This window comes from Phyllobates terribilis, unplaced genomic scaffold (genome assembly GCF_046119375.1).
Source record: "Phyllobates terribilis strain yellow unplaced genomic scaffold, ASM4611937v1 Scaffold_7__3_contigs__length_470593459, whole genome shotgun sequence".
NCBI lineage: Eukaryota > Metazoa > Chordata > Amphibia > Anura > Dendrobatidae > Phyllobates > Phyllobates terribilis.
In genome coordinates this window covers 392712480-393289195 of record NW_027362767.1, presented here as the reverse complement: position 1 = coordinate 393289195, position 576716 = coordinate 392712480, and the positions used below count along the sequence as shown (strand labels likewise).

Genomic DNA, 576716 nt, shown 5'->3' with positions numbered 1-576716 from the left:
TCTTATTAACCTTTTGGTGTCCACCCCCCCAAAAAAAAGTGTGTCTGTGACAGTTCAGAAACAAATATATTTTTTTAAAAGAGTCTGGTGTAGGCCAGAGAAATAGAAGTGTGGTTTTGCAGTTCCACGGTTCAAACCTCTGTATTATCCACTTTTTGGCCATTTTTACCTAAAAAAAAACAGTTTGAGTGTGTCGCTCACTGTTCAGCCGCAAATATATCTATTTAAAAAAGTCTGGTTTACACCAGTAAATTATAACTGTGGTTTTGCCGTTCCATGGTAAAAAATCTCTATTATCCAGCTTTTGGTATTTTTTCTGTAAAGAAAAACAGTAATAGTGTATCTTGATTGTTCAGACACCAATATATCTGTTTAAAAGAGTCTGGTATACACCAGTAAATTATAACTGTGGTTTTGACGTTCCACGGTGAAAAATCTCTATTATTCTGCTTTTGCCATTTTTTGCCGTAAAGAAAAACAGTAATCGTGTCTCCTGATTGTTCAGACACAAATATATCTGTTGAAAATAGTCTGGTGTAGGCCCGAGAAATAGAACTGTGGTTTTGCAGTTCCATGGGTCAAATCTCTGTATTATCCAGCTTTTGGTATTTTTTCAGTAAAGAAAAACAGTAATAGTGTCTCCTGATTGTTCAGACACAAATATATTTGTTGAAAATAGTCTGGTGTAGGTCAGAGAAATAAAAGTGTGGTTTTGCAGTTCCACTGTTCAAACCTCTGTATTACCCACTTTTGGGCCATTTTTACCTAAAAAAAAACAGTTTGAGTGTGTCGCTCACTGTTCAGCCGCAAATATATCTATTTAAAATTGTCTGGTATACCCCAGCAAATAATAACTGTGGTTTTGCCATTCCACGGTAAAAATCTCTATTATTCAGCTTTTGGTATTTTTTCTGTAAAGAAAAACAGTAATAGTTTCTCCCTGATTGTTCAGATTGTTTAAAAGAGTCGGGTATAGGCCAGAGAAATAGAACTATGGTTTTCCTCTTCCACGGTTCTAATCTACTTTCTATTACCCGTTTTTCATTGATAGTTCGAGTGTAAGCTATATTACTTCCTTTACAATGGGAAAGGTGCGTGACAAGGGACGTGGAACTGGACGCTCTCGTGACGGTGCGTGCAGAGGACGGGGCCGTGGCCAAGGTGAAAATGTGCCAAAACCAACAGCCACATCTTCTCGCTCCCACTTCTTGACCGAATTAATAGGGAAGCACAGAACAACACCAGTATTGCGAACTGATCAGTGTGAACAGGTTATTAATTGGATATCAGATAATACTTCCAGTTACCTGGGCACCACCACCTCCGGTCTGTCTTCCACATGGTCAAATCTTAGTAGCCGTGAGTCTCGACTGCATACTCCTCCTCACCCTGATGCTCCTTCCTCCCACCATGCCGAGTGTCGTTAGACTGCAACTGATCCCACACTTGGACACTCTGAAGAGCTGTTCACTGGTCCATTTCCAGATTTGTGCCGCTCGCCTGCTCCGCTTGAAGTGGTGGAAGAGGAGTTCCCATGTAGCGATGCCCAAATATTTGAACAGCCACGGCCACAGGAAGTCGACGCTGGCAATTTGTCACAAGAGGTGGACGATGACGAGACACAATTGCCAGGAAGTGAGGAGGAGGATCGTGGTGCACAAGTGGAAGAGGAGGAGGTGGTGGATGATCTAGTAACTGACCCAACGTGGCAGGAGAACATGCAGAGCGAGGCCAGCAGCACACAGGGTGAGGGAGGCAGAGTACCGCAACAGGCAAGAAGAAGCAGTGTTGGGGCCACAGACAGAAGGCAGGCAACAGTTTCCCATAACACTAACACAAGGGACATTGACAGTACAACCTGTAGGTCTTCCAGAGTCTGGAATTTTTTTAAAGACTCTGCTGATAACCCCAAAAAGGCCATTTGTACCACCTGCCGTGCCAGCATCAGCAGGGGTGACAAAACTACCAGTATGACCATCACCAGCATGATCAGGCACATGGCAGCAAAGCATCCGACTTTGTGGGGTGAACCCCAGGGTCCACGACCAGTGTCAGTGGGTGTCACCACTGTTTCTTCCGCTGTTGTGCGTGCAATAGAACACCCTGTTGTGAGTGCAAGGCCATCCCCTGTCCATACTGCATGCAAAGATGCCCCCTCCTCTCAGTCTTCACTTGTTATGGCAGTTTCTCAAGAAACAGCATCAATGTCCACGTCCACGTCCCACCGCAGCGTTCAATTGTCCATATCGCAGACCTGTGAACGAAAGCGGAAATTCGCAGCCAACACTCTACAGGCCACAGTCCTAAATTCGCACATTTCACGACTGCTTGCGTTGGAAATGCTGCCTTTCAGGCTGGTGGAGACGGAATCCTTCCGCAACCTTATGGCGGTGGCCGTCCCTCGGTACTCGGTCCCCAGCCGACACTATTTTGCCCGGTGTGCCATCCCCGCACTACACAAGCATGTGTCCCAAAACATCTGCCGTGCCCTCAACAATGCAGTTACTGGGAGAGTACACCTGACAACGGACATGTGGACGAGTGCTTGTGGCCAGGGATGGTACATCTCCCTGACGGCACACTGAGTAAACATAGTGGAAGCAGGGACCCAGTCGGACCTTGGGACGGAACACATTCTCCCCACACCGAGGATTGCGGGCCCTATATCAGTCAGAGTTGCCCTCACAGTGTACAGCTCCTGCGCATCATCCTCCTCCTCCTCCTCATGTTCAGATTCCATCTCAAATATCACCACATCAGTTCCAAGCTGGAAGCACTGCAGCACTGCCTCGGCCAAGCGGCAACAGGCTGTGCTGAAACTCATAAGCTTATGTGAGAAATCTCACACTGCTTGTGAGTTGTGGACAGCTGTGAAAGAGCAGACAGATCTGTGGCTGAGACCGCTGAATCTGCATCCAGGCATGGTCATGCGTGACATTGGCCGTAACCTGGTAGCGGCTCTGAGGCGAGGCGAGATCACACACGTACCATGCCTGGCTCATGTGCTTAACCTCGTGGTTCAGCGGTTTCTTAAATGTTACACTGAGTAGCCAGATCTGCTCGTCAAAGTATGCTGCCTGTCATCTCATTTTTGCAAGTTGGCTACAGCTTCCGCCGCCCTTGCTGTGTTGCAGCAGCATTTGCATCTTCTGTCACACCGACTGGTGTGTGATATCCCCACACGTTGGAACTCTACCCTCCACATGTTGCAAAGGATTCATGAGCAGAAGAGAGCAGTTGTGGAGTACCAGCTGCAACAAGGCCATCAATATTAAGGTCAGACTCCACACATAATACTTCAGGAGTGGACCTGGATGTATGACATATGTACCATCTTGACAAACTTTGAGGAGTCCACCAAGATAGGGAGTGGCAAAGACGCCATCTTTAGCATCAGCATTCCACTTGTCTGTCTTTTGCAATGCTCTCTGCAGAGAATTAAAGAGGAGGCATTGCAGCCAGAGTATGATGAGATGGATCAAGAAGCCGTAGCGGTCAATTACACACAGCCCAGCCTCATCTCATCCCAATGTGCATTGGGGGACAATGAGGGAGAGGAGGAGGAGGAGGAGGAAGAACAGGAGCTTGTATCATGCGCTGTAGACGGTAGTAGCTGTACAACTGTCATACCGTTGGTTCAGCATGGGTGGCCTGAGGACAGGGGGAGGAGGAGGAGGAGGAGAGCATGGTCAGTCGTCATCTTGGTGATGACACGGAATTCTTGCCCGTTACCAGTCTGGCACGCATGGCTGACTTTATGTTACGCTGCCTTAACCGTGACCTTCGCGTTGTCAAAATGTTGGGTGACAGACATTACTGGTTGGTGACACTTTTAGACCCCCGCTACAAGGAGAACTTTCACTCTCTTATTCCTGAGGTGGAGAGGTCTACAAAAATGGGGCAGTACCAGAAGGCCCTTGCTGCAGAACTGTTAATAAAATTCCCATCTGAACACGCTAGCAGTAGAGGTCACAGTTTGTTGCCCAACCAAGGCGTACATGCGAGAGACACGCAACTCCAATCCAGCAGAGGCAGGGGAAAACTGTTAACGTTCTGGGACAGTTTCCTCAGACCTTCCCTTCAGACAGATTCTGAGGCACGGGGTACTCTCACAAGGAGTGTAAAGTTTCAAAAGATGGTGAGGGAGTACCTTGCCAACCGTACAAGCGTCCTCCGTGATTCTTCTGTGCCTTTTAATTATTGAGTATCCAAGCTGGACACTTAGAATGAACTCGCTCTGTATGCCTTGGAGGTCCTGTTTTTAGTGTTTTTAGTGCCGCTAGGGGAATTATAACTGATAAGCGCACTCGCCTGTCAACTGACAATGCTGACAAGCTGACCCTTATCAAAATGAACAAGGGCTGGATTGGGCCAGACTTCTCATCGCCACCAAATGACAGCAGAGTAACATAAAGTCAAATCCACTGTGTTAGTTCGGGAGGTGTATTCACATGCACCGCTTCACACCCACACATGGGTATTTTCTTCCTCATTTCGACTGTTTTATGTTCTTCTCCTTATCCTCAGCCTCCACCGCCACTATACCACCAGGGTGACCGTGGTCCGTGTTGCCATTATTGAAAGTTCCTCCGTCCTTATTTTTGTCAGCTTTTGCTTGGAAGGCATAAGCAAAGACTGTAGGAGACCCATTCCCCTATAATGGGAATAATATTTTTAAGATGCTGTACTGTATGGCTCTTGTAAGGGGCATTAAAACCATCTTGTTAAGCTACTGCGACTTCCACCACTTTTCCAAGGGGCATTAAAACCATCTTTTTAAGCTACTGCGACCTCCATGTCTCTTCCGAGGGGCATTAAAAGCATATTGTTAAGCTACTGGGACATCCACGTCTCTTCCGAGGGGCATTAAAACCGTGTTGTTAAGCTACTGGGACCTCCACGTCTCTTCCGAGGGCCATTAAAAGCGTCTTGTTAAACTACTCTGAACTCCACAGCTCTTCCAAGGGGCATTGAAATGTTGTTTTTAATTAACTCTAACCTCCACGACTCTTCGAACGGGCATTGCATTTCCTCCTAATTTTTGGCAGCTTTTGCTTGGAAGGCATAAGCAAAGACTATAGGAGACCCACTCCCCAATAATGGGAATAATGTTTTGTAATATACTGTACTGCATGTCTCTTGTAAGGGGCATTGCAAATTCCTCCATCCTAATTTTTGGCAGCTTTTGCTTGGAAGGCATAAGCAAAGCCTATGGGAGACCCACTCTCCAATAATGGGAATCATTTTTTAAGATGCTGCACTGTATGGCTCTTGTAAAGGGCATTAAAACCATCTTGTTAACCTACTGTGACCTCCACCACTTTTCCAAGGGGCATTAAAGCCATCTTGTTAAGCTACTGCGACCTCCACGTCTCTTCCGAGGGGCATTAAAACCGTGTTGTTAAGCTACTGTGACCTCCACCACTTTTCCAATGGGCATTCACACCGTCTTGCTAAGCTACTGTGACCTCCACCACTTTTCCAAGGGGCATTAAAACCGTCTTGTTAAGCTACTGCGACCTCCATGACTCTTCCAACGGGCATTGCATTTCCTCCTAATTTTAGTCAGCTTTTGCTTTTCAATGCATAGTCGAACACTAAGGGAGACCCACTCTCCAATAATGGGTAGAAGGTTTTTAGTACGCTGTAATCCATGTCTGTTTCAAGGGGCATTTCAGTTCCTCATAATTTTTGGAAAGCCTTCCATTCACTGCTTAGGCCAACAGTGCACAGGAGACCCAGTTGCTATAAATGGAAAAATTGGTTTAGTAAAGGCCCTCTGACCTCCATGTCACTTCCAAGGGGCATTGGAGTGCCTCTAAATTTTTGGTAGGCATTGCACTCACTGTATGCCCTATTACTGTGTAGCCGAGCCGCTCCTTTTGGTACAGAAACATATCCTACCAGACATGTGTGGTTGACTGGCCTGATATTGATGTGAATGGTCCCTGTTCCTCTTGCTCTTCCTCCTTTGCCACCACCTCATCCATCATTTATCACCTGAAGCTTTGTTTTAACGGGAGTCATAGAACTGGGATAGTAGCAGGAAAACATCCAGCAATCCTCGTAGGAGGTAGGATATGCGCCAAAACGCTGACCACCTGAGGCCTAGCCGCTACTACATACATGCGCTTGCATTCCAACAAAACAAAGCAGATGCTAACTTCTATCATCATCATCATGCTCCTCACCTTGGCACTCTCAACTCCCCTGATGGAGAAGCCAGGGCCCACCGGAGGAGTCTGGTTCTCTGGTGGGCTCGTCCAATGCTGCCCTAAAGCAGGCCAGGCTAAGAAAAGTGTAGGGGAAGGTGACAGGAGAAATAGGGGTGGCTGGGGACCGTTTATGGACACCCAGCCGCGGGGTGGCAGGGGACCGAGTATGGACACCCGGCCGCCCCCTGGCGGCTGGAGATCAAGCGTAGAAACCCGGCCGCCGGGCGGCTGGGGACTGAGTATGGATACCTCACTGCCGAAGCAGCCATGAGGTAGTGGCCAGCTTCGGACTCCTCCAAACTAAAAGGCCCCATTTCAAGTGAAAGCTAGCAATATGGTTTTGCAGCCTGCGGGTGGGTGGTTGGTTGCATATTTGCGCTTACATTGCAAGGAATGGGGAGGTACAATTGAACACTGCCCTGGGACAAGGACTTGCCTGGGGATAGTTGCAAGTCTGCATTTCTGATGCGGCAAGGATCACTTCTGTTGGGCACACTTTTAGGCAGTGATCTGGGAGTCAGAGATGCTTCCAGGGGTCTTCCCCATGTTTTTCCCATGTCCTTTCAGCACTGAATGAATGTGTCATGTAATGACCGGGGGTCCGAGAGAGATCCAGTGAGTCACAAATTGAGACAGAGACAGAAATAAACAACACTTTCTTTACTAAAACAGAGTTTAGACTAAAATTCAGTATTGAATGAATCAGTCTCAGGTTCTGCCTGGGACACTGTCTCTACTAAATACACACAATCAGCAAAAGCTGAAATCAATGTGCCAATCTCAAGGTTTCCAGTTTATGTGAATTATTCTAGTGATCTGGAACAATTTTACCTAAACACAGTGTCAGACTAGTGAGGGTGTTATATGGGGACCCCCTGATATGGCACACTGAATACAATCCTACCACTATGAACAATAATAATGCATGAAACTATATCAATTGCTCTTATACCCTTATTATCAGGATACCCAGGTATCTTAAAGTTAAGGTACCGTTAACCTCAGATGCAGTCTATCACAGGCCTGTGAATCGCGGTGGCTGCAGCTAGTCCCGGAAAACTTTGGCGCCAAAACAAAAACAAAGTTCACAAAAACAGCAAAAATTCCTTGTCTTGTCGGCCGATGCCGAGCCCACACGCCGGGGACTTTAGTCCTGTAGCCTCAGATTAAGGTCTGGGAAGATCTCTTCACAAAGTCTTGTCAATATCCTCTCAGTGGAAATGGCACCAGAAACCTTCTTTCCTCCCGAAGTCTCTCACTCTTATCCAGTACACCAACCATGTGCTCCATCACAGAAATGGATTCCTAAGTCCCTTCCTTTATCACTCGACACGTGACTCCTTCAGCACAAAGTCTCTAATCCACTTATCATGGACTTCCACAAAACTCCACAGAGCCACACAGCTTTCCCCAGCTCAGCACTTGTTCTTAAACAGAGAAAGGGGTAAACAAACTCCACAGAGAAGAGTGTAAAGACAGTGTCTTGTTGCAGCTCCTTCTCACAGACTTCCTATCTAGACTGTCATACATCAGATGCTCTTAGAACACACACAGTTTCTTGCACTGCCCCTCCTCTGAGCTCAGCCAGGCAAAAGTCACAGTGTCCTAGTGCTCTCCTGCTGTTATCACATATCACACTCTCACATGTCACACAACACATGGCCAGATAAGGTTGTAAAATGTTAAAATGACATTTCCCAGTGAATGCATTTGTCACGGTTGAAAGCAATACAAAAGCGCAAAAACGCATGAAAAATGCTACTTGTGAACATAGCCCAAGGTGTGGAGGAGTATTTTTGTTTTTCGTTATTTATTTTACCTTATACACAAGTGTTTACCCTGGAAAGGAAATTCCTTAACATGTTTCACAGGAAAGCACTCTCAGTTTCGTTTTTGAACATTTTATTGTGAGCCTGTAAAAGTGGCTTAATACCTCTGACTACGTTGTTGACAGCAGTGACCTGGGGGTCAGAAATGCTTCCTGGGGCGATCCCCATGCTGCCCCCATGTCTTTTGAGCACTGTCACTATCGTTTTGGGCACTTTTTAGGCTTTGTACAGACTGATGAGTGTGCCGCCGCAAAAATGCTCGGGTCTCCCATAGACTAACATTGGTCTCGTTGCTCGGGTCGAGCACCCGAGTATCACGGTGAGCTCAGCCCGAGCTTCGAGCACCCGAGCATTTTAGTGCTCGCTCAGCACTAGTTGTGAGTAATTGTCTCATCAGTATTTTGCACCTGTGTTGCCACCATTTTTAATATATGGGTTTTCTGCATCTTGGTAGCACATTAGTCCTGAGACCTGGGCAGGTAAACACAGTTACCCTTTTTGCAGAGATTTAATGTTCTATTCATGAGAAGTCCAGTTTTGAATTTATATGCAGATAAGGCTCAAAGCACATCGGATACGTGCCAGTACATTTAGGCCTCCTGCAGACGTCCGATCTTTGACTGAAATGCACAGACTGATCGTGGATCTATGGACCTGAGTGAAACAGCTTCATAAAAATGCAAGAATCTGTCATGTTTGGGCCAGGACACCTTGAGTCAGTTTGTGCACTATGGTCTGACAGCGGACCTATTTGCATGGACATCTGAATGAACCCTTAGACTGCTTCTTCCCAGTAAACTGCTATCCAGTCCAGTCTTCAGTCACCATAGGTCGTCTTCTTCACAGATCTTGTCCAGTCTTCTACACCTCCAGCGCTGTCTAGACTTTGTCATGTCATTATGTAGTGTGTGACCTAGTCAGTGACTAATCAACACTTGAAGTGCTAAATATTGGACAGGACAGAACTTAGGAAGAAGATCAAAAAACTGCTGTGATGGAACTGGACCTGTGAGAACTAGACAGTGAGCTGCATAGAGCGAATGTCACCAAGAAGTTAACTTTATTTGTCTTTTTGAAGCTATTTATTAATCTGATGAAGGGAGAGTAGTGACCAGTCCGGTTCAGCACCCAGCTGTCTTCTCTCCACCCTGCTCCAGTTGACTAACATGTCTCTCCCTATGCCTAAACTTATGAGAGACCTATCAATCAACTGTAGTGGGGCAGAGAGAAGCCAAGCTGTGACGGGCAGCATGAATTTAGTGACATGCTCCCTTTAAGGAGTAAGAACTACTCCCATTCCTTATTTTTACATAATGGAGCTGGACAAAAACATGTGCTTCAGTGCCTACTGGTGACTGCTTGGATGGGTTGTTTAAAGTTTAACACAATGTCCAAAGGAAAAAAACAGAATCAAGATAGAATCTGGGATCATAGCCATGGGTAAAGGTGAAACCGTGTCCAAAAAAATCACATGAACGCAGAGCGGGATAGGATACAGCTGCTTTAGGATTGTATAACAAATGTCAACAATGTTTTGTCAGGTGTCCAAGGCAAATGCCTGTGTTCATGTGAGCATCGGATATGTGGTGGAGATACATCTGGATAATACATAGTTGAATTCAGTTCCTCTGATCAATGTGGTACCTGTAAAATGATACCTGTCTGAAGTAATGCGATGAGCCAGTGCTGAGAAATCAAGCTTGGAAGCCGCATTAGCCTGGAAATGCAATCAGGACGTTTTAATATACACCAACACACCATCGGGCTAATTTGCATTCAAAGCTCTATTTTTCAGCGCTGGCACATCAGATTACGGCAAGACTGGTAACAGTTTTATTGTTGCACTAGGACTAGTGATGAGCGAACGTGCTCGACACCGCTCGGTACTCGCCCAAGAATCACTGTGCACGACAAGCTCGGTGAGTATTTCCGGGTTGCTTGGGCGGGAACTTGGTCCCCTCCCTTCATGTTTGATGCTCTTTAGAGAGCCAATGAACAAACAGGGATTGCCTGCCACACACTGTAATGCAGCAGCCATGTTGGTTGTGGGGCGTTACAGTGATTGGCTGACCGCACAGCGTCATAAAGTCTATGTAAGACCTGGCGCAGCTATACTCGTATACCCAGGAATCAGGCAGAGTAGAGAGAGGTGCTGCTGAGTCAGGGAGAGATTAGCTTGTTTATAGTTAGTATAGGTATTCCACAACATATATAGCTCTGGCAAAAATTAAGAGAACCACTGGACAGTTTTCTATTGGAAAGCATGGAAAGACTGGTGGAAAGCATGCCAAGACGCATGAAAGCTGTGATTAAAAATCATGGTTAGTCCTCTAAATATTGATTTCTAAACTATTCCTGAGTTAAAATATGAGTAATTTGAGGTCTGAAAGCACTGTTTCTTTTTTAGTATTTTGACGCTTTATCATTTGCTGCAAATAAATACATTTTTAATTTGAATTTCGGAGACATGTTGTGAGTAGTTTATAGACTAAAACAACAATGTACATTTTACTCAAAAATATACCTATAAAGAAAAAAATCAGAGAAACTAAAAATTTTGCAGTGGTCTCTTAATTTTTGCCAGAGCTAATCCAGCTGCATATAATCGTGATAGGCAGGCAGTGTGTGTGGCAGACTGCAATGTATAATACAGCACAAGAGGGTCCATTGAACGTCCTGTCTGCTGCTGTAATAATTACAGATAATTGTAGACATATCCCCAGTTATCAGGGGCCAGGGCAAATTTTTTTTTATCTTAGTCCTGGTTATTTGCTTAAAAAGCAATCCAGAGCACGTCATTTTTCTACTCCCTTTGCTTGTTCTCACTGCAGAATAAAGACAGATCTGTTCCATATTTCAGCGATAAAAATCCAGAAATTTGAACTGAACGTGGAAAATATTTTCCTCCTTTTCCATTCTGTTGCAGTGTGTCGGTCAAGCTATTCACACTAGGTGTCTGTGCAGAATAGTATTAGTAACTTACAAGCCTGCTGTTTAAAACCGTGGTTTTCTGTCAGACATATCACCTATAAGACTGTTCAAAAATCAGACATTTTTTCCATTTCCATTCTGTTGCAGTGTGTTGGTCAAGCTATTCTTGATCTCTGTGTAGAATAATATTAGTAAATTACATGCCTGATATTTAAAATAATGGTTCTCTGTCAGATGTACCACATATAACTGCGTTCCAAAATCAGCCATTTTTCGTGAATGTGGAAAATATTGTCCTCCATTAAAAATGGGCAAGGTGCGTGGCAAGGGACGGGGAAGTGGATGTGATGGTGATGCTGCATGCAGAGGCCGAGGATGTGGCCGTGGGCAAGCTGAAATGGTGCCACAACAAACACCCACATCTTGTCGCTCGACCTTCGTATTCCAATTACTAGGGGACAGAAGTACACCACTGTTGAACCCAGAGCAGTGTCAAAAGGTTATTGGTTGGATAGTAGATAATGCTTCCAGTCACTTTGCCACCGCCACCACCACCCTGTCTTCCACATGGTCAAGTCTCAGTAGCTGTGAGTCTGGACTGCATATTCCTCACCCTGATCCTCCTTCCTCCCACCATGCCGAGTGCCCGGAGACAACTGATCCCACACTTGGACACTCCGAAGAGCTGTTCACTTTTCCATTTGCAGATTCGGGCCTCTCGCCCGGCCAGCTTCAAGCGAGTCAAGAGGAGAACGCGTGTACCGATGCCCAAATATTGGAGCAGCCATGGTCACATGAAAGCGATGTTGGAAAACGTTAATTACTGTCGCAAGAGATGGATGATGATGATGAGGAGACACAATTGTCAGAAAGTCAGGAGGAGAGGACCAGGGTGCTGAAGTGGAAGACGAGGTGGTGGATGATATACTAACTGACCCAACCTGGCAGGGGGATATACAGAGCAAGGACAGCAGCACACAGGAGGAGGCGTAGCACCACAACAGACAGGAAGAAGCAGTGTGGTGGCCGCAGACACAAGACTGAAAAGTGTTCCTTGTAACGCCAACACAATGGAAGTTGCCAGTACAACTGTTAGGTGTTCCTGAGTCTTAAAAAGGCCATTTGCACCACGTGCCAGGCCAGCATCAGCAGGGGTAGCAAAACTTGCAGCCAAACCACCACCAGCATGATCAGGCACATGGCAGCAAAGCACCCAACTAAGTGGGCCAAACCCCTGGGTCCAGCAACAGTGTCGGCAGGTGAGACCACTGCTTGTTCCGCTGTTGTGTGTGCACGCCAATCCTCTGTTCAGGAGCATGCCAACATGCCTCCCAGCCTGCACCTGTCATTGCACACTCAACTTTACCATCAGCAAGCACGTCCACGTCCTTGTCCCAGTGCAGCGTTCAGTTGTCCCTACCCCAATCCTTGGAACACAAGCGCAAATACGCAGCTAACACCCCACAGGCCACACTACTAAATTCACACATTTCGTAAATGCTTGCCCTCAAAATGTTAAATTTTAGGCTCGTGGAGAAGCTTTCCGCAACTTGATTGCGGTGGCCGCCCCTCGGTACTCGATGTCGGGAGGACGTATTCCGTCCCCATGTCCGACTGGGTCCCGGCTTCCACTATATTAACCCAGTGTGTCGTCAGCGAGATGTAATGTCCCTGCCAGCAAGAACTTGTCCAAGTGTCCGTGGCTCGGTGGATTTTCCCAGTAACTGCGTTGTTGAGGGCACGGTTAATGTTGTTGGACACATGCTCGTGTAATGCGGGGACGGTACACCGGGCGAAATAATGGCAGCTGGGGACCGAGTACCGAGGGACGGCCGCCGCCATCAGGTTGCGGAAAGCTTCCGTCTCCAAGAGCCTAAAAGGCAACATTTTGAGTGCAAGAATTTGTGAAATGTGTGAATTTAGTAGTTTGGCCTGTGGGGCGTTGGCTGCGTATTTGCGCTTGCGTTCCAAGGATTAGGGTAACAACAACTGAACGCTGCGCTGTGACAAGGATGTGGACGTGCTTGCCCACGCCCCCAATTTTAGATTGCCCACGCCCATGTCCTCGGTCTCGGCCTCTGCATGCAACTTCACTATCATGTCCACTTCCCCGTCCCTTGCCACCCTCCTTGTCTATTTTAAATGGAGGTCAATATTTTCCACGTTCATGAGAAATGGCTGATTTTGGAATGCAGTTATATGTGATACGTCTGACAGAGAACCGCGGTTTAAAATAGCAGGCCTGTAATTTACTATCATTATTCTACACAGAGACCTAGGGTGAATAGCTTGACCGACGCACTGCAACAAAATGGAAGGCAGAAATGGCTGATTTTGGAACACTGTTATAGGTGATATGTCTGACAGAGAACCACAGTTTTAAATAGCAGGCCTGTAATTTACTAATATTATTCTACACAGAGACCTAGGATAAATAGCTTGACAGACAAATTGCAATGAAATGGAGGGCAGAAATGGATGACTTTGGAACACTGTTATCTGTGTTATGTCTGATAGAGAACAACGTTTTTAAATAGCAGGCCTGTAATTTACTAATACTATTCTTCACAGAGACCTAGTGTGAATAGCTTGACCGACACACTGCCACAGAATAGAAAAGGAGGCCAATATTTTTCACGTTCAGTTCAAATTTCTGGATTTTTATCGCTGAAATATGGAACAGATCTGGCTGTATTCTGCAGTGCTAACAAGCAAATGGACCAGAAAAATCGTGTACTCAGGATTGCTTTTTAATAGTGTTGAGCGAGTATGTTCTATTAACCCTTTCGCCGAGTATTTACAGCTGCTTGGTGATAGAGTTAAATCGCTCCCGTGTGCATGATTTGCAACTGTTGGACTGCTTTATTACATGTGAGGAATGTCTATGTCTTACACATTCCTCACATGTAATAAAACTGTCAAACAGTTGCAAATCTTGCACACGGGAGCGATTTAACCTTGTCACAGAGCAGCTGTAAATACTCGGAGCTCGGCCCGAGCATACTCGGACAGAACATACTCCCTCAACCCTACTTTTTAAGCAAATAACCAGAATTAAGATAAAAAAAAAAATTTGCCCTTGCCCCTGATATCTGGGTCTTTGTCTAAAAATATCTGTAATTATTACAGCAACAGCAGACAGGACGTTCAATGGATCCGCTTATGCTATATGCACTGCAGTATGCCACATACACTGCCTGCCTGCCTACCACTGATTATATGCAGCTGGATTAGTCATCAGAAGGACTATTAGTTTAGATGGATATATATACAGTATATATGTCGTGGAATACCTATACTAATAGGACGTTCAATGGACCCTCTTGCACTATATGCATGGCAGTCTGTTACATACCCTGCCTGCCTAACTCCTGCTATCACCACTGAATATATGCAGCTGGATTAGTCCTCGAAGGACTTTTAGTTCAGATGGATATTATAGATATATGCTTTGGAATACCTATACTAACTATAAACAAGCAAATCTCTCCCTGACTTAGCAGCAGCTCTCCCTACTCTGCTTGTTTCCAAGGTAGACTGTGACGAGCATAGTGGCGCCAGGTCTTAGATAGACCTAATGACACTGTGCGGCCAACCAATCACTGTAATGCCACAACCAACATGGCTACGGCATTGCAGTGCATGGCAGCCAATCCCTGCATGTTCATTGGCTCTCTAAAGAGCGCCAAACATGCAGGGCGGGGACCCGAGTTCCTGCCCAAGCAACCCGGAAATACTCGCCGAGCTTGTCGAGTACAATGATGCTCGGGCGAGTACCGAGCAGTGTCGAGCACGTTCGTTCATCACTAGTTACAGCCAATGAAAACACAAAAGTCATTATCTCAGTAAATTAGAATAAATTATAACAACAGCTTGAAAAATGTTTTTAAAATCCGAAATGTTGGCCTACTGAAATGTTTGTTCAGTAAATGCCCTCAATACTTGGTCGGGGCTCCTTTTGCATCAATTACTGCATCAATGCGGCAATGTGGCATGGAGGCGATCAGCCTGTGGCACTGCTGAGGTGTTATGGAAGCCCAGGTTACTTTGATAGCAGCCTTCAGCTCTTCTGCATTGTTGGGTCTGGTGTCTCTCATCTTCCTCTTAACAATAACCAATAGATTTTCTATGGGGTTAAGGTCAGGCGAGTTTGCTGGCCAATCAAGCACAGTGACGCTGTTTTTTTTAAACCAGGTATTGGTACTTTTGGCAGTGTGGACAGATGCCAAGTCCTGCTGGAAAATGAAATTTTCATCTCCAAAAAGGTTGTCAGCAGAGGGAAGCATGAAGTGCTCTAAAATTTCCTGGTAGATGGCTGCGCTGACTTTAGTCTTGATAAAACACAGTGGACCTACATCAGCAGATGACATGGCTCCCCAAACCATCACTGATTGTGGGAACTTCACACTACACCTCAAGTAGCTTGGATTGTGGCATCTCCACTCTTCCTCCAGACTCTGGGACCTTGATTTCCAAATGAAAATTGGATCTCTGGGACCTTGTGGAGTGTGTCAATGACTGCCTTCTGGACATCTGTCAAGTCAGCAGTCTTCCCCATGATTGTGGACCCTACTGAAACAGACTAGGGGACCTTTTTAAACGGTTAGGAAGCTTTTGCAGGTGTTTTTTGTTATTTATTTTAATTTACTGAGATAATGACTTTTGTGTTTTCATTGGCTGTAAGCCATAATCATCAACATTAACAGAAATAAACACTTGACTCTATATAATATAGGAGTTTCACTTTTTGTATTGAAGAACTGAAATAAATTAACTTTTTGATGATATTCTAATTTAGTGAGATGCACCTGTAGAACAAGTTTTATGACTGTCATGAAATACAATATGTCCCGAGAAAATAATCTCAGAATCACTGGGATATGTTAAAGAGCTCCAGAAATATTACCTCATTAAGAGACACTGGTCAGAATTGAAAAAATTTGCCTGGTCAGGAAGGTGAAAACAGACTCTGGCGCAAAAGGGTTCATTCAAGTTCTGTTAAAAAAAAAATCTTTGTTGTGTCACTTGTTAGCAAGTATCAATGCATCATCATTGTCTTATACATGCTGCCTATGGATTGAGTGACATACTCAGCATCCGCTGTGTCATTATGACAAAATGTTGTCTGCATCTGTGTTTCCTCTCATTGCAATTTAGAAATTGTCACAGAGTGCAAAAAAATGATATTCTACAGTGTTTCCTTATAGGCATCAGTATGAGCAATGGCGAAAGGTGGAGAGTCCTCCGGACATTTACAGTGAAGACACTGAAGAGCTTTGGATTTGGGAAGAAAAGTATTGAGTCTAAAATTCAAATAGAAGCACAATGCATTCTGGAGGAATTTAGGAATTCTTATGGTAAGATGAGCACGCTTCCCAAAATTTCGTACACACAATTTAGGACATTTAAGTCTTGCTCCCCAAGAATGCCTTCCAAAAAAACTTTTGGGCTTCGTTTTGTTAAATCTTACCCATTTTGTAGTCCTGGGATTGTCACATGAAAATTGAGACTGTTGGCAACTTCTGTTTGTAAGATGTAATGCAGTAAACTTATATCTAGACCCGAGCTCTTGTAGAAATATGATGGACTACAGCACCTCCTAGAGGAAAGAATATTAATATTACAGATTCCGTGACTGCATATAAGCACAAGGCATAGGATGAATGAATTTACAAAGGAGCAGATTTTGTCATATAATGTTTTAGGGCTGATTGGATTATACTTTTTGATACCACTCTTAGCCATGGGGTAAATGTTGGGGGGAACCTTAGGCACATGCTGCACCAATTCCTGACCTACAGCTACATTGCAACAAAATTGAGCCATTCCTTCTGGTTTTGCAAAGAAAGAATTTTTATTATAGGATGAAAACAGTGATTCTGGGGGCTTTTTTTATTTCTTTGTATCTCTAGAATTCCTTAGTAAATGTGAGACATGACATATATTAGCTCAGTCTTTACATTCAACCTGTTAAATCCAAAACAAAAGCGGGAGCAAGTTTGAAGGTGGCTCCCCCTCTAGGCCCTAGAAAGATCAATAAACTGATAAGTATAAAAGGGGAAAAGCAGCACTACAATTAAAAAAAAAATGATGGTGGTTATTTGCCCAATATAGCAATGTTTCAGTTCATGTGTGAACCTTTCTCAAGCAAAGGATAAGTGCATATCACCAGCTATATATATATATAAGTACATCAATTAAGTGAATAATCATTAACAATATGCCAAAATACAAAGATATAAAGTGATTTGCGTGCTACATATAATTTGATATTTAAATAATTAATATTCAGAGTACCCCCACAGAGCCTGTTTTCAAAGTGCTCCCACAAAGCCTTTTTTCAGAGTACCCCACACAGAGGCTGTTTTCAGAGTATCCCAAAAGAGGCTAGTGCAGAGTACCCCCACAGAGGCTGATTTCAGAATATCCCCACAGAGCCTTTTTTTCAGAGTAGCCCCACAGAACTTAACACTGTCCCTCACACAGGCCGTGTCCTGTCCCTACGCTAGGCAGAGCCAAATGGCGGTGCAACCTAAGATCCGGAGGTTTTACAGCCCGGGTCATGTGGTACACCAGCCAATCACAGCCAAGCCAATACTTGGTGTGGTTGTGATGGCTGAGGAAGTGTCCACAGGTGAAAAGCTTGTTGATTGGCTGCGCTGCAGCCTTTCAACAAAATTTATTCAGCTCCCGAACTCGAAAACGGACATTCGTGAGAAGTCTGTGTTTGGATTTGAGCACCCGACACTTAGAGTCCCTGAACTATACAGTTTTCGTATTTTGCAAAACAGCACAAATCCGACAAGATAAAAAGGAAAAGTGACTTAAAAAAAATCACAAATGATGAAATTCATGAATATTAAATGGCATTAATGATATATAGACGATACTTATAAATTGCAGATACTTAGAGTACAAATTGGCCAATTTGTGTGTGCCCATCAGCCATGACAAGGTGTAACTTTCTTAGAAAACAACTTAAACTCTCAGACTTATCTCTCCTGTGCCAAAGCCTACCAATTTAAAGGGAAAGTTGGATCCAGCTCTAATTAATAACAGCCTTAAATGCGAAGAGTAGTCAGTAAACTATAGGGGCAATTACTACCTCCAATCGTATGCTACCTAAAACAAAACTGACCTGCACCTCCTAAAAGATGAAGCAAATGTAAACAGGTGCAAGCTGCAATAACTACAATAAAATACATACCATGGAGTGCAGAAGTACATATGATTAAAGGGAATATCAGCTGTTACCTCTAGAAGGGGTTAAGACTACTTTATCTGCTTTATCAGCCTCCTAATACCCTTTTTAATTATTCCTGTATCAACCCTAAGTGTTGCTGGTGTTTGTTTAATGTAACCGTGGATGTGCCCGGACCAACCTGAGACTGCTATCAATCATTCAAACAGCATGCTGGTATCATGCCCAACCAAGGAGAACAGGGAGGAGAAGAGGTAAGTCTGACAGCAATAAAAGATATGGCTTGTCCTGGCTGGTGGGCACACACAAATTTGCTTATTTGTGCAGCTAAGTGCCTCAATCTTTTGAGTATGTTATATGTGGCATTAATGCAGTTTAAAATTCATTTATTTAATGGTTGCATAATATTCTGTGAAAACGTTTTAGGCAGATGTGGGAAAAATGTCGCAACATTAAAAATTTTAAAGAAGTGTTAACAGTTTAGCAGTAATGATGAGCGAGGACTAAAATGCTCGGGTGCTCGATGCTCGGGTCGAGCACATTGGAATACTCGGGTGCTCGACCCGAGCAGCGAGCCCAATGTAGGTCTATGGGAAACTCGAGCATTTTCCAGGCGGCTCCCCCCCGGCGGTCGGCAGAGGGCCTAAAAATTGCCCAAATCGATGGGAACAGTGCTCAAATGACATGGAGACAGCAGGGCAAAGACCCCTGGAAGCATATCTGACTCCCAGGTCACCTCTGTCAACAACATTGTCAGAGGCATTATGCCACTTTTACGGACTCACAATGAAACATACAAAAACTAAACCAAAATGGATTTTCCTGGGAAATATGTTAAGGAACATCCTTTCCAGGGTAATGCCTTTTATATAAAGCAAAATAAATAACCAAAACCAAAAATACTCCTCCACACCTTGGGCTATGTTCACAAGTAGCGTTTTTGATGCGTTTATTCACTGTTGCATTGCTTTCAACCGTGACAAATGCATTCACCAGGAAATTTCATTTTAACATTTTACAATCTTATCTGGCCATGTGCTGTGTGAGATATCATCAGACACATTGTGCTTCATTTATGAAGGAGGAACTCTGAAAGTCACAAAGCCTATTTTTATAGGGCCATCAGGCGGCCTTCACTATTCTTAAAGGACCAGAAGTCGGCCCTCATTATTCTTACAGAGCCATCAGCCGACTATGTTTTATTGTTCCCATTACTAAAGAGTGGGCCTACTATACTGTTATTGCGTATGCAGTGAGTGGCAGGTCTTCCCAAAATTTGGACGCACCCAAATACCACTTTGAAAATTTGGATGCACCCCAATACCCCTTTGAAGAGACTTAGAGGAGGGCCTCCTGAAAACAATGTTCCCATTATTAGGAAGTAGGTCTTCCATTGTGTTTGCCTATGCAGCGAATGCAAGGGTTGCCAAAAATTTGGAGGCACTTCAATGCCCCTTGGAAGAGACGTGAAGGTCAGAGGGCCTCCTCAAAACAATGTTCCCATTATTAGGAAGTAGGTCTCCCATAGTGTTGACCTATGCAGTGAATGCAAGGGTTGACAAAAATTTCTAGGCACTTCAATGCCCCTTGGAAAAGACATGGATGTCAGAGGGCCTCCTTTTCTTTTAAAAATCTTTTTATTAACTTTTTCCAAAGGTTAAAGGTACAACAAAAGATTATCATTGCAATAATGAAACATCATCTATAGGTATTCAGAATATAGTGCAGATATACCTAACAGAAATTTTGAATAATTGATTGTTATTCATTTATAATGATATATAATTAGATGTATCAAAGGAAGCAACAAGAATGAGAGACATTTTGAGGGGTGGGGATGAGGGGAATGAGGGGGATGTAGGGGGAGTAGAGAAAGAAGAAAAAAAAAAGGGGGGGACTACAACTTAGAACAGAATTATTAGGCATTCGGGTTTATGTTGGGTGGGTTAGATTTTTAGTTATTTAGGAATCCATACACGAATCCATACACGAACTTAGATCAGGCGTTATTATTTCCTAGAGGATTAACTTTCTTGTAATTGGAAATTAGTATTCAGACATTGTTTCTGGTTAAAGGAGGGAAGTAACAAATACATCTTTGGTGAAAAATACTATTGAAAGAAATGGCGCCATGGGGACCATATCTCCGTAAAGACAAAGTGTTTCTTATTTTCCCAGGCTGTCAATTCTTCTAGTCTATATATCTGCTCCACCTTCTGTTTCCACTGGTCCAACGTAGGGGGATGGCTTGATTTCCACATTGTGGGTATTAACAGTCTAGAAGAGGCCAAAAGGTGCCTTAGTAGAGAGATTTCTTTTCTGGAGAGGTCATCTGGGAACAGATGGAGCAGACATATCTCCGGCAGAACAGGTAAGTTAGTCTTAAGGACCTGCGAGATAACCTTGAGGACATTTGTCCAGTATTTTTGGATAATCTTACAGGACCACCAAAGATAAAAATACGTGCCTGGTTCCAAGAGGCATCTCCAACATCTGTGATCACCAGTGCTGCAACAGTCCTCTGAGGCAGATGTTAGGGCAGCTTGTGATGGGACAGCTCCCCACAGGTGAAGCAGGCCTCAGGGCAGTGAAGTGAGTGAGCGTGGGTTGCGCTGGGCGTTCTAGTGCGGGGGGAACAATGGCGCCGATGAAAGAATGGACGGAGGTAGTACAGTGCAGTCATCCGAGATTTTACTCACAATTCTTCAGATAGTCCACAGGTGCACTGTACAGGTGCAGGCCTCCCGCGTCGCGCTGCGTTCACCGGGCAGGAGTTCAATCCTTCCTCAGGCAACTTGGGAATACCTGGCAGAACCCCACTTTCTCGTGTTCCTATTTTGACATGTCTTCACACTGGTCTTTCTCCCTCCTGCTCTGCGCTGCCCACTATCAGTCCTGTTCGGGTACTCTGAAGTCCCTCCTGTCCATCGGAGTTACACAGACTTGCTTGACCCTCAGGGGACTAGAATGCGGCTACGATCCCTCTGTCTTCTGACAGATGCGGGGCATACAGGTGCCGTCCTGCACGCGTCGTACCCCCTGGGATCCTTTCTTAGAACGGAGCCTACTCTCTGCTCCCCTCCTGGGCCTCCTAACTTGGCCCTAACTGTGGAGCAGATCTCCTAATGAGACTCTGCTCCCGGACTGTTCTTCTGTACTGTCCCGAGCTGTTCTTCTGAACAGCTCCTCACTGACTGATCAACCACTTAACTAATCTGCCACCCTAAGATGGCTTCCCTATTTTATACTCCTACCAAAGTTCTCCCTCTAACTACTTCCTCCACCCACAACCACTACTGGTTCCCCCTACCTTTGGGTTCCCCCCACTCCAGCCAGGGTCAGGGCTCAGCAGTTGTGCTCTGCATGTTGCCCCTCCAGCCGGCCTGGAGCAGTGTGGTGTTGGATGCAGGTGTTTGGGATTCAGTGCAGCACTCCCTCCTTACCTGAGAGAAGGGAGACACCACACCTCTGGGTGAGGTGCAGTACCTCTGTGGCGACTGAACCCTCAGGGGCGCCACAATATTTTTTTGCTGATTGCATGTTCAGAAGGTTGCATAATTTTGTTCGTAATGCAGTTAACTGAGAAAGGCGATCAGGGTCTTAATTCTTTTTATGTAATGTTTCTAATTTATTTATTTCTTCTAATAAAGATGACGTTTCTTTTTCTTTTTCTTTTCTTTGGTAAGCAGAAATTGCTATGATCTCTCCACGTATGTATGGTTTGTGAGCTTCCCAGAGGGTCTGGAGAGAGACTTCTCCGTTGTCATTATGTTGAAAATATTTAGACAGATTGTTTTTTAACGTGGTTAGATTTTTGTCAGATTTTATTATATCATTCAATCTCCAATTATTTCCTGTTTTTGGGATAGATGGGACAGTGAACGTGATCTCAATCGCAGAATGATCTGAATATACAGTACAGACCAAAAGTTTGGACACACCTTCTCATTTAAAGATTTTTCTGTATTTTCATGACTATGAAAATTGTACATTCACACTGAAGGCATCAAAACTATGAATTACCACATGTGGAATTATATACTTAACAAAAAAGTGTGAAACAACTGAAAAAATGTCTTACATTCTAGGTTCTTCAAAGTAGCCTCCTTTTGCTTTGATGACTGCTTTGAATACTCTTGGCATTCTCTTGATGAGCTTCAAGAGGTAGTCACCGGAAATGGTCTTCCAACAATCTTGAAGGAGTTCCCAGAGATGCTTAGCACCTGTTGGCCCTTTTGCCTTCACTCTGCGGTCCAGCTCACCCCAAACTATCTCGATTGGGTTCAGGTCTGGTGACTGTGGAGGCCAGGTCATCTGGCGTAGCACCCCATCACTCTCCTTCTTGGTCAAATAACCCTTACACAGCCTGGAGGTGTGTTTGGGGTCATTGCCCTGTTGAAAAATAAATGATGGTCCAACTAAACGCAAACCGGATGGAATAGCATGCCGCTGCAAGATGCTGTGGTAGCCATGCTGGTTCAGTATGCCTTCAATTTTGAATAAATCCACAACAGTGTCACCAGAAAAGCACCCCACACCATCACACCTCCTCCTCCATGCTTCACGGTGGGAACCAGGCATGTAGAGTCCATCCGTTCACCTTTTCTGCGTCGCACAAAGACACGATGGTTGGAACCAAAGATCTCAAATTTGGACTCATCAGACCAAAGCACAGATTTCCTCTGGTCTAATGTCCATTCCTTGTGTTCTTTAGCCCAAACAAGTCTCTTCTGCTTGTTGCCGCCTGTCCTTAGCAGTGGTTTCCTAGCAGCTATTTTACCATGAAGGCCTGCTGCACAAAGTCTCCTCTTAACAGTTGTTGTAGAGAAGTGTCTGCTGCTATAACTCTGTGTGGCATTGACCTGGTCTCTAATCTGAGCTGCTGTTAACCTGCGATTTCTGAGGCTGGTGACTCGGATATATTTATCCTCAGAAGCAGAGGTGACTCTTGGTCTTCCTTTCCTGGGGCGGTCCTCATGTGAGCCAGTTCCTTTGTAGCGCTTGATGGTTTTTGCAACTGCACTTGGGGACACTTTCAAAGTTTGCCCAATTTTTCGGGCTGACTGACCATCATTTCTTAAAGTAATGATGGCCACTCGTTTTTCTTTACTTAGCTGCTTTTTTCTTGCCATAATACAAATTCTAACAGTCTATTCAGTAGGACTATCAGCTGTGTATCCACCAGACTTCTGCACAACACAACTGATGGTCCCAACCCCATTTATAAGGCAAGAAATCCCACTTATTAAACCTGACAGGGCACACCTGTGAAGTGAAAACCATTTCCGGTGACTACCTCTTGAAGCTCATCAAGAGAATGCCAAGAGTGTGCAAAGCAGTCGTCAAAGCAAAAGGTGGCTACTTTGAAGAACCTAGAATATAAGATATATTTTCAGTTGTTTCACACTTTTTGTTAAGTATATAATTCCACATGTGTTAATTCATAGTTTTGATGCCTTCAGTGTAAATGTACAATTTTCATAGTCATGAAAATGCAGAAAAATCTTTAAATGAGAAGATGTGTCTAAACTTTTGGTCTGTACTGTATATGGGTTTTAATTTTTGGGTTTATACAGTACTTTGTATATGGTGTTTGGAGCATTAGATAATCTATTCTTTGGTATGTTTTACGTGGGGCCGAGAAATGTGTGTAATCCCTCTCTGTGGGGTGTGCTATTCTCCAGACGTCAAGCAGTTGGACAGCTTGTAAGTCTCTTGTTAAGTTTGATAAGTGCTTTGCGTGGTATAGCAGATTTACTTGTAGAGGTGACTATTTCAGGCTCTAGTGCAACGTTGCAATCTCCTCCTGGAATTACCATTCCTTCTGCGAACTCTATGAGGAGATCTAAAGCGGCGATCAGCTAGGTGATTTGATTTGTATTTGGTGCATACAGTGCCTACAAGTAGTATTCAACCCCCTGCAGATTTAGCTGGTTTGATAAGATGCAAATAAGTTAGAGCCTTCAAACTGCAAACGAGAGTAGGTTTTATGAACAGAAGCATAAATCTTACAAACCAAAAAGTTATGTTGCTCAGTTGAATTATATTAAATTTTAAACATAAAAGTGTGGGTCAATTATTATACAACCCCTATGTTTAATATTTTGTGGAATAACCCTTGTTTGCAATTACAGCTAATAATCGTCTTTTATAAGACCTGATCAGGCCGGCACAGGTCTGTGGAGTTATCTTGGCCCACTCCTCCATGCAGATCTTCTCCAAGTTATCTAGGTTATTTGGGTGTCTCATGTGGACTTTATTCTTGAGCTCCTTCCACAAGTTTTCAATTGGGTTAAGGTCAGGAGACTGACTAGGTCACTCCAACACCTTGACTTTTTCCCTATTGAACCAGGCCTTGGTTTTCTTGGCTGTGTGCTTTGGGTCATTGTCTTGTTGGAAGATGAAATTACAACCCATCTTAAGATCCTTGATGGAGGAGCGGAGGTTCTTGGCCAAAATCTCCAGGTAGGCCGTGCTATCCATCTTCCCATGGATGCGGACCAGATGGCCAGGCCCCTTGGCAGAGAAACAGCCCCACAGCATGATGCTGCCACCACCATGCTTGACTGTAGGGATGGTATTCTTGGGGTCGTATGCAGTGCCATCCAGTCTCCAAACATCACGTGTGTGGTTGGCACCAAAGATCTCGATATTGGTCTCATCAGACCATAGAACCTTGAACCAGTCTGTCTCAGAGTCCTCCAAGTGATCATGAGCAAACTGTAGACGAGCCTTGACATGACGCTTTGAAAGTAAAGGTACCTTACGGGCTCGTCTGGAACGGAGACCATTGCGGTGGAGTACGTTACTTATGGTATTGACTGAAACCAATGTCCCCACTGCCATGAGATCTTCCCGGAGCTCCTTCCTTGTTGTCCTTGGGTTAGCCTTGACTCTTCGGACAAGCCTGGCCTCGGCACGGGAGGACACTTTCAAAGGCTGTCCTGGCCGTGGAAGGCTAACAGTAGTTCCATAAGCCTTCCACTTACGGAAGATGCTCCCAACAGTGGAGACAGGTAGGCCCAACTCCTTGGAAAGGGTTTTGTACCCCTTGCCAGCCTTGTGACCCTCCACGATCTTGTCTCTGATGGCCTTGGAATGCTCCTTTGTCTTTCCCATGTTGACCATGTCTGAGTGCTGTTCACAAGTTTGGGGAGGGTCTTAAATAATCAGAAAAGGCTGGCAAAAGAGATCTTTAATCCACACATGTGAAGTTCATTATTCTTGGTGCCAGAACTACTTCTTAATACTTTAGGGGGACCAAACAGAATTCTTGTGGTTTGAGGGGTTGAATAATAAATGACACTCTGAATTAACTTTTTACGTTTAAAAAAAAAAAAAAAAAAAAAAGCCAAAACAAAATTTGCTGCAGTGCATTTCCCACTTCCAGGCTGATCTACAGTACAAATGTCACAATGCCAAGTTAATTCCGCATGTGTCAACCAGCTAAATCTGCAGGGGGTTGAATACTACTTGTAGGCACTGTATATATTACCTAATGTGACACGTGTGTTCCCTAAGTGTCCTTTGACAAAAATGATCCTACCTTCCTCATCTGCATACCAATCTGTCAATGTGAAGGGTATTTGTGAATTTATGCCAATACTTACTCCCTTTGAATTCCCAGATGGAGATGGACTATGAAACCAGGGGGAGAAGGAAGTTCTGGATAGATTAGGGATATGCAATTTCTTAAAATGTGTTTCCTGGAGGAGACAGATGTCAATTCTCTCCTTTTTGAAATATTTAAGAATCTGTCCTCTTTTTGAGGGGGAGTTTGTTCCTCTAACATTGTATGATATGAGTTTGACATGAGCCATGTTGAGGGGGGTGGGGGGTTGTAAGAACAGCAATTATTAGTACGCTCACTGATACTGAGGAGTTGATAGAGTTTAATCTGAGGACTCTGATAAACCATATTGGTAGACAGTAGTGTTAATGGTGGAGATTGGGACAAGAAAACCTTAGAACGGGGGGGGGAGAAAACAAAGGACCAGCTAAGAAATTAGCAAGGCATTCGAGAACAAGGTATATATATGGACGCAACAAGCATCCCATCATGTATTCAAGTATCGCTTAAGGGTTTGTGAACAAAAGGTAACATTATTTGGTATAACTCTGCTTTATACAAAGATAAAGACTACAGGGGAAGAAGGGGGTTTTCTAATAAAACCTTCTTATCTGTTTTTCGATCTTGCATTTTGTCAAGGCCATTGTGAAAGAAGAAAAAAAAAAGAGAAAAGAGCATGTAAAAATAGAAGAAAGGTAAGAACAGACCCAACTACTTCTTCAGTGTAGAGACTGCACATCGTATGATTAAAGCAAGAAACTAATTAATGTTATTATACGAGTATTATACAGTAAACAGTGTTGGAATTCAAAGTGCAAAATCTTATGGTATGAGTCCAAATGTCTCTACTAATGAGAAGCCAGGAATATAGACCAAGCACATACAGTGTAAGGATTCATGAGTTCAGGTTTGGTCCATAATTATCCGTTTAGGTGTGAGTTTGCCGACTTTTTTCTTTTGTTTTCCTGTTTTGTTTGAAGGGACCATTTCCCATGGTGTTGGTGGAGTAATCGGCAATGTGGTAGTTAGGTCCTGAACAGTAGACCAATCCTCTATTTGCAAATCTGGGAGGTCAAGTATGGTCAAGACAGATTGGAGATCATGTTTGGTACGAATTTGGTGTCTTAGGTCTTCAGCTGTGAAGGCGATCCCAAAAGGAAAGAGCCATGAGTATATGATCTTTTTTTCCCTTAGTATCTCAGTAAACGGTTTCAGGATACTCCTTTTTTGTAACATATGAGGAGAAATGTCCTGGAACATACTAATTCTAGAATCTTCAAAGAATAATCTTTCATTGTTTCAGGCTATTTTGAGGATGTCCTCCTTGGTTCTAAAGTTCAGTAAACGGCAGATAATGTCTCTGGGTTGTTCTGAGGATTTCGGTATTCTTCTAAGCACCCTGTGTGCTCTTTCAATAGTAATTTTGCCTTGATAGTTGGCTCCCAAAATTTAGATGAACAGATTTTTAACTGTGGTGAGCAGGGTTTCTGTCGGGACCGTTTCTGGCATGCCTCTGATTCTGAGGTTGCTACGGTGGCTCCTATTTCCTGGTCCTCCAAGGTATCAAAGGCTAGATTAAGGTGTTGTTGGCACCTTTGGAAGTTCTCAATTATTGCAGATGAGAAATTACAAAGAGATTCCTGAGTATTTTCAAGAGATTCGACTCTTGCACCTATCTGACACAGTTCTTGTTTAATTTCTCGAACATCCTTCACAAATGGTTCTAAGGCATTTTTAAGCGATCTTTGAATAAAGGAACGAGAAACTGGAGCCTGGTCCCCAGATAAGTCCTCTTGGTCGCTCTGGTCTGTATCTTTCATAATCGCATTTGGGCTTTCTGCAGCTCCTCTATTTGGGGCATTTTTGTTCGAAGTAAGTTATTGTGTAGATTTTCTTATATATTTATCAATTTCTCCGTTATTTGAGGATTTCTGAGTGTTAGAAGTATCTTTTGATGGACCTCCACATATCTTGACCATTTTAGTGTATAGAAGAGGTATTTATATTTAGATCTAATGTGAGCAGTCTTTCCTCTTCTTCCCTATTATATTTTATTTTTTCAGAGTGTCTACCATTTTGGTAATTTTACATTTTATTTATCATCTTGTCTTTCAGTTAATGTTATTGAAGATATGTAGCAGGTGCAGGGCTAAAAATGGTGTGGTAATTAAGCACTGTATTTCAAAACACATACATATATCTATTTTAGTAGTGCATGAAGACAGCCACTAGATGTCGCCCTGCACCTGTGCAGCGTATCGTGGTAAACAAATTGTGGGCAAAGTCTATTCTTTCTCTTATTATTTCTATAGTAATCAGAAAATTAGGGGTTAATCTCCTGGACAGTCAATACAGTTGTTCGCAGTGGTTACTTTTGTAAGAGGTAAATTGTTATCTGGGCATTTACCTCTCTTTTGAGGCTGAACTAGAAAAAAGGAAAGGAGGGGGAGGAAAAAAGGATTTTAACCTCCTAACTTCAATTGAGCAGTCAATCTTTTCTTCCTCTTCCCTGTTCTCCCATCAAGGTCTTAGAAATATAATAGAAATATAATAGTAGGGGAAAAAAAGGTTCTTCCAAGAGGCAGAGGTATAGGATCTCTCTTAGGACCTTCTTCTTGTAAGAGGAAGTAAAAATGGCCACCGGGGCGCATAACAGTTTAGATCCCTCCGCCACCCAGGACCTACCTCTCCTCCACTCACCGGGGACTATCTGGTGCAGGCCTCCGGTATTGGTGTCTCCCGCAGCCGGTCAGCAGGGGGCCTCCGATCAGCTCCCGCTGAAGGTACGCTGGGTGCCAGTCACAGAGGAGAGGAAGAAGGATGCCACAGGCGGGAGAAGATGGCTGCCATCGTCTCCAGTCCCAGGAGTCTTGAGGGTGAGTGATCCTCCTCCTTCCGTTTCCTCAGGGCTCTCGGCAGTATCCGGCAGTTGTGTGGGCTATTATTTACGCCTCAGCCCCTGTATACCTGGTTTCACAGACGCAGGGTTAGATGAGATGGGAAGGGGAGGGGGGGAGCCGAGCGGCGGGAAAAAATGGCCACCGTCGTCTCCAGGCACGGCAGTCTTGGGGGTGAGCGATCCTCTTCTCTCTGTCCCAGCGGGCGGTATCCGGTAGTCATACGGGCTATTGTCCACGTCTCAGCCCCGGTATCCCCGGCCTCTCAGAGGCAGGGTTAGGTGAGATAGGAAGGGGTGGGGAGCGGAGCGGCGGGGGAAAATGGCCGCCGAGGCACCTTTCTTCTATCCCCGTACTTCTCACTCACCTGGTCCTCACACTTCTTTAATGTAGCTGTCGTCTCCAGGAAGCAGGGTGAAGCAGTCCCGCACCGCCGATGATCCGGGGAGGCAGTAGAGGAAGGGGCCTCCATGGAGCACAGAAAGGGCCGCAGCTCCATGTATACTGCAGCTCCGGTGGTACAGCTTGGTACATAGGTCCGGGGAGGGGAGAAAATAAAATAAATGCCTCACAGCAGGGTCTGGCAGGGACCAATAGTGCCAGAGAGGAAAAAGAAAGCCTTTTTGGAGTAATTAGGGCTTTAAAAATAAGTAAAAAAGACTGCTTTATGAGGAGCTGAGGTGACACACGTCCTCACAATCTCAAGCTCAGGCCACGCCCCTAGAGGACCTCCTGAAAACAATGTTCCCATTATTAGGAAGTGGGTCTCCCATAGTGTTAACCTCTGCAGTGAATGCAAGGGTTGCCAAAAATTTGGAGGCACTTAAATGCCCCTTGGAAAAGACATGGAGGTCAGAGGGCCTCCTCAAAACAATGTTCCCATTATTAGGAAGTGGGGCTCTCATAGTGCTGGCTTATGCAGTGAATGCAAGGGTTGCCAAGAATTTGGAGGCACTTCAATGCCCCTCGGAAGAGACAAGGAAGTCAGAGGGTCTCCCTAAAACAATGTTCCCATTATTAGGAAGTGGGTCTCCTATAGTTTTGACCTATGCAGTGAATGCATGGCTTGCCAAAAATTTGGAGGCACTTCAATGCCCCTTGGAAAAGACATGGAGGTCAGAGGGCATCCTCAAAACAATGTTCCCATTATTAGGAAGTGGGTCTCCCATAGTGTTTACCTATGCAGTGAATGCAAGGGTTGCCAAAAAAGTGGAGGCACTTCAATGCCCCTTGAAAGAGACATGGAGGTCAGAGGGCCTCCTCAAAACAATGTTCCCATTATTAGGAAGTGGGTCTCCCTAAGCGCTGGCCTATGCAGTGAATGCAAGGGTTGCCAAGAATTTGGAGGCACTTCAATGCCCCTCGGAAGAGACAAGGAAGTCAGAGGGTCTCCCTAAAACAATGTTCCCATTATTAGGAAGTGGGTCTCCTATAGTTTTGACCTATGCAGTGAATGCATGGCTTGCCAAAAATTTGGAGGCACTTCAATGCCCCTTGGAAAAGACATGGAGGTCAGAGGGCATCCTCAAAACAATGTTCCCATTATTAGGAAGTGGGTCTCCCATAGTGTTTACCTATGCAGTGAATGCAAGGGTTGCCAAAAAAGTGGAGGCACTTCAATGCCCCTTGAAAGAGACATGGAGGTCAGAGGGCCTCCTCAAAACAATGTTCCCATTATTAGGAAGTGGGTCTCCCTAAGCGCTGGCCTATGCAGTGAATGCAAGGGTTGCCAAGAATTTGGAGGCACTTCAATGCCCCTCGGAAGAGACAAGGAAGTCAGAGGGTCTCCCTAAAACAATGTTCCCATTATTAGGAAGTGGGTCTCCTATAGTTTTGACCTATGCAGTGAATGCATGGCTTGCCAAAAATTTGGAGGCACTTCAATGCCCCTTGGAAAAGACATGGAGGTCAGAGGGCATCCTCAAAACAATGTTCCCATTATTAGGAAGTGGGTCTCCCATAGTGTTTACCTATGCAGTGAATGCAAGAGTTGCCAAAAAAGTGGAGGCACTTCAATGCCCCTTGAAAGAGACATGGAGGTCAGAGGGCCTCCTCAAAACAATGTTCCCATTATTAGGAAGTGGGTCTCCCTAAGCGCTGGCCTATGCAGTGAATGCAAGGGTTGCCAAAAATTTGGAGGCACTCCAATGCTCCTTGGAAGAGACATGGAGGAGGGCCTCATAAGAAAATGTTCCCATTATAAAGGAGCTGGCCTCCTATACTTGTAATGCCCATGCACTAAGTTTATGGGCTGAAAAACATTTACCCCTGGGGGGTATACATGAACATACTGTATAAAAATTTGTTTTTCGGACGGACATCATAAACACCCTTTAAAAAAATTATGTGGGTGCTGCATCATGGACCACGGTCACCCTGGTGATATGATGGTGGAGGATGAGGAGAAGGAGGAGGACAAGAGCAAATATCCAAAATCAGGAAGCGTATACCCTTGTCTGGGTGTGAAAAGGTGCATGGAAATACACCTCCCAAAAAAATACACTGGATTTGAGTTTATGATATGCTTCTATCATTCGGTTTTGTTGAGAAGCCTGGCCCAATCCAGCCCTTGTTCATTTTTATAAGAGTCAGCCTGTCAGCATTTTCAGTTGACAGGCGGATGCGTTTATCAGTTATAATTCCACCAGCGGCACTAAAGACCCGCTCTGATAAAACGCAGGCGGTAGGGCAGGCCAGGACCTCCAAGGCATAGAGAGCCAGTTCATTCCACGTATGCAGCTTGGATACCCAATAGTTATAAGGCACAGAGGAATCACGGAGGACGTTGGTACGGTCGGCAAGGTGCTCCCTCAGTATGTGTAACATGTTGACATGTCTTTTTAGTAATGAGTTCATTTACTGACAGTATAATTTCTCCTGCAATGACTTAGTCCGGCCATTAGGGGTCAGCAAGAAACAAGCAAAGAAAAAGCCCGGGGATCTGTAAAAAAGCCTGGGAAACACAGAACCAGGAAGTCCTCCGAGGAGATGAGATGTGACTGATTCCTAGGGGACGTGCGGGAGCTTGTACAGACTGCAGCCAGACTGTGTGTCCAAGAAGAAGCTGTGCCTTGTGAGTAACTGAGATATTTTACAGGCCACCAACTGTGTAGTCAGTTAGAAAAAGCTAGCTAGTGATTCCAGTAGTGCTGAGTACTGCCTTGTGTATATCACTGCTGATGGACTTATCAGACTTAATCCAGAGATTGTGAAGAATCTGGTATACTAAGACTGTGTACGTGGATACTACAAAGAAGCCCTGTTGTAAACTGCACTTTGAGACTGAGATTGATTCTAATTCCTGCTTACACCTGAATGTGCTGAAGAGCTTGTTGAGAAGGAGAAGCTGAACATACCCGGTGGCCAGAGATCAGGGTCTAATAAAAGGTTTAGTTTGTTAACTGTTTGTATACGTATTAAGTCTGAGAGATTTCATTTTGCTCTTGTAAGAAAAGAAACTGTTTATTGTATAGGTAACGTGTTGGCTAAATATATATATATATGAGTGTTCTCTAAGGGGAAAACAAGGGTACCCAGATCCCATTGTATTATTGTGGGAGGGGGAAGCAAGGTTATATTCCTAGGAGGACCACGTGCCAAGTCCGCGGTAACATCCTGGGTAGGCCCTGTACTGAATAAGGGTGGGAGAGGCATAGCCCAGGGGTAGTTTGGCTCATTCCCACGAGATTGCCACTTGGGCTCTCTCGGGCTGCATAACTTGTAATTTGTGTTAGTGGCTATTGTGGCCCATATTTTGTAGAATCATTTAACCCTGTAATTTGCGTGACCAGAATAAAGAAAGTTATTTGCCATTATACGAAGTCATTCATAGCAGCACCGTATCCCTCAGACACATTCGACCGGCGTTCCGGTCGTTACACATCTTCCCAAACTTTGCACTCCTTGTGAGAGTACCCCGAGCCTCAGGGCCTGTGCGATGGGAGGGGCTGAGAAAACTCTCCCAGAACTTTGACAGTGTTCCCCTGCCTATGCTGGATTAAAGTTGTGTCTCTCTTGCATGTACTCCTTGATTGTCCAACCAAGTGTGCCCTCTGCCGCTAGCGTTTTCAGATGGGAATTTTTTTTAATAGTTCCGCAACAAGGGCCTTCTGGTACAGCCCCATTTTTGTAGACCTGTCCGCCTCAGGAATAAGAGATATAAAGTTCTCCTTGTAGCGTGGGTCTAGAAGTGTCACCAACCAGTAATGACTGTTACCCAAAATTTTGAGAACACGAGGGTCATGGGAAAGGCAGCGTAACATAAACTCAGCCATGCGTGCCAGACTACTAACAGGAAAGACTACCGTGTCCTCACCAAGAGGATGACTGACCATGCTCTCCTCCTCCTCCTCCTCTCTGTCCTCTGGCCATCCACGCTGTACAGACGGTATGACAGCTGTGCAGGTAGTACCGTCTATAGCACATGAAACTAGTTACCGTCCTTCCTCCTCCTCTTCCTCATTGTCACCCAATCCATGTTGGGATAAGATGAGGCTGGGCTGTGTGTAATCACCCTGTATGGTTCCTTGCTCCATCTGATCGTGCTCCGCCTGCAATGCATCCTCTTTGATTGTGAGCAGAGAGCATTTCAGAAGAGAGAGAAGCGGGATAGTGATGCTAATTACGGCATCTTCGCCGCTCACCATCTTGGTGAAGTCCTCAAAGTTTTTGAGGATGGTACATATGTCTGACATCCATGTCAACTCCTGAGGTCTTATGTGTGGAGTCTGAACTGAATACAGACAGCCTTCTGCTCACACATCCTTCCCAACATTTGCATTGTAGAGTTCCAACGCGTGGGGACATCACACACCAATCAGTGAGACTGAAGCTGCCAACGCTGCTGAAACACGGCAAGGGCGGCGGAAGCTGTAGGAGACTTTCTAAAATGGGCATACTGGCGACGTACTTTAACAAGCAGATCCAGCAGCTCTGGGTAGTATTTGAGAAACTGCTGAACCACGAGGTTAAGTACATGGGCCAGGTATGGTACGTGTGTGAGCTCACCTCGCCTCAGAGCCACCACCAGGTTCCGTCCATTGTCACACATGTCCATGCCTGGCTGTATGTTCAGCAGTGTGAGCCACAGATCTGCTTGCTCTTTCAGAGCTGTCCACAACTCTTCAGCATTGTGCAGTTTGTCACTTAAGCATATTAGCTTCAGCACAGACTGTTGCCGCTTGGCCGAGGCAGTGCTTCAGTGCTTCCAGCTTGTGACTGATGTGGTCAATTTGGAGATGGAGGCTGAAGAGGAGGAGGAGGCTGAGGAGGATGAGGTGCAGGAGCTGTAGACTGTAGGGGCAATCCTGATTGACCTAGGGCCCGCAATCCTTGGCGTCGGGAGGACGTGTTCCGTCCCATGGTCTGACTGGGTCCCAGCTTCCACTATGTTAACCCAGTGTGCCATCAGCGAGATATACCGTCCCTGCCCACAAGCACTTTTCCATGTGTCCGTGGTGTGATGGACTTTCCCAGTAACTGCGTTGTTGAGGGCACTTCTATATTGTGGGACACATGCTTGTGTAATGCGGGAATGGGACACCGGGAGAAATAGTGGCGGCTGGGGACCGAGTACCGAGGGACAGCCGCCGCCATCAGGTTGCGGAATGCTTCCGTCTCCACGAGCCTAAAAGGCAACATTTCGAGCTCAAGCAGTCGTGAAATGTGAGAATTTAGTAGTGTGGCTTGTGAGGCGTTGGTGCATATTTGTGCTTGAGTTCCAAGGACTGGGGTATGGACAACTGAACGCTGCACTGGGACAAGGACATGGACGTGCTTCCAGATGCTGCTACTTGAGAGTGTGCAATGACAGGTGCAGGGCAGGGGATTGGCTTGCATGCAAAACAGTGGAAGAAGCAATGGTGCCACCCACAGACACTGTTCCTGGACCCTGGGGTTCGGCCCACAAAGTCGGGTACTTTGCTGCCATGTGCCTGATCATGCTTGTGGTGGTCAGGCTGGTCGTTTTGCCACTCCTGCTGATGCTGGCCTGGCAGTTGGTGCAAATGACCTTTTTTAGGTTATCAACAGAGTCTTTAAAAAACAACCAGACTTGGGAAGACCTAACAGTTTTACTGGCAACTTCCTTCGTGTTGGTGTTACGGGGAATGGTTGCCTGCCTTCTGTCTGCGGCCACCGCACTGCTTCTTCCTGCCTGTTGGGGTGCTCTGCCTCCCTCCCCCTGTGTGCTGCTGTCTTTGCTCTGCATATCCTCCTGCCAGGTTGGGCCAGTTACTATATCATCCACCACCCCGTCTTCCACTTCTGCACCCTGGTCCTCCTCCTGACTTTGTGGCAATTGTGTCTCATCATCGTCCGCCTCTTGTGACACTTTCCCACCATCGCCTTTGTGTGACCGTGGCTACTCAAATATTTGGGCATCGCTTCATACAATTTCCTCTTGCCTCGCTTCAAGTGGTACGAATATATAAATGGAAAAGTGAACAGCTCTTCAGAGTGTCCAAGTGTGGGATCAGTTGTCTCCGGGCACTCGGCATGGTGGGAGGAAGGAGGATCAGGGTGAGGAATATGCAGTCCAGACTCACGGCTACTGAGACTTGATGGTGTGGAAGACAGGGTGGTGGTGGTGGCTAAGTGACTAGAAGCATTATCTGCTATCCAACCAATAACCTTTTCACACTGCTCTGTGTTCAATAGTTGTGTTCTACGGTCCCCTATTAATTGGGACAGGAAGGTAGAGCGAGAAGTGTGTGTTTGTTGTGGCACAATTTCATCTTGTTCACGGTCTCGGCCTCGTCCTCTGCATTCACCATCACCATCACATACACTTCCCTGTCCCTTGACACGCGCCTTGCCCTTTTTAAATGGAGGACAATATTTTCCACGTTCACTACAAATGGCTGGATTTGAACGGCAGTGATATGTTATACGTGTGATGGAAAAACACGGTTTTAAATAGCTGGCCTGTAGGTTACTATTTTTCACAGCGACATGGTGTCAATAACTTCACTAACACACTGCAACAAAATTGAAATTGAGGCCAGAAATGGCTGAATTTGGAGCAAACTTATATGTGATACGTGTGACGGAAAACCACAATTTTAAATAGCTGGCCTGTAGGTTACTATTTTTCACAGCGACCATGTGTCAATAACTTCACTGACACACTGCAACAAAATTTAAATGGAGGTCAGAAATGGCTGAATTTGGAGCAAACGTATATGTGATACGTGTGACAGAAAACCACAGTTTTAAATAGCTGGCAATGGAAAATCACAGTTTTAAATAGCTGGCCTGTAGGTTACTATTTTTCACAGCGACCGGGTGTCAATAACTTCACTGACACACTGCAACAAAATTTAAACGGAGGTCAGAAGTGGCTGAATTTGGAGTGAACTTATGTGTGATACGTGTGACGGAAAACCACAGTTTTAAATATCTGGCATGTAGGTTACTATTTTTCACAGCAACCTCTTGTCAATAACTTCACTAACACACTGCAACAAAATTTAAATGGAGGCCAAAGTTTTCCACATTCACTGCAAATTTCTGCATTTTTATCACTGTAATATGTAAAGGATCTGGCTGTATTCTGCTGCAGCAACAAGCAAATGGAGAAGAATAACAGTGTTCTCTGGATTGCTTTTTAAGCATACAATCAGGATTCAAATAAAAAAAATAATTATCCCTGGCCCTTGATACCTGGGGCTATTTGTAGAAATATCTGTAACAGCAGCAGCAGACAGAACTGGAAAGGAGCCTCTTGTGTTTTATTATACACTGCAGTCTGCCACATACACTGCCTGCCTGCCTAGCTCTGATATATATACAGTATATATATATATATATATATATATATATATATATATATGTATATATACATGTACAGTACAGACCAAAAGTTTGGACACACCTTCTCATTTAAAGATTTCTCTGTATTTTCATGACTATGAAAATTGTACATTCACACTGAAGGCATCAAAACTATGAATTAACACATGTGGAATTATATACTGAACAAAAAAGTGTGAAACAACTGAAAATATGTCTTATATTCTAGGTTCTTCAAAGTAGCCACCTTTTGCTTTGATGACTGCTTTGCACACTCTTGGCATTCTCTTGATGAGCTTCAAGAAGTAGTCACCGGAAATGGTTTTCACTTCACAGGTGTGCCCTGTCAGGTTTAATAAGTGGGATTTCTTGCCTTATCAATGGGGTTGGGACCATTAGTTGTGTTGTGCAGAAGTCAGGTGGATACACAGCTGATAGTCCTACTGAATAGACTGTTAGAATTTGTATTATGGTAAGAAAAAAGCAGCTAAGTAAAGAAAAACGAGTGGCCATCATTACTTTAAGAAATGAAGGTCAGTCAGTCCGAAAAATTGGGCAAACTTTGAAAGTGTCCCCAAGTGCAGTTGCAAAAACCATCAAGCGCTACAAAGAAACTGGCTCACATGAGGACCGCCCCAGGAAAGGAAGACCAAGAGTCACCTCTGCTTCTGAGGATAAGTTTATCCGAGTCACCAGCCTCAGAAATCGCAGGTTAACAGCAGCTCAGATTAGAGACCAGGTCAATACCACACAGACTTCTAGCAGCAGACACATCTCTACAACAACTGTTAAGAGGAGACTTTGTGCAGCAGGCCTTCATGGTGAAATAGCTGCTAGGAAACCACAGCTAAGGACAGGCAACAAGCAGAAGAGACTTGTTTGGGCTAAAGAACACAAGGAATGGACATTAGACCAGTGGAAATCTGTGCTTTGGTCTGATGAGTCCAAATTTGAGATCTTTGGTTCCAACCACCGTGTCTTAGTGCAACGCAGAAAAGGTGAACGGATGGACTCTACATGCCTGGTTCCCACCGTGAAGCATGGAGGAGAAGGTGTGATGGTGTGGGGGTGCTTTTCTGGTGACACTGTTGGGGATTTATTCAAAATTGAAGGAATACTGAACCAGCATGGCTACCACAGCATCTTGCGGCGGCATGCTATTCCATCCGGTTTGCGTTTAGTTGGACCATCATTTATTTTTCAAAAGGACAATGACCCCAAACACACCTCCAGACTGTGTAAGGGCTATTTGACCAAGAAGGAGAGTGATGGGATGCTACTCCAGATGACCTGGCCTCCACAGTCACCAAACCTGAACCCAATCGACATGGTTTGGGGTGAGCTGGACCGCAGAGTGAAGGCAAGTGCTAAGCATCTCTGGGAACTCCTTCAAGATTGTTGGAAGACCATTTCTGGTGACTACCTCTTGAAGATCATGAAGAAAATGTCAAGAGTGTGCAAAGCAGTCATCAAAGCTAAAGGTGGCTACTTTGAAGAACCTAGAATATAAGACATATTTTCAGTTGTTTCACACTTTTTTGTTAAGTATATAATTCCACATGTGTTAATTCATAGTTTTGATGCCTTCAGTGTGAATGTACAATTTTCATAGTTATGAAAATGCAGAAAAATCTTTAAATGAGAAGGTGTGTCCAAACTTTTGGTCTGTACTGTATATATGTTGTGGAATACCTAGACTAACAGGACATTCAATGGACCCTCTTGCTATATGCACTGCAGTCTGCCACATACACTCCCTGCCTGCCTAACTCCTGCTGTCACCACTGAATAGATGCAGCTGGTTTAATCCTCAGAAGTACTGTTAGTTCAGATGTATATATATAGATGTTGTGGTATACCTACACTAACTAATAAACAACCAAATGCCCCGTCTCATGCTGCACATAACACATCTGCATCTCTGGCTGCTATGGGCATAAAAGGTGACAAACTTATGGTGTGGCACCCATGCTTCCCTGACTTCAACCCCATTGAGAACCTCTGGAGCATCATCAAAAGGAGTGTCTATGATGGTGTGAGGCAGTTCACATCTAAGCAACAGCTCTGGGAGGGTATTCTGTCCTCATGCAAAACAATTGAAGCAGAAACCATCCAAAACCTGACAAATTCAATGGACGAGAGAGTTCAGAAGCTCCTTTCGAACAAGCGGTCCTATGTGCAAATGTAACATCACCTAGAATAAAGTTTTGAGTTGAAAACTGTTTGATTTCAGTTTGTAATAACCTGCTAATGCTTATAATTTCAAAAATGCCAGTTCTTTTGTTCTTTATTAAAATGAAAAGGTTGAAAACTCTGCTGTGCATTATAATTTGGAACATGCATTTTGAGTGCAGTTTGAGTTTTTTATTTTTTTTAAAAATATACTGTTGTCATAGGCAGCTTGTACAAAAACCTTTCAATTGTACTCTAATAGTTATTTGACTGGAAAATTACAATGACTGCAATTCTTATAGGTAATTTGGGAAAATCTGAGAAAATATTATTTGCATAATAATTTGGAACACAGGGTAGATATGAAGACGCTGTGCGGCCAGCCAATCACTGTAGTGCCACAGCCAACATGGCTACGGAATTATAGTGTGTGGCAGGCAATCCCTGCATGTTCATTGGCTCTCTAAAGTGCGCCAAACATGCAGGGAAGAGACCTGAGCTCCCGACTGAGCAACCAGGAAATACTCACAGAGCACTGAGCATCTCGAGCAGTGAGATGCTCGAGTGAGTACCAAGCTGTGGCGAGCACGTTCGCTCATCACTAGTTGTGACGCGGGTGAAATCAAGGTTAATTGGGGTGGCACCTCTGAGAACTGTACTGTATGTGATGTTAAGGTGGAGGAAGAGGAGCAGAGGCCACTTGATGCAGCGCTTGTCATCTACTGGAGCACATGTTCTTCCTGCCCCTCATCTACAAGGTGTACCACTGTGCGACTGCCAAAGAAAGGGAGTGGAGTCCAGTAACAGAAGTTTTCAAAATGCTGCATAATTGCTTACTGCAGGAAAACAAACCTACTTCTTATCTGTTATATCATACATATCTCACAACCCTAAACAGGTATTCAGTACTTTCAAGTTCCTCATCTGTCCACCAGCTCCCCCTCCCTCTCCTTTCCTCTCATCTCAGCTGAAGACTTATCTTCATTCTTCAAGCAGAAGATTGACAATGCAGGGCAAAGCTTTTGCTTAAAGTCCCAACTAGTGTTGAGCCACCCCCGTAGTGTTCGAGTTCGGTTTGGTTCGTCGAACACCCGTGTGTTCGCCGAACTGTTTGTCGAACTGTTCGTCGAACACCTTCGAACACCGTTAAAACCAATGGCAGGCAAACAAAAACACATAGAAAACACCTTCAAAGGTGTCCAAAAGCTGACAAACTGCTCAGAAGACACAACTAACACATGGAAAAGTGACAAGTACATATAGTCATGCGAAAAGAAAAGAGGTGGAGGAGTAAAATGAGGGGGAGACACAGATATAGGCATGTCATGCCCTTCTAAAATCCAAAAAGTGAGAAGCCGACACGTCCAGTCCGTTCCTGCCTGTGCCACCTCTGTGTCGCCGGGTTTGTGCCAGAGCCGCGGTGGACCCTGACGGCCAGCCCCCCTATCCCAATACCGGTGGCTGTCCGCCGGTGGGTCGAGGCCCCCCACGGTGGGGGGGGGGAGTAACATCTGCAGAAGAAAGACCATCTTCCAGCCAAACTAAGATGTCGACTTCTTTTCGTGGACAATGTGATACGATCCCATTCTTACGGACACGCCCATCGCTACAAATTCTAGATGAGGCACAAAAACAGCAGGTGCTTCAACAGATATCAAGTGCTCCTTCAAGTGGGCTCTCCATCACCTCAATTTCAACATCACAAATACTCCAGTCCTCAGAGGTGTCACCCCAATCGCACTTGCTTCCTCACAGCTCCCAAGTCTCCAGCTGCCCGTCTGAGTATGGGGTAACACAGATGGCTGAGTCTGCCCAGCTGTTTACTCATACCATAGCCTGGGAAACGGAGGTCTGCTCCAGAGCTTCTGTTAATCCAGATGAGGAAATGATCTGATCCGATGCCCAGAATCTTTATAAGTTGGATCCAGGACCAGATGAAGAAGGTTCTGAGCATAATGTAGACCCTTGTTCCCAAACTGTAACTCCTGTTGGTGGAGACAATGATGAAGACGATGATGAGACTCAAATACCTGATTGGAGCGACAAGTTGACTTTTCGGTCAGGGCAGGAAGAGGTTGGCTCTGAGGGCGACGGGTGTGATAACACACAGGGTGATGATGACGAGGTTGGAGATCCCACTTACTGTCAACCCACAGTCAGACAGTCGATGAGGTCAGCAGAGGAGGTGGAGGAGTATGTGACTAGCCCTGGGGATGGGGATGACTCGGTACCCGGGCATTTGCCTGGCCTTGGGGATGTCGCGGTGATCGGCTCCCTGGCCCGTACCCTGGGGTCTCTCTTTAAAAGGGTGGATAATTGTTAATTTTATAAGAGTTCATAACGCCACCTGTGGTATCTGGTGACAAGCACCAGCGCTGCAGCAGTCCACTGAGGCCAGTGATAAGGCAGCTAGATGGTATAGCTCCCCACAGGTGGAGCTAGGTCTCAGGGCAGCGTATGCAGGGGGAATGCAGGACAGGCGAGACCCAGCTGGGTCAGAGCAAGAACGGAAACGGACACGGTAGTCACTTCAGTACCTTTTACTGGTGGAAATTCAGGCACATCCCGGAGCACTGTAGGGTGAAGGGTGCATATCAGGATCCTCCCCAATGAGCGGGTGTAGGGCCTCCTGTTTCTTGCCTCTGCGTAGTAAGTTTCTGACCTGCCTGGAGCTAGGCCTAACTTTGTCTCTGTCCTGCGCTGGCTGACCTTGTGGTAGGGCCTTCTCTTGGAGTTCACACTCCCAGTATGCGGGGCCTAAGCGTCTCCTGGCTCTGTTACATATCAGCACCTTAGTGATCCTGGGACTTGTAGTTCTCCAGGGATTCCGGTTATGCCTTACTGGGTCATAGAGATACCGGTAAGCTCGGATCCTGTGTCCGGTAAATGCTTCGGGGTGAGATGGTTAAGCTCCTCTGCCCCTTATGTACTAACTCGCCACTCGCCTTCGGCCTACTCGGGCCCTCACTAGGCTATACACACTAACGGCAGCTTGCCGCGCTTCACTGATCTTACGGCACCGGCACACCTTAAGCTCTATCTGGGCTCCCTGAATCTAGCAAGCAGGAGCCTCGTGCTCCACTGCTGAACTATTAACTGCGTTCTCTAGACTAGACTGAGCTCCACTGCAGACTGACCTCTCTTAGGCTTCTCTACTGCAGGAACTCTTCAGAGGAACTGAACTGCCTAGCTCCACCTTCCCTATTTATATCCCTAACGGGCTCCCTCTGCTGGTCTGAGGTGGAAGGTGGAGATGTGTGAATGTTTATGGGGGCCACTTGTGGAGGATTCCATCAATGCACTCTTGTAGGATCTGTGATACCAAGCGCAGCGGGGCATCACAGATGCTATTGACGACGAGGTTAGGTTGCGCCTTCCTGAACAGAGACGGAGTACTGGAAGCACGTCAACAACTGCATCCTCAACCACAACTCTGCCTCTGACCACAAGTCGTAGTGGCTCTTCAGGTCACATGGGCTCTAAGCCTTGCATAGACTGGGCATTTATTCAGATCGATAAGGATGACCCAACTCGTGTTATCTGTAATATTTGTCAGCAAAAGCTAAGTAGAGGCCAAAAAATACATAGTTTGAGTACTTCATGCATGTACCGTCACATGGATATGAAGCATAAGTTGCAGTGGGAAGCTCACTGTGCTACAATGCGGCCTAGCCGGCTGGGCCAACCACCGTCTGCCCCATCTTGTGCATCCGCAGCCTCTTCATCCTCTGTGACTGGGGGGACAGCAGTCACACATGTTTTTGGACGCAGACCTGCCACCTCTTTACCCGCAACAGCCAGTGTGATTGGCAGGTCGTCAGTTCATTGGGAAGTGGAAACACCTGCTAGTGTTGAGCGCTCTCCGACATCGAGAGCACCACCTTTGGATCAGGGCAACCTAACATGTCCGCCTGCATCTTCCTCACAGACCGGCAGTTGCCGGGGACACCCTACTCAACACCGTCTAAGCACAACAGCTAGCCCTCGGTCCCTCAGATGTGGAAAAGTAAAAGACCATTTCCTCCTAGCCATGAGAAAGCTAAGAGGTTGAATTTCACCATCTGCAAGCTGTTGGCTACAGAAATGCTGCCTTTCCACCTGGAGGACACAGAGGATTTTCAAGACCTTATGTCCGTCACAGTGCCCCAGTACCAGATGCCCAGTCGGCACTACTTCTCAAAGAAAGGTGTGCCTGCGCTCCACTAGCATGTCGCACACAACATCACCGCTTCTTTGAGAAACTCTGTGTGTGACAGGGTGCACTTCACCACAGACACTTGGACGAGAAGGCATGGACAGGGGCGTTACATGTCGCTGACTGGGCACTGGGTAACTATGGTGACAGCAGGACAAGGGGCTGCTGTCCAAGTCTTACCGTCCCCACGAGTTGTGTGTTAATCCTCTTTATCTCGAACTTCCTCCACTGCTTCTGCCTCCTCAACCTCCTCTCGGTCCTCCACCTGCACCCAAAGCCTGTCTGGTAATGCCACCTGCTTTCTAACTGCGCAGAAGGAATCCTGCACACCTCCTTACTATGCTGGCAGCAGGGCTCAACGCATCAGTGTTTACTTTGAAATGTCTGGGAAATGTGAGTCACACAGCTGAGGAGTTTTGGTCAGCTCTGGAGACCCAGTTTCATGAAAGGTTGTCTCCACTGGACCTGCAACCAGGGAAGGCCATGTGCGACAATGCTGCAAACCTGGGTGCGGCACTTCGCCGGGGCAATGTCACACACGTGCCTTGTATGGCTCACGTGTTGAACCTGGTTGTCCAGCAATTTTTAGCCCACTATCCCGGACTAGATGGCCTTCTGCAGAGTGCACGGTCGCTGTGTGCTCACTTCCGCCGTTCGCATCCCGCAGTTCAACGACTTACATCTCTACAGAAGTCGTTGGGCCTGCCAGTTCACCGGCTGAAATGCGATGTGCCGACATGGTGGAATTCAACTCTGCACATGTTGCAGCAACTGTGGCAGCACCGACAAGCCCTGGTGCAATACGTTCTGACGTATAGCCTGGGCCAACGAGATCCAGAGGTGGGGCAAATCACGCTGGAGGAGTGGTCTCAGATCAGGGACCTATGCACCCTTCTGCACAGTCTTGAAATGGCGACGAAGATGTTTAGTGCTGACGATGCCATTATCAGCATGACTATTACGGTGATTTACATGCTGGAGCACATGTTAAACAGAATTCGGAGTCAGGTGGTGGGACAAGAGGAGGTGGAGGAAGTAGAGGAGGAGTCGTATGCGGAAGGGATAACATCTGCAAGGTCCAGATGGTTGGCAGCACCAAGGCGGCAGGCATGGGAGGGTGGGGGAGAGAGATTAACCAGGGCGCATGGTAGCAGCCAAACTGTTGAGGAAGGTGCAGGAGCCGAGGAAGAAGTGGAGGACGAACTGGCAATGGGCATGGAAGACTCATCAGATGAGGGAGACCTTGATCACATTTCTGTTGTGCGAGGTTGAAGGGAGAGGGCAGAGGAAGGAAGCATGATTCTTACCTCGCTACCAACACAACAAGGACTTGGTCCTTCTGGATGCGCAAGACACATGAGTGCCTTCTTGCTGCACTACCTGCAACATGACCCCCGGATTGTCAGAATTCGAAGTAATCCCGACTACTGGGTTGCCACACTCTTAGATCCCCGGTACAAAAGTATATTTGCCGAAATAATTCCTGCCATAAAAAGGTATTGACGAATGCAGGAGTATCTGTTGCAGAATCTTACATGTGCTTTTCCACAAAACACCAGTGGTGCACGTAGTGAATCTCACAGTTCTAACTTGCCAACGGTGGGACTGTCGAGTCTTCATCACTCAAACAGTAACAGTAACACAGTATCTGCTGGTAACAGCAATTTTGTGGAATCGTTTCACCACTTTTTTAGACCATCCTTTGCAAGGCCACAGGAGACAAGAAGTCTGACACATAGTCAATGCCTAGAGAGGATGGTACAGGAGAATCTCCAAGTGAACATCGAAGCCATGACTGTGTCACTGGACCCTTGCTCATTTTGGTATTCAAATCTTGAAAAATCGCCGGAGCTCGCCACTCACGCCTTGGAGATCTTGTCATGCCATGCAGCCAGCGTTCTCTCTGAACGTGTGTTCAGCGCTGCTGGTGGTGTGCTGACAGATAAGCGCACGCGGCTGTCCACTGAGAATGTAGACAGACTCACGTTCATAAAGATGATCAAATCATGGATTCGCAAGGACATTTCTACCCCTGTGTCATCCTTGGGAGACTAAAAGCTTGGGGATTTGGTAAAATCACCTCACCAACCGTTTTAAGCAACAGTGGGGCAATTGATGCCACTTAACCCTAGAACGCATGACCATAAAAATCTACACTTTCACATACCTGGGGCCCTTTAGGCCTGTGTGCAAATAACATGGAATAACTCAAACTCAAATGACAAACAACTATATACATGAAGAATACCTAGAGTTTCAAAATTCTAACTAAAGCAATCTTGCAGAAAATAGAAAACAATTAACTGGGCGGGCCTGCAAGGCCACAGGTATGCGTTCTAGGGTTAAGTGGTGTCTGTGCCACAATTTTGGGAGTCCCCTTGCTGTGTCTTACGTGACGTTGGCATCGTCAATTCCAGGTGGGTTGGGTCGCACCCCCCCCTTTTAACTGTAAGAAACTACATAAACTATGGCTTGGGGTAACACAGATGGTTGAGTCTGAAGAGCTGTTTACTCAGAGGTCTGCTCCAAATCTTCAGTGTCTGCTAGTCAGCGTAGAATTTTTAACTGCATCTAGCCTAGGCAATACTTTGGGCGTAGTAGCCCAGCTGCGAAGCAAGCTGCACCGCCTGTGTATCTAATAAGAATTTTTAAATTAATCTAGCCTAGGCAGACTGTGGGGACCCCCAACCAAACCCAGATGCTCAGCCCCCATACCGCCCCCCTTTCATGAACAACCCAATAATGTAACTCTTACAACTGGATGGGTGAGGATCGGTCACAGCTTTATTAACTCTTTATACTCATTCCATTAGAAAGGCATTTTATTTCTAAAATAATTCAGCTTGTTGCAGCATGCCCTGGGTCCCCACTCCGGCAAGTTGGCCAACAAGTGTAACTCTCCAGCATGTCCTTTCTATTTCCAGGCCACGGAGGATCCAGCGTACTCGTATGCAGGACTCTGACCCCCACCCATCACTCTTAATGCTTGTTCCACTCCGTCCTTGAGTCCTGACAGGAATATGTCCAGTCCAACATCCATTAAGTGAACACCGTCGGGCCGTATGAGGCCTGCTTTATCTCCTTCCAGTTGTCGGTGTCGTATCACTACACCGCCTCTGTCTCTTCTAAATTTTGCCATCCGAATATTTATTACCCGCCTTGTCCATTCGATGGCCGTGATGTCTCGCGCACCTTGCCATACCGCTATCGGCACAATCTCTGACCATACTATAGCTAATTTTGTGAAAAATTCTCTGAAGCGCTCAGTGTCTAGTTTCATTATTGCCATTAGTTATGCGCACTTGTGATGACCTAGGTTGTTTCCCCCGGCCTGTATAACTAAGATGACCGGACCTCTTGCCTCTCTCCCTACCTTGATTACCTCCATTAGTACCTGTGGCCATAGCAGGCCTCTAATACCTCTCCAGTTGAAATATGTGTTATGAAACTCTAATTTCCTCCCGCCTGGGCGGACTTTCGCCCTTTTTTGTGCCCAATATATATACGAGTGGCCTATCACTCACACTGTTGGCTTAGCGTCACCTGTAAAAGAAACAAACCACGTTAGGATAACAAGTCCGGTCTTATGTATCTCGCCAAACACGTGGATCGCCATCTCCCTATCCTCTGAACTTCCGTTTCTGACAGTCCTGCTCTTGCTGCTTCCGTGGCCGCACCTATGCGGAATGAGTGTGTCCCGTAATCTTTGGGGTGGTTCCCTGCCAATGTTATGCATTTATTAAATATAGCTTGGAACAGGTATCTTGATAATGGCGTTCCATCAATGTGTGATACGAAGAAATTACTTTGTGATCTGATGGTTAGATATGTTTTTACTATTGTTACCCGACTCAGTGTACCGTTTGTGGGTTGTAGAAGTACCCAAGTACCCCTGCCCGCTGGAACCGTTTTCGATTGGTGTATGCGTACACGTATTGCATTATTGGCTATGACTACTTCCTGGTGTAATAAGCGTCCACTGGTGGTAATTTTGGATTGAGGGACTAATTCGCTTATACATATTGCCCTGAAGAAGGCGATCACAAATGCAGTAGACATTAGTGTTGCTTCAAATTGTAAGTGTCATGTTAATGGTGTTAGGGATAAGATGTGAGAAATCAGTTTTAGTGACACGGGACGGGACGTCTACATTCCTGACTTGGCTGACCCCTTTTCCACCCTTTTATGGATTGTCTGATGATGAATCTTTGTCACATCTCCCCAATTCAGTAGTTGGAAGTGAAATGCTACTCCGGTCAGACACCACTGCGCTGATGCCCCTGATATGCCCCTCATCATTAGCTGGTGGAGAAATTCTATGGTGACTTGTGATCTGGCTTGTTCACATTGGTCAACCTGTCTGCCTGCTACTAGTCGTGTCCACTCTTCCCATGCCTTACCGTATGCTTGCCACGTTGATGGGGCAACTGACGCTCTGATTAATGGCATCAACTATTCGCCACTAGATCCCATAGGGAGGGTGGGCAACTGTTGCCCGATGGGTGGGCGTTGTGGAAGAGCTCTGTGAAAATCTGCCAATTGAATTGTTATAAAGCGTTAGCAGCAGCTTTATACCCCTCAGCATAGTGGCTAGCGCGGACCCATACATTGTGTTTTAGGCACAGGAATACTAGCCTGCGTAGTAGGCCTAGCACTGGGAGAGACGATGATGCCATCTTATTAATGCAGTGCGCTAGGCTGGTGTTTTGTGTTATGAAGCGTATATTTTTGTTAGCCAGGCGCGCGCCCCATATTTCTATTGCTACCACTATTGGGAAAAATTATTTTCAGGGCTAGATGCAGCTAAAAATTATTATTAATTTCAAAGCTGGTGGAGCTTGGTATAGATGGCCTAATACAATGAGTCCCACACACTGCTAGAAGCCCAAATATTTTTTCAGAGGTAGATGCAGATAAAAATTATTTTTAATTTGCAACCTGATGGAGGTCAGTATAGATGGACTAATAGAGAAAGTCCCACACACTGCTAGAAGGCCAAATATTTTTTCAGAGCTAGATGCAGATAAAAATTATATTCAATTTGCAACCTGATGGAGGTCAGTATAGATGGACTAATAGAGAAAGTCCCACACACTGCTAGAAGGCCAAATATTTTTTCAGAGCTAGATGCAGATAAAAATTATATTCAATTTGCAACCTGATGGAGGTCAGTATAGATGGACTAATAGAACAAGTCCCACACACAGCTAGAAGCCCAAATATTTTTTCAGAGGTAGATGCAGATAAAAATTATATTCAATTTGCAACCTGATGGAGGTCAGTATAGATGGACTAATAGAACAAGTCCCACACACAGCTAGAAGCCCAAATATTTTTTCAGAGGTAGATGCAGATAAAAATTATTTTTAATTTGCAACCTGATGGAGGTCAGTATAGATGGACTAATAGAGAAAGTCCCACACACTGCTAGAAGGCCAAATATTTTTTCAGAGCTAGATGCAGATAAAAATTATATTCAATTTGCAACCTGATGGAGGTCAGTATAGATGGACTAATAGAACAAGTCCCACACACAGCTAGAAGCCCAAATATTTTTTCAGAGGTAGATGCAGATAAAAATTATTTTTAATTTGCAACCTGATGGAGGTCAGTATAGATGGACTAATAGAGAAAGTCCCACACACTGCTAGAAGGCCAAATATTTTTTCAGAGCTAGATGCAGATAAAAATTATATTCAAATTGCAACCTGATGGAGGTCAGTATAGATGAACTAATAGAACAAGTCCCACACACAGCTAGAAGCCCAAATATTTTTTCAGAGGTAGATGCAGATAAAAATTATTTTTAATTTGCAACCTGATGGAGGTCAGTATAGATGGACTAATAGAGAAAGTCCCACACACTGCTAGAAGGCCAAATATTTTTTCAGAGCTAGATGCAGATAAAAATTATATTCAATTTGCAACCTGATGGAGGTCAGTATAGATGGACTAATAGAACAAGTCCCACACACAGCTAGAAGCCCAAATATTTTTTCAGAGGTAGATGCAGATAAAAATTATTTTTAATTTGCAACCTGATGGAGGTCAGTATAGATGGACTAATAGAGAAAGTCCCACACACTGCTAGAAGGCCCCATATTTTTTCAGAGGTAGATGCAGAAAAAAATATATTCAGTTTGCAACCTGATGGAGGTCTGTATAGATGGATTAATAGAACAAGTCCCACACACAGCTAGAAGCCCAATATTTTTTCAGAGGTAGATGCAGAAAAAAATATATTCAGTTTGCAACCTGATGGAGGTCAGTATAGATGGACTAATACAACAAGTCCCACACACAGCTAGAAGCCCAATATTTTTTCAGAGGTAGATGCAGAAAAAAATATATTCAGTTTGCAACCTGATGAAGGTCTGTATAGATGGATTAATAGAACAAGTCCCACACACAGCTAGAAGCCCAAATATTTTTTCAGAGGTAGATGCAGATAAAAATTATTTTTAATTTGCAACCTGATGGAGGTCAGTATAGATGGACTAATAGAGAAAGTCCCACACACTGCTAGAAGGCCAAATATTTTTTCAGAGCTAGATTCAGATAAAAATTATATTCAATTTGCAACCTGATGGAGGTCAGTATAGATGGACTAATAGAACAAGTCCCACACACAGCTAGAAGCCCAAATATTTTTTCAGAGGTACTGTAGATGCAGATAAAAATTATTTTTAATTTGCAACCTGATGGAGGTCAGTATAGATGGACTAATACAACAAGTCCCACACACAGCTAGAAGCCCAATATTTTTTCAGAGGTAGATGCAGAAAAAAATATATTCAGTTTGCAACCTGATGGAGGTCTGTATAGATGGATTAATAGAACAAGTCCCACACACAGCTAGAAGCCCAATATTTTTTCAGAGGTAGATGCAGAAAAAAATATATTCAGTTTGCAACCTGATGGAGGTCAGTATAGATGGACTAATACAACAAGTCCCACACACAGCTAGAAGCCCAATATTTTTTCAGAGCTAGATGCAGAAAAAAATTATATTCAATTTGCAACCTGATGGAGGTCAGTATAGATGGACTAATAGAATGATGCTATGCCCAAAAGATTTTACTTCACTAGGTGCAGTAAAAAAATTGGTATTCTATACACAGGTGGTATATCTTGCAACACAGATAGGCTACTCCACTGACTAACACACTCTGCAATAGGCCAAAAAGGATTAGCTTTGCTAGATTCAGCCAAATGCTGTGAAAAAAACGTGCACAGCACTGGCACAGACCTGCCTGGCAAAAACTGATAGGAACTGATGTAACCTAGTCCTGAAAAGGACTCCAATTACAATTAGTCTTTACTCCCACAACCTATCTATTTAAGAGCACAGACCTGCCTGATAAAAGTCATAGGAAATGCTGTAACCTAGTCCTTAAAAGGACTGCAATCACAACTATTCCTTACTTCCAAGCTATCTGTAGATTTGTGCGAAAATTGGCTTGAAATTAACAAGGTATAGCGCACACAGCAACAGCGGTGCAGTCTAACACGCAGCTGCAGCAGTGAGAAAATGGTGGCGACGGGGAAAATGGCTTGGTCTTATAGGGCAAGGACATGTGACATACACTGCCAATGACACATGCCCTTGCTTGTGTGAAAAAAAGCACTTCGCTCCGTGTGTGCGCTGCTGATAGGCTGACAGATTGCACCTCCCCACTGTAAATGCGGGAAAGAGAAAAAAAAAATGGAGATCTTCATTGTTCCTGCAGAGATCCATCCCCTGCCCCTCCCCCCACCCCGCTGTACACTCAAACTGCGTATTAACATTAATTTTCATCATTACTGAGAAAAAATCCAGTTATGATTTTGGTGCACGAACAGTTATCGAACATAACCTCGAACAGCCGAATTTTTCTCAAATTGTTCGTGTTCGCCGAACGGCTCGAACACCGCCCAAAACAGCTCGAATTTGAGATTGGCGAACAGTTCGAGTAGAACAACACTCATCTCTAGTCCCAACAGCCCATCCTCATAACTACTCAAGTCTCCTCCTCCAAAACCAGCTTGTCCGCCATCACGGAAGATAATCTTTACTCTCCAAATCACATCTCACCACCTGTGAACTTGACCCAATACCATCCCACCCCATTCCAGATCATACCACAGTCTTCATCCCAAGCCTTACCCTCCTCTTTAACCTGTCACTAACAACTGGTGTCTTCCCCTCATGATTCAAACATACTGTTATGGATCCGAATGGTGGAACCTCTGTGCTGCAGTGCAAGGAGGGACCCAGAGGGGCATAACTAGATATCAACTCGGAGCGACCTGGGTCGTACGGCGGCTAACGACTCCGTGACCAGGGAGGATCCGAGCAGAGGGACCAGGTGCTACTATGGGGACGACCTTGTAAGGGAGCAGGTGACTCCCACGGTACAGATGGCAGGGACTGACCGGTATTGCAGATGGCACAGCAGGCAGGCTGACGAGTGATCCGGGTGGATGGACTGGCAGACACAGCAGGCGACAGGCGGGAGCCTCTAGGTAGGCTGTCAGGTGGTCACGGCAGGTGACAGGCAGGAGCCTCTAGGTAGGCTGTCAGGTGGTCATGGCAAGTGACAGGCAGGAGCCTCTTGGTAGGTTGTCAGGTGGTCACGGCAAGTGACGGGCAGGAGCCTCCAGGTAGGCTGACAGGTGGTCATGGCAAGAGACAGGCAGGAACCTCTAGGTAGGCTGTCAGGTGGTCACGGCAAGTGACAGCAGGAGCGTCCAGGTAGGCTGACAGGTGGTCATGGCAAGTGACAGCAGGAGCCTCCAGGTAGGCACGACAGGTGGCAAGCAGGAGCTTCCAGGTAGGCACGGAAGGTAGCGGGCAGGTGCTTCCAGGTAAGCAGATGGGCAAAGCCCATAGACAGACTGGCGGACTGGACGGAAGACAGACTGTCGGGCTGGAGAGTAGTCAGGCTGGCGGGCAGGACTAGTAGTCAGGCTAGCAGTGGGACCTGAGGGCTGAAGCAGAGGTAAGTACACTGTGCATCAACTATTGCTCGGGCACCTCCATTTTGGAGGAGGTGCCTTATATATGGGAGGACCTATGGCAATTGGCCGGGGACTCCTTAGGGCGGTGCGCGTGGCCCCTTTAAGAGGGAGGGAGCGTGCGCCCTAAGCACAGTGCCCGGGAAGCTGCGCATGCCGGCAGCAGCAGGAAGAGGAGCGCTGGAGAAAGCCGGGCTGGGAGCGCGGCAGTGAGAGGGACGGCGTCTCTGCCTGGCAGGGGGCAGAGACGCCGATGCTTCACATACCTTGAGCACAACCATCCACCAAAAGCCCTCCCTTGACCCATCCTATGTCTAGCTATCGCCCCATCTCACTTCTCCCCTATACCTCCAAACTACAGGATCAACACGTCCATTTTGTACTGTCGTCCCACCTCTTCTCCTGCTCCCTCTTTGACCGCTTACAATCTGGCTTCTGACCTCATCATTCCACTGAAATTGCCCTTACTAAAGTCACCAATGACCTACTAACTTCCAAATCCAAACAAGACTACTCTGTCCTCCTCTTTGACCTGTCATCTGCCTTCGAGACAGTAGACCATTTGCTCTTACTACAGACTCTCATCTCTTGGCATCACAGACTTGGCCCTATCTTGGATCTTTTCATACCTATCTGATGTGACATCCAGTGTCTCCCACTCACTAACCACCTCCTCATCTCATCCCCTATGTGTCGGTGTCCCCCAAGGTTCAGTTCTAGGATCCATGCTCTGCTCCATCTACACCTTTGGCCTGGGACAGCTCATAGTCTCACAGCTTTCAGTATCAGCTCTTTGCTGATGACACACAGATCTGCCTCTCTGGACCTGATATCACCTCCTTACTGTAACGGGTCTGGGAGGCGGAACCTCTGAGCTACTATACAAGGGGACGGCCCTTGTAAGGGAGCGGGTGGCAGTCTCTGGATGAACGGACAGGGAGATACGGCAAGTGATCAGGGCAGTCTCTGGGTAAAGGGTAGGTACGACCTGTGATGGCAGAGCCTCCGGGTAGGCTAGCAGGCAGATGGTAGATGTGTGCTCCCAGGTGAGCAAGCGAGAGTCTCTGGAATAGCAGGTGGTCACGGCACGTGACGGCGGAACCTCCGGGCTGGCAAGCAGGCAGGTAACGGAGAAGCGCTCCCAGGTGAGCGGACAAGAGTCTGAAGTAGCTGATGGTCACAGCACGTGACAACGGAGCCTCCGGGCAGGCAAGCAGGCAGGTAACGGAGAAGCGCTCCCAGGTGAGCGGGCAAGAGTCTGGAATAGCTGGTGGTCACAGCACGTGACGGCGGAGCCTACAGGTAGGCAAGCGGGCAGGTAACGGAGAAGCGCTCCCAGGTGAGCGGGCAAGCTGGTCCATAGACAGACTGACCGGAGTTGTAAGGCAGACTGTCGGACCTCAGGAAAGCAGGCAGGTAGCTGATGTGCGCTCCCAGGTGAGCGGGCAGGCTGGTCCTTTAGACAGACTGACAGGAGTAGTAAGGCAGACCGTCGGACCTCAGACTGGCAGACAGGTAACAAGTATTCAGGCAGGAATCAGGCAGGTAACTGGCAGGAAACTGGCAGGAAACTGGCAGCGGGACCTGAGGGCTGAAGCACAGGTGAGACACAGGTGCAAACAACATTGCTCGGGCACCTCCATTTTGGAGGAGGTGCCTTATATATGATGAAGTCCTCCGGCCATTGGCCGGGGACTCCTTAGGACGGCGCGCGCGGCCCCTTTAAGAGGAGGGGAGCGCGCGCGCGACCTAAGCACAGGGGCCGGGAAGGAGCGCGCGCTGAGAGCAGAGCGGGAGGAGGACGCCGGGAAGGAGCGCGCGCTGACAGCAGAGCGGGGAGAGGACGCCGGGCACGGAGCAGAGCGGTGAGGGGAGCAGCGTCCCTGCCTAGCAGAGGGCAGGGACGCCAGCGCTACAGTACCCCCCCCTTTAGGCCCCCCCTTTTTTAGGCCAGACAGAAATTTAGCTAGGATGAGAGGGGCATGGATGTTCTCCCGGGGCTCCCACGTTCTCTCCTCAGGACCAAACCCCTTCCAATCTACCAGAAAAAAGGTCTTTCCTCTTACCCTTTTGGTGGCAAGAATGTTCTCTACCTCAAACTCGTCCTCAGCAGAAACCGGAGCAGGAGGCGTACCTGTAGACTTGGAAAAAGAGTTAAGTACCACAGGTTTGAGGAGAGATACATGGAAGGAGTTAGGGATCCGTAAGTTGGCCGGGAGTTTCAATTTATAGGCCACCGGGTTGATCTGACTGATGACCTCCAGTGGGCCGATGAACCGAGGCCCTAACTTATAGGAAGGGATCTTGAGTCGGACATATTTGGACGAGAGCCAGACTTTATCCCCAGGACGGAATTGAGGAGGGTCCAGACGTTTTTTGTCAGCGTGTCTTTTCATACGCTCGGAAGACTGAAGGAGTGCGGATCGGGTACTCTCCCAAATGGAGGAAAATTTGCTAACGAGAGATTCCGCAGCCGGGTTGTCCACCGAGGTGGAGACAGGAAAAGGAATCCGAGGATGCTGACCAAAGACTACAAAAAACGGGGATTTGGAGGAGGATTCGCTCTCGTGATTATTGTAAGAGAACTCGGCCCATGGTAGGAGATCCACCCAGTCAGAATGGTGGGCATTAACGAAGTGCCGGAGGTAACTGGTCAGGTTCTGATTGATCCGCTCCACTTGACCATTGGACTGTGGGTGGTAAGCGGAAGAGAAGTCCAGGGTGAAGTCTAGTAGTTTACAAGTGGCTCTCCAGAAGCGTGAGGTGAACTGTACCCCACGATCCGACACGATGTGGAGGGGCAGGCCATGAAGACGGAAGATGTGACGAATAAAGTCTCTAGCTAGCTCGGGTGCAGACGGGAGGCCTGGCAGGGGAACGAAATGAGCCATCTTGGAGAAGCGGTCAGCGACCACCCAAATGACCGTACAACCGGCAGAGAGTGGGAGGTCAGTTATGAAGTCCATTGCAATATGCTGCCAGGGGGCAGCAGGTACTGGGAGCGGAAGGAGGCGACCGGCTGGCAGATGTCTCGGAACCTTGTTGCGGGCGCAGGACACACAGGCAGAAACAAAGTCTATTACATCCTTGTGCAGGGTAGGCCACCAGTAGTGCCGGGAAATAAGCTGGAGGGTCTTCTTCTGACCAGCGTGGCCAGCCAGTTTAGACGAGTGACCCCAGTGAAGGATCTTCTCCCGATCAGGTACTGATACGAACGTCTTTCCGGGAGGGAGACGATTTAGACTCACGGGAGCCACCTGTATTACTCTGGTGGGATCGATGATGTGTTTCGGATCTTCCTCGAGATCAGATACCAGAAAGGATCGAGACAAGGCGTCCGCCTTGACGTTTTTGTCAGCCGGGCGAAAATGAAGGACAAAATCAAAACGAGCAAAAAACAAGGACCACCGGGCTTGGCGCGGGTTAAGTCTCTGGGCATGCTGGAGGTAAGCCAAGTTCTTGTGGTCAGTGTAAATTATTACCGGGTGAAGAGCCCCCTCAAGCAGGTAACGCCACTCCTCCAATGCCAGTTTGATGGCCAATAACTCTCGATCTCCTATGGAATAATTGCGCTCAGAGGAGGAGAAGAGTTTAGAGAAGAAGCCGCAAGTTACCATCCTCCCGGAAGAAGATTTTTGAGTAAGTACCGCTCCAGCTCCAGAGGAGGAGGCGTCCACTTCCAGGAAGAACTGCTTGTTGCCGTCCGGGCGATGCAGCACCGGGGCGGAAGAGAAGGCCTGTTTTAAGGAAAGAAAGGCTTCTTCTGCTTCGGGCGGCCACTCTTTGGGATTAGTGCCCTTACGGGTGAGCGCGGAAATTGGGGCAGTCCGGGAAGAGAAGTGTGGTATGAAGAGGCGGTAGTAGTTGGCGAAGCCCAGGAACCGCTGAATGGCCTTCAGCCCCTCCGGTCGAGGCCATTTCTCGATGGCAGACAGTTTCTCTGGATCCATTCGTAGGCCGGTCTGAGAAATAATGTAGCCCAAAAACGGAAGCGAGGTCTGCTCAAAGAGGCACTTCTCGTATTTAGCGAAGAGGTGATTCTGCCTGAGCCTGAGCAGAACCTGATGAACGTCCCTCCGGTGAGTCTGGAGATCCGGAGAGAAAACCAAGATGTCGTCCAGGTACACCACTACGCAGGAGTAGAGAAGGTCCCGGAAGATGTCATTGACCAACTCTTGAAAAACGGCAGGAGCGTTACAGAGACCAAAGGGCATTACCAGGTATTCATAGTGGCCGTCCCGGGTGTTGAATGCCGTCTTCCATTCATCCCCTTGACGGATACGAACCAGGTTGTACGCCCCACGGAGGTCTAGTTTGGTGAAGATTCTAGCCCCCCTCAGACGATCAAATAATTCTGGAATGAGCGGAAGGGGGTACTTATTCTTCACCGTGATCAGGTTTAGGCCTCTATAGTCTATACAGGGACGGAGAGAGCCGTCCTTCTTTTTGACGAAAAAGAAGCCCGCTCCCGCCGGGGAGGTAGATTTCCGGATGAAACCCCTGGCCAGATTCTCCTCAATATATTCGGACATCGACCGGGTCTCAGCAGCGGATAAAGGATAAATACGCCCACGGGGAGGAGTAGTACCGGGTAACAGGTCGATGGGACAGTCGTATGGTCTATGAGGGGGTAATGTCTCTGCCTCCTTTTTATTAAAGACATCAGCATAAGACCAATAAGGAATTGGAAGTCCAGGTAGATTAGCTGGGGTAGGAGAGGGACGGACGGGATGGACGGGAACCAGGCAGGTCTTATGACAGTCTTGTCCCCAGCGAAGGACTTCTCCGGTTTGCCAGTCAAGCACGGGTGCATGTTTCTGGAGCCAAGGCAGACCTAGCAAGAGGGCGTGAGAGAGTCCAGGCAGAACATGAAAGGAGATACTCTCAGAATGTAGCATTCCCACCTGCAGAGTAATGGATTCGGTGATGAGTTGGATGGGGCGTGGTAAGAGCCCCCCATCCACGGCAGCCACAGACAAGGGTACAACCAGAGGTTTGGTGGGGATGCAGTATTTCTCTACCAGGGACTGTGAAATAAGATTCCCGGCTGCTCCAGAATCCAGTTGGGCTAGTTCGAAATAACGGTTCTCCCCATAGACGATTGAAACTGACAACAGCAGGGATGGAGAGGATTTATTCTTGTCTAGGTGGACCTCTCTGAGCGAACCTAGACACAGGCGTTTCCCGATCTCTCCGGGCAGGCACGGATCCGGTGCTCCTTACTGCCACAGTAGAAGCAGGTCCCCTCAGCACGGCGTAAATCCTGACGGATCTTGACCATCTTGGTCTGGTCGACCTGCATAGGCTCAGGAGGGTGTACCTGGTTAGAGACAGAAGGAGTGACGGGTTTCTGAAAAGTAGGAGCTAGACGTGGTAACCTCCTCTCACGGGTGACCTCTCTGGCACGCTCCTGGAACCGTAGGTCAATCCGGGTGGCAAGAGTTATTAAGTCATCGAGAGTGGTAGGAATGTCCCGACCGGCAAGTTCATCTTTAATACGGCCGGACAGACCCTCCCAGAAGACGGAAACCAGAGCGTCGTTATCCCAGGCCAGCTCCGAGGCAAGGGTACGGAACCGTATGGCATATTGGCCCACGGTGAGACTCCCCTGACGGAGGCGTAGCAACTATGATGCAGATGAGGTCTTCCGTCCGGGTTCGTCGAAGACTTTCCGGAAAGCCGTGAGAAAAGCAGGCAAGTTGGACACCAGGGGGTCTCCTCTCTCCCATAGAGGATTCAGCCAGGCCAGGGCCTCCCCGGTGAGATGGGACATGATGAAGGCAATTTTGGCCCGGTCGGAGTTAAACTGGTAGGACAAAAGTTCAAAATGCAGGGTGCACTGATTTAAGAAGCCCCGAGCCTGGACGGGGTCGCCTCCGAAGCGAGGAGGTGCAGAAAGCCGGGGTCCGGGGTAGGATACCATAGTATTAGTGGGCAGCGGAGCTGCCGGATTGCAAGATATGGCACTGGCGGAGGTTGTTGGTGGATCAGACAGAGTGTTCAGGCGAGTATTAACATTCCGCAGGTGACCCAGGATGGCCTCCTGTTGGGACCTCTGACGGGACAGTTCAAGACAGAGGTCCGAGAACGAGGGAGCTTGGGTGCCACCGGGTTCCATGGCCCGAGCAAACTGTAACGGGTCTGGGAGGCGGAACCTCTGAGCTACTATACAAGGGGACGGCCCTTGTAAGGGAGCGGGTGGCAGTCTCTGGATGAACGGACAGGGAGATACGGCAAGTGATCAGGGCAGTCTCTGGGTAAAGGGTAGGTACGACCTGTGATGGCAGAGCCTCCGGGTAGGCTAGCAGGCAGATGGTAGATGTGTGCTCCCAGGTGAGCAAGCGAGAGTCTCTGGAATAGCAGGTGGTCACGGCACGTGACAGCGGAACCTCCGGGCTGGCAAGCAGGCAGGTAACGGAGAAGCGCTCCCAGGTGAGCGGACAAGAGTCTGAAGTAGCTGATGGTCACAGCACGTGACAACGGAGCCTCCGGGCAGGCAAGCAGGCAGGTAACGGAGAAGCGCTCCCAGGTGAGCGGGCAAGAGTCTGGAATAGCTGGTGGTCACAGCACGTGACGGCGGAGCCTCCAGGTAGGCAAGCGGGCAGGTAACGGAGAAGCGCTCCCAGGTGAGCGGGCAAGCTGGTCCATAGACAGACTGACCGGAGTTGTAAGGCAGACCGTCGGACCTCAGGAAAGCAGGCAGGTAGCTGATGTGCGCTCCCAGGTGAGCGGGCAGGCTGGTCCTTTAGACAGACTGACAGGAGTAGTAAGGCAGACCGTCGGACCTCAGACTGGCAGACAGGTAACAAGTATTCAGGCAGGAATCAGGCAGGTAACTGGCAGGAAACTGGCAGCGGGACCTGAGGGCTGAAGCACAGGTGAGACACAGGTGCAAACAACATTGCTCGGGCACCTCCATTTTGGAGGAGGTGCCTTATATATGATGAAGTCCACCGGCCATTGGCCGGGGACTCCTTAGGACGGCGCGCGCGGCCCCTTTAAGAGGAGGGGAGCGCGCGCGCGCGCGCCCTAAGCACAGGGGCCGGGAAGGAGCGCGCGCTGAGAGCAGAGCGGGAGGAGGACGCCGGGAAGGAGCGCGCGCTGACAGCAGAGCGGGGAGAGGACGCCGGGCACGGAGCAGAGCGGTGAGGGGAGCAGCGTCCCTGCCTAGCAGAGGGCAGGGACGCCAGCGCTACACTTACTAACTAGAATCCCACAATGTTTGTCCTCTATTTCATATTTCTTCTCTGCTAGATTTGTAAATCTTAACATGGATAAAACAGAATGCATCATCTTTCCACCATCTCATTTATCCCCCACAACTAACCTATCCATCCAAGTGAATGGCTGCCCACTCTCCCCAGTCCCGCAAGCTTGACTCTGATCTGTCCATCAAACGTCAGATCCATGCCCTTTTCACTTGCTGCTGACACCAACTCCAAAGTATCTCGGGGATCCACACATTCCTCAACCATGAATCTAGAAAAACACCAGTGCATGTCCTTATCATCTCCCGGCTCGACTACTACAAGCTCCTGCTCTGTGGCCTCCCTTCTACCACTCTTGCACCCCTCAAATCTATACTAAACTGTGCTGGCTGATTAATCTACCTGTTACCCGGCTATTCCCAGGTTTCTCCCTTCTGTCAATCCCTGCGCTGGCTTCCTGTTGCCCAGAGACTCCAGTTGAAATGCCTAACTTTGGCATACCATGCCATTGAAAACCTGTCTCCTCCATACATGTGTGACCTAATCTCCCTGTACTAGTCGGTGAGTCACCGTCGGTGACCCCTTTTCACATGTAAAGCGCCAAGGAATAAATGTCGCTGTAATAATAATAATTTTAGTACTTGTATTCAGGGTCAATTGATGGCACTTTCCTGGTGTCTACCCCTAATTTGATGTGTTTTGGAAGTTTTTGGGCCCGTTTGAAGGTGTTTTATATGCATTTTTTGCCCCCCCCCCATTGAATCCTATGGCATTCGGTAACATTCGGCGAATATTTGGCGAATATTGAGGATTCGTCGATCGTAATCTGAACCAAATATTGAAACATTTGCTCATCCCTACCTGTGACGGGGCGCATGGCAGAGATGTCACACGCTCCCATCACAATCAGTGGCTATACTACTATGAATGACTATGGGTGTGCATTATTCAATATGGATGACTATGGAGTGAATTATACTGTATGGATGACTATGGGGTGCATTATACATTATGGATGACTGTGGGATGCATTATACTTTATAGGATAATTATGGAGAGCATCATACTATATGGATGACTATGGGATGCGTTATACTACTATGGAAGACTATGAAGTGCATTATACTTTATGGATGACTATGGGATAGATTATACTTTATGGATGACTATGGGGGTGCATTATACTACCATAGATGACTATGGGGATGCATTGTACTTTATAGGATGACTATGGTATTCATTATTCTACTATGGACGACTATGGGGTGCATTATACTTTAAATGATGACTATGGGTGTGCATTATACTTTATGGATGACTATTTAGGTGCATTACACTACTACAGATGACTATGGGGTACATTATACTTTATAGGATGAATATGGGGGTACATTATACTTTATAGGATGACTATGGGATGCATTACATTTTATGGATGACTATGGGGTGTATTATACTATATGGTGACTATGGGCTGTGCATTATTCTTTATGGATAACTATGGGCTGTACATTATACTACATGGATGACTATGAGCTATGCAGTATATTATATGGAGGACTATGGGATGCATTATACTATATGCAGGTCTATGTTGGGGATGTATTATACTTGTTCTATGAAGTCCCATGGTTTCAATGCATGCCCCTGGTAAGTATAATGTTTTTTTTTGTTCTATACATCAATTAACAGCAGCAGAATGAGCGAGATATACCAATATGGCGGATATACAGTATATACCAGGATGTGGCCAATGATAAGGGACATATAGCAGAATGGGCGATTTATATACCAGAATGGGGCCAGAATGAGAGACATATATACGAGGATGAGGGACATATATACCAGGATGGAGGATGCATATATACACTGTGTTCCAAATTATTATGCAAATAATATTTTCTCAGATTTTCCAAAATTACCTATATGAATTGCAGTCATTGTAATTTTCCAGTCAAATAACTATTAGAGTACAATTGAAAGGTTGCTAATGCTTATAATTTCAAAAATGACAATTTTTTTGTTCTTTATAAAAATGAAAAGGTTGAAAACTCTGCTGTGCATAATAATTTGGAACATGCATTTTGAGTGCAGTTTGAGTTTTTTATTTTTTTAAAAATATACTGTTATCATAGGCAGTTTGTACAAAAACCTTTCAATTGTACTCTAATAGTTATTTGACTGCAAAATTACAATGACTGCAATTCATATAGGTAATTTGGGAAAATCTGAGAAAATATTATTTGCATAATAATTTGGAACACAGTGTGTGTATGTATATATATATATATATATATATATATAAAATTTATTCAAGGTGGGGTGGGGGCCTAGTCCAAATCTTGCATCGGGGCCCTTCAGACTCTATTTACGCCACTGGGATTATATTTTAATGATCAGAATCTACTGTATCAGACTTACCTCTTCTGGGCCCAGCCAGAAAAGTTAAAGGGCAGGTAGGATCCATCTCTACTTAAAAACAAACTTAGACTGATGGGAGGATGAGTGCTCAGCTAACAATGGAGACAATCACTATCTCCAAATCCACCTCCTCACAGAATGAAGCAATGTGAAAAGGTGCAACTTGCAGTGAATGCAAAACATACCGAAGAGTGAAACAGCATAACCTTGGTGCCAAGATACACAGTACAGTGCAGTGCAAAAGTTTTAGGCAGCTATGAAAAAATACTGCAATATAAGAATGCTATCAAAAATAGAAGTGTTAAATGAGTTTTCCACTTTCGGGAAAGTGGATCCCAAGCAAAACACTCTATAATACCTAAAGTAACACACAATTCTGGTACTTACCTTTCCTGGGTCCAGAGTTGGCTTACCGTTGTTGATGGGGCTTTGGCGTTCTGGTTGCAGTAGTGATGTCACATCGACTGCATACATTACTGCTAAACAGTGATGAGCGAGCATACTCGCAAGTACTCTGTACACGTCCGAGCATCTCAGTACTCAAGATGCTCGGAGCTCGCTGAGTACTTACGATATGCTCAGGCAGATGCTCGGGTCCCCTCCCTGCATGTTTTGCACTCTTTAGAGCGCCAATCAACATGGAGGGATTGCTTGCCACACACTGTAATGCCGCAGCCATGGTGGTTGTGGCATTACAGTGATTGGATGGCCGCACAGCGTCATCAGGTCTATATCAGACCTGGCGCCGCCATGCTCATCACAGTCTACTCTGCAATCAGGCAGTGTAGGGAGAGGTACTGCTCAGTCAGGGAGAGATTTACTTGTATATTAGATAGTGTAGGGAGAAAAACAGTGCATTACACATACCCATCTTAACAAACAGTCCTTCTGAGGACTAATCCATCTGCAGAGATATCAGGCAGGCAGGGTATATAGGCAGGCAGGCAGTGTATATAGCAGACTGCAGTGCATATAGCACAAGAGGCTTCATTCCAATTCTGCCTTCTGCTGCTGTTAGATATTTCTATACAAAGGCCCAAGTCTCAGGGGCCAGGAATACTTTTTTTTGGATCTTGATACTCATTATTTGCTTAAAAAGCAATCCAGATACTGCCATTTTTGGCCTCCATTCCAATTTTTTTCACTGTGTCAGCGAAGGTTTTGACACCGGTTTTCCGTTTAAACTAGTTACCTACAGGCCAGCTATTTAAAACTGTGTTTTCTCCGTCACACAGCTCACATATACGTTGTCAGAAAATACTGCCATTTCTGGCCTCCATTAAAAATTTCTTTCCGTGTGTCAGTGAAGCAATTCACACCAGTTTGCGTTAGGATATGGATAATTCCAAGAAAATTGGGGAGTGGTCCGATAGTGTTATAGAACCTATTGAGGCAGATTTTAAAAGAGATAAAGAAGAGTTTTGAATAAATAGTCTATTACGTGATAGGTGGAGTGTGGATGGGAAAAGAATATGTAATCTTTGAAGAGGGATTTAGAAGTCTCCAAGTATCTATTAGGTGTAATGCATTCAGAGACATATATATTTTCCTCAAAGTCTTTTGAGAAAGAGCAGATGATCCTGAGGAAACATCAAATTGGGGATTTAATGAGGAATTTAGGTCACCAAACACTATTAAGAGGCCTTCTTTAAAGGAGTTTAGAGTATCCAGAGTATTAACCAACCAGCCAGCTTGACCCTGATTTGGGGCATAAATGTTGCATAGTGTAACAATGGTGTTTGTGATACTTCCTTTAACGAAAACATATCTACCTTCCGCATCTGAAAGTTGGTCCTTGAAAGAGAAGGGTAAATTCAAAAAATCAATACTGGTTACTCTGTAAGCTGAAGAGCCGCAGCTATGGAACCAAGTTGGGAACTTAGATCAGGACAAGTCAGGAGTGCGTTCTACTTTAAAATGTGTTTCTTGTATGGAAGCTATGGAAGTGTTATTTTTATATAACAGGTGAAGGATTTGACTGTGTTTCTGCGGGGAGTTAAATCCTTTAACATTAAATTACGCGATTGCTATAGTGTCATTTGGGGTCATAATTTCTATCAAAGACATGAGAATGTAAAGAGGTCCAATCAGCAAGGCACGAGCATAAACATATATAATGTGACACCCCAGGGGTCTGGTTGCCACAGTAATAGAGATATTACGTCTGAGAGCAGGTGGGAGGTCTCTTGGTCAGGAATCCTATGCATGCCACACCTCCTGCCCAGTCCTGGGAGGGGAAGAACTTCCCCTATATAAAACTGGGGCTAAGGCAGGGTTAGTTAAGAAGAGGAGAAGCAGCTATAGGAAAGAGAGATCAGGAGCTCTGGGGAAGTCGTGCTAAAAGGAATCAGGGGCTGGTAGCTGTAGAGCTCGCCCTGATTGAAGAGTTACCACAGGACCCGGAGTCCGAGGCTGTGGGGATTAACCCTGACCCAGCAGCAGAAACCGACCGGCAGGGGATTTCAGGTCCTCTGGCCAAGAAACCCGAAGGCACGGTCACACGCGTGGGACCAGCACCGCCGTCGTGGAGCGGAAGCCACTAGAAGGTCCCGAGTCACCGGCCATACGGGTGAGCACCACACGGTACACTCAGGGACGTGGGCTACCTTTACCCGCCTCTAGCAAGGAAGCCAGAAGAGTACAATTAGTTGGGGAGGCCTACAACTCCGCCTGGCCAAGGGGAATCCCATCTGCTCAAGGACTGACCAGGCCCCGACCGCTAGCCAGTACTCCGGGAGGGTCTATCTTTGTCACCAGTAAAGACCCTGAACTACACCGCATCGTCTCGGAGTGGTTCCTACTACCCCCATCATCCACGTCGGCTGCCCTGAGGCCATACCCCTCCTGTTGGGGGTTATACCATCCACGCTGCACCATCCTTCCACCGGCCTCAGCGGTCTGCCCTGCAGCGGCAGCTCCATAGCTGCATTCAACGGGTGGCGTAATCGTCCTACAACTACTGCTAATGTACTCAGCCACACAGTTTGACTCCCTGGGCACGGACCGGGTCACCGCCACGAGACTACTACCCCCAACAGGCCCGGCTCCGGGTAGTCCCCGCGTGCGCAACGCTACACCAAGTAGGCCCAGGGGCGCGTCAACTTTGGCGTAGTCGGCAGGATTTCGTGCCCGCAACCACCGGGTACTGCGTGCCTGAAAAAGACTGTTCAAACTTACCAGTGGTGAAGATTCCCGCCATCCGTGGAGGTTTCCCGCCATCCGGCGCCATCTTCTACCTTCTTCCCGCCATCCGCGAAGTTTTCCCGCCATCCGGCGCCATCTTCTGCCTTCTTCCCGCCTTCCGTGGAGTTTTCCCGCCGTTGGACGCCATCTTGAAGACGCCGCGCGGGAAGAAGAGGGGCGTGGACTCCGAAAGCGCGCGAGAACTGAAGCCCCGCCTCACGTCCGGACGTTGCGTAAGGTCCTGGAAGGAGCCCAGCAGACGCCGACGTCACAGGAGCGCGACGGAAGGTCCTCGACCCTGACGATCCACTGCGGAGCCGCGGCCTACGGAAGAGGATCATCGCAAGGTAGGCCACGGTCCACTAGGGGGGAGGAAGATGTCGGATACTGAGGAGAGCTTCACTGCCGCAGCCACCGCCGGCGCCACCGCTGCTGCGGTCATGCCTTTCACCATGCCCTATATCCCGGGGGCAGCCTGGCTACCCCAGTACTCAGGGGAGTCACATACCCTGAATGACTTTAGAGAAAAGCTGGATAGCCTCTTCCAGGTGTACCCCCTCACAGAAGAGCAAAAAGTGAGCATCCTGGTGGCCCAACTAACCGGGGCAGCCCAAAGGGAGGTAAAGTCCTGGCCACCTGGGAGGAGGACTGTCGCAGGGATACTAACCCGGCTGAGGGACACCTTTGATACCCGCACCTCAGCCGAGATTAAGCTTAGATTCTATGGGTGCAAGCAGCGAGCACATGAGAGTATAAGGGACTATGCACTAAACCTACAAGAGGCCCTGAGAGCCATTAAGCAGACCGACCCTGACAGCGTGGGAAACGAGGACAGGCTGTTGACCGAGCAATTTATAGAGGGACTATATTGCAATGTCCACCGAACCCAGTTGCGGGCCATAGCCTTACAGGATCCTCATCTGGACTTTGCACAGTTCAAGGACAGAGCCATCCGGGTGCTCCGAGAACCGACACCGGGTGGCGTTGTGACCCACAGGCGTCCAGCTATCACTTACCACCAGGAGGCGGCGCCCTTGTCGGCAGGGCCTGTGGGGGCTGATGCGCAGGCTTTGAACAATGACCCGGCTCCGGACCTGCACCATCAGGTCCAAGAGCTAGCTAAAAGCGTTGCTGCGCTAACCCGAACTGTGCAGTCTTTACAGGTTTCCACTCCAGGGAAGATCCAGCTGGCATCCGGACCGGAGGACATCCCGTGGCGTCGACCAAGGAGGACCCCACCGGCCAGAGGAAGACCCAGCGACCGGTACAACGAGGACGGACAACCTATCTGCCGCCGCTGCAATCAACCCGGACATATGGCAAGGTACTGTCCTTTAAACTGGCACAACCTGGGGTAGAGGGCCAACCCCCAGGAAAAAGATCACCAGGCCCATCGAACTGGCGCGACAAATATGTGGGAGGACGTCCAGTCTTGCCTGTGGTACTGGATGGCATCCCTATGAGTGCCCTACTAGACACCGGGTCACAGGTCACCACCATCCCGTACGTGCTCTTCAAGCAGTACTGGAATGACTCGGATATAACCCGCTATCCAGACGACGACTTGAGTATCATCGCCAGTAATGGTCAACCTGTGCCACAGATCGGATTTAAAGAAATGACCATTAAAATCGGTAGAGTCGAACTGGCAGCACAGGGACTGATCATTGTAGACATTGACAAGCGCGAGAGTCACCCAAAGATAACTCTAGGAACTAATGTGATTGAAAATTGTCTTGCAGAAGTGATTTTCATTTTACAGCAGGTTGCCAAGAACGCCAGCTCCGGCCAGCAGCGAGTGCTCCAAAAAGAGATCCGGGCACTGATGCGGCGGCAACAGGTGGAACTCTCCGGTGGTGAGATTGGAAGCGTGAGAATGTGTGACCCTTTCCCTATTGCCATGCCCCCAAAAAGTGAAATGATGATTTGGTGCCGGGCAGCTATTGGTCTAAGAGGTAGAGATTACCAAGCAATGGTAGAACCCGTCTACTCAGACAGTAGGCCCACCATTTTGACAGCACGGGGGGTGGTTGATGTACGCCATGGGAGGGTGCCCGTTCGCATAATAAACATCGGGAAAAGGGAAGTGTACCTGCCCCGGTATGCTACGCTAGCCAAATTGTATACCATCAATCAGAATTCTGTACAGGCCGTGGAACCCTTACCTCCATCCCAACCAGAGGAAGGTAACGGCTCTAAGAAACCAATGGAGGACTGGAGTCAGCAACTACATCTGGGTACTGACTCCACTCCCTCACACCAGAAACAAGGAGTCTATCGGGTGGTTCAAGAGTACGAGAGAGTGTTTAGTAAACACCCGTTAGACTTCGGGCGAGTAAAGGGGGTAGAACACTATATCCCCACGGGAGACCATCCTCCCATAAAGGAGAGATACCGACCCGTACCCCCTGCACACTACCAACACGCCAAGGGGATGCTTAGAGACATGAAGGAGGCTGGGGTAATCAGGGATAGCTGTAGCCCCTGGGCAGCTCCACTAGTCTTGGTCAAAAAGAAAGACAATACCATGAGAATGTGTGTAGATTACCGGAAAATTAACCGTATCACACACAAAGATGCGTACCCCTTACCAAGAATAGAGGAGTCTTTGGCTGCTTTAAAATCTGCTAACTTCTTCTCCACTTTGGATCTCACTAGCGGGTACTGGCAGGTTCCTGTAGCAGAGGCGGACCGGGAGAAGACCGCATTCACCACCCCGATGGGACTTAGCGAGTTTACCTGCATGCCGTTCGGACTCTGCAACGCACCAGGAACCTTCCAGCGATTGATGGAATGCTGTCTGGGACACCGAAACTTTGAGACGGTCCTGTTATACCTGGACGATGTCATCGTCTATTCCAAGACCTACGAGGACCACCTGAAACACCTGGCGGAAGTGTTCGAAGCTCTGGCAAGTTACGGCCTAAAGGTGAAACCCTCCAAGTGTCACCTCCTGAAGCCAAAGGTGCAGTACCTGGGACACGTGGTGAGTGCTGACGGAGTGGCTCCCGACCCTGATAAGATCACCGCAGTTAAGGAATGGCCAAGCCCCTCCAGCGTAAAGGAAGTGAGGCAGTTTCTCGGGTTGGTAGGCTACTACCGAAGGTTCATTCCCGGTTTCACCAAAAAGGCAGCTCCTATGCAGGACCTCCTGATAGGCCAGTCCAGGAAGGCCAAGAACCAGAAGCCACCCTTCAGATGGGAGAAGCTGGAAGAAGAGTCCTTCCGCCAGCTGAAGATGGCCCTCACGGGGGATGAAATCTTGGCGTACCCTGATTATAGCCAGCCCTTTATCCTCTACACCGACGCCAGTAACATCGGGCTAGGAGCCGTACTGTCCCAGATCCAGCAGGGGAAGGAACGGGTAATTGCTTACGCCAGCCGAAAACTGCGACCCACCGAAAGAAACCCTGAGAATTACAGCTCATTTAAGCTAGAGTTCCTGGCAGTGGTGTGGGCAGTCACCGAACGCTTTAAGCACTACCTCGCTGCTTCCCGGTTCACCGTGTACACGGATAACAACCCGTTGACACACCTGGACACTGCAAGACTCGGTGCCCTAGAGCAGAGATGGATGGCCCGCTTGTCCAACTATGAGTTTACAATCAAATACCGGGCAGGACGCTCCAATACCAACGCGGACGCCCTGTCCAGGATGCCGAACCTACCGGACGTAGGGGAAGATTCAGAGGAACTGGAAGAAGTTGAACTCCCCGCGTTCCACCGTCATGGGACTATCCAGTATTCCCACCGTGTAAGGAGTAAGCAATCCGCTACATTCAACCCATTACCTCATTACAACTGGGCGGAGACGCAAGACAGTGACCCTGCCGTCCGACTGGTAAAGGAGATGCTGACTCAACCAGATGCACGCCTTGACCCAGACGCTCCGGAGGAAGCCAAGCAACTGTGGGCTGAGAAGAGTCGACTGTTCCTTTACAAGGGGAAGTTGTGCCGCAGAATGGTTAACTCCCGGACGCATGAACTAATCTGGCAAGTAGTGGTGCCAAGAAGAGACGCAGCTATGGTGATGGAGGCATACCACGACGGAGCTGGGCACTTCGGATGGAAGAAGCTGGAGTTCCTGCTGCGCGGGCGGTTCCATTGGGTAGGCATGAGAGGAACCATCGAGAGGTGGTGCAGAGACTGTGGCCCATGCAACCTAAGAAGGAGGGACCGTGCCAGCCAGAAGACTCCCCTGCAGTCCATCATCACCAGACAGCCGTTGGAACTGGTAGCCTTGGATCATGTAAAACTGACCCCAAGCAGAAGTGGCTACGTCTACGCGTTAACCATCGTGGATCACTACTCCCGGTTCTTGGTTGTCGTCCCCGTTAAGGACTTAACGGCTCAAACAGCAGCTAGAGCCTTCCAGCAGCACTTCTGCCGTCCGCACGGATACCCGGAGCAGGTGCTGACGGACCAGGGGCCTGCCTTTGAAGCGGAAATCTTCCAGGAGTTCTGCACCCTGTATGGCTGCCGGAAGATAAGAACAACACCCTATCACCCGCAAACTAATGGACTTTGTGAGAAAATGAACCAGGTGGTGATAGATCTTCTGAAAACATTGCCCCTGGAAGAACGTAGTCCGTGGCCTGAAAAGCTGCCCGACCTGGTGGACCTATACAACCACATCCCTGTAGGTTCCACCAACTGTACCCCGGCTTACCTAATGAGGGCAAGACCTGGTAAGCTTCCTGTTGATCTGGAAATGGGAGTCCTGACACCCGAGGACACTTCACCAGAAGCAGACTGGGACACAGAGAGGCAGCAGCAGTACCGGAAAGTACAGGAGAGCGTGGAGCGAAGTCTCTGTCAAGCTAGGGAAAGACAAGAGAAAACTTACAACCAGTATGCTCCCGCTGTTCCCCTGGTGCCCGGAGAGCAGGTCTTGAAGAGGAAAAGACGGCTCCACAAGTTGGACGACCAATGGGAGAAGGACCCGTACACCGTACTGCCCTCAAGCCACGACAACCCAAAGATCTGTACAATCAGTAAAGACGGAGGGGAAACCACAGCCATTGTATCCCGGGATGACCTGAAGAAGTGTCCCGAACAGCTACGGAACCCTGAAGAGGAACAAGAAGACCCTCGACCGGTAGAGGAAAGGGAAGATATGGTTAGTACTGTGCTCGGAGACTTCCCTCGGTCTTGGACTCAAGTCAATGGTGCTGTTGTGGTACCCGTCCTCACGTTCCTCCAACCAGCATCCCAAGTGCCTACGGAGACACAGGTAGAGCTGGAAGAACAGCCGGTCCAGGAGGCAGAAGACCCCACACAAGCAGACCAGGAGAATCAACCCTCTGCTTATAGTGAGCCTGCCATACCCCTAGTGAGCCAAAGAGTCCGTAGACGGCTGCCCAGTTTACCCTTGACAGCTCCTATACCCTGTAGCTCAGGACCAGTCAGCCAGCTCCGTAGGTCCACTAGGGTCACTAGAGGCCAGTTGCCCATACGGTGGAGGATCTAAATGTTCAAGCTATTTTATTAATGTTTACCTGTTTATTGTTGCTTGTGTATAATTATGTGTTTCTAGTTATTTGTAGGAGTCTTTGGTGGATTTACCGGGAATCCTTTGTACATATGTTGGAGCGTAACCCAGGAAAGGACTAAGACTGTTAAGGACTCGGGGTAGGACAGACCCCTACCTGGTTACGGCTCCCGGACTCATGGTGAAATGGACACCTTTGTTTTCTTCAAAGACTGCACCCGGTTGCGGACATGCCATGACCATCTTAATGTGTTTTTCTTTATTGCGTTGTTTCTGTTTGTAATTTGTTATGTTACAAAAATATGTTTAGTCCCGGAGTACTAAATTTCACTAGGGGGGAATGTGACATCCCAGGGGTCTGGTTGCCACAGTAATAGAGATATTACGTCTGAGAGCAGGTGGGAGGTCTCTTGGTCAGGAATCCTATGCATGCCACACCTCCTGCCCAGTCCTGGGAGGGGAAGAACTTCCCCTATATAAAACTGGGGCTGAGGCAGGGTTAGTTAAGAAGAGGAGAAGCAGCTATAGGAAAGAGAGATCAGGAGCTCTGGGGAAGTCGTGCTAAAAGGAATCAGGGGCTGGTAGCTGTAGAGCTCGCCCTGATTGAAGAGTTACCACCGGACCCGGAGTCCGAGGCTGTGGGGATTAACCCTGACCCAGCAGCAGAAACCGACCGGCAGGGGATTTCAGGTCCTCTGGCCAAGAAACCCGAAGGCACGGTCACACGCGTGGGACCAGCACCGCCGTCGTGGAGCGGAAGCCACTAGAAGGTCCCGAGTCACCGGCCATACGGGTGAGCACCACACGGTACACTCAGGGACGTGGGCTACCTTTACCCGCCTCTAGCAAGGAAGCCAGAAGAGTACAATTAGTTGGGGAGGCCTACAACTCCGCCTGGCCAAGGGGAATCCCATCTGCTCAAGGACTGACCAGGCCCCGACCGCTAGCCAGTACTCCGGGAGGGTCTATCTTTGTCACCAGTAAAGACCCTGAACTACACCGCATTGTCTCGGAGTGGTTCCTACTACCCCCATCATCCACGTCGGCTGCCCTGAGGCCATACCCCTCCCGTTGGGGGTTATACCATCCACGCTGCACCATCCTTCCACCGGCCTCAGCGGTCTGCCCTGCAGCGGCAGCTCCATAGCTGCATTCAACGGGTGGCGTAGTCGTCCTACATCTACTGCTAATATACTCAGCCACAGAGTTTGACTCCCTGGGCACGGACCGGGTCACCGCCACGAGACTACTACCCCCAACAGGCCCGGCTCCGGGTAGTCCCCGCGTGCGCAACGCTACACCAAGTAGGCCCAGGGGCGCGTCAATAATATATTAGAACTATAATATAATTAATATACAACTTATCTGCTGCAGGGGGGGATCATCCTAAGAATAGCAGACAAGGTAAATCAGGAGGTGATACCTTGAAAAGATAAGAGGTAATACACAAACCAATAACTGGTATGACAGTAATGAACAAATCTAGTCATAATCATAACATTTTTTGTTAAGTGAAAACAAAACTAGTAAAGAGAAAACAATCAGGGGGAGTCCCAAGAAAAGCTTTCTCAGCCAACTAACTCAAGTGAAGAAGGATATAACTGAACTTCTTCATCGCATACTGGAAACCGGTAGGAGAAGTTTAGTTCATCATGGAGGGAGATGTCTAGGTGGTCTTCCACTGAGCCTGTTAGTGGTGCTTTTCCCGTGCATCGACCATTTTTAAGGTCTCTGTAGCTGAGGAAAGGTGATATTCTCTTCATCTAATGGCATCCACAAAGGTATGTCAATTTTTTGAATTCCAAGTATATCCCATGAAGCCTGTAGATCTTCCTTAGTACGTATGTAGATTTGTTTGCCATCTTTTAGAATGGCTAAACCAAAAGGAAAGAGCCATCTATACACCAACTTATTGATCCAAAGAGCATCTAGGAGGGGTTGAATTTTCCTCCTCTTGGCCAAGGTGGAGGGTGCTATGTCTTGAAATATTTGCATCGTGTTATTGTCGTAATTTTTTGGACCAGCTTCCCTCATCTTGGATAGGATTGCTGCAGTGTCAACGTAGCTTAACAGTCTGCAGATTAAGCCCCTTGGTGGGTCAGAGGACTTTGGTTTAGGTCTCAGAGCATGATATATTCGTTCACTAGTAATACTTTCAGCTCTTTCTGGACCAAGAAGAGAGGTGAAAATCTCATTGGCGACACTTCTAAGGGTATCAGGAGCAGGGCCGGCGTCAGCACCCGGCGCACCCGGGCAAATGCTGGGGCCCTGAGCAGGCAGAGGGGCCCACTGGCGGTCGCGCACCGCGCTGGGCTTTGAGCGGAGGAGAGCGGTGTCAGCGCCCGCCCTTCTCTGCCGCTTGCTCAGGGCCCCGGCAGCTGGATACTTACCTCTCCCCGTGCCTCCGCAGATCCGCTGTCTTCCTGCTCTGAGCTCCCTGTGACGTCTCAGGTCAGAGGGCGCGGTGACCTCTTTTCACCGCGCCCTCCCCTGGCCGTCACAGGAGCGCTGAGCGGGAAGACACCGACAACGCTGGCATTCGGACCCGAGCAGCGGGCAGCAGGTAGCAGGTGAGGAGAAGGGAGGTGAGTATTTGATTTTTTTTTTTTAATGTATGGAGGCATGGGGCAGTATAAATAGAAGGGGGGGACATCCTGCATGGGGCATTATAAGGTGGGGAACAGCCTGCATGGAGCATTATAAGGGGAGGCAGCCTGTATGGGGCATTATGTGGGGGGGTAACAGCCTGCATGGAGCATTAAAAGGGGGGGGGCTGTATGGGGCATTATGTGGGGGGGAACAGCCTGCATGGAGCATTATAAGGGGGGGCATCCTGAATGGGGCATTATAAAGATGGGGGGGCATCCTGCATGGGGCATTATAAAGAGGGGGGGGACATCCTGCATGGGGCATTATATAGAGTGGGGGGTGACATCCTGCATGGGGCATTATAAGGTGGGGAACAGCCTGCATGGGGCATTATAAAGGGGGGGGCAGCCTGCATAGTGCATTATGTGGGGGGGAACAGCCTGCATGGAGCATTATAAGGGGGGGCAGCCTGTATGGGGCATTATGTGGGGGGTAACAGCCTGCATGGAGCATTAAAAGGGGGGAGCCTGTATGGGGCATTATGTGGGGGGTAACAGCCTGCATGGAGCATTATAAGGGGGCCAGTATCCTGTATGGAGCGTTATAAGGGGACCGGTATCCTGTATGGAGCGTTATAAGGGGACCGGTATCCTGTATGGAGCGTTATAAGGGGACCGGTATCCTGTATGGAGCGTTATATGGGGGCCAGTATCCTGTATGGAGTTTTATAAGGGGACCAGTATCCTGTATGGAACGTTATATGGGGGCCAGTATCCTGTATGAAGCTTTATAAGGGGACCAGTATCCTGTATGGAGCGTTATATGGGGGCCAGTATTCCGTATGGAGCCTTATATGGGGGCCAGTATTCCGTATGGAGCCTTATATGGAGGCCAGTATTCCGCATGGAGCCTTATATGGGGGCCAGTATTCCGTATGGGGCATAATATGGGGGCCAGTATTCCGTATGGAGCCTTATATGGGGGCCAGTATTCCGTATGGAGCCTTATATGGGGGCCAGTATTCCGTATGGAGCCTTATATGGGGGCCAGTATTCCGTATGGAGCCTTATATGGGGGGCCAGTATTCCGTATGGAGCCTTATATGGAGGCCAGTATTCCGTATGGGGCCTTATATGGGGGCCAGTATTCCGTATGGGGCCTTATATGGGGGCCAGTATTCCGTATGGAGCCTTACATGGGGGCCAGTATTCCGTATGGGGCCTTACATGGGGGCCAGTATTCCGTATGGAGCCTTATATGGGGGCCAGTATTCCGTATGGAGCCTTATATGGGGGCCAGTATTCCGTATGGAGCCTTATATGGGGGCCAGTATTCCGTATGAAGCGTTATATGGGGGCCAGTATTCCGTATGGAGCCTTACATGGGGGCCAGTATTCTGTGTGGAGCGATTCACCGGTTTCTGAGCTATTGTGGAATTTACAATAGATATCACTCATGTAATGTAAGAAGTGAAATCTTTGCATTGTACTATATATATATATATATATATATATATATATATATTTCTCCGCCGTATCTCTGCATCATGAATCGTGGTATGTGTTAAAGGGGCCCACTGAGACTCTTTCACCCGGGGCCCAGAAAAACCTGGAGCCGGCCCTGCTCAGGAGCAAAGGATTCTGATACTCCCTTTATCCTAAGGTTCTTGCGCCTACTACTATTTTATTGATCTTCTATAGCGAGCAGTGCAGAATTCAGTTGTTGTTTATGGTAGGACATTTGGTCTTTCAGGGTGTCCTACCTAAGTCTAGTAAATCCGCCTGTATAATTTCCAGGGATTCAACTCTCTGACCTACTTGTTTAATGTCTGCCCTCAGGCCGAACAATTCTTGCATTAATGGCTGCATCGCCTGTGAAAGTGTTTTCTTTAGGAAAGATCTAGAGATTGGAGTAGAGTTAGAGGATTGAGAGCTCGAGTCCGAATCTTCACTGCCTGAATCTGTGTCTGCAGCTGTAGCAAGCAATGGTGAGTTAGATGCAATTTTTCTAGAGGCTTTTTGGGGTGTGGGAATTTTTTTCTTAAGAAACTTGTCTAGTTTTCCTTGCTTATGAGGAATGGCATTACTTTCAGAGTATTTTTCTTTTACACGCTCTTTGGCTGTTTTAACCATTTTGAAGTAGTGATTTCAGCGTGTATAAAAAGCTATCACCTCCTGTTTTCGTTGCATGTTACACTGTCATGAAAAAAATAGAGCGAGATCATTAATGATAGGTTATTGTTTAGGTAAATCTAAAATTAGACAGGTGAAGCAAAAGAAAAGTTTTAGGATTTCTTCTCCTACAGACCAGTAGGTGTCACACTGTACCCACGATAACAAACAAGAGCTTAACTGGGTGGGTAATTTTCAATAGTACTTAAAGTTCAATTTAGTGATTTAATGGTTAAAGCTCAATTAAATATAGAGGCTGCAGTTCCACTTATAGACGATAGGTGTCAGCAAAACTCTTTATATATTGAATATATATATATATATATATATATGTGTGTGTATATATATATATATATATATATATATATATATATATATATATATATATATATACACTGCTCAAAAAAATAAAGGGAACACTTCAACAACAGAATATAACTCCAAGCAAATCAAACTTCTGTGAAATCAAACTGTCTACTTAAGAAGCAACACTGATTGACAATCAATTTCACATGCTGTTGTGCAAATGGAATAGACAATAGATGGAAATTATTGGCAATTATCAATACACACTCATTAAAGGAGTGGTTCTGCAGGTGGGGACCACAGACCACATCTCAGTACCAATGCTTTCTGGCTTGTGTTTTGGTCACTTTTGAATGTTGGTTGTGCTTTCACACTCGTGGTAGCATGAGACGGACTCTACCACCCACAGAAGTTGCTCAGGTAGTGCAGCTCATCCAGGATGGCACCTCAATGCGAGCTGTGGCAAGAAGGTTTGCTGTGTCTGTCAACGTAGTGTCCAGAGGCTGCAGGCGCTACCAGGAGACAGGCCAGTACACCAAGAGACGTGGAGGGGGCCATAGGAGGGCAACAACCCAGCAGCAGGACTGCTACCTCTGCCTTTGTGCAAGGAGGAACAGGAGGAGCACTGCCAGAGCCCTGCAAAATGACTTTCAGCAGGCCACAAATGTGCATGTGTCTGCACAAACGGTTAGAAACCGACTCCATGAGGGTGGTATGAGGGCCCGACGTCCACAGATGGGGGTTGTGCTCATAGCCCAACACCGTGCAGGATGCTTGGCATCTGCCACAGAACACCAGGATTGGCAAAGTCGCCACTGGCGCCCTTGTGCTCTTCACAGATGAAAGCAGGTTCACTGAGCACATGTGACAGACGTGACAGAGTCTGGAGATGCCGTGGAGAGTGGTCTGCTGCCTGCAGCATCCTTCAGCATGACCGGTTTGGCAGTGGGTCAGTAATGGTGTGGGGTGGCATTTCTTTGGAGGGCCACACAGCCCTCCATGTGGTCACCAGAGGTAGCCTGACTGGCATTAGGTACAGAGGTGAGATCCTCAGACCCCTTGTGAGACCATATGCTGGTGCGGTTGGCCCTGGGTTCCTCCTAATGCAGGACAATGCCTGACCTCATGTGGCTGGAATGTGTCAGCAGTTCCTGCAAGATGAAGGCATTGAAGCTATGGACTGGCCCGCCCGTTCCCCAGACCTGAATCCGATTGAGCACATCTGGAACATCATGTCTCGCTCCATCCACCAACATCACGTTGCACCACACACTGTCCAGGAGTTGGCGGATGCTTTAGTCCAGGTCTGGGAGAAGATCCCACAGGAGACCATCCGCAACCTCATCAGGAGCATGCTCAAGCATTGTAGGGAGGTCATACAGGCACGTGGAGGCCACACACAATACTGAGACTCATTTTGACTTGTTTTAAGAACATTACATCAAAGTTGGATCAGCCTGTAATGTGTTTTTCCACTTTAATTTTGGGGTGACTCCAAATCCAGGCCTCCATTGGTTAATAAATTTGATTTCCATTGATGATTTTTGCGTGATTTTGTTGTCAGCACAATCAACTTTGTATAGAACAAAGTATTCAATGAGAATATTTCATTCATTCAGATCTAGGATGTGTTATTTGAGTGTTCCCTTTATTTTTTTGAGCAGTGTATATGAGAGATTATATCAATAGAGAGTCTTCAATAAATGTAGAAAGTTTATGAAAAAAGAATTATAGAGACGTTGAGTGAAATTTTCTGTGCAGGTCACAGAAGATGAGCTGAGAAAAGGTAACTTACCTGCTTCCCTGCAGCAGGAGAGAGAGGCAAGAGGGAGCAACAAGCTTCACAAGATGGCGTGTCTGGCGCCCAATTCCACCAGTGGCGTCAGCAACTGCCCACAGCCGGTCCCCAGGGAGGAGGTCACGACCACGCCGTCCCTCTCAGCAGAGTCTCCGAGGAGGAACGCCGCGCCGGCGGTCACACCGCAACCTGGCAGAGGCCCTTTGTGCTTCACTAAGTTAGGCAGCCCGGTCGCCGCAAGTGGGGAGGTGGAGGGAGGGAGAAGCGTGGCTGCAGGCTCATTGCACTCCGGATTGCCACCGGTATCGGGGATGCCCAGGGCCGTAAGGTGTCATCTACTATGGGGGGATCCCCTTACTCCCATGCTCCTCACCTCCTCTTTAACAGGCACTGTCTCCTCTACAAAGGTGCAACACGTCGGGTGTCGCGCTGTGCGCTGCAAGGCCTCTGTCAGGGGGGCGCTGGAAGAGGCGGTAAAGTTGCTCCTGAAGAGAGATTTTGGCTTCAGGTGGCTTCTCAGGGTTCCTTCCGTAGGAGATATTAAGGGAGAGGTAAAAAATACCCTGGAAAGTGGGAGAGAGGGTATATTTAGAAGGTCTAGGAGCAGGAGCTGCACAAATACACGTCCTGTCTGCTTTCAGCCTAGGTCACGCCCGAGTCTGGTTGTTTTTTAAAGACTCTGCCGATAACCCCAAAAAGGCTATTTGCCCCACCTGCCAGGCCAGCATGAGAAGGGGTTGCAAAACTAGCAGTCTGACCACCATCAGCATGATTAGGCACATGGCAGCAAAGCACCCGACTAAGTGGGCCGAACCCCAGGGTGCAGCAACAGTGTCTGTAGGTGACAACACTGCTTGCTCTGCTGTTGTGCATGCATGCCAATCCCCTGTCCATTGCGCATTCCAAGATGTCTCCCGCCCTGAACCTGTCATTAAACACTCTGAAGTAGCACCATCAGCAAGCAGGTCAACGTCCTTGTCCCAGCGTTCAGTTGTCCCTACCCAAGTCCTTGGAACGCAAGTGCAAATACGCAGCTAACGCCCCACAGGCCACACTACTAAATTCACACATTTCACGAATGCTTGCGCTCGAAATGTTGCCTTTTAGGCTCATGGAGACGGAAGCTTTCCGCAACCTGATAATGGCGGCCGTCTCTCAGTACTCGGTCCCCAGCCGCCACTATTTCTCCCGGTGTGGCGTCCCCGCATTACACAAGCACGTGTCCTACAACATTAGCCGTGCCCCAAACAATGCAGTTACTGGGAAAGTCCACCTAACCACGGACACGTGGACAAGTGCATGGGGGCAGGGATAGTACATCTCGCTGACGGCACACTGGATAAATATAGTGGAAGCCGAGAAACAGTCGGACGTTGGGGCGGAACACGTCCTCCCGATGCCAAGGATTGCGGGCCTTGGGTATTTCAGGGTTGCCCCCACATTCTACAGCTCCTACACCTCCTCCTCCTCCTCTTCAGCATCCATCTCTGACATGACCACATCAGTCGCAAGCTGGAAGCACTGCAGCACTGCCTCGGCCAAGCTGCAACAGTCTGTGCTCAAGCTAATATGCTTAAGTGACAAACCACACAACACTGAGGAGTTGTGGACAGCTCTGAAAGAGCAGGCATATCTGTGTCTGACACTGCTGAACCTACAACCAGGCATGGTCGAGTGTGACAATGGCCGGAACCAGGTGGTGGCTCTGAGGCGAGGCGAGCTCACACACGTACCATGCCTGGCCCATATGCTTAACCTCGTGGTTCAGAGGTTTCTCAAAACCTACTCGGATCTGTTGGATCTGCTTGTCAAAGTACACCACCTGTGTGCCCATTTTAGAAAGTCAGCTACAGCTTCCGCCGCCCTAGCCATGCTTCAGCAGCGTTTACAGCTTCCAGCTCACCGACTGATCTGCGATGTCCCCACGCATTGGAATTCTACATTGCAAATGTTGGGAAGGAAGTGTGAGCAGAAAAGTACAGTTGTTAACTACCAGCATCAACAAGGCTGTCGGTATTCAGGTCAGACTCCGCACATAAAACCTCAGGAGTGGACATGGACGTCAGACATATGTACCATCCTCCAAAACTTTGAGGACTCCACAAGAAGGTGACCAGCGATGACGCCATAATTAGCGTCACCATCCCGCTTCTCTGTCTTCTGAAACGCTCTCTGTTCTCAATTAAAGAGGATGCATTGCAGGCGGAACACGATGAGATGGAGCAAGGAAACATACAGTGTGATTGCACACAGCCCAGCATCATCTCATCCCAATGTGGATTGGGTGACAATGAGGAAGAAGAGGAGGAAGAACAGGAGCTAGTTTCCTGTGCTATAGACGGTATTACCTGCACAACTGCCATATCGTCTGTTAAGCGTGGATGGCCTGAGGACAGGGAGGAGGAGGGAGAGGAGGAGGATGAGGAGGAGAGCATGGTCAGTCGTCCTCTTGGTGAGGACACAAAAGTCTTGACTCTTTGCAGTCTGGCACACATGGCTGGGGTTATGTTACACTGCCTTTCCTGTGACCCTCGTGTTGTCCAAATTATGGGTGACAGTAATTACTGGTTGGTGACGCTTCTAGACCCACGCTAGAGGGAGAACTTTCTGTCTCTTATTCCCTTGCAGGATAGGCCTAATAAAATGGGGCAGTACAAGAAGGCCCTTGTTGCAGAATTAGTGAAAAAATTCCCATCTGAAAACGCTGGCGGCAGAGGTCACAGTTCGTTGGACAATTAAGGAGTACATGCGAGAGAGACACAAATGCAATCCAGCAGAGGCAGGGGAACACTGTCAAAGTTCTGGGACAGTTTTCTCAGACCCTTCCATCGCACAGGTCCTGAGGCGGGAGGTACTCTCAAAAGAAGTGCAAAGTTTCGGAAGATGGAGAGGGAGAACATTCCTGACTATACCAACGTCCTCCGTGATTCCTCTGTGCCTTATAATTATTGGGTATCTAAGCTGGACACGTGGCATGAACTGGCTCTCTACACCTTTGAGGTCTTGGCCTGCCCTGATGCTTGTCAGAGCGGATTTTAGTGCCGCCGGTGAAATTATAACCGATAGGTGCATCCGCCTGTCAAATGAAAATGCTGACAGGCTGACTCTTATAAAAATGAACAAAGGATGGATTGGGCCAGATTTCTCAACACCACCGAATGATAGCAGCATAACATAAACTCAAATACAGTGTCTTTTTTTGGGAGGTCTAACTCTATTCCCATGCACCTCTGTCTTCACACCCAGACATGGGTATACGCTGCCTGATTTTGTCTATTTGCTCTTATCCTCCTCCTTCTCCGCATCCTCATCCTCCACCACCATATCATGGCCATATGTACCATATGCCGCCGCCATAAGGTTGTGGACAGATTCCGCATCCACGAGACTAAAAGGCCACATTTCAAGTGCAAGCAGCTGCCCAGAAATCTGACAGTTTTGTATTGCGGCCTGTCTATGGGTGGGTGGCTGGCTGCATACTTGCGCTTGCATTCCAAGTAACAGAAAATTAAGCAGATGGTGGCCTCTATCATCATCATGGCCTCACCTCAGCACTATGAACTCTCCTGAAGGAGAAGCCAGGGCCCACCGGAGGAGTCCCTGGTTCTCTGGTGGGCCCGTCCAACCCTGCCGAGAAGCAGTCCTGGCTAAGAAAAACTTGTGGGAATGTTCCTGGACACTCTATGGCTGCATTTTTAATGTGGAATGGCTCCGTACCATCCCTGGCCACATTTACCTGTCCACATGTTTGTGGTTAGGCGGTCCTTATCATTAAGTGCTTTGGGGAGGGCACGGGTAAAGTTGTGGGACCCGTGCTTGTGGAAGGCGGAAACGATACCGGGAGAAATAGTGGAGGCTGGGGACCAAGCCTTAATGGCCATATTTCAAGTTCAAGCAGCTGTCAAAAATTTGGCAGTATAGTATTGCAGCCTGTGGGTGGCTGGCTGCATACTTGCACTTGCATTCCAAGGAATGGGGTAGGGACAACTGAACGCTGCACTGGGACAAGGGCGTGTAGGGTGATTATTGCAAATCTGCAATGACAGGTGCATGGCTGGAGGCATCTTCGCATGCGCCAAGTTTAACTTATGATGGGCACACTTTTAGACAGTGACCTAGGAGTCAGAAATGCTTGCAGGGGTCTTCCCCATGCTGTTCCCATGTCTTTTCAGCACTGTATGTATGTGCCTGATGATGTGTCACACACCACATGGTCAGATAAGGTTGTAAAATGTTAAAATGACATTTCCTAGTGAATGTATTTGTCTTGGTTGAAAGCAATGCAAAATTGCAAAAACACATCAAAAACGCTGCGTGTGAACATAGCCCAAGGTGTTGAGGAGTATTTTTGGTTTTGGTTATTTTTTTTGCCTTATATACAAGTCATTACCCTGGAAAAGATGTTCCTTAACATATTTCTTAGGAAAATCCATTTTGGTTTTGTATGTTTTATTGTGAGTCCGTAAAATTGGCGTAATACCTCTGACAATGTTGTTGACAGCAGTGACCTGGGAGTCAGAGATGCTTCCAGGGGTCTTCTACGTGCTGTTTCCATGTTATTTGAACACTGTTCACATCGATTTAGGCAATTTTTAGGCCCTCTACAGACTGCCGCTGGGAGCCGCCTGAAAAATGCTCGAGTTTCCCATAGACTTACATTGGGCTCGTTGCTCGGGTTGAGCACCCGAGTATTCCAATGTGCTTGACCCGAGCATCGAGCACCCGAGCATTTTAGTGCTCGCCCATCACTACTCATCACTTGTCACGGGCATGCCAACTTCAGCTGATGGCTTCTGAATAGCCAGCAACGTGTATTGTAACGAGGGGACCTGATGCGTCTGTGTGCCACTATACACTTCAACTGGATGTGCATTGTAGGATGCACATCCAGTTGAAGTTTCTGCTGGTGTCGGCGGGCCCCTGACCCACCAGGCCAGGTCGCAGCGGCGCCCGCGGTCATTATGCCGCTAGATAATGCTTGCTGTGGCTGGTGTGCACACACACTTGCCAAAATTATTATACAATTAATCAAAATTTAATGTTTTCTATGTGAATGAAATAATTTTAATGTATAGTTCTGTCACTGTTGCACATCACACTTGCAGGATTATCCCATATGAATGAAACGTATGACTAAATAACTGTATCTAATTAACTGCATTTATTAATTGTCAATTATATAGTTATGTGACTACTGCATATATTTAAAGAAGCACTCCTCCTCCCATCAAAGTTTTTGTCCTTTTAATATATTGCAATCATCATGTTGTTTACCACTGTTTAATTACAATTAACAATTTTGCCTTTCTACCCAGTAAATTATTCTCTTTTCTCTGCTCTATGTAGAAACAGGAAGTCTCTTTTCCCTGCATTTATCATTCCCCTCTTCAACTCCTGACCCAGCTGACCCTCCTCCACCTGCCGGGGACTCATGACTCAAGCAGGGAAAAGAGACTTCCTGTTTCTACATAGAGCTTTGAAGGATTCAGCTAGTCAGATTTTAATCACATAATGACATAGACCTAATGGAAAATAGAAAAAATAACTGGGTAGAAAGGCAAAATGAGCAATTGTAAGTGCACAGTGCTGTATAATATGATGATTGCAATATATTAAGAGAATAAAAAACTGATGAGAGGAGGTGTGCTTCTTTAATTTTTAACAGCAGAGCACTGCTTGAAAAAGGTTCTATATGGAACTGAAATGTTGCACTTTTTAATGGAGGAGAATAAATCATATTACTTTTTTCAATAATGCTGCCATATTTTTACCACATAGCTAGACGGATATATAGACATGTAGATAAATAATTTGTGAAATGCAATTGCAGGTCAACCTTTGGATCCAGATAGGAATATTGTGGATGCTTTTTCTAATGTTCTCTGTTCTGTCATATTTGGAGATCGTTTTGAGTACAAGGATGAGAGATTTATTAAGTTCCTCAAAATTGCTGAAGATACTTTACATCTGGCAAGTTCCACCTGGGGACAGGTAAAGAATGATTACAATCTGCTGATGATTAGACCCATAATCAGTATCATGTCTAGAGTGTAGTAACCACAAAAATTAGTTTCTCTGGGTAGGGGAGTCCTGCTCATGTTTTCAACCAGGACTGAGCCCTTCTTCCACAACGGCCCCATAGCACTTACATGGTTTGCCAACTTTTGACAAATTGACTGGTAATGTGCTCCCTATCTGACCAATCACCATTTCCCTGCTCTCCTTGGCATTACAGCTGCAGAGCATTCTTCCCACAATTATGAATTATGTTCCTGGACCTCACCATAGAATTATCCCCATGTCAGAAGAATTGGAAGATTTTATACTTGAGAGGATTAAAGCCAGCAAGGAGACCCTGGATCGCTCCTCACCCAGGCATTACATTGACAGCTTCCTCATCAAAATGGAAGAGGTATTTATACATATAATAAAAAGGGAAACCCTAAGGTCTAAATGTTCATATGAATAAGCTCAGATAGGTAATTAAGAGGATTTTTTTATGAAGAGAAAACAGCGTCATGATTGTCCTTTGGCTGCATCTGATATTGCAGCTCATTCATATTTAAGTCAACAGGGCTAAGCTGCAATACTGCGTACAGCCTGGAAATACTGGGGGCACTTGTAAGCTCCTTTTAAGATAGGACTCTCCAGCACTTGAATTCCGAAACGTCTCATAGTACTATTAACACATTTTAGTTATTACACCTTGATAGAGGACTAAGGCTATGTGCTCACGATGCAGAAATGCTCAGGATTTTTTCCTGAGCGTTTCTGCATCTACCTGGGAGAAAAAATGCATGCGGATTGTACATGCGGATTGTACATGCGGATTGTACATGCGTTTTTTCTGCCAGGGACATGCGGATGTGAAGCGTTCTTCACATGCATTTCCGCATGCGGGTTGACAAGCGCTTTCCAAGTGGTTTTAGCATCACTTGGAAAGTGCTTGTCAACTTGGTCACACTATATAAATCCATGCAAAATGCATGGATTTATATACTGTGACCTTTAAAGAATGGTAAAAAGTAAAAAAATAAATCTATACTTACCTTCCGATGGCCCCCGGAGTCTTGCTTCGCTCCGTCCTGGCTGCCGGCAGCGCGCGATGCGCTGAAGGACCTGCCGTCACATGACTATGACATCAGTGCAGGTCCTTCAGTCCACTGCGAGTTGCCAGCAAGTAAAGACAAGGAGACCGGGGGCCGTCAGAAGGTAAATATAATATTTATTTTTTATTTTATTCTTTTTTTCACAGGTTCTATGGTACCCGGTCCGGAGGAGAGTCTCCTGTCCTCCACACCCGGGTACCATCCGCACATTGGAATGCATGGATTCCGCATGTACAGATGCAGTGATGCAGAATCCATGCGTTCCAATGAAAGTCAATGGCGGCGAAAACGCAGCGCTTCCGCAAAATAATTGGTAGTGCTGCATTTTTTTCCGCAATGATAACCCGCAGCGGAAATTTCTGCAGCATGTGCACAGCACATGCGAATTATCATTGGGGAACATAGCAGACCTTCTACCATGCGTTTTTTAAGCGTTTCTGCAGCAGTTTTGCCGTTGCGGAAATGTTTAAAAAACGCATCGTGGGAAGTATAGATTTATTTTTTTTATTTTTTACCATTCTTTAAAGGTCACAGTATATAAATCCATGCATTTTACATGGATTTATATAGTGTGACCAAGTTGACAAGCACTTTCCAAGTGATGCTAAAATCGCTTGAAAAGCGCTTATCAACCCGCATGTGGAAATGCATGTGAAGAACGCTTCACATCCGCATGTCCCTGGCAGGAAAATGCATGTACAATCCGCATGTACAATCCGCATGCATTTTTTCTGCCAGGGAGATGCACAAACACTCAGGAAAAAATCCTGAGCATTTCTGCTCGTGGGCACATATCCTCAGAGAAATCTGAAAGGACATTAATTCTACTCGAACCACGGACAGCATGAATCAAACATTGACTACTTTATAGCAGCTGTGCATGTTTTACTCTGAAACGCTACAGCATTTAAAAAAAAATGTATTTTGAAATGCTCCTTACGGATGATTCTTCTGACTAATCTAAGGCAGGTCCCAGTGACTTCTTCCTCATCACCATCCCATTAAATGAGAGTTCTCTCCCGTGTAGAAACCTGTTAGTCTAGGCTAATTCATGGCGAACCTACGGCATGCATACCAGAGGTGGCACTCAGAGCCCTCTCTTTCAGTACGCGCTCCATCGCTACAGCACTGACGTCTTCTGGACTGACTGCCGACACAGAGAAGGTGCATAGCGCCGAACCCCAGCAATTAATTGTACTTGCGTCTGAAAGACGCAATTACATTTGAAGCCCTGAATGCTGTCACTTTTTGGTCAGGGAGACCTCAGCGGCATGATCAGGTCATATGATTATGCTGATGACGTCACTCGCCGGTGCCGCAGAGACGGAAACAGCATTGGTGGTAAGTGCTCCAGTGGAGATGAAGACCCCGAAGATTTGTTGTAATTGGAAGATAGATGGTAAGCGAAGGGGTGGAGAAATTTGAGGATACAGTTTTTTATGGAGCAAAGAAAGATTGGGTGCAGACACAGTATGTGGAGCTGGGGTGACAGGCTTGCATGAGGAAACGGTGAGAGATGGGGGATGGATGTGGACACAGTATGGGGAGCAAGGAGGGAGAAAAAAAATTGAGGGCACAATATGGAGAGTGGGGAAGGGATGGTTGCAGACACAGTATGGGGAGTGAAAGGGAGGGGGTGGGTGCTGACAGTATGTGGGGAGCGCAAAGTGGGCGGGTTCCTGACACAGTACGAGGAGAGACTGAGGGGGTGGGTGCTGACACAGTATGAGGAGCAAAAGGGGGTGGGTTCTGACACAGTATGAGGAGCAAGGGAGGGGATGGGTCTTGACACAGGATAAGGAGCAAGGGGGGAATGTATGTAGACAGAGTACAAGGGGGGGATTATATGTGGACACAGTATGAGGAGGGAGGGGGATTGGTGCAGACACAGTATGGGGAGCGGGTTATGTGTGAGGAAACAGTATGAGGGAGTGGGAAATGTGTGAGGAGACTATTACATAAGAGGGACAGTGTGTGGGTCAAATTTTGTGCAGAGAATATAGTGAGGGGCAATTATTCAGAGGCTCAGCATAGGGCAGATTTTTTTTTTTTATTAAGGAGCATTATAATCACTCTGCTATTTTTAAGGGCATCATGCCAAGATGAGCTGCAGAAGACCAGAGAAGAGGGAAGTCTGCAGAGATGAGCTGTTTATGAGAAAAGTCATTATTAAGTGTGGACAAGATGAAGAAAAGGAAGAGAACAACTCCAATAAGAGGCAACGTCATCTATAAGGTACCTGGATGTAATTGTTTATTTGTGATACTAATTCTCATCAGTACTGTGGTTCCTGTATGGTCCACAGTCTAATAATGACTGATAACAACTCCTAGCATCTTCTTACCATTGTTAAGGAAATACTTGGAGTTGTAGATTCATGTGATACAAATGTATGTGGGGGGCTGACCGGACATTACAATTTATGTACCATGTACTGTTGGAGATTGTGGTGATGTATTTCTGTACTGATGAGGGTTGTGATGTTGTGTTTCTGTACTGATAGGGGGTCTACTGATGTATTTCAGTACGGGTGATGGTCCTGGTGATGTATTTCTGTACTGCTGGCAGTTCTTATGATGTATTTTTGTATTGTTGGTGGTTTTGGTGATGCATTTCTGTACAGCTGACAATTCTGGTGATGTATTTCTGTTCTGCTGGCGGTTGTGGTGATGTATTTCTGTTCTGCTGGCAGCTCTGGTGATGTATTTTTGTTCTGCTGGTGGTTATGGTAATGTTTTTCTGTTCTGCTGGCGGTTATGGTGATGCATTTCTTTTCTGCTGGCAGTTCTTGTGATGTATTTCTGTTCTGTTAGAGGTTATGGTGATGCATTTGTGTTCTGCTGGTGGTTCTGGTGATGCATTTCTGTAGTGATGGGGGTTCTACTGATGTATTTCTGTTTTTCACGTGGCTCTGGTTGATAATTTAGTATGGCCCCTGAACTAAGTTATAAATTTCCAAATGGCCATTAGCAGAAAAAAGGTTCCCCACTTCTGGACTAACACAAACTGCTTTAGTGTGCTCTAGCAGGACAGGAAGTATTGATATCCATTCTTTGGTCACCTGACCACTAAGACCTCAGGTGATGTAACAAAACATCAACAGATGTACTTCTGCTGATGCCCTGTAACAGGCCTCAGTAGCCAAGTGGCGAAATAATGATATATTATTGCTCCCTGTCTAGCTACCACAAGAGTTATGTGTGCTGGTGTAGTGGTGTCCGAAGAACACCGCAAGGCAGGATTCAAATACCGCACAACCGACAAGGAGGCAGAAACAAAACGCCGGCTTTATTGGGTAAAAGGGCTTATATGGCGGATGATAGGAATTTTAGTCTTCAGGAGTCTTTAGAATGATAATAGTAATAGTACTTTAATAATATAGTGATAATAGTAATAATAATGATAATAGTAATAACATGAATATAAGCAATAACAGCTGAAGCGTGTCACACAAACTGTGCTCCAGCTATGGAAATGAAAGTTCAATACAAACAGTATAAATCAGGTTACACAAACTACTCTCATCTATTTCACTATCTGGCTTCCACTAATCAGGCCACGCTGTTACAGCATCCTAACTAAAGAAGAACTGAGTTACACTCTCACACAGTACAGTACCGGTGTTTCACTCACAATTCTGCAGATCAGGAAAAGGTAGGCAGCTGCTGCTTGCAGCTGAGCTGGATTAGTTGTGTTTGAGTTCTTTCTCCTGGATATTTGATCTCTTTCCCTGTTAAGGTCAGGCAAGTCTTGTTCCACTGTCAATGCTGAGAGATGGCTGACACACTGTGTTATCTATAGTGATATAAAGAAGGATAAAAGGGGAGACAAGGGGTGCAGAGTCTAACTGTAGATGAATATATGCATTTTCCACAACAATTTTTGGTTTTGGTTGGATAGCAGATAATGCTTCCAGTCACTTAGCCACCACCACCACCACCAAGTCTTCCACACTGTCAAGTCTCAGTAGCCGTGAGTCTGGACTGCATATTCCTCACCCTATTCCTCCTTCCTCCCACCATGCCGAGTGCCCAGAGACAACTGATCCCACGTTTGGACACTCCGAAGAGCTGTTCACTTTTCCATTTATAGATTAGGGCCTCTCACCCAGCCCACTTCAAGAGTGGCAAGAGGAGACCGCATGTAGCAATGCCCAAATAATTGAGCAGCCACAGTCACATGAAGGTGACAGTGAGAAACTGTCACAAGAGGTGGATGATGATGAGACATAATTGCCAGAAAATCAGGAGAACTAGGGTGCGTAAGTGGAAGATGAGGTGGTGGACGATGAAGTCACTGACCAAACATGGCAAGGTGACATGCAGAGTGAGGACAGCAGCACACAGGGGGAGGGAGGCGTAGCACCACAACAGACAAGAACAAGCAGAGTAGTGGCCGCAGACAGAAGGCGGGCAACCGTTCCCCGTAACATCAACGCAACGGAAGTTGCCAGTACAACTGTTAGGTCTTCCTGAGTCTGGTTGTTTTTTAAAGACTCTGCCGATAACCCCAAAAAGGTCATTTGCACCACCTGCCAGGCCAGCATCAGCAGGTGTAGCAAAACTATCAGCCTGACCAACAACAGCATGATTAGGCACATGGCAGCAAAGCACCCGACTAAGTGGACCTAACCCCTGGGTCCAGCAACAGTGTCTGCGGGTGACACAACTGCTTATTCCGCTGTTGTGCATGCACGCCAATACCATGTCCATGGTGCATGCCAAGATGCCTCCCACCCTACACCTGTCATTGAACACTCTCAACTAGCACCATCAGCAAGCACGTCCACATCCTTGTTCCAGCACAGCGTTCAGTTGTCCCTACACCATTCCTTGGAACGCAAGCGCAAATATGCAGCCAACGCCCAAAAGGCCACACTACTAAATTCACACATTTAACGAATGCTTGCGCTCGAAATGTTGCCTTTTAGGCTCATGGAGACGGACGCTTTCCGCAACCTTATGGCAGCAGCCGTCCCTCTGGACTCGGTCCCTAGCCGTCACTATTTCTCCTGGTGTGTCATTCTCACATTACACAAGCACGTGTCCCACAACATAAGCCGTACCCTAAACAATGCAGTTAATGGGAAAGTCGACCCAAACACGGACATGTGGACAAGTGCTTGTGGGCAGGAACGGTACATCTCGCTGATGGCACACTGGGTTAACATAGTGGAAGCCGGGACCCAGTCGGACATTGGGATGGCACACGTCCTCCCGACGCCGAGGATTGCTGGCCCTAGGTCAATCAGGGTTGCTCCCACATTCTACAGCTCCTGCACCTCCTCCTCTTCAGCATCCATCTCTGAAATGACCACATCGGTCGCAAGCTGGAAGCACTGCAGCACTGCCTCGGCCAAGAGGCAACAGGCTGTGCTGAAGCTAATATGCTTAGGTGACAAACCACACAATGCTGAAGAGTTGTGGACAGCTCTGAAAGAGCAGGCAGATCTGTGACTGACACCGCTGAACCTACAGCCAGGCATGGTCATGTGTGACAATGGCCGGAACCTGGTGACGGCTCTGAGGCGAGGCGAGCTCACACACGTACCATGCCTGGCCCATGTGCCTAACCTCGTGGTTCAGCGGTTTCTCAAAATCTACCCGGATCTGTCGGATCTGCTTGTCAAAGTACGCCACCTATGTGCCCATTTTAGAAAGTCAGCTACAGCTTCTTCCGCGTTTGCCGTGCTTCAGAAGCATTGGAAGCTCCCGGCTAACTGACTGGCGTGTGATGTCCCCACGCCTTGGAACTCTACATTGCAGATGTTGGGAAAGATTTGTGAGCAGAAGAGGGCAGTTGATGACTACATGCATCAACAAGGCCGTCAGTATTCAGGTCAGGCTCCACACATAAAACCTCAGTAGGGGACATGGATGTCAGACATCTGTACCATCCTCCAAAACTTTGAGGACTCCACCAAGATGATAAGTGGCGATGACGCCATAATTAGCGTCACCATCCCACTTCTCTGTCTTCTGAAATGCTCTCTGCTTTCAATTAAAGAGGATGCATTGCAGGCGGAGCACGATGAGATGGAGCAAGGAACCATACAGGGTGACTACACACAGCCCAGCCTCATCTCATCTCAACGTAAATTGGGTGACAATGAGGAAGAGGAGGAAGAACAGGAGGTAGTTTCCTGCACTATAAATGGTACTACCTGCACAACTGTCATACCGTCTATTCAGCGTGGACGGTCTGAGGACAGAAAGGAGGAGGAAGAGGAGGAGAATGAGAAGGAGAGCATGGTCAGTAGTCCTCTTGGTGAGGCCATGGAAGTCTTGACTCTTTGCAGTCTGGCACACATGACTGAGTTTATGTTACGCTGCCTTCCCCTTGACCCTCAGGTTGTCCAAATTTTAGGTGACAGTCATTACTGGTTGGTGACGCTTCTAGACACATGCTACAGGGAGAACTTCATGACTCTTATTCCTTTGCAGGACAGGCCTAATAAAATAGTGTGGAATTAGTGAAAAAATTCCCATTTGAAAACGCTGGTGGCAGAGGTCACAGTTCACTGGACAGCCACGGCATACAGGCGAGAGAGCAGAAATGCAATCCAGCAGAGTCAGGGGAACACTGTCAAAGCTCTGGGACAGTTTTCTCAGACCCTCCCATCGCACAGGCTGTGAGGCGGGGGGTGCTCTCACAAGGAGTGAAAAGTTTCAAAACATGGTGAGGGAGTACCTTGCTGATCATATCAATGTCCTCCGTGATTTCTCTGTGCCTTATAATTATTAAGTATCCAAGCTGGACACGTGGCATGAACTGGCTCTCTACGCCTTGGAGGTCCTGGCCTGCCCGTTCGCTTTGTTTTGTCAGAGCGGGTTTTTAGTGCCGCTGGTGGAATTCTAACCGATAGGCGCATTAGCCTGTCAACTGGAAATGCTGACAGGATGCCTCTTATAAAAATGAACAAGGGCTGGATTGGACCAGACTTCCCAACACCACCAAATGATATCAGCATAACATAAACTCAAATACAGTGTCTTTTTTGGGGAGGACTAACTCTATTCCCATGCACTTCTGTCTTCACACCCAGACATGGGTATACGCTTCCTGATTTTGTCTATTTGCTCTTGTCCTCCTCCTTCTCCGCATCCTCATCCACCATATCATCACCATATGTACCATAACAACATATCTACGTCTCTTGCAAGGGACATTGGAGTTTCTCCAAATTTTTGGCAGCCGTTGCTTCACTGCATAGGCAAACACTATGGGTGACCCACTTCCTTTTAATGGGAACATTGTTTTTAGGAGGCTCTCTGACCTCTATGTCTCTTGCAAGGGGCATTGGAGTGCATCCAAATTTTTGGCAGACCTTGCAGTCACTGCATTCGCAATAACAGTATAGGAGATCCATTCGTTAATAGTGGGAACAAGAAAGCATAGCCGGCTGATGGCTGTATAACAATAGCGAGGGCCGACTGCTGGCCTTTTAAGAATAGTAAGGGCCGCCTGATGGTCCTATAAAAATAGGTTTGTGAGTTTCAGAGTCCCTCCATTCTAAATGAAACAGGATATGTCTGATGATGTGTCACACACCACATGGCCAGATAAGGTTGTAAAATGTTAAAATGACATTTCCCGGTGAATGCATTTTCTCTTAAAAAAAACACACAGTATAATTAGTGATGGGCGAGCACTAAAATGCTCAGGTGCTCATTTCTCGGGTCGAGCACATTGGAATCATCGGGTGCATGACCCGAGCAACTAGCCCAATGTAAGTTTATGGGAAACTCAAGCATTCTTCAGGCGGTTCCCTCCTGCGGTCTGCAGAGGGCCTAAAAGTTGCCAAAATCGAAACAATTCACATGGGAACAGCATGGGGAAGACCCTGGAAGCATTTCTGACAATGTTGTCAGAGGTATTACGCCACTTTTACGGACTCACAATAAAACATACAAAAACTAAACCAAAATTGATTTTCCTGGGAAATATGTTAAGGAACAACCTTTGAAGGGTAATGACTTGTATGTAAGGTAAAATAAATAACCAAAAACAAAAATATTCCTACACATCTTGGACTATGTTCAGACGTAGCATTTTTAATGCATTTTTGCATTTTTGCATTGCTTTCAACCGTGACAAATGCATTCACCAGGAAATGTCATTTTAACATTTTACAACCTTATCTGGCCATGTGGTGTGTGAGACATGATCAGACACATCCTGTTTCATTTATGAAGGAGGGCCTCTGAAATTCACAAAGCCTACTATTATAGGGCCATCAGGCGGCCTTTACTGTTCTTAAAGGGCCAGCATTCGGACCGCACTATTCATAGAGTACCATCAGCCGGCTATGCTTTGTTGTTCCCATTACTAAAGAGTGGGTCTCCTATACTGTTATTGTGTATGCAGTGAGTGGCAGGGCTGCCCAAAATTGGGATGTACCCCAATACCCTTTGAAAATTTGGACGCACCTCAATACATCTTTGAAGAGACTTATAGGAGGGCTTCCTAAAAACAATGTTCCCATTATTAGGAAGTGGGTCTCCCATATTGTTTGCCTATGCAATGAATTCAAGGGCAGACAAAAATTAGGAGGCACTACAATGTCACTTGGAAGAGATGTAGAGGGCCTCATGAAAAAATGTCCCCATTATTAGGAAGTGGATCTCCCATAGTGTTGGCCTTTGCAGTGAATGCAAGGGTTGCCAAAAATTTTGAGGCACTCCAATGCTCCTTGGAAGAGATGTGGAGGTCAGAGGGCCTCCTGAAAACAATGTTCCCATTATTGGGAAGTGGGTCTCCCATAGTGTTGGCCTATGCAGTGAATGCAAGGGCTGCCAAAAATTTGAAGGCACTCCAATCCCCCTTGGAAGAGACGTAGTGGGCCTCATGAAAAAATCTTCCCATTATTAGGAAGTGGGTCTCCCACAGTGTTGGCCTTTGCAGTGAATTCAAGTGCTGCCTAAATTTGGGAAGCACTCCAATACCCCGTGGAAGAGACGTGGAGGACAGAGGGTCTCCTGAAAACAATGTTCCCATTATTAGGAAGTGGGTCTCCCATAGTGTTGGCCTATGCTGTGAATGCAAGGGCTGCCAAAAATTGGGAGTCACTCCAATGCTCCTTGGAAAAGACGTGGAGGAGGGTCCAATAAAAAAAAAGTTTCCATTAGAAAGGAGCGGGACTCCTATACTTGTAATGCCCATGCACGAAGTGTATGGACTGACAAACATTTACCCCTAAGGGGTATAGATTAGTGTTGAGCCACCCATGTAGTGTTCGAGTTCGGTTTGGTTCGTCGAACACCCGTGTGTTCGCCGAACTGTTCGTCGAACTGTTCGTCGAACACCTTCGAACACCGTTAAAACCAATGGCAGGCAAACAAAAACACATAGAAACACATAGAAAACACCTTCAAAGGTGTCCAAAAGCTGACAAACTGCTCAGAAGACACAACTAACACATGGAAAAGTGACAAGTACATATTGTCATGCGAAAAGAAAAGAGGTGGAGGAGTAAAAGGAGGGGGAGACACAGATATAGGCATGTCATGCCCTTCTAAAATCCAAAAAGTGAGAAGCCGACACGTTCAGTCCGCTCCTGCCCGTGCCACCTCCGTGTCGCCGGGTTTGTGCCAGAGCCGCGGTGAACCCTGACGGCCAGCCCCCCTCTCCCAATACTGGTGCCTGTCCGCTGGTGGGTCAAGCGAGCCCCCCTGTGGTGGAGGCAGCTCTAAGCTTTTTAATTTAAATTGTCTCTCTAATTTGAATAAATACACTTTAAATCCATTTACAAGGATCTATTGGAGGGCAAGTCTCATGTCAGCAGCCGCGTAATTCCAGCTCCAGTAGCGTCCACTAAAGCTGCTGCAGTTAAAAAGCTTTTATAAGGATCGAGCTCGGCTGTCCACCGCAAGGCATCCTACTGCCAGTCCGAGCCCCTATGCCTTGGGGTGCCTCCTGATGCTCTTCACTGAGTATCCCGTGGCCCCGAAGCATTTCCTTTGAAAAAATGAAGTGTCCAAACTACAGGTGGTGTAGCTTGCTTAACAGCCGGGATAATCCGCTGACTAGCAGACCTTGCTACTAGGCACAAAGTATTTCATGGGCTAGATGCAGTTAAAAATTTGTAATTAGATACTCTCGTTGGATGCTGAGAAAGCATTCCATAGAGTCTCCTGGCACGCCATATATGATTCTCTTAAAAAGCTTGGGGTAGGGGTCTAGGGGACCCTTTTATAGCCAAAATCACAGCCCTGTATCGCAATACGTCACCTAGGCTGAAGATAAATGGAACTGTAGCACCCTGAGGGCTCGGTTGCTACAGAGGTATTGCACCTCACCCAGAGGTGTGATATCTCACTCTCAGGTAAGGATGTAGTGTGGATCAGGACCCGACACCTGCATGCATTACACCACATTGCCGTGGGGCAGGGCGACCAATATGCCCCTGAGATGGGCACGACAGTCCCTGTCCCTTCCTGGAGTGGGGGGAGGGAACGCTGAGGAAGGGGAACCCTGTAGTGCAGGAGCAGGGAGGAAGCAGTTCCTGGGTGCATTGAGAAGGGAGTATAAAAGGTGGGCACCATCTTAGTTCAGTGCAGAGAAGTCTGAGCAGAAGTGGCAGGGAGCAGGGGCTCTGCATGAGCTCTGCTCCGGAGGCGGGCCTAGTAACAGAGGCCCAGGCCTGGAAGAGGGAGAAGAAAGGAAGAGGAGCGGAGAAGGCTCCAGGAATGAGGAACGAAGGGATCTCAGGGGTGCGGACGGGCGAGTCGCCACCGCACGCCCGAATCCACCTGCGTGGAGGGGTCAGGCCAAAGGGGGAGACCGGTCCCCGAAACTAGTGGAGGCAGGAAACGACCCTCAGCTAGAAACAGGAGGCTGTGACATTTTATGTGGCGCAGCCCCTCGCTACACCCGCTCGGAAGGCACCACATAGGGTCAGGGAAACTGGCGCCAAGTTTACCAAGAGGAGGCCCGAGGCAGCCGGACAGAAGGGTTGGTAAGAAAGGCCAGACAAAGGACACACAAAGGGGGTCCTGTGAAGCACTCCAAAGTTATCTGGGAGTTGTCTGAGCCCCTCACCTGGTGAGCACAGTACGACGTGGGCAGCCGTTACCTGCAGACGTGGTCTGGATAATAAGAACTGTGAGTAAAGGCCCTGGACTGCATCACAGACTCCGTGTCATTACTGCTGCTGCCCTGCACCATCACCCCCATCCTCCGCATACACTGCCCTGAGGCTATACTCCTCCCGTGGGGAGTTATGCTACGCTCTGCTGCACCCACAACACCAGCCTCAGCGATCTGCCCTGGAGCGGCGGTTCACTCTGACCGCAATCCACGGGTGGCGTAGTCGGACATTTAAACATCAAAACCACATAAATAGTTCCGCCACTGGTTTGACCGCCCTGAGCCACGGAACCGGGTTGCCGCCACGGAGACTACAACCACCAGCATCCACCAAAAAGGGTCCGGCTCCGGGTGTCCCAAGGCCCAGGGGGCGCGTCAGAACATTTTCATCACCTTTCACAATCACCAATGGGACAAGGCAGGGATGTTCTCTGTCCCCTCTCTTATACATCCTAGTGACGGAGCACCTGCTCTCATCAATTCGCCATAACCCCAATATTAGGTGGATTGAGGTAGGAGGCACCGAGTACAAGTGCTCTCTATTTGCTGATGATGTCCTAGTATATATCACTCAATCACATATATCCATCCATGCTGTTATGGCTGAAATAGATCACTTTGTTACATGGTCAAATTTTAAAATCAATGCAGCGAAGTCTGAGGCCCTCGATGTCTCCCTCCCCAAATCCATATAGGATTCCATCCAGTCCAACTTTCCCTTTGCCTGGCCCTCACAGGGTATCAAATACTTAGGAATTCCTATTCATAGAGACCTCTCCCATCTATGTTATCTTAATTTTGGGCCCTTTATTGAACAACTCCATACAGACCACGGTTGGCAAGTTAGAACTGTAAGATTCACTACGTGAACGACTGGTGTTTTGTGGAAAAGCACATGTACACTGTGTTCCAAATTATTATGCAAAAAGTGTTTAGTAGTGATATGGGAAGAATTTGTTTGTTTGTCAGTTAAACTCATTGATGGTGATGTGTGTCAGGGCTCTTTATATCACTGTAAGCAATTGCAGACACCTGTGCTAATTAGTTTGGCAGGTGTGTCCAATGAAAGGCAAGACTACTTAAGAAGGCTGTCTCACATTATTAAGCAGCCTACATTTTCTGCCAAAATGGGAAAGAAAAAGGATGTGTCGGCTGCTGAGAAGCAACAAATTGTGGAGTGTTTAGGTCAAGGCATGACTACAATCAACATTGTGCGATGATCAGGATGAAGTGTCTTGGCAATCAAGAAGTATGTAGCTGATTCACAGTACACACGTGTGCGTGCTGATAAGGGCAAATTGAGGACTCTTTCCTACAGGCAATTACGTCAGGTTGAAAGAGCAGCGGCAAAAAAGCCTTGTCATAGCAGCAGACAAGTTTTTAAAGCTGCTTATGCCTCCAACGTCCCCCGAACAACAAGATGGAGGGTCCTTCAGAGGTTTGCAGCTGTGCATACGCCATCCTGTCGACCTCCTCTATCCACTTCACACAAGCAGAAACGGCTCCAGTGGGCCAAACATTACATGAAGACTGATTTCAAAACTGTTTTGTTCACGGATGAGTGCCGTGCAGCGCTCGATGGTCCAGATGGATGGAGTGGAGGATGGCTGGTTGATGGACACCCCACGCAAACACGGCTACAGCGCCAACAAGGAGGAGGTGGAGTAATGTTTTGGGCTGGAATCATGGGGAGAGAGATTGTCGGCCCCTTTAGGATCCCTGAAGGCGCTAAAGATGAACTCCATAATGTATGTGGATTTTCTCAAACAGCACTTCCTGCCATGGTTCAAGAAGAAGAACCGTGTATTTCACAGCAAGATCATTTTTCTGCATGATAATGCACCATCTCATGCTGCATATAAAACATCTGCATCTCTGGCTGATATGGGCATAAAATGGGACAAACTTATGGTGTGACCCCCATGCTCCCCTGACCTCTACCCCATTCAGAACCTTTGGAGCATCATTAAAAGGAGTGTCTATGATGGCGGGAGGCAGTTCACATCTAAGCAACAGCTCTGGGAGGGTATTTTGTCCTCATGCAAAACAATTGAAGCAGAAACCATCCAAAACCTGACAAATTCAATGGACGAGAGAGTTCAGAAGCTCCTTTCGAACAAGGGGTCCTATGTGAAAATGTAACATCACCTAGAATAAAGTTTTGAGTTGAAAACTGTTTGATTTCAGTTTCTAACAACCTGCTAATGCTTATAATTTCAAAAATGACCATTTTTTTGGTCTTTATTAAAATGAAAAGGTTGATCGAAAAGTTTGGGGGAACTAAGAGTGTGGCAACCCAGTAGTCATGATTACTTCGAATTCTGACAATATGAGGGTCATGCTGCAGGTAGTGCAGCAAGAAGGCACTTATGTGTCTTGCGCATCTCGGAGCCCCAAAATTATTTTCCGGGCTAGATGCAGCTAAAAATTATTATTAATTTTAAATCTGGTGGAGCTTATTATAGATGGCCTAATAGAATCAGTGCTGCACACTGCTACAAAGCCCAAATTATTTTCCAGCCAAGATACAGATTAACATGATTAGTAATTTGAAAGCTTAAAACGGTTGGTAGGGTGATTTTAACCAATCATCAAGCTTTTACTCTCCCCAGGATGACACAGGGGTAGAAAAGTCGTTTCGGATCCATGATTTGTTCATCTTTATGAACGTGAGTCTGTCTACATTATCAGTGGAGAGCCGCGTGCGCTTATCTGTCAGCACACCACAAGCAGCGCTGAACACACGTTCAGACAGAACGCTGGCTGCGGGGCATGACAAGATCTCCAAGGCGTAAGTGGCTAGCTCCGGCCATTTATCCAGATTGGAAGCCCAAAAAGAGCAAGGGTCCAGTGACACAGTCGTGGCTTCAATGTTTACTTGGAGATACTCCTGTACCATCGTCTCTAGGCGTTGACTATGTGTCAGACTTCTTGTCTCCTGTGGCCTTGCAAAGGATGGGCTAAAAAAGTGGTGAAATGATTCCGCAAAATTGATGTTACCAGCAGATACTGTGGTTCTGTTACGGTTTGAGTGCTGAACACTTGACGGTCCCACGGTTGGCAAGTTGGAACTGTGAGATTCACTACGTGCACCACTGGTATTTTGTGGAAAAGCACATGTAAGATTCTGCAACAGTCTCTGCTGATACTCCTGCATGCGTGCATCCCTTTCTATGGCAGGAATAATTTCTGCAAATTTACTTTTGTACTTCTAATTCTCACAATTCGAGGGTCATGTTGCAGGTAGTGCAGCAAGAAGGCACTCATGTGTGTTGCGCATCCAGGAGCACCAAGTCCCTGTTGTGTTGGTGGCGAGGTAACAATCATGCTTCCTTCCTCTGTCCTCTCCCCCCAACCTCGCACAACAGAAATGTGATCAAGGTCTCCCTCATCTGATGAGTCTTCCATCAGTTCGTCCTCCACTTCTTCCTGGGCTCCTGCACCTTCCTCACTAGTTTGGCTGCTACCATGTGCCCTGGTAAAACCATCTCCCCCACCCTCACATGCCTGCCGCCTTGGTGCTGCCGACCGTCTGGACCTTGCAGATGTTAGCCCTTCCGCATACAACTCCTCCTCCTCTACTTCCTCCACCTCCTCTTGTGCCACCACCTGACTCCGAATTCTGTTTAACATGTGCTCCAGCATGTAAATCACCGGAATAGTCATGCTGATAATGGCATCGTCAGCACTAAACATCTTCGTCGCCATTTCAAAACTGTGCAGAAGGGTGCATAGGTCCCTGATCTGAGACCACTCCTCCAGCGTGATTTGCCCCACCTCTGGATCTCGTTGGCCCAGGCTATACGTCAGAACGTATTGCACCAGGGCTTGTCGGTGCTGCCACAGTCGCTGCAACATGTGCAGAGTTGAATTCTACCGGGTAGGCACATCGCATTTTAGCCGGTGAAGTGGCAGGCCCAACGACTTCTGTAGAGATGTAAGTCGCTGAGCTGCGGGATGCGAACGGCGGAAGTGAGCACACAGCGACCGTGCCCTCTGCAGAAGGCCATCTAGTCTGGGATAGTGGGCTAAAAATTGCTGGACAACCAGGTTCAACACGTGAGCCATACAAGGCACGTGTGTGACATTGCCCCGGCGAAGGGCCGCACCCAGGTTTGCAGCATTGTCGCACACGGCCTTCCCTGGTTTCAGGTCCAGTGGAGACAACCATTCATGAAATTGGTTCTCCAGAGCTGACCACAACTCCTCAGCTGTGTGACTCACATTTCCCAGACATTTCAATGTAAAAACCGCCTGATGACGTTGAGCCCTACTGCCAGCATAGTAAGGAGGTGTGCAGGATCCCTTCTGCGCAGTTAGAAAGCTTGTGGCATGACCAGACAGGCTTTGGGTGCAGGTGGAAGACCGAGAGGAGGTTGAGGAGGCAGAAGCAGTGGAGGAACTTTGACATAAAGAGGATTGACGCACAACTCGTGGGGACAGCAAGACTTGGACAGCAGCCCATTGTCCTGCTGTCACCATAGTTACCCAGTGCCCAGTCAGCGACATGTAACGCCCCTGTCCATGCCTACTCGTCCAAGTGTCTGTGGTGAAATGCACCCTGTCACACACAGAGTTTCTCAAAGAAGCGGTGATTTTGTGTGCGACATGCTGGTGGAGCGCAGGCACACCTTCCTTTGAGAAGTAGTGCCGACTGGGCATCTGGTACTGGGGCACTGCGACGGACATAAGGTCTCGAAAATCCTCTGTGTCCACCAGGCGGAAAGGCAGCATTTCTGTAGCCAAGAACTTGCAGATGGTGAAATTCAACCTCTTAGCTTTCTCATGGCTAGGAGGAAATGGTCTTTTACTTGTCCACATCTGAGGGACCGAGGGCTGGCTATTGTGCTTAGACGGGGTTGATAAGGGTGTCCCCGGCAAACTGCCGGTCTGTGAGGAAGATGCAGGCGGACATGTTAGGTTGCCTTGATCCAAAGGTGGTGCTATCGATTTCAGACAGCGCTCAACACCAGCTGGTGTTACCACCTCCAAAGAAAATGATGACCTGCCAATCACGCTGGCTGTTGCGGGTAAAGAGGTGGCAGGTCTGCGCCCCAAAACAGGTGTGACTGCTGTCCCCCCAGTCACAGAGGATGAAGAGGCCGCGGATGCACAAGATATGGCAGACGGTGGTTGGCCCGGCCGGATAGGCCGCATTGTAGCACACTGAGCTTCCCACTGCAACTTATGCATCATGTCCATGTGCCGGTTCATGCATGAAGTACTCAAACTATGTATTTTTTGGCCTCTACTTAGCTTTTGCTGACAAATGTTACAGATAACACGAGTTGGGTCATCTTTATCGATCTGAAAAAATGCCCAGGCTATGCAAGGCTTAGCACCCATGCGACCTGAAGAGCCACCACGACTTGTGGTGAGAGGCAGAGTTGTGTTTGAGGATGCAGTTGTTGACGTGCTTCCAGTACTACGTCTCTGTCCAGGAAGGCGCAACCTGACCTCCTCGTCACTAGCATCTTCCTCCACCTCCTCTGCTGACCTCATCTCTTGGCTGACTGTGGGTTGACAGTAAGTGGGATCTCCAACCTCATCATCATCACCCTGTGCGTTATCACACCCGTCGTCCTCAGAGCCAACCTGTTCCTGCCCTGACAAAAAACTAAAGTTGTCGCTCCAATCAGGTATTTGAGTCTTATCATCGTCTTCCTCATTGTCTCCACCAACAGGAGTTACAGTTTGGGAATGAGGGTCTACATTATGGTCAGAACCTTCTGCGTCTGGTCCTGGATCCGACTCATAAAGATTCTGGGCATCAGTGCAGATCATTTCCTCGTCTGGATTCACAGAAGCGCTGGAGTCGACCTCTGATTCCCAGGCTATAGTATGAGTAAACAGCTCTGCAGACTCAACCATCTGTTCTACCTCATACTCAGACGGGCAGCTGGAGATTTGGGAGCTGTGAGGAAGCAAGTGCGATTAGGGTGACACCTTTGAGGACTGGAGTATTTGTGATGTTGAAGTTGATGTGGGGGAGAGCCCACTTAAAGGAGCACTTGATATCCGTTGAAGCACCTGCTGTTTTTGTGCCTCATCTGGAATTTGTAGCGATTGGCGTGGCCGTAAGAAAGGGATCTTATCACATTGTCCGCTAAAAGAAGTAGACATTTTAGTTTGGCTGGAAGATGGTCTTTCTTCTGCAGATGTTACTGTTGCTTTAACATCTACCCCACGGACACAACCGTTTTTCCCCGTCCCAACACGCCTATTCCCCTTTCCACCAGCAGCAGGCCTTTTTCCACTCATTTTGGTGGTTAACTAATTAACAACTCTGGAGTTGTTTGCACAAAAAAACAATGGATGGGAACCGAGCAGAGCTGAGTGGCCAAACTGTGGTATTAGGCCAAAACTATTGGCTGGGTTAGATGCAGAAAAAAATTATATTCAATTTGCAACCTGATGGAGGTCAGTATAGATGGACTAATAGAGAAAGTCCCACACACTGCTTGAAGGCCAAATAATTTTTCAGAGCTAGATGCAGAAAAAAATATATTCAGTTTGCAACCTGATGGAGGTCTGTATAGATGGATTAATAGAACAAGTCCCACACACAGTTAGAAGCCCAATATTTTTTCAGAGGTAGATGCAGAAAAAAATATATTCAGTTTGCAACCTGATGGAGGTCAGTATAGATGGACTAATACAACAAGTCCCACACACAGCTAGAAGCCCAATATTTTTTCAGAGGTAGATGCAGGAAAAAATATATTCAGTTTGCAACCTGATGGAGGTCTGTATAGATGGATTAATAGAACAAGTCCCACACACAGCTAGAAGCCCAATATTTTTTCAGAGGTAGATGCAGAAAAAAATATATTCAGTTTGCAACCTGATGGAGGTCAGTATAGATGGACTAATACAACAAATCCCACACACAGCTAGAAGCCCAATATTTTTTCAGAGGTAGATGCAGAAAAAAATATATTCAGTTTGCAACCTGATGGAGGTCTGTATAGATGGATTAATAGAACAAGTCCCACACACAGCTAGAAGCCCAATATTTTTTCAGAGGTAGATGCAGAAAAAAATATATTCAGTTTGCAACCTGATGGAGGTCGGTATAGATGGACTAATACAACAAGTCCCACACACAGCTAGAAGCCCAATATTTTTTCAGAGGTAGATGCAGAAAAAAATATATTCAGTTTGCAACCTGATGGAGGTCAGTATAGATGGACTAATACAACAAGTCCCACACACAGCTAGAAGCCCAATATTTTTTCAGAGGTAGATGCAGAAAAAAATATATTCAGTTTGCAACCTGATGGAGGTCTCTATAGATGGATTAATAGAACAAGTCCCACACACAGCTAGAAGCCCAATATTTTTTCAGAGGTAGATGCAGAAAAAAATATATTCAGTTTGCAACCTGATGGAGGTCTGTATAGATGGATTAATAGAACAAGTCCCACACACAGCTAGAAGCCCAATATTGTTTCAGAGGTAGATGCAGAAAAAAATATATTCAGTTTGCAACCTGATGGAGGTCAGTATAGATGGACTAATACAACAAGTCCCACACACAGCTAGAAGCCCAATATTTTTTCAGAGGTAGATGCAGAAAAAAATATATTCAGTTTGCAACCTGATGGAGGTCTGTATAGATGGATTAATAGAACAAGTCCCACACACAGCTAGAAGCCCAATAATTTTTCAGAGGTAGATGAAGAAAAAAATATATGCAGTTTGCAACCTGATGGAGGTCAGTATAGATGGACTAATAGAATGATGCTATGCCCAAAAGATTTTACTTCACTAGGTGCAGTAAAAAAATTGGTATTCTATACACAGGTGGTATATCTTGCAACACAGATAGGCTACTCCACTGACTAACACACTCTGCAATAGGCCAAAAAGGATTAGCTTTGCTAGATTCAGCCAAATGCTGTGAAAAAAACTTGCACAGCACTGGCACAGACCTGCCTGGCAAAAACTGATAGGAACTGATGTAACCTAGTCCTGAAAAGGACTCCAATTACAATTAGTCTTTACTCCCACAATCTATCTATTTAAGAGAACAGACCTTCCTGATAAAAGTCGTAGGAAATGCTGTAACCTAGTCCTTAAAAGGACTGCAATCACAACTATTCCCTACTCCGAAGCTATCTGTAGATTTGTGCGAAAATTGGCTTGAAATTAACAAGGTATAGCACACACAGCAACAGCGGTGCCGTCTAACACGCAGCTGCAGCAGTGAGAAAATGGTGGCGACGGGGAAAATGGCTTGGTCTTATAGGGCAAGGACATGTGACATACACTGCCAATGACACATGCCCTTGCTTGTGTGAAAAAAAGCACTTCGCTCCGTGTGTGCGCTGCTGATAGGCTGACAGATTGCACCTCCCCACTGTAAATGCGGGAAAGAGAAAAAAAAAATGGAGATCTTCATTGTTCCTGCAGAGATCCATCCCCTGCCCCTCCCCCCACCCCGCTGTACATTCAAACTGCGTATTAACATTAATTTTCATCATTACTGAGAAAAAATCCAGTTATGATTTTGGTGCACGAACAGTTATCGAACATAACCTCGAACAGCCGAATTTTTCTCAAATTGTTCGTGTTCGCCGAACGGCTCGAACACCGCCCAAAACAGCTTGAATTTGAGATTGGCGAACAGTTCGAGTAGAACAACGCTCATCTCTAGTATAGATGAACATACTGTATACATTTTTTTTTTTTACGGACATCGTAAACACCCTTTAAAAAATGTATGTGGGTGTTGCATCACGGACCACGGTCACCCTGGTGATATGGTGGTGGAGGATGAGGATGAGGAGAAGGAGGAGGACAAGAGCAAATAGCCAAAATCAGGAAGCCTATACCCATGTGTGGGTGTGAAAAGGTGCATTGGAATACACCTCCCAATAAAAGACAATGGATTTGAGTTTATGTTATGCTACTATCATTTGGTGGTGTAGAGAAGTCTGGCCCAATCCAGCCCTTGTTCAATTTTATAAGAGGCAGTCTGTCAGCATTTTCAGTTTACAGGTGAATAAGCTTATCAGTTATAATTCCACCAGCGACACTAAAATCCCGCTTTGATAAAACGCTAGCGGCAGGGCAGGCCAGGACCTCCAAGGCGTAGAGAGCCAGTTCATTCCACGTGTCCAGCTTGGATACCCAATAATTATAAGGCACAGAGGAATCACGGAGGACGTTGGTATGGCCGGCAAGGTAATCTTTGCACTCCTTGTGAGAGTGCCCCGCGCCTCAGGGCCTGTGTGATGTGTAGGGGCTGAGAAAACTGTCTCAGAACTTATACACTGTTCCCCTGCCTCTGCTGGATTGGAGTTCTGTCTCTCTCGCCTGTAATCCTTGCTTGTCCAACAAACTGTGACCTCTGCCACCAGCGTTTTCAGTTAGGAATTTTTTTTATAGTTCAGCAAAAAGGGCCTTCTGGTACTGCCCAATTTTTATAGACTTGTCCGCCTTAGGAATAAGAAATAGAAAACTGCAGTTCTAGACCCCCTTGCAGCGTGGGTCTAGAAGCGTCACCAACCAGTAATGACTGTCAACCAACATTTAAAAAAAGGTCTATGGGAAAGGCAGTGTAACATAAACTCAGCCATGCTTGCCACACTGCTAACAGGCAAGACTTCCGCGTCCTCACCAAGAGGATGACTGACCATGCTCTCCTCCTCCACCTCCCTGTCCTCAGGCCATCTACGCTGAACAGATGGTATGAAAGTTGTGCAGGTTGTACCATCTATAGCGCAGGAAACTAGCTCCTGTTCTTCCTCCTCCTCCTCTTCCTCATTGTCACCCAATCCACATTGGGATGTGATGAGGCTGGGCTGTGTGTTATCACCCTGTATGGTTCATTGCTCCATCTCATCGTGCTCCTCCTGCAATGCATCCTCTTTGATTGTGAGCAGAGAGTGTTTCAGAAAAGAGAGAAGTGGGATGGTGATGCTAATTATGGCGTCATCGCCGCTCACCATCTTGGTGGAGTCCTCAAAGTTTTGGAGAATAGTACAAATGTTTGACATCCATGTCTACTCCTGAGGTCTTATGTGTGGAGTCTGAACTGAATACCAATGGCCTTGTTGATTCTGGTAGTCAAAAACAGTGTTGAGCAAATTTGTTCGGCATTTCAAATTCGGGTTCGTGTTTGGGGTTCCGGCTTGCCCTCTTTTGCTCACAAATCGTTCCGAATATCTGCAGTGTAGAGTTCAAATGCGTGGGGACGTCACACACCAGTCGGTGAGCCAGAAGCTGCAAACGCTGCTGAAACACGGCAAGGGCGGCTGAAGCTGTAACTGACTTTCTAAAATGGGCACACAGGCGGCGTACTTTGACAAGCTGATCCGACAGATCCGGGTAGGTTTTAAGAAACTGCTGAACCACGAGGTTAGGCACCTGGGCCAGGCATGGTACGTGTGTGAGCTCGTCTCGTTTCAGAGCCGCCACCAGGTTCCGTCCATTGTCACACACAACCATGCCTGGCTGTAGGTTCAGCGGTGTCAGCCACAGATCTGCCTACTGGAGATGAGCGTTGTTCTACTCGAACTGTTCGCCAATCTCAAATTCGAGCTCTTTTGGGCGGTGTTCGAGCCGTTCGGCGAACACGAACGATTTGAGAAAAATTCGGCTATTCGAGGTTATGTTCGATAACTGTTCGTGCACCAAAATCATAACTGGATTTTTTCTCAGTAATGATGAAAATTAATGTTAATATGCAGTTTGAGTGTACAGCGGGGTGGGGGGAGGGGCAGGGGATGGATCTCTGCAGGAATAATGAAGATCTCCATTTTTTTCTCTCTTTCCCGCATTTACAGTGGGGAGATGCAAACTGTCAGCCTATCAGCAGCGCACATGACGCGCCCCTGGGCCTGTGTCGCGCTGCGTTGCGCACGCGGGAGCTTACCCGGAGCCGGATCTCTTGAGGGTTGTAGTCTCGTGGCGGTGATCCGGTCCGTTCCCAGGGAGTCAGACTAAGTGGCGCTGGATTAGCGGTAGATGTTGTACGACTACGCCACCCGTTGAATGCAGCTAAGGAGCTGCTGCTGCAGGGCAGACCGCTGAGGCCGGCGGTAGGATTGTGCAGCGTGATAGTATAACCCCCAAGGGGTATGGCCTCAGGGCAGCCGACGTAGATGATGGGGGTAGCAGGAACCACTCAGAGACGGTACGGTGTAGTTCAGGGTCTTTACTGGTGACAACGATAGACCCTCCCGGAGTACTGGCTAGCGATTGGGGCCTGGTCAGTCCTTGAGCAGATGGGATCTCCCCTGGCCAGGCGGAGTTGTAGGCCTCCCAAACTGACTGTACTCTTCTGCCTACCTTGCTAGAGGCGGGTATAAGTAGCCCACGTCCCTGAGTGTACCGTGTGGTGCTCACCCGTATGGCCGGTGACTCGGGGCCTTCTAGTAGCTTCCGCTCCACGACGGCGGTGCTGGTCCCATGCGTGTGACCGTGCCTTCGGGTTTCTTGGCCAGAGGACCTGGAATCCCCTGCCTGACGGATTCTGCTGCTGGGTAGGAGTTAGTCCCCACAGCCTCGGACTCCGGGTCCGGTAAGAAATCTTCTCAGTCAGGGCGAGCTCTGCAGCTGCCAGCCCCTGACTCCTTGTAACACTGCTCCCACAGAGCTCCTGATGTTCTGTTCCTATATTTGCTTCTTTTCTCTGTCTCTACTTCTTCTCTACTCCTGGCATGGCCCAGGAGCTGGGCCCAGCCGGAGCCACAGCTCCCTGTCAGCCCCTCCTGGCTGAACTCTCCCTCTCAACTCTCTAACCCTGCCTCAGCCCTAGGTTTATATAGGGGAAGTTCTTCCCCTCCCAGGACTGGGCAGGAGGTGTGGCATGCATAGGATTCCTGACCAAGAGACCTCCCACCTGCTCTCAGACATAACATTGTTGTTACTGTGGAAACCAGACCCCTGGGGTGCCACATTCCCCCCTAGTGAAATTTAGTACTCCGGGACTAAACATATTTTTTTAGAAAGACATAACAGGGTATAACAATAATAATACAATAAGAAAAACACATAAAGGTGGTCACGGCATGTCCGCAACCGGGTGCAGTCTTTGAAGGAAACAAAGGTGTCCATTTCACCAAAACAGGGAGACGTAACCAGGTAGGGGTCTGTCCTGCCCCGAGTCCTTAACAGTCTTTTAGTCCATCCTGGGTTACGCTCCACTAACTGTACAAAGGATTCCCGGTAAATCCACCAAGGACTCCTATAAATAACTAGAAACACATAATTATTTACAGGATATGGCTGCTCTCAGTCCTCGGCCAGGTAGAGGGAAAGAACGACCGCTCTCAGTCCTCGGTCAGTGGGGATAAGGAATGGCTGCTCACAGTCCTCAGCCTGGTTTAAGATAGGGGCACATGGGGAACAATTCACTAATCCCAACGGGGACCATATTTTAATTAGCAGCAGTCCTTGTACCCTTACGGGTAACTATTTACAGCTCTTTATTCACGCTACTTCCCTTCAGTAGCTATGTCCTCTTTGTGCTCCCTCCTGAGGGTAGTCCTCAGACCCGTCCGGGTCCTCTTGGCTTTCCTCGTATTGGTAGTACTGCAGCTCCTCCTCGGTTAGCTGGGTTAGTATCTCTGCGACAGTCCTCCTCCCAGGTGGCCAGGACTTTACCTCCCTTTGGGCTGCCCCGGTTAATTGGGCCACCAGGATGCTCACTTTTTGCTCTTCTCTGAGGGGGTACACCTGGAAGAGGCTATCCAGCTTTTCTCTAAAGTCATGCAGGGTATGTGACTCCCCTGAGTACTGGGGTAGCCAGGCTGCCCCCGGGATATAGGGCATGGTGAAAAGCATGACCGCAACAGCGGTGGCGCTGGCGGGGGTTGAAGCGGTGAAGCTCTCCTCCGTATCCGGCATCCTTCTCCCCCCTAGTGGACCGTGGCCTACCTTGCGATGATCCTCTTCCGTAGGCCGCGGCTTCGCAGTGGATCGTCAGGGTTGAGGACCTTCCGTCGCGCTCCTGTGACGTCGGCGTCTGCTGGGCTCCTTCCAGGACCTTACGCAACGTCCGGACGTGAGGCGGGGCTTCAGTTCTCGCGCGCTTTCGGAGTCCACGCCCCTCTTCTTCCCGCGCGGCGTCCTCAAGATGGCGTCCAATGGCGGGAAAACTCCACGTATGGCGGGAAGAAGGCTGAAGATGGCGCCGGATGGCGGGAAAACTCCACCGATGGCGGGAAGGAAGCGGAAGATGGCGCCGGATGGCGGGAATCTTCACCACTGGTAAGTTTGAACAGTCTTTTTCAGGCACGCAGTACCCGGTAGTTGCGGGCACGAAATCCTGCCGACTACGCCAAAAGTTGACGCGCCCCTGGGCCTGTGTCGCGCTGCGTTGCGCATGCGGGAGCTTACCCGGAGCCGGATCTCTTGAGGGTTGTAGTCTCGTGGCGGTGATCCGGTCCGTGCCCAGGGAGTCAGACTAAGTGGCGCTGGATTAGCGGTAGATGTTGTACGACTACGCCACCCGTTGAATGCAGCTAAGGAGCTGCTGCTGCAGGGCAGACCGCTGAGGCCGGTGGTAGGATTGTGCAGCGTGATAGTATAACCCCCAACGGGAGGGGTATGGCCTCAGGGCAGCCGACGTGGATGATGGGGGTAGCAGGAACCACTCAGAGACGGTACGGTGTAGTTCAGGGTCTTTACTGGTGACAACGATAGACCCTCCCGGAGTACTGGCTAGCGATTGGGGCCTGGTCAGTCCTTGAGCAGATGGGATCTCCCCTGGCCAGGCGGAGTTGTAGGCCTCCCAAACTGACTGTACTCTTCTGGCTACCTTGCTAGAGGCGGGTATAAGTAGCCCACGTCCCTGAGTGTACCGTGTGGTGCTCACCCGTATGGCCGGTGACTCGGGGCCTTCTAGTAGCTTCCGCTCCACGACGGCGGTGCTGGTCCCATGCGTGTGACCGTGCCTTCGGGTTTCTTGGCCAGAGGACCTGGAATCCCCTGCCTGACGGATTCTGCTGCTGGGTAGGGGTTAGTCCCCACAGCCTCGGACTCCGGGTCCGGTAAGAAATCTTCTCAGTCAGGGCGAGCTCTGCAGCTGCCAGCCCCTGACTCCTTGTAACACTGCTCCCACAGAGCTCCTGATGTTCTGTTCCTATATTTGCTTCTTTTCTCTGTCTCTACTTCTTCTCTACTCCTGGCATGGCCCAGGAGCTGGGCCCAGCCGGAGCCACAGCTCCCTGTCAGCCCCTCCTGGCTGAACTCTCCCTCTCAACTCTCTAACCCTGCCTCAGCCCTAGGTTTATATAGGGGAAGTTCTTCCCCTCCCAGGACTGGGCAGGAGGTGTGGCATGCATAGGATTCCTGACCAAGAGACCTCCCACCTGCTCTCAGACATAACATTGTTGTTACTGTGGAAACCAGACCCCTGGGGTGCCACACACACACGGAGCGAAGTGCTTTTTTTCACACAAGCAAGGGCATGTGTCATTGGCAGTGTATGTCACATGTCCTTGCCCTATAAGACCAAGCCATTTTCCCCGTCGCCACCATTTTCTCACTGCTGCAGCTGCGTGTTAGACGGCACCGCTGTTGCTGTGTGCGCTATACCTTGTTAATTTCAAGCCAATTTTCGCACAAATCTACAGATAGCTTGGGAGTAGGGAATAGTTGTGATTGCAGTCCTTTTAAGGAATAGGTTACAGCATTTCCTACGACTTTTATCAGGCAGGTCTGTGCTCTTAAATAGATAGGTTGTGGGAGTAAAGACTAATTGTAATTGGAGTTCTTTTCAGGACTAGGTTACATCAGTTCCTATCAGTTTTTGCCAGGCAGGTCTGTGCCAGTACTGTGCAAGTTTTTTTCACAGCATTTGGCTGAATCTAGCAAAGCTAATCCTTTTTGGCCTATTGCAGAGTGTGTTAGTCAGGGGAGTAGCCTATCTGTGTTGCAAGATATACCACCTGTGTATAGAATACCAATTTTTTTACTGCACCTAGTGAAGTAAAATCTTTTGGGCATAGCATCATTCTATTAGTCCATCCATACTGACCTCCATCAGGTTGCAAATTGAATATAATTTTTTTCTGCATCTAGCTCTGAAAAAATATTTGGCCTTCTAGCAGTGTGTGGGACTTTCTCTATTAGTCCATCTATACTGACCTCCATCAGGTTGCAAACTGAATATAATTTTTTTCTGCATCTAGCTCTGAAAAAATATTTGGCCTTCTAGCAGTGTGTGGGACTTTCTCTATTAGTCCATCTATACTGACCTCCATCAGGTTGCAAACGGAATATAATTTTTTTCTGCATCTAGCTCTGAAAAAATATTTGGCCTTCTAGCAGTGTGTGGGACTTTCTCTATTAGTCCATCTATACTGACCTCCATCAGGTTGCAAATTAAAAATAATTTTTATCTGCATCTAGCTCTGAAAAAATATTTGGGCTTCTAGCTGTGTGTGGGACTTGTTCTATTACTCCATCTATACTGACCTCCATCAGGTGGCAAATTGAATATAATTTTTTTCTGCATCTAGCTCTGAAAAAATATTGGGCTTCTAGCTGTGTGTGGGACTTGTTGTATTAGTCCATCTATACTGACCTCCATCAGGTTGCAAACTGAATATATTTTTTTCTGCATCTACCTCTGAAAAAATATTGGGCTTCTAGCTGTGTGTGGGACTTGTTCTATTAATCCATCTATACAGACCTCCATCAGGTTGCAAAGTGAATATAATTTTTTTTTGCATCTAGCTCTGAAAAAATATTTGGCCGTCTAGCAGTGTGTGGGACTTTCTTTATTAGTCCATCTATACTGACCTCCATCAGGTTGCAAATTAAAAATAATTTTTATCTGCATCTACCTCTGAAAAAATATTTGGGCTTCTAGCTGTGTGTGGGACTTGTTCTATTACTTCATCTATACTGACCTCCATCAGGTTGCAAATTGAATATAATTTTTTTCTGCATCTAGATCTGAAAAAATATTGGGCTTCTAGCTGTGTGTGGGACTTGTTGTATTAGTCCATCTATACTGACCTCCATCAGGTTGCAAACTGAATATATTTTTTTCTGCATCTACCTCTGAAAAAATATTGGGCTTCTAGCTGTGTGTGGGACTTGTTCTATTAATCCATCTATACAGACCTCCATCAGGTTGCAAACTGAATATAATTTTTTTCTGCATCTAGCTCTGAAAAAATATTTGGCCTTCTAGCAGTGTGTGGGACTTTCTCTATTAGTCCATCTATACTGACCTCCATCAGGTTGCAAACTGAATATAATTTTTTTCTGCATCTAGCTCCGAAAAAATATTTGGCCTTCTAGCAGTGTGTGGGACTTGTTCTATTAGTCCACCTATACTGACCTCCATCAGGTTGCAAATTGAATATAATTTTTTTCTGCATCTAACCCAGCCAATAGTTTTGGCCTAATACCACAGTTTGGCCACTCAGCTCTGCTCGGTTCCCATCCATTGTTTTTTTGTGCAAACAACTCCAGAGTTGTGAATTAGTTAACCACCAAAATGAGTGGAAAAAGGCCTGCTGCTGGTGGAAAGGGGAATAGGCGTGTTGGGAAGGGGAAAAAAGGTTGTGTCCGTGGGGTAGGTGTTAAAGCAACAGTAACATCTGCAGAAGAAAGACCATCTTCCAGCCAAACTAAAATGTCTACTTCTTTTAGCGGACAATGTGATAAGATCCCTTTCTTACGGCCACGCCAATCGCTACAAATTCCAGATGAGGCACAAAAACAGCAGGTGCTTCAACGGATATCAAGTGCTCCTTTAAGTGGTCTCTCCTCCACATCAACTTCAACATCACAAATACTCCAGTCCTCAAAGGTGTCACCCCAATCGCACTTGCTTCCTCACAGCTCCCAAATCTCCAGCTGCCCGTCTGAGTATGAGGTAGAACAGATGGTTGAGTCTGCAGAGCTGTTTACTCATACTATAGCCTGGGAATCAGAGGTCGACTCCAGCGCTTCTGTGAATCCAGACGAGGAAATGATCTGCACTGATGCCCAGAATCTTTATGAGTCGGATCCAGGACCAGACGCAGAAGGTTCTGACCATAATGTAGACCCTCATTCCCAAACTGTAACTTCTGTTGGTGGAGACAATGAGGAAGACGATGATGAGACTCAAATACCTGATTGGAGCGACAACTTTAGTTTTTTGTCAGGGCAGGAACAGGTTGGCTCTGAGGACGACGGGTGTGATAACGCACAGGGTGATGATGATGAGGTTGGAGATCCCACTTACTGTCAACCCACAGTCAGCCAAGAGAGGAGGTCAGCAGAGGAGGTGGAGGAAGATGCTAGTGACGACGAGGTCAGGTTGCGCCTTCCTGGACAGAGACGTAGTACTGGAAGCACGTCAACAACTGCATCCTCAAACACAACTCTGCCTCTCACCACAAGTCGTGGTGGCTCTTCAGGTCGCATGGGTGCTAAGCCTTGCATAGCCTGGGCATTTTTTCAGATCGATAAAGATGACCCAACTCGTGTTATCTGTAACATTTGTCAGCAAAAGCTAAGTAGAGGCCAAAAAATACATAGTTTGAGTACTTCATGCATGAACCGGCACATGGACATGAAGCATAAGTTGCAGTGGGAAGCTCAGTGTGCTACAATGCGGCCTAGCCGGCCGGGCCAACCACCGTCTGCCATATCTTGTGCATCCGCGGCCTCTTCATCCTCTGTGACTGGGGGGACAGCAGTCACACCTGTTTTGGGGCGCAGACCTGCCACCTCTTTACCCGCAACAGCCAGCGTGATTGGCAGGTCATCATTTTCTTTGGAGGTGGTAACACCAGCTGGTGTTGAGTGCTGTCCGACATCGATAGCACCACCTTTGGATCAAGGCAACCTAACATGTCCGCCTGCATCTTCCTCACAGACCGGCAGTTTGCCGGGGACACCCTTATCAACCCCGTCTAAGCACAATAGCCAGCCCTCGGTCCCTCAGATGTGGACAAGTAAAAGACCACTTCCTCCTAGCCATGAGAAAGCTAAGAGGTTGAATTTCACCATCTGCAAGCTCTTGGCTACAGAAATGCTGCCTTTCCGCCTGGTGGACACAGAGGATTTTCGAGACCTTATGTCCGTCGCAGTGCCCCAGTACCAGATGCCCAGTCGGCACTACTTCTCGAAGAAAGGTGTGCCTGCGCTCCACCAGCATGTCGTACACAACATCACCGCTTCTTTGAGAAACTCTGTGTGTGACAGGGTGCATTTCACCACAGACACTTGGACGAGTAGGCATGGACAGGGGCGTTACATGTCGCTGACTGGGCACTGGGTAACTATGGTGACAGCAGGACAAGGGGCTGCTGTCCAAGTCTTACCGTCCCCACGAGTTGTGCGTCAATCCTCTTTATGTCAAAGTTCCTCCACTGCTTCTGCCTCCTCAACCTCCTCTCGGTCTTCCACCTGCACCCAAAGCCTGTCTGGTTATGCCACAAGCTTTCTAACTGCGCAGAAGGGATCCTGCACACCTCCTTACTATGCTGGCAGTAGGGCTCAACATCATCAGGCGGTTTTTACTTTGAAATGTCTGGGAAATGTGAGTCACACAGCTGAGGAGTTGTGGTCAGCTCTGGAGAACCAATTTCATGAATGGTTGTCTCCACTGGACCTGAAACCAGGGAAGGCCGTGTGCGACAATGCTGCAAACCTGGGTGCGGCCCTTCGCCGGGGCAATGTCACACACGTGCCTTGTATGGCTCACGTGTTGAACCTGGTTGTCCAGCAATTTTTAGCCCACTATCCCAGACTAGATGGCCTTCTGCAGAGGGCACGGTCGCTGTGTGCTCACTTCCGCCGTTCGCATCCCGCAGCTCAGAGACTTACATCTCTATAGAAGTCGTTGGGCCTGCCACTTCACCGGCTAAAATGCGATGTGCCTACCCGGTGGAATTCAACTCTGCACTTGTTGCAGCGACTGTGGCAGCACCGACAAGCCCTGGTGCAATACGTTCTGACTTATAGCCTGGGCCAACGAGATCCAGACGTGGGGCAAATCACGCTGGAGGAGTGGTCTCAGATCAGGGACCTATGCACCCTTCTGCACAGTTTTGAAATGGCGACAAAGATGTTTAGTGCTGACGATGCCATTATCAGCATGACTATTCCGGTGATTTACATGCTGGAGCACATGTTAAACAGAATTCGGAGTCAGGTGGTGGCACAAGAGGAGGTGGAGGAAGTAGAGGAGGAGGAGTTGTATGCGGAAGGGCTAACATCTGCAAGGTCCAGACGGTCGGCAGCACCAAGGCGGCAGGCATGTGCGGGTGGGGGAGATGGTTTTACCAGGGCGCATGATAGCAGCCAAACTAGTGAGGAAGGTGCAGGAGCCCAGGAAGAAGTGGAGGACGAACTGATGGAAGACTCATCAGATGAGGGAGACCTTGATCACATTTCTTTTGTGCGAGGTTGGGGGGAGAGGACAGAGGAAGGAAGCATGATTGTTACCTCGCCACCAACACAACAGGGACTTGGTACTCCTGGATGCGCAACACACATGAGTGCCTTCTTGCTGCACTACCTGCAACATGACCCTCGAATTGGGAGAATTAGAAATAATCCTGACTACTGGGTTGCCACACTGTTAGATCCCCGGTACAAAAGTAAATTTGCAGAAATTATTCCTGCCATAGAAAGGGATGCACGCATGCAGGAGTATCAGCAGAGACTGTTGCAGAATCTTACATGTGCTTTTCCACAAAACACCAGTGGTGCACGTAGTGAATCTCACAGTTCCAACTTGCCAACCGTGGGACCGTCAAGTGTTCAGCACTCAAACCATAACAGAACCACAGTATCTGCTGGTAACATCAATTTTGCGCAATCATTTCACCACTTTTTTAGCCCATCCTTTGCAAGGCCACAGGAGACAAGAAGTCTGACACATAGTCAACGCCTAGAGACGATGGTACAGTAGTATCTCCAAGTAAACATTGAAGCCATGACTGTGTCACTGGACCCTTGCTCTTTTTGGGCTTCCAATCTGGATAAATGGCCGGAGCTAGCCACTTACGCCTTGGAGATCTTGTCATGCCCCGCAGCCAGCGTTCTTTCTGAACGTGTGTTCAGCGCTGCTGGTGGTGTGCTGACAGATAAGCGTACGCGGCTCTCCACTGATAATGTAGACAGACTCACGTTCATAAAGATGAACAAATCATGGATCCGAAACGACTTTTCTACCCCTGTGTCATCCTGGGGAGAGTAAAAGCTTGATGATTGGTTAAAATCACCCTACCAACCGTTTTAAGCTTTCAAATTACTAATCATGTTTATCTGTATCTTGGCTGGAAAATAATTTGGGCTTTGTAGCAGTGTGCAGCACTGATTCTATTAGGCCATCTATAATAAGCTCCACCAGATTTAAAATTACTAATCATGTTTATCTGTATCTTGGCTGGAAAATAATTTGGGCTTTGTAGCAGTGTGCAGCACTGATCCTATTAGGCCATCTATACTAAGCTTCACCAGATTTAAAATTAATAATAATTTTTAGCTGCATCTAGCCTGGAAAATAATTTTGGGCTCCGAGATGCGCAAGACACATAAGTGCCTTCTTGCTGCACTACCTGCAACATGACCCTCATATTGTCAGAATTCGAAGTAATCATGACTACTGGGTTGCCACACTCTTAGATCCGCCAAACTTTTCGATCAACCTTTTCATTTTAATAAAGACCAAAAAAATGGTCATTTTTGAAATTATAAGCATTAGCAGGTTATTAGAAACTGAAATCAAACAGTTTTCAACTCAAAACTTTATTCTAGGTGATGTTACATTTTCACATAGGACCCCTTGTTTGAAAGGAGCTTCTGAACTCTCTCGTCCATTGAATTTGTCAGGTTTTGGATGGTTTCTGCTTCAATTGTTTTGCATGAGGACAGAATACCCTCCCAGAGCTGTTGCTTAGATGTGAACTGCCTCCCGCCATCATAGACACTCCTTTTGATGATGCTCCAGAGGTTCTGAATGGGGTAGAGGTCAGGGGAGCATGGGGGTCACACCATAAGTTTGTCCCCTTTTATGCCCATATCAGCCAGAGATGCAGATGTGTTATGTACAGCATGAGACGGTGCATTATCATGCATGAAAATGATCTTGCTGTGAAATACACGGTTCTTCTTCTTGAACCATGGCAGGAAGTGCTGTTTGAGAAAATCCACATACATTATGGAGTTCATCTTTAGCGCCTTCAGGGATCCTAAAGGGGCCGACAATCTCTCTCCCCATGATTCCAGCCCAAAACATTACTCCACCTCCTCCTTGTTGGCGCTGTAGCCGTGTTTGCGTGGGGTGTCCATCAACCAGCCATCCTCCACTCCATCCATCTGGACCATCGAGCGCTGCACGGCACTCATCCGTGAACAAAACAGTTTTGAAATCAGTCTTCATGTAATGTTTGGCCCACTGGAGCCGTTTCTGCTTGTGTGAAGTGGATAGAGGAGGTCGACAGGATGGCGTATGCACAGCTGCAAACCTCTGAAGGACCCTGCATCTTGTTGTTCGGGGGACGTTGGAGGCACCAGCAGCTTCAAAAACTTGTCTGCTGCTATGACAAGGCTTTTTTGCCGCTGCTCTTTTAACCTGACATAATTGCTTGTAGGAAAGAGTCCTCAATTTACCCTTATCAGCACGCACACGTGTGTACTGTGAATCAGCTACATACTTCTTGATTGCCAAGACACTTCATCCTGATCATCGCACAATGTTGATTGTAGTCATGCCTTGACCTAAACACTCCACAATTTGTTGCTTCTCAGCAGCCGACACATCCTTTTTCTTTCCCATTTTGGCAGAAAATGTAGGCTGCTTAATAATGTGAGACAGCCTTCTTAAGTAGTCTTGCCTTTCATTGGACACACCTGCCAAACTAATTAGCACAGGTGTCTGCAATTGCTTACAGTGATATAAAGAGCCCTGACACACATCACCATCAATGAGTTTAACTGACAAGCAAACAAATTCTTCCCTTATCACTCCTAAACACTTTTTGCATAATAATTTGGAACACAGTGTACTTGTGCTTTTCCACAAAACACCAGTGGTTCACGTAGTGAATCTTACAGTTCTAACTTGCCAACCGTGGTCTGTATGGAGTTGTTCAATAAAGGGCCCAAAATTAAGATAACATAGATGGGAGAGGTCTCTATGAATAGGAATTCCTAAGTATTTGATACCCTGTGAGGCCCAGGCAAAGGGAAAGTTGGACTGGATGGAATCCTATATGGATTTGGGGAGGGAGACATCGAGGGCCTCAGACTTCGCTGCATTGATTTTAAAATTTGACCATGTAACAAAGTGATCTATTTCAGCCATAACAGCATGGATGGATATATGTGATTGAGTGATATATACTAGGACATCATCAGCAAATAGAGAGCACTTGTACTCGGTGCCTCCCACCTCAATCCACCTAATATTGGGTTTATGGCGAATTGATGAGTGCAGGTGCTCCGTCACTAGGATGTATAAGAGAGGGGACAGAGAACATCCCTGCCTTGTCCCATTGGTGATTGTGAAAGGTGATGAAAATGTTCTGACGCGCCCCCTGGGCCTTGGGACACCCGGAGCCGGACCCTTTTTGGTGGATGCTGGTGGTTGTAGTCTCCGTGGCGGCGACCCGGTTCCGTGGCTCAGGGCGGTCAAACCAGTGGCGGAACTATTTATGTGGTTTTGATGTTTAAATGTCCGACTACGCCACCCGTGGATTGCGGTCAGAGTGAACCGCCGCTCCAGGGCAGACCGCTGAGGCTGGTGTTGTGGGTGCAGCAGAGCATAGCATAACTCCCCACGGGAGGAGTATAGCCTCAGGGCAGTGTATGCAGAGGATGGGGGTGATGGTGCAGGGCAGCAGCAGTAACGACACGGAGTCAGTGATGCAGTCCAGGGCCTTTACTCACAGTTCTTATTATCCAGACCACGTCTGCAGGTAACGGCTGCCCACGTCGTACTGTGCTCACCAGGTGAGGGGCTCAGACAACTCCCAGATAACTTTGGAGCACTTCACAGGACCCCCTTTGTGTGTCCTTTGTCTGGCCTTTCTTACCAACCCTTCTGTCCGGCTGCCTCGGGCCTCCTCTTGGTAAACTTGGCGCCAGTTTCCCTGACCCTATGTGGTGCCTTCCTAGCGGGTGTAGCGAGGGGCTGCGCCACATAAAATGTCACAGCCTCCGGTTTCTAGCTGAGGGTCGTTTCCTGCCTCCACTAGTTTCGGGGACCGGTCTCCCCCTTTGGCCTGACCCCTCCACGCAGGTGGATTCGGGCGTGCGGTGGCGACTCGCCCGTCCGCACCCCTGGGATCCCTTCATTCCTCGTTCCTGGAGCCTTCTCCACTCCTCTTCCTTCCTTCTCCCTCTTCCAGGCCTGGGCCTCTGTTACTAGGCCCGCCTCCGGAGCAGAGCTCATGCAGAGCCCCTGCTCCCTGCCACTTATGCTCAGACTTCTCTGCACTGAACTAAGATGGTGCCCACCTTTTATACTCCCTTCTCAATGCACCCAGGAACTGCTTCCTCCCTGCTCCTGCACTACAGGTTCCCCTTCCTCAGTGTTCCCTCCCCCCACTCCAGCCAGGGACAGGGACTGTCGTGCCCATCTCAGGGGCATATTGGTCGCCCTGCCCCACGGCAATGTGGTGTAATGCATGCAGGTGTCGGGTCCTGATCCACACTCCATCCTTACCTGAGAGTGAGATATCACACCTCTGGGTGAGGTGCAATACCTCTGTAGCAACCGAGCCCTCAGGGTAATACAGTTCCATCCATCTTCAGCCTAGGTGACGTATTGCGATACAGGGCCGTGATTTTGGCTATAAAAGGGTCCCCTAGACCCCTACCCCAAGCTTTTTAAGAGAATCATATATGGCGTGCCAGGAGACTCTATGGAATGCTTTCTCAGCATCCAACGAGAGTATCTAATTACAAATTTTTAACTGCATCTAGCCCAGGAAATACTTTGTGCCTAGTAGCAGTGTCTGCTAGTCAGCGGATTATCCCAGCTGTTAAGCAAGCTACACCACCTGTAGTTTTGACACTTAATTTTTTCAAAGGAAATGCTTTGGGACCACGGGATACTCAGTGAAGAGCATCAGGAGGCACCCCAAGGCATAGGGGCTGGGACTGGCAGTAGGATGCCTTGCGGTGGACAGCCGAGCTCGATCCTTATAAAAGCTTTTTAACTGAAGCAGCTTTAGTGGACGCTACTGGAGCTGGAATTACGTGGCTGCTGGCATGAGACTTGCCCTCCAATAGATCCTTGTAAATGGATTTAAAGTGTATTCATTCAAATTAGAGAGACAATTTAAATTAAAAAGCTTAGAGCTGCCTCCACCACAGGGGGGCTCGCTCGACCCACCAGCGGACAGGCACCAGTATTGGGAGAGGGGGGCTGGCCGTCAGGGTTCACCGCGGCTCTGGCACAAACCCGGCGACACGGAGGTGGCACGTGCAGGAGCGGACTGAACGTGTCGGCTTCTCACTTTTTGGATTTTAGAAGGGCATGACATGCCTATATCTGTGTCTCCCCCTCCTTTTACTCCTCCACCTCTTTTCTTTTCGCATGACTATATGTACTTGTCACTTTTCCATGTGTTAGTTGTGTCTTCAGAGCAGTTTGTCAGCTTTTGGACACCTTTGAAGGTGTTTTCTATGTGTTTCTATGTGTTTTTGTTTGCCTGCCATTGGTTTTAACGGTGTTCGAAGGTGTTCGACGAACAGTTCGACGAACAGTTCGGCAAACACACGGGTGTTCAACGAACCGAACCGAACTCGAACACTACGGGGGTGGCTCAACACTACTGCCTACTCTTTAAGAGCTGTCCACAACTTTTCAGCATTGTGCGGTTTGTCACCTAAGCATATTAGCTTCAGCACAGCCTGTTGCCGCTTGGCTGAAGCAGTGCTGCAGTGATTCCAGCTTGTGACTGATGTGGTGATTTTTAGATGAAGGCAGAAGAGGAGGAGGAGGCTGAGGAGGATGAGGTGACTGAAGCTGTAGACTGCAGGGGCAACCCTGATTGACCTAGGGCCCGCAATCCTCGGCTTTTGGAGTACATGAACCATCCCAAGTTCCGGCTGGGTCCTGGATTCCACTATGTTAGTCCAGTGTGCCATCAGCGAGATGTACCGTCCCTCCCACAAGCACTTGTCCACATGTCTGTGGTTAGGTGGACTTTCTCAGTAACTGCATTGTTGAGGGCACTGCTAATGTTGTGGGACACGTGCTTGTGTAATGCGGGGACGGCACACCGGGAGAAACAGTGGAGGCTGGGGACTGAGTACCAAGGCATGGCCGCCGCCATTAGGTTGCAAAAACCTTTCATCTGGATGAGCCTAAAAGGCAACATTTCGAGCTCAGTCAGTCGCGAAATGTGGGAATTTAGTAGACAAGGATGTGCTTGCTGATGGTGCTAGTTGAGAATGTACAATGACAGGTGCAGGGCAGGAGGCATTTTCGCATGCACTATGGACAGGGGATTTCTTGCACGCACATCAGCGCAAGAAGCAGTGGTGTCAATTTCAGACACTGTTCCTGGACAATGGGGTTCGGCCCACAAAGTCAGCTGCTTTGCTGCCATGTGCCTGATCATGCTGGTTGTGGTCAGGATGGTAGTTTTGCTACCCCTGCTGATGCTGGCTTGGCAGGTGGTGCAAATGGCCTTTCTGGGGTTATCGGCAGAGTCTTTAAAAACCAACCCGACTCGGGAAAACCTAACAGTTGCACTGGCAACTTCGTCGTGTGGGTGTTACGGGAAACGGTTGCCCGCCATCGGTCTGCGACCACCACACTGCTTCTTCCTGCCTGTTGGGGTGCTCTGCCACCCTCCCCCTGTGTGCTGCTCTCCTCGCTCTGCATGTCCTCCTGCCAGGTTGGGTCAGTTACTATATCATCCAACACCTCGTCTTCCACTTCCACACCCTGGTCCTCTTCCTGACTTTCTGGCAATTGTGTCTCATCATCGTCCTCCTCTTGTGACACTCTCCCACCATGACCTTTGTATGACCCTGGCTGCTCAAATATTTGGGCATCGCTACATGCGATCTCCTTTTGCCCTGCTTCAAGTGCACCAGGCGAGAGGCTCGAATCTATAAATGAAAAGTGTACAGCTCTTCGGAGTGTCCAGGTGCGGGATCAGCTGTCTCTGGACACTCGACTTGACTGTGTGGAAGACAGAATGGTGGTGGTGGCAAAGTGACTGGAAGCATTATCTGCTATCCAACCAACAACCTTTTGACACTCCTCTGGGTTCAATAGTGGTGTGCTGCGGTCCCCTAGTAATTTGGACAGGAAGGTCGGACGAAAAGATGTGGGTGTTTGTTATGGCACAATTTCAGCTTGACTACGGCCTCGGTCTCTGCATGCATTATCACCATCATGTCCAATTCCCCGTCCCTTCCCATGTGCCATTATAAAGGGTGGACAATATCTTCCACGCTCACATCAAATGGTTTAATTTGGAGCGAACTTATATGTAATCAATGGGACGGATAAACCACAGTTTTAAATAGCTGGCCTGTAGGTAGCTATTTTCAACAGCTACCTTGTGTCAATAACTTCGCTGAAACACTGCAACAAAATTTCATTGGAGGCCAGAAATTGCAGAATTTTCAGCGCAATTATATGTGGTCTGTGTGACGGACAAACCACAGTTTTAAATAGCTGGCCTGTAGGTAACTATTTTTAACAGCGATCTCGTGTCAATCACTTCGCTGACACACTGCAACAAAATTTCAATGGAGGCCAGAAATGGCAGAATTTTCAGCGCAAGTATTTATGATCCGTGTGACGGACAAACCACAGTTTTAAATAGCTGGATTTTTAGCGCTGTAATATGGAAAGGACCTGGCTGTATTCTACAGTGCCAACAAGCAAAAGGCGCAGAAAAACGGTGTTCTCTGGATTTCTTTTTAAGCAAATAATCAGGATTAAGCTAAAAAAAAATATTCCTCGCCCCTGATACCTGGGGCTATTTCTACAAATATCTGTAAAAGCACCACCAGACAGAACTGGAATGGAACCTCTTGCTATATGCACTGCAGTCTGCTATATACCCTGCCTGCCTAGCACTGATATCTCTGCAGCTGGATTAATCGTCAGAAGGACTGTTAGTTGAGATGGATATGTAGAGAATCTTGTGAAATACCTACACTAACTAATAAACAACCAAATCTCTCCCTAGCTCAGCAGCACCTCTTCCTACACTGTCTGATTGCAGAGTAGACTGTGACGAGCACGGCGGCACCAGGTCTGATATAAACCTGATGACTCTGTTCGGCCAGCCAATCAGTGTAATGCCACAACCAACATGGCTGCGGCATTACAGTGTGTGGCAGACAATCACTGCATGTTAGTTGGATCTCTAAAGACAACCAAACATGCAGGGTGGGGACCCGAGCGTCCGCCCAGGCATGTTGGGAGTACTCGGCGAGCTCCGAACATCTCGAGTGCTGATATGCTCAGGCGAGTACTGAGTACTTTCGAGTATGCTCGCTCATCACTAAGTAGGATTCTTCTTTATAATAAAAACCAATGTCGCCAATGTAACCTAGATTTAATCACATTGTTCAGTTCCTGCACCACCTCCTCCTCCAGTTCGGCCTCTATCTCCGAAAGACCACATCAGTCACAAGCTGAAAGCACTGCAGCACAGCCTTGGCCATGCAGCAACAGGCTGTGCCGAAGATAACATGCTTAATGCTTAGGTGACAAACCGCCCGCCGCTGCAGAGTTGTTGAAAGCTGTAACACAGCAGCCTGATCTGTGGCTCTCACCTCTAAACATACAGCCAGGCATGGTCATGTGTGACAATGAGCGGAACCTGGTGACGAAGAAATGACAGCCAGAGTAGATACGTTTTCCCAAAAGTCAATCCTTTCACCGAGCTTAAAAATATGACTGTGGTGAAATACAACTCACCGACAAGCTGTGGACTGGCTCCATACCATCACTGGCCACATTCACTTGACCACGTGTTTGTGGATAGGCGCTCCTTCCCAGTAAGTGCACTGTGTGGCTGGCTAAATACTTGTGCTTGCATGCCAGGTAACAGAGAACTAAGCAAATGGTGGCCTCTATCATCATCATGGCATCACCTCAGCACTATAAACTCTCCTGATGGAGAAGCCAGGGCCTACCGGAGGAGTCTCCGGTTCTCTGGTGGGCCTGTCCAACCCAGCCAAGAAGCAGCCCTGGTTAAGAATAGTGTTGAGCCACCCCCGCAGTGTTCAAGTTCGGTTCGGTTCGTCGAACACCAGTATGTTCGCCGAACTGTTCGATGAACACCTTTGAACACCGTTAAAACCAACGGCAGGCAAACAAAAACACATAGAAACACATAGAAACCACCTTCAAAGATGTCCAAAAGCAGACAAACTGCTCAGAAGACACAACTAACACATGGAAAAGTGACAAGTACATATAGTCATGCGAAAAGAAAAGAGGTGGAGGAGTAAAAGGAGGGGGAGACACAGATATAGGCATGTCATGCCCTTCTAAAACCAAAAAAGTGCGAAGCCGACACGGCCAATCCGTTCCTGCCCGTGCAACCTCCGTGTCGCCGGGTTTGTGCCAGAGCCGCGGTGGACCCTGACGGCCAGCCCCCCTCTCCCAATACTGGTGCCTGTCCGCTGGTGGGTCAAGCCCCACCGCGGTGGGGGGGGAGTAGCATCTGCAGAAGAAAGACCATCTTCCAGCCAAACTAAGATGTCTACTTCTTTTCGTGGACAATGTGATACGATCCCTTTCTTACGGACACGCCCATCGCTGCAAATTCCAGATGAGGCACAAAAACAGCAGGTGCTTCAAGGGATATCAAGTGCTTCTTCAAGTGGGCTCTCCTCCACCTCAACTTGAACATCACAAATACTCCAGTCCTCAGAAGTGTCACCTCAATCGCACTTGCTTCCTCACAGCTCCCAAGTCTCCAGCTGCCCGTCTGAGTATGGAGTAACACAGATGGTTGAGTCTGCACAGCTGTTTACTCATACTATAGCCTGGGAAACGGAGGTCTGCTCCAGATCTTATGTTAATCCAAACGAGGAAATGATCTGCACTGATGCCCAGAATCTTTATAAGTCGGATCCAGGACCAGATGAAGAAGGTTCTGAGCATAATGTAGACCCTCGTTCCCAAACTGTAACTCCTGTTGGTGGAGACAATGATGAAGACGATGATGAGACTCAAATACCTGATTGGAGCGACAACTTGACTTTTCGGTCAGGGCAGGAAGAGGTTGGCTCTGAGGACAACGGGTGTGAGAACACACAGGGTGATGATGACGAGGTTGGAGATCCCACTTACTGTCAACCCACAGTCAGCCAGTCGATGAGGTCAGCAGAGGAGGTGGAGGAGGATGTGACTAGCCCAGGGGATGGGGATGACTCGGTACCCGGGCCTTTGCCTGGCCTTGGGGATGTCGCGGTGGTCGGCTCCCGGGCCCGTACCCTGGGGTCACTCTTTAAAAGGGTGGATAATTGTTAATTTTATAAGAGTTTGTGACGCCACCTGTGGTGTCTGGTGAGAAGCACCAGCGCTGCAGCAGTCCACTGAGGCCAGTGATAAGGCAGCTCGATGGTATAGCTCCCCACAGGTGGAGCTAGGCCTCAGAAAAGCGTATGCAGGGGGAATGCAGGACAGGCAAGACCCAGCTGGGTCAGAGCAAGAACGGGAACGGACACGGTAGTCACTTCAGTACCTTTTACTGGTGGAAATTCAGGCACATCCCGGAGCACTGTAGGGTGAAGGGTGCATATCAGGATCCTCCCCAATGAGCGGGTGTAGGGCCTCCTGTTTCTTGCCTCTGCGTAGTAAGTTTCTGACCTGCTTGGAGCTAGGCCTAACTTTGTCTCTGTCCTGCGCTGGCTGACCTTATGGTAGGGCCTTGTCTTGGAGTTCACGCTCCCAGTATGCGGGGCCTAAGCGTCTCTTGGCTCTGTTACGTATCAGCACCTTAGCAATCCTGGGACTTGTAGTTCTCCAGGGATTCCGGTTATGCCTTACTGGGTCATAGAGATCCCGGTAAGCTCGGATCCGGTGTCCGGTAAATGCTTCGGGGTGAGCTGGTTAAGCTCCTCTGCCCCTTATGTACTAACTCGCCACTCGCCTTCGGCCTACTCGGGCCCTCACCAGGCTATACACACTAACGGCAGCTTGCCATGCTTCACTGATCTTATGGCGCCGGCACACCTTAACCTGTAACTGGGCTCCCTGAATCTAGCTAGCAGGAGCCTCGTGCTCCACTGCTGAACTATTAACTGAGTTCTCTAGACTAGACTGAGCTCCACTGCAGACTGACCTCTCTTAGGCTTCTCTACTGCAGGAACTCTTCAGAGGAACTGAAATGCCTAGCTCTACCTTCCCTATTTATATCCCTAATGGGCTCCCTCTGCTGGTCTGAGGTGGAAGGTGGAGATGTGTGAATGTTTATGGGGGCCTCTTGTGGAGGATTCCATCAATGCACTCTTCTAGGATCTGTGATACCAAGCGCAGCGGGGCGTCACAGATGCTATTGACAACGAGGTTAGGTTGCGCCTTCCTGGACAGAGACGGAGTACTGTAAGCATGTCAACAACTGCATCCTCAACCACAACTCTGCCTCTGACCACAAGTCGTAGTGGCTCTTCAGGTCGCATGGGCTCTAAGCCTTGCATAGCCTGGGCATTTTTTCAGATCGATAAGGATGACCCAACTCGTGTTATCTGTAATATTTGTCACCAAAAGCTAAGTAGAGGCCAAAAAATCCATAGTTTGAGTACTTCATGCATGAACCGTCACATGGATATGAAGCATAAGTTGCAGTGAGAAGCTCACCCTTGCTACAATGCGGCCTAGCGGGCCGGGCCAACCACCGTCTGCCGCATCTTGTGCATCCGCGGCCTCTTCATCCTCTGTGACTGGGGGGACAGCAGTCACATATGTTTTTGGACGCAGACCTGCCACCTCTTTACCCGCAACAGCCAGTTTGATTGGCAGGTAGTCAGTTCATTTGGAAGTGGAAACACCTGCTGGTGTTGAGCGCTCTCTGACATCGAGAGCACCACCTTTGGATCAAGGCAACCTAACATGTCAGCCAGCATCTTCCTCACAGACCGGCAGTTTGCTGGGGACACCCTACTCAACCCCGTCTAAGCACAACAGCCAGCCCTCGGTCCCTCAGATGTGGACAAGTAAAAGACCATTTCCTCCTAGCCATGACAAAGCTAAGAGGTTAAATTTCACCATCTGCAAGCTGTTGGCTACAGAAATGCTGCCTTTCCGCCTGGTGGACACAGAGGATTTTCGATACCTTATGTCCGTCGCAGTGCCCCAGTACCAGATGCCCATTCGGCACTACTTCTCAAAGAAAGGTGTGCCTGCGCTCCCCCAGCATGTCGCACACAACATCACCGCTTCTTTGAGAAAATCTGTGTGTGACAGGGTGCATTTCACCACAGACACTTGGACGAGTAGGCATGGACAGGGGCGTTACATGTCGCTGACTGGGCACTGGGTAACTATGTTGACAGCAGGACAATGGGCTGCTGTCCAAGTCTTACCGTCCCCACGAGTTGTGCATGAATCCTCTTTATCTCGAAGTTCCTCCACTGCTTCTGCCTCCTCAACCTCCTCTCGGTCCTCCACCTGCACCCAAAGCCTGTCTGGTAATGCCACCTGCTTTCTAACTGCACAGAAGGAATCCTGCACACCTCCTTACTATGCTGGCAGCAGGGCTCAACTGCATCAGTGTTTACATTGAAATGTCTGGGAAATGTGAGTCACACAGCTGAGGAGTTGTGGTCAGCTCTGGAGACCCAGTTTCATGAATGGTTGTCTCCACTGGACCTGAAACCAGGGAAGGCCGTGTGCGACAATGCTGCATAGTTTGTAAAGCCGAATAAAGACTTGCGTCCATCAAGTTCGACCTGTTAGTTCTGCAATTGCTAAAGTTGATCCAGAGGAGGGCAAAAACCCCAAATGATTTAGCCAATCTTCACCTGAGGAAAAATTCCCTCCTGACTCTGAAACCAGCAGTCAGAATAAATCCCTGTATCAACCTACTATTTTATTTTATTTTTAAGTATATGCTGAAATCTGCCTGGTATCTAGAAATGCATCCAGTCCCCGCTTGAACTGGTGTAGTGAATCTGACATTACCGTCTCTTCACTCAGTGAATTCCATATTCTCACTGCTCTTACCGTAAAGAACCCCTTCCTATGCTGGTGCTGAAACCTTTTCTCTTCCAGTCATAGTGAATGCCCTCTTGTTACCGTAATATCCCTCCTTTTGAACAAATCCCGGGCAAGGTCTCTATACTGTCCCCTAACATATTTGTACACATTTATTATGTCCCCCCTCAACCTTCTCTTTTCCAGGCTGAATAGTCCTAGTTTTGCCAACCTCTCTGGGTATTGCAGTCCCTCCATTCCCTTTATTAATTTTGTTGCCCTCCTTTGTACCTTTTCAAGCTCATTTATATCCTTTCTATATATTGGGGCCCATAACTGAGCACAGTATTCCAAGTGTGGTCTGACCAGTGCTTTGTACAGTGGAAGAACAATGTTCTCATCCTTTGCAGCTATACCTCTTCTGATACATCCCATTACCCTGTTAGCCCTTACAGCAGCGGCCTGACTTTGGGCACTCCAATTTAGTTTGCTATCAATCAAGATGCCCAAGTCCTTCTCCATCTCTGAATTGCCCAATGATTTCCCATTCAGTGAGTACTGGTGACTTCCATTTTTCCTTCCCATATGTATGACCTTACATTTCTCCTCGTTAAACCTCATTTGCCATTTAATGCTCCACCTACCCAGCTTATCCAAATCCCTCTGTAGGTCTGCACTGTCCTCTTTTGTATTAATTGTTTTACATAACTTTGTGTCATCTGCAAATATTGACTGTGGCGGTGACCCGGTCCGTGTCCCAGGGCGGTCAATCCAAGGGTAATTTGTATATATGGGTTTTATAATGTCCGACTACGCCACCTGTGGAGTGCGGCCAAAGGGGCCGCCACTGCGGAACAGTCCTCTAAAGCTGGTGGTTTTGCAGCAATGGTATTATTACTCCCCACAGGAAGAGTGTAGCTTCAGGGCAATGTGGGTGGATGATGGTGGTTGTAGTGCAGGGAGTCAGTAATGAACACAGAGTCCGTGTGATGCAGTCCCAAGATCTTTACTCACAGTTGTTGCAGTCCAGATTACAGGTACCAGAGCAATCTCCCCCATCGTGCTGTGCATATGTAGCACCCTGAGGACTCGGTTGCTACAGGGGTATTGCACCTCAAACCAGAGGTGTAGTATTCCACTCCCGGGTAAGGATGGAGTGTGGGACTGAGCTCAGTAGGCTGCATGCACTACATACATCCCATTTCCGGGGGACAGAACTACGGTACTCCCACCAAGTAGATGTGCAGGTACGACAGCGTCTGTCCCTGGCTGGAGTGGGAGGGGGGGTGGAACATCCCAGTAGTGTAGGGGCAGATAGGGGAGGGGCTCTGGGCATAGAGATAGGAGCCCATTGGGTGCTGGTCACCTGGGCTCACACATAGAGGGAGTATATATGGTGGGCACCATCTAGAGATAGGGTCAGTCAGTCTGAGGAGAAGCAGAGCAGAGGAGCTCAGCCAGGAGGGCTGACAGGGAGCTGTGGCTCCGGCTGGGCCCAGCTCCAGGGCCAGGCCTGAAGCAGAGAGGAAGAAGAAAGGCCCAGAGACGCAGAGCCAGAGGGAACCCTGAGATCCCAGAATTAAGCCAGAAGGGTGAAGGGTTGGCAGAAGAGGGCACCGGATCCCAAGCTGGCGGAGGCAAAAGTAACCCTTAACCAGGAACCGGAGGTCGTGGTCAAGTTTTGCCACGACCCTCACCACATCCACCAGGAAGGTACACCAAGAGTAGGGTCAGGAAAGCCAGAGAAGGTTTTACCGTAGAAGGCCCAAGGGAACCGGACAAAGGTGGATCCCTGGTGGGGACGGCCAGCAGAGAGAGAAAGAGAAGGGAGCTCAGGACCACGCTCCAGAACTGCCTGGGGGTTAGCCGAGTCCCACACCTGGTGAATGCAGCACGGCTCGGGTGGTCACTCAAGGCCAGAGTGACTGAAGGAACACCAGTGAGTAAAAACCCTGAAACTGCATCTCACGTCTCTGACTTTCCTTTCTGCACTATCACTACCTCCATCATCCGCACCAGCTGCCCTGAGGCCATACCCCTCCCGTTGGGGGTTATACCACCATCGCTGCACACATACTACCGGCCTCAGCGGACTGTTCTGCAGCGGCGGCCTTGTGACCGCAAATCAACGGGTGGCGTAGTCGACACAGAAACAACATCTACCAAGACTGCCACACACTTAGTTTGACACCCTGGGCACGGACCGGGTCACCGCCACAAGGACTACTACCCCTATCCAGATCCGGCTCCGGGTATCCCCTGAACATGGCCCAGGGGGCGCGTCAACTTTGGCGTAGTCGGCAGGATAACGTGCCCGCAACCACTGGGTACTGCGTGCCTGAAGAAAAGTTCATATTTACCGTAAAAAGGAGTCTCCCGCCAGTTCCGGAGGGTCCCCGCCATCGGACGCCATCTCGGATCATTTCCCGCCGGTTGCCCGCCATCTGCAGCCTTTTCCCGCCATCCGCGGAGTTTCCCGCCACTGGGAGACGATTCCCGCCATCAGAGAAGATTTCACGCCCTGGCAGAGCGGATGCCATTATGGGCGTGCCAGAGGGTGGCAAGAGACCACCTCCCATCGTGGGCCAGGTCCAAGAATGGCGCCAAAGGCGAAGACCGCCCCCACCATCAGAGACTGTAATGATTGAGATGTCCGTCAGCGTGGGGGGTCAGCCCCTGGAACTGACAATCACCAAGTTGCCCCAGGACCGCCCTCAGTATGGGCGGATCAAGAACAAAAGAGAGAGGATGGGTGCAGCCTGGAGGAGTCTGGAGAGGTCGTACCCGGAGATGGAGGGAGAGTCAGGCAGCACCGACCCTGTGGTCAGGAGCCTGTTGCAAGCCACCACCCCACAAGACCTGGTGGAGATCTTGGCACAGCTCCCCCGAGATCGGGAGCGTGCACAGACTGCGCTGGAGGGCCTCGCACGGAGGATGGCCCAGGTGCAGCGAGAAACGCTGACTGAATGGAGTCGGGAGATGGCCCAGCAGGCTGGAACCCGCCAGCGGAGCACGCCACCCGAGACGAGGAGTCTGACCGCCTCTGAGGATGGTGCAGGAGGAATGAAGGCCGGAGACGACGCCGTGGAAGGAGCTGAAGAGACGGAGGCAGGTAAAGGGGACGTCACTACCCCAAGCCTAGAAACCGTGAGCCTGCCCCAGCTCCCCGTCGCAGAGCCCGAAATTCCCCCTACCGTGCCCGTCGCTGCACCGCCCCCGCTCCAGACTAGGCCTCAAGCAGGAGCCGCGGCCACGCCCCCTGTGACGTCACGCGCCTCAACCCCGAGCGCGGCCAAGCAGGAGACGCCACCGGCCTGGTCGCAGGGCCGAGTACCCCCGGGCGCCGCAGTTCCAACAGAGCCCTCTATCTCCACCAAGTCACTGGCCTGGTCGCAAGGTCGAGTGCCCCCGGGCGCCGCCGTCTCCACAGTGCCCTTTACCTTTAGAGCGCCACCGGCCTGGTCGCAAGGCCTGGTGAATCCGGGCGCCGCTACTACCATCGCGCCCTCAACCTCCACCGTGCTAACCTTGGGTGAAGACCTGTTCGCCCAGCACACTTGCCCGGATGGGCAGCCCTTTGAGTGGCCACCGGAGTACCTCCATCTCCGACTCCGGAAGGAAAGGCCTCTGTGTGAGCCCCTGATTCCGGCTCCGGCGCCCGCCAAGATCACCCCACTCCCGTTGGAAGAGGCGCAGTTTGAATGGGACCCCACCGGAGAAAACCTCATTGGGTTCACCCATGAGACCCGGGCGGCCGCAGCCCAGCGAGCAGAGTGCTGCCGGCAACAGCTGGAGGTCTTCGACCGGTACGGCGAGAAAGGCGGGTCCGTGAGGTGCGGCTGCAAATACAGAGTGCAGAACAGAAAAGCCGGACCAGACGAAACCCCCGTGCAGCCCATGGTCCCCGCGCCACCGGGACCGTAATCAAGTTTCAACTGCAGCACGGTTGGGGTTTTATCCAGGACCACAGAACACCCGGCGACGTCTTTGTCACCCGCAGGGACGTCGAGAGCCATCTGCCGGAGGGACACAGAGGACGTGACCTTTACCCGGGTGACGAGGTCACCTTCACCCGGCATCAGTGTGCTAAAGGTCCATATGCTCTCCATGTGCACAGATTGACTGAGGAAGAGCTGCGGTTCGAGGAAGGTCAAGAGGACCCGGACGGGTCTGAAGATTACCCTCAAGAAGGAGCAGGAGGATGCCGTTATTAAAGTACGGTACAGTGAAGCTGTAAATAGTTACCCGTAAGGGTACAAGAAATGTTACCAGTAAAGTATAGTCCCCGTAGGGACCAGCAAACTGTTTCCCGTGTGTCCCTATCCCTTAACAGGCTGAGGACTGTGAGCAGCCATCCCTTATTCCCTCTACCTGGCCGAGGACTGAGAGCGGCCATACCCTTGTAAATAGTTGCGCTTCCTAAGGCACCCCCTACCGGTTTTATAGGAGGATTACTGTTTTCCTCCCAGTGACTGTGGCACTTTACCTGGTCACAAGTGCACAGCGGCTAGAAGCTCAAGAACATTTTATACAAAAGAGTTTTATATGAAAAAGTTTATATTGCTAGAATCTGATAATGTTTATAATGTTTTATATGTTGGTGTATGTTTTAAAAAGTTTGTATGTTTTGGTATGTTTTATTCTTTTACAGCCCGAGGACGTGCTGTGATTTACCAGGGGGAATGTAGCACCCTGAGGACTCGGTTGCTACAGGGGTATTGCACCTCAAACCAGAGGTGTAGTATTCCACTCCCGGGTAAGGATGGAGTGTGGGACTGAGCTCAGTAGGCTGCATGCACTACATACATCCCATTTCCGGGGGACAGAACTACGGTACTCCCACCAAGTAGATGTGCAGGTACGACAGCGTCTGTCCCTGGCTGGAGTGGGAGGGGGGGTGGAACATCCCAGTAGTGTAGGGGCAGATAGGGGAGGGGCTCTGGGCATAGAGATAGGAGCCCATTGGGTGCTGGTCACCTGGGCTCACACATAGAGGGAGTATATATGGTGGGCACCATCTAGAGATAGGGTCAGTCAGTCTGAGGAGAAGCAGAGCAGAGGAGCTCAGCCAGGAGGGCTGACAGGGAGCTGTGGCTCCGGCTGGGCCCAGCTCCAGGGCCAGGCCTGAAGCAGAGAGGAAGAAGAAAGGCCCAGAGACGCAGAGCCAGAGGGAACCCTGAGATCCCAGAATTAAGCCAGAAGGGTGAAGGGTTGGCAGAAGAGGGCACCGGATCCCAAGCTGGCGGAGGCAAAAGTAACCCTTAACCAGGAACCGGAGGTCGTGGTCAAGTTTTGCCACGACCCTCACCACATCCACCAGGAAGGTACACCAAGAGTAGGGTCAGGAAAGCCAGAGAAGGTTTTTCCGTAGAAGGCCCAAGGGAACCGGACAAAGGTGGATCCCTGGTGGGGACGGCCAGCAGAGAGAGAAAGAGAAGGGAGCTCAGGACCACGCTCCAGAACTGCCTGGGGGTTAGCCGAGTCCCACACCTGGTGAATGCAGCACGGCTCGGGTGGTCACTCAAGGCCAGAGTGACTGAAGGAACACCAGTGAGTAAAAACCCTGAAACTGCATCTCACGTCTCTGACTTTCCTTTCTGCACTATCACTACCTCCATCATCCGCACCAGCTGCCCTGAGGCCATACCCCTCCCGTTGGGGGTTATACCACCATCGCTGCACACATACTACCGGCCTCAGCGGACTGTTCTGCAGCGGCGGCCTTGTGACCGCAAATCAACGGGTGGCGTAGTCGACACAGAAACAACATCTACCAAGACTGCCACACACTTAGTTTGACACCCTGGGCACGGACCGGGTCACCGCCACAAGGACTACTACCCCTATCCAGATCCGGCTCCGGGTATCCCCTGAACATGGCCCAGGGGGCGCGTCACATACTCAGTGAGGGGCTCAGTCCACCCCCAGATAGCTCCGGAGTACTTAGCAGGACCCCCTTCTTTGTGTCCTTTCTCTTGCCTTCTCCCTGCACCTCACACCCAGTGACACTTCTATCCGGTATCCTCGGGCCTTGGCGGGCGACGTGTGTTCCGTCCCCTGGTTCCTATGTGGCTACCTTCTTAGTGAGACTGGTGTGGACTTTGGCCTGCAGTACATGAAATGCTGCAGCTTCCGGTTTCTAGTTGAGCCTTGCTGTTTCTCCGCTAGTTGAGGGACCGGTTCCCCTTATCTGGCCTGACTCCTCTACCTCCTGGTAGCAGCGGGCGTACGGGTGGCCTTCTGCACGGCCCATACCCCTAGGGTCCCTTCGGTTCCTGGAGCCTTCCTGCTCCCACTCCTCTGTTTTTATACTCTCCCTGTCATGTGCTCCCCTAAGTTGCTCCCCTAAGCACCCACTACATAGGACCCTCCCGCCAGCTAGGGACCTGGGACTGTGCTCTCCCTTAGGAGCAATCTCGCCCTACCCCCACTGCGGGTATGTCTTGGATGCAGGTGTTAGGGTCCCGAGCCATACTCCTTCCTTACCTGAGGGTGAGATACCACACCTCTGGGTGAGATGCAGTAACTCTGTGGCGACTGAACCCTCAGGGGCTCCACACACCCTTCTGCACAGTTTTGAAATGGCGACGAAGATGTTTAGTGCTGACGACGATGCCATTATCAGCATCACTATTCTGGTGATTTACATGCTGGAGCACACATTCAGAGTCAGGTGGTGGGACAAGAGGAGGTGGAGGAAATAGAGGAGGAGTCGTATGTGGAAGGGATAACATCTCCAAGGTCCAGACGGTCGGCAGCACCAAGGCGGCACGCATGGGAGGGTGGGGGAGAGGGATTAACCAGGGCACATGGTAGCAGCCAAACTGTTGAGGAAGGTGCAGGAGCCGAGGAAGAAGTGAAGGACGAACTAGCGATGGGCATGTAAGACTCATCAGATGAGGGAGACCTTGATCACATTTCTGTTGTGCGAGGTTGGGGGGAGAGGGCAGAGGAAGGAAGCATGATTCTTACCTCGCTACCAACACAACAAGGACTTGGTCCTCCTGGATGCGCAAGACACATGAGTGCCTTCTTGCTGCACTACCTGCAACATGACCTTAGGATTGTCAGAATTCGAAGTAATCCCGACTACTGGGTTGCCACACTCTTAGATCCCCGGTACAAAAGTAAATTTGCCGAAATAATTCCTGCCATAGAAAGGGATTCACGCATGCAGGAGTATCTGCAGACGCTGTTGCAGAATCTTACATGTGCTTTTCCACAAAACACCAGTGGTGCACGTAGTGAATCTCACAGTTCTAACTTGCAAACCGTGTGACTGTCGAGTCTTCATCACTCAAACCGTAACAGTAACACAGTATCTGCTGGTAACAGCAATTTTGTGGAATCGTTTCACCACTTTTTTAGACCATCCTTTGCAAGGCCACAGGAGACAAGAAGTCTGACACATAGTCAACGCCTAGAGAGGATGGTACAGGAGTATCTCCAAGTGAACATCGAAGCCATGACTGTGTCACTGGACCCTTGCTCATTTTGGGATTCCAATCTGGAAAAATGGCCGGAGCTCGCCACTCACGCCTTGGAGATCTTGTCATGCCCTGCAGCCAGCGTTCTCTCTGAACGTGTGTTCAGCGCTGCTGGTGGTGTGCTGACAGATAAGCGCATGCGGCTGTCCACTGAGAATAAAGACAGACTCACATTCGGAAAGATGAACAAATCATGGATTCGCAAGGACTTTTCTACCCCTGTGTCATCCTGGGGAGACTAAAAGCTTGAGGATTTGGTAAAACCAACCGTTTTAAGCAACTGTGGGGCAATTATGCCACTTAACCCTAGAACGCATGACCATAAAAATCTACACTTTCACATACCTGGGGCCTTTTAGGCCCGTGTGCAAATAACATGGAATAACTCAAAAAGTCAAATGACAAACAACTATATACATGAAGAATACCTAGAGTTTCAAAATTCTAACGAAAGTAATCTTGCAGAAAACAGAAAACAATTAACAGGGCGGGCCTGCGAGGCTCCAGGTATGCGTTCTAGAGTTAAGTGGTGTCTGTGCCACAATTTTGGGAAAAAATGGAGACTCTTTTTGGAGTCCCCTTGCTGTGTCTTACGTGACGTTGGCATCGTCAATTTCAGGTGGGTTGGGTCCCCCCCCCCCCTTTTAACTGTAAGAAACTACATACACTATGGCTTTGGGTTACACAGATGGTTGAGTCTGAAGAGCTGTTTACACAGAGGTCTGCTCCAAAGCTTCAGTATCTGCTAGTCAGCGTAGAATTTTTAACTGCATCTAGCCTAGGCAATACTTTGGGCGTAGTAGCCCAGCTGCGAAGCAAGCTGCACCGCCTGTGTATCTAATAAGAATTTTTAAATGCATCTAGCCTAGGCAGACTGTGGGGATCCCCAACCAAACCCAGACGCTCAGTCCCCCTACCGCCCCCCTTTCCTTGACAATACAATAATGCAACTCTTACAACTGGATGGGTGAGGATCGGTCACAGCTTTATTAACTCTTTACACTGATTCCATTAGAAAGGCATTTTATTTCTAAAATAATTCAGCTTGTTGCAGCATGCCCTGGGTCTCCACTCCGGCATGTTGGCCAACAAGTGTAACTCTCCAACATGTCCTTTCTATTTCCAGGCCACGGAGGATCCTGCGTACTCGTATGCAGGACTCTGACCCCCACCCATCACTCTTAACGCTTGTTCCACTCCGTCCTGGAGTCCTGACAGGAATATGTCCAGTCCAACATCCATTAAGTGAACACCGTCGGGCCGTATGACGCCTGCTTTATCTCCTTCCAGTTGTTGGTGTCGTATCACTACACCACCTCTGTCTCTTCTAAATTTTGCCATCCGAATATTTATTACCCGCCTTGTCCGTTCGATGGCCGCGATGTCTCGCGCACCTTGCCATACTGCTATCGGCACAGTCTCTGACCATACTATAGTTAGTTTTGTGAAAAATACTCTGAAGCGCTCAGTGTCTAGTTTCATTATTGCCATTAGTTATGAGCTCTTGTGATGACCTAGGTTGTTTCTCCCGGCCTGTATAACTAAGATGACCAGACCTCTTGCCTCTCTCCCTACCTTGATTACCTCCATTAGTACCTGTTGCCACAGCAGGCCTCTAATACCTCTCCAGTTGAAATATGTGTTATGAAACTCTAATTTCCTCCCGCCTGGGCGGACTTTCGCCCTTTTTTCTGCCCAATATATATACGAGTGGCCTATCACTCACACTGTTGGCTTAGCGTTACCTGTAAAAGAAACAAACCACGTTAGGATAACAAGTCCGGTCTTATGTATCTCGCCAAACACGTGGATCGCCATCTCCCTATCCTCTGAACTTCCGTTTCTGACAGTCCTGCACTTGCTGCTTCCGTGGCCGCACCTATGCGGAATGAGTGTGTCCCGTAATCTTTGGGGTGGTTCCCTGCTGATGTTATGTATTTATTAAATATAGCTTGGAACTGGTATCTTGATAATGGCGTTCCTTCAATGTGTGATAGGAAGAAATTAATTTGTGATCTGATGGTTATATATGTTTTTACTATTGTTACCCGATTCAGTGTACCGTTTGTGGGTTGTTGAAGTACCCAAGTGCCTCTGCCCACTGGAACCGTTTTCGATTGGCGTATGCGTAGACGTATTGCATTATTGGCTATGACTACATCCTGGTGTAATAAGCCTCCACTGGTGGTAATTTTGGATTGAGGGACTAATTCGCTTATGCATAGCGCCCCGAAGAAGGCGATCGCAAATGCAGTAGACAGTAGTGATGCTTCAAATTGTGAGTGTCATGTTAATGGTGTTAGGGATATGATGTGAGAAATCAGTTTTAGTGACACGGGACGGGACATCTACACTCCTGACTTGGCTGACCCCTTTTCCACCCTTTTATGGATTGTCTGATGATGAATCTCTTTGTCACATCTCCCCAATTCAGTAGTTGGAAGTGAAATGCTACTCCAGTCAGACACCGCTGCGCAGACGCCCCTGATATGCCCCTCATCATTAGCTGGTGGAGAAATTCTATGGTGACTTGTGATCTGGCTTGTTCACATTGGTCAACCCGTCTGCCTTACCGTATGCTTGCCACATCGACGGGGCAACTGACGCTCTGATTAATGGCATCAACTATTCGCCACTAGATTCCATAGGGAGGGTGGCAAACTGTTGCCCGATGGGTGGGTATTGGGGAAGAGCTCTGTGAAAATCTGCCAATTGAATTGTGATGAAGCGTTAGCAGCAGCTTTAGACCCCTCAGCATCGTGGCTAGAGCGGACCCATACATTGTGTTTTAGGCACAGGAATGCTAGACGACATAGTAGGACTAGCACTGGGAGAGACGATGATGCCATCTTATTAATGCAGTGCGCTAGGCTGTTGTTTTTTGTTATGAAGCGTATATTTTGTTAGCCAGGCGCGCGCCCCATATTTCTATTGCTACCACTATTGGGAAGAAAAATTATTTTCAGGGCTAGATGCAGCTAAAAATTATTATTAATTTCAAAGCTGGTGGAGCTTGGTATAGATGGCCTAATACAATGAGTACCACACACTGCTACAAGCCGAAATATTTTTTCAGAGCTAGATGCAGCAAAAAATTATATTGAATTTGCAACCTGATGGAGGTCAGTATAGATGGACTAATAGAACAAGTCCCACACACTGCTAGAAGCCTAAATATTTTTTCAGAGCTAGATGCAGAAAAAAATTATATTGAATTTGCAACCTGATGGAGGTCAGTATAGATGGACTAATAGAAAAAGTCCCACACACTGCTAGAAGCCTAAATATTTTTTCAGAGCTAGATGCAGAAAGAAATTATAATGAATTTGCAACCTGATGGAGGTTAGTATAGATGGACTAATAGAACAAGTCACACACACTGATAGAAGCCTAAATATTTTTTCAGCGCTAGATGCAGAAAAAAATTATATTGAATTTGCAACCTGATGGAGGTTAGTATAGATGGACTAATAGAACAAGTCCCACACACTGATACAAGCTGAAATATTTTTTCAGAGCTAGATGCAGAAAAAAATTATATTGAATTTGCAACCTGATGGAGGTCAGTATAGATGAACTATTAGAACAAGTCCCACACACTGCTAGAAGCTGAAATATGTTTTCAGAGCTAGATGCAGAAAAAAATTATATTGAATTTACAACCTGATGGAGGTCAGTATAGATGGACTAATAGAACAAGTCCCACACACTGCTACAAGCTGTAATATTTTTTCAGAGCTAGATACAGAAAAAAATTATATTGAATTTGCAACCTGATGGAGGTTAGTATAGATGGACTAATAGAACAAGTCCCACACACTGCTAGAAGCCTAAATATTTTTTCAGAGCTCGATGCAGAAAAAAATATTGAATTTGCAACCTGATGGAGGTTAGTATAGATGGACTAATAGAACAAGTCCCACACACTGCTACAAGCTGAAATATTTTTCAGAGCTAGATGCAGAAAAAAATTATATTGAATTTGAAACCTGATGGAGGTCAGTATAGATGGACTAATAGAACAAGTCCCACACACTGCTAGAAGCCTAAATCTTTTTTCAGAGCTAGATGCAGAAAAAAATTATATTGAATTTGCAACCTGATGGAGGTTAGTATAGATGGACTAATAGATCAAGTCCCACACACTGCTAGAAGCCTAAATCTTTTTTCAGAGCTAGATGCAGAAAAAAATTATATTGAATTTGCAACCTCATGGAGGTCAGTATAGATGGACTAATAGAACAAGTCCTACCCAACTGCTAGAAGCCTAATTACTTTTTCAGAGCTAGATGCAGAATAAAATTATATTGAATTTGCAACCTGATGGAGTTCAGTATAGATGGACTAATAGAACAAGTCCCACACACTGTTAGAAGCCTAAATATTTTTTCAGAGCTAGATGCAGAAAAAAATTATATTGAATTTGTAACCTGATGGAGGTTACTATAGATGGACTAATAGAACAAGTCCCACACACTGCTACAAGCTGAAATATTTTTTCAGAGCTAGATGCAGAAAAAATTATATTGAATTTGCAACCTGATGTAGGTCAGTATAGATGAACTAATAGAACAAGTCCCACACACTGCTAGAAGCCTAAATATTTTTTCAGAGTTAGATGCAGAAAAAAATTATATTGAATTTGCAACCTGAAGGAGGTTGGTATAGATGGACTAATAGAACAAGTCCCACACACTGCTAGAAGCCTAAATATTTATTCAGAGCTAGATGCAGAAAAAAATTATATTGAATTTGCAACCTGAAGGAGGTTGGTATAGATGGACTAATAGAACAAGTCCCACACACTGCTAGAAGCCTAAATATTTTTTCAGAGCTAGATGCAGAAAAAAATTATATTGAATTTGCAACCTGGTGGAGGTTAGTATACATGGACTAATAGAATCATGCTATGCCCAAAAGGTTTTTCTTCACTAGGTGCAGTAAAAAAAATTGTATTCTATACACAGGTGGTGTAGCTTGCAACACAGATAGGCTATTCCACTGATTAACATACTCTGCAATAGGCCAAAAAGGATTTGCTTTTTTAGATTTAGCCAAATGTTGTGAAAAAAAACTTGCACAGCTCTGGCACAGACCTGCCTGGCAAAAAGTGATTGGAACTGATGTAACCTAGCCCTGAAAAGGACTTCAATTACAATTAGTCTTTACTCCCAACCTATCTATTTAAGAGCACAGACCTGCCTGATAAAAGTCGTAGGAAATGATGTAACCTAGTCCTTAAAAGTACTGCAATTACAATTAGTCTTTACTCCCAACCTATCTATTTAAGAGCACAGACCTGCCTGATAAAAGTCGTAGGAAATGATGTAACCTAGTCCTTAAAAGGACTGCAATCACAACTCTTCCCTACTCCCAAGCTATCTGTAGATTTGTGCGAAAATTGGCTTGAAATTAACAAAGTATAGCGCACACAGCAACAGCGGTGCCATCTAACATGCAGCTGCAGCAGTGAGAAAATGGTGGCGATGGGGAAAATGGCTGGGTCTTATAGGAGAAGGACATGTGACATACACTGCCTATGACACATGCCCTTGCTTGTGTGAAAAAAAGCACTTCGCTCCGTGTGTGTGCTGCTGATAAGCTGACAGACTGCACCTCCCCACTGTAAATGTGGGAAAGAGAAAAAAAAATGGAGATCTTCATTATTCCTGCAGAGATCCATCCCTTGCCCCTCCCCCCACCCCGCTGTACACTCAAACTGCGTATTAACATTAATTTTCAGCATTACTGAGAAAAAATCCAGTTATGATTTTGGTGCACGAACAGTTATCGAACATAACCTCGAACAGCCGAATTTTTCTCAAATTGTTCGTGTTCGCCGAACGGCTCGAACACCGCCCAAAACAGCTCGAATTTGAGATTGGCGAACAGTTCGAGTAGAACAACGCTCATCTCTACTTCACATGTCCCCTCTATTTAATTAATCATTTATTATTTTTTCTATATTTATATCGCACATTGCCACTTTTTACATCTGATTTTCTCATCAATATATATCTTCAAAATATTGTCCAAATAATTGGGGGTACGCGATACGACGGCGATACCCTTTGGGATGAGTACATCACTGCTAATTATCAGGCACATCTTTTATTCATTACATTTTCTAACATGCACGTGAATACAACACTAAGAGGATTTTATGCAGGAAGGGTGCGTCCAATTTATAAGCATAATGTAGAATCCATATGCTTCACATTCTATAATCATTTAATCCCTCTAGTATCATGACAATAGAGGCTTTCTATACCTGCCACGTCATGGACCTGTACGCATGCGTATGATTGCAGCTTCCTGGATACTTCCTGACCCGGCCACAGTGCCCGCGAGCATACAAGTGTTGCGTAGCAACCTGTGGCTTGCGGTCCACCGGCCGAGAACGGAAGTTCCGTTTTAGGGGGCAGACAGTCTGCGCATGCGTCATTTAAGGTCACGATAGACCGGAAACGGCAACACGCACATCTATGAGGGATACCCGCCCATATATATACCACCACGCAACATACAAACCCTAGCTCCCTGAAGAAGAATATTTGAAACGTACGTCGGGGCGATGGACGGGCTTTAGCGCTAATACACTGATTCAGGTAACTTCATTTAGTATTCCCCTGTTTACGTGATCTAGTTGCTGTGCTGTTCAGCTCTTTACAATTGTTTTCTATGCTCTGACCTCTATGGGCACTTTTGCAAAGTACTTAATAATATTTTTTGTAATTTCAAAGTCTCTCCATATGGTGGCAGTATAGTGATTATCCAATACCATTCATATAAACAGTGACAATTGCTCTACAAATATAGATATTTTTAGTGTCATTATTATATTTAATCTCACTTGTATTTTCTTTTGAAATAAGCAATATAGTCGCATTTGTGAGCAGTACATTGCAAATCAGCAACTTTATATCTTTAGTAACAGTGGTTGCATACTTATAAGCCCGTTCCTATTGGTGAAGCACTGTGATTTGTTTTATCATGTTTTTTAATATTGTCTTAATAAAATATTGATTTTTTATGGTTCAAATACTCGTTTGAAGTCTTTTCTTGAGGGACCCGTGTCCCATTTGAGAAGAGAAGATGTGTTTATGTGAATTGAGTTGAATAACCGATAATAATCCTCAGGATTCCAAGTGTGGAACTTTGTTGTTAACATCTTACTAAAGGATAAAGGAAAACGTATTACTTTGTGATCACTATTACCCAAGTGACCCCCAACTCGTATATTTGATATGCGGTCTGGCCTGTTGGTTAATATTAGGTCTAGCAGTGCCTCCCTTCTTGATGGGTCCTGAACCAGTTGTGAAAGGTAATTGTCTCTCAAAGTTGTCAAAAACCTATTACCTTTGCTTGAACTACAGGTTTCTGTTCCCCAATGTATTTCAGGGTAGTTGAAGCCCCCCATAATAATGACTTCTCCTTGAGTCGCTGCTTCATCTATTTGCTTTATGAGGATATTCTCCTCAGCTTCCATTATTTTTGGAGACTTATGACAAACCCCTATGAGTAATTTATTATTTTTTTCCCCCTCCCCTTATCTCCATCCACAGGGACTCTACATTTTCATTAGATTCACATATATTCTCAGGCAAGATGGGTTTTAAGGATGATTTACAAATAAACACAAACCCCCCACTCGCTTGTTTGTACGGTCATTTCTGAATAGACTATATCCCTGTAAATTAACTGTCCAGTCATGGCTCTTGTCCAGCCATGTCTCAGATACCCCCACCATGTCATAATTATTTTCCAACAAAATTTATTCTAATTCCTCCATTTTGTTGGTGAGGCTTCTGGCATTAGTGTACATGCATTTTATGTGTCTCTCTGTACCTCTTTTCCGTCTTACTATATTGACTCTTCTAACCCCACCCCCAATTTCTTTATTTGTGCTCAGGTCACTATCTGCACTATCTTCCCCACCTATAAAATGAATACCCTCCCCCCTAATCCCTAGTTTAAACACTCCTCCAACCATCTAGCCATTTTCTCCCCCAGCACAGCTGCACCCTCCCCATTGAGGTGCAGCCTGTCCCTAGCGTAGAATCTGTAGCCAACTGAGAAGTCGGCCCAGTTCTCCAGGAACCCAAACCCATCCTTCCTACACCAGTTACTGAGCCACTTATTTTACTCCCTAATCTCCTGTTGCCTCTCTGACGTGGCACGTGGTACAGGTAGTATTTCAGAGAATACCACCTTGGAGGTCCTTGCTTTAAGCTTGCAGCCAAATTCCCTGAAATCATCTTTAAGGATCTTCCACCTACCTCTAACTTTGTCATTTGTGCAAATGTGCACCATGACCGCTGGATCCTCACCAGCCCCTCCCAGTAATCTGTCAACCTGATCAGCGATGTGCTGGACTCGAGCGACAGGTAGGCTGCACACTGTTCGACGATCCCTGTCTTTGTGACAGATTGCTCTATCTGTTCCCCTAATAGTTGAGTCCCCCACTACCAACACCTGCCCTGCTCTCCTATTTCCCCCCTTACTGGAGTTGACACTCCTCCGGCTTTCAGAGGACATGCCTTGCTGCAGCAGTGCTACCCCTGTACCGACACCCCCCTCATCTGCCAACTTTGCAAGTTGCATCTGCCAACTTTGAGGTTGTGAAGCTTCATGGGGTTCCCTCCGATGTGGTGTCTGATCGGGGGAACCAGTTTGTTTCCAAGTTCTGGAAGGCATTTTGTTCTCGACTGGGGGTGCAGCTGTCCTTTTCCTCTGCCTTCCACCCTCAGTCGAATGGTCTGACCGAGCGTGTCAATTAGAACTTGGAGACATACCTCAGGTATTTTGTCTCCGAAAATCAGGAGAATTGGGCATCCTACTTACAGCTGGCAGAATTTGCCATCAATAATCATCGTCAAGAATCCACTGGCAGGTCACCGTTCTTCGGTGCACATGGTTATCATCCACAGTTTGGTACCTTCAGTTGGGGTGGTGCTTCAGAAGTTCCTGAGGAGGAATGGTTTGCTTCGTCACTCTCCTCAGTATGGCAGGGTTTTCTATGTAATTTAAAGACCATGGGTGACAGGTATAAACGTATGGCTGACAGAAAACGCTTGCCAGGTCCAGACCTGAATGGGAATGACTTTGTATCGTTGTCTATCAAGAATATAAGATTATAAGTTCCTTCTTGGAAGCTGGGACCTAGGTTTATTGGTCCCTACAAAATAACCGCCGTCATTAACCCAGCAGTGTTTCGTCTTGAACTTCCTCAGGCCTTACGTAGAAAGGTACGTAGAACCTCTTGAGCCCTCACCTCTACCACCGCCCCCAGTAATGGTTGATGGTAACCTGGAGTTTAAGATTTTGAGGATTGTAGATTCTCGTCTCCAACGTCGTTTTCTACAATACTTGGTGCACTGGAAAAGCTATGGTCCGGAGGAGAGGATGTGGGTTTCAGCGTCAGAGGTGAACGTTACCAGACTGGTTCGCTCTTTTCACACCTCTTTTTGTGAGAAACTCGGTTCTGAGTGTTCAGAGTCCAGTCGTAGAGGGGGGTACTGTCACGGGTGTGTCAGAGGTGACAGACAGTCGCCCTGTAGTGGTTTGCAGGAGATCTCCACGTTTTGCAATGCAGACAGCTGCCTAGATAGGAGGCTGTGTTTAGGACCCAGCGACTACATCCCTTTAGTCTGGGTGTATATATACCTGGTGTGCTAGGTATACTCATTTCTACTTGGAACTTCGCTGAAGCAGTACCACATCCTCACTGGAGTCTTGAGGCCATGTGCCCTGTTGGAGTTCTTCCTAAGCTCAGTTTTAATTCCCCTGTGCTGTCTTCTCCTTTTGTCTTTAAAATGCTAGCGGTGGTTGACTGGTGCTCATCTCCTTCCACCCCCTGCTATAGCCTTACTCCACGGATAGTTGGGTGAGGCACGTGATCGGCGACAGCTGCAGAGGCTAGGGGGAGACAGGGTGACGCTAGTCCAGATTAGGAGGTCACCTCTTCTCCCTTTCCCTAGTGTCTAGGCTCCTTTTCTCTTTCCCCTCTGTGTTGCACTCACACCTGGCGTGACTCTCTGTGTTGAACTCACACCTGGCGTGACAGTTATATCTGAAACTGCATTGCAGATCAGACCATTGCTCAACTCTGTAATCATGAAATTAAAGGGCAAAGAAAGATGTTTGTGTGTCGAAACACCACCGAGAAGTGCGAGCTGATGTTGGTCAGGCTGCCATTGCTTATACGACAAGCTGCATTAGAAGACTTCCTGGGAGAAATGCCAGCTGAAGTAGATACGGTTTCCCAAGTCAGTCCTTTCACTGAGCTAAAGAATATGGCTGTGGTGAAATACAACTCACCGACAAGCTGTGGACTGCTTCCGTACCATCCCTGGCCACATTCACTTGTCCACGTGTTTGTGGTTAGGCGATCCTTCCCAGTAAGTGCACTGGGGAGGGCAATGGTAATGTTATGGGACCCATGCTTGTCGAAGGCAAAGACAACACCGGGACAAATAGTGGAGGCTGGGGACCGAGTATGGACACCCGGCTGCCGCCATGAGATTGTGGACAGCTTCCGCCTCCACGAGCCTAAATGGCCACATTTCAAGAGAAAGCAGCTGTCAAAAATTTGGCAGTATAGTATTGCAGCATGTGGGTGGGTGGCTGGCTGCATACTTGTGCTTGCATTCCAAGGAATGGGGTAGGGACAACTGAATGCTGCGCTGAGACAAGAATGTGGACGGTGATTGTTGCAAGTCTACAATGACAGGTGCATGGCGGGAGGCATCTTCGCATGCACCAAGGATCACTTATGATGGGCACACTTAGGCAGTGACCTGGGAGTAAGAGATGCTTTCAGGGGTTTTTCCCATGCTGTTCCCATGTCTTTTCAGCAGTGTATGCATGTGTCTGATAATGTGTCACACACCACATGGCCAGATAAGGTTGTAAAATGTTAAAATGACTTTTCCCGGTGAATGGATTTGTCTTGGTTGAAAGCAATGCAAAAGTGCAAAACGCATCAAAAACGCTACGTGTGAACATAGCCCAAGGTGTGGAGGAGCATTTTTGCTTTTGTTTATTTATTTTGCCTTATATACAATTCATTACCCTGGAAAGGATGTTCTTTAACATATTTCCCAGGAAATCCATTTTGGTTTCGTTTTTGCATGTTTTGTGGTGAGTCTGTAAAAGTGGCGTAATACCTCTGGCAACATAGTTCAGAGCAGTAACCTGGAAGTCAGAAATGCTTCCAGTGGTCTTCCCCATGCTGTTCCCATGTCATTTGAGCACTGTTCCCATCGATTTGGGCAATTTTTAGGCCCACTAGAGACCGCCGAGGGGAGCCGCAGGAAAAATGCTTGAGTTTCCCATAGACTTACACTGGGCTCGTTACTCGGACCGAGTACTCGAGCAATCCAATTTGCTCGACCCGAGCAACGAGTACCGAGCATTTTAGTGCTCTCTCATCACTAGTGGAGACCCAATCAGGATTCTCCACATTTCAAAAAATTAGGGCCTAAAACCACCAAAGTGGCATCAATTTCAGTACAGTATAAATTATAGAATTAAGAACGACACCTCATCCACTACAGACAACCCAATAGATGGAGACCCAATCAGGATGCTCCACATTTTAAAATAATAGGGCCTAAAACCACCAAAGTGGAATCAATTTCTCTAGAGTATAACTAGTATAATGGGGACCGACAACTCTTCCACTACAGCCAACCCAGCAGATGGAGACACAATCAGGATTGTTCACATTTAAAAAAATAGGGCCTAAAACATACAGCAGCAGCAAGAGCAGGCACAAAAGCCATATCACAGACTGCAATTCCACAAAATCAATGCAGCACACTAAAAACTACAACATTGCCTAGTCTGTACAGTCTGCGATTGGGGTGAAAAAGTCCTTGAAGATCCATGGCTTGTTCATCTTGATGAAAGTTAGGAGGTCTACATTTTCATGGCATAGCCGGCTGCGCTTATTAGTCAGGACACCACCAGCAGCGCTGAAGACACGTTCTGAGAGAACACTGGCTACTGGGCATGATAAAACCTCCAAGGCGTTACAGGCGAGCTCAGGCCAACCATCCATTTTAGAAGACCAAAATGTAAAAGGGTCCACATCCTCCCTGATGGTATTCATATTGAGCTCTAGATACTCCTGCACCATCCTCTCCAGTCATTTACCACATGTCAGACTTGTATTCTGTTGTGCTGGTGCATGATATTGTCTAAAAAATGTGTGAAAGGACTCACAAAAATTGCTTCTGCCACTTACTCTGCTGCTGCTAATGTTTTGGCATTGACAAACTGACATACCGGAGGTTGAAAGGCTATAGCTGCAATGCACACTGCGTGCCTCACTGCTATCTTGGGGAAAACCTTTCTTAAGGTTGCTTAAAAGCTGGTTTCGATACTCCAGAATTAGCGGGTCCCTTTCCAGGGCGGGCAGCATCTGGCAAAATTTACTCTTACAGCATGGATCTAACAGAGTGGCAACACAGTAGTTATTATTTCAAATCTTAACTATACTGGGATCATATTGCAGATAGTGCATCAAGAAGGCACTCATATGTCGGGCTCTTCCATGAGGTCCAAAGCCAGGCTGTATTGATGGCTGAGTAACACTGATGCTTGTTTCCTCCATTCCCATCTGCCAACCACCACGTTCAACAGAGAGGGGATGATTATCCTCTTCATCTTCTGACTGTTGCTCGCCCATCACCTCTTCCTCCTCTATTTGTTCCTCAGCTCTTGCACCTTCACTAACAGTTTGTCTGGTATCACCAACCCCCCTCGATCGCTATAATCCATTGTCACTTGGCATCCGCCTGTGTGACGACAGTCTGGAACTTTGAGACATTATTATCCCTTCTGCATCCTCCTTTTCTTAAGAGACAACCACCTCCTGGCGTAGGCTATTCAAAGTCTGCTCCAGCATGTAGATGACCAGAATAGTGATGCTGATGAAGGCATCGTCAGCGCTAACCATTTTAATAGCCATTTCAAAACTGCGCAGAAGGGTGCAGAGGTCCTTATTCTGTCTCCACTCCGTAAATATGATATGCCCCACGTCTGTACTGCGTTGGCCCAGGATATACATCCTGAAATACTGCATCAGGGCTCATTGCTGCTGCCACAGTCGCTGCAACATGTGCAGAGTGGAATTCCACATTGCATATCAACCTGTTAACTGGCATGGAAAAAGACCTCTGTATCGTTACAAGTCAATGACATGAGGGGTGCGAATGGCGGAAGTGAGCACACAGCTTCCATACTTTCTGAAGCAGCTCATCCAGGCCGGAATAGTGGCGGAGAAATCGCTATGCCACCAGGTTGAGGACGTAAGCCATGCAAGGCACGTGTGTGAGCTTGCCTTGGCGTAGGGCCGCCACAAGGTTCACATCATTATCGCACACGGCCTTCCCTGGATCTAGGTTCAGCAGAGACAGCCATTGCTCAAACTGAGCCTGGAGAGCTGTCCACAACTCTTCAGCTGTATGACTGTAATCTCCAAGGCATATTAATTTGAAGACTGCCTGATTGTGATGAGCCCTGACTGCGCAGTACGGAGGTGGTGTGGATTCGCTCTCCACTGTTGTCTCATTAAGACAGAGGTTGAGTGCGCAGGTGGTGGCCCTAGAGGAGGTGGAGGAGGCTGAAGCAGTGGAGGAAGTGTGAAATACAGAGGTTTGTTCTGCAAGCCTTGGGGATTCCAAGGTTTGTGGAGCAGCCCTTTCCCCCCTGCTCCCAGAGCCACCAGAGTCACCCAGTGCCCAGTCAGCGAGATGTAACACCCTTGGCCATGCTTACTCGTCCAGGTGTCTGTGGTGAAATGCACCCTGGTAGACATAGATTTAGTCAAGGAATGGGTGATGTTGTCTGCGACATGCTGGGGTAGTGCAGGCACAGCTTTCTTAGAGAAGTAATGGCAACTGGGCAACTGGTACTGGGGGACTGCGATGGCCATCAGATTTCGGAAACCATCAGTATCTACCAGGCGGAAAAGCAGCATTTCCATAGCCAACAGATTGGAGAAAGTGGAGTTTAACCTCTTAGCTTTCTCATGTGTAGGATGAAACAGTCTTTTACGTGACCACAACTGCAGGACCGAGAGCTGGCTGCTATGCTGCGAGAGAGCAGAGTATGGTGAGACGGACAAACTGGTGGACCATGAGTGAGGTGCAGATGGTACGGTGGATTGAGAAATATGTGGGTTCTCTGTGAAACAAACACAGCAGGCATGTCCGCTTCCATTACAACTGATGGGCTCTCACTCAGCCTGACTGGAGTGGGTAGAGAACCGGAGGTTTTGTGGTGGGAGACCCGCGTGCCAATTTTTGGCACGGTAAAAGAGGAGGAGGAAAAAGCAGCGGATGCGGTTGATGGAGCAGCTGATGGTTGTTGAGTTCCGCTGGTCTGCATTTCAGCGCAGTGAGATTGCCAGCGTAGTAGTCACATTATTGCACATTTTCCCTCTACTGAGTTTTTTCTCTCAAAGTGTGCAGATAACGTGAGTTGGCTCATCCTTTGCGGTGACAAAAAAGGCCCAGGCTAGGCAACCCTTGCCACCTCTGAAAGCTGCAGACCCATGACCAATGCTGGCCACAGCCACAGTTGTGGCTAAGGATGCAGTGCTCCTCTTGCTTGCATCACTCATTGTCTGCGCCGTAAGGCAAAAGGTAACCTCCTTGTCTTCCTCCTCCACCTCCTCAGATGAGCTACTCGGCTGAGTGACTTTGGCTTCACACCAAGTAGGATCTTCAACCTCATCATCATCCAATGTGTTATCCCATTCCTCGCCCTCAGAGTGACCCTTCTCCTCTTGTTGCCCTGACAGCACAGTGTAGTCTGCATGAACCTCCGGTATCTGAGTCTCATCATGATCTCCTCCCTCCCCAATGGTTAACGTCTGGTGACGTGGGTCAGGAACCTGCTCAGACCATACTACGTCGTGCCCCGAACCCAACCAAAATTTTTTTTTGCCATCGGTGGAGATGTTTTCCTCCTCTTCCTAACTCTGTGAAAGTTTGGATTACACTTCTGTTGCCCATGGTATAGAATGGGTGAACAGAACAGCTCTACAGACTCGCCCATCTGTGGTTCGCTACAGTCAATTGGGCAGTTGGAAAGTTGTGACGCTGGTGGAAACAAGGGTAGTTGAGATGCCACCTCTGTGGACTGCACTGTGTGTGATGTTGAGGTGGAGGAAGAAGAGAAGAGGCCACTTGAAGCAGCGCTTGGAGCACTGGAGCACCTGCTATTTCTGTCCCTTATCAGCAAGGCATATCGCTGTGTGGCTGCCAAAGAAAGGAAGTGGAGTAGCCTGTCCACTAACAGAAGTTGTAAGTTGTCTTCGGATAGGGCATGACGGTGTTGGTTCACTAGTGCTTTCACTAACATTACCACCTACCCCACATATACCTTGAACATCAAGCCTATATCCCCTTCCACCGCGACCTCTCTTTTTCGCACTCATGTTGCTCAGAAAGTGTGGTAGGAGCACGCTATTAGCAAAACAAAATTAGATTTTTTTTCCTCGGCAACAGCTCTGCACTCACCTGAATTTCACTGGCACTAAATGACAAGGTAAGATATGGCTTGCTGTATAATGCTACTAACAGAAGAAAAGTATTTTTTTAGCGTGGATTAGGCCTATATAACATACAAGATATTCTCCAAGCTATTTCAAACTGAGATGTCCCCTGCTGTATAACGTTAGGAATCGAAGAAAGTATTTTTTACTGTGGATGAGATATGCTGCAAACTATTTTAAACTGAGATGTCCCCTGCTGTATCACGTTAGGAACAGAAGAAAGTATTTTTTTTTACTGTGAATGAGCCCTGTATAACATAGAATATATGCTTCCAGATAGTTAAAACTCAGAACTAGTCTGCTGTATCATGTTAGGAACAGGAAAAAATAGATTTTTTTACTCTGCATAAGCTCTGCTTATAGCTGAATTTCACCGCCACTAAAGGACTAGGTGGCTTATAACAGAGTGTAACACGTTTGCAAGAGAAAAAAATATTTTTTGGACTCGGGCTAGCAACAGAAAAAATCTATTTTTTTACTCTGAAAGCAACTCAAGTTCCATGCCACTAAAATAGTAGGTTGCTTATAGTAGAGTGTATATTGTTTGTCACAGAGAAAATTATTTTTTGAACTCTGCCTAGCAAGACAAAAAATCTATTTTTTTACTCTGATAACAGCTGAAGTTCAACACTACTAAAATAGTAGGTGGCTTATAGCAAAGTGTATCACGTTTGCGACACAAAAAAAATCTTTTGTGGACTCTGCCTAGCAACAGAAAACAATATATATTTTTTACTGTGCATACAGCTGAATTTCACCCACCAAAAATGACAAAGTGGGCTACTATAGTTTGCATTATCACATTAGCAAATGAAAAAAAAAGGTTTTTGTGCTCTGCACTGAGAAGCTCTGCAGAGTATGCAGACAGATGAATTTTAACCCCACAAAATCAAAAGGTGGGCTACAAAGGCTTGCTTGCTTTATCACATTAGCAAGTGAAAAAATAGATTGAAGGTATATGTGTACCTACAGCACAATGCATGCAATGCACAACACAGTTCTATGCCATGGGCCCTGCTGTTTCTGTCTGAATCTCAGTAATTACACAAGAAAACAAAAATGTGCTGCAAGGTCGATTTCACAGTTACACAGCAGAGGACTTATCTACACTATCTAACTTCCAAACAAGCACCCATCTATCTAGCTAATATCTCTCATTAAACAAGAGCAGGGTGCAGGAGCAGCGTCTATCACAAGTGCATAAAATGACGCTGAGACAACATGGCCGCTCTTTATCATGTGATTTTAGCAGCCAATGGCAGAAGCCCTTGTGTCTGGACATTGTGGATGTTTCCTGCACTTTCCTCACTTAAAGTTACAGGGGAAAAAAAAAAGATTACAAGCTAGCCACTGACGTGATCTGTTCTGAGGTATCACCAGGCCCTCCACTCATCTAACACGTCCCCCTGCTCATTATACACAAGCACTATGCTAGCCAAACTGTTAAAAATGCTGTAGTTGCCCCGGAATCACGTTCTCGCACTTATTCACCGAACGGTGCTGATTTTGCCGAATTTAAGAATAAGTGCTCGTGTTTTCGATCATGAATCTGAATGTGCCACATTCGTGTCGAACTTAAGTTTGCAGATCGGATTTCGAACATATTCACTCATCACTAGTACCTATGACTTTTCAGAGAATCATTCCAAATGCTAATTTTTACCTTTCAGGAAAAAGCTGTTTGTATCATTGAAAGTGCTGTAGTTATGTTTTTCTGTTAAGACAAAAAAAAAATGTTAATGTATGAGTAGTTTTTTCAAAACTAAAACCTAAGTATTCTGGTTAAATTGCCGTGTTAGCACTTCGCGATAAATAAGTGGGTTTTGTGTTGCAGTTTGGGCCCTCGGTCTCTAAAAGGTTCGCCACAACTGGTCTAGGGGAATGGAACTAAAAAGACTAGTCATCACAGACTAATCATCCCAGTCAGCTTTTCAAAATATATTTTCTCTGAAGCCTGGCAGCATTAGATTATTATGCACTTTTGATCCTAGGTTCCCGGACTGGAGAGATGTGATACACCTCCACCATAGAGATCAGTGAGAATATTTAAGTTTTCTCTCACAGTTTACAGAGTGAAAGTGGTTTGGCACGATGGGGTGCAGTGTATGGAGTATCCACACTTGGTGTTATGTTACCCTGTAGTTAGAATAGGCAGGCCTTGGCCTAAGTCTGGAAGGCACAACAGTGAGAGGGAAGGAAGAATACATTTGTTTATTGAGTGGCTGGGGGTCAGAGTGGACATCTTCAGGAAGCATTGGTGGCTGTTGGCCAGAGTAGACATCTACGGAGAGCATCGGTGGCTGGTGATTAGAGTGGACATCTATGGGAAGCATCAGTGGCTGGTGGCCAGAGTGGACATCTACAGAGATCATTTGTGACTGGAAGCCAAAGTAGACATCTTCAGGAAGCATCGAGAACCTAGAGGCTAGGGAGCAATGTGTTTATTGCAGAAGAGTTAGAAGGCTGGAGGCAGGGGATTGTTATGTAGGGCCTGAGGAGATGCTGTGCAGTGGGTTGATGCTCATCAAGTGAGCATCAGTGGCTAGAGTCCAGAGTAGACATCTTGGGGGAGCATCAGTGACAGGAAGCCAAGATGAACATCTTGGGGAGCATCAGTGCCTGGAAGCCAGAGTGGACATTTAGGGGACCTGCAGCCTATGAAGCAGTTTGTTTATAGCAGGATAGGCACCAGGTTAGTGCCACCGAGGACGGTTGCTTTGTGCCTGTGACTATATTGATGGAGACCTATTGGCTGATACTTATCGCTCAGCAAGGCCTGGAATTTGTTACCAGGAGAACACTAGAATTACAAGCTCACAGACACAGCCATAGTGAGAAATGGATAAGCCATCAAAGTAACATTCTAAAAACCGTAGTTACAGTAAATAGTCATTATTGAACATTGGGACTGAACTATGATTTCTTTCCAGGAAAAGAATAATCCCAACACAGAGTTTAATTTAAAAAATCTCCTAAGGTCGACTCATAACCTGTTTGTAGCTGGTATAGAGACGGTCAGCACCACCCTGCGGTATGGACTGCTTATCTTACTGAAGTATCCAGAAATACAAGGTGTGTAAGGAGTCACTGTTGCCTATATTACTCCATGTAGGAATCTAGTGAAGTACACAACACATCCCTCTTACTTTCTAGGGCAGATTTCTCACGGTATACCAGGATGGTGGCCATTTTATGTTTCAGCAGTAATTCCTTCTCCAAGAGAAGAAAGAATTGAAATACAATTTAAATAAAAAATGTTATGGATGGTTTTATCACAGATTTTATTTTTTTTTCTTTTCAATGAACATCCCTTAAGGCCACGTTCACACGTTCAGTATTTGGTCAGTATTTTTCATCAGTATTTGTATGCTAAAATCAAGAGTGGGTGAAAGATGCAGAAGTGGTGACGTGTTTCTATTATACTTCTCCTCTGATTGCTCCACTCCTGATTTTGGCTTACAAATAATGATGTATAATGCTGACCAAATACTGAACGTGTGAATGTGGCCTTAGAATGGTTGCACATTATTATAAAAACATGACTGCTTTCTTTCAGACATAGTGCCACATCTTTCCATAGGTCGTGTCTACATCTATATAATGAATGTGGTTGTTCTGCAATACCACACATAACTTATGGACAGGTGTGCCACTGTTTTTGAAAGAAAGCAGCCATTATTTCTTCTAATCCTGTAAATCCTCTTTAGAGGTTGTACAATCATATAATATTGATAGGTCATCAATATCAGACTAATAGGGTCCAACACCTTGTACCCCCAATGGCCAGCTGTAATCACCAACAGCGGTGGTACAGCACCGCTACCACTGCCGAGGACTTCCGATTAGCTCCTATTCAGAGGTCACTGTGAAGTTTCATCTATAATATAACCGGGGATGCGTACCTCTGTCTGAAGCCTCGATAGACTGCGAATGCGTGACGCGCAGTCTGGCTCCAGACAGAAGCAGGCATTCATCTGTTACAGATAAGAGGAGGTGTATGACACCGGAGAACGCGGTATGTGCAGACACTGAATGCATACCGCGATCTCCGGCGCCATACTTGCATACTTACCTGACTGGGAGGAGCGTTGCCGCAGCGCCTCTCTTCTGGCCGGAGACGGGGGCAGGAGTGAGGCGTCGGATCGGCGCGTGTTCATAGCGCTATCCTTCCCCATTTTACTGAAGACACATTTACAGTGTGTCTTCAGCAAAATGGCGCCGGACAGCGCGGTGCTCCGGCGCCGCTCTCCTCCTCCGGCAGAACAGGACGCTGCAGTGCTGGAGTACAGAGAAGAAAGGTGAGTATAACTGTTTATTTTTTTTTCTATGTGTGTACAGTGTGAAAGGGAAGAGGGGGCCACACATATCAGGATTGTTGGTTGAGGGGACCATGCATATACCAGGATTGTGGGGTGAGGGGTACCACGCATACCAGGATTGGGGGGTGAGGGGTACCACGCATACCAGGATTGGGGGGTGAGGGGTACCACGCATACCAGGATTGGGGGGTGAGAGGTACCACGCATTTCGGGATTGGGGATGAGGGGAGCCACGCATGCCGAGAATGAGAATGAGGGGAGCCACGCATACCGGGAATGGGGATGAGGGGAGCCACGCATACAGGGATTGTGGATGAGGGCTGCCACGCATACAGTGATTGGGATGAGGGGTGCCACGCATACAGGGATTAGGGATGAGGGGTGCCACGAATATAGGGATTTGGAATGAGGGGTGCCATGCATACAGGGATTGGGGATGAGGGGTGCCACGCATACAGGGATTGGGGATGAGGGGTGCCACGCATACAGGGATTTGGGATGAGGAGTGCCACTCATATAGGGATTGGGGGGTGAGGAGTACCCCACATACCAGGGTTGGGGAGTGAGGGGTAACACGCATACCAGGTTTGGGGGGTGAGGGGTACCACGCATACCAGGATTGGTGGGTGAGGGAGCCATGCATACCGGGATTGGGGATGAGGGGTGCCATGCATACCGGGATTGGGGATGAGGGGTGCCACGCATACCGGGATTGGGGATGAGGGGTGTCATGCATACCGGGATTGGGGATGAGGGGTGCCATGCATACCGGGATTGGGGATGAGGGGAGCCATGCATATCGGGATTGGGGATGAGGGGTGCCATGCATACCGGGATTGGGGATGAGGGGTGCCATGCATACCGGGATTCGGATGAGGGGCCATGCATACCGGGATTGGGGATGAGGAGTGCCATGCTACCAGGATTCGGATGAGGGGCCATGCATACCAGTATGGGGATGAGGGATGGGGTACCATACATACCAGGATAGGGATGAGGGATGGGGTACCATGCATACAAGGATAGGGATGAGTGGTGCCATGCATACCAGGATTGGGGGTGAGGGGTGCCACGCATACCTGGATAGGGGATGAGGGGTGCCATGCATACCGGGATTGGGGATTAAGTGTGCTATGCATACCGGGATTGGGGATGAGGGGTGCCATGCATACCAGAATAAGGATGAGGGGTGCCATGCATACCAGGATAGGATGGTGGGGACAGGATGGGGGCAGCACAAATACCAGGAGGGGGGCAGCACATACCACACATACCAGCATGGGAGACCATATACCAATAAAAATGCTCGCCGCCTGGGCGTAGAACGGGTTCAATGTCCAGTTCAATATGTTCTTTGGTGGCATTTGTACAAAGCTAGTAACAGCTGATCAATAGAGGTGTTGGCCCCCACCAATGCTATATTGAGGACCTTCCAAAGAATAGGCCTTCAATACTAGATGCCTGGTCAACCCCTTTCATTTAACGGGGGGGGGTTCAAAGATAGCAGTTACACCTGGACCTTGGCACATTAGCAGCCCGAAGGCTCGTTTTCAACATAAGATAGAAGATACTAGTATTACCAAGGTAAGTGATGGGCCTATTACAAAATGTTTTTTGGGAACCAGAAGCTTCTAGTTACAAGGAGCTAAAGTCAAGAAGATACCCATGTAACAAGTATTTACTCAACTTTCCACTGTGCTCTATAGGGGTGTTGGCCCCTCAACAATCTTATATTGGCAACCTTCTATAGAATAGACCTTCAATACTAGATGCCTGGATGACCCCTTTCATTCAAGCAGGAATGAAGCTACAGTGGGGATGCAGAGATAGCAGTTACATTTGGGCCTTGGTGCATTAGTAGCCCAGAGGCTCATTTTTAACATAAGAAAATACCAGTATAACAGTGATGGGCCTATTACAAATTTTGTTTTGGGACATGGAAGCTTCAAGTTACAAGGAGCTAAAGTCAAGAAGATATCCATATAGCAAGAATTTACTCAACTTTCCATGGTGCTCTATGCTACTTTCCTACTGAATTCTAATACTAAGTTTACAAATGGTGCATTTTGTAAAAGCATAGGTTCAGTATAGCAACTGTGTAGTTATTTTGGCACTTGCTTCATCTGTAACTGAATTATAAATCAAAAAACCGTACCACTTAGTATTATGCCACCCAAAGTGAACTAAGTATTAAGTTATAGACACGAAGAGTTATTAATACAAAAGTATATAATCTTTATATGAACGTGGAATAAACACATAAATAACAGAATAAAAACGAATGCCACTTGTGTGAGGGACGTGAGGGGGTACAGACCCAGTCCTAGAAGTTGTAATAACCAAATTTCAATGGTCGCAATTAGTTGCCCACTAACTGACTGCTAAAATGAGACCATTGATACTTGGTTATTACAACTTCTAGTACTGGGTCTGTACCCTCTCACATCCCTAAAACAAGTTGCATTCATTTTTATTCTGTTATTTATGTGTTTATTCTATGTTTAAATAAAGATTATATACTGTTGTATTAATATCTCTCCATGTCTATAACTAACTACGGTACTTAGTTCACTTTGGGTGGCATTATACTAAGTGGTACATTTTTTTTTTATTTGTAATTGTGTCTGGGACATTATATGGTTATGTGGATCACCAAACTTTGATTTAAATCTGTAACTGAATACTTAAAAAAAATCTATAATTTCAGCTAAAATCCACAGGGAGATTGATCAAGTGATTGGACATGACCGGCCTCCAAATTACGAAGATAGACTTGAGATGCATTATACTCAGGCTGTTATGCAGGAGATCCATCGGTTCAGTGATATTATCCCTCTGAATCTACCCCATTTGGTGACCAGAGATATCCAGTTTCGAGGATATCAGATCCCTAAGGTATGGACTTCTTATGTATCAATCAATTATTTATGCATTATCTGTGATATTGGTCAAACCAGGGGGACCGCCATGGGGACTAAGAGTTCAGAAGGAATAATAAAGTACATAGTACATGTATTGTAAACAAGGTGTCGACACAAATTTTATGATTTTTTTATGTGGATATAGCAGACATTAATTAACCTTTGATATATGCTATCAAAAACCATATTGAATGCGTTTGAGAAATCAGCGAATATTCACATCCTGTCATGACACCATGGCTATATCTAGCAAGCGTAAAATGAAGAAAGTGGTGGCACTCACCGGTTCTGTATAAAAGTCCAAAGTCTATTCACATCATTAAAATGATTGGCATGGGAGAGAGAATATATTGGGTCTATAATAGAATCTATAGGGTCTATTCTAGGACCTGATGAAGCCCAGACTATCCCATACCAATCCTTTTAATGATGTGAATAAACTTTGGACTTTTTTACAGAACGAGTGAGTGCCACCACTCTCTTCATTTTACAGATGCATATGCCTTCAATCAGGTTGAGCACATAGTTACTGTTGCTGCATGATCGTTTCCATGATTAGCATTTATAACCACTTGCTCCATGGTGCTGTTTTTATCTCCTTCATCTTGCTTTGATATACAGTACAGACCAAAAGTTTGGACACACCTCATTTAAAGATTTTTCTGTATTTTCATGACTATGAAAATTGTACATTCACACTGAAGGCATCAAAACTATGAATTAACACATGTGGAATTATATACTTAACAAAAAAGTGTGAAACAACTGAAAATATATCTTTTATTCTAGGTTCTTCAAAGTAGCCACCTTTTGCTTTGATGACTGCTTTGCACACTCTTGGCATTCTCTTGATAAGCTACAAGAGGTAGTCAGCGGAAATGGTCTTCCAACAATTTTGAAGGAGTTGCCAGAGATGCTTAGCACTTGTTGGCCCTTTTGCCTTCACTCTGCGGTCCAACTCACCCCAAACCATCTCGATTGGGTTCAAGTCTGGTGACTGAGGAGGCCAGATCATCTGGCGTAGCACCCCATCACTCTCCTTCTTGGTCAAATAGCTCTTACACAGCCTGGAGGTGTGTTTGGGGTCATTGTCCTGTTGAAAAATAAATGATGGTTTAACTAAACGCAAACCGGATTGAATAGCATGCCGCTGCAAGATGCTGTGGTAGCCATGCTGGTTCAGTATGCCTTCAATTTTGAAAAAATCCCCAACAGTGTCACCAGCAAAGCACCCCCACACCATCACACCTCCTCCTCCATGCTTCAGGGTGGGAATCAGGCATGTAGAGTCCATCCGTTCACCTTTTCTGCGTCGCACAAAGACACGGTGGTTGGAACCAAAGATCTCAAATTTGGACTCATCAGACCAAAGCACAGATTTCCATTGGTCTAATGTCCATTCCTTGTGTTCTTTAGCCCAAACAAGTCTCTTCTGCTTGTTGCCTTCCTTAGCAGTGGTTTCCTAGCAGCTATTTTACCATGAAGGCCTGCTGCACAAAGTCTCCTCTTAAGAGTTGTTGAAGAGATGTGTCTGCTGCTAGAACTCTGTGTGGCATTGACCTGGTCTCTAATCTGAGCTGCTGTTAACCTGCGATTTCTGAGGCTGGTGACTCGGATAAACTTATCCTCAGAAGCAGAGGTGACTCTTGGTCTTCCTTTCCTGGGGCGGTCCTCATGTGACCAGTTTCTTTGTAGCGCTTGATGGTTTTTGCAACTGCACTTGGGGACACTTTCAATGTTTTCCCAATTTTTCGCACTGACTGACCTTCATTTATTAAAGTAATGATGGCCACTCGTTTTTCTTTACTTAGCTGCTTTTTTCTTGCCATAATACAAATTCTAACAGTCTATTCAGTAGGACTATCAGCTGTGTATCCACCAGACTTCTGCACAACACAACTGATGGTCCCAACCCCATTTATAAGGCAAGAAATCCCACTTATTAAACCTGACAGGGCACACCTGTGAAGAGAAAACTTTTTCCGGTGACTACCTCTTGAAGCTCATCAAGAGAATGCCAAGAGTGTGCAAAGCAGTCACCAAAGCAAAAGGTGGCTACTTTGAAGAACCTAGAATATAAGACATATTTTCAGTTGTTTCACACTTTTTTGCTAAGTATATAATTCCACATGTGATAATTCATAGTTTTGATGCCTTCAGTGTGAATGTACAATTTTCATAGTCAAGAAAATACAGAAAAATCTTTAAATGAGGTGTGTCCAAACTTTTGGTCTGAACTGTATATAACAAGCGATAATTATATTTATTTCTAATTATATCTACAGTACAAGCAATAAAAAACAGCAATAGGCATTAAATCAGTCCTGATTATCATCTATATTACTATAATACAACAGGGTATTTCAGGTAGAATTTAACTAAAATCCTGTTTAAAGGGTTTCAGGCCTCTATGCCCAACCAATAAGGACACAGGTTTTGCTGTTTTCAATTGTATCGGCGTTTTCAGAAACATTCTAACCTGCCCCCTCCGGCAATACGTTCTATCCCTAGCAGGGTGTTTTTGAAGTCTAGATTGGTGTTTGACAGTGATTGAAATTAAAAGGGAAGATTGGGAGTCAGGCTTATTTTTGCTTCAAAATAATGGATAACATAAGTTCTGGAACCCCAAGGGAATCGCTTTAAAGAGATGTACCAACTACTGTAGCATGCATCACTTATAGTACTGGTCTTTTTATATACAGTACAGACCAAAAGTTTGGACACACCTCATTTAAAGATTTTTCTGTATTTTCATAACTATGAAAATTGTACATTCACACTGATGGCATCAAAACTATGAATTAACACATGTGGAATTATATACTTAACAAAAAAGTGTGAAACAACTGAAAATATGTCTTATATTCTAGATTCTTCAAAGTAGCCACCTTTTGTTTTGATGACTGCTTTGCACACTCTTGGCATTCTCTTGATGAGCTTCAAGAGGTAGTCACAGGAAATGGTCTTCCAACAATCTTGAAGGAGTTGCCAGAGATGCTTAGCACTTGTTGGCCCTTTTGCCTTCACTCTGCGGTCCAGCTCACCCCAAACCATCTCGATTGGGTTCAGGTCTGGTGACTGTGGAGGCCAGGTCATCCGGCGTAGCAACCCATCACTCTCCTCCTTGGTCAAATAGTCCTTACACAGCCTGGAGGTGTGTTTGGGGTCATTGTCCTGTTGAAAAACAAATGATGGTCCAACTTAACGCAAGCGGGATGGAATAGCATGCCGCTGCAAGATGCTGTGGTAGCCATGCTGGTTCATTATGCCTTCAATTTTGAATAAATCCCCAACAGTGTCACCAGCTAAGCACCCCCACACCATCACGGTGGAAACCAGGCATGTAGAGTCCATCCGTTCACCTTTTCTGCGTCGCACAAAGACGCGGTGGTTGGAACCAAAGATCTCAAATTTGGACTCATCAGACCAAAGCACAGATTTCCACTGGTCTAATGTCCATTCCTTGTGTTTTTTAGCCCAAACAAGTCTCTTCTGCTTGTTGCCTGTCCTTAGCAGTGGTTTCCTAGCAGCTATTTTACCATGAAGGCCTGCTGCACAAAGTCTCCTCTTAACAGTTGTTGTAGAGATGTGTCTGCTGCTAGGACTCTGTGTGGCATTGACCTGGTCTCTAATCTGAGCTGCTGTTAACCTGCGATTTCTGAGGCTGGTGATTCGGATAAACTTATCCTCAGAAGCAGAGGTGACTCTTGGTCTTCCTTTCCTGGGGCGGTCCTCATGTGAGCCCGTTTCTTTGTAGCGCTTGATGGTTTTTTCAACTGCATTTGGGGACACTTTCAAAGTTTTCTCAATTTTTCGGACTGACTGACCTTCATTTATTAAAGTAATGATGGCCACTCGTTTTTCTTTACTTAGCTGCTTTTTTCTTGCCATAATACAAATTCTAACAGTCTATTCAGTAGGACTATCAGCTGTGTATCCACCAGACTTCTGCACAACACAACTGATGGTCCCAACCCCATTTATAAGCCAAGAAATCCCACTTATTAAACCTGACAGGGCACACCTGTGAAGTGAAAACCATTTCCGGTGACTACCTCTTGAAGCTCATCAAGAGAATGCCAAGAGTGTGCAAAGCAGTCATCAAAGCAAAAAGTGGCTACTTTGAAGAACCGAGAATATAAGACACATTTTCAGTTGTTTCACAGTTTTTGTTAAGTATATAATTCCACATGTGTTAATTCATAGTTTTGATGCCTTCAGTGTGAATGTACAATTTTCAAAGTCATGAAAATACAGAAAAATCTTTAAATGAGAAGGTGTGTCCAAACTTTTGGTCTGTATTGTAGGGTGAAGACATTATGGGATTCTTTGGGTTCTGAGGCCTGAATGCAACTTCAACTGCTCCTCCCCTGTATTTGAGTCCCTAGAGATGTCTGTGGTTGACGTTAACCTTTTTTATACAGTCACTGTACCTTACAATGTTCTACATGTGGTGTTTGTAGGGAGGATCACAACATCAGTGTTGTAATGGTGTTGGCTCTCTGTGTGCCTAGTGGGATATTCATCAAGCATATCATGACAGCAGAGCCCTGTGACTGGACGGAAGAGGGGGAACTTGTAATGCGTTGGTCAACTTTTTACATAACTTTTTTGAAATCTGCCTCAAGTTTGCCTTTACTATCCCAAAATGTTAGATACAATCCAGGCAAAAGGGGGTTGGAGTTTATGGCAAAAAAAGTTCTATGAGGTGGGCCCTTAAAGTTTTTCTACCCGAAACACAAAAGCAAGTTGTTTTTTTAATATGTGAACACTCATTTTTTTTTTTATCCTATATGATTAAAAGCTAAATTTTAACTGGGAGAACATCCCATTTTAGACGATTGAGAGCTATTTGACCAGGAAACTGTGCTAGTGCATACTCCATACAGCACACTCAGACTAAAGAATGTCTACCCTGGAAGTTCCTGGGATATTTATCTCTTAACACAGGAGCGCTGAGCTGAATTGACACTTTTTGTATTATTTTTAAGGGCACAGAAATTTACCCTTTACTCTGCACCGTTCATCATGACCCCGAACAGTTTAGGTCTCCGTGGAAGTTTGATCCAAACCGCTTCTTAGATGAGAGTGGCAAGTTCAAGAAGAATGAAGCAGTGATGCCTTTTTCAGTAGGTAGGAACCTGAAATTCATGCAGCGGCACACCAATCATAGGGGTTGAGAACGTAACTGGAATGGGATCAAAAATTAAGTTATATTCTCTGAATGTAGACAATTGTTAATAATTATTGACTGCAAGCAGTGATCATGAGAGACTATTTTAATTATGCAATTATTCAAGTTTATCTCCATTTATCCACTTCAAAAACCAAACATTTGGATATGAATCTTAGGCAAATTCCAGATGAGCGTATTACAGGAGCATTTATGTGTCTGTATTACAGGTGCAAGTACTAATCAAACTGTTGGCCTAAGGTAGGACCCAAACTGAAGGTTTCTGTTCAAATCATTAGACCCACATTGAGACCAGGACGTGTATTTGTGAAAAGAAAAGTGCAAAAATGCACTTGTAATACACTCATCTATCACTAGCCTGTGTGTGGCAACTAAAAATTTCTGATACAGAGCTGATTAAAAAAAATGAGTCCTCTACTCTGTTTATTAGTTTCATGTATTTGCAGGCTGCACACTCCATTCATTAGAATAGATTGCAGAGTAGGAAGAGAATTACTGCTGTCCTTTACTTACTCCCTGCTTTGTTAGGCCAATGTCACACCTCCAAGTTTTCCAATGTGAGAATGTTTTCGCAATGGAAAACTCAGCCTAACTGTAGGGTCTCCCGACCTAATCTTACTATTTCATTAGCATATATGAAGCAGTTAGTTCAGATCGGGAGACCTGGTCTAATGATATGAGAACCATCCATGTGCCATGGATGTGTAAAAGCAGCTCTGTAATAACTGGCTTATCTTACAAGTTGCTTGTCACACACAAAGGTGGCACACACGGTGTGTGGACCCACTGTGTCATGGGGCCAGGCTTGCCTAGGAGGGGCATAGCTAAGCGGCTACCTGGTATTCAATGAAGCGCCTGATGGTGGAATCATGCTTGAGCTGCAGGTAGCCGCCTGGTACCACTCCTAGACAGTCCCCGGTACTGCAGTTGCTAATAGCAGGGGTCACGCACGCAAACACGGACTCGAACCTGGGCTCCGTTCAGACTATGCAGGTTTTGGATTCTCAGACAGAGCGATACTGATATGAAGTCACAGACAGGACTAGATTCGGAGACTGATTCAGGCACTTGCTGCATAAGCACCAGGGAATCCAGTTCGGGCACTGGCCTCACACGGACCAGTGAAGCAGGTTCAGGTACTGTCTGAACAAGGACCAGGAGTTCAGGTTCAGGCACTATCCACATAAGGACCAGGGGAGTTGGTTCAGGCACTGGGAAGCAGGTTAAGGCACTGACTGCACAAGGACCTGGGTACTAGTTTAATGCACTGGCCACACACAGACCAGTTGAACAAACGTCTTCCTCAGGAGAACCAGAATCTAGGAAGAAGATTGTTCTGCTTTGAAACATGTTGAGATAACACCACACTGACTATCCTGTCCACCATCTCGTGGATATTATTGGAATTACAGCACCAGCAGGGCAGATCACCAGCTTCCTTCTAATACTTGATAACCACATTTGGCTCTTCTAATCTGTTGATGTTACAGTAGCTGGAACTAATTGGTTTTAAAACCCTTTCCTTTGTTGTGGGTTACACAACCTTTCAAGGTCACCAGTTACCTTAACTCTTTCAACTTTTTAATCATTGAATAAGACCCTATTGTGCTTGTATTGTCCCCTATCTTTCTAACTTTTATAATTTACTCTTTTTAGGAAAGAGGACCTGCCCAGGTGAGGTTTTGGCCCGTATGGAGCTTTTTATCTTCCTCACTACCATTCTACAAAACTTTAAACTGACTTCAGCGACAGAATTTACAGAGTCTGATATCGCTCCAAAACTGGCGGGATTTTTAAATGCCCCCATTCACTATGAGCTGTCATTTCTACCTCGTGAGATCTGATGTACTTTTCTCTACCCAGGAAGTTTCTGGAAACATTTACGGACTTTCTATGGATAATACTCAATTATTCATCTTTGTCTAGTTTCCATGTTAAACCTTATCATTACTATGTTGCCTTCGTTTTTTTTTGCATGATTTTATTTCCTCTATCTGATTTGTATAAAATGCCTACATGGCCTCACCTATATACATTGCTTCAAATGCCAGACAATGAAACATTAAGTAATCACCATGGAAAAATGAAACGATTATTGTGCTTAAGCGTTTTCTTCACAGTCAGGATTAGCTTTAGATAAAGTTTGGTACTGGGCAAAATTTAATGTGCGGCCCCTAAATGATAAGATATTGCATCTTCACACAGAAACATTTTCGGGGGATTTACACTGCTGATATCAGGCTATAAAATAATTAACTATATAAAAGTTGATTTTTAATTATTTATCGGCCTCTTTACACAGGCTGGTAAACAATGATGGGCACACAAATATCGCTAATAAGGGTTCAATCCTCATATACAGTACAACTGGACATTCTCTGTTTATATGGGACAATGTGCAGCCAACACCGGTGATTTTTATATTTGTGTCCAATCACCAAGCGAACAAGCCCCTTGCTTCTTCTTTGGGTGATTGTTGGCATGTCTACACCAGTCAATCATTGGTCAACGAAAAGTCCCAAAAGGTGCAGGCAAGGGATGTCCGCAATGGAAAGCTGCTCGCCCTCAAGTATAAAGATAAGAAAGATATTTCATCCTCAGCTCGATCCACACAGATGCTACAAGGGCTATTGTAGAATTGGGATCCACTACTCCAAAGCAAAAACCTGTGTCAGTCATTGACTACAACAAATACATGTGGGACCAGGTTTTACAGCCATACCAGGTATCAAGAAAATCATATACCTGATATAAAAGATTTGTCATTTACTTGTCTCAGGTGGCCACATATAATTATTTTGTGTTATTCAAAAAAACAGGAAATTCAGATACTGTCCTTGTGTGAGTGGGTGGTTGAAGATTCCCACTTCAATCCCATCTAAAGCTGTTTTAATAGATATGATTACCTGGGTAAACATAAAATATGTTATTGGTGTTTAGCAGATATGATTACCTGTGCAAATATAAAATATGTCTTTGGTGTTTTAGCCACTAGATGGCAGCGGCTTGCACATTCATATTACTGTCACCTGTATGTCAGTTGGCACACAGGAAAATAACCAATTTGAGCCGCCCCCAGAGACAGTTGAAAACTGAAGGATTTCTGAGGGTTGAAGACGGCCATCTTAGAGTGCAGTTGTAAGAGACAGTGAGCAGAGATAGACGTGAGAGGGTTCCTGTCAGAGATAAACTGTTCCTGTATTTCCTGTCAGAGAAGAAGAAACACGTTGGGGGGATGACTACGATTGGATGCAGAGTTGGTTTCCCCCCAAAAGCATTGGCTGTGACGTGAATGGCCTTCTGCTAGCCTGTCAGGCTAAAACTGCGCTTCAGGTGACAAACCCAGGATCCACTCCATGGTCTACCAGCTAAACGACCGTTCAGACAATCAGACAGCCTTTTCAGTGATCAGTTAACGGCCAGTAAGTCCTGAGCTCAGGCCCCACCACAGGGATCCCAGTGGGCATATGCATAAAGTCTATAGAGAGAGTTTGGCGCCAAACATAAATTCTCAGCTAGAGACATTGTTTGCTAATAGGACTGTGTGAACATTAGCAAGATACTCCCCTCAGTGGGTAATTTTAGAAAATTGTTAAGTTTGTGAATCTCTGCGCTGCACCACTGCAGGGACTGCCTCTTGCACTCATCTAATTACACCCTTGCTCTGGGTACCTCCCAGTTACTGCATTAAGCATAACCACAGGTCAGGCAAATTATAATGTGTCTGATAGAACATAGTGGGCCTATCTGTTGTGCAGTGCACGGGTCCTAGCTGATTTGGGCTAGGTGTTTGTGATAGTTATCTGTTTTTCTTTCTTATGTTTCCGGGGTAACACTGTTTTTGTTGTTAGTAACAATTAGTTTCTTAACAAATTGCCTGGCCATGTTCTTTGTCCTCGGTCCGCTGTATTCTGGGAGAGACCGCCCCGTTACATGGTCTACATTTGATTATCAGAAAAAGGTCATTGAAAATCTTGTTTTTGCAAATGTTGGCCCCGCTCATCCATTAGAATCTGAAGATGTCAAAAGACTCACTGAGAGACATTTTATTGCACTCATTCCAGCAACAGAAACAAGAAAAAATCCCCAGAGAAGATGTTGTGTATGCACCAAGCGAGGAATGAGGCGTGACAGCCGCTACTCGTGCCCACAATGTCGATCATTACCACCCTTTTGCCTCACTGACTGCTTTAAAGTCCTCTACATGGAACCATGTTTTTAAACTATTTGTTTATCCCACTTTGTAATTCAAACATATGGTCTATTTAGTGAATGACTCATTTGTGTAGAGCTCGTTTACCAATTTCTGGGGTGGATGTCTCAAGCTGGGCACAATATATTGGGCACTACAATGGCATATTTGCAATTTTTGCTATAAAACATCCACTGCGTGCTTGTTTCTGGAAATCATCCATTGAGTAAAAATCGTCACTACACCCATGGCTGAATTCCCTTTATGATGTAATTTCCAAAATGGGGTCACTTAAGGAGGATTCTACTGTTCTGGCACTTGGCTCTGCAAATGGAGTCCACAAACTGTTCTAGGAAAATCTGTGCTCCAATAGTCAAATAGCGCTCTTTCCTTCCTTCCTCAGTCCTGGCCGTGTTGCCAAGCAGTACTGTACAGCAACATATTAGGTATTGCAAAAAATGAGAGACAAATTAAGGGGCCAATTTTATCTTTTTTCCAATGTAAAAATGTAAAATCTGGGGCTAAAAAAACATTATAGTGCTAAAAATGTAATTTTTTATCTTCAACAATGAACAATAATATTCTATGAAACCGCTGTGGTGTCAGTAAGTCCATTGCACTGTAATATGTTAAGCCATGAGTAGTGTTGAGCGATACCTTCCGATATCGGGAAATATCGGATCGGATTGGATCGGACCGATACCGAAAAAGTATCGGATATCGCCGATTCCGATACCGGAAACCAATGCAAGTCAATGGGACATAAATATCGGAATTAAAATAAACCCTTTCTTTCCTTGTAGGTTATTTCTACATGAAGGAAAACAACTAAGAATAATGTAGAATGTATTGGGGGAGGTGGGGGAGACAATAAAGGCATAGAGGTTTAGCCCAGTCAAATGGAATAGCAGGAATTAATATTTTTTTATTATGTTCTGAGTTACGGAAATATTAACTATGTTAAGTATTTTTATATTTTGTCAGATATTTATGTTTCACTACTTCCATGCTCTTCACCTTCTTTTTTACTTCTCCCACACTTTCTCCTTCATCATCCTCAGCATCTTTTTCATCCACTTCTTCTTCACCTTCTTCTTCTTCACCTTCTTCGTATTATTCTTTTTTTTACATTCTTCATATTCTACTTCTTCATCTTCTTCATATTCTTCTTCTTCATCATATTCTTATTTGTGACAGGCATTCCTGTAGTTGTTATCTATAAAAGGTTGGACATTACACCTTTCGTTCTGCCCGTCACAAAAGATTTACAACAGGATTTGTCCGCGTTCAGTTTGGCCTGCAGCAGCAGGTCTTTTCCAGGGGCACCACGAGGAGGAACGGACTCACCCCCATACACTGCTTAGTCATCTTCTGCTTATAATTTAGATATTATCTTTTGCTCTGATTTTTAGTCTTATGCTTAATGTTCTTCCGCTTTTTGTTCTGCAGCTTCTTGTATTTCTGCTTCTTGGTTTTCTGTCTCTTGTTTTTCTGTATCTTGGTGCTTGTCTTCTCTTCTTTGTCTTCTTGGTCAACTTCTTCAGGGTCATCTTCTTGGTCTTCTTCGGGGTGGTCTTCAGGGTCGTCGTCTTCGGGGGTCCTCGTCTTCGGGGTCCTCGTCTTCTTCGGGTTGGTCTTCTGGGTCCTCGTCTTCGGGGTCCTCGTCTTCTTCGGGGTGGTCTTCAGGGTCCTCGTCTTCTTCGGGGTGGTCTTCAGGGTCCTCGTCTTCTTCGGGGTGGTCTTCAGGGTCCTCGTCTTCTTCGGGGTGGTCTTCAGGGTCCTCGTCTTCTTCGGGGTGGTCTTCAGGGTCCTCGTCTTCAGGGTCATTGTCTTCGGGGTCCTCGTCTTCTTAGGGTTGGTCTTCAGGGTCCTCGTCTTCAGGGTCCTCGTCAGGGAGATCCAGAGTGATTACCAAGAACCATTTCAAAAAGCTTGAACTTGGAAATGTAGCAGAAGGTACAAGAAAGCTGAGGAACTACCGAGGACCAGCTGACGGTACTGGAACCCGGATGGATAGCAGAAGGTACAAGAGCCAATGGAACTACCGAGGACCAGCTGATGTTACTGGAACTCGGTTACTAAGCAGGAGGTACCTGTGCCAGAAAGCACTACCAAGGACCAGCAGACGTTGGTGGAACTTGGATACCGAGAAGGAGGCACCTAATCCAAAGGCACTGCCGAGAACCAGCTGACGGTACTGGAACCCGGATGGGTAGCAGAAGGTACAAGAGCCAATGGAACTACCGAGGACCAGCTGATGTTACTGGAACCCGGATGGGTAGCAGAAGGTACAAGAGCCAATGGAACTACCGAGGACCAGCTGATGTTACTGGAACTCGGTTACTAAGCAGGAGGTACCTGTGCCAGAAAGCACTACCAAGGACCAGCAGACGTTGGTGGAACTTGGATACCGAGAAGGAGGCACCTAATCCAAAGGCACTGCCGAGAACCAGCTGACGGTACTGGAACCCGGATGGGTAGCAGAAGGTACCCATGTAAAAAAAAAGTTCAAGGCCGCGAGCCGGCCGCAGTTACCAAAACCCACAGTCCTACAGAGGGTGCTTGTCCTATTGGCACTATGGAACCAGCCTTCATTGCCAGATCCCGCAGCCCACATAGGAGTCACCTAAACTGCAGGCACCATAGAGTCGGCTAACCCGACCGCAACACGACAGGACAACGCATTGGAGGCAAAGTGACGTTGACACTACCCGGAAACAGCTGGCGTGCTGGAACCAGGCTGGGCAGGAGGGAGTACCCGTGCCAAAGACACTGCCGAGAACCAGCTGACGGTACTGGAACCCGGATGGGTAGCAGAAGATACAAGAGCAAATGGAACTACCGAGGACCAGCTGACGGTACTGGAACCCGGATGGGTAGCAGAAGGTACAAGAGCCAATGGAACTACCGAGGACCAGCTGATGTTACTGGAACTCGGTTACTAAGCAGGAGGTACCTGTGCCAGAAAGCACTACCAAGGACCAGCAGACGTTGGTGGAACTTGGATACCGAGAAGGAGGCACCTAATCCAAAGGCACTGCCGAGAACCAGCTGACGGTACTGGAACCCGGATGGGTAGCAGAAGGTACCCATGTAAAAAAAAAGTTCAAGGCCGCGAGCCGGCCGCAGTTACCAAAACCCACAGTCCTACAGAGGGTGCTTGTCCTATTGGCACTATGGAACCAGCCTTCATTGCCAGATCCCGCAGCCCACATAGGAGTCACCTAAACTGCAGGCACCATAGAGTCGGCTAACCCGACCGCAACACGACAGGACAACGCATTGGAGGCAAAGTGACGTTGACACTACCCGGAAACAGCTGGCGTGCTGGAACCAGGCTGGGCAGGAGGGAGTACCCGTGCCAAAGACACTGCCGAGAACCAGCTGACGGTACTGGAACCCGGATGGGTAGCAGAAGATACAAGAGCAAATGGAACTACCGAGGACCAGCTGACGGTACTGGAACCCGGATGGGTAGCAGAAGGTACAAGAGCCAATGGAACTACCGAGGACCAGCTGATGTTACTGGAACTCGGTTACTAAGCAGGAGGTACCTGTGCCAGAAAGCACTACCAAGGACCAGCAGACGTTGGTGGAACTTGGATACCGAGAAGGAGGCACCTAATCCAAAGGCACTGCCGAGAACCAGCTGACGGTACTGGAACCCGGATGGGTAGCAGAAGATACAAGAGCAAATGGAACTACCGAGGACCAGCTGACGGTACTGGAACCCGGATGGGTAGCAGAAGGTACAAGAGCCAATGGAACTACCGAGGACCAGCTGATGTTACTGGAACTCGGTTACTAAGCAGGAGGTACCTGTGCCAGAAAGCACTACCAAGGACCAGCAGACGTTGGTGGAACTTGGATACCGAGAAGGAGGCACCTAATCCAAAGACACTGCCGAGAACCAGCTGACGGTACTGGAACCCGGATGGGTAGCAGAAGATACAAGAGCAAATGGAACTACCGAGGACCAGCTGACGGTACTGGAACCCGGATGGGTAGCAGAAGATACAAGAGCAAATGGAACTACCGAGGACCAGCTGACGGTACTGGAACCCGGATGGGTAGCAGAAGGTACAAGAGCCAATGGAACTACCGAGGACCAGCTGATGTTACTGGAACTCGGTTACTAAGCAGGAGGTACCTGTGCCAGAAAGCACTACCAAGGACCAGCAGACGTTGGTGGAACTTGGATACCGAGAAGGAGGCACCTAATCCAAAGGCACTGCCGAGAACCAGCTGACGGTACTGGAACCCGGATGGGTAGCAGAAGGTACCCATGTAAAAAAAAAGTTCAAGGCCGCGAGCCGGCCGCAGTTACCAAAACCCACAGTCCTACAGAGGGTGCTTGTCCTATTGGCACTATGGAACCAGCCTTCATTGCCAGATCCCACAGCCCACATAGGAGTCACCTAAACTGCAGGCACCATAGAGTCGGCTAACCCGACCGCAACACGACAGGACAACGCATTGGAGGCAAAGTGACGTTGACACTACCCGGAAACAGCTGGCGTGCTGGAACCAGGCTGGGCAGGAGGGAGTACCCGTGCCAAAGACACTGCCGAGAACCAGCTGACGGTACTGGAACCCGGATGGGTAGCAGAAGATACAAGAGCAAATGGAACTACCGAGGACCAGCTGACGGTACTGGAACCCGGATGGGTAGCAGAAGGTACAAGAGCCAATGGAACTACCGAGGACCAGCTGATGTTACTGGAACTCGGTTACTAAGCAGGAGGTACCTGTGCCAGAAAGCACTACCAAGGACCAGCAGACGTTGGTGGAACTTGGATACCGAGAAGGAGGCACCTAATCCAAAGGCACTGCCGAGAACCAGCTGACGGTACTGGAACCCGGATGGGTAGCAGAAGATACAAGAGCAAATGGAACTACCGAGGACCAGCTGACGGTACTGGAACCCGGATGGGTAGCAGAAGATACAAGAGCAAATGGAACTACCGAGGACCAGCTGATGGTACTGGAACCCGGATGGGTAGCAGAAGGTACAAGAGCCAATGGAACTACCGAGGACCAGCTGATGTTACTGGAACTCGGTTACTAAGCAGGAGGTACCTGTGCCAGAAAGCACTACCAAGGACCAGCAGACGTTGGTGGAACTTGGATACCGAGAAGAAGGCACCTAATCCAAAGGCACTGCCGAGAACCAGCTGACGGTACTGGAACCCGGATGGGTAGCAGAAGGTACCCATGTAAAAAAAAAGTTCAAGGCCGCGAGCCGGCCGCAGTTACCAAAACCCACAGTCCTACAGAGGGTGCTTGTCCTATTGGCACTATGGAACCAGCCTTCATTGCCAGATCCCGCAGCCCACATAGGAGTCACCTAAACTGCAGGCACCATAGAGTCGGCTAACCCGACCGCAACACGACAGGACAACGCATTGGAGGCAAAGTGACGTTGACACTACCCGGAAACAGCTGGCGTGCTGGAACCAGGCTGGGCAGGAGGGAGTACCCGTGCCAAAGACACTGCCGAGAACCAGCTGACGGTACTGGAACCCGGATGGGTAGCAGAAGATACAAGAGCAAATGGAACTACCGAGGACCAGCTGACGGTACTGGAACCCGGATGGGTAGCAGAAGGTACAAGAGCCAATGGAACTACCGAGGACCAGCTGATGTTACTGGAACTCGGTTACTAAGCAGGAGGTACCTGTGCCAGAAAGCACTACCAAGGACCAGCAGACGTTGGTGGAACTTGGATACCGAGAAGGAGGCACCTAATCCAAAGGCACTGCCGAGAACCAGCTGACGGTACTGGAACCCGGATGGGTAGCAGAAGGTACCCATGTAAAAAAAAAAGTTCAAGGCCGCGAGCCGGCCGCAGTTACCAAAACCCACAGTCCTACAGAGGGTGCTTGTCCTATTGGCACTATGGAACCAGCCTTCATTGCCAGATCCCGCAGCCTACATAGGAGTCACCTAAACTGCAGGCACCATAGAGTCGGCTAACCCGACCGCAACACGACAGGACAACGCATTGGAGGCAAAGTGACGTTGACACTACCCGGAAACAGCTGGCGTGCTGGAACCAGGCTGGGCAGGAGGGAGTACCCGTGCCAAAGACACTGCCGAGAACCAGCTGACGGTACTGGAACCCGGATGGGTAGCAGAAGGTACAAGAGCCAATGGAACTGCCGAGAACCAGCTGGCGGTGCTGGAGCCCAGGGTAAATACTAAAAACAGAAGAGCCAGAGGTGTATTTGGAGGAGGTTTTAAATCCGTACTACAGTGGATGTGGACAAAGCAGGAGAATTTGCCGGACACACAGCTGGGGATCAGCTGACGTTACTGAATCCCAATAACACTGGAGCAAGCGTTGACTGTGCAGACGGCACTTCTGAGCAGCAACTAGCGGTATTGGAGCCCAGGGTAAATACTAAAAACGGAGGAGCCAGAGGTGTAATTGGAGCAAGTTTTAAATAAGTAGCACAGTGAATATGGACAGAGCAGGAGAAATTGCCGTGAACACAGCAGGGGAACAGCTGACGTTACCGAACCCCAATAACACCGCAGCAAGTGTTGACTGTGCAGACGGCACTTCCGAGCGCCAACTGGCGGTGCTGGAGCCCAGGGATAAGAATGAAAACAGAGGAGCCAGAGGTGTAATTCGAGCAACTTTAAAATGTGTAGTACAGTGGATGTGGACAAAGCAGGAGAAATTGCCGTCCGCACAGCAGGAGAACAGCTGACGTTACTGAACCCCAATAACACGGCAGCAAGTGTTGACTGTGCAGACAGCACTTCCGAGCGCCAACTGGCGGTGTTGGAGCCCAGGGTAAATACTAAAAACGGAGGAGCCAGAGGTGTAATTGGAGCAAGTTTTAAATAAGTAGCACAGTGAATATGGACAGAGCAGGAGAAATTGCTGTGAACACAGCAGGAGAACAGCTGACGTTACCGAACCCCAATAACACCGCAGCAAGTGTTGACTGTGCAGACGGCACTTCCGAGCGCCAACTGGCGGTGCTGGAGCCCAGGGATAAGAATGAAAACAGAGGAGCCAGAGGTGTAATTGGAGCAACTTTAAAATCTGTAGTAGTGAGAATGTGGACAGAGCAGGAGAAATTGCCGTCCGCACAGCAGGGGAACAGCTGACGTTACTGAACCCCAATAACATGGTAGCAAGTGTTGACTGTGCAGACAGCACTTCCGAGCGCCAACTGGCGGTGCTGGAGCCCAGGGATAAGAATGAAAACAGAGGAGCCAGAGGTGTAATTCGAGCAACTTTAAAATCTGTAGTAGTGAGAATGTGGACAGAGCAGGAGAAATTGCCGTCCGCACAGCAGGGGAACAGCTGACGTTACTGAACCCCAATAACACGGCAGCAAGTGTTGACTGTGCAGACAGCACTTCCGAGCGCCAACTGGCGGTGTTGGAGCCCAGGGTAAATACTAAAAACGGAGGAGCCAGAGGTGTAATTGGAGCAAGTTTTAAATAAGTAGCACAGTGAATATGGACAGAGCAGGAGAAATTGCCGTGAACACAGCAGGGGAACAGCTGACGTTACCGAACCCCAATAACACCGCAGCAAGTGTTGACTGTGCAGACGGCACTTCCGAGCGCCAACTGGCGGTGCTGGAGCCCAGGGATAAGAATGAAAACAGAGGAGCCAGAGGTGTAATTGGAGCAACTTTAAAATCTGTAGTAGTGAGAATGTGGACAGAGCAGGAGAAATTGCCGTCCGCACAGCAGGGGAACAGCTGACGTTACTGAACCCCAATAACATGGTAGCAAGTGTTGACTGTGCAGACAGCACTTCCGAGCGCCAACTGGCGGTGCTGGAGCCCAGGGATAAGAATGAAAACAGAGGAGCCAGAGGTGTAATTCGAGCAACTTTAAAATCTGTAGTAGTGAGAATGTGGACAGAGCAGGAGAAATTGCCGTCCGCACAGCAGGGGAACAGCTGACGTTACTGAACCCCAATAACACGGCAGCAAGTGTTGACTGTGCAGACAGCACTTCCGAGCGCCAACTGGCGGTGTTGGAGCCCAGGGTAAATACTAAAAACGGAGGAGCCAGAGGTGTAATTGGAGCAAGTTTTAAATAAGTAGCACAGTGAATATGGACAGAGCAGGAGAAATTGCCGTGAACACAGCAGGGGAACAGCTGACGTTACCGAACCCCAATAACACCGCAGCAAGTGTTGACTGTGCAGACGGCACTTCCGAGCGCCAACTGGCGGTGCTGGAGCCCAGGGATAAGAATGAAAACAGAGGAGCCAGAGGTGTAATTGGAGCAACTTTAAAATCTGTAGTAGTGAGAATGTGGACAGAGCAGGAGAAATTGCCGTCCGCACAGCAGGGGAACAGCTGACGTTACTGAACCCCAATAACATGGTAGCAAGTGTTGACTGTGCAGACAGCACTTCCGAGCGCCAACTGGCGGTGCTGGAGCCCAGGGATAAGAATGAAAACAGAGGAGCCAGAGGAGTAATTGGAGCAACTTTAAAATGTGTAGTACAGTGGATGTGGACAAATCAGGAGAAATTGCCGTCCGCACAGCAGGAGAACAGCTGACGTTACTGAACCCCAATAACACGGCAGCAAGTGTTGACTGTGCAGACGGCACTTCCGAGCGCCAACTGGCGGTGCTGGAGCCCAGGGATAAGAATGAAAACAGAGGAGCCAGAGGAGTAATTGGAGCAACTTTAAAATGTGTAGTACAGTGGATGTGGACAAATCAGGAGAAATTGCCGTCCGCACAGCAGGAGAACAGCTGACGTTACTGAACCCCAATAACACGGCAGCAAGTGTTGACTGTGCAGACGGCACTTCCGAGCGCCAACTGGCGGTGCTGGAGCCCAGGGATAAGAATGAAAACAGAGGAGCCAGAGGTGTAATTGGAGCAACTTTAAAATCTGTAGTAGTGAGAATGTGGACAGAGCAGGAGAAATTGCCGTCCGCACAGCAGGGGAACAGCTGACGTTACTGAACCCCAATAACATGGTAGCAAGTGTTGACTGTGCAGACAGCACTTCCGAGCGCCAACTGGCGGTGCTGGAGCCCAGGGATAAGAATGAAAACAGAGGAGCCAGAGGAGTAATTGGAGCAACTTTAAAATGTGTAGTACAGTGGATGTGGACAAATCAGGAGAAATTGCCGTCCGCACAGCAGGAGAACAGCTGACGTTACTGAACCCCAATAACACGGCAGCAAGTGTTGACTGTGCAGACGGCACTTCCGAGCGCCAACTGGCGGTGTTGGAGCTCAGGGATTACAGTTCAGGTGGTAGAAACATGAACAGAACAGGAGACCTGGATACTGTTGCCAACCAATTATTTATTCTGGAAGAGGACTGGCAAATTCATGAGAGATCCAGGCCTTGTTCATTTTGAGAAAAGTAAGCCGGTCAACGTTATCGGAGGATAGTCGCATGCGACGGTCTGTTAGTACACCACCTGCGGCACTAAAGACGCGTTCCGATAATACACTAGCAGCAGGGCAAGCTAGCACCTCCAGTGCATACTGACTAAGCTCTGGCCATGTATCCAGCTTACAGACCCAAAACTTGAAGGGAGAAGAGCCGTCTGGGAGTACACTAAGAGGGCAAGACATGTAGTCTGTCACCATCTGACGGAAACGTTGCCTCCTGCTGACTGGAGCTGTCTGTGATGGTGTAGACATTTGTGGCGGCGGGGACACAAAACTTTGCCACATTTCGGCCATACTGGTCTTGCCTTGTGCTGAGGCGCTGCTTCTGCTCCCTCTTTGTGCAGAGCTTCCTCCACTGCCTCGACGCACTGAGCTGCTTTGTAAAGCACTAGCAGCACTGCTCTCGGTTGGAATGGAGAACATGATGGAATGCACCAGTGCGTCTTGGTACTCCCGCATTTTACGCTCCCGGTTCAATGGTGTTATGAGGCTTTGTAAGTTGTCCCGGTAGCGAGGATCTAGGAGGGTGGACACCCAATAATCAGCCGTGTTGAGAATGTGGGCGATGCGGCGGTCGTTTCTGAGGCACTGCAGCATGAAATCAACCATGTGCTGCAGACTGCCAACTGGCCAAGAAACGCTGTCCCCTGCTTGAGGCGTGATCTCTGCCTGCTCTGCATCACCCCACCCTCGCTCTAGATACTGACTACTAGAGCATTGTGTACCTCCCTCCTCTGGACAGATGTCTTCCTCATCCATTGACTCCTCCTCATCCTCCTCACAAAGTGTCCCCTGCCTAGGCCTTTGTGAGGAACCACGTTGCGCAGACTGTAGAGAAGCAGATGGCATTTGTGACTCCTCATCCTCCACCTCTTCCAAAACCTCGTCCCTTAGTGCTTGCAGTGTTTTTTCAAGCAGGCAGATAAGGGGGATAGTCATGCTGACTAGTGCATCATCTGCACTCGCCATCCGCGTGGAATAATCGAAGGCACGCAAAACGTGGCAAATGTCCTTCATAGAGGCCCACTCAGTGGTGGTGAAGTGTGAACGGCGCGCACTGCGACTTGTTTGCGCCTGCTGCAGCTGGTACTCCATTACTGCTGCCTGCTGCTCACACAACCTCTCCAACATATGTAACGTTGAATTCCACCTGGTGGGTAGGTCACATATGATGCGATGTTCCGGAAGACATAATCGGCGCTGCAGAGCTGCAATGCGTGATCTTGCATTGCTGGAACGCCGCAAGTGAGCGCACTCTATGCGGACCTTGTGAAGCAGTGCATCAAGATCCGGATAGTCCCTCAAAAAACTCTGCACGACCAAGTTGAGCACATGTGCCAGACATGGGATGTGAGTGAGGTTGCCTAGGCCCAGAGCTGCCACCAGATTTCGGCCATTGTCACACACTACCATGCCTGGCTGGAGATTCGCTGGCACAAACCACACGTCACTCTGCTGCTTGATGGCATTCCAGAGCTCCTGCGCTGTGTGGCTTCGATTCCCCAAAGAAATTAATTTTAATACGGCCTGTTGACGTTTGGCCACGGCTGTGCTCATATCGGTCATCATAACAGGTAACCGTTCACGGGTCGATGTGGAGGTAGACCGTGACGGCTCCTGCAGCGCTGATTCAGAGGAACTGGAGTATGAGGAGGAGTCAATGTGTACAGACTGGATTCCTGCAATCCTTGGAGTTGGCAGAACACGTACAGCGCCACTCTCAAGATCTGTACCCGGCTCCACAACATTTACCCAATGGGCAGTGAGGGAAAGGTATCGTCCCTGTCCATGCTTACTGGTCCACGCATCAGTGGTCAGGTGGACCTTGCTACTGACGGCGTTTTGTAGCGCATGTTTAATTTTTCCCTCCACATGATGTTGCAGGGCAGGGACGGCTTGCCTGCTGAAATAAAAGCGGCTGGGCACGTTGTATTGTGGGACTGCCAATGCCATAAAGTTACGGAATGTGTCAGTCTCCACCAGCCTGAATGATAGCATTTCAAGGGCCAGTAGTTTAGCAATGCCAGCATTCAGAGCCTGTGCTCGGGGGTGGTTTGCCGAGTATGGGCGCCTTTTCTCCCATGCCTGTGCTAACGATGGCTGTAGACTGGCCTGGGAGTGTGAGGATGACTGGGAAAGTGGTGCTGTGGGTGGAATTACACTGTGTCTCTGTACAACAGTGCCAGAGATTCTTCCATGGCGATCCTGTGAGGAAGCCGAACCAGCTGTGTGTGAGCTGGAGGAAGAGGCTACAACACGAGCTGAAGAGGTGGTAGGTGGCGCTGTAGGTTGGCCTAGGTCTTCAGTGTGTTTGTGTAACTCCACCACGTGCTTGGTCCGCACATGTTTCCACATATTTGTGGTATTGAGGTTGCTGACACTTTTCCCTCTTTTCACCTTCTGATTACACAGCTTGCATTTGACAAAGCAAATGTCATCTGCAACTGTGTCAAAAAAGGACCAGGCACTGCAAGTCTTGGGAGCGCCCGCTTTGGATTTTGGAAGAGCCATGCTCCTAATGGGTGCCGAAGTGGAGGCTACAGGCAACCAAGTCTGCCCCCTCCCTCTCCCTCCTTTTTGGGCCGTTCGGGGAATCTCTTCCTCAGAGCTGCTCCCACCACCTTCCTGTCCCTCACGCCATGATGGGTCAAGGACCTCATCATCTACACCACCCTCTTCAAACAACTGCTTCTCCTGGGTAGTCTCGACAGCACAGTACGCACCAGAAAGTGGCACCTGAGTCTCATCATCAGATGCGTACTGAGGTGTGCTGCTGACCATAGGCACTGGCCCACCCGCCTCTTCAGATTCAGAGAGACAAAACGGTTGCGCATCACTGCATACTACCTCTTCTTCAAATTCTCGAATTCTGCTTGGCTGGCCCCCTCTTTCCAAGCCAAGAGATTCAGAGAACAGAAGTAGAGATGGCTCCTGTCCAGGGCTCTCTGACTGCCTGGGCAATTTGGCAGGTGGTGAAGAGACAGATGGGTGCTCTTCAGTGCTCAGGACCTGAGAGGATCTGGAACTAATTGAAGTCGATGCGTTAGCTGCCATCCATCCGACAACGGCTTCAATTTGGTCCTCGCGCAGCAGTGGGGTACGGCTAGCTCCTACAAAGCTGCGCATAAAGGACTGTTCCCTGGTAAAACTGGGGGATGCTGAGTCACTGGTGCCCGCAGCAGGCACAGAATCCCCACGTCCTCTCCCTGCAGGCACAGAATCCTCACGTCCTCTCCCTGCAGAAACTCCACGCCCACGCCCACGACCACGACCACATGCCTTACTCCCTGCCTTCTTCATCTTGGTAGACTGATAAAGATAGGCAGAAAAGTACTAAGGGCTTAGTGTGCTTATTCCTGAACAGCTGCTAACAGGTATAAGAAACACTAATTTTATAAAGTGTGGACTAGACTTTAATATGAGCTAATGTGGCCTACACAACTGTAAAGTGGAGTGTTTGGTGAACTTTATTTAGGTTTTTTTTGTCACAAAAAGACACTGGATGTGCCTAAAGATGTAATAACGATAGTATCACAAACTTTTTGTAGCTATTACAATGTAGGAAGGTAACCTACAATGCAATAGATGAGGCTGCAAAAAATAGGCTAATACTAATCTGGCTGGGGCTGCAGGGCCCAATGCTGCAGAAAGGCTCCTCTATCTACTCCTATATAGTGTGTTTGGAATCAATTTAGCTGAATATGGATGGAACCACCACACTAATAGGAGATATCAGGAAAAATTATGAATTGGCAATAAAGGACAATGTATGAGGCAGTGACACACACTGAGTGCACTACAACCAGACGGGGTTGAAGCACACACTACAGGGTGAGCTGCACTCACACACCAGACCTTGCAGACAGCGGTGAACAGTACAGATGCAGAGCACTGTGCACTAGTGCTGCAAGACGGAAAAAAAATTCTCTATCTACTCCTATATAGTGTGTTTGGAACCAATTTAGCTGAATACAGATGGAACCACCACACTAATAGGAGATATCAGGAAAAATTATGAATTGGCAATAAAGGACAATGTATGAGGCAGTGACACACACTGAGTGCACTACAACCAGACGGGGTTGAAGCACACACTACAGGGTGAGCTGCACTCACACACCAGACCTTGCAGACAGCGGTGAACAGTACAGATGCAGAGCACTGTGCACTAGTGCTGCAAGACGGAAAAAAATTTCTCTATCTACTCCTATATAGTGTGTTTGGAACCAATTTAGCTGAATACAGATGGAACCACCACACTAATAGGAGATATCAGGAAAAATTATGAATTGGCAATAAAGGACAATGTATGAGGCAGTGACACACACTGAGTGCACTACAACCAGACGGGGTTGAAGCACACACTACAGGGTGAGCTGCACTCACACACCAGACCTTGCAGACAGCGGTGAACAGTACAGATGCAGAGCACTGTGCACTAGTGCTGCAAGACGGAAAAAAATTTCTCTATCTACTCCTATATAGTGTGTTTGGAACCAATTTAGCTGAATACAGATGGAACCACCACACTAATAGGAGATATCAGGAAAAATTATGAATTGGCAAAAAAGGACAATGTATGAGGCAGTGACACACACTGAGTGCACTACAACCAGACTTGGCTGAAGCACACACTACAGGGTGAGCTGCACTCACACACACAGACCTTGCAGATAGCGGTGAACAGCACAGGGAACTGTGCACTAGCACTGCAAGGCACAGTGATTTAGAAAGTAGCTTGGGTAAAGCAGTATAGAGCAAATAGGTAGCTAAAACTGTCCCTCAGAACAACAGCGTCCTATCCCTAACTGAATTCACAGCAGAGTGAGCTCAAAATGGCGGCGGTGGCTTTTATAGTGCATCATGACATCATTTCAGCAGCCAATCACAGCCATGCCATTAGTTAAGATGCCTACATGCCTAACAGGATGTGCCCACACTTCTTAGGATCCTCATTGGCTGAATAAAATGAAAATGTCTCATTGCATTATGGGAACTTCCGATTCCGGTATACGATATTGCAATAGTATCGGAATTAAGTATCGGAATTCCGATACCGCGAATATCGGCCGATACCCGATATTTCAGTATCGGAATGCTCAACACTAGCCATGAGGCTTTGTGTGATTTAAATGTGGGGAAGCAGAGGAATGGGTGAGCCTGTATGCAAATGACATGTTGCTCTTTATAGTTGATGTGATGACTTCAATAGGTCCAATAATGAACATACTAGTAGACATAGGAATGAGTAAGGGTGCGTTTTTTAGCACCAGAAACACGTCAGGTTTCCAAGTTTTATCTTTTTAACACATTTCCCGAATAAACATACTTTCTTAGATCAGTTATACACCAATTCTACCCTTAACAGTTTTCGGCAGCTTTGAGGAGAATTTAATTTGGCACATATGGTTTTTTTTACCAATATTTGCAAATCAGACATGCCCTTTCTGCTCATTGAAGCATACATCTTTGCAGACAACATCATCCTTTAATAGAAGCTATAGCTTATGCAATTCACACAAAGGGTTTGATCTCTAATATCTATAACAGAATGTTAGCAACACAGCTAGAGAAACAACCAATAATGGATTATTCTAGAAGGGAAGCCGAACTGGGCCTCTATTTCAATGGAACAGTGGGAGGAGATCTTAGAATCTGTTCCTAGATTGTCACCTTGTGTGGACCAGAGACTCTCTCAGATAAGTTTAATTCACAGGGTATATAGGACCTCTAATTTTTTGCATAAAATTTGATTTTGCACAAATGTAAGATGTCCTAGATGTGGGTTTGAGGAAGCACACTTGCTAGACATGATAAAGGAGTGTACAAAGATAGGTCCCTATTGGAGGAGTGTTCTCTTTCTGGTGGAAAAAGTATATGGGGTGAAGCTGGTAGCAGATCCCTGTATCTGCATTCTGAGGTTAGTGGAAGATGGAACAGAGAGAGGACCCTCCCCGCGAAGGTGCCCAAACAATCTACAAGGGATGATTGAGGATGCAGTAGGTCAGGGTACAGCTGGTCATGCAATGGTATCCTGGAGCGAGGGTTGCCGCAGATTGTACGCTTGTCAGACGAAGTGGGTCTTCAGCTTTCTTTTCAAGGTTTCCACGGTGGCGAGAGTCTGATGTGTTGGGATACAGAGTTCCACAGTAGGAGAGATGCACAGGACAAATCTTGTATGTGATTGTGGCAAGAGATAAGAAGGAAGTAGAGAAGGAGATCTTGGAAGGATGGGAGGTTGCATGCAGGAAAGTATAGGGAGACTAGGTCACACATTATGGAGGAGACAGGTTTTCGATGGCTTGGTATGCCAAAGTTAGGCTTTTCAATTGGAGTCTGTGGGCAGCGGGGAGCCAGCGCAGGGATTGACAGAGGGGAAAAGCCGGGGAATAGCAGCGTGACAGGTGGATTAGTTGGCCAGCATAGTTTAGGATTGATTGGAAAGGTGCGAGAGTGGTAGAAGGGAGGCCGCAGAGCAGGAGCTTGCAGTAGTCGAGGCGGGAGATGATGAGGGCGTGCACTGGTGTTTTTGTAGATTTATGGTTGAGGAATGTGCGGATACTGGAGATATTTTGGAGCTGGAGTTGGCAGCAAGTGGACAGGGCTTGGATATGACCTTTCAAGGACAGATCAGAGTCAAGCTTGCGGGACTGGGGAGAGTGTGCAGCCATTGACTTTGATGGATAGGTCAGTTGGGGGGGGTGAGTGCGATGGTAGAAAGATGATGAGTTCAGTTTTATCAATGTTAAGTTTTACAAATCTAGCAGAGAAGAGTGCTGAAATAGCGGACACACATTGTGGGATTCTGGTTAGTAAGGAGGTGATATCAGGTCCAGAGAGGTAGATTTGTGTGTCATCAGCATAAAGGTGATACTAAAAGCGTGAGACTCTGCGAGCTATCCCAGTCCGAAAGTGTAGATGGAGAAGAGCAGGGGTCCTAGAACAGCACCTTGAGGGACACCGACACATAGGGGGCGAGATGAGGAGGTAGTGTGTGAGTGGGAGACACTGAATGTCTGATCGGTTAGGTATGAAGAGATCCAAGATAGGGCCAAGTGATGCCAAGACAGCGGTAAGCTTTGTAGATGAGGGCATGTGCTCCAGTAGATGACAAGCGCTGCATCAAGTGGCCTCTGCTCCTCTTCCTCCACCTTAGCATCACACACAGTACAGTCCTCAGAGGTGGCACCCCAATTACCCTTGTTTTCCCCCATGTCACAACTTTACAACCACCCAACTGACTGTGGGGAACCACAGATGGGCAAGTCTGCAGAGCTGTTAACACATTCTATTCTGGGGCATCAGAGGTCTGATCCAAAGCTTCACAGACTCAAGAGGGGGAAAGCATGTGCAGCAATAACCATTTTTTTTTCACGAACGAAGTAGGGTCCGAGCAAAATCCAAACCCTCGTCATCAGACGTTAACCCCAGGGGGTGGGCATGGATGGGTTGGAGAACGACACCAATATGCACCAGATCATGGAGAACTAAACTAATAGACAACAGGGGTTGTTAAACTAAACTGCTAAACAGCTAGAGTTGGAGAACTAAACTACTACACACCAGGAGATGGAGAACTTAACCAATATACACCAAAGTGTCACTAGGCCGCAAGTCTTGGAATCCCCAAGGCTTGCGGGACAAACCTCTATATCTAACAATTTCTCCATTGCTTCTGCCTCCTCCACCTCCTCTAGTGCCTCCACCTGCACCCTCAACCTCTGCCTTAATGATAAACACGTTCCAACAGTGTATATAGATTCCCCCCCACCTCCGTTCTGCGCAGCCCAGTGGTCCAAACAGTCCGTGTCAACCGCTGTTTTGCTCAGAGACCCAAAAAAATTGTTCTTAAGAACCAGCGTAGGGTATTGATTCTTTATTTACAAATTGCCATAAGGCAAATAAGCCCTAACTAAAGGTTATGTGATTATTAAAAAGGTAATCTTTATTATCTATTCATCACCATATCAGTTTGTGCAGTTTAAAAGCACAAGTTTGTGTTGGTCCTACCTTGAAACAGTTTTTAAACACTTTTAGGTAATAATTTTAGTTAAAACTTTTAGTTAATACGTCTATTAGCCTATCAATTGGGTAACTCACGGCCAGAGAACTAGATAGATATTATAGATATTATTGGTATGAAATAACTCTTGGACAAATGTCTCACAGGAATTTAGCACTAAGTTCTTTCTAGTAATGAATCTCTTCTTCAGCATCAATCTCATTCATACTGACTTTTGACCAGTAACCAGTACATAAGGTTAGTAATATTAGTAAGCTGATCAGATAACAACTGGCTTCTCCTATTTTGTGGCTCACTATGATTATAGTTTCACAAAGCACTCAGTAATTGGTGTGGCCGCAGACCAACACCTCATTAATTAGTATGGACCAACTCTCAAACATTGCTAATAAAAATGATGAGCTGCCTCCTCAACTAGTTTCACCATTACTGGCTTCATCAGGGCTTTGAGGCTACAATGAGCTGCAATGTTTGAGATTTGGTCCATACTAATTAATGAGGTGTTGGTCCGCGACTTCAGTCTGACACTGCTTCTCGGTGAGAGTTGTATTTCACCACAGCCATATTCTTTAGCTCGGCATAGAGGGAAACTGTAGCTACTACGGTTGTCATTTCTCCCAGGAAGTTCACTAATGCAGCTTGTTCTATAAGCAATGGCAGCCCGTTCAATATAAGCTCACACTTCTCGGTGGTACTTTGACACACAAAGATCTTTAAGACTTGAATTTCATGACTATAGAGTTGGGCAATCGCCTAATCTGCAATGCATTTTGAGAAACACTGTGAATAGGCAAAACCATGGTCTAGACCACTGAAAGTCATCATTAAGCGAAACTCATACAGCTTTCCCACAGACTGAAAGAAAGGTATCAAGACTTCCAAGACAGCCAAGACTTCCCTGTCCTCACCAAGAGGACGACAGTACATGTTCTCCTCCTCCTTATTATCACCCAATCCGCATTGAGATAAGATGAGGCTGGGCTGTGTAGCACCACCTTGTATAGTTTCTTGCTTCGACTGCAATGTCTTCTCTTTAATTATGGGCAGCGAGCAATTCAGTAGACAGAGAAGTGGGATGGTGATGCTAATCATGGCATCATCGCCGCACACCATCTTGGTGGAGTCCTCAAAGTTTTGGTGGATGGCACAGATGTCAGACATCCATGCTCACTCATCAGCTCTTATGTGCAGAGGCTGACCTGAATTCCAATGGGCATATTGAACCTGGTACTCAAAAACTGCCCTCTGCTGCTCACAAATCCTTCCCAACATCTGCAACGTTGAGTTCCAATGCGTGGTGACATCGCACACCATTCAGTGAGCTGGAGGCTGCAAATGCTTCTGAAGCACGGCAAGGGTGGCGGAAGCTGTAGGTGACTTTCAAAAATGGGCACACACGCGGCGTACTTTGACAAGCAGCTCAGGCAGATCCGGGTAGGTTTTGAACCACTAAGTTGAGCACATGGGCCAGGCATGGTATATGTGAGAGCTTTCCTAGCTTCAGAGGCGCCAGCACATTCTGACCATTGTCACATAAGACCATGCCTGGCTGTACATTCAGCGGTGACAGGCACAGATCTGCCTGTTCTGTTATAGATGTCAACAACTCTTCAGAGGTGTTTGTACCCTAAGCATACTAGCTTCAGTAGTGTCTGTTGCCGTTTGGCTGAAGCAGTGCTGCAGTGCTTCCAGCTTGCGACTGATGTGGTCATTTTGGAGATGGATGAGGAGGAGGAGGTGCAGGAGCTGTGGAATGTGGGGGCAACCCTGATTGACCCAGGGCCTGCAATCCTCAGCATCGGGAGGACATATTCCATCCCAGGGTCCAACTGGGTCCCAGCTTCCACTATATTAACCCAGTGTGCCCCCAGTGAAATGAACCATCCCTAGCTACAAGCACTTGTCCACGTGTCCATGGTTAGGTGGACGTTCCCAGTAACTGCATTGTTGAGGGCACGGCTAATGTTCTGGGACACGTGCCTGTGTAATGCGGGGACGGCACACTGGGAGACATAGTGGCACCTGGGACCAAGTACCGAGGGACGGCCGCCATCAGGTTGCGGAAAGATTCCGTCTCCACGAGACTAAAATGCAACATTTCAAGTGCAAGCATTTGAGAAATGTGTGAGTTTAGTAGTGTGGCCTGTGGGGCGTCGGTTGTGTATTTGCACTTGTGTTCAAAGGACTTGGGTAAGGACAACTGAACACTGCACAGGGACAAGGACGTGGATGCTGACAGCGATGGTTGCAAGTGTGCAATGACACGTGCAGGGCAGGAGGCATCTTTGCTTGCGCCATCGACAGAGGAATGGCGTGCACGCACAACAGTGGAACAGGCAGTTGTGTCACCCACAGACACTGTTTCTGGACCCTGGCGTTTGGCCCAACTAGTCGGGTGCTTTCCTGTCATGTGCCTGAGCATATTGGTGGTGGTCAGGCTGGTACTTTTGCTGCCCATGCAGATGCTGGCATAGTAGAGGGTGCAAATGGCTATTTTGGGGTTATCTGAACAGTCTTTAAAAAAGAGCTAGACTCTGGAAGACCTAACAGTTGGACTGGCAACTTCCCTCATGGTGATGTTCCGGGGAACAGTTGCCCGCCTTGTGTCTGTGGACACCACACTGCTTGTTCCTGCTTGTTGTGGTGCTACGCCTCCTTTCCCCTGTGTGTTGCTGTCCTTGCTTAGCATGTCACCTTGCCAGGTTGTTTCAGTGACTTCCACTTACGCACCCTGTGCCTCCTCCTGACTTGGTGGCAATTGTGTCTTATCATTATCATCCACCTTTTGCAACAGTTTCCCACTGTTGCCTTCATGTGACAGTGGCTGCTCAAATTTTTTGGCATCGCTACATGCGATATCCTCTTGCTCCTCTTGAAGCGGGCCGGGTGAGAGGCCCGAATATATAGATGGAAAAGTGAACAGCTCTTCGGAGTGTCCAAGTGTGGGATCAGTTGTCTCCGGGCACTCGGCATGGTGGGAGGAAGGAGGATCAGGGTGAGTAATATGTGGTCCAGACTCACGGTTACTGAGACTTGACCATGTGGAAGACAGAGTGGTGGTGGCAAACTGACTGGAAGCATTATCTGCTATCCAACCAACAACCTTTTCACACTGCTCTGGCATCAAGAGTGGTTTTCCACGGCTCCCTAGTAATTGGGACAGGAAGGTAGTTCAATATGATGTGGGTGTTTGTTGTGCTCCCTCAGCAGGCACAGTTTAATCTTGCCCACGGTCTCGGCCTCTGCGTGCACCATCACCATCACGTCCACTTCTCCGTCCCTTGTCATGCACCTTTACCATTTTAAATGGAGGGTAATATTTGTCACGGTCCAAAAATGTCACAATTATTACCGCAGTAATATGAGATCACGTCTGATGATGGAAAAGTTTCTCTGCTTACACAATAAAGCAATGCAAATAAAATTTAAAAAAAATCTAGCTGTATTCTGCTAAGAAGCAAATGGAGCAGTAAAATGGTGTACTGTATTGCTTTTTAAGCAAATAATCAGGTTTGTCAGCAAAAAAAAAAAAAAATTAGCCCTGATATGCAGGGCTATGGATATCTGTAACAGCAGCAGCAGCCACAGACAAAACGTGAAATAGACCCTATTGTGCAGTATACAGTGTCCACAAACCCTGCCTGCCTAACTTCTACCATCACCAGTAATATATGCAGCTGGATTAGTCCTCAGAAAGTTTGTTAGTTCAGATAGATATATATCTTGCTGGGGAATGCCTATACCTAACTATTAAACCACCAATTCTGTCCCTCACTCAACAGCAACTTTTCCTACTCTGCCTGTTTCTGGGGTACACTGTGACGAGCATAGGGTCACCAGGTCTGATATAGACCTGATGACGCTATACGGCCAGCCAACCACTGTAATGCCACAACCAACATGGCTACGGCATTACAGTGCATGGGGATCAGGTTCGCACCCAGTTATGCCAACCTGTATGTGGGTAAAAGGGAGGAGAGAGACATCTGCCCAAGCAGTTTGCTGTGCCAAAACCTGGTCCTCTGGCAACATTTAATTGGCAACATTTTATATATATATGGTACGGTGGTCAGGATTCACTTTTGGAATTTTTAACTGAAATCAATAAAAATGAATAATATTTAAATTTTACTTCTACATTTAGTACCAATGAAATTATTTTTTTAGATCATAATATTTATGTGAACGATGGGCAAATCTGTACTTGCACATATACTAATTCCACTAATAAAAACAGTTCCATTTCTATAAACAGCTGTCAATTACCTATCTGGCTTCTCAATGTCCCTAAAAGCAAATATATGAGGCTATATATTAATTGCAGCAAGACAGGATTTTGAGAATGCAGCACAAGCGCTAACTCAAAAATTTACCACCAAAGGGTGCAATATCCATTTTTTTAAAAGAAGTGCAAGTCAAGATTAAGAAAACCCAAAACCACAACAGAAAGATATCATGAATACGGATACTATTGATGTACCCATTATTGCTCAAGTTAATGCATACACGCATGTTTTGAGAAAAATTGTGAATAAACATTGGTACATCTTAAAGGATGACAAAATTATTGGTGAAAAATTATGTCACCATCCTCGGTTCATATTCAGGAAGGTTTGCAACCTGAGTTTAAAACCCCCTTTTTTCCCCCAATCTGGAAGGTTTTTTCCATGTAAAAAAATGTAAGATGTGTCAAACATTGCACACCAAAAAACATTTAGGATTTAAGAAGGGGAATATAGAATATAAGATTTCATACCATATAACTTGCACCATGAAAGGCATCATTTATTGGATGAAATGTCCTTGCAATAAATTATACATAGGACGTACAAAACATTCTATGAATAAAAGGATTAGTGAACGTCTGCATAATATAAGGAATACATTTTGTGGCCATTCCATATCCAAACACTATTTAGAAATACATGGGGGGGTCGACAAAGGGCACAGAATTATGGGGTATACAGAAAATCCCCAGATACTGGCTCAATGGTGACTTTATCAAACAAATGCCTCCTGCACAAAGCTGTTGGATATTCAAATTAGATACAAGAAATTAAGGGGCTTGAATAGTAAAGTGGAGCTATTTGCCATTCAATTATTGACAGACATACACCTGATTGTCGTTACTTTGCATATATAAAGCAACATCTGCCATCCAAGGACCATCCCTTAGTAAGGAAACCACTGTTTTCCAAAACGCTTTGGATGAAGTTTGATCCTATTAGCGATTCTTACCGGCATTGACACTGTGACGTCAGTAAGGCTTTTCCTGCATATAAATAACATTATTTATCCCACACAGTAACCACTGTTAAAAAAGGAAAAAAAAATACAAGAATTCATGCGTTTTTTTATAATCTTGATTTCTACACAAAATACATAAAAAGTGATCAAAATGTATAAACAAAAGCTTTCTATAAGAAAAATCGGAGCTCTGACCATTGTATAGCCCATAATCAAACATACGTTCCAAGATTTTTAAATCTTTAGGTTTCCAGTTAAAATCCACAACAGCTATATGTTAATTGATTCACAACTTATGTCCAAGTCCACCAAGTCTTGATTTCAAAAGAAGCCCTGAAAAATTCTGGAGTGGTTGTCAGAGTTGCCTGACTTGAACCCCATAGAAAATCTATGGTGAGATTTGAAGAAAGTGGCTGATGCATGCAAACCCAAGAATATTTATAACGTGGAGGCCATTGCACATGAGGCATCCTCAGGAATGCTATGAGAAGCTGGTGTCTGACTATGTATCAAATTTGCAGCAGGTTATAAAAGCCAGAGGTGTTCTCCTAAGAACCAAAGATGCTTGTTAAGAAGGGGTGAATAATTCTGAGACTGCAGTGTCAAAGTGACATTTTGTGATGAATGCTATACTAGTTGTGTTGAGTTCTTTACAACAATCTTGCTTGGTTTATTAACCCTAGAACGCATACCTGGGGCCTCGCAGGCCCGCCCTGTTAATTGTTTTCTATTTTCTGCAAGATTACTTTAGTTAGAATTTTGAAACTCTAGGTATTCCTCAGGTATATAGTTGTTTGTCATTTCAAGTTGTTCATTTATTTTTATGTTACAGGCATTTCGGTATAACAACTCTTTTTTGTGAAAACCCCATATTCACATACCTGGGGCTTTTTAGGCCCGTACTAGGTTTACATGTGATCCTAAGTCTTTTTGTCACTGTTGCTGGGAAAGACTTTGACTCAGTCTTTATGACTCTGCTGTTGCTATGAAGAGTGTGAATTCTGCCTTATATTGGCCTTACTCTTCTGGCAGGGAGTACAAAATCATATGATGTTCCTATCAGAGAACTCTTTATGAACCCTTTTTCAGATCCACATTACAAAGCTACAATGTCAGTCAATAGATTTAAGGATATTCGGAGTAGCCTTCATTTTGATGACAAGAGAACTCGTCCTGTCAGGTTGGAAACAGATAAATTAGCCCCCATTAGCTACATCTGGAATCTTTTTATCAAGAACTGTACTAAGCATTACCATTCTAGTGACAATGTGACAGTGGATGAGCAACTTCTTGCATTTAGGGGACGTTGCAATTTCATTCAGTATATGCCCAGCAAACCTGCTAAATATGGTATTAAAATTTTCTGGATGTCTGATTCTACAAGCTATTATGGAATGAATGGTCTGATTTACTGTGGCAAAGATGTTGACGCTCCAGTCCAGAAAGACCTATGTTCTGACGTAGTAAAAACACGTGCGAAACCAATTTTCCATTCTGGAAAAAATATAACAATGGAAAACTACTTCACCAATCTTGAACTGGGCAATTTTTTGCTTCAGAAACAACTTACACTTGTTGGTACAATGAAGCAAAACCGCAGAGAAATTCCTCCAATCATGAAGCACAATCAACATCGACAACTTTATGATAGTGTATTTGGTTTCTGCAATCAAGCGACAATGGTGTCTTATAAAGCTAAGAAAGAAAAATCTGTGATATTACTGAGTACAATGCACCGTGATGGAAGTATAGACACCAATAACAGGAAACAGAAACCTGAAATCATCTTGCATTATAATAAAACCAAAGGAGGAGTGGACAAGATGGACGAAATGATTGGAGAGTATACATGCAAGAGGCAGACAAAACGTTGGCCTGTAGTTCTTTTTTATAATATGCTAGATGTGTCAGCCCTCAATAGCTATATTGTTTATAGTGAGACACATCCAGAATTCCATGCCAACAGAAAGGACAAGAGACGTCTATACTTGACAGAACTTTGCTATGAACTTTTAATGCCTAACATGATGGAGAGAAGCAGAACAAAATGCTTACAAAGGCAAACAACAGAAGCTATGATCCGATGTGGTATACGTTTTCAGGAACATCCAGAGCCAAGAGATAAAAAAAGAAAGCGATGTTATATTTGTCCAGCAATGAAGGACAGGAAATCCGAGCGTGTCTGTACTACTTGTGGACAAAATGTCTGCAAGGAGCATTCTTCCGAACAGATAACGTGTGAAAGTTGTTGCGGTCATTAGTAAAGTAGAAAAGGAACCTTTGAAACGAGATATTCCTGCAGCATGTTTACTGCAACTTTTATATAAAAAACTTTTAGACAAAAAAACATTATTATAAAGAGTTATATCGAATGCGTATATTGGGCGTTTCAGTTACTTTTTTGTTTTTTTTTGCACATAATAACGTTTTGAATTATTCACATCTTAGGCTGCATTCCCACTGGCTCTGGGGTCTGCCAGGAGGTGATCCGTAATGGATCTGATCTCTTGGTAACTCCAGTTAAGGCTGCTGGAATGCCGGGATTCCGCCAGCCTTAGCTGGGGTCACCAGGAGGTCAGATCCATTACAGATCTCCTCCTGGCAGACACCAGCGCTAGTGGGAATGCATCCTTACTTTGCAATTTTCAAATAAACTTTGAAAATTATTTTTGTTTGAGTTATTCCATGTTATTTGCAAACGGGCCTAAAAGGCCCCAGGTATGTGAAAGAGTAGATTTTTATGGTCATGCGTTCTAGGGTTAAAATCAGCAGAAAATTTGTACGTTTTGCAAATCAACTTAATTTGCAATGAGGGTGAAATCATTTTGATTGCAATTGTAACAGGGAAAGCAAAAGCAAATAGTATTACATAAAAGGATTATCCAAATCAAGCCAATTATATAACTTGTTAGTAAGGAGTTAATATCAGATCAAGTGGAACCTTACCATGTTGTCTCCGCCTAGTCATATCTACAGTATTTCTCCTCACTTTTTTTTGTAGGAGAGCTATTTGAGTGCAGTCATTGTGGGACCTAAGTCTGTGAACATGGACATTACATGGACGGGGATCCTGATCCTCATCTCCATTATCATCTACTCAACATGGGACACCTTTTACAGAAAACGTAACCTTCCTCCTGGTCCTACACCCCTGCCTCTCGTAGGAACATTGCTGCACATTAAGAGTGGGGAGCTGGTTAATTCCCTCATGAAGGTCACTCACTTTTTTTTCTCCGTAAGCTTGGGAAAGGGACATGTTAGGTTATTTTGTTTACATTTTGGAATAATGTGTATGTGTAACCTATTTTTCAGCTTTGGTCTCAATATGGATCAGTGTATACCCTTTACTTTGGTTCTCGGCCAGTGGTCGTTCTCTGTGGATACGAGGCAATGAAGGAGGCACTTATTGACCAAGGAGAAGTATTTGGTGCCCGGGGATCTCTACCTGCATTAGAAAAGTTTACCCAGGGTTATGGTAAGTAAAACATTTTACCAATATTCCATAATAATGGAAAGCATGCAATACAAGAATAACTGTATATACAAAACTATAGTAGACATTTATTGATTTCCAACTGCGTAATATAGACAGAAGTGCCTCAATGCCAGTAGTAGTTTCAATGCTTTGTACAGATGTACATTTTATAGGCAGAATTGTGTATGATGTTGGAACGATACAACATATTCATTTCCTAAGGGGTAACTAATTTTTTAAATAAAAACTTTGATAATTTATAGCCACATGACAGAAGAATAAATCTGTCAGTATCCTGAGAACTCATTGATTGTCTAAATGAAGAGGCAGATCCTCAGAGCTTGAACAGACTGGTAAATAGATCCATAGATTTTCAATGGGTTTTCTTACCATTTAAAGACAAATCCAAATTTGCTCTTAAGGGAAACCTGTCAGTTGGTTTACTCTTAAATATGGAAGTAGTGGTACTGCTATTTAGGTGTTTGTCCACCTCATCCCCCCAAAACACGATACCTATTTTGTGGACATTTAATGTACCAGTCATGAGAAATCCAACTTAGAATTTATATGCAGATAAGGCGTGAAGCCCATCGGATGCGTGCCAGTACATTTAGGGCTCCTGCAGACATCCGTGCAAATCAGTCCAATCTTGGACCGCAATGCACAGACTGGCCGTTGGTCTCTCAACCCAAGTGTGACAGCCTCATAGAAATACATGAATCTGGGTCAGGAGACCTGCGGCCAGTTTGTGCACTGTGGTCTCATAGCAGACCGATTTGCATGGACGTCTCAATGAGCCCTTCAACTGCTTGAAGAAGTGGGATGGTGATGCTAATCATGGCATCATCGCCACACACCATCTTGGTGGAGTCCTCAAAGTTTTGGTGGATGGCACAGATGTCAGACATCCATGCTCACTCATCAGCTCTTATGTGCAGAGGCTGACCTGAATTCCAATGGGCATATTGAACCTGGTACTCAAAAACTGCCCTCTGCTGCTCACAAATCCTTCCCAACATCTGCAACGTTGAGTTCCAATGCGTGGTGACATCGCACACCATTCAGTGAGCTGGAGGCTGCAAATGCTTCTGAAGCACGGCAAGGGTGGCGGAAGCTGTAGGTGACTTTCAAAAATGGGCACACACGCGGCGTACTTTGACAAGCAGCTCAGGCAGATCCGGGTAGGTTTTGAACCACTAAGTTGAGCACATGGGCCAGGCATGGTATATGTGAGAGCTTTCCTAGCTTCAGAGGCGCCAGCACATTCTGACCATTGTCACATAAGACCATGCCTGGCTGTACATTCAGCGGTGACAGGCACAGATCTGCCTGTTCTGTTATAGATGTCAACAACTCTTCAGAGGTGTTTGTACCCTAAGCATACTAGCTTCAGTAGTGTCTGTTGCCGTTTGGCTGAAGCAGTGCTGCAGTGCTTCCAGCTTGCGACTGATGTGGTCATTTTGGAGATGGATGAGGAGGAGGAGGTGCAGGAGCTGTGGAATGTGGGGGCAACCCTGATTGACCCAGGGCCTGCAATCCTCAGCATCGGGAGGACATATTCCATCCCAGGGTCCAACTGGGTCCCAGCTTCCACTATATTAACCCAGTGTGCCCCCAGTGAAATGAACCATCCCTAGCTACAAGCACTTGTCCACGTGTCCATGGTTAGGTGGACGTTCCCAGTAACTGCATTGTTGAGGGCACGGCTAATGTTCTGGGACACGTGCCTGTGTAATGCGGGGACGGCACACTGGGAGACATAGTGGCACCTGGGACCAAGTACCGAGGGACGGCCGCCATCAGGTTGCGGAAAGATTCCGTCTCCACGAGACTAAAATGCAACATTTCAAGTGCAAGCATTTGAGAAATGTGTGAGTTTAGTAGTGTGGCCTGTGGGGCGTCGGTTGTGTATTTGCACTTGTGTTCAAAGGACTTGGGTAAGGACAACTGAACACTGCACAGGGACAAGGACGTGGATGCTGACAGCGATGGTTGCAAGTGTGCAATGACACGTGCAGGGCAGGAGGCATCTTTGCTTGCGCCATCGACAGAGGAATGGCGTGCACGCACAACAGTGGAACAGGCAGTTGTGTCACCCACAGACACTGTTTCTGGACCCTGGCGTTTGGCCCAACTAGTCGGGTGCTTTCCTGTCATGTGCCTGAGCATATTGGTGGTGGTCAGGCTGGTACTTTTGCTGCCCATGCAGATGCTGGCATAGCAGAGGGTGCAAATGGCTATTTTGGGGTTATCTGAACAGTCTTTAAAAAAGAGCTAGACTCTGGAAGACCTAACAGTTGGACTGGCAACTTCCCTCATGGTGATGTTCCGGGGAACAGTTGCCCGCCTTGTGTCTGTGGACACCACACTGCTTGTTCCTGCTTGTTGTGGTGCTACGCCTCCTTTCCCCTGTGTGTTGCTGTCCTTGCTTAGCATGTCACCTTGCCAGGTTGTTTCAGTGACTTCCACTTACGCACCCTGTGCCTCCTCCTGACTTGGTGGCAATTGTGTCTTATCATTATCATCCACCTTTTGCAACAGTTTCCCACTGTTGCCTTCATGTGACAGTGGCTGCTCAAATTTTTTGGCATCGCTACATGCGATATCCTCTTGCTCCTCTTGAAGCGGGCCGGGTGAGAGGCCCGAATATATAGATGGAAAAGTGAACAGCTCTTCGGAGTGTCCAAGTGTGGGATCAGTTGTCTCCGGGCACTCGGCATGGTGGGAGGAAGGAGGATCAGGGTGAGTAATATGTGGTCCAGACTCACGGTTACTGAGACTTGACCATGTGGAAGACAGAGTGGTGGTGGCAAACTGACTGGAAGCATTATCTGCTATCCAACCAACAACCTTTTCACACTGCTCTGGCATCAAGAGTGGTTTTCCACGGCTCCCTAGTAATTGGGACAGGAAGGTAGTTCAATATGATGTGGGTGTTTGTTGTGCTCCCTCAGCAGGCACAGTTTAATCTTGCCCACGGTCTCGGCCTCTGCGTGCACCATCACCATCACGTCCACTTCTCCGTCCCTTGTCATGCACCTTTACCATTTTAAATGGAGGGTAATATTTGTCACGGTCCAAAAATGTCACAATTATTACCGCAGTAATATGAGATCACGTCTGATGATGGAAAAGTTTCTCTGCTTACACAATAAAGCAATGCAAATAAAATTTAAAAAAAATCTAGCTGTATTCTGCTAAGAAGCAAATGGAGCAGTAAAATGGTGTACTGTATTGCTTTTTAAGCAAATAATCAGGTTTGTCAGCAAAAAAAAAAAAAAATTAGCCCTGATATGCAGGGCTATGGATATCTGTAACAGCAGCAGCAGCCACAGACAAAACGTGAAATAGACCCTATTGTGCAGTATACAGTGTCCACAAACCCTGCCTGCCTAACTTCTACCATCACCAGTAATATATGCAGCTGGATTAGTCCTCAGAAAGTTTGTTAGTTCAGATAGATATATATCTTGCTGGGGAATGCCTATACCTAACTATTAAACCACCAATTCTGTCCCTCACTCAACAGCAACTTTTCCTACTCTGCCTGTTTCTGGGGTACACTGTGACGAGCATAGGGTCACCAGGTCTGATATAGACCTGATGACGCTATACGGCCAGCCAACCACTGTAATGCCACAACCAACATGGCTACGGCATTACAGTGCATGGGGATCAGGTTCGCACCCAGTTATGCCAACCTGTATGTGGGTAAAAGGGAGGAGAGAGACATCTGCCCAAGCAGTTTGCTGTGCCAAAACCTGGTCCTCTGGCAACATTTAATTGGCAACATTTTATATATATATGGTACGGTGGTCAGGATTCACTTTTGGAATTTTTAACTGAAATCAATAAAAATGAATAATATTTAAATTTTACTTCTACATTTAGTACCAATGAAATTATTTTTTTAGATCATAATATTTATGTGAACGATGGGCAAATCTGTACTTGCACATATACTAATTCCACTAATAAAAACAGTTCCATTTCTATAAACAGCTGTCAATTACCTATCTGGCTTCTCAATGTCCCTAAAAGCAAATATATGAGGCTATATATTAATTGCAGCAAGACAGGATTTTGAGAATGCAGCACAAGCGCTAACTCAAAAATTTACCACCAAAGGGTGCAATATCCATTTTTTTAAAAGAAGTGCAAGTCAAGATTAAGAAAACCCAAAACCACAACAGAAAGATATCATGAATACGGATACTATTGATGTACCCATTATTGCTCAAGTTAATGCATACACGCATGTTTTGAGAAAAATTGTGAATAAACATTGGTACATCTTAAAGGATGACAAAATTATTGGTGAAAAATTATGTCACCATCCTCGGTTCATATTCAGGAAGGTTTGCAACCTGAGTTTAAAACCCCCTTTTTTCCCCCAATCTGGAAGGTTTTTTCCATGTAAAAAAATGTAAGATGTGTCAAACATTGCACACCAAAAAACATTTAGGATTTAAGAAGGGGAATATAGAATATAAGATTTCATACCATATAACTTGCACCATGAAAGGCATCATTTATTGGATGAAATGTCCTTGCAATAAATTATACATAGGACGTACAAAACATTCTATGAATAAAAGGATTAGTGAACGTCTGCATAATATAAGGAATACATTTTGTGGCCATTCCATATCCAAACACTATTTAGAAATACATGGGGGGGTCGACAAAGGGCACAGAATTATGGGGTATACAGAAAATCCCCAGATACTGGCTCAATGGTGACTTTATCAAACAAATGCCTCCTGCACAAAGCTGTTGGATATTCAAATTAGATACAAGAAATTAAGGGGCTTGAATAGTAAAGTGGAGCTATTTGCCATTCAATTATTGACAGACATACACCTGATTGTCGTTACTTTGCATATATAAAGCAACATCTGCCATCCAAGGACCATCCCTTAGTAAGGAAACCACTGTTTTCCAAAACGCTTTGGATGAAGTTTGATCCTATTAGCGATTCTTACCGGCATTGACACTGTGACGTCAGTAAGGCTTTTCCTGCATATAAATAACATTATTTATCCCACACAGTAACCACTGTTAAAAAAGGAAAAAAAAATACAAGAATTCATGCGTTTTTTTATAATCTTGATTTCTACACAAAATACATAAAAAGTGATCAAAATGTATAAACAAAAGCTTTCTATAAGAAAAATCGGAGCTCTGACCATTGTATAGCCCATAATCAAACATACGTTCCAAGATTTTTAAATCTTTAGGTTTCCAGTTAAAATCCACAACAGCTATATGTTAATTGATTCACAACTTATGTCCAAGTCCACCAAGTCTTGATTTCAAAAGAAGCCCTGAAAAATTCTGGAGTGGTTGTCAGAGTTGCCTGACTTGAACCCCATAGAAAATCTATGGTGAGATTTGAAGAAAGTGGCTGATGCATGCAAACCCAAGAATATTTATAACGTGGAGGCCATTGCACATGAGGCATCCTCAGGAATGCTATGAGAAGCTGGTGTCTGACTATGTATCAAATTTGCAGCAGGTTATAAAAGCCAGAGGTGTTCTCCTAAGAACCAAAGATGCTTGTTAAGAAGGGGTGAATAATTCTGAGACTGCAGTGTCAAAGTGACATTTTGTGATGAATGCTATACTAGTTGTGTTGAGTTCTTTACAACAATCTTGCTTGGTTTATTAACCCTAGAACGCATACCTGGGGCCTCGCAGGCCCGCCCTGTTAATTGTTTTCTATTTTCTGCAAGATTACTTTAGTTAGAATTTTGAAACTCTAGGTATTCCTCAGGTATATAGTTGTTTGTCATTTCAAGTTGTTCATTTATTTTTATGTTACAGGCATTTCGGTATAACAACTCTTTTTTGTGAAAACCCCATATTCACATACCTGGGGCTTTTTAGGCCCGTACTAGGTTTACATGTGATCCTAAGTCTTTTTGTCACTGTTGCTGGGAAAGACTTTGACTCAGTCTTTATGACTCTGCTGTTGCTATGAAGAGTGTGAATTCTGCCTTATATTGGCCTTACTCTTCTGGCAGGGAGTACAAAATCATATGATGTTCCTATCAGAGAACTCTTTATGAACCCTTTTTCAGATCCACATTACAAAGCTACAATGTCAGTCAATAGATTTAAGGATATTCGGAGTAGCCTTCATTTTGATGACAAGAGAACTCGTCCTGTCAGGTTGGAAACAGATAAATTAGCCCCCATTAGCTACATCTGGAATCTTTTTATCAAGAACTGTACTAAGCATTACCATTCTAGTGACAATGTGACAGTGGATGAGCAACTTCTTGCATTTAGGGGACGTTGCAATTTCATTCAGTATATGCCCAGCAAACCTGCTAAATATGGTATTAAAATTTTCTGGATGTCTGATTCTACAAGCTATTATGGAATGAATGGTCTGATTTACTGTGGCAAAGATGTTGACGCTCCAGTCCAGAAAGACCTATGTTCTGACGTAGTAAAAACACGTGCGAAACCAATTTTCCATTCTGGAAAAAATATAACAATGGAAAACTACTTCACCAATCTTGAACTGGGCAATTTTTTGCTTCAGAAACAACTTACACTTGTTGGTACAATGAAGCAAAACCGCAGAGAAATTCCTCCAATCATGAAGCACAATCAACATCGACAACTTTATGATAGTGTATTTGGTTTCTGCAATCAAGCGACAATGGTGTCTTATAAAGCTAAGAAAGAAAAATCTGTGATATTACTGAGTACAATGCACCGTGATGGAAGTATAGACACCAATAACAGGAAACAGAAACCTGAAATCATCTTGCATTATAATAAAACCAAAGGAGGAGTGGACAAGATGGACGAAATGATTGGAGAGTATACATGCAAGAGGCAGACAAAACGTTGGCCTGTAGTTCTTTTTTATAATATGCTAGATGTGTCAGCCCTCAATAGCTATATTGTTTATAGTGAGACACATCCAGAATTCCATGCCAACAGAAAGGACAAGAGACGTCTATACTTGACAGAACTTTGCTATGAACTTTTAATGCCTAACATGATGGAGAGAAGCAGAACAAAATGCTTACAAAGGCAAACAACAGAAGCTATGATCCGATGTGGTATACGTTTTCAGGAACATCCAGAGCCAAGAGATAAAAAAAGAAAGCGATGTTATATTTGTCCAGCAATGAAGGACAGGAAATCCGAGCGTGTCTGTACTACTTGTGGACAAAATGTCTGCAAGGAGCATTCTTCCGAACAGATAACGTGTGAAAGTTGTTGCGGTCATTAGTAAAGTAGAAAAGGAACCTTTGAAACGAGATATTCCTGCAGCATGTTTACTGCAACTTTTATATAAAAAACTTTTAGACAAAAAAACATTATTATAAAGAGTTATATCGAATGCGTATATTGGGCGTTTCAGTTACTTTTTTGTTTTTTTTTGCACATAATAACGTTTTGAATTATTCACATCTTAGGCTGCATTCCCACTGGCTCTGGGGTCTGCCAGGAGGTGATCCGTAATGGATCTGATCTCTTGGTAACTCCAGTTAAGGCTGCTGGAATGCCGGGATTCCGCCAGCCTTAGCTGGGGTCACCAGGAGGTCAGATCCATTACAGATCTCCTCCTGGCAGACACCAGCGCTAGTGGGAATGCATCCTTACTTTGCAATTTTCAAATAAACTTTGAAAATTATTTTTGTTTGAGTTATTCCATGTTATTTGCAAACGGGCCTAAAAGGCCCCAGGTATGTGAAAGAGTAGATTTTTATGGTCATGCGTTCTAGGGTTAAAATCAGCAGAAAATTTGTACGTTTTGCAAATCAACTTAATTTGCAATGAGGGTGAAATCATTTTGATTGCAATTGTAACAGGGAAAGCAAAAGCAAATAGTATTACATAAAAGGATTATCCAAATCAAGCCAATTATATAACTTGTTAGTAAGGAGTTAATATCAGATCAAGTGGAACCTTACCATGTTGTCTCCGCCTAGTCATATCTACAGTATTTCTCCTCACTTTTTTTTGTAGGAGAGCTATTTGAGTGCAGTCATTGTGGGACCTAAGTCTGTGAACATGGACATTACATGGACGGGGATCCTGATCCTCATCTCCATTATCATCTACTCAACATGGGACACCTTTTACAGAAAACGTAACCTTCCTCCTGGTCCTACACCCCTGCCTCTCGTAGGAACATTGCTGCACATTAAGAGTGGGGAGCTGGTTAATTCCCTCATGAAGGTCACTCACTTTTTTTTCTCCGTAAGCTTGGGAAAGGGACATGTTAGGTTATTTTGTTTACATTTTGGAATAATGTGTATGTGTAACCTATTTTTCAGCTTTGGTCTCAATATGGATCAGTGTATACCCTTTACTTTGGTTCTCGGCCAGTGGTCGTTCTCTGTGGATACGAGGCAATGAAGGAGGCACTTATTGACCAAGGAGAAGTATTTGGTGCCCGGGGATCTCTACCTGCATTAGAAAAGTTTACCCAGGGTTATGGTAAGTAAAACATTTTACCAATATTCCATAATAATGGAAAGCATGCAATACAAGAATAACTGTATATACAAAACTATAGTAGACATTTATTGATTTCCAACTGCGTAATATAGACAGAAGTGCCTCAATGCCAGTAGTAGTTTCAATGCTTTGTACAGATGTACATTTTATAGGCAGAATTGTGTATGATGTTGGAACGATACAACATATTCATTTCCTAAGGGGTAACTAATTTTTTAAATAAAAACTTTGATAATTTATAGCCACATGACAGAAGAATAAATCTGTCAGTATCCTGAGAACTCATTGATTGTCTAAATGAAGAGGCAGATCCTCAGAGCTTGAACAGACTGGTAAATAGATCCATAGATTTTCAATGGGTTTTCTTACCATTTAAAGACAAATCCAAATTTGCTCTTAAGGGAAACCTGTCAGTTGGTTTACTCTTAAATATGGAAGTAGTGGTACTGCTATTTAGGTGTTTGTCCACCTCATCCCCCCAAAACACGATACCTATTTTGTGGACATTTAATGTACCAGTCATGAGAAATCCAACTTAGAATTTATATGCAGATAAGGCGTGAAGCCCATCGGATGCGTGCCAGTACATTTAGGGCTCCTGCAGACATCCGTGCAAATCAGTCCAATCTTGGACCGCAATGCACAGACTGGCCGTTGGTCTCTCAACCCAAGTGTGACAGCCTCATAGAAATACATGAATCTGGGTCAGGAGACCTGCGGCCAGTTTGTGCACTGTGGTCTCATAGCAGACCGATTTGCATGGACGTCTCAATGAGCCCTTCAACTGCTTCTTCTCAGTACACTACCACCCAGTCCAGTCCAGTCTTCAGTCACCACAGGTCTTCTGTCTTCTTCTCAGATCTTGTCCAGTCGGAGTTACTGACATTCATTACTTTTATATCAGGTACTACTGGCAAATGCTCAAAGGGGTTAAGGTTTAATTGAAAACTAAAGTACACACAAGGGAAACAAACAAGGGAATACACTTAGCTTAAAGATGACACTCGAGGAAACCAAGGCAACAACCTACGAAGGAACTGCAGGAAAATTCTAACTGACTACTAGAATTCTAAACCTGAATAGATAAGAACAGTCTATCACCAGGCACTCTCTGGAGAAACTGAGTGTATATAAGGATAAAGCAAGAATGTGGTAATTAGTAAAGATGAGCGAATGTTTCAATGTTCGGTTCGGATTACGATCTTCGAATTTGCAATATTCGCCGATTTATTTGTCGAATATTCGCTGATCATTGCCGAACGCCATTGGATTCAATGGGGGCCAAAAACAAATGCATACAAAACACCTTCAAATGGGCCTAAAAGCTGCCAAAACACATCGAATTAGGGGCAGACACCAGGAAAGGGCCGTCAATTGACCCAGACCACAAGTACTATAATTATTATTATTATTACAGCAACATTTATTCCGTGGTGCTTTACATGTGAAAAGGGGTCACCGAATGGTACAAGAGGAGAAAGGACCCTGCTCGTGAGGGCACTCAAGCAATCTACAAATGATGGGTGAGGATACAGTAAGTCAGGGTACAGCTGGCTGTACAGCAGTATGCTGGATCGAAGGTTAGCGCAGATTGTACGCTTGTCAGCAGAAGTGGGTCTTCAGCTTCCTTTTCAAGGTTTCAATGTAGGCGAGAGTCTAATGTGTTGGGGTACAGAGTTACACAGTAGGGGAGATGCATGGGACAAATCTGCTGAGAGCTTAAATGAAGGTAAGCTTCCAGGAGCTCACAACTGAGCAGATTAACCCTTGCACTCCTAAAAGAAACCTGCACCGATTAATATGAAGGCGAAAGGCTTCTAATGAGGGCAGGAGTGCGAGGAATCAGACGCTGCGGTCTTCTGGCTCCTCTCTGTCACAGTAAACCCGTGACACCTTGCACGCTTCAACACAATGTTCACAAGGTAGACAGTAGCAGTGGTTGGTCTGAGGAACGAGCATATCATCCTTTATGATGATAGAGGCCACCACATCTCCTTAGCTTGCTAATGGTACTTTTCTGTGAGAATGAGCTTGTCTCCAACCAGCCTGGAAAATTTCCAGTGAATTTTGGCATGCCATGGTATTAGCAGTGCACCCAGTACCAGAAGTGAAGTCATCCACAATTTTTTTCTCAGGAATTTTATTTGGTAAACTGAGTGGCTGCCCAAACATTAGTTCCTCACAAAGGAGCTGAAGTCACTGAGTGGCAGTAGGTGCAAGTTTCTCCTGCATCTTAAATATCAGAGGGAGAACAGAAAGAGCAGCACGGTGCCTCAGTGGTTAGCACTGCAGCTTGGCAGCACTGGGGACTTGGGTTCAAATCCTACGAAGGACAACACCTGCAAGTAGTTTGTATGTTTTCCCTGTGTTTGCGGGGGTTTCTCCTGGGTTCAACAGTTTCCTCCTCAGTAAAAAAGGTCAGTGAAAGGACTGGCATATAGGAAAATCGAATCTACTTCGGCTGTCATTTCTCCCAGGAAGTCCTCTAATGAAGCTTGTTCCATAAGCAATTTCAGCCCATCAAACTTCATCTCACACTTCTCAGTGGTGTATAGTCAAACACAAAGATCTTTCTACAGAGTTGGGAAATATCCTGATCTGCAATGCGTTTTGAGAAATAACATGCATAAGCAAAGCCACGGTTTAGGCTACTGAAGGTCATCATTATGCAAAACTCATACAGCTTTCCCACAGACTGAAAGGGTGAACAAGAAAAAAAAATCAAAAGAATATATCCAGCTCACACACTATTTCTGATGAAGTTATTCGGAAGAAAAAGACTCAGGATATATAACCATGCACACCCAATGTTGGAAAAGTGAAAAAAATCTTTATTACATGATTACATTTAGACAACAAAAGAAAAATTTTTTAAAAGCATTTAAAACAGACAAAAACATGTGCAATCTTCATATGGGGGAATTCATGATAATATGCATAAAAATAGCAATAAACCCCACTATGTTATGTGCCACAGGTATATTTTACATCACTTATATAACATTTGATTAATGTAGACCAACTAAGCAACCCTAGCTATAAATAGCACAGCATAACCAGTCAAAATATGTGTTTATGACAAAGCAAACCCCCCTAAATAATATAAGTGAATCAAGGAATGAGTAGGAGAGATGGTCTATTGGCAATGGGGGCCCATATTTTAGAGGTATTGGCCAGATTGTGTCACCAAAGTCATATATGACGTGGCACAGTTGATCCACATATAAATAACAAGCCAGGCATTCCTGAGTGGTCAAGTCAAGAAAATAAGTAAATAAAAAATATATGGAAGAATAATGACCTGCTGGCACCAGAGACCCTACGCGTTACGCTGCTCAGACGCAGCTTCGTCAGGGGTATGTTGTCTAAGAGCACATGTGTGTGTTATATAGTTGATCCCAAATGGTGTGACTAGTTTCAGGTGAGTGTTTGTCTCACTATGGTGTGTAGACAGGCCTGTTCTCATCAGAATGTGTTCAACCCAGTCCACGTGGAACGCAAACGGAAATGGGTTAAACGTCATATCCGGTCCAAAGCAGAGGGCGCCAAATATAGCCCTGAAGCTATTATTGTCAAAGGTGCGTCCCACCCATACCATACGGTGGAACGGGGGTGGAAGTAAAGTAAACGTCATATCCAGTCAGAAGGGTAAACACGCAGAGCAATGAACTATGCACGTAGTCATAATAAAGAAGAGGCTTGCGTTCCACGATGGAACGCAAAAACCCCAGGAGCAGCGCGTCCGCTGCAGAGAATAATAGTGATCACACAAGAAAGTGCTAGCATTAATCAAAAAAAAAAAAAAAAGGAAAGAAAGAATTGCAGTCCAAACCAGGAATACTAAGAAGTCAGTATATGATCTGAGGACAATCACCAAACATGCATAGATACAAAGATAGATACAAAGATGCATCACATAACAGAATACAGACCTGGACATATAAGACTCACTAACCAGACAGACATAAAAAAAAAAAAAAAATCCCATTTAAAATAAAACTCTCTCCTTTCCCTCTTTTTCCTTTTTTCTCTTCCTTTCTTTCTCCCTTCCCTTCCTTCTCCTTTCCCTTCCCCTTCTTTTCCTTCCCCTTTCCATCCTCCCCTCTCTTTCCCTCCCCTTCCTTTACTAAGATAAAAGACAAGACATATAAATGCATATGAGACCGTGTGCAAGTATGTGAAAAGATGCACACAGCTAAACAATCACAAATACAAGAAATAAGCAATAAACTAATGGAACTGCACAAGTTGGCCCCATGGGAGGGAAAAAAAAAAGGGAATCAAAACCCCAATAGTGGGCAAGATTCCACATATAAGAACACCATGGGAGTCTGGAAAAGTCAGAAGTGGAAAATACTCATTCGTGCCCCTCATAGCCACTACATCAAACATTAGGGTCCAATATGAAACTAACCCCGGGGAACTGGGTAGAATCTGAAAAATATTGATATTAAAGCTGCTGGAATGGAATTTAAAGGAGGTGCACATGCACCCCCAAAATAAACAGAGTACTGCTTATAAGGACACCATGGAAATTTAAGCCAAGTAACCAGTAAATGAGAGATCCTCATTTATGCCCTTTGGGGCCACTGTGTCAAGTGTAAAGATCCACCTGGATTCTGTCCTCAAAAGGTCCCTAGTATGATCTGAATTGCGTAGGGTCTCTGGTGCCAGCAGGTCATTATTCTTCCATATATTTTTTATTTACTTATTTTCTTGACTTGACCACTCAGGAATGCCTGGCTTGTTATTTATATGTGGATCAACTGTGCCACGTCATATATGACTTTGGTGACACAATCTGGCCAATACATCTAAAATATGGGCCCCCATTGCCAATAGACCATCTCTCCTACTCATTCCTTGATTCACTTATATTATTTAGGGGGGTTTGCTTTGTCATGAACACATATTTTGACTGGTTATGCTGTGCTATTTATAGCCAGGGTTGCTTAGTTGGTCTACATTAATCGAATGTTATATAAGTGATGTAAAATATACCTGTGGCACATAACATAGTGGGGTTTATTGCTATTTTTATGCATATTATCATGAATTCCCCCATATGAAGATTGCACATGTTTTTGTCTGTTTTAAATGCTTTTAAAAAAAATTTTCTTTTGTTGTCTAAATGTAATCATGTAATAAAGATTTTTTTTCACTTTTCCAACATTGGGTGTGCATGGTTATATATCCTGAGTCTTTTTCTTCCGAATAATTTTGTGTCTTTACATCAGGTTACTGTAGCACCCCTTTCTATTTGTGATTATTATTCCCCAGCAGTGCCCACTTTTTCTTTTTGTGTACTTGTATTTCTGATGAAGTCCAACGTTAGTGCCCGGGCTTAAAGCTCGTATCGTCCACAAGTAATTAGAGCAAAAAGAGTTAGGTGAATAGTCCAGCACTCATCACATGGAAAAATCAGAACAAATAAATAAAAACAAACTTTATTCCAAATGGATTAAAAATTCAGCAATTCTGCTGATTCAGATGCATGCAACTGACGCGTTTCGAACCAAAAAAAATTCTTACTCCTAGTATTGCATAGAGTTGTGCGCCCTGTCGTTGCTTAAATAGAAAATGAATAAGGGGAGATGACGTATGTGCAAAGATGACGATTGCTATAATTACTCCTCTTTTTGGAAATCAGTAATAATGCCATATTTAATGTATGCACAGCAAATCAGATTTAATATTCATCCCATTTGAGATTCTACTTTTTAATTTCAGAATCCACGAGTACAGCTTTTTTTAGCTCTGACAAATTCTTCTACAGGCAAATTATTTATCACACGTCTGGGATGACTGCTCGTAGCATAAAGTAATGTATTCCCAGCAGTTGGCTTACTGAACAAACTACAAACAACTCTTGATCATTTCATCTCCCAATAATTGAATATCATGAAAAGAGATCATTTTACGGTCAAAGTGATAGGCAAATGGGAGACTCCAACTGATTGCTGTTATTGCACCAAGTAACATCAGGAATAGAAAGCATATTTTGAGCATTATGAATAAAATGAATTGGAGTAAGGATTATACCTGGATTACATGTAATGTTATGCACTATATACTACTATTCCGCATAACTTAGCCGCTGTTGCAGTATTGGATCAATGAAAGAAATATTCAGATTTTTTTGATGACCTTATAGAATGTGTGTTACAAGTCATGAATTTTTTACTAACTCAGAATTATTTTTCTTTTTTCGGAAATTTTTATGTTTAAAGTCAAGGCTGTGCCATGGGTGCCTGGTTTTCACCAGCCCTCGCAAATATTTTCATGAATTGGTGGGAGAAGAAATGCATATATAGTGTGTTGAATCCTTTTATTGCAAATATATATTGGTACAGACAGTTCCTTGATGATACACTGATCGTATGGTACTTGATGAACAATCCATATGTGGCACCCCAGGGGTCTGGTTTTCCACAGTAACAGCAATGTTATGTCTGAGAGCAGGTGGGAGGTCTCTTGGTCAGGGATCCTATGCATGCCACACCTCCTGCCCAGTCCTGGGAGGGGAAGAACTTCCCCTATAAAAACCTAGGGCTGAGGCAGGGTGAGTGAGTAGAGAAGAAGTAGAGACAGAGAAGAGAAGCAGATATAGGAAAAGAACATCAGGAGCTCTGTGGGAGCAGTGCTATAAGGAGTCAGGGGCTGGCAGCTGCAGAGCTCGCCCTGACTGAGAAGCTATCACCGGACCCGGAGTCCGAGGCTGTGGGGACTAATCTTTACCCAGCAGTAGAAACCACCCGGCAGGGGATTTCAGGTCCTCTGGCCAAGAAACCCGAAGGCACGGTCACACGCGTGGGACCAGCACCGCCGTCGTGGAGCGGACGCCACTAGAAGGCCCCGAGTCACCGGCCATACGGGTGAGCACCACACGGTACACTCAGGGACGTGGGCTACTTATACCCGCCTCTAGCAAGGTAGCCAGAAGAGTACAGTCAGTTTGGGAGGCCTACAACTCCGCCTGGCCAGGGGAGATCCCATCTGCTCAAGGACTGACCAGGCCCCGATCGCTAGCCAGTACTCCGGGAGGGTCTATCTTTATCACCAGTAAAGACCCTGAATTACACCGCATCGTCTCTGAGTGATTCCTGCTACCCCATCATCCACGTCGGCTGCCCTGAGGCCATACCCCTCCCGTTGGGGGTTATACTATCACGCTGCACAATCCTACCACCGGCCTCAGCGGTCTGCCCTGCAGCAGCAGCTCCCTGGCTGCACTCAACGGGTGGCGTAGTCGTCCAACATCTACCGCTAAAACAGCGCCACTTAGTCTGACTCCCTGGGCACGGACCGGGTCACCGCCACGAGACTACAACCCTCAACAGATCCGGCTCCGGGTAAGCTCCCGCGTGCGCAACGCTGCGCGACACAGGCCCAGGGGTGCGTCAACCTTTGGCGTAGTCGGCAGGATTTCGTGCCCGCAACCACCGGGTACTGCGTGCCTGAAAAAGACTGTTCAAACTTACCAGTGGTGAAGATTCCCGCCATCCGGCGCCATCTTCTGTCTTCTTCCCGCCATCCGCGAAGTTTTCCCGCCATCCGGCGCCATCTTCTGCCTTTTTCCCGCCATCCGTGGAGTTTTCCCGCCATTGGACGCCATCTTGAGGACGCCGCGCGGGAAGAAGAGGGGCGTGGACTCCGAAAATGCGCGAGAACTGAAGCCCCGCCTCACGTCCGGACGTTGCGTAAGGTCCTGGAAGGAGCCCAGCAGACGCCGACGTCACAGGAGCGCGACGGAAGGTCCTCAACCCTGACGATCCACTGCGGAGCCGCGGCCTACGGAAGAGGATCATCGCAAGGTAGGCCACGGTCCACTAGGGGGGAGAAGGATGTCGGATACGGAGGAGAGCTTCACCGCTCCAACCCCCGCCAGCGCCACCGCTGTTGCGGTCATGCCTTTCACCATGCCCTATATCCCGGGGGCAGCCTGGCTACCCCAGTACTCAGGGGAGTCACATACCCTGCAGGACTTTAGAGAAAAACTGGATAGCCTCTTCCAGGTGTACCCCCTCACAGAAGAGCAAAAAGTAAGCATCCTGGTGGCCCAATTAACCAGGGCAGCCCAAAGGGAGGTAAAGTCCTGGCCACCTGGGGGGAGGACTGTCGCAGGGATACTAACCCGGCTGAGGGACACCTTTGATACCCGCACCTCAGCCGAGATCAAGCTTAGATTCTACGGGTGCAAACAGCGGGCACATGAGAGTATAAGGGACTATGCCCTGAACCTACAAGAGGCCCTGAGAGCCATTAAGCAGACCGACCCTGACGGCGTGGGAGACGAGGACAGGCTGTTAACTGAACAATTTATAGAGGGTTTATATTGCAATGCCCACCGAACCCAGTTGCGGGCAATGGCCTTACAGGACCCTCATCTGGGATTTCCACAGTTCAAGGACAGAGCCATCCGGGTGCTCCGAGAACCGGCACCAGGTGGCGTTGTGACCCACAGACGCCCCACTACCACCTACCACCAGGAGGCGGCGCCCTTGTCGGCAGGGCCTGTGGGAGCTGATGCGCAGGCTTTGAACAATGACTCGGCTCCAGACCTGCACCATCAGGTCCAAGATCTAGCTAAAAGAGTTGCTGCGCTAACCCGAACTGTGCAGTCTTTACAGGTTTCCACTCCAGGGAAGATCCAGCTGGCATCCGGACCGGAGGACATCCCGTGGCGTCGACCAAGGAGGACCCCACCGGCCAGAGGAAGACCCAGCGACCGATACAACGAGGACGGACGACCCATCTGCCGCCGCTGTAATCAACCCGGACATATGGCAAGGTACTGTCCTTTAAACTGGCACAACCTAGGGTAGAGGGCCAACCCCTAGGAAAAAGATCATCAGGCCCATCAAACTGGCGCGACAAATATGTGGGAGGACGTCCAGTCTTGCCTGTGGTACTGGATGGCATTCCTATGAGTGCCCTACTGGACACCGGGTCACAGGTCACCACCATCCCGTACGTGCTCTTCAAGCAGTACTGGAATGACTCGGATATTACCAGCTACCCTGACGACGACTTGAGTATCATCGCCAGCAATGGTCAGCCCGTGCCACAGATCGGATTTAAAGAGGTGACCATTAAAATTGGTAGAGTTGAACTGGCAGCACAGGGACTGATCATTGTAGACATTGACAAACACGAGAGTCACCCAAAGATAACTCTAGGAACTAATGTAATTGAAAATTGTCTTGCAGAGGTGATTTTCCTTTTACAGCAGGTTGCCAAGAACGCCAGCTCCGGCGAGCAGCGAGTGCTCCAAAAAGAGATCCGGGCACTGATGCGACGGCAACAGGTGGAACTCTCCGGCGGTGAGATTGGTAGCGTGAGAATGTGTGACCCTTTCCCTATTGCCATGCCCCCAAAAAGTGAAATGATGATTTGGTGCCGGGCAGCTATTGGTCTGAGAGGTAGAGATTACCAGGCAATGGTAGAACCAGTTTACTCAGACAGTAGGCCCACCATCTTGACAGCACGGGGGGTGGTTAATGTACGCCATGGGAGGGTGCCCGTTCGCATAATCAATATCGGGAAGAGGGAAGTGTATCTGCCCCGGTATGCCACGCTAGCCAAATTATATACCATTAACCAAAATGCTATACAATCTGTGGAACCCTTGCCTCCATCTCACCCGGAGGAAGGTAACGGCTCTAAGAAAACAATGGAGGACTGGTGTCAGCAACTACATTTGGGTACTGACTCCACTCCCTCACATCAGAAACAGGGAGTCTATCGGGTGGTTCAAGAGTACGAGAGAGTGTTTAGTAAACACCCGTTAGACTTCGGGCGAGTCAAGGGGGTAGAACACCACATCCCCACGGGAGACCATCCTCCCATAAAAGAGAGGTATCGACCCGTACCCCCTGCACACTACCAACACGCCAAGGGGATGCTTAGAGACATGAAGGAGGCTGGGGTGATCAGGGATAGCTGTAGCCCCTGGGCAGCTCCACTAGTCTTAGTCAAAAAGAAAGACAACACCATGAGGATGTGTGTAGATTACCGGAAAATCAACCGTATCACACACAAGGATGCGTACCCCTTACCAAGGATAGAGGAGTCTTTGGCTGCTTTAAGATCTGCTAACTTCTTCTCTACCTTGAATCTCACTAGTGGGTACTGGCAGGTTCCTGTAGCAGAGGCGGACCGGGAGAAGACCGCATTCACCACCCCGATGGGACTTAGCGAGTTTACCTGCATGCCGTTCGGACTCTGCAACGCACCAGGAACCTTCCAACGATTAATGGAGTGCTGTCTGGGCCATAGAAACTTCGAGACGGTCCTGTTGTACCTGGACGATGTCATCGTATATTCTAAGACTTATGAGGACCACCTGAAACACCTGGCGGAAGTGTTCGAAGCTCTGGCAAGCTACGGCCTAAAGGTGAAACCCTCCAAGTGTCACCTCCTGAAACCAAAGGTGCAGTACCTGGGACACGTGGTGAGCGCTGACGGAGTGGCTCCCGACCCTGATAAGATCACCGCAATTAAGGAATGGCCAAGTCCCTCCAGTGTAAAGGAAGTACGGCAGTTCCTCGGGTTGGTAGGCTACTACCGCAGGTTCATCCCCGGTTTCACCAAAAAGGCAGCTCCTATGCAGGACCTCCTGATAGGCCAGTCCCGGAAGGCCAAGAACCAGAAGCCGCCCTTCAGATGGGAGAAGTTGGAAGAGGAGTCCTTCCGCCAGCTGAAGATGGCCCTCACGGGGGATGAAATCCTGGCGTACCCGGATTACAGCCAGCCCTTTATCCTCTACACCGACGCAAGTAACATCGGGCTAGGAGCCGTGCTGTCCCAGATCCAGCAGGGGAAAGAACGAGTAATCGCTTACGCCAGCCGAAAACTGCGACCCACCGAGAGAAACCCTGAGAATTACAGCTCATTTAAGCTAGAGTTCCTGGCAGTGGTGTGGGCAGTCACCGAACGCTTTAAGCACTACCTCGCTTCTTCCCGGTTCGTCGTGTACACGGATAACAACCCGTTGACACACCTGGACACAGCAAGACTCGGTGCCCTAGAGCAGAGATGGATGGCCCGTCTGTCCAACTACGAGTTCACAATCAAATACCGGGCAGGACGCTCCAATACCAACGCGGACGCCCTGTCCAGGATGCCAAACCTACCGGACGTAGGAGAAGATCCAGAGGGACTGGAAGAAGTCGAACTCCCTGCGTTCCACCGGCATGGGACTATCCAGTATTCCCACCGGGTAAGGAGTAAGCAAGCCGCTACGTTTAACCCCTTGCCTCACTACAACTGGGAGGAAACGCAAGACAGTGACCCTGCCGTCCGACTGGTGAAGGAGATGCTGACTCGGCCAGAGGCTCGCCTTGACCCAGACGCTCCGGAGGAAGCCAAGCAACTGTGGGCTGAGAAGAGTCGACTGTTCCTTTATAAGGGGAAGTTGTGCCGCAGAATGGTTAACTCCCGGACGCATGAACTAATCTGGCAAGTAGTTTTGCCACGAAGAGACGCAGCCATGGTGATGGAGGCATACCACGACGGGGCTGGACACTTCGGATGGAAGAAGCTGGAGTTCCTGCTGCGCGAGCGGTTCCACTGGGTAGGCATGAGGGGAACCATCGAGAGGTGGTGCAGAGACTGTGGCCCGTGCAACCTAAGAAGGAAGGACCGTGCCAGCCAGAAAACTCCCCTGCAGTCCATCGTCACCCGGCAACCGTTGGAACTGGTAGCCTTGGATCATGTAAAACTGACCCCAAGCAGAAGTGGCTACGTCTACGCACTAACCATCGTGGATCACTACTCCCGGTTCTTGGTTGTCGTCCCCGTCAAGGACTTAACAGCTCGAACAGCAGCGAGAGCCTTCCAGCAGCATTTCTGCCGTCCACACGGGTACCCGGACCAAGTGTTGACAGACCAGGGACCTGCCTTTGAAGCGGAGGTCTTCCAAGAATTCTGCACTATGTATGGCTGCCGGAAGATAAGGACGACACCCTATCATCCGCAAACTAATGGACTTTGTGAGAAAATGAACCAGGTGGTAATGGATCTTCTGAAAACGTTGCCCCTGGAAGAACGCAGTCTGTGGCCTGAGAAGCTGCCCGATCTGGTGGACCTATACAACCACATCCCGGTAGGTTCCACCAACTGTACCCCGGCTTACCTAATGAGGGCGAGACCTGGTAAGTTACCTGTTGACCTGGAAATGGGAGTCCTGACACCTGAGGACACTTCACCAGAAGCAGACTGGGACACAGAGAGGCAGCAGCAGTACCGGAAAGTACAGGAGAGCGTGGAGCAAAGTCTCTGTCAGGCTAGGGAAAGACAAGAGAAAACTTACAACCAGTATGCTCCCGCTGTTCCCCTGGTACCCGGAGAGCAGGTCTTGAAGAGAAAAAGACGGCTCCACAAGTTGGACGACCAGTGGGAGAAGGACCCGTACACCGTACTGCCCTCAAGCCACGACAACCCAAAGGTCTGTACCATCAGTAAAGACGGAGGGGAAACCACAACCATTGTATCCCGGGATCACCTGAAGAAGTGTCCCGAACAGCTACGGAACCCTGAAGAGGAACAAGAAGACCCTCGACCCGTAGAGGAAAGGGAAGACATGGTTAATACTGTGCTCGGAGACTTCCCTCGGTCTTGGACTCAAGTCAATGGTGCAGTTGTGGTACCCGTACTCACCTTCCTCCAACCAGCATCCCAAGCACCTACGGAGCAACAGGTAGAGCTGGAAGAACAGCCGGTCCAGGAGGCAGAAGACCCCACACCAGCAGACCAGGAGGATCAACCCTCTGCTTGCAGTGAGCCTGCCATATCCCTAGTGAGCCAAAGGGCCCGTAGACCGCTGCCCAGTTTACCCTTAACAGCTCCTACACCCTGTAGTTCAGGGCCAGACAGTCAGCTCCGTAGGTCCACTAGGGCCACTAGGGGCCAGTTACCCGCACGTTGGAGGATTTGAAGTGTATAAATTGTTTTATTTGTGGTTACCTGTTTATTGTTGCTTGTGTATAATTATGTGTTTCTAGTTATTTTTAGGAGTCCTTGGTGGATTTACCGGGAATCCTTTGTACATAGTTGGAGCGTAACCCAGGACAGACTAAAGACTGTTAAGGACTCGGGGCAGGACAGACCCCTACCTGGTTACGTCTCCCTGTTTTGGTGAAATGGACACCTTGCTTTCTTCAAAGACTGCACCCGGTTACGGACATGCCGTGACCACCTTTATGTGTTTCTTTATTGTTATTGTTATATCTTGTTATGTTTTTCTAAAATATGTTTAGTCCCGGAGTACTAAATTTCACTAGGGGGGAATGTGGCACCCCAGGGGTCTGGTTTTCCACAGTAACAGCAATGTTATGTCTGAGAGCAGGTGGGAGGTCTCTTGGTCAGGGATCCTATGCATGCCACACCTCCTGCCCAGTCGTGGGAGGGGAAGAACTTCCCCTATAAAAACCTAGGGCTGAGGCAGGGTGAGTGAGTAGAGAAGAAGTAGAGACAGAGAAGAGAAGCAGATATAGGAAAAGAACATCAGGAGCTCTGTGGGAGCAGTGCTATAAGGAGTCAGGGGCTGGCAGCTGCAGAGCTCGCCCTGACTGAGAAGCTATCACCGGACCCGGAGTCCGAGGCTGTGGGGACTAATCTTTACCCAGCAGTAGAAACCACCCGGCAGGGGATTTCAGGTCCTCTGGCCAAGAAACCCGAAGGCACGGTCACACGCGTGGGACCAGCACCGCCGTCGTGGAGCGGACGCCACTAGAAGGCCCCGAGTCACCGGCCATACGGGTGAGCACCACACGGTACACTCAGGGACGTGGGCTACTTATACCCGCCTCTAGCAAGGTAGCCAGAAGAGTACAGTCAGTTTGGGAGGCCTACAACTCCGCCTGGCCAGGGGAGATCCCATCTGCTCAAGGACTGACCAGGCCCCGATCGCTAGCCAGTACTCCGGGAGGGTCTATCTTTATCACCAGTAAAGACCCTGAATTACACCGCATCGTCTCTGTGTGATTCCTGCTACCCCATCAACCACGTCGGCTGCCCTGAGGCCATACCCCTCCCGTTGGGGGTTATACTATCACGCTGCACAATCCTACCACCGGCCTCAGCGGTCTGCCCTGCAGCAGCAGCTCCCTGGCTGCACTCAACGGGTGGCGTAGTCGTCCAACATCTACCGCTAAAACAGCGCCACTTAGTCTGACTCCCTGGGCACGGACCGGATCACCGCCACGAGACTACAACCCTCAACAGATCCGGCTCCGGGTAAGCTCCCGCGTGCGCAACGCAGCGCGACACAGGCCCAGGGGCGCGTCACATACATGATTTCATAGTTTATATTAATAATAACAATTGCAATAAAGGGTTTACCTAACCCATAACTTTGACCGTAAAATAATCTCTTCTTGATATTCAATTATTGGGAGATGAAATGAACAAAAGAGTTGTTTGTAGTTTGTTCAGAAAGCCACCTGCTGGGAATACATTACTTTATGCTACGAGCAGTCATCCCAGACATGTGGTAATAATTTGCCTGTAGGAGAATTTGTCAGAGCTAAAAGAAGCTGTACTCTTGATTTTAATTATATTGATGAATGCACCAAGATTGATTCTCGTTTTAAAAGCAGAGGGTATTCACCTCAAATATTAAATGAAGCTAGGTGGAAAGCTGATTCCAAAACTAGAACAGAATATTTAACACAGGATAAGAATCAAATGGATAATAATGATCCTATAAATAATTCTGTGATTTTCTCCACCAACTACAGTGTAAATTCTTATCAAATTATCAATATTATTAAAAAGAAATGTACCCATCTTATACACTGACAAAAATGTTTAACAAATCTTGGAGAAAGGTTGTCAATTTGAAGCCAAACGATGAACTACTATAGGCAACATGGTGTCTCCCAGTGATCACACTAATATTGGTACAGGTGCAACCACTACTTGGCTTTCTGTTAAGGGTTCATATTAGATGTGGACAAAAAACATGCGCTTTATGTCCCTATATGCTCAATACAAAAAAATGCACGTCCTCCAGTGATATCAGTGAGTATTTCATTAAAAAAGTTGTCCACTACATTAACATTGATGCCCTATCCAGAGGGCATACATTGATGCGTATAGGACATTAATTTTAAAGTAGCGGACAACCCCTTTAATGATTTTATAAACTGCAACAGCACTTATGTGGTTTTTGTTATCACTTGTGATCAATGTGCAATGCAGTATGTGGCATGTACCTTGAAAGGACGCATCTCCGAGCATATTTATGATGCCTAGAATAACACCACACGTAGCTTATCTGGTGCATCAAAGCACTTTCTACATCAGCACTGTAGAGATGTTAGTAGTTTAAAGGTCAATGTGATTGAATGAGTTCTACCTCCAAAAGGATGTGGTGATAGAACACGCACACTAAAGTTTAAAGAAGCCTTGTGGATTCTGAAATTAAACAGCAGAATCCAAAATGGGATGAATATTAACCCCTTCCCGACATGTGCCGTACATGTACTGCTCTGCGGGAGCGGAGTTCCCGCCAAGAGCAGTACATGTACGGGGCGGTGATCGGGCGGGCTCACGCTGAGCGCCACCGCGATCACATGCGGGTGTCAGCTCTGTGTGAGAGCTGACACCCGGCAGCACCGCCCCTGATCGGTGCTAGCACCAATCCAATCGCGGGCGTTTAACCCCTGTGATGCCACTGTCAGTAGTGACAGTGATATTGCAGGATATCGCAGAGGGAGTGGGCTCCCTCTCTGATCCCATCAACACAACGCGATGTGATTGGGTTGTGTTGATGGTCTCCATGGTGACCCCTGGTCCCAATATGGTCACGGGGTTCCTCAGGGTCCTTCAGGAAGGTGGCCTGTCAGCGCCTGCTCAGAGAACAGGAGCTGAGATGCCTCCTTCCTGCCTGTCAGACGCTGCTCTGGTGTTCTGCAGTGCAGATGCATTAAAGAGCATCAGATCAGCGATCTGACAGTTTGAAGATGATGTTCCACCCTGGGACAATGTAAAAAAGTAATAAAACATTTAATAAAAATTATAAAAATATATATTTTTTAAAAATCACAAAATAAACAAAATAAAAAGAAAAAATATTAATCCAAAAAAACAAAAAACCCCATAAAATTACACATATTTGATATCGATGAGGTCGTAACAACCTAACCAATAAAACTGTCCTACTAGTTAACCCCTTCAGTGAACACCGTAAAAAAAAGTTAAAAACAAGGGAAAAAAACGATGCTTGATCATCATACCGCCAAACAAAAAGTGGAATAAAACGTGATCAAAAAGATGCCTGTAAATAAATATGGTACTATTGAAAACTTAATCTTGTCCCACAAAAAACAGCCGCCATACAGCTCCTTCAGCAGAAAAATAAAAAAGTTACAGCTCTCAGATTAAAGTGATGCCAAAATAATTATTTTTTCTATAAAATAGTTTTTATTGTGTAAAAGCGCCAAAACATAAAAAAAATATAAATTTGGTATCGCTGTAATCGCACCGACCTGAAGAATGAAGCTGCCTTATCAATTTTACCACACGCAGAACCGCATAAAAAAATCCCCCAAAAACAATTCCTGAATTGCTGGATTTTGTTCATTCTGCCTCCCAAAAAATGGAATAGAAGGCGATCAAAAAATGTCACATGATCGAAAATGATACCAATAAATGCGTCAACTCGTCCCGCAAAAAATAAGCCCTTACATGACTCTGTCGGCCAAAATATAGAAAAATTATAGCTCTCAAAATATGGCGATGCAAAAACTTGTTTTTACAATAAAAAGCGTCTTTTAGTGTGTGACAGCTGTCAATTATGAAAACCCTATATAAATCTGGTATCACTGTAATCGCACCGACCTGAAGAATACAGTTGTCTAATCAACTATACCACACGAGGAAAGGAGTAAAAAATATATAAAACCAATTCTTCACATGCTGTTGATTTATTCATTCTGCCTCCCAAAGATTGCAGTAAAGCTCGGCTCACATTTATCCTGCGCTCTGCACTGAGCGCTTACACCGGGTTTCTGTGTAAATCTCTGAAATATGTGATTCAGATGGAACCCCCGGTGGAAGATTCTCTGTAATGAGGCATATGGGGACACTGTGGATGCTGTAGGATCTGTGATCCCACAGTGTCCGTCTTTTTATTAGGCGTGCATAAAAGTGCTGTCGGCCACAGTTCTGTGCATTTCTGAAAAGAAGGATGACGCTGAACAGAGGCCAGACTAACTCTGCTACCTCTTTATTGTGAATGGATCCCTTGGGGATTTCATCTAAATCACATCACTTGGAGATTTAGATAGAAACCCCGATGTAAGTGCTCTGCATAGAGGGCAGGAAAAACGTGATCCAAAATGTTATGTAAAATGTTACCAACAAAAGCTTTGACCTGATTCACAAAAAAGCCCCCACTCAGGTCTGTTATCTATTTGCAATCTTAATTTAGCAAATTCCACTGTGCTTGTTTCTGGTAAACAGTCATGAAGTCAAAATCGTCACTACACCTGTAGATAAATTTACAAAGGGGTATAATTTCCAAAATAGGGTCACTTGAGGGGGATTCTGCTCTTCTTGCACGAAGGGTCTCTGTATATGGAATCCGCAAACTATTCTAGGAAAATCTGCGCTCCAGGAGGCAAAAAGCGATCCGTCCCTCCCGAATCTCGCCGTGTGGCTAAGCTGTACTGTACAGCCACATATGGGGTATTTCTACAACAGAAATTGTGGGACAAATTTTCGTGCCATTTTTACCCATTTCCCAGTGTGAAAATGTAAAATTTGGGGCTAAAACAAAATTTTCATGGTAAAAATGTAATTATTTTTTCTTCACTGCCCAATGGTATAAAATTATGTGTCATGCCTGTGGTGTCAATATGATCACTGCACCCCTAGATAAATTCATTGAGAGGTGTAGTTTGTAAAATGAGGTCAATTTTGGGGGGGGTTCAGCTAATCTGGCACCTCAGGTGCTCTACCAATGTGACATGGCACTCTCAAACCAGTCCAACAAATTCTGAACTCCAATATGGTGCTTCTTCCCTTCTGAGCTTTGCCTCAAAAGTAGTTTTTGACTTCATACAGGGTATCTGCATACTTAAGAGAAATTGCACAACAAATTTTGGGGTCCATTTTCTCCTGTTACCCCAAAATTTTGTGCTAAAAAACAATCTTGCTGGAAAAATTATTTTTTTTGTTTAGGCACATCAGGGGCTCTCCAAACGCAACATATTGTCCACTAATTATTCCAGCAAATTTTACATTCAAAAAGTTAAATGGCACTCCTTCCCTTCTGAGCCCTGCCATGCGCCCAAACAGTGTTTTTTCCCCACATATGGGGTATCGGCTTACTTAGGAGAAATTGCACAACAAATGGCATGGGGCAATTTCTCCTGTTACTCTTATGAAAATGCAAAATTGGGAGCTGTAAAACATTTTTGTGGGAAAAAATGTGAAAATTTTATTTTTACAGCTCAATGTTATAAACTTCTGTGAAGCACTTGGGGGTTCAAGGTTCTCACCACACATCTATATAAGTTCCCTGAGGGGTCTAGTTTCCAAAATGGTGTCACTTGTGAGGGGTTTCCACTGTTTAGGAACATTCGGGGCTCTCCCAATACGACATAGCATCTGCTAATTATTCCAGAAATTTTACATTCAAAAAGTCAAATGGTGCTCCTTTAGTTCCAATCCCTTCTGTGCGCCCAAAGAGTAGTCTTCCTCCACATATTTGGCATCTGCGTACTCAGGAGAAATTGCACAACAAATTGTATGGTGCAATTTTTCCTATTAACCTAGTGAAAATGCAAAATTTGGGGCTGAAAAAAACAATTTTGTGTAAAAATTTGATTTCTTTATTTTCACGGTTCAACATTATAAACTTATGTGAAGCACTTGGGGGGTTCAAAGTGCTCACCACTCATATAGATAAGTTCCCTGAGGGGTCTAGTTTCCAAAATGGTGTCACTTGTGGGGGGATTCCATTGTTTAGGCAAATCAGCGGCCCTCCAAACATGACATGGCGTCCGTTAATTATGCCAGCAAATTTTATATTCAAAGTCAAATGGCGCTCATTCCCTTCCGAACCCTGCCGTACGCCCAAACAGAGATTTTCCCCCACATATTTGGTATTGGTCTGCTCAAGAGAAACTGCACAACAAATTTTGGGGTCAATTTTCTCCTGTTACTCTTGTTAAAGTAAAAAAAATGGGTTTAAAGTAACATTTTTGTAAAAAAAAGTTAAATGTTTATTTTTTCTTTCCACATTCCAAAAATTCCTGTGAAGCGCCTGAAGGCTTAATAAACTTCTTGAATGTAGTTTTGAGCACCTTGAGGGGTGAATTTTTTAGAATGGTGTCACTTTTAGGTATTTTCTCTCATATAGACCCCTTAAAGTCACTTCAAATGTGATGAGGTCCCTAAAAAAAATGGTTTTATAAATTTTGTTGGAAAAATGAGAAATCACTGGTCAACTTTTTACCCTTTGAACTTCCTAATGAAAAAAATTTGGGTCCAAAATTGTGCTGATGTAAAGTAGAAATGTGGAAAATGTTGTTTATTAACTATTTTGTGTGACATATCTCTCTGATTTAAGGGCATAAAGATTAAAATTTAGAAATTTGCAAAATTTGCAAAATTTTTGTCAAATTTGCGATTTTTTCACAAATAAATGTAAGTCATATCAAACAAATTTTACCACTATCAAGAAGTACAATATGTCATGAAAAAAAGTCTCAGAATCACCAGGATCTGTCAAAGCATTCCAGAGTAATTGCCTCACAAAGTGACAGTGGTCAGAATTCAAAAAATTGGCCTGGTCAGGAAGGTGAAAACAGGCTTCGGGGTGAAGGGGTTAAATCAGATTTACTGTACATACATTAAGTATGGCATTATTACTGATTTACTAATAGAGGAGTAATTATAGCAATCGTCATCTTTGCACATACGTCATTTGGCAAGACGACTCGCTCGGCCGCTTCCCGAAATAGACTCAGGAACTCGGGTTTTCTCTACAGGTTTTATTAAACAGCATAAAGCTCTGCACTCCAGCAAAATAAACATGACCTTACTGGCAAAATTACAAAACTAAACAATAAATGATAGCAGAGTCCATATGAGTATGGGATTCACCCACACAGGTTGTAATCCCAGCCTTCAGCTCTGTCCTGAGCAGATGCTCTCCCAGTCTGGAGACGTTGCCTCTCCAAACCACAACACAGAAAAAAAACCAGGACTGAACATTTAAACCTCGCAGAGCCACATCCTGAGGTGGAGGCTCGACCATCCTTCTCGACGACCTTTCTGAGCATTGCTTTCAGGGTCTTATTAAAGCGCTCCACGAGGCCATCGGTCTTCGGATGGTAAACGGAGGTTTGCAGCTAGGTAATGTGAAGCACTTTACACAGCTCCTTCATCACCTTGCTCATGAATGGGGTTCCTTGGTCCATCAGGATTTCCCTCAGCAAGCCGTTCCTGGCAAAGATGTGGACAAGTTCCCAGGCTATGCATTTACATGATGAATTTCTTAGCGGTACCACTTCTAGATACCAGGTCGCATAGTCCATGATTACCAGAATATATTGGTGGCCTTGGGCTGACTTGACTAAGGGCCCTACTAGGTCCATAGCAATCCTCTCAAAGGGGATCTCTATCACCAGCAGTGGCACTAATGGACTACCAAAGTTGGGAGAGGGAGCAGTTGTTTGGCAGGTGGGGCAGGACCTACAATAGTTGAGAATTTCTCGATAACACCCTGGCCAATAAAATCTTCTCAAAATCCTCTCCTGAATTTTCTTGACCCCTAGGTTTCCACCCAGAGCATGTGAATGGGCCATATCCAGTACCCTCCTTCTGTATGGTCCTGGCACTAACAGCTGTTCCACTGTTTCACCGCCCCTTAGTTTAGCCACCCGATATAGCAACTCCCCCTGAACTGCAAAGTGGGGGAACCTGGTATCGGCCCCTGGCTCTTGGGCAACCCCATTACATACAGTAAACTGGTCAAACACCCCCTTTAAGGTCAGGTCCCAAACTTGATATGTCCCAAAGTTCTCTCCGGACATATCTAACTCATGGAGGTCGGCCTCCTCGGTCACCGTCTCGCCCTTATCACCGGCAAGGATGCACTGTGGGAACTTATCCACTTGAGGCTTCGTCGGGGGTTCTTCTCCAGCGACCTGGCTTTTGCCCACACTACTTAGTCCAGTTCCCTTCCCCCACAAGTCCCAAAATGAAGAAAAATCATAGCCCAGCATGACGGGATGTATCAGGTCCTTAACCACCCCGACCTCGTGGGACTGGGCACCACAGTCTGTTCCCACTGTCTCTGAGGCCACGGGATAGTCCTTGGCATCGCCATGGTTTCACCTAGTGCCCACAGTTTTGGAAGGGATCAACGTGTCCAGGATTGTGAAACCGCCAACAAACTATATCTTTAACAAAAGTCCTTGTGGCACCTTCAGTGGGAGTGGGATGCCCCTTAGTGGTGGCTCTAGACCCCTTCTGTGGTGAACCCCGTACCCCTTTTGGGTAACCCAGTATGAAAGAGTGACTATATCCGGTTTCCCGAGAGATCGCTCAACCTCTCTCTACCAGGCCGTTGAAGTCATCTGCGTTCTGGGGATCGCCCTGGGCAACCCAGGGGTGTACCGACTTGGGAAAGGAATGCACGAATCTATCAATGACCATCCGCTCAACAATCTAGGTCAGAGTGGAGGACTTTGGCTGCAACTACTTCTAAATGAGATGCAGTAGGTCAAACATCTGCCAGCGAGGGGGTTTGTCGCTGGCATACGCCCAGTGGTGGACTCGTTGGGCTCTCACCGCCATATTCACTCCCAGGCATGCTAAGAAATCTGTCTTTAGCTTAACTTATTCCTTGGCATCCTGCATTGCCAAGTCGTAATATGCCTTTTGGGGTTTCCCCAACAAATATGGTGCCAGGACCTCTGCCATCTGTTCTGGTGGAAGTCTCTTCCGATCAGCCACTTTGAGAAAGACTGTCAGAAATGCTTCTACATCATCCCCGGGAGTCATCTTCTGCAAGGCCCATCTTACCGCCTTCCTGACGTGGGAGTCATCAGTCAGCCCTGGGGTTTGGCGGTTGCCCTCCCCTGGATGGCGTCCGCCAGAAGCTGTATCTGCTATTGCTGCTCATGCTGGTGGTGCTGGACTATTCACCTAACTCTTTTTAGACTGAAAGGGGGTATCAAGACTTCCAAGACAACCAAGACTTCCATGTCTTCACCAAGAGGACGACTGTCCATGTTCTCCTCCTCATCCTCCGCCTCCTCATTATCACCCAATCCGCAATGAGATGAGATGAGGCGAGGCTGTGTAGCATCACCCTATATAGTTACTTGCTTCGCCTACAATGCCTCCTCTTTAATTGTGAGCAGCAAGTATTTCAGTAGACAGAGAAGCAGGATGGAGATGCTAATTATGGCATCATCGTCGCTCACCATTTTGGTGGAGTCCTCAAAGTTTTGAAGGACGGCACCGATGTCAGACATCCATGCCCACTCATCAGCTGTTATGTGCGGAGCTTGACCTGAATTCCAACGGGCGTGTTGAAGCTGGTACTCAACAACTGCCTCTGCTGCCCACAAATCCTTCCCAACATCTGGAACTTTGATTTTCAATGTGTGACCACATCGCACACCAGTCAATGAGATGGAAGCTGCAAATGCTGCTGAAGCACTTCCAGGGTGGTGGAAGCTGTAGCTGACTTTCTGAAATGGGCACACATGTGGCATACTTTGACAAGCAGCTCTGGCAGATCTAAGTAGGTTTTGAGAAACAACTAAGTTGAGCACATTTATTGCTCACTCATTACTAATTTGTACCCCCTGTATGGAGAACAATATCAGCATCAAAGAATTAAAAGATGAAATGTAGCCTGCTTTATATACCACAGTACCAAGAAAACCAATTTCGATTATATCATGTGTACCCTTGTGACAACAATATCTGCACCAAAGACTTCATTTTACTAGAGTAGAGCTAGTATAAAAGGTACCGACAACTCTTCCACTACAGCCAACCCAGCAGATGGAGACCCAACCAGGAATGTTCACGTTCCTTGGCCAACAGATTTGAGTTCAATCTCTTATCTTTGTCATGTGTAGGAGGAAACAATCTTTTACGTGACCACAACTACTGGACTGAGGGCTGGCTGCAGTGCTGAGAGATGGCGGAGTATGGTGAACCGGACAAACTGATCGACTGTGAGTGAGATGCAGGCCGAGATGTTATGATGGATTGATAAAGTTGTGATGTGATCGTTCTCTGAGATCGGCCAAGAACAGCAGGCATGTCCGCTTCCGTTACAGCTGATGGGCTCTCACTTAGCCTGACTAGAGCGGGTAAAGGACCAAAGATTCTGCAGTGGGAGACTTGCGTGACAATACTTGGCACGGTAACAGAGGAGGAGGAAGAAGCTGCAGATGCGGTTGATGAGGCGCCTGAAGGTTGTTGAGGTCAGCATTTTATCGTTGTGAAATTGCCAGTGTAATGCACGTTGATTGTACATGTGAAAGTTCATGCATGAAGTAGACAAATTATTGCACTTTTTCCCTCTACTGAGTTTTTTCCTGCAAAGTTGCCAGATAATGTGAATTGGCTCATTCTTTGCGGTGTCAAAAAAGGCCCAGGTTAGACAACCCTTGCTTCTCCTGCGAGCAGCAGACCCGCGTCCAGTTCTGGTCACTGCCATGGCTATGGCTGAGGATGCAGTGCTTGTTGCGGTTGCATCACTCCGTGTCTGCGCATTATAACGCAACGTAACCTCCTCATCTTTTTCCTCCTCCACCACCTCAGCTGAGTTAACCAGTTGAATGCCTCTGGGTTAACACCAAGTGGGATCTACAACCTCATCATCATCCAATGTGTTATCCCAGTCCTCGACATGAGAGACACCCTCCTCCTCTTCTTACCCTGACAGCACAGTACAGTCTGCGTGACCCTCAGGTATCTGAGTCTCATAGGCATCATAGATTGCACTATACCCATATGGCAAAACAAAAATGAAAATTCGGTTTATAATCCATGATACCATCCTGAATGGTGGGAATTGCACGGAATCTTATAACACTAGTGACGGACAGCAAGTGGGGCTTTAACAATTGAATACACAAATGATAATATACACTGCTCAAAAAAATAAAGGGAACACTTAAACAACAGAATATAACTCCAAGTAAATCAAACTTCTGTGAAATCAAACTGTTCACTTAAGAAGCAACACTGATTGACAATCAATTTCACATGCTGTTGTGCAAATGAAATAGACAATAGATGGAAATTATTGGCAATTATCAAGACAAACTCAATAAAGGAGTGGTTCTGCAGGTGGGGACAACAGACCACATCTCAGTACCAATGCTTTCTGGCTGATGTTTTGGTCACTTTTGGATGTTGTTTGTGCTTTCACACTCGTGGCAGCATGAGACGGACTCTAAAACCCACAGAATTTGCTCAGGTAGTGCAGCTCATCCAGGATGACACATCAATGCGAGCTGTGGCAAGAAGGTTTGCTGTGTCTGTCAGCATAGTGTCCAGAGGCTGGAGGCGCTACCGGGTGACAGGCCAGTACACCAGGAGACGTGGAGGGGGCCATAGGAGGGCAAAAACCCAGCAGCAGGACCGCTACCTCCGCCTTTGTGCAAGGAGGAACAGGAGGAGCACTGCCAGAGCCCTGCAAAATGACCTCCAGCAGGCCACAAATGTGCATGTGTCTGCACAATCGGTTAGAAACCGACTCCATGATGGTGGTATGAGGGCCCCAAGGCCAAAGATGGGGGTTGGGCTCACAGCCCAACACCGTGCAGGACGCTTGGCATTTGCCACAGAACACCAGGATTGGCAAAGTCGCCACTGGCGCCCTGTACTCTTCACAGATGAAAGATGGTTCACACTGAGCATATGTGACAGACGTGACAGAGCCTGGAGACGCCGTGGAGAGTGATCTGCTGCCTGCAACATCCTTCAGCATGACCGGTTTGGCAGTGGGTCAGTAATGGTGTGGGGTGGCATTTCTTTGGAAGGCCGCACAGCCCTCCATGTGCTCGCCAGAGGTAGCCTGACTGCCATTAGGTACTGAAATGAGATCTTCAGACCCCTTGTGAGACCATAGGCTGGTGCGGTTGGCCTTGGGTTCCTCCTAATGCAGGACAATGCCAGACCCCATGTGGCTGGAGTGTGTCAGCAGTTCCTGCAAGATGAAGGCATTGAAGCTATGGACTGGTCCGCCCATTCCCCAGACCTGAATCCAATTGAGCACATCTGGAACATTATGTCTCGCTCCATCCACCAACATCACATTGCAGCACAGACTGTCCAGGAGTTGGCGGATGCTTTAGTCCAGGTCTGGGAGGAGATCCCAAAGGAGACCATCAGCAACCTCATCTGGAGAATGCCCAGGTATTGTAAGGAGGTCATACAGGCACGGAGAGGCCACACACAATACTAAGCCTCATTTTGACTTGTTTTAAGGACATTACATCAAAGTTGGATCAACCTGTAGTGTTTTTTTCCACTTTAATTTTGGGGTGACTCCAAATTCGGGCCTCCATTGATTAATAAATTTGATTTCCAATGACGATTTTTGTGTGATTTTGTTGTCAGCACATTCAACTTTGTACAGAACAAAGTATTCAATGAGAATATTTCATTCATTCAGAACTCGGATGTGTTATTTGAGTTTTCCCTTTATTTTTTTGAGCAGTGTATGTAATGCAATGTATAAATACCAGTGTATCAACTAGTGATGAGCAAGCACTAAAATGCTCGGGTACTCATTGCTCGCGTTTAGAGATGAGCGGTGTTCGACTAGAACTGTTCGCCAATCTCAAATTCGAGCTGTTTTGGGCGGTGTTCGAGTTGTTCGACGAACCCGAACGATTTGCAAAAAATTCGGCTGTTCGAGGTTATGTTCGATAACTGTTCATGCACCAAAAGCGTGTCCTGCATGTCTGGTGCTATTTAGAGCACCAATCATGCAGGGATTGTCTGCCACTCACTGTAATGCCACAGCCATGGTGGTTGTGGCATTACAGTGATTGCCCAAATCGATGGGAACAGTGCCAACAGTGAAACATGAAAAGCCGGCAATTCAGCAGCGGCATACACCGGTACCCGACAATTTAGAACCGAAAGAATAGAGCTTCACACATAGATTAGATAGATATAAACATGTCAGCCACATATATACGAAGTACAGTGAAAGTGCTGCTTACTGTACTTGTCATTTAGCGTAAAGGATTTATCAAAAAAAATAATAGTGTTTTCATGCACCGTCTCTTTAAAAAAGCCAGCCGGCAATTCAGCAGCGGTACCTGACAATTTAGAATAGAAGGAATAGAGAATCACACATAGATTAGATAGAAACATGTCAGTCACATATATATGAAGTACAGTGACAGTGTTGCTTACTGTACTTGTCATTTAGTGTAAAGGATTTATTAAAAAAAATAATAGTGTTTTCATGCACCGTCTCTTTAAGAAAGCCGGCCGGCAATTCAGCATCTGTACCCGACAATTTATAACAGACAGAATAGAGCTTCACACATAGATTAGATAGATAGAAACATGTCAGTCACATACATATGAAGTACAGTGATAGTGTTGGTTACTGTACTTGTCATTTAGTATTAAAATAAAGGATTTATTATTAAAAAAATTGGCGTGGGGTTCCCCTTAATTTTAGTCTCTAGCGGAGGTTAAGCAGACAGCTGGGGCAGATGTTTGAAGCCTGGGAAGGGGGTAATACCCACGGAGCTTCCCAGGCTACTAATATCAGCCCCCAGCTGAATACCTAGCCTTTACTAGCTATTAAAATGGGGGACCCCCCCAAAAAAATGACGTGGGGTCCCCCCTAATTTAATAGCTAGCAAAGGCTAGGCAGACAGCTGGGGGCTGATATTAATAGCCCAGGAAGGGAGCCATGAATATTGGCCCCCTCCCAGGCTTGAAACACCAGCCGTCAGCCGCCCCAGAAATGGCGCATTCATAGGATGCGCCAATTCTGGCACTTAGCCTCGCTCTTCCACGCTGCCCTGGTGCGGTGGCAGGGGGTAATAGGGCTGGGGTTGATGTCAGCTTATAATGCCAGCTGACATCAAGCCCAGGTTAGTAAGGGAGAGGCGTCTATAAGACACCCCCATTACTAACCCCATAGTGAAAGTTAAAAGAAAACACAACACCCAGAGTAAAGTCCTTTAATTGAAATAAAGACACAATTCTTTATTGTTCTAAATTAAACCATACTTACCATCACGCCCATTCCAGCTGAAGCCAACGATCTCCTGTAATAAAAATAAAATAATAAAGCAACCTCATCCTTACCTTTCCATGGTTCCCACGACAGCTTCAGCTCTGCTACATCGAGATGACAGGCTGGACCGCAGCAGAACGCCGCCATCCAGCCTGTCATCCCGCAGACACTGAGAAGAGCAGGCTTGCTTGTGACGCGCCCCCTGGGCCGTGTTCAAGGGGATACCCGGAGCCGGATCTGTATGGGGGTAGTAGTCCTTGTGGCGGTGACCCGGTCCGTGCCCAGGGTGTCAAACTAAGTGGCAGTCTATGGCAGTAGATGTTGTTAAGTGTCGACTACGCCACCCGTTGAGTGCGGCTTTGAAGCCGCCGCTGCAGAGCAGTCCACTGAGGCCGGTGGTATATGTGCAGCAGTGATGGTATAAACCCCAACGGGAGGGGTATGGCCTCAGGGCAGCAGGTGTGGATGATGGGGGTTGTGATGGTGCAGTAAGGAGAGGCAGAGTCAGGAGATGCAGTTTCAGGGTTTTTACTCACTGATGTTGCTTTAGTCACTCTGGCCTTGAGTGACCACCCGAGCCGTGCTGCGTCCACCAGGTCCTGGACTCGGCCAACCCCCAGGCAATTCCGGAGCGTGGTCCTGAGCTCCTTTCTGACTCTCCCTTCCTCTGGCCGTTCCCACCAGGGATCCACTTTTGGCCGGCTCCCTCGGGTCTCTTGGTGGTCAAGCCTCCTCTGGGCTCCCTGACCCTATACTTGGTGTGCCTTTCTAGTGGATTTGGTGAGGGTCGCGGCAGATCCTGACCACGAACTCCGGTTCTTGGCTAAGGTTTACTTCTGCCTCTGCCAGCTTGGGTTCCGGTACCCGTGTCCGCCAACCCCTCACCCTTCTGTCCTTATTCTGGGATCTTGGGGTTCCTTCTGTCTCTTTCTCTGGGTCCTTCTTCTCTGGAGCTGGGCCCAGCCGGAGCCGCAGCTCCCTGTCAGCCCTCCTGGCTGAGCTCCTCTGCTCTGCTTCTCCTCAGGCTGAACTCACAGACTGACCCTGATCTAAGATGGTGCCCACCTTATATACTCCCTCTATGTGTGAGCCCAGGTGACCAGCACCCAATGAGCTCCTAGCTTTACCCAGACTACTCCCCCTATCTGCCCCTACACTACTGGGATGTTCCACCCCCCTCCCACTCCAGCCAGGGACAGACGCTGTCGTACCTGCACATATACTGGTGGGAGTACCGTAGTTCTGTCCCCCGGAAATGGGATGTATGTAGTGAATGCAGCCTACTAAGCTCAGTTCCACACTCCATCCTTACCCGGGAGTGGAATACCACACCTCTGGGTTGAGGTGCAATACCCCTGTAGCAGCCGAATCCTCAGGGTGCTACATTCCCCCCTGGTAAATCACAGAACGTCCTCGGGCTGTAAAAGAATAAAAACATCCACAAACATACAAATTTTTTTCAAAAACATCATAAACATATAGAACATTATATATATCATCAGCAGCAATAAACTCTTCATATAAAAACTTTTCATTATAAACATTCTTGTTCCTCCGGCCACGGTGCAACTTGTGACCGGGTAAGTGCCACAGTCTCTGGTAGAAAAAACAACAATTTCCTATAAAACCGGTAGGGGGCGCCTTAGAAAGCGCAACTATATACAAGGGGAGGTATGGCCGCTCTCAGTCCTCGGCCAGTGGGGAAAAGGAATGGCTGTTCACAGTCCTCAGCCTGTGGGGAGATGGGACACACTGGAACAGTTCACACTTGTCCCAACGGGGAACTCATTTTAATTAAGCAGCATGGCATATACCCTTACGGGTAACTATATACAGTTTCAGTTCACCTCTTAATGGTGACGATGCCCTCCTGCTCCTTCCTGAGGGTAGGCTTCAGACCCGTCCGGGTCCTCTTGACCTTCCTCACACCGCAACTCCTCTTCCGTCAGGCGATGTACATGAAGTGCATAGGGTCCTTTGGCACACTGGTGCCGGGTAAAGGTGACCTCATCACCCAGGTAAAGGTCATGACCTCTGTGTCCCTCCGGTAGGTGGGACTCGACATCTCTTCTGGTCACGAAGACGTCGCCGGGGGTATGATGATCTCTGATGAAGCCCCAACCGTGCTGCAGTTGGAATTTGATTACAGTCCCGGTGGCACGGGGACCGTGGGCTGCACGGGGGTTCCTTCGGGTCCGGCTCTTTTGTTCTGCACTTTTTATTTGCAGCTGCTGCTCCCGGACCCGCCTCTCTCTCCTTTCTCTGTCAAAGACCTCTAGCTGCTGCCGGCAGCACTCCGCACGCTCAGCTGCGGCCGCCCGGGTCTCTTGGGTGAACCCGATGAGGTCTTCTCCTGTGGGGTCCCACGCAAACTGCGCTTCCTCCAACGAGAGTGGGGTGATCTTGGCGGGCGCCGGAGCCGGGATCAGGGGCTCATCCAGGGGTCTTTCTTTCCGGAGTCGGGGATGGTGGTACTCCGGTGGCCACACAGGGGGCTGCCCATCCGGGCAAGTGTGCTGGGCAAATAGGTCTTCACCCAGGTGTGGCGCTGTGGACGTTGAGGGCGCGGTGGTGGTAGCGGCGCCCGGGTTTACCAGGCCTTGCGACCAGGCTTGGGGCACCCTGAATGTAAAGGGCACCGTGAAAACGGCGGCGCCCGGGGTTACTTGGCCCAGCGACCAGGCCGGTGGCTCAGTGGAGGTAGAGGGCGCTGTTGGTACTGCGGCGCCCGGGGGCACTCGGCCTTGCGACCAGGCCGGTGGCGTCTCCTGCTTGGCCGCGCTCAGGATTGAGGCGCGTGACGTCACAAGAGGCGTGGCCGCGGCCCCTGCTTGAGGCCTAGTCTGGAGCGGTAGCGGAGCGGCAACGGGCACGATCGGTGGGATTTCGGGCTCTGCGACGGGGAGCGGGGGTAGGCTTACGGTGGCCGGGCTTGGGGTAGTGACGTCCCCTTTACTTGCCTCCGTATCTTCAGCTCCCTCTGTGGCGTCGTCTCCGGCCTCAGTCCCTTCTGCATCCTCTTCAGGGGCAGGCGTGCTCCTCGTTGCGGGTGGTGTGCTTCGCTGGCGGGCTCCAGCCTGCTGGGCCATCTCTCTGCTCCATGCGGCCAGTACGTCTCGCTGCACTCGGGCCATCCTCTGAGCCAAGCCCTCCAGTGCGGTCCGTGCATGCTCCCGATCTCTGGGGAGCTGCGCCAGGATCTCCACCAGGCCTTCTGGGGTTGTCGCTTGCAACAGGCTCCTGACCACTGGGTCGGTGCTGCCTGACTCTCCCTCCATCTCTGGGTACGGCTTCTCCGGACTCCTCCAAGCTGCTCCCTACTTCTCTCTTTTGTTCTCTCTCCGCCCCCATTGAGGGCGGTCCTGGGGCAACTTGGTGATTGTCAGTCCCAGGGGCAGTCCCCTCACGCTGATGGACATCTCAAGCATCACAGTCTCTGCTGGTGGGGGCGGTCTTCGTTTTTAGTGCCATCCTTGGTCCTGGCCCACGATTCTCAGATGGCGGGAACCGCTTCCCAATGGCGGGAAACTCTGTGGATGGCAGGAAAAGACTGCAGATGGTGGGCAAACGGCGGGAAACGATCCGAGATGGCGTCCGATGGTGGGGACCCTCCGGAACCGGCGGGAGACTTCTTTTTGAGGTAAATGCGAACTTTTCTTCAGGCACGCAGTACCCGGTGGTTGCGGGCACGTTATCCTGTCGACTACGCCAAAGTTGACGCGCCCCCTGGGCCGTGTTCAAGGGGATACCCGGAGCCGGATCTGTATGGGGGTAGTAGTCCTTGTGGCGGTGACCCGGTCCGTGCCCAGGGTGTCAAACTAAGTGGCAGTCTATGGCAGTAGATGTTGTTAAGTGTCGACTACGCCACCCGTTGAGTGCGGCTTTGAAGCCGCCGCTGCAGAGCAGTCCGCTGAGGCCGGTGGTATATGTGCAGCAGTGATGGTATAACCCCCAACGGGAGGGGTATGGCCTCAGGGCAGCAGGTGTGGATGATGGGGGTTGTGATGGTGCAGTAAGGAGAGGCAGAGTCAGGAGATGCAGTTTCAGGGTTTTTACTCACTGATGTTGCTTTAGTCACTCTGGCCTTGAGTGACCACCCGAGCCGTGCTGCGTCCACCAGGTCCTGGACTCGGCCAACCCCCAGGCAATTCCGGAGCGTGGTCCTGAGCTCCTTTCTGACTCTCCCTTCCTCTGGCCGTTCCCACCAGGGATCCACTTTTGGCCGGCTCCCTCGGGTCTCTTGGTGGTCAAGCCTCCTCTGGGCTCCCTGACCCTATACTTGGTGTGCCTTTCTAGTGGATTTGGTGAGGGTCGCGGCAGATCCTGACCACGACCTCCGGTTCCTGGCTAAGGTTTACTTCTGCCTCTGCCAGCTTGGGTTCCGGTACCCGTGTCCGCCAACCCCTCACCCTTCTGTCCTTATTCTGGGATCTTGGGGTTCCTTCTGTCTCTTTCTCTGGGTCCTTCTTCTCTGGAGCTGGGCCCAGCCGGAGCCGCAGCTCCCTGTCAGCCCTCCTGGCTGAGCTCCTCTGCTCTGCTTCTCCTCAGGTTGAACTCACAGACTGACTGACCCTGATCTAAGATGGTGCCCACCTTATATACTCCCTCTATGTGTGAGCCCAGGTGACCAGCACCCAATGAGCTCCTAGCTTTACCCAGACTACTCCCCCTATCTGCCCCTACACTACTGGGATGTTCCACCCCCCTCCCACTCCAGCCAGGGACAGACGCTGTCGTACCTGCACATATACTGGTGGGAGTACCGTAGTTCTGTCCCCCGGAAATGGGATGTATGTAGTGCATGCAGCCTACTAAGCTCAGTTCCACACTCCATCCTTACCCGGGAGTGGAATACCACACCTCTGGGTTGAGGTGCAATACCCCTGTAGCAGCCGAATCCTCAGGGTGCTACACTTGCGCTCCACATTGTCTCTCTGTGACGGCATAAAGATGAGCCGAGGTCATGTCCAATGAACTCGGCTCACCTCATGCACGTCACTTACAGCGTGGGAGAATTCTCACGCTGAAGTGCTGAGTGCAGGAGAATTTTCCCACGCTGTCAGTGAGGTGCATGAGGTGAGCTGAGTTCATTGGACATGAGCTCACCTCATGCACGTCACTGACAGCGTGGGAGAATTCTCCTGCACTCAGCACTTCAGCGTGAGAATTTTCCCACGCTGTCAGTGACGTGCATGAGGTGAGCCGAGTTCATTGGACATGACCTCGGCTCATCTGGATGCCGTCACAGCGAGACACTGAGGAGCGCAAGCATGCCTGCTCTTCTCAGTGTCTGCGGCATGACAGGCTGGATGGCAGCGTTCTGCTGCGGTCCAGCCTGTCATCTCGATGTAGCAGAGCTGAAGCTGTCGTGGGAACCATGGAAAGGTAAGGATGAGGTTGGTTTATTATTTTTCTTTTATTGCAGGAGATCGTTGGCTTCAGCTGGAATGGGCGTGATGGTAAGTATAGTTTAATTTAGAACAATAAAGAATTGTGTGTTTATTTCAATTAAAGGACTTTATTCTGGGTGTTGTGTTTTTTTTAAATACTTTACTAGAAATTCATGGCGGTCATGTCTAATACTGGCGTGACCCCATGAATTTTGGGCTTGGGGCCAGCTGATAATACCAAGCCCAAAATTTTAGACATGACCACCATGAATTTCTAGTAAAGTATTTAAAAAAAACACAACACCCAGAAAAAAGTCCTTTAATTGAAATAAACACACAATTCTTTATTGTTCTAAATTAAACCATACTTACCGTCACGCCCATTCCAGCTGAAGCCAACGATCTCCTGAAATAAAAGAAAAATAATAAAGCAACATCATCCTTACCTTTCCATGGTTCCCATGACAGCTTCAGCTCTGCTACATCGAGATGACAGGCTGGACCGCAGCAGAACGCTGCCATCCAGCCTGTCATCCCGCAGACACTGAGAAGCGCAGGCTTGCTTGCGCTCCACAGTGTCTCTCTGTGAGGGCATCCAGATGAGCCGAGTTAATGTCCAATGAACTCGGCTCACCTCATGCACCTCACTGACAGCGTGGGAAAATTCTCCTGCACTCAGCGCTTCAGCGTGGGAGAATTCTCACACTGAAGCGCTGAGTGCAGGAGAATTCTCCCACGCTGTCAGTGACGTGCAGGAGGTGAGCTGAGTTCATTGGACATGAGCTCACCTTATGCATGTCACTGACAGCGTGGGAAAATTCTCCTGCACTCAGCGCTTCAGCGTGGGAGAATTCTCACGCTGAAGCGCTGAGTGCAGGAGAATTCTCCCACGCTGTCAGTGACGTGCAGGAGGTGAGCTGAGTTCATTGGACATGAGCTCACCTTATGCACGTCACTGACAGCGTGGGAGAATTCTCCTGCACTCCGAGCTTCAGCGTGAGAATTTTCCCACGCTGTCAGTGACGTGCATGAGGTGCGCCGAGTTCATTGGACATGAACTCGTCTCATCTTTATGCCGTCACAGCCAGACACTGCAGAGCGCAAGCATGCCTGCGCTTCTCAGTGTCTGCGGGATGACAGGCTGGATGGCAGCGTTCTGCTGCGGTCCAGCCTGTCATCTCGATGTAGCAGAGCTGAAGCTGTCGTGGGAACCATGGAAAGGTAAGGATGATGTTGCTTTATTATTTTTCTTTTATTGCAGGAGATCGTTGGCTTCAGCTGGAATGGGCGTGATCTTAAGTATGGTTTAATTTAGAACAATAAAGGATTGTGTCTTTATTTCAATTAAAGGACTTTATTCTGGGTGTTTGTGTTTTCTTTTAACTTTGACTATGGGGTTAGTAATGGGGGTGTCTTATAGACGCCTCTCCATTACTAACCTGGGCTTGATGTCAGCTGGCATTATAAGCTGACATCAACCCCAGCCATATTACCCCCTGCCACCGCTACAGGGCAGCGTGGAAGAGCGAGGCTAAGTGCCAGAATTGGCGCATCCTATGAATGCGCCATTTCTGGGGCGGCTGACGGCTGGTGTTTCTAGCCTGGGAGGGGGCCAATATTCATGGCTCCCTTCCTGGGCTATTAATATCAGCCCCCAGCTGTCTGCCTAGCCTTTGCTAGCTATTAAATTAGGGGGGACCCCACGTCATTTTTTTGGGGGGGTCCCCCATTTTAATAGCTAGTAAAGGCTATGTATTCAGCTGGGGGCTCATATTAGTAGCCTGGGAAGCTCCGTGGGTATTACCCCCTTCCCAGGCTTCAAACATCTGCCCCAGTTGTCTGCTTAACCTCCGCTAGAGACTAAAATTAAGGGGAACCCCACGCCAATTTTTTTTAATAATAAATCCTTTATTTTAATACTAAATGACAAGTACAGTAACCAACACTATCACTGTACTTCATATATATGTGACTGACATGTTTCTATCTATCTAATCTATGTGTGAAGCTCTATTCTGTCTGTTATAAATTGTTGGGTACAGATGCTGAATTGCCGGCCGGCTTTTTTAAAGAGACGGTGCATGAAAACACTATTATTTTTTTTAATAAATCCTTTACACTAAATGACAAGTACAGTAAGCAACATTGTCACTGTACTTCATATATATGTGACGGACATGTTTCTATCTATCTAATCTATGTGTGAAGCTCTATTCTGTCTGTTATAAATTGTCGGGTACAGATGCTGAATTGCCGGCCGGCTTTTTTAAAGAGACAGTGCATGAAAACACTATTATATTTTTTAATAAATCCTTTACACTAAATGACAAGTACAGTAAGCAACACTGTCACTGTACTTCATATATATGTGACTGACATGTTTCTATCTATCTAATCTATGTGTGAGGCTCTATTCCTTCTTGTCTAAATTGTCGGGTACCGGTGTATGCCGTTGCTGAATTGCCGGCCGGCTTTTTTAAAGAAAGCGTCTTCTGAGCAGTTTGTCAGCTTTTGGACACCTTTGAAGGTGTTTTCTATGTGTTTCTATGTGTTTTTGTTTGCCTGCCATTGGTTTTAACAGTGTTCGACGGTGTTCTAAGGTGTTCGACGAACAGTTCGACGAACAGTTGCTCGAACATCCCGGTGTTCGACGAACCGAACCGAACCCGAACACTACGGGGGTGGCTCAACACTACTCGCGTTGAGCAAATTGGAATGCTCGAGTGCTCTGTCCGAGTGACAAGCCCAATGTAAGTCTATTGGAAACTCGAGCAGTTTTCTGGTGATTCCCCCCCAGCGGTCTGCAGAGGGCCTAAAAATTTCCCAAATCGATGGCAACAGTGCTCAAATGGCATGGGAACAGCAAAGGGAAGACCTGTGGTAGCATTTCTGACTCCCAGGTCACTGCTGTCAACAACATTGTCAGAGGTATTATGCCACTTTCACGGACTCACAATAAAACATACAAAAAAGAAACCAAAATGGATTTTCCTGGGAAAAATGTTAAGGAACATCCTTTCCATGGTAATGACTTGAATATAAGGCATAATAAATAACCAGAACAAAAATGCTCCTCCACACCTTGAGCTATGTTCACACATAGCATTTTTGATGCGTGTTTGCACTTTTGCATTGCTTTCAACGGTGACAAATGCATTCACCGGGAAATGTAATTTTAACATTTTACAACCTTATCTGGCCATGTGGTGTGAGAAACATCATCAGACACATCCTGTTTCATTTATGAAGGAGGGATTGTGAAAGTCACAAACACTATTTTTACAGCCTTACTATTCTTAAAGAGCCAGCAGTGGGCTATGCTTTTTGTTGCCATTATTAAAGAGTGGGTCTCCTATACTGTTATTACGTATGCAGTGATTGCAAGGGCTGCCAAAAATTTGGATGCAAACCAATACCCCTTTGAAGGGACATAGAGGAGGGTTTCAGTAAAAAAAATGTTCCCATTATAAAGAAGTGGGTCTCCTATAGAGGTAATGTACATGCTGTGACGGCAAGGGCTGCCAAAATTTTGGAAAAACCCACTAACAATTTAAACACACATAGAGCTGGGCTACAGTAAGAAGAACGACATGTTCCCAATAAAAAGGAGTGGATCTCCCATACTGTTTGCCTATGCAGTGAATGCAACGGCTGACACAAATTTTGAGGAACTCCTATGCCCCTTGCAAGAGACGTAGAGGTTGGAGGGCCTCCTGAAAACAATGCTCCCATTATTAAGAAGTGAGTCTCCCATACAGTTTGCCTATGCAGTGAATGCAACGGCTGCCAAAAATTTGGAGGAACTCCAATGCCCCTTGCAAGAGACGTAGATATGGTGATATGGTAGATATGGTGGTGATGTGGAGGTCGGTGAGAAGGAGTAGGAGAACGAGGTGGACAAGAACAAATAGACAAAATCAGGAAGCGTATACCCATGTCTGGATGTGAAGACAGAGGTGCATGAGAATAGAGTTAGACCTCTTAAAAAAGCCCACTGTATTTGAGTTTATGTTACGCTGCTATCATTTGGTGGTGTTGAGAAGTCTGGCCCAATCCAGCCCTTGTTCATTTTTATAAGGGTCAGCCTGTCAGCATTTTCAGTTGACAGGCTGATGCGCCTATCGGTTATAATTCCACCAGCAGCACTAAAAACCCGCTCTGACAAAACGCTAGCGGCATGGCAGGCCAGGACCTCCAAGGCGTAGAGAGGGAGTTCATGCCAAGTATCCAGCTTGGATACCCAATAATTATAAGGCTCAGAGGAATCACAGAGGACGTTGGTATGGTTAGCAAAGCACTCCCTTATTATCTTCAGAAAATTTTCGCTCCTTGGACGAGTACTCCGCGCATCGGGGCCTGTGCGATGGAAGGGTCTGAGAAAACTCTCCCAGAACTTTGACAGTGTTCCCCTGCCTCTGCTGGATTGTATTTGTGTCTCTCTCCCCTGTACTTCTTGGTTGTCAAATGAACTGTGACCTTTGCCGCCAGCGTTTTCAGATGAGATTTTCTAAATAATTCCGCAACAAGGTCCTTCTCATACTGCACCATTTTATTAGGCCTGTCCTGCGTGGGAATAAGAGACAGAAATTTCTCCTTGTAGCATGGGTCTAGAAGTGTCACCAACCAGTAATGACAGTCACCCAAAATTTGGACAATGCGAGGGTCATGGGAAAGGCAGTGTAACATAAACTCAGCCATGTGTGCCAGACTGCTAACAAGTAAGACTTCCATGTCCTCACCAAGAGGACGACTAATCATTCTCTCCTCCTCATGGTCCTCCTCCTCCCTGTCCTCAGGCCATCCACGCTGAACAGACGATATGTCAGTTGTGCAGGTAGTACCATCCTCCTCCTCTTCTTCCTCACCATGTTGGGATGAGATGAGGCTGGGCTGTCTTGAATTACCCTGTATGGTTCTTTACTCCATCTCATCGTGCTCCGCCTGCAATGCATCCTCTTTAATTGTGAGCGGAGAGCATTTCAGAAGACAGAGAAGCAGAATGGTGATGCTAATTATGGCGTCATCGCTGCTCACCTTTTTGGTGGAGTCCTCAAAGTTTTAGAGGATGGCACCGATGTCTGACATCCATGTCCACTCCTGATGTCCTATGTGTGGAGTCTGGACTGAATATCGACGGCATTGTTGATGCTTGTAGTCAACAACTTCCCTCTTATGCTCACAAATCCTTCCCAACATCTGCAATAAAGAGTTAAAAATGTGTGGGGACATCACAGGTCAGTCGGTGAACTGGAAGCTGCAAACACAGCTGAAGCATGGCAAGGGCGGCAGAAGATGTAGTTGACTTTCTAAAATGGGCACACAGGCAGCGTACTTTGACAAGCAGATCCTGAAGATCTGGGTAGGTTTTGAGAAACCGCTGAGTCAGGAGGTTAAGCATATGGGCCAGGCATGGTAGGTGTGTGAGCTCGCCTCAGAGCTGCCACCAGGTTACATCCATTATCACACACAACCATGCCTGGCTGTAAGTGCAGCAGTGTCAGCCACAGATCTGCCTGCTCTTTCAGAGCTGCTCACAACTCTTAAGCGTAGTGCGGTTTGTCACCTAAGCATATTAGCTTAATAACAGCCTGTTGCCACTTGGCCGAGGCAGTGCTGCAGTGCTTCCAGCTTGCGACTGATGTGGTCATTTTGGAGATTGAGGCTGAAGAGGAGGAGGTGAAGGAGTTGTAGAATGTGGGGACAACCCTGGTTGACCCAGAGCCTGCAGTCCTCGGCGTCGGGAGGACATGTTCCATCTCAAAGTCCAACTGGGTCCTGTCTTCCACTATATTAATCCAGTGTGCCATCAGAGAAATGTACCGTCCCTGCCCACAAGCACTTGTCCACGTGTCTGTGGTTAGGTGGACTTTCCCAGTAACTTCGTTGTTAAGGACATGGCTAATGTTGTGGGACACATCCTCGTGTAATGCGGGGATGGCACACAGTGGGAAATAGTGGCGGCTGGGGACAGAGTACCGAGGGACGGCCTCCGCCATCAGGTTGCAGAAAGTTTCTGTCTCCATGAGCCTAAAAGACAACATTTCGAGCGCAATCATTCATGAAATGTGTGAATTTAATAGTGTGGCCTCTGGGGCGTTGGCTGCTTATTTGCGCTTGCATTCCAATGACTGGGGTAAGGACAACTGAACACTGCGCTGGGACAAGGACGTGAACGTGCTTGCTGATGGTGCTAGTTGAGAGTATGCAACGACACGTGCAGCGTGGGAGGCATCATCGCTTGCGCCATGTACAGGGGATTGGCATGCACGCACAACAGTGGAAGAAGCAGTGGTGTCATCCGTAGACACTGTTTCTGAACCCTAGGGTTCAGCCCACTTAGTCAGGTGCTTTGCTGCCATGTGTCTGATAATGCTGGTGGTGGTCAGGCTGCTGGTTTTCCTACCCCTGCTAAAGCTGGCCTGGCAGGTGGTGCAAATGACCTTTTTGGGGTTTTTTGCAGAGTCTTTAAAAAAAAAACAGGCTTGGGAAGACCTAACAGTTGTACTGGCAACATGTTGGCATTACGAGGAACGCTTTCCTGCCTTGCTTCTGTGGCCACCACACTGTTTCTTCCTGCCTGTTGAGGTGCTACACCTACCTCCCCCTGTGTGCTGCTGTCCTCGCTAGAGATGAGCGGTGTTCGACTCGAACTGTTCGCCAATCTCAAATTTGAGCTGTTTTGGGCGGTGTTCGAGCCGTTCGGCGAACACGAACAATTTGAAAAAAATTCGGCTGTTCGAGGTTTTGTTCGATAACTGTTCGTGCACCAAAATGATAACAAGATTTTTTCTCAGTAATGCTGAAAATTAATGTTAATATGCAGTTTGAGTGTACAGCGTGGCGGGGGGAGGGGCAGGGGATGGATCTCTGCAGAAATAATGACGATCTCCATTTTTTTTTCTCTTTTCCGCATTTACAGTGGGGAGGTGCAATCTGTCAGCCTATCAGCAGCGTACACACGGAGCGAACTGCTTTTTTTCACACAAGCAAGGGCATGTGTCATTGGCAGTGAATGTCACATGTCCTTGCCCTATAAGACCAAGCCATTTTCCCCGTCGCCACCATTTTCTCACTGCTGCAGCTGCGTGTTAGATGGCACCGCTGTTGCTGTGTGCGCTATACTTTCAGTGTTAATTTCAAGCCAATTTTCGCACAAATCTACAGATAGCTTGGTAGTAGGGAATAGTTGTGATTGCAGTCATTTTGAGGACTAGGTTACATAATTTCCTACGACTTTTATCAGGAAGGTCTGTGCTCTTAAATAGATAGGTTGGGAGTAAAGACTAATTGTAATTGCAGTCCTTTTGAGAGCTAATTTACATCAGCTCCTATCACTTTTATCAGGCAGGTCTGTGCTCTTAGATAGGTTGGGAGTAAAGACTAATTGTAATTGCAGTCATTTTGAGGGCTAGGTTACATCAGTTCTTATCACTTTTTGCCAGGCAGGTCTGTGCCAGTGCTGTGCAATTTTTTTTCACAGCATTTGGCTAAATCTAGCAAAGCTAATCCTTTTTGGCCTATTGCAGAGTGTGTTAGTCAGTGGAGTAGCCTATCTGTGTTGCAAGATATACCACCTGTGTATAGAATACCAATTTTTTTACTGCACCTAGTGAAGTAAAATCTTTTGGGCATAGCATCATTCTATTAGTCCATCTATACTGACCTCCATCAGGTTGCAAATTGAATATAATTTTTTTCTGCATCTAGCTCTGAAAAAATATTGGGCTTCTAGCTGTGTGTGGGACTTGTTGTATTAGTCCATCTATACTGACCTCCATCAGGTTGCAAACTGAATATATTTTTTTCTGCATCTACCTCTGAAAAAATATTGGGCTTCTAGCTGTGTGTGGGACTTGTTCTATTAATCCATCTATACAGACCTCCATCAGGTTGCAAACTGAATATATTTTTTTCTGCATCTACCTCTGAAAAAATATTGGGCTTCTAGCTGTGTGTGGGACTTGTTGTATTAGTCCATCTATACTGACCTCCATCAGGTTGCAAACTGAATATATTTTTTTCTGCATCTACCTCTGAAAAAATATTGGGCTTCTAGCTGTGTGTGGGACTTGTTCTATTAATCCATCTATACAGACCTCCATCAGGTTGCAAACTGAATATATTTTTTTCTGCATCTACCTCTGAAAAAATATTGGGCTTCTAGCTGTGTGTGGGACTTGTTGTAATAGTCCATCTATACTGACCTCCATCAGGTTGCAAACTGAATATATTTTTTTCTGCATCTACCTCTGAAAAAATATTGGGCTTCTAGCTGTGTGTGGGACTTGTTCTATTAATCCATCTATACAGACCTCCATCAGGTTGCAAACTGAATATATTTTTTTCTGCATCTACCTCTGAAAAAATATTGGGCTTCTAGCTGTGTGTGGGACTTGTTGTATTAGTCCATCAATACTGACCTCCATCAGGTTGCAAACTGAATATATTTTTTTCTGCATCTACCTCTGAAAAAATATTGGGCTTCTAGCTGTGTGTGGGACTTGTTCTATTAATCCATCTATACAGACCTCCATCAGGTTGCAAACTGAATATAATTTTTTTCTGCATCTAGCTCTGAAAAAATATTTGGCCTTCTAGCAGTGTGTGGGACTTGTTCTATTAGTCCACCTATACTGACCTCCATCAGGTTGCAAATTCAAAATAATTTTTTGTCTGCATCTAGCTCTGAAAAAATATTTGGCCTTCTAGCAGTGTGTGGGACTTTCTCTATTAGTCCATCTATGCTGACCTCCATCAGGTTGCAAACTGAATATATTTTTTTCTGCATCTACCTCTGAAAAAATATTGGGCTTGTAGCTGTGTGTGGGACTTGTTCTATTAATCCATCTATACAGACCTCCATCAGGTTGCAAACTGAATAAAAAATTTTTCTGCATCTACCTCTGAAAAAATATTTGGGCTTCTAGCTGTGTGTGGGACTTGTTCTATTAGTCCATCTATACTGACCTCCATCAGGTTGCAAATTGAATATAATTTTTTTCTGCATCTAACCCAGCCAATAGTTTTGGCCTAATACCACAGTTTGGCCACTCATCTCTGCTCGGTTCCCATCCATTGTTTTTTTGTGCAAACAACTCCAGAGTTGTGAATTAGTTAACCACCAAAATGAGTGGAAAAAGGCCTGCTGCTGGTGGAAAGGGGAATAGGCGTGTTGGGAAGGGGAAAAAAGGTTGTGTCCGTGGGGTAGGTGTTAAAGCAACAGTAACATCTGCAGAAGAAAGACCATCTTCCAGCCAAACTAAAATGTCTACTTCTTTTAGCGGACAATGTGATAAGATCCCTTTCTTACGGCCACGCCAATCGCTACAAATTCCAGATGAGGCACAAAAACAGCAGGTGCTTCAACGGATATCAAGTGCTCCTTTAAGTGGGCTCTCCTCCACATCAACTTCAACATCACAAATACTCCAGTCCTCAAAGGTGTCACCCAAATCGCACTTGCTTCCTCACAGCTCCCAAATCTCCAGCTGCCCGTCTGAGTATGAGGTAGAACAGATGGTTGAGTCTGCAGAGCGGTTTACTCATACTATAGCCTGGGAATCAGAGGTCGACTCCAGCGCTTCTGTGAATCCAGACGAGGAAATGATCTGCACTGATGCCCAGAATCTTTATGAGTCGGATCCAGGACCAGACGCAGAAGGTTCTGACCATAATGTAGACTCTCATTCCCAAACTGTAACTCCTGTTGGTGGAGACAATGAGGAAGACGATAATAAGACTCAAATACCTGATTGGAGCGACAACTTTAGTTTTTTGTCAGGGCAGGAACAGGTTGGCTCTGAGGACGACGGGTGTGATAACGCACAGGGTGATGATGATGAGGTTGGAGATCCCACTTACTGTCAACCCACAGTCAGCCAAGAGATGAGGTCAGCAGAGGAGGTGGAGGAAGATGCTAGTGAGGACGAGGTCAGGTTGCGCCTTCCTGGACAGAGACGTAGTACTGGAAGCACGTCAACAACTGCATCCTCAAACACAACTCTGCCTCTCACCACAAGTCGTGGTGGCTCTTCAGGTCGCATGGGTGCTAAGCCTTACATAGCCTGGGCATTTTTTCAGATCGATAAAGATGACCCAACTCGTGTTATCTGTAACATTTGTCAGCAAAAGCTAAGTAGAGGCCAAAAAATACATAGTTTGAGTACTTCATGCATGAACCGGCACATGGACATGAAGCATAAGTTGCAGTGGGAAGCTCAGTGTGCTACAATGCGGCCTAGCCGGCCGGGCCAACCACCGTCTGCCATATCTTGTGCATCCGCGGCCTCTTCATCCTCTGTGACTGGGGGGACAGAAGTCACACCTGTTTTGGGGCGCAGACCTGCCACCTCTTTACCCGCAACAGCCAGCGTGATTGGCAGGTCATCATTTTCTTTGGAGGTGGTAACACCAGCTGGTGTTGAGCGCTGTCCGACATCGATAGCACCATCTTTGGATCAAGGCAACCTAACATGTCCGCCTGCATCTTCCTCACAGACCGGCAGTTTGCCGGGGACACCCTTATCAACCCCGTCTAAGCACAATAGCCAGCCCTCGGTCCCTCAGATGTGGACAAGTAAAAGACCATTTCCTCCTAGCCATGAGAAAGCTAAGAGGTTGAATTTCACCATCTGCAAGCTCTTGGCTACAGAAATGCTGCCTTTCCGCCTGGTGGACACAGAGGATTTTCGAGACCTTATGTCCGTCGCAGTGCCCCAGTACCAGATGCCCAGTCGGCACTACTTCTCAAAGAAAGGTGTGCCTGCGCTCCACCAGCATGTCGCACACAACATCACCGCTTCTTTGAGAAACTCTGTGTGTGACAGGGTGCATTTCACCACAGACACTTGGACGAGTAGGCATGGACAAGGGCGTTACATGTCGCTGACTGGGCACTGGGTAACTATGGTGACAGCAGGACAAGGGGCTGCTGTCCAAGTCTTGCCGTCCCCACGAGTTGTGCGTCAATCCTCTTTATGTCAAAGTTCCTCCACTGCTTCTGCCTCCTCAACCTCCTCTCAGTCTTCCACCTGCACCCAAAGCCTGTCTGGTCATGCCACAAGCTTTCTAACTGCACAGAAGGGATCCTGCACACCTCCTTACTATGCTGGCAGTAGGGCTCAACGTCATCAGGCGGTTTATACATTGAAATGTCTGGGAAATGTGAGTCACACAGCTGAGGAGTTGTGGTCAGCTCTGGAGAACCAATTTCATGAATGGTTGTCTCCACTGGACCTGAAACCAGGGAAGGCCGTGTGCGACAATGCTGCAAACCTGGGTGCGGCCCTTCGCCGGGGCAATGTCACACACGTGCCTTGTATGGCTCACGTGTTGAACCTGGTTGTCCAGCAATTTTTAGCCCACTATCCCAGACTAGATGGCCTTCTGCAGAGGGCACGGTCGCTGTGTGCTCACTTCCGCCGTTCGCATCCCGCAGCTCAGTGACTTACATCTCTACAGAAGTCGTTGGGCCTGCCACTTCACCGGCTAAAATGCGATGTGCCTACCCGGTGGAATTCAACTCTGCACATGTTGCAGCGACTGTGGCAGCACCGACAAGCCCTGGTGCAATACGTTCTGACGTATAGCCTGGGCCAACGAGATCCAGAGGTGGGGCAAATCACGCTGGAGGAGTGGTCTCAGATCAGGGACCTATGCACCCTTCTGCACAGTTTTGAAATGGCGACGAAGATGTTTAGTGCTGACGATGCCATTATCAGCATGACTATTCCGGTGATTTACATGCTGGAGCACATGTTAAACAGAATTCGGAGTCAGGTGGTGGCACAAGAGGAGGTGGAGGAAGTAGAGGAGGAGGAGTTGTATGCGGAAGGGCTAACATATGCAAGGTCCAGACGGTCGGCAGCACCAAGGCGGCAGGCATGTGAGGGTGGGGGAGATGGTTTTACCAGGGCGCATGGTAGCAGCCAAACTAGTGAGGAAGGTGCAGGAGCCCAGGAAGAAGTGGAGGACGAACTGATGGAAGACTCATCAGATGAGGGAGACTTTAATCACATTTCTGTTGTGCGAGGTTGGGGGGAGAGGACAGAGGAAGGAAGCATGATTGTTACCTCGCCACCAACACAACAGGGACTTGGTGCTCCTGGATGCGCAACACACATGAGTGCCTTCTTGCTGCACTACCTGCAACATGACCCTCGAATTGTGAGAATTAGAAATAATCCTGACTACTGGGTTGCCACACTGTTAGATCCCCGGTACAAAAGTAAATTTGCAGAAATTATTCCTGCCATAGAAAGGGATGCACGCATGCAGAAGTATCAGCAGAGACTGTTGCAGAATCTTACATGTGCTTTTCCACAAAATACCAGTGGTGCACATAGTTAATCTCACAGTTCCAACTTGCCAACCGTGGGACCGTCAAGTGTTCAGCACTCAAACCGTAACAGAACCACAGTATCTGCTGGTAACATCAATTTTGCGGAATCATTTCACCACTTTTTTAGCCCATCCTTTGCAAGGCCACAGCAGACAAGAAGTCTGACACATAGTCAACGCCTAGAGACGATGGTACAGGAGTATCTCCAAGTAAACATTGAAGCCATGACTGTGTCACTGGACCCTTGCTCTTTTTGGGCTTCCAATCTGGATAAATGGCCAGAGCTAGCCACTTACGCCTTGGAGATCTTGTCATGCCCCGCAGCCAGCGTTCTGTCTGAACGTGTGTTCAGCGCTGCTGGTGGTGTGCTGACAGATATGCGCACGCGGCTCTCCACTGATAATGTAGACAGACTCACGTTCATAAAGATGAACAAATCATTGATCCGAAATGACTTTTCTACCCCTGTGTCATCCTGGGGAGAGTAAAAGCTTGATGATTGGTTAAAATCACCCTACCAACCGTTTTAAGCTTTCAAATTACTAATCATGTTTATCTGTATCTTGGCTGCAAAATAATTTGGGCTTTGTAGCAGTGTGCAGCACTGAATCTATTAGGCCATCTATAATAAGCTCCACCAGATTTAAAATTACTAATCATGTTTATCTGTATCTTGACTGGAAAATAATTTGGGCTTTGTAGCAGTGTGCAGCACTGATCCTATTAGGCCATCTATACTAAAGCTTCACCAGATTTAAAATTAATAATAATTTTTAGCTGCATCTAGCCCTGAAAATAATTTTGGGGCTCCGAGATGCGCAAGACACATAAGTGCCTTCTTGCTGCACTACCTGCAGCATGACCCTCATATTGTCAGAATTCGAAGTAATCATGACTACTGGGTTGCCACACTCTTAGATCCCCCAAACTTTTCGATCAACCTTTTCATTTTAATAAAGACCAAAAAAATGGTCATTTTTGAAATTATAAGCATTAGCAGGTTGTTAGAAACTGAAATCAAACAGTTTTCAACTCAAAACTTTATTCTAGGTGATGTTACATTTGCACATAGGACCCCTTGTTCGAAAGGAGCTTCTGAACTCTCTCGTCCATTGAATTTGTCAGGTTTTGGATGGTTTCTGCTTCAATTGTTTTGCATGAGGACAGAATACCCTCCCAGAGCTGTTGCTTAGATGTCAACTGCCTCCCGCCATCATAGACACTCCTTTTAATGATGCTCCAAAGGTTCTGAATGGGGTAGAGGTCAGGGGAGCATGGGGGTCACACCATAAGTTTGTCCCCTTTTATGCCCATATCAGCCAGAGATGCATATGTTTTATGTGCAGCATGAGATGGTGCATTATCATGCAAAAAAATGATCTTGCTGTGAAATACACGGTTCTACTTCTTGAACCATGGCAGGAAGTGCTGTTTGAGAAAATCCACATACATTATGCGCCTTCAGGGATCCTAAAGGGGCCGACAATCTCTCTCCCCATGATTCCAGCCCAAAACATTACTCCACCTCCTCCTTGTTGGCGCTGTAGCCGTGTTTGCGTGGGGTGTCCATCAACCAGCCATCCTCCACTCCATCCATCTGGACCATCGAGCGCTGCACGGCACTCATCCGTGAACAAAACAGTTTTGAAATCAGTCTTCATGTAATGTTTGGCCCACTGGAGCCGTTTCTGCTTGTGTGAAGTGGATAGAGGAGGTCGACAGGATGGCGTATGCACAGCTGCAAACCTCTGAAGGACCCTGCATCTTGTTGTTCGGGGGACGTTGGAGGCACCAGCAGCTTCAAAAACTTGTCTGCTGCTATGACAAGGCTTTTTTGCCGCTGCTCTTTCAACCTGACGTAATTGCCTGTAGGAAAGAGTCCTCAATTTGCCCTTATCAGCACGCACACGTGTGTACTGTGAATCAGCTACATACTTCTTGATTGCCAAGACACTTCATCCTGATCATCGCACAATGTTGATTGTAGTCATGCCTTGACCTAAACACTCCACAATTTGTTGCTTCTCAGCAGCCAACACATCCTTTTTCTTTCCCATTTTGGCAGAAAATGTAGGCTGCTTAATAATGTGAGACAGCCTTCTTAAGTAGTCTTGCCTTTCATTGGACACACCTGCCAAACTAATTAGCACAGGTGTCTGCAATTGCTTACAGTGATATAAAGAGCCCTGACACACATCACCATCAATGAGTTTAACTGACAAACAAACAAATTCTTCCCTTATCACTCCTAAACACTTTTTGCATAATAATTTGGAACACAGTGTACATGTGCTTTTCCACAAAACACCAGTGGTTCACGTAGTGAATCTTACAGTTCTAACTTGCCAACCGTGGTCTGTATGGAGTTGTTCAATAAAGGGCCCAAAATTAAGATAACATAGATGGGAGAGGTCTCTATGAATAGGAATTCCTAAGTATTTGATACCCTGTGAGGGCCAGGCAAAGGGAAAGTTGGACTGGATGGAATCCTATATGGATTTGGGGAGGGAGACATCGAGGGCCTCAGACTTCGCTGCATTGATTTTAAAATTTGACCATGTAACAAAGTGATCTATTTCAGCCATAACAGCATGGATGGATATATGTGATTGAGTGATATATACTAGGACATTATCAGCAAATAGAGAGCACTTGTACTCGGTGCCTCCCACCTCAATCCACCTAATATTGGGGTTATGGCGAATTGATGAGAGCAGGTGCTCCGTCACTAGGATGTATAAGAGAGGGGACAGAGAACATCCCTGCCTTGTCCCATTGGTGATTGTGAAAGGTGATGAAAATGTTCTGACGCGCCCCCTGGGCCTTGGGACACCCGGAGCCGGACCCTTTTTGGTGGATGCTGGTGGTTGTAGTCTCCGTGGCGGCGACCCGGTTCCGTGGCTCAGGGCGGTCAAACCAGTGGCGGAACTATTTATGTGGTTTTGATGTTTAAATGTCCGACTACGCCACCCGTGGATTGCGGTCAGAGTGAACCGCCGCTCCAGGGCAGACCGCTGAGGCTGGTGTTGTGGGTGCAGCAGAGCGTAGCATAACTCCACACGGGAGGAGTATAGCCTCAGGGCAGTGTATGCGGAGGATGGGGGTGATGGTGCAGGGCAGCAGCAGTAACGACACGGAGTCAGTGATGCAGTAAAGGGCCTTTACTCACAGTTCTTATTATCCAGACCACGTCTGCAGGTAACGGCTGCCCACGTCGTACTGTGCTCACCAGGTGAGGGGCTCAGACAACTCCCAGATAACTTTGGAGCGCTTCACAGGACCCCCTTTGTGTGTCCTTTGTCTGGCCTTTCTTACCAACCCTTCTGTCCGGCTGCCTCGGGCCTTCTCTTGGTAAACTTGGCGCCAGTTTCCTTGACCCTATGTGGTGCCTTCCTAGCGGGTGTAGCGAGGGGCTGCGCCACAAAAAATGTCACAGCCTCCTGTTTCTAGCTGAGGGTCGTTTCCTGCCTCCACTAGTTTCGGGGACCGGTCTCCCCCTTTGGCCTGACCCCTCCACGCAGGTGGATTCGGGCGTGCGGTGGCGACTCGCCTGTCCGCACCCCTGGGATCCCTTCGTTCCTCATTCCTGGAGCCTTCTCCGCTCCTCTTCCTTCCTTCTCCCTCTTCCAGGCCTGGGCCTCTGTTACTAGGCCCGCCTCCGGAGCAGAGCTCATGCAGAGCCCCTGCTCCCTGCCACTTCTGCTCAGACTTCTCTGCACTGAACTAAGATGGTGCCCACCTTTTATACTCCCTTCTCAATGCACCCAGGAACTGCTTCCTCCCTGCTCCTGCACTACAGGGTTCCCCTTCCTCAGTGTTCCCTCCACCCACTCCAGCCAGGGACAGGGACTGTCGTGCCCATCTCAGGGGCATATTGGTCGTCCTGCCCCACGGCAATGTGGTGTAATGCATGCAGGTGTCGGGTCCTGATCCACACTACATCCTTACCTGAGAGTGAGATATCACACCTCTGGGTGAGGTGCAATACCTCTGTAGCAACCGAGCCCTCAGGGTGCTACAGTTCCATTTATCTTCAGCCTAGGTGACGTATTGCGATACAGGGCCGTTAATTTGGCTATAAAAGGGTCCCCTAGACCCCTACCCCAAGCTTTTTAAGAGAATCATATATGGCGTGCCAGGAGACTCTATGGAATGCTTTCTCAGCATCCAACGAGAGTATCTAATTACAAATTTTTAACTGCATCTAGCCCAGGAAATACTTTGTGCCTAGTAGCAGTGTCTGCTAGACAGCGGATTATCCCGGCTGTTAAGCAAGCTACACCACCTGTAGTTTGGACACTTAATTTTTTCAAAGGAAATGCTTCGGGACCACGGGATACTCAGTGAAGAGCATCAGGAGGCACCCCAAGGCATAGGGGCTGGGACTGGCAGTAGGATGCCTTGCGGTGGACAGCCGAGCTCGATCCTTATAAAAGCTTTTTAACTGCAGCAGCTTTAGTGGACGCTACTGGAGCTGGAATTACGCGGCTGCTGGCATGAGACTTGCCCTCCAATAGATCCTTGTAAATGGATTTAAAGTGTATTCATTCAAATTAGAGAGACAATTTAAATTAAAAAGCTTAGAGCTGCCTCCACCACAGGGGGGCTCGCTCGACCCACCAGCGGACAGGCACCAGTATTAGGAGAGGGGGGCTGGCCGTCAGGGTTCACCGCGGCTCTGGCACAAACCCGGCGACGCGGAGGTGGCACGGGCAGGAGCGGACTGAACGTGTCGGCTTCTCACTTTTTGGATTTTAGAAGGGCATGACATGCCTATATCTGTGTCTCCCCCTCCTTTTACTCCTCCACCTCTTTTCTTTTCGCATGACTATATGTACTTGTCACTTTTCCATGTGTTAGTTGTGTCTTCTGAGCAGTTTGTCAGCTTTTGGACACCTTTGAAGGTGTTTTCTATGTGTTTCTATGTGTTTTTGTTTGCCTGCCATTGGTTTTAACGGTGTTCGAAGGTGTTCGACGAACAGTTCGACGAACAGTTCGGCGAACACACGGGTGTTCGACGAACCGAACCGAACTCGAACACTACGGGGGTGGCTCAACACTAGTGCCTACGCTCCACCAGCATGTCGCACACAATATCACCGCTTCTTTGAGAAACTCTGTGTGTGACAGTGTGCATTTCACCACAGACACTTGGACGAGTAGGCATGGACAGGGGCGTTACATGTCGCTGACTGGGCACTGGGTATCTATGGTGACAGCAGGACAAGGGGCTGCTGTCCAAGTCTTGCCGTCCCCACGAGTTGTGCGTCAATCCTCTTTATCTCGAAGTTCCTCCACTGCTTCTGCCTCCTCAACCCCCTCTCAGTCCTCCACCTGCACCCAAAGCCTGTCTGGTCATGCCACAAGCTTTCTAACTGCGCAGAAGGGATCCTGCTCACCTCCTTACAATGCTGGCAGCAGGGCTCAACGTCATCAGGCGGAATCTACTTTGAAATGTCTGGGAAATGTGAGTCACACAGCTGAGGAGTTGTGGTCAGCTCTGGAGAACCAGTTTCATGAATGGTTGTCTCCACTGGACCTGAAACCAGGGAAGGCCGTGTGCGACAATGCTGCAAATCTGGATGCGGCCCTTCGCCGGGGCAATGTCACACATGTGCCTTGTATGGCTCACGTGTTGAACCGAGTTGTCCAGCAATTTTTAGCCCACTGTCCCGGACTAGATGGCATTCTGCAGAGGGCGCGGTCGCTGTGTGCTCACTTCCACCGTTCGCAGCTCAGCGACTTACATCTCTACAGAAGTAGTTGGGCCTGCCACTTCACCGGCTAAAATGCGATGTGCCTACCCGGTGGAATTCAACTCTGCACATGTTGCAGCGACTGTGGCAGCACCGACAAGCCCTGGTGCAATACGTTCTGATGTATAGCCTGGGCAAACGAGATCCAGATGTGGGGCAAATCATACTGGAGGAGTGGTCTCAGATCAGTGACCTATGCACCCTTCTGCACAGTTTTGAAATGGCGACGAAGATGTTTAGTGCTGACGATGCCATTATCAGCATGACTATTCCGATGATTTACATGCTGGAGCACATGTTAAACAGAATTCGGAGTCAGGTGGTGGCACAAGAGGAGGTGGAGGAAGTAGAGGAGGAGGAGTTGTATGCGGAAGGGCTAACATCGGCAAGGTCCAGACGGTCGGCAGCACCAAGGCGGCAGGCATGTGAGGGTGGGGGAGATGGATTTACCAGGGCACATGCTAGCAGCCAAACTAGTGAGGAAGGTGCAGGAGCCCAGGAAGAAGTGGAGGACAAACTGATGGAAGACTCATCAGATGAGGGAGACCTTGATCACATTTCTGTTGTGCAAGGTTGGGGGGAGAGGGAAGAGGAAGGAAGCATGTTTGTTACCTCGCCACCAACACAACAGGGACTTGGTGCTCCTGGATGCGCAAGACACATGAGTGCCTTCTTGCTGCCCTACCTGCAACATGACCCTCGAATTGTGAGAATTAGAAATAATCCTGACTACTGGGTTGCCACACTGTTAGATCACCGGTACAAAAGTACATTTGCAGAAATTGTTCCTGCCATAGAAAGAGATGCATGCATGCAGGAGTATCGGCAGAGACTGTTGCAGAATCTTACATGTGCTTTTCCCCAAAACACTAGTGGTGCACTTATTGAATCTCAAAGTTCCAACTTGCCAACCGTGGGACCGTCGAGTGTTCAGCACTCAAAACATAACAGAAACACAGTATCAGCTGGTAACATCAATTTTGCGGAATCATTTCACCACTTTTTTAGCCCATCCTTTGCAAGGCCACAGGAGACAAGAAGTCTGACACATAGTCAACGCCTAAAGACGATGGTACAGGAGTATCTCCAAGTAAACATTGAAGCCATGACTGTGTCACTGGACCCTTGCTCTTTTTGGGCTTCCAATCTGGATAAATGGCCGGAGCTCGCCACTTACGCCTTGGAGATCTTGTCATGCGCCGCAGCCAGCGTTCTGTCTGAACGTGTGTTCAGCGCTGCTGGTGGTATGCTGACAGATAAGCGCACGCGGCTCTCCACTGATAATGTAGACAGACTCACGTTCATAAAGATGAACTAATCATGGATCCGAAAGGACTTTTCTACCCTTGTGTCATCCTGGGGAGAGTAAAAGCTTGAAGATTTGTTAAAATCACCTCACCAACCATTTTAAGCTTTCAAATTACTAATCATGTTTATCTGTATCTTGGCTGGAAAATAATTTGGGCCTTGTAGCAGTTTGCAGTACTGATTCTTTAAGGCCATCTATACTAAACTCCACCAGTTTTAAAGTTACTAATCATGTTTATCTGTATCTTGGCTGGAAAATAATTTGGGCCTTGTAGCAGTTTGCAGTACTGATTCTATTAGGCAATCTATACTAAGCTCCATCAGCTTTCAAATTAATAATAATTTTTAGCTGCATCTAGCCCGGAAAATAATTTTGGGGCTCCTAGATGCGCAAGACACATGAGTGCCTTCTTGCTGAACTACCTGCAACATGACCCTCAGATTGTCAGAATTCGAAATTATCCTGACTACTGAGTTGCCACACTCTTAGATCCCCCACACTCTTCGATCAACCTTTTCATTTTAATAAAGAACAAAAAATGGTCATATTTGAAATTATAAGCATTAGCAGGTTATTAGAAACTGAAATCAAACAGTTTTCAACTCAAAACTTTATTCTAGGTGATGTTACATTTGCACATAGGACTCCTAGTTTGAAAGGATCTTCTGAACTCTCTCGTCTGTTGCTTAGATGTGAACTGCTTCCCGCCATCATAGACACTCCTTTTGATGATGCTCCAGAGGTTCTCATTGGGGTTGAGGTCAGGGGAGCATGGGGGTCACACCATAAGTTTGTCCCCTTTTATGCCCATATCAGCCAGAGAAGCAGATGTGTTATGTGCAGCATGAGACGGTGCATTATCATGCATGAAAATGATCTTGCTGCAGAATATACGGTTCTTCTTCTTGGACCATGGCAGGAAGTGCTGTTTGAGAAACTCCACATACATTATGGAGTTCATCTTTACCCCTTCAGGCATCCTAAAGGGGCTGACAATCTCTCTCCCCATGATTCCAGTCCCAAACATTACTCCACCTCCTCCTTGTTGGCGCCGTAGCCGTGTTTACATGAGGTGTCCATCAACCAGCCATCCTCCACTCCATCCATCTGGACCATCGAGCGTTGCACGGCACTCATCGGTGAACAAAACAGTTTTAAAGTCAGTCTTCATGTATTATTTGGCCCACTGGAGCGGTTTCTGCTTGTGTACAGTGGATAGAGGAGGTCGACATGATGGCTTACACATAGCTGCAAACCTCTGAAGGACCCTGCATCTTGTTGTTGGGGGGACGTTGGAGGCACCAGCAGCTTCAAAAACTTGTCAGCTGCTTTGACAAGGCTTTTTTGCCGCTGCTCTTTTAACCTAACTTAATTGCCTGTAGGAAAGAGTCCTCAATTTTCCTTTATCAGCACGCATACGTGTGTACTGTGAATCAGCTACATACTTCTTGATTGTGCGATGATCAGGATGAAGTGTCTTGGCAATGTTGATTGTAATCATGCCTTGACCTAAACACTCCACAATTTGTTGCTTCTCAGCAGCCAACACATCCTTTTTCTTTCCCATTTTGGCAGAAAATGTAGGCTGCTTAATAATGTGGGACAGCCTTCTTAAGTAGTCTTGCCTTTCATTGGACACACCTTCCAAACTAATTAGCACAGGTGTCTGCAATTGCTTACAGTGATATAAAGAGCCCTGACACACATCACCATCAATGAGTTTAACTGACAAACAAACAAATTCTTACCTTATCACTCCTAAACACTTTTTGCATAATAATTTGGAACACAGTGTACATGTGCTTTTCCACAAAACACCAGTGGTTCACGTAGTGAATCTTACAGTTCTAACTTGCCAACCGTGATCTGTATGGAGTTGTTCAATAAAGGGCCCAAAATTAAGATAACATAGACGGGAGAGGTCTCTATGAATATGAATTCCTAAGTATTTAATACCCTGTGAGGGCCAGGCAAAGGGAAAGTTGGACTGGATGGAATCCTGTATGGATTTGGGGAGGGAGACATCGAGGGCCTCAGACTTCGCTGCATTGATTTTAAAATTTGACCATGTAACAAAGTGATCTATTTCAGCCATAACAGCAGGGATGGATATATGTGATTGAGTGATATATACTAGGACATCATCAGCAAATGCAGAGCACTTGTACTCGGTGCCTCCCACCTCAATCCACCTAATATTGGGGTTATGGCGAATTGATGAGAGCAGGTGCTCCGTCACTAGGATGTATAAGAGAGGGGACAGAGGACATCCCTGCCTTGTCCCATTGGTGATTATGAAAGGTGATGAAAATGTTCCATTTATCTTCAGCCTAGGTGACGTATTGCGATACAGGGCCGTGATTTTGCCTATAAAAGGGTCCCCTAGACCCCTACCCCAAGCTTTTTAAGAGAATAATATATGGTGTGCCAGGAGACTCTATGGAATGCTTTCTCAGCATCCAACGAGAGTATCTAATTACAATTTTTTAACTGCATCTAGCCCAGGAAATACTTTGTGCCTAGTAGCAGTGTCTGCTAGTCAGCGGATTATCCCAGCTGTTAAGCTGCTACACCACCTGTAGTTTGGACACTTAATTTTTTCAAAGGAAATGGTTCGGGCCCCCAGGACACTCAGTGAAGAACATTGGGGAGGCACCCCAAGGCACAGGGGCTGGGACTGGCGGTAATACGCCTTGCGGTGGACCGCCAAGATCGATCCTTATAAAAGCTTTTTAACTGCAGCAGCTTTAGTGAAGGCTACTGGAGCTGGAACTCTTTTTTTATTAAAGTAAAAAAAATCCACACCAATACCTAACAATACATAACAATTCCCATAAAGTCCAACCATTCATCCTAATAAATTACCAAAACATATACATCAAACAACACAAAAAGAACCCCCCCCCTCCCTCCCGCGAATCTTGCGGGGAACATAACCAAAATAATAAGGGATCCTACCAGGAGTAGTTCATTTCACTTTCCTATGCAGAATAAGAGATGCGTATTAGGGGTCCAGGTCCAGGAGAAAACATGAGTCTATGCGAGTCCATAAGAGCTTAAAAGAGTCCAAAGAAACCCAGAGAGTCCATAGAGTCCATACGGGATAAGTCCATCCACATACTTGCTCCTGCTCGTGCTCTTTGTTCTTTACTCTTGGCTCTGTGCTCATCTCCTTGGTCCATGAATCCTTCCCCTTACTCCTCGGAGCTACCAGGCTCGGATGTTATTACATAGGAGAGAGGAAAAAAAAAGGGGCCGCATTACAATTCCTTTCATTCCATTATACATACAATCAAGAACAAAACCCGGTCCACCGCCCTAACATAAATACGATGGCACTCTGCCAAAAACTACAACTGAGCCTTATTTGACACTACACACACTATATATATATATATATATATATATATTTTTTTTTTTTTTTTAAGTTTTTTTTTTTAACCACTCAAAAACCAACCTACCCTCCACCACATATCTATTGTTATCATATTTTTTTCCCTTTTTCTCTACTATTTACATATTCCTTATATACTATAAATCCTACAACCTTCTAACACCTTATCAACATAATAACATAGCAGCATAACAACATAATAGCATAAAAACATAATAGCATAACCACATAATAGCATAACAACACCATACCTACCACTCTATTTAAGCCATGGCTCGGTGCTTGCGAGCCCCATACTCCTCAGTATCCTTGAAAACAAAAAGCTACCAGTGAAAGTTAACAGCCCACCACCGGGAGCCAGAAAAGCAGGCTTTTTCCCTGACAAAAAAAAAATAAACCTGTCTTACCCACACTATCTCAAAGCTGTCCCTAATTAAAACCCTATCCCTATCTATCCCTCCCTGTCCCTATCGCCCTATCTACCTCACCACGTGCCTAACTATCTTTCCCTCCTTTGTCCCTAACTGTCCCTATGCGTATCTCTCCCTACTGCCTAAATACCTGCCCCTACTGCTATAAAACTAAAATTAATCTGTCCCTCAAGGCACTTCAAATGAGAGACCCCTCCAGAGGCGGGAGGCCTTCTCAGTGCCCAACCTGTCAAATTCCAGCGAGCACATTTTACCAAGGTCACCCAGAATGTTCCTAACCACCTCATCTATGGGGAGGGTTTTCTGCTCAGTGGACACTAGACTGTGTGCATTCCAAGTGTAGAACCTGACCACTAGACTAACTAGAAATATCGTGCACCGATCTCGGCCACCAGGGGGACCCGAATGCTCCGTACGCCCACTTCGGATAGGAGAAGCGAGTCAGCCTAGGCCAGCCAATGGAAGCACCCACCCTGTTGTAGACCCCTGTATTAAAGGGGCACTGAAGGAGGAAGTGCTCCATGCTTTCCAGCACGTCGCAGCATTCCTCACGGGGGCAACCCCAGTCATCGGAATTCCTGTACTTCAAATTGCCCCTTACATACAGCCTCCCGTGAAAGCAGCGCTAGGCCAAGTCCCAAAACATCAAGGGGATCCGAGTAGAATTTAGCAACCTCAGTCCCCCCTCCAGATCCCGACCTGGGCAATCCTTGAGGACTAGAGGCTTCTGGAAATGGGTCAACAGAACCTTTCTGTCAAGGAATTTCCTCGGCATAGTTCTGATCTGCCACATTCCCATACCCCACTGGCGGATCACCTTCAAAACCAGGGTAGCATAAGCCGGGAGATGCCCGTGTGGTGTACGTAGGTCCCTCACTCGCCCTCCTGACTCCCATTCCTGGAAGAAGGGTCAAAGCCATCCCCTGCAGGAGAAAACCCACGGAGGAGCCCTCTCTGGCCAGAGGTTCCCTATGTTGGTTTTAAGGAAGGCATTCACTAAGAATACCACCGGGTTGACCATAACCAACCCGCCTAGTCTCCTCGTACGGTACGTGACCTCCCTCTTGACTAGGTTGAACCTGTTTCCCCATAACATCTGGAAAAACAGGCCATAGACCCGTGTCCAAGAGGCTCTGGCAAAATGCAAACGCTGCCCAAATAGTTCAGCAAAGGCAGAAAGTAACCCTTGATCAGGTTCACCCGCTCCCTTAGGGTCAAAGTTCAACCGTTCCACTGGACCACCTTTTGAGCGGCGATCTTTAGCCTGCCCTCCCAATTTAGCTGGGGGTAATCACCCGGGCCGAAATTGATGCCTAAGATCTTTGCTGTGGCTTGGGGTTCTGGGAGGGTGTCCGGGAGACTGAAACTAGGGTCTCCCCCTCCCAGCCAGAGACTCTAACTAGGGTCTCCCCCTCCCAGCCAGAGACTCTCACACTTCTCCTGGTTGATCTTAGACCCAGATGCCTCCGAGTAGCAGTCAACCTCAGACATCACCCAGTCCGCCTCCTCTTTCGAGGATACAAACAAGGAGACATCATCGGCGTACGCCACTGCCCTCAAGGTGGCCTCCGGGGCAGCCCGGTCCATCCGGACTCCCGCCAACGGTCCATCCTCGATCCTCCTTAAAAAGGGGTCGAGGGCGAACACCTTGGTGGAGCATAACAGCGGGCTCAACAGACAGCCCTGGCGAACCCCAGATTCCACCTCAAAAGGGCGGCCAGACCAACCATTCACCAGCGGGAAAGTCTCAGCCCCTGCATACAATGCCTTTAACCAATTTACGAACTCCCCGGGCAGACCGTACCTCAAAAGGACAGACCAGAGGTAGTCATGGTTCACCCGATCAAAAGCCTTTGCCTGATCTAGGGACAGCAGAAACCACTTCCAGAGGCCAGCCCTACCCTGCTCCACTGCCTCACGGACACCGAGTACAGCACTAAATGTGCTGCGGCCTGGAACAGAGCAATGCTGGAACCCCGAGAGGAGCTGTGGTGCAAATTTCACCAACCGATTAAAAAGCACCTTTGCCAAAACCTTCCGGTCCGTATTGAGAAGCGCTATGGGACGCCAATTCTCAATATGGGACGAGTCCCTACCCTTTGACAGGATAATCAGGGCAGACCTCCTCATTAAACGGGGAAGAGCACCCTAGGAAAGGCACTCGTTGAACACCTTCGTCAAGAGGGGGACCAAAGAGTCCCTAAAGGTCTTATAAAATTCAGACGTTAAGCCATCTGGACCTGGCGATTTCTTTAGCCGAAGCCCATCAATGGCCAGTCTCACTTCCTCTTCCCTGATTGCCTCAGTCAAAACGCCGAGAGAGGGGTCATCCCCTGGCTCAGGAATGGCTTCGGCCAGGAAAGTCGACGTCACGTCTCGATCTAGTTCCCTCTTTCCCAAGAGGCGTGAGTAGAACGACCTGACGACTTCCAGGATCCCTGATTTGGATCTGTTCAGGGAACCTGTACCATCGATCAGGCAGGTCACTACCTTACTATTCACTGACATCTTACAGTTTCTGTAGGGGTCAGGTGAGCGGTACTTCCCGAAATCCCTCTCAAAAACCAAAGATGTGTGTCTATCATACTGACTCCTCTTGAGCAAAGACTTCACTCTGGAGATCTCCTCACGGTCACCTCCAGTCGAGACGAGCTGCTCAAGTTTCCTCCTCAGGCTCTGGTACAGGCGGTACCTGCTCAGGCTCCTGAGGCTAGAGAGCTGGCGGAAGAAACTCGCAACCCGATTTTTGAACATCTCCCACCACTCAGACTTAGTGCTACACAGATCCAACAGCGGTACCTGGCTCTGAAGAAAATCCTCAAAGGATTGTCTCACCTCCGCTTCTTCCAGCAGTGATGAATTCAGCTTCCATAGTCCTCTCCCCATCCGGGGGGTTTCTGAAACATTCAAGGAAAAGAAAATTAGACAGTGATCGGAGAATTCCACCTCAACAGCGGACACTGCTGAAGAGACGGCCTCCTCCTTTAAAAAAAACCTGTCTATTCTAGACCTACAACTACCCCTATAATAGGTGAAACCACTGTGACCTGGGGTGTGCCGGATGAGGACATCCACCAGGCGAGCATCACTAGCTATACTGTTCAGAGTCACGCTATCGTAAGCCAGCCGGCCATTGGAGCCTCCCCGGTCACGTAATCTTGTGACGGTGTTGAAGTCCCCTCCAAAGACCAACTGCCGACTCGTAAAAAGATAGGGATTGATCTTCAGGAGGAGACATTTGCGGTCCCACTTTGATTGGGGACCACAGATGTTTATGAGCCGAAGCTCCTGTCCCCCCCATGAAGACGTCTAAAACCAAGCACCTCCCCATTTCTACTTCGATAACCCTCCGGCATTCTACCGCTGCGGTCTTAAAAAGGACCGCCACCCCGCTATACGGCTCGGCCGCAAGAGACCAGTAAGAGGGCCCACACCTCCACACTTTCATATTGGGAGGAATATGAGAGCGCAGCCGCCTCCTCCTTCTCCATCCTCCTGGTTTCCTCACTCAGCCCCTCCTCCCCCAGGGCCTCAGTGGCACTGGTCGAGACCCCCAGAGGGGGGGCAGTCATCACCCCAGTTGCCTGCCCTTCCCCAAGCAGGCGCCTCTCCTGCCTCCGATAATAAGAGGGGCCCCGGACCCTCTTGTTCTTCACTGGCCCCTCAACCCCCCCCTCTTCCACCAGCCTCAGGCTCTGCACAGGGCGCACTGCCGGGATCCACCCTGACACGGCCACCCTCCGCCTGACCAAAGACGGCATTGGCGAAGGAACGAGGGCAGCGACTGAACGGATGCCCGACGGCATCACACAGGTGGCACCGAACCGTACCACAGGAGGCGGCGAGATCGCCTATCCCACCACACAAGGTGCATTTCTGCACCCTGCATGCTGCACTAAAGTGCGTGGGATCACCGCACCTGTGGCACACTTTCGGCTGCCCCTGGTAGAAAACCAGGATCCTGTCCCTCCCAAGAAAAGCCGAGGAAGGGATGTGGGTGACAGTACCGCCGGACCTCTTCAACCTCATCATGAAGGTCCAGCCCCCTGACCAAATGCCCTCATCCATTATCTTTTTTGGTACCTCCATCACTTCTCCGTACCTACTGAGCCAGGTCATAATATCAACTCCTGAAAGTGACTCATTGCATGTCAGCACGGTCACCTTCTTGGGCCCATTCTGGCGGGATATCGCCACCGCGACGAGACCCCGCCAGCCGGGCGTCTCCTTTGCCAGCTCGTGGCTCGACCAAAAAGCTCCATGCCCTCTGACCGAACAAAGCTAACATCGAAGATGGGGGCGCCAAAAGTATGTATCAGGGCAAAGATGTCATTCGCCCTGAATCCCATCTCCAGGAGGAGCTTCACCACCCTTGATCTTGGTGGGCACGCATCATCACCCCTCCACCGGAGACGGACCACATTCCTCCTTGACACCCCCCGCCCGGCTGTAGGGAGAGACCATACAGTCTCTCCCCCCCCTTTTCTCTTGGAAGGCAGCCTGTCCAAATTTGTCCATCCAAAAGGACAGGTCCACATCCCTCCCCTCTACTGAGATCGTCCGATCCCCACGCCTCAGGGCCTGCACGAGATGGCGGTGGAAATCTCCATCACCCGAGCATGAGGGTGAGGAAGACCCCGCCACAGCCCCCGAAAAATTAATTCCGGCGCCACCACTAGCGCTGGCACCACTCACGCGATTGGACAGTGGACCGGCCCCCACATCACCATTCACCCCACTCGCCTCACCAGCCTCACCACTCACACTGCCCCCTCCCAAAACCGGCCATTCATCCATTTCCACACATTCCCCATTTTCACCATTGGCACCATTCACACCATAACCCTGCGTTTTTTCCCCTCCCAGCATTTTTCCCCTCCCCCATTCACATCCTGCCTCTTCCCTACCACTTTCACTCCAGACCCCATCTCATTTTCCCTTCCGTTGTTATTCCTATTACACACATTACTCACATTATTCACAATGTGCTGATTTGGAACAGCTGCTGTTGTCCTATGGAGCCTGGGCTTAGGTATGGGCGGTATGGGTGTTATGGGTGTTGTCTCCTCTCTCCTTCCACAGCCACCACTGCTGCTGTCTAAACTGGACTTGCCTCCTTTCTGAGCAGGGCATGCAGCAACAGTAGGAGCTGCTGCAGAGCGTCGCTCCTCCACTTCTGTCTGCTGAACGTTTCTGCTAGCGGGGGCCCCAGACGGCGCCCCCCCCCCCACGGCTGGGGGCGGGGCTTCAGTTGTTATTGTAGTTATTGCTGTTATTATTGCTTTTTTGGTTTTGTCTTTTCTAAAAACTGGCACCGGGACTTCTGCAGACCCTGGCAGCGCCGTGCCCCCTGCCAAAGTGGCAGTCAGGACACGACCGGCTGTGTAGCCGCAGTTTTAACCCTCAAACGCCCGCCCTTACTCATTGCCGGCGCCGAGGCCCCTATGGCCCCAGATGGTGGCAGGCACACAGGGGACCCCGGCGACACCGCCCCCACCGCCGGTGGTGCGGTCCGGGACACGGCCGGCTGTACCTCAGCCACGGCACACCTCCCGCCCTTTGATGTTACTGGGGCCGAGGTCCCCCGCAGTCCCAGGTGGAATCGAGCTCGTAGGGGCCCCGGCAGACCGGCCCCCTCCGCCGAGGGTGCGGGCGGGGGTAGGATGGCGGCGGCTATCACGGCCGACCCCTTGCTCTTACTAGCCGGCCCCGGGGCCCCCGCAGACCCAGTAGATGACACACTTGCCAGGGACCCCGGCAGCACAACCTCCCCCACCAAGGTGGGGTCGCGGATCAGCCGGACCTCTGGCACCATCCTCATGTTAGGTCCCTTTCCCCCATCCATGCTACAATCAGCATGGACGGTAGCCTTCACCATGGTTACATTTCTCTTCCCGCTCCCTTGCACTGGGCCCACACCAGAACCCAGGCCGGTGTGGGAAGCGGGCACATAGTGGGACCGGGGGGTCCCAGGAAGGGGGACATTCACAAGTTTTTCCTCCGCTCTGATCTTATTCTTCCCTTTTCCCTTCCTCCCCTTTCCAGTTGCCTCATCCAGGCAGCCCTCATCCCCAAATGTAAATTGGGAGAAATCCACTCCCGGGGACTCGAGCTGCCGGATCTGGCGCATGAGGCAACCCCCCTCGCTACCACTGTCACTACTCCCATCATCATCCTCCACACTGCTGGCGTCCGATGGGAGCGCGACTTGGTAAGGATCTAATTGCCCACTATGTGTGACCTGGTGATCACTTACCAGGTCCCCAGGCAGGTTGTCCGGCTTCTCCTCCTCCTCCATAGCAGACTCCTTGATGGCAGACTCCTTGATGGCAGGCTCCTTGATGGCAGGCTCCTGGGCCTCATCCTCCTCTGCCTGGGTCGGGCGGCCAGACCCCACTGGCGTCCCCCAGAACCTTTCGTCGTTCACCAACTTCTCTCTGAAAGGTCCTGCATTTGCTAAGATCTCCATCTTCCTCTCCTCCTCTATTGTAATGGAACTTTTCAGCTCTTCCACATGAGACAACAGGGCTGGCCTCCGGTTCTTTGACACACAGTTTACAGCCTACCGGGTGCACCTCAGCTCCTCCTGGAGTCGCTTCAGGGTTTTACATACCTCTTTGTGCTCGCTGAGGTACAAATTCAGGCGGGAGCCATAGGTGGTTATGGGCTCCCCCGCGGCCTGGACACCCCAGTCCTTGGGGACTGCCGCTGCACCCCAGCAAGCACCAGGTTCCCCTCTGGGAGGAGAGATCTCCTCTGCGCCAGGCCCAGCTGCGGCCGGCACCCTGCCGCCTCTCCCCGGCTGCGCCGCCTTGGCCTCCTTGGCCACTTTGGCCTCCTTTTTCTTCTTGGCCTCCTTGGTGCCCCTCATCTTGGGGGAGGCTTATAAAAATAATAATAAAAATAAAAGTTCCCACAGTCCAAACAGTCCAAATGGGACTCCCACCCCCGGTATCAACCGAGGGGTGGGAGACGGGGGACAAGCCCCACTGTAGTCCAAAAACCACCCTCCCTCCTCTTGGTCCAAAGGGGGGGGTTCTTCCAGCTGGGAAAAGCCTTACAGCCCGGGAGCTCCTCAGTCCACCACCTCTCTCCTCAGCTGCAGTCCACACTCTGACACACCCAGGAAGTGCCGCGGCTGCTGGCATGAGACTTGCCCTCTAATAGATCCTTGTAAAAGGATTTAAAAAGTGTACTCATTCAAATTAGAGAGACAATTTAAATTAAAAAGATTAGACCTGCCTCCACTGCAGGTGGGCTCGCTCGACCCACCAGCGGACAGGCACCAGTATTGGGAGAGGGGGGAAGGCCGTCAGGGTCCACCGCGGCTCTGGCACAAACCCGGCGACACGGAGGTCGCACGGGCAGGAACGGACTGGCCATGTCGGCTTCGCACTCCAGCGTAGTCCCTCTGCCCGCTCGCGCCGGTAACCTCAAAGGGATGCGCAAGCGGCTTTTCTTCCTAGGGCTGTTCCCCGCCCAGCAGGAACGTGGGGGAGCTCAGGTCGACCTTCCACTGTACTCCCTTACCTCCCTCGCCCTCTTTCCTTCTTCCGTTCTCCATCTAACCCTTCAGCTCTGTGGTGTCCGCTCTCCCTCCAGCTCTCTCGTTTACTGACCTGCCCCTTGGATATGACAAATGGTGGATTAGTCCGAATGTATTGGGTTCCGTTTTTGGCACAACTCACAACGGGGATACCACTACGTCTTGGAAGGAAAGTGTTCTGAATGGAACCACCATTCTACCTAAAGATATTTTTTTTTTTAATTTTCTTGTCACGACTTCTGGGTAGGCTGATTTTAGATTTTTACTCCAGCCTCTCTTGATTTTAGAAGGGCATAACATGCCTATATCTGTGTCTCCCCCCTCCTTTTACTCCTCCACCTCTTTTCTTTTCGCATGACTATATGTACTTGTCACTTTTCCATGTGTTAGTTGTGTCCTCTGAGCAGTTTGTCAGCTTTTGGACACCTTTGAAGTGTTTTCTATGTGTTTTCTATGTGTTTCTATGTGTTTTTATTTGCCTGCCATTGGTTTTAACGGTGTTCGACGAACAGTTCGACGAACATACGGGTGTTCGACGAACCGAACCGAACTCAAACACTACTGGGGTGGCTCAACACTAGTCCTCGCTTTGTGTGTACCCCTGCCAGGTTTGGTCAGTTACTATATCATCCACCACCTTGTCTGCCACTTCCGCACCCTGGTCCTCCTCCTGACTTTCTGGCTATTGTGTCTCATCATCATCATCATCCACCTCTTGCGACAGTAATTGCACTTTCCCACCATTGCTTCATGTGACAGTGGCGGCTCCAATATTTGGGCATCGCTACACACGTTCTCCTCGTGACTCGCTTGAAGCTGGCCGTTCGAAAGGACCGAATCTATAAATGGAAAAGTGAACAGCTTTTCCGAGTGTCCAAGTGTGGGATGAATTGTCTCCAGGTACTCGGCATGGTGGGAGGAAGGAGGGTCAGGGTGAGGAATATGTGGTCCAGACTCACGGCCTCTGAGACTTGACCGTGTGAAAGACAGGGTGGTGGTGGTGGTGGCTAAGTGACTGGAAACATTATCTGCTATCCAACCAACATCCTTTTGACACTGCTCTGGGTTCAATAGTGGTGTACTGCAGCCCCCTAGTAATTGGGACAGGAAGGTCGAGCGACAAGATGTGGGTGTTTGTTGTGGCACAATTTCAGCTTGCCCACAGCCGCGTACTCGGCCTCGGTCTCTGCATGCACCATCACCATCACGTACAGTTCCCCGTCCCTTGCTACGCACCTTGCCCATTTTAAATGGAGGACAATATTTTCGACGTTCACAAGAAATGGCTGATTTTGGAACACTCTTATAGGTGTTTTTGTCTGACAGAGACCCATGGTTTTAAATAGCGGCCTGTAATTTACTAATACTATTCTTAAAAGAGATCTAATGTGAATAGCTTGACTGACACACAGCAACAAAATGGAAAAGGAGGCCAATATTTTCCACTTTCAGTTCAAATTTCTGGATTTTTATCGCTGAAATATGGAACAGATCTGGCTGTATTCTGTAGCACTAACAAGAAAATGAAGCAGAAAAATGGTGTACTCTGGATTGCTTTTTAAACAAATAACCAGGATTAAGATAAATAAAAAAAATTCCCCTGGCCCCTCATATCTGGTGCTATGTCTATAAATATCTTTAATTATTACAGCAGCAGCAGACAGGATGTTCTATATGCTATTCTATGTGCTATATGCACTGCAGTCTGCCACATACACTGCCTGCCTGCCCAACTCCTGCCTAACACTGATTATATGCAGCTGGATTTCTCCTCATAAGGACTGTTAGTTCAGATGGATATATATGGTATATATATATATACACATATATATATTGCGGAATACCTATACTAACGGGACGTTCAAAGGACTCTCTTGCACTATATGCACTGCAGTCTTCTACATACACTGCCTGCCTTACTCCTGCTATCACCACTGAATATATGAAGCTGGATTAGTCCTCAGAAGAACTGTTATTTCAGATAGATATATATATATATATATATATATATATATATATATGTTGTGGAATACCTATACTAACTATAACCAATAGTTAATAGTTATGATTAAGGGCGCAGCAGAAACGTCAGTTGTTTGTAACATGTGGCTGTATTCCATCATTTAATCATGGATTAATAAACAAGCACTTTGGAATTGTATTGACTGGTGTGAAATGCTGTTTTTTTCCTATTCATATATTTTTTCCGGATGGTTGGCTGGCAATACATGAAGGAAGGACGCCTAACAGGACATTTAAGTTGGAGCTTTTGAAATCATCTGCAGTATGGTGTGCTTTTCTCCCTTTTTTTTTTTTTTATAAACAAGCAAATCTCTCCCTAACACAGCAGTAGAGATGAGCGTTGTTCTACTCGAACTGTTCGCCAATCTCAAATTCGAGCTGTTTTGGGCGGTGTTCGAGCCGTTCGGCGAACACGAACAATTTGAGAAAAATTCGGCAGTTCGAGGTTATGTTTGATAACTGTTCGTGCACCAAAATCATAACTGGATTTTTTCTCAGTAATGATGAAAATTAATGTTAATACGCAGTTTGAGTGTACAGCGGGGTGGGGTGAGGGGCAGGGGATGGATCTCTGCAGGAACAATGAAGATCTCCATCTTTTTTTCACTTTCCCGCATTTACAGTGGGGAGGTGCAATCTGTCAGCCTATCAGCAGCGCACACACGGAGCGAAGTGCTTTTTTTCACACAAGCAAGGGCATGTGTCATTGGCAGTGTATGTCACATGTCCTTGCCCTATAAGACCAAGCCATTTTCCCCGTCGCCACCATTTTCTCACTGCTGCAGCTGCATGTTAGACGGCACCGCTGTTGCTGTGTGCGCTATACCTTGTTAATTTCAAGCCAATTTTCGCACAAATATACAGATAGCTTGGGAGTAGGGAATAGTTGTGATTGCAGTCCTTTTAAGGACTAGGTTACAGCATTTCCTACGACTTTTATCAGGCAGGTCTGTGCTCTTAAATAGATAGGTTGTGGGAGTAAAGACTAATTGTAATTGGAGTCCTTTTCAGGACTAGGTTACAACAGTTCCTATCAGTTTTTGCCAGGCAGGTCTGTGCCAGTGCTGTGCAAGTTTTTTTCACAGCATTTGGCTGAATCTAGCAAAGCTAATCCTTTTTGGCCTATTGCAGAGTGTGTTAGTCAGTGGAGTAGCCTATCTGTGTTGCAAGATATACCATCTGTGTATAGAATACCAATTTTTTTACTGCACCTAGTGAAATAAAATCTTTTGGGCATAGCATCATTCTATTAGTCCATCTATACTGACCTCCATCAGGTTGCAAACTGAATATAATTTTTTTCTGCATCTAGCTCTGAAAAAATATTGGGCTTCTAGCTGTGTGTGGGTCTTGTTCTATTAATCCATCTATACTGACCTCCATCAGGTTGCAAACTGAATATAATTTTTTTCTGCATCTAGCTCTGAAAAAATATTGGGCTTCTAGCTGTGTGTGGGTATTGTTCTATTAATCCATCTATACTGACCTCCATCAGGTTGCAAACTGAATATAATTTTTTTCTGCATCTAGCTCTGAAAAAATATTGGGCCTTCTAGCAGTGTGTGGGACTTGTTCTATTAGTCCACCTATACTGACCTCCATCAGGTTGCAAACTGAATATATTTTTTTCTGCATCTACCTCTGAAAAAATATTGGGCTTCTAGCTGTGTGTGGGACTTGTTGTATTAGTCCATCTATACTGACCTCCATCAGGTTGCAAACTGAATATAATTTTTTTCTGCATCTAGCTCTGAAAAAATATTGGGCTTCTAGCTGTGTGTGGGTCTTGTTCTATTAATCCATCTATACTGACCTCCATCAGGTTGCAAACTGAATATAATTTTTTTCTGCATCTAGCTCTGAAAAAATATTGGGCTTCTAGCTGTGTGTGGGTCTTGTTCTATTAATCCATCTATACTGACCTCCATCAGGTTGCAAACTGAATATAATTTTTTTCTGCATCTAGCTCTGAAAAAATATTGGGCTTCTAGCTGTGTGTGGGTCTTGTTCTATTAAACCATCTATACTGACCTCCATCAGGTTGCAGACTGAATATAATTTTTTTCTGCATCTAGCTCTGAAAAAATATTGGGCCTTCTAGCAGTGTGTGGGACTTGTTCTATTAGTCCATCTATACTGACCTCCATCAGGTTGTAAAACTGAATATATTTTTTTCTGCATCTACCTCTGAAAAAATATTGGGCTTCTAGCTGTGTGTGCGACTTGTTGTATTAGTCCATCTATACTGACCTCCATCAGGTTGCAAACTGAATATAATTTTTTTCTGCATCTAGCTCTGAAAAAATATTGGGCTTCTAGCTGTGTGTGGGTCTTGTTCTATTAATCCATCTATACTGACCTCCATCAGGTTGCAAACTGAATATAATTTTTTTCTGCATCTAGCTCTGAAAAAATATTGGGCCTTCTAGCAGTGTGTGGGACTTGTTCTATTAGTCCATCTATACTGACCTCCATCAGGTTGTAAAACTGAATATATTTTTTTCTGCATCTACCTCTGAAAAAATATTGGGCTTCTAGCTGTGTGTGCGACTTGTTGTATTAGTCCATCTATACTGACCTCCATCAGGTTGCAAACTGAATATAATTTTTTTCTGCATCTAGCTCTGAAAAAATATTGGGCTTCTAGCTGTGTGTGGGTCTTGTTCTATTAATCCATCTATACTGACCTCCATCAGGTTGCAAACTGAATATAATTTTTTTCTGCATCTAGCTCTGAAAAAATATTGGGCTTCTAGCTGTGTGTGGGTCTTGTTCTATTAATCCATCTATACTGACCTCCATCAGGTTGCAAACTGAATATAATTTTTTTCTGCATCTAGCTCTGAAAAAATATTGGGCTTCTAGCTGTGTGTGGGACTTGTTGTATTAGTCCATCTATACTGACCTCCATCAGGTTGCAAACTGAATATAATTTTTTTCTGCATCTAGCTCTGAAAAAATATTGGGCCTTCTAGCAGTGTGTGGGACTTGTTCTATTAGTCCACCTCTACTGACCTCCATCAGGTTGCAAACTGAATATATTTTTTTCTGCATCTACCTCTGAAAAAATATTGGGCTTCTAGCTGTGTGTGGGACTTGTTGTATTAGTCCATCTATACTGACCTCCATCAGGTTGCAAACTGAATATAATTTTTTTCTGCATCTAGCTCTGAAAAAATATTGGGCCTTCTAGCAGTGTGTGGGACTTGTTCTATTAGTCCACCTATACTGACCTCCATCAGGTTGCAAACTGAATATATTTTTTTCTGCATCTACCTCTGAAAAAATATTGGGCTTCTAGCTGTGTGTGGGACTTGTTGTATTAGTCCATCTATACTGACCTCCATCAGATTGCAAACTGAATATAATATTTTTCTGCATCTAGCTCTGAAAAAATATTGGGCTTCTAGCTGTGTGTGGGTCTTGTTCTATTAATCCATCTATACTGACCTCCATCAGGTTGCAAACTGAATATAATTTTTTCTGCATCTACCTCTGAAAAAATATTGGGCTTCTAGCTGTGTGTGGGACTTGTTGTATTAGTCCATCTATACTGACCTCCATCAGGTTGCAAATTGAATAATTTTTTTCTGCATCTAACCCAGCCAATAGTTTTGGCCTAATACCACAGTTTGGCCACTCAGCTCTGCTCGGTTACCATCCATTGTTTTTTTGTGCAAACAACTCCAGAGTTGTGAATTAGTTAACCACCAAAATGAGTGGAAAAAGGCCTGCTGCTGGTGGAAAGGGGAATAGGCGTGTTGGGAAGGGGAAAAAAGGTTGTGTCCGTGGGGTAGGTGTTAAAGCAACAGTAACATCTGCAGAAGAAAGACCATCTTCCAGCCAAACTAAAATGTCTACTTCTTTTAGCGGACAATGTGATAAGATCCCTTTCTTACGGCCACGCCAATCACTACAAATTCCAGATGAGGCACAAAAACAGCAGGTGCTTCAACGGATATCAAGTGCTCCTTTAAGTGGGCTCTCCTCCACATCAACTTCAACATCACAAATACTCCAGTCCTCAAAGGTGTCACCCAAATCGCACTTGCTTCCTCACAGCTCCCAAATCTCCAGCTGCCCGTCTGAGTATGAGGTAGAACAGATGGTTGAGTCTGCAGAGCTGTTTACTCATACTATAGCCTGGGAATCAGAGGTCGACTCCAGCGCTTCTGTGAATCCAGACGAGGAAATGATCTGCACTGATGCCCAGAATCTTTATGAGTCGGATCCAGGACCAGACGCAGAAGGTTCTGACCATAATGTAGACCCTCATTCCCAAACTGTAACTCCTGTTGGTGGAGACAATGAGGAAGACGATGATAAGACTCAAATACCTGATTGGAGCGACAACTTTAGTTTTTTGTCAGGGCAGGAACAGGTTAGCTCTGAGGACGACGGGTGTGATAACACACAGGGTGATGATGATGAGGTTGGAGATCCCACTTACTGTCAACCCACAGTCAGCCAAGAGATGAGGTCAGCAGAGGAGGTGGAGGAAGATGCTAGTGACGACGAGGTCAGGTTGCGCCTTCCTGGACAGAGACGTAGTACTGGAAGCACGTCAACAACTGCATCCTCAAACACAACTCTGCCTCTCACCACAAGTCGTGGTGGCTCTTCAGGTCGCATGGGTGCTAAGCCTTGCATAGCCTGGGCATTTTTTCAGATCGATAAAGATGTCCCAACTCGTGTTATCTGTAACATTTGTCAGCAAAAGCTAAGTAGAGGCCAAAAAATACAGAGTTTGAGTACTTCATGCATGAACCGGCACATGGACATGAAGCATAAGTTGCAGTGGGAAGCTCAGTGTGCTACAATGCGGCCTAGCCGGCCGGGCCAACCACCGTCTGCCATATCTTGTGCATCCGCGGCCTCTTCATCCTCTGTGACTGGGGGGACAGCAGTCACACCTGTTTTGGGGCGCAGACCTGCCACCTCTTTACCCTCAACAGCCAGCGTGATTGGCAGGTCATCATTTTCTTTGGAGGTGGGAACACCAGCTGGTGTTGAGCGCTGTCCGACATCGATAGCACCACCTTTGGATCAAGGCAACCTAACATGTCCGCCTGCATCTTCCTCACAGACCGGCAGTTTGCCGGGGACACCCTTATCAACCCCGTCTAAGCACAATAGCCAGCCCTCGGTCCCTCAGATGTGGACAAGTAAAAGACCATTTCCTCCTAGCCATGAGAAAGCTAAGAGGTTGAATTTCACCATCTGCAAGCTCTTGGCTACAGAAATGCTGCCTTTCCGCCTGGTGGACACAGAGGATTTTCGAGACCTTATGTCCGTCGCAGTGCCCCAGTACCAGATGCCCAGTCGGCACTACTTCTCAAAGAAAGGTGTGCCTGCGCTCCACCAGCATGTCGCACACAACATCACCGCTTCTTTGAGAAACTCTGTGTGTGACAGGGTGCATTTCACCACAGACACTTGGACGAGTAGGCATGGACAGGGGCGTTACATGTCGCTGACTGGGCACTGGGTAACTATGGTGACAGCAGGACAAGGGGCTGCTGTCCAAGTCTTGCCATCCCCACGAGTTGTGCGTCAATCCTCTTTATGTCAAAGTTCCTCCACTGCTTCTGCCTCCTCAACCTCCTCTCGGTCTTCCACCTGCACCCAAAGCCTGTCTGGTCATGCCACAAGCTTTCTAACTGCGCAGAAGGGATCCTGCACACCTCCTTACTATGCTGGCAGTAGGGCTCAACGTCATCAGGCGGTTTTTACATTGAAATGTCTGGGAAATGTGAGTCACACAGCTGAGGAGTTGTGGTCAGCTCTGGAGAACCAATTTCATGAATGGTTGTCTCCACTGGACCTGAAACCAGGGAAGGCCGTGTGCGACAATGCTGCAAACCTGGGTGCGGCCCTTCGCCGGGGCAATGTCACACACGTGCCTTGTATGGCTCACGTGTTGAACCTGGTTGTCCAGCAATTTTTAGCCCACTATCCCAGACTAGATGGCCTTCTGCACAGGGCACGGTCGCTGTGTGCTCACTTCCGCCGTTCGCATCCCGCAGCTCAGCGACTTACATCTCTACAGAAGTCGTTGGGCCTGCCACTTCACCGGCTAAAATGCGATGTGCCTACCCGGTGGAATTCAACTCTGCACATGTTGCAGCGACTGTGGCAGCACCAACAAGCCCTGGTGCAATACGTTCTGACGTATAGCCTGGGCCAACGAGATTCAGAGGTGGGGCAAATCACGCTGGAGGAGTGGTCTCAGATCAGGGACCTATGCACCCTTCTGCACAGTTTTGAAATGGCGACGAAGATGTTTAGTGCTGACGATGCCATTATCAGCATGACTATTCCGGTGATTTACATGCTGGAGCACATGTTAAACAGAATTCGGAGTCAGGTGGTGGCACAAGAGGAGGTGGAGGAAGTAGAGGAGGAGGAGTTGTATGCGGAAGGGCTAACATCTGCAAGGTCCAGACGGTCGGCAGCACCAAGGCGGCAGGCATGTGAGGGTGGGGGAGATGGTTTTACCAGGGCGCATGGTAGCAGCCAAACTAGTGAGGAAGGTGCAGGAGCCCAGGAAGAAGTGGAGGACGAACTGATGGAAGACTCATCAGATGAGGGAGACCTTGATCACATTTCTGTTGTGCGAGGTTGGGGGGAGAGGACAGAGGAAGGAAGCATGATTGTTACCTCGCCACCAACACAACAGGGACTTTGTGCTCCTGGATGCGCAAGACACATGAGTGCATTCTTGCTGCACTACCTGCAACATGACCCTCGAATTGTGAGAATTAGAAATAATCCTGACTACTGGGTTGCCACACTGTTAGATCCCCGGTACAAAAGTAAATTTGCAGAAATTATTCCTGCCATAGAAAGGGATGCACGCATGCAGGAGTATCAGCAGAGACTGTTGCAGAATCTTACATGTGCTTTTCCACAAAATACCAGTGGTGCACGTAGTGAATCTCACAGTTCCAACTTGCCAACCGTGGGACCGTCAAGTGTTCAGCACTCAAACCGTAACAGAACCACAGTATCTGCTGGTAACATCAATTTTGCGGAATCATTTCACCACTTTTTTAGCCCATCCTTTGCAAGGCCACAGGAGACAAGAAGTCTGACACATAGTCAACGCCTAGAGACGATGGTACAGGAGTATCTCCAAGTAAACATTGAAGCCACGACTGTGTCACTGGACCCTTGCTCTTTTTGGGCTTCCAATCTGGATAAATGGCCGGAGCTAGCCACTTACGCCTTGGAGATCTTGTCATGCCCCGCAGCCAGCGTTCTGTCTGAACGTGTGTTCAGCGCTGCTGGTGGTGTGCTGACAGATAAGCGCACGCGGCTCTCCACTGATAATGTAGACAGACTCACGTTCATAAAGATGAACAAATCATGGATCCGAAACGACTTTTCTACCCCTGTGTCATCCTGGGGAGAGTAAAAGCTTGATGATTGGTTAAAATCACCCTACCAACCGTTTTAAGCTTTCAAATTACTAATCATGTTTATCTGTATCTTGACTGGAAAATAATTTGGGCTTTGTAGCAGTGTGCAGCACTGATCCTATTAGGCCATCTATACTAAAGCTTCACCAGATTTAAAATTAAAAATAATTTTTAGCTGCATCTAGCCCGGAAAATAATTTTGGGGCTCCGAGATGCGCAAGACACATAAGTGCCTTCTTGCTGCACTACCTGCAGCATGACCCTCATATTGTCAGAATTCGAAGTAATCATGACTACTGGGTTGCCACACTCTTAGATCCCCCAAACTTTTCGATCAACCTTTTCATTTTAATAAAGACCAAAAAAATGGTCATTTTTGAAATTATAAGCATTAGCAGGTTGTCAGAATCTGAAATCAAACAGTTTTCAACTCAAAACTTTATTCTAGGTGATGTTACATTTTCACATAGGACCCCTTGTTCGAAAGGAGCTTCTGAACTCTCTCGTCCATTGAATTTGTCAGGTTTTGGATGGTTTCTGCTTCAATTGTTTTGCATGAGGACAGAATACCCTCCCAGACCTGTTGCTTAGATGTGAACTGCCTCCCGCCATCATAGACACTCCTTTTAATGATGCTCCAAAGGTTCTGAATGGGGTAGAGGTCAGGGGAGCATGGGGGTCACACCATAAGTTTGTCCCCTTTTATGCCCATATCAGCCAGAGATGCAGATGTTTTATGTGCAGCATGAGATGGTGCATTATCATGCAGAAAAATGATCTTGCTGTGAAATACACGGTTCTTCTTCTTGAACCATGGCAGGAAGTGCTGTTTGAGAAAATCCACATACATTATGGAGTTCATCTTTAGCGCCTTCAGGGATCCTAAAGGGGCCGACAATCTCTCTCCCCATGATTCCGGCCCAAAACATTACTCCACCTCCTCCTTGTTGGCGCTGTAGCCGTGTTTGCGTGGGGTGTCCATCAACCAGCCATCCTCCACTCCATCCATCTGGACCATCGAGCGCTGCACGGCACTCATCCGTGAACAAAACTGTTTTGAAATCAGTCTTCATGTAATGTTTGGCCCACTGGAGCCGTTTCTGCTTGTGTGAAGTGGATAGAGGAGGTCGACAGGATGGCGTATGCACAGCTGCAAACCTCTGAAGGACCCTGCATCTTGTTGTTCGGGGGACGTTGGAGGCACAAGCAGCTTCAAAAACTTGTCTGCTGCTATGACAAGGCTTTTTTGCCGCTGCTCTTTCAACCTGACGTAATTGCCTGTAGGAAAGAGTCCTCAATTTGCCCTTATCAGCACGCACACGTGTGTACTGTGAATCAGCTACATACTTCTTGATTGCCAAGACACTTCATCCTGATCATCGCACAATGTTGATTGTAGTCATGCCTTGACCTAAACACTCCACAATTTGTTGCTTCTCAGCAGCCGACACATCCTTTTTCTTTCCCATTTTGGCAGAAAATGTAGGCTGCTTAATAATGTGAGAGAGCCTCCTTAAGTAGTCTTGCCTTTCATTGGACACACCTGCCAAACTAATTAGCACAGGTGTCTGCAATTGCTTACAGTGATATAAAGAGCCCTGACACACATCACCATCAATGAGTTTAACTGACAAACAAACAAATTCTTCCCTTATCACTCCTAAACACTTTTTGCATAATAATTTGGAACGCAGTGTACATGTGCTTTTTCACAAAACACCAGCGGTTCACGTAGTGAATCTTACAGTTCTAACTTGCCAACCGTGGTCTGTATGGAGTTGTTCAATAAAGGGCCCAAAATTAAGATAACATAGATGGGAGAGGTCTCTATGAATAGGAATTCCTAAGTATTTGATACCCTGTGAGGGACAGGCAAAGGGAAAGTTGGACTGGATGGAATCCTATATGGATTTGGGGAGGGAGACATCGAGGGCCTCAGACTTCGCTGCATTGATTTTAAAATTTAACCATGTAACAAAGTGATCTATTTCAGCCATAACAGCAGGGATGGATATATGTGATTGAGTGATATATACTAGGACATCATCAGCAAATAGAGAGCACTTGTATTCGGTGCCTCCCACCTCAATCCACCTAATATTGGGGTTATGGCGAATTGATGAGAGCAGGTGCTCCGTCACTAGGATGTATAAGAGAGGGGACAGAGGACATCCCTGCCTTGTCCCATTGGTGATTGTGAAAGGTGATGAAAATGTTCTGACGCACCCCCTGGGCCTTGGGACACCCGGAGCCGGACCCTTTTTGGTGGATGCTGGTGGTTGCAGTCTTCGTGGCGGCGACCCGGTTCCGTGGCTCAGGGCGGTCAAACCAGTGGCGGAACTATTTATGTGGTTTTGATGTTTAAATGTCCGACTACGCCACCCGTGGATTGCGGTCAGAGTGAACCGCTGCTACAGGGCAGACCGCTGAGGCTGGTGTTGTGGTTGCAGCAGAGCGTAGCATAACTCCCCACGGGAGGAGTATAGCCTCAGGGCAGTGTATGCGGAGGATGGGGGTGATGGTGCAGGGCAGCAGCAGTAACGACACGGAGTCAGTGATGCAGTCCAGGGCCTTTACTCACAGTTCTTATTATCCAGACCACGTCTGCAGGTAACGGCTGCCCACGTCGTACTGTGCTCACCAGGTGAGGGGCTCAGACAACTCCCAGATAACTTTGGAGCACTTCACAGGACCCCCTTTGTGTGTCCTTTGTCTGGCCTTTCTTACCAACACTTCTGTCCGGCTGCCTCGGGCCTCCTCTTGGTAAACTTGGCGCCAGTTTCCCTGACCCTATGTGGTGCCTTCCTAGCGGGTGTAGCGAGGGGCTGCGCCACATAAAATGTCAGAGCCTCCGGTTTCTAGCTGAGGGTCGTTTCCTGCCTCCACTAGTTCGGGGAGCGGTTTCCCCCTTTGGCCTGACCCCTCCACGCAGGTGGATTCGGGCGTGCGGTGGCGACTCGCCCGTCCGCACCCCTGGGATCCCTTCATTCCTCGTTCCTGGAGCCTTCTCCGCTCCTCTTCCTTCCTTCTCCCTCTTCCAGGCCTCTGTTACTAGGCCCGCCTCCGGAGCAGAGCTCATGCAGAGCCCCTGCTCCCTGCCACTTCTGCTCAGACTTCTCTGCACTGAACTAAGATGGTGCCCACCTTTTATACTCCCTTCTCAATGCACCCAGGAACTGCTTCCTCCCTGCTCCTGCACTACAGGGCTCCCCTTCCTCAGTGTTCCCTCCCCCCACTCCAGCCAGGGACAGGGACTGTCGTGCCCATCTCAGGGGCATATTGGTCGCCCTGCCCCACGGCAATGTGGTGTAATGCATGCAGGTGTCGGGTCCTGATCCACACTCCATCCTTACCTGAGAGTGAGATATCACACCTCTGGGTGAGGTGCAATACATCTGTAGCAACCGAGCCCTCAGGGTGCTACAGTTCCATTTATCTTCAGCCTAGGTGACGTATTGCGATACAGGGCCGTGATTTTGGCTATAAAAGGGTCCCCTAGACCCCTACCCCAAGCTTTTTAAGAGAATCATATATGGCGTGCCAGGAGACTCTATGGAATGCTTTCTCAGCATCCAACGAGAGTATCTAATTACAAATTTTTAACTGCATCTAGCCCAGGAAATACTTTGTGCCTAGTAGCAGTGTCTGCTAGTCAGCGGATTATCCCGGCTGTTAAGCAAGCTACACCACCTGTAGTTTAGACACTTAATTTTTTCAAAGGAAATGATTCGGGACCATGGGATACTTAGTGAAGAGCATCAGGAGGCACCCCAAGGCATAGGGGCTGGGACTGGCATTAGGATGCCTTGCGGTGGACAGCCGAGCTCGATCCTTATAAAAGCTTTTTAACTGCAGCAGCTTTAGTGGACGCTACTGGAGCTGGAATTACGCGGCTGCTGGCATGAGACTTGCCCTCCAATAGATCCTTGTAAATGGATTTAAAGTGTATTCATTCAAATTAGAGAGACAATTTAAATTAAAAAGCTTAGAGCTGCCTCCACCACAGGGGGGCTCGCTCGACCCACCAGCGGACAGGCACCAGTATTGGGAGAGGGGGGCTGGCCGTCAGGGTTCACCGCGGCTCTGGCACAAACCCGGCGACACGGAGGTGGCACGGGCAGGAGCGGACTGGCCGTGTCGGCTTCTCACTTTTTGGATTTTAGAAGGGCATGACATGCCTATATCTGTGTCTCCCCCTCCTTTTACTCCTCCACCTCTTTTATTTTCGCATGACTATATGTACTTGTCACTTTTCCATGTGTTAGTTATGTCTTCTGAGCAGTTTGTCAGCTTTTGGACACCTTTGAAGGTGTTTTCTATGTGTTTCTATGTGTTTTTGTTTGCCTGCCATTGTTTTTAACGGTGTTCGAAGGTGTTCGACGAACAGTTCGACGAACAGTTCGGCGAACACACGGGTGTTCGACGAACCGAACCGAACTCGAACACTACGGGGGTGGCTCAACACTACACAGCAGCACCACTCCCTACTCTGCCTGTTTCTGGGGTAGACTGTGACGAGCAAAGCGGTGCCAGGTCTTTTATAGACCTGATGATGCTGTGCGGCCAGCCAATCACTGTAATGCCCACAACCAACATGACTACAGCATTACAGGCCATCCCTTCATGTTCATTGGCTCTCTAAAGAGCGCCAAACATGCAGAGGGGGGACCCGAATTCCCGCTCAAGCAACCCGGAAATACTCGCCGAGCGCCGAGCTTGTTGAACACAGTGATGCTCGGGCGAGTCCCGAGCAGTGGAGAGCACGATCGCTTATCAGTAGTGTTACACCTACACCGCCTAGGTTCAGATAGGGCAGACGGGTTACATGAATTCATTGGAATTCTGGGGGAACCGTTACTCAGGGCGACCATATGCTGCAGCTTCTCTCAGGCACAGGATAGATTCAATTGCTGACCAGACACATTTGACGAGAGTCCTCAGAAACAGCAGAACAGTAACATTTAATGAGCCATGGCCAGTTCTATTTAAGTGTCTCTTTGAGAAACAGGCTCCAGTAACAACAGTACAATCTCCTTCACAGAACAGCTGTACACAGTCTATCCAGTAGCACAGTACAGCACAGTTTAAATGCATACACAACCACAGGCTTTTCCTTCACAAGGACTCAATAGTACAGAGCATTCTTTATCCTACATGTAGATGGAGGGGGGGGGGGGTTTGATGAGGAAGATGATTTATTCCAGTCCTTATCTTTCTGCCTGAAAAACTCCACATTGTTAGCTCAGGGAGTCTATCTGACCTGTGTTTAGCTTCCCTCCTGACCTGAATTCTGTTCCCTTGCCTTCTGTGAGATGCAGATCATATACCACCTTTCTCTTCAGCTCTAGCCAGACAGTAAACAACTTCCCCACAATCCCCATGGGATTCTGCTACAAAAAAACTCCCTGTCTCCTGGGCCTGTGTTAACCCCTCTAGTTGCTGAATGATTCTGGAGTACAACACTTCCTGTCTCCTATGCTTGTTTACTTCTAATAGTTGCTGGATGCTTTTCAAGCAACAGCACTACTTCTGCATGTCACACTAGTATCATTAGATCTAGTACTCTTCTCTTTCCAATCTATATCTTGATTAGTATCAATATGCTCAGCTAATACCGGACAGTAAAGATTATGTGCCATAAACATTAATATAAATCTACTAATGTCTATTGCAGTCTTAAAAGTGCTAAGTGCCTTTCTGTATAAAGTGTTGTGCGTGACATTGGATCAAAAAAGATACAAAGCAACGCAACATGGGTTCTAAAAGATAGTTTAGCACATTAATAAGTGCTACCAGGTAAAAAAAAAAGTGCTGCGTGCTCTGATGACCTCATTCAGGTTGCCAAGAGTGTGACAATACATTATCCACCGATGGAATGTGATTCCTGTTCACCTATCAAAGATGACATACCTCATTGGTGACACATGTGTGTGGCGCCAGTGCCGGAAATCTACTATCCCGGAAGTCTCTCGTGCGGCGTCCAGTGACGCGATACCACGTTCCCCGCAGATGTATCATAGGGGCACGTGCTACCGTGTCACCACTAGGACGCGTTGCCAAAGTGATCCCGAGGAGAGCAGCCAATCCACACAGGCGCACTGTGTTGTAACCATTCTATTGCGGAGATGTGCGCAGGCTCGCTTAATGAGCACTGTAATGCACGTCCCAGCAAGCAAGCTGCGGAATAAATAATCACATCGAAAAGAGTCAAGTAGAGATGAAAAAAATCATTGTACACTTGAGCAAAAGATCATTAATTCACTTCCAAGACATAATATGCTTAATGTGAAATCTCATTGTTGCAAAGTAATCTTATCCCGAGAAAATCAAGTAAGAACTCCTCATATCCCCTAAAAATACAATTACAATGCTCATGTCACTATAAACCACATATCAAAAATCACCACAGAGACACATGTTTATAACTAGACATACTTACCAAATATCTTCAAAACCTTCCTTGTTCAAATGTTTCCCACTAGTGATGAGCGAGCATACTCACAAGTACTCAGTGCTCGCCCGTGCATCTCAATACTCGAGAAGCTCGGAGCTCTTCGAGTACTTATGAGATGCTCGGGAGGATGCTCGGGTCCCCTCCCTGCATGTTTGGCACTCTTTAGAGCACCAATCAACATGCAGGTTTTGCCTGCCACTCACTGTAATGCAGCAGCCATGTTGGTTGTGGCATATCAGTGATTAGATGGCCGCACAGCGTCATCAGGTCTATATCAGACCTGGCGCTGCCGTGCTCATCAATCTACTCCGCAATCAGGCTGTGTAGGGAGAGGTGCTGCTGAGCTAGGGAGAGATTTGGTTGTTTATTAGTTAGTGTAGGTATTCCACAAGATTCTCTACACATATCCATTTCAACTAACAGTCCTTCTGAGGACTAATCCAGCTGCAGAGATATCAGTGCTAGGCAGGCAGGCAGGGTATATAGCAGACTGCAGTGCATATAGCATGAGGCTCCATTCCAGTTCAGCCTGCTGCAGCTTCATTCAGGAAGTGGTGGAGGTGGAGCCTGCAGTGAGCTGTGTGCAGTGTGCTTCCTGGACTGTGTGGCTGCGTTTGGAGAGAGCTCCTGGGAAGGGAGGTTTTTTTTTCCATCTGGGACTTTTTGTCTGCCCCCTTCCCAGGAAGGAAAGCTTGTGGTGGGACTGGCCTCCGGGGCCGGGCCCCCGGCTCCCACCTCCCGGTCCAAGCTGGCGGGGGGTGGGAGAAACACCAAGCCGGCTAAGGCAACAAGATCTGGCCAAGACAGCAAGGGGTCCGGCATGAGGACCCGGAGGACCCCCGAGGCTATGACCGCGGCGGCTCCTCCCTCCGGAGGTGGGTCGAGTATGAGCGGAGGTGCTGCAGCGGTGCCCCCTGATTGGGGTACCAAGGCGTCGAGGGAGGCAACCGTCACCTATGCCTCCCGTATACATGCACACCTCTGCGAGTATGAGGACGCCACAAAGAAGCTGAGTTCCCTCTGGGGGGAGTTGAGGGTGGCTCAGGAGAGGTCCGTGAGGGCCTCTGGCAGTAAGAAGCCTGAGCTATCCGCCGCGGTCCGGAAGATCAAGCGGGCCATACAGGACCTGGAGGACCGCAGGAACACCATCATGGCGGGCAGCGGACCATTTAAGGAAAAGCTGCAGAATGATAGCCGGTTCAGAGCCATGACCGGTGGGGCTCTGGAGGGGTCGCAGGGCCCCGGCCAGGCGGTGGAGGAGGAGGAAGAAGAGGTATGCGTGGAGGAGGTCGCACCCTACCCACCGCCTGGTGGCCTGGTAAGTGATCTCCAGGCATCGTATAGCGGGATAGCCCCTGAGCAGATGGCTCTCCCGTCGGATTCTAGCCCTTCAGAGGGCAGCGGGAGCGAGGGGGAGGATGAGGAGGATGGGAGCAGTAGCAGTGAGGGGGGCTGCCTTATCATGCAGCAGATCCAGCAGATCGAGTCCCCGATACGTTTTGGTCAGCTTACGTTCGGGGATGAGATCTGCGAGGATGAGGCACCCGTGAGGGGGATGAAGAGAAAAGCAAAAAAAAAGAGAAAAACAACTGTTGCACACAAATTTGTGTATGTCCCCCTCTCTGGGGCCCCCCTGTCCCGTTGTGCGGCACCCGCTACCCACCCCGGCTTGGACTCTGTTGTGGGTCCACAGCGAGGGAGCGGGGAGAACATAGGCCATGGCACGCAGAGCGCTGCCTCTGTTTGTGGTAATGGAGGCAGTGGGTCCAAGGTGTCTGATATGGAGCATGGCGCGGAGGGCGGCCCGATGGTGGGAGTCATCAGTGGAGGTGCTCGGGCTGGATCCCCTGTAAAAGGGGGGTCTGGCCTGGCACCTGGTGCGCCTGCTGGCGTGCGGGGGGCGGCGTGTACATCCGCCGCTGCCTCCTGCGCTGCCGGCGGTGCACCGACAGCCGGGGCCGCATCTCCGGCGGCGTGTGCTGGGGTGTCTGGGTCCCTCACGCACGGATCCACTAAATCTGGATCACTTTCAGGGACCCAGAGACCTGGTAAGGTGAAGGGCGCGGGGCCTGCGGCTCCGGCAGAGCCGGCTCATAAACGAAAGGTGGGGCTTGCTCCCCTGGCAAAATCCGTGGCGAGGTCGGGGCCCCCTGCGCAGGGGCCCAGTAATGGGTCAGCGCGGGGGGCTCCACCGCCGCTGGGTGCCGAGGGGGAGTGGCCTAGCCTGGGGCCGGCCACCGGAGCTGGGGTGGCCAGGCTTTTTGTGGCAACGGGTGTGACGGTAGGGGGTGCTATGCCCCTGAGAGCTGGTGCCGCTGGTCCAGGGGCCCCTGTGAGTAGACCCGGCTCCGGGTCAGCTTCGGGGGTCCCTGCGCGGCCGGCTTCGGGGTGTGTGGCCTCCCAGCCGTCCACAGCGCCAGTGGGAGTGGCCTCTGGGGCCCCCACCGTGCTGCCTGGTGCGGGGGGCGTGGCCTCCCTGTCACCAAAGGCACCGGTGGGAGTGGCCTCTGGGGCCCCCGCCGTGCTGCCTGGTGTGGGGGGCGTGGCCTCCCTGTCATCCACGGCACCGGTGGGAGTGGCCTCTGGGGCCCCCACTGTGCTGCCTGGTGCGGGGGGCGTGGCCTCCCTGTCACCCACTGCACCGGTGGGAGTGGCCTCCGGGGCCCCCACCGTGCTGCCTGGTGTGGGGGGCGTGGCCTCCCTGTCATCCACGGCACCGGTGGGAGTGGCCTCTGGGGCCCCCACTGTGCTGCCTGGTGCGGGGGGCGTGGCCTCGCGGGTAAATCCCGCACAAGTGGGCGTGGCTTCACCCGAAAAGGGGCGGGGCTTAGCGCCGGCAGCTGCTGGGAGCAGTGGTGCCACAGTTGTGGCTAAAAATGGAGGTGGTGCCTGCCTGCCGGTGTCCTCTGTGCCCACGGGCTTATCTGGGGCAGGGGCGCCGGCAAAAATAGCTGCAGCACCAGGCTCCCAAAACCCCCCGGCAGGGAAGGTGCTGCCAGCAGGTGGCAGCAGTAGTAATGCTGGTGGAAAACCTGCTGGCAGAAAGTGTGTGGAGAAAAGAAATAACTGTGACCCCAGTGTGCATGTGAGTGGGAGTGGGGCAAGTGGGGTCACTGTCGGTATGGATGTGTCTGTGGTGGAGGAAGCGAGTGCTGGTGTGTCTGTTGCTAGTGGGGGGAGTGGGGGTGGGGCTGGTCCATCTGCCCCCCCGGCTGCTGGTCCCCGGAGTTTTGCGGGGGTAGTAGCCGGGGCCTCGGGGTCTTCTCGGGGGGCTTCCTCACCTCTGGACCTCAGGGATGGTGACTTGCGACGCCGTTTCCTGGAGGCCCTCAAGAAGGGAGAACGGACGATCCAGGTAGAGGGAAGAGAGGTGGACCTGGCCTTTTGGCTAGATAGGCATGGCCTGGCCGCCTTCCAAGATAAAAAGGAGGGGGAGACAGCGTGGTCCCTCCCGACAGCCGGGCAGGGGGTGGCCAGGAGGAATGTAGTTCGTCTTCGGTGGAGGGGCAGTGAAGCGTGCCCGCCAAGAGCAAGGGTCGTGGAGCTCCTCCTGAAGATGAACTTCAGGGCGACTGACATCTTTGCCCTGATCCATCCTTTTGGTACCCCCATCTTCGACATCAGTTTTGTTCGGCCGGAGGGCCTAGAGCTTTTTTGGTCGAATTTTGAACTGGTGAAGGGGGAGCCCGGCTGGCGAGACTTTGCCGTGCAGGCGGTGTCTCGCCAAAATGGAGTAAAGAGAGTGACCGTTCTAACTAATAACGAGTCACTCTCTGGGGTTGATATTATGACGTGGCTTTCCCGCTATGGGGAGGTCACGGACGTCCCAAAAAAGAACAGGGACGAGTTTGGCATCTGGTCAGGGGGCTGGACCTTCATGATGAGGTTGAAGGTCTCAGGCGGTACTGTCACCCACATCCCCTCCTCAGCATTCCTGGGGAGGGACAGGATCCTGATCTTCTACCAGGGGCAACCAAAGGTCTGCCACAGGTGCGGTGATCCCCGCCACTTCAGCGCGGGCTGCAAGGTGCAGAAATGTGCCTTGTGTGGCGGGGTAGGTCATCTTGCCGCGGCCTGTGGTGACATTAGGTGTCACCTGTGTGGTGACCTAGGTCACCCGTACAGCCGCTGCCCCCGCTCCTTTTCTAACACCATCTCTGGTCAGGCGGGGGAGAGCCATGGGGGGGTCCCCAGCGGTGCATCCTCTGCTGGAGCCGGAGGTGGGGGCGGGAGAGGAGCTGAGGGGTCGGTGAAGGAAGGCGTGGCCAGTACATCTGCCCACCAGTGGCATCAGGTGAGGCGCCGTGGGGGTAGGGGGCAGGATAAGCCCCAGGCGACTGGGGTGATGTCTGTACCCTCCTCGGAAGCGGCAGCCGGTGCCCCTGAGGCCCTGGGGGAGGAGGCGGTGAGCGAGGAGATCAGGAGGATGGAGAGGGAGGAGGTGGCTGCTTCTGATGACTCCTCCCAGTATGAAAGTCTGGACGAGGAGGTGGTGGAGCAGCCTAAAACAAAAGGTGACAATAAGACCAGTAAGAGTCGGAGGAGGAAACGAAAAGGGGCAAAAACATCTAAGGCCCCCCCCCTGGCCACTAAGGTGCCTACGGAAGGGCTCACCGGCTCCCCTCTGATCCCCCTCTCCAACCGGTTCCATGCCCTCGATGACTCTGCTGTGTCGGAGGTCGGGGGTGAGGGACCGGCAGTAACATCTGAGGTGCCTTCAGGGAGCGGCGGGGTCCGTCCTCCGGAGGGCTCACTTTCCTCTGGGGGGGGGACTGCCCTGGGGTCCAGGGGTGAGGAACCCGGTACTGGGAAGGTGGTGACGGGTGCTATGGACACCTCGGTGTCACTAAAGAGGAGGGGAGAGTCTGGCTCCTCCTCTGAGGGTGAAAAAGGTAAATTGAGGGGTGCGGTTAAAAAGAAGGCCGTCTAACTCAATCACCCATGATGGCGGAACCTACCCCGTTGACTCTGGCGTCGATTAATGTCGCCAGTATAAAGTCAGATGCGGCCAGATTTATGGCCTTTGATTTTTTCAACCGAGTTGAGGCTGACATTTTATTTTTGCAGGAGACCAGACTAACAGACATGGGGGCCATTTACAAAGCAAGGAGGGAGTGGAGGTGCGGGCCCTCATACTGGTCTCTTGCGGCCGAGCCGTATAGCGGGGTAGCGGTCCTTTTTAAGGCCGCTTCGGTGGAATGCAGACGGGTGATCGAGGTAGAAATGGGGAGGTGCTTGGTCCTTGACGTCTTCATGGGGGGACAGGAGCTCCGGCTCATTAACATCTATGGTCCACAGTCAGAGTGGGACCGTAAATGTCTCTTCCTGAAGATCAAGCCCTATCTTTTTACCAGCCGGCAGGTGGTCTTCGGTGGGGACTTTAATACTATAACTAGACCCCGTGATAGGGGAGGCCCCGGAGACCGAAGGCTGGCTTTTGATAGTAATACCCTCAACAGCATAGCAAGCGAAGCTCGCCTGGTGGATGTCCACATCCGGCACACCCCAGGTCACGGGGGTTTCACCTTTCATAGGGGTAGTTGTAGGTCTAGGATAGATAGGTTTTTTTTAAAGGAGGAAGCCGTCTCTTCTGCAGTGTCCGCTGTTGAGGTGGAATTCTCCGATCACTGTTTCATTTCCTTTTCTTTGAATGTTGCAGAGACTCCCCGGATAGGGAGAGGCCTATGGAAGCTGAATTCGTCCCTGTTGGAAGAAGCGGATGTGAGACAATCCTTTGAGGAATTTCTTCAGGGCCAGGTACCTCTCTTGGGTCTCTGTAGCAGTAAGTCTGAGTGGTGGGAGATCTTCAAAACAAGGGTTGCGGGGTTCTTCCGTCAGCTTTCGAGCCTCAGAGGCCTGAACAGGTACCGCCTGTATCGGGAGCTGGGGAGGAAACTCGAGCAGCTCGTCTCGACTGGAGGGGACCGTGAGGAAATCTCCAGGGTGAAGGCCTTGCTCAAGGGGTGCCAGTATGATAGGCACACATCCTTAGTTTTTGAGAGGGATTTCGGGAGGTACCGCTCGCCCGACCCCTACAGGAACTGCAGGATGTCAGTGAGTTGCAAGATGGTAACAGGACTGATCGACAGTACGGGTTCCCTGAACAGATCCAAATCAGGGATCCTGGAGGTGGTCAGATCCTTCTACTCGCATCTCTTGGGAAGGAGGGATCCAGATCGGGATGAGATGTCGGCTTTCCTGGCTGAAACCATCCCTGAACCAGGGGATGACCCCTCTCTTCATGGTTTGGCAGAAGCAATCAGGGAAGAGGAAGTGAGACGGGCCATTGATGGGCTCCGGCCCAAAAAATCGCCCGGTCCGGATGGCTTAACATCCGAGTTTTACAGGACTTTTAGGGACTCTTTGGTCCCCCTCATGACTGAGGTTTTTAATGAATGTCTTTCCTCGGACATTCTTCCCGGTTCAATGAGGAAGTCCGCCCTGATTATCCTGTCAAAGGGTAAAGACTCGTCCCGTATTGAGAATTGGCGTCCCATAGCGCTTCTCAATACGGACCGAAAGGTTCTGGCAAAGGTGCTTTTCAATCGGTTGGTGAAGTTTGCACCCCGGCTCCTTTCGGGGGCCCAGCACTGCTCTGTTCCAGGCCGCAGTACTTTTAGTGCTGTGCTCGGTGTCCGGGAGGCAGTGGAGCAGGGCAGGGCAGGTCTCTGGAAGGGGTACTTGCTGTCCTTAGACCAAGCGAAGGCCTTTGACCGGGTTAACCATGAGTACCTCTGGTCCGTCCTTCTGAGGTACGGTCTGCCCGGGAGGTTTGTTGATTGGTTGAGAGTATTATACAATGGGGCAGAGACTTTTCCGCTTGTGAACGGTTGGGTCGGACCCCCTTTTGAGGTGAGGTCTGGTGTCCGCCAGGGCTGTCCTCTGAGCCCACTGTTATACGTGTTCGCGATCGACCCCTTTTTAAGGAGAGTGGAACGCGGACCGTTGGTGGGAGTCGGGATGGACCGGGCGGAGCCAGAGGCCACCTTGAGGGTAGTGGCGTACGCCGACGACGTTTCCCTCTTTGTATCCTCGAGAGAGGAGGCGGACTGGGTCATGTCTGAAGTTGAGCGCTACTCGGTGGCTTCTGGGTCCATGATCAACCGGGATAAGTGTGAGAGTCTCTGGCTGGGAGGGGGAGATCCAAGTTTCGATCTCCCGGACACCCTTCCAGGGCCTCAGGCCACAGCAAAAATTTTAGGCATCAGTTTCGGCCCGGGGGACTATCCCCAGCAAAACTGGGAGGGCAGACTTAAGATTGCCGCCCAGAAGGTGGATCAGTGGAAGGGTTGGTCCTTGACCCTGAGGGAAAGGGTTAACCTGGCCAAGGGGTATTTGCTCCCTTTATTAATATACCTGGGCAGCGTCTGCATCTTGCCAGAACCTCTTTGGACACGGGTCTACAGCCTGTTCTTCCAACTATTATGGGGGAATAGGCTGAACCTGATCAAGAGGGAGGTCACGTACCGCACGAGGAGACTAGGAGGGTTGGGTATGGTCAACCCGGTGGTGTTTCTAGTAAACACCTTTCTTAAGGCAAACATCGCCAACCTCTGGTTAGAGAGGGCTCCTCCGTGGGTATTCTCCTGTAGGGGGTGGTTTCGGCCTTTCTTCCAGGAATGGGAGACAGGAGGGCGGGTGAAGGACCTTCGCACGCCTCATGGGCATCTTCCGGCTTATGCTACCCTGGTTGTGAAGGCGATCCGCCGGTGGGGTCTGGGAGTGTGGGAGATCAGGACCTTGTCAAGGAGGTTACTTGACAATAGGGTTCTGTTGACCCACTTCCAGAAGCCCCTGGCCCTCAAGGATTGCCCAAGCCGGGATCTGGAGGTGGGGCTCGGGTTATTAAACTCTAAGCGGATCCCCTTGAAGTTTTGGGACTTGACTTGGCGCTGCTTCCATGGGAGACTGTATGTGAGGGGCAACCTGAAGTACAGGAACTCTGATGACCGGGATTGTCCCCGCGAGGAGTGTGGCGGCATGCTTGAAAGCATGGAGCACTTCCTGCTTCAATGTCCCTTTAATACAGAGGTCTACAGTAGGGTGGGTGCTTCCATTGGCTGGCCTAGGCTGGCAGGCCTTTCCTATGCGGAGTGGGCCTATGGGGCATTCAGATCCCTTGGTGGCCGAGATCGGGGCACTGTCTTCTTAGTTAGTTTAGTGACTAGGTTTTACACGTGGAACGCACGGTGTTTAGTGTCCACCCAGCATAAAGTCCTCCCCCGGGAAGAGGTGATTAGGAACATCCTGGGTGACCTGGCAAAAGTGCGCTCGCTGGAGTATGAGAGGCTGGGTGCAGGGAGGGCTTCCCTTCTATGGAGGGGGTTCTCATTTAATGTGCCCTAGGGAGAGTTAGGGTATGTGTGTCTGTGATAGGGTTAGTTTAGTCCTTTCTATATTTTATATTTATTTGTAGGGTCAGATGGATGTGTAGGGTCAGGGAGGGACAGGTAGGGACAGTCTTTAGGGATAGGTAGTTAGCATTAGGTTGGTAGTGAGGGTCAGAGAGGGACAGGTAGGGACAGGTAGGGAAAGATTGGTAGGGCGGTAGGGACAGGTTTTTCTTTTTCTTTAATAGGGAGGGACAGGCTGTTTGTGTGTTAGAGCAGGGTGAGAGCCTCTGTAGTCTCCAGTTTCCTGGTGGTGGGCTGCTCCCCTCACATTTGTAGTTTTTTGTTTTACGGTTCAGAATCTGAATATAGGGCTTGCAAGCACTGAACTTGGGTCTGATCCTTTGGTTCATGTTTAGTAGTCTTACGGTTAAGTTGTTATGTCATGATGATTTGGTTAGTTGTTGTTACATCGTTATGTTGTGTTGTATATAAATAATGTATGTGTATTGTGTGTGTGGGGGGGTTAGTTTAGGTTGGGTGGGGGGCTTTAGGGGGGAGGGGGGAGGGGTTTGCGGTGGTTTTGTGAAAAATGTGGACGTCCTGCGGGATGCCGGAAGAGGCAAAGGGACCTTTTTGTGTGTGAAATGGCCACAAACTTTAGTGGGGCTTGTTGTGATAAGGCCACAGACTCTCGTGGGACCTTGGGTGTTAAAAAATGGTGGTGGGGGAAAAAAAAAAAAAAAAAAAAAAAAAAAAAATATAAAAAACTACAAAAAAAAGGTTTGCTGTGCATTAAGTTTTGTTTCGGCCAGGTGGCCTATTTCTTTGTTTTTGGCAGTGGGCCAGTTATTTAGTTTTCCTTTTTTGTTAGGGGGTTAGGTATGAATGTGCAGGTATGGATGTTGTGTATGCTGGGGGTCGGGTGCGTTTTAGGGCGCACCCTGGAGTTATGGTAGGGTCTTCCCTTGCTGGGGGGTCTCCTACAGAGTCTGCTGGAGGACTTGAACTTTGTGTCGTCTTATATTTCTTTGTTGGACTCTATATAATTTCAGATTTTAGGTTATGTCTTGCTGGGGTTTTGTTGGTTGTTAGTTGTTTGTTTGTTGTATAATTGTATCTGTGGTTTGGTTTTTGTGTTTTGTATATGTGTTTTTGTACTTTTATAATAAAAGAGCTCCAGTTCAGCCTGCTGCAGCTTCATTCAGGAAGTGGTGGAGGTGGAGCCTGCAGCGAGCTGAGTGCAGTGTGCTTCCTGGACTGTGTGGCTGCGTTTGGAGAGAGCTCCTGGGAAGGGAGGTTTTTTTTTTTTCCATCTGGGACTTTTTGTCTGCCCCCTTCCCAGGAAGGAAAGCTTGTGGTGGGACTGGCCTCCGGGGCTGGGCCCCCGGCTCCCACCTCCCGGTCCAAGCTGGCGGGGGGTGGGAGAAACACCAAGCCGGCTAAGGCCACAAGATCTGGCCAAGACAGCAAGGGGTCCGGCATGAGGACCCGGAGGACCCCCGAGGCTATGACCGCGGCGGCTCCTCCCTCCGGAGGTGGGTCGAGTATGAGCGGAGGTGCTGCAGCGGTGCCCCCTGATTGGGGTACCAAGGCGTCGAGGGAGGCAACCGTCACCTATGCCTCCCGTATACATGCACACCTCTGCGAGTATGAGGACGCCACAAAGAAGCTGAGTTCCCTCTGGGGGGAGTTGAGGGTGGCTCAGGAGAGGTCCGTGAGGGCCTCTGGCAGTAAGAAGCCTGAGCTATCCGCCGCGGTCCGGAAGATCAAGCGGGCCATACAGGACCTGGAGGACCGCAGGAACACCATCATGGCGGGCAGCGGACCATTTAAGGAAAAGCTGCAGAATGATAGCCGGTTCAGAGCCATGACCGGTGGGGCTCTGGAGGGGTCGCAGGGCCCCGGCCAGGCGGTGGAGGAGGAGGAAGAAGAGGTATGCGTGGAGGAGGTCGCACCCTACCCACCGCCTGGTGGCCTGGTAAGTGATCTCCAGGCATCGTATAGCGGGATAGCCCCTGAGCAGATGGCTCTCCCGTCGGATTCTAGCCCTTCAGAGGGCAGCGGGAGCGAGGGGGAGGATGAGGAGGATGGGAGCAGTAGCAGTGAGGGGGGCTGCCTTATCATGCAGCAGATCCAGCAGATCGAGTCCCCGATACGTTTTGGTCAGCTTACGTTCGGGGATGAGATCTGCGAGGATGAGGCACCCGTGAGGGGGATGAAGAGAAAAGCAAAAAAAAAGAGAAAAACAACTGTTGCACACAAATTTGTGTATGTCCCCCTCTCTGGGGCCCCCCTGTCCCGTTGTGCGGCACCCGCTACCCACCCCGGCTTGGACTCTGTTGTGGGTCCACAGCGAGGGAGCGGGGAGAACATAGGCCATGGCACGCAGAGCGCTGCCTCTGTTTGTGGTAATGGAGGCAGTGGGTCCAAGGTGTCTGATATGGAGCATGGCGCGGAGGGCGGCCCGATGGTGGGAGTCATCAGTGGAGGTGCTCAGGCTGGATCCCCTGTAAAAGGGGGGTCTGGCCTGGCACCTGGTGCGCCTGCTGGCGTGCGGGGGGCGGCGTGTACATCCGCCGCTGCCTCCTGCGCTGCCGGCGGTGCACCGACAGCCGGGGCCGCATCTCCGGCGGCGTGTGCTGGGGTGTCTGGGTCCCTCACGCACGGATCCACTAAATCTGGATCACTTTCAGGGACCCAGAGACCTGGTAAGGTGAAGGGCGCGGGGCCTGCGGCTCCGGCAGAGCCGGCTCATAAACGAAAGGTGGGGCTTGCTCCCCTGGCAAAATCCGTGGCGAGGTCGGGGCCCCCTGCGCAGGGGCCCAGTAATGGGTCAGCGCGGGGGGCTCCACCGCCGCTGGGTGCCGAGGGGGAGTGGCCTAGCCTGGGGCCGGCCACCGGAGCTGGGGTGGCCAGGCTTTTTGTGGCAACGGGTGTGACGGTAGGGGGTGCTATGCCCCTGAGAGCTGGTGCCGCTGGTCCAGGGGCCCCTGTGAGTAGACCCGGCTCCGGGTCAGCTTCGGGGGTCCCTGCGCGGCCGGCTTCGGGGTGTGTGGCCTCCCAGCCGTCCACAGCGCCAGTGGGAGTGGCCTCTGGGGCCCCCACCGTGCTGCCTGGTGCGGGGGGCGTGGCCTCCCTGTCACCAAAGGCACCGGTGGGAGTGGCCTCTGGGGCCCCCGCCGTGCTGCCTGGTGTGGGGGGCGTGGCCTCCCTGTCATCCACGGCACCGGTGGGAGTGGCCTCTGGGGCCCCCACTGTGCTGCCTGGTGCGGGGGGCGTGGCCTCCCTGTCACCCACTGCACCGGTGGGAGTGGCCTCCGGGGCCCCCACCGTGCTGCCTGGTGTGGGGGGCGTGGCCTCCCTGTCATCCACGGCACCGGTGGGAGTGGCCTCTGGGGCCCCCACTGTGCTGCCTGGTGCGGGGGGCGTGGCCTCGCGGGTAAATCCCGCACAAGTGGGCGTGGCTTCACCCGAAAAGGGGCGGGGCTTAGCGCCGGCAGCTGCTGGGAGCAGTGGTGCCACAGTTGTGGCTAAAAATGGAGGTGGTGCCTGCCTGCCGGTGTCCTCTGTGCCCACGGGCTTATCTGGGGCAGGGGCGCCGGCAAAAATAGCTGCAGCACCAGGCTCCCAAAACCCCCTGGCAGGGAAGGTGCTGCCAGCAGGTGGCAGCAGTAGTAATGCTGGTGGAAAACCTGCTGGCAGAAAGTGTGTGGAGAAAAGAAATAACTGTGACCCCAGTGTGCATGTGAGTGGGAGTGGGGCAAGTGGGGTCACTGTCGGTATGGATGTGTCTGTGGTGGAGGAAGCGAGTGCTGGTGTGTCTGTTGCTAGTGGGGGGAGTGGGGGTGGGGCTGGTCCATCTGCCCCCCCGGCTGCTGGTCCCCGGAGTTTTGCGGGGGTAGTAGCCGGGGCCTCGGGGTCTTCTCGGGGGGCTTCCTCACCTCTGGACCTCAGGGATGGTGACTTGCGACGCCGTTTCCTGGAGGCCCTCAAGAAGGGAGAACGGACGATCCAGGTAGAGGGAAGAGAGGTGGACCTGGCCTTTTGGCTAGATAGGCATGGCCTGGCCGCCTTCCAAGATAAAAAGGAGGGGGAGACAGCGTGGTCCCTCCCGACAGCCGGGCAGGGGGTGGCCAGGAGGAATGTAGTTCGTCTTCGGTGGAGGGGCAGTGAAGCGTGCCCGCCAAGAGCAAGGGTCGTGGAGCTCCTCCTGAAGATGAACTTCAGGGCGACTGACATCTTTGCCCTGATCCATCCTTTTGGTACCCCCATCTTCGACATCAGTTTTGTTCGGCCGGAGGGCCTAGAGCTTTTTTGGTCGAATTTTGAACTGGTGAAGGGGGAGCCCGGCTGGCGAGACTTTGCCGTGCAGGCGGTGTCTCGCCAAAATGGAGTAAAGAGAGTGACCGTTCTAACTAATAACGAGTCACTCTCTGGGGTTGATATTATGACGTGGCTTTCCCGCTATGGGGAGGTCACGGACGTCCCAAAAAAGAACAGGGACGAGTTTGGCATCTGGTCAGGGGGCTGGACCTTCATGATGAGGTTGAAGGTCTCAGGCGGTACTGTCACCCACATCCCCTCCTCAGCATTCCTGGGGAGGGACAGGATCCTGATCTTCTACCAGGGGCAACCAAAGGTCTGCCACAGGTGCGGTGATCCCCGCCACTTCAGCGCGGGCTGCAAGGTGCAGAAATGTGCCTTGTGTGGCGGGGTAGGTCATCTTGCCGCGGCCTGTGGTGACATTAGGTGTCACCTGTGTGGTGACCTAGGTCACCCGTACAGCCGCTGCCCCCGCTCCTTTTCTAACACCATCTCTGGTCAGGCGGGGGAGAGCCATGGGGGGGTCCCCAGCGGTGCATCCTCTGCTGGAGCCGGAGGTGGGGGCGGGAGAGGAGCTGAGGGGTCGGTGAAGGAAGGCGTGGCCAGTACATCTGCCCACCAGTGGCATCAGGTGAGGCGCCGTGGGGGTAGGGGGCAGGATAAGCCCCAGGCGACTGGGGTGATGTCTGTACCCTCCTCGGAAGCGGCAGCCGGTGCCCCTGAGGCCCTGGGGGAGGAGGCGGTGAGCGAGGAGATCAGGAGGATGGAGAGGGAGGAAAAAAATGAGGTGGCTGCTTCTGATGACTCCTCCCAGTATGAAAGTCTGGACGAGGAGGTGGTGGAGCAGCCTAAAACAAAAGGTGACAATAAGACCAGTAAGAGTCGGAGGAGGAAACGAAAAGGGGCAAAAACATCTAAGGCCCCCCCCCTGGCCACTAAGGTGCCTACGGAAGGGCTCACCGGCTCCCCTCTGATCCCCCTCTCCAACCGGTTCCATGCCCTCGATGACTCTGCTGTGTCGGAGGTCGGGGGTGAGGGACCGGCAGTAACATCTGAGGTGCCTTCAGGGAGCGGCGGGGTCCGTCCTCCGGAGGGCTCACTTTCCTCTGGGGGGGGGACTGCCCTGGGGTCCAGGGGTGAGGAACCCGGTACTGGGAAGGTGGTGACGGGTGCTATGGACACCTCGGTGTCACTAAAGAGGAGGGGAGAGTCTGGCTCCTCCTCTGAGGGTGAAAAAGGTAAATTGAGGGGTGCGGTTAAAAAGAAGGCCGTCTAACTCAATCACCCATGATGGCGGAACCTACCCCGTTGACTCTGGCGTCGATTAATGTCGCCAGTATAAAGTCAGATGCGGCCAGATTTATGGCCTTTGATTTTTTCAACCGAGTTGAGGCTGACATTTTATTTTTGCAGGAGACCAGACTAACAGACATGGGGGCCATTTACAAAGCAAGGAGGGAGTGGAGGTGCGGGCCCTCATACTGGTCTCTTGCGGCCGAGCCGTATAGCGGGGTAGCGGTCCTTTTTAAGGCCGCTTCGGTGGAATGCAGACGGGTGATCGAGGTAGAAATGGGGAGGTGCTTGGTCCTTGACGTCTTCATGGGGGGACAGGAGCTCCGGCTCATTAACATCTATGGTCCACAGTCAGAGTGGGACCGTAAATGTCTCTTCCTGAAGATCAAGCCCTATCTTTTTACCAGCCGGCAGGTGGTCTTCGGTGGGGACTTTAATACTATAACTAGACCCCGTGATAGGGGAGGCCCCGGAGACCGAAGGCTGGCTTTTGATAGTAATACCCTCAACAGCATAGCAAGCGAAGCTCGCCTGGTGGATGTCCACATCCGGCACACCCCAGGTCACGGGGGTTTCACCTTTCATAGGGGTAGTTGTAGGTCTAGGATAGATAGGTTTTTTTTAAAGGAGGAAGCCGTCTCTTCTGCAGTGTCCGCTGTTGAGGTGGAATTCTCCGATCACTGTTTCATTTCCTTTTCTTTGAATGTTGCAGAGACTCCCCGGATAGGGAGAGGCCTATGGAAGCTGAATTCGTCCCTGTTGGAAGAAGCGGATGTGAGACAATCCTTTGAGGAATTTCTTCAGAGCCAGGTACCTCTCTTGGGTCTCTGTAGCAGTAAGTCTGAGTGGTGGGAGATCTTCAAAACAAGGGTTGCGGGGTTCTTCCGTCAGCTTTCGAGCCTCAGAGGCCTGAACAGGTACCGCCTGTATCGGGAGCTGGGGAGGAAACTCGAGCAGCTCGTCTCGACTGGAGGGGACCGTGAGGAAATCTCCAGGGTGAAGGCCTTGCTCAAGGGGTGCCAGTATGATAGGCACACATCCTTAGTTTTTGAGAGGGATTTCGGGAGGTACCGCTCGCCCGACCCCTACAGGAACTGCAGGATGTCAGTGAGTTGCAAGATGGTAACAGGACTGATCGACAGTACGGGTTCCCTGAACAGATCCAAATCAGGGATCCTGGAGGTGGTCAGATCCTTCTACTCGCATCTCTTGGGAAGGAGGGATCCAGATCGGGATGAGATGTCGGCTTTCCTGGCTGAAACCATCCCTGAACCAGGGGATGACCCCTCTCTTCATGGTTTGGCAGAAGCAATCAGGGAAGAGGAAGTGAGACGGGCCATTGATGGGCTCCGGCCCAAAAAATCGCCCGGTCCGGATGGCTTAACATCCGAGTTTTACAGGACTTTTAGGGACTCTTTGGTCCCCCTCATGACTGAGGTTTTTAATGAATGTCTTTCCTCGGACATTCTTCCCGGTTCAATGAGGAAGTCCGCCCTGATTATCCTGTCAAAGGGTAAAGACTCGTCCCGTATTGAGAATTGGCGTCCCATAGCGCTTCTCAATACGGACCGAAAGGTTCTGGCAAAGGTGCTTTTCAATCGGTTGGTGAAGTTTGCACCCCGGCTCCTTTCGGGGGCCCAGCACTGCTCTGTTCCAGGCCGCAGTACTTTTAGTGCTGTGCTCGGTGTCCGGGAGGCAGTGGAGCAGGGCAGGGCAGGTCTCTGGAAGGGGTACTTGCTGTCCTTAGACCAAGCGAAGGCCTTTGACCGGGTTAACCATGAGTACCTCTGGTCCGTCCTTCTGAGGTACGGTCTGCCCGGGAGGTTTGTTGATTGGTTGAGAGTATTATACAATGGGGCAGAGACTTTTCCGCTTGTGAACGGTTGGGTCGGACCCCCTTTTGAGGTGAGGTCTGGTGTCCGCCAGGGCTGTCCTCTGAGCCCACTGTTATACGTGTTCGCGATCGACCCCTTTTTAAGGAGAGTGGAACGCGGACCGTTGGTGGGAGTCGGGATGGACCGGGCGGAGCCAGAGGCCACCTTGAGGGTAGTGGCGTACGCCGACGACGTTTCCCTCTTTGTATCCTCGAGAGAGGAGGCGGACTGGGTCATGTCTGAAGTTGAGCGCTACTCGGTGGCTTCTGGGTCCATGATCAACCGGGATAAGTGTGAGAGTCTCTGGCTGGGAGGGGGAGATCCAAGTTTCGATCTCCCGGACACCCTTCCAGGGCCTCAGGCCACAGCAAAAATTTTAGGCATCAGTTTCGGCCCGGGGGACTATCCCCAGCAAAACTGGGAGGGCAGACTTAAGATTGCCGCCCAGAAGGTGGATCAGTGGAAGGGTTGGTCCTTGACCCTGAGGGAAAGGGTTAACCTGGCCAAGGGGTATTTGCTCCCTTTATTAATATACCTGGGCAGCGTCTGCATCTTGCCAGAACCTCTTTGGACACGGGTCTACAGCCTGTTCTTCCAACTATTATGGGGGAATAGGCTGAACCTGATCAAGAGGGAGGTCACGTACCGCACGAGGAGACTAGGAGGGTTGGGTATGGTCAACCCGGTGGTGTTTCTAGTAAACACCTTTCTTAAGGCAAACATCGCCAACCTCTGGTTAGAGAGGGCTCCTCCGTGGGTATTCTCCTGTAGGGGGTGGTTTCGGCCTTTCTTCCAGGAATGGGAGACAGGAGGGCGGGTGAAGGACCTTCGCACGCCTCATGGGCATCTTCCGGCTTATGCTACCCTGGTTGTGAAGGCGATCCGCCGGTGGGGTCTGGGAGTGTGGGAGATCAGGACCTTGTCAAGGAGGTTACTTGACAATAGGGTTCTGTTGACCCACTTCCAGAAGCCCCTGGCCCTCAAGGATTGCCCAAGCCGGGATCTGGAGGTGGGGCTCGGGTTATTAAACTCTAAGCGGATCCCCTTGAAGTTTTGGGACTTGACTTGGCGCTGCTTCCATGGGAGACTGTATGTGAGGGGCAACCTGAAGTACAGGAACTCTGATGACCGGGATTGTCCCCGCGAGGAGTGTGGCGGCATGCTTGAAAGCATGGAGCACTTCCTGCTTCAATGTCCCTTTAATACAGAGGTCTACAGTAGGGTGGGTGCTTCCATTGGCTGGCCTAGGCTGGCAGGCCTTTCCTATGCGGAGTGGGCCTATGGGGCATTCAGATCCCTTGGTGGCCGAGATCGGGGCACTGTCTTCTTAGTTAGTTTAGTGACTAGGTTTTACACGTGGAACGCACGGTGTTTAGTGTCCACCCAGCATAAAGTCCTCCCCCGGGAAGAGGTGATTAGGAACATCCTGGGTGACCTGGCAAAAGTGCGCTCGCTGGAGTATGAGAGGCTGGGTGCAGGGAGGGCTTCCCTTCTATGGAGGGGGTTCTCATTTAATGTGCCCTAGGGAGAGTTAGGGTATGTGTGTCTGTGATAGGGTTAGTTTAGTCCTTTCTATATTTTATATTTATTTGTAGGGTCAGATGGATGTGTAGGGTCAGGGAGGGACAGGTAGGGACAGTCTTTAGGGATAGGTAGTTAGCATTAGGTTGGTAGTGAGGGTCAGAGAGGGACAGGTAGGGACAGGTAGGGAAAGATTGGTAGGGCGGTAGGGACAGGTTTTTCTTTTTCTTTAATAGGGAGGGACAGGCTGTTTGTGTGTTAGAGCAGGGTGAGAGCCTCTGTAGTCTCCAGTTTCCTGGTGGTGGGCTGCTCCCCTCACATTTGTAGTTTTTTGTTTTACGGTTCAGAATCTGAATATAGGGCTTGCAAGCACTGAACTTGGGTCTGATCCTTTGGTTCATGTTTAGTAGTCTTACGGTTAAGTTGTTATGTCATGATGATTTGGTTAGTTGTTGTTACATCGTTATGTTGTGTTGTATATAAATAATGTATGTGTATTGTGTGTGTGGGGGGGATTAGTTTAGGTTGGGTGGGGGGCTTTAGGGGGGAGGGGGGAGGGGTTTGCGGTGGTTTTGTGAAAAATGTGGACGTCCTGCGGGATGCCGGAAGAGGCAAAGGGACCTTTTTGTGTGTGAAATGGCCACAAACTTTAGTGGGGCTTGTTGTGATAAGGCCACAGACTCTCGTGGGACCTTGGGTGTTAAAAAATGGTGGTGGGGGAAAAAAAAAAAAATAAAAAACTACAAAAAAAAGGTTTGCTGTGCATTAAGTTTTGTTTCGGCCAGGTGGCCTATTTCTTTGTTTTTGGCAGTGGGCCAGTTATTTAGTTTTCCTTTTTTGTTAGGGGGTTAGGTATGAATGTGCAGGTATGGATGTTGTGCATGCTGGGGGTCGGGTGCGTTTTAGGGCGCACCCTGGAGTTATGGTAGGGTCTTCCCTTGCTGGGGGGTCTCCTACAGAGTCTGCTGGAGGACTTGAACTTTGTGTCGTCTTATATTTCTTTGTTGGACTCTATATAATTTCAGATTTTAGGTTATGTCTTGCTGGGGTTTTGTTGGTTGTTAGTTGTTTGTTTGTTGTATAATTGTATCTGTGGTTTGGTTTTTGTGTTTTGTATATGTGTTTTTGTACTTTTATAATAAAAGAGCTCCAGTTCAGCCTGCTGCAGCTTCATTCAGGAAGTGGTGGAGGTGGAGCCTGCAGTGAGCTGTGCTGAGTGTGCTGTCTGGACTGTGTGCTGCTGTGGAGAGAGCTCCTGGGAAGGGAGGTTTTTTTTTTTCTATCTGGGACTTTTTGTCTGCCCCCTTCCCAGGAAGGAAAGCTTGTGGTGGGACTGGCCTCCGGGGCTGGGCCCCCGGCTCCCACCTCCCGGTCCAAGCTGGCGGGGGGTGGGAGGAACACCAAGCCGGCTAAGGCTGCAACATCTGGCCAAGACAGCAGGGGTTCCAGCATGAGGACCCGGAGGACCCCCGAGGCTACGACCGCGGCGGCTCCTCCCTCCGGAGGTAGGTCGAGTACGAGCGGAGGTGCTGCAGCGGTGCCCCCTGATTGGGGTACCAAGGCGTCGAGGGAGGCAACCGTCACCTATGCCTCCCGTATACATGCGCACCTCTGTGAGTATGAGGACGCCACAAAGAAGCTAAGTTCCCTCTGGGGGGAGTTGAGGGTGGCTCAGGAGAGGTCCGTGAGGGCCTCTGGCAGTAAGAAGCCTGAGCTATCCGCCGCGGTCCGGAAGATCAAGCGGGCCATTCAAGACCTGGAAGACCGCAGGAGCACCATACTGGCAGGAAGTGGACCCTTCATGGAGAAGCTGCTTAATGATGACCGGTTCAGAGCCATGACCGGTGGGGCTCTGGAGGGGTCGCAGGGCCCCAGCCAGGCGGTGGAGGAGGAGGAAGAAGAGGTATGCGTGGAGGAGGCTGCACCCTACCCACCGCCTGGTGGCCTGGTAAGTGATCTCCAGGCATCGCATAGCGGGATAGCCCCTGAGCAGATGGCTCTCCCGTCTGATTCTAGCCCTTCAGAGGGCAGCGGGAGCGAGGGGGAGGATGAGGAGGATGGGAGCAGTAGCAGTGAGGGGGGCTGCCTTATCATGCAGCAGATCCAGCAGATCGAGTCCCCGGTACGTTTTGGTCAGCTTACGTTCGGGGATGAGATCTGCGAGGATGAGGCACCCGTGAGGGGGATGAAGAGAAAAGCAAAAAAAAAGAGAAAAACAACTGTTGCGCACAAGTTTGTGTATGTCCCCCTCTCTGGGGCCCCCCTGTCCCGTTGTGCGGCACCCGCCACCCACCCCGGCTTGGACTCTGTTGTGGGTCCACAGCGAGGGAGCGGGGAGAACATAGGCCATGGCACGCAGAGCACTGCCTCTGTTTGTGGTAATGGAGGCAGTGGGTCCAAGGTGTCTGATATGGAGCATGGCGCGGAGGGCGGCCCGACGGTGGGTGTGATCTGTGGTGGTGCTCAGGCTGGATCCCCTGTAAAAGGGAGGTCTGGCCTGGCACCTGGTGCGCCTGCTGGCGTGCAGGGGGCGGCTTGTACATCTGCCGCTGCCTCCTGCTCTGCTGGCGGCGCACCGACAGCCGGGGCCGCATCTCCGGCGGCGTGTGCTGGGGTGTCTGGGTCCCTCACGCACGGATCCACTAAATCTGGATCACTTTCAGGGACCCAGAGACCTGGTAAGGTGAAGGGCGCGGGGCCTGCGGCTCCGGCAGAGCCGGCTCATAAAGGAAAGGTGGGGCTTGCTCCCCTGGCAAAATCCGTGGCGAGGTCGGGGCCCCCTGCGCAGGGGCCCAGTAATGGGTCAGCGCGGGGGGCTCCACCGCCGCTGGGTGCCGAGGGGGAGCGGCCTAGCCTGGGGCCGGCCGCCGGAGCTGGGGTGGCCAGGCTGTTTGTCGTAAAGGGTGTGACGGTAGGGGGTGCTATGCCCCTGAGAGCTGGTGCCGCTGGTCCAGGGGCCCCTGTGAGTAGACCCAGTTCCGGGTCGGCTTCGGGGGTCCCGGCGCGGCCGGCTTCGGGGGGCGTGGCCTCCCAGCCGTCCACAGCACCAGTGGGAGTGGCCTCCGGGGCCCCCACCGTGCTGCCTGGTGTGGGGGGTGTGGCCTCCCTGTCATCCACGGCACCGGTGGGAGTGGCCTCTGGGGCCCCCACTGTGCTGCCTGGTGCGGGGGGCGTGGCCTCCCTGTCACCCAAGGCACCGGTGGGAGTGGCCTCTGAGGCCCCCACTGTGCTGCCTGGTGCGGGGGGCTTGGTCTTCCTGTCACCCACGGCACCGGTGGGAGTGGCCTCTGGGGCCCCCACCGTGCTGCCTGGTGCGGGGGGCGTGGCCTCGCGGAGAAACCCCACCCAAGTGGGCGTGGCTCCACCCGAAAAGGGGCGGGGCTTTGCGCCGGCAGCTGCTACTGCTGGGAGCAGTGGTGCCACGGCTGCGGCAGACAACGGAGGAGGTGCCTGCCTGTCGGTGTCCTCTGTGCCCACGGGCTTATCTGGGGCAGGGGCGCCGGCAAAAATGGCAGCAGCACCAGGTTCCCAAAACCCCCCGGCAGGGAAGGTGCTGCCAGCAGGTGGCGGCAGTGCTGCTGCAGGGAAAAAATGCTTGCAGAAAAAAAAAAACTGTGACCCCAGTGTGCATGTGAGTGAGAGTGGGGTGAGGGGTGTGACTACTGACGTGGATGGGGATAGCGTGGGTATGGATGTGGCTGTGATTGAAGATACAAGTGTTGAGGTGTCTGTGGAAGGGAGTAAGAATGGTGTGTCTGTTGGTAGTGGGGGTGGGGCTGGTCCATCTGCCCCCCCGGTTGCTGGTCCCCGGAGTTTTGCGGGGGTAGTAGCTGGGGGCTCGGGATCTTCAGGGCGGGCTTCCTCACCTCTGGACCTCAGGGATGGTGACTTGCGGCGCCGTTTCCTCGAGGCCCTCAAAAAGGGAGAACGGACGATCGAGGTAGAGGGAAGAGCGGTAGACTTGGCCTTTTGGCTGGATAGACATGGCCTGGCCGCCTTCCAAGATAAAAGGGAGGGGGAGACAGTGTGGTCCCTCCCGACAGCCGGGCAGGGGGTGGCCAGGAGGAATGTGGTCCGTCTTCGGTGGAGGGGCAGTGAAGCGTGCCCGCCAAGATCGAGGGTCGTGGAGCTCCTCCTGAAGATGAGCTTCAGGGCGACTGACATCTTTGCCCTGATCCATCCTTTTGGTACCCCCGTCTTTGACATCAGTTTTGTTCGACCGGAGGGCCTAGAGCTTTTCTGGTCGAATTTTGAACTGGTGAAGGGGGAGCCCGGCTGGCGAGACTTTGCCGTGCAGGCGGTGTCTCGCCAAAATGGCGTAAAGAGGGTGACCGTTTTGACAAATAACGAGTCACTCTCTGGGGTCGATATTATGACGTGGCTTTCCCGCTATGGGGAGGTCACGGACGTCCCAAAAAAGAACAGGGACGAGTTTGGCATTTGGTCAGGGGGCTGGACCTTCATGATGAGGTTGAAGGTCTCAGGCGGTACTGTCACCCACATCCCCTCCTCAGCATTTCTGGGGAGGGACAGGATCCTGATCTTTTACCAGGGGCAGCCGAAGGTCTGCCACAGGTGCGGTGATCCCCGCCACTTCAGCGCGGGCTGCAAGGTACAGAAATGTGCCTTGTGTGGCGGGGTAGGTCATCTTGCCGCGGCCTGTGGTGACATTAGGTGTCACCTGTGTGGTGACCTAGGTCACCCGTACAGCCGCTGCCCCCGCTCCTTTTCTAACGCCATCTCTGGTCAGGCAGGGGTGAGCCATGGGGGAGTCCCTGGCGGTTCATCTTCTGCTGATGCTGGAGGTGGGGGCGGGAGAGGGGCTGAGGGGCCAGTGAAGGAAGGCGTGGCCAATACATCTGCCCGCCAGTGGCATCAGGTGAGGCGCCGTGGGGGTAGGGGGCAGGATAAGCCCCAGGCGACTGGGGTGATGTCTGTACCCTCCTCGGAAGCGGCAGCCGGTGCCCCTGAGGCCCTGGGGGAGGAGGCGGTGAACGAGGAGATCAGGAGGATGGAGAGGGAGGAGGTGGCTGCTTCTGATGACTCCTCCCAGTATGAAAGTCTGGACGAGGAGGTGGTGGAGCAGCCTAAAACAAAAGGTGACAGTAAGACCAGTAAGAGTCGGAGGAGGAACCGAAAGGGGGCAAAAACATCTAAGGCCCCCCCCTGGCCACTAAGGTGCCTACGGAAGGGCTCACCGGCTCCCCTCTGATCCCCTTCTCCAACCGGTTCCATGCCCTCGATGACTCTGCTGTGTCGGAGGTCGGGGGTGAGGGACCGGCGGTAACATCTGAGGTGCCTTCAGGGAGCGGCGGGGTCCGTCCTCCGGAGGGCTCACTTTCCTCTGGGGGGGGGACTGCTCTGGGGTCCAGGGGTGAGGAACGCGGTACTGGGAAGGTGGTGACGGGTGCTATGGACACCTCGGTGTCACTAAAGAGGAGGGGAGAGTCTGGCTCCTCCTCTGAAGGTGAGCACAAAAAATCTGGGGGTACGGTCAAAAAGAAGGCCGTCTAACTCAATCACCCATGATGGCGGAACCTACCCCGTTGACTCTGGCGTCGATTAATGTCGCCAGTTTAAAGTCAGATGCGGCCAGATTTATGGCCTTTGATTTTTTCAACCGAGTTGAGGCTGACATTTTATTTTTGCAGGAGACCAGACTAACGGACATGGGGGCCATTTACAAAGCAAGGAGGGAGTGGAGGTGCGGGCCCTCATACTGGTCTCTTGCGGCCGAGCCGTATAGCGGGGTAGCGGTCCTTTTTAAGGCCGCTTCGGTGGAATGCAGACGGGTGATCGAGGTAGAAATGGGGAGGTGCTTGGTCCTTGACGTCTTCATGGGGGGACAGGAGCTCCGGCTCATTAACATCTATGGTCCACAGTCAGAGTGGGACCGTAAATGTCTCTTCCTGAAGATCAAGCCCTATCTTTTTACCAGCCGGCAGGTGGTCTTCGGTGGGGACTTTAATACTATAACTAGACCCCGTGATAGGGGAGGCCCCGGAGACCGAAGGCTGGCTTTTGATAGTAATACCCTTAACAGCATAGCAAGCGAAGCTCGCCTGGTGGATGTCCACATCCGGCACACCCCAGGTCACGGGGGTTTCACCTTTCATAGGGGTAGTTGTAGGTCTAGGATAGATAGGTTTTTTTTAAAGGAGGAAGCCGTCTCTTCTGCAGTGTCCGCTGTTGAGGTGGAATTCTCCGATCACTGTTTCATTTCCTTTTCTTTGAATGTTGCAGAGACTCCCCGGATAGGGAGAGGCCTATGGAAGCTGAATTCGTCCCTGTTGGAAGAAGCGGATGTAAGACAATCCTTTGAGGAATTTCTTCAGAGCCAGGTACCTCTCTTGGGTCTCTGTAGCAGTAAGTCTGAGTGGTGGGAGATCTTCAAAACAAGGGTTGCGGGGTTCTTCCGTCAGCTTTCGAGCCTCAGAGGCCTGAACAGGTACCGCCTGTATCGGGAGCTGGGGAGGAAACTCGAGCAGCTCGTCTCGACTGGAGGGGACCGTGAGGAAATCTCCAGGGTGAAGGCCTTGCTCAAGGGGTGCCAGTATGATAGGCACACATCCTTAGTTTTTGAGAGGGATTTCGGGAGGTACCGCTCGCCCGACCCCTACAGGAACTGCAGGATGTCAGTGAGTTGCAAGATGGTAACAGGACTGATCGACAGTACAGGTTCCCTGAACAGATCCAAATCAGGGATCCTGGAGGTGGTCAGATCCTTCTACTCGCATCTCTTGGGAAGGAGGGATCCAGATCGGGATGAGATGTCGGCTTTCCTGGCTGAAACCATCCCTGAACCAGGGGATGACCCCTCTCTTCATGGTTTGGCAGAAGCAATCAGGGAAGAGGAAGTGAGACGGGCCATTGATGGGCTCCGGCCCAAAAAATCGCCCGGTCCGGATGGCTTAACATCCGAGTTTTACAGGACTTTTAGGGACTCTTTGGTCCCCCTCATGACTGAGGTTTTTAATGAATGTCTCTCCTCGGACATTCTTCCCGGTTCAATGAGGAAGTCCGCCCTGATTATCCTGTCAAAGGGTAAAGACTCGTCCCGTATTGAGAATTGGCGTCCCATAGCGCTTCTCAATACGGACCGAAAGGTTCTGGCAAAGGTGCTTTTCAATCGATTGGTGAAGTTTGCACCCCGGCTCCTTTCGGGGGCCCAGCACTGCTCTGTTCCAGGCCGCAGTACTTTTAGTGCTGTGCTCGGTGTCCGAGAGGCAGTGGAGCAGGGCAGGGCAGGTCTCTGGAAGGGGTACTTGCTGTCCTTAGACCAGGCGAAGGCCTTTGACCGGGTTAACCATGAGTACCTCTGGTCCGTCCTTCTGAGGTACGGTCTGCCCGGGAGGTTTGTTGATTGGTTGAGAGTATTATACAATGGGGCAGAGACTTTTCCGCTTGTGAACGGTTGGGTCGGACCCCCTTTTGAGGTGAGGTCTGGTGTCCGCCAGGGCTGTCCTCTGAGCCCACTGTTATACGTGTTCGCGATCGACCCCTTTTTAAGGAGAGTGGAACGCGGACCGTTGGTGGGAGTCGGGATAGACCGGGCGGAGCCAGAGGCCACCTTGAGGGTAGTGGCGTACGCCGACGACGTTTCCCTCTTTGTATCCTCGAGAGAGGAGGCGGACTGGGTCATGTCTGAAGTTGAGCGCTACTCGGTGGCTTCTGGGTCCATGATCAACCGGGATAAGTGTGAGAGTCTCTGGCTGGGAGGGGGAGATCCAAGTTTCGATCTCCCGGACACCCTTCCAGGGCCTCAGGCCACAGCAAAAATTTTAGGCATCAGTTTCGGCCCGGGGGACTATCCCCAGCAAAACTGGGAGGGCAGACTTCAGATTGCCGCCCAGAAGGTGGATCAGTGGAAGGGTTGGTCCTTGACCCTGAGGGAAAGGGTTAACCTGGCCAAGGGGTATTTGCTCCCTTTATTAATATACCTGGGCAGCGTCTGCATCTTGCCAGAACCTCTTTGGACACGGGTCTACAGCCTGTTCTTCCAACTATTATGGGGGAATAGGCTGAACCTGATCAAGAGGGAGGTCACGTACCGCACGAGGAGACTAGGAGGGTTGGGTATGGTCAACCCGGTGGTGTTTCTAGTAAACACCTTTCTTAAGGCAAACATCGCCAACCTCTGGTTAGAGAGGGCTCCTCCGTGGGTATTCTCCTGTAGGGGGTGGTTTCGGCCTTTCTTCCAGGAATGGGAGACAGGAGGGCGGGTGAAGGACCTTCGCACGCCTCATGGGCATCTTCCGGCTTATGCTACCCTGGTTGTGAAGGCGATCCGCCGGTGGGGTCTGGGAGTGTGGGAGATCAGGACCTTGTCAAGGAGGTTACTTGACAATAGGGTTCTGTTGACCCACTTCCAGAAGCCCCTGGCCCTCAAGGATTGCCCAAGCCGGGATCTGGAGGTGGGGCTCGGGTTATTAAACTCTAAGCGGATCCCCTTGAAGTTTTGGGACTTGACTTGGCGCTGCTTCCATGGGAGACTGTATGTGAGGGGCAACCTGAAGTACAGGAACTCTGATGACCGGGATTGTCCCCGCGAGGAGTGTGGCGGCATGCTTGAAAGCATGGAGCACTTCCTGCTTCAATGTCCCTTTAATACAGAGGTCTACAGTAGGGTGGGTGCTTCCATTGGCTGGCCTAGGCTGGCAGGCCTTTCCTATGCGGAGTGGGCCTATGGGGCATTCAGGTCCCTTGGTGGCCGAGATCGGGGCACTGTCTTCTTAGTTAGTTTAGTGACTAGGTTTTACACGTGGAATGCACGGTGTTTAGTGTCCACCCAGCATAAAGTCCTCCCCCGGGAAGAGGTGATTAGGAACATCCTGGGTGACCTGGCAAAAGTGCGCTCGCTGGAGTATGAGAGGCTGGGTGCAGGGAGGGCTTCCCTTCTATGGAGGGGGTTCTCATTTAATGTGCCCTAGGGAGAGTTAGGGTATGTGTGTCTGTGATAGGGTTAGTTTAGTCCTTTCTATATTTTATATTTATTTGTAGGGTCAGGTGGATGTGTAGGGTCAGGGAGGGACAGGTAGGGACAGTCTTTAGGGATAGGTAGTTAGCATTAGGTTGGTAGTGAGGGTCAGAGAGGGACAGGTAGGGACAGGTAGGGATAGATTGGTAGGGCGGTAGGGACAGGTTTTTCTTTTTCTTTAATAGGGAGGGACAGGGTGTTTGTGTGCTAGATTAGGGTGAGAACCTCGGTAGTCTCCAGTTTCCTGGTGGTGGGCTGCTCCCCTCACACTATAGTTTTTTGTTTTACGGTATTGGAAACCCGAATATAGGGCTTGCAAGTACTGAACTTGGGTCTGACTTTTGTTCATGGTTATGGTCATTTGTTTATATTGTGCTATTGTTATGTTGTGTTTGCTTTGGTTATGTTGAGTACTGTATATATATGTATAGTTTTGTGTATTGTATGTATGTGTAATTTGCGCACGGGGGGGTTTAGTGTAGGTTGGGTGGGGGGTTTCAGGGGGGGAGGGGGAGGGGTTTTTGGGAGAATGGACGTCCTACGGGATGCGGGAAAAAGTACCCGTTATTTGTGGGCCACAAACTTTCGTGGGACCTAAAAAGAGATGCTGTGATAAGGCCACAGACTTTCGTGGGACCTTGGGTGTTAAAAAATGGTGGTGGGGGGAAAAAAAAAAAAAAAAAAAAAAAAAATATATAAAAAAAAGGTTTGCTGTGTATTAAGTTTTGTTTCGGCCAGGTGGCCTATTTCTTTGTTTTTGGCAGTGGGCCAGTTTGTTGTTTTGTTTTGGGGGTTTAGGTATGAATGTGGAGTGAATGTTGGAAGGGGATATTTTTAGAAAAAAAGGTTTAAGGTCTTCCCTTGCTGGGGGGATTTTGGGAAATGGACTTTATGTTATGAACATTGTAGGACATTTTTGCTTTGCTTTATAATTTATACTGGACATTATAATTTTGGATTTGTTTGTGTTTCGTTGGGGTTTGTGTCTTGGTTCTTTGTGTAGTGTGTTTTTATGGTTTGTTTTATATTTTTATAATAAAAGAGCTCCAGTTCAGCCTGTTGCAGCTTCATTCAGGAAGTGGTGGAGGTGGAGCCTGCAGTGAGCTGTGTGCCGTGTGCTTCCTGGACTGTTGGCTGTGTTTGGAGAGAGCTCCTGGGAAGGGAGGTTTTTTTTTTTCTATCTGGGACTTTTTGTCTGCCCCCTTCCCAGGAAGGAAAGCTTGTGGTGGGACTGGCCTCCGGGGCTGGGCCCCCGGCTCCCACCTCCCGGTCCAAGCTGGCGGGGGGTGGGAGGAACACCAAGCCGGCTAAGGCTGCAACATCTGGCCAAGACAGCAGGGGTTCCAGCATGAGGACCCGGAGGACCCCCGAGGCTACGACCGCGGCGGCTCCTCCCTCCGGAGGTAGGTCGAGTATGAGCGGAGGTGCTGCAGCGGTGCCCCCTGATTGGGGTACCAAGGTGGCGAGGGAGGCAACCGTCACCTATGCCTCCCGTATACATGCGCACCTCTGCGAGTATGAGGACGCCACAAAGAAGCTAAGTTCCCTCTGGGGGGAGTTGAGGGTGGCTCAGGAGAGGTCCGTGAGGGCCTCTGGCAGTAAGAAGCCTGAGCTATCCGCCGCGGTCCGGAAGATCAAGCGGGCCATTCAAGACCTGGAAGACCGCAGGAGCACCATACTGGCAGGAAGTGGACCCTTCATGGAGAAGCTGCTTAATGATGACCGGTTCAGAGCCATGACCGGTGGGGCTCTGGAGGGGTCGCAGGGCCCCGGCCAGGCGGTGGAGGAGGAGGAAGAAGAGGTATGCGTGGAGGAGGTCGCACCCTACCCACCGCCTGGTGGCCTGGTAAGTGATCTCCAGGCATCGCATAGCGGGATAGCCCCTGAGCAGATGGCTCTCCCGTCTGATTCTAGCCCTTCAGAGGGCAGCGGGAGCGAGGGGGAGGATGAGGAGGATGGGAGCAGTAGCAGTGAGGGGGGCTGCCTTATCATGCAGCAGATCCAGCAGATCGAGTCCCCGGTACGTTTTGGTCAGCTTACGTTCGGGGATGAGATCTGCGAGGATGAGGCACCCGTGAGGGGGATGAAGAGAAAAGCAAAAAAAAAGAGAAAAACAACTGTTGCGCACAAGTTTGTGTATGTCCCCCTCTCTGGGGCCCCCCTGTCCCGTTGTGCGGCACCCGCCACCCACCCCGGCTTGGACTCTGTTGTGGGTCCACAGCGAGGGAGCGGGGAGACTATAGGCCATGGCACGCAGAGCGCTGCCCCTGTTTGTGGTAATGGAGGCAGTGGGTCCAAGATGTCTGATATGGAGCATGGCACGGAGGGCGGCCCGACGGTGGGTGTGATCTATGGTGGTGCTCAAGCTGGATCCCCTGTAAAAGGGAGGTCTGGCCTGGCACCTGGTGCGCCTGCTGGCGTGCGGGGGGCGGCTTGTACATCTGCCGCTGCCTCCTGCTCTGCTGGCGGCGCACCGACAGCCAGGGCCGCATCTCCGGCGGCGTGTGCTGGGGTTTCTGGGGCCCTCACGCGCGGATCCACTAAATCTGGATCACTTTCAGGGACCCAGAGACCTGGTAAGGTGAAGGGCGCGGGGCCTGCCGCTCCGGCAGAGCCGGCTCATAAAGGAAAGGTGGAGCTTGCTCCCCTGGCAAAATCCGTGGCGAGGTCGGGGCCCCCTGCGCAGGGGCCCAGTAATGGGTCAGCGCGGGGGGCTCCACCGCCGCTGGGTGCCGAGGGGGAGTGGCCTAGCCTGGGGCCGACCGCCGGAGCTGGGGTGGCCAGGCTTTTTGTGGCAACGGGTGTGACGGTAGGGGGTGCTATGCCCCTGAGAGCTGGTGCCGCTGGTCCAGGGGCCCCTGTGAGTAGACCCGGCTCCGGGTCGGCTTCGGGGGTCCCTGCGCGGCCGGCTTCGGGGGGTGTGGCCTCCCAGTTGTCCACGGCGACAGTAGGAGTGGCCTCTGGGGCCCCCACTGTGCTGCCTGGTGCGGGGGGCGTGGCCTCCCTGTCATCCACGGCACCGGTGGGAGTGGCCTCTGGGGCCCCCACTGTGCTGCCTGGTGCGGGGGGCGTGGCCTCCCTGTCACCCACGGCACCGGTGGGAGTGGCCTCCGGGGCCCCCACTGTGCTGCCTGGTGTGGGGGGCGTGGCCTCCCTGTCATCCACGGCACCGGTGGGAGTGGCCTCTGGGGCCCCCACTGTGCTGCCTGGTGCGGGGGGCGTGGCCTCCCTGTCACCCACGGCACCAGTGGGAGTGGCCTCTGGGGCCCCCACTGTGCTGCCTGGTGCAGGGGGCGTGTCCTCACGGGTAAATCCCGCACAAGTGGGCGTGGCTTCACCCGAAAATGGGCGGGGCTTAGCGCCGGCAGCTGCTGGGAGCAGTAGTGCCACAGCTGTGGCTAAAAATGGAGGTGGTGCCTGCCTGCCGGTGTCCTCTGTGCCCACGGGCTTATCTGGGCAGGGGCGCCGGCAAAAATAGCTGCAGCACCAGGCTCCCAAAACCCCCCGGCAGGGAAGGTGCTGCCAGCAGGTGGCAGCAGTAGTAATGCTGTTGAAAAACCTGCTGGCAGAAAGTGTGTGGAGAAGAAAAACAACTGTGACCCCAGTGTGCATGTGAGTGGGAGTGGGGCAAGTGGGGTGACTGTCGGTATGGATGTGTCTGTGGTGGAGGAAGCGAGTGCTGGTGTGTCTGTTGCTAGTGGGGGGAGTGGGGGTGGGGCTGGTCCATCTGCCCCCCCGGCTGCTGGTCCCCGGAGTTTTGCGGGGGTAGTAGCCGGGGCCTCGGGGTCTTCTCGGGGGGCTTCCTCACCTCTGGACCTCAGGGACGGTGACTTGCGACGCCGTTTCCTGGAGGCCCTCAAGAAGGGAGAACGGACGATCCAGGTAGAGGGAAGAGAGGTGGACCTGGCCTTTTGGCTAGATAGACATGGCCTGGCCGCCTTCCAAGATAAAAAGGAGGGGGAGACAGCGTGGTCCCTCCCGACAGCCGGGCAGGGGGTGGCCAGGAGGAATGTAGTTCGTCTTCGGTGGAGGGGCAGTGAAGCGTGCCCGCCAAGAGCAAGGGTCGTGGAGCTCCTCCTGAAGATGAACTTCAGGGCGACTGACATATTTGCCCTGATCCATCCTTTTGGTACCCCCATCTTCGACATCAGTTTTGTTCGGCCGGAGGGCCTAGAGCTTTTTTGGTCGAATTTTGAACTGGTGAAGGGGGAGCCCGGATGGCGAGACTTTGCCGTGCAGGCGGTGTCTCGCCAAAATGGAGTAAAGAGAGTGACCGTTCTAACTAATAACGAGTCGCTCTCTGGGGTCGATATTATGACGTGGCTTTCCCGCTATGGGGAGGTCACGGACATCCCAAAAAAGAACAGGGACGAGTTTGGCATCTGGTCAGGGGGCTGGACCTTCATGATGAGGTTGAAGGTCTCAGGCGGTACTGTCACCCACATCCCCTCCTCAGCATTCCTGGGGAGGGACAGGATCCTGATCTTCTACCAGGGGCAACCAAAGGTCTGCCACAGGTGCGGTGATCCCCGCCACTTCAGCGCGGGCTGCAAGGTGCAGAAATGTGCCTTGTGTGGCGGGGTAGGTCATCTTGCCGCGGCCTGTGGTGACATTAGGTGTCACCTGTGTGGTGACCTAGGTCACCCGTACAGCCGCTGCCCCCGCTCCTTTTCTAACACCATCTCTGGTCAGGCGGGGGAGAGCCATGGGGGGGTCCCCAGCGGTGCATCCTCTGCTGGAGCCGGAGGTGGGGGCGGGAGAGGAGCTGAGGGGCTGGTGAAGGAAGGCGTGGCCAGTACATCTGCCCACCAGTGGCATCAGGTGAGGCGCCGTGGGGGTAGGGGGCAGGATAAGCCCCAGGCGACCGGGGTGATGTCTGTACCCTCCTCGGAAGCGGCAGCCGGTGCCCCTGAGGCCCTGGGGGAGGAGGCGGTGAGCGAGGAGATCAGGAGGATGGAGAGGGAGGAGGTGGCTGCTTCTGATGACTCCTCCCAGTATGAAAGTCTGGACGAGGAGGTGGTGGAGCAGCCTAAAACAAAAGGTGACAATAAGACCAGTAAGAGTCGGAGGAGGAACCGAAAAGGGGCAAAAACATCTAAGCCCCCCCCCCGGCCACTAAGGTGCCTACGGAAGGGCTCACCGGCTCCCCTCTGATCCCCCTCTCCAACCGGTTCCATGCCCTCGATGACTCTGCTGTGTCGGAGGTCGGGGGTGAGGGACCGGCGGTAACATCTGAGGTGCCTTCAGGGAGCGGCGGGGTCCGTCCTCCGGAGGGCTCACTTTCCTCTGGGGGGGGGACTGCCCTGGGGTCCAGGGGTGAGGAACCCGGTAAGACTGGGAAGGTGGTGACGGGTGCTATGGACACCTCGGTGTCACTAAAGAGGAGGGGAGAGTCTGGCTCCTCCTCTGAGGGTGAAAAAGATAAATTGAGGGGTGCGGTTAAAAAGAAGGCCGTCTAACTCAATCACCCATGATGGCGGAACCTACCCCGTTGACTCTGGCGTCGATTAATGTCGCCAGTATAAAGTCAGATGCGGCCAGATTTATGGACTTTGATTTTTTCAACCGAGTTGAGGCTGACATTTTATTTTTGCAGGAGACCAGACTAACGGACATGGGGGCCATTTACAAAGCAAGGAGGGAGTGGAGGTGCGGGCCCTCATACTGGTCTCTTGCGGCCGAGCCGTATAGCGGGGTAGCGGTCCTTTTTAAGGCCGCTTCGGTGGAATGCAGACGGGTGATCGAGGTAGAAATGGGGAGGTGCTTGGTCCTTGACGTCTTCATGGGGGCACAGGAGCTCCGGCTCATTAACATCTATGGTCCACAGTCAGAGTGGGACCGTAAATGTCTCTTCCTGAAGATCAAGCCCTATCTTTTTACCAGCCGACAGGTGGTCTTCGGTGGGGACTTTAATACTATAACTAGACCCCGTGATAGGGGAGGCCCCGGAGACCGAAGGCTGGCTTTTGATAGTAATACCCTTAACAGCATAGCAAGCGAAGCTCGCCTGGTGGATGTCCACATCCGGCACACCCCAGGTCACGGGGGTTTCACCTTTCATAGGGGTAGTTGTAGGTCTAGGATAGATAGGTTTTTTTTTAAAGGAGGAAGCCGTCTCTTCTGCAGTGTCCGCTGTTGAGGTGGAATTCTCCGATCACTGTTTCATTTCCTTTTCTTTGAATGTTGCAGAGACTCCCCGGATAGGGAGAGGCCTATGGAAGCTGAATTCGTCCCTGTTGGAAGAAGCGGATGTAAGACAATCCTTTGAGGAATTTCTTCAGAGCCAGGTACCTCTCTTGGGTCTCTGTAGCAGTAAGTCTGAGTGGTGGGAGATCTTCAAAACAAGGGTTGCGGGGTTCTTCCGTCAGCTTTCGAGCCTCAGAGGCCTGAACAGGTACCGCCTGTATCGGGAGCTGGGGAGGAAACTCGAGCAGCTCGTCTCGACTGGAAGGGACCGTGAGGAAATCTCCAGGGTGAAGGCCTTGCTCAAGGGGTGCCAGTATGATAGGCACACATCCTTAGTTTTTGAGAGGGATTTCGGGAGGTACCGCTCGCCCGACCCCTACAGGAACTGCAGGATGTCAGTGAGTTGCAAGATGGTAACAGGACTGATCGACAGTACAGGTTCCCTGAACAGATCCAAATCAGGGATCCTGGAGGTGGTCAGATCCTTCTACTCGCATCTCTTGGGAAGGAGGGATCCAGATCGGGATGAGATGTCGGCTTTCCTGGCTGAAACCATCCCTGAACCAGGGGATGACCCCTCTCTTCATGGTTTGGCAGAAGCAATCAGGGAAGAGGAAGTGAGACGGGCCATTGATGGGCTCCGGCCCAAAAAATCGCCCAGTCCGGATGGCTTAACATCCGAGTTTTACAGGACTTTTAGGGACTCTTTGGTCCCCCTCATGACTGAGGTTTTTAATGAATGTCTCTCCTCGGACATTCTTCCCGGTTCAATGAGGAAGTCCGCCCTGATTATCCTGTCAAAGGGTAAAGACTCGTCCCGTATTGAGAATTGGCGTCCCATAGCGCTTCTCGATACGGACCGAAAGGTTCTGGCAAAGGTGCTTTTCAATCGGTTGGTGAAGTTTGCACCCCGGCTCCTTTCGGGGGCCCAGCACTGCTCTGTTCCAGGCCGCAGTACTTTTAGTGCTGTGCTCGGTGTCCGAGAGGCAGTGGAGCAGGGCAGGGCAGGTCTCTGGAAGGGGTACTTGCTGTCCTTAGACCAGGCGAAGGCCTTTGACCGGGTTAACCATGAGTACCTCTGGTCCGTCCTTCTGAGGTACGGTCTGCCCGGGAGGTTTGTTGATTGGTTGAGAGTATTATACAATGGGGCAGAGACTTTTCCGCTTGTGAACGGTTGGGTCGGACCCCCTTTTGAGGTGAGGTCTGGTGTCCGCCAGGGCTGTCCTCTGAGCCCACTGTTATACGTGTTCGCGATCGACCCCTTTTTAAGGAGAGTGGAACGCGGACCGTTGGTGGGAGTCGGGATGGACCGGGCGGAGCCAGAGGCCACCTTGAGGGTAGTGGCGTACGCCGACGACGTTTCCCTCTTTGTATCCTCGAGAGAGGAGGCGGACTGGGTCATGTCTGAAGTTGAGCGCTACTCGGTGGCTTCTGGGTCCATGATCAACCGGGATAAGTGTGAGAGTCTCTGGCTGGGAGGGGGAGATCCAAGTTTCGATCTCCCGGACACCCTTCCAGGGCCTCAGGCCACAGCAAAAATTTTAGGCATCAGTTTCGGCCCGGGGGACTATCCCCAGCAAAACTGGGAGGGCAGACTTAAGATTGCCGCCCAGAAGGTGGATCAGTGGAAGGGTTGGTCCTTGACCCTGAGGGAAAGGGTTAACCTGGCCAAGGGGTATTTGCTCCCTTTATTAATATACCTGGGCAGCGTCTGCATCTTGCCAGAACCTCTTTGGACACGGGTCTACAGCCTGTTCTTTCAACTATTATGGGGGAATAGCCTGAACATGATCAAGAGGGAGGTCACGTACCGCACGAGGAGACTAGGAGGGTTGGGTATGGTCAACCCGGTGGTGTTTCTAGTAAACACCTTTCTTGAGGCAAACATCGCCAACCTCTGGTTAGAGAGGGCTCCTCCGTGGGTATTCTCCTGTAGGGGGTGGTTTCGGCCTTTCTTCCAGGAATGGGAGACAGGAGGGCGGGTGAAGGACCTTCGCACGCCTCATGGGCATCTTCCGGCTTATGCTACCCTGGTTGTGAAGGCGATCCGCCGGTGGGGTCTGGGGGTGTGGGAGATCAGGACCTTGTCAAGGAGGTTACTTGACAATAGGGTTCTGTTGACCCACTTCCAGAAGCCCCTGGCCCTCAAGGATTGCCCAAGCCGGGATCTGGAGGTGGGGCTCGGGTTATTAAACTCTAAGCGGATCCCCTTGAAGTTTTGGGACTTGACTTGGCGCTGCTTCCATGGGAGACTGTATGTGAGGGGCAACCTGAAGTACAGGAACTCTGATGACCGGGATTGTCCCCGCGAGGAGTGTGGCGGCATGCTTGAAAGCATGGAGCACTTCCTGCTTCAATGTCCCTTTAATACAGAGGTCTACAGTAGGGTGGGTGCTTCCATTGGCTGGCCTAGGCTGGCAGGCCTTTCCTATGCGGAGTGGGCCTATGGGGCATTCAGGTCCCTTGGTGGCCGAGATCGGGGCACTGTCTTCTTAGTTAGTTTAGTGACTAGGTTTTACACGTGGAATGCACGGTGTTTAGTGTCCACCCAGCATAAAGTCCTCCCCTGGGAAGAGGTGATTAGGAACATCCTGGGTGACCTGGCAAAAGTGCGCTCGCTGGAGTATGAGAGGCTGGGTGCAGGGAGGGCTTCCCTTCTATGGAGGGGGTTCTCATTTAATGTGCCCTAGGGAGAGTTAGGGTATGTGTGTCTGTGATAGGGTTAGTTTAGTCCTTTCTATATTTTATATTTATTTGTAGGGTCAGGTGGATGTGTAGGGTCAGGGAGGGACAGGTAGGGACAGTCTTTAGGGATAGGTAGTTAGCATTAGGTTGGTAGTGAGGGTCAGAGAGGGACAGGTAGGGACAGGTAGGGATAGATTGGTAGGGCGGTAGGGACAGGTTTTTCTTTTTCTTTAATAGGGAGGGACAGGGTGTTTGTGTGCTAGATTAGGGTGAGAACCTCGGTAGTCTCCAGTTTCCTGGTGGTGGGCTGCTCCCCTCACATTATAGTTTTTTGTTTTATGGTATTGGAAACCCGAATATAGGGCTTGCAAGTACTGAACTTGGGTCTGACTTTTGTTCATGGTTATGGTCATTTGTTTATATTGTGCTATTGTTATGTTGTGTTTGCTTTGGTTATGTTGAGTACTGTATATATATATATATATATGTATAGTTTTGTGTATTGTATGTATGTGTAATTTGCGCACGGGGGGGTTTAGTGTAGGTTGGGTGGGGGGTTTCAGGGGGGGAGGGGGAGGGGTTTTTGGGAGAATGGACGTCCTACGGGATGCGGGAAAAAGGACCCGTTATTTGTGGGCCACAAACTTTCGTGGGACCTAAAAAGAGATGCTGTGATAAGGCCACAGACTTTCGTGGGACCTTGGGTGTTAAAAAATGGTGGTGGGGGAAAAAAAAAAAAAAAAAAAAAAAAATATATAAAAAAAAGGTTTGCTGTGTATTAAGTTTTGTTTCGGCCAGGTGGCCTATTTCTTTGTTTTTGGCAGTGGGCCAGTTTGTTGTTTTGTTTTGGGGGTTTAGGTATGAATGTGGAGTGAATGTTGGAAGGGGATATTTTTAGAAAAAAAGGTTTAAGGTCTTCCCTTGCTGGGGGGATTTTGGGAAATGGACTTTATGTAATGAACATTGTAGGACATTTTTGCTTTGCTTTATAATTTATACTGGACATTATAATTTTGGATTTGTTTGTGTTTCGTTGGGGTTTGTGTCTTGGTTCTTTGTGTGGTGTGTTTTTATGGTTTGTTTTATATTTTTATAATAAAAGAGCTCCAGTTTCAGCCTGCTGCAGCTTCATTCAGGAAGTGGTGGAGGTGGAGCCTGCAGTGAGCTGTGTGCCGTGTGCTTCCTGGACTGTGTGCTGCTGTGGAGAGAGCTCCTGGGAAGGGAGGTTTTTTTTTTTCATCTGGGACTTTTTGTCTGCCCCCTTCCCAGGAAAGAGGGCTCAGAGTGGGACTGGCCTCCGGGGCTGGGCCCCCGGCTCCCACCTCCCGGTCCAAGCTGGCGGGGGGTGGGAGAAACACCAAGCCGGCTAAGGCGACAAGATCTGGCCAAGGCAGCAGGGGTTCCAGCATGAGGACCCGGAGGACCCCCGAGGCTACGACCGCGGCGGCTCCTCCCTCCGGAGGTAGGTCGAGTACGAGCGGAGGTGCTGCAGCGGTGCCCCCTGATTGGGGTACCAAGGCGTCGAGGGAGGCAACCGTCACCTATGCCTCCCGTATACATGCGCACCTCTGCGAGTATGAGGACGCCACAAAGAAGCTAAGTTCCCTCTGGGGGGAGTTGAGGGTGGCTCAGGAGAGGTCCGTGAGGGCCTCTGGCAGTAAGAAGCCTGAGCTATCCGCCGCGGTCCGGAAGATCAAGCGGGCCATTCAAGACCTGGAAGACCGCAGGAGCACCATACTGGCAGGAAGTGGACCCTTCATGGAGAAGCTGCTTAATGATGACCGGTTCAGAGCCATGACCGGTGGGGCTCTGGAGGGGTCGCAGGGCCCCAGCCAGGCGGTGGAGGAGGAGGAAGAAGAGGTATGCGTGGAGGAGGCTGCACCCTACCCACCGCCTGGTGGCCTGGTAAGTGATCTCCAGGCATCGCATAGCGGGATAGCCCCTGAGCAGATGGCTCTCCCGTCTGATTCTAGCCCTTCAGAGGGCAGCGGGAGCGAGGGGGAGGATGAGGAGGATGGGAGCAGTAGCAGTGAGGGGGGCTGCCTTATCATGCAGCAGATCCAGCAGATCGAGTCCCCGGTACGTTTTGGTCAGCTTACGTTCGGGGATGAGATCTGCGAGGATGAGGCACCCGTGAGGGGGATGAAGAGAAAAGCAAAAAAAAAGAGAAAAACAACTGTTGCGCACAAGTTTGTGTATGTCCCCCTCTCTGGGGCCCCCCTGTCCCGTTGTGCGGCACCCGCCACCCACCCCGGCTTGGACTCTGTTGTGGGTCCACAGCGAGGGAGCGGGGAGAACATAGGCCATGGCACGCAGAGCGCTGCCTCTGTTTGTGGTAATGGAGGCAGTGGGTCCAAGGTGTCTGATATGGAGCATGGCGCGGAGGGCGGCCCGACGGTGGGTGTGATCTGTGGTGGTGCTCAGGCTGGATCCCCTGTAAAAGGGAGGTCTGGCCTGGCACCTGGTGCGCCTGCTGGCGTGCAGGGGGCGGCTTGTACATCTGCCGCTGCCTCCTGCTCTGCTGGCAGCGCACCGACAGCCGGGGCCGCATCTCCGGCGGCGTGTGCTGGGGTGTCTGGGTCCCTCACGCACGGATCCACTAAATCTGGATCACTTTCAGGGACCCAGAGACCTGGTAAGGTGAAGGGCGCGGGGCCTGCGGCTCCGGCAGAGCCGGCTCATAAAGGAATGGTGGGGCTTGCTCCCCTGGCAAAATCCGTGGCGAGGTCGGGGCCCCCTGCGCAGGGGCCCAGTAATGGGTCAGCGCGGGGGGCTCCACCGCCGCTGGGTGCCGAGGGGGAGTGGCCTAGCCTGGGGCCGGCCGCCGGAGCTGGGGTGGCCAGGCTGTTTGTCGTAAAGGGTGTGACGGTAGGCGGTGCTATGCCCCTGAGAGCTGGTGCCGCTGGTCCAGGGGCCCCTGTGAGTAGACCCAGTTCCGGGTCGGCTTCGGGGGTCCCGGCGCGGCCGGCTTCGGGGGGCGTGGCCTCCCAGCCGTCCACGGCACCAGTGGGAGTGGCCTCCGGGGCCCCCACCGTGCTGCCTGGTGTGGGGGGTGTGGCCTCCCTGTCATCCACGGCACCGGTGGGAGTGGCCTCTGGGGCCCCCACTGTGCTGCCTGGTGCGGGGGGCGTGGCCTCCCTGTCACCCAAGGCACCGGTGGGAGTGGCCTCTGAGGCCCCCACTGTGCTGCCTGGTGCGGGGGGCTTGGTCTCCCTGTCACCCACGGCACCGGTGGGTGTGGCCTCTGGGGCCCCCACCGTGCTGCCTGGTGCGGGGGGCGTGGCCTCGCGGGGAAACCCCACCCAAGTGGGCGTGGCTCCACCCGAAAAGGGGCGGGGCTTAGCGCCGGCAGCTGCTACTGCTGGGAGCAGTGGTGCCACGGCTGCGGCAGACAACGGAGGAGGTGCCTGCCTGTCGGTGTCCTCTGTGCCCACGGGCTTATCTGGGGCAGGGGCGCCGGCAAAAATGGCAGCAGCACCAGGTTCCCAAAACCCCCCAGCAGGGAAGGTGCTGCCAGCAGGTGGCGGCAGTGCTGCTGCAGGGAAAAAATGCTTGCAGAAAAAAAAAAACTGTGACCCCAGTGTGCATGTGAGTGAGAGTGGGGCGAGGGGTGTGACTACTGACGTGGATGGGGATAGCGTGGGTATGGATGTGGCTGTGATTGAAGATACAAGTGTTGAGGTGTCTGTGGAAGGGAGTAAGAATGGTGTGTCTGTTGGTAGTGGGGGTGGGGCTGGTCCATCTGCCCCCCCGGTTGCTGGTCCCCGGAGTTTTGCGGGGGTAGTAGCTGGGGGCTCGGGATCTTCAGGGCGGGCTTCCTCACCTCTGGACCTCAGGGATGGTGACTTGCGGCGCCGTTTCCTCGAGGCCCTCAAAAAGGGAGAACGGACGATCGAGGTAGAGGGAAGAGCGGTAGACTTGGCCTTTTGGCTGGATAGACATGGCCTGGCCGCCTTCCAAGATAAAAGGGAGGGGGAGACAGTGTGGTCCCTCCCGACAGCCGGGCAGGGGGTGGCCAGGAGGAATGTGGTCCGTCTTCGGTGGAGGGGCAGTGAAGCGTGCCCGCCAAGATCGAGGGTCGTGGAGCTCCTCCTGAAGATGAGCTTCAGGGCGACTGACATCTTTGCCCTGATCCATCCTTTTGGTACCCCCGTCTTTGACATCAGTTTTGTTCGACCGGAGGGCCTAGAGCTTTTCTGGTCGAATTTTGAACTGGTGAAGGGGGAGCCCGGCTGGCGAGACTTTGCCGTGCAGGCAGTGTCTCGCCAAAATGGCGTAAAGAGGGTGACCGTTTTGACAAATAACGAGTCACTCTCTGGGGTCGATATTATGACGTGGCTTTCCCGCTATGGGGAGGTCACGGACGTCCCAAAAAAGAACAGGGACGAGTTTGGCATTTGGTCAGGGGGCTGGACCTTCATGATGAGGTTGAAGGTCTCAGGCGGTACTGTCACCCACATCCCCTCCTCAGCATTTCTGGGGAGGGACAGGATCCTGATCTTTTACCAGGGGCAGCCGAAGGTCTGCCACAGGTGCGGTGATCCCCGCCACTTCAGCGCGGGCTGCAAGGTACAGAAATGTGCCTTGTGTGGCGGGGTAGGTCATCTTGCCGCGGCCTGTGGTGACATTAGGTGTCACCTGTGTGGTGACCTAGGTCACCCGTACAGCCGCTGCCCCCGCTCCTTTTCTAACGCCATCTCTGGTCAGGCAGGGGTGAGCCATGGGGGAGTCCCTGGCGGTTCATCTTCTGCTGATGCTGGAGGTGGGGGCGGGAGAGGGGCTGAGGGGCCAGTGAAGGAAGGCGTGGCCAACACATCTGCCCGCCAGTGGCATCAGGTGAGGCGCCGTGGGGGTAGGGGGCAGGATAAGCCCCAGGCGACTGGGGTGATGTCTGTACCCTCCTCGGAAGCGGCAGCCGGTGCCCCTGAGGCCCTGGGGGAGGAGGCGGTGAACGAGGAGATCAGGAGGATGGAGAGGGAGGAGGTGGCTGCTTCTGATGACTCCTCCCAGTATGAAAGTCTGGACGAGGAGGTGGTGGAGCAGCCTAAAACAAAAGGTGACAGTAAGACCAGTAAGAGTCGGAGGAGGAACCGAAAGGGGGCAAAAACATCTAAGGCCCCCCCCCTGGCCACTAAGGTGCCTACGGAAGGGCTCACCGGCTCCCCTCTGATCCCCCTCTCCAACCGGTTCCATGCCCTCGATGACTCTGCTGTGTCGGAGGTCGGGGGTGAGGGACTGGCGGTAACATCTGAGGTGCCTTCAGGGAGCGGCGGGGTCCGTCCTCCGGAGGGCTCACTTTCCTCTGGGGGGGGGACTGCTCTGGGGTCCAGGGGTGAGGAACCCGGTACTGGGAAGGTGGTGACGGGTGCTATGGACACCTCGGTGTCACTAAAGAGGAGGGGAGAGTCTGGCTCCTCCTCTGAAGGTGAGCACAAAAAATCTGGGGGTACGGTCAAAAAGAAGGCCGTCTAACTCAATCACCCATGATGGCGGAACCTACCCCGTTGACTCTGGCGTCGATTAATGTCGCCAGTATAAAGTCAGATGCGGCCAGATTTATGGCCTTTGATTTTTTCAACCGAGTTGAGGCTGACATTTTATTTTTGCAGGAGACCAGACTAACGGACATGGGGGCCATTTACAAAGCAAGGAGGGAGTGGAGGTGCGGGCCCTCATACTGGTCTCTTGCGGCCGAGCCGTATAGCGGGGTAGCGGTCCTTTTTAAGGCCGCTTCGGTGGAATGCAGACGGGTGATCGAGGTAGAAATGGGGAGGTGCTTGGTCCTTGACGTCTTCATGGGGGGACAGGAGCTCCGGCTCATTAACATCTATGGTCCACAGTCAGAGTGGGACCGTAAATGTCTCTTCCTGAAGATCAAGCCCTATCTTTTTACCAGCCGGCAGGTGGTCTTCGGTGGGGACTTTAATACTATAACTAGACCCCGTGATAGGGGAGGCCCCGGAGACCGAAGGCTGGCTTTTGATAGTAATACCCTTAACAGCATAGCAAGCGAAGCTCGCCTGGTGGATGTCCACATCCGGCACACCCCAGGTCACGGGGGTTTCACCTTTCATAGGGGTAGTTGTAGGTCTAGGATAGATAGGTTTTTTTTAAAGGAGGAAGCCGTCTCTTCTGCAGTGTCCGCTGTTGAGGTGGAATTCTCCGATCACTGTTTCATTTCCTTTTCTTTGAATGTTGCAGAGACTCCCCGGATAGGGAGAGGCCTATGGAAGCTGAATTCGTCCCTGTTGGAAGAAGCGGATGTAAGACAATCCTTTGAGGAATTTCTTCAGAGCCAGGTACCTCTCTTGGGTCTCTGTAGCAGTAAGTCTGAGTGGTGGGAGATCTTCAAAACAAGGGTTGCGGGGTTCTTCCGTCAGCTTTCGAGCCTCAGAGGCCTGAACAGGTACCGCCTGTATCGGGAGCTGGGGAGGAAACTCGAGCAGCTCGTCTCGACTGGAGGGGACCGTGAGGAAATCTCCAGGGTGAAGGCCTTGCTCAAGGGGTGCCAGTATGATAGGCACACATCCTTAGTTTTTGAGAGGGATTTCGGGAGGTACCGCTCGCCCGACCCCTACAGGAACTGCAGGATGTCAGTGAGTTGCAAGATGGTAACAGGACTGATCGACAGTACAGGTTCCCTGAACAGATCCAAATCAGGGATCCTGGAGGTGGTCAGATCCTTCTACTCGCATCTCTTGGGAAGGAGGGTTCCAGATCGGGATGAGATGTCGGCTTTCCTGGCTGAAACCATCCCTGAACCAGGGGATGACCCCTCTCTTCATGGTTTGGCAGAAGCAATCAGGGAAGAGGAAGTGAGACGGGCCATTGATGGGCTCCGGCCCAAAAAATCGCCCGGTCCGGATGGCTTAACATCCGAGTTTTACAGGACTTTTAGGGACTCTTTGGTCCCCCTCATGACTGAGGTTTTTAATGAATGTCTCTCCTCGGACATTCTTCCCGGTTCAATGAGGAAGTCCGCCCTGATTATCCTGTCAAAGGGTAAAGACTCGTCCCGTATTGAGAATTGGCGTCCCATAGCGCTTCTCAATACGGACCGAAAGGTTCTGGCAAAGGTGCTTTTCAATCGATTGGTGAAGTTTGCACCCCGGCTCCTTTCGGGGGCCCAGCACTGCTCTGTTCCAGGCCGCAGTACTTTTAGTGCTGTGCTCGGTGTCCGAGAGGCAGTGGAGCAGGGCAGGGCAGGTCTCTGGAAGGGGTACTTGCTGTCCTTAGACCAGGCGAAGGCCTTTGACCGGGTTAACCATGAGTACCTCTGGTCCGTCCTTCTGAGGTACGGTCTGCCCGGGAGGTTTGTTGATTGGTTGAGAGTATTATACAATGGGGCAGAGACTTTTCCGCTTGTGAACGGTTGGGTCGGACCCCCTTTTGAGGTGAGGTCTGGTGTCCGCCAGGGCTGTCCTCTGAGCCCACTGTTATACGTGTTCGCGATCGACCCCTTTTTAAGGAGAGTGGAACGCGGACCGTTGGTGGGAGTCGGGATGGACCGGGCGGAGCCAGAGGCCACCTTGAGGGTAGTGGCGTACGCCGACGACGTTTCCCTCTTTGTATCCTCGAGAGAGGAGGCGGACTGGGTCATGTCTGAAGTTGAGCGCTACTCGGTGGCTTCTGGGTCCATGATCAACCGGGATAAGTGTGAGAGTCTCTGGCTGGGAGGGGGAGATCCAAGTTTCGATCTCCCGGACACCCTTCCAGGGCCTCAGGCCACAGCAAAAATTTTAGGCATCACGAGGAGACTAGGAGGGTTGGGTATGGTCAACCCGGTGGTGTTTCTAGTAAACACCTTTCTTAAGGCAAACATCGCCAACCTCTGGTTAGAGAGGGCTCCTCCGTGGGTATTCTCCTGTAGGGGGTGGTTTCGGCCTTTCTTCCAGGAATGGGAGACAGGAGGGCGGGTGAAGGACCTTCGCACGCCTCATGGGCATCTTCCGGCTTATGCTACCCTGGTTGTGAAGGCGATCCGCCGGTGGGGTCTGGGAGTGTGGGAGATCAGGACCTTGTCAAGGAGGTTACTTGACAATAGGGTTCTGTTGACCCACTTCCAGAAGCCCCTGGCCCTCAAGGATTGCCCAAGCCGGGATCTGGAGGTGGGGCTCGGGTTATTAAACTCTAAGCGGATCCCCTTGAAGTTTTGGGACTTGACTTGGCGCTGCTTCCATGGGAGACTGTATGTGAGGGGCAACCTGAAGTACAGGAACTCTGATGACCGGGATTGTCCCCGCGAGGAGTGTGGCGGCATGCTTGAAAGCATGGAGCACTTCCTGCTTCAATGTCCCTTTAATACAGAGGTCTACAGTAGGGTGGGTGCTTCCATTGGCTGGCCTAGGCTGGCAGGCCTTTCCTATGCGGAGTGGGCCTATGGGGCATTCAGGTCCCTTGGTGGCCGAGATCGGGGCACTGTCTTCTTAGTTAGTTTAGTGACTAGGTTTTACACGTGGAATGCACGGTGTTTAGTGTCCACCCAGCATAAAGTCCTCCCCCGGGAAGAGGTGATTAGGAACATCCTGGGTGACCTGGCAAAAGTGCGCTCGCTGGAGTATGAGAGGCTGGGTGCAGGGAGGGCTTCCCTTCTATGGAGGGGGTTCTCATTTAATGTGCCCTAGGGAGAGTTAGGGTATGTGTGTCTGTGATAGGGTTAGTTTAGTCCTTTCTATATTTTATATTTATTTGTAGGGTCAGGTGGATGTGTAGGGTCAGGGAGGGACAGGTAGGGACAGTCTTTAGGGATAGGTAGTTAGCATTAGGTTGGTAGTGAGGGTCAGAGAGGGACAGGTAGGGACAGGTAGGGAAAGATTGGTAGGGCGGTAGGGACAGGTTTTTCTTTTTCTTTAATAGTGAGGGACAGGCTGTTTGTGTGTTAGATTAGGGTGAGAGCCTCTGTAGTCTCCAGTTTCCTGGTGGTGGGCTGCTCCCCTCACATTTGTAGTTTTTTGTTTTACGGTTCAGAATCTGTATATAGGGCTTGCAAGCACTGAACTTGGGTCTGATCCTTTGGTTCATGTTTAGTAGTCTTACGGTTAAGTTGTTATGTCATGATGATTTGGTTAGTTGTTGTTACATCGTTATGTTGTGTATTGTTGTTACTGTTATGTTATGTTGTGTATTGTATATAAATTTAATGTATGTAATGTATGTGTATTGTGTGTGTGGGGGGGTTAGTTTAGGTTGGGTGGGGGGCTTTAGGGGGGAGGGGGGAGGGGTTGCGGTGGTTTTGTGAAAAATGTGGACGTCCTGCGGGATGCCGGAAGAGGCAAAGGGACCTTTTTGTGTGTGAAATGGCCACAAACTTTAGTGGGACCTTGTTGTGATAAGGCCACAGACTCTCGTGGGACCTTGGGTGTTAAAAAATGGTGGTGGGGAAAAAAAAAAAAAAAAAAAATTATATATAAAAAAAAAAAAAAAAAAAAAAGAGAGTTTGCTGTGTATTGTGCTTTCGGCCAGATGGCCTATTTCTTTACATTTTTGGCAGTGGGCCAGTTTTGTTGTTTTATTTCTTTAGGGTTAGTTATAAGTATATGGGTATGGATGTGAGTGAATGTTGTAGGGGTTTTTTCTGGTATAAAATTAAAAAAAAGAGGTTAAGGTCTTCCCTTGCTGGGGGGGATTTTGGGAAAATGAACAGCTTATGTTCGAGGACATTTTAACTGGACATTATAATTTTGGACTTGGGGTTTCCTTTGGGATGTGTTTTGTTGGGGTTTTGTGTTTCGGATTTTATATAGTGTGTAATTATGGTTTGTTTTATATTTTTATAATAAAAGAGCTCCAGTTCAGCCTGCTGCAGCTTCATTCAGGAAGTGGTGGAGGTGGAGCCTGCAGTGAGCTGTGCTGAGTGTGCTTCTTGGACTGAGTGCTGCTGTGGAGAGAGCTCCTGGGAAGGGAGGTTTTTTTCTTCCATCTGGGACTTTTTGTCTGCCCCCTTCCCAGGAAGGAAAGCTTGTGGTGGGACTGGCCTCCGGGGCTGGGCCCCCGGCTCCCACCTCCCGGTCCAAGCTGGCGGGGGGTGGGAGGAACACCAAGCCGGCTAAGGCTGCAAGATCTGGCCAAGACAGCAGGGGTTCCAGCATGAGGACCCGGAGGACCCCCGAGGCTACGACCGCGGCGGCTCCTCCCTCCGGAGGTAGGTCGAGTACGAGCGGAGGTGCTGCAGCGGTGCCCCCTGATTGGGGTACCAAGGCGTCGAGGGAGGCAACCGTCACCTATGCCTCCCGTATACATGCGCACCTCTGCGAGTATGAGGACGCCACAAAGAAGCTAAGTTCCCTCTGGGGGGAGTTGAGGGTGGCTCAGGAGAGGTCCGTGAGGGCCTCTGGCAGTAAGAAGCCTGAGCTATCCGCCGCGGTCCGGAAGATCAAGCGGGCCATTCAAGACCTGGAAGACCGCAGGAGCACCATACTGGCAGGAAGTGGACCCTTCATGGAGAAGCTGCTTAATGATGACCGGTTCAGAGCCATGACCGGTGGGGCTCTGGAGGGGTCGCAGGGCCCCGGCCAGGCGGTGGAGGAGGAGGAAGAAGAGGTATGCGTGGAGGAGGTCGCACCCTACCCACCGCCTGGTGGCCTGGTAAGTGATCTCCAGGCATCGCATAGCGGGATAGCCCCTGAGCAGATGGCTCTCCCGTCTGATTCTAGCCCTTCAGAGGGCAGCGGGAGCGAGGGGGAGGATGAGGAGGATGGGAGCAGTAGCAGTGAGGGGGGCTGCCTTATCATGCAGCAGATCGAGTCCCCGGTACGTTTTGGTCAGCTTACGTTCGGGGATGAGATCTGCGAGGATGAGGCACCCGTGAGGGGGATGAAGAGAAAAGCAAAAAAAAAGAGAAAAACAACTGTTGCGCACAAGTTTGTGTATGTCCCCCTCTCTGGGGCCCCCCTGTCCCGTTGTGCGGCACCCGCCACCCACCCCGGCTTGGACTCTGTTGTGGGTCCACAGCGAGGGAGCGGGGAGACTATAGGCCATGGCACGCAGAGCGCTGCCCCTGTTTGTGGTAATGGAGGCAGTGGGTCCAAGGTGTCTGATATGGAGCATGGCGCGGAGGGCGGCCCGACGGTGGGTGTGATCTATGGTGGTGCTCAGGCTGGATCCCCTGTAAAAGGGAGGTCTGGCCTGGCACCTGGTGCGCCTGCTGGCGTGCGGGGGGCGGCTTGTACATCTGCCGCTGCCTCCTGCTCTGCTGGCGGCGCACCGACAGCCGGGGCCGCATCTCCGGCGGCGTGTGCTGGGGTTTCTGGGTCCCTCACGCGCGGATCCACTAAATCTGGATCACTTTCAGGGACCCAGAGACCTGGTAAGGTGAAGGGCGCGGGGCCTGCCGCTCCAGCAGAGCCGGCTCATAAAGGAAAGGTGGGGCTTGCTCCCCTGGCAAAATCCGTGGCGAGGTCGGGGCCCCCTGCGCAGGGGCCCAGTAATGGGTCAGCGCGGGGGGCTCCGCCGCCGCTGGGTGCCGAGGGGGAGTGGCCTAGCCTGGGGCCGACCGCCGGAGCTGGGGTGGCCAGGCTTTTTGTGGCAACGGGTGTGACGGTAGGGGGTGCTATGCCCCTGAGAGCTGGTGCCGCTGGTCCAGGGGCCCCTGTGAGTAGACCCGGCTCCGGGTCGGCTTCGGGGGTCCCTGCGCGGCCGGCTTCGGGGGGTGTGGCCTCCCAGCTGTCCACGGCGCCAGTAGGAGTGGCCTCTGGGGCCCCCACCGTGCTGCCTGGTGTGGGGGGCGTGGCCTCCCTGTCATCCACGGCACCGGTGGGAGTGGCCTCTGGGGCCCCCACTGTGCTGCCTGGTGCGGGGGGCGTGGCCTCCTTGTCACCCACGGCACCGGTGTGAGTGGCCTCCGGGGCCCCCACTGTGCTGCCTGGTGTGGGGGGCGTGGCCTCCCTGTCATCCACGGCACCGGTGGGAGTGGCCTCTGGGGCCCCCACTGTGCTGCCTGGTGCGGGGGGCGTGGCCTCCCTGTCACCCACGGCACCAGTGGGAGTGGCCTCTGGGGCCCCCACTGTGCTGCCTTGTGCAGGGGGCGTGTCCTCACGGGTAAATCCCGCACAAGTGGGCGTGGCTTCACCCGAAAATGGGCGGGGCTTAGCGACGGCAGCTGCTGGGAGCAGTAGTGCCACAGCTGTGGCTAAAAATGGAGGTGGTGCCTGCCTGCCGGTGTCCTCTGTGCCCACGGGCTTATCTGGGGCAGGGGCGCCGGCAAAAATAGCTGCAGCACCAGGCTCCAAAAACCCCCCGGCAGGGAAGGTGCTGCCAGCAGGTGGCAGCAGTAGTAATGCTGTTGAAAAACCTGCTGGCAGAAAGTGTGTGGAGAAGAAAAACAACTGTGACCCCAGTGTGCATGTGAGTGGGAGTGGGGCAAGTGGGGTGACTGTCGGTATGGATGTGTCTGTGGTGGAGGAAGCGAGTGCTGGTGTGTCTGTTGCTAGTGGGGGGAGTGGGGGTGGGGCTGGTCCATCTGCCCCCCCGGCTGCTGGTCCCCGGAGTTTTGCGGGGGTAGTAGCCGGGGCCTCGGGGTCTTCTCGGGGGGCTTCCTCACCTCTGGACCTCAGGGACGGTGACTTGCGACGCCGTTTCCTGGAGGCCCTCAAGAAGGGAGAACGGACGATCCAGGTAGAGGGAAGAGAGGTGGACCTGGCCTTTTGGCTAGATAGACATGGCCTGGCCGCCTTCCAAGATAAAAAGGAGGGGGAGACAGCGTGGTCCCTCCCGACAGCCGGGCAGGGGGTGGCCAGGAGGAATGTAGTTTGTCTTCGGTGGAGGGGCAGTGAAGCGTGCCCGCCAAGAGCAAGGGTCGTGGAGCTCCTCCTGAAGATGAACTTCAGGGCGACTGACATATTTGCCCTGATCCATCCTTTTGGTACCCCCATCTTCGACATCAGTTTTGTTCGGCCGGAGGGCCTAGAGCTTTTTTGGTCGAATTTTGAACTGGTGAAGGGGGAGCCCGGCTGGCGAGACTTTGCCGTGCAGGCGGTGTCTCGCCAAAATGGAGTAAAGAGAGTGACCGTTCTAACTAATAACGAGTCGCTCTCTGGGGTCGATATTATGACGTGGCTTTCCCGCTATGGGGAGGTCACGGACGTCCCAAAAAAGAACAGGGACGAGTTTGGCATCTGGTCAGGGGGCTGGACCTTCATGATGAGGTTGAAGGTCTCAGGCGGTACTGTCACCCACATCCCCTCCTCAGCATTCCTGGGGAGGGACAGGATCCTGATCTTCTACCAGGGGCAACCAAAGGTCTGCCACAGGTGCGGTGATCCCCACCACTTCAGCGCGGGCTGCAAGGTGCAGAAATGTGCCTTGTGTGGCGGGGTAGGTCATCTTGCCGCGGCCTGTGGTGACATTAGGTGTCACCTGTGTGGTGACCTAGGTCACCCGTACAGCCGCTGCCCCCGCTCCTTTTCTAACACCATCTCTGGTCAGGCGGGGGAGAGCCATGGGGGGGTCCGCAGCGGTGCATCCTCTGCTGGAGCCGGAGGTGGGGGCGGGAGAGGAGCTGAGGGGCCGGTGAAGGAAGGCGTGGCCAGTACATCTGCCCACCAGTGGCATCAGGTGAGGCGCCGTGGGGGTAGGGGGCAGGATAAGCCCCAGGCGACCGGGGTGATGTCTGTACCCTCCTCGGAAGCGGCAGCCGGTGCCCCTGAGGCCCTGGGGGAGGAGGCGGTGAGCGAGGAGATCAGGAGGATGGAGAGGGAGGAGGTGGCTGCTTCTGATGACTCCTCCCAGTATGAAAGTCTGGACGAGGAGGTGGTGGAGCAGCCTAAAACAAAAGGTGACAATAAGACCAGTAAGAGTCGGAGGAGGAACCGAAAAGGGGCAAAAACATCTATGGCCCCCCCCCTGGCCACTAAGGTGCCTACGGAAGGGCTCACCGGCTCCCCTCTGATCCCCCTCTCCAACCGGTTCCATGCCCTCGATGACTCTGCTGTGTCGGAGGTCGGGGGTGAGGGACCGGCGGTAACATCTGAGGTGCCTTCAGGGAGCGGCGGGGTCCGTCCTCCGGAGGGCTCACTTTCCTCTGGGGGGGGGGACTGCCCTGGGGTCCAGGGGTGAGGAACCCGGTAAGACTGGGAAGGTGGTGACGGGTGCTATGGACACCTCGGTGTCACTAAAGAGGAGGGGAGAGTCTGGCTCCTCCTCTGAGGGTGAAAAAGATAAATTGAGGGGTGCGGTTAAAAAGAAGGCCGTCTAACTCAATCACCCATGATGGCGGAACCTACCCCGTTGACTCTGGCGTCGATTAATGTCGCCAGTATAAAGTCAGATGCGGCCAGATTTATGGCCTTTGATTTTTTCAACCGAGTTGAGGCTGACATTTTATTTTTGCAGGAGACCAGACTAACGGACATGGGGGCCATTTACAAAGCAAGGAGGGAGTGGAGGTGTGGGCCCTCATACTGGTCTCTTGCGGCCGAGCCGTATAGCGGGGTAGCGGTCCTTTTTAAGGCCGCTTCGGTGGAATGCAGACGGGTGATCGAGGTAGAAATGGGGAGGTGCTTGGTCCTTGACGTCTTCATGGGGGGACAGGAGCTCCGGCTCATTAACATCTATGGTCCACAGTCAGAGTGGGACCGTAAATGTCTCTTCCTGAAGATCAAGCCCTATCTTTTTACCAGCCGGCAGGTGGTCTTCGGTGGGGACTTTAATACTATAACTAGACCCCGTGATAGGGGAGGCCCCGGAGACCGAAGGCTGGCTTTTGATAGTAATACCCTTAACAGCATAGCAAGCGAAGCTCGCCTGGTGGATGTCCACATCCGGCATACCCCAGGTCACGGGGGTTTCACCTTTCATAGGGGTAGTTGTAGGTCTAGGATAGATAGGTTTTTTTTAAAGGAGGAAGCCGTCTCTTCTGCAGTGTCCGCTGTTGAGGTGGAATTCTCCGATCACTGTTTCATTTCCTTTTCTTTGAATGTTGCAGAGACTCCCCGGATAGGGAGAGGCCTATGGAAGCTGAATTCGTCCCTGTTGGAAGAAGCGGATGTAAGACAATCCTTTGAGGAATTTCTTCAGAGCCAGGTACCTCTCTTGGGTCTCTGTAGCAGTAAGTCTGAGTGGTGGGAGATCTTCAAAACAAGGGTTGCGGGGTTCTTCCGTCAGCTTTCGAGCCTCAGAGGCCTGAACAGGTACCGCCTGTATCGGGAGCTGGGGAGGAAACTCGAGCAGCTCGTCTCGACTGGAGGGGACCGTGAGGAAATCTCCAGGGTGAAGGCCTTGCTCAAGGGGTGCCAGTATGATAGGCACACATCCTTAGTTTTTGAGAGGGATTTCGGGAGGTACCGCTCGCCCGACCCCTACAGGAACTGCAGGATGTCAGTGAGTTGCAAGATGGTAACAGGACTGATCGACAGTACAGGTTCCCTGAACAGATCCAAATCAGGGATCCTGGAGGTGGTCAGATCCTTCTACTCGCATCTCTTGGGAAGGAGGGATCCAGATCGGGATGAGATGTCGGCTTTCCTGGCTGAAACCATCCCTGAACCAGGGGATGACCCCTCTCTTCATGGTTTGGCAGAAGCAATCAGGGAAGAGGAAGTGAGACGGGCCATTGATGGGCTCCGGCCCAAAAAATCGCCCGGTCCGGATGGCTTAACATCCGAGTTTTACAGGACTTTTAGGGACTCTTTGGTCCCCCTCATGACTGAGGTTTTTAATGAATGTCTCTCCTCGGACATTCTTCCCGGTTCAATGAGGAAGTCCGCCCTGATTATCCTGTCAAAGGGTAAAGACTCGTCCCGTATTGAGAATTGGCGTCCCATAGCGCTTCTCAATACGGACCGAAAGGTTCTGGCAAAGGTGCTTTTCAATCGATTGGTGAAGTTTGCACCCCGGCTCCTTTCGGGGGCCCAGCACTGCTCTGTTCCAGGCCGCAGTACTTTTAGTGCTGTGCTCGGTGTCCGAGAGGCAGTGGAGCAGGGCAGGGCAGGTCTCTGGAAGGGGTACTTGCTGTCCTTAGACCAGGCGAAGGCCTTTGACCGGGTTAACCATGAGTACCTCTGGTCCGTCCTTCTGAGGTACGGTCTGCCCGGGAGGTTTGTTGATTGGTTGAGAGTATTATACAATGGGGCAGAGACTTTTCCGCTTGTGAACGGTTGGGTCGGACCCCCTTTTGAGGTGAGGTCTGGTGTCCGCCAGGGCTGTCCTCTGAGCCCACTGTTATACGTGTTCGCGATCGACCCCTTTTTAAGGAGAGTGGAACGCGGACCGTTGGTGGGAGTCGGGATAGACCGGGCGGAGCCAGAGGCCACCTTGAGGGTAGTGGCGTACGCCGACGACGTTTCCCTCTTTGTATCCTCGAGAGAGGAGGCGGACTGGGTCATGTCTGAAGTTGAGCGCTACTCGGTGGCTTCTGGGTCCATGATCAACCGGGATAAGTGTGAGAGTCTCTGGCTGGGAGGGGGAGATCCAAGTTTCGATCTCCCGGACACCCTTCCAGGGCCTCAGGCCACAGCAAAAATTTTAGGCATCAGTTTCGGCCCGGGGGACTATCCCCAGCAAAACTGGGAGGGCAGACTTCAGATTGCCGCCCAGAAGGTGGATCAGTGGAAGGGTTGGTCCTTGACCCTGAGGGAAAGGGTTAACCTGGCCAAGGGGTATTTGCTCCCTTTATTAATATACCTGGGCAGCGTCTGCATCTTGCCAGAACCTCTTTGGACACGGGTCTACAGCCTGTTCTTCCAACTATTATGGGGGAATAGGCTGAACCTGATCAAGAGGGAGGTCACGTACCGCACGAGGAGACTAGGAGGGTTGGGTATGGTCAACCCGGTGGTGTTTCTAGTAAACACCTTTCTTAAGGCAAACATCGCCAACCTCTGGTTAGAGAGGGCTCCTCCGTGGGTATTCTCCTGTAGGGGGTGGTTTCGGCCTTTCTTCCAGGAATGGGAGACAGGAGGGCGGGTGAAGGACCTTCGCACGCCTCATGGGCATCTTCCGGCTTATGCTACCCTGGTTGTGAAGGCGATCCGCCGGTGGGGTCTGGGAGTGTGGGAGATCAGGACCTTGTCAAGGAGGTTACTTGACAATAGGGTTCTGTTGACCCACTTCCAGAAGCCCCTGGCCCTCAAGGATTGCCCAAGCCGGGATCTGGAGGTGGGGCTCGGGTTATTAAACTCTAAGCGGATCCCCTTGAAGTTTTGGGACTTGACTTGGCGCTGCTTCCATGGGAGACTGTATGTGAGGGGCAACCTGAAGTACAGGAACTCTGATGACCGGGATTGTCCCCGCGAGGAGTGTGGCGGCATGCTTGAAAGCATGGAGCACTTCCTGCTTCAATGTCCCTTTAATACAGAGGTCTACAGTAGGGTGGGTGCTTCCATTGGCTGGCCTAGGCTGGCAGGCCTTTCCTATGCGGAGTGGGCCTATGGGGCATTCAGGTCCCTTGGTGGCCGAGATCGGGGCACTGTCTTCTTAGTTAGTTTAGTGACTAGGTTTTACACGTGGAATGCACGGTGTTTAGTGTCCACCCAGCATAAAGTCCTCCCCCGGGAAGAGGTGATTAGGAACATCCTGGGTGACCTGGCAAAAGTGCGTTCGCTGGAGTATGAGAGGCTGGGTGCAGGGAGGGCTTCCCTTCTATGGAGGGGGTTCTCATTTAATGTGCCCTAGGGAGAGTTAGGGTATGTGTGTCTGTGATAGGGTTAGTTTAGTCCTTTCTATATTTTATATTTATTTGTAGGGTCAGATGGATGTGTAGGGTCAGGGAGGGACAGGTAGGGATAGATTGGTAGGGCGGTAGGGACAGGTTTTTCTTTTTCTTTAATAGGGAGGGACAGGGTGTTTGCGTGCTAGATTAGGGTGAGAACCTCGGTAGTCTCCAGTTTCCTGGTGGTGGGCTGCTCCCCTCACATTATAGTTTTTTGTTTTACGGTATTGGAAACCCGAATATAGGGCTTGCAAGTACTGAACTTGGGTCTGACTTTTGTTCATGGTTATGGTCATTTGTTTATATTGTGCTATTGTTATGTTGTGTTTGCTTTGGTTATGTTGAGTACTGTATATACATGTATAGTTTTGTGTATTGTATGTATGTGTAATTTGCGCACGGGGGGGTTAGTGTAGGTTGGGTGGGGGGTTTCAGGGGGGGAGGGGGAGGGGTTTTTGGGAGAATGGACCTCCTACGGGATGCGGGAAAAAGGACCCGTTATTTGTGGGCCACAAACTTTCGTGGGACCTAAAAAGAGATGCTGTGATAAGGCCACAGACTTTCGTGGGACCTTGGGTGTTAAAAAATGGTGGTGGGGGAAAAAAAAAAAAAAAAAAAAAAATAATATAAAAAACTACAAAAAAAAGGTTTGCTGTGTATTAAGTTTTGTTTCGGCCAGGTGGCCTATTTCTTTGTTTTTGGCAGTGGGCCAGTTTGTTGTTTTGTTTTGGGGGTTTAGGTATGAATGTGGAGTGAATGTTGGAAGGGGGTATTTTTGGAAAAAAAAGGTTTAAGGTCTTCCCTTGCTGGGGGGATTTTGGGAAATGGACTTTATGTAATGAACATTGTAGGACATTTTTGCTTTGCTTTATAATTTATACTGGACATTATAATTTTGGATTTGTTTGTGTTTCGTTGGGGTTTGTGTCTTGGTTCTTTGTATAGTATGTTTTTATGGTTTGTTTTATATTTTATAATAAAAGAGCTCCAGTTCAGCCTGTTGCAGTTCCCTGCAGGAAGTGGTGGAGGTGGAGCCTGCAGCGAGCTGTGCTGAGTGTGCTTCCTGGACTGTTTGGCTGCTGTGGAGAGAGCTCCTGGGAAGGGAGGTTTTTTTTTCTATCTGGGACTTTTTGTCTGCCCCCTTCCCAGGAAAGAGGGCTCAGAGTGGGACTGGCCTCCGGGGCTGGGCCCCCGGCTCCCACCTCCCGGTCCAAGCTGGCGGGGGGTGGGAGGAACACCAAGCCGGCTAAGGCTACAAGATCTGGCCAAGGCAGCAGGGGTTCCAGCATGAGGACCCGGAGGACCCCCGAGGCTACCACCGCGGCGGCTCCTCCCTCCGAAGGTAGGTCGAGTACGAGCGGAGGTGCTGCAGCGGTGCCCCCTGATTGGGGTACCAAGGCGTCGAGGGAGGCAACCGTCACCTATGCCTCCCGTATACATGCGCACCTCTGCGAGTATGAGGACGCCACAAAGAAGCTAAGTTCCCTCTGGGGGGAGTTGAGGGTGGCTCAGGAGAGGTCCGTGAGGGCCTCTGGCAGTAAGAAGCCTGAGCTATCCGCCGCGGTCCGGAAGATCAAGCGGGCCATTCAAGACCTGGAAGACCGCAGGAGCACCATACTGGCAGGAAGTGGACCCTTCATGGAGAAGCTGCTTAATGATGACCGGTTCAGAGCCATGACCGGTGGGGCTCTGGAGGGGTCGCAGGGCCCCAGCCAGGCGGTGGAGGAGGAGGAAGAAGAGGTATGCGTGGAGGAGGCTGCACCCTACCCACCGCCTGGTGGCCTGGTAAGTGATCTCCAGGCATCGCATAGCGGGATAGCCCCTGAGCAGATGGCTCTCCCGTCTGATTCTAGCCCTTCAGAGGGCAGCGGGAGCGAGGGGGAGGATGAGGAGGATGGGAGCAGTAGCAGTGAGGGGGGCTGCCTTATCATGCAGCAGATCCAGCAGATCGAGTCCCCGGTACGTTTTGGTCAGCTTACGTTCGGGGATGAGATCTGCGAGGATGAGGCACCCGTGAGGGGGATGAAGAGAAAAGCAAAAAAAAAGAGAAAAACAACTGTTGCGCACAAGTTTGTGTATGTCCCCCTCTCTGGGGCCCCCCTGTCCCGTTGTGCGGCACCCGCCACCCACCCCGGCTTGGACTCTGTTGTGGGTCCACAGCGAGGGAGCGGGGAGAACATAGGCCATGGCACGCAGAGCGCTGCCTCTGTTTGTGGTAATGGAGGCAGTGGGTCCAAGGTGTCTGATATGGAGCATGGCGCGGAGGGCGGCCCGACGGTGGGTGTGATCTGTGGTGGTGCTCAGGCTGGATCCCCTGTAAAAGGGAGGTCTGGCCTGGCACCTGGTGCGCCTGCTGGCGTGCAGGGGGCGGCTTGTACATCTGCCGCTGCCTCCTGCTCTGCTGGCGGCGCACCGACAGCCGGGGCCGCATCTCCGGCGGCGTGTGCTGGGGTGTCTGGGTCCCTCACGCACGGATCCACTAAATCTGGATCACTTTCAGGGACCCAGAGACCTGGTAAGGTGAAGGGCGCGGGGCCTGCGGCTCCGGCAGAGCCGGCTCATAAAGGAAAGGTGGGGCTTGCTCCCCTGGCAAAATCCGTGGCGAGGTCGGGGCCCCCTGCGCAGGGGCCCAGTAATGGGTCAGCGCGGGGGGCTCCACCGCCGCTGGGTGCCGAGGGGGAGTGGCCTAGCCTGGGGCCGGCCGCCGGAGCTGGGGTGGCCAGGCTGTTTGTCGTAAAGGGTGTGACGGTAGGGGGTGCTATGCCCCTGAGAGCTGGTGCCGCTGGTCCAGGGGCCCCTGTGAGTAGACCCAGTTCCGGGTCGGCTTCGGGGGTCCCGGCGCGGCCGGCTTCGGGGGGCGTGGCCTCCCAGCCGTCCACGGCACCAGTGGGAGTGGCCTCCGGGGCCCCCACCGTGCTGCCTGGTGTGGGGGGTGTGGCCTCCCTGTCATCCACGGCACCGGTGGGAGTGGCCTCTGGGGCCCCCACTGTGCTGCCTGGTGCGGGGGGCGTGGCCTCCCTGTCACCCAAGGCACCGGTGGGAGTGGCCTCTGAGGCCCCCACTGTGCTGCCTGGTGCGGGGGGCTTGGTCTCCCTGTCACCCACGGCACCGGTGGGTGTGGCCTCTGGGGCCCCCACCGTGCTGCCTGGTGCGGGGGGCGTGGCCTCGCGGGGAAACCCCACCCAAGTGGGCGTGGCTCCACCCGAAAAGGGGCGGGGCTTAGTGCCGGCAGCTGCTACTGCTGGGAGCAGTGGTGCCACGGCTGCGGCAGACAACGGAGGAGGTGCCTGCCTGTCGGTGTCCTCTGTGCCCACGGGCTTATCTGGGGCAGGGGCGCCGGCAAAAATGGCAGCAGCACCAGGTTCCCAAAACCCCCCGGCAGGGAAGGTGCTGCCAGCAGGTGGCGGCAGTGCTGCTGCAGGGAAAAAATGCTTGCAGAAAAAAAAAAACTGTGACCCCAGTGTGCATGTGAGTGAGAGTGGGGCGAGGGGTGTGACTACTGACGTGGATGGGGATAGCGTGGGTATGGATGTGGCTGTGATTGAAGATACAAGTGTTGAGGTGTCTGTGGAAGGGAGTAAGAATGGTGTGTCTGTTGGTAGTGAGGGTGGGGCTGGTCCATCTGCCCCCCCGGTTGCTGGTCCCCGGAGTTTTGCGGGGGTAGTAGCTGGGGGCTCGGGATCTTCAGGGCGGGCTTCCTCACCTCTGGACCTCAGGGATGGTGACTTGCGGCGCCGTTTCCTCGAGGCCCTCAAAAAGGGAGAACGGACGATCGAGGTAGAGGGAAGAGCGGTAGACTTGGCCTTTTGGCTGGATAGACATGGCCTGGCCGCCTTCCAAGATAAAAGGGAGGGGGAGACAGTGTGGTCCCTCCCGACAGCCGGGCAGGGGGTGGCCAGGAGGAATGTGGTCCGTCTTCGGTGGAGGGGCAGTGAAGCGTGCCCGCCAAGATCGAGGGTCGTGGAGCTCCTCCTGAAGATGAGCTTCAGGGCGACTGACATCTTTGCCCTGATCCATCCTTTTGGTACCCCCGTCTTTGACATCAGTTTTGTTCGACCGGAGGGCCTAGAGCTTTTCTGGTCGAATTTTGAACTGGTGAAGGGGGAGCCCGGCTGGCGAGACTTTGCCGTGCAGGCGGTGTCTCGCCAAAATGGCGTAAAGAGGGTGACCGTTTTGACAAATAACGAGTCACTCTCTGGGGTCGATATTATGACGTGGCTTTCCCGCTATGGGGAGGTCACGGACGTCCCAAAAAAGAACAGGGACGAGTTTGGCATTTGGTCAGGGGGCTGGACCTTCATGATGAGGTTGAAGGTCTCAGGCGGTACTGTCACCCACATCCCCTCCTCAGCATTTCTGGGGAGGGACAGGATCCTGATCTTTTACCAGGGGCAGCCGAAGGTCTGCCACAGGTGCGGTGATCCCCGCCACTTCAGCGCGGGCTGCAAGGTACAGAAATGTGCCTTGTGTGGCGGGGTAGGTCATCTTGCCGCGGCCTGTGGTGACATTAGGTGTCACCTGTGTGGTGACCTAGGTCACCCGTACAGCCGCTGCCCCCGCTCCTTTTCTAACGCCATCTCTGGTCAGGCAGGGGTGAGCCATGGGGGAGTCCCTGGCGGTTCATCTTCTGCTGATGCTGGAGGTGGGGGCGGGAGAGGGGCTGAGGGGCCAGTGAAGGAAGGCGTGGCCAATACATCTGCCCGCCAGTGGCATCAGGTGAGGCGCCGTGGGGGTAGGGGGCAGGATAAGCCCCAGGCGACTGGGGTGATGTCTGTACCCTCCTCGGAAGCGGCAGCCGGTGCCCCTGAGGCCCTGGGGGAGGAGGCGGTGAACGAGGAGATCAGGAAGATGGAGAGGGAGGAGGTGGCTGCTTCTGATGACTCCTCCCAGTATGAAAGTCTGGACGAGGAGGTGGTGGAGCAGCCTAAAACAAAAGGTGACAGTAAGACCAGTAAGAGTCGGAGGAGGAACCGAAAGGGGGCAAAAACATCTAAGGCCCCCCCCCTGGCCACTAAGGTGCCTACGGAAGGGCTCACCGGCTCCCCTCTGATCCCCCTCTCCAACCGGTTCCATGCCCTCGATGACTCTGCTGTGTCGGAGGTCGGGGGTGAGGGACCGGCGGTAACATCTGAGGTGCCTTCAGGGAGCGGCGGGGTCCGTCCTCCGGAGGGCTCACTTTCCTCTGGGGGGGGGGCTGCTCTGGGGTCCAGGGGTGAGGAACCCGGTACTGGGAAGGTGGTGACGGGTGCTATGGACACCTCGGTGTCACTAAAGAGGAGGGGAGCGTCTGGCTCCTCCTCTGAAGGTGAGCACAAAAAATCTGGGGGTACGGTCAAAAAGAAGGCCGTCTAACTCAATCACCCATGATGGCGGAACCTACCCCGTTGACTCTGGCGTCGATTAATGTCGCCAGTATAAAGTCAGATGCGGCCAGATTTATGGCCTTTGATTTTTTCAACCGAGTTGAGGCTGACATTTTATTTTTGCAGGAGACCAGACTAACGGACATGGGGGCCATTTACAAAGCAAGGAGGGAGTGGAGGTGCGGGCCCTCATACTGGTCTCTTGCGGCCGAGCCGTATAGCGGGGTAGCGGTCCTTTTTAAGGCCGCTTCGGTGGAATGCAGACGGGTGATCGAGGTAGAAATGGGGAGGTGCTTGGTCCTTGACGTCTTCATGGGGGGACAGGAGCTCCGGCTCATTAACATCTATGGTCCACAGTCAGAGTGGGACCGTAAATGTCTCTTCCTGAAGATCAAGCCCTATCTTTTTACCAGCCGGCAGGTGGTCTTCGGTGGGGACTTTAATACTATAACTAGACCCCGTGATAGGGGAGGCCCCGGAGACCGAAGGCTGGCTTTTGATAGTAATACCCTTAACAGCATAGCAAGCGAAGCTCGCCTGGTGGATGTCCACATCCGGCACACCCCAGGTCACGGGGGATTCACCTTTCATAGGGGTAGTTGTAGGTCTAGGATAGATAGGTTTTTTTTAAAGGAGGAAGCCGTCTCTTCTGCAGTGTCCGCTGTTGAGGTGGAATTCTCCGATCACTGTTTCATTTCCTTTTTTTTGAATGTTGCAGAGACTCCCCGGATAGGGAGAGGCCTATGGAAGCTGAATTCGTCCCTGTTGGAAGAAGCGGATGTAAGACAATCCTTTGAGGAATTTCTTCAGAGCCAGGTACCTCTCTTGGGTCTCTGTAGCAGTAAGTCTGAGTGGTGGGAGATCTTCAAAACAAGGGTTGCGGGGTTCTTCCGTCAGCTTTCGAGCCTCAGAGGCCTGAACAGGTACCGCCTGTATCGGGAGCTGGGGAGGAAACTCGAGCAGCTCGTCTCGACTGGAGGGGACCGTGAGGAAATCTCCAGGGTGAAGGCCTTGCTCAAGGGGTGCCAGTATGATAGGCACACATCCTTAGTTTTTGAGAGGGATTTCGGGAGGTACCGCTCGCCCGACCCCTACAGGAACTGCAGGATGTCAGTGAGTTGCAAGATGGTAACAGGACTGATCGACAGTACAGGTTCCCTGAACAGATCCAAATCAGGGATCCTGGAGGTGGTCAGATCCTTCTACTCGCATCTCTTGGGAAGGAGGGATCCAGATCGGGATGAGATGTCGGCTTTCCTGGCTGAAACCATCCCTGAACCAGGGGATGACCCCTCTCTTCATGGTTTGGCAGAAGCAATCAGGGAAGAGGAAGTGAGACGGGCCATTGATGGGCTCCGGCCCAAAAAATCGCCCGGTCCGGATGGCTTAACATCCGAGTTTTACAGGACTTTTAGGGACTCTTTGGTCCCCCTCATGACTGAGGTTTTTAATGAATGTCTCTCCTCGGACATTCTTCCCGGTTCAATGAGGAAGTCCGCCCTGATTATCCTGTCAAAGGGTAAAGACTCGTCCCGTATTGAGAATTGGCGTCCCATAGCGCTTCTCAATACGGACCGAAAGGTTCTGGCAAAGGTGCTTTTCAATCGATTGGTGAAGTTTGCACCCCGGCTCCTTTCGGGGGCCCAGCACTGCTCTGTTCCAGGCCGCAGTACTTTTAGTGCTGTGCTCGGTGTCCGAGAGGCAGTGGAGCAGGGCAGGGCAGGTCTCTGGAAGGGGTACTTGCTGTCCTTAGACCAGGCGAAGGCCTTTGACCGGGTTAACCATGAGTACCTCTGGTCCGTCCTTCTGAGGTACGGTCTGCCCGGGAGGTTTGTTGATTGGTTGAGAGTATTATACAATGGGGCAGAGACTTTTCCGCTTGTGAACGGTTGGGTCGGACCCCCTTTTGAGGTGAGGTCTGGTGTCCGCCAGGGCTGTCCTCTGAGCCCACTGTTATATGTGTTCGCGATCGACCCCTTTTTAAGGAGAGTGGAACGCGGACCGTTGGTGGGAGTAGGGATGGACCGGGCGGAGCCAGAGGCCACCTTGAGGGTAGTGGCGTACGCCGACGACGTTTCCCTCTTTGTATCCTCGAGAGAGGAGGCGGACTGGGTCATGTCTGAAGTTGAGCGCTACTCGGTGGCTTCTGGGTCCATGATCAACCGGGATAAGTGTGAGAGTCTCTGGCTGGGAGGGGGAGATCCAAGTTTCGATCTCCCGGACACCCTTCCAGGGCCTCAGGCCACAGCAAAAATTTTAGGCATCAGTTTCGGCCCGGGGGACTATCCCCAGCAAAACTGGGAGGGCAGACTTAAGATTGCCGCCCAGAAGGTGGATCAGTGGAAGGGTTGGTCCTTGACCCTGAGGGAAAGGGTTAACCTGGCCAAGGGGTATTTGCTCCCTTTATTAATATACCTGGGCAGCGTCTGCATCTTGCCAGAACCTCTTTGGACACGGGTCTACAGCCTGTTCTTCCAACTATTATGGGGGAATAGGCTGAACCTGATCAAGAGGGAGGTCACGTACCGCACGAGGAGACTAGGAGGGTTGGGTATGGTCAACCCGGTGGTGTTTCTAGTAAACACCTTTCTTAAGGCAAACATCGCCAACCTCTGGTTAGAGAGGGCTCCTCCGTGGGTATTCTCCTGTAGGGGGTGGTTTCGGCCTTTCTTCCAGGAATGGGAGACAGGAGGGCGGGTGAAGGACCTTCGCACGCCTCATGGGCATCTTCCGGCTTATGCTACCCTGGTTGTGAAGGCGATCCGCCGGTGGGGTCTGGGAGTGTGGGAGATCAGGACCTTGTCAAGGAGGTTACTTGACAATAGGGTTCTGTTGACCCACTTCCAGAAGCCCCTGGCCCTCAAGGATTGCCCAAGCCGGGATCTGGAGGTGGGGCTCGGGTTATTAAACTCTAAGCGGATCCCCTTGAAGTTTTGGGACTTGACTTGGCGCTGCTTCCATGGGAGACTGTATGTGAGGGGCAACCTGAAGTACAGGAACTCTGATGACCGGGATTGTCCCCGCGAGGAGTGTGGCGGCATGCTTGAAAGCATGGAGCACTTCCTGCTTCAATGTCCCTTTAATACAGAGGTCTACAGTAGGGTGGGTGCTTCCATTGGCTGGCCTAGGCTGGCAGGCCTTTCCTATGCGGAGTGGGCCTATGGGGCATTCAGGTCCCTTGGTGGCCGAGATCGGGGCACTGTCTTCTTAGTTAGTTTAGTGACTAGGTTTTACACGTGGAATGCACGGTGTTTAGTGTCCACCCAGCATAAAGTCCTCCCCCGGGAAGAGGTGATTAGGAACATCCTGGGTGACCTGGCAAAAGTGCGCTCGCTGGAGTATGAGAGGCTGGGTGCAGGGAGGGCTTCCCTTCTATGGAGGGGGTTCTCATTTAATGTGCCCTAGGGAGAGTTAGGGTATGTGTGTCTGTGATAGGGTTAGTTTAGTCCTTTCTATATTTTATATTTATTTGTAGGGTCAGATGGATGTGTAGGGTCAGGGAGGGACAGGTAGGGACAGTCTTTAGGGATAGGTAGTTAGCATTAGGTTGGTAGAGGGACAGGTAGGGACAGGTAGGGATAGATTGGTAGGGCGGTAGGGACAGGCTTTTCTTTTTCTTTAATAGGGAGGGACAGGGTGTTTGTGTGCTAGATTAGGGTGAGAACCTCGGTAGTCTCCAGTTTCCTGGTGGTGGGCTGCTCCCCTCACACTATAGTTTTTTGTTTTACGGTATTGGAAACCCGAATATAGGGCTTGCAAGTACTGAACTTGGGTCTGACTTTTGTTCATGGTTATGGTTATTTGTTTATATTGTGCTATTGTTATGTTGTGTTTGCTTTGGTTATGTTGAGTACTGTATATACATGTATAGTTTTGTGTATTGTATGTATGTGTAATTTGCGCACGGGGGGGTTAGTGTAGGTTGGGTGGGGGGTTTCAGGGGGGGGGGGGTTTGGGAGAATGGACGTCCTACGGGATGCGGGAAAAAGGACCCGTTATTTGTGGGCCACAAACTTTCGTGGGACCTAAAAAGAGATGCTGTGATAAGGCCACAGACTTTCGTGGGACCTTGGGTGTTAAAAAATGGTGGTGGGGAAAAAAAAATAAATAAAAAAAAAAAAAAAAAAAAAAAGGGAGAGGGTTTTTTTTTTTTTTTTTGTGTGTATAGGTGTTAAGCTTTTTGGCCAGGTGGCCCGTCTCTTTTTTTTTTTTTTGGGCGATGGGCCTGGTTTCTTAGTTTTCCTTTTGTTAGGGGGTTAGGTGTGAATGTGAGCGAATGTTGGGGTAAAGTAAGGTATATGTAAGGTCTTCCCTTGCCAGGGGGGTCCTTGGGAAAAGTAAGGACCAGTATTTTGCTGGACTCTGGACTCTGGAGAGTCTTGGACTTGCTGGGGTCCTAGGACTATATTTTGCTGGGGTTTTAGTTGTTTTTGTACAGTGTCTGTATTTGTGTTGTGTTTTTGTGTTTTTGTATTTTTATAATAAAAAGAGCTCCAGTTCAGACTGTTGCAGCTTGTTTCAGGAAGTGGTGGAGGTGGAGCCTGCAGCGAGCTGTGCTGAGTGTGCTTCCTGGACTGTTTGGCTGCTGTGGAGAGAGCTCCTGGGAAGGGAGGTTTTTTTTTTCCATCTGGGACTTTTTGTCTGCCCCCTTCCCAGGAAAAAAGGCTCATAGTGGGACTGGCCTCCGGGGCTGGGCCCCCGGCTCCCACCTCCCGGTCCAAGCTGGCGGGGGGTGGGAGGAACACCAAGCCGGCTAAGGCGACAAGATCTGGCCAAGACAGCAGGGGTTCCAGCATGAGGACCCGGAGGACCCCCGAGGCTGCGACCGCGGCGGCTCCTCCCTCCGGAGGTAGGTCGAGTACCAGCGGAGGTGCTGCAGCGGTGCCCCCTGATTGGGGTACCAAGGCGGCGAGGGAGGCAACCGTCACCTATGCCTCCCGTATACATGCGCACCTCTGTGAATATGAGGACGCTACAAAAAAGCTAAGTTCCCTCTGGGGGGAGTTGAGGGTGGCTCAGGAGAGGTCCGAGAGGGCCTCTGGCAGTAAGAAGCCTGAGCTATCCGCCGCGGTCCGGAAGCGGGCCATACAAGACCTGGAGGACCGCAGGAGCACCATCATGGCGGGCAGCGGACCCTTTAAGGAAAAGTTGCAGAATGATAGCCGGTTCAGAGCCATGACCGGTGGGGCTCTGGAGGGGTCGCAGGGCCCCAGCCAGGCGGTGGTGGAGGAGGAAGAGGTATGCGTGGAGGAGGCTGCACCCTACCCACCGCCTGGTGGCCTGGTAAGTGATCTCCAGGCATCGCATAGCGGGATAGCCCCTGAGCAGATGGCTCTCCCGTCGGATTCTAGCCCTTCAGAGGGCAGCGGGAGCGAGGGGGAGGATGAGGAGGATGGGAGCAGTAGCAGTGAGGGGGGCTGCCTTATCATGCAGCAGATCCAGCAGATCGAGTCCCCGGTACGTTTTGGTCAGCTTACGTTCGGGGATGAGATCTGCGAGGATGAGGCACCCGTGAGGGGGATGAAGAGAAAAGCAAAAAAAAATAGAAAAACAACTGTTGCGCACAAGTTTGTGTATGTCCCCCTCTCTGGGGCCCCCCTGTCCCGTTGTGCGGCACCCGCTACCCACCCCGGCTTGGACTCTGTTGTGGGTCCACAGCGAGGGAGCGGGGAGAATATAGGCCATGGCATGCGGAGCGCTGTCTCTGTTTGTGGTAATGGAGGCAGTGGGGCGGAGGTGTCTGATATGGAGCATGGCACGGAGGGCGGCCCGACGGTGGGTGTGATCTATGGTGGTGCTCAGGCTGGATCCCCTGTAAAAGGGAGGTCTGGCCTGGCACCTGGTGCGCCTGCTGGCGTGCAGGGGGCGGCTTGTACATCTGCCGCTGCCTCCTGCTCTGCTGGCGGCGCACCGACAGCCGGGGCCGCATCTCCGGCGGCGTGTGCTGGGGTTTCTGGGTCCCTCACGCGCGGATCCACTAAATCTGGATCACTTTCAGGGACCCAGAGACCTGGTAAGGTGAAGGGCGCGGGGCCTGCCGCTCCGGCAGAGCCGGCTCATAAAGGAAAGGTGGGGCTTGCTCCCCTGGCAAAATCCGTGGCGAGGTCGGGGCCCCCTGCGCAGGGGCCCAGTAATGGGTCAGCGCGGGGGGCTCCACCGCCGCTGGGTGCCGAGGGGGAGTGGCCTAGCCTGGGGCCGGCCGCCGGAGCTGGGGTGGCCAGGCTTTTTGTGGCAACGGGTGTGACGGTAGGGGGTGCTATGCCCCTGAGAGCTGGTGCCGCTGGTCCAGGGGCCCCTGTGAGTAGACCCGGCTCCGGGTCAGCTTCGGGGGTCCCTGCGTGGCCGGTTTCGGGGGGTGTGGCCTCCCAGCCGTCCACGGCGCCAGTGGGAGTGGCCTCTGGGGCCCCCACCGTGCTGCCTGGTGCGGGGGGCGTGGCCTCCCTGTCACCAAAAGCACCGGTGGGAGTGGCCTCTGGGGCCCCCGCCGTGCTGCCTGGTGTGGGGGGCGTGGCCTCCCTGTCATCCACGGCACCGGTGGAAGTGGCCTCCGGGGCCCCCACCGTGCTGCCTGGTGTGGGGGGCGTGGCCTCCCTGTCATCCATGGCACCGGTGGGAGTGGCCTCTGGGGCCCCCACTGTGCTGCCTGGTGCGGGGGGCGTGGCCTCCCTGTCACCCACGGCACCAGTGGGAGTGGCCTCTGGGGCCCCCACTGTGCTGCCTGGTGCAGGGGGCGTGTCCTCGCGGGTAAATCCCGCACAAGTGGGCGTGGCTTCACCCGAAAAGGGGCGGGGCTTAGCGCCGGCAGCTGCTGGGAGCAGTAGTGCCACAGCTGTGGCTAAAAATGGAGGTGGTGCCTGCCTGCCGGTGTCCTCTGTGCCCACGGGATTATCTGGGGCAGGGGCGCCGGCAAAAATAGCTGCAGCACCAGGCTCCCAAAACCCCCCGGCAGGGAAGGTGCTGCCAGCAGGTGGCAGCAGTAGTAATGCTGTTGGAAAACCTGCTGGCAGAAAGTGTGTGGAGAAAAAAAACAACTGTGACCCCAGCGTGCATGTGAGTGGGAGTGGGGCAAGTGGGGTGACTGTCGGTATGGAAGTGTCTGTGGTGGAGGAAGCGAGTGCTGGTGTGTCTGTTGCTAGTGGGGGGAGTGGGGGTGGGGCTGGTCCATCTGCCCCCCCGGCTGCTGGTCCCCGGAGTTTTGCGGGGGTAGTAGCCGGGGCCTCGGGGTCTTCTCGGGGGGCTTCCTCACCTCTGGACCTCAGGGATGGTGACTTGCGACGCCGTTTCCTGGAGGCCCTCAAGAAGGGAGAACGGACGATCCAGGTAGAGGGAAGAGAGGTGGACCTGGCCTTTTGGCTAGATAGACATGGCCTGTCCGCCTTCCAAGATAAAAAGGAGGGGGAGACAGCGTGGTCCCTCCCGACAGCCGTGCAGGGGGTGGCCAGGAGGAATGTAGTTCGTCTTCGGTGGAGGGGCAGTGAAGCGTGCCCGCCAAGAGCAAGGGTCGTGGAGCTCCTCCTGAAGATGAACTTCAGGGCAACTGACATCTTTGCCCTGATCCATCCTTTTGGTACCCCCATCTTCGACATCAGTTTTGTTCGGCCGGAGGGCCTAGAGCTTTTTTGGTCGAATTTTGAACTGGTGAAGGGGGAGCCCGGCTGGCGAGACTTTGCCGTGCAGGCGGTGTCTCGCCAAAATGGCGTAAAGAGGGTGACCGTTCTATCCAATAACGAGTCACTCTCTGGAGTCGATATCTTGACGTGGCTTTCTCGCTATGGGGAGGTCACGGACGTCCCAAAAAAGAACAGGGACGAGTTTGGCATTTGGTCAGGGGGCTGGACCTTCATGATGAGGTTGAAGGTCTCAGGCGGTACTGTCACCCACATCCCTTCCTCAGCGTTTCCGGGGAGAGACAGGATCCTTATCTTCTACCAGGGGCAACCGAAGGTCTGCCACAGGTGCGGTGATCCCCGTCACTTCAGCGCGGGCTGCAAGGTACAGAAATGTGCCTTGTGTGGCGGGGTAGGTCATCTTGCCGCGGCCTGTGGTGACATTAGGTGTCATCTGTGTGGTGACCTAGGTCACCCGTATAGCCGCTGCCCCCGCTCCGTTTCTAACACCATCTCTGGTCAGGCAGGGGAGAGCCGTGGGGGGGTCCCCAGCGGTGCATCCTCTGCTGGAGCTGGAGGTGGGGGTGGGAGAGGAGCTGAGGGGCCAGTGAGGGAAGGCGAGGCCAGTTCATCTGCCCACCAGTGGCAACAGGTGAGGCGCCGTGAGTGTAGGGGGCAGGATAAGCCTCAGGCAACTGGAGTGATGTCTGTCCCCACCCCAGAAGCGGCAGCCGGAGCCCCTGAGTCCCTGGGGGAGGAGGCGGTGAACGAGGAGATCAGGAGGATGGAGAGGGAGGAGGTGGCTGCTTCTGATGATTCCTCCCAGTATGAAAGTCTGGACGAGGAGGTGGTGGAGCAGCCTAAAAAATCAGGTGACGGTAAGACCATTAAGAGTCGGAGGAGGAGGAACAAAAAAGGGGCAAAAACATCTAAAGCCCCCCCCCTGGCCGCTAAGGTGCCTACGGAAGGGCTCACCGGCTCCCCTCTGATCCCCCTCTCCAACCGGTTCCATGCCCTCGATGACTCTGCTGTGTTGAAGGTCGGGGGCGAGGGACCGGTGGTAACATCTGAGGTGCCTTCAGGGAGCGGCAGGGTCCGTCCTCCGGGGGGCTCTCTTTCCTCTGGGGGGGGGACTGCCCCGGGGTCCAGAGGTGAGGAAACCAGTACTGGAAAGGAGGCGTCTAGTACTATGGACACCTCTGTGTCACTAAAGAGGAGGGGAGAGTCTGGCTCCTCCTCTGAAGGTGAGCACAAAAAATCTGGGGGTACGGTCAAAAAGAAGGCCGTCTAACTCAATCACCCATGATGGCGGAACCTACCCCGTTGACTCTGGCGTCGATTAATGTCGCCAGTATAAAGTCTGATACGACCAGATTTATGGCCTTTGATTTTTTCAACCGAGTTGAGGCTGACATTTTATTTTTGCAGGAGACCAGACTAATGGACATGGGGGCCATTTACAAAGCAAGGAGGGAGTGGAGGTGCGGGCCCTCATACTGGTCTCTTGCGGCCGAGCCGCATAGCGGGGTAGCGGTCCTTTTTAAGGCCGCTTCGGTGGAATGCAGACGGGTGATCGAGGTACAAATGGGGAGGTGCTTGGTCCTTGACGTCTTCATGGGGGGAAAGGAGCTCCGGCTCATTAACATCTATGGTCCACAGTCAAAGTGGGACCGTAAATGTCTCTTCCTGAAGATCAAGCCCTATCTTATTACCAGCCGGCAGGTGGTCTTCGGTGGGGACTTTAATACTATAACTAGACCCCGTGATAGGGGAGGCCCCGGAGACCGAAGGCTGGCTTTTGATAGTAATACCCTTAACAGCATAGCAAGCGAAGCTCGCCTGGTGGATGTCCACATCCGGCACACCCCAGGTCATGGGGGTTTCACCTTTCATAGGGGTAGTTGTAGGTCTAGGATAGATAGGTTTTTTTTAAAGGAGGAAGCCGTCTCTTCTGCAGTGTCCGCTGTTGAGGTGGAATTCTCCGATCACTGTTTCATTTCCTTTTCCTTGCAGAGACTCCCCGGATAGGGAGAGGCCTATGGAAGCTGAATTCATCCCTGTTGGAAGAAGCGGATGTGAGACAATCCTTTGAGGAATTTCTTCAGAGCCAGGTACCTCTCTTGGGTCTCTGTAGCAGTAAGTCTGAGTGGTGGGAGATCTTCAAAACAAGGGTTGCGGGGTTCTTCCGTCAGCTTTCGAGCCTCAGAGGCCTGAACAGGTACCGCCTGTACCGGGAGCTGGGGAGGAAACTCGAGCAGCTCGTCTCGACTGGAGGGGACCGTGAGGAAATCTCCAGGGTGAAGGCCTTGCTCAAGGGGTGCCAGTATGATAGGCACACATCCTTAGTTTTTGAGAGGGATTTCGGGAGGTACCGCTCGCCCGACCCCTACAGGAACTGCAGGATGTCAGTGAGTTGCAAGATGGTAACAGGACTGATCGACCGTACGGGTTCCCTGAACAGGGCCTGATGGCCTGGTAAATGATCTCCAGGCATCGCATAGCGGGATAGCCCCTGAGCAGATGGCTCTCCCGTCTGATTCTAGCCCTTCAGAGGGCAGCGGGAGCGAGGGGGAGGATGAGGAGGATGGGAGTAGCAGCAGTGAGGGGGGCTGCCTTATCATGCAGCAGATCCAGCAGATCGAGTCCCCGGTACGTTTTGGTCAACTTATGTTCGGGGATGAGATCTGCGATGATGAGGCACTCGGGAGGGGGACGAAGAGAAAAGCAAAAAGAAAAAAGAAAACATCTATTGCACATAAATTTGTGTATGTCCCCCTCTCTGGGGCCCCCCTGTCCCGTTGTGCGGCACCTGCCACCCACCCCAGCTTGGACTCTGTTGTGGGTCCACAGGGAGGGAGCGGGGAGAATATAGGCCATGGCACGCAGAGCGCTGCCTCTGTTTGTGGTAATAGAGACAGTGGGTCAGAGGTGTTTTATATGGAGCATGGCACAGAGGGCGGCCCGGCGGTGGGTGTTATCAGTGGTGGTGCTCGTGCTGGATCCCCTGTAAGAGGGGGGTCTAGCCTGGCACCTGTTGCGCCTGCTGGCATGCAGGGGGCGGCGTGTACATCTGCCGCTGCCGGCGGCGCACCGACAGCCGGGACCGCATCTCCGGCGGCGTGTGCTGGGGTGTCTGGGTCCCTCACACACGGATCCACTAAAAAATCTGGATCACTTTTAGGGACCCAGAGACCTGTTAAGGTGAAGGGCGCGGGGCCTGCGGCTCCGGCAGAACCGGCTCATAAGCGTAAGGTGGGGCTTGCTCCCCTGGCAAAATCCGCGGCGAGGTCGGGGCCCCCTGCGCAGGGGCCCAGTAATGGGTCAGCGTGGGGGGCTCCACCGCCGCTGGGTGCCGAGGGGGAGTGGCCTAGCCTGGGGCCGGCCGTCGGAGCTGGGGTGGCCAGGCTATTTGTGGTGAAAGGTGTGACGGTAGGGGGTGCTATGCCCCTGAGAGCTGGTGAAGCTGGTCCAGGAACCCCTGTGAGTAGACCCGGTTCTGGGTCGGCTTCGGGGATCCCGGCGCGGCCGGCTTCGGGGGGCGTGGCCTCCCAGCCATCCACGGTGCCAGTGGGAGTGGCCTCTGGGGCCCCCAGCGTGCTGCCTGGTGTGGGGGGCGTAGCCTCCCTGTCACCCACGGCACCGGTGGGAGTGGCCTCTGGGGCCCCTACTGTGCTGCCTGGTGTGGGGGGCGTAGCCTCCTTGTCATCCAAGGCACCGGTGGGAGTGGCCTCTGAGGCCCCCACTGTGCTGCCTGGTGCGGGGGGCTTGGTCTCCCTGTCACCCACGGCACCGGTGAGAGTGGCCTCTGGGGCCCCCACCGTGCTGCCTGGTGCGGGGGGCGTGGCCTCGCAGGCAAACCCCGCCAAAGTGGGCGTGGCTCCGCCCGAAAAGGGGCGGGGCTTCGCGCTGGAAGCTGCTGGGAGCAGTAGTGCCACGGCTGCAACAGACAGCAGAGATGGTGCCTGCCTGTCGGTGTCCCCTGTGCCCGTGGGCTTATCTGGGGCAGGGGCGCCGGCAAAACTGCCAGCAGCAACTGGCTCCCAAAACCCCCCGGCAGGGAAGGTGCTGCCAGCAGGTGGCAGCAGTGAAAAAACTGCAGGAAAAAAACGTTTGCAGAAAATGAAAAATTGTGACCCCAGTGTGCATGTGAGTGGGAGTGGGGTGACTGTTGACATGGATGCGGATGGCGTGGGTATGAATGTGGCTGTGGTTGAGGATACGAGTGCTGGTGTGTCTGTGGAAGGGGGTAAGAATGGTATGTCTGTGGGTAGTGGGGGGAGTGGGGACGGGGCTGGTCCATCTGCCCCCCCGGCTGCTGGTCCCCGGAGATTTGCGGGGGTAGTAGCCGGGGCCTCGGGGTCTTCTAGGGGGGCTTCCTCACCTCTGGACCTCAGGGATGGTGACTTGCGGCGCCGTTTCCTGGAGGCCCTCAAAAAGGGAGAACGGACGATCCAGGTAGAGGGAAGAGAGGTGGACCTGGCCTTTTGGCTGGATAGACACGGCCTGGCCGCCTTCCAAGATAAAAGGGAGGGGGAGACAGCGTGGTCCCTCCCGACAGCCGGGCAGGGGGTGGCCAGGAGGAATGTAGTCCGTCTTCGATGGAGGGGCAGTGAAGCGTGCCCGCCTAGAGCGAGGGTCGTGGAGCTCCTCCTGAAGATGAACTTAAGGGCGACTGACATCTTTGCCCTGATCCATCCTTTTGGTACCCCCATCTTCGACATCAGCTTTTTTCGACCGGAGGGCCTAGAGCTTTTCTGGTCGAATCTTGAACTGGTGAAGGGGGAGCCCGGCTGGCGAGACTTTGCCGTGCAGGCGGTGTCTCGCCAGAACGGAGTAAAGAGAGTGACCGTTCTAACCAATAACGAGTCACTCTCTGGTATTGACATCGTGACGTGGCTTTCTCGCTATGGGGAGGTCACGGACGTCCCAAAGAAAAACAGGGATGAGTTTGGTATTTGGTCAGGGGGCTGGACCTTCATGATGAGGTTGAAGGTCTCAGGTGGTACTGTCACCCACATCCCTTCCTCAGCAATTCTGGGGAGGGACAGGATCCTGATCTTCTACCAGGGGCAACCGAAGGTCTGCCACAGGTGCGGTGATCCCCGTCACTTCAGCGCGGGCTGCTAGGTGCAGAAATGTGCCTTGTGTGGCGGGGTAGGTCATCTTGCCGCGGCCTGTGGTGACATTAGGTGTCATCTGTGTGGTGACCTAGGTCACCCGTATAGCCGCTGCCCCCGCTCCGTTTCTAACACCGTCTCTGCTCAGTCAGGGGAGAGCCGTGGGGGGGTCCCCGGTGGTGCATCCTCTGCTGGAGCTGGAGATGGGGGCAGGAGAGGAGCTGAGGGGCCAGTGAGGGAAGGCGAGGCCAGTTCATCTGCCCACCAGTGGCAACAGGTGAGGCGCCGTGGGGGTAGGGGGCAGGATAAGCCTCAGGCAACTGGAGTGATGTCTGTCCCCACCCAAGAAGCGGCAGCCGGAGCCCCTGAGGTCCTGAGGGAGGAGGCGGTGAACGAGGAGATCAGGAGGATGGAGAGGGAGGAGGTGGCTGCTTCTGATGATTCCTCCCAGTATGAAAGTCTGGACGAGGAGGTGGTGGAGCAGCCTAAAAAATCAGGTGACAGTAAGGCCAGTAAGAGTCGGAGGAGGAGGAACCGAAAAGGAGCAGAAACATCTAAAGCCCCCCCCCTGGCCACTAAGGTGCCTACAGAAGGGCTCACCGGCTCCCCTCTGATCCCCCTCTCCAACCGGTTCCATGCCCTCGATGACTCTGCTGTGTCGGAGGTCGGGGGCGAGGGACCGGCGGTAACATCTGAGGTGCCTTCAGGGAGCGGCGGGGTCCATCCTCCGGGGGGCTCACTTTCCTCTGGGGGGGCGACTGCCCCGGGGTCCAGAGGTGAGGAACCCAGTACTGGGAAGGAGGTGACAACAACCATGGACACCTCGGTGTCACTAAAAAGGAGGGGAGACTCTGGCTCCTCCTCTGAAGGTGAGAGGAGAAAATCGGGGGGTACGGTCAAAAAGAAGGCCGTCTAACTCAATCACCCATGATGGCGGAACCTACCCCGTTGACTCTGGCGTCGATTAATGTCGCCAGTATAAAGTCAGATACGGCCAGATTTATGTCCTTTGATTTTTTCAACCGAGTTGAGGCTGACATTTTATTTTTGCAGGAGACCAGACTAACGGACATGGGGGCCATTTACAAAGCAAGGAGGGAGTGGAGGTGCGGGCCCTCATACTGGTCTCTTGCGGCCGAGCCGTATAGCGGGGTAGCGGTCCTTTTTAAGGCCGCTTCGGTGGAATGCAGACGGGTGATCGAGGTAGAAATGGGGAGGTGCTTGGTCCTTGACGTCTTCATGGGGGGACAGGAGCTCCGGCTCATTAACATCTATGGTCCACAGTCAAAGTGGGACCGTAAATGTCTCTTCCTGAAGATCAAGCCCTATCTTTTTACCAGCCGGCAGGTGGTCTTCGGTGGGGACTTTAATACTATAACTAGATCCCGCGATAGGGGAGGCCCCGGAGACCGAAGGCTGGCTTTTGATAGCAATACTCTTAATAGCATAGCAAGCGAAGCTCGCCTGGTGGATGTCCACATCCGGCACACCCCAGGTCACGGGGGTTTCACCTTTCATAGGGGTAGTTGTAGGTCTAGGATAGATAGGTTTTTTTTAAAGGAGGAAGCCGTCTCTTCTGCAGTGTCCGCTGTTGAGGTGGAATTCTCCGATCACTGTTTCATTTTCTTTTCCTTGAATGTTACAGAGACTCCCCGGATAGGGAGAGGCCTATGGAAGCTGAATTCGTCCCTGTTGGAAGAGGCGGATGTAAGACAATCCTTTGAGGAATTTCTTCAGAGCCAGGTACCTCTCTTGGGTCTCTGTAGCAGTAAGTCTGAGTGGTGGGAGATCTTCAAAACAAGGGTTGCGGGGTTCTTCCGTCAGCTCTCGAGCCTCAGAGGCCTGAACAGGTACCGCCTGTATCGGGAGCTGGGGAGGAAACTCGAGCAGCTCGTCTCGACTGGAGGGGACCGTGAGGAAATCTCCAGGGTGAAGGCCTTGCTCAAGGGGTGCCAGTATGATAGGCACACATCCTTAGTTTTTGAGAGGGATTTCGGGAGGTACCGCTCGCCCGACCCCTACAGGAACTGCAGGATGTCAGTGAGTTGCAAGATGGTAACAGGACTGATCGACAGTACGGGTTCCCTGAACAGATCCAAATCAGGGATCCTGGAGGTGGTCAGATCCTTCTACTCGCACCTCTTGGGAAGGAGGGATCCAGATCGGGATGAGATGTCGGCTTTCCTGGCTGAAACCATCCCTGAGCCAGGGGATGACCCCTCTCTTCATGTTTTGGCAGAAGCAATCAGGGAAGAGGAAGTGAGACGGGCCATTGATGGGCTCCGGCCCAAAAAATCGCCCGGTCCGGATGGCTTAACATCCGAGTTTTACAGGACTTTTAGGGACTCTTTGGTCCCCCTCATGACTGAGGTTTTTAATGAATGTCTCTCCTCGGACATTCTTCCCGGTTCAATGAGGAAGTCCGCCCTGATTATCCTGTCAAAGGGTAAAGACTCGTCCCGTATTGAGAATTGGCGTCCCATAGCGCTTCTCAATACGGACCGAAAGGTTCTGGCAAAGGTGCTTTTTAATCGGTTGGTGAAGTTTGCACCCCGGCTCCTTTCGGGGGCCCAGCACTGCTCTGTTCCAGGCCGCAGTACTTTTAGTGCTGTGCTCGGTGTCCGAGAGGCAGTGGAACAGGGCAGGGCAGGTCACTGGAAGGGGTACTTGCTGTCCTTAGACCAAGCGAAGGCCTTTGACCGGGTAAACCATGAGTACCTCTGGTCCGTCCTTCTGAGGTACGGTCTGCCTGGGAGGTTTGTTGATTGGTTGAGAGTATTATACAATGGGGCAGAGACTTTTCCGCTTGTGAACGGTTGGGTCGGACCCCCTTTTGAGGTGAGGTCTGGTGTCCGCCAAGGCTGTCCTCTGAGCCCACTGTTATACGTGTTCGCGATCGACCCCTTTTTAAGGAGAGTGGAGCGCGGACCGTTGGTGGGAGTCGGGATGGACCGGGCGGAGCCAGAGGCCACCTTGAGGGTAGTGGCGTACGCCGACGACGTTTCCCTCTTTGCATCCTCGAGAGAGGAGGCAGACTGGGTCATGTCTGAGGTTGAGCGCTACTCGGTGGCATCTGGGTCCATGATCAACCGGGATAAGTGTGAGAGTCTCTGGCTGGGAGGGGGAGATCCAAGTTTTGATCTCCCGGACACCCTTCCAGTGCCTCAGGCCACAGCAAAAATTTTAGGCATCAGTTTCGGCCCGGGGGACTATCCCCAGCAAAACTGGGAGGGCAGACTTAAGATCGCCGCCCAGAAGGTGGATCAGTGGAAGGGTTGGTCCTTGACCCTGAGGGAAAGGGTTAACCTGGCCAAGGGGTTTTTGCTCCCCTTATTAATATACCTGGGCAGCGTCTGCATCTTGCTAGAACCTCTTTGGACACGGGTCTACAGCCTGTTCTTCCAACTATTATGGGGGAATAGGCTGAACCTAATAGAGGGAGGTCACGTACCGCACGAGGAGACTAGGAGGGTTGGGTATGGTCAACCCAGTGGTGTTTCTAGTAAACACCTTTCTTAAGGCAAACATCGCCAACCTCTGGTTAGAGAGGGCTCCTCCGTGGGTATTCTCCTGTAGGGGGTGGTTTCGGCCTTTCTTCCAGGAATGGGAGACAGGAGGGCGGGTGAAGGACCTTCGCACGCCTCATGGGCATCTTCCGGCATATGCTACCCTGGTTGTGAAGGTGATCCGCCGGTGGGGTCTGGGAGTGTGGGAGATCAGGACCTTGTCAAGGAGGTTACTTGACAATAGGGTTCTGTTGACCCACTTCCAGAAGCCCCTGGCCCTCAAGGATTGCCCAAGCCGGGATCTAGAGGTGGGGCTCGGGTTATTAAACTCTAAGCGGATCCCCTTGAAGTTTTGGGACTTGGCTTGGCGCTGCTTCCATGGGAGACTGTATGTGAGGGACAACCTGAAGTACAGGAACTCTGATGACCGGGATTGTCCCCGCGAGGAGTGTGGCGGCATGCTTGAAAGCATGGAGCACTTCCTGCTTCAATGTCCCTTTAATACAGAGGTCTACAGTAGGGTGGGTGCTTCCATTGGCTGGCCTAGGCTGGCAGGCCTTTCCTATGCGGAGTGGGCCTATGGGGCATTCAGGTCCCTTGGTGGTCGAGATCGGGGCACTGTTTTCTTAGTTAGCTTAGTGACTAGGTTTTACACGTGGAACGCACGGTGTTTAGTGTCCACCCAGCAGAAAGTCTTCCCCCGGGAAGAGGTGATTAGGAACATCCTGGGTGACCTGGCAAAAGTGCGCTCACTGGAGTATGAGAGGCTGGGTGCAGGGAGGGCTTCCCTTCTATGGAGGGGGTTCTCATTTAATGTGCCCTAGGGAGAGTTAGGGTATGTGTGTCTGTGATAGGGTTAGTTTAGTCCCTTTCTATATTTTATATTTATTTGTAGGGTCAGATGGATGTGTAGGGTCAGGGAGGGACAGACAGGGACAGTCTTTAGGGATAGGTAGTTAGCATTAGGTTGGTAGTGAGGGTCAGAGAGGGACAGGTAGGGACAGGTAGGGAAAGATTGGTAGGGCGGTAGGGACAGGTTTTTCTTTTTCTTTAATAGGGAGGGACAGGCTGTTTGTGTGTTAGATTAGGGTGAGAGCCTCGGTAGTCTCCAGTTTTCTGGTGGTGGGCTGCTCCCCTCACATTGTAGTTTTTTGTTTTACAGTATCAGAATCTGAATATAGGGTTTGCAAGCACTGAACTTGGGTCTGATCTTTTGGTACATGGTTAGTGGTCTTATGGTTAAGTTGTTATGTCATGTAGGTATATGGTTAGTCTTCGTTATATTGTTATTGTTATGCTGTGTATTGTTGTTACTGTTATGTTGTGTACTGTATATAAATTATGTATGCGTATTGTGCGTGTGGGGGGGTTAGTTTAGGTTGTGTAGGGGGCTTTAGGGGGGTGGAGGGAGGTGTTGTGGTGGTTTTGTGTGGAAAATTGGACGTCCTGTGGGATGCCAGAAAAGGCAAAAGGACCTTTTTTTTGTGTAGGCCACAAACTTTCGTGGTACCTTGCTGTGATAAGGTCACAGACTTTCGTGGGACCTTGGGTGTTTTCAAAAATGGTGGTGGGAAAAAAAAAAATACAAAAAAAAAAAAAAATGTTTGCTGTGTATTAAGCTTTCGGCCAGGTGGCCTATTTCTTTAAGTTTTTGGTAGTGGGCCAGTTTTGTTGTTTCTTTTGGGGGTTAGGTATGAATGTGACTGAATGTTGGAAGGGGTTTTTCTGGATAAATAAAAAAAAAAAAGAGGTCAAGGTCTTCCCTTGCTGGGGGAAATAAGGATTTTGGGAAAGTATGGACATTTTATGTTTTATGCTGGACATTTTTGCTTATATTTAGTGGACATTATAATTTTGGACTTGTTTGTGTTTTGTTGGGGTTTTGCATCTTGTTCTTTGTGTAGTGCGTATTCATGGTTTATATTTTTATAATAAAATAGAGTTCCAGTTCAGCCTGTTGCAGTTCCCTGCAGGAAGTGGTGGAGGTAGAGCCTGCAGTGAGCTGTGCTGAGTGCTGTGTGTTTGGAGAGAGCTCCTGGGAAGGGAGGTTTTTTTTTTTCCATCTGGGACTTTTTGTCTGCCCCCTTCCCAGGAAACAAGGCTCATAGTGGGACTGGCCTCCGGGGCTGGGCCCCCGGCTCCCACCTCCCGGTCCAAGCTGGCGGGGGGTGGGAGGAAAACCAAGCCGGCTAAGGCTACAAGATCTGGCCAAGACAGCAGGGGTTCCAGCATGAGGACCCGGAGGACCCCCGAGGCTACGACCGCGGCGGCTCCTCCCTCCGGAGGTAGGTCGAGTACGAGCGGAGGTGCTGCAGCGGTGCCCCCTGATTGGGGTACCAAGGCGTCGAGGGAGGCAACCGTCACCTATGCCTCCCGTATAAATGCGCACCTCTGCGAGTATGAGGACGCCACAAAGAAGCTAAGTTCCCTCTGGGGGGAGTTGAGGGTGACTCAGGAGAGGTCCGTGAGGGCCTCTGGCAGTAAGAAGCCTGAGCTATCCGCCGCGGTCCGGAAGATCAAGCGGGCCATTCAAGACCTGGAGGACCGCAGGAGCACCATTTTGGCAGGCAGTGGACCCTTTCGGGAGAAACTGGAAAACGATAACCGGTTCAGAGCCATGACCGGTGGGGCTCTGGAGGGGTCGCAGGGCCCCAGCCAGGCGGTGGAGGAGGAGGAAGAGGTATGCGTGGAGGAGGCTGCACCCTACCCACCGCCTGGTGGCCTGGTAAGTGATCTCCAGGCATCGCATAGCGGGATAGCCCCTGAGCAGATGGCTCTCCCGTCCGATTCTAGCCCTTCAGAGGGCAGCGGGAGCGAGGGGGAGGATGAGGAGGATGGGAGCAGTAGCAGTGAGGGGGGCTGCCTTATCATGCAGCAGATCCAGCAGATCGAGTCCCCGATACGTTTTGGTCAGCTTACGTTCGGGGATGAGATCTGCGAGGATGAGGCACCCGTGAGGGGGATGAAGAGGAAAGCAAAAAAAAAGAGGAGGAAAACAACTGTTGCACACAAGTTTGTGTATGTCCCCCTCTCTGGGGCCCCCCTGTCCCGTTGTGCGGCACCCGCTACCCACCCCGGCTTGGACTCTGTTGTGGGTCCACAGCGAGGGAGCGGGGAGACTATAGGCCATGGCACGCAGAGCGCTGCCTCTGTTTGTGGTAATGGAGGCAGTGGGTCCAAGGTGTCTGATATGGAGCATGGCGCGGAGGGCGGCCCGACGGTGGGTGTGATCTGTGGTGGTGCTCAGGCTGGATCCCCTGTAAAAGGGAGGTCTGGCCTGGCACCTGGTGCGCCTGCTGGCGTGCAGGGGGCGGCTTGTACATCTGCCGCTGCCTCCTGCTCTGCTGGCGGCGCACCGACAGCCGGGGCCGCATCTCCGGCGGCGTGTGCTGGGGTGTCTGGGTCCCTCACGCACGGATCCACTAAATCTGGATCACTTTCAGGGACCCAGAGACCTGGTAAGGTGAAGGGCGCGGGGCCTGCGGCTCCGGCAGAGCCGGCTCATAAAGGAAAGGTGGGGCTTGCTCCCCTGGCAAAGTCCGCCGCGAGGTTGGGGCCCCCTGCGCAGGGGCCCAGTAATGGGTCGGCGCGAGGGGCTCCACCGCCGGTGGGTGCCGAGGGGGAGTGGCCTAGCCTGGGGCCGGCCGCCGGTGCTGGGGTGGCCAGGCTGTTTGTGGTGAAGGGTGTGACGGTAGGGGGTGCTATGCCCCTGAGAGCTGGTGCCGCTGGTCCAGGGGCCCCTGTGAGTAGACCCAGTTCCGGGTCGGCTTCGGGGGTCCCGGCGCGACCGGCTTCGGGGGGCGTGGCCTACCAGCCGTCCACGGCACCAGTGGGAGTGGCCTCTGGGGCCCCCACCGTGCTGCCTGGTGTGGGGGGTGTGGCCTCCCTGTCATCCTCGGCACCGGTGGGAGTGGCCTCTGGGGCCCCCACTGTGCTGCCTGGTGCGGGGGGCGTGGCCTCCCAGTCACCCAAGGCACCGGTGGGAGTGGCCTCTGAGGCCCCCACTGTGCTGCCTGGTGCGGGGGGCTTGGTCTCCCTGTCACCCACGGCACCGGTGGGAGTGGCCTCTGGGGCCCCCACCGTGCTGCCTGGTGTGGGGGGCGTGGCCTCGCGGGCAAACCCCACCCAAGTGGGCGTGGCTCCACCCGAAAAGGGGCGGGGCTTAGCGCCGGCAGCTGCTACTGCTGGGAGCAGTGTTGCCACGGCTGCGGCAGACAACGGAGGAGGTGCCTGCCTGTCAGTGTCCTCTGTGCCCACGGGCTTATCTGGGGCAGGGGCGCCGGCAAAAATGGCAGCAGCACCAGGTTCCCAAAACCCCCCGGCAGGGAAGGTGCTGCCAGCAGGTGGCGGCAGTGCTGCTGCAGGGAAAAAATGTTTACGGAAAAAAAAAAACTGTGACCCCAGTGTGCATGTGAGTGAGAGTGGGGCGAGGGGTGTGACTATTGACGTGGATGGGGATAGCGTGGGTATTGATGTGGCTGTGATTGAAGATACAAGTGTTGAGGTGTCTGTGGAAGGGAGTAAGAATGGTGTGTCTGTTGGTAGTGGGGGTGGGGCTGGTCCATCTGCCCCCCCGGTTGCTGGTCCCCGGAGTTTTGCGGGGGTAGTAGCTGGGGGCTCGGGATTTTCAGGGCGGGCTTCCTCACCTCTGGACCTCAGGGATGGTGACTTGTGGTGCCGTTTCCTCGAGGCCCTCAAAAAGGGAGAACGGACGATCGAGGTAGAGGGAAGAGCGGTAGACTTGGCCTTTTGGCTGGATAGACATGGCCTGGCCGCCTTCCAAGATAAAAGGGAGGGGGAGACAGTGTGGTCCCTCCCGACAGCCGGGCAGGGGGTGGCCGGGAGGAATGTGGTCCGTCTTCGGTGGAGGGGCAGTGAAGCGTGCCCGCCAAGATCGAGGGTCGTGGAGCTCCTCCTGAAGATGAGCTTCAGGGCGACTGACATCTTTGCCCTGATTCATCCTTTTGGTACCCCTATCTTCGACATCAGTTTTGTTCGGCCGGAGGGCCTAGAGCTTTTCTGGTCGAATTTTGAACTGGTGAAGGGGGAGCCCGGCTGGCGAGACTATGACGTGCAGGCGGTGTCTCGCCAAAATGGCGTAAAGAGGGTGACCGTTTTGACAAATAACAAGTCACTCTCTGGGGTCGATATTATGACGTGGCTTTCTCGCTATGGGGAGGTCACGGACGTCCCAAAAAAGAACAGGGACGAATTTGGCATTTGGTCAGGGGGCTGGACCTTCATGATGAGGTTGAAGGTCTCAGGCGGTACGGTCACCCACATCCCCTCCTCAGCATTTCTGGGGAGGGACAGGATCCTGATCTGTTACCAGGGGCAGCCGAAGGTCTGCCACAGGTGCGGTGATCCCCCCCACTTCAGCGCGGGCTGCAAGGTACAGAAATGTGCCTTGTGTGGCGGGGTAGGTCATCTTGCCGCGGCCTGTGGTGACATTAGGTGTCACCTGTGTGGTGACCTAGGTCACCCGTACAGCCGCTGCCCCCGCTCCTTTTCTAACGCCATCTCTGGTCAGGCAGGGGTGAGCCATGGGGGAGTCCCTGGCGGTTCATCTTCTGCTGATGCTGGAGGTGGGGGCGGGAGAGAGGCTGAGGGGCCAGTGAAGGAAGGCGTGGCCAATACATCTGCCCGCCAGTGGCATCAGGTGAGGCGCCGTGGGGGTAGGGGGCAGGATAAGCCCCAGGCGAATGGGGTGATGTCTGTACCCTCCTCGGAAGCGGCAGCCGGTGCCCCTGAGGCCCTGGGGGAGGAGGCGGTGAACGAGGAGATCAGGAGGATGGAGAGGGAGGAGGTGGCTGCTTCTGATGGCTCCTCCCAGTATGAAAGTCTGGACGAGGAGGTGGTGGAGCAGCCTAAAACAAAAGGTGACAGTAAGACCAGTAAGAGTCGGAGAGGAACCGAAAGGGGGCAAAAACATCTAAGGCCCCCCCCCCCCCTGGCCACTAAGGTGCCTACGGAAGGGCTCACCGGCTCCCCTCTGATCCCCCTCTCCAACCGGTTCCATGCCCTCGATGACTCTGCTGTGTCGGAGGTCGGGGGTGAGGGACCGGCGGTAACATCTGAGGTGCCTTCAGGGAGCGGCGGGTCCATCCTCCGGAGGGCTCACTTTCCTCTGGGGGGGGACTGCTCTGGGGTCCAGGGGTGAGGAACCCGGTACTGGGAAGGTGGTGACGGGTGCTATGGACACCTCGGTGTCACTAAAGAGGAGGGGAGTGTCTCGCTCCTCCTCTGAGGGTGAAAAAAGTAAATCGAGGGGTGCGGTGAAAAAGAAGGCCGTCTAACTCAATCACCCATGATGGCGGAACCTACCCCGTTGACTCTTGCGTCGATTAATGTCGCCAGTATAAAGTCAGATGTGGCCAGATTTATGGCCTTTGATTTTTTCAACCGAGTTAAGGCTGACATTTTATTTTTGCAGGAGACCAGACTAACGGACATAGGGGCCATTTACAAAGCAAGGAGGGAGTGGAGGTGCGGGCCCTCATACTGGTCTCTTGCGGCCGAGCCGTATAGCGGGGTAGCGGTCCTTTGTAAGGCCGCTTCCGTGGAATGCAGACGGGTGATCAAGGTAGAAATGGGGAGGTGCTTGGTCCTTGACGTCTTCATGGGGGGACAGGAGCTCCGGCTCATTAACATCTATGGTCCACAGTCAAAGTGGGACCGAAAATGTCTCTTCCTGAAGATCAAGCCCTATCTTTTTACCAGCCGGCAGGTGGTCTTCGGTGGGGACTTTAATACTATAACTAGATCCCGTGATAGGGGAGGCCCCGGAGACCGAAGGCTGGCTTTTGATAGTAATACCCTTAACAGCATAGCAAGCGAAGCTCGCCTGGTGGATGTCCACATCCGGCACACCCCAGGTCACGGGGGTTTCACCTTTCATAGGGGTAGTTGTAGGTCTAGGATAGATAGGTTTTTTTTAAAGGAGGAAGCCGTCTCTTCTGCAGTGTCCGCTGTTGAGGTGGAATTCTCTGATCACTGTTTCATTTCCTTTTCTTTGAATGTTGCAGAGACTCCCCGGATAGGGAGAGGCCTATGGAAGCTGAATTCGTCCCTGTTGGAAGAAGCGGATGTGATACAATCCTTTGAGGAATTTCTTCAGAGCCAGGTACCTCTCTTGGGTCTCTGTAGCAGTAAGTCTGAGTGGTGGGAGATCTTCAAAACAAGGGTTGCGGGGTTCTTCCGTCAGCTTTCGAGCCTCAGAGGCCTGAACAGGTACCGCAGGTACCGGGAGCTGGGGAGGAAACTCGAGCAGCTCGTCTCGACTGGAGGGGACCGTGAGGAAATCTCCAGGGTGAAGGCCTTGCTCAAGGGGTGCCAGTATGATAGGCACACATCCTTAGTTTTTGAGAGGGATTTCGGGAGGTACCGCTCGCCCGACCCCTACAGGAACTGCAGGATGTCAGTGAGTTGCAAGATGGTAACAGGACTGATCGACAGTACGGGTTCCCTGAACAGATCCAAATCAGGGATCCTGGAGGTGGTCAGATCCTTCTACTCGCATCTCTTGGGAAGGAGGGATCCAGATCGGGATGAGATGTCGGCTTTCCTGGCTGAAACCATCCCTGAGCCAGGGGATGACCCCTCTCTTCATGGTTTGGCAGAAGCAATCAGGGAAGAGGAAGTGAGACGGGCCATTGATGGGCTCCGGCCCAAAAAATCGCCCGGTCCGGATGGCTTAACATCCGAGTTTTACAGGACTTTTAGGGACTCTTTGGTCCCCCTCATGACTGAGGTTTTTAATGAATGTCTCTCCTCGGACATTCTTCCCGGTTCAATGAGGAAGTCCGCCCTGATTATCCTGTCAAAGGGTAAAGACTCGTCCCGTATTGAGAATTGGCGTCCCATAGCGCTTCTCAATACGGACCGAAAGGTTCTGGCAAAGGTGCTTTTCAATCGGTTGGTGAAGTTTGCACCCCGGCTCCTTTCAGGGGCCCAGCACTGCTCTGTTCCAGGCCGCAGTACTTTTAGTGCTGTGCTTGGTGTCCGGGAGGCAGTGGAGCATGGCAGGGCAGGTCACTGGAAGGGGTACTTGCTGTCCTTAGTAGAGATGAGCGTTGTTCTACTCGAACTGTTCGCCAATCTCAAATTCGAGCTGTTTTGGTCGGTGTTCGAGCCGTTCGGCGAACACGAACAATTTGAGAAAAATTCGGCTGTTCGAGGTTATGTTCGATAACTGTTCGTGCACCAAAATCATAACTGGATTTTTTCTCAGTAATGATGAAAATTAATGTTAATATGCAGTTTGAGTGTACAGCGGGGTGGGGGGAGGGGCAGGGGATGGATCTCTGCAGGAACAATGAAGATCTCCATTTTTTTTCTCTTTCCCGCATTTACAGTGGGGAGGTGCAATCTGTCAGCCTATCAGCAGCGCACACACGGAGCGAAGTGCTTTTTTTCACACAAGCAAGGGCATGTGTCATTGGCAGTGTATGTCACATGTCCTTGCCCTATAAGACCAAGCCATTTTCCCCGTCGCCACCATTTTCTCACTGCTGCAGCTGCGTGTTAGACGGCACTGCTGTTGCTGTGTGCACTATACCTTGTTAATTTCAAGCCAATTTTCGCACAAATATACAGATAGCTTGGGAGTAGGGAATAGTTGTGATTGCAGTCCTTTTAAGGACTAGGTTACAGCATTTCCTACGACTTTTATCAGGCAGGTCTGTGCTCTTAAATAGATAGGTTGTGGGAGTAAAGACTAATTGTAATTGGAGTCCTTTTCAGGACTAGGTTACATCAGTTCCTATCAGTTTTTGCCAGGCAGGTCTGTGCCAGTGCTGTGCAAGTTTTTTTCACAGCATTTGGCTGAATCTAGCAAAGCTAATCCTTTTTGGCCTATTGCAGAGTGTGTTAGTCAGTGGAGTAGCCTATCTGTGTTGCAAGATATACCACCTGTGTATAGAATACCAATTTTTTTACTGCACCTAGTGAAGTAAAATCTTTTGGGCATAGCATCATTCTATTAGTCCATCTATACTGACCTCCATCAGGTTGCAAACTGAATCTAATTTTTTTCTGCATCTAGCTCTGAAAAAATATTGGGCTTCTAGCTGTGTGTGGGTCTTGTTCTATTAATCCATCTATACTGACCTCCATCAGGTTGCAAACTGAATATAATTTTTTTCTGCATCTAGCTCTGAAAAAATATTGGGCTTCTAGCTGTGTGTGGGTCTTGTTCTATTAATCCATCTATACTGACCTCCATCAGGTTGCAAACTGAATATAATTTTTTTTCTGCATCTATCTCTTAAAAAATATTTGGCCTTCTAGCAGTGTGTGGGACTTGTTCTATTAGTCCACCTATACTGACCTCCATCAGGTTGCAAACTGAATATATTTTTTTCTGCATCTACCTCTGAAAAAATATTGGGCTTCTAGCTGTGTGTGGGACTTGTTGTATTAGTTCATCTATACTGACCTCCATCAGGTTGCAAACTGAATATATTTTTTTCTGCATCTACCTCTGAAAAAATATTGGGCTTCTAGCTGTGTGTGGGTCTTGTTCTATTAATCCATCTATACTGACCTCCATCAGGTTGCAAACTGAATATAATTTTTTTCTGCATCTAGCTCTGAAAAAATATTGGGCTTCTAGCTGTGTGTGGGTCTTGTTCTATTAATCCATCTATACTGACCTCCATCAGGTTGCAAACTGAATATAATTTTTTTCTGCATCTAGCTCTGAAAAAATATTTGGGCTTCTAGCAGTGTGTGGGACTTGTTCTATTAGTCCACCTATACTGACCTCCATCAGGTTGCAAACTGAATATATTTTTTTCGGCATCTACCTCTGAAAAAATATTGGGCTTCTAGCTGTGTGTGGGACTTGTTGTATTAGTCCATCTTTACTGACCTCCATCAGGTTGCAAACTGAATATATTTTTTTCTGCATCTACCTCTGAAAAAATATTGGGCTTCTAGCTGTGTGTGGGTCTTGTTCTATTAATCCATCTATACTGACCTCCATCAGGATGCAAACTGAATATATTTTTTTCTGCATCTACCTCTGAAAAAATATTGGGCTTCTAGCTGTGTGTGGGTCTTGTTCTATTAATCCATCTATACTGACCTCCATCAGGTTGCAAACTGAATATATTTTTTTCTGCATCTAGCTCTGAAAAAATATTGGGCTTCTAGCTGTGTGTGGGTCTTGTTCTATTAATCCATCTATACTGACCTCCATCAGGTTGCAAACTGAATATGTTTTTTTCTGCATCTAGCTCTGAAAAAATATTGGGCTTCTAGCTGTGTGTGGGTCTTGTTCTATTAGTCCATCTATACTGACCTCCATCAGGTTGCAAACTGAATATATTTTTTTCTGCATCTACCTCTGAAAAAATATTGGGCTTCTAGCTGTGTGTGGGTCTTGTTCTATTAATCCATCTATACTGACCTCCATCAGGTTGCAAACTGAATATAATTTTTTTCTGCATCTAGCTCTGAAAAAATATTTGGCCTTCTAGCAGTGTGTGGGACTTGTTGTATTAGTCCATCTATACTGACCTCCATCAGGTTGCAAATTGAATATAATTTTTTTCTGCATCTAACCCAGCCAATAGTTTTAGCCTAATACCACAGTTTGGCCACTCAGCTCTGCTCGGTTACCATCCATTGTTTTTTTGTGTAAACAACTCCAGAGTTGTGAATTAGTTAACCACCAAAATGAGTGGAAAAAGGCCTGCTGCTGGTGGAAAGGGGAATAGGCGTGTTGGGAAGGGGAAAAAAGGTTGTGTCCGTGGGGTAGGTGTTAAAGCAACAGTAACATCTGCAGAAGAAAGACCATCTTCCAGCCAAACTAAAATGTCTACTTCTTTTAGCGGACAATGTGATAAGATCCCTTTCTTACGGCCACGCCAATCGCTACAAATTCCAGATGAGGCACAAAAACAGCAGGTGCTTCAACGGATATCAAGTGCTCCTTTAAGTGGGCTCTCCTCCACATCAACTTCAACATCACAAATACTCCAGTCCTCAAAGGTGTCACCCCAATCGCACTTACTTCCTCACAGCTCCCAAATCTCCAGCTGCCCGTCTGAGTATGAGGTAGAACAGATGGTTGAGTCTGCAGAGCTGTTTACTCATACTATAGCCTGGGAATCAGAGGTCGACTCCAGCGCTTCTGTGAATCCAGACGAGGAAATGATCTGCACTGATGCCCAGAATCTTTATGAGTCGGATCCAGGACCAGACGCAGAAGGTTCTGACCATAATGTAGACCCTCATTCCCAAACTGTAACTCCTGTTGGTGGAGACAATGAGGAAGACGATGATAAGACTCAAATACCTGATTGGAGCGACAACTTTAGTTTTTTGTCAGGGCAGGAACAGGTTGGCTCTGAGGACGATGGGTGTGATAACACACAGGGTGATGATGATGAGGTTGGAGATCCCACTTACTGTCAACCCACAGTCAGCCAAGAGATGAGGTCAGCAGAGGAGGTGGAGGAAGATGCTAGTGACGACGAGGTCAGGTTGCGCCTTCCTGGACAGAGACGTAGTACTGGAAGCACGTCAACAACTGCATCCTCAAACACAACTCTGCCTCTCACCACAAGTCGTGGTGGCTCTTCAGGTCGCATGGGTGCTAAGTCTTGCATAGCCTGGGCATTTTTTCAGATCGATAAAGATGACCCAACTCGTGTTATCTGTAACATTTGTCAGCAAAAGCTAAGTAGAGGCCAAAAAATACATAGTTTGAGTACTTCATGCATGAACCGGCACATGGACATGAAGCATAAGTTGCAGTGGGAAGCTCAGTGTGCTACAATGCGGCCCAGCCGGCCGGGCCAACCACCGTCTGCCATATCTTGTGCATCCGCGGCCTCTTCATCCTCTGTGACTGGGGGGACAGCAGTCACACCTGTTTTGGGGCGCAGATCTGCCACCTCTTTACCCGCAACAGCCAGCGTGATTGGCAGGTCATCATTTTCTTTGGAGGTGGGAACACCAGCTGGTGTTGAGCGTTGTCCGACATCGATAGCACCACCTTTGGATCAAGGCAACCTAACATGTCCGCCTGCATCTTCCTCACAGACCGGCAGTTTGCCGGGGACACCCTTATCAACCCCGTCTAAGCACAATAGCCAGCCCTCGGTCCCTCAGATGTGGACAAGTAAAAGACCATTTCCTCCTAGCCATGAGAAAGCTAAGAGGTTGAATTTCACCATCTGCAAGCTCTTGGCTACAGAAATGCTGCCTTTCCGCCTGGTGGACACAGAGGATTTTCGAGACCTTATGTCCGTCGCAGTGCCCCAGTACCAGATGCCCAGTCGGCACTACTTCTCAAAGAAAGGTGTGCCTGCGCTCCACCAGCATGTCGCACACAACATCACCGCTTCTTTGAGAAACTCTGTGTGTGACAGGGTGCATTTCACCACAGACACTTGGACGAGTAGGCATGGACAGGGGCGTTACATGTCGCTGACTGGGCACTGGGTAACTATGGTGACAGCAGGACAAGGGGCTGCTGTCCAAGTCTTGCCGTCCCCACGAGTTGTGCGTCAATCCTCTTTATGTCAAAGTTCCTCCACTGCTTCTGCCTCCTCAACCTCCTCTCGGTCTTCCACCTGCACCCAAAGCCTGTCTGGTCATGCCACAAGCTTTCTAACTGCGCAGAAGGGATCCTGCACACCTCCTTACTATGCTGGCAGTAGGGCTCAACGTCATCAGGCGGTTTTTACATTGAAATGTCTGGGAAATGTGAGTCACACAGCTGAGGAGTTGTGGTCAGCTCTGGAGAACCAATTTCATGAATGGTTGTCTCCACTGGACCTGAAACCAGGGAAGACAGTGTGCGACAATGCTGCAAACCTGGGTGCGGCCCTTCGCCGGGGCAATGTCACACACGTGCCTTGTATGGCTCACGTGTTGAACCTGGTTGTCCAGCAATTTTTAGCCCACTATCCCAGACTAGATGGCCTTCTGCAGAGGGCACGGTCGCTGTGTGCTTACTTCCGCCGTTCGCATCCCGCAGCTCAGCGACTTACATCTCTACAGAAGTCGTTGGGCCTGCCACTTCACCGGCTAAAATGCGATGTGCCTACCCGGTGGAATTCAACTCTGCACATGTTGCAGCGACTGTGGCAGCACCGACAAGCCCTGGTGCAATACGTTCTGACGTATAGCCTGGGTCAACGAGATTCAGAGGTGGGGCAAATCACGCTGGAGGAGTGGTCTCAGATCAGGGACCTATGCACCCTTCTGCACAGTTTTGAAATGGCGACGAAGATGTTTAGTGCTGACGATGCCATTATCAGCATGACTATTCCGGTGATTTACATGCTGGAGCACATGTTAAACAGAATTCGGAGTCAGGTGGTGGCACAAGAGGAGGTGGAGGAAGTAGAGGAGGAGGAGTTGTATGCGGAAGGGCTAACATCTGCAAGGTCCAGACGGTCGGCAGCACCAAGGCGGCAGGCATGTGAGGGTGGGGGAGATGGTTTTACCAGGGCGCATGGTAGCAGCCAAACTAGTGAGGAAGGTGCAGGAGCCCAGGAAGAAGTGGAGGACGAACTGATGGAAGACTCATCAGATGAGGGAGACCTTGATCACATTTCTGTTGTGCGAGGTTGGGGGGAGAGGACAGAGGAAGGAAGCATGATTGTTACCTCGCCACCAACACAACAGGGACTTGGTGCTCCTGGATGCGCAACACACATGAGTGCCTTCTTGCTGCACTACCTGCAACATGACCCTCGAATTGTGAGAATTAGAAATAATCCTGACTACTGGGTTGCCACACTGTTAGATCCCCGGTACAAAAGTAAATTTGCAGAAATTATTCCTGCCATAGAAAGGGATGCACGCATGCAGGAGTATCAGCAGAGACTGTTGCAGAATCTTACATGTGCTTTTCCACAAAATACCAGTGGTGCACGTAGTGAATCTCACAGTTCCAACTTGCCAACCGTGGGACCGTCAAGTGTTCAGCACTCAAACCGTAACAGAACCACAGTATCTGCTGGTAACATCAATTTTGCGGAATCATTTCACCACTTTTTTAGCCCATCCTTTGCAAGGCCACAGGAGACAAGAAGTCTGACACATAGTCAACGCCTAGAGACGATGGTACAGGAGTATCTCCAAGTAAACATTGAAGCCACGACTGTGTCACTGGACCCTTGCTCTTTTTGGGCTTCCAATCTGGATAAATGGCCGGAGCTAGCCACTTACGCCTTGGAGATCTTGTCATGCCCCGCAGCCAGCGTTCTGTCTGAACGTGTGTTCAGCGCTGCTGGTGGTGTGCTGAGAGATAAGCGCACGCGGCTCTCCACTGATAATGTAGACAGACTCACGTTCATAAAGATGAACAAATCATGGATCCGAAACGACTTTTCTACCCCTGTGTCATCCTGGGGAGAGTAAAAGCTTGATGATTGGTTAAAATCACCCTACCAACCGTTTTAAGCTTTCAAATTACTAATCATGTTTATCTGTATCTTGACTGGAAAATAATTTGGGCTTTGTAGCAGTGTGCAGCACTGATCCTATTAGGCCATCTATACTAAAGCTTCACCAGATTTAAAATTAAAAATAATTTTTAGCTGCATCTAGCCCGGAAAATAATTTTGGGGCTCCGAGATGCGCAAGGCACATAAGTGCCTTCTTGCTGCACTACCTGCAGCATGACCCTCATATTGTCAGAATTCGAAGTAATCATGACTACTGGGTTGCCACACTCTTAGATCCCCCAAACTTTTCGATCAACCTTTTCATTTTAATAAAGACCAAAAAAATGGTCATTTTTGAAATTATAAGCATTAGCAGGTTGTTAGAAACTGAAATCAAACAGTTTTCAACTCAAAACTTTATTCTAGGTGATGTTACATTATCACATAGGACCCCTTGTTCGAAAGGAGCTTCTGAACTCTCTCGTCCATTGAATTTGTCAGGTTTTGGATGGTTTCTGCTTCAATTGTTTTGCATGAGGACAGAATACCCTCCCAGAGCTGTTGCTTAGATGTGAACTGCCTCCCGCCATCATAGACACTCCTTTTAATGATGCTCCAAAGGTTCTGAATGGGGTAGAGGTCAGGGGAGCATGGGGGTCACACCATAAGTTTGTCCCCTTTTATGCCCATATCAGCCAGAGATGCAGATGTTTTATGTGCAGCATGAGATGGTGCATTATCATGCAGAAAAATGATCTTGCTGTGAAATACACGGTTCTTCTTCTTGAACCATGGCAGGAAGTGCTGTTTGAGAAAATCCACATACATTATGGAGTTCATCTTTAGCGCCTTCAGGGATCCTAAAGGGGCCGACAATCTCTCTCCCCATGATTCCAGCCCAAAACATTACTCCACCTCCTCCTTGTTGGCGCTGTAGCCGTGTTTGCGTGGGGTGTCCATCAACCAGCCATCCTCCACTCCATCCATCTGGACCATCGAGCGCTGCACGGCACTCATCCGTGAACAAAACTGTTTTGAAATCAGTCTTCATGTAATGTTTGGCCCACTGGAGCCGTTTCTGCTTGTGTGAAGTGGATAGAGGAGGTCGACAGGATGGCGTATGCACAGCTGCAAACCTCTGAAGGACCCTGCATCTTGTTGCTCGGGGGACGTTGGAGGCACAAGCAGCTTCAAAAACTTGTCTGCTGCTATGACAAGGCTTTTTGGCCGCTGCTCTTTCAACCTGACGTAATTGCCTGTAGGAAAGAGTCCTCAATTTGCCCTTATCAGCACGCACACGTGTGTACTGTGAATCAGCTACATACTTCTTGATTGCCAAGACACTTCATCCTGATCATCGCACAATGTTGATTGTAGTCATGCCTTGACCTAAACACTCCACAATTTGTTGCTTCTCAGCAGCCGACACATCCTTTTTCTTTCCCATTTTGGCAGAAAATGTAGGCTGCTTAATAATGTGAGAGAGCCTTCTTAAGTAGTCTTGCCTTTCATTGGACTCACCTGCCAAACTTATTAGCACAGGTGTCTGCAATTGCTTACAGTGATATAAAGAGCCCTGACACACATCACCATCAATGAGTTTAACTGACAAACAAACAAATTTTTCCCTTATCACTCCTAAACACTTTTTGCATAATAATTTGGAACGCAGTGTACATGTGCTTTTCCACAAAACACCAGCGGTTCACGTAGTGAATCTTACAGTTCTAACTTGCCAACCGTGGTCTGTATGGAGTTGTTCAATAAAGGGCCCAAAATTAAGATAACATAGATGGGAGAGGTCTCTATGAATAGGAATTCCTAAGTATTTGATACCCTGTGAGGGACAGGCAAAGGGAAAGTTGGACTGGATGGAATCCTATATGGATTTGGGGAGGGAGACATCGAGGGCCTCAGACTTCGCTGCATTGATTTTAAAATTTGACCATGTAACAAAGTTATCTATTTCAGCCATAACAGCAGGGATGGATATATGTGATTGAGTGATATATACTAGGAGATCATCAGCAAATAGAGAGCACTTGTACTCGGTGCCTCCCACCTCAATCCACCTAATATTGGGGTTATGGCGAATTGATGAGAGCAGGTGCTCCGTCACTAGGATGTATAAGAGAGGGGACAGAGAACATCCCTGCCTTGTCCCATTGGTGATTGTGAAAGGTGATGAAAATGTTCTGACGCGCCCCCTGGGCCTTGGGACACCCGGAGCCGGACCCTTTTTGGTAGATGCTGGTGGTTGTAGTCTCCGTGGCGGCAACCCGGTTCCGTGGCTCAGGGCGGTCAAACCAGTGGCGGAACTATTTATGTGGTTTTGATGTTTAAATGTCCGACTACGCCACCCGTGGATTGCGGTCAGAATGAACCGCCGCTCCAGGGCAGACCGCTGAGGCTGGTGTTGTGGGTGCAGCAGAGCGTAGCATAACTCCCCACGGAAGGAGTATAGCCTCAGGGCAGTGTATGCGGAGGATGGGGGTGATGGTGCAGGGCAGCAGCAGTAACGACACGGAGTCAGTGATGCAGTCCAGGGCCTTTACTCACAGTTCTTATTATCCAGACCACGTCTGCAGGTAACGGCTGCCCACGTCGTACTGTGCTCACCAGGTGAGGGGCTCAGACAACTCTCAGATAACTTTGGAGCACTTCACAGGACCCCCTTTGTGTGTCCTTTGTCTGGCCTTTCTTACCAACACTTCTGTCCGGCTGCCTCGGGCCTCCTCTTGGTAAACTTGGCGCCAGTTTCCCTGACCCTATGTGGTGCCTTCCTAGCGGGTGTAGCGAGGGGCTGCGCCACATAAAATGTCAGAGCCTCCGGTTTCTAGCTGAGGGTCGTTTCCTGCCTCCACTAGTTCGGGGACCGGTCTCCCCCTTTGGCCTGACCCCTCCACGCAGGTGGATTCGGGCGTGCGGTGGCGACTCGCCCGTACGCACCCCTGGGATCCCTTCATTCCTCGTTCCTGGAGCCTTCTCCGCTCCTCTTCCTTCCTTCCTTCCTTCTCCCTCTTCCAGGCCTGGGCCTCTGTTACTAGGCCCGCCTCCGGAGCAGAGCTCATGCAGAGCCCCTGCTCCCTGCCACTTCTGCTCAGACTTCTCTGCACTGAACTAAGATGGTGCCCACCTTTTATACTCCCTTCTCAATGCACCCAGGAACTGCTTCCTCCCTGCTCCTGCACTACAGGGTTCCCCTTCCTCAGTGTTCCCTCCCCCCACTCCAGCCAGGGACAGGGACTGTCGTGCCCATCTCAGGGGCATATTGGTCGCCCTGCCCCACGGCAATGTGGTGTAATGCATGCAGGTGTCGGGTCCTGATCCACACTCCATCCTTACCTGAGAGTGAGATATCACACCTCTGGGTGAGGTGCAATACGTCTGTAGCAACCGAGCCCTCAGGGTGCTACAGTTCCATTTATCTTCAGCCTAGGTGACGTATTGCGATACAGGGCCGTGATTTTGGCTATAAAAGGGTCCCCTAGACCCCTACCCCAAGCTTTTTAAGAGAATCATATATGGCGTGCCAGGAGACTCTATGGAATGCTTTCTCAGCATCCAACGAGAGTATCTAATTACAAATTTTTAACTGCATCTAGCCAGGAAATACTTTGTGCCTAATAGCAGTGTCTGCTAGTCAGCGGATTATCCCGGCTGTTAAGCAAGCTACACCACCTGTAGTTTAGACACTTAATTTTTTCAAAGGAAATGCTTCGGGACCATGGGATACTCAGTGAAGAGCATCAGGAGGCACCACAAGGCATAGGGGCTGGGACTGGCAGTAGGATGCCTTGCGGTGGACAGCCGAGCTCGATCCTTATAAAAGCTTTTTAACTGCAGCAGCTTTAGTGGACGCTACAGGAGCTGGAATTACGCGGCTGCTGGCATGAGACTTGCCCTCCAATAGATCCTTGTAAATGGATTTAAAGTGTATTCATTCAAATTAGAGAGACAATTTAAATTAAAAAGCTTAGAGCTGCCTCCACCACAGGGGGGCTCGCTCGACCCACCAGCGGACAGGCACCAGTATTGGGAGAGGGGGGCTGGCCGTCAGGGTTCACCGCGGCTCTGGCACAAACCCGGCGACACGGAGGTGGCACGGGCAGGAGCGGACTGGCCGTGTCGGCTTCTCACTTTTTGGATTTTAGAAGGGCATGACATGCCTATATCTGTGTCTCCCCCTCCTTTTACTCCTCCACCTCTTTTATTTTCGCATGACTATATGTACTTGTCACTTTTCCATGTGTTAGTTATGTCTTCTGAGCAGTTTGTCAGCTTTTGGACACCTTTGAAGGTGTTTTCTATGTGTTTCTATGTGTTTTTGTTTGCCTGCCATTGTTTTTAACGGTGTTCGAAGGTGTTCGACGAACAGTTCGACGAACAGTTCGGCGAACACACGGGTGTTCGACGAACCGAACCGAACTCGAACACTACGGGGGTGGCTCAACACTAGTCCTTAGACCAGGCGAAGGCCTTTGACCGGGTTAACCATGAGTACCTCTGGTCCGTCCTTCTGAGGTACGGTCTGCCCGGGAGGTTTGTTTATTGGTTGAGAGTATTATACAATGGGGCAGAGACTTTTCCGCTTGTGAACGGTTGGGTCGGACCCCCTTTTGAGGTGAAGTCTGGTGTCCGCCAGGGCTGTCCTCTGAGCCCACTGTTATACGTGTTCGCGATCGACCCCTTTTTAAGGAGAGTGGAACGCGGACCGTTGGTGGGAGTCGGGATGGACCGGGCAGAGCCAGAGACCACCTTGAGGGTAGTGGCGTACGCCGACGACGTTTCCCTTTTTGTATCCTCGAGAGAGGAGGCAGATTGGGTCATGTCTGAGGTTGAGCGCTACTCTGTGGCATCTGGGTCCATGATCAACCGGCATAAGTGTGAGAGTCTCTGGCTGGGAGGGGGAGATCCTAGTTTTGATCTCCCGGACACCCTTCCAGGGCCTCAGGCCACAATAAAAATTTTAGGCATCAGTTTCGGCCCGGGGGACTATCCCCAGCAAAACTGGGAGGGCAGACTTAAGATTGCCGCCCAGAACGTGGATCAGTGGAAGGGTTGGTCCTTGACCCTGAGGGAAAGGGTTAACCTGGCCAAGGGGTTTTTGCTCCCTTTATTAATATACCTGGGCAGCGTCTGCATCTTGCCAGAACCTCTTTGGACACGGGTCTACAGCCTGTTCTTCCAACTATTATGGGGGAATAGGCTGAACCTAATAAAGAGGGAGGTCACGTATCGCACGAGGAGACTAGGAGGGTTGGGTATGGTCAACCCAGTGGTGTTTCTGGTAAACACCTTTCTTAAGGCAAACATCGCCAACCTCTGGTTTGAGAGGGCTCCTCCGTGGGTATTCTCCTGTAGGGGGTGGTTTCGGCCTTTCTTCCAGCAATGGGAGACAGGAGGGCGGGTGAAGGACCTTCGCACGCCTCATGGGCATCTTCCGGCTTATGCTACCCTGGTTGTGAAGGTGATCCGCCGGTGGGGTCTGGGAGTGTGGGAGATCAGGACCTTGTCAAGGAGGTTACTTGACAATAGGGTTCTGTTGACCCACTTCCAGAAGCCCCTGGCCCTCAAGGATTGCCCAAGCCGGGATCTGGAGGTGGGGCTCGGGTTATTAAACTCTAAGCGGATCCCCTTGAAGTTTTGGGACTTGGCTTAGCGCTGCTTCCATGGGAGACTGTATGTGAGGGACAACCTGAAGTACAGGAACTCTGATGACCGGGATTGTCCCCGCGAGGAGTGTGGCGACATGCTTGAAAGCATGGAGCACTTCCTGCTTCGGTGTCCTTTTAATACAGAGGTCTACAAGAGGGTGGGTGCTTCCATTGGCTGGCCCAGGCTGGCAGGCCTTTCCTATGCGGAGTGGGCCTATGGGGCATTCGGATCCCTTGGTGGCCGAGATCGGGGCACTGTTTTCTTAGTTAGATTAGTGACTAGGTTTTACACGTGGAACTCACGGTGTTTAGTGTCCACCCAGCAGAAAGTCCTCCCCCGGGAAGAGGTGATTAGGAACATCCTGGGTGACCTGGCAAAAGTGCGCTCACTGGAGTATGAGAGGCTGGGTGCAGGGAGGGCTTCCCTTCTATGGAGGGGGTTCTCATTTAATGTGCCCTAGGGAGAGTTAGGGTATGTGTGTCTGTGAGAGGGTTAGTTTAGTCCCTTTCTATATTTTATATTTATATTTATTTGTAGTGTCAGATGGATGTGTAGGGTCAGGGAGGGACAGACAGGGACAGTCTTTAGGGATAGGTAGTTAGCATTAGGTTGGTAGTGAGGGTCAGAGAGGGACAGGTAGGGACAGGTAGGGAAAGATTGGTAGGGCGGTAGGGACAGGTTTTTATTTTTCTTTAATAGGGAGGGACAGGCTGTTTGTGTGTTAGATTAGAGTGAGAGCCTCGGTAGTCTCCAGTTTCCTGGTGGTGGGCTGCTCCCCTCACATTGTAGTTTTTTGTTTTACAGTATCAGAATCTGATTATAGGGCTTGCAAGCACTGAACTTGGGTCTGATCTTTTGGTACATGGTTAGTGGTCTTATGGTTAAGTTGTTATGTCATGTAGGTATATGGTTAGTCTTTGTTATATTGTTATTATGTTGTGTATTGTTGTTACTGTTGTGTTGTGTACTGTATATAAATTATGTATTATGTATGTGTATTGTGCGTGTGGGGGGGTTAGTTTAGGTTGGGTGGGGGGTTTAGGGGGGTGGGGGGTAGGTGTTGTGGTGTTTTTGTGAGGAATTTTGGACGTCCTGCGGGATGCCAGAAAAGGCAAAAGGACCTTTTTGCGTAGGCCACAAACTTTCGTGGTTACCTTGCTGTGATAAGGCCACAGACTTTAGTGGGACCTTGGGTGTTAAAAAAAAATGGTGGTGGGGAAAAAAAAAAAAAAATGTATATAAAAAAAAAATTATAAAAAAAAAAAAAAAAAAAATGTGTGTTATAGAGTGGGTTAAGTTTTGGCCAGGTGGCCTATATTTTGATTTTTGGCGATGGGCCAGTTTATTTTTAGTTTTCCTTTTTAGGGGGTTAGGTGTAAATGTGCAGGTGTGAGTGGGAAGAGTGTTGGGGGTCAAGTATACTTCAGGGCAGGAAGAGGGTGTGTTAGGGTCTTCCCTTGCTGGGGGGTCTCCTACAGAGACATTTTTGTGTGGACATTTCTGTGTCGTACGTTAATTTATTGAACTCTACATAATTTTGGGATTTGGGGCAGTGTTTTGCTGGGGTTTTTGTTTCTTATTGTATAGTGTTTGTATTTGTGTTGTGTATCTGTGTTTTTGTAATTTTCTAATAAAAAGAGTTCCAGTTCTGTCTGCTGGTGCTTTTACAGATATTTGTAGAAATAGACCCAGGTATCAAGGGCCAGGAATAATTTATTTTTTATCTTAATCCTGATTATTTGCTTAAAAAGCAATCTAGAGAAAACCGTTTTTCTGCGCCATTTGCTTGTTGGCACTGCAGAATACAGCCAGGTCCTTTCCATATTACAGCACTAAAAATCCAGCTATTTAAAACTGGTTTGTCCGTCACACGGATCACATATAATTGCGCTGAAAATTCTGCCACTTCTGGCCTCCATTGAAATTTTGTTGCAGTGTGTCAGGGAACTTATTGACATGAGGTCGCTGTTAAAAATAGTTACCTTCAGGCCAGCTATTTAAAACCGTAGTTTGTCCTTCTCACGGTTCATATATAAGTTCGCTGAAAATTCTGCCATTTCTGGCCTCCATTAAAATTTTGTTTCAGTGTATCAGTGAAGTTATTGACACCAGTTTGCTGTTAAAAATAGTTACCTACAGGCCAGCTATTTAAAACTGTGGTTTGTCCATCACACGGATCACATATAAGTTCGCTCTAAATTCAGCCATTTGTAGTGAGCGTGGAAAATATTGTCCTCCATTTAAAATGAGCAAGGCGCGTGGCAAGGGACGGGGAACTTGACGTGATGGTGCATGCAGAGGCCGAGGCCGTTGGAAAGCTGAAATTGTGCCACAACAAACACCCACATCTTCTCATCCGACCTTCATGTCCCAATTACTAGAGGACTGCAGTATGCCACTATTGAACCCAGAGCAGTGTCAAAAGGTAGTTGGTTGGATAACGGATAATGCTTCCAGTCACTTAGCAACCACCACAACCCTGTCTTCCACACTGTCAAGTCTCAGTAGCTGGGAGTCTGGACCGCATATTCCTCACCCTGATCATCCTTCCTCCCACCATGCAGAGTGCCTGGAGACTACTGATCCCACACTTGGACACTCCGAAGAGCTGTTCACTTTTCCATATATAGATTCGGGCCTCTCGCCTGGTCCGCTTGAAGCGGCGCAAAAGGAGATTGCATATAGCATTGCCCAAATATTTGATCAGCCATGGTCATACGAAGGCAACAGTGTGAAATGTTATAAGAGGTGGACGATGATGAGACGCAATTGCCAGAAAGTCAGGAGGAGGACAAGGATGCAGAATTGGGAGATGAGGTGGTGGATGATATAGTAACTGACCCAACTTGGCAGGAGGACATGCAGAGCGAGGACAGAAGCAAACATAGGGAGGGAGGCAAAGCACCCCAAAAGGCAAGAAGAGGCAGTGTGGTGGTCGCAGACAGAAGGCGAGCAACCGTTCCCTGTACCAACACAAAGGAAGTTGCCAGTACAACTGTTAGGTCTCCCCGAGTCTGTTTTTTTTATAAAGACTCTGCCGATAACCCCAAAAGGGCCATTTGCACCAGCTGCCAGGCCAGCATCAGTAGGAGTAGCAAAATTATGAGCATGACCACCACCAGCATGATCAGACACATGGCAGCAAAGCACCCGACTTTGTGATCCGAACCCCAGGGTCCAGGAACAGTGTCTGCGAGTGACACCACTGCTTCTTCTGCTGTTGTGTGTGCAAGACAAACCCCTGTCCATAGTGCATGCGAAGATGCCTCCTGCCCTGCACCTGTTGTTGCACACTCTCAAGTAGCACCATAAGCATGCACGTCCTTGTCCCAGCGCAGCTTTCAGTTGTCCATACCCCAGTCCTTGGAATGCAAGCACAAATACGCAGCCACCGCCCCACAGGCCACACTGTAATGCACACGCCCAGACTGACTGGCGTGTGCGTGTTTAGTGGATCCACTGTGCCATGAACTGGAGAGTGCCTGGAGGGGCGTAACTAAGTATCTGCTCGATCCGACCAAGGTGGCACGACGGCATACAACGCCAGTGCACCAGGGAGGAACCGAGCAGAGGGACCAGGGTCTATTCCAGGTCAGACTCCGGACACGGCTGTTGACCCACACCGGGGATTACAGGAACAGGCAGGCTAGAGCGCAGGCTGGGTAGGGTCCAGTGCAGACTGGGAGACGAGTTCAGAGCCGCAGATGCGGTAATCAAACAGAGTAAAGCGAAACCGCAGGTGCGGTAGAAAAGGCTGAGCAGAGCGAAACCGCAGACGCGGTAGACAGGGCTGAGCAGAGCGAAACCGCAGACGCGGTGGACAAAGCTGAGCAGAGCGAAACCGCAGACGCGGTAGACAAGGCTGAGCAGAGCGAAACCGCAGACGCGGTAGACAAGGCTGAGCTGAGGGAAACCGCAGACGCGGAAGACAAGGCTGAGCAGAGCAAAACCGCAGATGCGGTGGACAGGGCTTAGCAGAGCAAAACCGCAGATGCGGTGGACAGGGCTTTGCAGAGCAAAACCACAGACGCGGTGGACAAGGCTGAACAGTGCAAAACCGCAGACGCGGTGGACAGGGCTGAGCAAAGCGAAACCACAGACGCGGTGGACAAGGCTGAGCAGAGCGAAACCGCAAACGCGGTGGACAAGGCTGAGCAAAGCGAAACGGCAGACGCGGTGGACAGGGCTGAGCAAAGCGAAACCACAAACGCGGTGGACAAGGCAAAGCAGAGCGAAACCGCAGACACGGTGGACAAGGCTGAATAGAGCGAAACCCCAGACACGGTGGACAAGGCTGAGCAGAGCGAAACCGCAGACGCGGTGGACAAGGCTGAATAGAGCAAAACCGCAGACGCGGTGGACAAGGCTGAATAGAGCGAAACCGCAGACGCGGTGGACAGGGCTTAGCAGAGCAAAACCACAGACGCGGTGGACAAGGCTGAACAGTGCAAAACCGCAGACGCGGTGGACAGGGCTGAGCAAAGCGAAACCACAGACGCGGTGGACAAGGCTGAGCAGAGCGAAACCGCAAATGCGGTGGACAAGGCTGAGCAAAGCGAAACGGCAGACGCGGTGGACAGGGCTGAGCAAAGCGAAACCACAAACGCGGTGGACAAGGCAGAGCAGAGCGAAACCGCAGACACGGTGGACAAGGCTGAATAGAGCGAAACCCCAGACACGGTGGACAAGGCTGAGCAGAGCGAAACCGCAGACGCGGTGGACAAGGCTGAATAGAGCAAAACCGCAGACGCGGTGGACAAGGCTGAATAGAGCGAAACCGCAGACGCGGTGGACAGGGCCGAGCAGAGCGAAACCGCAGATGCGGTGGACAGGGCTGAGCAGAGCGAAACCGCAGACGTGGTGGACAGGGCTGAGCAGAGCGAAACCGCAGACGCGGTGGACAAGGCTGAGCAGAGCTAAACCGCAGATGCGGTGGACAGGGCTGAGATAAATCGCCGAAGAGGTAAACAAAGACAAAGCAAAGGGGACAGAGCTCTGTTCACATGGAACAGACTGGAAAAGAAAGGCAGAACCAGATACACACAAAGTACTTGCAAAGAAGTAGCGAAAGGACTCCAACTCACAAATGGAAGTACAGTGACAACGAGTAGAAGTTAGGTGCAGGTTCAGACTCTACAGAAAAAGGGAGGAAACGGACGTAAAGACAAAACAGGAAAGAAGCTAGGAGACTGTTCAGACAAGAACAGTTACTGCAACAAAATGCAGGAACGAGCCGAGGTAAAGCCAAGTGCTGGTTCAGACTAGTGTTGAGCCACCCCCATAGTGTTCGAGTTCGGTTCGGTTCGTCGAACACCCGTGTGTTCGCTGAACTGTTCGTCGAACTGTTCGTCGAACACCTTCGAACACCGTTAAAACCAATGGCAGGCAAACAAAAACACATAGAAACACATAGAAAACGCCTTCAAAGGTGTCCAAAAGCTGACAAACTGCTCAGAAGACATAACTAACACATGGAAAAGTGACAAGTACATATAGTCATGCGAAAATAAAAGAGGTGGAGGAGTAAAAGGAGGGGGAGACACAGATATAGGCATGTCATGCCCTTCTAAAATCCAAAATGTGAGAAGCCGACACGGCCAGTCCGCTCCTGCCCGTGCCACCTCCGTGTCGCCGGGTTTGTGCCAGAGCCGCGGTGAACCCTGATGGCCAGCCCCCCTCTCCCAATACTGGTGCCTGTCCGCTGGTGGGTCGAGCGAGCCCCCCTGTGGTGGAGGCAGCTCTAAGCTTTTTAATTTAAATTGTCTCTCTAATTTGAATGAATACACTTTAAATCCATTTACAAGGATCTATTGGAGGGCAAGTCTCATGCCAGCAGCCGCGTAATTCCAGCTCCAGTAGCGTCCACTAAAGCTGCTGCAGTTAAAAAGCTTTTATAAGGATCGAGCTCGGCTGTCCACCGCAAGGCATCCTACTGCCAGTCCCAGCCCCTATGCCTTGGGGTGCCTCCTGATGCTCTTCACTGAGTATCCCATGGTCCCGAAGCATTTCCTTTGAAAAAATTAAGTGTCTAAACTACAGGTGGTGTAGCTTGCTTAACAGCCGGGATAATCCGCTGACTAGCAGACACTGCTACTAGGCACAAAGTATTTCCTGGGCTAGATGCAGTTAAAAATTTGTAATTAGATACTCTCGTTGGATGCTGAGAAAGCATTCCATAGAGTCTCCTGGCACGCCATATATGAATCTCTTAAAAAGCTTGGGGTAGGGGTCTAGGGGACCCTTTTATAGCCAAAATCACGGCCCTGTATCACAATACGTCACCTAGGCTGAAGATAAATGGAACTGTAGCACCCTGAGGGCTCGGTTGCTACAGACGTATTGCACCTCACCCAGAGGTGTGATATCTCACTCTCAGGTAAGGATGGAGTGTGGATCAGGACCCGACACCTGCATGCATTACACCATATTGCCGTGGGGCAAGGCGACCAATATGCCTCTGAGATGTGCACGACAGTCCCTGTCCCTGGCTGGAGTGGGGGGAGGGAACACTGAGGAAGGGGAACCCTGTAGTGCAGGAGCAGGGAGGAAGCAGTTCCTGGGTGCATTGAGAAGGGAGTATAAAAGGTGGGCACCATCTTAGTTCAGTGCAGAGAAGTCTGAGCAGAAGTGGCAGGGAGCAGGGGCTCTGCATGAGCTCTGCTCCGGAGGCGGGCCTAGTAACAGAGGCCCAGGCCTGGAAGAGGGAGAAGGAAGGAAGAGGAGCGGAGAAGGCTCCAGGAACGAGGAATGAAGGGATCCCAGGGGTGCGGACGGGCGAGTCGCCACCGCACGCCCGAATCCACCTGCGTGGAGGGGTCAGGCCAAAGGGGGAGACCGGTCCCCGAAACTAGTGGAGGCAGGAAACGACCCTCAGCTAGAAACCGGAGTCTGTGACATTTTATGTGGCGCAGCCCCTCGCTACACCCGCTAGGAAGGCACCACATAGGGTCAGGGAAACTGGCGTCAAGTTTACCAAGAGGAGGCCCGAGGCAGCCGGACAGAAGGGTTGGTAAGAAAGGCCAGACAAAGGACACACAAAGGGGGTCCTGTGAAGTGCTCCAAAGTTATCTGGGAGTTGTCTGAGCCCCTCACCTGGTGAGCACAGTACGACGTGGGCAGCCGTTACCTGCAGACGTGGTCTGGATAATAAGAACTGTGAGTAAAGGCCCTGGACTGCATCACTGACTCCGTGTCGTTACTGCTGCTGCCCTGCACCATCACCCCCATCCTCCGCATACACTGCCCTGAGGCTATACTCCTCCCGTGGGGAGTTATGCTACGCTCTGCTGCACCCACAACACCAGCCTCAGCGGTCTGCCCTGCAGCGGCAGTTCACTCTGACCGCAATCCACGGGTGGCGTAGTCGGACATTTAAACATCAAAACCACATAAATAGTTCCGCCACTGGTTTGACCACCCTGAGCCACGGAACCGGGTCGCCGCCACGAAGACTACAACCACCAGCATCCACCAAAAAGGGTCCGGCTCCGGGTGTCCCAAGGCCCAGGGGGTGCATCAGAACATTTTCATCACCTTTCACAATCACCAATGGGACAAGGCAGGGATGTCCTCTGTCCCCTCTCTTATACATCCTAGTGACGGAGCACCTGCTCTCATCAATTCGCCATAACCCCAATATTAGGTGGATTGAGGTGGGAGGCACCGAGTACAAGTGCTCTCTATTTGCTGATGATGTCCTAGTATATATCACTCAATCACATATATCCATCCATGCTGTTATGGCTGAAATAGATCACTTTGTTACATGGTCAAATTTTAAAATCAATGCAGCGAAGTCTGAGGCCCTCGATGTCTCCCTCCCCAAATCCATATAGGATTCCATCCAGTCCAACTTTCCCTTTGCCTGGCCCTCACAGGGTATCAAATACTTAGGAATTCCTATTCATAGAGACCTCTCCCATCTATGTTATCTTAATTTTGGGCCCTTTATTGAACAACTCCATACAGACCACGTTGGCAAGTTAGAACTGTAAGATTCACTACGTGAACCACTGGTGTTTTGTGGAAAAGCACATGTACACTGCGTTCCAAATTGTTATGCAGAAAGTGTTTAGTAGTGATATGGGAAGAATTTGTTTGTTTGTCAGTTAAACTCATTGATGGTGATGTGTGTCAGGGCTCTTTATATCACTGTAAGCAATTGCAGACACCTGTGCTAATTAGTTTGGCAGGTGTGTCCAATGAAAGGCAAGACTACTTAAGAAGGCTGTCTCACATTATTAAGCAGCCTACATTTTCTGCCAAAATGGGAAAGAAAAAGGATGTGTCGGCTGCTGAGAAGCAACAAATTGTGGAGTGTTTAGGTCAAGGCATGACTACAATCAACATTGTGCGATGATCAGGATGAAGTGTCTTGGCAATCAAGAAGTATGTAGCTGATTCACAGTACACACGTGTGCGTGCTGATAAGGGCAAATTGAGGACTCTTTCCTACAGGCAATTACGTCAGGTTGAAAGAGCAGCGGCCAAAAAGCCTTGTCATAGCAGCAGACAAGTTTTTGAAGCTGCTGGTGCCTCCAACGTCCCCCGAACAACAAGATGCAGGGTCCTTCAGAGGTTTGCAGCTGTGCATACGCCATCCTGTCGACCTCCTCTATCCACTTCACACAAGCAGAAACGGCTCCAGTGGGCCAAACATTACATGAAGACGGATTTCAAAACTGTTTTGTTCACGGATGAGTGCCGTGCAGCGCTCGATGGTCCAGATGGATGGAGTGGAGGATGGCTGGTTGATGGACACCCCACGCAAACACGGCTACAGCGCCAACAAGGAGGAGGTGGAGTAATGTTTTGGGCTGGAATCATGGGGAGAGAGATTGTCGGCCCCTTTAGGATCCCTGAAGGCGCTAAAGATGAACTCCATAATGTATGTGGATTTTCTCAAACAGCACTTCCTGCCATGGTTCAAGAAGAAGAACCGTGTATTTCACAGCAAGATCATTTTTCTGCATGATAATGCACCATCTCATGCTGCACATAAAACATCTGCATCTCTGGCTGATATGGGCATAAAAGGGGACAAACTTATGTTGTGACCCCCATGCTCCCCTGACCTGTACCCCATTCAGAACCTTTGGAGCATCATTAAAAGGAGTGTCTATGATGGCGGGAGGCAGTTCACATCTAAGCAACAGCTCTGGGAGGGTATTCTGTCCTCATGCAAAACAATTGAAGCAGAAACCATCCAAAACCTGACAAATTCAATGGACGAGAGAGTTCAGAAGCTCCTTTCGAACAAGGGGTCCTATGTGAAAATGTAACATCACCTAGAATAAAGTTTTGAGTTGAAAACTGTTTGATTTCAGTTTCTAACAACCTGCTAATGCTTATAATTTCAAAAATGACCATTTTTTTGGTCTTTATTAAAATGAAAAGGTTGATCGAAAAGTTTGGGGGATCTAAGAGTGTGGCAACCCAGTAGTCATGATTACTTCGAATTCTGACAATATGAGGGTCATGCTGCAGGTAGTGCAGCAAGAAGGCACTTATGTGTCTTGCACATCTCGGAGCCCCAAAATTATTTTCCGGGCTAGATGCAGCTAAAAATTTTTATTAATTTTAAATCTGGTGAAGCTTTAGTATAGATGGCCTAATAGGATCAGTGCTGCACACTGCTACAAAGCCCAAATTATTTTCCAGCCAAGATACAGATAAACATGATTAGTAATTTGAAAGCTTAAAACGGTTGGTAGGGTGAATTTAACCAATCATCAAGCTTTTACTCTCCCCAGGATGACACAGGGGTAGAAAAGTCGTTTCGGATCCATGATTTGTTCATCTTTATGAACGTGAGTCTGTCTACATTATCAGTGGAGAGCCGCGTGCGCTTATCTGTCAGCACACCACCAGCAGCGCTGCACACACGTTCAGACAGAACGCTGGCTGCGGGGCATGACAAGATCTCCAAGGCGTAAGTGGCTAGCTCCGGCCATTTATCCAGATTGGAAGCCCAAAAAGAGCAAGGGTCCAGTGACACAGTCGTGGCTTCAATGTTTACTTGGAGATACTCCTGTACCATCGTCTCTAGGCGTTGACTATGTGTCAGACTTCTTGTCTCCTGTGGCCTTGCAAAGGATGGGCTAAAAAAGTGGTGAAATGATTCAGCAAAATTGATGTTACCAGCAGATACTGTGGTTCTGTTACGGTTTGAGTGCTGAACACTTGACGGTCCCACGGTTGGCAAGTTGGAACTGTGAGATTCACTACGTGCACCACTGGTATTTTGTGGAAAAGCACATGTAAGATTCTGCAACAGTCTCTGCTGATACTCCTGCATGCGTGCATCCCTTTCTATGGCAGGAATAATTTCTGCAAATTTACTTTTGTACCGGGGATCCAACAGTGTGGCAACCCAGTAGTCAGGATTATTTCTAATTCTCACAATTCGAGGGTCATGTTGCAGGTAGTGCAGCAAGAAGGCACTCATGTGTGTTGCGCATCCAGGAGCACCAAGTCCCTGTTGTGTTGGTGGCGAGGTAACAATCATGCTTCCTTCCTCTGTCCTCTCCCCCCAACCTCGCACAACAGAAATGTGATCAAGGTCTCCCTCATCTGATGAGTCTTCCATCAATTCGTCCTCCACTTCTTCCTGGGCTCCTGCACCTTCCTCACTAGTTTGGCTGCTACCATGCGCCCTGGTAAAACCATCTCCCCCACCCTCACATGCCTGCCGCCTTGGTGCTGCCGACCGTCTGGACCTTGCAGATGTTAGCCCTTCCGCATACAACTCCTCCTCCTCTACTTCCTCCACCTCCTCTTGTGCCACCAACTGACTCCGAATTCTGTTTAACATGTGCTCCAGCATGTAAATCACCGGAATAGTCATGCTGATAATGGCATCGTCAGCACTAAACATCTTCGTCGCCATTTCAAAACTGTGCAGAAGGGTGCATAGGTCCCTGATCTGAGACCACTCCTCCAGCGTGATTTGCCCCACCTCTGAATCTCGTTGGCCCAGGCTATACGTCAGAACGTATTGCACCAGGGCTTGTCGGTGCTGCCACAGTCGCTGCAACATGTGCAGAGTTGAATTCCACCGGGTAGGCACATCGCATTTTAGCCGGTGAAATGGCAGGCCCAACGACTTCTGTAGAGATGTAAGTCGCTGAGCTGCGGGATGCGAACGGCGGAAGTGAGCACACAGCGACCGTGCCCTCTGCAGAAGGCCATCTAGTCTGGGATAGTGGGCTAAAAATTGCTGGACAACCAGGTTCAACACGTGAGCCATACAAGGCACGTGTGTGACATTGCCCCGGCGAAGGGCCGCACCCAGGTTTGCAGCATTGTCGCACACGGCCTTCCCTGGTTTCAGGTCCAGTGGAGACAACCATTCATGAAATTGGTTCTCCAGAGCTGACCACAACTCCTCAGCTGTGTGACTCACATTTCCCAGACATTTCAATGTAAAAACCGCCTGATGACGTTGAGCCCTACTGCCAGCATAGTAAGGAGGTGTGCAGGATCCCTTCTGCGCAGTTAGAAAGCTTGTGGCATGACCAGACAGGCTTTGGGTGCAGGTGGAAGACCGAGAGGAGGTTGAGGAGGCAGAAGCAGTGGAGGAACTTTGACATAAAGAGGATTGACGCACAACTCGTGGGGACGGCAAGACTTGGACAGCAGCCCCTTGTCCTGCTGTCACCATAGTTACCCAGTGCCCAGTCAGCGACATGTAACGCCCCTGTCCATGCCTACTCGTCCAAGTGTCTGTGATGAAATGCACCCTGTCACACACAGAGTTTCTCAAAGAAGCGGTGATGTTGTGTGCGACATGCTGGTGGAGCGCAGGCACACCTTTCTTTGAGAAGTAGTGCCGACTGGGCATCTGGTACTGGGGCACTGCGACGGACATAAGGTCTCGAAAATCCTCTGTGTCCACCAGGCGGAAAGGCAGCATTTCTGTAGCCAAGAGCTTGCAGATGGTAAAATTCAACCTCTTAGCTTTCTCATGGCTAGGAGGAAATGGTCTTTTACTTGTCCACATCTGAGGGACCGAGGGCTGGCTATTGTGCTTAGACGGGGTTGATAAGGGTGTCCCCGGCAAACTGCCGGTCTGTGAGGAAGATGCAGGCGGACATGTTAGGTTGCCTTGATCCAAAGGTGGTGCTATCGATGTCGGACAGCGCTCAACACCAGCTGGTGTTACCTCCTCCAAAGAAAATGATGACCTGCCAATCACGCTGGCTGTTGCGGGTAAAGAGGTGGCAGGTCTGCGCCCCAAAACAGGTGTGACTGCTGTCCCCCCAGTCACAGAGGATGAAGAGGCCGCGGATGCACAAGATATGGCAGACGGTGGTTGGCCCGGCCGGCTAGGCCGCATTGTAGCACACTGAGCTTCCCACTGCAACTTATGCTTCATGTCCATGTGCCGGTTCATGCATGAAGTACTCAAACTATGTATTTTTTGGTCTCTACTTAGCTTTTGCTGACAAATGTTACAGATAACACGAGTTGGGTCCTCTTTATCGATCTGAAAAAATGCCCAGGCTATGCAAGGCTTAGCACCCATGCGACCTGAAGAGCCACCACGACTTGTGGTGAGAGGCAGAGTTGTGTTTGAGGATGCAGTTGTTGACGTGCTTCCAGTACTACGTCTCTGTCCAGGAAGGCGCAACCTGACCTCGTCGTCACTAGCATCTTCCTCCACCTCCTCTGCTGACCTCATCTCTTGGCTGACTGTGGGTTGACAGTAAGTGGGATCTCCAACCTCATCATCATCACCCTGTGCGTTATCACACCCGTCGTCCTCAGAGCCAACCTGTTCCTGCCCTGACAAAAAACTAAAGTTGTCGCTCCAATCAGGTATTTGAGTCTTATCATCGTCTTCCTCATTGTCTCCACCAACAGGAGTTACAGTTTGGGAATGAGGGTCTACATTATGGTCAGAACCTTCTGCGTCTGGTCCTGGATCCGACTCATAAAGATTCTGGGCATCAGTGCAGATCATTTCCTCGTCTGGATTCACAGAAGCGCTGGAGTCGACCTCTGATTCCCAGGCTATAGTATGAGTAAACAGCTCTGCAGACTCAACCATCTGTTCTACCTCATACTCAGACGGGCAGCTGGAGATTTGGGAGCTGTGAGGAAGTAAGTGCGATTGGGGTGACACCTTTGAGGACTGGAGTATTTGTGATGTTGAAGTTGATGTGGAGGAGAGCCCACTTAAAGGAGCACTTGATATCCGTTGAAGCACCTGCTGTTTTTGTGCCTCATCTGGAATTTGTAGCGATTGGCGTGGCCGTAAGAAAGGGATCTTATCACATTGTCCGCTAAAAGAAGTAGACATTTTAGTTTGGCTGGAAGATGGTCTTTCTTCTGCAGATGTTACTGTTGCTTTAACACCTACCCCACGGACACAACCTTTTTTCCCCTTCCCAACACGCCTATTCCCCTTTCCACCAGCAGCAGGCCTTTTTCCACTCATTTTGGTGGTTAACTAATTCACAACTCTGGAGTTGTTTGCACAAAAAAACAATGGATGGGAACCGAGCAGAGCTGAGTGGCCAAACTGTGGTATTAGGCCAAAACTATTGGCTGGGTTAGATGCAGAAAAAAATTATATTCAATTTGCAACCTGATGGAGGTCTGTATAGATGGATTAATAGAACAAGTCCCACACACAGCTAGAAGCCCAATATTTTTTCAGAGGTAGATGCAGAAAAAAATATATTCAGTTTGCAACCTGATGGAGGTCTGTATAGATGGATTAATAGAACAAGTCCCACACACAGCTAGAAGCCCAATATTTTTTCAGAGGTAGATGCAGAAAAAAATATTTTCAGTTTGCAACCTGATGGAGGTCTGTATAGATGGATTAATAGAATGATGCTATGCCCAAAAGATTTTACTTCACTAGGTGCAGTAAAAAAATTGGTATTCTATACACAGGTGGTATATCTTGCAACACAGATAGGCTACTCCACTGACTAACACACTCTGCAATAGGCCAAAAAGGATTAGCTTTGCTAGATTCAGCCAAATGCTGTGAAAAAAACTTGCACAGCACTGGCACAGACCTGCCTGGCAAAAACTGATAGGAACTGATGTAACCTAGTCCTGAAAAGGACTCCAATTACAATTAGTCTTTACTCCCACAATCTATCTATTTAAGAGCACAGACCTGCCTGATAAAAGTCGTAGGAAATGCTGTAACCTAGTCCTTAAAAGGACTGCAATCACAACTATTCCCTACTCCCAAGCTATCTGTAGATTTGTGCAAAAATTGGCTTGAAATTAACAAGGTATAGCGCACACAGCAACAGCGGTGCCGTCTAACACGCAGCTGCAGCAGTGAGAAAATGGTGGCGACGGGGAAAATGGCTTGGTCTTATAGGGCAAGGACATGTGACAGACACTGCCAATGACACATGCCCTTGCTTGTGTGAAAAAAAGCACTTCGCTCCGTGTGTGCGCTGCTGATAGGCTGACAGATTGCACCTCCCCACTGCAAATGCGGGAAAGAGAAAAAAAAATGGAGATCTTCATTGTTCCTGCAGAGATCCATCCCCTGCCCCTCCCCCCACCCCGCTGTACACTCAAACTGCGTATTAACATTAATTTTCATCATTACTGAGAAAAAATCCAGTTATGATTTTGGTGCACGAACAGTTGTCGAACATAACCTCGAACAGCCGAATTTTTCTCAAATTGTTCGTGTTCGCCGAACGGCTCGAACACCGCCCAAAACAGCTCGAATTTGAGATTGGCGAACAGTTCGAGTAGAACAACGCTCATCTCTTGTTCAGACACTGCAGAAAAAGGGCACAAACGGACAAAAATACAAAACAGGTAAGAAGCTAGGAGACAGTTCAGACAAGAACAGTTACTGCAACAAAATGCAGGAACGAGCCGAGGTAAAGCCAAGTGCTGGTTCAGACACTGCAGAAAAAGGGAACAAGCGGACATAAAGACAAAACTGGTAGGAAGCTAGGAAACAGGAACTGTACTGCAACAAATACAGGAGCGAGTCTGGGTATGCGACCCCCAGAGGGCGAGACGAACAGGCTAGGAGCGTGTTCAGACAGGCCGGGAAATACAGCCGCAGGAAGGCAGACAGACAGATGGCTAGAGTACACAGACAGGACACAGTTCAGACACGGGAACTGATACCGCAAGGCAGGAAACATAGACAGGACCTGGCACATCAGTGACAAGAAGCCAACTGACAGAACAAGATGCTCAGGCAAGGATTCCAGGGAGGAGCTGGGTTAAATACCAGGTGACAGACAGCAATAGGCTGAGGACGCATCAGGAGAGTGTCGGCAGCAGCTACAAGAAACAGGAAGTTCAGCGGGCATCGCCCTAAACAGCAAGAGCAAAGCAAAGCAGACAACATGGAAAGAAACCAGAGTGGCAGTCTGGACTGGAGATCTAGTGCGCGCTCTTGTACAGTGGGAGATTGACCACTATGCAAGGACGCCGCCAGGTATGTTACACACACTAATAAATTCCCACATTTCGCAACTACTTGCACTCAAAATATTGCCTTTTAGGCTCGTGGCGAAGGAAACTTTCAGCAAACTGATGGTGGCGGTCGTCCCTCAGTACTCATTCCTCATCTGCCACTATTTCTCCTGGTTTGCTGTCCCCTCATTACACAAGCACGTGTCCCACAACTTTAGCCGTGTCCTCGACAATGCAGTTACTGGTAAAGTCGACTTAATCACGGACACGTGGACATGTGCTTGTTGGCAGGGACGGTACATCCCGCTGACGGCACACTGTGTTAACATAGTGGAAGCCGGGACCCAGTCGGACCTTGGGACGGAACGCATCCTCCGATGCTGAGGATTGTGGGCCCTAGGTCAATCAGGGTTGCCTCCACAGTCTACAGCTCCTGCACTTCATCCTCCTCAGCCTCCTCCTCCTCTTCAGCCTCCATCTCTGAAATGACCACATCAGTCACAAGCTGGAAACACTACAACACTGCCTCAGCCAAGAAGCAACAGGCTGTGCTGAAGCTAATATGCTTAAGTGACAAACCGCACAATGCTGAAGAGTTGTGGACAGCTCTGAAAGAGCAGGCAGATCTGTGGCTGACACCACTGAACCTACAGTCAGGCATGCTCATGTTTGACAATGGCCGGAACCTGGTGGAGCTTCTGAGGCAAGGCGAGTTCACACATGTACCATGCCTGGTCCATGTGCTTAACCTCGTGGTTCAGCGGTTTCTCAAACCTACCCAGAGCTGCTAGATCTGCTTGTCAAAGTATGCCACCTGTGTGCCCATTTTAGAAAGTCAGCTACAGCTTCCGCAGTCCTTGCCGTGCTTCAGCAGCGTTTGCAGCTTCTGGCTCACCAACTGGTGTGTGATGTCCCTCTGCGTTTGAACCCTACACTGCAGATGTTGGGAAGGATTTGTGAGGAGAAGAGGGCAGTTGTGGACTACCAGGTGTTATGATCTGCAACAAGTACAAAGGAAAGATAGGGTAAAGCTGTCCCTACAGTAAGACTAAGCTGAATCCCTACGATGTAGCGGGCTGCCTGTTCCTAGTGAACAGACCCGCCTTAGTCCTCGGCTAGTCTGAACGAAGACCTATAGAATTAAGGGAGGGGTCCCTAAAAGAACTAAGGACTGGGACAAAAATGGGACACCTCCTAAACAGAGAAGTTGTTGCAGAACACAAAAAGACAAACTGACAAAAATGTACTAGAGGTCCCAGAGGACCAAGCGAACTTGACAGAGAAAGGCACCGAAGCACCAGGCTAGAGAAACAGTCAAACACTGAAGTTCAGCACAGCCACAAGGGCGGAGCTGGAATATAAAGGCAGATGGTCACGTGACGGCAAAACACAAGATGGAAAAAACAAACAGGAGGGCTCTAACACCAGCAACAATAAGGCCATCAGTATTCAGTTCAGACTCCACACATAAGACCTCAGGAGTGGACATGGATGTCAGACATCTGTACAATCCTCCAAAACTTTGAAGACTCCACCAAGATGGTAAGCGGCGATGACGCCGTAATTATCGTCACCATCCCGCTTCTCTGTCTTCTGAAACGCTCTCTGCGCACAATCAAAGAGGATGCATTGCAAGCAGAGCACAATCAAATAGACCAAGGAATCATACAGGGTGATTACACACAGCCCAGCCTCATTATATCCCAACGTGGATTGGGTGACAATGAGTAAGAAGAGGAGGATGAGGAAGAACAGGCGCTAGTTTCATATGCTATAGGCGGTACAACCTGTGCAAATTTCATACCGTGTGTTCAGCGTGGATGGGCTGAAGACAAGGAAGATGAGGAGGAGGAGAGCATGGTCAGTTGTCTTCTTGGTGAGGACACGGAAGTCTTGCCTGTTAGCGGTCTGGCACGCATGGCTGAGTTTATGTCACGCTGTCTTTCCCATGACCCTTGCGTTCTCAAAATTTTTCAGTGACAGTCATTACTGGTTGGTGACACTTCTAAACCCATGCTACAAGGAGAACTTTATGCCTCTTATTCCAGAGGCAGACAGGTCTACAAAATGGGGCAGTACCAGAAGGCCCTTCTTTCGGAACTATTAAAAAAATTCCCATCTGAAAACGCTGACGGCAGAGGTCACAGTTCGTTGGACAACCAAGGAGTACAGGCGAGATAGACACAACTCCAATCCAGCAGAGGCAGGGGAACCCTGTCAAAGTTCTGGGAGACACAAAAGTCTTGACTCTTTGCAGTCTGGCACACATGGCTTGGGTTATGTTACACTGCCTTTCCTGTGACCCTCGTGTTGTCCAAATTATGGGTGACAGTAATTACTGGTTGGTGACGCTTCTAGACCCACGTTAGAGGGAGAACTTTCTGTCTCTTATTCCCTTGCAGGATAGGCCTAATAAAATGGGGCAGTACAAGAAGGCCCTTGTTGCAGAATTAGTGAAAAAATTCCCATCTGAAAACGCTGACGGCAGAGGTCACAGTTCGTTGGACAATTAAGGAGTACATGCGAGAGAGACACAAATGCAATCCAGCAGAGGCAGGGGAACACTGTCAAAGTTCTGGGACAGTTTTCTCAGACCCTTCCATCGCACAGGCCCTGAGGCGTGGGGTACTCTCACAAGGAGTGCAAAGTTTGGGAAGATGCCGAGGGAGTACCTTGCTGATCGTACCAACGTCCTCCGTGATTCCTCTGTGCTTTATAATTATTGGATATCCAAGCTGGACACTGACATGAACTGGCTCTCTACGCCTTGGAGGTCCTGGCCTCCCCTGCCACTAGCGTTTTATCAGAGCTTGTTTTTAGTGGAATTATAACCGATAAGCGGATCCACTTGTCAACTGAAAATGCTGACAGGCTGACTCTTATATAAATGAACAAGGGCTGGATTGGGCCAGACTTCCCAACACCACCAAATGATAGCAGCGTAACATAAGCTCAAATCCAGTGTCTTTTTTTGGGAGGTGTATTCCCATGCACCTTTTCACACCCACACATGGATATACGCTTCCTGATTTTGGTTATTTGCTCTTGTCCTCCTTCTCCTCTTCCTCATCCTCCACCACCATATCACCAGGGTGACCGTGGTCCATGATGCAACACCCACACAATTTTTTTAAAGGGTGTTTATGATGCCCGTGAAAAATTTTTTTTATAAAGTATGTTCATGTATACCCCCCAGGGGTAAATGTTTGTCGGCTTATACACTTAGTGTGACGCGCCCCCTGGGCCTGTGTTGTGCAGGGGAACCCGGAACCGGGCCTGTTGTAGAATGCTGGGGGGTTGTAGTCTCCGTGTGGCGGTGACCCGGTCCGTGCCCAGGGTGGTCAAACCAGTGGCAGTCTAAATGTTGTAATAAGTGTCCGACTACGCCACCAGTGGATTGCGGTCAGTGGGGACCGCCGCTGCGCTGCCGACCGCTGAGGCTGATGTTGGTTGCGCAGCCGAGTATGGGATAACTCCCCACGGGAGGAGTATTGCCTCAGAGCAGCTAATGTGAGAGATGATGGGAGTGATGGTGTGAGCGTCCCAGTACTAATGGTGCTGGTGCGGCAAGGAATCACAGAGACGTGTGGTGCAGTTCAGGGTCTTTACTGATGGTACAAGGTAGACCCTCCCGGGAGTACTGGCTAGTATAAGGGGCCTGGTCAGTCTGCGAGCAAGCAGGAGTTCCCCTGGCCAGGTGGAGTTGTAGGCCTCCCCATTAATCTGCACTCTTCCTGGCTACCTTGCTGTCAGCGGTTACAAGTAGCCCACGTCCCTGAGTATACCGTGTGGTGCTCACCCGTATGGCTGGTGACTTGGGGCCTTCTGTTAGCCTCCGCTCCTGGATGGCGGCGCTGGTCCCTTCTTTGTGACTGAGCCTCCGGGCTTCTATGGCCAGAGGACCTGGAATCCCTTGCCGGCTGGTTTCTGCTGCTGGGTGTATATCAGTCCCCACAGCCTCGGACTCCTGTGTCCGGCTTTAGTATCTTCGTCCAGGGCGAACTCTGCTCAGCTCCAGCCCCTGGACTTCTGCTACTGCTCCTACAGAGCTCCTGTTCTTGCTTTCCCTGTGTCTGGAACTGAACTCTCTAATCCCGCCCCAGACCCAGTTTAAAAGGGCAGATTCCTCCCCTCCCAGGTCTGGGCGGACCGTGCTGCATGTTTAGGGATCCTGACCAGAGAAACCTCCCACTTGCTCTCAGACATAATATCTCTATTACTGTGGCAACCAGACCCCTGGGGTGTCACATTCCCCCCTAGTAAATTTTAGTACTCCGGGACTAAACACATTTTTTTAAAGAAACATGAATACAAGGTATAACAATAACAAGACAACATATTTACAAGAAGCTTTAGTCTGTAGAGGTCACGGCGTTTCCGTGACCGGGTGTCCATATCACCCAAGGTGAAGTTTATGAAACAAAGGGGGTGTCCATGTCACCCAACAAGGCGAAGTCTTGGCACAGAATAGGGGACCTGTCCAAAGCAAACCCCTTGCGTTGTCCTTGGGCGTGGCTGCAAGGCTGGAGCTAGCTACTTTGGGCCGCAAGTAGGCCACGCCAGACAGGTTTTCTCTTCCGCGGCCGTCTTCACAAGAGGCATCAAGGTGCAACTATCTACAAAACTGTTCCGGTTATCCAGTGTCCATAACCTGTTAGTCCATAAAAATCTGCAGGGTAACTGAGAAACATAATTAGTAACAGGCAACAAACATAAACCATAAACATTTTTTTAATAAACAGTCAACTTTACAGTGCATTGGTTTAGATTCTCCAGCGAGCGGGCATCTGACCTCTAGTGACTCTAGTGGACCTGCGGAGCTCACTAACTGGTTCTGCACTACAGGGTGTAGGAGGTGTTATGGGCAAGCTGGGCAGCTTTCTGCGCTCTTTTTGGCTCACTAGGGGCACAGCAGGCTCACTACTAGCAGAGGGTTGATCCTCCTGTACTGCTCGTGTGGACTCTTCTGCCCCTTGGGCCGGCTGCTCTTCCAGCTCTACCGGTTCCTCTGTAGGCACTTGCGGGGCTGGCTGGAGAAAGGTGAGGATGGGTACCACGACAGCGCCGTTTACTTGTGTCCAAGACCGGGGGAAGTCTCCGAGTACGGTGCTGATCATTTCTTCCCTTTCCTCTGCGGGTTGAGGGTTTTCTTGATCTCCTTCAGGGCTTTGCAGCTGCTCGGGACACTTCTTCAGGTGGTCTCTGGAGACAATGGCTGTGGTTTCTCCTCCATCCTTACTGATTACGCAGATTTTTGGGTTCTCATGGCTTGATGGCAGTACGGTGTACGGGTCCTTCTCCCACTGGTCGTCCAACTTGTGGAGCCGCCTCTTCCTCTTCAAGACCTGCTCTCCAGGTACTAGGGGAACAGCGGGAGCATACTGGTTATAAGCCTTCTCTTGCCTTTCTCTAGCTTGAGACAGACTTCGCTCGACGCTTTCCTGTACTTTCCGATACTGCTGCTGCCGTTCTGTATCCCAGTCTGCCTCTGGCGAGGTGTCCTCAGGCGTCAGGACACCCATATCCAGGTCAATAGGCAGCTTACCAGGTCTTGCTCTCATTAGGTAAGCCGGGGTACAGTTGGTGGAACCTACAGGGATGTGGTTATACAGGTCCACCAGATCGGGCAGTTTCTCAGGCCACAGACTGCGTTCTTCCAGGGGCAGTGTTTTTAGCAGATCTATCACCACCTGGTTCATCTTCTCGCAGAGTCCATTGGTTTGAGGGTGATAGGGCGTTATCTTCTTGCAGCCATACAGGTTGCAGAACTCCTGGAAGACCTCCGCTTCGAAGGCTGGTCCTTGGTCTGTCAACACTTGGTCCGGGTACCCGTGTGGACGGCAGAAGTGCTGCTGGAAGGCTCTAGCTGCTGTTTGAGCCGTTAAGTCCTTGACCGGGACCACCACCAGGAACCGGGAGTAATGATCTACGATTGTGAGGGCGTAGACATACCCAGATCTGCTTGGAGCCAGTTTCACATGGTCCAGGGCTACCAGTTCCAGTGGCTGTCTGGTGATGATGGGCTGCAGGGGAGTCTTCTGGCTGGCACGGTCTTTTCTTCTCAGGTGGCACGGACCACAGTCTCTGCACCACCTCTCGATGGCTCCTCTCATGCCTACCCAGTAGAACCGTTCACGCAACAAGAACTCCAGCTTCTTCCATCCGAAATGCCCTGCTCCGTTGTGGTATGCCTCCAGAACCATAGCCGCGTCTCGTCTTGGGACCACTACCTGCCAGGTCAACTCATGTGTTCGAGAGTTAACCATTCTTCCTGTAGAGGAACAGCTTACTTTTCTCCTTCCACAGTTGCTTGGTCTCCTCCGGAGCGTCTGGGTCAAGACTGGCATCGGCTTGGGTCAGCATTTCCTTCACCAGACGGACTGCGGGATCACTGTCTTGCGTTTCTGCCCAGTTGTAGTGGGGCAAGGGATTGAACGTCACAGTGCGCCTGTCCTTCACACGGTGGGAATACAGGGTAATCCCATGACGGTGGAACGCAGGGAGCTCAACTTCTTCCAGATCTTCTGGATCTTCCCCTACGTCCGGTAAGTTCGGCATTCTAGACAGGGCATCCGCGTTGGCATTTGAGCGTCCTGCCCGGTATTTGATGGTGAATTCAAAGTTGGACAGGCGGGCCATCCATCTCTGTTCCAGGGCACCGAGCCTTGCAGTGTCCAGGTGTGTCAACGGGTTGTTATCCGTGTACACGGTGAATTTGGAGGAGGCAAGGTAATGCTTGAAACGTTCGGTCACTGCCCACACTACTGCCAGGAACTCCAGCTTGAATGAGCTATAATTCTCAGGGTTCCTCTCCGTGGGCCGTAGCTTTCGGCTGGCGTAAGCGATTACCCGTTCTTTCCCTTGCTGGATCTGGGACAGTACGGCTCCTAGCCCGATGTTGCTTGCGTCCGTGTGGAGGATAAAGGGCTGGCTGTAGTCTGGATATGCCAGGATTTCGTCCCCCGTGAGGGCCATCTTCAGCTGGCAGAAGGACTCCTCTTCCAGCTTTTCCCACCTGAAGGGCGGCTTCTGGTTTTTGGCTTTCCGAGATTGACCTATCAGGAGGTCCTGCATAGGGGCTGCCATTTTGGTGAAACCGGGAATGAATCTTCGGTAGTAGCCTACCAACCCGAGGAACTGCCGCACTTCCTTTATGCTGGAGGGTCTTGGCCAGTCCTTAATTACGGTGATCTTATCAGGGTCGGGAGCCACTCCGTCAGCACTCACCACGTGTCCCAGGTACTGCACCTTTGGTTTCAGGAGGTGACACTTGGAGGGTTTCACCTTTAGGCCGTAGTTTGCCAGAGCTTCGAACACTTCTGCCAGGTGTTTCAGGTGGTCCTCGTAGGTCTTGGAATAGACGATAACATCGTCCAGGTATAACAGGACCGTCTCGAAGTTCCGGTGTCCCAGACAGCATTCCATCAACCGTTGGAAGGTTCCTGGTGCGTTGCAGAGCCCGAACGGCATACAGTTAAATTCGCTGAGACCCATCGGGGTGGTGAATGCGGTCTTCTCCCGGTCCGCCTCTGCTACAGGAACCTGCCAGTACCCGCTAGTGAGATCCAAAGTAGAGAAGAAGTTAGCAGATTTTAATGCAGCTAAGGACTCTTCTATCCTTGGTAACGGGTACGCATCTTTGTGTGTGATACGGTTGACCTTCCTGTAGTCTACACACATTCTCATGGTGTTGTCTTTCTTTTTCACTAAGACTAGTGGAGCTGCCCAGGGGCTACAGCTGTCCCTGATTACCCCAGCCTCCTTCATGTCTGTAAGCATCCCCTTGGCATGTTGGTAGTGTGCCGGGGGTACGGGTCGGTATCTCTCCTTTATGGGAGGATGGTCTCCCATGGGGATGTGGTGTTCTACCCCCTTTACTCGCCCGAAGTCTAGCGGGTGTTTACTAAACACTCTCTCATACTCTCGAACCACCCGATAGACTCCCTGTTTCTGGTGTGAGGGAGTGGAGTCAGTACCCAAATGCAGTTGCTGACACCAGTCCTCCATTGGTTTCTCTGGTTGAGATGGAGGCAAGGGTTCCACGGCCTGTACAGAATTCTGGTTTATGGTGAACAATTTGGCTAGCGTGGCATACCGGGGCAGGTGTACTTCTCTCTCCCCGATATTTATGATGCGAACGGGCACCCTCCCATGGCGTACATCGACCACCCCCCGTGCTGTCAAAATGGTGGGCCTACTGTCTGAGTAGACGGGTTCTACCATTGCTTGGTAGTCTCTACCTCTTAGACCAATAGCTGCCCGGCACCAAATCATCATCTCACTTTTTGGGGGCATGGCAATAGGGAACGGGTCACACATTCTCACGCTACCTATCTCACCACCAGATAGTTCCACCTGTTGCCGCTTCATCAGTGCCCGGATCTCTTTTTGGAGCACACGCTGCTGGCCGGAACTGGCGTTCTTGGCAACCTGCTGTAAAATGAGAATCACCTCTGCAAGACAATTTTCAATCACATTAGTTCCCAAGGTTATTCTAGGGTGACTCTCCTGACGGTCTATGTCCACTATTATCAGTCCTTGTGCCGCCAGTTCGACTTTACCGATCTTAATGGTCACCTCTTTGAATCCCACCTGCGGCACGGGCTGACCATTGCTGGCGATGATACTCAGGTCGTCATCTGGGTAGCGGGTTATGTCCGAGTCATTCCAGTACTGCTTGAAGACCTGTGACCCGGTGTCTAGTAGGGCACTCATAGGAATGCCATCCAGTACCACAGGCAAGATTGGACATCCCCCTACGTATTTATCACGCCAGTTTGATGGGCCTGATGGTCTTATGCCTGGGGGTTGGCCCTCTACCCCAGGTTGTGCCCGTTTAAATGACAGTACCTTGCCACATGTCCGGGTTGATTGCAGCGGCGGCAGATGGGTCATCCGTCCTCGTATCTGTCGCTGGGTCTTCCTCTGGCCGGTGGGGTCCTCCTCAGTCGGCGCCACGGGACGTCCTCCGGTCCGGATGCCAGCTGGATCTTTCCTGGAGAAGAGACCTGTAAATACTGCACAGTTCTGGTTAGCGCGGCAACGCTCTTAGTCAGCTCTTGGACCTGATGGTGCAGGCCTGTAGCCGGGTCACTGTTTAAAGCCTGCGCATCAGCTCCCACAGGCCCTGCAGACAAGGGCGCCGTCTCCTGGTGGTAAGTGATAGCAGGGCGCCTGTGGGTCACAGCCCCACCTGGTGCCGGTTCTCGGAGCACCCGGATGGCTCTGTCCTTGAACTGTGCAAAGTCCAGGTCAGGGTCCTGTAAGGCCATTGCCCGCAACTGGGTTCGGTGAGCATTGCACAGTAGACCCTCAATAAATTGTTCAGTCAACAGCTTATCTTCATTTCCCACGCTGTCAGGGTCTGCCTGCTTAATGGCTCTCAGGGCCTCTTGTAGGTTTAGAGCATAGTCTCTTATACTCTCATGTGCCCGCTGTTTACACCCGTAAAATCTGAGCTTTATTTCGGCTGAGGTGCGGGTATCAAATGTGTCTTTCAGCCGGGCTAGTATTTCTCTGACAGTCCTCTTCCTACCAGGTGGCCAGGACTTTACCTCCCTTTGGGCTGCCCCGATTAATTGGGCCACCAGGATGCTCACTTTTTGCTCTTCTGTGAGGGGGTACACCTGGAAGAGGCTATCCAGTCTTTCTCTAAAGTCATTTAGAGTATGTGACTCCCCTGAGTACTGGGGTAGCCAGGTTGCCCCCGGGATATAGGGCATGGTGAATGGCATGACTGCTGCAGCGGTTGCGCTGGCGGTGGCTGTGGCAGTGGAGCTCCCCTCGGTATCCGGCATCCTCCTCCCCCCTAGTGGACCGTGGCCTACCTTGCGATGCTCTTCTTCCGTAGGCCGCGGCTCCGCAGTCGATCGTCGGGGTTGAGGACCTGGCGTCGCGCTCCGATGACGTCAGCGTCGCTCTTCCTCCCTTCCAGGACCTTGCGCAGCGTCAGAGCGTGGGGCGGAGCGTGGGGCGGAGCTTCGGATCTCGCGCGCTTTCGGCGTCCACGCCCCTCTTATTCCCGTGCGGCGTCCCAAAGATGGCGTCCGAAGGCGGGAAGCAGCTGCGGATGGCGGGAAGAAGGCAGAAGACGGCGGGAAACGGTCCAAGATGGCGTCTGATGGCGGGAATCGGCTCCGGATGGCGGGAAACAACTTCGGACGGCGGGAAACTTCACCACAGGTAAGTATAAAAGTCTCTTTTTCAGGCGCACAGTACCCGGTGGTTGCGGGCACAAAATCCTGCCGACTACGCCAAAGTTGACGTGCCCCCTGGGCCTGTGTTGTGCAGGGGAACCCGGAACCGGGCCTGTTGTAGAATGCTGGGGGGTTGTAGTCTCCGTGTGGCGGTGACCCGGTCCGTGCCCAGGGTGGTCAAACCAGTGGCAGTCTAAATGTTGTAATAAGTGTCCGACTACGCCACCAGTGGATTGCGGTCAGTGGGGACCGCCGCTGCGCTGCCGACCGCTGAGGCTGATGTTGGTTGCGCAGCCGAGTATGGGATAACTCCCCACGGGAGGAGTATTGCCTCAGGGCAGCTAATGTGAGAGATGATGGGAGTGATGGTGTGAGCGTCCCAGTACTAATGGTGCTGGTGCGGCAAGGAATCACAGAGACGTGTGGTGCAGTTCAGGGTCTTTACTGATGGTACAAGGTAGACCCTCCCGGGAGTACTGGCTAGTATAAGGGGCCTGGTCAGTCTGCGAGCAAGCAGGAGTTCCCCTGGCCAGGTGGAGTTGTAGGCCTCCCCGTTAATCTGCACTCTTCCTGGCTACCTTGCTGTCAGCGGTTACAAGTAGCCCACGTCCCTGAGTATACCGTGTGGTGCTCACCCGTATGGCTGGTGACTTGGGGCCTTCTGTTAGCCTCCACTCCTGGATGGCGGCGCTGGTCCCTTCTCTGTGACTGAGCCTCCGGGCTTCTATGGCCAGAGGACCTGGAATCCCTTGCCGGCTGATTTCTGCTGCTGGGTGTATATCAGTCCCCACAGCCTCGGACTCCTGTGTCCGGCTTTAGTATCTTCGTCCAGGGCGAACTCTGCTCGGCTCCAGCCCCTGGCCTTCTGCCTCTGCTCCTACAGAGCTCCTGTTCTTGCTTTCCCTGTGTCTGGAACTGAACTCTCTAATCCCGCCCCAGACCCAGTTTAAAAGGGCAGATTCCTCCCCTCCCAGGTCTGGGCGGACCGTGTTGCATGTTTAGGGATCCTGACCAGAGAAACCTCCCACTTGCTCTCAGACATAATATCTCTATTACTGTGGCAACCAGACCCCTGGGGTGTCACAAGTGCATGGGCATTACAAGTATAGGAGACCCGCTCCTTTCTAATGGGAACATTTTTTTATGAGGCCCCCCTCCACGTCTTTTCCAAGGTGCATTGGAGTGCCACCCAATTTTTTTTTCAGCTCTTGCAATCACTGCAAAGGCCAACTATATGGGAGACCCACTTCCTAATAATGGGAACATTTTTTTATGAGGCATTCTACGTCTCTTCCAAGGGGCATTGGAGTGCCTCCCAATTTCTGGCAGCCCTTGCATTCACTGCATAGGCCAACACTATTGGAAATCTACTTCCTAATAATGGGAACATTTTTTTTCAGGAGGTCTTCCTCTACATCTCTTCCAAGGGGCATTGGAGTAGGTCCAAATTTTTGTCAGCCCTTGCATTCACTGCATAGGCAAACATTATGGGAGACTCACTTCCTAATAATGGGAACATTTTTTCATGAGGCCCTCGTCTAAGTCTCTTCAAAGGGCTGTTGGGGTGCGTCCAGATTTTCAAAGGGGTATTGGGATGCGTCCAAATTTTGGGCAGCCCTGCCACTCACTGCAAATGCAATAACAGTATAGGAGATCCACTCTTTAGTAATGGGAACAACAAAGCATAGCCGGCTGACGGCACTCTAAGAATAGTGAGAGACGACTGTGTAGCACCCCGAGGACTCGGCTGCTACAGGGGTATTGCACCTCGAACCAGAGGTGTGATATTCCACTCCCGGGTAAGGATGGAGTGTGGACCGGGGCTCAGTAGGCTGCATGCACCACGCACCCCCCATTTCCGAGGAACAGACCAACGGTGCTCCCACTAGACAGAGTGCAGGCACGACAGCTTCTGTTCCTGGCTGGAGTGGGGAGGGGGTGGAAAACCCAGTGGTGTAGGAGCAGATAGGGGTGGGTTTCTGGGCATAGGTAAGAGCCCATTGGTTGCTAGTCACCTGGGCTCACACATAGAGGGAGGTATATAAGGTGGGCACCATCTTAGGTCAGTGTTCAGTTCAGAGAGGAGCTCAGCCAGAGAGAGCTGACAGGGAGCTGTGGCTCAGTCTGGGCCCAGCTCCAGAGGCAAGCCTGGAGTGGAGGCCTGAGACAGCAGAAAGAGAAAGGAGAAGGAACAGGAAGGAAAGTAAGAAAGGAACTGAAACGGAGGAGAAAGGAGGCAAGGAACACAAAGAAAGGCCCAGAGACACAAAGGCAGAAGGAACCCCATATTCCCAGAGGAGATACTGGGTGAAGGGTTGGCAGAGCAGGGTACCAGAACCCGAATTGGTGGAGGCGACTAATCCTCAGCCAAAACCGGAGGTCGTGACCACATCTTGGTGCGACCCCTCACTACATCCACCAGAAAGGCATACCGCATAGGGTCAGGGAGACCGGAGAGAGGTTTCACCAACAGAAGGCCCGAGGAAGCTGGACAAAGGTGGGTCACTGGTGGGGACGGCCAGTAGAAAGGAAGAGAGGGGAGCTTTCAGCCACACTCTGGAATTGCTTGGGAGTTGACAGAGTCCCTCACCTGGTGGTCGCAGCACGGCTCGGGTGGTCACTGCTGGCCGAAGTGACCGGAGCAACAACTGTGAGTAAAGCTTTGGAAACTGCACCACACGTCTCTGTGATTCCTTGCCGCTCCAGCACCACTAGCACTGGGACCCTCACACCATCACTACCACCATCATCCACATTAGCTGCCCTGAGGCAATACTTCTCCCGTGGGGAGTCATCCCATACTCAGCTGCGCAAACAACATCAGCCTCAGCGGTCTGCAGCGCAGCGGCGGTCCCCACTGACCGCAATCCACGGGTGGCGTAGTCGGACACTTATTACCATACAAATAGACTGCCACTGGTTTGACCACCCTGGGCACAGACCGGGTCACCGCCACACGGAGACTACAACCCCCAGCATCCTACAACAGGCCCGGTTCCGGGTTCCCCTGCACAGCACAGGCGCAGGGGGTGCGTCCACTTTGGCGTAGTCGGCAGGATCGTTACCAACCCGCCACAAGCGGGTATTGCGTGCCTGAAGAAAACTGCACATGTACCTTAAAAAGAAGTCTCCTGCCATTTCCAGTCGTTTCCCGCCATCCGGAGCCGATTCCCGCCATCAGACGCCATCTTGGACCGTTTCCCGCCATCTTCATCAGTTTTTCCCGCCCTGGCAGAGCGGACGCCATTATTTGCGCACCAAAGGACAGCAGGAAGCCACCTCCCATCGTGGGCCAGGTCCCAGAGTGGCGCCAAAGAAGGAGCCCGCCCCCACCAGCCATGAATGCAGCAGTGGAGATGTTCATCAGTGTGGGAGGGCTGCCCTTGAAACTGACTGTCACCAAGTTGCCCCAGGACCACCCCCAATGGGGGCGGGAAGTGAAGAAAACTGTGGGGCAGGGCGCGCTCTGGATCAGTCTGGACAGACCGCACCCGGGAATGGAGGAAGCGTCCAGCAGTGCCAACACCTTGGTCCGGAGCCTGCTGCAGGCCGCACCACCAGACAGCCTAGTGGAGATCCTGGCACAGCTCCCCAGAGATCCGGAGCGTGCACAGGCTGCGCTGGAGGACTTGGACCGGAGGATGGCCCGGGCACAGCAGGATGCGCTGGCCGAGTGGAGAAGGGAGATGGCCCGGCAGGCTGAAACCTGCCGGCAGGAGGCGCCACCCGCAACATGGAGCACGTCTGCCTCTGAGGATGGTGCAGGAGGGACGAAGGCCGGAGACGACGCCGCGGAGGGAGCTGCAAGGATTGAGGCAGGTAATGGAGACGTCATCACCCCGAGCCCAGCAGCCGTAAGCCTGCCCCAGCCTCCCGTCGCAGAGCCCGAAGCCCTACTCACCACACCCGTTGCCACGCCGCCACTGCTACCAACTAGGCCTCAAGCGGCAGGAGCCGCGGTCACGCCCCGTTCCGCGCCACGCCCCTCGACCCCGGGCGCGGCAAAAGAGGAAGTACCACCGGCCTGGTCGCAAGGCCTGGTGAACCCGGGCGCTGCTGCCCCTCCAGCGCCCTCTTCCTCAACAGTGCCACCCCCAGACCCAACCGGAAGTTCCCCGGCCTGGTCGCAAGGCCAAGTAACCCGGGGCGCTGCTCCCCGATCGGGGCCCGTGGTGCCACCCTTGGGCGCAGATCTCAATGCGCAACATACCAGCCCGGACGGGCTGCCCTTCGTGTGGCCACCGGAGTACGTCAACCCCCGTTTCCGGAGGGAACGGCCCCTGTGTGAGCCTCTGATCCCGGCTCCGGAGCCCGCCAAAATCGCTCCGCTTCCGCTGGAGCATGCCCAGTTTGCATGGGACCCCACTGGTGAGAATCTCATAGGGTTCACCCAGGAGACCCGGGCGGACGCAGCCCGGCGTGAAGAGTGCTGCCGTCAACAGCTGGAGGTATTTGAAAGGGAACGGCGGGAGAGGCGAATCCGAGAGGAACAGCTGCAGGCCCGGAGCGCGGAGCAGAAGCGCAGGGCCCGACAAGATCCCCGAGCCGCCCGCGGTCCCCGAGTCAACGGGACCGTAATAAAGTTCCAGCTGGAGCATGGCTGGGGCTTTATCCGAGACCATCGAACCCCCGGCGACGTCTTTGTCACCCGCAGGGATGTCGAGAGCCACCTGCCGGAGGGACACCGCGGACGTGATCTCTACCCGGGTGATGTGATCACCTTCACCCGGCACAAGGGTGCCAAGGGACCGTACGCCCTCCACATTCACAGGCTCACGGAGGAGGAACTACAGTACCACCCAGAAACAGAGTACACCGAGGGTCCGGACGGACCTGAAGACTACCCGGAAGAACAAGGAGGACACCATTATTAGAGAATGGTAAAGTGGAACTGTATATAGTTACCCGTCGGGGTACAAGAACTGTTGTGAAATTGTTGATTGTGTGAACTGTTACCTGTGTGCCCTAATCCCTAACCAGGCTGAGGACTGTGAGCAGCCATTCCCCTATTCCCACTGGCCGAGGACTGAGAGTGGCCATACCCTTGTACATAGTTGCGCTTCTTAAAGCGCCCCCTACTGGTTTTATACAAGAACCGCAACGTCTACCTCAAGGCGGATTAAAATGGACTGTTGCACTTTTACCTGGTCGCAAGTTGCACAGCGGCCAGAGCTCAAGAATATGTTTTGAAAATGTTTATTTGAAAATGTCTTATAATGGAAAGTTTAATATGCTGCTAAAATAGTAATGCCAAAAGTTTTATATGGTGTTTTGCAAAAAGAGTTCCAGTGGCATTAGTAGAATGTTTTATAAAAATGTTTTATACCAGTAACATTAAAAAGAGAAGAGTACCTCCCATAAAGGGATGAGTGAAAAGTTAATGTCTTATATATGAGTGCACTTTAAAAATTTGTATGTTTTAAATTGTCTTTGCTCTTTTCCAGCCCGAGGACGTGCTGTGATTTACCAGGGGGGAATGTAGCACCCAGAGGACTCGGCTGCTACAGGGGTATTGCACCTCGAACCAGAGGTGTGATATTCCACTCCCGGGTAAGGATGGAGTGTGGACCGGGGCTCAGTAGGCTGCATGCACCACACACACCCCATTTCCGAGGAACAGACCAACGGTGCTCCCACTAGACAGAGTGCAGGCATGACAGCTTCTGTTCCTGGCTGGAGTGGGGAGGGGGTGGAAAACCCAGTGGTGTAGGAGCAGATAGAGGTGGGTTTCTGGGCATAGGTAGGAGCCCATTGGTTGCTAGTCACCTGGGCTCACACATAGAGGGAGGTATATAAGGTGGGCACCATCTTAGGTCAGTGTTCAGTTCAGAGAGGAGCTCAGCCAGAGAGAGCTGACAGGGAGCTGTGGCTCAGTCTGGGCCCAGCTCCAGAGGCAAGCCTGGAGTGGAGGCCTGAGACAGCAGAAAGAGAAAGGAGAAGGAACAGGAAGGAAAGTAAGAAAGGAACTGAAACGGAGGAGAAAGGAGGCAAGGAACACAAAGAAAGGCCCAGAGACACGAAGGCAGAAGGAACCCCATATTCCCAGAGGAGATACTGGGTGAAGGGTTGGCAGAGCAGGGTACCGGAAATCGAATTGGTGGAGGCGACTAATCCTCAGCCAAAACCGGAGGTCGTGACCACATCTTGGTGCAACCCCTCACTACATCCACCAGAAAGGCATACCGCATAGGGTCAGGGAGACCGGAGAGAGGTTTCACCAACAGAAGGCCCGAGGAAGCTGGACAAAGGTGGGTCACTGGTGGGGACGGCCAGTAGAAAGGAAGAGAGGGGAGCTTTCAGCCACACTCTGGAATTGCTTGGGAGTTGACCGAGTCCCTCACCTGGTGGACGCAGCACGGCTCGGGCGGTCACTGCTGGCCGAAGTGACCGGAGCAACAACTGTGAGTAAAGCTTTGGAAACTGCACCACACGTCTCTGTGATTCCTTGCCGCTCCAGCACCACTAGCACTGGGACCCTCACACCATCACTACCACCATCATCCACATTAGCTGCCCTGAGGCAATACTTCTCCCGTGGGGAGTCATCCCATACTCAGCTGCGCAAACAACATCAGCCTCAGCGGTCTGCAGCGCAGCGGCGGTCCCCACTGACCGCAATCCACGGGTGGCGTAGTCGGACACTTATTACCATACAAATAGACTGCCACTGGTTTGACCACCCTGGGCACGGACCGGGTCACCGCCACACGGAGACTACAACCCCCAGCATCCTACAACAGGCCCGGTTCCCCTGCACAGCACAGGCCCAGGGGGCGCGTCAACTGCTTGCCCTTAAATGAAACAGGATGAGTCTGATCATGTCTCACGCTCCACATGGCCAGAAAAGGTTGTAAAATGTTAAAATGACATTTCCCGGTGAATGCATTTGTCACGGTTGAAAGCAATGCAAAACTGCAAAAATGCATCAAAACGCCCAAGGTGTGGACGAGTATTTTTGTTTTTGTTTTTTTATTTTACCTTATATACAAGTCATTACCCTGGAAAGGATGTTCCTTAACATATTTCCCAAGAAAATCTGTTTTGGTTTCGTTTTTGTATGTTTTAATGTGAGTCCGTAAAAGTGACATAATACTTCTGACAACGTTGTTCACAGCTGTGACCTGGGAGTCAGAAATTATTCCAGGGGTCTTCCCCATGCTGTTCCCAAGTCATTTGTGCACTGTTCCCGTAGATTTTGACAATTTTTAGGCCCTCTGCAGACTGCCGGGGGAAGCCGCTTGAAAAATGCTCGCGTTTCCCATAGACTTAGATTGGGCTCGTCGCTCGAGCCGTGCGACGAGCACACAAGCATTTTAGTTCTCGCCCATCATTATTTCCCACCAGTTATGGCCTGTGGGAAATATATGAACAAGGAACATGCATTACTGTCTTCATTAAGTGAGCCTGCGGACATCTCCGCATTAGAATGGTTACGACACAGTGGGCCTGCGCGGATTGGCCGCTCTCCTTGGGATCACCTTGGCAATGTGTTCTAGCGGTGACTCGGTAGCACGTGCCCCTACGACGCGTCTGCGGGGGGGATGGTATCGCGTCACTGGACGCCGAGCAGGAGACTTACGGAATAGTGGCTTTCCAGGACAGGCGCCACACACATCACCAATGAGGTAGTGCAATATATGATCCCTATGGGGAAGACCCTTTTTTTTTTATTAGCAACTGCCCAATATGTGATGAATTGTGGAATGTCTCTATGTTCCAGCTTTTTGTCCTGTTCTAATCATGTTAATGTATCCCCTTCTATGTGTTTTTATGGTGTTCTTTTTTACTGCTATGTGTATATTTAATAAAATTACTGTTTTTTTTGCTATTTTTGACTCTTTTGGTCTTGTTCTTGCATAGCATTTTCTATTTGATATTTTGACCTACCTTAACCTATTTAGCTTATTGATGGTTGTTGAGGTCCGCTGGTCACCTTTTGATCGCAGTGCAACACATGTTGATTGCGCATGTGAAGGTTCATGCATGTAGTAGTCAAATTATTGCACTTTTTCCCTTTACTGAGTTTTATCTTGCAAAGTTTGCAGATAACTTGAGTTGGCTTATCTTTTGCGGTGTCAAAAAAGGCCCAGGCTTGGCAACCCTTGCTGCTCCTGCAAGCTGCAGACCCACGATCGCTGCTGGCTACAGCCACAGTTGTGACTAAGGATGCAATGCTCCTCGTGCTTGCATCACTCCGTGTCTGCACCGTAGTGCGAATCGTAACCTCCTCGTCTTCCTCCTCGACCTCCTTCCTTGAGCTACTCAGCTCCGTGCCTCTGGGTTCACACCAAGTGGGATCTACAACCTCATCATCATCCAATGTGTTATCCCAGTCCTCACCCTGAAAGTGACCCTTCTCCTCTTCTTGCCCTGACAGCACAGTACAGTCTGCATGAGCCTCAGGTATCGGAGTCTCATCAGGATAAACTCTTTCCCCCAAGCGCTAACGTCTGGTGACGAGGGTTAGGAACCTGCTCGGACCCTGCTTCGTCCTGCCCTGAGTCTAACCGAAAAAACATTTGGGCATCGTTGCAGATGCTTTCCTCTTCTTGACTCTGTGAATGTTTGCCCATGGCATAGAATCTGTGAACAGTTCTGCACACTCACCCATCTGTGTTTCCCTACAGTCAGTTGAGCAGTTGGACAGTTGTGACGCGGGAGAAAGCAAGATTAATTAATTGGGGTGCCACCTCTGTGGACTGTACTGTGTGTGATGTTGAGGTGGAGGAAGAAGAGGAAAGGCCACTTTAAGAAGCGCTTGCCGTCCACTGGAGCACCTGCTCTTTCTGGCCCTTATCAACAAGACGCATCACTGTGTGGCTGCCAAATAAAGGAAGTGGAGTAGCCTGTACAGAAACAGAAGTTGTCAGTTGTCTTTGTATAGGACGTGACAGTGCTTATTCACTAGTGCTTTCACTAACATTACCACCTACCCCATGTATACATAGAACACCAAGCCTAGTTCCCCTTCCACCACAACCTCTTTTTCCCACTCATGTTGCTCAGATAGTGTGGTTAGTTCTGCACACACCTGAATTTCAGCGGCACTAAATGAGAGAGGGAAATATGTCTTGCTCTATCACATTAGCAACTGAAAAATGTATTTTTTTCTTCTCTGCAACAGCCATGTACACAGCTGAATTTCCGCAGCACTAAATGACAAGGGGAGATATGGCTTGTGTATCACGTTAGTAACAGAAGAAAGTATTTTTTTAGCGTGGATAAAAACATATAACATATCAGATATGCTCCAAACTATTTCAAACTGAGATTTCCCCTGCTGTATAACGTTAGTAACAGAAGAAAGTGTTTTTTTTACTGTGGATGACGCCTGTATAACGTGAGATATGCTCCAAACTATTTCAAATTGAGATGTCCCCTGCTGTATAATGTTAGTAACAGAAGAAAGTATTTTTTACTGTGGATAAGGCCTGTATAACATAAAATATAGGCCCCAAAATATTTCAAACTCAGATCCAGCCTACTGTATCATGTTAGTCACAGAAAAAAATTGATTTTTTTTACTGTACATGAGCTCTGCATACAGCTAAATTTCACCGCCACAAAATGAGAAGGTGACATATGACATACAGTATCACATTTGTCACAGAAAAAAAATATTTTGTTACTCTTGTTAATGTAAATACTTTTGTTACGCACACGCCCGGACAGACTGACATGAGAGTGGTTAGTGATCCCACTGGACCATGAACCGAGGAGTGCCCGGAGGGGCGTGACTAAGTATCAACTTGGTCCGACCAAGGTCGCACGGCGGCTCAGTCGACTCCGTGAACCAGGGAGGAACCGAGCAGAGGGACCAGGTGCCACTCCAGGTCAGACCCCGGTCACAGCTGTTGACCCACACCGGGGAATGCAGGAACAGGCAGGTTAGGCTGGAATACCAACAGGTGGGTACTGGCATGCACGGCTGATATGCAGACAGGTGAGTACTGGCAGGCACGGCTAGTATACAGACAGGTGGGTACTGGCACATAGGAACGCAGGCAGGATAGGGACCAGTACAGACTGGGATACAGGAACAGAGGCGCAGGTGCGGCAGACAAGCAGAGCAGAGCAAAACCCGCAGATGCAGTAGACAAGCAGAGCAGAGCAAAACCCGCAGGTGCGGCAGACAAGCAGAGCAGAGCAAAACCCGCAGGTGCGGTAGACAAGCAGAGCAGGTGCGGTAGAAAAGCAGAGCAGAACAAAACCCGCAGGTGCGGTAGACAAGCAGAGCAGAGCAAAACCCGCAGGTGCGGTAGACAAGCAGGGCAAAGCAAAACCCGCAGGTGCGGTAGAGAAGCAAAGCAGAGCTAAACCCGCAGGTGTGGTAAACAAGCAAATCAGAGCAAAACCCGCAAGTGCGGTAGACAAGCAGAGCAGAGCAAAACCCGCAGGTGCGGTAGACAAGCAGAGCAGAGCAAAACCTGCACATGCGGTAGACAAGCAGAGCAGAGCAAAACCACAGGTGCGGTAGACAAGCAGAGCAGATACACACAAGGTACTTACAATGAAGTAGCGAGTGGACACTAAATTCACAAACAGAAGTACAGAGACAACGAGTTGGAGTTAGGTGCAGGTTCAGACACTGCATAAAAAGGGAAGATACGAACATAGAGACAAACAAGTAACGGGCTAGGACACTGTTCAGACAGGAATTGAACCAGGAACAAGATACAGGAACGAGCCTGGGAACTCAGCCCCCAGGGTGGCAGAACAGACTAGAAGTCACAGATACAGGCAACGGACCTGGGTATACAGCCCCCAGGGTGGCGGAACAGACTAGAAGTCACAGATACAGGTAACAGGCCTGGGTACTCAGCCCCCAGGGTGGTGGAAACAGACAAAATACAGGACAGGACCTGGCAACTCAGTTGCACAGAACACACTGAAAGAAAGTGTTGCTCAGCCACCACCTACTGGGTGGAAGGGGTTTAAGTATCCAGTGACTCACAGCAATAGGCTGCGGAGGCATTAGGACTGCACACACTGTAACTATAAGAATCAGGCAGTAGCCACGCTGCCGACCTAAGCAATCAGACAAAAGACATGCACACAGCAGGTACTGGAGCAAAGTGTGCAGCCAGGACTGATAGGTAAGATGGCGGTCTTGCATAATGGGAGGTGGTAAGCCATGCCAGCACGCCGCCAGGGATGTTACAACTTTTATGCCCAAAAATGACAAAAGTATTTTAGGAGTGATACCTTTAATGGCTAGCCAGAAAAAATATATATATGAAAGCTTTCAGAACATAGAGGCTCCTTTGTCAGGCAATATTATAATAGTAGTATATTTTTTTTTCTGGTTAGCCATTAAAGGTATCACTCCTAAAATACTTTTGTCATTTTTGGGCAAAAAAGTATTTACATCAATTTTTCTGGCTAACACGGTACCACAATATAACTTTTTATTGTACATTACTCTTGTTAACAGAAAAAAATAGTTTGTTAACTCAGTCTACACACAGCTTAATTTCACCACCACAAAAGTACTAGGTGGCTTATGGCAGACTGTATCACGTTTGTCTGGTTATGTTACGCTCGCAAACCAGACTGACTGGAGTGAGTGTGATTAGTGATCCCACTGTACCATAAACCGAGGAGTGCCAGGAGGGGCATAACTAAGAATCTACCCGATCCGACCAAGGTCGCACGGCGGCTACAACTGCGTGAACCAAGGAAGAACAGAGCAGAGGAACCAGGTGCGACTCCAGGTCAGACCCCGGTCACAGTTGTTGACCCACACCGGGGAATGCAGGAACAGGCAGGTAGACTGGCATACAGGCAGGTGGGTAGTGGCAAGTATGGCTGGTATGCCGACAGGTGGGTACTGGGAAGTACGGCTGGTATGCAGACAGGTGGGCACTGGCTAGCACAGCTGGTATGCAGACAGGGGGGTACTAGCAGGTTGGAGCGCAGGCAGGATAGGGTCCAGTACAGACTGGGATTCAAGAACAGAACTGCAGATGCGATAGACTATCAGAGCAGAGATGAACCGCTGGAGCGGTGAGCAAGGCAGAGCAGAGAGATACCGCCAGAGCGGTGAGCAAGGCAGAGCAGGAAGGAACTGCCAGAGCGGTGAGCAAGGCAGAGCAGAGAGGAACCGCCGGAGCGTTGAGCAAGGCAGAGCAGGAAGGAACCACCGGAGCGGTGAGCAAGGCAGAGCAGGAAGGAACCACCGGAGCGGTGAGCAAGGCAGAGCAGGAAGGAACCGCCGGAGCGGTGAGCAAGGCAGAGCAGAGCGGAACCGCCAGAGATGTGAACAAGGCAGAGCAGGGAGGAACCACCGGAGCGGTGAGCAAGGCAGAGCAGAGAGGAACCGCCTGAGCGGTGAGCAAGGCAGAGCAGGAAGGAACCGCCAGAGTGGTGAGCAAGACAGAGCAGAGAGGAACCGCCGGAGCGGTGAGCATGGCAGAGCATAGAGGAACCGCCGGAGCGGTGAGCAAGGCAGAGCAGAGAGGACAGGGCTCTGTTCACACAGAACAGACTGGAAGGGACAAGCAGAACCAGATACACAAGGTACTTGCAATGAAGTAGCAAGTGGACTCTAAACTCACAACAGAAGTACAGAGACAATGAGTAGGAGTTAGGTGCAGGTTCAGATAATGCAGGAGAAAGGGAGGGTACGGACATAGAGACAAAACAGGTAAAAGGCTAGGATACAGTTCAGACAGGAACTGACACTGCAACAAGATACAGGAGCGAGTCTGGGATATACGGCCCCCAGAGAGGCGGACAAACAGGCTAGGAGAGTGTTCAGACAGGCCTGGGAATACAGCCCCCAGGTTGGCGGACAGGCAAGAAACAAAACGGGACCTGGCACATCAGAGGCAGGGAGCCCTCTGAAGGAAAGAGTTGCTAAGGCACCTCCTACTGGGTGGAGGGGGTTTAAATATCCAGTGACTCACAGCAATAGGCTGGAGACACATTAGGGGTGCGCCCACACCAGCTATAAGAATCAGGAAGTAACTGGGCCGCTGCCCTAAGCAGTCAGAGCAGAGGCAAGCACACAATATGAACAGGAGCAAGATTTGCAAGCTGGACTGTAAGGTAAGATTGTGATCTTTCATAGTGGGAGATGGTGCACTATGCAAGTACGCCGCCAGGTATGTTACAGGTTGGCAACAGAAAAAATAGATTTTTTTACTCTTATTGCTTCCATGTAATTTAAATCAAGTTCTGTTAAAAAAAACTTTTGTTGTGTCACTTGTTACTAAGTATTGATGCATTGTCCGATACATGCTCCCCAATCCATGAGCAGCATGTATCAGCTGTCATGTTCCCTTTAAGACAAAATGTTGTTTACATCTGTATTTCCTGTTCTTGAAATTTAGAAACTGTAGACAGTCAAAAAAAAAAAAATCAAATGTCATTTGTTGTTTCTATTTATATCAATCTTGTCGCAGAAGTGATGTTCTACAGTGTTCTCTTGTAGGCATCAGTCTGAGCAACGGCGAAAGGTGGAAAGTTATCCGAACATTTGCTGTGAAGACACTGAAGAGGTTCGGATTTGGGAAGAAAAGTATCGAGCCCAAAATTCAAACAGAAGCACAATGCATTGTGGAGGAATTTAGGAATTCTAATGGTAAGATGAGCACGCTTCTCAAAATTTATGACACACAATTTGGGAAATTGCTCCCCAAGAATGCCTTCAAAAAAAAACTTTTGGTTTGGGCTAGATTTTGTTAAATCTTACCCGTTTTGCAGTACTGGAATTGTCACAAGAAAATAGGGACTGTTGGAATCTACATTATATAAAAGGTAGTGCATGAAACTGATATCTAGATCTGAGCTCTTGTAGAAATAAGATGGACTACAGCCCCTCTTAGTGGAAAGAATATGAATATTACAGGTTCAGTGACTAAATATAAGCACAAGGCCACAGGCGAATGTATTTATAAAGGGCATTCAGATGTAACAGAGCTGATTTTGTCATACTTTAGGTATAGTTGAACTGTACTTTTTGATACCACACTTAGCAATGGGGTAAATGTAGGGGGAACCTGAGACTAATGTTGCACCAATTTGTCTCCTCCATTTTTTTCCAGCTACATTGCAACAAAATTAAGCAATTCCTTCTTGTGAAGAATACTGAAGATATAATCCCATGTCAATCATTGTGCCCTGTTTGGCGGGGGATTATACAGATCTACAGTGTAAAGCTGTAATCCAGCACTTCTGCAGCTAAAGAAGAAGGGAGGGGGCTGAGGGACAGGGAGTGACAAAACCCCCACCCTCAGCTGTGGAGTTGCCGCAGGAAGACCCCATGTGGACCCCAGCCATGCGGTTCCCTTTGTGTCAGATACTATAATTCAATAAAAAGATATGGGAATACGATACACCAAATAGATTTTTGGAACCACCCGTACATGAAGAATGTCACCCTAGCTTCCAACACAGTCTAGTGCGCAGGGATAGTGAAATACGTGGAACAGCCTTTCGGAAACCTCTAGGGCCACTGTATTTGGTCTCCACGCATAGCAGGGTCCCGACTGGATCCGATGACACCAGAACCGGCTCCCTAGGACAGTCCATTAAGGAAGTATAGGCCATTTTAGTTTTGGGAGTTTTTAGCTGAGAGAGACCAGGGGTGGAGATTTAGGTCTAGCCAGCGTATGGAAACAGGGAGGGAAAGAAAGGGAGAGTCAGCTCACCGGAATGCAGTCTGCAAATCCTCTGTCCAGAGATCCTCGCAGGGAGTCGCCCTGGCTCGGGTCAGTGCAATGAAGAGAAAAGAGGAAAATCTTCAGCATAGGATAAAGTTAAAACATAGTAATTTATTGAGTCCAAGATAAAAAAAATCTTTGAGTTCATCCAAGAAATACAAGCATCACATCAATCTGCTCCAGTGAGGAACTACATCAGTCAAATCGACTCGTTTCAACTCAGACGAGTTTTATTCATGATCTCAGGCCAGGGGTGGAGATTTAGGTCTAGCCAGGGGGCAAGAGGGGGAGTGACCCAGAGGAGTTAAGAGCTCCAGCAGCCAATGTTTAGTGTCTTTTTCCTGGAAGGTCGTGATGGTACATCATGTGGGAGAAGTCCGGCAACAAAGGGGACCACAAGCCTCCCATATGGCAGCCCCTCCCACGCAAGCCAGGCTTTCCATCTGACTGGTAACTGACTCTCAATAACTGCTTATATCTTTTGTACCACTACTATTGTGTTTGCTTCTCTGACCATTATGTATGTATAACCCTTATGTATATAGTGTAATGTCTAGTGTGCCCTTAAGGCAAATAAATATATAATTTAACCTTGGGCTGCTCTTTTATCTTGATCCACGAACCCATATCTCCATTGTTCAGCTTAATCCTCATGCTACCGGGGTGGGTTCCTGGCCCGATATAAATCCCAGGAATTTATATCTAATAGAAACTGGTGGCAGCTCTACCAGGCCGACAAGGTTCTGCTTCACTGGAGCTAGTGAAGGGGCCTCTCAGCCTGTCAGGGGTGTGAGCGAATGTTGTGCCATGTCAGTGACTGAGTGGGCCACCTCTTCCCTCACTCTTGGTGCCTTCCTGTACCTGTGTCGACAAGGGGTGTCTGTGTAGAACTGTACCAATCTTACCTTACACATCCCTGAGGGGATCTGCAAGGTCATGTTGGTGAAAAAGGCATATCCGTATCACGTGTTCCATCTGACGTAATTGTGACGTCAGGCGGGTGGCGAGGTGTGGATCCATCACAACTGGTGGCAGCAGTGGGATTCTGTGGGATCTATCTGCTACCATTCTTCACAAGTAGTGGCAGCAGTGGGATTCTGCGGGATCTCACTGTTGCCATTCTTCACAAGTGGTGGCAGCAGTGGGATTCTGCGGGGTCCCTCTGCTGCCATTCATCACAATTCTGTTTTTGCAAATTAAAAATAATGATGATTGACTAGGGCATGCCTCTATTACACCACTTTAGACAAAGCTACCAGGAAATTTATAATTATAGAGAGAAAACAGTGATTCTGGAAGCTTTTTTTTTATAGAGAGAGAGAGAGATAGAGAGATAAAGAGATAGATCGATGGGTAGATAAAGATAGATAATGGATAGACAGACAGATAGATAGATAGATAGATGGATAATAGATAGACCAGTAGATAAAGATGGATAATTTATAGATAATAGATAAATAGATATACAGACAGGCTGATAGACAGATAAATGGATAGATAAATAGATAGATAATAGATAGATAGATTATAGATATTAGATAGATAGAGAGAGAAATAATACATAGACAGATAGATAAAGATAGATAATAGATAGATAGAACATATTTATTAGATAAATAGTAAAAATTGGAGACAGAACAAATAGAATTCTGGAAAAATTAGTGGTTTCATAGCTCATAGTGATGGCGAAGTTTTGGTTAAAAAAATTAAAACTAGTGATGAGCGAGCATGCTCGCTGCTGCTCAATACACGCCCGAGCATCTCACTGCTCGACATACTCGGCACTCGGTGAGAATTTACGGGTTGCTCGGGCGGGAACTCGGGTCCCCGCCCTGCATGTTTGGTACTCTTTATAGAGCCAATTAACATTCAGGGATTGCTTGCCACGCATTGTCATGCCGTAGCCATGTTGGTTGTGGCATTACTAACCCCATAGTGAAGGTAAAATGAAAAATAAAAACACCCACACCCTGAATAAAATATTTTATTTGAAATAAAGACAGAATTGCTTTAATATTCTAAATTAAACCATACTTACCGTCACACCCAATCTAGCTGAAGCCAATGTCCCCTGTAATAAAAATAAAATAATAAACCAATAAATAATAAAATAATAAAGTGAGTTCAACTCATTGCATGCGTAGGAAAATACTCACTGAGCATGCGCAGACCTCATTTGCCGGGAATACACTGAGTCTGTGTATTGCCGGCAAATGAACAGAGCGGTCACATACAGTGTGGCTGCTCTGTTCATGGGATCTTCGTGGGACCTTCGTTATTTGGACTGCGTCGGAAAGGTAAGGATGAGGTTGGTTTATTATTTTATTTTTATTACAGGTGATCATGGACTTCTGGGATTAGGTGTAAGGTGAGTAAATGGTGTTTTTTATTTTTTGCAGAGGCTGCGAACATAGAGGACAAGGTGTAGGTGAGTATAAAGTGATATTTTTATTTTAATACTTTTGTTATTAATTTTAACATTTTTTTTACATTCAGCAGAGCTCAGATGCCGGCTGATGTGATTACTGCTCCCATCCAGCTGCGCATGTGCCCTCTGTTTCCTATGGCAGGAGGCTCCGGCTAATGGTGGTAGTAGTAGCTTTTTACCGCCAGGTCACTGTCACAGCTGTGGCATCATGCTGACACCTGACATGCGTGACTGAGCCTGTGTTTCCTGCTCTGTCACGCAAATGACAGTGCTGGAAACCAGTTAAATTCGGGTACCCATTCAAATGAATGAGGTCCGTGTTCGGGTTCGGGTACTGTTCTGGTACCCAAACTTTTAAAAAAACTGTTCAGTGTTCGGCTATATTAGCCGAACCCGAACAGTGAACGGTTCGCCCATCACTAGTATGCAGTCAACGTAGGATCACTAGTGCAACCAGAACTTTAAAACCCAACCATCATCGGAAGGAAAGTACCTACATTTTGTGTTACTTTAGGTATTGCAGAGTGTTTTGTTTGGGATCCACTTTCCCAAAAGTGGAAAACTCATTTAACACTTCAATATTTGACAGCATTCTTACCTTGCAGTATTTTTTCCATACCTGCCTAAAATATTTGCACTGCACTGTGCTGTGTATCTTGGCACCCACAGTGTGCTGCTGCTCTCTTTGGTATGTATTGTAGTCACTGCAAGTTGCACCTTTTCACCTTGCTTCATTCTGTGAGGAGGTGGATTTGAAGATAGTGATCGCCTCCATACTTAGCTGAGCGCTCATCCTCCAATCAGTCTAAGGTTGTTTTCAAATAGAGCTGGATCTTACCTGCCCTTTAAATTTTCAGAAAAGGTAAGTTTGATTTAATAGTTTCTCATTAATAAAAGATAATCCTTGTTGTGGCTGGTGTGCCCACACAAACTGGCCAATTTAATGCACAATTACCATATTTTGTGGACTATAAATGCACCGAACCATAAGACGCACCCCAAATTTTGGGGATGTAAATAGGATTTTTTTTTTTAACAAAATGGAGTCGGTGTTATAGTCTGAATCTCTGATAGCTTACAGGCGGCGGTAGCAAAGCAGGGTCACATGACACAGGGTAGCTGCTGCAGGAAACCGGCAGCATGAGTGGAGCGATGCTGCGGATCCTGGGCTGTGAGAAGGGAATGTCCCAGCGGTGTGAGGCTGCGGGCCCTGGGCTTCAAGAAAATGTCTGAGGCAGGAGCAGAGTCCATTGATTTCCCCTCTGTAAGCTTCATGAAAATGGCTGCTGGAGGCGGCACATGGCCAGATTGATATCTCGGCTTGCCATTGAGCAGAGATCTAAATCTGCATATGCGCCGCTTCCGGCTGCCATTTTCCGGAAGCCCACTGCTGGTTAATCAATGGACTCTGCTCCTCCGTCGGACATTTTCTTGAAGCCCAGAGCCCGCAATCTCACACTGTTGGGACACTCTCTCCTCCCAGACTGGGGCCCGCAGCATCGCACGACTCCTGCCGCCGCCGGCTTCCTGTAGCAGTGACCCTGCTTCCTGTGATCCTGCTCCACTGCTGCCGCCCACCCCGGTACACTATATTTGGATTAATTTATTTTACCTACCAAATTTGGGGGGGAAAAAATACGGTAATCTCAATTTCCTGTGGTCTATATGAACGAAATTATATTAATGTACAGTTCTGTAACTGTTGCACATCACACCTGAAGGATCATCCCATATGAATGAAACTATTAGAACTAAATCACTTTATCTAATTAACTGCATTTATTGTCAATTATATAGTTATGTAACTGCTGTACCCACTTAAAGAAGCACTTCCATCAGCATTTTTATCCTCTTAATATAATGCAATCGTCATATTATATAGCACTGTGTACTTACAATTGCTCATTTTGCCTTTCTACCCAGTTAATTCTTCTCTTTTCTCTCCTCTATTTGAAAACCTGAAGTCTCTCTTCCCTGCACTTATCATTTCCTCTTCAACTCTTGACCCAGTTGCTACTTTGTCCCCTTCTGCAATGGACTTTTGCAGTGACTCATGACTCATGCAGGGACAAGAGACTTTCTGTGTCTACATAGAGCTTAGAAGGATTCAGCTAAACAGTTTTTAATCACGTGATGTCATAAATCTAATGGAAAAGAGAAGAATGAACTGTGTAGAAAGGTAAAATAAGCAATTGTAAGTATACATTGCTATTAGTATTGAGCGAGCATGCTCGACACTGCTCGGTACTCGCCCGAGCATCTCACTACTCGGGATGTTCGGCGAGCACCGAGCATTTCCGGGTTACTCGGGCGGGAGCTCGGGTATCCGTCCTGCAGCCAGTCACTGTAATGCCGCAGCCATGTTGTTTGTGGGCATTACAGTGATTGGCTGGCCGCACAGCGTCACCTAGAGTATTTAAAACCGGGCGCCGCCTTCTTGGACACAGTCGCTCCGGATCAGACAGTGTAGGGTCAGTGCTGCTGAACTAGGGAGAGATTTATCCTACAAAATAGTTAGTGTAGGGAATCTAAAGGCTGCCAAATCAAACAAACAGTCCTGCTCAGGACTAATATCCATCCCAGATATCAGGCAGGCAGGCAGGCAGGCAGGCTGTATAGGAGACGCAGTGGTTATACCTGCAAACACTGCATTACAGTCCTATGTGCTCCTGCTTGTCAATTGACTTATTCCCCGGTCTCAGGAGCCAGGAAAAATCCTTTTTTTTTTCATCTAAATCCTGTATTTTTTTTTTCCTCAGTCAGACTGTCCAAATACACGTCTTGTTAACCTTTTGGTATTTCCCCCCACCAAAAAAAAAATTGAGCGTGTCTGTGACTGTTCAGACACCAATATATCTGTTTAAAAGAGTCTGGTGTAGGCCAGAAAAATATAACTGTGGTTTTGCAGTTCAATGGATCAAATCTCTGTATTATCCTGTTTTTGGCATTTTTTGCCATAAAAAAACAGTAATAGTGTCTCTCTGATTGTTCAGACACAAATATATCTGTTTGAAAGATTCTGGTGTAGGCCAGAAAAATATAACTGTGGTTTTGCAGTTCCACGGGTCATATCTCAGTATTATCCTTTTTTTGGCATTTTTTGCCGTAAAAAAAACAGTAATAGTGTCTCCCTGACTGTTCAGACTCAAATATATCTGTCTGAGTGATTCTGGTGTAGGCCAGAAAAGTATAACTGTAGTTTTGCAGTTTCAAGGGTCAAATCTCTGTATTATCCTTTTTTGCCATTTTTTGCCGTAAAAGAAACAGTAATGGTGTCTCCCTAATTGTTCAGACACAAATATATCTGTTTGAAAGAGTCTGGTGTAGGCTAGTGTTGAGCCACTCCCGTAGTGTTCGGGTTCGGTTCGGTTCGTCGAACACCGGGATGTTCGAGGAACTGTTCGTCGAACACCTTAGAACACCGTCAAACACCGTTAAAACCAATGGCAGGCAAACAAAAACACATAGAAACACATAGAAAACACCTTCAAATGTGTCCAAAAGCTGACAAACTGCTCAGAAGACGCTCTCTTTAAAAAAGCCGGCCGGCAATTCAGCAGCGGCATACACCAGTACCCGACAATTTAGACAAGAAGGAATAGAGCATCACACATAGATTAGATAGATAGAAACATGTCAGTCACATATATAAGAAGTACAGTGACAGTGTTGGTTACTGTACTTGTCATTTAGTGTAAAGGATTTATTAAAAAAATAATAGTGTTTTCATGCACCGTCTCTTTAAAAAAGCCGGCCGGCAATTCAGCAGCGGCATACACCAGTACCCGACAATTTAGACAAGAAGGAATAGAGCATCACACATAGATTAGATAGATAGAAACATGTCAGTCACATATATAAGAAGTACAGTGACAGTGTTGCTTACTGTACTTGTCATTTAGTGTAAAGGATTTATTTAAAAAAATAATAGTGTTTTCGTGCACCGTCTCTTTAAAAAAGCCGGCCGGCAATTCAGCAGCGGTACCCGACAATTTTGAACAGAAATAATAGAGCTTCACACATAGATAGATAGATATAAACATGTCAGTCACATATATAAGAAGTACAGTGATAGTGTTGATTACTGTACTTGTCATTTAGTGTTAAAATAAAGGATTTATAAAAAAACAAATTGGCGTGGGGTTCCCCATAATTTTAGTCTCTAGCGGAGGTTAAGCAGACGGCTGGGGCAGATGTTTGAAGCCTGGGAAGGGGGTAATACCCACGGAGCTTCCCAGGCTATTAATATCAGCCCCCAGCTGAATACCTAGCCTTTACTAGCTATTAAAATGGGGGACACCCCCAAAAAAATGACGTGGGGTCCCCCCTATTTTATTAGCTAGCAAAGGCTAGGCAGACAGCTGGGGGCTGATATTAATAGCCCATGAAGGGTGCCATGAATATTGGCCCCTCCCAGGCTAGAAACACCAGCCGTCAGCCGCCCCAGAAATGGCGCATCCATAGGATGCGCCAATTCTGGCACTTAGCCTCGCTCTTCCTACTGCCCTGTAGCGGTGGCAGTGGGGTAATAGGGCTGGGGTTGATGTCAGCTTGTAATGACAGCTGACATCAAGCCCAGGTTAGTAATGGAGAGGCGTCTATAAAACACCCCAATTACTAACCCCATAGTCAAAGTTAAAAGAAAACAGAAACACCCACAATAAAGTCCTTTAATTGAAATAAAGACACAATTCTTTATTGTTCTAAATTAAACCATACTTACAATCACGCCCATTCCAGCTGAAGCCAATGATCTCCTGCAATAAAAGAAAAATAATAAAGCAACATCATCCTTACCTTTCGATGGTTCCCAGGACAGCTCCAGCTCTGCTACATCGAGATGACAGGCTGGACCGCAGCAGAACGCTGCCATCCAGCCTGTCATCCCGCGGACACTGAGAAGCGCAGGCATGCTTGCGCTCCTCAGTGTCTGGCTGTGACGGCATGAAGATGAGCCGAGGTCATGTCCAATGAACTCGGCTCACCTCATGCACGTCACTGACAGCGTGGGAAAATTCTCCTGCACTCAGCGCTTCAGCGTGAGAATTTTCCCACGCTGTCAGTGACGTGCATGAGTAGCACAGTAGTGTTTAACTTTGGCGGCAAGATCAGTGATTGGTCGCGGGTCAATCACCATGGTGTTACAAAGGTCCGGACATTTGTGTTAAAAATCGCTGATTGGTCGCAGGCGCTGCCCGCGACCAATCACCGATTTGGGCGCCAAATTTAAATATCGGCCGCGACCAATCACCCATCTTGGCTCCACATTTAAACACCGCTGTACTGATTGGTCGCGGACGCTATTTAAATGTGGCGCCAAAATCGGTGATTGGTCGCGCCCAGCGTCGGCGACCAATCAGCACAGCGGTGTTTAAATGTGGAGCCAAGATCGGTGATTGGTCACGGCCGATATTTAAATTTGGCGCACAAATCGGTGATTGGTCGCGGGCAGCGTCCGCGACCAATCAGCACAGTAGTGTTTAACTTTGCCGGCAAGATCAGTGATTGGTCGCGGGTCAAGACCGCGACCAATCACCGATTTGTGCAGCACATTTAAATAGCGGCCGCGACCAATTGGATGTCAGCGCCGCTCCCCGGTCCTCCCTTCACGCCCTAGGCGCATGGATGTCAGCGGCGCTGCCTGTGCGGATACTTCCGCTGCGAGAACCCGTGACAGGAGCGGGCGCTCGCAGCAGAAGCATCCCGACCCGCAGCACCGCTCCCCGGTCCTCCCTTCACACCCTAGCTGCTGATGTCCCCACAGTATCAGCATGGTGTTACAAAGGTCCGGACATTTGTGTTAAAAATCGCTGATTGGTCGCTGGCGCTGCCCGCGACCAATCACCGATTTGGGCGCCAAATTTAAATATCGGCCGCGACCAATCACCCATCTTGGCTCCACATTTAAACACCGCTGTACTGATTGGTCGCGGACGCTATTTAATTGTGGCGCCAAAATCGGTGATTGGTCGCGCCCAGCGTCGGCGACCAATCAGCACAGCGGTGTTTAAATTTGGCGCCCAAATCGGTGATTGGTCGCGGGCAGCGCCATCGACCAATCAGCGATTTTTAACACAAATGTCCGGATCTTTGTAACACCATGCGGATACTGTGGGGACATCAGTGGCTAGGGTGTCAAGGGAGGACCGGGGAGCGGCACTGCGGGTTGGGATACTTCTGCTGCGAGCAGTCGCTCATCTCCCGGCTTCTCGCAGCGGAAGTATCCGACCAGGCAGCGGCGCTCCCCGGTCCTCACCAATACGATTCGCTGATTGGTCGCGCTCTCCGCACGCGACCAATCAGTGATCTTGGCGCTAAAGTTAACCACTGCTCTGCTGATTGGTCGCGGACGCTGCCCGCGACCAATCACCGATTTGGGCGCCACATTTAAATAGCGGCCGCGACCAATCAGTGAGCTTGGCGCCAAATTTAAACAACGCTCTGCTGATTGGTCGCGGACTCCAGCCGCGACCAATCAGAGAGATTGGCGCCAAATTTAAACCCCGCTCTGCTAATTGATAGCGGTCGCTGGCCGAGATCAATCAGCAATATTGCCGCAAAATTTAAACACCGCTCTGCTGATTAGTTGCGGTGGCCGTCCGCGACCAATCAGTAGTATTGGCGCCAAATTTAAACCCCGCTCGGCTTATTGGTCGCGGTTGCCGGCCACGACCAATCAGCAGTATTGGCTCCAAATTTAAACCCCGCTCTGCTGATTGGTCACGGTTGCCGGCCGCGACCAATTAGCGATTTTGGCGCCAAATTTAAACACCGTTCTGCTGATTGGTCGCAATCGCCGGCCGCGACCAATCTGCATTATTGGCGCAAAATTTAAACCCCGCTCTGCGGATTGGTCACGTTCAGTGGCCGCGACCAATCAGCATTATTGGCGCAAAATTTAAACCCCGCTCTGCTGATTAGTCGCGACCGCCGGCCGTGACCAATCAGCGATATAGTCGCCAAATTTCAACACCGCTTTGCTGATTGGTCGCGGTTGCTGGCCGCGACCAGTCAGCGATTTTGACGCCAAATTTAAACACCGCTCTGCTGATTGCGCCGGGTCTGCCGCATACATATTCAAGAATACCCGATGCGTTAGAATTGGGCCACCATCTAGTTTCATGAAATAATTTAAAAAAAAATTGACGTGGGGCTTCGCACTATATTTGTGTCCAGCCAGGTACAGCAGGCAGGAACGGGCTGCCCCCAACCACCAGCTGCCTATTTGTACCTGGCCGGACACAACAATATAGGGAAGCCCTTTTTCTTAATTATTTCATGAATTTCATGAAATAATTAAAAAAAAAATACGTGGGGCTTCGCCCTGTTTTTGTGTCCAGCCAGGTACAACTAGGCAGCTGGGGGCTGGAATCTGCAGTGCAGGGAGGCCCAAGCATTCTGGCCCCCCCCCGCTACAAATTGCAGTCCGCAGCCACCCCGGAAAATGGAGCGTTCATAGAAGCGCCATCTTCTGGTGCTGTACCCAACTCATCCAGGGCCCTGGTGCGGTGGCTCACTGGGTAATAAAGGGGTTAGGGCCAGCTTGGCATTATCAGCTGGCCCTAAGCCCGAAATTCATGGGGTCACGCCAATATTAGACATGACCGCCATGAATTTCTAGTAAAGTATTTAAAAAAAACACAACACCCAGAATAAAGTCCTTTAATTGAAAAAAACACACAATTCTTTATTGTTCTAAATTAAACTATACTTACCATCACGCCCATTCCAGCTGAAGCCAACGATCTCCTGCAATAAAAGAAAAATAATAAAGCAACATCATCCTTACCTTTCCATGGTTCCCACGACAGCTTCAGTTCTGCTACATCGTGATGACAGGCTCGACCGCAGCTGAAAGCTGCCATCCAGCCTGTCATCCCGCAGACACTGAGAAGCGCAGGCATGCTTGTGCTCCTCAGTGTCTCGCTGTGATGGCATCCAGATGAGCCGAGTTCATGTCCAATGAACTCGGCTCACCTCATGCACGTCACTGACAGCGTGGGAAAATTCTCCTGCACTCAGCGCTTCAGCGTGAGAATTCTCCCACGCTGTCAGTGACGTACATGAGGTGAGCTGAGTTCATTGGACATGAAATATGCTCATCTGGATGCCGTCACAGCGAGACACTGAGGAGCGCAAGCATGCCTGCGCTTCTCAGTGTCTGCGGGATGACAGGCTGGATGGCAGCTTTCAGCTGCGGTCCAGCCTGTCATCTCGATGTAGCAGAGCTGAAGCTGTCGTGGGAACCATGGAAAGGTAAGGATGAGGTTGCTTTATTATTTTTATTTTATTGCAGGAGATCGTTGGCTTCAGCAGGAATGGGTGTGATGGTAAGTATGGTTTAATTTAGAACAATAAAGAATTGTGTCTTTATTTCAATTAAAGGACTTTATTCTGGGTGTTTGTGTTTTCTTTTAACTTTGACTATGGGGTTAGTAATGGGGGTGTCTTATAGACGCCTCTCCATTACTAACCTGGGCTTGATGTCAGCTGGCATTATAAGCTGACATCAACCCCAGGCCTATTACCCCACTGCCACCGCTACAGGGCAGTAGGAAGAGTGAGGCTAAGTGCCAGAATTGGCGCATCCTATGGATGCGCCATTTCTGGGGCGGCTGACGGCTGGTGTTTCTAGCCTGGGAGGGGGCCAATATTCATGGTACCCTTCCTGGGCTATTAATATCAGTCCCCAGCTGTCTGCCTAGCCTTTGCTAGCTATTAAAATAGGGGGGACCCCACGTCATTTTTTGGGGGGGGGGTCCCCCATTTTAATAGCTAGTAAAGGCTAGCTATTCAGCTGGGGGCTGATATTAGTAGCCTGGGAAGCTCCGTGGGTATTACCCCTTCCCAGGCTTCAAACATCTGCCCCAGCCGTCTGCTTAACCTCCGCTAGAGACTAAAATTATGGGGAACCCCACGCCAATTTTTTTTTAAATAAATCCTTTATTTTAACACTAAATGACAAGTACAGTAATCAACACTGTCACTGTACTTCATATATATGTGACTGACATGTTTCTATCTATCTAATCTATGTGTGATTCTCTATTCCTTCTATTCTAAATTGTCGGGTACAGATGCTGAATTGCCGGCCGGCTTTTTTAAAGAGACGGTGCATGAAAACACTATTATTTTTTTTTATAAATCCTTTACACTAAATGACAAGTACAGTAAGCAACACTGTCACTGTACTTCATATATATGTGACTGACATGTTTCTATCTATCTAATCTATGTGTGATTCTCTATTCTTTCTGTTCTAAATTGTCGGGTACCGGTGTATGCCGCTGCTGAATTGCCGGCTTTTCATGTTTCACTGTGGGCACTGTTCCCATCGATTTGGGCAATCACTGTAATGCCACAACCACCATGGCTGTGGCATTACAGTGAGTGGCAGGCAATCCCTGCATGATTGGTGCTCAAAATAGCGCCTGACATGCAGGACACGCTTTTGGTGCACGAACAGTTATCGAACATAACCTCGAACAGCCGAATTTTTTTCAAATCGTTCGGGTTCGTCGAACAACTCGAACACCGCCCAAAACAGCTCGAACACCGCTCATCTCTAGTGTAGGCCAGAAAAATATAACTGTGGTTTTGCAGTTCCACGGGTCAAATCTCTGTATTATCCTGTTTTTTGCATTTTTTGCCGTAAAAAAACAGTAATAGTGTCTCCCTGACTGTTCAGACAGAAATATATCTGTTTGAAAGATTCTGGTGTAGGCCAGAAAAGTATAACTGTTGTTTTGCAGTTCCACAGGTCAAATCTCTGTATTATCCTGTTTTTTGCATTTTTTGCCATAAAAAAACAGTAATAGTGTCTCCCTGACTGTTCAGACACAAATATATCTGTTTGAAAGATTCTGGTGTAGGCCAGAAAAGTATAACTGTAGTTTTGCAGTTTCAAGGGTCAAATCTCTGTATTATCCTTTTTTGCCATTTTTTGCCGTAAAAGAAACAGTAATTGTTATGATCTGCTACAAGCACTAAGGAAAGACAGGAGATCTGTCCCTACAGTAGAACTAAGTTAGATCCCTACGATGGAACGGGGAACCTGATCCTGCGATCAGACCCGCTAAAGTCCTCAGCTAGTCTGAACGAAGACCTATAGATGTGAGGGAGGGATCCCTACAAGAACTAGGGACTGGGAGAAAGATGGACACCTCCTAGCAGAAATTGTAGCAGTAAAATGACAAACAAACAACATAGAACATAGAGGTCAAAAGACCTAGCTAAACTGACTGAGAAAGGTAACAAAGCACCTGGCTAGCTTAAGAGTAGAAATTACAATGAAGTCCAGCAAGGCCAGAAGGGCGGAGCAGGATTAAATAGGAAAAAACGGTCATGTGACCAGCATAATAGAAAAAACCTAACAGGAGAGTTCTAACAGTACCCCCTCTTCTATGAGGATCCTCCGGATCCCATAGGCCCAGGCTTATCAGGAAACCTCTTGTGAAACGCTCTGACAAGTCTGGAAGCAGAAACATCATCTGCCCTCACCCATGAGTTATCCTCGGGACCGAAACCCTTCCAAGCGACGAGATACTGCAAACTCCCTCTATACCGTCTAGAATTAAGGATGCGGGAAATTTCATATTCCCCGTCCTCCACCACCGGAGGAACAGTGGCATCGGCGTCTCTATCTGATGCATAAGCTTTTTTCAATAGAGAAACATGAAACACCGGATTAATTTTCCAGGAGGTAGGAACCTCCAACCTAACAGCAGATTGGTTAACTACCTGAAGCACCTTAAAGGGCCCTACAAACTTGGGACCCAATTTTTTAGAAGGAATCCTCAACCGCAGATTCTTAGAGGACAACCAAACCATGTCACCAACCGTAAACAAAACCTCTTGACGTTTCCTGTCAAAGTACCTCTAAGATTTTTTGTTAGCCTCCTGAAGATTACCACGTACATCCGTCCAAACTCTTTCCAAATCACCGGAAAAACTCTCCTCCTCAGGCACAGCCGATACCAATTTGGAGAATGACCCAAAAGACAGATGTCTCCCAGAGCAACAAAAAAAGGCGAACACCCAGCAAAAGAGGATGTATGGTTGTTAAGAGCAAATTCAGCAAGCGGCAGAAACTCAGACCACCCCTCTTGATTGTCTGCCACAAAACAACGCAAGAACTGATCAACATCCTGGTTCTTCCTTTCTGTCTGGCCATTAGACTCAGGATGATATCCAGATGAAAATGACAAATGAACTCCCAACCTGTCACAAAAGGCACGCCAAAAACGAGCCACGAGCTGAGGACCCCTATCAGAAACAATGTCAGTAGGAACACCATGGAGTCTGACAATCTCCTTGATAAAGGCCTTAGCGAGTGTCTTAGCGCAGGGCAGTTTGATGAAAGGAACCAAGTGACACATCTTGCTAAAATGGTCCACGACCACCCAGATGACCGTGAAACCCTCAGAGGGGGGCAAGTCAGTAATAAAGTCCATAGCCAGATGTGTCCAAGGTGCACTAGGAACCTCCAGAGGGCAAAGCAACCCCGCAGCAGGAGTATGTGAAGACTTAGATCTAGCACACACAGTACATTGACGCACCCACTTAATGACCTCCTTCTGCCATCCAGGCCACTAAAAACTGCGACCCACAAGTCTCTTGGTCTCAGAAATTCCAGGATGACCTGCCAACCGAGACTCATGACACTCAACAAACAAATCTCTCCTAAAGGTCCTAGGCACAAACAACCTCCCATGGGGAATGTTAGATGGGGCATTCTCCTGTGCTTTAAGAATCTCATCCTCCAAAATGGAGTCCAATGCAGCAATCACAACACCTTGTTGTAAAATGCTCTCCTCCTCCTCAGCACCGACCATGGGAGAAAAGCTGCGAGAAAAAGCATCAGCTTTAACATTCTTTGTACCCGGGATGTAAGTAACAGAAAAATTAAACCGCGAAAAAAAAGTGCCCACCTAGCCTGACGGGCATTCAAGCGCTTGGCAGCATCAAGATAGATCAGATTTTTATGATCAGTGAAAACCTGAATGGGAAAATCAGCACCTTCTAAGAGATGGTGCTCCTCAGTGTCTCGCTGTGATGGCATCCAGATGAGCCGAGTTCATGTCCAATGAACTCGGCTCACCTCATGCACGTCACTGACAGCGTGGGAAAATTCTCCTGCACTCAGCGCTTCAGCGTGAGAATTCTCCCACGCTGTCAGTGACGTACATGAGGTGAGCTGAGTTCATTGGACATGAAATATGCTCATCTGGATGCCGTCACAGCGAGACACTGAGGAGCGCAAGCATGCCTGCGCTTCTCAGTGTCTGCGGGATGACAGGCTGGATGGCAGCTTTCAGCTGCGGTCCAGCCTGTCATCTCGATGTAGCAGAGCTGAAGCTGTCGTGGGAACCATGGAAAGGTAAGGATGAGGTTGCTTTATTATTTTTATTTTATTGCAGGAGATCGTTGGCTTCAGCAGGAATGGGTGTGATGGTAAGTATGGTTTAATTTAGAACAATAAAGAATTGTGTCTTTATTTCAATTAAAGGACTTTATTCTGTGTGTTTGTGTTTTCTTTTAACTTTGACTATGGGGTTAGTAATGGGGGTGTCTTATAGACGCCTCTCCATTACTAACCTGGGCTTGATGTCAGCTGGCATTATAAGCTGACATCAACCCCAGGCCTATTACCTCACTGCCACCGCTACAGGGCAGTAGGAAGAGTGAGGCTAAGTGCCAGAATTGGCGCATCCTATGGATGCGCCATTTCTGGGGCGGCTGACGGCTGGTGTTTCTAGCCTGGGAGGGGGCCAATATTCATGGTACCCTTCCTGGGCTATTAATATCAGTCCCCAGCTGTCTGCCTAGCCTTTGCTAGCTATTAAAATAGGGGGGACCCCATGTCATTTTTTGGGGGGGGGGGTCCCCCATTTTAATAGCTAGTAAAGGCTAGCTATTCAGCTGGGGGCTGATATTAGTAGCCTGGGAAGCTCCGTGGGTATTAAACATAGTGGAAGCTGGGACCCAGTCGGACCTTGGGACGGAACACATCCTCCCCACACCGAGGATTGCGGGACCTATGTCAGTCAGAGTTGCCCCCACAGTGTATCGGAGCGTGTTTTTAGTGCCGCTGGGGGAATTATAACTGATAAGCGCATTCGCCTGTCAACTGACAATGCTGACAAGCTGACCCTTATCAAAATGAACAAGGGCTGGATTGGGCCAGACTTCTCATCACCACCAAATGACAGCAGAGTAACAAAGTCAAATCCATTGTGTAATTTCGGGAGGTGTATTCCCATGCACCGCTTCACACCCACACATGGGTATACATTTCCTCATTTCGGCTGTATTTTGCTCTTCTCCTTATCCTCAGCCTCCACTACCACTATAACACCAGGGTGACCGTGGTCCGTGTTGCCAGCATTGCAAGTTCCTTCATCCTAATTTTTGCCAGCTTTTGCTTGGAAGGCATAGGAATAGACTATGGGAGACCCACTCCCCAATAATGGGAATAATGTTTTTAATATGCTGTACTGCAAGGCTCTTTTAAGGGGCATTAAAATCATCTTGTTAAGCTACTGAGACCTCCACCATTCTTCCAAGGGGCATTAAAACCGTCTTGTTAAGCTACTGAGACCTCCACCATTCTTGGAAGGGGCATTTAAACCGTCTTGTTAAGCAACTGAGACCTCCACCACTTTTCCAAGGGGCATTAAAACCATCTTGTTAAGCTACTGCAACCTCTACGTCTCTTCCAAGTAGCATTTAAACCGTCTTGTTAAGCTACTGCAACCTACATGCCTCTTCCAAGGGGCATTTAAACCATCTTGTTAAGCAACTGCGACCTCCACCTCTTCTCCAAGGGGCATTAAAACCGTCTTGTTAAGCTACTGCGACTTCCACCACTTTTCCCAGGGGCATTAAAACCGTCTTGTTAAGCTACTGCGACCTCCACCACATTTTCAAGGGGCATTGATATTGTCTTTTTATTCCACTGTGACCTTCACGTGTCTTCCAAGGGGCATTAAAACCGTCTTTTTAAGCTACTGCGACCTCCACCGCTCTTCCAAGGGGCATTAAAACCATCTTTTTAAGCTACTGCAACCTCCACGTCTCTTCCAAGGGGCATTAAAACCGTCTTTTTAAGATACTGCAACCTCCACGTCTCTTCCAAGGGGCATTTAAACTGTCTTGTTAAGCAACTGAGCCCTCCATGTCTCTTCCAACGGGCATTAAAACCGTCTTTTTAAGCTACTGCGACGTCCACCACTTTTCCCAGGGACATTAAAACCGTCTTGTTAAGCTACTGCTTCCTCCACCACATTTTCAAGGGGCATTGATATTGTATTTTTAATCCTCTGTGACCTCCACGTCTTTTCCAAGGGGCATTAAAACCGTCTTTTTAAGCTACTGCGACCTCCACCGCTCTTCCAAAGGGAATTAAAAACCGCCTTTTTATGCTATTGCGACCTCCACGTCTCTTCCAAGGGGCATTTAAACCGTCTTGTTAAGCTACTGCGACCTCCACGTCTCTTCCAAGTGGCATTAAAACCGTCTTTTTAAGCTACTGCGACCTCCACGTCTCTTCCAAGGGGCATTTAAACTGTCATGTTAAGCAACTGAGACCTCCACCACTTTTCCAAGGGGCATTTAAACCGTCTTGTTAAGCTACTGCGACCTCCACATCTCTTCCAAGGGGCATTAAAACCGTCTTGTTAAGCTGCTGCAACCTCCACGTCCCTTCCAAGGTGCATTAAAACCATCTTGTTAAGCTACTGCGACCTCCTTGTCTCTTCCAAGGGGCATTAAAACCATCTTGTTATACCATTCTGAACTCCACAGCTCTTCCAAGGGGCATTGAAATGTTGTTTTTAATTAACTCTAACCTCTATGACTCTTCCAACGGGCATTGCATTTCCTCCTAATTTTAGTCAGCTTTTGCTTTTCAATGCATAGGCGAACACTAAGGGAGACCCACTCCCCAATAATGGGTAGAAGTTTCTTAGCATGCTGTAATCCACGTCTGTTTCCAGGGCCATTGCAGTTCCTCATAATTTTTGGAAAGCCTTCCATTCACTGCTTAGGCCAACAGTGCACAGGAGACCCAGTTGCTATAAATGGAAAAAATGGTTTAGTTAAGGCCCTCTGACCTCCATGTCACTTCCAAGGGGCATTGGAGTGCCTTGAAATTTTTGGTAGGCACTGCACTCCCTGTATGCCCTATAACTGTGTAGCCGAACCGCTCCTTTTGGTACAGAAACATATAGTACAAGACATATGTGGTTGACTGGCCTGATATTGATGTGAATGGTCCCTATTCCTCCTGCTCTTTATCCTTTGCCACCACCTCATCCATCATTCATCACCTGAAGCTTTGTCATAGAACTGGGATAGTAGCAGGAAAACATCCAGCAATCCTCGGAGGAGGTAGGATATGCGCCAAAACGCTGACCATCGCAGGCCTAGCCGCTACTACATACATGCGCTTGCATTCCAAGGAACAGAAAGCTAAGGAGATGGATGGCCTCATGATCATGAATAATTTACTCGTTGTGTAGGAGGCCGACCACTGCTGCTGTCTACCTTTTGAACTTTGTGTTGAAGCCTGATTGACCCAGGACCCGCAATCCTCTATGTCTGGAGGACGTGTTGCATCCCAGTGTCCAACTGTGTCCCGGCTTACACAATATTAACCCAGTGTGAAGGCGTGAGATGGACCATCCCTGGCCACATTCACTTGTCCACGCGTTTGTGGTTAGGCTGTCCTTCAAATAGGGGAGGCTGGGGATCGTTTATGGACATCCGGCCGCGCCCAGGCGGCTGGGGACCGTGTGTGGACACCCGGCCGCCCCCTGACGGCTGGGGACCGAGCGTGGACACCCGGCCGCCGGGCAGCTGGGGACTGAGTATGGATACCTCGCTGCCGAATCAGCCATGAGGTAGTGGCCAGCTACGGCCTCCTCCAAACTAAAAGGCCCCATTGGGTCGGTGGGTGGCAGGTTGCACACTTACGCTTGCATTCCAAGAAAACAAAGCAGATGCTAACTTCTATCATCATCATCATGCTCCTCACTTTTGCACTCTCAACTCACCTGATGGAAAAGCCAGGGCCCACCGGAGGAGTCTGGTTCTCTAGTCGGCTCATTCAATGCTGCCCTAAAGCAGGCCGGGCTAAGAAAATTGTGTGGGGGATGTTCCGCGGAGAAATGGGGCAGCTGGGGACCGTTTATGGACACCTGGCCGCCCACAGGTGGCTGGGGACCGTGTGTGGACACCCAGATGCGGGGAGGCTGGGGACCGAGTGTGGACACCCGGCCGCCCCCTGGCGGCTGGGGACCGAGCGTTGACACCCGGCCGTGGGGCAGCAGGGGAACGAGTATGGACACCCGGCCGCCCCCTGGCATGTGGGGACCGAGCGTGGACACCCGGCCGCCGGTTGGCTGGGGACTGAGTATGGATACCTCGCTACCAAAGCAGCCATGAGGTAGTGGCCAGCTTCGGCCTCCTCCAAACTAAAAGGCCCCATTTCAAGTGCAAGCTAGCAGTATGGCATTGCAGCCTGGGACTGGGTGGCTGGCAGGATGCATACTTGCGCTTGCATTGCAAGGAATGGGGGAGGTACAATTGAACACTGCCCTGGGACAAGGACTTGCACGGGGATAGTTGTAAGTCTGCATCTTCTGATGCGGCAAGGATCACTTCTGATGGGCACACTTTTAGGCAGTGACCTGGGTGTCAGAGATGCTTCCAGGGGTCTTCCCCATGCTGTTCCCATGGCTTTTCAGCACTGTATGCATGTGTCACACAGCACATGGCCAGATAAGATTGTAAAATGTTAAAATGACATTTCCCGGTGAATGCATTTGTCACAGATGAAAGCAATACAAAAGTGCAAAAACGCATAAAAAATGCTACTTGTGAACATAGTCCAAGGTGTGGAGGAGTATTTTTGTTTTTGGTTATTTATTTTACCTTATGACGCGCCCCCTGGGCCATATTCTTTAGGGGGAATATCCGGAGCCGGATCAGATGGGGGTTGTAGTCTTCCGAGTGGCTGTGACCCGGTCCGTGCCCAGGGTGTCAAACTCAGTTGTATGTGGCAGTCCTACAGATGTTAATAAGTTCTTAATGTCGACTACGCCACCCGTTGTATTGCGGTCACTATGGCCGCCGCTGCAGCAGGGTCCGCTGAGGCTGATGGTGTTGGTGCAGCTATTGATGGTATAACCCCCAACGGGTGGGGTATAGCCTCAGGGGGTCAGGTGCAGAGGATGGGGGTTGTGGTGGTGCAGCATAGGTGTTAAAGGAAGACAGAGTCGGGTTGTGCAGTTTAGGGTATTTACTCACTGCTGATGTTCCGGTCACTCCAGCTTCAAGTGACCTCCCGAGCCGTGCTGCATCCACCAGGTCCTGGATCCAGCCAACCCCCAAGCAAGTCCGGAGCGTGACCCTGAGCTCTCCTTCTGTCCTTTCTCTGGCCGTCCCCACTAGTGATCCACCCAGGTCCAGCTCCCTTGGGCCTTCTGTTGGGAGACCCTTGGCCTTGGGTTCCCTGACCCTCCACGTGGTATGCCTTCGTGGTGGATGTGGTGGGTGGCCGTGGCAGACGCTGCCCACGGCCTCCGGTCTCTGGCTGGGGTGTGTTTTTGCCCCCACCAGCTTGGGTTCCGGTACCCTGATGCCAACTCTTCACCCGCTGCTGGACTTTGGGTTCTCAGAGTTCCTTTTCTGTTTCCCCCTCTGGGTCTTTCTTGCTTTCTCCTCTCTCTCTCTCTGGGGCTTCTCTGCTCCTCTTCCTCCTCTGACTTCTCTCTGCAAAGGCTGACAGACTGACCTGCCTGCAAAGACTGACCCTGTTCTTTGATGGTGCCCACCTTATATACACCCTCTATGTGTGAGCTCAGGTGACCAGCACCCAATGAGCTCCTATCTTTACCCAGGCTGCTCCCCCTATCTGCCCCTACACTACTTGGGATGTACCACCCCCCCTCCCACTCCAGCCAGGAACAGACTCGGTCGTACCTGCACATTTCTAAGTGGGAGTACCGTCGGCCTGTTCCTCGGAAATGGGATGTATGTAGTGCATGCAGCCTACCGAGCTCAGTTCCACACTCCATCCTTACCCGGGAGTGGAATATCACACCTCTGGGTTGAGGTGCAATACCCCTGTAGCAGCCGAATCCTCAGGGTGCTACATTCCCCCCTGGTAAATCACAGCACGTCCTCGGGCTGTAAGACATAACACCAAAAACATACAAATTTTTGCATAAACATATAAAACATATAAAACATTATATATATATAAAACATTCTCGTCGCCTCTGGCTCCTCCTCCGGTCACTGTGCAACGTGTGACCGGGTAAAGTGCGACAGTCTTTCTGGAAAACTGGTTTTCCTATAAAACCGGTAGGGGGCGCTTTAGGACGCGCAACTATATACAGGGACTATGGCCGCTCTCAGTCCTCGGCCAGGTATAAGGGAGGAATGACCGCTCTAAGTCCTCGGTCAGTGGGATTTTAAGGGATAAACGGGTAAAACAGTTCACACATGCTGGTCCCAACGGGGACTATATTAGCAACAACAGTTTCAGTTTCAGTTTCACGGTTTCAGTTTACTGTTTCAGTTTACTGTGCTCCGACGGGCAACTATATACAGCTTCTGCTTCGCTGTCCTTAGCGACGGCGTCCTCCTGCTCTTGCTTTTTGGTTACCTTTGGCTCTAGTTTCAGACCCGTCCGGGTCCTCTTGTTCTTCCTCCTCACACCGCAGCTCTTCCTCCGTCAGGCGATGCACATGGAGGGCGTAGGGACCTTTGGCACACTTGTGCCGGGTGAAGGTGACCTCGTCCCCGATGTAAAGGTCACGACCTCTGTGTCCCTCCGGCAGGTGGGACTCAACGTCTCTTCTGGTCACAAAGACGTCGCCTAGGGTGTGGTGGTCTCGGATGAATCCCCACCCATGCTGCAGGTTAAACTTTATCACAGTCCCGGTGGTGCGGGGACTATGCGCTGCACGGGGGTCTCTCCTGGCCCGGCTCTTCTGCTCCGCGCTCTTTACTTGAGCTAGCTGTTCCCGGACCCGCCTCTCTCTCCGCTCCCTCTCGAAGTCCTCGAGCTGTTGGCGGCAGCACTCAGCACGCTCCGCTGCAGCTGCCCGAGTCTCTTGAGTGAACCCCATAAGATCTTCTCCGGTGGGGTCCCACTCAAACTGTGCTTCCGCTAGCGGGGGCGAGATCCTCTTGACGGGCTTTGGAGCCGGGATCAGGGGTTCATCCAGGGGTCTCTCTCTCCGGAGTCGGGGATGGTGGAACTCCGGTGGCCATATAAATGGCTGCCCATCCGGGCACGTATGCTGGGCGTACAGGTCCTCTCCCAGATGCGGCACTCTTGGTCTTATGGGCGCGGTGGTGTTAGCGCCCGGGTTGCCCGGGCCTTGCGGCCAGGCCTGGGGTATCTGGAAGGTAAAGGGCACCGTAAGGACGGCGGCGCCCTGGGCTACTTGGCCCTGCGACCAGGCCGGGGGCTCCGCGGAGGTAGGGGGCGCTGTTGGTATTGCGGCGCCCGGGGGTACTAGGCCTTGCGACCAGGCTGGTGGTACTTCCTGCTTGGTCACGCTCGGGGTCGAGGCGTGTGACGTCACAAGGGTCGCGGCTCCCGTTCGAGGCCTAGTCTGCGGCGGTGACGTTGCAGCGACGGGCACGGCAGGATAGACTTCGGGCTCTGCGACGGGGAGCTGGGGCAGGTACGCGGTTTCCCGGTCTGGGGTATAGACGTCCCCTTTACCTGCCTCCACTCGTTCGGCTCCCTTCTCGGCGCCGTCTCCGGCCTTCAATCCTAACGCGCCATCCTCAGAGGCTGTCTGTCTCCTCGTCTCGGGTGGCGTGCTCCGCTCACAGGTCTCGGTCTGCTGGGCCATCTCACGGCTCCACTCCGCCAACGTCTCTCGCTGCACCCGGGCCATCCTCCTTGTGAGGCCCTCCAGAGCGGTCTGTGCACACTCCCGGTCTCGGGGGAGCTGTGCTAGGACCTCCACTAGTCCTAGTGGGGTCGTTGTTTCCAGCAGGCTCCTGACCAACGGGTCGGTGCTGCTCTGCTCTCCTACAGTCGTCTCCAGCAGGCTCCTGGCCAGCGGGCCGGTGCTGCTCTGCTCTCCCTCCTCGGTTTCTAGCAGGCTCCTGGCCAACGGGCCGGTGCTGCTCTGCTTTCTCGCCATCTCCGGGTAAGCTCCTCCGATACTCTTCTCCAGGCTTCTTGCCTCCGGGTGCGCTCGCTCTAGACTGCTCCAGGCGGCACCCATCTTTTCTCTCTCCTTTCGTCTCCTCCCCCTTCGAGGGCGGTCCCGGGGCCACTTGGTGATTGTCAGCTCCAGGGGCTGTTCTTTCACGCTGACAGACACCTCTAGCATCACAGTCTCTGTTGGTGGGGGCGGTTTCCACTTTTGGCGCCATTTTCGGTCCTGGCCCACGATGGGAGGTGGCCTCTCGCCACCCTCTGGCACGCCCATAATGGCGTCCGCTCTTCCAAGGCGGGAAACCTTTGGAAATGGCGGGAATCGCTTCCCAGTGGCGGGAAACTCTGCAGATGGCGGGAAAACGCTGTTAATGGCGGGCAACCGGCTGGAATCGACTGGTGATGGGGTCCGATGGCGGGGACCCTCCGGAACCGGCAGGAGACTTCTTTTTGAGGTAAACTCGTTCTTTTCTTCAGGCACGCAGTACCCGGTTGTTGCGGGCACGTAATCCTGCCGACTACGCCAAAGTTGACGCGCCCCCTGGGCCATATTCTTTAGGGGGAATATCCGGAGCCGGATCAGATGGGGGTTGTAGTCTTCCGAGTGGCTGTGACCCAGTCCGTTCCCAGGGTGTCAAACTCAGTTGTATGTGGCAGTCCTACAGATGTTAATAAGTTCTTAATGTCGACTACGCCACCCGTTGTATTGCGGTCACTATGGCCGCCGCTGCAGCAGGGTCCGCTGAGGCTGATGGTGTTGGTGCAGCTATTGATGGTATAACCCCCAACGGGTGGGGTATAGCCTCAGGGGGTCAGGTGCAGAGGATGGGGGTTGTGGTGGTGCAGCATAGGTGTTAAAGGAAGACAGAGTCGGGTTGTGCAGTTTAGAGTATTTACTCACTGCTGATGTTCCGGTCACTCCAGCTTCAAGTGACCTCCCGAGCCGTGCTGCATCCACCAGGTCCTGGATCCAGCCAACCCCCAAGCAAGTCCGGAGCGTGACCCTGAGCTCTCCTTCTGTCCTTTCTCTGGCCGTCCCCACTAGTGATCCACCCAGGTCCAGCTCCCTCGGGCCTTCTGTTGGGAGACCCTTGGCCTTGGGTTCCCTGACCCTCCACGTGGTATGCCTTCGTGGTGGATGTGGTGGGTGGCCGTGGCAGACGCTGCCCACGGCCTCCGGTCTCTGGCTGGGGTGTGTTTTTGCCCCCACCAGCTTGGGTTCCGGTACCCTGATGCCAACTCTTCACCCGCTGCTGGACTTTGGGTTCTCAGAGTTCCTTTTCTGTTTCCCCCTCTGGGTCTTTCTTGCTTTCTCCTCTCTCTCTCTCTGGGGCTTCTCTGCTCCTCTTCCTCCTCTGACTTCTCTCTGCAAAGGCTGACAGACTGACCTGCCTGCAAAGACTGACCCTGTTCTTTGATGGTGCCCACCTTATATACACCCTCTATGTGTGAGCTCAGGTGACCAGCACCCAATGAGCTCCTATCTTTACCCAGGCTGCTCCCCCTATCTGCCCCTACACTACTTGGGATGTACCACCCCCCCCTCCCACTCCAGCCAGGAACAGACTCGGTCGTACCTGCACATTTCTAAGTGGGAGTACCGTCGGCCTGTTCCTCGGAAATGGGATGTATGTAGTGCATGCAGCCTACCGAGCTCAGTTCCACACTCCATCCTTACCCGGGAGTGGAATATCACACCTCTGGGTTGAGGTGCAATACCCCTGTAGCAGCCGAATCCTCAGGGTGCTACACTTACACACAAGTCTTTACCCGGGAAAGGAAGTTCCTTAACATATTTCACAGGAAAACACTTTCAGTTTCGTTTTTGAACGTTTTCTTGTGAGCCAGTAAAACTGGCTTAATACCTCTGACCACGTTGTTGACAGCAGTGACCTGGGGGGCAGAATTGCTTCCTGGGGCGATGTCCATGCTGTCCCCATGTCTTTTGAGCACTGTCACTATCGTTTTGGGCACTTTTTAGGCTTTCTACAGACTGCCGGGGGTGCCGCCGCAAAAATGCTCGGGTCTCCCATAGACTAACATTGGGCTCGTTGCTCGGGTCGAGCACCCGAGTATCACGGCGAGCTCGGCCTGAGCTTCGCGCACCCGAGCATTTTAGTGCTTTCTCAACACTAATTGCTATATAATATCATGACTGCAATATATTAAAAAGATAACTACTTTGAAGGGAGGTGTGCTTCTTTAGTTTTTCACTCCAGAACACTGCTTGATAAAGGTTCTATGTGGAACTGAAATGTTGCACTTTTTGACGTACAGTAGGAGAATAAATCATATTTCTTTATTGGAATGCTGCCATGTTTTTACTAAATAGCTAGACAGATAGATAGACATGTAGATAAATAATTAGTTAAATTCAATTCCAGGTCAAACCTTGGATCCAGAAAGGAATCTCATGGATGCTTTTTCTAATGTTCTCTGTTCTGTCATATTTGGAGATCGTTTTGAGTAAAAGGATGAGAGATTTATTAAGTTCCTCAAAATTGTAGAAGAATCTTTCCATCTGTTAAGCTCCACCTGGGGACAGGTATAGAATGATTACAATCTGCTGGTGATAAGACCTATAATTAAGGTAGAGGAAAATGGTGATATCATGTCTAAGGTGTAGTTACCCAAACGATGCGATCCTCTGGGAAGGGGAGTCCAGCTCAGGTTTTAACCTGTGGGACCAACCAGGGCTGAGCCCATCTTCCCAAAGGGCCCCATAGAACTTACATGGTCTGCCAACTTTTGACAAAATGACTGTTATTGTGCTCCTTATCTGACCAATCACCATGTTCATGTTCTTCTTGGCATTACAGCGGCAGAGCATTCTTCCCACAATCATGAAGTATGTTCCTGGACCTCATCATAGAATGATCCCCCTCTCACAAGAACTGGAAGATTTTATACATGAGAGGGTCAAAGCCAGCATGGAGACCCTGGATCCCTCCTCACCAAGGCATTACATTGACAGCTTCCTCATCAAAATTGAAGAGGTATTTATACATATAATAAAAATGGAAACCATAAAGTCTACGTATTGATATGAACAGGTTCAGATAGGTAATTATGAGGATTTTTTATGGAGAGAATCAGTGCCATTGTCTTTGAGCTGCATCTCATATTGCAACTCATCCATATTTAAGTCAACAGGGCTAAGCTGCAATACTGGGTACAGCCTGTAGACATTGGAGGTGCTTGTAAGCTCCTTTTAAGATACAACTCTCCAGTTTTGATTAATGAAACATCTTATAGTACTTTTAACACATTTTAGTTTTTACATCTTGAATGGGACTTAAAATAAATGCTGCCCGAACCACAGACAGCATGAATTAAACACCGGCTACTCTATAGCAGTTGTGCATGTGTTACTCTGAAACTCTGCGGCATTTAAAAGAAAATGTATTTTGAAATGCTGCTTTGGGATGATTCTTCTGACTAATCCGAGGCAGGTCCCAGAGGCTTCTTCCCCATTTCCTCCCATTAAATTAGATGTCTCTGTGACACCCCAGGGGTCTGGTTGCCACAGTGATAGAGATATTATGTCTGAGAGCAGGTGGGAGGTCCTTTGGTCAGGGATCCTGTGCATGCCACACCTCCTGCCCAGTCTTGGGAGGGGAAGAACTTCCCCTGTATAAACCCGGGGCTGAGGCAGGGTGAGTCAGACAAGGAGAGTGGAGAAGAGAAGCAGCATAGGAAACAGCAGAGTTACAAGGAGTCAGGGGCTGGCAGCTACAGAGCTCGCCCTGACTAAGAAGATTCTTTACCGGACCCGGAGTCCGAGGCTGTGGGGACTAAATCCTACCCAGCAGCAGAATCCGTCGGGCAGGGGATTTCAGGTCCTCTGGCCCAGAAGCCTGAAGGCACGGTCACACGCGTGGGACCAGCACCGCCATCGTGGAGCAGAAGCCATTAGAAGGCCCCGAGTCACCGGCCATACGGGTGAGCACCACACGGTACACTCAGGGACGTGGGCTACTTACATCAGCTTCTAGCAAGGTAGCCAGAAGAGTACAGTCAGTTTGGGAGGCCTACAACTACGCCTGGCCAGGGGAGATCCCATCTGCTCAAAGACTGACCAGGCCCCGTTTGCTAGCAAGTACTCCGGGAGGGTCTGTCGTTACCAGTAAAGACCCTGAACTACACCGTACCGTCTCTGAGTGGTTCCTGCTACCCCCATCATCCACGTCGGCTGCCCTGAGGCCATACCCCTCCCGTTGGGGGTTATACTATCACGCTGCACAATCCTACCACCGGCCTCAGCGGTCTGCCCTGCAGCAGCAGCTTCCTGGCTGCACTCAACGGGTGGCGTAGTCATCAACTATTTACTACTAATAGACTGCCGTCTAGTTTGACTCCCTGGGCACGGACCGGGTCACCGCCACGAGATTACAACCCTCCACGGATCCGGCTCCGGGTAAGCTCCCGCGTGCGCACCGCAGCGCGACACAGGCCCAGGGGCGCGTCAACTTTGGCGTAGTCGGCAGGATTTCGTGCCCGCAACCACCGGGTACTGCGTGCCTGAAAACCAAAGACTGTTCAAACTTACCAGTGGTGAAGGTTTCCCGCCATCCGGCGCCATCTTCTACCTTCTTCCCGCCATCCGCAAAGTTTTCCCGCCATTGGACGCCATCTTGAGGACGCCGCGCGGGAAGAAGAGGGGCGTGGACTCCGAAAGCGCGCGAGAACTGAAGCCCCGCCTCACGTCCGGACGTTGCGTAAGGTCCTGGAAGGAGCCCAGCAGACGCCGACGTCACAGGAGCGCGACGGAAGGTCCTCAACCCTGACGATCCACTGCGGAGCCGCGGCCTACGGAAGAGGATCATCGCAAGGTAGGCCACGGTCCACTAGGGGGGAGGAAGATGTCGGATACGGAGGAGAGCTTCACTGCCTCAACCCCCGCCAGCGCTACCGCTGCTGCAGTTATGCCCTTCACCATGCCCTATATCCCGGGAGCAGCTTGGCTACCCCAGTACTCAGGGGAGTCACATACCCTGCATGACTTTAGAGAAAAGCTGGATAGCCTCTTCCAGGTGTACCCCCTCACAGAAGAGCAAAAAGTGAGCATCCTGGTGGCCCAACTAACCGGGGCAGCCAAAAGGGAAGTAAAATCCTGGCCACCTGGGAGGAAGACTGTCGCAGGGATACTAACCCGGCTGAAGGACACCTTTGATACCCGCACCTCAGCCGAGATTAAGCTTAGATTCTACGGGTGCAAGCAGCGAGCGCATGAGAGTATAAGGGACTATGCACTAAACCTACAAGAGGCCCTGAGGGCCATAAAGCAGACCGACCCTGATGGGGTGGGAAACGAGGACAGGCTGTTGACTGAACAATTTATAGAGGGTTTATATTGCAATGCCCACCGAACCCAGTTGCGGGCAATGGCCTTACAGGATCCCCATCTGGACTTTGCACAGTTCAAGGACAGAGCCATCCGGGTGCTCCGAGAACCGGCACCAGGTGGCGTTGTGACCCACAGACGCCCCACTACCACTTACTACCAGGAGGCGGCGCCCTTGTCAGCAGGGCCTGTGGGAGCTGATGCGCAGGCTTTGGACAATGACCCGGCTCCAGACCTACACCATCAGGTCCAAGAGCTAGCTAAGAGCGTTGCTGCGCTAACCCGAACTGTGCAGTCTTTACAGGTTTCCACCCCAGGGAAGATCCAGCTGGCATCCGGACCGGAGGACATCCCGTGGCGTCGACCAAGGAGGACCCCACCGGCCAGAGGAAGACCCAGTGACCGATACAGTGAGGACGGACGACCCATCTGCCGCCGCTGCAATCAACCCGGACATATGGCAAGGTACTGTTCTTTAAACGGGCACAACCTGGGGTAGAGGGCCAACCCCCAGGAAAAAGATCACCAGGCCCATCGAACTGGCGCGACAGATATGTGGGAGGACGTCCAGTCTTGCCTGTGGTACTGGATGGCATTCCCATGAGTGCCCTACTGGACACCGGGTCACAGGTCACCACCATCCCGTACGTGCTCTTCAAGCAGTACTGGAATGACTCGGATATTACCCGCTACCCCGACGACGACTTGAGTATCATCGCCAGCAATGGTCAGCCCGTGCCACAGATCGGATTTAAAGAGGTGACCATCAAAATTGGTAGAGTCGAACTGGCCGCACAGGGACTGATCATTGTAGATATCGATAAACATGAGAGTCACGCAAAAATAACTCTAGGAACTAATGTAATTGAAAATTGTCTTGCAGAGGTGATTTTCCTTTTACAGCAGGTTGCCAAGAATGCCAGCTCCGGCGAGCAGCGGGTGCTCCAGAAAGAGATGCGGGCACTGATGCAACGGCAACAAGTGGAACTCTCCGGCGGTGAGATTGGTAGCGTAAGAATGTGTGACCCTTTTCCTATTGCCATGCCCCCAAAAAGTGAAATGATGATTTGGTGCCGGGCAGCTATTGGTCTGAGAGGTAGAGATTACCAGGCAATGGTAGAACCAGTTTACTCAGACAGTAGGCCCACCATTTTGACAGCACGGGGGGTGGTCAATGTACGCCATGGGAGGGTGCCCATTCGCATAATAAATATCGGGGAGAGGGAAGTGTACCTGCCCCGGTATGCCACGCTAGCCAAATTATATACCACTAATCAAAGTTCTATACAATCTGTGGAACCCTTGCCTCCATCTCACCCGAAGGAAGGTAACGGCTCTAAGAAAGACATGGAGGACTGGTGTCAGCAACTACATTTGGGTACTGACTCCACTCCCTCACATCAGAAACAAGGAGTCTATCGGGTGGTTCAAGAGTATGAGAGAGTGTTTAGTAAACACCCGTTAGACTTCGGGCGAGTCAAGGGGGTAGAACATCGCATCCCCACGGGAGATCATCCTCCCATAAAAGAGAGGTATCGACCCGTACCCCCTGCACATTACCAACACGCCAAGGGGATGCTTAGAGATATGAAGGAGGCTGGGGTAATCCGGGATAGTTGTAGCCCCTGGGCAGCCCCATTAGTTTTAGTCAAAAAGAAAGACAACACCATGAGGATGTGTGTAGATTACCGGAAAATCAACCGTATCACACACAAGGATGCGTACCCCTTACCAAGGATAGAGGAGTCATTGGCTGCTTTAAGATCTGCTAACTTCTTCTCTACCTTGGATCTCACTAGCGGGTACTGGCAGGTTCCTGTAGCAGAGGCGGACCGGGAGAAGACCGCATTCACCACCCCGATGGGACTTAGCGAGTTCACCTGCATGCCGTTCGGACTCTGCAACGCACCAGGAACCTTCCAACGCCTAATGGAGTGTTGTCTGGGCCACAGAAACTTCGAGACGGTCCTGTTGTACCTGGACGATGTCATCGTATATTCCAAGACGTATGAGGACCACCTGAAACACCTGGCGGAAGTGTTCGAGGCTCTGGCGAGTTACGGCCTAAAGGTGAAACCCTCCAAGTGTCACCTCCTGAAACCAAAGGTGCAGTACCTGGGACACGTGGTGAGCGCTGACGGAGTGGCTCCCGACCCCGATAAGATCACCGCAATTAAGGGATGGCCAAGCCCCTCCAGCGTAAAAGAAGTGCGGCAGTTCCTCGGGTTGGTAGGCTACTACCGAAGGTTTATTCCCGGTTTCACCAAAAAGGCAGCACCTATGCAGGACCTCCTGATAGGCCAGTCCCGGAAGGCCAAGAACCAGAAGCCGCCCTTCAAATGGGAGGAGCTGGAAGAAGAGTCCTTCCGCCAGCTGAAGATGGCCCTCACGGGGGACGAAATCTTGGCGTACCCGGATTATAGCCAGCCCTTTATCCTCTACACCGACGCCAGTAACATCGGGCTAGGAGCCGTACTGTCCCAGATCCAGCAGGGGAAGGAACGAGTAATCGCCTACGCCAGCCGAAAACTGCGACCCACCGAAAGGAACCCCGAGAATTACAGCTCATTTAAGTTAGAGTTCCTGGCCGTAGTATGGGCAATCACTGAGCGCTTTAAGCATTACCTCGCTTCTTCCCGGTTCACCGTGTACACGGATAACAACCCGCTGACACACCTGGACACGGCAAGACTCGGTGCCCTGGAGCAGAGGTGGATGGCCCGTCTGTCCAACTACGAGTTCACAATTAAATACCGGGCAGGACGCTCCAATACCAACGCGGACGCCCTGTCCAGGATGCCCAACCTGCCGGACGAAGGAGAAGATCCGGAGGGACTGGAAGAAGTTGAACTCCCTGCGTTCCACCGTCATGGGACTATTCAGTATTCCCACCGGGTAAGGAGTAAGCAGGCTGCTACGTTGAACCCCTTACCCCACTACAACTGGGCGGAAACGCAAGACAGCGACCCTGCCGTCCGACTGGTGAAGGAGATGCTGACTCGGCCGGAGGCTCGCCTTGAACCAGACGCTCCGGAGGAAGCCAAACAACTATGGGCAGAGAAGAGTCGACTGTTCCTTTACAAAGGGAAGTTGTGCCGCAGAATGGTTAACTCCCGGACGCATGAATTACTCTGGCAAGTAGTGGTGCCACGAAGAGACGCAGCCATGGTGATGGAGGCATACCACGACGGAGCTGGACACTTTGGGTGGAAAAAGCTGGAGTTCCTGCTGCGCGAGCGGTTCCACTGGGTAGGCATGAGGGGAACCATCGAGAAGTGGTGCAGAGATTGTGGCCCGTGCAACCTGAGAAGGAAGGACCGAGCCAGCCAGAAGACTCCCCTGCAGTCCATCGTCACCCGGCAACCGTTGGAACTGGTAGCCTTGGATCATGTAAAACTGACCCCAAGCAGAAGTGGCTACGTCTACGCGTTAACCATCGTGGATCATTACTCCCGGTTCTTGGTTGTCGTCCCCGTCAAGGACTTAACGGCTCAAACAGCAGCTAGAGCCTTCCAGCAGCACTTCTGCCGTCCACACGGGTACCCGGACCAAGTGCTGACGGACCAGGGACCTGCCTTTGAAGCGGAGGTCTTTCAGGAATTCTGCAATCTGTATGGCTGCCGGAAGATAAGGACGACACCCTACCATCCGCAGACTAATGGACTTTGTGAAAAAATGAACCAGGTGGTAATGGATCTTCTAAAAACGTTGCCCCTGGAAGAACGCAGTCTGTGGCCTGAAAAGTTGCCCGATCTGGTGGACCTATACAACCACATCCCGGTAGGTTCCACCAACTGTACCCCGGCTTACCTAATGAGGGCAAGACCTGGTAAGTTACCTGTTGACCTGGAAATGGGAGTCCTGACACCCGAGGACACTTCACCAGAAACAGACTGGGACACAGAGAGGCAGCAGCAGTACCGGAGAGTACAGGAGAGCGTGGAGCGAAGTCTCTGTCAAGCTAGGGAAAGACAAGAGAAAACTTACAACCAGTATGCTCCCGCTGTTCCCCTGGTACCCGGAGAGCAGGTCTTGAAGAGGAAGAGACGGCTCCACAAGTTGGACGACCAGTGGGAGAAGGACCCGTACACCGTACTGCCCTCAAGCCACGAGAACCCGAAGGTCTGTACCATCAGTAAAGACGGAGGGGAAACCACAGCCATTGTATCCCGGGACCACTTGAAGAAGTGTCCCGAACAACTGAGGAACCCTGAAGAGGAACAAGAAGACCATCGACCCGTGGAAGAAAGGGAAGATATGGTTAGTACCGTGCTCGGGGACTTTCCTCAGTCTTGGACTCAAGTCAATGGTGCAGTTGTGGTACCCGTACTCACCTTCCTTCAACCATCATCCCAAGAACCTACGGAGCAACGGGTAGAGCTGGAAGAACAGCCGGTCCAGGAGGCAGAAGACTCCACACAAGCAGAACAGGAGAATCAACCCTCTGCTTATAGTGAGCCTGCCGTACCCCTAGTGAGACAAGGAGCCGGTAGACAGCTGCCCAGTTTACCCTTGACAGCTCCTACACCCTGTAGTTCAGGGCCAGACAGTCAGCTCCGTAGGTCCACTCGGGCCACTAGAGGCCAGTTACCCGCACGCTGGAGAATTTAAAGTGTATAAATTGTTTTATCTATGTTTTTCTGTGTCTTGTTGCTTGTGTATAATTTTGTGTTTCTAGTTATTTTTAGGAAACCTTGGTGGATTTACCGGGAATCCTTGTATATAGTTGGAGCGTAACCCAGGATGGACTAGAGACTGTTAAGGACTCGGGGTAGGACAGACCCCTACCTGGTTACGTCTCCCTGTGTTGGTGAAATGGACACCTTTGCTTTTCTTCAAAGACTGCATCCGGTTGCGGACACGCCGTAACCATCTTATGTGTTTTTCTTATAGTATTGTTATTGTTATACTTTGTTATGTTTTTCTAAATGTGTTTAGTCCCGGAGTACTAAATTTCACTAGGGGGGAATGTGACACCCCAGGGGTCTGGTTGCCACAGTGATAGAGATATTATGTCTGAGAGCAGGTGGGAGGTCCTTTGGTCAGGGATCCTGTGCATGCCACACCTCCTGCCCAGTCTTGGGAGGGGAAGAACTTCCCCTGTATAAACCCGGGGCTGAGGCAGGGTGAGTCAGACAAGGAGAGTGGAGAAGAGAAGCAGCATAGGAAACAGCAGAGTTACAAGGAGTCAGGGGCTGGCAGCTACAGAGCTCGCCCTGACTAAGAAGATTCTTTACCGGACCCGGAGTCCGAGGCTGTGGGGACTAAATCCTACCCAGCAGCAGAATCCGTCGGGCAGGGGATTTCAGGTCCTCTGGCCCAGAAGCCTGAAGGCACGGTCACACGCGTGGGACCAGCACCGCCATCGTGGAGCAGAAGCCATTAGAAGGCCCCGAGTCACCGGCCATACGGGTGAGCACCACACGGTACACTCAGGGACGTGGGCTACTTACATCAGCTTCTAGCAAGGTAGCCAGAAGAGTACAGTCAGTTTGGGAGGCCTACAACTACGCCTGGCCAGGGGAGATCCCATCTGCTCAAAGACTGACCAGGCCCCGTTTGCTAGCAAGTACTCCGGGAGGGTCTGTCGTTACCAGTAAAGACCCTGAACTACACCGTACCGTCTCTGAGTGGTTCCTGCTACCCCCATCATCCACGTCGGCTGCCCTGAGGCCATACCCCTCCCGTTGGGGGTTATACTATCACGCTGCACAATCCTACCACCGGCCTCAGCGGTCTGCCCTGCAGCAGCAGCATCCTGGCTGCACTCAACGGGTGGCGTAGTCATCAACTATTTACTACTAATAGACTGCCGTCTAGTTTGACTCCCTGGGCACGGACCGGGTCACCGCCACGAGATTACAACCCTCCACGGATCCGGCTCCGGGTAAGCTCCCGCGTGCGCACCGCAGCGCGACACAGGCCCAGGGGCGCGTCATCTCTCCATCCCATTGAATTAGACGTCAAGTCATCAGAAACGCACCATCTCCAGTCAGCTTTTCAAAAGATATTTTCTCTGCGGCCCCGTAGCATTAGGTTATTGTGCACTTTTGATCCTAGGTTCCTGGACTGGAGAGATGTAATGCACCTCCACCATAGAGAACAGTGAGACTATTTAGTTTATCTCTCCCAGCTTACAGAGGAAAAGTGGTTTGGCATGAAGGGGTGTAGTGTATGGAGTATCCACATTTGTGTTACGTTACCCTGTGGTTAGAATTGGCTGGATTTGGACTAACTCTAGGAGGTGCATCAGTGAAAGGGAAGGAAAATTTGACTCTCTTATTGAGTGAGCATTGGAGGCTTGCAGCCAGAGTGAACTTGTACAGAGAGCATCAGTGTCGAGATGACTCGCCCAGTGGGATATGGGGGAGACTCGGTACCCGGGCCTTGACCTTCTGTGGGATGTCACGGCAGTCGGCTCCCTTGCCCGTACCCTGGGGTCACTCTTAAAAGGGGTTTTGTTATTTGAAGTGATGGATATTAGTTTTGTCTAGTGACGCCACCTGTGGCTTCTGGTAATGGGTACCAGCGCTGCTGCAGACCTCCGGGGATGATGGGATGGCAGCTAGGATGCTTTGGCTCTCCACAGGCGGAGCGGGCCCCCCGGGGCAGGGTTGATGGAAGGAATGCAGGTGAGAGGTGGCCAGGTCGGGTCAGGGGAGAATAACAGACACGCACACAGGGGATTCGCTTCAGTACCTTTACTGGTGTAGATGGCAGGTACGGTCCAGGGTACTTGATAGGAAGGGTGCACTTCTGGACTCTCCCCAGGGAGTGGGTATAAGGCCTCCTGATCCATTTCTTCCTCTCACTCTGAAGCTTCTGACCAGCCTGAAACTAGGCCTAGCTTCTGTACTCTTTCACTCTCCTAACCTATATTCTTGGTGGTAAGAACTTTCCTCTGGATACCACTATCCCTGGACGCTGGGGCCTTCGTGATTCCTAGTTCTTTAGATGATTGTAGCTTCAGGTTAACAAGGGGTTTAGAATCCTCCTGGTATACCGGTTATTCCTACTGGGTGTAGAGGACACTGTAGGCGCAGACCCGGTGTCCGGCTTGTGTTCTGGGGTTAGCCTAAGATGCTCCTCTGGCCCCATAACTCCTCTCACTCTTCTCCTTGCCTCCGGCCCCGCTCTAGGCCCCAAGGCTTCAGCACGTGCTTTAGGCCCTGGCTGGCCCTCAGCACAGCAGATCACATGCTGCTTCTTCACTGATCTGATGTGTCAGCACACTCTGACTACCTAACACCACCCTCCTGTATATATATCCCTAACAGGGCTCCCTCTGGTGGTATGAGGTGAAAGGGTGGAGGTGTCTGTGTGTAGTTAGGGCCTCTTGTGGAGAAGTCCGTCCATGCACCCTTTTGGGTCCTGTGGTACCTGTATAGCAGGGTGCCACATGGTGAACAAAGTTGACATCTATGGGAAGCTTTGGTGGCTGGTGGCCAGAGTGAACATCTACAGAGAGCACTGATGACTGGTTCAGGGAGTATTGATGGCTGGGGGTCAGAGTGAACATCTACAGAGAGCATTGGTGACTGGTTCAGGGAGCATTGATGGCTGGGGGCCAGAGTGGACGTCTTCAGGGAGCATTGGTGGTTGGTAGACAAAGTATATGTCTTCAGGGAGCATCATTAACTGAATGCCAGAGTGACCATCTCTGGGAACATTGGCAGCTACAGACTAGGGAGCAATTTATTTATTGCAGGAGAGGTAGAGGGCTGGAGGCAAGGGAGTGTTACGTAGGGCCTGAAAAGACACTGTGCAGTGGGTTGATGCTCATCAAGTGAGCATCAGTGGCTAGAGTGCAGAGTGGACATTTTGGGGAGCTGGAGGTTATGAAGCAGTTTGCTATAGCAGGAGAGGCAATAGCTTGGCGCTAGGGAGTGTTACTTGGTGCCTGTGACTATACTGTGGGAGACCCATTAGCTGAAACTTATTGCAGAGCTAGGTCTGGAATTTGTTACAAGGAGAACACTAGAATATCCCATTACAAGCCCACAGCCACAGTGAGAAATGGATAAGCCATCAATATAATACTATATAAATCGTAGCTAAATAGTCATTATTGAACATTGGGACTGAACTCTGATTTCTTTCCAGGAAAAGAATAATCCTAACTCTGAATTTAATTTAAAAAATCTCCTAATGTCGACTCATAACCTGTTTACAGGGGGTATAGAGACGGTCAGCACCACCCTGCGGTATGGACTGCTTATCTTACTGAAGTATCCAGAATTACAAGGTGTGTAAGGAGTCACTATTGCCTATGTTATTCCATGTAGGAATCAAGTGAAGCACACAATGCATCCAACTTACATTCTAGGCTAGATTTCTCACGGTATACTAGGATGATGGCCATTTTATGTTTCAGCAGTAATTTCTCCCCCAAGAGAAGAAAGAATTTAAATAATTTTTTTTATAGATGTTTTTATTATCACGGTTTTTATTTATTTTTTTCTTTTCAAGTAACACGCCTTAAAGGGGTTTTCCCATGAACAAAAGTTCATTTTAATCTATATAATATATGGGGTTGTTTAGCAATACCACACATAATTTGTGGACAGATGTGGCACTATTTTTGAAAGAAAGCAGCCATGTTTCTTCTAATCCTGTAAATTCTCTTAGGAGGTTGTCCACTGATAGGTCATCAATATCAGATTAAAAGAGTCCATCACCCCATACCCACAATGACGAGCTGTAATCATCAACAGTGGTGGTACAGCACACCTCCACTCAATGTGCAGCTACCACTGCCAAGAACTTCTGATTAGCTCATATTCAGCAGCCACTGTGCAGTTTCATTCAATATATACTTTGGTGGCATTTGTCCCAACTAGTAACAGCTGATTAATTGGCCCCCCAGCAATATTATATTGACAACCTTCTAAAGAAAAAACCTTCAATACTAGATACGTGGAAAACTCCTTTCATTTAAGCAGGAATGAAGCTATCGGGAGTGCACAGATAGCAGTTACATTTGGGCCTTTGTGCATTAGAAACCTAAAGGCTCGTTTTCAACATAAGTATGGATGAGCGGACCCGTGGATGTTCGGGTTCGTCAGGTTCGACCAAGCTACAGTAAAAATTTCGGTTCAGTATACGAACTTGACCCCTAACTCGAACCCAATAGAAGTCAATGGCGACCCAAACTTCGGTGCTGTAAAATGGCTGTAAAATGGTCATTGTAAAGGCTAAAGGGCTGCAAAAGGAAGTTAAATGGGAGTAAGAGAAGGCCAAGTGCCCAGCAAACTAATTTGGATATGTAAAGGACTTAACATAACAAAGAATCCCCCCAAAAATGATAATTTAGGGATGAATGTGATGCGCCCCCTGGGCCGTGGGGTACCCGGTGTCGGGCCGGTAGATGCTGGGGTAATGTCACAGTGGCGGTGACCCGGTCCGTGACCCAGGGCGGTCAATAAAAGGGGTATTGGATAGGGGATTTATAGTGTTTTTATAGAGTTCGTGATGCAACCTGTGGAATGCGGCTAAAGGGTGCCTCCGCTGCGGAGCAGTCCTCTGAAGCTGATGTTACTGCAGCAGGGATGGTATGGCTCTCCACAGGAAGAGCTAGCTCCAGGGCAGTGTAGATGATGTTGCAGGTTGTGCTGGGCATTGTAGTGCAGGGAGTGATGGCGCAGCAAGAAACACAGAGACAAGGTGGTGCAGACCCAGGGTCTTTACTCACGGTTAGTGCAGTCCAAGTTACAGACGTCAAAGTAACTTCCCGTGACGTGCTGCGTTTACTCAGTGAGGGGCTCAGTCCATCCCCAGGTAACTCCGGAGTGCATAACAGGACTCCCTTCTGTGTCTTCTCTCTGGCTGTCTCCCTGAACCTCATACCAAGTGTCCCAGTCCAGTATCTGCGGGCCTTTGCGGGCGACGTCTGTTCCGTCCCCTGGGTCCTATATAGCTACCTTCCTGGTTAGACTGGTATGGAGTGTTGGCTACAGGGCATGAAATACTGCAGCCTCTGGTTTCTTGTTAAGATGTGCAATCTTCTACTAGTTGATGGACCGGTTCCCTGTATGCAGCCTGACCCCTCCACCTCCTGGTAGATTCGGGCGTACGGGTGGCCTCTCGCACTGCCTGTACCCCTAGGATCGTTTCTTCTGGTTCCTGGAGCCTTCCTGCTCCCTCTCCTCTCCTTCTCTTCTTCCTCTCAGCCTTGGGCCTCACAGTCTAGGCCTGCCTCTGGAGCAGAGCTCCTGCAGAGCCTCCGCTCCTATCACTTTCCTCCTCTGACTAGTCTGTCTTTCTAAGATGGCTTCCCATTTTATATCTTCCCTCTATGAGCTCCCCTTAACTACTTCCTCCACCCACACCCACTATGTGGTTCCCCTTACCAGCTAGGTTCCCCCCACTCCAGCCAGGAAAGGGGCTCAGCAAGTATGTGGGAGGCATCTTGCTCCTCCTGCTGGCCTGGAGTGGTGTGTGTTGGATGCAGGTGTTAGGGTCCTGAGCTGTACTCCTTCCTTACCTGAGAGTGAGATACCACACCTCTGGTTGAGATGCAGTACCTCTGTGGCGACCGAACCCTCAGGGGCGCCACAAATGTATAAAAAGTTTGTGAAGTGAAATGGATTAAAAAACAAAAATTTAAAAATAAGGCCGTGTACCACAATGGCCGCATTCTAATGGATGGTACAGTGAAATTGCGAATGGTCATTAAATCAGTCAGTTTGGATTACATTTTAAAAATTACTGGCTACAAATTGACGAAAAATGATGAACCATAAGAAGGCATGGAAAGCCTGACAGAGGTGCCGCATAGGCCTCCATGTCCTTGCGCCTCTCCCGAGCGACCCTGTACATTGCCTAGGATATGTTGGTTGAAGAGGCAGGGTGGCTGTGGTATCCTCTGGAGGCCATTCACCTCACCCTCGCCATGCAAAAGGTGCTTTCTCACAGCCTGCCGCTTCTGCACATGGCCGCACAGCGGACGGCTCTCCCTTCCGTCCACCCCCCGTGCCGTATGAGCTCGGTTGCATGCTGGTGTCCTTGGAGTACAGTGAATCAGGGTTTGAATCTGTAGAGGCAGCCTGGTGAACAGGTACCACATCCAAGATAGGCAGCAGCCAAGCAAATTAACCACTCCTCAACTGAGCCAGCTGTTGACTTTGCAAGACACAAATGCCATCGATGACAATTTAGAGGCTCTGTGATTGGAATAAGTAGTTAAATACTAAAATGAGTATCTATTGGACGGCAAATCTGGTGAAAGCATCCACAATAATTACAGCTCCAATAGCGTACAGTAAAGTCTCCCACCACTATCGATGATACAGTGAAACTGTGAATGGTCATTAAATGAGTTCATTTTGCCTGCACGGTGGCTCAGTAATTAGCACAGCAGCCTTGCAGTGCTGGGGTCCTGGGTTATAATCCCATCAAGGACAACATCTGCATGTTTGCGTGGGTTTCCTTTTGGAATGCACAGTACTATCAGACATGGTTGCATAAGAGTAGAAAAATTTGTTTGTATGCACATGACTCCCACCAACATGGTTGCAGATTTGAAAAACTTTTGTGTACACACTGTACTATCTCAGACACTGGTGCAGAGCACACAAATTCTTTTTGGAAAACTGCGCACACATAAAACCTAATACTGTCCCCTCACTACAGCTGCATCCTGTCCCAATGCTAAGGAGAGCAGAAATAAAACATAATAATCTTGAACCATGAGAAACAGGTCCAAGTGGAGAAGAATGTGGTTGTGGTAGTGTCAGTGGAAGAAGCAAGGGTGGAGTAGTCCAACACTGTTTTTTTTTATGGAACTGACTTTAAACAACTTAGAATTAACAAAACTAGAACTAACAATCTAGAACCAGGAGGCAAAGGTCCAAGTGGAGAAATAAGTGAATGGTGCGGTATAGGTAGAAAAGGCAAGGAAGGAGTAATCCAACACTATTTTTTTTAGATTTTTTTTTTTGTATATTTTTTTTGTTTTTCAGTGTTTTTTTTTGCTTGTTTTTTTTATGGAAATTACTTAAAACAACCTAGAATAAACAAAACTAAAACTAGCTATCTAGAACCAGGTGCCATAAGTCCAAGTCGATGAAAAAGTGGACGTGGAGGTATATGTGAAAGGGGCAATGGAAGAGTAGTTCAACACTGTGGTTTTGTGTATTTTTTTGTATTTTTGTTCTTTTGGTCTTTCCTTTTTTTTTTTTTTTTAGGGAACTGATTTAAAAGAACATAGGATGAATCCAAATAAACGAACAAAGTACAACCAGGGGCCGGAGGTAAAACTGGAAAAGGAGATGGAGGAGGTATAAGTGGCAGTGTAGGTGGAAGAGGCGGAGGAAGGTAGCCAAAAGTTTTTTTTTATTTAGTGAGAAGGCACCCAAATAATAAGAATGGCAAATACAGTTGAATACTGGCTGGGTGTGGCTGGCATAGTTGTCTAGTCATCTAAAGGTATGGACAAGTCCCGTGGGATCCACGCCTGGTTTATTTTAAGGAATGTTAGGTTCCTCAAGTTGGATGTGGGATGCGCCTGTCTGTTATCACACCCACTGCCGTGAAAAACACACATTCCGACAGTACACTTGCCGCAAGTGCCTTCCGAGATGGTGGCGCTACCCCAGCTGAGTTTGCGACTTCCTCCTCTGCCTCTGCCTTGTTCTTCTACTGAACTCCTGCTGTCAAGTTGGAAAGCCATCAGTAGTTTCTCTACCAGCGTATGCTTTTATTCACGTATGCTCAAGTGATGGAAGAAATGGTATGGTACGCTGTCCTTGTATCGGGGATCCAGCAGGGTGGCCACCTAGTAATCTGTGCTGCTAACAATCCAGGCAACGCAGCGGTCATTGCGCAGGTACAGCAGCAAGTATTGGCTTGTGTGCCAGGCTGCCCAGAGACAATGACAAGTTGTCCTCAGTGGGAGGTGTATCTTCTGTGCACTCTGTATCCCCCCAGCCACGTTCCAGTGATGCCCGTGAGCTGCTCTGAGTGTCACCCTGCTGTGAACACGGATGTTCCTCCTCCTCTTTATCCTCCAAAACTGTTCCCTGGCTGTACAGTTGGGCATCTGGCCGCTTTTGGAACAGTAACCCACCCTCCGAGCTATGTGTGGATGACAGGCCTGATAACGCTGTGAATTGGCCCTGCTCCTCCTGCTCCTTTTTCTCCTGTGCCTACGCCTCATCCATCATCATCTGAATTGTTGTTCCCAGCAGGCATATAAGTGGTAAAGTAATGCTGATGATTGCGTCATCAGTGCTGGCCATATTGGTGGAATATTAAAACCCGCGCAACATGGCACCTACGTCCCTCAATGAGGCCCAGTCATTGGTGGTGAAGTGGTGTAGTGGTGTTGTTTGCAGAGTGACTCACCCATGTGTGCTGCAGCTGAAACTTCACTATTGCCTGCTGCTGATCCCACAATCTCTCCAGCATACGCAAGATGGAGTTCCACCTTGTTGGTACTTCGCATATGAGGAGGTGAGCAGGAATGCAGAAGTGACTGTTACGCTCCCGCCCGGACAGACTGGCATGAGCGTGATTAGTGATCCCACTGTACCATGAACCAAGGAGTGCCTGGAGGGGCGTAACTAAGTATCAACCCAATCCGAACAAGGTCGCACGGCGGCTTAGTCGACTCCATGGACCATGGAGGAACCGAGCAGAGGGACCAGGTGCGACTCCAGGTCAGACCCCGGTCACAGTTGTTGACCCACACCGGGGAATGCAGGAACAGGCAGGTAGACTGGCATACAGGCACGTGGGTATTGGCAAGTACCGCTGGTATGCAGACAGGTGGGTACTGGCAAGTATGGCTGGTATGCAGACAGGTGGGTACTGGGAAGTATGGCTGGTATGCAGACAGGTGGGCACTGGCAAGCACAGCTGGTATGCAGACAGGTGGGTACTGGGAAGTACGGCTGGTATGCAGACAGGTGGGCACTGGCAAGCACGGCTGGTATGCAGACAGGGAGATACTGGCTAGCACGGCTGGAGTGCAGACCGGGAGGTACTAGCAGGTTGGAGCACAGGCTGGATAGGGTCCAATACAGACTGGGAGACAGGTACAGAGCCGCAAATGTGGTAGACAAGCAGAGTAAAGCGAAACCGCCGGAGCGGAGGACAAGGCAGAGCAGTGAGAAGCCGCCGGAGCGGTGGGCAAGTCAGAGCAGAGAGAAGCCGCCGGAGCGGTGGGTAAGGCAGAGCAGAGGGAAGCCACCAGAGCTGTGGGCAAGTCAGAGCAGAGGGAAGCCTCCGGAACGGTGGGCAAGTCAGAGCAGAGAGAAACTGCCGGAGCGGTGGGTAAGGCAGAGCAGAGGAAAACCGCCGGAGCAGTGGGCAAGACAGAGCAGGGAGAAATCGCCGGAGCGGTGGGCAAGTCAGAGCAGAGAGAAACCGCCGGAGCGGTGGGCAAGACAGAGCGGAGCGAAACCGCAGGTGCAGTGGGTAAGGCAGAGCAGAGGGAAGCCGCCGGAGCGGTGGGCAAGTCAGAGCAGAGAGAAACCGCCGGAGCAGTGGGTAAGGCAGAGCAGAGGGAAACCGCTGGAGTGGTGGGCAAGTCAGAGAAGAGAGAAACCGCCGGAGCGGTGGGCTAGTCAGAGCAGAGAGAAACCGCCGGAGCAGTGGGCAAGACAGAGCGGAGCGAAACCGCAGGTGCTGTGGACAAGGCAGAGAGGACAGGGCTCTGTTCACATGGAACAGACTGGAAAATACAGGAAGATACGGAGGAAGGGAAAAGGGACAAGCAGAACCAGATACACACAAGGTACTTACTATGAAGTAGCGAGTGGACACAAAACTCACAAACAGAAGTACAGAGACAACAAGTTGGAGTTAGTTGCAGGTTCAGATACTGCAGGAAGAGGGAAGTTAAGGACATAGAGACAAACAGATAACAGGCTAGGATACAGTTCAGACAGGAACTGCTACTGCAAAGAGATACAAGAACAGGCCTGGGTATACAGCCCTCAGAGATGGCGGGGCAGACTAGAAGTCAGAGAATACAGGCCTGGGTATACAGCCCCCAGAGATGGCGGAAACGGACAAGAAAGCACAGAAAATAGGTCTGGGTATGCAGCCCCCAGAGATGGCGGAAACAGACAAGAAGACACAGAACTGGACCTGGCAACTTCAGAATCAAGGAGCACACTGAATGTTAGTGTTGCTCAGGCACCTCCTACTGGGTGGAGGGGGTTTAAATATCCAGTGACTCACAGCAATAGGCTGGAGACGCATTAGGGGTGCGCCCACAGCAGCTATAAGAATCATGAAGTAACCGGGCCGCTGCCTTAAGCAGTCAGTCAAGAGACATGCACACAGCATGAACTGGCACACAGTTTGCAGGCTGGACTGACAGGTAAGATTGCGGTCTTGCATAGTGGGAGGTGGTTCACTATGCAAGTGTAGCGCCCCGAGGGTTCGGCCGCTACAGGGGTATTGCACCTCAGACCAGAGGTGTGATATTCCACTCCCAGGTAAGGATGGAGTATAGACCAGGGCTCAATTAGCTGCATACAGCACACACACCCCATTTCCGAGGGACAGCTCAACGGTGCTCCCACTAGACAGAAGTGCAGGCAAGACCGACTATGTACCTGCCTGGAGTGGGGAGGGGGGTGGAACACCCAGTGCTGTAGGGGCAGATATGGGTTGGTTCCTGAGCGTAGGTAGGAGCCCATTGGTTGCTGGTCACCTGGGCTCATGGCTAGAGGGAAGTATAAAAGGGAGGAGCCATCTTAGATCTGGGTTCAGTCTGTGAGGAGAGGTTGAGAGGAGAGCTGACAGGGAGCAGCAGCTCAGGCTGAGTGCTGCTCCAGAGGCAGGCCTAGAGAAGAGGCCGGGGCCTGAGAGGAGAAGGAGAAGTGGGCCTGGAGAAGAGGCCAAGGGAAGGAGGAGAAGACAGAACAGGAAAGAAGGAGAAGAGAGAGAGAAACAGAAGGGCTGAGGAACAAGAAGGTGGAAGGGACCCTAAGAACCCACGAGAATCCAGGGTGAAGGGTCAGGCAGATTAAGTGTACCGGATCCCAAGTTGGTGGAGGAGAAACAACCCTCAGCCAAAGACCGGAGGTCGTGATCATTTATTGGTGCGACACCTCATCAAACCTGCTAGGAAGGCACCATATAGGACAGCGGAGGACGGGACCCACGTTTAACCGCACAAGTCCGCGGTAGCTGGACAAAAGTGGGTCACTGGTGAGGCAGGCCAGAGAGAGGACAAAAGGGGGTCTTGAGCCATACTCCTGAGCTGCCTGGGAGTTGACCGAGCCCCTCACCTGGTGGACGCAGCACGGCTCGGGCAGTCATTCCCTGCAGAAGTGACTTAGATATTAACCGTGAGTAAAGACCCTGGACTGTAGTACGTTGTCTGTGTGCTTTTTCGCTCCTCCGGCATTACCGGTACTGGGACTCTCACCACCATCACTCCCACCATCCACTACACTGCCCTGGGGCCACACTCTTCCCGTGGGGAGTCACACCATCCCAGCTGCGTACATCATCGGCCCCAGCGGTCTGCCCTGCAGCGGCGGTTCCTAATAACCGCAATCCACGGGTGGCGTAGTCGGACATCTCTTAAAACATCTAAAAGACTGCCACTGGTCTGACCACCCTGAGCCGCGGGACCGGGCTGCCACTACTACTCCCAGCGTCTCACTATTGCCCGGTTCCGTGTGCCCCATGGCCCAGGGGGCGAGTCAGCTTTGGCATAGTCGGCAGGATCGTTACCCACCCGCCACAAGCGGGTATTGCGCGCCTCAAAAGAGACTGTTTTATTGTACTAAAGATGGCGCCCGCCCCAGAAGAACGAGCGCCATAATGTGCGCGCCAAAAGACCACAGGAGGCCGCCTCTCATCGTGGGCCGGGTCCCAGAATGGCGCCAAAGAGGAAGCCCGCCCCCAACAACCATGAGCACGGCGGTAGAAATGTCCGTCAACGTGGGGGGGCTGCCCCTGAGAGTGATTGTCAGCAGAATGCCCCAGGACCACCCCCCATGGGGGCGGAAAGAGAAGAAAATTGCGGGGCAGGTGGTGGTCTGGATCAGTCTGGCCAGGCCGCACCCGAAGATAGAGACAGGAACCAGCTCCAGCGCCCTGGCGCGTGGCCTGCTGCAGGCCGAATCCCCATGCAGCTTCACGGAGCTGCTAGCACACCTCCCCAAGGAAGACCCCGAGTATGTGCGGGCTGCGCTGGAGGAGCTGGACCGGAGGATGGTCCGGGCGTAGCGGGACGTGATTGCCGGGTGGAAAGAAGAAATGGCCCGGCGGGCCGTGATCCTGGAGCAGGAGGCGCCGTCGACATCCAGCGGCACACCAGCCACCGAGGGCAGTGAAAGCAGAGCGGAGGCTGAGGACGATGCCGTGGAGGAGGCCGCGACAGCAGAGGCAGGTAACATAGACGCCCCTACCCCGAACCCTGGGGCCGCCGACCTGCCCCTGCACCCTGTTGCGGAGCCCAACGTACCTGAACACGCCATCGACACCGTGCCTCCACCGCTACCAACCGGTTCCCAGGCCATCGACACCGCCAGCGAGCCCCGCCCCACGCCGTTCCCTCTGACCCTGGGCATGATCAGCAGACCACAATCGCAGGCCCGGTCATAAGGCCTAGCGCCCCCGGACGCCGCCCGTCGACAGGAGTACTGCTGCCAACAGCTGGAGTTGTTCGAGAGGGAGCAGCGAGAGCGGCGCATGAAACAGGAGAAGCGCAGGTCCAGAGTGCGGAGCAGAAGATGAAGACCCGGCGAGATCCCCGAGCTGCCCGCGGTCCCCGAGTCACCGGGACTGTCGTAAAATTTCACATGGAACATGGCTGGGGTTTCATTAAAGATCCTGAGACCATCAGCAACGTGTTCGTGACTTGGAGGGTGTAACGGGTCTGGGAGGCGGAACCTCTGAGCAACTTATACAAGGGGGCAGTCCTTGTAAGGAAGCGGGTGGCGACCAGGGAAGACAGGCAGGCGGTCACAGCAGGTGACCGGGACAGTCTCTGGGTAAACGGGCAGAAGGTCACAGCAAGTGACCGGGACAGTCTCTGAGTAAACGGGCAGGCGGTCACAGCAAGTGACCGGGGCAGTCTCTGGGTAAACGGGCAGGAGGTCACGGCAAGTGACCAGGGCAGTCTCTGGGTAAACGGGCAGGTACGACCTGTGACGGCTGAGCCTCCAGGCAGGCTAGCAGGCAGATGGCAGATGAGTGCTCCCAGGTGAGCAAGCGAGAGTCTCAGGATAAGCAGGTGGTCACAGCATGTGACGGCGGAGCCTCCAGGTAGGCTAACAGGCAGGTAGCAGATGAGCGCTCCCAGGTGAGCGGGCAAGAGTCTCTGGACTGGCAGGTGGTCACAGCACGTGACGGCAGAGCCTCCAGGTAGGCTATCAGGCAGGTAGCAGGTGAGCGCTCCCAGGTGAGCGGTCAAGAGTCTCTGGACTGGCAGGTGGTCACAGGACGTGACGGCGGAGCCTCCAGGTAGGCTAACAGGCAGGTAGCAGATGAGCGCTCCCAGGTGAGCGGGCAAGAGTCTCTGGACTGGCAGGTGGTCACAGCACGTGACGGCGGAGCCTCCAGGTAGGCTATCAGGCAGGTAGCAGGTGAGCGCTCCCAGGTGAGCGGGCAAGCTGGTCCATAGACAGACTGACAAGTGTCGGAAGGCAGACCGTCGGACCTCAAGCTAGCAAGCAGGAAAGCGGATGACAGGCAGGAATCAGGTAGCAAACTGGCAGGAGACTGGCAGGAAACTGGCAGGTAACTGGCAGGTAACTGGCAACGGGACCTGAGGGCTGAAGCAGAGTAGTGAACAGTGCAACAACATTGCTCGGGCACCTCCATTTTGGAGGAGGTGCCTTATATATGGAGGGATCCTCCGGCCATTGGCCGGGGACTCCTTAGGGCGACGCGCGTGGCCCCTTTAAGAGAGGGGGAGCGCGCGCGCGCCCTAAGCACAGTGACCGGGGGAGAGCGGGCGCTGCAAGCAGAGCGGGAGGAAGCCGCCGGGCACGGAGCAGAGAGGTGAGGGGAACAGCGTCCCTGCCTAGCAGGAGGCAGGGACGCCGACGCTACAGAGGGATGTAGAGAGCCACCTGCCAGAAGGTCATCGAGGGCGGGATCTATATCCAGGAGACATGGTGTCCTACACCCGACACCAAGGCGTGAAGGGATGGTACGCCCTCCACGTCCACAGAGTAGTAGAGGAGGAGGAACAGCACTACTCGGACTCTGAGTACCAAGAGGGCCCGGACGGGCCTGAAGATTATGAGGAGCAAGGAGCGGCTGGAGGGTATCGCTACCAGTAAACAGTAGCATACCAGTGTAAATAGTTACCCGTCTGGGTACAAAGGAACTGTTTAGGACTGTTTCCAGAATAAAGTGTGGTCCCCGTTGGGACTGATAAAGGACTGTGTGACTGTTGCCCTATCCCCTAAGTAACCTGGCTGAGGACTGAGAGCAGCCATCCCTCTTCCCTTTAACAGGCTGAGGACTGTGAGCAGCCATTCCCCCTTTTTTCAACCGGCCGAGGACTGGGAACGGCCAATCCCTTGTATATAGTTGCGCTTCCTAAAGCGCCCCCTACTGGTTTTATATAAAAACCACAACGTCTACCTCAAGACAAGTTTACTGGACTGTTGCACTTTAAGAAGAAAGAACATCTGGTCGCAAGTTGCACCGCGGCCAGGATACAAGAATATGCCGTATTTGAAAATGTTTTACATGAGAAAGTTTTATATGCTGCTAGGTGATAATGCAAATGTTTTATATGATGTTTTATACAAAAGAGTTCCGGAAGTACTGAAAATGTTTCTATAATGTCTAGTGAAAAAGAAGAGTGTGTCCCATAAAGGTAATTGAACAATGTCGTCCGTTTCTAAATGTAAAAAGTTTTAAAAAGTTTTGCATGTCCTGTAATCAACTGTTTTTGCTCTTTTCCAGCCCGAGGACGTGCTGTGCTTTACCAGGGGGGAATGTAGCGCCCCGAGGGTTCGGCCGCTACAGGGGTATTGCACCTCAGACCAGAGGTGTGATATTCCACTCCCAGGTAAGGATGGAGTATGGACCAGGGCTCAGTTAGCTGCATACAGCACACACACCCCATTTCCGAGGGACAGCTCAACGGTGCTCCCACTAGACAGAAGTGCAGGCACGACCGACTATGTCCCTGCCTGGAGTGGGGAGGGGGGCGGAACACCCAGTGCTGTAGGGGCAGATATGGGTTGGTTCCTGAGCGTAGGTAGGAACCCATTGGTTGCTGGTCACCTGGGCTCATGGCTAGAGGGAAGTATAAAAGGGAGGAGCCATCTTAGATCTGGGTTCAGTCTGTGAGGAGAGGTTGAGAGGAGAGCTGACAGGGAGCAGCAGCTCAGGCTGAGTGCTGCTCCAGAGGCAGGCCTAGAGAAGAGGCCGGGGCCTGAGAGGAGAAGGAGAAGTGGGCCTGGAGAAGAGGCCAAGGGAAGGAGGAGAAGACAGAACAGGAAAGAAGGAGAAGATAGAGAGAAACAGAAGGGCTCAGGAACAAGAAGGTGGAAGGGACCCTAAGAGCCCACGAGAATCCAGGGTGAAGAATCAGGCAGATTAAGGGTACCGGATCCCAAGTTGGGGGAGGAGAAACAACCCTCAGCCAAAGACCGGAGGTCGTGATCATTTATTGGTGCGACACCTCATCAAACCTGCTAGGAAGGCACCATATAGGACAGCGGAGGACGGGGCCCACGCTTAACCGCACAAGTCCGCGGTAGCTGGACAAAAGTGGGTCACTGGTGAGGCAGGCCAGAGAGAGGACAAAAGGGGGTCTTGAGCCATACTCCTGAGCTGCCTGGGAGTTGACTGAGCCCCTCACCTGGTGGACGCAGCACGGCTCGGGCAGTCATTCCCTGCAGAAGTGACTTGGATATTAACCGTGAGTAAAGACCCTGGACTGTAGTACGTTGTCTGTGTGCTTTTTCGCTCCTCCGGCATTACCGGTACTGGGACTCTCACCACCATCACTCCCACCATCCACTACACTGCCCTGGGGCCGCACTCTTCCCGTGGGGAGTCACACCATCCCAGCTGCGTACATCATCGGCCCCAGCGGTCTGCCCTGCAGCGGCGGTTCCTAATAACCGCAATCCACGGGTGGCGTAGTCGGACATCTCTTAAAACATCTAAAAGACTGCCACTGGTCTGACCACCCTGAGCCGCGGGACCCGGCTGCCACTACTACTCCCAGCGTCTCACTATTGCCCGGTTCCGTGTGCCCCACGGCCCAGGGGGCGAGTCACAAGCACGCCGCCAGGGATGTTACAGTGACGCTACAGCGCAGACAGGTGAGCAGCAGAAGGGTGAGAACTCCGAAAGTGCGCACACACTGCCCACACTTTCAGCAGCAGCTCTAACATATGTGGGTAAATTTTCAGGAAGTAGTTTTCCAGGCAAGGGATGTGCATCATACCGGTTTGGCCCAGAGCTGCTACCAGATTTCGACCATTATCGAACACCACCAGGACGGGCTTGAGGTTCACCAGCAGGAACCATTCATCTGTCTGCTGTTAGATTCTTGTCCACAGCCCCTGTGCAGTGTGGGATTTGTCCCCTAAACAGAGGAGTTTAAGAACAGCCTGCTGTTTTTTCCCCCTCTGCTGAAGTTGGTAGCGCAGGTCTTAATGTGATCGGATGAGGAGGCGGTGGAAGAAGTAGAGTAGGAGGAGGAGGCAACCTGGACAGAGAAACTTCCAGCAATCCTCGGTAGTGGTAGGACATGGGCTAGAACGCCTTCCGCCACTGTCCCAGCCATCATTACATTTACCCAGCGGGCAGTTAGAGAGATGTAACATCCCTAGCCGTGCTTATTGGTCCACTTATCAGTGGTTATGTGGACCTTACCACAGATAGCATTGTGCAGTGCACTCCTTATTTTGTCCACAACATGTGTGTGCAAGGCAGGGATATACCAAAAATGCAAATACATGACTGAAGAGTAGAATTATTTTTTTGGCACACTACTTGTATAGACACAGCGGTGCAGTAAAATGATTTGTTTGGCCTACAAATGGCAAAGAGACAGCTGCAGAGTAGATGCATTTTTTTTGCAACACTACTCATATTGACACAGTGGTACAATAAACATTTTTGTTTGCCCTACAAATAGCAAAGACTCAGCTGCAGAGTAGAATTACTTTTTTGGACCAAAAATGGCAAAGACACAGCTGTGTACTAGAATTATTTTTTGAAATGATAAAAAGAAAAGAGATGCGCTGCAAACCACTCATAAAATACCAAGAGAGTGATTCCTACCTGTCTAAGAGAAAATGGTAGTCCAAATGAAGATATACGCATGCATCTTCCAGGGGTCCTTTGAAGAAGTCACAACTGCAACTAGAGGTGATAGACACGTGCCGGAGTCTGTAGAAGAAGCCGTGAGTGTTGCAGAAAATGGATTCAAACAGCGTATTAACACCGGAGATAGAGGGCTGCAGAGACTCTCAGAGATTCAAGCTTTCAGGTACATGCAGCCATTGCACTAGGTGGATACAGGGATGAAGATCATGGGTGAGAAGAACTGCAGACAGCCTGGTAGGTGTGCAGAGAACACACAGCAGTACTCTCACAGACGGGTTTGCAGAATACACAGAGTGGCTTTTACCACACAAATAGTACATATAGAGGTTGCAGAGTACACAAAGCATTGTGTTTGCAGAGTGCGCTGCATTATTAATAATAATAATAATCTTTATTTATATAGCGGCAACATATTCCACAGCGCTTTACAATTCAGAGGTTCATATACAACAGTCATAAGTAACAGTTAAAGATAATACAATAATTAAAGCAAAAATAATGACGACCCTGCTCGTAAGAGCTTACAATCTACAATGAGGTGGGGGTGACACAAAGTACAGGGGCTTATTTACAATGATGGTCCAGCCATCTTGAGAGGATGAGGGATAGATAAAGGCAGCATGAGCTCATCACCAGACAGTATCTGTAGTGCTTTTGGGTTCGGGGGAGATTCATGTTTGGAGAAGTAAGGGATGGGCTATAAGAATATAAAAGGACTTCGATTAGGGAATGTGATAGGCCGCCCTAAACAGGTGTGTTTTTAGGGAGCGCCTAAAACTGTGTAAGTCGTGGTTCACCCTTGTGGTAGAGCATTCCAAAGAATAGGTGCAGCTCAGGAGAAGTCTTGAAGCCGGGAGTGGGAGGTACGGATTAGTGCGGATGTTAGTCGAAAGTCACTTGTGGAGCGTGGAGAATGGGTAGGCCGATAAACAGAAATGAGGGAAGAGATGTAGGGGGGTGTCACACTGTGGAGAGCTTTGTGGGTATTAAACTGGCGATCCCGAACAGGAAACTGGATATTCAGTAAAATGTCTGTGTCGCACCCCAGGGGTCTGGTTTCCCACAGTAATGTAATGTTATGTCTGAGAGCAGGTGGGAGGTCCTTTGGTCAGGGATCCTGTGCATGCCACACCTCCTGCCCAGTCTTGGGAGGGGAAGACCTTCCCCTATATAAACCCGGGGCTGAAGCAGGGCTAGTCAGTCAAGGAGAGTAGAGACAAGAAACAGTCACAGGAAGAAACAGCAGAAGCTCAGTGGGAGCAATACTACTACAAGTCAGGGGCTGGCAGCTGCAGAGCTCGCCCTGACTGAGAAGCTTTCTTACCGGACCCGGCGTCCGAGGCTGTGGGGACTAACTCTTACCCAGCAGCAGAAGCCGACCGGCAGGGGATTTCAGGTCCTCAGGCCCAGAAACCCGAAGGCACGGTCACACGCGTGGGACCAGCGCCGCCATCGTGGAGCGGAAGCCATTAGAAGGCCCCGAGTCACCGGCCATACGGGTGAGCACCACACGGTACACTCAGGGACGTGGGCTACTTATATCCGCTTCTAGCAAGGTAGCCAGAAGAGTACAGTCAGTTTGGGAGGCCTACAACTCCGCCTGGCCAGGGGAGATCCCATCTGCTCAAGGACTGACCAGGCCCCGTTCGCTAGCAAGTACTCCGGGAGGGTCTATCGTTGTTACCAGTAAAGACCCTGAATTACACCGCACCGTCTCTGAGTGGTTCCTGCTACCCTCATCTTCCACGTCGGCTGCCCTGAGGCCATACCCCTCCCGTTGGGGGTTATACTATCACGCTGCACAATTCTACACCGGCCTCAGCGGTCTGCCCTGCAGCGGCAGCTCCATAGCTGCAAATCAACGGGTGGCGTAGTCGACACTCAAATAACATCTATCAAGACTGCCACACACTGAGTTGACTCCCTGGGCACGGACAGGGTCCCCGCCACTCGGAGACTACAACCCTCATCTGATCCGGTTCCGGGTAAGCCCCCGTGCGCGAGACGCTGCGCGACACAGCAGGCCCAGGGGCGCGTCAACTTTGGCGTAGTCGGCAGGATTTCGTGCCCGCAACCACCTGGTACTGCGTGCCTGAAAAAGAGACTTTTAAAACTTACCATCCGTGAAGTTTTCCCGCCATCGGTGAAGATTCCCGCCATCCGGCGCCATTTTCAGCCTTCTTCCCGCCATCCGTGGAGTTTTCCCGCCGTTGGACGCCATCTTGAGGACGCCGCGCGGGAAGAAGAGGGGCGTGGACTCCGAAAGCGCGCGAGAACTGAAGCCCCGCCTCACGTCCGGACGTTGCGTAAGGTCCTGGAAGGAGCCCAGCAGACGCCGACGTCACCGGAGCGCGACTGAAGGTCCTCAACCCTGACGATCTACTGCGGAGCCGCGGCCTACGGAACAGGATCATCGCAAGGTAGGCCACGGTCCACTAGGGGGGGAGGAAGATGTCGGATGCGGAGGAGAGCTTCATTGCCTCAACCCCCGCCAGCGCCACCGCTGCTGCAGTTATGCCCTTCACCATGCCCTATATCCCGGGAGCAGCTTGGCTACCCCAGTACTCAGGGGAGTCACATACCCTGCATGACTTTAGAGAAAAGCTGGATAGCCTCTTCCAGGTGTACCCCCTCACAGAAGAGCAAAAAGTGAGCATCCTGGTGGCCCAACTAACCGGGGCAGCCAAAAGGGAAGTAAAATCCTGGCCACCTGGGAGGAAGACTGTCGCAGGGATACTAACCCGGCTGAAGGATACCTTTGATACCCGCACCTCAGCCGAGATTAAGCTTAGATTCTACGGGTGCAAGCAGCGAGCGCATGAGAGTATAAGGGACTATGCACTAAACCTACAAGAGGCCCTGAGGGCCATTAAGCAGACCGACCCTGATGGAGTGGGAAACGAGGACAGGCTGTTGACCGAACAATTTATAGAGGGACTATATTGTAATGCCCACCGAACCCAGTTGCGGGCGATGGCCTTACAGGATCCCCATCTGGGCTTTGCACAGTTCAAGGACAGAGCCATCCGGGTGCTCCGAGAACCGGCACCGGGTGGCGTTGTGACCCACAGGCGCCCAGCTAGCACTTACCACCAGGAGGCGGCGCCCTTGTCGGCAGGGCCTGTGGGAGCTGATGCGCAGGCTTTGGACAATGACCCGGCTCCAGACCTACACCATCAGGTCCAAGAGCTAGCTAAGAGCGTTGCTGCGCTAACCCGAACTGTGCAGTCTTTACAGGTTTCCACCCCAGGGAAGATCCAGCTGGCATCCGGACCGGAGGACATCCCGTGGCGTCGACCAAGGAGGACCCCACCGGCCAGAGGAAGACCCAGTGACCGATACAGCGAAGACGGACGACCCATCTGCCGCCGCTGCAATCAACCCGGACATATGGCAAGGTACTGTTCTTTAAACGGGCACAACCTGGGGTAGAGGGCCAACCCCCAGGAAAAAGATCACCAGGCCCATCGAACTGGCGCGACAGATATGTGGGAGGACGTCCAGTCTTGCCTGTGGTACTGGATGGCATTCCCATGAGTGCCCTACTGGACACCGGGTCACAGGTCACCACCATCCCGTACGTGCTCTTTAAGCAGTACTGGAATGACTCGGATATTACCCGCTACCCTGACGACGACTTGAGTATCATCGCCAGCAATGGCCAGCCCGTGCCACAGATCGGATTTAAAGAGGTGACCATCAAAATCGGTAGAGTCGAACTGGCAGCACAGGGACTGATCATTGTAGATATTGACAAACATGAGAGTCACCCAAAAATAACTCTAGGAACTAATGTAATTGAAAATTGTCTTGCAGAGGTGATTTTCCTTTTACAGCAGGTTGCCAAGAACGCCAGCTCCGGCGAGCAGCGGGTGCTCCAGAAAGAGATCCGGGCGCTGATGCGACGGCAACAGGTGGAACTCTCCGGCGGTGAGATTGGTAGCGTAAGAATGTGTGACCCTTTTCCTATTGCCATGCCCCCAAAAAGTGAAATGATGATTTGGTGCCGGGCAGCTATTGGTCTGAGAGGTAGAGATTACCAGGCAATGGTAGAACCAGTTTACTCAGACAATAGGCCCACCATCTTGACAGCACGGGGGGTGGTTAATGTACGCCATGGGAGGGTGCCCGTTCGCATAATCAATATCGGGAAGAGGGAAGTGTACCTGCCCCGGTATGCCACGCTAGCCAAATTATATACCATTAACCAAAATGCTATACAATCTGTGGAACCCTTGCCTCCATCTCACCCGGAGGAAGGTAACGGCTCTAAGAAAACAAAGGAGGACTGGTGTCAGCAACTACATTTGGGTACTGACTCCACTCCCTCACATCAGAAACAGGGAGTCTATCGGGTGGTTCAAGAGTACGAGAGAGTGTTTAGTAAACACCCGTTAGACTTCGGGCGAGTCAAGGGGGTAGAACACCACATCCCCACGGGAGACCATCCTCCCATAAAAGAGAGGTATCGACCCGTACCCCCTGCACACTACCAACACGCCAAGGGGATGCTTAGAGACATGAAGGAGGCTGGGGTGATCAGGGATAGCTGTAGCCCCTGGGCAGCTCCACTAGTCTTAGTCAGAAAAAAAGACAACACCATGAGGATGTGTGTAGATTACCGGAAAATCAACCGTATCACACACAAGGATGCGTACCCCTTACCAAGGATAGAGGAGTCATTGGCTGCTTTAAGATCTGCTAACTTCTTCTCTACCTTGGATCTCACTAGCGGGTACTGGCAGGTTCCTGTAGCAGAGGCGGACCGGGAGAAGACCGCATTCACCACCCCGATGGGACTTAGCGAGTTCACCTGCATGCCGTTCGGACTCTGCAACGCACCAGGAACCTTCCAACGACTAATGGAGTGTTGTCTGGGCCACAGAAACTTCGAGATGGTCCTGTTGTACCTGGACGATGTCATCGTATATTCCAAGACGTATGAGGACCACCTGAAACACCTGGCGGAAGTGTTCGAAGCTCTGGCGAGTTACGGCCTAAAGGTGAAACCCTCCAAGTGTCACCTCCTGAAACCAAAGGTGCAGTACCTGGGACACGTGGTGAGCGCTGACGGAGTGGCTCCCGACCCTGATAAGATCACCGCAATTAAGGAATGGCCAAGCCCCTCCAGCGTAAAAGAAGTGCGGCAGTTCCTCGGGTTGGTAGGCTACTACCGAAGGTTTATTCCCGGTTTCACCAAAAAGGCAGCACCTATGCAGGACCTCCTGATAGGCCAGTCCCGGAAGGCCAAGAACCAGAAGCCGCCCTTCAAATGGGAGGAGCTGGAAGACGAGTCCTTCCGCCAGCTGAAGATGGCCCTCACGGGGGATGAAATCCCGGATTATAGCCAGCCCTTTATCCTCTACACCGACGCCAGTAACATCGGGCTAGGAGCCGTACTGTCCCAGATCCAGCAGGGGAAGGAACGAGTAATCGCCTACGCCAGCCGAAAGCTGCGACCCACCGAAAGGAATCCCGAGAATTACAGCTCATTTAAGCTAGAGTTCCTGGCCGTAGTATGGGCAGTCACCGAGCGCTTTAAGCATTACCTCGCTTCTTCCCGGTTCACCGTGTACACGGATAACAACCCGTTGACACACCTGGACACGGCAAGACTCGGTGCCCTGGAGCAGAGGTGGATGGCCCGTCTGTCCAACTACGAGTTCACAATCAAATACCGGGCCGGACGCTCCAATACCAACGCGGACGCCCTGTCCAGGATGCCCAACCTGCCGGACGAAGGAGAAGATCCGGAGGGACTGGAAGAAGTTGAACTCCCTGCGTACCACCATCATGGGACTATCCAGTACTCCCACCGGGTAAGGAGTAAGCAGGCTGCTACGTTGAACCCCTTACCTCACTACAACTGGGCGGAAACGCAAGACAGCGACCCTGCCGTCCGACTGGTGAAGGAGATGCTGACTCGCCCGGAGGCTTGCCTTGAACCAGACGCTCCGGAGGAAGCCAAACAACTATGGGCAGAGAGGAGTCGACTGTTCCTTTACAAGGGGAAGTTGTGCCGCAGAATGGTTAACTCCCGGACGCATGAACTACTCTGGCAAGTAGTGGTGCCACGAAGAGACGCAGCCATGGTGATGGAGGCATACCACGACGAAGCTGGACACTTCGGGTGGAAGAAGCTGAAGTTCCTGCTGCGCGAGCGATTCCACTGGGTAGGCATGAGGGGAACCATTGAGAAGTGGTGCAGAGACTGTGGCCCGTGCAACCTAAGAAGGAAGGATCGTGCCAGCCAGAAGACTCCCCTGCAGTCCATCGTCACCCGGCAGCCGTTGGAACTGGTAGCCTTGGATCATGTAAAACTGACCCCAAGCAGAAGTGGCTACGTCTACGCACTAACCATCGTGGATCACTACTCCCGGTTCTTGGTTGTCGTCCCCGTCAAGGACTTAACAGCTCGAACAGCAGCGAGAGCCTTCCAGCAGCATTTCTGCCGTCCACACGGGTACCCGGACCAAGTGTTGACAGACCAGGGACCTGCCTTTGAAGCGGAGGTCTTCCAAGAATTCTGCACTCTGTATGGCTGCCGGAAGATAAGAACGACACCCTATCATCCGCAAACTAATGGACTTTGTGAGAAAATGAACCAGGTGGTAATGGATCTTCTGAAAACGTTGCCCCTGGAAGAACGCAGTCTGTGGCCTGAGAAGCTGCCCGATCTGGTGGACCTATACAACCACATCCCGGTAGGTTCCACCAACTGTACCCCGGCTTACCTAATGAGGGCAAGACCTGGTAAGTTACCTGTTGACCTGGAAATGGGAGTCCTGACACCCGAGGACACTTCACCAGAAGCAGACTGGGACACAGAGAGGCAGCAGCAGTACCGGAGAGTACAGGAGAGCGTGGAGCGAAGTCTCTGTCAGGCTAGGGAAAGACAAGAGAAAACTTACAACCAGTATGCTCCCGCTGTTCCCCTGGTACCCGGAGAGCAGGTCTTGAAGAGGAAGAGACGGCTCCACAAGTTGGACGACCAGTGGGAGAAGGACCCGTACACCGTACTGCCCTCAAGCCACGAGAACCCGAAGGTTTGTACCATCAGTAAAGACGGAGGGGAAACTACAGCCATTGTATCCCGGGACCACCTGAAGAAGTGTCCCGAACAACTGAGGAACCCTGAAGAGGAACAAGAAGACCATCGACCCGTAGAGGAAAGGGAAGATATGGTTAGTACTGTGCTCGGGGACTTCCCTCGGTCTTGGACTCAAGTCAATGGTGCAGTTGTGGTACCCGTACTCACCTTCCTCCAACCAGCATCCCAAGCACCTACGGAGCAACAGGTAGAGCTGGAAGAACAGCCGGTCCAGGAGGCAGAAGACCCCACACCCGCAGACCAGGAGGATCAACCCTCTGCTTGCAGTGAGCCTGCCATATCCCTAGTGAGCCAAAGAGCCGGTAGACAGCTGCCCAGTTTACCCTTGACAGCTCCTACACCCTGTAGTTCAGGGCTAGACAGTCAGCTCCGTAGGTCCACTAGGGCCACTAGAGGCCAGTTACCCGCACGTTGGAGGATTTGAAGTGTATAAATTGTTTTATTTATGTTTACCTGTGTATTGTTGCTTGTGTATAATTTTGTGTTTCTAGTTATTTGTAGGAGTCCTTGGTGGATTTACCGGGAATCCTTTGTACATAGTTGGAGCGTAACCCAGGACGGACTAAAGACTGTTAAGGACTCGGGGCAGGACAAACCCCTACCTGGTTACGTCTCCCTGTTTTGGTGAAATGGACACCTTGCTTTTCTTCAAAGACTACACCCGGTTACTGACATGCCGTGACCACCTTTATGTGTTTCTTCTTATTGTACTATTATTGTTGTTATATCTTGTATGTTTTTCTAAAATATGTTTAGTCCCGGAGTACTAAATTTCACTAGGGGGGAATGTGGCACCCCAGGGGTCTGGTTTCCCACAGTAATGTAATGTTATGTCTGAGAGCAGGTGGGAGGTCCTTTGGTCAGGGATCCTGTGCATGCCACACCTCCTGCCCAGTCTTGGGAGGGGAAGACCTTCCCCTATATAAACCCGGGGCTGAAGCAGGGTTAGTCAGTCAAGGAGAGTAGAGACAAGAAACAGTCACAGGAAGAAACAGCAGAAGCTCAGTGGGAGCAATACTACTACAAGTCAGGGGCTGGCAGCTGCAGAGCTCGCCCTGACTGAGAAGCTTTCTTACCGGACCCGGCGTCCGAGGCTGTGGGGACTAACTCTTACCCAGCAGCAGAAGCCGACCGGCAGGGGATTTCAGGTCCTCAGGCCCAGAAACCCGAAGGCACGGTCACACGCGTGGGACCAGCGCCGCCATCGTGGAGCGGAAGCCATTAGAAGGCCCCGAGTCACCGGCCATACGGGTGAGCACCACACGGTACACTCAGGGACGTGGGCTACTTATATCCGCTTCTAGCAAGGTAGCCAGAAGAGTACAGTCAGTTTGGGAGGCCTACAACTCCGCCTGGCCAGGGGAGATCCCATCTGCTCAAGGACTGACCAGGCCCCGTTCGCTAGCAAGTACTCCGGGAGGGTCTATCGTTGTTACCAGTAAAGACCCTGAATTACACCGCACCGTCTCTGAGTGGTTCCTGCTACCCTCATCTTCCACGTCGGCTGCCCTGAGGCCATACCCCTCCCGTTGGGGGTTATACTATCACGCTGCACAATTCTACACCGGCCTCAGCGGTCTGCCCTGCAGCGGCAGCTCCATAGCTGCAAATCAACGGGTGGTGTAGTCGACACTCAAATAACATCTATCAAGACTGCCACACACTGAGTTGACTCCCTGGGCACGGACCGGGTCCCCGCCACTCGGAGACTACAACCCTCATCTGATCCGGTTCCGGGTAAGCCCCCGTGCGCGAGACGCTGCGCGACACAGCAGGCCCAGGGGCGCGTCATCTGTGTTTGGGGCTCGTTACTGGACACTAGGTGTTTGGTACGAATCCTGAACTTTCAGGTTCGCTCATTCCTACTCATTATATAAAATCATACATTCAGTAGAGTAACTGTGTAGTTATTTTGGCACTTGCAACATCTGTAACTGAATACCTCAAAATAAATCTCTAATTTCAGCTAAAATCCACAAGGAGATTGATCAAGTGATTGGACAAGACCGGCCTCCAAATTACGAAGATAGACTTGAGATGCATTATATTCAGGCTGTTATGCAGGAGATCCATCGGTCCAGTGATGTTATCCCTCTGAATCTACCCCATTTGGTAACCAGAGATGTCCTTATTCAAGGATATCAGATCCCCAAGGTATGGACTTATATATCAATCATTTATTTATACATTATCTGTTATATTGGTCAAACCAGGCGAACCGCCATGGGGACTAAGAGTACCAAAGGAATAATAAAGTACAAAGTACATATATTGTAGACACGGTATAGACAAAAATGTTATGATTTTTTTGTCCCCCGGACGCCAAGCCTGTTGAGAACCAAAAAGATAAAACTACTTTTCTCTGCAATCAGACCTCTGCTATGGGCCATACAGGTATGTATAGATTTACTTTTCTATAACCTGTATGCCCATAGTAGCGGTCTGATTTTGCCCAGGGAGTGACAGATCCCCTTTAAGGTTTTTTGACCCGAAATGCGTAGATGTATAAATTTATATGATTAAAGGCTAAATTTTAATTACTTTCCTTTGGCCCTGGAGAATATTCCCTTTTGGAATTTTGAGAGCTATTTGACTTGGAAGCCAGACCAGTGCATACTCCGTGCACCACACCCAGACCACAGATTGTCTATCTGGAAGTTCCTGGGATGTTTATCTCTAACAGGGCAGCACGGTGGCTCAGTGGTTAGCACTGTTGCCTTGCAGCGCTGGAGTCCTGGGTTCTGATTCCACCAAGGACAACATTAGCAAGGAGTTTGTATGTTCTCCCCGTATTTGCGTGGGTTTCCTCCGTTTACTCCGGTTTCCTCCCACACTCCAAAGACATACTGATAGGGATTTAGATTGTGAGCCCCAATGGGGACAGTGCCCATAATGTAAAGTGCTGTGGAATTAATTGCGCTATATAAGTGAGTAAAATAAATTAATAAATAACACAGGGGTAGTGAGCTGAATTGACACTTTTTGCATTATTTTTAAGGGCACAGAAATTTACCCTTTACTCTGCACTGTTCATCGTGACCCCAAAAAGTTTTCTTCTCCATGGAAGTTTGATCCGAACCACTTCTTAGATGAGAGTGGCAAGTTCAAGAAGAATGAAGCAGTGATGCCTTTTTCAGTAGGTAGGAACCTGAAAGTCATGCATCGATACAGCAATCATAGAGGTGGAGAACTAGACTGTCATGGAGTCAAGAATTAAGTTACATTTTCTAAATGGAAACAAATGTTAATAATTATTGACTGCAAGCAGTGATCATGAGTAGTGATGAGCGAACATGCTCGCCACTGCTAGGTACTCGCTCGAGCATCTCATTGCTCGAGATGCTAGGCGCTCTGCGACCATTTCCTGGTTGCTCGGGCAGGAGCTCGGGTCCCCTTCCTGCATGTTTGGCGCTCTTTAGAGAGCCAAAGAACATGCACAGATTGCCTGCCACACACTGTAATGCCGAAGCCATGTTGGTTGTGGCATTACAGTGATTGGCTTGCCCCACAGCGTCATCAGGTCTATATAAGACCTGGCGCCGCCGTGCTCATCACAGTCACTCTGGAATCAGACAGTGTAGGGAGAGGTGCTACTGAGCTAGGGAGAGATTTGCTTGTTTATTAGTTAGTGTAGGTATACCACAACATCTATATATATCCATTTGAACTAACAGTCCTTCTGAGGACTAATCCAGCTGCATATTTTCAGTGGTGAAGGTGACAGCAGTAGTTATGCAGGCAGTGTATGTGGCAGACTGCAGTGCACATAGCAAGAGGGTCCATTGAATGTCCTTAGTCTAGGCATTCCACAACATTTATATACACACGTGGTCAAAATTGTTGGTACCCCTCGCTTAATGAAAGAAAAACCCACAATGGTCACAGAAATAACTTGAAACTGACAAAAGTAATAATAAATTAATAATCTATGAAAATGAACAAATGAAAGTCAGACATTGCTTTTCAACCCAGTTTCCATAGTATCTTAAAAAAAATTAAACTCATGAAATATGCCTGGACAGAAATGATGGTACCCTTAACTTAATATTTTGTTGAAACAAGAGGGGATTGTAGGGAGAGAAAATAGGAAGCGCAGGCTTCTAAGTGTAGTAGTTAGATTCCAAGGGTATATACTCAGTATAAATCCACTCACCTATTTGGTATCTTGAGGTAAAGCATGTAAATCCAATCAGTGGATCACTCCATTCCTCTTTCCATTCTGTTTGCTGCAGAAATCTGGGAGCTGATGAGAGCACTGGACAGAGCTTTCATAGGCAATACCACTTTGTAAATGTTTTTTCCCAGCGATATGCGCTCCTGAAGGATGATGATGGAACTTGATATTCGGATTCAAAGAATTTTTATTTCAAACTAAAATACAACCGGTTTCGGTTGTATTTTAGTTTGAAATAAAAATTCTTTGAATCCGAATATCAAGTTCCATCATCATCCTTCAGGAGCGCATATCGCTGGGAAAAAACATTTACAAAGTTAATATTCTGTTGAACAGCCTTTTGAGGCAATCACTGCAATCAAACAATTCCTGTAACTGTCAATGAGACTTGTGCACCTCTCGACAGGTATTTTGACCCACTCCTCATGAGCAAACAGTTGTCTCGTGTTTGAAGGTTGCCTTTTCCAGACAGCATGTTTTAGCTTTTTCCAAAGATGCACAATAGGATTTAGGTCAGGGCTCATCGAAGGCCACTTCAGAATAGTCCAATGTTTTCCTCTTAGCCATTCTTGGGTGTTTTTAGCTGTGTGTTTTGGGTCATTATCCTGTTGCAAGACCCATGACCTACGACTGAGATAAAGCTTTCTGACACTGGGCAGCACATTTCTCTCTAGAATCCCTACACAGATTCAAGACACCCTGTGCCAGATGCAGCAAAGCAGCCCCAAAACATAACAGAAACTCCTCCATGTTTCACAGTAGGGACAGTGTTCTTTTCATGATATGCTTTATTTTTCCGTCTGTGAACATAGAGCTGATGTGCCTTGCCAAAAACTTCCATTTTTGTCTCATCTGTCCATAGGAGATTTTCCCAGAAGCTTTGTGGTTTGTCAACATGTAGTTTGGCAAATTCCAGTCTGGCTTTTTTATGATTTTTTTCAACAATGGTGTTCTCAATGGTTGTCTCCCATGAAGTCCACTTTGGATCAAACATGACGGATGGTGCGATCTGACACTGATGTTCCTTGAGCTTGAAGTTCACCTTTAATCTCTTTAGAAGTTTTCCTGGGCTCTTTTGTTACCATTTGTATTATACGCTCTTTGATTTGTAATCAATTTTCCTCCTGCGGCCACGTCCAGGTAGGTTGGCTACAGTCCCATGGATCTTAAATTTCTGAATAATATGTGCAACAGTAGTCACAGGAACATCAAGCTGCTTGGAGATTGTCTTATAACCTTTACCTTTAACATGCTTGTCTATAATTTTCTTTCTAATCTCCTGAGACAACTCTTTCCTTTCCGTTCTCTGGTCCATGTTGCTCTGTTGGAGTAGAGAACACCGTTTTTCTGCTCCATTTACTTGTTGCCACAGCAGAATACAGCCAGATTCTTTCCAAATTATAGCGATAAAAATCCAGAAAGTTGTAGTGCACGTGAAAAATATTGGCCTCCATTTAAATTTTGTTGCAGTGTGTCATTGAAGTTATTGACACCAGGTCGCTGTGAAAAATAGTAACCTACACGCCAGCTATTTAAAACTGTGGTTTTCCGTCACATGTATGACATATAAGTTCCTGATTTTGTCCATTTGCTCTTGGCCTCCTCCTTCTCCGCATTCTCATCCTCCACCACCATATCACCACCATATGTACCATATCTACGTCTCTTGCAAGGGGTTTTGGATTTCCTCCAAATTTTTGGCAGCCATTGCTTCACTGCACAGGCAAACACAATGGGAGAACCACTTCCTAAAAATTGGAACATTGTTTCAGGAGGCTCTCAGACCTCTACGTCTCTTGCAAGGGGCATTGAAGTGCCTCCAAATTTTTGGCAGCCCTTGCAGTCACTGCATATGCAATAACAGTACAGGAGACCCACTTGTTAATAATGGGAACAACAAAGCATAGCTGGCTGATGGCTCTCTAATAGTGTTGAGCGAGCACTAAAATGCTCGGGTGCTCGAAGCTCGGGCCTAGCTCGCCGTGATACTCGGGTGCTCGACCCGAGCAACGAGCCCAATGTTAGTCTATGGGAGACCCGACCCGAGCAACGAGCCCAATGTTAGTCTATGGGAGACCCGAGCATTTTTGCGGAGGCACCCCCGGCAGTCTTTTAATAGCCTAACAAGTGCCCAAAACGATAGTGACAGTGCTCAAAAGACATGGGGACAGCATGGGGATCGCCCCAGGAAGCAGTTCTGACCCCCAGGTCACTGCTGTCAAAAAACGTGGTCAGAGGTATTAAGCCACTTTTACGGGCTCACAATAAAACATTCAAAAACTAAACTGAAACTGCTTTCCTGTGAAATATGTTAAGGAAGTTCCTTTCCAGGGTAAAGACTTGTGTATAAGGTAAAATAAATAACCCCCCAAAAAAATACTCCTCCACACCTTGGGCTATGTTCACAAGTAGCATTTTTTATGCGTTTTTGCACTTTTGTATTGCTTTCAACCGTGACAAATGCATTCACCGGGAAATGTCATTTTAACATTTTACAATCTTATCTGGCCATGTGCTGTGTGACACATGCATACAGTGCTGAAAAGACATGGGAACAGCATGGGGAAGACCACTGGAAGCATCTCTGACACCGAGGTCACTGCCTAAAAGTGTGCCCATCAGAAGTCAACCTTGCCGCATCAGAAGATACAGACTTGCAACTATCCCCGTGCTAGTTCTTGTCCCAGGGCAGTGTTCAATTGTACCTCCCCCATTCCTTGCAATGCAAGCGCAAATATGCAGCCAACCACCCACCCACCCCCAGGCTGCAATACCATACTGTTTGCTTGCACTTGAAATTGGGCCTTTTAGGCATGTGGAGGCGGAATCTGGCCACCACGTCATGGCTGCGTTGGCGGCCTGGTACCCATAATCAGTCCCCAGCCGCCCGGCGGCCGGGTGTCCACACTCGGTCCCCAGCCGCCTGGGGGCAGCCGGGTGTCCATACTCGGTCCCCAGCCGCCCCTATTTCTCCTGTCAACTTCCCCCCACACACCTTTCTTAGCCCGGCCTGCTTTAGGGCAGCATTGGACGAGCCCACCAGAGAACCAGACTCCTCCGGTGGGACCTGGCTTCTCCATCAAGGGAGTTGAGAGTGCCAAGGTGAGGACCAGGATGATGATGATAGAAGTTAGCATCGGCTTTGTTTTCTTGGAATGCAAGCGTAAGTGTGCAGCCTGCCACCCACCCACCCCCAGGCTGCAATACCATACTGCTTGCACGTGAAATTGGGCCTTTTAGGCATGTGGAGGCGGAATCTGGCCACTACGTCATGGCTGCTTTGGCTTCCTGGAACCCATACTCAGTCCCCAGCAGCCCGGTGGCCGGGTGTCCATACTCGGTCCCCAGCCACCCCGCGGCCGGGTGTCCACACACGGTCTCCAGCTGCCTGGGGGCGGCCGGTTGTCCATAAAAGGTCCCCAGCCACCCCTATTTCTCCTGTCAACTTCCCCCCACACACTTTTATTAGCCCGGCCTGATTTAGGGCAGTATTGGACGAGCCCACCAGAGAACCAGACTCCTCCGGTGGGCCATGGCTTCTCCATCAGGGGAGTTGAGAGTGCCAAGGTGGGGAGCATGATGATGATGATAGAAGTTAGCATCTGCTTGGTTTTCTTTTAATGCAAGCGTAAGTGTGCAGCCTGCCACCCACCCACCCCCAGGCTGCAATGCCATACTGCTAGCTTGCACTTGAAATGGGGCCTTTTAGTTTGGAGGAGGCCGAAGCTGGCCACTATCTCATGGCTGCTTCGGCAGCGAGGTATCCATACTCAGTCCCCAGCTGCCCCTATTTGTCCTGGTGTGCCTTATACATAAGATTAAGCGTGCATACCAAAACATTACCTGAACCCTCACCAGTGCATTTAGTGGGAAGGATAGCCTATTCCTCTGTAGTGTGTGCATGCCAAACCCCTGTTCATGGTACATGCGAAGATGCCTCCCACCCTGCACCTGTCGTTGCAGACTTGCAACTATCCCCGTTCAAGTCCTTGTCCCAGGGCATTGTTCATTTGTACCTCCAGGCAATGCAAGCACAAGTATGCAGCCTGCCACCCACTCACCTTCAGGCTGCAATACCATACTGCTTGCCAGCACTTGAAATTGGGCCTTTTAGGCATGTGGAGGCGAAATCTGGCCACCATGTCATGGCTGCGTTGGCTGCCTGGTATCCATACTCAGTCCCCAGCCGCCCGGCGGACGGGTATCCACACTCGGTCCCCAGCCACCAGGGGGTGGCCGGGTGTTCATACTCGGTCCCCAGCCGCCTGGGGGCGGCCGGGTGTCCATAAACGGTCCCCAGCCACCCCTATTTCTCCTGTCAACACCCCCCCCCACACTTTTATTAGCCCGGCCTGCTTTAGGGCAGCATTGGACGAGCCCACCAGAGAACCAGACTCCTCCGGTGTGCCCTGGCTTCTGCATCAGGGGAGTTGAGAGTGACAAGGTGAGGAGCATGATGATGATGATAGAAGTTAGCATCTACTTTGTTTTCTTGGAATGCAAGCGCATGTATGTGGTAGTGGCTAGGCCTGAGGTGGTCAGCGTTTTGGCGCATATCCTACCTCCTCCAAGGATTGCTGGATGTTTTCCTGCTACTATCCCAGTTCTATGACTCCCGTTAAAACAAAGCTTCAGGTGATAAATGATGGATGAGGTAGTGGCAAAGGAGAAAGAGCAGGAGGAACAGGGACCATTCACATCAATATCAGGCCAGTCAACCACATATGTCTTGTAGGATATGTTTCTGTACCAAAAGGAGCGGTTTGGCTACACAGTTATAGGGCATACAGTGAGTGCAATGCCTACCAAAAATTTTGAGGCACTCCAATGCCCCATGGAAATGACATGGAGGTCAGAGGGCTTTAACTTAACCGTTTTTTACATTTATAGCAACTGGGTCTCCTGTACACTGTTAGCCTAAGCAGTGAATGGAAGGCTTTCCAAAAATTATGAGGAACTGTAATAACCCCTTGAAACAGATGTGGATTACAGCATACTAAAATCCTTCTACCCATTATTGGGGAGTGGGTCTCCCTTAGTTTTCGCCTTTGCATTGAAAAGCAAATGCTGACTAAAATTAGGAGGAAATGCAATGACCGTTGGAAGAGTCGTGGAGGTTAGAGGTAATAAAAAACAACATTTCAATGCCCCTTGGAAGAGCTGTGGAGTTCAGAGTGGCTTAAGAAGACACTTTTAAATGCCCCTTTGAAGAGACGTGGAGTTTCCAGTAGCTTAACAAGACGCTTTTAATGCCCCTCAGAAGAGTCGTGGAGGTCCCAGTAGCTTAACAAGATGCTTTTAATGCCCTTTGGAAAAGTGGTGGAGGTCGCAGTAGCTTAACAAGATGGTTTGAATGCCCCTTGGAAGAGACGTGGAGGTCCCAGTAGCTTAACAAGACGGTTTTAATGCCCCTCGGAAAAGTGTTGGAGGTCGCAGTAGCTTAACAAGACGGTTTTAATGCCCCTTACGAGAGCCATACAGTACAGCATCTTAAAAAACATTATTCCCATTATTGGGGAGTGTGTCTCCCATAGTCTTTGCTGATGCCTTCCAAGCAAAAGCTGCCAAGAATTAGGACAGAGGAACTTGCAATGCCCCTTACAAGAGCCATACAGTACAGCATATTACAAACATTATTCCCATTATTGGGGAGTGTGTCTCCCATAGACTTTGCTTATGCCTTCCAAGCAAAAGCTGCCAAAAATTAGGACAGAGGAACTTGCAATGCCCCTTACAACAGCCATGCAGTACAGCAGATTACAAACATTATTCCCATTATTGGGGAGTGTGTCTCCCATAGTATTTGCTTATGCCTTCCAAGCAAAAGCTGCCAAAAATTAGGATGGAGAAACTTGCAATGCCCCTTACAAGAGCCATGCAGTACAGCATATTACAAACATTATTCCCATTATTGGGGAGTGGTTCTCCCATAGTATTTGCTTATGCCTTCCAAGCAAAAGCTGTCAAAAATTAGGACGGAGGAACTTGCAATGCCCCTTACAAGAGCCATACAGTACAGCATATTACAAACATTATTCCTTTTATTGGGGAGTGTGTCTCCCATAGTCTTTGCTTATGCCTTCCAAGCAAAAGCTGCCCAAAATTAGGACGGAGGAACTTGCAATGCCCCTTACAAGAGCCATGCAGTACAGCATATTTGTAACATACCTGGTGGCGTCCTTGCATAGTGGTCCATCTCCCACTGTGCAAGAGCGCGCACTTGATCTCCAGTCCAGTCTGCTAGCCTGGCTTCCCTCCATGCTGTTAACTTGCCTCTGTTTCTGCTGCTTAAGGGCGGCGCCCGATCACTTCCTGTTTCTTGTACCTGCTGCGGGAACACCCCTTGTGCATCCTCAGCCTATTGCTGTCTGTCACCTGGTATTTTACCCAGCTCCTCCCAGGAAACCCTGCCTTAGCATTGGGTTCTGTCAGTTGGCTTCTGGTCACTGATATGCCAGGTCCCATTTATGTTTCCTGTCTTCAGTATCAGTTCCCGTGTCTGAACTGTGTCCTGTCTGTATTATCTTCTAGCCTGTTGTCTTCTGCCTATCCTGGAGGCTGTATTTCCAGGCCTGTGTGAACACGCTCTTAGCCTGTTCTTTCCGCCTTCTAGGGGCCGCATACCTAGACCCGTTCCTGTATCTTCCTGTTCCTGTCTGAACACGCTCCTAGCCTGTTCGTTCCGCCTTCTAGGGGCCGCATACCTAGACCCGCTCCTGTATCTTGCTGCTGTGTCTGTTCTTGTCTGAATACTCTCCTAGCCTGTTTCCTGTTTTTCTCTATGTCCGTACCTTCACTTTTTCTGCAGAGTCTGAACTCGTACCTAACTCCTGCTCGTTGTCACTGTACTTCCGTTTGTGAGTTTGTGGTCCACTCGCTACTTCACTGCAAGTACCCTGTGGGTATCTGGTTCTGCCTTTCCCTTCCAGTCTGTTCCGTGTGAACAAAGCCCTGTCCCCCCTGCTTTACCCTTTGCTCACTGCTCTGGCAGTCTCGCTCCGCTCTGTCCCTTTGCTCGCTGCTCCGGCAGTCTCGCTCCGCTCTGTCCCTTTGCTCGCTGCTTCGGCAGTCTCGCTCCGCTCTGACCCTTTGCTTGCTGCTCCAGCAGTCTCACTCTGCTCTGACCCTTTGCTCACTGCTCCTGCAGTCTCGCTCTGCTCTGACCCTTTGCTCGCTGCTCCGGCAGTCTCGCTCTGCTCTGACCCTTTGCTCGCTGCTCCGGCAGTCTCGCTCTGCTCTGACCCTTTGCTCACTGCTCCGGCAGTCTCGCTTTGCTCTGACCCTTTGCTCGCTGCTCCGGCAGTCTCGCTCTGCTCTGACCCTTTGCTCGCTGCTCCGGCAGTCTAGCTCTGCTCTGACCCTTTGCTCGCTCCTCCGGCAGTCTCGCTCTACTCTGACCCTTTGCTCGCTGCTCCGACAGTCTCGTTCTGCTCTGACCCTTTGCTCGCTGCTCCAGCAGTCTCGCTCTGCTCTGACCCTTTGCTCGCTGCTCCAGCAGTCTCGCTCTGCTCTGACCCTTTGCTCGCTGCTCCGGCAGTCTCGCTCTGCTCCGACCCTTTGCTCGCTGCTCCGGCAGTCTCGCTCTGCTCCGACCCTTTGCTCGCTGCTCCGGCAGTCTCGCTCTGCTCCGACCCTTTGCTCGCTGCTCCGGCAGTCTCGCTCTGCTCCGACCCTTTGCTCGCTGCTTCGGCAGTCTCGTCCTGCTCCTCTCTCGCTCACCGCTCCAAGTGGCCTTGTCCTGCTCTTCTCTCGCTCACCGCTCCAGGCGGTCTCGTCTTGTTCAGCTCTTGCTCACCCCTCTGAGCGGCCTCACTCTGCTGTTTGTCCACCGCTTCTGCTGTTCTGTTCCTGAGTCCCAGTCTGTACTGGGTCCTATCCACTCGGTGCTCCAACCTGTCGTACCTGCCAGTACCTCCCTGCCTGCATACCAGTCGTGCTTACCAGCATCCACCTGTCTGTATTCCAGCCGTGTCTGCCTATACTCACCAGTTGGTGTGCCAGCCTAACCTGCCTGTTCCTGTATTCCCCTGTTTGGGTCAACAGCCGTGTCCGGGGTCTGACCTGGAGTAGTACCTGGTCCCTCTGCCCGGTTCCTCCCTGGTGCACTGGCGTCGTATGCCGTCGTGCGACCTTGGTCGGATCGGGCAGATACTTAGTTACGCCCCTCCAGGCAGTCTCCGGTTCATGGCACAGTGGAATCACTGCATACACACGCACACGCCACTCAGCCCGGGCGTGTGCATTACAATATTACAAACATTATTCCCATTATTGGGGAGTGTGTTTTCCATAGAATTTGCTTATGCCTTCCAAGCAAAAGCTGCCAAAAAATAGGAGGAAATGCAATGCCCGTTCGAAGAGTCATGCAGGTTAGAGTTAATTAAAAACAACATTGCAATGCCCCTTGGAAGAGCTGTGGAGTTCAGAGTGGTTTAACAAGACGCATTTAATGCCCCTTGGAAAAGTGGTGGAGGTCGCAGTAGCTTAACAATACCTTTTGAATTCCCCTTGGAAGAGACGTGGAGGTCCCAGTAGCTTAACAAGACGATTTTAATGCCCCTCGGAAAAGTGGTGGAGGTCACAGTAGCTTAACAAGATGCTTTTAATGCCCCTCGGACAGGTGGTGGAGGTCGCAGTAGCTTAACAAGACGCTTTTAATGCCCCTTCCAAGAGCCATACAGTACAGCATCTTAAAAATATTGTTCCCTTTATTGTGGAGGGGGTCTTTCACAGTCTTTGCTTATGCCTTCCAAGCAAAAGCTGACAAAAATAAGGACGGAGGAACTTTCAATAATGGCAACACGGACCACGGTCACCCTGGTGGTATAGTGGTGGTGGAGGCTGAGGATAAAGTGAAGAACATAAAACAGCTGAAATGAGGAAGCGTATACCCATGTGTGGGTGTGAAGCGGTGCATGTGAATACACCTCCCGAAATAACACAGTGGATTTGACTTTATGTTACTCTGCTGTCATTTGGTGGTGATGAGAAGTCTGGCCCAATCCAGCCCTTGTTCATTTTGATAAGGGTCAACTTGTCAGCATTGTCAGTTGACAGGCGAGTGTGCTTATCAGTTATAATTCCCCCAGTGGCACTAAAAACACGCTCCGATAACACGCTAGCGGCAGGGCAGGCCTGGACCTCCAAGGCGTACAGAGCGAGTTCATTCCCAGTGTCCAGCTTGGATACCCAATAATTAAAAGGCACAGAGGAATCAAGGAGGACGCTGGTACGGTCGGCAAGGTACTCCCTCACCATCTTTTGAAACTTTCCACTCCTTGTGAGAGTACCCCGCGCCTCAGGGTCTGTCCGAAGGGAGGGTCTGAGAAAACTGTCCCAGAACGTTGACAGTGTTCCCCTGCCTCTGCTGGAATGGAGTTGCCTCTCTCACTTGTACGCCTTGGTTGGTCAACGAACTGTGACCTCTGCCGCTAGCGTGTTCAGATGTGAATTTTTTTAACAGTTCTACAGCAAGGGCCTTCTGGTACTGCCCCATTTTTGTAGACCTCTCCACCTCAGGAATAACAGAGTGAAAGTTCTCCTTGTAGCGGGGGTTTAAAAGTGTCACCAACCAGTAATGACTGTCACCCAACATTTTGACAATGCGAGGGTCACGGTTAAGGCAGCGTAACATAAAGTCAGCCATGCGTGCCAGACTGGTAACGGGCAAGACTTCTGTGTCCTCACCAAGATGATGACTGACCATGCTCTCCTCCTCCTCCTCCTCCTCCCCCCTGTCCTCAGGCCACCCATGCTGAAACGACGGTATGACAGTTGTACAGGTACTACCGTCTACAGCGCATGATAGCAGCTCCTGTTCTTCCTCCTCCTCCTCCTCCTCCTCCTCTCCCTCATTGTCCCCCAATGCACGTTGGGATGAGATGAGGCTGGGCTGTGTGTATTCGACCGCTACGGCTTCTTGATCCATCTCATCATACTCTGGCTGCAATGCCTCCTCTTTAATTCTCTGCAGAAAGCATTGCAGAAGACAGAGAAGTGGAATTCTGACGCTAATGATGGCGTCATCGCCACTCACCATCTTGGTGGACTCCTCAAAGATTGTCAACATGGTACATATGTCAGACATCCAGGTCCACTCCTGAGGTCTTATGTGTGGAGCCTGACCTGAATATCGACGGCCTTTTGGCAGCTAGTACTCCACAACTGCTCTCTTCTGCTCACAAATCCTTTGCTACATGTGGAGGGTAGAGTTCCAATGTGTGGGGACATCACATACCAGTCGGTGTGACGGAAGCTGTAAACGTTGCTGCAACACAGCATGGGCGGCGGAATCTGTAGCCAACATGCGAAAATGAGCTGACAGGTGGCGTACCTTGACGAGCAGATCTGGCAACTCGGGGTACGATTTAAGAAACCGCTGAACCACGAGGTTAAGCACATGAGCCAGGCATGGTACGTGTGTGATCTCGCCTCGCCTCTGAGCCGCCACCAGGTTATGGCCATTGTCACACACGACCATGCCTGGATGTAGGTTCAGCAGTCTCAGCCACAGATCTGCCTGCTCTTTCACAGCTGTCCACAACTTACAAGCAGTGTGAGGTTTCTCACCTAAGCTTATGAGTTTCAGCACAGCCTGTTGCCGCTTGGCTGAGGCAGTACTGCAGTTCTTCCAGCTTGTAACTGATGTGTTGATATCTGAGATGGAGGCTGAATATGAGGAGGAGGAGGAGGATGATGCGCAGGAGCTGTACACTGCGGGGGCAACTCTGAATGACATAGGGCCCGCAATCCTCGGTGTGGGGAGGATGTGTTCCGTCCCAAGGTCCGACTGGGTTCCGGCTTCCACTATGTTTACCCAGTGTGCCGTCAGGGAGATGTACCGTCCCTGCCCACAAGCACTTGTCCAAGTGTCCGTTGTCAGGTGGACTCTCCCAGTAACTGCATTGTTGAGGGCACGACAGATGTTTTGGGACACGTGCTTGTGTAGTGCGGGGATGGCACACCGGGCAAAATAGTGTCGGCTGGGGACCGAGTACCGAGGGATGACCACCGCCATAAGGTTGTGGAAGGATTCCGTCTCCACCAGCCTAAAAGGCAGCATTTCCCACGCAAGCAGTCGTGAAAGGTGCGAATTTAGGATTGTGGCCTGTGGGGCGTTAGCTGAAAATTTCCGCTTTCGTTCAAAGGTCTGGGATATGGACAATTGAACGCTGCGGTGGGACGTGGACGTTGATGCTGTTTCTTGAGAACCTGCCATAACAAATGAAGACTGAGAGGAGGGGGCATCTTTGCATGCAGTATGGACAGGGGATTGCCTTGCACACACAACAGGGGGTTCTATTGCATGCACAACAGCGGAAGAAGCAGTGGTGACACCCGCTGACACTGGTCGTGGACCCTGGGGTACGCCCCACAAAGTCGGATGCTTTGCTGCCATGTGCCTGATCATGCTGGTGGTGGTCAGGCTGGTAGTTTTGTCACCCCTGCTGATGCTGGCATGGCAGGTGGTACAAATGGGATTTTTGGGGTTGTCAGCAGAGTCTTTAAAAAAATTCCAGACTCTGGAAGACCTACAGGTTGTACTGGCAACGTCACTCGTGTTTGTGTTACGGGGAACTGCTGCCCGCCTTCTGTGGGCGGCCACCACACTGCTTCTTCCTTCCTGTTGGGGTACTCTGCCTCTCTAACCCTGTGTGCTGCTGGCCTCACTCTGCATGTCCTCCTGCCACGTTGGATCAGTTACTACATCATCCACCACCTCCTCCTCTTCCACTTGCGCACCACGATCCTCCTGCTCACTTCCTGGCAATTTTGTCTCTTCATCGTCCACCTCTTGTGACAAATTGCCAGCATAGACTTCCTGTGGCCATGGCTGTTCAAATATTTGGGCATCGCTACATGGGATCTCCTCTTCCACCAGTTCAAGCGGAGCAGGCGAGGGGCACAAATCTGGAAATGAATCAGTGAACAGCTCTTCAGAGTGTCCAAGTGTGGGATCAGTTGCTGTCTGACGACACTCGGCATGGTGGGAGGAAGGAGCATCAGGGTGAGGAGGAGTATGCGGTCGAGACTCTCGGCTACTAAGAGTTGACCGTGTGGAAGACAGACCGGAGGTGGTGGTGCCCAGGTAACTGGAAGTATTATCTGCTATCCAATTAATAACCTGTTCACACTGATCAGTTCGCAATACTGGTGTTGTTCTGTGCTTCCCTAGTAATTCGGTCAAGAAGTGGGAGCGAGAAGATGTGGCTGTTGGTTGTGGCACATTTTCACCTTGGCCACGGCCCCATCCTCTGCACACACCATCACCACAACGTCCACTTCCACGTCCCTAGCCACGCACCTTGCCCATTGTAAAGGAAGTAAAATATCTTACACTCGCACTGTCAATGGAAAAAGGGTAGTAAAAAGTAGATTAGAACCGTGGAAGAGTAAAACCACAGTTCTATTTCTCTGGCCTACTCCCGACTCTTTTAAACAATCTGAATAATCAGGGAGAAACTATTACTGTTTTTCTTTACGGAAAAAATACCAAAAGCTGAATAATAGAGATTTTTTACCATGGAATGGCAAAACCACAGTTATTGTTTACTGGGGTATACCAGAAAATTTTAAATAGATATATTTGCGGCTGAACAGTGAGCGACACACTCAAACTGTTTTTCTTTCCAGCAAAAAATGCAAAAAAGCAGGATAATACAGAGATTTTACCCATGGAACTGCAAAACCACACTAGTATTTCTCGGGCCTACACCAGACTATTTTCAACAGATATATTTGTGTCTGAACAATCAGGAGACACTACTGTTTTTCATTACAGCAAAAAATGCAAAAAAGCAGGATAATACAGAGATTTGACCCATGGAACTGCAAAACCACACTAGTATTTCTCGGGCCTACACCAGACTATTTTCAACAGATATATTTGTGTCTGAACAATCAGGAGACACTACTGTTTTTCTTTACAGCAAAAAATGCAAAAAAGCAGGATAATACAGAGATTTGACCCATGGAACTGCAAAACCACACTTGTACTTCTCGGGCCTACACCAGACTATTTTCAACTGATATATTTGTGTCTGAAAAATCAGGGAGACACTATTAGGTTTTTTTTTTACGGCAAAAAATGCCAAAGTAGGATAATAGAGATTTTTTACCGTGGAACAGCAAAACCACAGTTATAATTTACTGGTGTATACCAGACTATTTTCAACAGATATATTTGTGTCTGAACAATCAGAAGACACTACTACTGTTTTTTTTTACGGCAAAAGCAGGATAATACAGAGATTTGACCCGTGGAACTGCATAACCACACTTGTATTTCTCGGGCCTACACCAGACTATATTCAACAGATATATTTGTGTCTGAAAAATCAGGAGACACTATTAGTTTTTTTTTTACGGCAAAAAAGGCCAAAAGCAGGATAATAGAGATTTTTTACCGTGGAACAGCAAAACCACAGTTATAATTTACTTTTTTAAATATATATATTTGTGGCTGAACAGTGAGCGACACACTCAAACTGTTTCAATTAGAGACAAATGGCCCATGGAACTGAAAAACCACACTTCTTTTTCTCTAGCCTACACCAGACTATTTTCAACAGATATATTTGTGTCTGAAAAATCAGAGACACACTTTTTTTGTGGGGGGGGGGGGGGGCGGGGACACCAAAAGGTTAATAAGACGGGTATTTGTACAGTGTGAAGGAGGAAAAAAAAAAAAGGATTTAGATGAAAAAAAAGGATTTTTCCTGGCCCCCGAGACCTGGAGCTAAGTCCATCAATTTCAGCAACAGGAGCACACAGGACTGTAATGCAGCGTTTGCTGGTATAACCACTGCGTCTCCTATACAGCCTGCCTGCCTGCCTGATATCTGGGATAGAAATTAGTCCTGAGAAGTACTGTTTGTTTGATCTAGCAGCCTTTACAGACCCTACACTAACTATTTCGCAGGATATATCTCTCCCTAATCAGAAGCGCTGTCCCTACACTGTCTGATCCGGAGCGACTGTGTCCATGATGGCGGCGCCCGGTTTTAAATACTCAATGTGACGCTGTGTGGCCAGCCAATCACTGTAATGCCCACAAACAACATGGCTGCGGCATTACAGTGACTGGCTGGCAATCCCTGCATGTTCATTTGGTCTGTAAAGAGCACCAAACATGCAGGGCGGAGACTCGAGCTCCCGCCCGAGTAACCCGGAAATGCTCGGTGCTCGCCGAACATCCCGAGTCGCGTGATGCTCGGGCAAGAACCGAGCAGTGTCGAGCATGCTCGCTCAACACTACTCTCTAACAATAGTGAGGGCCGACTGATGGCCCTATAAAATAGGCTTTGTGACTTTCAGAGTCCCTTCATCATAAATGAAGCAGGATGTGTCTGATGATGTGTCACACACCACATGGCCAGATAAGGTTGTAAAATGTAAAAGTGACATTTCCAGGTGATTGCATTTGTCTTGGTTGAAAGTAATGCAAAAGTGCAAAAACGCATCAAAAACGCTATGCGTGAACATAGGCCAAGATTTGGAGGAGCATTGTTGTTTGTATATTTATTTTGCCTTTAAAAAAATAACATAAAGAAAAAAAAAAAACACAGTAGGGTCTTTCTTTAGTATAAAAACCAGAGTCGCCAGTTTAACCTCAAAGTAATCATTGTTCAGCTCCTGCACCTCCTCCTCCTCCATCTCCAAAATGACCACATCAGTCACAAGCTGAAAGCACTGCAGCACTGCCTTAGCCAAGCGGCAACAGGCTGTGCTGAAGATAACATGCTTATTGCTTAGGTGACAAACTGCCCACCGCTGCAGAATTGTTGAAAGCAGTAACACAGCAGCCTGATCTGTGGCTCTCACCACTGAACATACAGCCAGGCATGGTCATGAATGACAATGGGTGGAACCTGGTGATGGAGAAATGATAGCCGGGGTAGATACAGTTTCCCAAAATTCCGTCCTTTTATCGAGCTAAAGAATATGGCTGTGGTGAAATACAACTCACCGACAAGAGTGAATAGACAAAATCAGGAAGCGTATACCCATGTCTGGGTATGAAGACAGAGGTGCATGAGAATAGAGTTAGACGTCCCCAAAAAAAGACACTGTATTTGAGTTCATGTTACACTGCTATCATTTGGTGATTTTGAGAAGTCTGGCCCAATCCAGCCCGTGTTCATTATTATAAGAGTCAGCCTGTCAGCAGTTTCAGTTGACAGGCGGATGCGCCTATCAGTTATAATTCCACTGGTGGCAATAAAAACCCACTCTGACCAAACACTAGCCACATGTCCAGCTTGGATACCCAATAATTATAAGGCACAGAGGACGTTGGTACGTTCGGTACGGTTGGCAAGGAACACCCTCACCATCTTCCGAAACTTTGCACTCCTTGTGAGAGTACCTCCCGCTTCAGGGCCTGTGCGATGGGAGGGTCTGAGAAAACTCTCCCAGAAATTTGACAGTGTTCCCCTGCCTCTGCTGGATTGCATTTGTGGCTCTCTCGCCTGTACTCCTTGGTTGTCCAACGAACTGTGACCTCTACCTCCAGCGTTTTCAGATGGGAATTTTTTCACTTATTCTGCACCAAGGACCTTCTCTTACTGCCAAATTTAATTAGGCGTGTCCTGCAAAGGAATAAGAGACATAAACTTCTCCCTGTAGCGTGGGTCAAGAAGCGTCACCAAGCAGTAATGACTGTCACCCAAAATTTTGGAATGCGAGGGTCACGAGAAAGGCAGCTTACCATAAACTCAGCCATGTGTGCCAGACTGCAAAGAGGCAAGACTTCCGTGTCCTCACGAAGAGTACGACTGACCATGCTCTCCTCATCCGCCTCCTCTTCCTCCCTGTCCTCAGGCCATCCACGCTGAACAGACCGTATGACAGTTGTGCAGGTAGTACCGTCTATAGCGCAGGAAACTAGCTCCTGTTCTTCCTCCACCTCCTCTTCCTCATTGTCACCCAATCCACATTGGGATGAGATGATGTTGGGCTGTGTGTAATCACCCTGGTTGGTTCCTTGCTCCATCTCATCATGCTCCGCCTGCAATGCATCCTCTTTGATTGTGAGGAGAGAGCATTTCAGAAGACCGAGAAGTAGGATGGTGACACTAATTATGGTGTCATCGCGGCTCACCATCTTGGTGGAGTTCTCAAAGTTTTGGAGAATGGTACAGATGTCTGACATCCATCCACTCCTGAGGTTTTATGTGTGGAGTCTGACCTGAATACCGACGACCTTGTTGATGCTGGTAGTCAACAACTGCCCTCTTCTGCTCACAAATCCTTCCCATCATCTGCAATGTAGAGTTCCAACGCATGGGTACATGGCAGATCAGTCGGTGAGCTGGAAACTGCAAATGCTGCTGAAGCACTGCATGAGAGGTGGAAGCTGTAGCTGACTTTCTAAAATGAGCACACAGGCGGCGTACTTTCACAAGCAGATCCAACAGATCCAGGTAAGTTTTGAGAAACCGCTGAACCACGAGGTTAAGCACTTGGGCCAGGCATGGTACGTGTGTGAGCTCACCTCACCTCAGAGCCGCCACCAGGTTCCGGCAATTGTCACACACGACCATGCCTGGCTGTAGTTTGAGCGGTATCAGCCACAGATCTGCCTGCTCTTTCAGAGCTATCCACAACTCTTCAGCGTTGTGTGGTTTGTCACCTAAGCTTATTAGCTTCAGCACAGCCTGTTGCCGCTTGGCCGAGGCAGTGCTGCAGTTCTTCCATCTTGTGACTGATGTGGTCATTTCGTAGATGGATGCTGTAAAGGAATGTTGGGGCTACCCTGATTGACCAAGGGCCCGCAATCCTCGGCTTCGGGATGACGTGTTCCATCCCAAGGTCCGACTGGGTCCCGGCTTCCACTATGTTTACCCAGTGTGCCATCAGCGAGATGTACCGTCCCTGCCCACAAGCACTTGTCCACATGTCTGTGGTTAGGTGGACTTTCACAGTAATTGCATTGCTGAGGGCACGGCTAATGTTGTGGGACACGTGCTTGTGTAATGTGGGGATGGCACACCAGGAAAAATAGTGTCGGCTGGGGACCGAGTACAAAGGGACAGGCAATGGCATCAGGTTGCGGAAACATTCGTCTCCACGAGCCTAAAAGGCAACAATTCGAGTGCAAGCATTCGTGAAATGTGTGAATTTAGTAGTGTGGCCTGTGGGGCGTTCCGAGGACTGGGGTAGGGACAACTGAACGTTGCGCTGGGACAGGGATATGGACGTGCTTACTGATGGTGCTACTTTAACGTGTTCAATGTCAGGTGCAGAGCGGGAGGCAATTTGGCATTCGCCATGGACAAGGAATTGGCTTGCTTGCACAACAGCGGGACAAGCAGTGGCTGGACCCTGGGGTTTGGCCCACTTAGTCGGGTGCTTTGCTGCCATATGCCTGATCATGCTGGTGGTGGTCAGGCTGCTAGTTTTGTTGCCCATGCTGATGCTGTCCAGGCAGGTGGTGAAAATTGCCTTTTTGGGGTTATCGGCAAAGTCATTAAAAAACAACCAGACTCGGGAAGACCTAACAGTTCTACTGGCAACTTCCGTCATGTTGATGTGATGGGGAACTGTTGCCCGCCTTCTGTCTGCGGCCACCACACTGCTTGCTCTTGCCTGTTGTGGTGTTCTGCCTTCCTCCCCCTGTGTGCTGCTGTCCTCGCTCTGAATGTCACATTGCCAGGTTGGGTCAGTGACTTCATCGTCCACCATCTCGTCTTAAACTTTCGCACCCTGGTCCTCCTCCTGACTTTCTGTTAATTGCGTCTCATCATCATCCACCTGCTTAAATATTTGGGCATCGCTACATGTGCTCTCCTCTTGCCCCGCTTCAAGTGGACCGGGTGAGAGGCCCGAATGAATAAATGGAAAAGTGAACAGCTCTTCGGAGTGTCCAAGTGTGGGATCAGTTGTCACCGGCACTCGGCATGGTGGGAGGAAGGAGGATCAGGGTGAGGAATATGTGGTCCAGACTCACGACTATTGAGACTTGACCATGTGGAACACAGGGTGGTGGTGATGGCTAAATGACTGGAAGCATTATCTGTTATCCAACCAATAACCTTTTCACACTGCACTGTGTTCAATAGTGGTGTTCTGCCGTCCCCTATTAATTGGGACAGGAAGGTCGAGCGACAAGATGTGGGTGTTTGTTGTGGCACAATTTCAGCTTGCCCACGGCCCACAGCCTCGACCTCATCCTCTGCATCACCATCACGTTCATTTTCCCGTCCCTTGCCATTCGCCTTGCCCATTTTAAATGGCGGACACTACGTTCACTACAAATGGTTGAATTTGTATCACAATTATGTGTGATACATGTGACGGAAAACCACAGTATTAAATAGCTGGCCTGTAGGTTACTATTTTTCACAGCGACCTGGTGTCAATAACTTCACTAACACACTGCAACAATAATTAAATGGAGGCCAGAAATGGCTGAATTTGGAACAAACTTATATGTGATACGTGTGACAGAAAACCACAGTTTTAAATAGCTGGCCTGTAGGTTACTATTTTTCAAAGCAATCTCATGTCTAGAGATGAGCGATGTTCGACTCGAACTGTTCGCCAATCTCAAATTCGAGCTGTTTTGGGCGGTGCTCCTGCCATTCGACGAACCCGAACAATTTGCAAAAAATTTGGTTGTTCGAGGTTATGTTCGATAACTGTTCATGCACCAAAAGCGTAACTGGATTTTTTCACTGTAATACTGTTAATCAATGTTAATAGACAGTTTCAGTGTAGAGTGGGCAGGGGGAGGGTCAGGGGATGGATCTCTGCAGAAATAATGCCTATCTCCATTTTTTTTTTCTTTCCCACATTTACAGTGGGGCGGTGCAGTATGTCAGCCTATCAGCAGCGCACACACGCAGCGAAGTGCTTTTTTTTCACACAAGCAAGGGCTGTGTATGTCACATGTCCTTGCCCTATAAGACCCAGCAATTTTCCCCGTCGCCACCATTTTCTCACTGCTGCAGCTGAGAGTTAGACGGCACCGCTGCTGCTGTGGGCGCTATACAGTATAACTGTGTGAATTGCAAGCGAATTTGCAGTTAAACAGAGAGATAGGTTTAGGGAGTAGGGTCTAGTTGTAATTGCAGCGCTTTTGAGGGCTAGGTTACAGCAGGTCATAGCATTTTTTGCCAGGCAGGTCTGTGCCAGTGCTGTGCAAGTGTTTTTCATGGCATTTGGCTAAATGTAGCTAAGCCAATCCTTTTGGGCCTGTAGCAGTGTCTGATAGTCATTAGAGTAGCCTATCTGTGTTGCAAGCTACACCACCTGTGTATCTAATACCAATTTTTTACTGCATCTAAGCCAGCCAATCCTTTTGGGCCTGTAGCAGTGTCTGGTAGTCAGCGGAGTAGCCCATCTGAAGCAAGCTAGACCACCTGTGTATCTAATAACAATTTTTTACTGCATCTAGCCCAGTAAATCCTTTTGGGCAAAGTAGCAGTGTCTCGTAGTCAGCGGAGTAGCCCACCTGTGAAGGAAGCTGCACCATCTGTGTATCTAATAACAATTTTTTACTGCATCTAGCCCAGTAAATCCTTTTGGGCCTGTAGCAGTGTCTGTTAGTCATAGGAGTAGCCCATCTGAACCAAGCTACACCACCTGTGTATCCAATAAAATTTTTTACTGCATCTAGATCAGTGAATCCTTTTGGGCCTGTAGCCATGTCTGGTAGTCAGTGGAGTAGCCCATCTGAACCAAGCTACACCACCTGTGTATCTAATAATTTTTTTTTTACTGCATCTAGCCCAGTAAATCCTTTTGGGCATAGTAGCAGGGTCTCGTAGTCAGCGGGTAGCCCACCTGTGAAGCAAGCTACACCGCCTGTGTATCTAATAAAATTGTTTTACTGCATCTAACCCAGCCAATCCTTTTGAGCTAGTACCACAGTTTGGCCACTCATCTCTTCTCGGTTTCCATCCATTGTTTTTTTTGCAAACAACTACAGAGTTGCCAATTAGTTAACCACCAAAATGAGTGGAAAAAGGCCTGCTGCTGGTGGAAAGGGGAATAGGCGTGTTGGAAAGGGAAAAAAAGGTTGTGTCTGTGGGGTAGGTGGTAAAGCAACAGTAACTTCTGCAGAAAAAAGACCATCTTCCAGCCAAACTAAGATGTCTACTTCTTTTCGTGGACAATGTGATACGATCCCTGTCTTACGGACACGCCCATCGCTACAAATTCCAGATGAGGCACAAAAACAGCAGGTGCTTCAACGGATATCAAGTGCTTCTTCAAGTGGGCTCTCCTCCACCTCAACTTCAACATCACAAATACTCCGGTCCTCAGAGGTGTCACTCCAATCGCACTTGCTTCCTCACAGCTCTCAAGTCTCCAGCAGCCTGTCTGAGTATGGGGTAACACAGATGGCTGAGTCTGCAGAGCTGTTTACTCATACTATAGCCTGTGAATCAGAGGTCTGCTCCAGAGCTTCTGTGAATACAGATGAGGGAATGATCTGCACTGATGCCCAGAATCTTTATGAGTTGGATCCAGACCCAGATGAAGAAGGTTCTGAGCATAATGTAGACCCTCGTTCCCAAACTGTAACTCCTTTTGGTGGAGACAATGAGGAAGACGATGATGAGACTCAGATAATTGATTGGAGCGACAACTTGACTTTTTGGTCAGGGCAGGAAGAGGTTGGCTCTGAGGACGACGGGTGTGAGAACACACAGGGTGATGATGACGAGGTTGGAGATCCCACTTACTGTCAACCCACAGTCAGCCACTCTATGAGGTCAGCAGAGGAGGTGGAGGAGGATGCTATTGACGACGAGGTTAGGTTGCGCCTTCCTGGACAGAGATGGAGTACTGGAAGCACGTCAACAACTGCATCCTCAACCACAACTCTGCCTCTGACCACAAGTCGTGGTGGCTCTTCAGGTCGCATGGGCTCTAAGCCTTGCATAGCCTGTTCATTTTTTTGAGATCGATAAGGATGACCCAACTCATGTTATCTGTAACATTTGTCACCAAAACCTAAGTAGAGGCCAAAAAATCCATAGTTTGAGTACTTCATGCATGAACCGTCACATGGATATGAAGCATAAGTTGCAGTGGGAAGCTCACTGTGCTACAATGTGGCCTAGCGGGCAGGGCCAACCACCGTCTGCCCCATCTTGTGCATCCGCGACCTCTTCATCCTCTTTTACTGGGGGGACAGCAGTCACACATGTTTTTGGATGCAGACCTGCCACCTCTTTAACCGCAACAGCCAGTGTGATTGGCAGGTCGTCAGTTCATTTGGAAGTGGAAACACCTGCTGGTGTTGAGCGCTCTCCAACATCGAGAGCACCACCTTTGGATCAAGGCAACCTAACATGTCTGCCTGCATCTTCCTCACAGACCGGCAGTTTGACGGGGACACCCTACTCAACCCCGTCTAAGCACAACAGCCTGCCCTCGGTCCTTCAGATGTGGACAAGTAAAAGACCATTTCCTTCTAGCCATGACAAAGGTAAGAGGTTGAATTTCACCATCTGCAAGCTGTTGGCTACAGAAATGCTGCCTTTCCACCTGTTGGACACAGAGGATTTTCGAGACCTTATGTCCGTCGCAGTGCCCCAGTACCAGATGCCCAGTCGCCACTACTTCTCAAAGAAAGGTGTGCCTGTGCTACACCAGCATGTCGCACACAACATCACCGCTTCCTTGAGAAACTCTGTGGACGAGTAGGCATGGACAGGGGCGTTACATGTCACTGACTGGGCACTGGGTAACTATGGGGACAGCAGGACAAGGGGCTGCAGTCCAAGTCTTGCCGTCCCCATGAGTTGTTCGTCAATCCTCTAGAAGTTCCTCCACTGCTTCTGCCTCCTCAACCTCCTCTCGGTCCTCCAACTGCACCCAAAGCCTGTCTGGTAATGCCACCCGCGTTCCAACTGTGCAGAAGGAATCCTGCACACCTCCTTACTATGCTGGCAGCAGGGCTCAACGGCATCAGGTGGTGTTTACTTTGAAATGTCTTGGAAATGTGAGTCACACAGCTGAGGAGTTGTGGTCAGCTCTGGAGAACCAGTTTCATGAATGATTGTCTCCACTGAACCTGCAGCTAGGGAAGGCTGTGTGCGACAATGCTGCAAAACTGGGTGCGGCCCTTCGCCGGGGCAATGTCACACACGTCCCTTGTATGGCTCACGTGTTGAACCTGGTTGTCCAGCAATTTTTAGCCCACTATCCCAGACTAGATGGCCTTCTGTAGAGGGCACGGTCACTGTGTGCTCACTTCTGCCATTCGCATCCCGCAGCTCAACGACTTACATCTCTACAGAAGTCGTTGGGCCTGCCAGTTCACCGGCTGAAATGCGATGTGCCGACACGGTGGGATTCAACTCTGCACATGTTTCAGTGACTGGCAGCACCGACGAGCCCTAGTGCAATACGTTCTGACGTATAGCCTGGGCCAAAGAGATCCAGAGGTGGGGCAAATCACGCTGCAGGAGTGGTCTCAGATCAGGGACCTATGAACCCTTCTGCACAGTTTTGAAATGGCGACGAAGATGTTTAGTGCTGACGATGCCATTATCAGCATGACTAATCCGGTGATTTACATGCTGGAGCACACTTTAAACAGAATTCGGAGTCAGGTGGTGGGACAAGAGGAGGGGGAGGAAGTACAGGAGGAGTCGTATGCGGAAGGGATAACATCTCCAAGGTCCAGACGATCGGCAGCACCAAGGCTGCAGGCATGGGAGGGTGGGGGAGAGGGATTAACGAGGGCGCATGGTAGCAGCCAAACTGTTGAGGAAGGTGCAGGAGCCGAGGAAGAAATGGAGGACGAACTGGTGATGGGCATGGAAGACTCATCAGATGAGGGAGACCTTGATCACATTTCTGTTGTGCGAGGTTGGGGGGAGAGGGCAGAGGAAGGAAGCATGATTCTTACCTCGCCACCAACACAACAAGGACTTGGTCCTCCTGGATGCGCAAGACACATGAGTGCCTTCTTGCTGCACTACCTGCAACATGACCCTCGGATTGTCAGAATTCGAAGTAATCCTGACTGCTGGGTTGCCACACTCTTAGATCCCCGGTACAAAAGAAAATTTTCCGAATTAATTCCTGCCATAGAAAGGGATTCATGCATGCAGGAGTATCAGCAGAGGCTGTTACAAAATCTTATATGTGCTTTTCCACAAAACACCAGTGGTGCATGTAGTGAATCTCACAGTTCTAACTTGCCAACCGTGGAACTGTCGAGTCTTCATCACTCAAACCGTAACAATAACACCATATCTGCTGGTAACAGTAATTTTGTGGAATCGTTTCACCAAATTTTTAGACCATCCTTTGCAAGGCCACAGGAGACACGAAGTCTGACACATAGTCAACACCTAGAGAGGATGGTACAGCAGTATCTCCAAGTGAACGTCGAAACCATGACTGTGTCACTGAACCCTTGCTCATTTTGGGCTTCCAATCTGGAAAAATATCCTGAGCTCGCCAAATTTTTAACTGCATCCAGCCCAGGCAATACTTTGGGCCTAGTAGCAGTGTCTGCTAGTCAGTGGAGTAGCCCAGCTGTTAAGCAAGCTACACCACCTGTGGTTTGGACACTTAATTTTTTCAAAGGAAACGCTTTGGGCCCCCAGGACACTCAGTGAAGAGCATCGGGGAGGTGCCCCAAGGCAAGGCGGCTGGGACTGGTGGTAGCACGCCTTGCGGCGGACCGCCAAGCTCGATCCTTATAAAAGCTTTTTAACTGTAGCAGCTTTAGTGGACGCTACTGGAGCCGTAACTCTTTTTTTATTTATAAAAGTACAAAAACACAAAAACAAAACACAAATACAAACCACAAATACAAACATTATACAAGAAAAAACAAAAACCCCAGCAAGACAAGCCCAAATCCAAAATTATAGAGTCCAACAAACTAACACATGACACTTGACACTAAACACAAGACATAAAATGTCCTCGTTTTTCCAAAAGCCCCCCCCCCCGCAAGGAAAGACCTTACGTACCTACCAGCCAGGCCACGCCCTAAAGCGCACAAGACGCCTAACATCCGCAACATTCATACCTGCACATTCACACCTAACCCCAAAAAAGAAAACTAAATAACTGGCCCACCGAACAAAATAAGAGATGAGCCACCTGGCCAAAACTAACACTCTACACACACCATTTTTAAACACCCAAGGTCCCACGAAAGTCTGTGGCCTCTTAACTTCAACAAGGTCCCATAAATGTTTGTGGCCAAATACACGCAAAAAGGGTCCTTTTTCCCGCATCCCACAGGACGTCCATTTATCTTTTTTTTTTTTTTTTTACAAAACACCCCTTCCCCCTCACCCCCGAAATCTCCCACCCAACCTAAAACTACACCCCCCCACGCGCAATACACATACATATACATACAATACACATATACATACAATACACAACATAACAAGTCTGTTTTAACAATATACCTAGCTGTGACATGACAATATAAACTAACCACAAAGAATCAACCATAAATCAAAATTCAGACCCAAGTTCAGTGCTTGCAAGCCCTATATTCCGATTCTGATACCGCAAAACATAAAACTACAATGTGAGGGGAGCAGCCCACCACCAGGAAACTGGAGACTACAGAGGCTCTCACCCTAATCTAACACACAACACCCTGTCCCTCCCCATTAAAGAAAATAAAATAACCTGTCCCTACCGCCCTAACAATCTTTCCGTACCTGTCCCTCACTGACCCTCACTACCAACCTAATACTAAACTACCTATCCCTGATGACTGTCCCTGTCTGTCCCTCCCTGACCCTACACAACTACCTGACCCTACAAATAAATATAAGATATAGAAGGAGACTAACTCACCCTATCACAGACACACGTAACCTAACTCTCCCTAGGGCACATTAAATGAGAACCCCCTCCATACAAGGGAAGCCCTCCCTGCACCCAGCCTCTCATACTCCAGCAAGCGCACTTTTGCCAGGTCACCCAGGATGTTCCTAATCACCTCTTCCCAGGGGAGGGCTCTCTGCTGGGTGGAAACTAAGCAACGTGCGTTCCACGTGTAAAACCTAGTCACTAAGCTAACTAAGAAAACAATGTCCCGATCTCGGCCACCAAGGGACCTGAATTCCCTATAGACCCACTCCGCATAGGAAAGGCCTGCCAGCCTGGGCCAGCCAGTGGAAGCACCCGCCCTACTGTAGACCTCTGTATTAAAGGGACACCGAAGCAGGAAGTGCTCCATGCTCTCAAGCATGCCGCCACACTCCTCGCGGGGACAATCCCGGTCATCAGAGTTCCTGTACTTCAGGTTGTCCCTCACATACTGTCTCCCATGGAAGCAGCGCCAAGCCAAGTCCCAAAACTTCAAGGGGATCCGTTTAGAGTTCAATAACCCAAGCCCTACCTCCAGATCCCAGCTCGGGCAATCCTTGAGCACCAGGGGCTTCTGAAAGTGGGTCAACAGGACCCTATTGTCAAGTAACCGCCTTGACAAGTTCCTGATCTCCCACACTCCCAGACCCCACTGATGGATCACCTTCAGAACCGGGGTAGCATAAGCCGGAAGATGCCCATGAGGCGTTCGAAGCTCCTTCACCTGCACCCTTTTTCCCATTCCTGGAAGAAAGGCCGAAACCACCCCCTACAGGAGAATACCCACGGAGGAGACCTCTCTAACCAGAGGTTGGCGATGTTTGCCTTAATAAAGGCGTTTACTAGGAACACCACTGGGTTGACCATACCCAACCCTCCTAGTCTCCTCGTGCGGTACATGACCTCCCTCTTGATTAGGTTCAGTCTATTCTCCCATAATAGTTGGAAGAACAGGCTGTAGACCCATGTCCAAAGAGGCTCTGGCAAGATGCAGACGCTGCCCAGGTATATTAGTAAAGGGAGCAAATACCCTTTGTCCAGGCTAACCCTTTCCCTCAGGGTCAGGGACCAACCCTTCCACTGATCCACCTTCTGGGCGGCAATCTTAAGTCTGCCCTCCCAGTTTTGCTGGGGGTAGTCCACCGGGCCGAAACTGATGCTTAGTATTTTTGCTGTGGCCTGAGGCCCTGGAAGGGTGTCTGGGAGATCAAAACTAGGATCTCCCCCTCCCAGCCAGAGACTTTCACACTTATCCCGGTTGATCATGGACCCGGATGCCACCGAGTAGCTCTCAACCTCAGACATGATCCAATCTGCCTCCCCTCTCGAGGTTACAAAAAGGGAAACGTCGTCGGCATACGCCACTACCGTCAAGGTGGCATCTGGCTCAGCCTAGTCCATCCCGACTCCCACCAACGGTCCGCGCTCCACCCTCCTTAGAAGGGGGTCGATCGCAAACACGTTTAACAGTGGGCTCAGAGGACAGCCCTGGCGGACACCAGAATTCACCTCAAAAGGGGGTCCGACCCAACCATTCACGAGTGGAAAAGTCTCTGCCTCATTGTATAAAGCTCTCAACCAATCAACAAACCTCCCGGGCAGACGGTACCTCAGAAGGACGGTCCAGAGGTACTCGTGGTTAAACCGGTCAAAGGCTTTCGCCTGGTCTAAGGACTGCAAGTACCCCTTCCAGTGACCTGCCCTGCTCTGCTCCACTGCCTCTCGGACACCGAGCACAGCACTAAATGTGCTGCGGCCTGGAATAGAGCAGTGCTGGGCCCCCGAAAAGAGCCGGGGTGCGAATTTCACCAACCGATTAAAAAGCACCTTTGCCAGAATCTTTCGGTCCATATTGAGAAGCGCTATGGGACGCGAATTCTCAATACGGGACGAGTCTTTACCTTTTGACAGAATAATCAGGGCTGACTTCCTCATTGAACTGGGCAGAGCATCCAAGGAGAGACACTCATTAAACAACTCAGCCAAGAGGGGGACCAAGGAGTCCCTAAAAGTCTTGTAAAACTCGGATGTTAAGCCATCTGGACCAGGCGTCTTTTTGGGCCGGAGCCCATCAATCGCCCGTCTCACTTCCTCTTCCCTGATTGCTTCTGCCAAAACATGAAGAGATGGGTCATTCCTTGGCTCAGGGATGGTTTCAGCCAGGAAAACCGACATCTCATCCCGATCAGGTTCCCACCTCCCCAAGAGGTGCGAGTAGAAGGATCTGACCACTTCCAGGATCCCTGATTTGGATCTGTTCAGGGACCCCGTACTGTCGATCAGTCCTGTTACCACCTTACAACTGACTGACAACCTGCAGTTCCTGTAAGGGTCGGGCGAGCGGTACCTCCCGAAATCCCTCTCAAAACCAAGGATGTGTTCCTATCATACTGGCACCCCTTGAGCAAGGCCTTCACCCTGAAGATTTCCTCACGGTCCCCTCCAGTCGAGACGAGCTGCTCGAGTTTCCTCCCCAGATCCCGATACAGGCGGTGCCTGTTCAGGCCCCTGAGGCTTGAGAGCTGACGGAAGAACCTTGCAACCCTTCTTTTGAATATCTCCCACCACTCTGACTTAGTACTACAGAGACCCAAGAGAGGTACCTAGCTCTGTGAAAATTCCTCAAAGGATTGTCAGCTTCTTCCAACCGCGACGAATTCAGCTTCCATAGGCCTCTCCCCATCCGGGGGGTCTCTGTAACATTCAAGGAAAAGAAAATGAAACAGTGATCAGAGAATTCCACCTCAACAGCGGACACTGCAGAAGAGACAGCCTCCTCCTTTAAAATAAACCTATCTATCCTAGACCTACTGCTACCCCTATGAAAGGTGAAACCCCCGTGACCTGGGGTGTGCCGGATGTGGACATCCACCAGGCGAGCTTCACTTGCTATGCTATTCAGGGCTTTGCTATCATAAGCCAGCCGGTCTCCAGGGCCTCCCCTATCACGGGATCTAGTTACAGTGTTAAAGTCCCCACCAAAGATCATCTGCCGGCTTGTAAAAAGATAGGGCTTCACCTTCAGGAAGAGTCATTTACGGTCCCACTTAGATTGCGGGTCGTAGATATTAATGACCCAGAGCTCCTGTCCCCTCATGAAGACGTCAAGAACCAAGCACCTCCCCATTTCTACCTCAATCACCCGTCTGCATTCCACCGAAGCGGCCTTAAAAAGGACCGCTACCCCGCTATACGGCTCGGCCGCAAGAGACCAGTATGAGGGCCCACACCTCCACTCCCTCTTTGCTTTATAAATGGCCCCCATGTCTGTTAGTCTGGTATCCTGCAAAAATAATATGTCAGCCTCAACTCGGGTGAAAAAATCAAAGGCTGTAAATCTGGCCACATCTGACTTTATACTGGCGACATTAATCGACACCAGAGTCAATGGGGTAGGTTCCGCCATCATGGGTGATTGAGGTAGATGGCCTTCTTTTTCACCGTACCCCCCTTCTTCCTCTCGCCTTCTGAGGAGGAGCCCGAGTCACCCCTCCTCTTTTGGGATACCGAGGTGTCCATGCCCGCCCCTCCAGCATCGGACACCTCCTTCCCAGCACAGGTTTCCCCGCCTCTGGACCCCGCCGCCCCCTGAAGGCACCCCAGGTGTTGTCTCCAGCTCCTTACCCCGACCTCTGACACAGCAGAGTCATCAAGGGCTTGGAACCGATTGGAGAGGGGGGATCAGAGGGGAACCGGTGAGCCCTTCCGTAGGCACCGTAGTGGTCGGGGAGGGGGGGGCTTTTTTTTTTTTTACCCTTTTCCTCTTCTTTATCCTCCGACTACTGGTACATTTGTCACCTGATTTCTTTTGGCTGCTCCACCACATCCTCATCCAAACTTTCATACTGGGAGGAGTTATTGGAAGCAACCGCCTCCTCCCTCTCCATCCTCCTGATCTCCTCGCTCACCGCCTTTTTCCCCAGGGCCTCAGAGGCTCTGACTGCAACCCCCGGGGAGGGGACAGTCATTACCCCAGTCACCTGAGGCTTATCCTGCCCCCTGTCCCTTCGGCGCCCCACCTGTTGCCACTGGCGGGCAGATGTATTCGTCTTGCCTTTCCTCACTGACCCCTCAGCTCCCCTCCCGCCCCCACCTCCAGTTCCAGCAGAGGATGCACCGCTGGGGACCCCCCCACGGCTCTCCCCCACCTGACCAGAGATGGTGTTGGAAAAGGAACGGGGGCAGCGGCTATACGGGTGACCTAGATCAACACACAGGTGACACCTAATGTCACCACAGGCCGAGGCCAGATGACCTACCCCGCCACACAAGGCACATTTCTGCACCTTGCAGCCCGCGCTGAAGTGGCGGGGGTTACCACACCTGTGGCAGACCTTCGGCTGCCCCTGGTAGAAGATCAGGATCCTGTCCCTCCCCAGGAATGCAGAGGACGGGATGTGGGTGACAGTACCACCAGAAACCTTCAATTTCATCATGAAGGTCAAGCCCCCTGACCAAATGCCAAACTCGTCCCTGTTCTTCTTTGGGACCTCCGTGACTTCCCCATAACGAGAAAGCCACATCATAATATTGATCCCAGAGAGTGACTCGTTATTTGTTAGAACGGTCACCCTCTTTACGCCATTTTGGCGAGACACCACCTGTACGGCAAAGTCTCGCCAGTCGGGCTCCCCCTTCACCAGTTCAAAATTCGACCAGAAAAGCTCTAAGCCCTCTGGCCGAACAAAACTGATGTCAAAGATGGAGGTACCAAAAGGATGGATCAGGGCAAAGATGTCAATCGCCCTGAAGTCCATCTTCAGGAGGAGCTCTAGACGGGCTCGCTTCACTGCCCCTCCACCGAAGACGGACCACATTCCTCCTGGCCACCCCCTGCCTGGCTGTCGGGAGGGACCACACTGTTTCCCCCTCCCTTTTATCTTGGAAGGCAGCCTGACCGTGCCTGTCCAGCCAAAAGGCCAGATCCACCTCTCTTCCCTCTACCGTGATTGTCCGTTCTCCCTTCTTGAGGGCCTCCAGAAAACGGCGTCGCAAGTCATCGTCCCTAAGGTCCAGAGGCGAGGAAACCCCCCGAGAGGACCCCGAGGCCCCGGACACTACCCCCACAAAATTCCGGGGGCCTGCGGCCGGGGGAGCTGGTGGGCCAGCCCCCTCCCCGTGCTCCCCGCTACCAACAGACACTCCAATCGCACACCCTACAGCAGACACACCCCCATTCGTATCCTCAGCCACAAGCACCTCCGCACCCACACCATTCCCATTTATATCCACCATCACCCCACTTGCCCCGCTCCCACTTCCATGTGCACTGGGGTCGACGTGTTTTGTTTTCGGGGCACACTTTTTATGCACTGCTGTATTTCCACTTTCCACATTACCGGTGTTGCTGGTATTGCCACCTGCTGGTGGCGCCTTCCCTGCCGGGGGGTTTTGTACACTGGTCACACTATGTGCTGCTAGCCCTTTAAGGACCACACTGCATGCTTTAAGTAGTGCAGCACCACTGCTCCCAGTATTCCTGGAGCTTCCTGCTTTACTGGCAGGAAGAGAGCCAGGTGTAGCTCCTCCCCCTGCACAATCCAGCCCTGCTGCAGCTTTCCTGGTCACCCGCACTGCCAGAGCCCCTGCCCCAGGTAAGCCCCCAGACACAGGGGACCCCGACACGCAGGCACCCACATAAGCTGCAGCAGCTGCCCCCAAATTTATGTGCCACAGATGTTTTTTTCTTTTTTTTTGCTTTCTTGGTCTTCGTCCCCCTCCCGGTTGCCTCGTCCTCGCAGATCTCGTCCCCGAACATCAGCTGTTCAAAACGTGCCGGGGACTCGATCTGCCTGATCTGCTTCATGACGAGGCAACCCCCCTCACTGCTGCTACTACCGCCATCCTCATCCTCCCTTTCGCTCCCGCTGCCCTCTGAAGGGCTAGAATCAGACGGTAGAGCCATCTGCTCAGGGGCTATCACTCTATGCGATGCCTGGAGATCACATACCAGGCCACCAGATGGCGGGCAGGGTGCGACCTCCTCCTCGCAGTCCTCTTCCTCCTCCTCATCATCCACCGCCACCACCTGGCTGGAGCTCCGTGACCCCTCCAGAGATCCACCGGCCATGGCCCTGAACCGGTCATCGTTCTCCAGCTTTTCTTTGAATGGCCCGCTGCCGGCCGGGATGACACACCGCCGGCTCTCCACCTCCTGGATGGTTTTCTTTATCCTTCTGACCGCGGCGGATACCTCAGGCTTTTTGCTGCTAGAGGCCCTGTCGGACCTCTCCTGAGCTACCCTCAACTCCCCCCAGAGGGATTTTAGCTTCCTAGAGGCATCCTCATACTCGAAGAGGTGCGCATGGATGCGGGAGCCATAGCTGACCGTGGACTCCTTCGCCACCTTGGTACCCCAATCAAGGGGCACCGCTACAGCACCCCTGATCGTACTCGGCAGTGGCCTCGGGGGTCCCTCTGGTCTTCATGCCGGACCCCTTGCCTTTTCTGGACCTGGTCATTCCAGCCACGATGGTATCCCCCCCCCCCGCCGGCTTGGACCGGGGGGAAGGAGCCAGGGGCCCAGACCCAGAGGATAATCCCACAGCAAGTCTGTTTTCCTGGGAAGGGGGCAGACAAAAAGTCCCAGATGGAAAAACAAAACCTCCCTTCCCTAGAGCTCTCTCCTCACACCAAACACAGCAGCACACGGCTTCCCAGGGCTGTTCCCCGCCAGCAGGAACGTGGGGGAGCTCAGGTCGGCCTTCCACCGTACTCCCTTACCTCCCTCGCCCTCTTTCCCTCTTCCGTTCTCCATCTAACCCCTCGGCTCTGTGGTGTTTGCTCTCCCTCCAGCTCTCTCCTTCTCACAGGTGGATTACCGCATGTATTCACACTGTGGCGAATCTTTTGTGCCCAGGCATAAGAAGTCGTCGAGGTAATGGATAATATGTGCCCCCTTAGAAACGTCCATGACGACCCATTCGAGGAAGCAACTAAACCCCTCAAATAGTGAGCAGGATCTGGCTTACCCCATGGGCAAACAGTGATCTATAAAGTATGCTTCTTCCCAGAAGCAGCCCAATAGGCGGACACTATTCGGAGGCACAGGTAGTAAGTAACCGGAACGCCCCCTCAATGTCTGTTTTGGCCATTAGGGTGCCCCTTCCCAACTTCTTGACCCGCCTGATTGCCTTGTCAAAGGATGTACAGTATATACTACTGCACTTGGTTCCGCGTCGATGTTGTCGTTTACTGACCTGCCCCTTGGATATGACAAATGGTGGATTAGTCCGAATGTATTGGATTCCATTTTTGGCACAACTCCCAACGGGGATACCACTATGTCTTGTAAGGAAAGTGTTCTGAATGGAATCGCCATTCTACCTAAAGATATTTCTTTTTTTAATTTTCTTGTCACGACGTCTGGGTGTTGGTAGGCTGATTTTATATTTTTACTCCAGCCTTTCTTGATTTTAGAAGGGCATCACATGCCTATATCTGTGTCTCCTCCTCCTTTTACTCCTCCACCTCTTTTCTTTTCGCATGACTTTATGTACTTGTCACTTTTCCATGTGTTAGTTGTTTCTTCTGAGCAGTTTGTCAGCTTTTGGACACCTTTGAAGGTGTTTTCTATGTGTTTTTGTTTGCCTGCCACTGGTTTTAACGGTGTTCGACTAATCGTTTGACGAACAGTTCGGCGAACATACCAGTGTTCGACGAATCGAACCGAACCCGAACACTATGGGGGTGGCTCGACACTACTCGTGTCATTAACTTCACTGACGCATTGCAACAAAATTTAAATGGAGGCCAGAAATGGCTGAATTTGGAGCGAACTTATATGTGATACGTGTAACGGAAAACCACAGTTTTAAATAGCTGATCTGTAGGTTACTATTTTTCACAGCGACCTGGTGTCAATAACTTCACTAACACACTGCAACAAAATTTAAATGCAGGCCAATATTTTCCACGTTCACTACAAATTTCCAAATTTTTATCGCTGTAATATGGAAAGGATCTGGCTGTGTACTGCAGTGGCAACAAGGAAATGGAGCAGAAAAACGGTGTTCTCTGGATTGCTTTTTAAGCAAATAATCAGGATTAAGATAAAAAAAAAATTATCCCTGGCCCCTGATACCCGGGGCTATTTCTAGAAATATCTGTAACAGCAGCAGCAGACAGAACTGAAATGGAGCCTCTTGTGCTATATGCACTGCAGTCTGCCACATACACTGCCTGCCAACTTACCTCTGATATATATATATTGTGGAATACCTAGACTAACTGGACGTTCAATGTATCCTCTTACTATATGCACTGCAGTCTGCCACATACACTGCCTGTCTGTCTAACTCATGCTGTCACCACTGAATAGATGCAGCTGGATTAGTCCTCAGAAGGACTGTTAGTTCAGATGGATATATATAGATGTTGTGGTATACCTACACTAACTAATAAACAAGCAAATCTCTCCTTAGCTCAGCAGCACCTCTCCCTACACTGCCTGATTCCGGGGTAGACTGTGACGAGCATGGCGGCACCAGGTCATATATAGACCTGATGACGGTGTGCGGTCAGCCAATCTCTGGAATGCCACAACGAATATGGCTACAGCATTACAATGTGTAGCAGGCAATCCCTGAATGTTCATTGACTCTCTAAAAAGCGCCAAACATACAGGGATGGGACCTGAGCTCCCGCTCGAGAAACCAGGAAATACTCGCAAGAGCGCTGAGCATCTCGAGCAGTGAGATGCTCGGGTTAGTACCGAGCAGTGGCGAGCACGTTTGCTCATCACTAACCTCCAGGTTTTCCAAAGCAAATATGTTCTTGCAATAGAAAACTCAGCCAAACTGTAGGGTCTCCTGACATGAACTTACTATTTCATTAGCATACTGTATTTGAAGCAGTTAGCTCAAGTCGGGAGGCCTGGTCTTCTGGTATGAGAACCATCCATGTGTCATGGATGTGTTAAAGCAGCCCTGTAATAACTTGCTTATCTTACAAATTGTTTGTCACGCACAAAGGTGGCGCACACGGTGCGTGGACCCACTGTGTCACGGGGCCAGGTTTGCCATGGAGGGTTATAGATAAGTGGCTACATGGTGTTCAATGGAGCTCCTGATGGTAGAGTCAGGCTTGAGCTGCAGGTAGCCTCCTGGTACCACTTCTAGGCAGGTCACACATGGAGCCACGGACTCAGACCTGAGCTCCATTCAGACTACGCAGGTTCTGGATTCTGAGGCAGAGTAATACTGATACAGAATAACAGACAGGACTGGATTTGGAGACTGGCTTTAGTAGTCTGGACATACGCAGCACATGTTTGAACATTTCAGGCACTGGCTGCATAAGCACCAGGGTTTGCAATTCGGGCACTGGCCTCACACGGACCAGTGAAGCAGGTTCATGTACTAGCTGAACAAGGACCAGGGGTTCAGATTCAGGTGCTATCCACACAAGGATCACAAGAGGAGGTTCAGGCCCTGAGAGCAGGTTAAGGCATTGGCCACACGCAGACCAATTGAACAAATGTCTTCCTCAGAAGAACGATAATCTAGGAAGAAAATTGTTCTGCTTTGAAACGTGTTGAGATAACACCACACTGACTATCCTGTCCACCATCTCTCGGATATTATTGGAATTACAGCACCAGCAGGGCAGATCACCAGCTTCCTTCTAAGGCTATGAGCCCATGTAGCAGATTTGATGCAGATCGTTTTTGCCTCTCACTGGCAGAAAAAAACGCATGCAGATTTACATGCGTTTTTTCTGCCAGAGAGAAGCGTTTTTATATGCTTTTTCGCATGTGTTTTTTCAAGCACTTTTCCAAGCGATTTTGAGCATCACTTGGAAAAGTGCTTGACATGTTGATCACACAAAATAAATCCATGCAACCGGCATGGATTTATAATGTGTGAACAACTTAGATGCTTTAAATGCAGCATCTATAGTAAAAAAAAAAGAATTAAAACGTTAAAAATAAAAAAAACTGTATATTCACCTCTCCGGCGGCCCCCGGTCTGCTCTCCGGTCTCCTCCGGTCAACTCCCGACCGTGTCTTCTCTCTTCAGCATCCCGCAGTGTACTGTCAGGACCAGCGGTGATGTCATTTAGTCAGCTGATGGTCACGCGACCATCACCTGACTGCCGACATCAGCGGTCGCGTGACCATCAGTTGACTAAATGACGTCACCGCAGGTCCTGACCGTACACTGCGGGACGCTGAAGAGAGAAGACGTGGCCGGGAGCAGACCGGAGGAGACGGGAGAGCAGACCGGGGGCCACCGGAGAGGTGAATATACAGGTTTTGTTTATTTTTAACTTTTTTATTTCTTTTTTTCACCGCGTGGTAGCCGGGATGAAGAGGAGTTGTAGTCTCCTCTTCATCCCAGGTACCACACGCACAGCGATTACGCTGCAGCATAATCGCGGTAGAAATAATCATGCTGCGTTTTGCAAAGCAATGCGAATTCGGCGTGCAAATTAGCGCATCATGTGCACAGCACATCCGAATTCACATTGCTTTGCATGGCAGACTGTTTTACAAGCGTTTTTGCGGCCGTAAAAACGCTGCAAAAACGCTACAAAAACACTACGTGGGCAGATAGCCTAATACTTGATAACCACAGTTGGCTCTTCTAATCTGTTGATGTTGCAGTATCTGGAACTTTTTGGTTTTAAAACCCTTTCCTTTGTTGTGGGTCACACAACCTTTCAATGTCACCAGTTACCTTAACTCTTTCAACTTTTTATTCATCAGATAAAACCCTATTGTGCTGGTATTGTCCCCTGTCTTCCTAACTTTTATTAGTTACTCTTTTTAGGAAAGAGGACCTGCCCAGGTGAGGTTTTGGCCCGTATGGAGCTTTTTATCTTCCTCACTACCATTCTACAAAACTATAAACTAATTTCAATGACAGAATTTACAGAGTCTGATATTGCTCCAAAATTGGCGGGATTCTTAAATGCCCCCATTCACTATGAGCTGTCATTTCTACCTCGTGAGATCTGATGTACTTTGCTCTTCCTAGGAACTTTCTGGAAACATTTATGGACTTTATGTGGATAATACTCAATTATTCATCTTTGTCTAGTTTCCTTGTTAAACCTTATCATTACTATGTTGCCTTAATTTTTTTTTTTGCATGATTTTATTTCCTCTGTCTGATTTGTATAAAATTCCTACATGGGCTCACCTATATACATTGCTTTAAATGCCAGACAATGAAACACTAAGTAATCACCATGGAAAAATGAAATGATTCCTGTGCTTATGCTTCTTCTTCACAGACAGGATTAGTTTTAGATAAAGTTTGGTCCTGGGCAAAATTTTAAGTGCGGCCTCCAAATGCTAAGATATTGCATGCTTCACTCAGAAACATTTTTGGAGGATTTACACTGCTGATTTCAGGCTATAAAATAATTAACTATATAAAAGTCAATTATTTATCGGCCTCTTTACACAGGCTGATAAACAATGATGGGGACACAAATATTGCTAATAATGGTTCACTCCCCATATAGAGTACAAGTTATCAAATGCACATACTCGAATTATATGGGACAATGTGCAGCAAACACCGGTGATTTTTATACTGGTGTCCAATCACCCAATGAACAAGCCCCTTGCTTCTTCTTTGGGTGATTGTTGGCATGTCTACACCAGTCAATCATTGGTCAACAAAAAGTTCCAAAAGGTGCAGCCAGGGGATATCCGCAATGGAGAGCTGCGCGTCCTCAAGTATAAAGATAAGAAAGATATTTTTATCCTCAGTTCGATAAACACAGATGCTACAAGGGCTATTGTAGAGCTGGGATCCACTGCTCCAAAGCAAAAACCTGTGTCAGTCATTGACTATAACAAATACATGGGGGGGTGGGGACCTTGCTGACCAGGTTCTACAGCCATACCAGGTAACAAGAATATCATATATCTGGTATATAAAGTTTGCCATTTACTTGTTTCAGATGGCCACATATAGTTCTTTTGTGATATTCAAAAAAGCAGGAAATTCAATTACTTTCCTTTATTATCAGCAAATAGGTCACTGAAAATCTTGTTTTTGCAAATGTTGGTCACGCTCATCCATTGGAATCTGAAGATGTCAAAAGTCTCACTGAGATTCATTTTATTACACTCATTCCGGCAACAAAAACAAGAAAGAATCCCCAAAACAGATGTTGTGTATGTTCCAAGAGAGGGATGAGGCTATACCTGCTATTATTGCCCATACTGCCCATCATTACCAGCCTTATGTCTTACTGCCTGCTTTAAAGTGAATTTGTCACCCCCCTGGGACCTATCAGACTGCTAATTAGAGATGAACGTTGTTCGACTCGAACTGTTCGCCAATCTCAAATTCGAGCTGTTTTGGGCGGTGTTCGAGCCGTTCGGCGAACACGAACGATTTGAAAAAGATTCGGCTGTTCGAGCTTAAGTTCGATAACTGTTCGTGCACCAAAATCATAACTGGATTTTTTCTCAGTAATGCTGAAAATTAATGTTAATACGCAGTTTGAGTGTACAGCGGGGCGGGGGGAGGGGCAGGGGATGGATCTCTGCAGGAATAATGAAGATCTCCATTTTTTTTTTCTCTTTCCCGCATTTACAGTGGGGAGGTGCAATCTGTCAGCCTATCAGCAGCGCACACACGGAGCAAAGTGCTTTTTTTCACACAAGCAAGGGCATGTGTCATTGGCAGTGTATGTCACATGTCCTTGCCCTATAAGACCCAGCCATTTTCCCCGTCGCCACCATTTTCTCACCGCTGCAGCTGCGTGTTAGACGGCACCGCTGTTGCTGTGTGCGCTATACCTTGTTAATTTCAAGCCAATTTTCGCACAAATCTACAGATAGCTTGGGAGTAGGGAATAGTTGTGATTGCAGTCCTTTTAAGGACTAAGTTACATCAGTTCCTATCAGTTTTTGCCAGGCAGGTCTGTGCCAGTGCTGTGCAAGTTTTTTTCACAGCATTTGGCTAAATCTAGCAAAGCTTATCCTTTTTGGCCTATTGCAGAGTGTGTTAGTCAGTAGAGAAGCCTATCTGTGTTGCAAGCTACACCACCTGTGTATAGAATACCAATTTTTTTACTGCACCTAGTGAAGTAAAACCTTTTGGGCATAGCATCATTCTATTAGTCCATCTATACTGACCTCCATCAGGTTGCAAATTGAATATAATTTTTTTCTGCATCTAGCTCTGAAAAAATATTTGGCTTCTAGCAGTGTGTGGGACTTGTTCTATTAGTCCATCTATACTGACCTCCATCAGGTTGCAAATTCAATATAATTTTTTTCTGCATCTAGCTCTGAAAAAATATTTGGGCTTCTAGCAGTGTGTGGGACTTGGTCTATTACTCCATCTATACTGATCTCCATCAGGTTGCAAATTAAAAATAATTTTTATCTGCATCAAGCTCTGAAAAAATATTTGGGCTTCTAGCAGTGTGTGGGACTTGGTCTATTAGTCCATCTATACTGACCTCCATCAGGTTGAAAATTAAAAATTAATTTTTTTCTGCATCTAACTCTGAAAAAATATTTGGGCTTCTAGCAGTGTGTGGGACTTGGTCTATTAGTCCATCTATACTGACCTCCATCAGGTTGCAAATTAAAAATAATTTTTATCTGCATCTAGCTCTGAAAAAATATTTGGGATTCTAGCAGTGTGTGGGACTTGGTCTATTAGTCCATCTATCCTGACCTCCATCAGGTTGCAAATTGTATATAATTTTTTCTGCATCTAAAGCAGCCAATAGTTTTGGCCTAATACCACGGTTTGGCCACTCAGCTCTGCTCGGTTCCCATCCATTGTTTTTTTGTGCAAACAACTCCAGAGTTGTGAATTAGTTAACCACCAAAATGAGTGGAAAAAGGCCTGCTGCTGGTGGAAAGGGTCTGCATAGCTGTTTCCTCATACTACAGCCTGGGAATCAGAGGTCGGCTCCAGCGCTTCTGTGAATCCAGACGAGGAAATGATCTGCACAGATGCCCAGAATCTTTATGAGTCGGATCCAAGATCAGACGCAGAAGGTTCTGACCATAATGTAGACCCTCATTCCCAAACTGTAACTCCTGTTGGTGGAGACAATGAGGAAGACGATGATGAGACTCAAATACCTGATTGGAGCGACAACTTTAGTTTTTTGTCAGGGCAGGAACAGGTTGGCTCTGAGGACGACGGGTGTGATAACACACAGGGTGGTGATGATGAGGTTAGAGATCCCACTTACTGTCAACCCACAGTCAGCCAAGAGATGATGTCAGCGGAGGAGGTGGAGGAAGATGCTAGTGACAAGGAGGTCAGGTTGCGCCTTCCTGGACAGAGACGTAGTACTGGAAGCACGTCAACAACTGCATCCTCAAACACAACTCTGTCTCTCACCACAAGTCGTGGTGGCTCTTCAGGTCGCATGGGTGCTAAGCCTTGCATAGCCTGGGCATTTTTTCAGATCGATAAAGATGACCCAAACCGTGCTATCTGTAACATTTGTCAGCAAAAGCTAAGTAGAGGCCAAAAAATACATAGTTTGAGTACTTCATGCATGAACCGGCACACGGACATGATGCATAAGTTGCAGTGGGAAGCTCACTGTGCTAAAATGCGGCCGGGCCAACCACCGTCTGCCACATCTTGCGCATCCGCGGCCTCTTCATCCTCTGTGACTGGGGGGACAGCAGTCACACCTGTTTTGGGATGCAGACCTGCCACCTCTTTTCCCGCAACAGCCAGCGTGATTGGCAGGTCATCATTTTCTTTGGAGGTGGTAACTGTTATGTTCTGCTACCAAAGCTAAGGAAAGAGAGGAGATCTGTCCCTACTATAAGACTCAGCTGAATCCCTACGATGTAACAGGGAACCTGATCCTGCGATCAGACCTGCTAAAGTCCTAATCTAGTCTGTACGAAGACCTATAGATGTGGGGAGGGAATCCCTACAAGTACTAAGGACTGGGAGGAATATGGGACACCTCCTAACAGAAATAGTAGCAGACAGACGAACAAACAAAATAGATAGAACATAGAGGTCCGTAGACCAAGCAAACTAACAGAGTTAGATACAGAGCACAGGCTAGCTAGAAAGTAGATATACAATGAAGTCCAGCAAAGCCAGAAGGGCGGAGCAGGATTAAATAGGCCAACAAGGTCATGTGACCAGCAAAGGAAAAAAAACCTAACAGCAAGGTTCTAACAGTACCCCCCCTTCTAAGAGGATCCTCCGGATCCCCTAGGACCAGGCTTATCAGGAAATCTCCTGTGAAACGCTCTGATAAGTCTGGACGCGGAAACATCATCTGACCTCACCCAAGAGTTATCCTCGGGTCCGAAACCTTTCCAGGCCACAAGATACTGCAAACTACCTCTATACCGTCTAGAGTCAAGGATGCGAGAAATTTCATATTCCCCGTCCTCCACCACCGGAGGAACAGAGGCAGAGGCGTCACCATCCGACACAACAGCTTTTTTTAACAGAGAGACATGAAAGACCGGATTAATTCTCCAGGAGGTAGGAACCTCCAACCTAACAGCAGATTGGTTGACAACCTGAAGCACCTTAAAGGGCCCTACAAACTTGGGACCCAATTTCTTAGAAGGAATCCTCAACCGCAGATTCCTAAAGGACAACCAAACCATGTCACCAACAGCGAACAAAACCTCCTGTCGTTTCCTATCAAAGTAGTCTTTAGATTTTCTGTTGGCCTCCTGAAGATTACCACGCACATCCGTCCAAACTCTTTCCAAATCACCGGAAAAATTCTCCTCCTCAGGCACGGCAGATCCCAACTTGGAGAACGACCCAAACGACGGATGTCTCCCAGAACAACAAAAAAAAGGCGAACAACCAGCAGAAGAAGATTTATGATTGTTCAGAGCAAATTCGGCAAGTGGCAGAAACTCAGACCACCCCTCTTGATTGTCTGCCACAAAACAACGCAAGAACTGCTCAACATCCTGGTTTTTCCTTTCTGTCTGGCCATTAGATTCAGGATGATATCCGGACGAAAACGACAAATGAATTCCCAACCTGTCACAAAAGGCACGCCAAAAACGAGCCACGAACTGAGGACCCCTATCAGAAACAATGTCAGTAGGAACGCCATGAAGTCTGACAATTTCCTTGACAAAGGCCTTAGCGAGAGTTTTAGCGCAGGGCAGTTTGACGAAGGGAACCAAGTGACACATCTTGCTAAAACGGTCCACGATCACCCAGATGACAGTAAAACCCTCAGAGGGGGGAAGGTCAGTTATAAAGTCCATAGCCAAATGTGTCCAAGGAGCACTGGGGACCTCCAAAGGACAAAGCAACCCCGCAGCAGGAGTATGTGAGGACTTAGATCTAGCACATATAGTACATTGGCGCACCCACTTAATGACTTCCTTCTGCCATCCAGGCCACCAAAAACTGCGACCCACCAGTCTCTTGGTCTCAGAGATTCCGGGATGACCTGCCAACCGAGATTCGTGACACTCAACAAACAAATCTCTCCTAAAGGTCTCAGGCACAAACAACCTCCCATGAGGAGTGTTAGATGGGGCATTCTCCTGTGCTTTAAGAATCTCATCTTCCAAAACGGAGTCTAAAGCAGCTATCACAACACCTTCTTGTAAAATGTTTTCCTCTTTCTCAGCACCGACTATGGGAGAAAAACTGCGAGACAAGGCATCCGCCTTAACATTCTTAGTACCAGGGATGTAAGTAACGGAGAAATTAAACCGCGAGAAAAACAGTGCCCACCTAGCCTGACGGGCATTCAGGCGCTTGGCAGCATCAAGATATATCAGATTTTTATGATCCGTAAGAACCTGAACGGGAAATTCCGCACCTTCCAAGAAGTGGCGCCAGTGTTCAAATGCGAGTTTAATAGCTAATAATTCCCGATTACCAATATCGTAATTCAGTTCAGTCTCCGAAAATTTTTTTGAAAAAAAGGCACAGGGATGTAATCCATCCCCGTTATCCTGAGACAATACTGCGCCAACCCCCACAGAGGAAGCATCAACCTCAACCAAAAACGGCCTAGTAACATCAGGCTGCATAAGGATGGGAGCAGAGGTGAACCTCTCCTTGAGATACACAAAAGCTTCAATGGCCTCAGAAGACCACTGAACCGCATCACCACCTTTCCTGGTGAGATCAGTCAGAGGTTTGACAATACTAGAAAAATTTTTTATGAATTTTCTGTAGTAATTGGCGAAACCCAAAAACCTCTGTATCGATTTCAAACCAATAGGCCTAGGCCATTCCTGCACAGCCTGAACCTTAACCGGATCCATCTCAAAACCTTTGCTGGAGATAATGTAGCCCAAAAAACTAATTCTCTGTACAGCGAACTCACATTTCTCCAGCTTAGCAAAAAGCGAATTGTCCATTAATAACTGTAATACCTCACGCACGCTCCGCCAATGAGACTCCAGATCTGACGAATAAATCAAAATGTCATCCAAATACACAACCACATTTTTACCGATCAAAGGTCTAAGGATGTCATTAATCAGATTCTGAAAAAATGCAGGAGCATTAGTAAGACCAAAGGGCATAACCAGATTCTCAAAATGACCCACAGGAGTGTTAAAAGCAGTCTTCCATTCATCACCCTCCTTCATGCGCAACAGATTGTATGCCCCCTTAAGGTCAATTTTAGAGAACCACTTGGCCCCCAATAACTGGTTAAACAGATCAGGAATCAATGGCAGTGGGTAAGGATTGCGTACCGTAATTTTGTTAATCTCACGAAAATCCAGACAAGGACGTAAACCACCGTCCTTTTTTTTTACAAAAAAAAATCCAACCGCCACAGGAGACTTAGAGGGCCTAATGTGACCGGCGGCCAAACTTGTCTGTATGTATTCCTCCAAAGCCTTCCTCTCAGGAATAGTAAGGTTAAATAAACGACTTTTAGGAAGAGTCGCTCCAGGGACAAATTCAATAGAACAATCATAGTCTCTATGGGGAGGCAAAACCTGCGATTCCTTCTCAGAAAAAACTCTCCAAAAATCCTGAATAGGAACAGGCAATTCTCCCCTATCCAAAGCTGCAATACGCCCGTTACAACACTTGTCATAACATTTATGGCTCCAGGATTTAATTTCACTGGTAGACCAATCCAGTACAGGATTGTGAAATTTTAACCAGGGCAAACCCAATATTACTGGAGAAGGCAAGTTATTCAACACTACCAAATCCAATTTCTCATGGTGAACACCATTAATAGTGAGAGGAAATTCACTGACCTTGAGAGTAATATTCTTCAAAGGGGAGCCATCCACAGAAACCACAGCAATGGGGGATGATAAAGGTTCAGGTTTTAAATTGAGTTTTTCCACGAATCCCCCATCAATTACATTCAGTGTAGACCCGCAATCAACAAACACCCGAAATTCCATTAATTTTTCCTGAGCAATCGTGGAAGCAGCTAAAAATATACCCTTGGAATTTAAACAGGCAATACGGGCGTGACTGACCATTTTTTTTTCTTTCTTCATACGAAGCTCACAGCCTTTAATCAAATGACCAGATTTTCCGCAATAGAAACACAAGCCTTCCGAAAAACGACGGTCTTTTTCTTGAGAGCGAGGTGCCACCGATCCAATCTCCATCGGTTCACCACTGTTAGTACACACATTCTCATAACCAGAAACTGACATAGCAGAGGATTTGCTCTCATTAACCCTAGCACGCAGTCTTCTATCCACCCGTATAGCTAATTGCATAGCCTGTTGCAAATCCTCAGGTGTAGGATAAGCAATTAGCAGGTCTTTAACCCTTTCACTGAGCCCAGCAAGAAATAGACTTTTCAGAGCAGAATCGTTCCACCCTGTTTGAGTGGACCAACGACGAAAATGAGTACAATATTTTTCGACATTACCTGATCCTTGTTTTAAACGTCTCAACTCAGTCTCAGCTGATGCCACACGGTCAGGATCATCATATAATAGTCCTAAAGCAGAAAAAAAACTATCCACTGATCTGAAGCATGTATCACTAGGTTGCAAAGAAAAGGCCCACTCCTGAGGCTCTTTGCGCAAAAGTGACATTATGAACCCTACGCGCTGGGATTCATCCCCAGAGGACTTGGGTCTCAAACGAAAATACAATAAGCAAGCATTTTTAAATGAAAAAAATTCTCGATGTTCACCAAAAAATAAATCCGGCAAACATACCTTAGGCTCCAAGAAATATGCTCCAGGACAGTTACTCACGTGCTGACGGAGCTCGGCCACTTCCAGAGAGAGTCCCTGCAGGTGTTTAGCCAAATCCTGAACCGACACCATGATGGAACAAAAAAAAAAAAAATCTTTCCTTAGAGAATTTGCAGGCTGGACTTACTGTTATGTTCTGCTACCAAAGCTAAGGAAAGAGAGGAGATCTGTCCCTACTATAAGACTCAGCTGAATCCCTACGATGTAACAGGGAACCTGATCCTGCGATCAGACCTGCTAAAGTCCTAATCTAGTCTGTACGAAGACCTATAGATGTGGGGAGGGAATCCCTACAAGTACTAAGGACTGGGAGGAATATGGGACACCTCCTAACAGAAATAGTAGCAGACAGACGAACAAACAAAATAGATAGAACATAGAGGTCCGTAGACCAAGCAAACTAACAGAGTTAGATACAGAGCACAGGCTAGCTAGAAAGTAGATATACAATGAAGTCCAGCAAAGCCAGAAGGGCGGAGCAGGATTAAATAGGCCAACAAGGTCATGTGACCAGCAAAGGAAAAAAACCTAACAGCAAGGTTCTAACAGTAACACCAGCTGGTGTTGAGCGCTGTCCGACATCGATAGCACCACCTTTGGATCAAGGCAACCTAACATGTCCGCCTGCATCTTCCTCACAGACCGGCAGTTTGCCGGGGACACCCTTATCAACCCCGTCTAAGCACAATAGCCAGCCCTCGGTCCCTCAGATGTGGACAAGTAAAAGACCATTTCCTCCTAGCCATGAGAAAGCTAAGAGGTTGAATTTCACCATCTGCAAGTTCTTGGCTACAGAAATGCTGCCTTTCCGCCTGGTGGACACAGAGGATTTTCGAGACCTTATGTCCGTCGCAGTGCCCCAGTACCAGATGCCCAGTCGGCACTACTTCTCAAAGAAAGGTGTGCCTGCGCTCCACCAGCATGTCGCACACAACATCACCGCTTCTTTGAGAAACTCTGTGTGTCACAGGGTGCATTTCACCACAGACACTTGGACGAGTAGGCATGGACAGGGGCGTTACATGTCGCTGATGGGGCACTGGGTAACTATGGTGACAGCAGGACAAGGGGCTGCTGTCCAAGTCTTGCCGTCCCCACGAGTTGTGCGTCAATCCTCTTTATGTCAAAGTTCCTCCACTGCTTCTGCCTCCTCAACCTCCTCTCGGTCTTCCACCTGCACCCAAAGCCTGTCTGGTCATGCCACAAGCTTTCTAACTGCGCAGAAGGAATCCTGCACACCTCCTTACTATGCTGGCAGTAGGGCTCAACGTCATCAGGCGGTTTTTACATTGAAATGTCTGGGAAATGTGAGTCACACAGCTGAGGAGTTGTGGTCAGCTCTGGAGAACCAATTTCATGAATGGTTGTCTCCACTGGACCTGAAACCAGGGAAGGCCGTGTGCGACAATGCTGCAAACCTGGGTGCGGCCCTTCACCGGAGCAATGTCACACACGTGCCTTGTATGGCTCACGTGTTGAACCTGGTTGTCCAGCAATTTTTAGCCCACTATCCCAGACTAGATGGCCTTCTGCAGAGGGCACGGTCGATGTGTGCTCACTTCCGCCGTTCGCATCCCGCAGCTCAGCGACTTACATCTCTACAGAAGTCGTTGGGCCTGCCACTTCACCGGCTAAAATGCGATGTGCCTACCCGGTGGAATTCAACTCTGCACATGTTGCAGCGACTGTGGCAGCACCGACAAGCCCTGGTGCAATACGTTCTGACGTATAGCCTGGGCCAACGAGATCCAGAGGTGGGGCAAATCACGCTGGAGGAGTGGTCTCAGATCAGGGACCTATGCACCCTTCTGCACAGTTTTGAAATGGCGACGAAGATGTTTAGTGCTGACGATGCCATTATCAGCATGACTATTCCGGTGATTTACAAGCTGGAGCACATGTTAAACAGAATTCGGAGTCAGGTGGTGGCACAAGAGGAGGTGGAGGAAGTAGAGGAGGAGGAGTTGTATGCGGAAGGGCTAACATCTGCAAGGTCCAGACGGTCGGCAGCACCAAGGCGGCAGGCATGTGAGGGTGGGGGAGATGGTTTTACCAGGGCGCATGGTAGCAGCCAAACTAGTGAGGAAGGTGCAGGAGCACAGGAAGAAGTGGAGGACGAACTGATGGAAGACTCATCAGATGAGGGAGACCTTGATCACATTTCTGTTGTGCGAGGTTGGGGGGAGAGGACAGAGGAAGGAAGCATGATTGTTACCTCGCCACCAACACAACAGGGACTTGGTGCTCCTGGATGCGCATCACACATGAGTGCCTTCTTGCTGCACTACCTGCAACATGACCCTCGAATTGTGAGAATTAGAAATAATCCTGACTACTGGGTTGCCACACTGTTAGATCCCCGGTACAAAAGTAAATTTGCAGAAATTATTCCTGCCATAGAAAGGGATGCACGCATGCAGGAGTATCAGCAGAGACTGTTGCAGAATCTTACATGTGCTTTTCCACAAAATACCAGTGGTGCACGTAGTGAATCTCACAGTTCCAACTTGCCAACCGTGGTACCGTCAAGTGTTCACCACTCAAACCGTAACAGAACCACAGTATCTGCTGGTAACATCAATTTTGCGGAATCATTTCACCACTTTTTTAGCCCATCCTTTGCAAGGCCACAGGAGACAAGAAGTCTGACACATAGTCAACGCCTAGAGACGATGGTACAGGAGTATCTCCAAGTAAACATTGAAGCCATGACTGTGTCACTGGACCCTTGCTTTTTTTGGGCTTCCAATCTGGATAAATGGCCGGAGCTAGCCACTTACGCCTTGGAGATCTTGTCATGCCCCGCAGCCAGCGTTCTGTCTGAACGTGTGTTCAGCGCTGCTGGTGGTGTGCTGACAGATAAGCGCACGCGGCTCTCCACTGATAATGTAGACAGACTCACGTTCATAAAGATGAACAAATCATGGATCCGAAACGACTTTTCTACCCCTGTGTCATCCTGGGGAGAGTAAAAGCTTGATGATTGGTTAAAATCACCCTACCAACCGTTTTAAGCTTTCAAATTACTAATCATGTTTATCTGTATCTTGGATGGAAAATAATTTGAGCTTTGTAGCAGTGTGCAGCACTGATTCTATTAGGCCATCTATAATAAGCTCCACCAGATTTAAAATTACTAATCATGTTTATCTGTATCTTGACTGGAAAATAATTTGGGCTTTGTAGCAGTGTGCAGCACTGATCCTATTAGGCCATCTATACTAAAGCTTCACCAGATTTAAAATTAATAATAATTTTTAGCTGCATCTAGCCCGGAAAATAATTTTGGGGCTCCGAGATGCGCAAGACACATAAGTGCCTTCTTGCTGCACTACCTGCAGCATGACCCTCATATTATCAGAATTCGAAGTAATCATGACTACTGGGTTGCCACACTCTTAGATCCCCCAAACTTTTCGATCAACCTTTTCATTTTAATAAAGACCAAAAAAAATGGTCATTTTTGAAATTATAAGCATTAGCAGGTTGTTAGAAACTGAAATCAAACAGTTTTCAACTCAAAACTTTATTCTAGGTGATGTTACATTTTCACATAGGACCCCTTGTTCGAAAGGAGCTTCTGAACTCTCTCGTCCATTGAATTTGTCAGGTTTTGGATGGTTTCTGCTTCAATTGTTTTGCATGAGGACAGAATACCCTCCCAGAGCTGTTGCTTAGATGTGAACTGCCTCCCGCCATCATAGACACTCCTTTTAATGATGCTCCAAAGGTTCTGAATGGGGTAGAGGTCAGGGGAGCATGGGGGTCACACCATAAGTTTGTCCCCTTTTATGCCCATATCAGCCAGAGATGCAGATGTTTTATGTGCAGCATGAGATGGTGCATTATCATGCAAAAAAATGATCTTGCTGTGAAATACACGGTTCTTCTTCTTGAACCATGGCAGGAAGTGCTGTTTGAGAAAATCCACATACATTATGGAGTTCATCTTTAGCGCCTTCAGGGATCCTAAAGGGGCCGACAATCTCTCTCCCCATGATTCCAGCCCAAAACATTACTCCACCTCCTCCTTGTTGGCGCTGTAGCCGTGTTTGCGTGGGGTGTCCATCAACCAGCCATCCTCCACTCCATCCATCTGGACCATCGAGCGCTGCACGGCACTCATCCGTGAACAAAACAGTTTTGAAATCAGTCTTCATGTAATGTTTGGCCCACTGGAGCCGTTTCTGCTTGTGTGAAGTGGATAGAGGAGGTCGACAGGATGGCGTATGCACAGCTGCAAACCTCTGAAGGACCCTGCATCTTGTTGTTCGGGGGACGTTGGAGGCACCAGCAGCTTCAAAAACTTGTCTGCTGCTATGACAAGGCTTTTTTGCCGCTGCTCTTTCAACCTGACGTAATTGCCTGTAGGAAAGAGTCCTCAATTTGCCCTTATCAGCACGCACACGTGTGTACTGTGAATCAGCTACATACTTCTTGATTGCCAAGACACTTCATCCTGATCATCGCACAATGTTGATTGTAGTCATGCCTTGACCTAAACACTCCACAATTTGTTGCTTCTCAGCAGCCGACACATCCTTTTTCTTTCCCATTTTGGCAGAAAATGTAGGCTGCTTAATAATGTGAGACAGCCTTCTTAAGTAGTCTTGCCTTTCATTGGACACACCTGCCAAACTAATTAGCACAGGTGTCTGCAATTGCTTACAGTGATATAAAGAGCCCTGACACACATCACCATCAATGAGTTTAACTGACAAACAAACAAATTCTTCCCTTATCACTCCTAAACACTTTTTGCATAATAATTTGGAACACAGTGTACATGTGCTTTTCCACAAAACACCAGTGGTTCACGTAGTGAATCTTACAGTTCTAACTTGCCAACCGTGGTCTGTATGGAGTTGTTCAATAAAGGGCCCAAAATTAAGATAACATAGATGGGAGAGGTCTCTATCAATAGGAATTCCTAAGTATTTGATACCCTGTGAGGGCCAGGCAAAGGGAAAGTTGGACTGGATGGAATCCTATATGGATTTGGGGAGGGAGACATCGAGGGCCTCAGACTTCGCTGCATTGATTTTAAAATTTGACCATGTAACAAAGTGATCTATTTCAGCCATAACAGCATGGATGGATATATGTGATTGAGTGATATATACTAGGACATCATCAGCAAATAGAGAGCACTTGTACTCGGTGCCTCCCACCTCAATCCACCTAATATTGGGGTTATGGCGAATTGATGAGAGCAGGTGCTCCGTCACTAGGATGTATAAGAGAGGGGACAGAGAACATCCCTGCCTTGTCCCATTGGTGATTGTGAAAGGTGATGAAAATGTTCTGACGCGCCCCCTGGGCCTTGGGACACCCGGAGCTGGACCCTTTTTGGTGGATGCTGGTGGTTGTAGTCTCCGTGGCGGCGACCCGGTTCCGTGGCTCAGGGCGGTCAAACCAGTGGCGGAACTATTTATGTGGTTTTGATGTTTAAATGTCCGACTACGCCACCCGTGGATTGCGGTCAGAGTGAACCGCCGCTCCAGGGCAGACCGCTGAGGCTGGTGTTGTGGGTGCAGCAGAGCGTAGCATAACTCCCCACGGGAGGAGTATAGCCTCAGGGCAGTGTATGCGGAGGATGGGGGTGATGGTGCAGGGCAGCAGCAGTAACGACACGGAGTCAGTGATGCAGTCCAGGGCCTTTACTCACAGTTCTTATTATCCAGACCACGTCTGCAGGTAACGGCTGCCCACGTCGTACTGTGCTCACCAGGTGAGGGGCTCAGACAACTCCCAGATAACTTTGGAGCGCTTCACAGAACCCCCTTTGTGTGTCCTTTGTCTGGCCTTTCTTACCAACCCTTCTGTCCGGCTGCCTCGGGCCTCCTCTTGGTAAACTTGGCGCCAGTTTCCCTGACCCTATGTGGTGCCTTCCTAGCGGGTGTAGCGAGGGGCTGCGCCAGATAAAATGTCACAGCCTCCTGTTTCTAGCTGAGGGTCGTTTCCTGCCTCCACTAGTTTCGGGGACCGGTCTCCCCCTTTGGCCTGACCCCTCCACGCAGGTGGATTCGGGCGTGCGGTGGCGACTCGCCCGTCCGCACCCCTGTGATCCCTTCGTTCCTCATTCCTGGAGCCTTCTCCGCTCCTCTTCCTTTCTTCTCCCTCTTCCAGGCCTGGGCCTCTGTTACTAGGCCCGCCTCCGGAGCAGAGCTCATGCAGAGCCCCTGCTCCCTGCCACTTCTGCTCAGACTTCTCTGCACTGAACTAAGATGGTTCCCACCTTTTATACTCCCTTCTCAATGCACCCAGGAACTGCTTCCTCCCTGCTCCTGCACTACAGGGTTCCCCTTCCTCAGTGTTCCCTCCCCCCACTCCAGCCAGGGACAGAGACTGTCGTGCCCATCTCAGGGGCATATTGGTCGCCCTGCCCCACGGCAATGTGGTGTAATGCATGCAGGTGTCGGGTCCTGATCCACACTACATCCTTACCTGAGAGTGAGATATCACACCTCTGGGTGAGGTGCAATACCTCTGTAGCAACCGAGCCCTCAGGGTGCTACAGTTCCATTTATCTTCAGCCTAGGTGACGTATTGCGATACAGGGCCGTGATTTTGGCTATAAAAGGGTCCCCTAGACCCCTACCCCAAGCTTTTTAAGAGAATCATATATGGCGTGCCAGGAGACTCTATGGAATGCTTTCTCAGCATCCAACGAGAGTATCTAATTACAAATTTTTAACTGCATCTAGCCCAGGAAATACTTTGTGCCTAGTAGCAGTGTCTGCTAGTCAGCGGATTATCCCGGCTGTTAAGCAAGCTACACCACCTGTAGTTTGGACACTTAATTTTTTCAAAGGAAATGCTTCGGGACCACGGGATACTCAGTGAAGAGCATCAGGAGGCACCCCAAGGCATAGGGGCTGGGACTGGCAGTAGGATGCCTTGCGGTGGACAGCCGAGCTCGATCCTTATAAAAGCTTTTTAACTGCAGCAGCTTTAGTGGACGGTACTGGAGCTGGAATTACGCGGCTGCTGGCATGAGACTTGCCCTCCAATAGATCCTTGTAAATGGATTTAAAGTGTATTCATTCAAATTAGAGAGACAATTTAAATTAAAAAGCTTAGAGCTGCCTCCACCACAGGGGGGCTCGCTCGACCCACCAGCGGACAGGTATTGGGAGAGGGGGGCTGGCCGTCAGGGTTCACCGCGGCTCTGGCACAAACCCGGCGACGCGGAGGTGGCACGGGCAGGAGTGGACTGAACGTGTCGGCTTCTCACTTTTTGGATTTTAGAAGGGCATGACATGCCTATATCTGTGTCTCCCCCTCCTTTTACTCCTCCACCTCTTTTCTTTTCGCATGACTATATGTACTTGTCACTTTTCCATGTGTTAGTTGTGTCTTCTGAGCAGTTTGTCAGCTTTTGGACACCTTTGAAGGTGTTTTCTATGTGTTTCTATGTGTTTTTGTTTGCCTGCCATTGGTTTTAACGGTGTTCGAAGGTGTTCGACGAACAGTTCGACGAACAGTTCGGCGAACACACGGGTGTTCGACGAACCGAACTCGGACACTACGGGGGTGGCTCAACACTATTTATGATACACTGCTATCATTCTGTGGTGTTGAGAAGTCTGGGCAAATCCAGCCCTTGTTCATTTTTATAAGAGTCTGCCTGTCAGCAGTTTCAGTTGACAGGCGGATGCGCCTATTGGTTATAATTCCTGGTGACGCTAAAACCCGCTCTGTTAAAACGCTAGTGACCGGGCAGGCCAGAACTTCCAAGGTGTAGAGAAGCCAGTACATGCCTTGTGTCCAGCTTGGATAACCAATAATTATAAGGCAGAGGACGTTGGTACAGTCGGCAACATATTTCTCACCATCTTCCGAAACTTTAAACTCCTTGGGAGAGTACCCCACGCATCAGGGCTTGTGCGATGGGAGGGTCTGAGAAAACTGTCCCAGAACTTTGACAGTGTTCCTCTGCCTCTGCTGGATTGCATTTGTGTCTCTTTCGCCTGTACTCCTTGTATGTCCAACGAGCTGTGACCTCTGCCGCCAGCAGTTGTAGATTGAATTTTTTTTAATAATTCGGCAACAAAGGCCTTCTCGTACTGCCCCATTTTATTAGACCTGTCCTGCGTGGGAATAAGAGACGGAAAGTTCTCCTTGTAGCATGGGTCTAGAAATGTCACCAACCAATAATCACTGTCACCCAAAATTTGGAAAACGCGAGGGTCACGGGAAAGGCAGCGTAACATATACTCAGCCATGTGTGCCAGACTGCAAAGAGGCAAAACATCTGTGTCCTCACCAAGAGGATGACTGACCATGCTCTCATCCTCAACCTCCTCCTCCCTGTCTTCAAGTAATCCACGCTGAACAGACGTTATGACACTTGTGCAGGAAGTATAGAGCAGGAAACAAGCTCCTGTTCTTCCTCCTCCTTCTTCTCTTCCTCATTGTCACCCAATCCACTTTGGGATGAGATGAGGCTGGGCTGTGTGGAATCACCCTGTATGGTTCCTTGCTCCATCTCATTGTGCTCCGCCTACAATGCATCCTCTTTAATTGTGAGCAGAAAGCGATTCAGAAGACAGAGAAGCGGGATGGTGACCCTAATTATGGCATCATCACCGCTCACCATCTTGGTGGAGTCCTCAAAGTTTTGGAGGATGGTACATATGTCTGACATCCATTTCCACTCCTGAGGTTTTATGTGTGGAGCCTGACCTGAATACCGACGGCCTTGTTGATTCTGGTATTTAACAACTGCCCTCTTCTGCTCACAAATCCTTCCCAACATCTGCAATGTAGAGTTCCAACGCGTGGGAACATCGCAGATCAGTTGGTGAGCTGGAAGTTGCAAATGCTGCTGAAGCACGGCAACGGTGGCGGAAGCTGTAGCTGACTTTCTAAAATGGGCACACAGGCTGCATACTTTGACAAGCAGATCTGGCAGATCCGGGTAAGTTTTGAGAAACCGCTGAACCACGAGGTTAAGCACATGGGCCATGCATAGTACGCGTGTGAGCTCGCCTCGCTTCAGAGCCACCACCAGTTTCTGGCCATTGTCACATATGACCAAGCCTGGCTGTAGGGTCAGTGGTGTCAGCCACAGATCTGCCTGCTCTTTCAGAGCTGTCCACAACTCTACAGGAGCTGTAGAATGGAGGGGCAGTTCATGACTTGATTGACCTAAGGCACACAATCCTCGGCATCGGGAGGACGTGTTCCGTCCCAAGGTCTGACTGAGTCCCAGCTTCCACTATAATAACCCAGTGTGCCGTCAGCGAGATGTACCCTGCCTGCCCACAAGCACTTGTCCACGTGTCTGTTGTTAGGTGGACTTTTCCAGTAAATGCTTTGTTGAGGGCACTTCTAATGTTGTGGGACACATGCTCGTGTAATGTGGGGACGGCAAACCAGGAGTAATAGTGGCTGCTGGAGACCAAGTACCAAGGGATGGCCGCCGCCATCAGGTTGTGGAAAGCTTCCATCTCCATGAGCCTAAAGGGCAACATTTCGAGTGCTAGCATTCGAGAAATGTGTGAACTTAGTAGTGTGGCTTGTGGGGCGTTGGCTGCGCATTTTCGCTTGCATTCCAAGGACTGGGGTAGGGACAGCTGAACGCTGTGCTGGGACAAGTATGTGGACGTGCTTGCTGATGGTGCTAGTTGAGAGTGTTCAACGACAGGTGCAGGGCGGGAGGCATCTTGGCATGTGCCATGGACAGGGGATTGGCGTGCATGCACAACAGCGGAACAAGCAGTAGTGCAAACCGCAGACACTGTTGCTGGACCCTGGGGTTTGGCCCACTTAGTGGGGTGTTTTGCTGCCATGTGCCTGATTATGCTGGTTTGGTCAGGCTGCTAGTTTTGCTACCCCTAATAAAGCTGGCCTGGCAGGTGGTGCAAATGGCCTTTTAGGGTTTTCTGCAAAATCTTTAAAAAATAACCAGACTTGGGAAGACCTAACAGTTGTACTGGCAACTTCCGTCGTATTGATGTTACGAGGAACCCTTTCCCGCCTTGTGTCTGCTGCCACCACACTGCTTGTTCTTGCCTGTTGTGGTGCTACCCCACCCCTCCCCCTGTGTGCTGCTGTCCTCGCTCTGTATATCCCCCCTGCCAGGTTGGGTCAGTTACTATGTAAACCACCACCTCATCTTCCACTTCGGCACCCTGGTCCTCCTCCTGACTTTCTGGCAATTGTGTCTCTTCATCATCATCCACCTCTTTCGACAGTAATTGCACTTTCCCACCGTCGCCTTCGTGTGACCGTGGCTACTCCAATATTTGTATATAAGATAACATAATATTGTATTCTACGTTCAAGAGAAATGACTGATTTTGAAACGCAGTTATATGTGATACGTCTGACAGAGAACCTCAATTTTAAATAGCAGATCTGTAATTTACTAATACTATTCCACACAGAAACCTAGTTTGAATAGCTTGACTGACACACTGCAACAGAATGGAAATGGAAGAAATGTCTGATTTTGTAACACTCTTATAGGTGTTATGTTCTGACAGAGGACCACGGTTTTAAATAGCAGGCATGTACTTTTCTAATACTATTCTTCACAGACACATAGTGTGAATAGCTTGACCAACACACTGCAACGGAATGAAAATGGAAGAAATGTCTGATTTTGGAACAGTCTTATCGGTTATATGTCAGGACAGAGAACCACGGTTTTAAATAGCAGGCCTGTAATTTACTAATACTATTCTACACAGAGACCTAGTGTGAATAGCTTGACCGACACACTGCAACAGAATGGAAAAGGAGGTCAACATTTTCCTCGTTCAGTTTAAATTTCTGGATTTTTATCGCTGAAATATGGAACAGATCTGGCTGTATTCTGCAGTGAGAACAAGCAAATGGAGAAGAAAAATTGTGTACTCTGGATTGCTTTTTAAGCAAACAATCAGGATTAAGATAAAAAAATTAAATTGCCTTTGTCCCTGATATCTGGAGCTATGTCTACAAATATCTGTAATTATTACAGCAGCAGCAAACAGGACTTTCAATGGACCTTCTTGTGCTGTATCATACACTGCATTCTGCCACATACACTGCCTAGCAAAAAAGAAGCAAGACAAAAATATATCTCATACCCTACCATAATTATATATAAATGTAAAGCAAAATTGCATAATAAATATAGGGTACTTAGTGAACTATTTTTGATCAAAAAAAGTATACAAGCCGTCCCACCAGCGGCAAGGTGACCCTAAATTGGGACGGTACCTATACTGCCTATATTAAAAACCTTACTGTATATCAAAGTTGAAATAATGCATATAAAAGGGTAGACAAATAGGACCGGGTCCCAACTCCAGACCACCTAGGCCCGTGGTAAGCTACATATATACCAATCAGCTCAACAAAGGGCATGCCACACCCTTAAATTGCACAGAATGCAAACAAGTCAAAAAACCAGACAATGTGAACTGAGGTCTAAGATGGCAGACATACAAGAAACAGAGGCATGTTCACACTAGCAAAAAAGAAGCAAGACAAAAATATATCTCATACCCTACCATAATTATATATAAATGTAAAGCAAAATTGCATAATAAATATAGGGTACTTAGTGAACTATTTTTGATCAAAAAAAGTATACAAGCCGTCCCACCAGCGGCAAGGTGACCCTAAATTGGGACGGTACCTATACTGCCTATATTAAAAACCTTACTGTATATCAAAGTTGAAGTAATGCATATAAAAGGGTAGACAAATAGGACCGGGTCCCAACTCCAGACCACCTAGGCCCGTGGTAAGCTACATATATACCAATCAGCTCAACAAAGGGCATGCCACACCCTTAAATTGCACAGAATGCAAACAAGTCAAAAAACCAGACAATGTTTGCATTCTGTGGGACGGCTGGTGGGACGGCTTGTATACTTTTTTTGATCAAAAATAGTTCACTAAGTACCCTATATTTATTATGCAATTTTGCTTCACATTTATATATAATTATGGTAGGGTATGAGATATATTTTTGTCTTGCTTCTTTTTTGCTAGTGTGAACATGCCTCTGTTTCTTGTATGTCTGCCATCTTAGACCTCAGTTCACATTGTCTGGTTTTTTCACATACACTGCCTGCCTAGTACTAATTATATGTAGCTGCAGGGCTGCCACCAGGAATTTCAGGGCCCTATACTGGCAACATTTTAAGCCCCCTTGAAACTCCGTCAGGCTCACCCCAGCTCCGCCTCCATCCCTCAAATCTTCTACAGTCCCACCTCCCACTCTTGGAAAAACTCTACTTCTGCTCCCCGTCCTCAACAATCACACATTACCAGTTCCCAGTGAACACCAGATCACACACATAGCCAGCAGCTTTTGTTTTGGCCAAAAGATTTTTATAGCCGCCACCATGATAAGGTAGACTCTTCTGGCCGGGCCCTACTCTACTCTAACCTTTTAAAAATTTCTTAAAATATCTAATACTCTTTTTAGGTATATTTTCATTTATTTTTCTTAAAGGGAATGTGTCATATACATTTTTTAAAATGACCAATAATACCACATACAAGGATTAAATACCAACACACCATTACCATGCAACATATTACCACCACATAGTGGCCAAATAATACCACATACAAGGGACAAAAAACGCAGCACCATGACCAGAACACATATTAACACCACATTGTCATCGAATAATACCACATACAAGAGACAAATACCGCCACACCACGACTGGACCACATATTACCACCACATAGTGACCGTATACTGCAATATTGATCATTAATTGTGATGGGCGAGCACTAAAATGCTCGAGTGCTCGTTGCTCGGGTCGACACATTGGAATACTCTGGTGCTTCACCCGAGCAATGAGCACATGTAAGTCTATGGGAAACTCAAGCATTTTTCCAGTGGCCCCCTCGGCGGTCTGCAGAGGCACTGGAAATTGCAGAAATCGATGGGAACAGTGCTCAAATTACATGTAAACAGCATGGGGAAGACCCCTGGAAGCATTTATGACTACCAGGTCACTGCTGTGAACAACGTTGTCAGAGGTATTACGCAAATTTCACGGACTCACAATAAAACATACAAAAACTAAACCAAAATGGATTTTCCTTGGAAATATGTTAAGAAACATCCTTTCCAGGGTAATGACTTGTATATAAGGCAAAATAAATAACCAAAAACAAAAACACTCCTCCAAACCTTGGGCTATGTTCACATATAGCGTTTTTGATGCGTTTTTGCACTTTTGCATTGCTTTCAACCGTGACAAATGCATTCACCGGTAAATGTCATTTTAACATTTTACAACCTTATCTGGCCATGTGGTGTGTCAGACATGATCACTCACATCCTGTTTCATTTATGAAAGAGGGACTTTGAAAGTCACAAAGCCTATTTTTATAGGGCCATCAGGCGGCCTTTACTATTCTTCAAGGGCCAGCAGTCGGCCCTCACTATTCTTAGAAAGCCATCAGCCGGCAATGCTTTGTTGTTCCCATTCCCATTAAAGAGTAGGTTTCCTATACTGTTATTGCGTATGCAGTGAGTTGCAGGGCTGCCTAAAATTTGGACGCACCCCAATACCCCTTTCAAAATTTGGACGCACCACAATACCTCTTTGAAGAGACTTAGAGGAGGGCCTCCTGAAAACAATGTTCCTATTATTAGGAAGTGGGTCTCCCAAACTGTTTGCCTATGCAGTGAATGCAAGGGCTGCCAAAAATTTGGACCTACTCCAATGCCCCATGGAAGAGACGTAGAGGAGGGCCTCCTGAAAATAATGTTCCCTTTATTAGAAAGTGGGTCTCCCATTGTATTTGCTAATGCTGTCAATGCAAGGGATGTCAAAAATTTGGAGGCACTCCAATGCCCTTTGGAAGAGACGTAGAGGTCAGAGGGCCTCCTGAAAAAAAATGTTCCCATTATTAGGAAGTGGATCACCCATTGTGTTTGCATATGCAGTGAATGCAAGAGTTGTCAAAAATTTGGAGGCACTCTAATGCCCCTTAGAAGAGACGTGGAGGTCAGAGGGCCTCCTGAAAACAATGTTCCCATTATTAGGAAGTGGGTCTCCCATAATGTTGGCCTATGCAGTGAATGCAAGGGCTGCCAAAAATTGGGAGGCATTCCAAAGCCCCTTGGAAGAGACGTAAAGGGCCTCCTGAAGTAATGTTCCCATTATTAGGAAGTGGGTCTCCCATAGTATTGGCCTAAGCAGTGAATGCAAGGGCTGCCAAAATTTGTGAGGCACTCCAATGCCCCTTGGAAAAGACGTGGGGGAGGGCCTCATAAAAAAATGTTCCTATTAGAAAGGAGCGTGTCTCCTATGCTTGTAATGCCCATGCACTAAGTGTATGGGCTGACAAACATTTACCCCTTGGGGTTTTACATGAACATACTGTATAACAATTTTTTTTACGGGCATCATAAACACCCTTTAAAAAATTACGTGGGTGTTGCATCACGGACCACAGTCACCCTGGTGATGTGGTGGTGGAGGATGAGGATGAGGAGAAGGAGGAGGACAAGAGCAAATAGCCAAAATCAGGAAGCCTATACCCATGTGTGGGTGTGAAGAGGTGCATGGGAACACACCTCCCAAAAAGAAGACACTGGATTTGAGTTTATGTTACTCTGCTATCATTCGGTGGTGTTGAGAAGTCTTGCCCAATCCAGCCCTTGTTCATTTTTATAAGAGTCAGCCTGTCAGCATTTTCAGTTGACAGGCGGATGCGCTTATCAGTTATAATTGCACCAGTGGCACTAAAAACCCGCTCTGGCAAAAAGCTAGCTGCAGGGCAGGCCAGGCCAGGACCTACAAGGCGTAGAGAGCCAGTTCATGCCACGTGTCCAGCTTGGATACCCAATAATTATAGGGCACAAAGGAATCACGGAGGATGTTGGTACGGTCAGCAAGGTACTACCTCAGCATCTTCCCAAACTTTGCACGCCTTGTGAGAGTACCCCGCGCCTCAGGGTCTGTGCGATGGGAGGGACTGAGAAAACGCTCCCAGAACTTTGACAGTGTCCCCTGCCTCTGCTGAATTGGAGTTGTGTCTCTCGCAGCTCTACTCCTTGGTTATCAAATGAACTGTGATCTCTGCCACCAGCATTTTCAGATGGGAATTTTTTTTAACAGTTCCGCAACAAGGGCCTTCTGGTACTGCACCATTTTTATAGATCTGTCCGCCTCAAGAATAAGAGATAGAAAGTTCTTGTAGCGTAGGTCTAGAAGCGTCACCAACCAGTAATGACTGTCACCCAAAATTTTGAGAACGCGAGGGTCATGGGAACGGCAGCGTAAAATAAACTCAGCCATGCGTGCCAGACTGCTAACAGGCAAGACTTCCATGTCCTCACCAAGAGGATGACTGACCATGCTCTCCTCCTACTCCTTCCTGTCCTCAGGCCATCAACGTTGAACAGATGGTATGACAGTTGTGCAGGTAGTACCATCTATAGATATATGAAGCTATCTCCTGTTCTTTATACTCTTCCTCCTCCTCTTCCTCATTGTCACCCAATCCACGCTGGGATGAGATGAGACAGAGCTGTGTCTAATCACCCTGTATGGTTCCTTGCTCCATTTCATGGTGCTCCGCCTGCAATGCATCCTCTTTGATTGTGAGCAAAGAGCGTTTCAGAAGACAGAGAAACGGGATGGTCTCGCTAATTATGGCATCATTTTCGCCGCCCTTGCCATGTTTCAGCAGCATTTGCAACTTCTGGCTCACCAACTGGTATGTGATGTTCCCACGCGTTGGAACTCTACATTGCAGATGTTGGGAAGGATTTGTGAGCAGAAGAGAGCAGTTGTTGACTACCAGCATCAACAAAGCTATCGGTATTCAGTTCAGATTCCACGCATAAGACCTCAGGAGTGGACATGGATGTCAGACATATGTACCATCCTCCAAAACTTAGAGGACTCCACCAGGATGGTGAGCGATGATGATGCCATAATTAGAATCAACATCCCACTTCTCTGTCTTCTGAAACGCTCTCTGCTCACAATCAAAGAGGATGCATTGCAGGGATGAGATGGAGCAAGAAACCATGCAAGGTGATTACACACAACTCAGCCTCATCTCATCCCAATGTGGATTGGGTGACAATGAGGAAGAAGAGGAGGAGGAGGTAGTTTCTTGCACTATAGATGGTACTACCTGCACAATTGTCATACCATCTGTTCAGCGTGAATGGTCTGAAGACAGGGAGGAGGAGGAGGATGAGGAGAGCATGGTCAGTCGTCCTATTAGTGAGGACAAAGAAGTCTCACCTGTTAGCAGTCTGGCACGCATGGCTGAGGTTATGTTACGCAGCCTTTCCCGTGACTCTCGCGTTCTCAATATTTTGGGTGACAGTCATAACTGGTAGTTGACACTTCTAGCCCCACGCTACAAGGAGAACTTTCTATCTCTTATTCCCGAGGCGGACAGGTATACTAAAATTGAGCAGTACCAGAAGGCCCTTGTTGCGGAATTATTAAAAACATTCCCATCTGAATACGCTGGTGGCATAGGTCACAGTTCATTGGACAACCAAGAAGTACAGGCGAGAGAGACACAGCTCCAATCCAGCAGAGGCAGGGGAACACTGTCAAAGTTCTGGGATAGTTTTCTTAGACCCTCCCATCACACAGGCCCTGAGGCGCGGGGTACTCTCACAAGGAGTGCAAAGTTTGGGAAGATGCTGAGGTAGTACCTTGCCAACTTTTACCAACGTCCTCCGTGATTCCTCTGTGCCTTATAATTATTGGGTATCCAAGCTGGACACGTGGAATAAACTGTCTCTCTATGCCTTGGAGGTCCTGGCCTGCCCTGCCGCTAGCATTTAGTCAGAGTCGGTTTTTAGTGCCGCTGGTGGAATTATAACTGATCATCGCATCCGCCTGTCAACTGAAAATGCTGACAGGCTGACTCTTATAAAAATTAACAATGGCTGGATTTAGCCAAACTTCTCAAAACCACCGAATGATAGCATCGTATCATTAATTCAAATCCAGTGTTTTTTTTTGGTAGGTGTATTTCCATGCACCTCTTCACAACTACACATGGGTATGCACTTCCTGTTTTTGTCTATTTGTTATTGTCCTACTCTTTCTCCTCATCCTCCATCACCACATCATTCACCACCATATCTACCATATCACCTCCTCTACGTGTTTTTCAAGGGGCATTGGAGTTCCTCCAAATTTTAGGCAGCTTTTGCATTCACTGCATAGGCAAGCACTATGGGAGACCCACTTCCTAATAATGGGAACATTGTTTTTAGGAGGTTCTCTGACCTCTACGTCTCTTGCAAGGAGCATTGGAGTTCCTCAAAATTTTTGGCAGCCGTTGCATATGCACTACATAGGGAAACACTATGGGAGACCCTCCCCTTTCTAATGGGAATATGTCATTACTGTGGCCCTGTTTCTTCCTAAATTTTGTCAGCTATTGGATTCACTGCATAACCTATAACTGTATAGCACACCCGCTCCTTTATAATGCAAACATGCCATTACTGTGGCCCTGCTCTATGAGTCTTTAAATTGTTAGTGGGGTTTTTCCCAAATTTTGTCAGCCCTTGCAGTCACAGCATGGGCATTACTACTATAGGAGACCCGCTCTTTTATAATGGAAACATTTTTTTTACTGAGACCTTCCTCTATGTCTCTTTAAAGGGGTATTGAGTTGCGTCCGAATTTTTAGCAACCCTTGCAGTCACTGCATACGCAATAACAGTATAGGAGACCCACTCATTAATAATGGGAACAACAAAGCATAGCCAGCTGATGGCTCTCTAACAATAGAGAGGTCCGGCTGCTGGCTCTTTAAGAATAGTCAGGGCCGCCTGATGGCCCTATAAAAATAGGCTTTGTAACTTTCAGACTCCCTTCATCATAAATGAAACAGGATATGTCTGATGATGTGTCACACACCACATGGCCAGATAAGGTTGTAAAATGTTAAAATTACATTTCCCGGTGAATGCATTTGTCTTGGTTGAAAGTAATGCAAAAGTGCAAAAACACATCAAAAATGCTATGTGTGAACATAGCCCGAGGTTTGGAGGAGCATTTTTGTTTGTATATTTATTTTGCATTATGTACAAGTCATTACCCTCGAAAGGATGTTCCTTAACATATTTCCCAGAAAAATCCATTTTGGTTTTGTTTTTGTATGTTTTATTGTGAGTCCGTAAAAGTTGCGTAATACCTCTGACAACATTGTTGACAGCATTGATCTGGGGGTCAGAAATGCTTCCAGGGGTCTTCCCCATGCTGTTCCCATGTCATTTGAGCACTGTTCCCATCGGTTTGGGCAATTTTTAAGCCCTTTGCAGACAGCTGGGGGGAGCCGCCGGAAAAATGCTTGAGTTTCCCATAGACTTACATTGGGCTCGTTACATGGACCGAGCACTCGAGCATTCCAATTTGCTCAACTCGAACAGCGAGTACCCGAGGATTTTAGTGTTCGCCTATCACTAATACACACATATTTTGAGAAAAATTGAGAATAAACATTGGGACATCTTAAAGGATGACAAAATTATTGGAGAAAAATTACCACATCACCCTCGGTTCATATTCAGGAAGGTTTGCAACCTTGAAAATCTGAACACCCTTTCAGTGCGAGAACCAAAAGCGGAGTTTAAAATCCCCTTTTTTTCCTCCAATCTGGAAGGTTTTTTTTCCATGTAAAAAATGAAGGGTGTGAAACATTGCACGCGAAAAATCTAACGGGATTTAAGAAAGGGGACAGAGAACATGCTTCGATCACATCCATCCTCAAAAAGCCCTCCTTTGACCTATCCTCTCTGACTAGCTATTGCCCCATATCACTTCTCCCCTATGCCCCAAAACAACTACAACAACATGTCCACTTTGAACTGTCGCAGAGTGCATCCTCTTACAGTCATCACTGCACTTATGTGAGCTTCAATCAGCAAGATATCTTGAGTAAACAGTATTTACTTCATACTGGATAAATAAACATGAGATACAATTCAGTGTCACACAGTCCGTGTGCTGCTGACATAACACATTCAAGAAAAAAAAAAAACAGGAAGTAAAAACAACCAACAATTGAAAGCTTCCCTCCCCACATTACAGCAAGCATATAACTTTACACACTATCGCCATCTGCTGTCTGGTTAGTATAAAGTCCTCCTTTCACTTATAATAAGTCCTAATCTGTTGCATATGACAACACCCTTTCTCCACAATAAGGACTTATTCAATCAAACCAAACTTTTTTATTAGTCGCTGGTGTTTATCAGTATTCAACGCCTTCGTGAAGATGTCTGTTGTCATTTCTTCAGTATGACAATACTCTAACTTCAAGACTCCTTGTTCCTGATGATCTCTCAAGAAATGATATTTCACATCAATATGCTTGATTCTTGGATTGACTCTTTCCATCTGAGCAAGAACAAGACATCCTTGATTGTCCTCTTTCAGTTTTGTTGGTTCCAACTGTGGTTGTCCTAATTCTGTCAACAATTGTCTTAACCACAGTACTTCTTGACTCGCATGTGCTGCGGCAACATATTCTGCTTCTGTTGAAGACAGTGTCACAATTGACTGTTTCTTACTTGTCCAACTTATTGGTCCACCTGAGAGAAAAAAAAATATGTTCACTGGTAGATCTTCTGTCAGTTGGATCTCCAGCCCAATCTGCATCAACATATCCTGTTAAAATGCAATTATCACTTGTGGGTAATTTCAGCTTAACATTGCTAGTTCCTTTCAAATAACGCATTACACTCTTCACGGCATTCCAATCAGCTTTATTTGGTTTTGATATCTTTCTACTCAGGATTCCTACTGCTGCTGCGATGTCTGGTCTTGTAACGATTGCTAGATACAGTAGTTTTCCTATTGCTGTTCTGTATTCTTCATTATTTGGTAGCATATTTTTTTCACTGTTCATCTCTTTGAGATAATTAGTTTCCATTGGAGACTTTACTGTTTTTGCATCCTTTAATCCAAATTTTTCTGTTATGTCTTGAATAGTGTTGAGCATTCCGATACTGAAATATCGGGTATCGGCCGATATTCGCAGTATCGGAATTCCGATACTTAATTCCGATACTTTTGCAATATCGTATACCGGAATCGGAAGTTCCCATAATGCAATGAGCCATTTTCATTTTATTCAGCCAATGAGGATCCTAAGAAGTGTGGGCACATCCTGTTAGGCATGTAGGCATCTTAACTAATGGCATGGCTGTGATTGGCTGCTGAAATGATGTCATGATGCACTATAAAAGCCGCCGCCGCCATTTTGAGCTCACTCTGCTGTGAATTCAGTTAGGGATAGGATGCTGTTGTTCTGAGGGACAGTTTTAGCTACCTATTTGGTCTATTCTGCTTTACCCAAGCTACTTTATAAATCGCTGTGCCTTGCAGTGCTAGTGCACAGTTCTCTGTGCTGTTCACCGCTTTCTGCAAGGTCTCTGTGTGTGAGTGCAGCTCACCCTGTAGTGTGTGCTTCAGCCACGTCTGGTTATAGTGCACTCAGTGTGTGTCACTGCCTCATACATTGTCCTTTTTTGCCAATTCATAATTTTTCCTGATATCTCCTATTAGTGTGGTGGTTCCATCCGTATTCAGCTAAATTGGTTCCAAACACACTATATAGGAGTAGATAGAGAAATTTTTTTGGTCTTGCAGCGCTAGTGCACAGTGCTCTGCATCTGTACTGTTCACCGCTGTCTGCAAGGTCTGGTGTGTGAGTGCAGCTCACCCTGTAGTGTGTGCTTCAACCCCGTCTGGTTGTAGTGCACTCAGTGTGTGTCACTGCCTCATACATTGTCCTTTATTGCCAATTCATAATTTTTCCTGATATCTCCTATTAGTGTGGTGGTTCCATCCGTATTCAGCTAAATTGGTTCCAAACACACTATATAGGAGTAGATTGAGGAGCCTTTCTGCAGCATTGGGCCCTGCAGCCCCAGCCAGATTAGTATTAGTCTATTTTTTGCAGCCTCATCTATTGCATTGTAGGTTACCTTCCTACATTGTAATAGCTACAAAAAGTTTGTGATACTATCGTTATTACATCTTTAGGCACATCCAGTGTCTTTTTGTGACAAAAAAAACCTAAATAAAGTTCACCAAACACTCCACTTTACAGTTGTGTAGGCCACATTAGCTCATATTAAAGTCTAGTCCACACTTTATAAAATTAGTGTTTCTTATACAGTACAGACCAAAAGTTTGGACACACCTTCTCATTAATAGATTTTTCTGTATTTTCATGACTTTGAAAATTGTACATTCACACTGAAGGCATCAAAACTATGAATTAACACATGTGGAATTATATACTTAACAAAAAAGTGTGAAACAACTGAAAATATGTCTTATATTCTAGGTTCTTCAAAGCAGCCACCTTTTGCTTTGTTGACTGCTTTGCACACTCTTGGCATTCTCTTGATGAGCTTCAAGAGGTAGTCACCGGAAATGGTCTTCCAACAATCTTGAAGGAGTTCCCAGAGATGCTTAGCACTTGTTGGCCCTTTTGCCTTCACTCTGCGGTCCAGCTCACCCCAAACCATCTCGATTGGGTTCAGGTCTGGTGACTGTGGAGGCCAGGTCATCTGGCGTAGCACCCCATCACTCTCCTTCTTGGTCAAATAGCCCTTACACAGCCTGGAGGTGTGTTTGGGGTCAATGTCCTGTTGAAAAATAAATGATGGTCCAACTAAACGCAAACCGGATGGAATAGCATGTCACTGCAAGATGCTGTGGTAGCCATGCTGGTTCAGTATGCCTTCCATTTTGAATAAAACTCCAACAGTGTCACCAGCAAAGCACCCCCACACCATCACACCTCCTCCTCCATGCTTCATGGTGGGTACCAGGCATGTAGAGTCCATCCGTTCACCTTTTCTGCGTCGCACAAAGACATGGTGGTTGGAACCAAAGATCTCAAATTTGGACTCATCAGACCAAAGCACAGATTTTCACTGGTCTAATGTCCATTCCTTGTGTTCTTTAGCTCAAACAAGTCTCTTCTGCTTGTTGCCTGTCCTTAGCAGTGGTTTCCTAGCAGCTATTTTACCATGAAGGCCTGCTGCACAAAGTCTCCTCTTCACAGTTGTTGTAGAGATGTGTCTGCTGCTAGAACTCTGTGTGGCATTGACCTGGTCTCTAATCTGAGCTGCTGTTAACCTGCGATTTCTGAGGCTGGTGACTCGAATAAACTTATCCTCAGAAGCAGAGGTGACTCTTGGTCTTCCTTTCCTGGGGCAGTCCTCATGTGAGCCAGTTTTTTTGTAGCGCTTGATGGTTTTTGCAACTGCACTTGGGGACACTTTCAAAGTTTTCCCAATTTTTTGGACTGACTGACCTTCATTTCTTAAAGTAATAATGGCCACTTGTTTTTCTTTACTTAGCTGCTTTTTTCTTGCCATAATACAAATTCTAACAGTCTATTCAGTAGGACTATCAGCTGTGTATCCACCAGACTTCTGCACAACACAACTGATGATCCCAACCCCATTTATAAGGCAAGAAATCCCACTTATTAAACCTGACAGGGCACACCTGTGAAGTGAAAACCATTTCCGGTGACTACCTCTTGAAGCTCATCAAGAGAATGCCAAGAGTGTGCAAAGCAGTCATCAAACCAAAAGGTGGCTACTTTGAAGAACCTAGAATATAAGACATATTTTCAGTTGTTTCACGCTTTTTTGTTAAGTATATAATTCCACATGTGTTAATTCATAGTTTTGATGCCTTCAGTGTGAATGTACAATTTTCAAAGTCATGAAAATACAGAAAAATCTTTAAATGAGAAGGTGTGTCCAAACTTTTGGTCTGTACTGTACCTGTTAGCAGCTGTTTAGGAATAAGCACACTAAGCCCTTAGTACTTTTCTGCCTATCTTTATCAGTCTACCAAGATGAAGAAGGCAGGGAGTAAGGCATGTGGTCGTGGGCGTGGGCGTGGGCGTGGAGTTTCTGCAGGGAGAGGACGTGAGGATTCGGTGCCTGCAGGGAGAGGATGTGGGGATTCTGTGCCTGCTGCGGGCACCAGTGACTCAGCATCCCCCAGTTTTACCAGGGAACAGTCCTTTATGCGCAGCTTTGTAGGAGCTAGCCGTACACCACTGCTGCGCGAGGACCAAATTGAAGCCGTTGTCGGATGGATGGCAGCTAACGCATCGACTTCAATTAGTTCCAGATCCTCTCAGGTCCTGAGCACTGAAGAGCACCCATCTGTCTCTTCACCACCTGCCAAATTGCCCAGGCAGTCAGAGAGCCCTGGACAGGAGCCATCTCTACTTCTGTTCTCTGAATCTCTTGGCTTGGAAAGAGGGGGCCAGCCAAGCAGAATTCTAGAATTTGAAGAAGAGGTAGTATGCAGTGATGCGCAACCGTTTTGTCTCTCTGAATCTGAAGAGGCGGGTGGGCCAGTGTCTATGGTCAGCAGCACACCTCAGTACGCATCTGATGATGAGACTCAGGTGCCACTTTCTGGTGCGTACTGTGCTGTCGAGACTACCCAGGAGAAGCAGTTGTTTGAAGAGGGTGGTGTAGATGATGAGGTCCTTGACCCATCATGGCGTGAGGGACAGGAAGGTGGTGGGAGCAGCTCTGAGGAAGAGATTCCCCGAACGGCCCAAAAAGGAGGGAGAGGGAGGGGGCAGACTTGGTTGCCTGTAGCCTCCACTTCGGCACCCATTAGGAGCATGGCTCTTCCAAAATCCAAAGCGGGCGCTCCCAAGACTTGCAGTGCCTGGTCCTTTTTTGACACAGTTGCAGATGACATTTGCTTTGTCAAATGCAAGCTGTGTAATCAGAAGGTGAAAAGAGGGAAAAGTGTCAGCAACCTCAATACCACAAATATGTGGAAACATGTGCGGACCAAGCACGTGGTGGAGTTACAAAAACACACTGAAGACCTAGGCCAACCTACAGCGCCACCTACCACCTCTTCAGCTCGTGTTGTAGCCTCTTCCTCCAGCTCACACACAGCTGGTTCGGCTTCCTCACAGGATCGCCATGGAAGAATCTCTGGCACTGTTGTACAGAGACACAGTGTAATTCCACCCACAGCACCACTTTCCCAGTCATCCTCACACTCCCAGGCCAGTCTACAGCCATCGTTAGCACAGGCATGGGAGAAAAGGCGCCCATACTCGGCAAGCCACCCCCGAGCACAGGCTCTGAATGCTGGCATTGCTAAACTACTGGCCCTTGAAATGCTATCATTCAGGCTGGTGGAGACTGACACATTCCGTAACTTTATGGCATTGGCAGTCCCACAATACAACGTGCCCAGCCGCTTTTATTTCAGCATGCAAGCAGTCCCTGCCCTGCAACATCATGTGGAGGGAAAAATTAAACATGCGCTACAAAACGCCGTCAGTAGCAAGGTCCACCTGACCACCGATGCGTGGACCATAAGCATGGACAGGGACGATACCTTTCCCTCACTGCCCATTGGGTAAATGTTGTGGAGCCGGGTACAAATCTTGAGAGTGGCGCTGTACGTGTTCTGCCAACTCCAAGGATTGCAGGAATCCAGTCTGTACACATTGACTCCTCCTCATACTCCAGTTCCTCTGAATCAGCACTGCAGGAGCCATCACGGTCTACCTCCACATCGACCCGTGAACGGTTACCTGTTACGACCGATATGAGCACAGCCGTGGCCAAACGTCAACAGGCCGTATTAAAATTAATTTCTTTGGGGAATCGAAGCCACACAGCGCAGGAGCAATGGAATGCCATCAAGCAGCAGAGCGACGTGTGGTTTGTGCCAGCGAATCTCCAGCCAGGCATGGTAGTGTGTGACAATGGCCGAAATCTGGTGGCAGCTCTGGGCCTAGGCAACCTCACTCACATCCCATGTCTGGCACATGTGCTCAACTTGGTCGTGCAGAGTTTTTTGAGGGACTATCCGGATCTTGATGCACTGCTTCACAAGGTCCGCATAGAGTGCGCTCACTTGCGTTGTTCCAGCAATGCAAGATCACGCATTGCAGCTCTGCAGCGCCGATTGCGTCTTCCGGAACATCGCATCATATGTGACCTACCCACCAGGTGGAATTCAACGTTACATATGTTGGAGAGGTTGTGTGAGCAGCAGGCAGCAGTAATGGAGTACCAGCTGCAGCAGGCGCAAACAAGTCGCAGTGCGCGCCGTTCACACTTCACCACCACTGAGTGGGCCTCTATGAAGGACATTTGCCACGTTTTGCGTGCCTTCGATTATTCCACGCGGATGGCGAGTGCAGATGATGCACTAGTCAGCATGACTATCCCCCTTATCTGCCTGCTTGAAAAAACACTGCAAGCACTAAGGGACGAGGTTTTGGAAGAGGTGGAGGATGAGGAGTAGAGATGAGTGTTGTTCTACTCGAACTGTTCGCCAATCTCAAATTCGAGCTGTTTTGGGCGGTGTTCGAGCCGTTCGGCGAACACGAACAATTTGAGAAAAATTCGGCTGTTCGAGGTTATGTTCGATAACTGTTCGTGCACCAAAATCATAACTGGATTTTTTCTCAGTAATGATGAAAAATAATGTTAATACGCAGTTTGAGTGTACAGCGGGGTGGGGGGAGGGGCAGGGGATGGATCTCTGCAGGAACAATGAAGATCTCCATTTTTTTTTTCTCTTTTACGCATTTACAGTGGGGAGGTGCAATCTGTCAGCCTATCAGCAGCGCACACACGGAGCGAAGTGCTTTTTTTCACACAAGCAAGGGCATGTGTCATTGGCAGTGTATGTCACATGTCCTTGCCCTATAAGACCAAGCCACTTTCCCCGTCGCCACCATTTTCTCACTGCTGCAGCTGCGTGTTAGACGGCACCGCTGTTGCTGTGTGCGCTATACCTTGTTAATTTCAAGCCAATTTTCGCACAAATCTACAGATAGCTTGGGAGTAGGGAATAGTTGTGATTGCAGTCCTTTTAAGGACTAGGTTACAGCATTTCCTATGACTTTTATCAGGCAGGTCTGTGCTCTTAAATAGATAGGTTGTGGGAGTAAAGACTAATTGTAATTGGAGTCCTTTTCAGGACTAGGTTACATCAGTTCCTATCAGTTTTTGCCAGGCAGGTCTGTGCCAGTGCTGTGCAAGTTTTTTTCACAGCATTTGGCTGAATCTAGCAAAGCTAATCCTTTTTGGCCTATTGCAGAGTGTGTTAGTCAGTGGAGTAGCCTATCTGTGTTGCAAGATATACCACCTGTGTATAGAATACCATTTTTTTTACTGCACCTAGTGAAGTAAAATCTTTTGGGCATAGCATCATTCTATTAGTCCATCTATACTGACCTCCATCAGGTTGCAAATTGAATATAATTTTTTTCTGCATCTAGCTCTGAAAAAATGTTGGGCTTCTAGCTGTGTGTGGGACTTGTTGTATTAGTCCATCTATACTGACCTCCATCAGGTTGCAAACTGAATATATTTTTTTCTGCATCTACCTCTGAAAAAATATTGGGCTTCTAGCTGTGTGTGGGACTTGTTGTATTAGTCCATCTATACTGACCTCCATCAGGTTGCAAATTAAAAATAATTTTTATCTGCATCTACAGTACCTCTGAAAAAATATTTGGGCTTCTAGCTGTGTGTGGGACTTGTTCTATTAGTCCATCTATACTGACCTCCATCAGGTTGCAAATTGAATATAATTTTTATCTGCATCTAGCTCTGAAAAAATATTTGGCCTTCTAGCAGTGTGTGGGACTTTCTCTATTAGTCCATCTATACTGACCTCCATCAGGTTGCAAATTCAAAATAATTTTTTGTCTGCATCTAGCTCTGAAAAAATATTGGGCTTCTAGCTGTGTGTGGGACTTGTTCTATTAATCCATCTATACAGACCTCCATCAGGTTGCAAACTGAATATATTTTTTTCTGCATCTACCTCTGAAAAAATATGTGGCCTTCTAGCAGTGTGTGGGACTTTCTCTATTAGTCCATCTATACTGACCTCCATCAGGTTGCAAACTGAATATAATTTTTTTCTGCATCTAGCTCTGAAAAAATATTTGGCCTTCTAGCAGTGTGTGGGACTTTCTCTATTAGTCCATCTATACTGACCTCCATCAGGTTGCAAATTCAAAATAATTTTTTGTCTGCATCTAGCTCTGAAAAAATATTGGGCTTCTAGCTGTGTGTGGGACTTGTTGTATTAGTCCATCTATACTGACCTCCATCAGGTTGCAAACTGAATATATTTTTTTCTGCATCTACCTCTGAAAAAATATTGGGCTTCTAGCTGTGTGTGGGACTTGTTCTATTAATCCATCTATACAGACCTCCATCAGGTTGCAAACTGAATATATTTTTTTCTGCATCTACCTCTGAAAAAATATTGGGCTTCTAGCTGTGTGTGGGACTTGATCTATTAATCCATCTATACAGACCTCCATCAGGTTGCAAACTGAATATATTTTTTTCTGCATCTACCTCTGAAAAAATATTGGGCTTCTAGCTGTGTGTGGGACTTGTTGTATTAGTCCATCTATACTGACCTCCATCAGGTTGCAAACTGAATATATTTTTTTCTGCATCTACCTCTGAAAAAATATTGGGCCTTCTAGCAGTGTGTGGGACTTTCTCTATTAGTCCATCTATACTGACCTCCATCAGGTTGCAAATTCAAAATAATTTTTTGTCTGCATCTAGCTCTGAAAAAATATTGGGCTTCTAGCTGTGTGTGGGACTTGTTGTATTAGTCCATCTATACTGACCTCCATCAGGTTGCAAATTAAAAATAATTTTTATCTGCATCTACAGTACCTCTGAAAATATATTTGGGCTTCTAGCTGTGTGTGGGACTTGTTCTATTAGTCCATCTATGCTGACCTCCATCAGGTTGCAAATTGAATATAATTTTTATCTGCATCTAGCTCTGAAAAAATATTTGGCCTTCTAGCAGTGTGTGGGACTTTCTCTATTAGTCCATCTATACTGACCTACATCAGGTTGCAAATTGAATATAATTTTTATCTGCATCTAGCTCTGAAAAAATATTTGGCCTTCTAGCAGTGTGTGGTACTTTCTCTATTAGTCCATCTATACTGACCTCCATCAGGTTGCAAATTAAAAATAATTTTTATCTGCATCTACCTCTGAAAAAATATTTGGGCTTCTAGCAGTGTGTGGGACTCATTGTATTAGGCCATCTATACCAAGCTCCACCAGCTTTGAAATTAATAATAATTTTTAGCTGCATCTAGCCCTGAAAATAATTTTTCCCAATAGTGGTAGCAATAGAAATATGGGGCGCGCGCCTGGCTAACAAAAATAAACGCTTCATAACACAAAACACCAGCCTAGCGCACTGCATTAATAAGATGGCATCATCGTCTCTCCCAGTGCTAGGCCTACTACGCAGGCTAGTATTCCTGTGCCTAAAACACAATGTATGGGTCCGCGCTAGCCACTATGCTGAGGGGTATAAAGCTGCTGCTAACGCTTTATAACAATTCAATTGGCAGATTTTCACAGAGCTCTTCCACAACGCCCACCCATCGGGCAACAGTTGCCCACCCTCCCTATGGGATCTAGTGGCGAATAGTTGATGCCATTAATCAGAGCGTCAGTTGCCCGTCAACGTGGCAAGCATACGGTAAGGCATGGGAAGAGTGGACACGACTAGTAGCAGGCAGACGGGTTGACCAATGTGAACAAGCCAGATCACAAGTCACCATAGAATTTCTCCACCAGCTAATGATGAGGGGCATATCAGGGGCGTCAGCGCAGCGGTGTCTGACCGGAGTAGCATTTCACTTCCAACTACTGAATTGGGGAGATGTGACAAAGATTCATCATCAGACAATCCATAAAAGGGTGGAAAAGGGGTCAGCCAAGTCAGGAATGTAGACGTCCCGTCCCGTGTCACTAAAACTGATTTCTCACATCTTATCCCTAGCACCATTAACATGACACTCACAATTTGAAGCAACACTAATGTCTACTGCATTTGTGATCGCCTTCTTCGGGGCGCTATGTATAAGCGAATTAGTCCCTCAATCCAAAATTACCACCAGTGGACGCTTATTACACCAGGAAGTAGTCATAGCCAATAATGCAATACGTGTACGTGCGACACCCCAGGGGTCTGGTTGCCGCAGTAATAGAGATATTATGTCTGAGAGCAAGTGGGAGGTTTCTCTGGTCAGGATCCCTAAGCATGCAACACGGTCCGCCCAGACCTGGGAGGGGAGGAATCTGCCCTTTTAAACTGGGTCTGGGGCGGGATTAGAGCAGTCAGTGCCTGGAGACAGTTCCAGACACAGGGAAAGCAAGATCAGGAGCTCTGGAGGAGCAGTAGCTGAAGTCCAGGGGCTGGAGCTGAGCAGAGTTCGCCCTGGACGAAGATACTAAAACCGGACACAGGAGTCCGAGGCTGTGGGGACTAAGATATACCCAGCAGCAGAATCCATCCGGCAGGGGATTCCAGGTCCTCTGGCCATAAAAGCCCGGAGGCTCAGTCACAACGAAGGGACCAGCACCGCCATCCCGGAGCGGAGGCTAACAGGAGGCCCCAGGTCACCAGCCATACGGGTGAGCACCACACGGTATACCCAGGGACGTGGGCTACTTGTAACCGCCGAAAGCAGGGTAGCCAGGAAGGGTACAGACTAACGGGAAGGCCTACAACTCCACCTGGCCAGGGGAACTCCGGCTTACTCGCAGACTAACCAGGCCCCAACTACTAGCCAGTACTCCCGGGGGAATTTGCCTTGTACCATCAGTAAAGGCCCTGAACTGTACCCTCGCTTCTCCGTGCTTCCTTGTCGCACCGTTAGTGCTGGGACATCCACACCATCACACCCAGCATCACCCACATCCGCTGCCCTGAGACCATACCTCTCCCGTTGGGGGTTATATCAACATTGCTGCACACCTATACCACCGGCCTCAGCGGTCTGCCCTGCAGCGGCGGTTTCATAACCGCATTCAACGGGTGGCGTAGTCGGACACTAATACCATCATACCAATAACTGCCACTTAGTTTGACCACCCTGGGCGCGGACCGGGTCACCGCCACACGAAGACTACTACCCCCATCGGATCCGGCTCCGGGTATCCCCCGCGCGCACGCGCGCCGCACTACAGCACTGGCCCAGGGGGTGAGTCAACTTTGGCGTAGTCGGCAGGATTACGTGCCCGCAACCACCGGGTACTGCGTGCCTGAAAAAAGAGACTTTTATACTTACCTGTGGTGAAGTTTCCCACCGTCCGGAGTCGTTTCCCGCCATCTGGAGCCGATTCCCGCCATCCGACGCCATCTTCTGCCTTCTTCCCGCCATCTGTGGAGTTTTCCCGCCATTGGACGCCATCCTGAGGGTGTCGCGCGGGAAGAAGAGGGGCGTGGACTCCGAAAGCCTGCGAGAACTGAAGCCCCGCCTCACGTCCGGACGTTGCGTAAGGTCCTGGAAGGAGCCCAGCAGACGCCGACGTCACAGGAGCGCGACGGAAGGTCCTCAACCCTGACAATCCACTGCGGAGCCGCGGCCTACGGAAGAGGATCATCGCAAGCTAGGCCACGGTCCACTAGGGAGGAGGAGGATGTCGGATACGGAGGAGAGCTTCACCGCCACAGCCGCCGCCAGTGCCAACGCTGCTGCGGTCATGCCTTTCACCATGCCCTATATCCCGGGGGCAGCCTGGCTACCCCAGTACTCAGGGGAGTCACATACCCTAAATGACTTCAGAGAAAGGCTGGATAGCCTCTTCCAGGTGTATCCCCTCACGGAGGCGCAAAAAGTGAGCATCCTGGTGGCCCAATTAATCGGGGCAGCCCAAAGGGAGGTAAAGTCCTGGCCACCTGAGAGGAAGAGGACTGTCAGAGACATACTAACCCGGCTGAAAGACACATTTGACACCCGCACCTCAGCCGAAATAAAACTAAGATTTTATGGGTGCAAACAACGCGCACATGAGAGTATAAGAGACTATGCTCTAAACCTACAAGAGGCCCTGAGAGCCATTAAGCAGGCAGACCCTGACAGCGTGGGAAATGAAGATAAGCTGTTGACTGAACAATTCATTGAGGGTCTACTGTGCAATGCCCACCGAACCCAGTTGCGGGCAATGGCCTTACAGGACCCTGACCTGGACTTTGCACAGTTCAAGGACAGAGCCATCCGGGTGCTCCGAGAACCGGCACCAGGTGGCGCTGTGACCCACAGGCGCCCTGCTATCACTTATCACCAGGAGACGGCGCCCTTGTCTGCAGGGCCTGTGGGAGCTGATGCGCAGGCTTTAAACAGTGACCCGGCTACAGACCTGCACCATCAGGTCCAAGAGCTAACTAAAAGCGTTGCCGCGCTAACCCGAACTGTGCAGTCTTTACAGGTTTCTACTGCAGGGAAGATCGAGCTGGCATCCGGACCAGAGGACATCCCGTGGCGCCGACCAAGGAGGACCCCACCGGCCAGAGGAAGACCCAGCGATCGATACAACGGAGACGGACGACCTATTTGCCGCCGCTGCAATCAACCCGGACATGTGGCAAGGTACTGTCATTTAAACGGGCACAACCTGGGGTAGAGGGCCAACCCCCAGGCATAAGACCATCAGGCCCATCAAACTGGCGTGATAAATACGTAGGGGGACGTCCAATCTTGCTTGTGGTACTGGATGGCATTCCTATGAGTGCCCTACTAGACACTGGGTCACAGGTCACCACCATCCCGTACGTGCTCTTCAAGCAGTACTGGAATGATTCGGACATAACCCGCTACCCAGACGACGACCTGAGTATCATCGCCAGCAATGGTCAGCCCGTGCCGCAGGTGGGATTCAAGGAGGTGACCATTAAAATCGGTAAAGTCGAACTGGCGGCACAAGGACTGATTATAGTGGACATAGACCGTCATGAGAGTCACCCTAGAATCACCCTGGGAACCAATATAATTGAAAATTGTCTTGCAGAGGTGATTCTCATTTTACAGCAGGTTGCCAAGAACGCCAGTTCTGGCCAGCAGCGTGTGCTCCAAAAAGAGATCCGGGCACTGATGAAGCGGCAACAGGTGGAACTATCTGGTGGTGAGATAGGTAGCGTGAGAATGTGTGACCCGTTCCCTATTGCCATGCCCCCAAAAAGTGAGATGATGATTTGGTGCCGGGCAGCTATTGGTCTAAGAGGTAGAGACTACCAAGCAATGGTAGAACCCGTCTACTCAGACAGTAGGCCCACCATTTTGACAGCACGGGGGGTGGTCGATGTACGCCATGGGAGGGTGCCCGTTCGCATCATAAATATCGGTGAGAGAGAAGTACACCTGCCCTGGTATGCCACGCTAGCTAAATTGTTCACCATAAACCAGAATTCTGTACAGGCCGTGGAACCCTTGCCTCCATCTCAACCAGAGGAAGGTAACGGCTCTAAGAAACCAGTGGAGGACTGGTGTCAGCAACTACATCTGGGTACTGACTCCACTCCCTCACACCAGAAACAAGGAGTCTATCGGGTGGTTCAAGAGTACGAGAGAGTGTTTAGTAAACACCCGTTAGACTTCGGGCGAGTAAAGGGGGTAGAACACCACATCCCCACTGGAGACCATCCTCTCATAAAGGAGAGATACCGACCCGTACCCCCTGCACACTACCAACACGCCAAGGGGATGCTTAGAGACATGAAGGAGGCTGGGGTAATCAGGGACAGCTGTAGCCCCTGGGCAGCTCCACTAGTCTTAGTGAAAAAGAAGGACAACACTATGAGAATGTGTGTAGACTACAGGAAGGTCAACCGTATCACACACAAAGATGCGTACCCGTTACCAAGGATAGAAGAGTCCTTAGCTGCATTAAAATCTGCTAATTTCTTCTCTACTTTGGATCTCACTAGCGGGTACTGGCAGGTTCCTGTAGCAGAGGCAGACCGAGAGAAGACCGCATTCACCACCCCGATGGGTCTCAGCGAATTTAACTGTATGCCGTTCGGGCTCTGCAACGCACCAGGAACCTTCCAACGGTTGATGGAATGCTGTCTGGGACACCGGAACTTCGAGACGGTCCTGTTATACCTGGACGATGTCATCGTCTATTCCAAGACCTACGAGGACCACCTGAAACACCTGGCAGAAGTGTTCGAAGCTCTGGCAAACTACGGCCTAAAGGTGAAACCCTCCAAGTGTCACCTCCTGAAACCAAAGGTGCAATACCTGGGACACGTGGTGAGTGCTGACGGAGTGGCTCCTGACCCTGATAAGATCACCGTGATTAAGGACTGGCCAAGACCCTCCAGCATAAAGGAAGTGCGGCAGTTCCTCGGGTTGGTAGGCTACTACCGAAGATTCATTCCCGGTTTCACCAAAATGGCAGCCCCTATGCAGGACCTCCTGATAGGTCAATCTCGAAAAGCCAAAAACCAGAAGCCGCCCTTCAGGTGGGAAAAGCTGGAAGAGGAGTCCTTTTGCCAGCTGAAGATGGCCCTCACGGGGGATGAAATCCTGGCATATCCAGACTACAGCCAGCCCTTTATCCTCCACACGGACCCAAGTAACATCGGGCTAGGAGCCGTGCTGTCCCAGATCCAGCAAGGAAAAGAACGAGTAATCGCTTACGCTAGCCGAAAGCTATGACCCACCGAGAGGAACCCTGAGAATTATAGCTCATTCAAGCTGGAGTTCCTGGCAGTAGTGTGGGCAGTGACCGAACGTTTCAAGCATTACCTTGCCTCCTCCAAATTCATCGTGTACACGGATAACAACCCGTTGACACACCTGGACACTGCAAGGCTCGGTGCTCTGGAACAGAGATGGATGGCTCGCCTGTCCAACTTTGAATTCACCATCAAATACCGGGCAGGACGCTCAAATGCCAACGCGGATGCCCTGTCTAGAATGCCGAACTTACCGGACGTAGGGGAAGATCCAGAAGATCTGGAAGAAGTTGAGCTCCCTGCGTTCCACCGTCATGGGATTACCCTGTATTCCCACCGTGTGAAGGACAGGCGCTCCGCGACGTTCAATCCCTTGCCCCACTACAACTGGGCGGAGACGCAAGACAGTGATCCTGCAGTCCGTCTGGTGAAGGAAATGCTGACCCAAGCCGATGCCAGTCTGGACCCAGACGCCCCAGAGGAGACTAAGCAACTGTGGAAGGAGAAAAGTAGGCTGTTCCTCTACAGGGAGAAGTTGTGCCGGAGAATGGTTAACTCTCGAACACATGAGTTGACCTGGCAGGTAGTGGTCCCCAGACGAGACGCGGCTATGATTCCGGAGGCATACCACAACGGAGCAGGACATTTCGGGTGGAAAAAGCTGGAGTTCTTATTGCGTGAACGGTTCTACTGGGTAGGCATGAGAGGAGCCATCGAGAGGTGGTGCAGAGACTGTGGACCGTGCCACCTAAGAAGGAAGGACCGTGCCAGCCAGAAGACTCCCTTGCAGCCCATCATCACCCGACAGCCACTGGAACTGGTAGCCCTGGACCATGTGAAACTGGCTCCAAGCAGATCTGGGTATGTCTACGCCCTCACAATCGTAGATCATTACTCCCGGTTCCTGGTGGTGGTCCCGGTCAAGGACTTAACGGCTCAAACAGCAGTTAGAGCCTTCCAGCAGCACTTCTGCCGTCCACACGGGTACCCGGACCAAGTGCTGACAGACCAAGGGCCAGCCTTCGAAGCGGAAGTCTTCCAGGAGTTCTGCAACCTGTATGGCTGCACGAAGATAAGAACAACGCCCTATCACCCTCAAACCAATGGACTCTGCGAGAAGATGAACCAGGTGGTGATAGATCTGCTAAAAACATTGCCCCTGGAAGAACGCAGTCTGTGGCCTGAGAAACTGCCCGATCTGGTGGACCTGTATAACCACATCCCTGTAGGTTCCACCAACTGTACCCCGGCTTACCTAATGAGAGCAAGACCTGGTAAGCTGCCTATTGACCTGGATATGGGAGTCCTGACGCCTGAGGACACCTCGCCAGAGGCAGACTGGGATACAGAACGGCAGCAGCAGTATCGGAAAGTACAGGAGAGCGTCGAGCGAAGTCTGTCTCAAGCTAGAGAAAGGCAAGAGAAGGCTTATAACCAGTATGCTCCCGCTGTTCCCCTGGTACCTGGAGAGCGGGTCTTGAAGAGGAAGAGGCGGCTCCACAAGTTGGACGACCAGTGGGAGAAGGACCCGTACACCGTACTGCCATCAAGCCATGAGAACCCAAAAATCTGCGTAATCAGTAAGGATGGAGGAGAAACCACAGCCATTGTCTCCAGAGACCACCTGAAGAAGTGTCCCGAGCAGCTGCAAAGCCCTGAAGAAGATCAAGAAAACCCTCAACCCGCAGAGGAAAGGGAAGAAATGATCAGTACCGTACTCGGAGACTTCCCCCGGTCTTGGACACAAGTAAACGGCGCTGTCGTAGTACCCGTCCTCACCTTTCTCCAGCCAGCCCCGCAAGTGCCTACAGAGGAACCAGTAGAGCAGGAAGAGCAGCCGGCCCAAGAGGCAGAAGAGTCCACACCAGCAGTACAGGAGGATCAACCCTCTGCTAGCAGTGAGCCTGCCGTGCCCCTAGTGAGCCAAAGAGTGCGCAGAAAGCTGCCCAGCTTGCCCATAACACCTCCTACACCCTGTAGTGCAGAACCAGTTAGTGAGCTCCGTAGGTCCACTAGAGTCACTAGAGGTCAGATGCCCGCTCGCTGGAGAATCTAAACCAATGCACTGTAAAGTTGACTGTTTATTGAAAAATGTTTATGGTTTATGTTTGTTGCCTGTTACTAATTATGTTTCTCAGTTACCCTGCAGATTTATTTGGACTAACAGGTTATGGACACTGGATAACCGGAACAGTTTTGTAGATAGTTGCACCTTGGTGCCTCTTGCGAAGACGGTCGCAGAAGAGAAAACCTGTCTGGCGTGGCCTACTTGCGGCCCAAAGTAGATAGCTCCAGCCTTGCAGCCACGCCCAAGGACAACGCAAGGGGTTTGCTTTGGACAGGTCCCCTATTCTGTGCCAAGACTTCGCCTTGTTGGGTGATATGGACACCCGGTCACGGAAACGCTGTGACCTCTACAGACTAAAGCTTCTTGTAAATATGTTGTCTTGTTATTGTTATACCTTGTATTTATGTTTCTTCAAAAATGTGTTTAGTCCCGGAGTACTAAAATTTACTAGGGGGGAATGCGACACCCCAGGGGTCTGGTTGCTGCAGTAATAGAGATATTATGTCTGAGAGCAAGTGGGAGGTTTCTCTGGTCAGGATCCCTAAGCATGCAACACGGTCCGCCCAGACCTGGGAGGGGAGAAATCTGCCCTTTTTAACTGGGTCTGGGGCGGGATTAGAGCAGTCAGAGCCTGGAGACAGTTCCAGACACAGGGAAAGCAAGATCAGGAACTCTGGAGGAGCAGTAGCTGAAGTCCAGGGGCTGGAGCTGAGCAGAGTTCGCCCTGGACGAAGATACTAAAACCGGACACAGGAGTCCGAGGCTGTGGGGACTAAGATATACCCAGCAGCAGAATCCATCCGGCAGGGGATTCCAGGTCCTCTGGCCATAAAAGCCCGGAGGCTCAGTCACAACGAAGGGACCAGCACCGCCATCCCGGAGCGGAGGCTAACAGGAGGCCCCAGGTCACCAGCCATACGGGTGAGCACCACACGGTATACCCAGGGACGTGGGCTACTTGTAACCGCCGAAAGCAGGGTAGCCAGGAAGGGTACAGACTAACGGGAAGGCCTACAACTCCACCTGGCCAGGGGAACTCCGGCTTACTCGCAGACTAACCAGGCCCCAACTACTAGCCAGTACTCCCGGGGGAATTTGCCTTGTACCATCAGTAAAGGCCCTGAACTGTACCCTCGCGTCTCCGTGCTTCCTTGTCGCACCGTTAGTGCTGGGACATCCACACCATCACACCCAACATCACCCACATCCGCTGCCCTGAGACCATACCTCTCCCGTTGGGGGTTATATCAACATTGCTGCACACCTATACCACCGGCCTCAGCGGTCTGCCCTGCAGCGGCGGTTTCATAACCGCATTCAACGGGTGGCGTAGTCGGACACTAATACCATCATACCAATAACTGCCACTTAGTTTGACCACCCTGGGCGCGGACCGGGTCACCGCCACACGAAGACTACTACCCCCATCGGATCCGGCTCCGGGTATCCCCCGCGCGCACGCGCGCCGCACTACAGCACTGGCCCAGGGGGTGAGTTATACGCATACACCAATCGAAAACGGTTCCAGCGGGCAGGGGTACTTGGGTACTTCTACAACCCACAAACGGTACACTGAGTCGGGTAACAATGGTAAAAACATATCTAACCATCAGATCACAAAGTAATTTCTTCGTATCACACATTGATGGAACGCCATTATCAAGATACCTGTTCCAAGCTGTATTTAATAAATGCATAACATCGGCAGGGAACCACCCCAAAGATTACGGGACACACTCATTCCGCATAGGTGCGGCCACGGAAGCAGCAAGAGCAGGACTGTCAGAAACGGAAGTTCAGAGGATAGGGAGATGGCGATCCACGTGTTTGGCGAGATACATAAGACCGGACTTGTTATCCTAACGTGGTTTGTTTCTTTTACAGGTGACGCTAAGCCAACAGTGTGAGTGATAGGCCACTCGTATATATATTGGGCACAAAAAAGGGCGAAAGTCCGCCCAGGCGGGAGGAAATTAGAGTTTCATAACACATATTTCAACTGGAGAGGTATTAGAGGCCTGCTATGGCCACAGGTACTAATGGAGGTAATCAAGGTAGGGAGAGAGGCAAGAGGTCCGGTCATCTTAGTTATACAGGCCGGGGGAAACAACCTAGGTCATCACAAGAGCGCATAACTAATGGCAATAATGAAACTAGACACTGAGCGCTTCAGAGAATTTTTCACAAAATTAGCTATAGTATGGTCAGAGATTGTGCCGATAGCGGTATGGCAAGGTGCGCGAGACATCACGGCCATCGAATGGACAAGGCGGGTAATAAATATTCGGATGGCAAAATTTAGAAGAGACAGAGGCGGTGTAGTGATACGACACCGACAACTGAAAGGAGATAAAGCAGGCCTCATACGGCCCGACGGTGTTCACTTAATAGATATTGGACTGGACAAATTCCTGTCAGGACTCCAGGACGGAGTGGAACAAGCGTTAAGAGTGATGGGTGGGGGTCAGAGTCCTGCATACGAGTACGCTGGATCCTCCGTGGCCTGGAAATAGAAAGGACATGTTGGAGAGTTACACTTGTTGGCCAACTTGCCGGAGTGGGGACCCAGGGCATGCTGCAACAAGCTGAATTATTTTAGAAATAAAATGCCTTTCTAATGGAATTAGTATAAAGAGTTAATAAAGCTGTGACCGATCCTCACCCATCCAGTTGTAAGAGTTACATTATTGGGTTGTCCATGAAGGGGGGCGGTAGGGGGGCTGAGCATCTGGGTTTGGTTGGGGGTCCCCACAGTCTGCCTAGGCTAGATTAATTTAAAAATTCTTATTAGATACACAGGCGGTGCAGCTTGCTTCGCAGCTGGGCTACTACGCCCAAAGTATTGCCTAGGCTACATGCAGTTAAAAATTCTATGCTGACTAGCAGACACTGAAGATTTGGAGCAGACCTATGAGTAAACAGCTCTTCAGACTCAACCATCTGTGTTACCCCAAGCCATAGTGTATGTAGTTTCTTACAGTTAAAAGGGGGGGGTGCGACCCAACCCACCTGGAATTGACGATGCCAACGTCACGTAAGACACAGCAAGGGGACTCCCAAAATTGTGGCACAGACACCACTTAACCCTAGAACGCATACCTGTGGCCTTGCAGGCCCGCCCAGTTAATTGTTTTCTATTTTCTGCAAGATTGCTTTAGTTAGAATTTTGAAACTCTAGGTATTCTTCATGTATATAGTTGTTTGTCATTTGAGTTTGAGTTATTCCATGTTATTTGCACACGGGCCTAAAGGGCCCCAGGTATGTGAAAGTGTAGATTTTTATGGTCATGCGTTCTAGGGTTAAGTGGCATCAATTGCCCCACTGTTGCTTAAAACGGTTGGTGAGGTGATTTTACCAAATCCCCAAGCTTTTAGTCTCCCAAGGATGACACAGGGGTAGAAATGTCCTTGCGAATCCATGATTTGATCATCTTTATGAACGTGAGTCTGTTTACATTCTCAGTGGACAGCCGCATGCGCTTATCTGTCAGCACACCACCAGCAGCGCTGAACACACGTTCAGAGAGAACGCTGGCTGCATGGCATGACAAGATCTCCAAGGCTTGAGTGGCGAGCTCCGGCGATTTTTCAAGATTGGAATACCAAAATGAGCAAGGGTCCAGTGACACAGTTATGGCTTCGATGTTCACTTGGAGATTCTCCTGTACCATCCTCTCTAGGCATTGACTATGTGTCAGACTTCTTGTCTCCTGTGGCCTTGCAAAGGATGGTCTAAAAAAGTGGTGAAACGATTCCACAAAATTGCTGTTACCAGCAGATACTGTGTTACTGTTTGAGTGATGAAGACTCGACAGTCCCACCGTTGGCAAGTTAGAACTGTGAGATTCACTACGTGCACCACTGGTGTTTTGTGGAAAAGCACATGTAAGATTCTGCAACAGATACTCCTGCATTCGTCAATACCTTTTTATGGCAGGAATTATTTCGGCAAATATACTTTTGTACCGGGGATCTAAGAGTGTGGCAACCCAGTAGTCGGGATTACTTCGAATTCTGACAATCCGGGGGTCATGTTGCAGGTAGTGCAGCAAGAAGGCACTCATGTGTCTTGCGCATCCAGAAGGACCAAGTCCTTGTTGTGTTGGTAGTGAGGTAAGAATCATGGTTCCTTCCTCTGCCCTCTCCCTCCAACCTCGCACAACAGAAATGTGATCAAGGTCTCCCTCATCTGATGAGTCTTCCAAGCCCATTGCCAGTTCGTCCTCCACTTCTTCCTCGGCTCCTGCACCTTCCTCAACAGTTTGGCTGCTACCATGCGCCCTGGTTAATCCCTCTCCCCCACCCTCCCATGCCTGCCGCCTTGGTGCTGCCAACCGTCTGGACCTTGGAGATGTTATCCCTTCCGCAGACGACTCCTCCTCTACTTCCTCCACCTCCTCTTGTCCCACCACCTGACTCCGAATTCTGTTTAACATGTGCTCCAGCATGTAAATCACCGTAATAGTCATGCTGATAATGGCATCGTCAGCACTAAACATCTTCGTCGCCATTTCAAGACTGTGCAGAAGGGTACATAGGTCCCTGATCTGAGACCACTCCTCCAGCGTGATTTGCCCCACCTCTGGATCTCGTTGGCCCAGGCTATACGTCAGAACGTATTGCACCAGGGCTTGTCGGTGCTGCCACAGTCGCTGCAACATGTGCAGAGTTGAATTCCACCGTGTCGGCACATCGCATTTCAGCCGGTGAACTGGCAGGCCCAACGACTTCTGTAGAGATGTAAGTCGTTGAACTGCGGGATGCGAACGGCGGAAGTGAGCACACAGCGACCGTGCACTCTGCAGAAGGCCATCTAGTCCGGGATAGTGGGCTAAAAATTGCTGGACAACCAGGTTCAACACGTGAGCCATACAAGGCACGTGTGTGACATTGCCCCGGCGAAATGCCGCACCCAGGTTTGCAGCATTGTCGCACATGGCCTTCCCTGGTTGCAGGTCCAGTGGAGACAACCTTTCATGAAACTGGGTCTCCAGAGCTGACCAAAACTCCTCAGCTGTGTGACTCACATTTCCCAGACATTTCAAAGTAAACACTGATGCGTTGAGCCCTGCTGCCAGCATAGTAACGAGGTGTGCAGGATTCCTTCTGCGCAGTTAGAAAGCAGGTGGCATTACCAGACAGGCTTTGGGTGCAGGTGGAGGACCGAGAGGAGGTTGAGGAGGCAGAAGCAGTGGAGGAAGTACGAGATAAAGAGGATTAACACACAACTCGTGGGGACGGTAAGACTTGGACAGCAGCCCCTTGTCCTGCTGTCACCATAGTTACCCAGTGCCCAGTCAGCGACATGTAACGCCCCTGTCCATGCCTTCTCATCCAAGTGTCTGTGGTGAAGTGCACCCTGTCACACACAGAGTTTCTCAAAGAAGCGGTGATGTTGTGTGCGACATGCTAGTGGAGCGCAGGCACACCTTTCTTTGAGAAGTAGTGCCGACTGGGCATCTGGTACTGTGGCACTGTGACGGACATAAGGTCTTGAAAATCCTCTGTGTCCTCCAGGTGGAAAGGCAGCATTTCTGTAGCCAACAGCTTGCAGATGGTGAAATTCAACCTCTTAGCTTTCTCATGGCTAGGAGGAAATGGTCTTTTACTTTTCCACATCTGAGGGACCGAGGGCTGGCTGTTGTGCTTAGACAGTGTTGAGTAGGGTGTCCCCGGCAACTGCCGGTCTGTGAGGAAGATGCAGGCGGACATGTTAGGTTGCCTTGATCCAAAGGTGGTGCTCTCGATGTCGGAGAGCGCTCAACACTAGCAGGTGTTTCCACTTCCCAATGAACTGATGACCTGCCAATCACACTGGCTGTTGCGGGTAAAGAGGTGGCAGGTCTGCGTCCAAAAACATGTGTGACTGCTGTCCCCCCAGTCACAGAGGATGAAGAGGCTGCGGATGCACAAGATGGGGCAGACGGTGGTTGGCCCAGCCGGCTAGGCCGCATTGTAGCACAGTGAGCTTCCCACTGCAACTTATGCTTCCTATCCATGTGACGGTACATGCATGAAGTACTCAAACTATGTATATTTTGGCCTCTACTTAGCTTTTGCTGACAAATATTACAGATAACACGAGTTGGGTCATCCTTATCGATCTGAATAAATGCCCAGGCTATGCAAGGCTTAGAGCCCATGTGACCTGAAGAGCCACTACGACTTGTGGTCAGAGGCAGAGTTGTGGTTGAGGATGCAGTTGTTGACGTGCTTCCAGTACTCCGTCTCTGTTCAGGAAGGCGCAACCTAACCTCGTCGTCAATAGCATCTGTGATGCCCCGCTGCGCTTGGTATCACAGATCCTACAAGAGTGCATTGATGGAATCCTCCACAAGAGGCCCCCATAAACATTCACACATCTCCACCTTCCACCTCAGACCAGCAGAGGGAGCCCGTTAGGGATATAAATAGGGAAGGTGGAGCTAGGCAGTTCAGTTCCTCTGAAGAGTTCCTGCAGTAGAGAAGCCTAAGAGAGGTCAGTCTGCAGTGGAGCTCAGTCTAGTCTAGAGAACGCAGTTAATAGTTCAGCAGTGGAGCACGAGGCATCCGAGCTTACCGGTATCTCTATAACCCAGTAAGGCATAACCGGAATCCCTGGAGAACTACAAGTCCCAGGATCGCTAAGGTGCTGATATGTAACAGAGCCAGGAGACGCTTAGGCCCCGCATACTGGGAGCGTGAACTCCAAGAGAAGGCCCTACCACAAGGTCAGCCAGCGCAGGACAGAGACAAAGTTAGGCCTAGCTCCAGGCAGGTCAGAAACTTACTACGCAGAGGCAAGAAACAGGAGGCCCTACACCCGCTCATTGGGGAGGATCCGGATATGCACCCTTCACCCTACAGTGCTCCGGGATGTGCCTGAATTTCCACCAGTAAAAGGTACTGAAGTGACTACCGTGTCCGTTCCCGTTCTTGCTCTGACCCAGCTGGGTCTCGCCTGTCCTGCATTCCCCCTGCATACGCTGCCCTGAGACCTAGCTCCACATGTGGGGAGCTATACCATCGAGCTGCCTTATCACCGGCCACAGTGGACTGCTGCAGCGCTGGTGCTTGTCACCAGATACCACAGGTGGCGTCATGAACTCTTATAAAATTAACAATTATCCACCCTTTTAAAGAGAGACCCCAGGGTACGGGCCAGGGAGCCGACCACCGCGACATCCCCAAGGCCAGACAAATGCCCGGGTACCGAGTCATCCCCATCCCCAGGGCTAGTCACATCCTCCTCCACCTCCTCTGCTGACCTCATCGACTGTCTGACTGTGGGTTGACAGTAAGTGGGATCTCCAACCTCGTCATCATCACCCTGTGTGTTATCACACCTGTCGCCCTCAGAGCCAACCTCTTCTTGCCCTGACCGAAAAGTCAAGTTGTCGCTCCAATCAGGTATTTGAGTCTCATCATCGTCTTCATCATTGTCTCCACCAACAGGAGTTACAGTTTGGGAACAAGGGTCTACATTATGCTCAGAACCTTCTTCATCTGGTCCTGGATCCAACTTATAAAGATTCTGGGCATCGAATCAGATCATTTCCTCATCTGGATTAACAGAAGCTCTGGAGCAGACTTCCGTTTCCCAGGCTATAGTATGAGTAAACAGCTGGGCAGACTCAGCCATCTGTGTTACTCCATACTCAGACGGGCAGCTGGAGACTTGGGAGCTGAGAGGAAGCAAGTGCGATTGGGGTGACACCTCTGAGGACTGGAGTATTTGTGATGTTGAAATTGAGGTGATGGAGAGCCCACTTGAAGGAGCACTTGATATCCGTTGAAGCACCTGCTGTTTTTGTGCCTCATCTAGAATTTGTAGCGATGGGCGTGTCCGTAAGAATGGGATCGTATCACATTGTCCACGAAAAGAAGTCGACATCTTAGTTTGGCTGGAAGATGGTCTTTCTTCTGCAGATGTTACTCCCCCCCCCCCACCGTGGGGGGCCTCGACCCACCGGCGGACAGGCACCAGTATTGGGATAGGGGGGCTGGCCGTCAGGGTCCACCGCGGCTCTGGCACAAACCCGGTGACACAGAGGTGGCACAGGCAGGAACGGACTGGCCGTGTCGACTTCTCACTTTTTGGATTTTAGAAGGGCATGACATGCCTATATCTGTGTCTCCCCCTCCTTTTACTCCTCCACCTCTTTTCTTTTCGCATGACTATATGTACTTGTCACTTTTCCATGTGTTAGTTGTGTCTTCTGAGCAGTTTGTCAGCTTTTGGACTCCTTTGAAGGTGTTTTCTATGTGTTTCTATGTGTTTTTGTTTGCCTGCCATTGGTTTTACTGGTGTTCGAAGGTGTTCGACGAACAGTTCGACGAACAGTTCGGCGAACACACGGGTGTTCGACGAACCGAACCGAACTCGAACACTACGGGGGTGGCTCAACACTAATGAGGAGTCACAAATGCCATCTGCTTCTCTACAGTCTGCGCAACGTGGTTCCTCACAAAGGCCTAGGCAGGGGACACTTTGTGAGGAGGATGAGGAGGAGTCAATGGATGAGGAAGACATCTGTCCAGAGGAGGGAGGTACACAATGCTCTAGTAGTCAGTATCTAGAGCGAGGGTGGGGTGATGCAGAGCAGGCAGAGATCACGCCTCAAGCAGGGGACAGTGTTTCTTGGCCAGTTGGCAGTCTGCAGCACATGGTTGATTTCATGCTGCAGTGCCTGAGAAACGACCGCCGCATCGCCCACATTCTCAACACGGCTGATTATTGGGTGTCCACCCTCCTAGATCCTCGCTACCGGGACAACTTACAAAGCCTCATAACACCGTTGAACCGGGAGCGTAAAATGCGGGAGTACCAAGACGCACTGGTGCATTCCATCATGTTCTCCATTCCAACCGAGAGCAGTGCTGCTAGTGCTTTACAAAGCAGCTCAGTGCGTCGAGGCAGTGGAGGAAGCTCTGCACAAAGAGGGAGCAGAAGCAGCGCCTCAGCACAAGGCAAGACCAGTATGGCCGAAATGTGGCAAAGTTTTGTGTCCCCGCCGCCACAAATGTCTACACCATCACAGACGGCTCCAGTCAGCAGGAGGCAACGTTTCCGTCAGATGGTGACAGGCTACATGTCTTGCCCTCTTAGTGTACTCCCAGACGGCTCTTCTCCCTTCAAGTTTTGGGTCTGTAAGCTGGATACATGGCCAGAGCTTAGTCAGTATGCATTGGAGGTGCTAGCTTGCCCTGCTGCTAGTGTATTATCGGAACGCGTCTTTAGTGCCGCAGGTGGTGTACTAACAGACCGTCGCATGCGACTATCCTCCGATAACGTTGACCGGCTTACTTTTCTCAAAATGAACAAGGCCTGGATCTCTCAAGAAAGGGGCTGGAAGCAAGGGAAGCTGGATGGAAGCCCCACATGACCGGTATGGGCCACGAGGGTGGAATTTTTGAGATAAAGGATCAGGATTGGGTATTAGAGCTGAGGGGCGGGCAGTTGGTGGTGGGAGGGTGAGTATATCAAGAAAAAGTGCGGGAAATTAGTCAGTCCGGCAGGGAAGTTACAGGAGAAAGTTCACCAAAAAAAAAAAAAAAAAATTTTAATATCTGCTCACCCATTGTTCTGGACACTGACCGGGCGTAATGGAGACCGTGAATCTCTGTTTAGCAGACTGTGGGATGCGGCTCGAACCAGGCGTGGAGGGTGGCTGGAGGCAAAGCTTTAAGGGTTGCTGCATGGCTCATCCGAGGAATCGGCGGCGGGGTCAGGAAGAAGGGCAAGGAGAACGCAGCCCCCCGAGAGGCTTTTGCCAGAGACTCCCACGTGCTGCAGACGCAGGCTGCGGAGCCCCTCATGGGACCCTGAGCCAGGTGAGCCCGGCGGCGGAACCCCCCTGCCGCTGCGCCCGCCGCTGCAGGAATCCGCCCAGCCGGCCTGTGGGCGCTTCCGTCAGCGGATCGCTAGCAGGGTCTGGACCGAAGGCCCCACCGGAAGTGCGGCCTGCTCCGGCGGCGCGCCGCAGTAATAGAGCCCGGGCCGCGCTGGAAGCAAGGCCCGCACTAGAGCCGCGTCACCAATCCGGGGGCGTGGCTTCGCCGGAAGTTCGGCCCGCGTCACTTCCTGTACACGTGACCGGGCCAGACAGGAAATTGTGGGGCAGCGATGACGCTGGCCCCCGTTAACAGGGCCAGCAGCGGTTCACGGCGGCGGACGGCCGTTATAAAAAAAAAAAAAAAAAAAAAGAAGGGCCAGGAGGAGCAGCAGCGCGGCAGGCACACCTGGCGATGTACCAGTCGGGGTGCCTGCCAGTCAAATCGACAGTGGAGGACAGTATGGCGTTTTTCGGGCAGGCAGCGGCAGTTTGGAGACCTGTTGCCTGGCCCCAGTCACCGGAGTCACGGTAGCAGAGCGGCGGGGAGCAGCATGGAGCTGCCTGGCAGCCCCCCCACCACAGATCAGCACAGACTGGGCTGGGGGGCCCAGGTCCAGAGGTCGTGCTGGATCACGGACGGCAGGAAGGATCGGTGCAGAAATGTGCAGCGGACGAGCTACGGGGGCATCGGCACGTGCTCAGGTCACCCCTGGTGACGAGGAGGCCAGGGGCGCGGGCCTTGAGCAACAGCGAGAGGGAGGATCGGAATACGGAGAGGATCAGGACGACCCAAGGAATCGGCAGGACTCAGGACGTACGGCTGGCGGGGACACAGCACCTGCGCAGCTCCGTGAGTATGCGTCTATGTTTGTTTTGTCACCCACTGGGTCAGTAGCGGATGGGGTAGGGGATAGGCAGTTGGCAGGGCCCTGTGGTGTAAATGTTAGGGGGAGGCGTGGTTAGATGTCGTGGGGCTCAGGGATAATTTGGCAAACATGTCACAAATTCTGGCTAGTTTAGGCACTGGTGGAGCCAGTGAGGCAGGGTTATCTCCGATGGGGGCTTGGTTACCCGGTTGACGTGTGGCGTCGCAGGTGGGGAGTGAATCGGCAGGGGCGGCGGTGTGTACTGAGGGGGACTTTAGGGGGTATCGGTTTCTGTACAGACAGAAAAGGATAAAGCGGATGCCGTAAAACTGGATGATAGGGCGAAAGGGGAGGTATACGTGTGCTTTGAGGGGCAGCTGGGCACATTTAAAAAAAATAAATAAATAAATAAAGAGGTTAAAGAAAAAATTGGGCGGGATGAATTTGTAGAAATTTTTTCCCTACTTTCTCTTGAAAAGTTTAATTTGGACAAGGGAGAAAAGGACGACAGCAAAAAAAAAAAAAATAAATAATAATAAATAAATAAATAAATAAAAAAAAAAAATAAAAAAAAAAAAAATAATAATAATAATAAAATGGAGGAAGAAAAGCGTAGGTGGAGGTTCATTCCTCAGACGTTTGTTAATTGGTTGCAAGCTTTTGCAATAATGGCTAGTGTCATTGGGAAAAAAGCTCCGGATAATTCCTCAGGCTTATTTTGCTACCTGGATGCTATAGGGGAGGCTCATCGCACATAGGGGGGCCAGACATGGTTACGATACGACTAGCAATATCGGCAGAGGAAGGCAGTCCGCCCGGAGATTAGATGGGATCAAAGGACATCGGGTTGTGGCTGAAAGTTGTGACTCCGGTGAGGTATGGGCAGTCCTTTCACGGGAGCAGCGGTAGTGGGAACTAATCGGCAGGACACGGGGGAAGTAGTCAGAGTGCACAAAGAAGGAAGCGGGATCTTGCTGGCAATTTAATGATGGCCAGTGTAAGTATGGGAACTCCTGCAAATTTAAACATGTGTGCTCCCATTGCAACGGTATTTCACACGGAGCATCTAAATGCTTTAAGAAGGGTAATGGAAAAATGCCAATGGGTACCGGTCAAGGGGGTGACTCCGGTGAGGGTTCACGAGATGGCCCCCTTTCGAAGTAGGTATCCAGATCAGTTGAAGGCTAAGGCCATTTCAGATGGTCTTTTTAGGAAGGTTTTAGAATTCCTCCTCCTGATCATGAGGTCCCCTTTTCTCTTAAAAAAGTGATGTCGGCTTCCCTTCATCCGGACGTGGTTAGCTTGAAACTGGCAAAGGAGGTGGAATTGGGCAGGATGGCTGGTCCGTTTCAGGATTTACCTAGCAGCAGGGTGATTGTTTCGCCGTTGGGGGTCGTGCCCAAAAAGAGGCTAATAAGTTTCATTTGATTCAGCATTTGTCATACCCTAAGGGGTTTTTCGGTGAATGATGGCATTGCTCAGGAATTATGTTCGGTGGATTATTCAGCATTCGATGCGGCGGTGGGATGGGTGTGGAGATATGGGCCAGGATCGTTGCTAGCTAAAACTGATATGGAATTGGCATTTGGATTGCTGTCAGTACATCCGGATGGCTTCCCATTGTTAGGTTGTTTTTGGAAAGGGGAATACTACGTGGACAGGTGTTTGCATATGGGCTACGCAATTACGTGTTCCCAGTTTTAAACGTTTAGTACCTTTTTGGAATGGGTGGTGAGGGACCTGGCATCAGTTCAGTCGGTCATTCATTATTTGGATGACATTTTGTTTATAGGCCCTCAACAATCGTTGTTGTGTAGGACTTTGTTAGGAACTATGGTGTGGGTAGCGGAGCATTTTTTGGCATACCTTTGGCAGGAAATTTAAAAAAAAAAAAAAACAGAGGGACCTTGCACCTTGTTAACTTTTTGGGCATCCTAATTGATACGGAGAGGATGGAGTGTCGGTTACCTGATGATAAATTGAGTTTGCTCAAGCAGGAGGTCGATAGAGTCAGGAGGTTGCGTAAGGTGACGCTGAAGGAGCTCCAATCCCTGTTAGGTCATTTGAATTTCGCATGCAGCATTATGCCAATGGGCAGGATATTTTGTCGCGGGTTGGCAAGGGCGACAGCAGGAGTGCGCGCCCTCCATCATTTCATTCGTTTAAATAAGGATCACAAGGAGGATTTGAAGGTTTGGAAAATGTTTTTTGGAAAATTATAATGGCAGGTCGTTAATTCAGCACGAGTTTTTGAGCAGTCGTGATTGTGAGATTTTTTACAGATACTGCAGGAGGTGCTGGTGTAAAAATTCCTTCGCAGATGCCTTGTCTCGTTTTCAGTGGGATCGTTTTTTTTGGGCGCTAGCACCAGAGGCGGAGGACGTGGGACAGGAATGCCCTTCACATTTGTGGCAGCTGGTTATGGAGGAGTGGGGACGTTTAATACGAGAGTCCATTACGAGGCAGACCTGGTCCTCATACGAGGCATCGTGGCGAGTATGGAAATGTTGGATAATGCAGTGGGGTTTGGTGGAGAATGTCGGTGATGGGGAGACGGCGGTGTTCTTTCTTGTAGGTAGGGCAGCGGAGATTGGATGGTCTGTTTCAAAAGTGGGAATAAGAGATGTTACAAAGTCCTTTTTAGTGTAGCAAGCACTTAGGGGCTTTAGGAGAGGAGATAAGGTGCTGGATAAAAGAAGACCGGTGACTTTTAAAATCTTGGAACGTTTGGGTTTAGTGTTAGACGAAACTTGTTGTTCAGTTGTGAAGCTACATTGTTTAGGTTAACCTTTTCGTTAGCGTTTTTTTTGGTGCGCTGAGATTGTCTGAATCGGTGGCACCAAGTAGACTGGCAATTTTGGCCTGGGCGAGTGGGTTCCTTATTATGTCATGAAAATGGGGACTTTTCTTAAATAGCAGTATTTAAAAAAGGAGTTTGGGAGTTGGGGCTTTCGCCCGGAGGTGTACGGGTCACATTCTTTTAGAATTGGCGCGGCGTCAGAAGCCAATGGCTTGGGCTTAGGCAAGGATGTGACAAAGCGGATAGGGTGGTGGAGTTCTGATCGTTATTTGTCCTTTGTGCGGCATTAGGTACAGGGGGCTGAGGTTTGTTTTTCATCTTTAAGTATTGAATACATTGTGGTTGCTTGTTGCAGATGGTGTCCCATTGTTAGCGTGGATTCTGGGACATTCCTTCGTCCACTGGGGGTGTTGCGAGCGGACGGGAGGCCAGACGGTAGGCAGTTGGGTTTTAGGAGAGAGCAAGTTGTGGTTCGGTGGCTCGTCTCCAGAGGCATGGTATGGAGAAGGGTGCTGCCTGAATTTCATAAGGCAGTCCGTTTGGTTCGGACGCTGGATATTTTGGTGGTGCATATGGGGGGGAATGACTTAGGGGCTCGCCCGGTCAGGGAACTGATGAGGGACATTCGATTTAATTTTTAAGGTTATGGACATCCTTTCCTGTGGTGTTGACGGTCTGGTCTGACATTGTGCCAAAAAAAAAAAAAAAAAAAAAAAAGGTGGAGGGAGGCTAGATCTTTGAAGGGGATTAATAGGGTGAGAGTGAGGTTAAATAGAGCCATATCAGCCTTTGTGTCCAGGAACGGGGGAGTAAGCGGTCGACATTTTGAACTCGAGGCGGGAGTTGGAAATTTTTGGGCAAATGATGGTGTACATTTGAATTACATTGGTACCGATTTGTGGGCATTGGTTATACAGGAGGGGAATGAGAGGGCTTTGGCGATTTTTTGGGGCACTCACGAGCCTGAGGTGGTCAGGGCTGTTCGTTTGTGGCGGGGGGTGGGGTTCTTGGAGTTGGCACAGAAGTGTCGGTGGGAATAATTTGGTTAAAATTACAGCCAATTGGTTAATTGAGCGGGGTGATCTGGCATTTGGTTTTTGGGCTCTGGACGGGGTTTTACCCTGGGAGCTTTTGGTGCCCTTGAGCTGGTGATGGACGGCTGAGGGTAATATGGTGGTTCCAGTTCGGTTTAATTTATGCCAGATCTAATTTTTAACTCCAAGAACCCTCCCTTCTTATTTATTTATAACACTGTTAATGTGTTAATGTTGTTTGTTAATAAAATGGCCGCTGTGGCCAAATTTATCCAAAGAAATTACAGGTGCAGTGTTTTTATTTGTGGGAAAAGGTGAGTGCTGGAAAATGGGAGGAACAGGTTAAACGGTGGAACCCGGGTTGGCCGTACACGGTCAAGAAAGGGGCTGGAAGCAAGGGAAGCTGGATGGAAGCCCCACATGACCGGGATGGGCCACGAGGGTGGAATTTTTGAGATAAAGGATCAGGATTGGGTATTAGAGCTGAGGGGCGGGCAGTTGGTGGTGGGAGGGTGAGTATATCAAGAAAAAGTGCGGGAAATTAGTCAGTCCGGCAGGGAAGTTACAGGAGAAAGTTCCCACCCACCCACCCCTTTTTTTTCTGGTTGCATCTGTTCAAGTATAAGTGGGAAGTGGCGGTGGTATGGTGGAAAACGTTAAGGAGTAAGATGGACATATGTCTATTATAATTGTTAAAAAAAATAAAAAATAAATTAAAAAAAAAAAAAAAAAGTGAATAAAAAATAAAGAAAAATGAGGTAGGGTGTTTGTCGCAGTGGCTTGGCGGGGGGTGGGGTTCTTGGAGTTGGCACAGAAGTGTCGGTGGGAATAATTTGGTTAAAATTACAGCCAATTGGTTAATTGAGCGGGGTGATCTGGCATTTGGTTTTTGGGCTCTGGACGGGGTTTTACCCTGGGAGCTTTTGGTGCCCTTGAGCTGGTGATGGACGGCTGAGGGTAATATGGTGGTTCCAGTTCGGTTTAATTTATGCCAGATCTAATTTTTAACTCCAAGAACCCTCCCTTCTTATTTATTTATAACACTGTTAATGTGTTAATGTTGTTTGTTAATAAAATGGCCGCTGTGGCCAAATTTATCCAAAGAAATTACAGGTGCAGTGTTTTTATTTGTGGGAAAAGGTGAGTGCTGGAAAATGGGAGGAACAGGTTAAACGGTGGAACCCGGGTTGGCCGTACACGGTCATGAATTTGCCAGTCCTCTTCCAGAATAAATAATTGATTGGCAACAGTATCCAGGTCTCCTGTTCTGTTCATGTTTCTACCACCTGAACTGTAATCCCTGAGCTCCAACACCGCCAGTTGGCGCTCGGAAGTGCCGTCTGCACAGTCAACACTTGCTGCCGTGTTATTGGGGTTCAGTAACGTCAGCTGTTCCCCTGCTGTGCGGACGGCAATTTCTCCTGCTCTGTCCACATTCTCACTACTACAGATTTGAAAGTTTCTCCAATTACACCTCTGGCTCCTCTGTTTTCAGTATTATCCCTGAGCTCCAACACCGCCAGTTGGCGCTCGGAAGTGCCGTCTGCACAGTCAACACTTGCTGCCGTGTTATTGGGGTTCAGTAACGTCAGCTGATCCCCAGCTGTGTGTCCGGCAAATTCTCCTGCTTTGTCCACATCCACTGTACTACGGATTTAAAACCTCCTCCAAATACACCTCTGGCTCCTCCGTTTTTAGTATTTACCCTGGGCTCCAATACCGCTAGTTGCTGCTCAGAAGTGCCGTCTGCACAGTCAACGCTTGCTCCAGTGTTATTGGGGTTCAGTAACGTCAGCTGATCCCCAGCTGTGTGTCCGGCAAATTCTCCTGCTTTGTCCACATCCACTGTACTACGGATTTAAAACTTGCTCCAATTACACCTCTGGCTCCTCCGTTTTTAGTATTTACCCTGGGTTCCAGCACCGCCAACTGGTTCTCGGCAGTTCCATTTGCTCTTGTACCTTCTACTACCCATCCGGGTTCCAGTACCGTCAGCTGGTTCTCGGCAGTGCCTTTGGATTAGGTGCCTCCTTCTCGGTATCCAAGTTCCACCAACGTCTGCTGGTCCTTGGTAGTGCTTTCTGGCACAGGTACCTCCTGCTTAGTAACCGAGTTCCAGTACCGTCAGCTGGTGTTCGGCAGTTCCATTGGCTCTTGTACCTTCTGCTACCCATCCGGGTTCCAGTACCGTCAGCTGGTCCTCGGTAGTTCCATTTGCTCTTGTACCTTCTACTACCCATCCGGGTTCCAGTACAGTCAGCTGGTTCTCGGCAGTGACTTTGGCACGGGTACTCCCTCCTGCCCAGCCTGGTTCCAGCACGCCAGCTGTTTCAGGGTAGTGTCAACGTCACTTTGCCTCCAATGCGTTGTCCTGTCGTGTTGCGGTCGGGTTAGCCGACTCTATGGTGCCTGCAGTTTAGGTGACTCCTATGTGGGCTGCGGGATCTGGCAATGAAGGCTGGTTCCATAGTGCCAATAGGACAAGCACCCCCTGTAGGACTGTGGGTTTTGGTAACTGCGGCCGGCTCGCGGCCTTGAACTTTTTTTACATGGGTACCTTCTGCTACCCATCCGGGTTCCAGTACCGTCAGCTGGTTCTCGGCAGTGCCTTTGGCTTAGGTGCCTCCTTCTCGGTATCCAAGTTCCACCAACGTCTGCTGGTCCTTGGTAGTGCTTTCTGGCACAGGTACCTCCTGCTTAGTAACCGAGTTCCAGTACCGTCAGCTGGTGTTCGGCAGTTCCATTGGCTCTTGTACCTTCTGCTACCCATCTGGGTACCAGTACCGTCAGCTGGTCCTCGGTAGTTCCATTTGCTCTTGTACCTTCTACTACCCATCCGGGTTCCAGTACCGTCAGCTGGTTCTCGGCAGTGACTTTGGCATGGGTACTCCCTCCTGCCCAGCCTGGTTCCAGCACGCCAGCTGTTTCCGGGTAGTGTCAACGTCACTTTGCCTCCAATGCGTTGTCCTGTCGTGTTGCGGTCGGGTTAGCCGACTCTATGGTGCCTGCAGTTTAGGTGACTCCTATGTGGGCTGCGGGATCTGGCAATGAAGGCTGGTTCCATAGTGCCAATAGGACAAGCACCCCCTGTAGGACTGTGGGTTTTGGTAACTGCGGCCGGCTCGCGGCCTTGAACTTTTTTTTACATGGGTACCTTCTGCTACCCATCCGGATTCCAGTACCGTCAGCTGGTTCTCGGCAGTGCCTTTGGATTAGGTGCCTCCTTCTCGGTATCCAAGTTCCACCAACGTCTGCTGGTCCTTGGTAGTGCTTTCTGGCACAGGTACCTCCTGCTTAGTAACCGAGTTCCAGTACCGTCAGCTGGTGTTCGGCAGTTCCATTGGCTCTTGTATCTTCTGCTACCCATCCGGGTTCCAGTACCGTCAGATGGTCCTCGGTAGTTCCATTTGCTCTTGTACCTTCTACTACCCATCCGGGTTCCAGTACCGTCAGCTGGTTCTCGGCAGTGACTTTGGCACGGGTACTCCCTCCTGCCCAGCCTGGTTCCAGCACGCCAGCTGTTTCCGGGTAGTGTCAACGTCACTTTGCCTCCAATGCGTTGTCCTGTCGTGTTGCGGTCGGGTTAGCCGACTCTATGGTGCCTGCAGTTTAGGTGACTCCTATGTGGGCTGCGGGATCTGGCAATGAAGGCTGGTTCCATAGTGCCAATAGGACAAGCACCCCCTGTAGGACTGTGGGTTTTGGTAACTGCGGCCGGCTCGCGGCCTTGAACTTTTTTTACATGGGTACCTTCTGCTACCCATCCGGGTTCCAGTACCGTCAGCTGGTTCTCGGCAGTGCCTTTGGATTAGGTGCCTCCTTCTCGGTATCCAAGTTCCACCAATGTCTGCTGGTCCTTGGTAGTGCTTTCTGGCACAGGTACCTCCTGCTTAGTAACCGAGTTCCAGTACCGTCAGCTGGTCTTCGGCAGTTCCATTGGCTCTTGTACCTTCTGCTACCCATCCGGGTTCCAGTACCGTCAGCTGGTCCTCGGTAGTTCCTCAGCTTTCTTGTACCTTCTGCTACATTTCCAAGTTCAAGCTTTTTGAAATGGTTCTTGGTAATCACTCTAGATCTCCCTGACGAGGACCCTGAAGACGAGGACCCTGAAGATCAACCCTAAGAAGACGAGGACCCTGAAGACGACGACCCTGAAGACGAGGACCCTGAAGACCACCCCGAAGAAGACGAGGACCCTGAAGACCACACTGAAGAAGACGAGGACCCTGAAGACCACCCCGAAGAAGACAAGGACCCCGAAGACGAGGACCCAGAAGACCAACCCGAAGAAGACGAGGACCCCGAAGACAAGGACCCCCGAAGACGACGACCCTGAAGACCACCCCGAAGAAGACCAAGAAGATGACCCTGAAGAAGTTGACCAAGAGGACAAAGAAGAGAAGACAAGCACCAAGATGCAGAAGAACAAGAGACAGAAAACCAAGAAGCAGAAATACAAGAAGCTGCAGTAAAAAAAGCGGAAAAACATTAAGCATAAGACTAAAAATCAGAGCAAAAGATAATATCTAAATTATAAGCAGAAGATGACTAAGCAGTGTATGGGGGTGAGTCCGTTCCTCCTCGTGGTGCCCCTGGAAAAGACCTGCTGCTGCAGGCCAAACTGAACGCGGACAAATCCTGTTGTAAATCTTTTGTGACATGCAGAACGAAAGGTGTAATGTCCAACCTTTTAGAGATAACAACTACAGGAATGCCTGCCACAAATAAGAATATGATGAAGAAGAAGAAGATGAAACAAGAGGGGATTGTAGGGAGAGAAAATAGGAAGCGCAGGCTTCTAAGTGTAGTAGTTAGATTCCAAGGGTATATACTCAGTATAAATCCACTCACCTATTTGGTATCTTGAGGTAAAGCATGTAAATCCAATCAGTGGATCACTCCATTCCTCTTTCCATTCAGTTTGCTGCAGAAGTCTGGGAGCTGATGAGAGCACTGGACAGAGCTTTCATAGGCAATACCACTTTGTAAATGTTTTTTCCCAGCAATATGCGCTCCTGAAGGATGATGATGGAACTTGATATTCGGATTCAAAGAATTTTTATTTCAAACTAAAATACAACCGGTTTCGACTTCTTTGAGTCTTCCTCAGGTATAACATCATGCATATAAACAGATCTATCTACACACTTTTTATAGCAGATATCCTTGCTTGTCATTTTGGGTGGAGACTGAAAGATCTGTTTTTCAGACACACCCAGATACTCAGATATGCAGGATTTTGCACTCTGAGGAATCTAACAAAACCCATATACTAAATGACTTTCATACAGTTTAAAAAAAAAAAAAAAAAAAAAAAATTTCTACACACAAATTTTTTTTTTTTTTTTTTTTTTTCTTTCTCCTTTCCTTCCTTCCTTCACACAGAAAGTATTTTCTTTTCTAAAAACACTATAAATATAATTATAATTTTACCATATATAAAATGT

General features: G+C 49.4%; 1 protein-coding gene and 1 pseudogene across 2 annotated transcripts in view; both read left to right on the top strand.

The window, feature by feature from the left end:
* The window catches only part of LOC141154968 (cytochrome P450 2G1-like), a 167094-nt gene extending 2240 nt beyond the window's left edge, over positions 1-164854 (top strand). Inside the window, exons 3-9 of one of the 2 annotated variants that reach the window (XM_073641547.1) lie at positions 16183-16332; positions 82796-82956; positions 83201-83377; positions 153246-153387; positions 157342-157529; positions 162547-162688; positions 164406-164854. In XM_073641547.1, coding sequence (XP_073497648.1) covers positions 16183-16332; positions 82796-82956; positions 83201-83377; positions 153246-153387; positions 157342-157529; positions 162547-162688; positions 164406-164593 — 1148 coding nt within the window. In that variant the 3' untranslated portion in view covers positions 164594-164854. The remainder of the gene's footprint in view (positions 1-16182; positions 16333-82795; positions 82957-83200; positions 83378-153245; positions 153388-157341; positions 157530-162546; positions 162689-164405) is intronic. The other variant, XM_073641548.1, reaches the window with a different exon arrangement.
* A 36224-nt stretch (positions 164855-201078) lies between these two features.
* On the top strand, positions 201079-512969 carry LOC141154966 (cytochrome P450 2G1-like; annotated as a pseudogene).
* The last annotated feature ends 63747 nt before the right edge of the window (positions 512970-576716 follow it).